This window comes from Bufo gargarizans, chromosome 3 (assembly GCF_014858855.1).
Source record: "Bufo gargarizans isolate SCDJY-AF-19 chromosome 3, ASM1485885v1, whole genome shotgun sequence".
NCBI lineage: Eukaryota > Metazoa > Chordata > Amphibia > Anura > Bufonidae > Bufo > Bufo gargarizans.
This window is the reverse complement of record NC_058082.1, coordinates 533,381,366-533,958,081: the sequence shown is the minus strand read 5'-3', so window position 1 is coordinate 533,958,081 and position 576,716 is coordinate 533,381,366.

Below are 576,716 nucleotides of genomic sequence, written 5' to 3'. Positions count from 1 at the left end.
ACACTGGTGGATGGGGCCACGGAACCTCCTGGATACAGGAGGTTCTCGATGATCTCTTCCTGAAATTTAAGGAAGGATCCTGTTCTCCCAGCCTTACTGTAGAGAACAAAACTATTATACAGAGCCAACTGAATTAAATATACAGACACCTTCTTATACCAGCGTCTGGTGCATCGGGAAACTAAATACGGAGACAACATCTGGTCATTGAAGTCCATTCCTCCCATGTGAAGTTTATAGTTGTGGACTGAGAGTTGCTTTTCAATGACTCTGGTTGCTCGCTCAATTTGGATTGTCGTGTCTGCGTGAATGGAGGAGAGCATGTAAACGTCACGCTTGTCTCTCCATTTCACCGCGAGCAGTTCTTCGTTACACAAGGCAGCCCTCTCCCCCCTTGCAAGACGGGTGGTAACGAGCCGTTGGGGGAAGCCCGGGTGACTAGTTTGCGCGGTGCCACAGGCGCCAATCTGTTCTAGAAACAAATGCCTGAAGAGGGCCACACTTGTGTAGAAATTGTCCACATAAAGATGGTACCCCTTGCCAAATAAGGGTGACACCAAGTCCCAGACTGTCTTCCCACTGCTCCCCAGGTAGTCAGGGCAACCGACCGGCTCCAGGGTCTGATCTTTTCCCTCATAGATCCGAAATTTGTGGGTATAGCCTGTGGCCCTTTCACAGAGCTTATACAATTTGACCCCATACCGGGCGCACTTGCTTGGGATGTATTCTTTGAAGCCAAGGCGCCCGGTAAAATGTATTAGGGACTCGTCTACGCAGATGTTTTGCTCTGGGGTATACAAATCTGCAAATTTCAGGTTGAAGTGGTCAATGAGGGGCCGAATTTTGTGGAGCCGGTCAAAAGCTGGGTGGCCTCTGGGACGGGAGGTGGTGTTGTCGCTAAAGTGCAGGAAATGCAGGATGGCCTCAAATCGTGCCCTGGACATGGCAGCAGAGAACATGGGCATGTGATGAATTGGGTTCGTGGACCAATATGACCGCAATTCATGCTTTTTGGTTAGTCCCATGTTGAAGAGAAGGCCCAGAAAAGTTTTAATTTCGGAAACTTGGACTGTTTTCCACCGGAAAGGCTGGGCCTAATAGCTTCCTGGGTTGGCGGTTATAAATTGTGTGGCATACCGGTTTGTTTCTGCCACAACTATGTCCAAGAGCTCCGCAGTCAAGAACAGCTCAAAAAATCCCAGGGCTGAACCGATCTGAGATGTCTCAACCCGAACTCCAGACTGGGCAGTGAAAGGGGGAACTAATGGTGCGGCTGAAGTTGGGGACTGCCAATCAGGATTTGCCAGCACCTCAGGGATTCTAGGGGGTCTATGGGCCTGTCTGTGCGGTGGCTGCGACGGGGTAACTACTGCACGTGCCACCGTACCAGCTTCAACTGCCCTTCTGGTGCTCGCCACTTCACCATGTTCTACGGCAGTGCTGGTACTAGGTCCAGGGAGGGCTGCGTAATCCGACAGCGCCAGCCCCACTCTGCTGCCCTTGAAGCGGATCCTGCGCAACCGGTACGCCTGGTGCTATCAGGGACCTCAACCTCCTCGTCCGAACTTTGAGTCAGACTGCCACTGCTTTCTACAGGTTCATATTCTGACCCGCTGGATTCGTCAGATGAGGGTTCCCATTCCTCATCCGACTGGGTCAGAAGCCTGTAGGCCTCTTCAGAAGAATACCCCTTGTTTGACATTTGGACAACTAAATTTAGGGGTATTCCCTGAGACTACCCAAGAAAAAAAAGCAAGCCTGTCTTACAAATGGGAGGCTAGCGAAGTACCGGAGGCCGCTGCGGTTGATAAAAAATATCAAAACTGATTTTTTTATTGCCGCAGTGCTTGTAAAGTGATTGTGCAGTGATAAAAAAATATATATTTTTTGTCACTGCGGCGGGGCGGGCGTGGGTGAACGCACGTGTGGGCGACCGATCAGGCCTGATCGGGCAAACACTGCGTTTTGGGTGGAGGGCGAGCTAAGGTGACACTAATACTATTATAGATCTGACTGTAATCAGTTTTGATCACTTACAGATACTATAAAATTACAAATGCTGATTAGCGATACACTAATCAGCGAATCAGTGACTGCGGTGCGGTGGGCTGGGCGCTAACCGATCGCTAAACTACCTAACCAAGGGGCCTAAACTATCCTAAAACCTAACAGTCAATACCAGTGGGAAAAAAAAAGTGACAGTTTACACTGATCACTTTTTTCCTTTCACTAGGTGATTGACAGGGGCGATCAAGGGGTGATCAAAGGGTTAATTGGGGTGCAGGGGGTGATCTGGGGCTAAGTGTGTGGTGTTTGGTGCTACTCACTGTGATTCCTGCTCCTCTGCTGAGACCAACCGACCAAAAAGACCAGCAGAGGAGCAGGGAAGCCATTTAACACATTATATTTACTAATATAATGTGTTAACTGGCTTCTGATTGGATTATTTAAAAATCATCAGCTTGCCAGCCATGATCATTGGCTGGCAAGCTGATGACGTGACCCCCCTCGAACAAATGCCGGCCCGCGATGCGCATGTGCGGGCCGGCTAATCGCGCCATCTCGCGTCTCGCGAGTCTCAATGGCCAAGCTGCTGGAAAAGGGGGAACATAAACAGCTCTATGGATATGGTAGGAAAATTTGCATATTACGCGATTATTACCTTATCGATTTTTCGAGTAAAAAAAAAAAAAAGACGTAGAATATAACGAATATTCGGCAAATATTCTACTAAATATTCTCGAAATATTGTGAATTCGAATATGACCCCTGCCGCACATCACTAGTGACGACATAACCGTGAGTAACCAGAACTGTATTTAACTCGGTCCACCTATTGCTCACGCATAATTCCCCTGCAAGGTCTTGCATACCGCATAATATATATATGTATATATATATATATATATATATATATATATATAGCTTATGAATTGAATATAGGATATGTTCCGATTTGCGAAAAAATAGGTACAACAGGGATGTATGAGAATCCATAAGGAAAGGCTGCTATGTTGAAAAATGTCATATTCACGGTTGAGGCCCTTAGGGGCCAGTGTGTCCAGGGTATGGATCCAGTAGGATTCTCGTTTCTTTAGTAGTGCGATATGGTTACCGCCTTGTCTGGGTCTGGTTACTCACTCAAAACTGAAAGCACAATTGGGAGACATTGTGTCTCGTTTTTACAAAGAGTGGTCTGGCAGTGGAAGCCATGTTTTTTGACAGGGTATGGTGGATTTGTGGCTCGATATCCTGTCTCTAGTTGCTTGGGTGGTTTTGCCGATGTACATGAGACTGCAAGGGCATTTGATGGAGTAGATAACCTAATTAGAATCACAGGTAAAGTAGTCTTTTATCAGGAAAGAGCGTACTTGCACTCCTAGTACTTGAGCAAGGTGCTGTGGTATACGGCAGAGCCCGTGTATATTTGTAGAGAAAACCATGCACACTCTTTAGAGTTTAGATATGCCAGGTGAATTTATTGTGAATTGTACAAAGGAAGAGAAAAGCATACTATACACTTGCAGTAGAATAATAAAACATACAATCAGAGAGTAGAGGGGGAAACAACAAAACAGAATGCAGCTGATCACAAATGGTGGTAGGAAAGAGGTATCCAAGTATATGGCTGTGTGCCTTATGCAAAAGTGTGATCCCCTAATTCAATAGTCTGTAAACCAATGTACCCAATGGTGTGGAGTCAATTCCAGATACCGGAATGGATTCAGATAATTTACATACTACGGGGACCCAGAGCAGAAATAAATTCATAATTAACAAGATTGGCAGCGGACCCTGAATCAACAAATGCATGACCAGTAACAACCCTTCCCTGTGAGGATAAATTCACAGGCAGTAGTAATATTACACACTTGTTGGAAAATACCTGTGCATCTGAGTGAACTCCCTGAACTTCACTCAGATGCTGAAGTTTTCCGCCTTCATTTTTTTAGGACAGAATCGTATCTGATGTGCAGGGCTGCCACAATAGAAGCACAGAATGTTCTTTCGACGATGCTCCGTCCACTGCTGAAACGCCAGTAGCGCCAACCTGCATAAGAACCTCTGATTCTTCAGGTGTTCTAATATTACTGACAGAGGAAGAAAAAGAGGGCTAGACACTGACAGACCTCTCCCGCTTGCTTTCTCTTATATGCCTTTCAAGGCGAATAGCCACAGACATCACATCTTCAAGGGAACCTGGGGTGGGATAATTAACTAGCAGATCTTTTAGTTTGTCAGACAGACCCAGCCTGAACTGAGACCTCAGGACTGGATTTTTCCACCCGGATGAAGTACACCATTTGCGGAACTCCACACAGTACTCCTCCACAGGTCGCTTGCCTTGAGTAAGGGACAGAAGCTGACTCTCAGCATAAGCCGCCCTATCCGGCTCATCATATAACAAGCCCAGAAATGAAAAAAAAAAACTATCAAACATAATTCAGGGGAGTTAGGTGCCATGGAAAATGCCCACTCTTGAGGATCTCCCTGTAACAAGGACATAATAATGCCCACCCCTGAACTTCCGACCCAGAGGAGTAAGGCCTAAGACGAAAGTACAGTTTACAACTCTCCCAGAATGTAAATTTTTTTAAGATTCCCAGAAAACCTATCAGGAAGCTGAATCTTAGGTTCAACTGACCTAGGAGCAGAAATGGTAGGGGACTGAGACTCCTGCTGATAAACCCTCTGCGCTAAGTCTTGGAATAGCTGGACAACTCCATCCATCCTGTTGGCTAGGACTAGCATGTGATCCATAACACTAGCACCCCCATGGAGGAGGGAGAAACTTTTATGGCCAGTTATACTGTCATGGCCATAGGCAGGGACAAGCACACACACACAGTGAGCCCTAGCTTGAACCCAGCCCACTGACCCTGCCTAATTGCAGAACAAGTCCTAGGTGACAAGTCCACAACTGGTCAACATTCCATATACTGGTAAGTGCAGAGATACAATCCAAGTGCCTGCAGAACCGCAGGTACCTGTTCACACACAGGACAGACAAACAAACACCAAGGGATGTCGTGCCAGAAACAGTCAAACCAGGAGATCGATATCAACAGAATCACAAAGCGAAAGGAGGGAGCAATAACAATCCAAGGGTCAATACCGGACAGGGAGAAGGTACAGAATCGCTAAGAAGAGAGAAAGGTCAAGGTATAGCTGAAGTCAAATCCAAAAGCAACAGTTCAATACACACAGGTAGCAGAGCACAGCAAGGAAAACCTATAACTGGCAAAGGTGATTGCCAGTTGCAGTCTTAAATAGGGAACTAATCACCTGAGCGCTGACATCACCGGGGGGGCGTAGCTCAGGTGTGACCTAAGGTGGCATGACCAAAGCGGGCGATCAAGAGGGGCATGGCTTATACATAATGAGAGGGGCATGGCCTAAACACTGAATCACCAAGGGGCATGGCATGACATCACGTCTGGCACCACACTGCCGTGTCCGAGCCCCAGACTGCAGCGCTGGAGCTCGGACAGGCAAGTTGGTGACAGGGGATTTATTTGTACATAACACAACTATCCTTAAGAGATAAATACAACATTCCCAAATATTTGCAGATTAAGCATATACGTAATATTCAAATAGAATGACCAGTACTAGATCACGCCTCCCATCTCCTTAACTCCTTATGTACCAAATCTAGTTTTAGCATGAATAAATTCTTAGATCCTTAACTTTTTTTAAATTTTCCTGATGACATGATATAACCATATGAGAGCTTATTTTTAGTGAGTTGTTACATTTTTTTAATGGGTGTGTAAAACCTTTTAATTCACTTTTAAAAACTCTTTATAGAAGATAATTTTACTTTTACTGTGTGGTTCAGTATCATTACAACAGCACCAAATATCAATAAGGTTTTTTTTATGTTTTTGCACAATAATATCACATCATGCAAGTCTTTTAATGTAGTCTTCCATAAGCAATATTTGTTTTAACTATTTTGGTTGATGTAGCTATTTTTGGGTTTGTGTTTTGCAAGACAAATTGGGGGAAATTCATCATGATGGGGAAATTGAAAGTCAGTTGTGCTTTTGCGTTAGAGTACTTTACACCACATTTATCAAATGTCTTATAAACTTGTGTTATCCTTAGAACTAGACTTTGTCTAGAGAAGCTACTCCAGTTTTTTTTGTCCACCCTCCTCCTGGAGTGAGACTGCAAATTAAGCTTTGAGGAAAGGAACTAATAGTTCAGCCTATGCAAAATTCAAGCAGCAAACTGAGGTAAGTGGCTGTTTTAACTCTTATAGGGTCATTTATCAAGCTAGTGTAAAGTAGAACTGGCTTAGTTGTTTATAGCAACTAATCAGATTTCACCTTTCATTTTTGACAGCTCCTTGGAAAATGAAAGGCGGAATCTGTTTGGTTGTTATGGGCAACTATGATGGTTTTACTTTACACCAGTTTGATAAATGACTCCCTTAATATCTACATATGTATAGCAGCTATACATTTCAGTCTAGTCTTTATTGTAAGGTGACAATCGATTTAGCTGCCAGCATTAGCTTCCCTATAACATTTAGAATTGGAGAAGTAAAAGCAGCAGGTTTCAGTTGATTTTAGCTGCTTTCACTCCCAACCCAATTTTGAGTGCTATATCTCCCAATGTAGAGTGGCTATTGCAGTGATCCTATTCTTTTCAAAGCTTAGATTGGCAGGGTGAAGTAAGAAGGAGCAGTAAGGGAAATGCTGACTGGCTGCACAGAGGAGAGAAACAGATATGTCTCTCTGTGAAACTGTACATAACCTTGGGGGGGGGGGGGGGTACAGTAACATGGACTTTTGTGTATGTTATCAATCCCCCTTAACCCATTATTTAGAGAGCATATGTGTCACTGATTGTAACATATGGCAGTCTTTTTTTTTTCTTTTTTTTTTAGGCAAGAAAATAAGTGCTTGTTCATCTAATTACCTTTCTGTGCTTAATTAGGTCATTTATTGATGCCATGACCCAGATGGTTACCAGGATTTAGATCACTGCACCAAATAGGTCACACCAAACACTTATACCCCCTTCTCCTGCACACAAACATCAATAACATTTCCATTTTACACACACCCTATATCACACTGTATCTTTAGCATACTATATACATACTGCTTCGACAAAAATATGTGTTACACACCACTAGAGAGGAATGTAATATTTTATTTTTAAATATCCATGAAAAAGATTTCTGACAGATTTCTGTAACTGTAAAAAAACGTTAAAAAAAAATTTAGTTTAAAAAACTAACTAGTTTTGCAGACCAGGGTAAGCTGGGCTCCTACTTGCATGGCACAGGGGAAAGCATTGAATTAAGTTCAGTTTTTTTTGTCATGGCATGGTGGTTATTTGTTTCTCTATAAAAAAAAAAAAAAAAAAAAAATTAAAAGAAGAATGCTGCAAAACTCAAGAATAAACAAACCACTGGTGTCAAATAACATCCATGCTAAGCCACACCTCCGAAACCACACACATTTTTACCCAGGTCAACTTGTTATTTTTTTGTTGGGAAAAGTTTCAACTAGTGTTGAATGAATCGAAGTATCCGAAGTGGAATTCGATCAAATTTTAGGAACAATTTGATTCACCAAATCAATTTTTCCTAAAATGGTGGTAAAAAGTAAAACATAATTATACTAACCTCATCCACTTTACTGCGGAGAGGCCATCTGATTCTGTCTTAATTAAAGAAAACCTGCCATAGGACCTGCGACGAGCGTGATTACTTCATCACGTGATCATGCTGGGTGCGCGCTGATGACGTCGTCACGCTTGCCGCAGGTCCTTTGGCAGGTTTTCTTCAATCAAGACAGGAGTGGACAGCCTCTCTGCGATCAAGTGGATAATGTTAGAATATATAATATATTTTTTTTTTTTCACCCGATTGACCCCTAAGCAGTTGAATGTGAGCAACAGATGCCACAATCAATGTTGAATACGGCATCTGCAGGGTTAAATAACAAGGGGGAGGATCGGCACGATTGGCATTCCCCATCATTGCACCAGCTCCTCAGAAAGTAATTCATAATAAATCTATTTTTATTTTTCAAAATTGGGTGAAGCTGCTAAATTTATTTTTTCTAAACTTCACTCCTCTAGTGGCAAACCTAAAAATGTTCATTTATAACAAACTTATTATAAACTTATTACCATAAGACGCACCTAGGTTTTTGAGGAGGAAAATAAGAAAAAATAATTGAACCAAAAGGTGTGCTTTTGGTGGGTTTTGAACTAATGGTGGTTTGTGGATGACACTATTATGGGGGATCTGTGGATGACACTGTTATGCAGGGGATCTGTGGATGACACTGTTAAGGGGGATCTGTGGATGACACACTGTTATGTCTATTTATTTTTAACTTCTACCTCACAGGGTTTTTTTGCCTTCCTCTGGATCAACTTGCAGGATGACAGGCCGAACTGGATGGACAAATGTCTTTTTTCGGCCTTATTTACTATGTTACTATGTTACTATCTGAACTGAGGTCTCATGCGGGTCTGAGCAGAGGCTAATAGGGTCTGTTATGGGGTTGATGGGGTCTGATCTGAGACTGATGGGGGTCTGATCTAAAGCTGGTGGAGGTTGGGGCTCTGATTTGAGGCTCCGAGAGCTTGGGGTCTGATTTTAGGGTCTGATCTGAAGTTTGATGAAAAATGGGGGTATGATTTTGGTTTCTGATCTAAGCTCTGATGAAAAATATATTTTTTCTTATTTTTCTCCAAATCCTAGGTGCGCCTTATAGTCCGGTGTGTCTCATAGTCTGAAAGGTCATCAATACAAATAATACGGACAACCCCTTTTAAATAGCTTAACAAGAGAATCATCACATTAATCATATTATCCACTACCATATTGATTAAAGGTGTTGTCCAAGTGTTTAAAATTAATGACAAGGGAACTGGGGAAGGAAAATGGACACCTTCTAGTGAAAACCCTAACCAAAATCCTGACTTACTATCAGTATGAACATAGTCCTAGCAAGCCCTTTAGGACCCTGGTACTAATGGCAGGGCCGAGACTACCTGTTCCTCCAAAAGGAAGGACAAACATGAGTTTCCTTCAGGCCTAATACAAACAATAGGGAAATGCAACACACAGAACCCAAACAAAATACAGGAAGGAAAGACTTAACTTCAAAGAAGCAATGGAAGCACCAGGAACTCAGCCGAGATCCAACCACAATCTATCCAAAAGGTTTAAACAGAAGCTATAAACCGAACAGCATTGTGGGAGAAGCAACTAAAAAAAGGGATGGTTAATAGCCACACCTGGGGAAAGAAGGTGTGGTAAGCACCAGAAACAACACAGACGTCATTTGATCCAAATGGAAAACATGTCAGATCAAACCACGTGTTGCTAGTATCACCGATCTCCTGCCACCTGGCGCGGGAACGTCCATGCCAGAATATTTGCTCCACTTCTGTGGTTTGACCCTACTCCTGGCTTTGCCTTAAAAATACTGAATCAAAATACTGAATAAAATATGCCTGTGTAAATAGCGGCATTAGGCCTCATTTAGATTTATGTGTTGTACTATAACAACCTTAGATATACTGAATTATGTAGATTTGGTTTAATATAACATTGGGGTGTTGCATAAGGAATACTAACATTTAAAACTTTTACAATATATGCCCATTTTACTAATATGGGGATATACATAAAATCTGTGATAAGGTTTTAAAAAATGACCAAGAACTTTGCATTTTTCTATCAGTAAAGAAAAATACAAGATTGCTTTCAATGGGAGTAATTTATAGCAAATATCATCAATTTATAATGTACAAATTACTCCTCTAAAATGAGACATAGAGAAATGAGAAATAGACATATTTAAATATAATATGATGATTACTCTGATACTGTCAAAATGACTATTCTACCTAGTGTTGAAAAGAAAAGAAGACATTGATATGTCTGTAAAAAGAGGAGATAACTTGGTAAATGGTGAGTGAAAAATGATCATGTATGCAGTTTGAATTGGAATCCATTTTTATAAATCTTAAGTCTACAATGCAGGAGATGTGGTATTTTTTTTTATATTTTTTTAAAGCTTGTTTCTTATGAATCTATAAGAATATTGATTATGAATTCCAATTTTAAACAAAAATGGCATAAAAATTCATGCCATAAAGTATGAGGGCTGTTGCCTTTACACCTAGAGACTCTGCTCTCTCTGCAACTGCAGTGCCCTCTCCACTTTGATTGACAGGACCAGGCAGTGGAAACATCATCATACCTTACGCTGTCAATCAAAGTGCAGCGAGATCACTCATCAGTGTCCAAAAAAATAAAAAGGGCGGCTGACATTCAAAGGAGCAGCTCATCCTGGCAGTGTAAAACATGTAGTACCATTGTGTAATGTAGAGATAGACAATCAATACAGGTGTTTTAACAGAGAAATGGCAATGATGATTGGTTAGAACCGAATCCGAGGCATTTTCTGTTGAGTCTAGTTTTAACTTGCGATGGCTCAGGAAAAACCATTCTATGTTGAAAATATTGCATCCTGAGGCCACACTACTGTAAACTGTGACAGAGAACATATTTAACCAGCTCAGCTCCCCTAGCTTAAACCCCCTTAATGACCAGACCACTTTTTACAATTCTGTACTACACTACTTTCACGGTTTATTGCTTGGTCATACAACTTACCACCCAAATGAATTTTACCTCCTTTTCTTCTCACTAATATAGCATTCATTTGGTGGTATTTCATTGCTGCTGACATTTTAACATTTTTTTATATTAAACGGAATTGACCGAAATTTTTGCAAAAAAATGAAATTTTTCACTTTCTGTTGTATTTAAAAAAAATTAAAACTACTGTCACGGAAGGAAACAAGACAATGCAAAATGAATATATGACTCACTGGATCCAAAACTAAGGAACAAAAGGGAGACCCCTGCATAAGACCTGGCACTCTCCCTGACTGCTCAGCCTATGCGAACACCCCAATGGTGGATGATCGCAAATCCACGTACCTCGACTATATAACACCTGAACACCCTACAATAGTGAGGTGACACGACCACCGGCTCCCTACACTAGACACGGAGGGAGTCAGGGTCACCTGGGATCCCGAAAACATAAAATCACAAATGAATGTACAACACTTATCTTGTAGAAGACTGGGAAATAGGATCAGCATGCACACAAACTCCAGGAAGTTGTATAAACCGCACACTAATGCATTATGGGGAGGAATTTAAAGGGATGCAATCAGTCCAACTACAAGACAGCTGAGAGAGGCTAACGAGATGAGGAACTGAAAACCAAAATTTTTTGTCGCAAGCTAGTGGAATATGAGACTTTGTAAGGAAAAAAGAAAAAAAAAGAAAAATCATCATTTTCCGCTAACTTGTGACAAAAAATAAAAAATTCTAGGAACTCGCCGTGCCCCTCACGGAATACCTTGGGGTGTCTTCTTTCCAAAATGGGGTCACTTGTGGGGTAGTTATACTGCCCTGGCAATTTAGGGGCCCTAATGTGTGAGAAGTACTTTGCAATCAAAATGTGTAAAAAATGGCCTGCGAAATCCGAAAGGTGCACTTTGGAATGTGTGCCCCTTTGCCCACCTTGGCTGCAAAAAAGTGTCACACATCTGGTATCGCCGTACTCAGGAGAAGTTGGGGAATGTGATTTGGGGTGTCATTTTACATATAACCATGCTGGGTGAGAAAAAGGGCAACAGGAGCCGCACTGCGTAAAATGATGTCAGCGGAGTGCAAGCGGCTGTGAAGGCGGTCCCCCTCCAAAGCATATAACAAAAAGAAATTCCGCAGCACTTCCAAAGCGTAAAATGAAAAAATAGTACTTTATTTACCAGACAGCAACGTTTCGATCCTTCTCTCTGGGATCTTTCTCAAGCAGTGAACATATACTAGTATAGCATGCTTTTTATACAGCTTAGTGCAATTAATCAATAAACAATTCTCAATTGATATATATTAATAACGCAAAAACAAAAGATAATGTAAACGCGTGAATTCATACAGTGTGTCAATCATAAGTTCCATATACATAGGATATAGAATTAATATCAAGAAATAACATATTGTAGTGCAATACAGATATATATAGACATAATTCTTGATTATATCCATCTGATCATGATTAGCAATAGTGAATAGTGCAGGTGTACCTGTTAAAAACATTCACAATCCAAGAAGGTCCTTCGGTGGAGATGGGACACAGAACGCATGGAGTTCGGCGTATCAACAATGTAACTGCGCATGTCAAAGGACCTTAAAGAACCAGCTCATCATGTGATCTATGTTTTGATCACATGATCGCTGGAGTCATGATGTCAAAGTTCACGCCCTCTCTTAAGACAACGTAATGCGTTCCAGCGTGGAGCGCAACATATTCACTTGTAAACGGGAATACATGCGCCGCCCTTAAACAAGAGACGCGCACGCATCCCCATGGAGACCAGAGATTGCTACTGGGTAACGAACCCTCACGGCACACACTCAATCGGCACGGACACGGCCACAGCATATCACAGAAACAGCATATGGGAACACATCAGGATGTGAAGACAGCTCAGGGAGAATACGAATTTTAACCTAGTAATTTAAAAATATCTGCACATTGATGCTAGTAGAGACGTATAATAGTATCTTGAAAAATTAATGTATCGTATATGACCTCCTGGCCAAGTATATGGTAGAGACCCCTAGTCTTACGAGGAGTCGTAACTGTGAATCCTGTGTGTAAGCACAAGTCCACAGTGTCGAATTGCCACCAATGTCAGTGAACACCCATTCCTGGGGGTCACCATGACAAATTGATGGCTACATCCTCTAGATTACGGGGAATGAAATTCAATCCTAACAAGCAAATGCCCAAAACTCCAATTTTTCAACACATCTGACACCCAACCTGCTGAGTCCGTTAGTCCATGACAGTCCCCAAGCCGAAAGAATGGAGCGCAAATGGTGCGACAACCACAGCGAACAACTGATCACCCAACAAATAAACGAATTATCATAAATTTTATACGAGATTTTTTACGATTTTTATACATTAAAGAGATTTAAACATAAAGTTATATTAATGAACAATTATTATTATAATATTCTATGTTCAAACAATGATCTGCTTGTCCAATTTGATTATAGTTTCATATCCACCTTGCATATTGCGGACCACCTTGGATTGTAAACTGCAGAGACAAAAATATATACAATCTGATTACATAAAAATCACCCACAGTATTTAAACAGGGGGTACTAGTATATATAACCCCTCAGGAACGAAAGGTCAACCACATCCAAAATGCCATCAGGACAGGATCCACGGTCTGAAGTCTACATTAAGTCCTGCCGGTTTTAGCGTATTCAATTTCGAGATCCAAAGAATCTCGCGTTGTTTCAAAAGGAGCTGTCGATTGCCACCTCCTCTAGGGGTAGGTATATGATCTATCAACATACACTTCAGATCGCGTTCATGATGACCCAAATCAACAAAGTGCTTGGGGACAGGGAGGTCCATCCGTTTTTTACGGATCGTGTATCTATGCTGGTTGATTCTGGATTTAAAATCCAATGAAGTTTCACCAATATATAGCAGTTGGCATGGACACCATAATGCATATATAACATATACCGAGTCACACGTTAAAAAATGTCTAATTGTGTACTTTTTTTGTGTCATAGGATGTATAAACACACTGCCCTTATGCATATAACGACAGTTCACACAGTTCAAGCAAGGAAAACTGCCCAATTTAGCCCATGCTGGGTGAGAGAAATATCTTGGCAAAAGACAACTTTTCCAATTTCTTTATACAAAGTTGGCATTTGACCAAGATATTTCTCTCACCCAGCATGGGTATATGTAAAATGACACCCCAAAACACATTGCCCAACTTCTCCTGAGTACGGTGATACCAGATGTATCACACTTTTTTGCAGCCTAGATGCGCAAAGGTGCCCAAATTCCTTTTAGGAGGGCATTTTTAGACATTTGGATCCCAGACTTCTTCTCACGCTTTAGGGCCCCTAACATGCCAGGGCAGTATAAATACCCCACATGTGACCCCATTTTGGAAAGAAGACACCCCAAGGTATTCCGTGAGGGGCATGGCGAGTTCCTAGAATTTTTTTTTTTTTGGCACAAGTTAGCGGAAATAGATTTTTTTTGTATTTTCTCACAAAGTCTCCCTTTCCGCTAACTTGGGACAAAAATTTCAATCTTTCATGGACTCAATATGCCCCTCACGGAATACCTTGGGGTGTCTTCTTTCCGAAATGGGGTCACATGTGGGGTATTTATACTGCCCTGGCATTTTAGGGGCCCTAAAGCGTGAGAAGAAGTCTGGAATATAAATGTCTAAAAAAATTTACGCATTTGGATTCCGTTAGGGGTATGGTGAGTTCATGTGAGATTTTATTTTTTGAGTTAGTGGAATATGAGACTTAGTAAGAAAAAACAAAAACAAACTAAAAATTTCCGCTAACTTGTGCCCAAAAAAATGTCTGAATGGAGCCTTACAGGGGGGGTGATCAATGACAGGGGGGTGATCAGGGAGTCTATATGGGGTGATCACCCCCCTGTCATTGATCACCCCCCTGTCATTGATCACCCCTCTGTAAGGCTCCATTCAGACGTCCATATGATTTTTTACGGATCTACGGATACATGGATCGGATCCGCAAAACACATGCGGACGTCTGAATGGAGCCTTACAGGGGGGTGATCAATGACAGAGGGGTGATCACCCATATAGACTCCCTGATCACCTCCGTAATTGATCACCCCCCTGTAAGGCTCCATTTAGACGTCCGTATGATTTTTTACGGATCCACGGATACATGGATCGGATCCGCAAAACACATGAGGACGTCTGAATGGAGCCTTACAGGGGGGGGTGATCAATGACAGAGGGGTGATCACCCATATAGACTCCCTGATCACCCACCTGTAAGGCTCCATTCAGACGTCCGTATGATTTTTTACGGATCCACGGATACATGGATCGGATCCGCAAAACACATGCGGACGTCTGAATGGAGCCTTACGGGGGGGGTGATCAATGACAGAGGGGTGATCACCCATATACACTCCCTGATCACCCCCTGTCACTGATCACCCCCCCTGTAAGGCTCCATTCAGACGTCCGTATGATTTTTTACGGATCCACGGATACATGGATCGGATCCGCAAAACACATGCGGACGTCTGAATGGAGCCTTACAGGGGGGGTGATCAATGACAGAGGGGTGATCACCCATATAGACTCCCTGATCACCCCCCTGTAAGGCTCCATTCAGACGTCCGTATGATTTTTTACGGATCCACGGATACATGGATCGGATCCGCAAAACACATGCGGACATCTGAATGGAGCCTTACAGGGGGGTGATCAATGACAGGGGGGTGATCAGGGAGTCTATATGGGGTGATCAACCCCCTGTCATTGATCACCCCCCTGTAAGGCTCCATTCAGACGTCCGCATGTGTTTTGCGGATCCGATCCATGTATCAGTGGATCCGTAAAAATCATGCGGACGTCTGAATGGAGCCTTACCATGGAGTGATCAATGACAGAGGGGTGATCAATGACAGGGAAGTGATCATGAAGTCTATATGCGTGATCACCCCCTTGTCATTGATCACCCCCCTGTAAGGCTCCATTCAGACGTCCGCATGTGTTTTGCGGATCCGATCTATGTATCAGTGGATCCGTAAAAATCATGCGGACGTCTGAATGGAGCCTTACCGGGGAGTGATCAATGACAGAGGGGTGATCAATGACAGGGAAGTGATCATGAAGTCTATATGCGTGATCACCCCCTTGTCATTGATCACCCCCCTGTAAGGCTCCATTCAGAGGTCCACATGTGTTTTGCGGATCCGATCCATGTATCAGTGGATCCGTAAAAATCATGCGGATGTCTGAATGGAGCCTTACAGGGGGGTGATCAATGACAGAGGGGTGATCAATGACAGGGAAGTGATCAGGAAGTCTATATGCGTGATCACCCACTTGTCATTGATCACCCCCCTGTAAGGCTCCATTCAGACGTCCGTATGCGTTTTGCGGATCCGATCCATGTATCCGTGGATCCGTAAAAATCATACAGACGTCTGAATGGATCCTTACAGGGGGGTGATCAATGACAGGGGGGTGATCAATGACAGGGGGGTGATTAGGGAGTCTATATGGGGTGATCAGTGGTTCATAAAGGGTTAATAAGTGACAGGGGGGGGGTGTAGTGTAGTGTGGTGTTTGGTGCTACTTTACACAGCTACCTGTGTCCTCTGGTGGTCGATCCTAACAAAAGGGACCACCAGAGGACCAGGTAGTAGGTATATTAGACGCTGTTATCAAAACAGCGTCTAATATACCTGTTAGGGGTTAAAAAAATCAGATCTCCAGCCTGCCAGCGAGCGATCGCTGCTGGCAGGCTGGAGATCCACTCGCTTACCTTCCGTTCCTGTGAGCGCGCGCGCCTGTGTGCGCGCGTTCACAGGAAATCCCGGCCCTCGCGAGATGACGCATATATGCGTGACTCTGAGCAGGGCTGCCACCTCCGGAACGCACATCTGCGGGTGTGCGTTCCGGGTGATCATTTCTCGTATCCGTATAGCGGTAAAAAATATAAAATCAACGGCTATTACACCTGCAGGTCACGGGATGTATTATATATGCCATCCAGTGTCCTTGTAGCCTTATTTATGTGGGAGAGACCACCATGGAAGTTAGGGAACGTATTAACAAGCACAAAAGTACCATACGCAAGATGAATATGGATAAACCCGTTGCGAAACATTTTGTCAAAGCAGGGCACTCAGTGAACCAACTTCGCTTTAGGGTTATAGACAGCGTGGGTCCTTTACGGAGAGGGGGAGACAAGGATGCAATACTAAGAAAGAAGGAGCTCAAATGGATCTACACATTGAAATCTTTACAGCCATTTGGATTAAATCTAGAATTTAATGTGGCTGGCATCAGCTAAATTTGGATTGAATCTAGTATTTAATGTGGCTGGTATCAGTTAAATTCTTGCTTTGTTTTTATATTACATGTCTTTATTATAGCACCGTGTAACACTGTACAATCAACAATAGAGATCAACCTGGTCACCACTTTTTTTTGACAAGGTACTTTGACATGAAGAACCATGTGTGAATGAGACTCTATGACAGACACATATGTTTCTTATTGCTAATAGTGGATGCTTTTACCGTACTATATCTGTTTTTTCACAGATACTTTTATTTCCCCTTGCGCTAATATCATGCTAGATTGCGCAATATGTCCGCAGTGTTAAGTTGGGGCTTTAATCCATAAAGCGCTCTGCACACTGTTCTTGTTTGGCAGTGGTGCGAGCGCTTCTAATTGGTAGCTCTGTCGGTTCCCCATGCATACGTCAGCCTGGTGCGTCATGTGGGAGTGGCCTTGCGACGTTGGCCGGCCGCCCCATGATGACGTGCTTGGATTTGCGCTGACTGTGTATCTGGATGCTGCTTGACATATGCGCACGGCGATTCCTTGCGCATGTCGCTCTGTGATGACGTCTGCGGACATGCGCATCACCGAACGCGAGACGCTAGATCTACCATGGGTGTCTGTGCAACGTGGCCCCACACAGGTACGATTGTTACAATCTGCATCAGCTGTTTAACATGCCCTAATATGTTGGTGTTCCCATGTTTATTATGTAGGTGTGACCTATATACATCATTTTCTATTGGTTGTTCAGCGGTGTGGGTGGTCTCATTATATGTGATTTATAGGCTGTGATTTTAATTGTTGAATATGCTTGACAAAGGCTACCCTTAGCCGAAACGTTGCTGCAATTTTTTATGCCTTGCTGTGAGGTGTCTTTCTAAATAAAGAAGAATTTTGGTGATATGCTGCTGTGGCCCTCCATCTTTCTACATATGCCTTTGGATCGCGTTGGATCTGTGATCCCCTGCCCAGCTGCTGCATGACCACCATCTTCACTCTCTACAAGCCGCTTGTGTTGCTGCTCCTGAACAAATCTACCTCCATACATCATGAAGCCAGTGATTGACTGCAGCATTGTATGGGCTGACACGACAGTAACCAGAATAATACATCACTGACTGTAGACTGGGGAGAAGAAAGGAGCAGTAGATTTTATTGAATGGGCTGCTAAAGGTGGGGTAAGTTATTTTATTATTTTACTGGCCCAACAGCAGATTAGTATATAACAATTTAACTTTATTATTATCCCCTTTATAAAGATTTTCTTTTTATCATAATGCCTCCTAGTGTTCTTTCCAGACCCTCAATTGACCCCAGGGCCATGGGCTGACTGTATAATGTAATCTATTGGGTCACACTAAGTGTTATATTTACAGCAGTCTGTATCATAGTGTTAAAAGAAAGATATAAGGAGCCTGGACGCCGTGGTGGATGGCAGCGTGAAGTTTCAGCTCCTCCACACTTAGGCATAAGAAAGCCAGTAAAGAAGCAAAACCTATATCAAAATGGTGAAATATGGCAGAGACAGAGGCGCTGACCCTTCCGATACGCCAAAATCACAAAAGGGGCAGCAGGAAATGCGGCGATTTTTCAACAAGAAAACGGCACACTCACCAGGCTTGAGCGCTAAGATGGCGGCGGCTGCAGCGCGGGCTGAGGAAGAAGATGAATCGGAAGCCAAAAGCACAAGAGGAGAGGACACAGAGACCCAGGACAGCTCTCCGGTCTCTAAAACCTTCTTAACCAAGGTACTGGGGCAAGCGCTCGAGAGAGCTATTAAACCTGTCCTTACTGAGCTATCAGACATCAAACCTGATTTAAAGAAAATCGGCCACAGGGTGGAAGCTGTGGAAACAACAGCCTAGGATGTAGTGGCGCACTCAGCAGGCATGGCGGAGCATGTAGAACTACATACAGCAGAGCTAAACAGAGCCATGATTCTTCTTGAAGATCAAGAGAATCGCAGCAGGAGACGGAACGTCCGCATAAAGGGCCTACCTGAGTCCTGGGCGAATGAAGCGCTGCGCAAAGTAGCAATGGAGATTGCTGATCTGGTCGGCCAGGATGCGGCCTCGTCCATTGTAATTGAGCGGGTACATAGAGCGCTTAGACCAGCTCCAAAGCCCTCTGAGAGACCTAGGGACGTTGTATGCGGCATCTTATCATTTGTAGATACAGCTCGCATTCTAGCTGCAGCAAGAGAGCAAGATCGGATCCTATATGAAGGGGCAGAAATAGCTCTTTTCCAAGATATTGCACCCTCCACCTTAGCAAAACGCCGCATCATGAAGCCGTTGCTGGACGTCTTGAGAAGTCAAAAACTTCCATATTCTTGGTTGTACCCATTTGGACTCTCCATCCTCAAGAATGGAAAACGGATAACGATCCACACACCGGAGGACTTAAATAGAGCGTGGCCGCTCCTGGGACTTCAACCTATAGAGGTTCCTACCTGGATGTCCATAGTACATCCAACATCACTTCCTACTGAAAATGGAGTCCTGGAAGAAGATTCCTATCACCAAGGCGAGCAAGATAATGAGAAGCGCGAGTCGTCCATCTTCACCCCCGCCGTGATTAATCATAGTAGCAGGCGAATATTCAGATCACTAGTTAGATGGGGCCACTTAATCACACTTCACCCTCCTGTCAGGTATAGGACAGGGTTGTGGGAAAGGGCCCAAGGTTTAAAAGGTTAACAAACGGCACTCTGCCATGTTGCATTATGAATCACCACCCATAGAGGGAAAGAAACAGGGGGAAAAAAAAAAAAAAAAGGAGCTGGCACCTTCACTTAGCTTTGGCCTAATTTCTAGGAGCACAAGGGAGAACAGTTAGGCAGACACATGTATGCAATTCAAGCTAATTTTAGAGACCTGTCTAACCCCCCAACCCCCCCTCCTTCCCCTCTTATAGCCCCCTTCCCAATACCCCCTATCCCTATTTACCCCCTCCCCTTCCCTTGAGAAACCTTCTTGTTCAGGCCCACTAGCCTAATAGGGAACCAGACAGCCTCATAGGATAATAATGCATTAATGTATTGCGATATAATGCAAGGTATTGTGGTGATGCTCATCTTCTGCCAACACGTTCTTAATGGTTCAGGTTTTTTCACAATGTTAATGATTGCACTGGCTTTCAGCCTGAGGTAGGCTGACAGGCTATAAGTTAAACACAAACACCCCTATTACCGCCTCGCAACGGTACACAACACGACATAGTATTTGTTCACATCTGAGACTCGGGCTGTAGGTTTTTGTCCTCTCTTAAGTCACAGATATTTGGGAGAGTCTGCAGGTTTAGACTGACTCTACCCTATTACTCAGATACTGCGTTTACAGGGGTTAATTGTAGTCAGATAGACATAGTTGTGTCTACTGAAACTGGCTGTGTAAATACGCCAATATACTCTACAACAAAAGGCTACATAAGTCAGTCTGTTCTTACTGATATATTTCATTCACTTTTACATTTACTGTTAATAATTTGTGAAAGTCTTATTATTTGTACGTGTCTTTCCTCCCCTTCTTTCCTGATCTCCTTTCCCCACTAGCCAGTTGAAGAAGGTTCCTCTCAAACAGTAATACGAATTATAACACAAATCCTTAAGTGGGGCCACACTATGAGTGACTTAAAGGTCACAACTTTTAATGTAAAGGGACTAAACTCCCCTGCCAAGCGTAGCAAACTGATGCTAACCCTTAAGAAACTGCGCACTCATATCATATTTCTCCAGGAAACACATTTTTGCCAGAGTAAAATACCAAAGATGCATACCCATCCGTATAAACAATGGTTCCATGGTACACACCCATCCTCTGCCTCTAAGGGAGTCTTGATTGCTATACATCATACTGTCCCATTCACAATGAAACAACAACTAACAGATGCAGAAGGCAGGCTATTATTGCTTAAAGGAGACATAGGAAATTGTAGATTCACCCTGGCCAATCTATATGCTCCTAATACGGTCACTGTCCCATGGATAATAAAAAGCTTAGAAACAATCAAAACATTTGCAGAAGGTCAGATAATCATAGGGGCGGATCTCAATCTAACTCTCAATCCTTCTATAGATTCATCCTCCACTAAAACGCATATCTCGCAAAAACACATTGCTAAATTGCATAAGAGACTACAGGAACTACATTTAGTAGACGTATGGAGATGCCTCAACCCCACAGTTAAAGATTTCTCTTTTTATTCCAACCCACACAAATCCTACCAGAGACTTGACTATATTTTAATCTCTACCTCTCTCTTACCTCTTTTTAGTGCCTCTGGGATAGGAAACATCACGATTTCAGACCATGCTCCATGCACGGCGAGTCTCACCCTGGCCTCCCTGCCTAGGAGGGACTGGAATTGGAGATTGAACGAATCGCTGCTGAACAGTAAGCAGAACCTGGATCAGGTTAGGTCACATCTGGAGACTTTCTTTGCAGTCAACTCTCCTGCGCACAGCAAACACACAGTCATCTGGGAAACGCACAAAGCATATATAAGGGGAATCTTCATAGCCCTGGGTTCCAAAGTCAAAAAAAGAACAACAAAAAGAGATTGATTTTCTCCTCGCTCAAATAGCGACCCTAGAGAGGCTGAATAAACAGTCTACAAGTAGGGCCTTTCAGGAAGACCTGAAGAACCTTAGACTAAATCTCCATAACTTACTATCTAAGAAGGCTGCAAAGCAGATGCTTTACTTCCAACATAAAATATATGCACATGGCAATAAAGGGGGGAAAATGATGACTTCATTAATAAAAAAAACTAAACAAGTGACACACATACCCAAACTCAAAGATGAAAAGGGGGAAATTCACTCAGATACCCCATCTATAGCGAAAACTTTCCAAAAGTTTTACGCAGGATTGTACAATCTGAATAAAAATGAGGACAGTGATAGTGCAAGTATCAGGAAAGAAAACATCACTAAATTCCTTAGCTCCCTGAATCTGCCCTCTCTCTCATCTGAAGAAGCATCCCTCTTAACAAGTCCAATTTCATCAGAGGAGATTTGTAACATAATTAACAGCTTCCCGCCAGGTAAAAGCCTGGGGCCAGATGGACTTCCCCTGGTTTATTACAAAAAGTTTGATGACCTCCTTATTTCTAAACTCACAGACGTTTGCAACTCCCTCCTACAGGGAGAGTCACTGACACGACAAACACAAGAATCTTTTGTAACGCTGATACATAAAGAGGGTAAAGATCCTCAACAATGTGGCAGCTATAGACCTATCTCCCTGTTGAATCTTGACTTAAAGATTTGGGCGAAAATAATAGCTACTAGACTGAGTAGGTTCCTTCCAAGCCTCATAGGGCCGGAACAGGCGGGATTCGTAAAGGGAAGAGAGGGTAAGGACAATTCACATCGAGTCTTTCACTCCATCCATATTGCGCAAACGAAAAAACTTCCTTTGGTTTTACTGGGGATTGACGCCGAAAAGGCGTTCGATTGGAGCTTCATGAGAGCAACTCTCAATAAGTTTGCCTTACCAGAGTCCTTTATTGAGGCGATATTCACCCTATACGAGCAGCCAAATGCTAAGTTGAGAGTTAACGGCACACTCTCGCCAACGTTCGAAATTACAAACTGCACTAGACAAGGCTGTCCTCTGTCCCCTGTCCCCATCCCTGTTTATACTAGTTGCAGAGACGCTTTTGCAGGCAGTCAGACAAGATTCAGGAATAACAGGCATCAAATATGGAGAGAAGGAATTAAAATGCACGGCAATCGCTGACGACCTACTCTTCATTGTGACGAACCCTGGGGTGGGACTGCTCAGACTAGAGAACAGGTTAGAGGAATTTAGCAAAATCTCAGATTTTAAAGTAAACACAGCTAAATCGGAGATCCTGAATATCACACTTCCAGAGGAAGAAGCAGTGCGTCTCGAGAAAATATCCCCATTCTGCTGGTCCAAAAACCCCATTAAATATCTTGGAATAAAAATCCCACAGAACTTGAGAGATCTTTTCAAGTACAACTATATACCTTTAAGAGACTCTATTAAACAACTACTTCAAAAATATAGTATGCCATCCCTATCGTGGATGGGTAGGAGGAACATTATTAAAGCATATATAATGCCCAAGATCCTATACACTTTGCAAATGGTACCAATACACATCGAACCACATTTCTTTGTAGAATTGAAGCATCTCTTCTCTAGTTTTTTATGGGCAGGGAGGAGACAATGCTTATCATATAAGATCTTAACAAGGAGAAGAGAAAGAGGAGGACTGGGAATGCCGGATGTAGGTACATACTATAAAGCAATCCAAATACAAAGATGGCTAGAGTTAGCGCAACCATTAAGACAGACAGAGGTTAGAGAATTATGTGAATATAGCACTGGGCCCTCCTTCCAAAAATATCTTTGGCTTCCCAAAATAAAGAAAGACCCTGTAGAAAGCATGGACCCTTTGTTTAAAGGATTATACATGACATGGAGCTCAGTAAGGGATGTTCTGGCCCCCTCTCCATCTCCCCTGATGCCAGCGAGCCTCCTCCCTGACCTGTTGGAAACCCCAATAAAGTTATTTCCAGACCTTTGGTCTTCCCTATCCAAAATTAGGGTAGGAGATTTTATGGGGGACATAGACCGTCACCTAAAAGAACAGCTCACTGAAACACTAAGAAACTCTCCAACATTCTTCCTGGCCAATTCACATATACATTCTGTGTGCAGGAGAGCTGCAAGGAAATTCCTATTCCAGAGACCTCTCTCTGATTTGGAGGGTTTACGGAAAACTACTCAGACAAAGCGCAGAAAGATTCCCGAGATTTGCTTTGTGCTGGGAGGTCAGGGTGAGACCAAAAAGCCGCCTTATCTGCTGGCGTGGGAAAAAGAGCTAAATATTGAACTCTCAGATTAAGAGACAAAAAATATACTAGCAACGTCACATGGATTCTCACAATGTGTAAGACTGCAAGAAAACCATTATAAGCTCCTTTCTTGGTGGTACAGAACTCCAGAATTTCTATACAAAAGAGGTCTGTCTGATTCCCAGGAGTACTGGAGATGTGGTGAAGGTGTAGGCTCTCTATCACATATTTGGCGGGCCTGCCCCCGTATCATCAAGTTTTGGGAGGAAATAAACAAAGCAGTTAAGAAGATAGCGGTACCAGATTTCAATATATCTCTAGAGATGGTAGTTCTTTCAAAACCTGCTATCATTACACACCAACAAAGAAAAACCTTATATCTCATCTGATAGCGACAGCTAAGTCTCTTATACCATTGCATTGGTTGGACATACACCCTCCCACTCTTCAAGAATGGAAGGCGAAAGTAGATAAAATCTATAACTTTGAAGAAATGACTAGCTGGATAAACAAAAGTCATGATAGCTTTCTTAAGATCTGGAATCTGTGGGAGATAGTGAAAACCGATAGTAGGAGCTCTACATAGGAGAGAGTGAGTTATTAAGGCATGACTTAATGTAAAAATCTGAAAATAGGTCCTATACATCTGGAATTGATTCAGATTTCTCTGAGCAGGAAATGGGAGAATTGGCTACCCCCCTCCCCTTTTTCCTCTTCTTCCCCCCCTCCTTCCCCTCTTTTTATGTTTTTCTCAGAGGCCCTGATTTTATTATATAGAGTAAGATCATAGCTAGACAGCTGGGGCTCCCAGGTATAGATACATAAGGGCTCTTATGTACAGATTGAATAAAATATACCTATATGGCAAAATACTCTATTAACTTAAACAAGTTTGTACACCACTAATGATATCATCAGATGTCATTTTTGGTTTATATAACTAATTTATGCCTCTAAGAAGTTACTTGTTTGTAATGAAATTGCTTTTCATGTCTGGAAATGATTTGAAAAATTTGGAAAATAAAGACTTTATAAAAAAATAAAATAAAAAGAAAGATATAAAATCTAAATAATTTAAAGGGGTTATCTAGGTAAATATATTTATAGCTTATCCGGGGCCCCTATCTATCACCTTGAGTGCTGCAGCCTCTTCCTAGGCCAGTGGCATTACTGTAGATCGGTCATGTGGCCAGTTTGCACCTCAGCCCCATTCCAGTCAATGAGGCTGAGCTGCAATACCAAACACTGCCAATATACAATGTATGGTACTGTCCTTGGAAAGCTGCTGGGAGCCGCATTGCTCACTAGAGATCTGGTGAGCAAAGTGGCTCCTTGAAACAGCTGATAAGTGGGGATACCAGGATTTGGACCACGGCTGATATGATGACCTATCCTGAGGGTAAGTTATCATTATGAAAAAATCACAAAATGAAGTGGCCACTTAATTCTGTGATTTTTTTTCTTGATATATATGAAATGTGCCAAAGTTTATCGTCGGTAACATTTTGTGCACCTGGTAGCCTGTGTCACATGGCCTGTTATAGGTGGGGCTCGCAGCTTTGTATTAGTGATCTTACTATGGAGGTATATGGGAGTTTGGCTGTGAGTCGGACCTCATCACCTATCGATCTGTGTTCACACACTGTAGGTATGTTAGCGGTAGGACCCATGCCACACTGAGATACCTTGACGGGGTGCCTTGGGCTCCGTTTAGTGTTGTACACGAATATTCGTAAAGCTAATTTTTATCTCGAATAATAAAAAAATGACGACTATTCTAAAATATTAATATATAGCACTATATTGAATTATAGTGCTATATATTTGTTATATTGAATATTCATCATTTTTTCCATCTGAACTCATGATTCCTCCTTGCTTCTTGCTTCTGGGCCAATAAGTCATTGGCCCACAAGCAACTTAAGCAGGGAGGAATCATGAGTTCAGATGGAAAAAAATTGCAATTATTCAAAAAAACTAATATATTGCACTATATTCAATATAGTGCTATATATTTGTATTTTAGAATAGTCGTCATTTTTTTCCATCTAAAGAACAGTGTTCACTTCAGATGGAAAAAAATTATGACTATTCTAAAATTCGAATATATATCACTATATTAAATATAGTGCTATAGATTTGTTTTTTAGAATAGTCTAATTTTTTTTCCATCTGAGGTCATGAAACATGACTTCAGATGGAAAACAAAAATGGCGAATATTCTAAAAACGAATATACAGTATAGTACTATATTCTATAGTGCTATATATTCTTTTTAACACATGCCTGTATTGAACGTGTAATATTTGCATATTACGTGATCATTACCTTGACGATTTTCGAGTAAAATTAAAAGAATGTAGAATATAACAAATATTCGCATTTGTGAATATTCGAAATTGTAAAATATCACAATTTTTAATATGACCACTGCCGCTCACTACTAGCTCCAATATGTTGCTGGCTGGAATATATTGGCCCAAGTCTCAGTTTTTAACATCATCGTGAGGGTTGGGCCAGTATTGTCAGTAGCATATTATTATGGTGTACCTTTTGCAATGATTTATAAGTTATCATTATCTTTTCCAGAATAACCCAAAAAATACAATAAAAATAGAATAAAATATTTAATAACAAATGGTAATATAAAAAATAATGTATTGTGCAAAAATCCTCTTAATCCCTTGGGTGCCGGAGGTTTTTTCACTTTAATTTTTCTTCCCTATCTTCCGTGAGCTATAACTTTTTTATTTTTCAGTTCACATATGCATATAATTTATTTGCTGGACAAGTTGTACTATCTAATTTCACCATTTCATATGGCATAAAATGCAGTGGGAAGCAGAGAAAAAATTCCAAATGGAGTAAAATTTGAAGAAAAAAAGCAATTATTCCACAGTTTTATGGGTTTTGTCCCTACAGCAAATTGCAGCAAAACTGACCTGTGCCCTTCATTCTCTGGGTCGGTATAATTACAACAATACCACATATGTAAGGTTTTTTTTGTGTCTAAATAATATAAAAATAAATTATAACTAAAAATGTTTTTTTTTTTATATCACCATATTCTGACCCCTATAAGTTTTTTATAGTTATATTTACTTAGCTGTTTGGGGACTCATTTTATCATGACGATGTGTAATTTTTATTGATACTATTTTGGAGTGTTTGTGACTTTTTATCGCATTTAATAAAAAAAATTGGATAAGATAAGTGATGAAAAAATGGTGAATTGGCAATTTTGACCCCTTTTTTCCATTACACCATTTGCTGTATTGGAAAAATATTTTTATATTTTAATAGTACAGGCATTTTTTTCACACAGTGATGCATATGATGTTTATTTTTTTGTTATTTATATATTTTTTTAATTCTACGGAAAGGGGGTGATTAATTTTTTTTTTATAGATTTTTTTTTTGTTTCATGGTTTTGTAGCTCATTTTTGAGGCTACAAGACTCATATTTTTATTCTTTGCCATCATATTTCATATAGATCCATGATGAGAAAATAATTTCTCATTTGTTATGTTAGCCTGCCACCAGGTGGCCATAATAAGAATTGCATCTCCAATACCCTGGGTCTCTTCAGAAACATCAAGAAAATTCCAATTATTGGCAATTGTTCTTTGTAATTTTGCTTCTTTTGAAGGACTTGTAAAAATAAATAATCCTCTTTTTTGTATATAATCCTTGAATGTGTGGTGGTTTTCTTTTTCTTTCATGTAAATGTGACCATGGCATCTGAGAGCCAAAAAGCCAGAAATGCAGCGCTTCTGGGGCTGGAAAAACTTCCTCTAGTGGTGATTGGAGGACCCATCCATTCCTTACTGAAATGCTCATAGACTCCAATTCTAAAGCATTGAGTCGATGAGAGAAGCAATTTAATGATTGTATCTTCAAGTTCCCTAGCAGAGCTGTTAAAAACTGTAAAAGAAATAAAAAAAAGTTTTAAAAATACAATTTAAAATTAAAATATTTATCCCATAAGGTGAATGGAGTAATGAGAAGAAAAAAAACATCAAAAATCGCCATTCTCTACAAAAAAAGTTGAACTAAAAGTAATGAAAAATCCCTACACACGCCAAAATTTTATCAATAAATACTACAGATCATCCTGAAAATAAAGAGCCTTCACACAGCTCTGTAGACATAAAAAAAAAAAAAAAAAAAAAACGAGGGTCAGAATATAGCAATAAAAAGAGAAAATAGGATTTTTTCAATGTTTTTATGTGTTTCAGTCTTATGTGTTCTGTGAGCTCAGGACAACAAACATAGTGGGAAGTAAGGGAAAGGACAGAACAGCAGTTCAGTGCTGGCAGATCTCATAAGACAGAGATGCTGCTTGTGAGAAGTGCATCTCGATATGCAGCTAAAAAAATGAATCATATGGCTAAAAAAGACATAAAGGAATCTCAAATAGACCTCTTTATTCAGATGAAGACAAGCTAAACTTGATGGTTAATGTGTTATAGTTAGGGATGAGCGAACTCAAACTGTATAGTTCGGGTTCGTACCGAATTTTGGGGTGTCCGTGACACGGACCCGGACATTTTCGTAAAAGTCTGGGTTCGGGTTCGGTATTCGTCGCTTTCTTGGCGCTTTTGTGACGCTTTCTTGGCGCTTTTTGAAAGGCTGCAAAGCAGCCAATCAACAAGCGTCATACTACTTGCCCCAAGAGGCCATCACAGCCATGCCTACTATTGGCATGGCTGTGATTGGCCAGAGCACCATGTGACCCAGCCTCTATTTAAGCTGGAGTCACATAGCGCCGCCCGTCACTCTGCTCTGATTAGCGTAGGGAGAGGTTGCGGCTGCGACAGTAGGGCGAGATTAGGCAGATTAACTCCTCCAAAGGACTTGATTATTGATCGATCTGCAGCTGTGGGTCATTGAGCTGCTGATACTCAATTGCTCACTGTTTTTAGGCTGCCCAGACCGTTTGTCAGTCACATTTTTCTGGGGTGATCGGCGGCCATTTTGTGTCTTGTGGTGCGCCAGCGCAAGCTGCGACCAAGTGCATTTAACCCTCAATGGTGTGGTTGTTTTTTGGCTAAAGCCTACATCAGGGTGAAGCTGTCACACCAAGTGCTTTTAACCAGCAATAGTCTGTTTATTTTTTGGCCATATACTACATCAGGGGCAAGCTGCGCCCGTCACCAAGTGCATTTAACCCTCAGTAGTGTGGTTCGTCAAGCTGTGACACCAAGTGCATTTAACCAGCAATAGTCTGTTCATTTTTTGGCCATATACTACATCAGGGGCAAGCTGCGCCCGTCACCAAGTGCATTTAACCCTCAGTAGTGTGGTTGGTCAAGCTATCACACCAAGTGCATTTAACCAGCAATAGTCTGTTCATTTTTTGGCCATATACTAAATCAGGGGCAAGCTGCGCCCGTCACCAAGTGCATTTAACCAGCAATAGTCTGTTCATTTTTTGGCCATATACTACATCAGGGGCAAGCTGCGCCCGTCACCAAGTGCATTTAACCCTCAGTAGTGTGGTTGGTCAAGCTATCACACCAAGTGCATTTAACCAGCAATAGTCTGTTCATTTTTTGGCCATATACTAAATTAGGGGCAAGCTGCGCCCGTCACCAAGTGCATTTAACCCTCAGTAGTGTGGTTGGTCAAGCTATCACACCAAGTGCATTTAACCAGCAATAGTCTGTTCATTTTTTGGCCATATACTAAATCAGGGGCAAGCTGCGCCCGTCACCAAGTGCATTTAACCAGCAATAGTCTGTTCATTTTTTGGCCATATACTACATCAGGGGCAAGCTGCGCCCGTCACCAAGTGCATTTAACCCTCAGTAGTGTGGTTGGTCAAGCTGTCACACCAAGTGCATTTAACCAGCAATAGTCTGTTCATTTTTTGGCCATATACTACATAAGGGGCAAGCTGCACCCGTCACCAAGTGCATTTAACCAGCAATAGTGTGGATATTTTTTGGCCATATCCCAGTCTAATTCTGTCACTAAATCCATACCGGTCACCCAGCGCCTAAATACTAGGCCTCAAATTTATATCCCGCTAGATCTGTCGTTACCGCTGTCCTGTTGTGGATGGGCAAGTTATTTAGTGTCCGCCAAAGCACATTTTTTGTTCTGGGTTGAAATACAATTCCCAATTTAGCAATTTCATAATTTAGTGGTTTCTGCTATATCAGAGCTATTTGAAATCTATCCCTAAAAGGGTATATAATATTCAAGGTGCACATAGGGTCATTCAGAATAACTTCACACACACGCTACTGTGCATTTCCAAGTCTTATTCTGTTAGTAAATCCATACCGGTCACCCAGCGCCTAAATACTAGGCCTCAAATTTATATCCCGCTAAATCTCTCGTTACCGCTGTCCTGTTGTGGCTGGGAAAGTTATTTAGTGTCCGTCAAAGCACATTTTTTGTTCTGGGTTGAAATACAATTCCCAATTTAGCAATTTCATAATTTAGTGGTTTCTGCTATATCAGAGCTATTTGAAATCTATCCCTAAAAGGGTATATAATATTCAAGGTGCACATAGGGTCATTCAGAATAACTTCACACACATGCTACTGTGCATTTCCAAGTCTAATTCTGTCACTAAATCCATACCGGTCACCCAGCGCCTAAATACTAGGCCTCAAATTTATATCCCGCTAAATCTCTCGTTACCGCTGTACTGTTGTGGCTGGGAAAGTTATTTAGTGTCCGTCAAAGCACATTTTTTGTTCTGGGTTTAAATACAATTCCCAATTTAGCAATTTCATAATTTAGTGGTTTCTGCTATATCAGAGCTATTTGAAATCTATCCCTAAAAGGGTATATAATATTCAAGGTGCACATAGGGTCATTCAGAATAACTTCACACACACGCTACTGTTCATTTCCAAGTATAATTCTGTCACTAAATCCATACCGGTCACCCAGCGCCTAAATACTAGGCCTCAAATTTATATCCCGCTAAATCTCTCGTTACCGCTGTACTGTTGTGGCTGGGAAAGTTATTTAGTGTCCGTCAAAGCACATTTTTTGTTCAGGATTTAAATACAATTCCCAATTTATCAATTTCATAATTTAGTGGTTTCTGCTATATCAGAGCGATTTGAAATCTATCCCTAAAAGGGTATATAATATTCAAGGTGCACATAGGGTCATTCAGAATAACTTCACACACACGCTACTGTGCATTTCCAAGTCTAATTCTGTCACTAAATCCATACCGGTCACCCAGCGCCTAAATACTAGGCCTCAAATTTATATCCCGCTAAATCTCTCGTTACCGCTGTACTGTTGTGGCTGGGAAAGTTATTTAGTGTCCGTCAAAGCACATTTTTTGTTCTGGGTTTAAATACAATTCCCAATTTAGCAATTTCATAATTTAGTGGTTTCTGCTATATCAGAGCTATTTGAAATCTATCCCTAAAAGGGTATATAATATTCAAGGTGCACATAGGGTCATTCAGAATAACTTCACACACACGCTACTGTTCATTTCCAAGTCTAATTCTGTCACTAAATCCATACCGGTCACCCAGCGCCTAAATAGTAGGTCTCACATTTATATCCCGCTAAATCTGTCGTTACCGCTGTCCTGTTGTGGATGGGCAAGTTATTTAGTGTCCGCCAAAGCACATTTTTTGTTATGGGTTGAAATACAATTCCCAATTTAGCAATTTCATAATTTAGTGGTTTCTGCTATATCAGAGCTATTTGAAATCTATCCCTAAAAGGGTATATAATATTCAAGGTGCACATAGGGTCATTCAGAATAACTTCACACACACGCTACTGTGCATTTCCAAGTCTAATTCTGTTAGTAAATCCATACCGGTCACCCAGCGCCTAAATAGTAGGCCTCAAATTTATATCCGCTAAATCTGTCGTTACCGCTGTCCTGGTGTGGACGGGCAAGTTATTTAGTGTCCGCCAAAGCACATTTTTTGTTCTGGGTTGAAATACAATTCCCAATTTAGCAATTTCATAATTTAGTGGTTTCTGCTATATCAGAGCTATTTGAAATCTATCCCTAAAAGGGTATATAATATTCAAGGTGCACATAGGGTCATTCAGAATAACTTCACACACACGCTACTGTGCATTTCCAAGTCTAATTCTGTCACTAAATCCATACCGGTCACCCAGCGCCTAAATACTAGGCCTCAAATTTATATCCCGCTAAATCTCTCGTTACCGCTGTACTGTTGTGGCTGGGAAAGTTATTTAGTGTCCGTCAAAGCACATTTTTTGTTCTGGGTTGAAATACAATTCCCAATTTAGCAATTTCATAATTTAGTGGTTTCTGCTATATCAAAGCTATTTGAAATCTATCCCTAAAAGGGTATATAATATTCAAGGTGCACATAGGGTCATTCAGAATAACTTCACACACACGCTACTGTGCATTTCCAAGTCTAATTCTGTTAGTAAATCCATACCGGTCACCCAGCGCCTAAATACTAGGCCTCAAATTTATATCCCGCTGAATTTGAATACAATACATTGGGCCAAATAATATTTTTGTTGTTGTGGTGAACCATAACAATGAGGAAAACATCTAGTAAGGGACGCGGACGTGGACATGGTCGTGGTGGTGTTAGTGGACCCTCTGGTGCTGGGAGAGGACGTGGCCGTTCTGCCACATCCACACGTCCTAGTGTACCAACTACCTCAGGTCCCAGTTGCCGCCAGAATTTACAGCGATATATGGTGGGGCCCAATGCCGTTCTAAGGATGGTAAGGCCTGAGCAGGTACAGGCATTAGTCAATTGGGTGGCCGACAGTGGATCCAGCACGTTCACATTATCTCCCACCCAGTCTTCTGCAGAAAGCGCACAGATGGCGCCTGAAAACCAACCCCATCAGTCTGTCACATCACCCCCATGCATACCAGGGAAACTGTCTCAGCCTCAAGTTATGCAGCAGTCTCTTATGCTGTTTGAAGACTCCGCTGGCAGGGTTTTCCAAGGGCATCCACCTAGCCCTTCCCCAGCGGTGGAAGACATAGACTGCACTGACGCACAACCGCTTATGTTTCCTGATGATGAGGACATGGGAATACCACCTCAGCATGTCTCTGATGATGACGAAACACAGGTGCCAACTGCTGCGTCTTTCTGCAGTGTGCAGACTGAACAGGAGGTCAGGGATCAAGACTGGGTGGAAGACGATGCAGGGGACGATGAGGTCCTAGACCCCACATGGAATGAAGGTTGTGCCACTGACTTTCACAGTTCGGAGGAAGAGGCAGTGGTGAGACCGAGCCAACAGCGTAGCAAAAGAGGGAGCAGTGGGCAAAAGCAGAACACCCGCCGCCAAGAGACTCCGCCTGCTACTGACCGCCGCCATCTGGGACCGAGCACCCCAAAGGCAGCTTCAAGGAGTTCCCTGGCATGGCACTTCTTCAAACAATGTGCTGACGACAAGACCCGAGTGGTTTGCACGCTGTGCCATCAGAGCCTGAAGCGAGGCATTAACGTTCTGAACCTGAGCACAACCTGCATGACCAGGCACCTGCATGCAAAGCATGAACTGCAGTGGAGTAAACACCTTAAATCCAAGGAAGTCACTCAGGCTCCCCCTGCTACCTCTTCTGCTGCTGCCGCCTCGGCCTCTTCTGCTGCTGCCGCCTCGGCCTCTTCCTCCGCCTCTGGAGGAACGTTGGCACCTGCCGCCCAGCAAACAGGGGATGTACCACCAACACCACCACCACCACCTCCGTCACCAAGCGTCTCAACCATGTCACACGCCAGCGTTCAGCTCTCCATCTCACAAACATTTGATAGAAAGCGTAAATTCCCACCTAGCCACCCTCGATCCCTGGCCCTGAATGCCAGCATTTCTAAACTACTGGCCTATGAAATGCTGTCATTTAGGCTGGTGGACACAGACAGCTTCAAACAGCTCATGTCGCTTGCTGTCCCACAGTATGTTGTTCCCAGCCGCCACTACTTCTCCAAGAGAGCCGTGCCTTCCCTGCACAACCAAGTATCCGATAAAATCAAGTGTGCACTGCGCAACGCCATCTGTAGCAAGGTCCACCTAACCACAGATACGTGGACCAGTAAGCACGGCCAGGGACGCTATATCTCCCTAACTGCACACTGGGTAAATGTAGTGGCAGCGGGGCCCCAGGCGGAGAGCTGTTTGGCGCACGTCCTTCCGCCGCCAAGGATCGCAGGGCAACATTCTTTGCCTCCTGTTGCCACCTCCTCCTTCTCGGCTTCCTCCTCCTCTTCTTCCACCTGCTCATCCAGTCAGCCACACACCTTCACCACCAACTTCAGCACAGCCCGGGGTAAACGTCAGCAGGCCATTCTGAAACTCATATGTTTGGGGGACAGGCCCCACACCGCACAGGAGTTGTGGCGGGGTATAGAACAACAGACCGACGAGTGGTTGCTGCCGGTGAGCCTCAAGCCCGGCCTGGTGGTGTGTGATAATGGGCGAAATCTCGTTGCAGCTCTGGGACTAGCCAATTTGACGCACATCCCTTGCTTGGCGCATGTGCTGAATTTGGTGGTGCAGAAGTTCATACACAACTACCCCGACATGTCAGAGCTGCTGCATAAAGTGCGGGCCGTCTGTTCGCGCTTCCGGCGTTCACATCCTGCTGCTGCTCGCCTGTCTGCGCTACAGCGTAACTTCGGCCTTCCCGCTCACCGCCTCATATGCGACGTGCCCACCAGGTGGAACTCCACCTTGCACATGCTGGACAGACTGTGCGAGCAGCAGCAGGCCATAGTGGAGTTTCAGCTGCAGCACGCACGGGTCAGTCGCACTACAGAACAGCACCACTTCACCACCAATGACTGGGCCTCCATGCGAGACCTGTGTGCCCTGTTGCGCTGTTTCGAGTACTCCACCAACATGGCCAGTGGCGATGACGCCGTTATCAGCGTTACAATACCACTTCTACAGTGAGGAACAGAAGTATTTGAACACCCTGCGATTTTGCAAGTTCTCCCACTTAGAAATCATGGAGGGGTCTGAAATTTACATTGTAGGTGCATTCCCACTCTGAGAGACAGAATAAAAAAAAAAAATTCAGGAGATCAAATTGTATGATTTTTAAAGAATGTATTTGTCTTGCACTGTTGAACATAAGTATTTGAACACCTGAGAAACAGCAAGAATTCTGTCTCTCAAAGACCTGTTACTGTGCCTTTAAAAAGTCCACCTCTACTCCACTCATTAATCTAACTTAGTAGCATCTGTATGAGCTCTTTAAAGACACCTGTCCACCCCAAAGTCAGTCAGACGCCAACTACTACCAAAGATCTGTCAAAAGTCACCAGAGACAAAATTGTGGACCTCCACAAGGCTGAAAAGGGCTACGGGCAATTGCCAAGCAGCTTGGTGAAAATAGATCAACTGTTGGAGCAATTGTTAGAAAATGGAAGAGGCTAAAGACGACTGTCAGTCTCCCTCGGACTGGGGCTCCATGCAAGATCTCACCTCGTGGGGTATCACTGATGATAAGAAAGGTGAGGAATCAGACCAGAACTACAAGGGAAGAGCTGGGCAATGGCATGAAGAAAGCTGGGGTCACAGTTTCAAAGGTCACTGTCGGTAGAACACTACGCCGTAATGGTTTCAAATCATGCATTGCACGGAAGGTTCCCCTGCTCAAGTCATCACATGTCCAGGCCCGTCTGAAGTTATCCAATGACTATATGGATGATCCAGAGGAGGCATGGGAGAAAGTCATGTGGTCAGATGAGGCCAAAGTAGAACTTTTTGGTCTAAACTTCACTCGTCGTGTTTGGAGGAAAAAGAAGCATGAGTTGCATCCAAAGAACACCATCCATACTGTGAAGCATGGGGGTGGTAACATCATGCTTTGGGGTGCTTGTCTGCGAAGGGGACAGGATGAATGCACTATATTAAGGAGAGGATGAATGGGGCCATTTATTGTGAGGTTTTGAGCAACAACCTCCTTTCCTCAGTCAGAGCATTGAAGATGGGTCGTGGCTGGGTCTTCCAACATGACAATGACCCGAAGCACACAGCCAGGATAACCAAGGAGTGGCTCCGTAAGAAGCATATCAAGGTTTTGGAGTGGTCTAGCCAGTCTCCAGACCAAAATCCAATAGAACATCTTTGGAGGGAGCTGAAACTCCGTGTTGCTCAGCGACAGCCCCAAAACCTAGAGGAAATCTGTGTGGAGGAGTGGGCCAAAATCCCTGTTGCAGTTTGTGCAAACCTGGTCAAGAACTACAGGAAACATTTTGACCTCTGTTTTGCAAACAAAGGCTTCTGTACCAAATATTAACACTGATTTTCCCAGGTGTTCAAATACTTATGTTCAACAGTGCAAGACAAATACATTCTTTAAAAATTATACAGTGTGATTTCCTTTTTTTTATTTTTTGTTCTGTATCTCAGAGTGGGAATGCACCTACAATGTGAATTTCAGACCCCTCCATGATTTCTAAGTGGTAGAACTTGCAAAATCGCAGGGTGTTCAAATACTTCCGTTCCTCACTGTATGTCTCCTTGAGAAAACACTTAGGGCGATGATGGAAGAGGAGGTGGCCCAGGAGGAGGAGGAGGAGGAAGAGGGGTCATTTTTAGCACTTTCAGGCCAGTCTCTTCGAAGTGACTCAGAGGGAGGTTTTTGGCAACAGCAGAGGCCAGGTACAAATGTGGCCAGCCAGGGCCCACTACTGGAGGACGAGGAGGACGAGGATGAGGAGGAGGTGGAGGAGGATGAGGATGAAGCATGGTCACAGCGGGGTGGCACCCAACGCAGCTCGGGTCCATCACTGGTGCGTGGCTGGGGGGAAAGGCAGGACGATGACGATACGCCTCCCACAGAGGACAGCTTGTCCTTACCCCTGGGCAGCCTGGCACACATGAGCGACTACATGCTGCAGTGCCTGCGCAACGACAGCAGAGTTGCCCACATTTTAACCTGTGCGGACTACTGGGTTGCCACCCTGCTGGATCCACGCTACAAAGACAATGTGCCCACCTTACTTCCTGCACTGGAGCGTGATAGGAAGATGCGCGAGTACAAGCGCACGTTGGTAGACGCGCTACTGAGAGCATTCCCAAATGTCACAGGGGAACAAGTGGAAGCCCAAGGCCAAGGCAGAGGAGGAGCAAGAGGTCGCCAAGGCAGCTGTGTCAATGCCAGCTCCTTTGAGGGCAGGGTTGGGCATGGCAGAGATGTGGAAAACTTTTGTCAATACGCCAAAGCTAACTGCACCACCACCTGATACGCAACGTGTTAGCAGGAGGCAACATTTCACTAACATGGTGGAACAGTACATGTGCACACCCCTCCACGTACTGACTGATGGTTCGGCCCCATTCAACTTCTGGGTCTCTAAATTGTCCACGTGGCCAGAGCTATCCTTTTATGCCTTGGAGGTGCTGGCCTGCCCGGCGGCCAGCGTTTTGTCTGAACGTGTATTCAGCACGGCAGGGGGCGTCATTACAGACAAACGCAGCCGCCTGTCTACAGCCAATGTGGACAAGCTGACGTTCATAAAAATGAACCAGGCATGGATCCCACAGGATCTGTCCGTCCCTTGTCCAGATTAGACATTAACTACCTCCCCTTAACCATATATTATTGGACTCCAGGGCACTTCCTCATTCAATCCTATTTTATTTCATTTTACCATTATATTGCGAGGCTACCCAAAGTTGAATGAACCTCTCCTCTGTCTGGGTGCCGGGGCCTAAATATATGCCAATGGACTGTTCCAATGTTGGGTGACGTGAAGCCTGATTCTCTGCTATGACATGCAGAATGATTCTCTGCTGACATGAAGCCAGATCCTCTGTTACGGGACCTCTCTCCTCTGCCTGGGTGCTGGGCCTAAATTTATGAAAATGGACTCTTACAGTGGTGGGTGACGTGAAGCCTGATTCTCTGCTATGATATGAAGACTGATTCTCTGCTGACATGAAGCCAGATTGTCTGTTACGGGACCTCTCTCCTCTGCCTGGGTGCTGGGCCTAAATATATGCCAATGGACTGTTGCAGTGGTGGCTGACGTGAAGCCTCATTCTCTGCTATGACATGCAGACTAATTCTCTGCTGACATGAAGCCAGATTGTCTGTTACGGGACCTCTCTCCTCTGCCTGGGTGCTGGGCCTAAACTTATGAAAATGGACTCTTACAGTGGTGGCTGACGTGAAGCCTGATTCTCTGCTATGACATGAAGACTGATTCTCTGCTGACATGAAGCCAGATCCTCTGTTACGGGACCTCTCTCCTCTGCCTGGGTGCTGGGCCTAAACTTATGAAAATGGACTCTTACAGTGGTGGGTGACGTGAAGCCTGATTCTCTGCTATGACATGAAGACTGATTCTCTGCTGACATGAAGCCAGATTGTCTGTTACGGGACCTCTCTCCTCTGCCTGGGTGCTGGGCCTAAATATATGCCAATGGACTGTTGCAGTGGTGGGTGACGTGAAGCCTCATTCTCTGCTATGACATGCAGACTAATTCTCTGCTGACATGAAGCCAGATTGTCTGTTACGGGACCTCTCTCCTCTGCCTGGGTGCTGGGCCTAAATTTATGACAATGGACTGTTGCAGTGGTGGGTGACGTGAAGCCTGATTCTCTGCTATGACATGCAGACTGATTCTCTGCTGACATGAAGCCAGATTGTCTGTTACGGGACCTCTCTCCTCTGCCTGTGTGCTGGGCCTAAATATCTGAGAATGGACTGTTCCAGTGGTGGGTGACGGGAAGCCAGATTCTCTGCTATGGGACCTCTCTCCAATTGATTTTGGTTAATTTTTATTTATTTAATTTTTATTTTAATTCATTTCCCTATCCACATTTGTTTGCAGGGGATTTACCTACATGTTGCTGCCTTTTGCAGCCCTCTAGCCCTTTCCTGGGCTGTTTTACAGCCTTTTTAGTGCCGAAAAGTTCGGGTCCCCATTGACTTCAATGGGGTTCGGGTTCGGGACGAAGTTCGGATCGGGTTCGGATCCCGAACCCGAACATTTTCGGGAAGTTCGGCCGAACTTCTCGAACCCGAACATCCAGGTGTTCGCTCAACTCTAATGGAGATGTTTTCCCAAGTAGGACTGGACTGGTTCTGACCCACCAAGGGACCCCTTTTATGTCCAAGGTGATGAGGGATGTCTAAGTTGCTGCACATAAAGCAACTATGGACATCCATTTACCATCCTCAAACAGGCGGTCTGGTAGAACGGTTTAACGAAACATAAAAAAATATGTTAAAAAAGGTAGTGTCTAAAGATGGGAAGGACTGGGACCTTCTTCTGCCCTATCTCATGTTCGCAGTGCAAGAGGTAACCCAGGCCTCTACTGGGTTCTCGCCCTTCGAACTGCTATATGGCAGACACCCTTGTGGTCTTTTGGACGTGGCCAACGAGGCGTGGGAACTAAAACTCACTCCACATAAAAGTGTCATTGAGTACGTTACCAGAGGCAAGATCAGATAGAGACAGTGTTGCCTCTTGTTAGGCAGCATATGGAGGCAGCTCAGCGATCCCAGAGTCGGGTCTGTAATCGGCAGGCTCAGGTCTGGATCTTTAACCTGAGTGATCGGGTTTTAGGTACCCGAGGCTCGGCGACAAGCCATATGGGCGGAGGTGCAGCTAATGTTGCTGCAAGACTTCATTGAGGAGTCAAAAAGTGAGTGGGCCAGTCCTATAGTATTGATACCCAAGCCGGACGAGACGTTGCGGTTTTGTAATGACTTTCAAAAACTTAACAAGGTTTCCAAATTCGATTTGTATCCCAGGCCCTTGGTGGATCAGCTCATCGAGAGGTTAGGATAAGCCTGATATTTTCCTGTTTTGGACCTCACGGAAGGTTACTGGCAGGTGCCTTTAATGGAGGCTGCCAAAAAAATTGCCTTCATCACGCGTGATGGGCTGTATCAATATAAGATTTTACCCTTTTGGTCTGCATTGTGCCCACGCCACTTTCCAGTGACCAATGGACATTGTGCTTTGTTCACATTGTCGGTACGCTTCGGCTTACCTGGACGATATTGTCATCCATAGACTGGGAAAGTCACCTACCCAAAGTGCAATCTGTAGTGGTTTCCCTACGGAAAGCTGGCCTAACCACTAACCCAAACAAATGTGTGATAGGGTTAGAAGAGACTAAGTGCCTGGGGTATGTCATTGGGCACGGAGTCATCAAACCCCAAGTGAACAAAATAGAGGCAATACTGAATTGGCCCCGACCTGTCACCACTAGGCAAATAAAGTCATTCCTGGGAATGGTGGGCTATTACATGAGGTTTGTTCCCCACTTTGCTACTGTAGCCGTGCCCTTGACAGGGCTCTTGAAGGGACATAATCAGTGATGGCTCGCTTAGATGATCGAGTGGAAGAGGCTTTTGCCGCTTTGAAGTCGGCCCTGTGTGGGTCACCGGTTTTGGTGACGCCCGACTTCAAGAGGGAGTTCGTGGTACAAATGGATGCCTCCAAAGTAGGCCTCGGTGCTGTACTGTATCAGGAAGTCAATGGGAAGGAGCATCCCGTTGTCCTCCTAAGCCACAAGCTCACCCCAGCCGACACCAGAAACAGTATAGTGTAGAGAGAGTGCCTGCTATCAAGTTGGCACTCGAGTCTCTCTGCTACTATTTGTTGGGGAGAAAGTTCTGCCTGGTGACCGACTACTCCCCTCTCAAGTGGATGAGCCAGGCCAAACACAGGAATGCCTGGGTCACCAGATGTTTTTTGTCTCTGCAGACCTTTAAGTTCTTGGTAGAACACAGAGCAGGCAGGTTGCAGGGAAAAAAACGGATGCCCTGTGCCAGGTGCATTGTCTGGTGTATGTCCACCAACTCAGGGTTAAACAAATGGGGGTGGGGTTATGTGACACAGTGAGGGGTTGTGTCTTGCAAGGCAGGTATTTTCCTCCCAGCATGTGCGGCTGGGCTGATTTCCTGCCAGATGAGGTCAAATACCAGACTGGAGTTTAAATGCCGGTCTGGGTTTTGGCAGCTGGGCTCAGCAGAGATGTCCCTGTTTTGGGGATCTGAGGCTTTGTGCCTTGCTGGAGGACTGAGAGCCGCACGCTCGGGAAACTGGCCCCCTAAAGCCTGCTGTTGACTACTGGAGGCGGAACTGCCAGCAAGGCGGCTTGTGGTATATGAAATTTCCATTGTTTATGAATTAACACCAAGACTGAAAAGCTACATGCTGTTTTGTGCAATTTCCTCATGTGAATAAACAGTGACGTTTTGAGTTAAGAACTTGTATTTTGCCTCTGTACTGCGCCCGCTTACCCTATCTACCAGAGCAAAATCACACAAATATATATATAATATATAAAAGTACAAACCGGATTCCCAAAAAGTTGGGACACTGAAACATTTGAACAATTGTGAATAAAAACTGAATGCAATGATGTGGAGATGGCAAATGTCAATATTTTATTTGTAATAGAACGTAGATGACAGATCAAACGTTTAATCCGAGTAAATGTATAATTTTAAAGGAAAAATACGTTGATTCAAATTTTCACCGTGTCAACAAATCCCCAAAAAGTTGGGACAAGTAGCAATAAGAGGCTGAAAAAAGTAAATTTGAGCATAACGAAGAGCTGGAAGACCAATTAACACTAATTAGTAGGGATGAGCGAACTCGAACTGTATAGTTCGGGTTCGTACCGAATTTTAGGGTGTCCGTGACACGGACCCGAACCCGGACATTTTCGTAAAAGTCCGGGTTCGGGTTCGGTGTTCGTCGCTTTCTTCGCGCTTTTGTGACGCTTTCTTGGCGCTTTTTGAAAGGCTGCAAAGCAGCCAATCAACAAGCGTCATACTACTTGCCCCAAGAGGCCATCACAGCCATGCCTACTATTGGCATGGCTGTGATTGGCCAGAGCACCATGTGACCCAGCCTCTATTTAAGCTGGAGTCACATAGCGCCGCCCGTCACTCTGCTCTGATTAGCGTAGGGAGAGGTTGCGGCTGCGACAGTAGGGCGAGATTAGGCAGATTAACTCCTCCAAAGGACTTGATTAACTGATCGATCTGCAGCTGTGGATCATTGAGCTGCTGATCCTCAATTGCTCACTGTTTTTAGGCTGCACAGACCGTTTGTAAGTCACATTTTTCTGGGGTGATCGGCGGCCATTTTGTGTCTTGTGGTGCGCCAGCACAAGCTGCGACCAAGTGCATTTAACCCTCAATGGTGTGGTTGTTTTTTGGCTAAAGCCTACATCAGGGTGAAGCTGTCACACCAAGTGCATTTAACCAGCAATAGTCTGTTCATTTTTTGGCCATATACAAAATCAGGGGCAAGCTGCGCCTGTCACCAAGTGCATTTAACCCTCAATGGTGTGGTTGTTTTTTGGCTAAAGCCTACATCAGGGTGAAGCTGTCACACCAAGTGCATTTAACCAGCAATAGTCTGTTCATTTTTTGGCCATATACTAAATCAGGGGCAAGCTGCGCCTGTCACCAAGTGCATTTAACCCTCAATGGTGTGGTTGTTTTTTGGCTAAAGCCTACATCAGGGTGAAGCTGTCACACCAAGTGCATTTAACCAGCAATAGTCTGTTTATTTTTTGGCCATATCCCAGTCTAATTCTGTCACTAAATCCATACCGGTCACCCAGCGCCTAAATACTAGGCCTCAAATTTATATCCAGCTAAATCTGTCCCTAGTGCTGTAGCTGGGCGAGTTATTTAGTGTCCGTTCAAGCACATTTCTTGTTCTGGGTTGAAATACAATTCCCAATTTAGCAATTTCATAATTTAGTGGTTTCTGCTATATCAGAGCTATTTGAAATCTATCCCTAAAAGGGTATATAATATTCAAGGTGCACATTGGGTCATTCAGAATAACTTCACACACACCCGCTACTGTGTATTTCCAAGTCTAATTCTGTCACTAAACCCATACCTGTCACGCAGCGCCTAAATACTAGGCCTCAAATTTATATCCAGCTAAATCTGTCCCTAGTGCTGTAGCTGGGCGAGTTATTTAGTGTCCGTTCAAGCACATTTCTTGTTCTGGGTTGAAATACAATTCCCAATTTAGCAATTTCATAATTTAGTGGTTTCTGCTATATCAGAGCTATTTGAAATCTATCCCTAAAAGGGTATATAATATTCAAGGTGCACATTGGGTCATTCAGAATAACTTCACACACACCCGCTACTGTGTATTTCCAAGTCTAATTCTGGCACTAAACCCATACCTGTCACCCAGCGCCTAAATACTAGGCCTCAAATTTATATCCCGCTAAATCTGTCCTTAGTGCTGTAGCTGGGCGAGTTATTTAGTGTCCGTTCAAGCACATTTCTTGTTCTGGGTTGAAATACAATTCCCAATTTAGCAATTTCATAATTTAGTGGTTTCTGCTATATCAGAGCTATTTGAAATCTATCCCTAAAAGGGTATATAATATTCAAGGTGCACATTGGGTCATTCAGAATAACTTCACACACACCCGCTACTGTGTATTTCCAAGTCTAATTCTGGCACTAAACCCATACCTGTCACCCAGCGCCTAAATACTAGGCCTCAAATTTATATCCCGCTAAATCTGTCCTTAGTGCTGTAGCTGGGCGAGTTATTTAGTGTCCGTTCAAGCACATTTCTTGTTCTGGGTTGAAATACAATTCCCAATTTAGCAATTTCATAATTTAGTGGTTTCTGCTATATCAGAGCTATTTGAAATCTATCCCTAAAAGGGTATATAATATTCAAGGTGCACATTGGGTCATTCAGAATAACTTCACACACACCCGCTACTGTGTATTTCCAAGTCTAATTCTGGCACTAAACCCATACCTGTCACCCAGCGCCTAAATACTAGGCCTCAAATTTATATCCCGCTAAATCTGTCCTTAGTGCTGTAGCTGGGCGAGTTATTTAGTGTCCGTTCAAGCACATTTCTTGTTCTGGGTTGAAATACAATTCCCAATTTAGCAATTTCATAATTTAGTGGTTTCTGCTATATCAGAGCTATTTGAAATCTATCCCTAAAAGGGTATATAATATTCAAGGTGCACATTGGGTCATTCAGAATAACTTCACACACACCCGCTACTGTGTATTTCCAAGTCTAATTCTGGCACTAAACCCATACCTGTCACCCAGCGCCTAAATACTAGGCCTCAAATTTATATCCCGCTAAATCTGTCCTTAGTGCTGTAGCTGGGCGAGTTATTTAGTGTCCGTTCAAGCACATTTCTTGTTCTGGGTTGAAATACAATTCCCAATTTAGCAATTTCATAATTTAGTGGTTTCTGCTATATCAGAGCTATTTGAAATCTATCCCTAAAAGGGTATATAATATTCAAGGTGCACATAGGGTCATTCAGAATAACTTCACACACACGCTTCTGTGCATTTCCAAGTCTAATTCTGTCACTAAATCCATACCGGTCACCCAGCGCCTAAATACTAGGCCTCAAATTTATATCCAGCTAAATCTGTCCCTAGTGCTGTAGCTGGGCGAGTTATTTAGTGTCCGTTCAAGCACATTTCTTGTTCTGGGTTGAAATACAATTCCCAATTTAGCAATTTCATAATTTAGTGGTTTCTGCTATATCAGAGCTATTTGAAATCTATCCCTAAAAGGGTATATACTATTCAAGGTGCACATTGGGTCATTCAGAATAACTTCACACACACCCGCTACTGTGTATTTCCAAGTCTAATTCTGGCACTAAACCCATACCTGTCACCCAGCGCCTAAATACTAGGCCTCAAATTTATATCCCGCTAAATCTGTCCTTAGTGCTGTAGCTGGGCGAGTTATTTAGTGTCCGTTCAAGCACATTTCTTGTTCTGGGTTGAAATACAATTCCCAATTTAGCAATTTCATAATTTAGTGGTTTCTGCTATATCAGAGCTATTTGAAATCTATCCCTAAAAGGGTATATAATATTCAAGGTGCACATTGGGTCATTCAGAATAACTTCACACACACCCGCTACTGTGTATTTCCAAGTCTAATTCTGGCACTAAACCCATACCTGTCACCCAGCGCCTAAATACTAGGCCTCAAATTTATATCCCGCTAAATCTGTCCTTAGTGCTGTAGCTGGGCGAGTTATTTAGTGTCCGTTCAAGCACATTTCTTGTTCTGGGTTGAAATACAATTCCCAATTTAGCAATTTCATAATTTAGTGGTTTCTGCTATATCAGAGCTATTTGAAATCTATCCCTAAAAGGGTATATAATATTCAAGGTGCACATAGGGTCATTCAGAATAACTTCACACACACGCTTCTGTGCATTTCCAAGTCTAATTCTGTCACTAAATCCATACCGGTCACCCAGCGCCTAAATACTAGGCCTCAAATTTATATCCAGCTAAATCTGTCCCTAGTGCTGTAGCTGGGCGAGTTATTTAGTGTCCGTTCAAGCACATTTCTTGTTCTGGGTTGAAATACAATTCCCAATTTAGCAATTTCATAATTTAGTGGTTTCTGCTATATCAGAGCTATTTGAAATCTATCCCTAAAAGGGTATATAATATTCAAGGTGCACATTGGGTCATTCAGAATAACTTCACACACACCCGCTACTGTGTATTTCCAAGTCTAATTCTGGCACTAAACCCATACCTGTCACCCAGCGCCTAAATACTAGGCCTCAAATTTATATCCCGCTAAATCTGTCCTTAGTGCTGTAGCTGGGCGAGTTATTTAGTGTCCGTTCAAGCACATTTCTTGTTCTGGGTTGAAATACAATTCCCAATTTAGCAATTTCATAATTTAGTGGTTTCTGCTATATCAGAGCTATTTGAAATCTATCCCTAAAAGGGTATATAATATTCAAGGTGCACATTGGGTCATTCAGAATAACTTCACACACACCCGCTACTGTGTATTTCCAAGTCTAATTCTGGCACTAAACCCATACCTGTCACCCAGCGCCTAAATACTAGGCCTCAAATTTATATCCCGCTAAATCTGTCCTTAGTGCTGTAGCTGGGCGAGTTATTTAGTGTCCGTTCAAGCACATTTCTTGTTCTGGGTTGAAATACAATTCCCAATTTAGCAATTTCATAATTTAGTGGTTTCTGCTATATCAGAGCTATTTGAAATCTATCCCTAAAAGGGTATATAATATTCAAGGTGCACATTGGGTCATTCAGAATAACTTCACACACACCCGCTACTGTGTATTTCCAAGTCTAATTCTGGCACTAAACCCATACCTGTCACCCAGCGCCTAAATACTAGGCCTCAAATTTATATCCCGCTAAATCTGTCCTTAGTGCTGTAGCTGGGCGAGTTATTTAGTGTCCGTTCAAGCACATTTCTTGTTCTGGGTTGAAATACAATTCCCAATTTAGCAATTTCATAATTTAGTGGTTTCTGCTATATCAGAGCTATTTGAAATCTATCCCTAAAAGGGTATATAATATTCAAGGTGCACATTAGGGTCATTCAGAATAACTTCACACACACGCTTCTGTGCATTTCCAAGTCTAATTCTGTCACTAAATCCATACCGGTCACCCAGCGCCTAAATACTAGGCCTCAAATTTATATCCAGCTAAATCTGTCCCTAGTGCTGTAGCTGGGCGAGTTATTTAGTGTCCGTTCAAGCACATTTCTTGTTCTGGGTTGAAATACAATTCCCAATTTAGCAATTTCATAATTTAGTGGTTTCTGCTATATCAGAGCTATTTGAAATCTATCCCTAAAAGGGTATATAATATTCAAGGTGCACATAGGGTCATTCAGAATAACTTCACACACCCGCTACTGTGCATTTCCAAATCTAATTCTGTCACTAAACCCATACCTGTCACCCAGCGCCTAAATACTAGGCCTCAAATTTATATCCCGCTAAATCTCTCGTTACCGCTGTCCTGTTGTGGCTGGGAAAGTTATTTAGTGTCCGTCAAAGCACATTTTTTGTTCTGGGTTGAAATACAATTCCCAATTTAGCAATTTCATAATTTAGTCGTTTCTGCTATATCAGAGCTATTTGAAATCTATCCCTAAAAGGGTAGATCATATTGAAGGTGCACATAGGGTCATTCAGAATAACTTCACACACACGCTTCTGTGCATTTCCAAGTCTAATTCTGTCACTAAATCCATACCGGTCACCCAGCGCCTAAATACTAGGCCTCAAATTTATATCCCGCTGAATTTGAATACAATACATTGGGCCAAATAATATATTTGTTGTTGTGGTGAACCATAACAATGAGAAAAACATCTAGTAAGGGACGCGGACGTGGACATGGTCGTGGTGGTGTTAGTGGACCCTCTGGTGCTGGGAGAGGACGTGGCCGTTCTGCCACATCCACACGTCCTAGTGTACCAACTACCTCAGGTCCCAGTAGCCGCCAGAATTTACAGCGATATATGGTGGGGCCCAATGCCGTTCTAAGGATGGTAAGGCCTGAGCAGGTACAGGCATTAGTCAATTGGGTGGCCGACAGTGGATCCAGCACGTTCACATTATCTCCCACCCAGTCTTCTGCAGAAAGCGCACAGATGGCGCCTGAAAACCAACCCCATCAGTCTGTCACATCACCCCCATGCATACCAGGGAAACTGTCTCAGCCTCAAGTTATGCAGCAGTCTCTTATGCTGTTTGAAGACTCCGCTGGCAGGGTTTCCCAAGGGCATCCACCTAGCCCTTCCCCAGCGGTGAAAGACATAGAATGCACTGACGCACAACCACTTATGTTTCCTGATGATGAGGACATGGGAATACCACCTCAGCATGTCTCTGATGATGACGAAACACAGGTGCCAACTGCTGCGTCTTTCTGCAGTGTGCAGACTGAACAGGAGGTCAGGGATCAAGACTGGGTGGAAGACGATGCAGGGGACGATGAGGTCCTAGACCCCACATGGAATGAAGGTCGTGCCACTGACTTTCACAGTTCGGAGGAAGAGGCAGTGGTGAGACCGAGCCAACAGCGTAGCAAAAGAGGGAGCAGTGGGCAAAAGCAGAACACCCGCCGCCAAGAGACTCCGCCTGCTACTGACCGCCGCCATCTGGGACCGAGCACCCCAAAGGCAGCTTCAAGGAGTTCCCTGGCATGGCACTTCTTCAAACAATGTGCTGACGACAAGACCCGAGTGGTTTGCACGCTGTGCCATCAGAGCCTGAAGCGAGGCATTAACGTTCTGAACCTGAGCACAACCTGCATGACCAGGCACCTGCATGCAAAGCATGAACTGCAGTGGAGTAAACACCTTAAAACCAAGGAAGTCACTCAGGCTCCCCCTGCTACCTCTTCTGCTGCTGCCGCCTCGGCCTATTCTGCTGCTGCCGCCTCGGCCTCTTCCTCCGCCTCTGGAGGAACGTTGGCACCTGCCGCCCAGCAAACAGGGGATGTACCACCAACACCACCACCACCACCTCCGTCACCAAGCGTCTCAACCATGTCACACGCCAGCGTTCAGCTCTCCATCTCACAAACATTTGATAGAAAGCGTAAATTCCCACCTAGCCACCCTCGATCCCTGGCCCTGAATGCCAGCATTTCTAAACTACTGGCCTATGAAATGCTGTCATTTAGGCTGGTGGACACAGACAGCTTCAAACAGCTCATGTCGCTTGCTGTCCCACAGTATGTTGTTCCCAGCCGGCACTACTTCTCCAAGAGAGCCGTGCCTTCCCTGCACAACCAAGTATCCGATAAAATCAAGTGTGCACTGCGCAACGCCATCTGTGGCAAGGTCCACCTAACCACAGATACGTGGACCAGTAAGCACGGCCAGGGACGCTATATCTCCCTAACTGCACACTGGGTAAATGTAGTGGCAGCTGGGCCCCAGGCGGAGAGCTGTTTGGCGCACGTCCTTCCGCCGCCAAGGATCGCAGGGCAACATTCTTTGCCTCCTGTTGCCACCTCCTCCTTCTCGGCTTCCTCCTCCTCTTCTTCCACCTGCTCATCCAGTCAGCCACACACCTTCACCACCAACTTCAGCACAGCCCGGGGTAAACGTCAGCAGGCCATTCTGAAACTCATATGTTTGGGGGACAGGCCCCACACCGCACAGGAGTTGTGGCGGGGTATAGAACAACAGACCGACGAGTGGTTGCTGCCGGTGAGCCTCAAGCCCGGCCTGGTGGTGTGTGATAATGGGCGAAATCTCGTTGCAGCTCTGGGACTAGCCAATTTGACGCACATCCCTTGCTTGGCGCATGTGCTGAATTTGGTGGTGCAGAAGTTCATTCACAACTACCCCGACATGTCAGAGCTGCTGCATAAAGTGCGGGCCGTCTGTTCGCGCTTCCGGCGTTCACATCCTGCTGCTGCTCGCCTGTCTGCGCTACAGCGTAACTTCGGCCTTCCCGCTCACCGCCTCATATGCGACGTGCCCACCAGGTGGAACTCCACCTTGCACATGCTGGACAGACTGTGCGAGCAGCAGCAGGCCATAGTGGAGTTTCAGCTGCAGCACGCACGGGTCAGTCGCACTACAGAACAGCACCACTTCACCACCAATGACTGGGCCTCCATGCGAGACCTGTGTGCCCTGTTGCGCTGTTTCGAGTACTCCACCAACATGGCCAGTGGCGATGACACCGTTATCAGCGTTACAATACCACTTCTATGTCTCCTTGAGAAAACACTTAGGGCGATGATGGAAGAGGAGGTGGCCCAGGAGGAGGAGGAGGAGGAGGAGGAAGAGGGGTCATTTTTAGCACTTTCAGGCCAGTCTCTTCGAAGTGACTCAGAGGGAGGTTTTTGGCAACAGCAGAGGCCAGGTACAAATGTGGCCAGCCAGGGCCCACTACTGGAGGACGAGGAGGACGAGGATGAGGAGGAGGTGGAGGAGGATGAGGATGAAGCATGGTCACAGCGGGGTGGCACCCAACGCAGCTCGGGTCCATCACTGGTGCGTGGCTGGGGGGAAAGGCAGGACGATGACGATACGCCTCCCACAGAGGACAGCTTGTCCTTATCCCTGGGCAGCCTGGCACACATGAGCGACTACATGCTGCAGTGCCTGCGCAACGACAGCAGAGTTGCCCACATTTTAACCTGTGCGGACTACTGGGTTGCCACCCTGCTGGATCCACGCTACAAAGACAATGTGCCCACCTTACTTCCTGCACTGGAGCGTGATAGGAAGATGCGCGAGTACAAGCGCACGTTGGTAGACGCGCTACTGAGAGCATTCCCAAATGTCACAGGGGAACAAGTGGAAGCCCAAGGCCAAGGCAGAGGAGGAGCAAGAGGTCGCCAAGGCAGCTGTGTCACGGCCAGCTCCTCTGAGGGCAGGGTTAGCATGGCAGAGATGTGGAAAACTTTTGTCAACACGCCACAGCTAACTGCACCACCACCTGATACGCAACGTGTTAGCAGGAGGCAACATTTCACTAACATGGTGGAACAGTACGTGTGCACACCCCTCCACGTACTGACTGATGGTTCGGCCCCATTCAACTTCTGGGTCTCTAAATTGTCCACGTGGCCAGAGCTAGCCTTTTATGCCTTGGAGGTGCTGGCCTGCCCGGCAGCCAGCGTTTTGTCTGAACGTGTATTCAGCACGGCAGGGGGCGTCATTACAGACAAACGCAGCCGCCTGTCTACAGCCAATGTGGACAAGCTGACGTTCATAAAAATGAACCAGGCATGGATCCCACAGGACCTGTCCGTCCCTTGTCCAGATTAGACATTAACTACCTCCCCATAACCATATATTATTGGACTCCAGGGCACTTCCTCATTCAATCCTATTTTTATTTTCATTTTACCATTATATTGCGATGCTACCCAAAGTTGAATGAACCTCTCCTCTGCCTGTGTGCTAGGCCTAAATATATGCCAATGGACTGTTGCAGTGGTGGCTGACATGAAGCCTGATTCTCTGCTATGACATGCAGACTAATTCTCTGCTGACATGAAGCCAGATTGTCTGTTACGGGACCTCTCTCCTCTGCCTGGGTGCTGGGCCTAAATTTATGACAATGGACTGTTGCAGTGGTGGCTGACGTGAAGCCTCATTCTCTGCTATGACATGCAGACTGATTCTCTGCTGACATGAAGCCAGATTGTCTGTTACGGGACCTCTCTCCTCTGCCTGTGTGCTAGGCCTAAATATATGCCAATGGACTGTTGCAGTGGTGGCTGACGTGAAGCCTGATTCTCTGCTATGACATGCAGACTGATTCTCTGCTGACATGAAGCCAGATCCTCTGTTACGGGACCTCTCTCCTCTGCCTGTGTGTGTGCTGGGCCTAAATATATGCCAATGGACTGTTGCAGTGGTGGCTGACGTGAAGCCTCATTCTCTGCTATGACATGCAGACTAATTCTCTGCTGACATGAAGACAGATTCTCTGTTACGGGACCTCCCTCCTCTGCCTGGGTGCTGGGCCTAAATATATGCCAATGGACTGTTGCAGTGGTGGGTGACGTGAAGCCTCATTCTCTGCTATGACATGCAGACTAATTCTCTGCTGACATGAAGCCAGATTGTCTGTTACGGGACCTCTCTCCTCTGCCTGTGTGTGTGCTGGGCCTAAATATATGCCAATGGACTGTTGCAGTGGTGGCTGACGTGAAGCCTCATTCTCTGCTATGACATGCAGACTAATTCTCTGCTGACATGAAGACAGATTCTCTGTTACGGGACCTCTCTCCTCTGCCTGTGTGTGTGCTGGGCCTAAATATATGCCAATGGACTGTTGCAGTGGTGGCTGACGTGAAGCCTCATTCTCTGCTATGACATGCAGACTAATTCTCTGCTGACATGAAGACAGATTCTCTGTTACGGGACCTCCCTCCTCTGCCTGGGTGCTGGGCCTAAATATATGCCAATGGACTGTTGCAGTGGTGGGTGACGTGAAGCCTGATTCTCTGCTATGACATGCAGACTAATTCTCTGCTGACATGAAGACAGATTCTCTGTTACGGGACCTCTCTCCTCTGCCTGTGTGTGTGCTGGGCCTAAATATATGCCAATGGACTGTTGCAGTGGTGGCTGACGTGAAGCCTCATTCTCTGCTATGACATGCAGACTAATTCTCTGCTGACATGAAGACAGATTCTCTGTTACGGGACCTCCCTCCTCTGCCTGGGTGCTGGGCCTAAATATATGCCAATGGACTGTTGCAGTGGTGGCTGACGTGAAGCCTCATTCTCTGCTATGACATGCAGACTAATTCTCTGCTGACATGAAGACAGATTCTCTGTTACGGGACCTCTCTCCTCTGACTGGGTGCCGGGGCCTAAATATCTGAGAATGGACTGTTCCAGTGGTGGGTGACCAATTGATTTTGGTTAATTTTTATTTATTTAATTTTTAATTTAATTCATTTCCCTATCCACATTTGTTTGCAGGGGATTTACCTACATGTTGCTGCCTTTTGCAGCCCTCTAGCTCTTTCCTGGGCTGTTTTACAGCCTTTTTAGTGCCGAAAAGTTCGGGTCCCCATTGACTTCAATGGGGTTCGGGTTCGGGACGAAGTTCGGATCGGGTTCGGATCCCGAACCCGAACATTTCCGGGATGTTCGGCCGAACTTCTCGAACCCGAACATCCAGGTGTTCGCTCAACTCTACTAATTAGTAGTGTTGATCACGAATATTCGAATTTCGAATTTTTATCGTGAATATAGCTACTTCGAAAATTCGCGAATATTTCGAATATAGTTATATATTCGTAATTTCGAATATTCGTTTTTTTCCGATTTTTTTTTTTTTTTTTTTTTTATCAGTACACATGATCCCTTCCTGCTTCTAGCTTGTGGGCCAATAAGAAGGCTGCAATATACTTGACTTTAGGAGTAGTGATGAGCAGCAGGGGTCATATTCGAAAATGCACGATTTTTTTTTCTTGAAAAAATCGGCAAGTAATTATTGTGTAATATGCGAATTTTCGTAATTCGAATTTTCGGATTTGAATTTTTATTGCGAATTTTTCAACTTTTACAACTATTAGATAAAGAAGATTATAGCACTATATTAGCTTAATTGCTCTATATTCGTTTTTTCGAATTTTCGCTATATTGCTATAACTTCGTTTTTTCGAATATTCGTAATATATAGCAATATAGCGAATATTCGAAAAAAACGAATATAGAGCAATTTAGCTAATATAGTGCTATAATCTTTTTTTTATAGTTGTAATTTTTTTCCAATCTGAACTTCAGATGAGAAGAAAATTACAACTATTAGACAAAGAAGATTATAGCACTATATTAGCTAAATTGCTCTATATTCGTTTTTTCGAATTTTCGCTATATTGCTATAACTTCGTTTTTTCGAATATTTGTAATATTCTAAAACAAGAATATATAGCAATATAGCGAATATTCGAAAAAAACGAATATAGAGCAATTTAGCTAACATAGTGTTATAATCTTCTTTGTCTTAAAGTTGAAAAATTCGCAATGAAAATTCGAATCCGAAAATTCGAATTACGAAAATTCGCATATTACACAATCATTACCTTGCCGATTTTTTGCAAGAAAAATTTTTTTGCGAATTTTCGAATTTTCGAATATTCGACGAATATTCTAAAAAATATTCGCGAAATATCGCGAATTCGAATATGACCCCTGCCGCTCATTACTACTAATTAGGTCAATTATCAACATGATTGGGTATAAAAAGTGCTTCTCAGAGTTACAGTGTCTCTCAGAAGCAAAGATGGGTAGAGGATCACCAATTCCCACAATGTTGCACAGAAATATTGTGGAGCAATATCAGAAAGGTGTTACCCAGCGAAAAATTGCAAAGACTTTGCATCTACTGTGCATAACATCATCCGAAGATTCAGAGAATCTGGAACAATCTCTGTGCGTAAGGGTCAAGGCCGTAAAACCATACTGGATGCCCGTGATCTCCAGGCCCTTAAACGACACTGCACCACAAACAGGAATGCTACTGTAAAGGAAATCACAGAATGGGCTCAGGAATACTTCCAGAAACCATTGTCAGCGAACACAATCCACCGTGCCATCCGCCGTTGCCAGATGAAACTCTACAGTGCAAAAAAGAAGCCATTTCTAAGCAAGATCCACAAGCTCAGGCGTTTTCACTGGGCCAGGGATCATTTAAAATGGAGTGTGGCAAAATGGAAGACTGTCTGTGAAGGTTCTCATTTATCCAAGTCATGGTATATATCTGTAAAAGATAAATCAAGCAACTGGATGTACTGTAGATTTCTTGAAAACGTTTCACTCGTTCTTCCAACGAGCTTTCTCAATTCTGAGTAATTGTACAAAAATTCTGGGAATAAATATGTAACTGAATCCACATCTGGTAATTATACCCAGCATTGGGTCAAAGGTGTTGATTGTATTATCCTAATTGGAGTCAGTAGGTGATAAAGAGTTCCCAGAAAAAGGTGTCAAGACAGCATTGTATGTGGCAGACAATAGATGTCTAACCCCCCCACCTCCATTCAAGCTTGGCTTCTCCATTTTTACGTAGATGGCCTCCTTCACGCTTCGTTTGTACCAATCGGCCTCCTTATTCAAAACACATACTTGACTGTCTTCAAAGGTGTGACCTGTTTCTTTTAGATGTAAGGACATGGCTGAATCTTGACCAGAGGTTTTGGCTCTTCTATCCTGAGCCATACGCTGATGTAGTTGTTGTTTTGTTTTGCCGAATTACAGTTCTGAGCATTCCTCATTGCACTGGACTGCGTTCACAATGTTGTCCATCTTGTGTTTAGGCGTTGGGTCTTTGGGGTGAACCAGTTGTTGCCTCAGTGTGTTGCTGGGTTTAAAGCAAACAGAAATGTGATGTTTATTAAAAATCCTTTTGAGTTTCTCAGACACCCCAGCTACATATGGGATAACCATATTCTTGCATCTGTCATGCTTCTCGCCCTCACTGGTAGTCTTGGTGGTCTTTCTTCTCCTTCCTTCTGTTTTGACAAAGGCCCAAACTGGATACCCACAAGTTTTAAGTGTCCCTATGAGGTGTTTGAGTTCCTTCGCCTTGGCCTCTGTGCTGGTGGGGATTTTCTCTGCCCGGTGGTGTAGAGTCTGGATGACTCCCAGTTTGTGGTCTAGAGGATGGTGGGAATCAAATAGCAGGTATTGGTCTGTGTGTGTTGGTTTTCGATAGACCTCTATTCCCAGCTTCCTTCCCTCTTCCACTGTTATAAGACAGTCCAGAAACGCCAGTTTGTTGTTCTGCATATCTTCCCGCGTAAAATTGATGTTATGATCCACTGAGTTGATGTGGTCGGTGAAAGCCTGTAATTCTTGTTTATGAGTTTTAACCCAAGTGTCATCCACATATCTGAACCAATGACTCTGTGTAATTCCCTTGAAAGTGGTCAGGGCTTTCCTTTCTACTTCCTTCAAACACCATCTGTCTGGAAAGGCACCATCAATTCAGAAAAATATATTCAGGTTCTAGAACAACATATGCTCCCATCCAGACGTCATCTCTTTCAGGGAAGACCCTGCATTTTATAACAAGATAATGCCAGACCACATTCTGCATCAATCACAACATTGTGGCTGCGTAGGATAAGGATCCGGGTACTGAAATGGCCAGTCTGCAGTCCAGATCTTTCACCTATAGAGAACATTTGGCGCATAATAAAGAGGAAGGTGCAACAAAGAAGGCCCAAGACGATTGAACAGTTAGAGGCCTGTATTAGACAAGAATGGGAGAGCATTCCTATTTCTAAACTTGAGAAACTGGTGTCCTCGGTCCCCAGACGTCTGTTGAGTGTTGTAAGAAGAAGGTGAGATGCCATACAGTGGTGAAAATGGCCTGGTCCCAACTTTTTGGGGATTTGATGATACCATGAAATTCTGATTCAACATATTTTTCCCTTAAAATGGTACATTTTCTCAGTTTAAACTTTTGTTCCGTGATTTATGTTCTATTCTGAATAAAATATTAGAAGTTGGAACCTCCACATCATTGCATTCAGTTTTTATTCACGATTTGTATAGTGTCCCAACTTTTTTGGAATCCAGTTTGTATATCTATATACAGTTGAAACCAGAAGTTTATATACACTATATAAAACATTACATATGCAGGTTTTTCTCAATATCTGACATGAAATCAGAATAAACCTTTCCGGTTTTTGGTCAATTAGGATTACCATAATTATTATTATTTTCCAAATGCCAGAATAATGAGAGAGATAATGTTTTAAGGCATTTTTATTACTTTTTGCAGTGTCAAAAGTTTACATACACTAAGATTACTATGCCTTTAAACAATTCTGGACTGCCCATATGATGATGTCATGTGTTTGGAAGCTTCTGTTAGGTTTCTTGACAACATCTGAGTTAATTAGAGACACACCTGTGGGTGTATTTAAATGCACACCTGAAACACACTGCTTCTTTGTGTGGTATCATGGAAAAAATCTAATGACTTTAGCCAAGATATCAGGAAGAGAATTGTGGACTTGCACAAGTCTGGCTCAACCTTGGGTGCAATTTCAAGATATCTGAAGGTGCCTCGTTCATCTATACAAACATTTATATGCAAGTACAAACAAGATGGGAATGTCCAGCCATCATACTGCTCAGGAAGGAGACTGGTTCTGTGTCCCAGAGATAAACGTGCTTTGGTTCAACATGTGCATATCAACCCAAGAACAAAAGCAAAATACCTTGTGAAGATGATGGCGGAAGTTGGTAAGATTGGGTCAATATCCACAGTGAAACACATACTGTATCAACATGGGCTGAAATGCCACTCTGCCAGGAAGAAGCCATTACTCCAAAAGAAACATAAAAAAAAAAAAAGATTAATATTTGCAAATGCACACAGGAACAAAGACCTTCATTTTTGGGAACATGTCCTGTGGTATGACTAAATTAAAATTAAACTTTTTGGCCATAATGACCATTGTTACGTTTGGAGGAAATAGGGAAAAGCTTGGAAGCCTAAGAACACCATCCCAACTGTGAAACACTGGGGTGGCAGCATCATGCTGTGGGGTTGTTTTGCTGCAGGAGGGACTGGTGCACTTTACTAAATAGATGGCATCATGAGGATATAAGATTATGTGGAAATACTGAAGCAACATCTGAAGACATCAGTCCATTTGGGTCTTCCAAACGGACAATGACCCACAGCATGCTTCTAAACTGGTTATAAAGTGGCTTAAGGATAACAAAGTCAATGTTTTGGAGTGGCCATCACAAAGCCCTGATCTCAATCCTATTGAAAATTCATGGGCAAAGCTGAAAAGGCATGTGCAAGCAAGCTGACCAACAAACATGGCTCAGTTACACCAGTTTTGTCAGGAAATATGGTCCCAAATTCCGACCAACTATTGTGATAAGCTTGCGAAAGGATAACCAAAATGCTTGAATACAAGTCATGAAATGTATGTAAACTTTTGACTTTGCAGAAAGTAATAAAATATTCAAATATTCTCTCTCTCCCACTATTATGGCATTTGGCAAATAATAATTATGGTAATCCTAATTGACCGAAATAAACAGGAATTTTTTTTTTTTTTCTGATTTAATGTCAGATGTTGAGATAAACATGCATATGTGTCTTTTTATATAGTGTATGTAAACTTCTGGTTTCAACTGTATATACACTGTATGCAGAAGAATTCAGTTCATAGTTACATCGTTTATAAAGCCGAAAAAGACATCTATCCGTCTAGTTCGGTCTGTTATCCTTCAAGTTGATCCAGAGGAAGGCAAAAAATAACCCTGAGAGGTAGAAGCCAATTTTCCCCACTTGAGGGGAAAAAAAATCTTACCTGACTTCAATCAGGCAATCAGAATAACTCCCTAGACCCCTCTCTAGTAGCTATAGCCTATAATATTATTACACTCCAGAAATACATCCAGGACCTTCCTGAACTCTTTTAGTGAACTTACTATCACCACCTCCTCAGGCAGAGAGTTCCATAGTCTCACTGCTCTTACCGTAAAGAATCCTTTTCTATGTTTGTGTACAAACCTTCTTTCCCCCAGACGCAGAGGATGTCCCCTCGTCACAGTCACAGTCCTGGAGATAAATAGATGATGGGAAAGATCTCTGTACTGACCCCTGATAAATTTCTCCCCTCAGTCGTCTTTTTTCTAAAGTGAATAACCCTAATGTTGATAATCTTTCAGGGTACTGTAGTTGCCCCATTCCAATTACTACTTTAGTTGCCCTCCTCTGAACCCTCTCCATCTCTGCCATGTCTGCCTTGTTCACAGGAGGCCAGAACTGTACACAGTACTCCATGTGTGGGTTGACTAATGATTTGAAAAGTGGCAGGACTATGTTCTCATCATGAGCATCTATGCCCCTTTTGATGCAGCCCATTATCTTATTGGCCTTGGCAGCATCTGCCTGACACTGGTTTTTGCAGCTTAGTTTGCTGTTCACTAAAATTCCTAGGTCCATTTCCATGTCAGTGTTACCGAGTGTTTTACCATTTAGTATGTACGGGTGACTTGCATTATTCCTTCACATGTGCATAACTACATTTGTCAGTGTTAAACCTCATCTGCCACTTCTCTGCCCATGCCTCCAATCTATCCAGATCCCTCTGTAGTAGTATACTGTCCTCTTTCATGTCAATTACCTTACACAGTTTAGCGTCATCTGTGAAAATTGATATTTTTCTATGCAAGCCTTCTACCAGATCAATAATAAATATATTGAAGAGAATAGGGCCCAATACTGACCCTGGGGGTACTCCGCTAGTGACAGTGACACAATCTGAGTGTGTACCATTAATAGCCACCCTCTGTTTTCTATAATTTATACTTTAATCTTCTCATATTTCATTGCATGCCATTTCCTTTTTCAATGCATGCATTGTACTATATTTTATATATCTGCTGATAGAAGTTATTCAAGGCTATGGTGTGCCTCTTTAACTGACCTTGTTTGTCACATGCAAGTCTGAATCAGTTATTAGACGCCATCACTAGGCATGTCAATACTGCGAATGGTCAATTCAGTTGATGCTGAAACCAGAGACTCAGCCCACTGATTTGTACCAAATTGAAAAACAGATGTGAAAGCAAGCATAAAAAGAAGACTCAATAGTGGGCAGATAATTCTTGTAATAACCAGAGTGTGTACTTTGTGAAATAGAAAATTGCTATAGCATTGTATTTGTCATATTTAATTTAACATGATGATGTTATAACCAAGTAGAAATGTATAAGCATGACCTATGCAACAAGCACTCAACTCAATTCCATTTACCTACTCAGTATTTTGCTTTTGGAATAAATGTGCCTTTGTAGTAGAGCTTTTGACATTGAACAGTTTATTTTTATTTATTTTTGTGTGCATTATCATAGCTTGCTATGTTAAGGTTATGCAGTATATTAATGAAAACCAAAGATAACAAATAAATGTGCAAAATGACAAGGACTAAGCAACTGGTGCTGATCAAATCGCTACTCAGAATGGCTATACAGTTGAATAGTGTGGCAGAGCACCGGATCCAATGGTACCTGGCCCGCCCTCCACAAGTTCTGAAGCCTATGAGGAAGCGTAGGTGGTCTCAAAGTGATGACATCATCATTATCGCCTGCAGAGGGGGTTAGGTGGTTGCAATAAAGTCATCACTCGAGGATGCAGGTGGTGCAATGACTTCACAGCGACTGCTTGCACCAGAATGAAGCATGGAGTATTTACTTCTGTCAGTTTTGGGGCTAAACAAGAGGACCATATAATTACTAAGGGCACTACTGGGGCATAACAAAGGACATTATAACTACTGGCGACCATTTAGGGGCCTCATTACTAATGGGGGCACTTTAGGGGGCGTTAATACTATTGTGAGACACTTTAGAGGACCTAATCACTACTAGAGGCACTTAAGCAGGCCTTGTCACTACCAGAGGTACTTTAGGGGAAGGTATTACTACTGGGAACCAGGAAGGGGAAAGTTGGGATAAAACTGCATGACTTCTTCCAAAAGGAGTTTTTATTTAAAAAACTCAGTTGCTTTCTTCAGGCTTAAAGTGGTTGCCTGGGTTTAGAGTTGAACCCAGATATATCCCCTTCTTCACCCAGGCAGCCCCTCTGAGATAAGCATCGGAGCATTTCATGCCCTGATGCTCTCCATTGCCCTGCGCTGTTGAGCAGGGCCGGCTCCAGGTTCATGTGGGCCCTTGGGCGATAAAGCCTCAGTGGGCCCCCCTGTGCTAAGGCCCCTTGCAGACAAGCGTTCCTCCCGCAGCGAGTCCGCATCGCAGCACCCGGCCTGACCTCCCAGCACTGATGGGATTCACATAGCATTATATTGATTTATGATGCTATGTAACCCTTATAGTCCTGGAATGTATTAGATGACACTAACAGCATTATGCCAGTTATCCAATACATTCCAGAACTTTAAGGGTTAGATCAATCAATATAATGCTATGTGACCTCCGGCAGCGCTGGGAGGTTGGGCCGGGTGCTGCGATGTGGACTTGCTGCGGGAGGAACGCTAGTCTGCAAGGGGCATAAGGGCTCTTTCATACGAGCGGATGCCGTGCGGGTAATCCGCTGCGTGAAAGAGTGCCAAGCCCCGTCCAGGACAGCAGAGACACGGAGCAGTAACATGATTGATAATGCTCTTTGCCTCTCTGTGATAATTTTACTACAAAATCACAGTGACAACTGTATCTCACTGTCATTTTGTAGTAAAAATGTCAGAGAGAGGCAAAGAGCATTATCAATCATGTTACTGCTCCGTGTCTCTGCTGTCCTGGACGAGGCTTGGCACTCTTTCACGCAGCGGATTACCCGCACGGCATCCGCTCGTATGAAAGAGCCCTTAGGCCTCATGCACACGGCCGTTGTGCATCCGTTGCGGTCCCCAATGCACGGGCAACGTCCATGCAGTGGCCGGGACGAATCCGGACCCATTCAACTTGAATGGGTCCGTTAACCGTCCGCCCCCCGCAAAAAAATTGAATAAGTTCTATTTTATTGGGGTGCGGAGGCACGGCCAGAAATACCACGGAAGCACTCCATAGTGCTTCCATGGGGTTCCAATCCATGCGTTCGTTCTGCATCTCTGTGATTGCGGACCCATTCAAGTGAATGGGTCCGCATCTGTGATGCGGAGTGCACATGGGCCGGTGCCCGTGTATTGCGTTGCGGACCTGCTGTATGCGGGCCGCAATACAGCCATGGGCACACAACGGCCGTGTGAATGAGGCTTAAAACAAACTCCTATAAGAAAATGATAATCAATAATACACTTTATTGTCAAAAATTCATAAGAGGAAAATTTCCTCTTATGAAGTTTTGCCAATAAACTGTATAATTGATTTCATGTGTTCTGGTATTTTCTTATAGGAGTTTATATTGTGTTTTAGGCCGAATGCACACGTCCGCGTTCCACGGCTGTGAGCGGTCCGTGGTATCCCGGCCTGGCATCCTGCTGAGAGCAGGAGCGCACGGCGTCATTGGTTTCTGCTATGACGCCGTGCGCTTCATGCCGCCGCTGCACTACAGTAATACACTCGTATGATCTATATGAGTGTATTACTGTAGTGCAGCGGCGGCATGAAGCGCACTGCGTCATAGCAGAAACCAATGACGCCGTGCGCTCCTGCTCTCAGCAGGATGCCAGACCGGGATACCACGGACCGCTCACAGCCGTGGAATGCGGACGTGTGCATTCGGCCTAAAACACAATATAAACTCCTATAAGAAAATACCAGAACACATGAAATCAATTATACAGTTTATTGGCAAAAATTCATGAACTGGTCTTGGTATGTGACTGTTACTAGTTCACCTTAATTCTAAATGTAAAACGAGTCCAGCAGCAGCATTCAGCTCCTCCAGGTTTCCTCTGGGCTGGGCGCCAGGTTTCCTCTGGGCTCGGCTATCAGGCCTGCTGCTGGCTGGGGGCGGGCTTACAGTGAGTCAGACTCAAATGAGGATCATCGCTGGATTCGTTGATCTGTGCGGCGTGCGGTGCCTGGACTCGGAATCAGAAGAGAAGAGGATCACGTGAGAGAGGGGGCGGGCGCTGCGCTGCGCAACATGAATAATTATGGCTCGGACGGCGAGCAGGCGCTGCGCTGCGCTGCGCAAATATTTCTGACAAACATTTTAAAGGTGCCGCCGCGGAGACGAGTGGGCCCCCTAACTTACAGTGGGCCCCGGCACTTGCCCGGGTTTGCCGGGTTCTGACGCCGGCCCTGCTGTTGAGAACGCACAGGTTTAGATAACTGATATCTGAGAGAGTGGAATCTACACAAAGTGCTAGTGCCTGTGAAAAAAATGTTATGAAAATCAAAACGTGACTATAAATGCACCAATACCCAAATGCATAAAATAAGAGCATAAATGTCACCATACCTAATGTTTACAAGTACATATGTTTGATTCATCAGGTAGTTCCTTGTCCACCTCTTTTATTTGTTTATCTATATAGTACTGACATATTCTGCAGCGCTTTACAGACATTAGCATCACACTTTCCCCAATGGTGAGGGAACCCACACAAATATGGGAAAAAAATCCATGTAGATTTTCTCCTTGATTGGATTTGAACCTAGGATCCCAGTGCTGAAAGGCACTAGTGCTAACCACTGAGCCACCATGCCCCTTTTGTTTGCTGTCCCTTTTGTAGGCTTCCAGGGTGCTAGTGCCAACCATGTCATTCTCCCTTTGGCAAACACCCTGTATGTGACAGACATCATTCTGCTGAATCCCCTTCTTTCCAACCTTTTTGTCAAGCACTTGTTTCCCTCAATACTGACATCCAGTCCCTCACAGGGGATCTCCAAAAAATTAAATAAAAGAAGGAGATGTAAAGGTGGTGGATCCAGAAACATCAAATAACAAAATGTTGACATTAACAGCTCTGCAAGTGAGTGCAATCAAGCTGAAGTAAAAATCTGTAATTATCCTCTTATATATTTTATGCATATGAAATGTATGTTATACAGATGGGGCTATATTACAGCCTAATTCCTAATTCCTTTCAATTATTTCTAGATTTGAATGAGTATGTATGCAAGCTCACTATAAAGAAACATGTTTCTATCTTGGTGTAACAGGTCTTAGATCTGGATACATATGCAATTAAATGCATATACTGTATATGTGTGTGTATATATATATATATATATATATATATATATATATATATATATATATATATATATATATATATATATATATAAAATGATTTTTTTATTCTTAAATCTGACCCCAGTAATGTACACAATTTGACCTATAAGGAAAGACAAGCCCTTAATACTCCTAAATAATAGAAACAACTTGTGATTAAACTAGCCAACAAGTGGGAAGGACTAGTATTATGGACGCCTAGGCATGTCACTGAGGCACTTAGAATATTATCAGCCACAGATTATTATACTATTTCTGCTGAGAACTCGGCAAAAAAAATTATAGCAGAATATACTTCCTAATCAAATCAGCTGAAAATGAGTTTATTATTAATAAACAAGAAAGGGATTTTTTAAAAGTCTATACATATAGAACTCCTTTATTTTACTTTTTACCTAAGGTACATAAGACCATTACCAGCCCCTCCAGGGAGACCATTCATATCAGGAGTTGGGTCCATTACTTCTTCTCTGTCTAATTTTGTAGACTTGTATTTACACCGTTATGCGGTGGAGCTACCTTCACATTTAAGAGACTACACCCATTTCATACAATTATTAAATTCCTTTCATTGTCCTTCCCATTTCTCTTTTTTAACTTTAGATGTTACTGCCCTGTATTCCGATGCTGAGCATTATTTGGGGTTAGAGGCAGTTTATCAGACATTGGAATTGGGGAGTAAGTTACTAGATTTGCAAATTGACTATTTGATTAAAGCCATGGCGTTCATCCTCACTTGTAACATCTTTGAGTTTGAGGGGCATCAATACCAACAGCGCACAGGTTGTGCGATAGGCACTCGATTCACCCAAATTATGCTAATCTCTTTATGTTCACTAGTCTCCCTGGCTGAAAAAAAAAAACTAAAAAAAATACAACATTTTTAACTAAGGGGTATCCAAAGAGTGTTGTGATGTCAACTCTACAGAAAACAAATAAATGATCTAAATATTTTGAAATCAAATAAGCAAGAAGTTCCTTCACACAATTTTAAATTACTACTGTCAACTCAGCCCTCAAGAAGTGAAACACATCTTATAAAAAATTTGGCCTATTCTTCAGAGTGATCCCATTATGCAGAAGATTTTGCCCCAAGCCCCTTGTGTAACTTTTAGAAGGGCCCAAAATTTGAAGGCCCTACTCCCCCCGGGTGCTCTCACACCAGTTAGTGAGGATATGCCAGTTTCGAGTAAGGTGATTCCCGGATGTATCAGTTGTGGGGGCGCCAGTTGTGCTTGTTGTGGAACTATTACACACGGGATCACCATGTTCACTTCATATACCACAAGAGAGTCCTTTCAATTTAAACACTTTGTTACTTGTGCAACAAATATGTGATTTACTTTCTCACATGAGGTTGTAACATCTAATATGTGGGCCGCAAGTCCCAATGCATGAGAACTAAACTTAAACTGGTGGTCCTGGTTCAGGGCTGAACCTGGAAATCACCTCTTTTATATTTTCCTTTACTATGTATGAGAGGAGCATCGAAGAAGAGGTAAGCATCGGAAAAGAGGTAATATCCGGGTTCAGCCCTGAACCTGACAACCCCTTAAATAAACATTGCTAAAATATCAGGAATGGAGTTTTGACTCATAATGTATAGATAAAATATATAAATCAAATTGAAACAAATTGACTTTGTTCTGAATTTCTGCTAAAATTTGATTTGCCAAGAATCCAAACTTTTTCACTTCATGGTAACAAATAATTTTTTCCCTAAAATGGTGGCTACATGTGTTACAAAGAAAAAAATAGCAACCCGGAACCATTATTTCCTATACTGCTGTCTAGCCAGCCAATCAGCAAATACCCATCCCCTGTGATGTCACAGCCTTATAAAACCCTCATCCTGCGCAGCACCCGCCATTTAGGGAAAGATGTGGCAAGCGCTAGGGATAGTGTTTTAACAAGATTTTAATTGTAGAATATTGGATAAGGACAGTGTATGGAGATCGTACTGAGAGTTTTTAGACAGTGTATGGAGAGCAAAGGGAGATTGCAGGGATAGTGCAGGCTCATTGTAATCGCCCTGTGCATCTTGTTCACCTGTTGCAACATTCATTCTTAATCTGTTCTGTTAAACATAGACTTACTGTGCATCAGACTCATTGTCAACAGGCGGTCTAATATATAGTCACATTTATCTAGTTTATCTGCTGCTCCATTCATACTTGACCTGTTCTGTTATACAAAGACTTGCTGTGCATCAGACTCAGCATCAGCAGCTGTTCTAATATATAGGCACGTTTACCTAGTTCACTTGCTCTGCCATTTTATACTTAATATGTTCTGTTATAGATTGTGTACAATAAGTGAGGAAAATTGCTTTATATCTCACAGGTTATTTTTTTTTTTTCCTTCCTCTGGATCAACTTGCAGGGTGAGGACTGAGGACATGGGGCAGGAACTCTAGTACGGCGGGATCACCCAGATTGACATGCCTGCATGCAGCCAATCATCAGCCCTATGATGTCACAGCCCTATAAATATGGCGGCCATCTTAGAGTCAGACATTTTTGAGTGGTCAGAGTGCAGGGACAGACGTGTGAAGGCGCTAGGGACAGCAATTGGAAAAACTATTGTGGGAAAAAAAGACAGAAAAAACAATTTATAAGTGCAGGGAAAGGATAGGGAGGAATAATTTTACAGTATCTTAGTGCAGGGATAGATGTCAGAAGGCGCTAGTGACATTGATAGGAAAGCGATTGACAAGTCCAGTGAATGATTATTTTGGGATCCAAATAGCCATTAGACAGGTCTGTCATTCCAACTTTTTGTTGTTGGGCTGCAAGTATTATGTTGAAAAGCCTTTACTGGCTTGTATCTTAGTATCTTTAGTATCTTATATCAGTACTAGAAGAAAAATATTTTCTCAATTCACGTCTGCAGTTATTTCTGGTGAAAGCATTTAGGGGCGTATTACAGAAAATAAATAAAAAAAATATATACACACTCCACTGTTGCAGTTATTTCTAGTGAAAGCGTTTAGTGGAGTATTTGTTTTTAATAAGAAAAATATATATGCACTGCACTTTAGCAGTTATTTCTGATGAAAGTGTATAGGGGCATATTACAGTAAAAAAAGAAAAATATATGCGCACTGCATTTTGCAATTATTTTTGGTGAAAGCATATAGTGGTGTATTTCAGTAAAAAGGGAAAAATATATATGCACTGTTGCAGTTATTTCAAGTGAAAGCATATAGGGGCGTATTACAGTTAAAAAAAAGGAAAATATATACGCACTGCACTGTTGCAGTTTTTCGCTTGAAAGCGTATAGGGGCATATTTCAGTAAAAAAAAGAAAAATATATACGCACTGCTGCAGCTATTTCTGTTGTAAGCGTCTAGGGGCGTATTACTGTAAAAAAAGGAAAATATACAGTATACGCACTGCACTGTTGCAGTTATTTAAGGTGAAAACGAATAGGGATGTATTTCAGTAACACAAGAAAAATATATACACACTTCACTCTATAAGTTTTTTCTGGTAAAAGTGCATAGTGGTGTATATTTCAGTCCAACCAGAAAAATATATTCAGTTCACTTCTGCAGTTAATTGTGGTGAAAGTGTTTTCTGGCCCATTTCAGTAAAAAAAAGTAATAAATATATATATTTGTTGCTTGTAGGGGTGTTTTATTCTGTTTAATTTGTTTAGTTCAGCTAAGTTTGTCAGGCAGAGAAGTGCCAGGCCATGTACAGAGGAGTGGCAGAGGCCTAAATGTTTCTAGTTCAAGCAGAGGTCACAGCAGAGTAAGTGGGCGTTGCAGCAGGAGTCATAGCTAGAGGCCTGAGCTCCCGGTGTCATCTAGCGGTCGTGTTTTGACCAGCAACCCTACGGTTCTTGATTGCTTAACTTGGTCATCGACGTCATCCCAAGTGACATCAGACACCCCCAGCCAACAATCGGCGGGTTCGTCAGACACAACCCTTAGTTGGCATGGCCCGGGAGCATGCTCTGTGCCCTCACCTGTCCTCAACCTGCCTCTGGCCTTTTCTTTTCCTTCTCCGTGAGAAGTACTACATGTTGTGGGCTCAGATTCACTTTTCAGCAAGGATGAGCTACTAGAGGACAGTCAGCAGCTACTGGCCACCAAAGATATGAAGGAGACATCCGCTACTTTCTCCGCTAGGTGGGCAAGTAGTGATGAGGAGAGTGGCGTTGGAGGTGGTGTTGCAAGCGGTAACGCTCCTGACCCAGAGACCGTTGAGGAGGACATCAGTGACATGCAGACACTACTCGATGATGATGAAGCCGATCGCACTTGGGAAGCTGGTGCAGAAGGGGCTTCATCATCATGAGGAGAAGAGGGTGGCAGCTTGCCCATGGGGCAGTGGCTGAGCCAGAAAGGTGCTAGCATGGCTGGGAGTCAGAAAGGTGGCAGTATTGGGAGGTCGGGAGCTAAACATTCCCGGGGTAGACCACCTGCTTCACAGAAGCCTACCTGCCAGGGAAGTAGTGGTGCAGTGGTTCACGGAGGCAGCAGCAGTAGCAGTCACTCAATGCAGACTGTTGGGGGGGGGAAATCAGGTACTCAGCGGGGTGAGGGCAGTTTTCTGTGAAGCCGCTGGATGAGGTTAACATGGCCTTATGTAGAATATGTGGGCAGAAGGTGAAGCTTGGCTAGGGCACCAATGTTGACACCATGGCCCTACGTCAACATATGCAGAGTCACCGTAAAGTGTTCTGGGAGAACCGTGGCTCGGAAGTAGTGGTCCAGCCTGCCGCAGCGACCGCTGCATCATCCAGTGGCACGGACCCGGTTTCAGCCAGTCAAGGCTCCACCACCTCAGCTGAAGGGAGCTTTCTGTCTGCTGGTCCAAGATGCTCCTGCTCCTACTCCTCGTCAGTCAATCCGTCAGCAATCGATCTCCAAATCGATTGCCAAGAGACAGCAGTATGCGTGCATGCATTCAACGGCGCAGAAGTTGAACATGCTCCTGTCTAATTTGCTGGTGCTGAAGTCCCTCCCGTTCCAAGTGGTGGACTCTGCATTTTCAGAGAACTGATGGCTTGTGCCGAGCCGAGGTAGAGAGTCCGTAGTCGTAATTTTTTTGAGAAAAAGGCAGTACCAGCCCTGCACAAATATGTAGAACAGAATGTGGGCCAGTACTTGAGCCTGTCAGTGTCTGCCAAAAATTCAGAAATTTGAGAATTTGTGATTTCTAGTCATTATTTACTTGATTGCGAAAATCTGCAATGTAATATATTTGTGATAAAGATTTGCGATTAGAATATTCGCGATCAACACTGAGGGGTACACAACTTTCCTATTCATTGCTAGGAATGTTGCTAAGTGCCAATACTTGTGATAAATTAGCGATAAATTAGCGATTAGAATATTCGTGATCAATACTATTTGAGAATACGAATATATAGCACCATATTCTAAATATTTGCGAATTCTCGAAGTGGCGATATTCACAATTAGAATTTGCGATTAGAATATTCGCACTCAACACTAATGTTGATCGACAACGGGAAGAACTTCAGCCACTCGTACACTGCAAAGCACACCCTTCATGAGCTGCAGCGGCAGAAAGGCATCCCCCCAACATAGGCTGATATGCAACGTTTACTCCGGTTGGAATTCCACCCTCCATATGTTGGACTGACTATATGAACAGAGAAAGGCCATCAACAATTTCTTGATGATGCTAGCGGATAGGAGTACTCCCCTGTGTAACTTCGATGTCAGCCAGTGGCAGCTCATGCGTGACAACTGCCGTTTGCTCAGGCCTTTTGAGGACGCCGCGTTATTCGTCAGTCGCCAGGACTACGGGCTGAACGACGTCATTCCACTGCTTCATGTCCTGGAACAAATGCTGGTAACAATGGCTGGTCAGGGGACAGGAGATATGGTGCCTAGATCTCACGGCCACATGAGCCCTGTGGGGGCTGAACTGGAAGAGGAAAAGAAGGGGGAGGAGGACATTGGAGCACAGGCAATGTGAAGAGAAATGGGTGGTTTTTCTACTCAGCTGACAGGACAGGAGGAGCAGGAGAATACAGAGGAGCTATTGGGCGATGAAGAAGATGAGACAGAGGACCCGGACACACCGTGGCAGTATGCAGTGGGCATGGAGGCAGGGAGTCTCTCCGAGTCACTTGCACAAATGGCACGATGCATGCTCACTTGATTGTGTAGTGACAGACAAATTGTCACCATTCGGCAGAGGGATGACTTCTGGCTCTCCATCTTGTTCGGCCTTCGCTACTGGTCCAGAATGGGGGCTATTTTTACACCCCCCGAGAGGGAGGACAAACTGAACTACTACAGAGACATCCTATGAAGTCAGTTGGCTGCTGCCTAGCTGCGCCATCGTCCATCATCTCGCAGGTCTGACTGGGGGGCCCTCTGCGCTGATGTTCCACTGCCATGGCTGCTGGGGAGGGGTGGGGTGGCAGCAGTGACGAGTCTACAGTCGCTGATGAGTAGCTTTCTTCACCTGGATAGTGAAGAAACTACTCACCAACAGCAGCAGCAGGTAGACCTGGACCAGGACCTGAACCAGCAGATGGTGGCATACTTGGACAAAACCCTGCCACCCAACATTGAAGATCTGCTAGACTATTGGGTAGCCAAACTTGATTTGTGGCCGCAACTAGCAAAGTTTTCCCTTGAAAAGTTATGCTGCCCGGCCAGTAGTGTGGCATCAGAGCGGGTGTTTAGTGCGGAAAAGGCCATAGTTACCCCAAGGAGAACTCGCCTGTCCACCCAAAATGTAGAAAACTGTCAAGATGAATCAGGCGTGGATCAGCCAGGATTTCCAACCACCAATTCCTGATGCATCAGACTAGATCATCCATGGTGCCACACCAACACTTTGATTAAAGAGACCGGTTTCTTCTGACTACCTGCCTCAGCTACTACTCTGTTGCGACCACCCGCCTGATGCCACATATCTGATGAAAAGTGCTCCTTCTTTCAGCCACCTTTATTAGCGAGTACTGGTATTGCCACCCACCGCCCCACTCTGTTACCGGTTCACTTTGTGGTCTCCTGATGCTGCTGCTGCCATATCCACATAAGGTCACCTTGCCACTCTGTGGTCTGATGCTGCTGCTGCCATCTGCAAATTATTTCACCTTGCCACTCTGTGGTCTCCTGATGCTGCTGCTGCTACTGCCATCTCCACACTGTATCACCTTGTCACTCTGTGGTATCTTACTGCTGCCAGATCCAAATTATGTCACCTTGCCACTCTGTGGTCTGATGATGCTGCAGCCATATCCACATTATGTCACATTGCCACTTTGTGGTATCTTCCTGCTGCTACTGCTGCTGCCGTATCCACATTATGTCACCTTGCCACTCTGTGGTCTGATACTGCTGCTGCCATATCCACAGTATGTCACCTTCCACTCTGTGGTATCCTTCTGCTGCTACTGCTTCTGCCATATCCACATTATGTCACCTTGAAACTCTGTGGTATCCTCCTCCTGCTGCTACCATATCCACATTATGTTACCTTGCCACTTGGTGGTCTGATTATGCTGCTGCCATATCCATACTATGTCACTTTGCCACTTTGTGGTCTGATGATGCTCTTGCCATATCCACATTATGTCACCTTGCCACTCTGTGGTAACCTCCTGCTGCTGCTCCTGCCAGATCCAAATTATGTCACCTTGCCACTCTGTGGTCTGATGATGCTGCTGCCATATCCACATTATGTCACCTTGCAACTCTGTGGTATCTTCCTGCTGCTACTGCTGCTACCATATCCACATTATTTCACCTTGCCACTCTGTGGTCTGATGATGCTATTGCCATATCTACATTATGTCATGTTGCCACTCTGTGGTATCCTCCTGCTGTTACTGCTGCTAACCATATCCACATTATGTCACCTTGCCACTTTGTGGTATCCTCCTGCTGCTACTGCTGCTGCCATATCAACATTATGTCACCTTGCCACTCTGTGGTCTCCTGATGCTGCTGCTGCTGCCATCTCCACACTATGTCACCTTGCCACTCTGTGGTCTCCTGATGCTGCTGATACTGCCATCTCTACACTATGTCACCTTGCCACTCTGTGGCATCTTGCTGCTGCTGCCAACTCCACACTATGTCACCTTACCACTCTATGGTATCCTTTTGATGATGCTGCTGTTGCCGCCATCCCTCCACAATCTATCATTGGGCCACTCTGTTGTCTCCTCATGCTACTTTCTCCTCATCACTATGTCATAGGTCCATTCTGTGGACTTCTCATGTTGTTCCCTCCCTCCCCACTTCATGACTGGTCCACTATTTTGGCTTTCAGCCTGGCGGACATCATCATTTATTTGACCTTTCTTCTGAACTGTCAGAAGAAAGGAAAAATGAGACGCACAACGGATCCTGTCTGTGTAGCAGCTGTAAGGCCTGTATGGTCCCATCAGAATCGGCATATGATTTAGCCAAAATCAGGAGTGGGTGCAAAACACAGAAGACATGCAAATATTCCATTCACGTGTCATCTCTGTTTAAGATCCACTCCTGTTTTTTTTTTTTGCATTAGCAATACTGATGGATTATTGAGCAAATACTGACCAAGTGGATGCTCAACAGACAGGACCCGTTTTTTTGTGGGTTATTGTTCTGACGGATCAGAGGAAAGGCAAATTAATTAGTGATGTCAACACAAACTTAATGGTGGCACCCTCTCCACTATTTCAGGGTTGCTCTACTTGTATAAGTGTTTAATAGAACAGGTTCTGTAGACATCTATGTGAAATCAGTTGACGAGGGTGTTAAAGGACTGTGCTTCTTCTTGACACTAACATTGACCTGTAAGGCTGAGTTGATACTTCAGTTATTTGGTAATTTTTGGCCCTGTGACTGCCCAAATAAGTGAAGTTATTAATCACTTCCTGAGAATTGATACATCCTAAATCATTTTCACCAAAATGTAGAATAATGAGATCAGGCAAAGGTAAGTTGAATGCTAGGGAGTTACACAAAGACCAAACATCTCTCAATTTTAAGACAGATTGTGCAGACCAAAAAATATATATATTCAAATTTAGACCAAGATCATGTAAATACTTTCTTTGAGAAGCTCGATTTAATGCTCCATTAATGATGTGGTTTCCTACAATTAAAATCTTGTGATTACCTGTAAAACAAATGAAACTATTCTAATAACAATTCTGGTCTGATGTAGATCTTGAACCTATCAGATTTCCATCTACTTAATTTGGCTTATTGAGGATGATAGCCCAGTCTTTATATCCTAAGGCTACTTTCACACTGGCATTTTGGCTTTTCGTTTGTGAAATCCGTTCAGGGCTCTCACAAGCGGTTCAAAATGGATTTGTTTTGCCCTAATGCATTCTGAATGGAAAAGGATCTGCTCAGAATGCATCAGTTTGACTCAGTTTCCCTCCGTTCTGTCTCCATTCTGATTTGGAGGCAGACACCAAAAAACAGCTTACAGCATTTTGGTGTCCATCTGACGAAACTGAGCCAAGCGTTCTGACACACAATGTAAATCAATGGTGACGGATCCGTTTTCTACGACACAATGTCTTGGCTATATTAAAGATCATACAAACAGATCCGTTCTGAACGGATGCAGACAGTTGTATTATCTGAATGGATCAATCTGTGCAGATCCATGACGGATCCGCACCAAACGCGAGTGTGAAAGTAGCCTAACATGTAGAGACTTTTCTTTAGAATTGCATTAAATTGAAATCTTTTAAGAGGAGAATGGTCATGGTGTAGGAATAAAAGACCATTCACCTTTGGCCTACTGTTCAACCAATTTTGCATAGCCATAATACGGCTTAATCGGGAGTTATGGATGGGGTGTGAAATTATCCAATGACCTTTTTGTAATTGACTTTCTTATGTAAAGTTTCAAAACTTTATTATTGCAAACCAAATCGGAACTATTAATTGGTGACGTACTGTGTTTATTTACAGCCGTGAATTTGCTGATCCAAAGAGCAGGGAAGAATGCCAAAAGAAAAACAGATTGGAAAAGCTGAGTTTCTAGATCTGAAGAACATATTGAGGGTAAAACATCATATAATTGAAATAAAATTTTCTTATATATTGGTCTGTTTTTTTTTTGTTTGTTTTTTCTTGACTGTACATACCTTTTAAAGCCGGATTTAAAATTAAGTTATTTGTAACTGTTTGAAGACCTAAAATTTTGAAGAAGAAGGAAATGCCGATAACATTTTTATTTATAGTATGGAATGAGTTTTTATTTACCAGTAAACTATTGAAAACTTAAATTAAAGGGTAAAGAATCATTGGAAAATGTATAAAAAAAATTGTAGTCGGAAAATGAAGTCCATAGTTTCCATGCAGGTGCATAATAGGACCATGTATTTGGGGAAAGAGATTTCCATATTAAGCCCTGCAGAACTCCTAAATGAACACCCAAAGATAAGTCGGGCAAGGAGAGTTGCAGGTTGCCGCTTCTTGAACTAGTTCTTTGAAGAGTGTGAGATTCTGGTGAGATAAAGAATCTGCTATTAAATTTCCAGGAACAAATTGGGCCTTTAGCCAAATATTATTAATCAGACAGAACAAAACTAGCTCACGAAGTAATATAGTAACCGGATAGATTTTGATGCAAGACAATAAATAGCAGAAACTACACCCATGTTGTCTCATAATAACATAATTGTCACGGCTGAGGATGGGAAAAACCCTCAGCCGTGCGATGCCAGAAGATGCTAGTGGCTGCTTGGCCAGGATGACAGAATTAGGGAGCAGGTCACCTCCTATCGCGTCCCTAATCTGACCCTGACTCCTAACCATATGAGCCAACCCTGATGGTGGGAGGGCTCATACACTGGAAACTAATATTCCTACTCGCCCTCAGGATTGCCCTGGAACAAGGAGCAGGGTAAGACGACCTGTTCCTTCTGGACACGGAGGAACAGGAGTCTCACTGTGCAGGCTGCAAGGAGATGGGGTACATAAACAGACGTATGGATATGGCAGGAGAACTACTCTTGTTCACGCCTACCTGCCACAGCCTTGCTGACTGGATCCCGTGATCACAAGCTGATGTCCAGACCAAACATAAATGGACACAGCAAACACACATACACACACAGGAACCCAGATCCATAGCTGCATTAAACATGAAAGAAAAACAACATCAACTTAACATCACATATAAACATTTATGACCACAAGGGTGGCCCTCACTGGCAGATGGTATAAGGGACCAGGAGGGTGCCTCCAGCTTACAAACAAGGCTAGAGTACCCCTAGGACTACTGATCTTAACTGAGGCTTTATAGCCCATGTAGCCACACCCACACACAGACACACCCAGTGCACACACACTAGGAAGGAAGTTAACCCTTCCAACACAAGGCAAGGGAAGACGGTCACTTAAAGGGGAAGTACACACATAAACACACACTTCGCCTGTTGCCGCGGGCAACGGCATGCGTGGCAACCATGTCCTGGGGATCAGCCAGAAGGCCGAGACACTGCCACCACATGCAAACAACACCAAACGTAGTCACGGGCAACCAAGTGAAGGAAAATGTCACTACGCACACCATAGGCCATGGATGTCAAACTCATGGCCCTCCAGATGTTGCAAAACTACAACTTCCATCATTACCTGATAGCTGTAGTATGCCCAGGCATGATGGGAGTTGTAGTTTTGCAACAGCTGGAGGGCCATGAGTTTGACATTCCTGCCATAGGCCGTGACAATAATTCTTTTGTTAGCAAAATTTGGCCTCCAAATATGCAATGCAAATAATACAGGAAACAGTTCCATAAAGACAACATTTTTAATAAACCTGTATCCTTCCATTTTCTGAGGATAGATTATGGCAGACCAAAAAGGATTAAAAAAAATGCACCATAACCTATGGCTGTGTCTGTATACAATTGTAATGCATCAGAATCTATTAATTCCTGCTGCCAGATTGTCCTGCCATTGGAATTAGATAGAAATAATAGCCAAACATGTAAATCTTCTCTTAACTCTTTTGTTACTCTAATATGTGAGAAAGGTGAGGGGATACCTTTTGTAGAATTATATAATATTTTTTAGAAAACTCTACCCATGGGTATAGCTGGAGAAATGAAGTTTAAATAACCCAGTTATGATTGTACTTCTTATAAAGTGCATTTACTTCTAGCCAACAGGAGATTGATAGTAATTTTCATATTGTTTATTTTTTCTTCAGGAATACTGAATTCCATTTTAGAAGTATTGATAGTGATTCCTAGAAAAGTCAAGATATTGGTTGGGAAAACCGAAGTCCTTAGTTATTTTGAAAAAAAAATTCAAGTAATAATTGACAGTTGTTAGTATCTCCTCTTTCCATGAAAAGGAAATCATCCAAATAATGCATTATGTGACCGTCAATGTGAAATTGTTCAATAACCCACTGCAGAAAAGATGAAATGGCTTCAAAGTAAAAACATGAAAGGGTAAAACCCATCGGTAAAGTCTTGTCAAAGAAATAATGGCCCTGGAATTAAAATCTAAGAGAATTAAATCCATTAGGGTATATAGGAAGAAGTCTGAATGCGGATTTAATATCCGTTTTTAATAAGAGGGCATTCCTGCCCATTTTCCTTAACTAAACTATAGATATACCAAAAGAAGAATAAGAAATCAAAGCTAAACTTGTGTCTATTTCATTGTTTAATGAATGGTACAGTGGAAAGGACAGGTTGTGAATTAAGCGGAAGGAGTTAGATTATTTTTTAGGGACTAGGCCTAAAGGGGACAAAGGATCATTATAAAAAGGAGGAGCAGAAAACGGGCCTGCAACACGGACTAATTCAATTTCTTTAAAAAACATTTCCTTAACTATAGAAGGATATAATTTAACAGATTTAAGGTTCTAAACCGATGAGCAGCCAGTCCCTAAGAATTCAGGGACATAGAAACCAAAAGAAAAGCCGGATAATAGAAACTTAGCCATAGCTTTGTCTGGATAGCCATTTAACCAGGAGCTAATTCTGTTAGCCTCACTGGAGTTGCTGCTTTTTCCTTCAGCGTCTTTAGTAGCTGAGGCCCCAGCTGATCCAAGCTTTTTGAAACACTTGAAGACTCGGTGGCTCGTGTCTATATTTGCAACTTGAGATTCATTTGCATATATTTTCATTGAATGCAAAGCATAGGCCTCTTTTGTTGTTACTTTGCTGACGCAAATTAGTATTCTTTTGTGGTAACATAAGGTTTTGCCAAAGACCAACATCCTTGTTTCCCCATTGCATATTAGGATAAACCGCTAGTTTCTGTCTGAAAGACTCGTCATATGAATTCCAAACTGCGATAAGCTTCCAGGATTGAATCCATGTGATAAAATAAACCACAGCATAGCTCGGGTTTGCATTCTCCCATGACTGCTGCATAAATAGAGAAAGCCCCTAACCAATTAAAAATTGATTTTATCTTTATGTTTTTTCAGTCAGAATCCTTAATGTCTTTGAATTCTGATTTGTTAATGGAGGATGAGAGTATGGAATATAAATCAATGAATTCCCTATTACATATTTTTTATTTTACTATGACTGAAAAGGTGGTATCCAAGAGGCAATAATTGATAAACTAAAACCTCTTTAACCACCTCAGCTCCCCTAGCTTAAACCCCCTTAATGACAAGACCACTTTGTACAATTCTGCACTACACTACTTTCACGGTTTATTGCTCGGTCATACAACTTACCACCCAAATTAATTTTACCTCCTTTTCTTCTCACTAATAGAGCTTTCATTTGGTGGTATTTCATTGCTGCTGACATTTTTACTTTTTTTGCTATTAATCGAAATTTACCCAATTTTTTGCCAAAAAATGAAGTTTTTCAATTTTAGTTGTAAAATTTTTCAAATAAAACTACATTTCTATATACATTTTTCTCTAAATTTATTATTCTACATGTCTTTGATAAAAAAAATGCAATAAGTGTATATTTATTGGTTTGCGCAAAAGTTATAGTGTTTACAAACTATGGTACAAAAATTTGAATTTCCGCATTTTGAAGTAGCTCTGACTTTCTGAGCACCTGTCATGTTTCCTGAGGTTCTACATTGCCCAGACAGTCGAAACACCCCACAAATTACCCCATTTCAGAAAGTAGACACCCTAAGGTATTCGCTTATAGGCATAGTGAGTTCATAGAAGTTTTTATTTTTTGTCACAAGTTAGCGGAAAATGATGATTTTTTTATTTTTATTTTTTCCTACAAAGTCTCATATTCCACTAACTTGTGGCAAAAAATAAAAACTACCATGAACTCACTATGCCCATCACGAAATACCTTGGGGAGTCTTCTTTCCAAAATGGGGTAACTTGTGGGGTATTTATACTACCCTGGCATTTTAGGGGCCCTAATGCGTGAGAAGTAGTTTGAAATCCAAATGTGTAAAAAATGCCCTGTGAAATCCTAAAGGTACTCTTTAGAATTTGGGCCCCTTTGCCCACCTAGGCTGCAAAAAAGTGTCACACATGTGGTATCGACGTACTCAGAAGAAGTAGGACAATGTGTTTTGGGGTGTATTTTTACATATACCCATGCTGGGTGAGAAAAATATCTCTCTAAAATGACAACTTTGTATAAAAAAAATGGAAAAAGTTGACTTTTAGAGAGATATTTCTCTCACCCAGCATGGGTATATGTAAAAATACACCCCAAAACACATTGCCCAACTTCTCCTAAGTACGGTGATACCACATGTGTGACACTTTTTTGCAGCCTAGGTGGGCAAAGGGGCCCAAATTCTAAAGAGCACCTTTAGGATTTCACAGGGCATTTTTTACACATTTGGATTTCAAACTACTTCTCACGGATTAGGGCACCTAAAATGCCAGGGCAGTATAAATACCCCACAAGTGACCCCATTTTGGAAAGAAAACACCCCAAGGTATTCCGTGAGGGGCATGGCGAGTTCCTAGAATTTTTTTTATTTTTTTTTGCAGAAGTTAGCGGAAAATGATGTATTTTTTTTTCTTACAAAGTCTCATATTCCACTAACTTGTGACAAAAAATAAAATTTTACATGAAATCGCCATGCCCCTCACGAAATACCTTGGGATGTCTTCTTTCCAAAATGGGGTCACTTGTGGGGTATTTATACTGCCCTGGCATTTTAGGGGCTCTAATACGTGAGAAGTAGTTTGAAATCCAAATGTGTAAAAAATGCCCTGTGAAATCCTAAAGGTGCTCTTTAGAATTTGGGCCCCTTTGCCCACCTAAACTGCAAAAAAGTGTCACACATTTGGTATCGACGTACTTAGAAGAAGTAGGGCAATGTGTTTTGGTGTGTATTTTTAGATATACCCATGCTGGGTGAGAGAAATATCTCTCTAAAAGTCAACTTTTCCCATTTTTTTATACAAAGTTGTCATTTTAGAGAGATATTTCTCTCACCCAGCATGGGTATATGTAAAAAGACACCCCAAAACACATTGCCCAACTTCTCCTGAGTATGGTGATACCACATGTGTGACACTTTTCTGCAGCCTATGTGCGCAAGGGGCCCAAATTCCTTTTAGGAGGACATTTTTAGACATTTGGATTCCAGACTTCTTCTCACGCTTTAGGGCCCCTAAAATGCCAGGTCAGTATAAATGCCCCACATGTGACCCCATTTTGGAAAGAAGACACCCCAAGGTATTCCATGAAGGGCATGGCGAGTTCATAGAAGGTTTTTTTTTGGCACAAGTTAGCGGAAATTGATTTTATTTAGTTTTTTCTCACAAAGTCTCCCTTTCCGCTAACTTGGGACAAAAATTTCAATCTTTCATGGACTCAATATGCTCCTCAGCGAATACCTTGGGGTGTCTTATTTCCAAAATGGGGTCACATGTGGGGCATTTATACTGACCTGGCATTTTAGGGGCCCTAAAGCGTGAGAAGAAGTCTGGAATCCAAATGTCTAAAAATGTCCTCCTAAAAGGAATTTGGGCCCCTTGCGCACATAGGCTGCAGAAAAGTGTCACACATGTGGTATCGCCATACTCAGGAGAAGTTGGGCAATGTGTTTTGGGGTGTCTTTTTACATATACTAATGCTGGGTGAGAGAAATATCTCTCTAAAATGACAACTTTGTATAAAAAAATGGGAAAAGTTGACTTTTAGAGAGATATTTCTCTCACCCAGCATGGGTATATCTAAAAATACACACCAAAACACATTGCCCTACTTCTTCTGAGTACGGCGATACCAAATGTGTGACACTTTTTTGCAGTTTAGGTGGGCAAAGGGGCCCAAATTCTAAAGAGCACCTTTAGGATTTCACAGGGCATTTTTTACACATTTGGATTTCAAACTACTTCTCACGTATTAGAGCCCCTAAAATGCCAGGGCAGTATAAATACCCCACAAGTGACCCCATTTTGGAAAGAAGACATCCCAAGGTATTTCGTGAGGGGCATGGCGATTTCATGTAAAATTCTGTTTCTGAGTAAAATACTTCTCCTGAGTATGGCGATACCACATGTGTGACACTTTTCTGCAGCCTATGTGCGCAAGGGGCCCAAATTCCTTTTAGGAGGACATTTTTAGACATTTGGATTCCAGACTTCTTCTCACGCTTTAGGGCCCCTAAAATGCCAGGTCAGTATAAATGCCCCACATGTGACCCCATTTTGGAAAGAAGACACCCCAAGGTATTCCATGAAGGGCATGGCGAGTTCATAGAAGGTTTTTCTTTTTTGGCACAAGTTAGCGGAAATTGATTTTATTTAGTTTTTTCTCACAAAGTCTCCTTTTCCGCTAACTTGGGACAAAAATTTCAATCTTTCATGGACTCAATATGCTCCTCAGCGAATACCTTGGGGTGTCTTATTTCCAAAATGGGGTCATTTGTGGGGTGATTGTACTACCCTGGCATTTGAGGGTCTCCGCAATCATTACATGTATGGCCAGCATTAGGAGTTTCTGCTATTCTCCTTATATTGAGCATACGGGTAATGAGATATTTTTTTTTCCTTTCAGGCTGAAAGAAAAAATGAACGGCACAGATTTCTTCATTCGCATCGATCAATGTGGATGAAAAAATCTCTGCCAACAAAAAAAAAAAAAGGAGGGGAAAGGCGTCTGCCAGGACATAGGAGCTCCGCCCAACATCCAAACCCACTCAGCACGTATGCCCTGGCAAACCCGATTTCTCCATTCACATCAATCGATGTGGATGAATTAATCATTGCCGGGATTTAAATTTTTTTTTTTTTATATACAAAGTGTTTACCAAAGCATATGAACACCGCCCCTCAGCTCATAAGCCTCGGCAAACACATCTTTTTTACTGCAGAGGAGAAATCTCGTCTTGCTGCGCCGCATACACCGACTTTTGTGTACTCTGACAGTAGCGCAATGCTTCTGTCAGAATGCACATCAGTGCTGCAGCTGGTTTATCGGTTGGTCCACCTAGAAGGTAAAAAAAATAATGTATATAACATTTGAACAGAACATTAACTTTTATAAACTTTATTGAACTTTTGGAACAGAACATTAACTTTTTTGCTTACTGGTGATTTTTTTTATTTTTTTTTTGCTTTTTTTACGTTTATAGGACAAACCTCTCCTTCCCCATGGGACAATGTGCAAAGCGCAAAGCGCCCAGAGATGTGGCGAAGTACATTATGCACTTTGTCCCAGGTGAAAGGAGAGGTTTGCAGCAGCTGTGAGTGAAAGGGCCCTAATAGCCCTGTGTGCCTGTCCTGTGTGACACAATCCCTATGCTAATAGTGTACCTGTGTGTGGTACTTCTGGAAACACTCCCCTAAGCATAGTGTCACAGACGGTGTACAGGAAACAAGGCAAAGCAACATGTATAAATGACTCGCTGGATCCGAAACCTAAGGAACCAAGGGAGACCCCTGCAGAAGACCTGGCACTTTCCCTGGCTGCTCAGCCTATGCAAAGATCCAAATGGTGGAGGTTTGCATATCCACGAACCTTGACTATAAAGCCCTGAGCACCCTACAATAGTGAGGGGGCACGACCACCGGCTCCCTACACAAGATACGGAGGGAGTCAGGGTCACCTGGGATCCAGCAAACAGAAAATAACAGATAAAGGTACAACACTTAGCTTTGTAGCAGACAGGAGAACAAGGTCGGCATGCACACACACTCCAGGAAGTAGTATAAGCCGCCCAGAAAAGCATTCTGGGGAGGAATTTAAAGGGAAGCAATTAGTCCAACACATGACAGCTGAGAGAGGCTAACGAGAGGAGGAGCTGAATACCACAACACAGAAACTCAAGGAGGAGGTTCTGAAAGGCCTCTGTCAGAGCTTCTCAGCTGTGTGGTTGTGACAGTACCCCTCCCTCTACGAGTGGACTCCGGACACTCAGAACCCACCTTCTCAGGATGGGACCTATGGAAAGCCCTGATGAGACGAGAGGCCCTAATGTCCGTCACTGGGACCCACATCCTCTCCTCAGGACCATACCCCTCCCAATGAACAAGGTACTGAAGAGAACCGCGGACAAGACGAGAATCCACAATCCTAGAGACCTGAAATTCAAGATTCCCATCAACCATAATCGGAGGAGGAGGCAAAGGCGAGGGTACAATGGGTTGAACATAAGGTTTCAATAAGGACTTATGAAAAACATTATGGATCTTCCAAGTCTGAGGAAGATCAAGACGGTATGCAACAGGATTGATGACAGACACGATTTTGTAAGGCCCAATAAACCTAGGACCCAACTTCCAGGAGGGAACCTTCAATTTGATATTCTTGGTAGACAACCACACCAGATCACCAACATTCAGGTCCGGACCAAGCACACGTCTCTTATCTGCCACACGCTTATATCTCTCACTCATGCCCTTTAGATTATCCTGAATCTTTTGCCAAATAGATGACAAAGACGAGGAGAATCTGTCCTCATCAGGTAAACCAGAAGACCCCTCTCCCGAGAAAGTCCCAAACTGCGGATGAAACCCATATGCACCAAAAAATGGTGACTTATCAGAGGACTCCTGACGACGGTTATTTAAAGCAAACTCAGCAAGGGACAAAAAAGAACACCAATCCTCTTGATTCTCCGCCACAAAACAGCGCAGATATGTCTCCAGATTCTGATTGACGCGCTCTGTCTGGCCATTCGACTGCGGGTGGAAAGCAGAAGAGAATGACAACCGAACCCCCAAGCGAGAACAGAAAGCCTTCCAGAATCTGGAAACAAACTGCGTGCCCCTATCAGAGACTATGTCTGAAGGAATACCGTGCAATTTGACAATGTGATCAATAAATGCCTGCGCCAGCGTCTTAGCATTGGGCAAACCAGGAAAAGGGATGAAATGCACCATTTTGCTAAAACGGTCCACCACCACCAGAATCACAGTCTTCCCTGAGGAACGAGGCAAGTCCGTTATGAAGTCCATGGACAGATGAGTCCAAGGACAGGAAGGAATGGGTAAGGGAAGGAGAGGACCTGATGGCCGTGAATGAGGGACTTTAGCACGAGCGCAAGTCTCGCAGGCTGCCACAAAACCCTCAACCGACTTACGAAGCGCAGGCCACCAGAATCTCCGAGCAATGAGATCCAGTGTGGCTCTTACCCCCGGGTGCCCAGCAAGGACCGTATCGTGGTGTTCTTTAAAAATCTTGTGTCTTAAAGCGAGAGGCACAAACAACCTCCCAGGAGGACAAAGATCAGGAGCCTCTGACTGGGCTGCCTGCACCTCTGCCTCCAATTCAGGAAAAAGAGCAGAGACCACCACACCTTCAGCCAAAATGGGACCCGGGTCTTCAAAATTCCCGCCTCCCGGAAAACAACGTGACAGGGCATCTGCCTTCACATTCTTAACTCCAGGGCGGAACATGACAACAAAATTAAACCTAGAAAAGAACAAAGACCATCTGGCCTGTCTCGGGTTCAGACGCTTGGCTGACTCCAAGTAGGCCAGATTTTTATGGTCAGTAAATACGGTAATAGGGTGTCTGGCTCCCTCTAGCCAATGGCGCCATTCCTCAAAAGCCAACTTGATGGCCAACAATTCCCTATCTCCCACATCGTAATTTCTCTCTGCGGAGGAGAGTTTTCTTGAGAAAAAGGCACACGGTCGCCAATTGGCAGGAGAGGAACCCTGAGACAAGACCGCCCCCACACCCACCTCAGAAGCATCAACCTCAACTATGAAGGGTAAAGAAACATTAGGTTGCACCAAGATGGGAGCGGAAGCAAAACTCTCCTTGATATCAGAAAAAGCCTTACGCGCCTCCACTGACCAAGAAGAAAAATCTACCCCCTTTCTGGTCATATCAGTGAGTGGTTTAACAATAGAAGAATAATTCAAAATGAACTTCCTGTAATAATTGGCAAAGCCCAAAAAACGCATCAGCGCCTTCTGATTCTCAGGAAGCTCCCACTCAAGCACAGCGTGGACCTTCTCGGGGTCCATGCGAAAACCAGAAGCGGAGAGAAGAAACCCCAGAAATTGAATTTCTGGAACCGCAAACACACATTTTTCCAGTTTTGCATATAATTTATTCTCCCGCAGGATGAGCAAGACCTGACGTAAATGTTCCTTATGAGTTTTGAAATCGGGAGAAAAAATCTAAATGTCATCCAAATACACCAATACAAATTTTCCCATCAAATGATAAAAAATGCTGTTCACGAAATGCTGAAAAACGGCTGGGGCATTCATCAAACCAAAAGGCATAACCAAATTTTCAAAATGGCCCTCAGGGGTATTGAAGGCCATCTTCCATTCGCCCCCTTCTCTGACCCTGACCAGGTTGTATGCCCCTCTTAGATCTAATTTGGAAAAGACTTTAGCCCCAACAACCTGGTTAAACAGGTCCGGGATCAGAGGAAGCGGATAAGGGTCACGAATTGTGATATTGTTCAGCTCCCTGAAATCCAGACAAGGTCTTAAAGAACCATCTTTTTTCTTAACAAAGAAAAAAACAGCGGCAACAGGTGACTTCGAGGGTCGTATGTGTCCCTTTCTCAGGCTCTCAGAGATATAAGCACGCATAGCGATCCTCTCAGGTTGGGAAAGATTGTATAAACGAGATTTAGGCAGCTTGGCGTCTGGGATGAGATTAATAGGGCAATCGTACTCCCTGTGCGGGGGCAAATCCTGAACGCCACTCTCAGAGAAGACATCCGAAAATTCAGAGAGAAAAGATGGTACAGTCTTAGTAGCAACCTCAGAAACAGATGTCATGAGGCAATTCTCTCTGCAAAAGTCACTCCAACCAATTATTTGCCTCGCTTGCCAATCAATGGTGGGGTTATGCTTAGTGAGCCAGGGAAGCCCCAACACCAGAGGGGTAGGTAAACCGCTAAGGACGAAACATGACACATCCTCAACATGAGCATCACTCACAATTAAACGGATATTGTGAACTATGCCCTTTAATAATTTTTGAGAAAGTGGAGCGGAATCGATAGCAAAAACAGTAATATCCTTTCCCAAAGTGCGCACCTGGAAACCATGAGTTATCGCAAATTGATTATCAATGAGCTTGACCGCTGCTCCACTATCCACAAAAATCTCACAAAAAATGTTCTTGCTCTCTAGCGCCACCGGCAGGACAAAACGGGAACTACAAGCAAATGGAAAACCTTCAATTTCCACCTCAACCCTGCCAATAGTAACAGACGGAACATTTTTAAAAGATTTTTTCCTGTTTGTTTCTTTATTACTCCCAGAAAACTGCCTGAATCTCCTAGAGGGACAAATATTTGCCAAATGATTTATACCTCCACAACAAAAACAAACCCTCCCATGCGAGCTGAATCTTCTATTGTCAGAAGCAATCAACCCCAGCTGCATGGGCTCCTGCTCAGAAGGGGCTGACGGCGACTGAGACCCCTGCTCACAGAATGGGACCGCTGCACTGTCCTGGAACTGAGTATGACAGGAAGGGGACATCTCTCCTCTCTCTCTAAGACGCCTGTCAATACGAACGGCCTGAGACATAGCAGAGTCCAAAGAAATAGGCCTCTCATGAAAGGCAAATGCATCTTTCAATCCCTCTGAAAGACCATGGCAAAATTGACTTCGGAGTGCAGCATCATTCCAACCAGTATCAACTGCCCATCTCCGAAATTCTGAGCAGTATATTTCTGCGGATTGTTTACCCTGGCATAATAGACGTAGTTTAGACTCAGCCAGAGCAATACGATCCGGATCATCATATATCTGACCCAGGGCTAAAAAGAATTCATCCACTGAACGGAGAGGCCGTGCCCCCTCCGGCAGCGAAAAGGCCCAGGACTGAGCGTTACCTCTGAGCAGCGATATAATGATCCCCACCCTCCGTTCCTCATCACCAGAGGAGTGGGGAAGAAGGCGAAAATGGAGTTTGCAAGCCTCTCTAAAACGCACAAAATTCTCACTACCCCCGGAGAACGTATCCGGGAGTGAGATCTTAGGCTCAGAACAAACTCAGAACGCAAGCTGAACCGGTCACTTGAAGCTGAGAAAAAGTCTTACGGAGATCAGCTACCTCCAATGAAAGACCCTGGAAGCGTTCAGCCAAAAGTGAAACCGGATCCATGCTTGAGACGGTTATGGCGGCTTATAATGTCACGGTCGGTGTACAGGAAACAAGGCAAAGCAACATGTATAAATGACTCGCTGGATCCGAAAGCTAAGGAACCAAGGGAGACCCCTGCAGAAGACCTGGCACTTTCCCTGGCTGCTCAGCCTATGCAAAGATCCAAATGGTGGAGGTTTGCATATCCACAAACCTTGACTATAAAGCCCTGAGCACCCTACAATAGTGAGGGGGCACGACCACCGGCTCCCTACACAAGATACGGAGGGAGTCAGGGTCACCTGGGATCCAGCAAACAGAAAATAACAGATAAAGGTACAACACTTAGCTTTGTAGCAGACAGGAGAACAAGGTCGGCATGCACACACACTCCAGGAAGTAGTATAAGCCGCCCAGAAAAGCATTCTGGGGAGGAATTTAAAGGGAAGCAATTAGTCCAAGACATGACAGCTGAGAGAGGCTAACGAGAGGAGGAGCTGAATACCACAACACAGAAACTCAAGGAGGAGGTTCTGAAAGGCCTCTGTCAGAGCTTCTCAGCTGTCTGGTTGTGACAGGTAGTCAGGACAGAAATAGCAGGTGTCACGCCTTATTCCACTCCTGCTACAGACACAACATCTTTTTCAGGGTGGCGCTTGGGTTGAGGTACCAGCAACGACATTGGGGAAATGTCGCTCGTGTAGACTGCTCACTACACTGGTGGATGGGGCCACGGAACCTCCTGGATACAGGAGGTTCTTGATGATCTCTTCCTGAAATTCTAGGAAGGATCCTGTTCTCCCAGCCTTACTGTAGAGAACAAAACTATTGCACATAGCCAGTTGAATTAAATATACAGACACCTTCTTATACCAGCATCTGGTGCGGCGGGACACTAAATAAGGAGCCAACATCTGGTCATTGAAGTCCACCCCTCCCATGAGCAAATTATAGTTGTGGACCGTGAGGGGCTTTTCAATGACACGGGTTGCTCTTTAAATTTGTATTGTTGTGTCTGCGTGAATGGAGGAGTGCATGTAAACGTCACGCTTGTCTCTCCATTTCACCGCGAGCAGTTCTTCGTTACACAAGGCAGCCCTCTCCCCCTTGCAAGACGGGTGGTAACGAGCCGTTGGGAGTAGCTCCGGCGACTAGGTTGCGCGGTGCCACAGCAGCCAATCTGTTCTAAAAACAAATGCCTGAAGAGGGGCACACTTGTGTAAAAATGGTCCACATAAAGATGGTACCCCTTGCCAAATAAGGGTGACACCAAGTCCCAGACTGTCTTCCCACTGCTCCCCAGTTAGTCAGGGCAACCGACCAGCTCCAGGGTCTGATCTTTACCCTCATAGACTCAAAATTTGTGTGTATAGCCTGTGGCCCTTTCACAGAGCTTATACAATTTGACCCCATACCCGGCGTGCTTGCTTGGGATGTATTGTTTGAAGCCAAGGCGCCCGGTAAAATGTATAAGGAACTCGTCTATGCAGATGTTTTGCTCAGGGGTATACAAATCTGCAAATTTGGTGTTAAGGTGGTCTATGAGGGGCCGAATTTTGTGGAGCCGGTCAAAAGCTGGGTGGCCTCTGGGACGAGATGTGCTGTTGTCACTAAAGTGCAGGAAACGCAGGATGGTCTCAAATCGTGTCCTGGACATTGCAGCAGAGAACATGGGCATGTGATTAATTGGGTATGTGGACCAATATGACCGCAATTTATGCTTTTTTGTCAGGCCCATGTTGAGGAGAAGACCCAGAAAATTTTTACATTTGGAAACTTGGACGGGTTTCCACCGGAAAGACTGGGCATAAAAGCTTCCCGGGTTGGCGGCTATAAATTAAGTGGCATACCGATTTGTTTCTGCCACGACTAAGTCCAAGAGCTCCGCAGTCAAGAACAGCTCAAAAAATGTATTTTTTTTCCACAATAAGGCCTCTTGTACATCGTCCTATTATCTTTTGGGAGACACCTATGTCATTTCCCGTCAAAAAATTACTTGCTGGGTGAATAAAATTTAAGTCAAAATTTGCCTGGGGTATGAATAATTATGGGCAGCACTGTATATCACTATATTCTAAAGTGCTTTAAATTTGTTTTTGACCCGCACCTGTATTGATTGCGTAATATTCGCATATTATGCGATCATCACCTTGCCGATTTTCAAGTAAAAAAAAAAGAATTTAGAATACAATGAATATTCGAATTTGCGAATATTCTACTAAATATTTGCGAAATATCATGAATTTGAATATGACTCCTGCCGCTCATCACTACCTGTAACGGCATCACAAGCTGTAAAAGCAGCTGGTTGGTTTCCTGCTGCTGCTTGTTAGCCTCTTGGTGCTGCAAGTTAGCCTCCATGAGGGCTTTTACGACCGCCTCCATTTTGTCAGGGGACACGGGTTGTAACCTTGCCGGCTTGATATAGGACATACACCCATGCCTGGGGGAAAAAAACAAACTTTTTGGCCTTCAGGCCAGCCTCACTGCGTTTGCACGCATCTTCCACTAAATTTGGAGATTTGTACACAGGTTAGCGGACGCAGTATAGAGGCAAGAAACCAGGTTGTAAATCAAATTTCAGTTTTTATTCACACATTAAGGCTACTTTCACACTAGCGTTCGTCGGTCCGCTCGTGAGCTCCGTTTGAAGGAGCTCACGAGCGGACCCGAACGCAGCCGTCCAGCCCTGATGCAGTCTGAATGGAGCGGACCCGCTCAGACTGCATCAGTCTGGCGGCGTTCAGCCTCCGCTCCGCTCGCCTCCGCACGGACAGGCGGACAGCTGAACGCTGCTTGCAGCATTCGGGTGTCCGCCTGGCCGTGCGGAGGCGTGCGGATCCGTTCAGACTTACAATGTAAGTCAATGGGAACGGATCCGCTTGAAGATGTCACCAATTGACTCAATCTTCAAGCGGATCCGTCCCCCATTGACTTTACATTGAAAGTCTGAACGGATCCGCGCAGGCTACTTGCGCACTTGCGAATTTTTTTAAAGTTATTAATGCAGACGGATCCTGAACGGAGCCTCCGTCTGCATTAATATGAGCGGATCCGTTCAGAACGGATCCGCCCGAACGCTAGTGTGAAAGTAGCCTAAGCAAAAACATAACAGTCTTGGTGCTTGTTCACACACAGCAAAAACAAAACAATGATCACCTGGAATCCTTATTGTCGGTTCACACCTGGCTGAATCCTCAGCCACAGAAAAGTCTGGCCTGCATGCCTGTTTACAGTCTTTAGCCTAGAGGACTCCACAGCTTCATTATCAGATGGAGGAAAATCCACATCACCTGATAGTGCTGACTGCTTTCATAATCCTGCCAAGACCTGGCCTGGAATGTGGGGAGAAGCCACACACCCAGCACTTTGGCTACTCCAAGTAAGAGCCGTCCTGGATCAGATTTACAGCCATACTAAACAGCTGAAGTCTCAGACTGCAATCTGCAATAATGACACATCAGGAAAAAAAAAAAGCTCTTACTTCACCAAGGCCAGGAACTTCAGTGACACCTACCGACCATTAATGATGGCCCCTTGAACCTTCCTACACCCTGTATGTTTCACGGCACTGTATATAATGTCCATCCACATAAATGTATGCCTTTAAGGTCTCATGCACACGACCATATTTTCAGCCCTCATCCAGTCCATATTTTTTGTGAATTAAATGCGGACCCATTCATTTAAATGTGACCCACTCATAAATCTGTGCACTATCTACATCTGTGTGGCCGTGCCACAAATCATAGAACATGTCCTATTGTTGTGCATTTTACAAACAAGAATAGACATTTCTCCCCCCTGCAAAGTGCAGGATGCACATGGACTAGATCTGTGATCTGTGAACTGCAAAACAGATATGGTCGTGTTAAGGAGGCCTAATAGTAGGGCTGGGAGAAGAGATTGGAATGAGAACTTGGCAGGCTGGGGGAACGCCATTTTAATTTTCACCTCAAGCAGCAGAAAGGAATTAGCCTTGTCCAGCACCATTCCTTCATCTTTCTGTCAGTTTGGTGATATTTTACTGGCCTTGCGATTCTACACCAGGTTCACATTTACCATTGATTTAGGAATTGTCAACTGACTAGCAATCACTATGTTACTTTCTTTTATATATCACACTTATTATTACAGTTTTTGTAATGTGCATTATGTAGAAGGTGTATCTTATTCAATACATATTATATTTATATTTACATTTATTTTTTCACTTGATTTATACACATTTCAGTAGTTATAGAATGCATTTCATTGAGTTAATAAAGCCTGAGGAAGGTGGAAAATCACCGCTGAAATTAGTAGTTTGTCTTTTTTATGTAATTTTATTTACGAAGTCCATTTGTAACATACTATTTTGACCTGACTTTTCTCTTTCCTGGTTCAAGTTTATTTACGCCCTCCGTCAGGAAAAGCACTGCAGCCTGATCTCCCTCATCTTAGAGAGTTTCTGCATTTACCAGGTTTGGTGATCGGAATTGAACAACACAATTTGGATAGGGGCTTACCATTTCAGGTGCTGGTCCTGGCATTGGAGATCACACTAGGGAAGTGTCCCCTGTCGCCAAGCTGAAATCTCCTATTCCCTTTTGTATCCTGCTAAATGGAGAGTTGTGTACAAGGAGAAAACTTGGTTCTTCTCCTCAGCGCAGGAAGAAAATAAGTGGTTAGAATCTTTGGTTCTATAATGCTGTAAAGAAATATGCGAGGTACAGTAGAGGGGTAAGCGTTCTCATCCACAGGGACATATCATGCTCGGTGAACACATATAAGGTGGACATGGAGGGCAGATATGTCTTTCTGTATGGGCGCTTTGAAAACAGATGGTGTGTGATTGCAGCAGTTTATGACTGGAAGAGTTTCTCCAGGACAAAATTAATTGTCCATTGATCTTAATGGGGGGCTTTAACTGTACCATGGATGAGGGTTTGGATAGACTAACAAAAAACAATAGTGGGATAAGATCAGGGAGCACTCCATTAAAAAGTTTGGTACAAGATTTTGATTGGTGGGATATATGGAGGACCCATAACCTGTCAATAGCAATTTTCTTGCTACAGTAAAACTTTTGACTGCTTTTCTAGGATTGATTTGGTATTTGGGAATAAGGCAACTGTAGTCTCATATGGGCCAAGGGGTATCTCAGACCATTCCCCAGTTTTATTAAGGGTATGTTTTGGTGAGGCAAAGAGCCAGATATTTAAGAGGCCCTATTCCGTCAACTCTGCATGGCTTGATTTAATGGGGTGTGATGAAAAATTCGGTGAAGATTAAAAAAAAAAATTAATGTTAACCAGGGCTCAGCTGAGGTTAATATGGTCTTGGATATGGCTAAGGCCTATGTGAGAGGATTACTGAACAAGATGATCATTCAGTTAAAGAGGGGTTTCAAAGAGTTAGGCCTCTTGCACACAACTGTATGGCTTTTTCAGTATTTTGCGGAGTGCAAAAAACGGATCTGCAAAAAATGCTGATGACGTCTGTGTCTGTCAATTTTTTGTGGAACGTAACAGCTGGCCCCTGATAGAATAGTACTATCCTTGTCCGTTATGCGGACAATAATAGGACATGTTCTATCTTTGAACGGAACGGAAAAATGGAAATACGGAAATGAAAGGCATACGGAGTGCCTTCTGTTTTTTTGCGGATCCATTGAAAGGAATGGTTCCGTATACAGTCCGTATGGAAAAAAACATAAATCGAAAAAAAAAGTTTGTGTGCAAGAGGCCTTAGGGCTCATGCACACAAACGTTTTCTGCGTTCCGTATACTGACCATATTTCTATTTGGTATACGGTCCGAACACGGAACCATTCATTTAAATGGGCCCACAAAAGATGCGGACAGCACTCTGTGTGCTGTCCGCAACCGTTGCTCCTTTCCGTGACCCCTTCAAAAATTATGAGACATGTCCTATTCTTGTCCGTTTTGTGGACTAGAATAGGCTTCTCTATAATGGGCCTCCTGTTTCGGTCTGCAAATTGCGGAAGGCACACGGGCGACATCCGTTTTTTGTGGATCCGCAGACCGCAAAAAACGGCATGGTCGTGTGCATGGGCCCTTAATGTCAACTTTGTTGAATAAGGAGCAAAGTATGATTAATTTGAGAATGGAAGAGGCAAGGGAGGCCTGGCTCCAAGCATCTAACAACTATAATAATTATTTCATGGAAAAAGCACAGAACAGGGTCCTATTTATTAAAACCAGACATTACTGGGAGGGTGGGAGACCAGGGAAACAACTGGCTATGATTGTTAAAAATATGGATATGGTGTATCGTCACAAATACAATTGGACCACACTGATTTATACGGTTTCCTAGAAGATATTAGTTTTACAAAACTTAGCCCCGCTCAGCAAATTGAGTTAGATCAGCCTATTTTTAATCAAGGAGGTGATAGATGCACTCATTGAATTTCCACTCGATAAAGCCCCGGGTCCGGACGGACTTCCCGCAGAACTAAACAGAAGAGATAAAGAGCTTTGGGTGCAAAGATTATTGGAGGTTTTCTTATACTTAAAACAAGTGGGCTGTCTGCCTACTTTGATGAGTGAGGCTATGATTGTTTTAATCCCTAAGGCGTGTAAGGACGGTACAGATACGGGTTCCTATTGGCCAATATCTTTAATATTTACTGATTGTAATGTTTTGGCTAGGATCCTTGCAAGGAGATTGAGGATGGTGATCAAAAGATTAGTGCATGAAGATCAGGCTTTATCATGGAAAGATCAACATGTCTCAATCTGTTTAGGGTCTTTGCCAATATACATTGGACAATGAATGAGGATGACCCCTACGCAATTCTGTCACTAGATGTGTCAAAGGCTTTTGACAGCATGGAATGGGGGTTTCTTTGGGAAATATTAGGGAGTTTTGGGTTAGGTTCGGAATTTATAGGTTGGATGAAGATTTTATATAGAGATCCTGCTGCAAGGGTATGTGTTAATGGACAGCTCTCTCGGATTCTTAGCCTTAAAAGGGGTATGAAACAGGCGTGCCCTGTCTACCCCCTACTCTTTGCCCTCGTTATTGAGCCCCTAGCTATTAAGGTTAGGCAGGATTCACGGCTTCGGGGGTTTGGAGTACGGGGGTGTCATGGAACCATGAACCAGACGTACAGCAAGAGATAAGTGGAAATAAGAAGGCTTTATTGGAAATCAAGCTGTAAGGCAAAAGTCCAAACGGATGGCTAAACCGAAGCAGGGTCTTGCGAAGCCAGAGGTCAGGAACCAGAAGGGTAGTCAGACGAAGCCAGGATCAGGAACCAGCAGGGTAGTCAGACGAAGCCTGGATCAGGAACCAGCAGGGTAGTCAGACGAAGCCTGGATCAGGAACCAGCAGGGTAGTCAGACGAAGCCAGGATCAGGAACCAGAAGCAGCAGCAGTCTTAGAAGCATGTGAACACAGGAGGACCAAGCAAGGAACTGAAGCCACAGACCTCCTATATATACGAGCTAGGCATCCAGCTCCTCCCAGTGGGAAGGAGAAGCCGCAGGGTGGGAGGGTACAAGAAACCCAGAAACCAAGATGGCCGCCAGCACATGTCAAACGAAGGAGAACAGCAAGAAGGTAAGACCATGACAGTACCTCCCCCTCAAGGGCCCCTCCTCCGCGGAGTAAAGAACGGTTTCTGAGGGAAGCGTGCGTGGAAGGCTCGGAGCAAGGCAGGAGCATGGACATCTGCGGAGGGAACCCAGGAACGCTCCTCTGGACCATAACCACGCCAATGGACCAAAAACTGCACCCGACCGCGGACCAGGCGTGAGTCCAGGATATTGCTCACCTCATACTCCTCACGATTGCCCACTTGGACCGGACGAGGCCGAGGAACCGAGGAAGTGAAACGATTACACACCAGTGGCTTCAACAGGGAGACATGAAACACGTTGGAGATCCGCATGCCAGGAGGAAGCGCAAGGGCATAGGCTACCGGGTTTACCCTGCGAAGCACTCGGAAGGGACCAACAAAGCGAGGCGCCAGCTTGGGAGTGGGCACACGAAGGTTGAGGTTGCGGGTGGACAACCATACGCGGTCTCCGACCTGGTAGGAAGGAGCGGGCGCTCGTCTGCGATCAGCCTGGAGTCTCTGGCGCTGCGCAGAGACCTCAAGGGACCTCTGGATCTGTACCCAAGAAGCACGTAGGACGGAAAGGTGATCCTCCACAGCCGGAATATCCTGGGGAGAGAATACCTCCGGTAACACGGCAGGTTGGAACCCATAATTGGCCATGAAGGGAGACGTCCCAGAGGAAGAGTTCACCGCCGTGTTCCTGGCAAACTCAGCCCAAGGCAGGAGGTCAACCCAATTGTCTTGGTGATCGGAGACATAGCAACGAAGGAATTGCTCCAAGGCCTGATTGGATCGTTCTGCGGCCCCATTGGACTGAGGGTGGTAGGCCGAGGAGAAAGAGAGATGAATCCCCAACTGGGAGCAAAAGGCGCGCCAGAACCTGGACACAAACTGACTCCCCTGATCCGACACAATCTCCTTGGGCAAACCGTGCAACCAAAAGACCTCCCTGGCAAAAATCGAGGCCAACTCTTGTGCAGAGGGTAACTTCTTGAGAGGAACACAGTGGCACATTTTGGAAAACCGATCCACAATCATGAGAATGACCGTATGGCCTCGGGATGCAGGAAGGTCCACAATGAAATCCATCCCCAGGTGTGACCATGGACGCTCCCCGGTGGCTATGTGTTGCAAAAGGCCCAACGGAAGGTGCCGAGGGGACTTACTCTGGGCACAAACGGAGCATGCCGCTACATATGCGGCGATGTTGGAACGTAGAGAAGGCCACCAGAACAGACGTGAAACAGCCCAGGACAGCTGATTCTTTCCAGGATGCCCCGCGGCCTTGGAGTTATGGTAGGTTCGCAACAACCGAGTGCGCAACTCCTCAGGCACAAAACATCTGCCGTTGGGTCTCCCAGAGGGAGCACCAGATTGAGCCGCCAAAATCTGCTCACCCAGGGGAGAGGTCAGGCTGGTGCGAATGGCGGCCAGGATCTGATTCGGAGGTATGACCGAAGTCGGAATCGACTCCTCCCCGGACAGCTCGGAGTACTGCCGTGATAAGGCATCCGCTCTGATGTTCTTGGAACCGGGTAGGTAGGAGACCACGTAATTAAAACGTGACAAGAACAGAGCCCATCTGGCCTGACGTGGTGTCAATCTCTTGGCCTCAGAGAGGTAGGTCAGATTCTTGTGGTCCGTCAGGATGAGAACCGGAACCACCGAGCCCTCGAGCAAGTGCCTCCATTCTTTAAGGGCCTGCACGATGGCCAATAACTCCCTGTCACCAATCTGATAGTTGCACTCCGCGGAAGACAGTTTCCGGGAGTAAAACCCACAAGGAAGCAGAGGACCCTCTGGTGTTCTACGCTGAGACAGAAGGGCGCCTACTCCCGTCTCAGACGCGTCCACCTCGAGGACAAAAGGCAACCCAGGGTTGGGATGCGACAGAATCGGAGCCGACACAAAGGCGGACTTTAGAGCCTCAAAAGCTCGGATGGCCTCAAGCGGCCAGACCTGGGGATTACTGCCCTTCCTGGTCAGATCCGTGAGAGGCTTGGCTAGCATGGAAAAGTCCCTGATGAACTTCCGATAATAATTGGCGAAGCCCAAAAAGCGCTGCAGGGCACGAAGACCACTGGGCTGGGGCCACTGTAAGACAGCCGAAACCTTCTCAGGATCCATGGAGAACCCCTCAGCGGAAATGATGTAACCTAAGAAGGTTACCTGGGATCGGTGAAATTCGCATTTCTCAAGCTTACCGAACAGCTTGTTCTCTCGTAACCGTTGCAACACTCGTCTGACATCCAGAATGTGGGCCTCCATGGATTCAGAATATACCAAGATGTCATCCAAATAGACCACCACACACTGCTGCAACAGGTCACGGAAAACATCGTTGATGAATTCCTGGAAGACTGCGGGCGCATTGCACAACCCAAAGGGCATAACCAAGGATTCATAATGACCGGTCCTGGTGTTAAACGCGGTCTTCCACTCATCGCCCGCCTTGATCCTTACCAGGTTATATGCCGCCCTCAGGTCGAGTTTGGTAAAGACCGTGGCCCCTTTGAGGCGATCGAACAGCTCGGAAATCAAGGGTATCGGGTAAGCGTTCTTGATCGTGATGCGATTGAGACCCCTGTAATCGATGCAAGGCCTCAACTCACCGCCCTTCTTTTTCACAAAGAAAAATCCAGCCCCTGCCGGGGACGAGGATTTGCGAATGTGTCCGCGTGAAAGCGCCTCCCTCACGTACTCCTCCATGGCCTCATTCTCCGCTACCGACAGTGGATAGACTTTGCCACGAGGAGGAACGGCACCAGATTGTAACTCTATGGCACAATCGTATGGGCGGTGCGGAGGTAGGGCAACCGCACGCACCTTATCGAATACATCCCGGTACTCCTCGTATTCAGGAGGCAACAGAGAGTCCGAGGAAGTACACAGCAACTTGACAGGCCCATGGATGCAACTAGCCCCACACTGCGGTGACCACGAGAGGATCTCGGCCGATCTCCAATCGAAAGTCGGATTATGCTTCTGGAGCCAGGGGTACCCCAAGACCACCGAGTAGTGTGGAGACGAAATAACCTGGAGACAGACCGACTCTCTGTGAACGGCACCAATGGCCATCCCCACTGGAAGGGTCTCCTGAGTCACGTGTGGCGGCAGAAGGGGTCTGCCGTCTATCGCCTCAAGAGCCAGTGGGGAACCTCGAGGCTGCAGAGGAATGGAATTGGCGGCAGCGAACACACTATCAATGAACAAACCACCAGCACCAGAGTCCACCAACGCCTGGGTCGTCACCGAGCCCCCGACCCAGGAGAGGACAACAGTAATCAGTGGTTTGTCAACACGGGAAACCGGGGACGAGGAGACTCCACCCAAGATCTGCCCCCGACAGGATCTCAGGTGCGAGCGTTTCCCGGACGGTTCGGGCATGCCAACCGAAAATGCCCACCGAGACCACAGTACATGCATCGGCCCTCGCGTCTCCGGAGTACCCTCTCCCCCTCGGACAGGCGAGCAAACCCCAGCTGCATGGGTTCACCCCCAGACAAGTCATCCCCAGGAGGCGTGGGAGGAGAGGGAGGCACGGGTGGGACAGCAAACGTAGGCGCCAATCTGTTAGAAGACCTCCGCAGGCTCTCCTTAAAGGAAGGTCTCTCCCTGAGTCTGGTGTCAATCAAAATCAGGAAAGAAATAAGGGACTCGAGTTCCACTGGTAGGTCCTTAGCTGCAACCTCATCCTTCAAGGCATCCGAGAGACCATGAGAGAAAGCAGCGACCAGAGCCTCATTATTCCAGCCCACCTCTGCTGCCAGGGTACGAAACTCAATGGCGTATTCAGCTACAGATCGTGAACCCTGTCTGATGGACATAAGGAGCTTTGCAGCAGAGGCAGCACGAGCCGGCACATCGAATACCTTCCGAAGAGAAGCAACAAAACCGGAAAACTCGGCAACCACCGGATTGTTGTTCTCCCATAAAGGGCTGGCCCAGGCCAAGGCCTTGTCCGAGAGCAGCGAGATCAAGAAGCCCACCTTTGATCTCTCAGTAGGAAAGGCATGTGGCAGCAACTCGAAATAAATGCCCACCTGGTTAAGGAAACCTCGGCACTGAGTTGGCTCTCCCCCAAAGCGCTGTGGAAGGGGGGCAGAACCGGTCATACCCCGAAACACCGCAGGCGCAGCAACAGGTGTCGGGGTAGACTCTGGCGCAACAACCGGAGCGGCAGTAGGAGCGGGCCCAGGAGCGACAACCGACCCATCGGCAACGGAAGCTAAATGAGCCGTGCGTTCAAGCAGGGTTTGCAACGCCACAGCGAACCGACCCAACAGGTGATCCTGCTGATCAAGTCTGGCAACCAGCGTAGGTAGCGAGGATGGCCCTGTACCGTCAGAATTCATGGCTTGGTCCTAATGTCATGGAACCATGAACCAGACGTACAACAAGAGATAAGTGGAAATAAGAAGGCTTTATTGGAAATCAAGCTGTAAGGCAAAAGTCCAAACGGATGGCTAAACCGAAGCAGGGTCTTGCGAAGCCAGAGGTCAGGAACCAGAAGGGTAGTCAGACGAAGCCAGGATCAGGAACCAGCAGGGTAGTCAGACGAAGCCTGGATCAGGAACCAGCAGGGTAGTCAGACGAAGCCTGGATCAGGAACCAGCAGGGTAGTCAGACGAAGCCAGGATCAGGAACCAGAAGCAGCAGCAGTCTTAGAAGCATGTGAACACAGGAGGACCAAGCAAGGAACTGAAGCCACAGACCTCCTATATATACGAGCTAGGCATCCAGCTCCTCCCAGTGGGAAGGAGAAGCCGCAGGGTGGGAGGCTACAAGGAACACAGAAACCAAGATGGCCGCCAGCACATGTCAAACGAAGGAGAACAGCAAGAAGGTAAGACCATGACAAGGGGGCAGAGGACAAAATTTCACTATACGCAGATGATCTTCTTTTCTTGGGAGATACTAATAAGGACTTGAGGTATGTTATGTCAATATTAGAAGAGTTTGGCAAGCATTTGGGCATAGTGATTAATTGGAGTAAATCATTTTTATTGCGTTAAGTGATAGGGTGAGGGTAAATAAGAAGAATCTGAGAGTGCTAGTGTGACGGTCATGTACACTACACTCAAGGAGAGGATAGTGACCACTGCGCTCCACCCTCACCCCTGGCCCTGCCTACTTGCCTCGCAAGTCCTAATGACAGAGGACAACTAGACGGCAGTCCCTAACTTAGGATACGTGCTGGGAAGACAGACAAGACAAATAACGGAACGTGAACAGACCGGGTCAATACCTAGAGAGCTACGCAGTACTAAGGAATGAGCAGAGAATAGTCAGGAAAAGCCGAGGTCAAATACCAGGATAGAAACGAGGTGCAACAGGAGTCCGCAAAAAATGGTCAGGTGGAAGCCGGGGTAAGGATACCAGGAGAGATGCGCAGTACAGGAGGAGCAGGCAAAGGATCATCAGGGAACAGGGTCAGGTAGTATACAGTAGTCCAACAAAATGCCAGGAACCTAGAATTAACAGGCAACCTGTGGCCAGCAGGCTGCCTGTATTTATAGTGGGGAGTGAAGGTCATGTGACGTGGCCAGCGTCACATGACTGACAGACCGACCAGTCGAGCACCGAGTGATCAGCTCAGCACTTAAGGCAGACCTAGGAGCAGGGAGCTGCCAGCTAGCAAAGCCACCCTGGGAACAAGGTCAAACACAGATCCTCGCTCCCAAAGCTAAGCAGCAGGTCTGCGGCTGATGGGAGACCAAGTGCGCCTTCGGCACCCCATTCCAGTACCCCCCCTTTTACGAGGGGCCACCGGACCCAAGACTTCAGGTGATGGCCTTTCAGGGTGTTCCAAATGAAATTTTCTAACAAGTCTAGGAGCATGAACCTCCCTGGCAGGTACCCAAGATCTCTCTTCAGGTCCATACCCCTTCCAGTGAATCAGGTACTGTAAGGAATTACGCACTCTCCTGACATCCACTATCTTAGACACAACATACTCGACAGCATCACTAGCAAGAACTGGCAGAGGCGAGGCTTTCAACGGTACAACAGGTTCAAAATACTTTTTAAGTAGAGATTTATGAAATACATTATGAATGTGGAACGACTCGGGCAGCTCCAACTTAAACGATACCGGATTAATAACCTCCGTGATCTTATACGGTCCAATAAAACGAGGAGAACATTTTCTAGAAGCTACCTTGAGAGATAGATTCTTGGAGGACAACCATACTTTATCCCCAACCTGAAAGTTCACCCCCTTGGAACGTCTCCTATCGGCCTTGAGTTTTTGAGAACTTTGAGCCTTTTCTAGGTTCGCTTGAACCCGGGCCCAAACTGTGCACAGTTCGGAGGAGATTTTATCCGCTTCATTGATAGAGGAGGAGATGGACGACCCAGAATGAAAACGGGGATGAAAACCATGGTTACAAAAGAAAGGGGAGACCCCAGCAGAAGAATTAACACGGTTATTCAAAGCAAATTCAGCCAACGGAAGGTATTCAACCCATAATTGCTGGTCATCAGCAACATACGACCTCAGGAATTGTTCCACAGACTGATTAAGGCGTTCAGTCTGCCCATTACTCTCAGAATGGTAGGTGGAGGAAAAAGACAACAAAATCTGACATCTTTGACAGAAAGCCCTCCAAAATTTGGACACAAACTGCACACCCCTGTCAGATACAATATTTTCCGGGATACCATGTAACCGTACAATTTCTTTCAGAAAAATAGATGCCAGGGTCTTGGCATTCGGGAGTTTAGACAGAGGAATGAAGTGAACCATCTTGCTAAACCTATCGACCACTACCCAAACAACAGTCTTACCCTCTGCCGACGGCAGGTCAGTAATAAAGTCCATCAAGATATGGGACCAGGGACTACTGGGAATGGGTAGGGGTCGTAGGTTATCAGCAGGGCGAGTCCTAGGTGTCTTAGACCTAGCACAAACCTCACAGGCTGACACATAGTACTTGACATCCCTAAATAGAGTGGGCCACCAATAAGATCTAGAAACCAGCTCTCTAGTGCCCTCAAAACCAGGATGTCCACAAAAAGCTGAATCATGACACTCACCCAACAGCTGGAGACAAAATTGTATGGGGACAAACAACTTATCTGTTGGGGTGGTTGCCGGTGCCAGATGTTGTTCAGCCTTAATGAGAGACGAAATATTTTGGGTTAAGGCTGCTACCAAGATATTTGCTGGTAGGATGGATTCAGGCGGTGCCTCTGTAGGCTGAAAAGCATGGAAGCTCCGAGATAATGCATCAGCCTTCACGTTTTTACTTCCAGGCCTGAAAGTAATGGAGAATTCAAAACAAGTAAAAAACAGTGCCCATCTAGCCTGATGAGGATTCAACCTCTTAGCAGATTCGAGAAACATAAGGTTCTTATGGTCAGTGACAACAGTCACACAAGGCCTTGCCCCCTCCAGAAAATGCCTCCACTCCTCAAATGCCCACTTAATGGCCAGCAACTTCCGATTCCCTATGTCGTAGTTTCTCTCTGTGGAAGAAAATTTTCTAGAAAAGAAAGCACACGGTCTCAGGTTAGTTAGACTAGCAGGACCTTGTGAAAGGACTGCTCCTGCGCCGACATCAGACGCATCCACCTCCACAATAAAAGGTCTCTCCTGATCTGGCTGGATCAGAATGGGAGCGCTACTGAATGCCTTTTTTAGTGTTTCAAATGAAGTAATGGCATCAGTAGACCAGTTCTCCAAATCCGCCCCTTTCTTAGAAAGGTCGGTCAACGGTAATTACTGAAAAATTCTTAATAAATTTACGGTAGTAATTGGCAAAACCTAAGAACCGTTGTAAGGCCTTTAAGGATGAAGGCCTTACTCATTCCTTAATAGCTAGTACCTTACCAGGATCCATTTTGAAGGCGTGAGGGGTCAGGACATGCCCTAGAAACAGTATCTCCTGTACACCAAAGACACATTTCTCTTTTTTAGCGGGCAACTGATTCTCCCTCAACACCTCTAATGCTTGTCTAACATGAGACACATGAGATTTGAAATCAGGAGAAAATGTCAAAATATTGTCAAGATAGACAATGACAAATTTACCTAAAAACTCTCTAAGAATATTATTCATAAAGTTTTGGAACACAGCGGGGGCATTGCTGAGTCCAAAAGGCATAACCTGATATTCAAAGTGTCCTGCCGGAGTATTGAACACCGTCTTCCATTCGTCTCCCTCCTTGATTCAGATTAGATTATATGCCCCTTTCAGGTCAATCTTATGCCCCCAGAACCTGGTTAAATAAATCTGGAATCAATGGGAGAGAGTATCTATTCTGGATAGTGATCTTATTCAATTTCCGGTAATCTATACAAGGCCTAAGACCACCATCCTTCTTCTTAACGAAGAAAACCCCCACTCCCATAGGAGAGACAGAAGGTCTAATGTGCCCCTTACCGAGGCTTTCCTTAATATAATCCTCCATGGCCTTGTGTTCAGGCTTAGAGAGATTATAAATACACCCCTTAGGAAACCTGGCACCTTCTACTAACGCTATGGCGCAATCATAAGGTCTATGGGGTGGTAGAACCTCTGGGGTAGGTGATGAGGACACATCAGAATATTCCCTAATGACCGTGGGTAATATATCAGATTCTACTGAGACCCCAGCTTGTACCACAGACAAGCACGAGTCACACTTAGGTCCCCATTTCATCAACTCCCCTCTGGACCAATCAATAGTGGGGTTGTGTAATCGGAGCCAAGGCAACCCTAGTACCACCTCGACCGGTAAGTTCTCCAGGACTAAGAGGGAACATTTCTCAGAGTGGCACACCCCCACGGTTAAAGAAATCTCTGAGGTACATGACCTCATCATACCACCTACCAGGGGAGTGGCGTCAATAGCCATGACATGGATAGGTGTAGGTCCTTTATGGTATACTAAGTCACTGGGGGTATTCACTTATGGTGAAGCAGCTAGGTATTGGATTAATAAGGAAAAGTGTTTTTTGCCAAAATTTATATAGGATGGGGAATTGAAATTGTTGATATATTTAAAGTGGAGTGATGGGGATGATGGGGAATGTTCATTTAGGTATATTCAATTAGTCTCAATTATGAAAAAATTTTTACATAAAAGAAAGATTTGACACTATGTTCACACAAACTGTTGAATTGAATTATAGGGTGGAAGGGGAATTATAGAAAAGTTTCATTTTTATATAAGAAACTTAGGGAAAAATTAATTGCGGTTATGAAGTGTACTAGTAAGGTTAAATGGGAAAAGGATATTGTCCCCATAACTGAGGAACAATGGAGGGGTTTTTGGAAGGCGTGTAAATTTTTGAGAAGTCCCTCGCACAGAATCACTCAATTTATGATTTTGCACTGTTTATATGTGACTCCTAGTTGGCTTCACAAGTTCTCATTCAATATCTCAAATTCCTGCCCAAGATGTGAAAATGGTAACGCGGATATTATTCATATGTGGTGGAGATGCCTAAAGATACAACCATTCTGGCAGGTCCTCATACAAAAGATTGGAGACATTTTTGGGCTCAAACTATCCTTGTCAATTTATATTTGTGTTTTGGGTGAAATTCTTGGTAATTTGACAAAGGATATGCAGTGTATGGTATATAAGTCTTTCTTTTTGGCTTGTTTGTTAATTGCAAGGAAATGGATGAGATCAGTTGTGCCCATTGAGAACATGGGGAAATAGACCATATACATTAGAGGAGACCTCACTGGATGTAATAAGTATGTAATGCTGTACACTCCTGTATTCTGAGTAGTGCAAATTGTAATGCCCATGCAAATATACCATTGGCATTGGTGGGCACCAACATATTTCCCATTTACCACATAGTAAGTGGGTCTATCTGTTTAAAATGCCAGGGCAGAATTTCAGCCAAAGTTCATCCCTGGGAATTATTATTTATGCTCTGTATGATATCATAGTATTGCTCTTGTCTGAACAAACAATCCGCACGCAGCACCCGACAAAGTGTTAAAACATATTTTTGTTACACCATGTTAAAATTATCAATATCACAACATATGTAATCTGGAAAGATGACTACATGTTTTGAAACAAGTAATGGGTCAGTATTGTTGTAAATGTGATCGATTTCCTGCCATGAATTTTGCATGCAACAAATCCACAACAATGCACTATAGCAGAAAAATGAAGAGACTTTAAAAAAATCATCCTAACTTTGCTGAGAATGTCCATATCGCAAACTGCACATAACTCCATAACATGCCAATTTTTGCTGCTGACATCTACCACAGATTTCATTTTTACAATGCAGAGAATGAAGTGAATGAAAAAAAAATCTGCAGTGGACCCACAGCTTGGGAACAAAGCCTTAGTGTGCATGGCTATGCTATGACAAAGGACCATTTGCTTAATTTGAAATTTCTGTATTCCTGGAAAACATTGATTGAATATTATGGAATTAAAGTTGTTGTTTTAAAAATGTTGACAAATGCTGAATTCTTCACACAAGATTTGCTATCCATAGCTGACATGGATTCCCCCATGGTCTGACATTTGGATCATAAGCTGATCAAGTCTCTCTTTGGTATTGATGCACTTTGGGACACAATTATTTCAACATTGTGTGGTAGCAATTATATGGGATATGGATGAATATTTATACACCATATAGCGGTATCATTTTAGCTCTCTTTCTTTCTCTTTTGTTGATTTGTTAAAAAAAAAAAATCTGTACAGTAAGAGCATATTAGGCATATGTGTTCATGGTATTTCCTTTTCCTACTTTCCAAATGTTAACATTAATTGCAGTCATGCCGTTACAGACCTTTGTCTTTAAGTCAGAGAAGGATTACGCCTCTATGTTTCAATGTTGGCAAAATGAGAAATAAAAATATATGCACTAAATGTAGCTGCCTGTTCATTTGTATTATCTGCACATACAAATAATATGTACGGATAAAATTTCTGCATGACCAAACACAGTCATTTGAATTCTGATTGTTTCATAAATGCTAAGGCTTTTCTTAAGAATTTTGCATCTGTCTTTGTCCCACTGCCGAGATCCACCTGTTCATCTAGAAATAATAATTCAGCCATAAGAACGCTTAAAGCTGAATTTACACTTCAGTAATTGTTCCAGATCCATTCTCCTGCCTCAATGACTGCAGCAGTCAAAAGGCAATGTATGTGTTTGATAAAAAAAAAAGAATATGAAATAAAAAAAATATAGCTATTAAAACCAAGGGAAGCTGGTAAAAATTGCTAAACTGTTATGATCTTAATAGTGTACATTTTAGATTTACAGAAACAGGCAATTTAAGTTTCAGGAGGGCAATTAAAGATTTAAGCTACACCGCCATACACGGTCATGTACAGAGTGTTTTTATTCTGGCCCATAAACTTGTCTCCTACAGCATGCGAATCATCAGCCATTTAGATGAAGTTACTGATTCTTGAAAGATAAGACAGCTGTCCTTAACAGGGTCCACTGATTCAGTATTTTAATCCAGACTTCAGCCCACTCAACAGCTATGTAATAAAACTTCTGAAAATAAGCTGAACTATGTATTTCTTTATATAGAATAAATACTGAAATTAGGAGCAAAGGGTAAGTATATGAAGGAATAAGAACATGTACTATACAGTACATCCTCTGTTGCTATCAGAGTTTGGGAGGTAGCGAACATCTGAAAATATGATTTACTAAGAGCTCTTGTTTGGACTAATTAAATTATATTAACTTTCTAGTTATTTGGACCAATGTGTTTGTAAGATGGCTATATGGCACTTACTAGTTTATTCTTTGGCAAAACTCAGAGCAATTTTCCATATTTCACGAGGTACAGTATGCCTCCTTGTTTGCCAAGACTTGTGTTGTCCATAGTGAAGTCCTGTTCATAAAGTGGCTGCAGATGGAGGATTATGAGACCAGGACAATCACGTCTATGACACATCACTCTGCCTCCTCCATTCAAATACACTACATCTGCCACCTACACCTGCACTATTAGGAGTTTACTGCAGGTATAGTGTATTTGAATGGTGTAGACAGAGTAATGTGCCTGGTCACATGACCCTCCATCAGCAGCCATTTTATGGACAGGACCTCTCAGCAGACAGCACAAAAGACTTGGCAAACAAGGGGCATAACTTTTGAAATATAGAAAATGGTGCAACATTTAAACAAAGACTATATTAGTACGTACTATATAGTCATCTTACAAACACATTGGACAACAGTAGCCAGAAAGTGGCCAAGCCCTTTAATTAATATTAAATCTGACTGGGATATACAGTATATAAGGCTTGATTTAGACAGCATGACTGAGAATGCAATTATCTGGAAGTGACCATTCCTGATAACTGTCTGCTTGTCAGTGGAGGCAAAGAGCTACATTTACATGCAGTGATCACCTCCAGTCTATCAGGATGAATGGTGGGTACTGATAATGCTCATCCTCATACAAATTTGTTGCTTTTGGGCAGCAGATCACTGTTCACACAGCACAATCTGCTGCCCAGAAACAATGATTGAAGTGTCTGCGGAAAAAAAGAATTTCACCCAATAAACAAGCATTTTGCTCATTTGGGTAATTTATGACACCTTTAGGGTAACAATGTTTTTAACTTTTACTTACAGGCTCCATATCTCACCATCCACTACAGCTTTAAACGTGAGAGTACCACCATTTTATAGAAAATCATTTTTACTATCTCATACATAAATTGGATTATTTAGCATATGATTAGTTATGCAGATTCTTGTCATGTACCTGCATTATTACTGTTTTGCTCCTAAAATTCAAAATTTTTGTTTTTATTAGTAATTTTTTAGTTGTGGATTTTGTAAATCCACATTTGTCTTTCAACACTCCCTGAATCCTTCAGGGCATGCTCTCAGTTACCAACACGTTCCCAATGTTGGTACATACTGGTCGACTCACTTGGGTACGAATACAGCTTTTTCTTCAGTTCTACCCACAAGTGTTCGATTGGTTGGGGTCTGGGGACTGTGGAGACCAATCCAGCACCTCTACTTCATTGTCATTGAACCATTTCTTTGCCATCACGTGGAGGGGAGGAGGTGTGAACGATTTCTGTCTCAGCGTCCATCATGATGTACTATTTAATACTGGAATGAATGAAAGAAATAAAAAGAAACAAAAGGTTTTGTACCTGCAAGCTATTAGTATGACTTCTATTGCTCACTCACCTACAATGTAGCCACAGTTAACCCACTCCCCCTTCCTTACATAATATTGTATTTATGTGCCCTTAAGAGAAATGTTTATTGCTGTTTGTGTTGATAAGCAATACTTGTACTTTGAGATTTTTGTACACCATTGAGTCTGATTGGCCTGCATTTGTAAAAGTGCTAGCCAAATGCTGAATGTGGAAGTATCGTCATACTCTGTCAGAATAGTTAGCACTAGTAATAGGATTTCCTTGATGCCAGCTTACAGGAGGAGTAGATCAACAAGAGCCACTGTGTTAATGATGCTGAGATACCATGCCAATATTCTGGTAGGAAGGGTTGTGGTGCATCTATAAGAGAATGTGTATGGCACCAAGTGTGTGTGTGCTTGACTTGACAGATCTGAGAGTGAGAAAAACTCTGAACCTAGGAACAAGCCAGTGGGGTGATATGATTGTGAGTGATGGAGGGACTGGGAGATGCTGTGAACAGTTTAGATCCAGAATAACATCTCTGGGAAAGCTAGAATTGGGAACAGTGGATCAATGTAGATCAAAAGAGTGCATAGAAAAGCCTTAGTGGCATCAATGTGATAAGCTGCAGGGGTTGTGAGTCTGTTTGCAAGATTGTTGTGTGTAGGGGCCAAAGTGAAGTCTGGGAGCCAGCAAAGTGTAGTCTGAATTGGCTGCCTGGTAGCTGTCACCAGTTCTATGGTGCTAGGTTCTAACTGCACCAGCGCATGCTGATGAGCCCTTATATTGATGAGCTACGGGCTCTCCTGCACCACTGATTAACTTTTTTTTTTTTTTTTTTTACAAATTAATCAGCAGCAGGGGGCCATAGAAAGCCAGTAGTTCATGAATATTCAGGACTCAACAGCATGTGCTAGAGTTTTTCAATACAAGATTTTAGCAAAACGCTTGGGCCAGTTAAAGAATGTGACCCCACATTTTGCTAAGGGTATATGCCACTGTTTTATGTTGCCCTTAATCAGGACACCATCAAACTGGTGACAGATTCCCTTTAAAGGAAATACTGACAATATCTACACTAGTCAGTGTGAGAGTGGGCCAGAGTTAACGGTAGAGGGACATTTTTGTGCAGCGGATCATCCCCCAGGGCCGATTGGGGTCCCAGTGTTTAGAAATGCCAAGTGGTATGTTGTGTCCTTAATAGTTTGTGTCACGGTGCTCCTACTTGGATACTGAAGCTTTCCAGGGTTAAACTCCACAGACACAAAGGAATTGTACTTGGTGGAGTAAGTAGAGTCCAGACTTGGTGAAGTTTAATGGTTTTACTTGAATAAACTTGTAATACACTTGTGTCATCCAAACAATATTTGATCTTTCTCTTGGCTCCAGCAGGCAAGTGTAAACTGGCAGGTAAACTTAAATACTTTTCTTTATCTCTTTGTTGCTGTGCTGATCTCTGGCTTCAGTCTTGTTGCTGGACTTTCTAGCAGTTCTGGTATTGTTGAGTGTGGTGCTTTTGGCGGTTGACCTCCTCATAATACTCGGTCTGTAAACTGCGAGGTTTCTGGGTGCCTTCTAAGCTGCTCCCCCTAGAAGACTCCTGCAGCAGGAAGTGAAATGCTCCCCTCACTGTGCCATGTCTGGTCCCTTTGGACTCTAAACTCCATCTCCCTATATGTCTTCCTGCAACCCCTCTCTTGGTGGAAGGCAGGAATAGCCTGCTTCTGACCGAAAGGGAGAGACTGGAATGGTAAGTTTGATTCTATCTAATAGTACTCTGCCAGATACACTGCCACCTGCTGGATAACCAGGCACAGTGCATGAAATACAATACAAAACAGATACGTAGCAATATTATTAAGGCACAGTATTAGAGGCCCTGGAAATAAATATACATATTTAATTATTTGCTAGCCATTAGAGACAGCAGCAAGGTGTAAGAATGGTAGCGCCCGCTCTGGGGTACTATGTTTGCAACTGGCAATACAAAGACCCAGGAAGAAGTACAGTGGCATCTTAAAAAGATTAAAATAGACAAATCGCCAGGAAACCAGATGGCATAAACCCCTGTATCCTAAGAGAATTAAGTAATGTCATATCCAGACCCTTTTTTCTGATATTTAAGGACTCTATACTGACAGGGAGTGTTCCACAGGATTGGCACATGGCAAATGTGGTGCCAATATTCAATAAGGGTCCAGAAACAGAACCCAGAAACTATAGGCTGGTAAGTTTAACATCTGTCGTGGGTAAACTGTTTGAAGGTTTTCTAAGAGATGCTGTCTTGGAGTACCTCAATGAAAATAAGAAAATAACGTCATATCAGCATGGCTTCATGAGGGATCGGTCATGTCAAACTAATTTAATCAGTTTCTATAAGGTGGTAAGTTCTAGACTTGACAGCGGTGAATCAATGGATGTCATATATCTGGACTTCTCCAAAGCATTTGGCACTGTACCGTATGAAAGGTTAGTATATATAAAAGGAGAATGCTTAGACTGGGAGAAAATGTCTGTATGTGGGTAAGTAACTGGCTCAGTAATAGGAAACAGATGGTGGTTATTAACGGTACATACTCAGATTGGGTCACTGTCACTAGTAGGGTACCTCAGGGGTCAGTATTTGGCCCTATTCTTTTCAATATATTTATTAATCATCTTGTAGAAGGCTTGCACAGTAAAATATTGATTTTTGCAGATGACACTAAACTGTGTAAATTAATTATCACGGAAGAGGACAGGATACTGCTACAGAGGGATCTGGATAGATCAGAGGCTTAGGCAGATAAGTGGCAGATGAGGTTTAACACTCACAAATGTAAGGTTATGCACATGGGAAGGAATAATGCAAATCACCAGTACATACTAAATGGTAAAACACTGGGTAACACTGACATGGAAAAGAGCATAGGAATTTTAGTAAACAGCAAACTTAGCTTTAGAAACCAGTGTCAGGCAGCTGCTGCCAAGGCCAATAAGATAATGGGTTGCATCAAAAGGGGCATAGTTGCCCATGATGAGAACATAGTCTTGCCACTTTACAAATCCCTAGTCAGACCACACATGGAGTACTGTGTACAGTTATGGGCTCCTGTGAATAAGGCAGACATAGCAGAGCTGGAGAGGTGCAGAGGATGGCAACTAAAGTAATACCTGGAATGGGGAGACTACAGTACCCTGAAAGATTTTCTAAATTAGGGTTATTCACATAGAAAAGGATTCTTTACGGTAAGAGCAGTGAGACTATGGAACTCTCTGCCTGAGGAGGTGGTGATGGTGAGTAGGGATGAGCGAACCCGAATTGTATAGTTCGGGTTCGTACCGAATTTTGGGGTGTCTGTGACATTTTCGTAAAAGTCCGGGTTCGGGTTCGGTGTTCGTCGATTTCTTGGCGCTTTTGAAAGGCTGCAAAGCAGCCAATCAACGAGCGTCATACTACTTGCCCCAAGAGGCCGTCACAGCCATGCCTACTATTGGCATGGCTGTGATTGGCCAGTGCAGCATGTGACCCAGCCTCTATTTAAGCTGGAGTCACGTAGCGCCGCACGTCACTCTGCTCTGATCAGTGTAGGGAGAGGTTGCAGCTGCGACTGTTAGGGCGAGATTAGGCAGTGATTAACTCATCAAAAACACTTAATTCAGTGATCGATCTACAGCTGTGGATCATTGAACTGCTGCTATTTAATTGCCAGAGCGTTTTTCAGTCACTTTTTTCTGGGTTGATCGGCGGCCATTTTGTGTCTTGTGGTGCACCAGCACAAGCTGCCACCAAGTCCATTTAACCATAAATATTGTGGTTATTTTTTTGCTATATCCTACATCAGGGGCAAGCTGCCACCAAGTCCATTTAACCATCAATAGTGTGGTTATTTTTTTGCTATATCCTACATCAGGGGCAAGCTGCCACCAAGTCCATTTAACCATCAATAGTGTGGTTATTTTTTTGCTATATCCTACATCAGGGGCAAGCTGCCACCAAGTCCATTTAACCATCAATAGTGTGGTTATTTTTTTGCTATATCCTACATCAGGGGCCAGCTGCCACCAAGTCCATTTAACCATCAATAGTGTGGTTATTTTTTTGCTATATCCTACATCAGGGGCAAGCTGCCACCAAGTCCATTTAACCATCAATAGTGTGGTTATTTTTTTGCTATATCCTACATCAGGGGCAAGCTGCCACCAAGTCCATTTAACCATCAATAGTGTGGTTATTTTTTTTTCTATATCCTACATCAGGGGCAAGCTGCCACCAAGTCCCTTTAACCATCAATAGTGTGGTTATTTTTTTTGCTATATCCTACATCAGGGGCAAGCTGCCACCAAGTTGATTTAACCATCAATAGTGTGGTTATTTTTTTTGCTATATCCTACATCAGGGGCAAGCTGCCACCAAGTCCATTTAACCATCAATAGTGGGGTTATTTTTTTTGCTATATCCTACATCAGGGGCAAGCTGCCACCAAGTCCATTTAACCATCAATAGTGTGGTTATTTTTTGCTATATCCTACATCAGGGGGAAGCTGCCACCAAGTCCATTTAACCATCAATAGCGTGGTTATTTTTTTGCTATATCCTACATCAGGGGCAAGCTGCCACCAAGTTTATTTAACCATCAATAGCGTGGTTATTTTTTTTGCTATATCCTACATCAGGGGCAAGCTGCCACCAAGTCCATTTAACCATCAATAGTGTGGTTATTTTTTTGCTATATCCTACATCAGGGGCAAGCTGCCACCAAGTCCATTTAACCATCAATAGTGTGGTTATTTTTTTGCTATATCCTACATAAGGGGCAAGCTGCCACCAAGTCCATTTAACCATCAATAGTGTGGTTAATTTTTTGCTATATCCTACATCAGGGGCAAGCTGCCACCAAGTCCATTTAACCATCAATAGTGTGGTTATTTTTTTGCTATATCCTACATCAGGGGCAAGCTGCCACCAAGTCCATTTAACCATCAATAGTGTGGTTATTTTTATGCTATATCCTACATCAGGGGCAAGCTGCCACCAAGTCCATTTAACTATCAATAGCGTGGTTATTTTTTTGCTATATCCTACATCAGGGGCAAGCTGCCACCAAGTCCATTTAACCATCAATAGTGTGGTTATTTTTGTGCTATATCCTACATCAGGGGCTTGGCTCTGCTTGCTATTAAATTGAGGGGTGAAATACAGTTGCCAAAATAGCAGTACCCTAAATCTGGTGTTTCAGCTGTGGCCAGCCAATTGTAATACTGTCTGCTGTCTGGCAAAGGATATATTTTTGTTCTGGGTTAAAATACAATTCCCAACTTAGCAATTCCCTAAATCAGTCGTTTCTGCTGTATCAGGCCTACTTTAAATCTATCCATAAAAGGGTATATTAGATTGAAGGTGCAGATAGGATCATTCTCAATAACTTCACACACAAGCTACCGTGCATTTCCAAGTCTAATTCTGTCCGTACACTTATACCTGTCACCTAGCGCCTAAATAATAGGCCTCAAATTTATATTCAGCTAAATCTGTGGTTGTTTCTGTAGCTGGTCAAGTTATTTATTGTCCGTCAAAGCACAGTTTTTGTTCTGGGTTGAAATACAATTCCCAACTTAGCAATTCCCTAAATCAGTTGTTTCTGCTGTATCAGGCCTACTTTAGACTATCCATAAAAGGGTATATTAGATTGAAGGTGCAGATAGAGTCATTCTCAATAACTTCACACACACGCTTCTGTGCATTTCCAAGTCTAATTCTGTCTGTAAACGTATACCTGTCACCCAGCGCCTAAATAATAGGCCTTAAATTTATAGTCAGCTAAATCAGTGGTTACTGCTGTGCCTGTATTAGTGTAATACGGTACCTAAATAGATAGCCAGATAGTGTTAGATGTCTGTAAAAAAAAGTATTTGAATTCAATACATTGGGCCAAATAATATTTTTGTTATTGTGGTGAATAGTAACAATGAGGAAAACATCTAGTAAGGGACGCGGACGCGGTCATGGTCGTCGTGGTGTTAGTGGACCCTCTGGTGCTGGGAGAGGACGTGGCCGTTCTGCCACAGCCACACGCCCTAGTGTACCAACTACCTCAGGTCCCAGTAGCCGCCAGAATTTACAGCGATATTTGGTGGGGCCCAATGTCGTTCTAAGGATGGTAAGGCCTGAGCAGGTACAGGCATTTGTCAATTGGGTGGCCGACAGTGGATCCAGCACGTTCACATTATCTCCCACCCAGTCTTCTGCAGAAAGCGCACAGATGGCGCCTGAAAACCAACCCCATCAGTCTGTCACATCACCCCCATGCATATCAGGGAAACTGTCTGAGCCTCAAGTTATGCAGCAGTCTCTTATGCTGTTTGAAGACTCTGCTGGCACGGTTTCCCAAGGGCATCCACCTAGCCCTTCCCCAGCGGTGGAAGACATAGAATGCACTGACGCACAACCACTTATGTTTCCTGATGTTGAGGACATGGGAATACCACCTCAGCATGTCTCTGATGATGACGAAATACAGGTGCCAACTGCTGCTTCTTTCTGCAGTGTGCAGACTGAACAGGAGATCAGGGAGGAAGACTGGGTGGAAGACGATGCAGGGGACGATGAGGTCCTAGACAGACATGGAATGAAGGTCGTGCCACTGACTTTCACAGTTCAGAGGAAGAGGCAGTGGTGAGACTGAGCCAACAGCGTAGCAAAAGAGGGAGCAGTGGGCAAAAGCAGAACACCCGCCGCCAAGAGACTCTGCCTGCTACTGACCGCCGCCATCTGGGACCAAGCACCCCAAAGGCAGCTTCAAAGAGTTCCCTGGCATGGCACTTCTTCAAACAATGTGCTGACGACAAGACCCGAGTGGTTTGCACGCTGTGCTATCAGAGCCTGAAGCGAGGCATTAACGTTCTGAACTTTAGCACAACCTGCATGACCAGGCACCTGCATGCAAAGCATGAACTGCAGTGGAGTAAACACCTTAAAAACAAGAAAGTCACGCAGGCTCCCCCTGCTACCTCTTCTGCTGCTGCCGCCTCGGCCTCTTCCTCCGCCTCTGGAGGAACGTTGGCACCTGCCGCCCAGCAAACAGGGGATGCACCACCAACACCACCACCTCCGTCACCAAGCATCTCAACCATGTCACACGGCAGCGTTCAGCTCTCCATCTCACAAACATTTGAGAGAAAGCGTAAATTCCCACCTAGCCACACTCAATCCCTGGCCCTGAATGCCAGCATTTCTAAACTACTGGCCTATGAAATGCTGTCATTTAGGCTGGTGGAAACAGACAGCTTCAAACAGCTCATGTCGCTTGCTGTCCCACAGTATGTTGTGGCCAGCCGCCACTACTTCTCCAAGAGAGCCGTGCCTTCCCTGCACAACCAAGTATCCGATAAAAATCAAGTGTGCACTGCGCAACTCCATCTGTGGCAAGGTCCACCTAACCACAGATACATGGACCAGTAAGTACGGCCAGGGACGCTATATCTCCCTAACTGCACACTGGGTAAATGTAGTGGCGGCTGGGCCCCCAGGCGGAGAGCTGTTTGGCGCACGTCCTTCCGCCGCCAAGGATCGCAGGGCAACATTCTTTGCCTCCTCTTGCCTCATCCTACTCGGCTTCCTCCTCCTCTTCTTCACCTGCTCATCCAGTCAGCCACACCTTCACCACCAACTTCAGCACAGCCCGGGGTAAACGTCAGCAGGCCATTCTGAAACTCATATGTTTGGGGGACAGGTCCCACACCATACAGGAGTTGTGGCGGGGTATAGAACAACAGAACGACGAGTGGTTGCTGCCGGTGAGCCTCAAGCCCGGCCTGGTGGTGTGCGATAATGGGCGAAATCTCGTTGCAGCTCTGGGACTAGCCGGTTTGACGCACATCCCTTGCCTGGCGCATGTGCTGAATTTGGTGGTGCAGAAGTTCATTCACAACTATCCCAACATGTCAGAGCTGCTGCATAAAGTGCGGGCCGTCTGTTCGCGCTTCCGGCGTTCACATTCTGCCGCTGCTCGCCTGTCTGCGCTACAGCGTAACTTTGGCCTTCCCGCTCACCACCTCATATGTGACATGCCCACCAGGTGGAACTCCACCTTGCACATGCTGGACAGACTGCGAGCAGCAGGCCATATTGGAGTTTCAGCTGCAGCACGCACGGGTCAGTCGCACTGCGGAACAGCACCACTTCACCAGCAATGACTGGGCCTCCATGCAAGACCTGTGTGCCCTGTTGCGCTGTTTCGAGTACTCCACCAACATGGCCAGTGGCGATGACGCCGTTATCAGCAGTTACAATACCACTTCTATGTCTCCTTGAGAAAACACTTAGGGCGATGATTGAAGAGGAGGTGGCCCAGGAGGAGGAGGAGGAGGAGGAAGAGGGGTCATTTTTAGCACTTTCAGGCCAGTCTCTTCGAAGTGACTCAGAGGGAGGTTTTGTGCAACAGCAGAGGCCAGGTACAAATGTGGCCAGCCAGGGCCCACTACTAGAGGACGAGGAGGACGAGGATGAGGAGGAGGTGGAGGAGGATGAGGATGAAGCATGTTCACAGCGGGGTGGCACCTAACGCAGATCGGGCCCATCACTGGTGCGTGGCTGGGGGGAAACGCAGGACGATGACGATACGCCTCCCACAGAGAACAGCTTGTCCTCACCTCTGGGCAGCCTGGCACACATGAGCGACTACATGCTGCAGTGCCTGCGCAATGACAGCAGAGTTGCCCACATTTTAACCTGTGCGGACTACTGGGTTGCCACCTTGCTGGATTCCCAATACAAAGACAATGTGCCCACCTTACTTCCTGCACTGGAGCGTGATAGGAAGATGTGCGAGTACAAGCGCACGTTGGTAGACGCGCTACTGAGAGCATTCCCAAATGTCACAGGCGAACAAGTGGAAGCCCAAGGCGAAGGCAGAGGATTAGCAAGAGGACGCCAACGCAGCTGTGTCACGTCCAGCTCCTCTGAGGGCAGGGTTAGCATTGCAGAGATGTGGAAAAGTTTTGTCAACACGCCACAGCTAACTGCACCACCACCTGATACAAAACGTGTTAGCAGGAGGCAACATTTCACTAACATGGTGGAACAGTACGTGTGCACACACCTCCACGTACTGACTGATGGTTCGGCCCCATTCATCTTCTGGGTCTCTAAATTGTCCATGTGGCCAGAGCTAGCCTTTTATGCCATGGAGGTGCTGGCCTGCCCGGCTGCCAGCATTTTGAACGTGTATTTAGAACGGCAGGGGGCGTCATTACAGACAAACGCAGCCGCCTATCTACAGCCAATGTGGACAAGCTGACGTTCATAAAAATGAACCAGGCATGGATCCCACAGGACCTGTCCATCCCTTGTGCAGATTAGACATTAACTACCTCCCCTTAACCATATATTATTGTACTCCAGGGCACTTCCTCATTCAATCCTATTTTTATTTTCATTTTACCATTATATTGCGGGGCAACCCAAAGTTGAATGAACCTCTCTTCTGTCTGGGTGCCGGGGCCAAAATACCTGACAATGGACTGTTCCAGTTTTGGGTGACGTGAAGCGTGATTCTCTGCTATGACATGAAGACTGATTCTCTGCTGACATGAAGCCTGAATCTCTGTTATTGGACCACTCTCCTCTGCCTGGGTGCCAGGGCCTAAATATCTGACAATGGACTGTTCCAGTGTTGGGTGACGTGAAGCCTGATTCTCTGCTATGACATGAAGACTGATTCTCTGCTGACATGAAGCCTGAATCTCTGTTATGGGACCTCTCTACTCTGCCTGGGTGCCAGGGCCTAAATTTCTGACAATGGACTGTTCCAGTGTTGGGTGACGTGAAGCCTGATTCTCTGCTATGACATGAAGACTGATTCTCTGCTGACATGAAGCCTGAATCTCTGTTATGGGACCTCTCTCCTCTGTCTGGGTGCCGGGGCCTAAATATATGACAATGGACTGTTCCAGGTTGGGTGACGTGAAGCCTGATTCTCTGCTATGACATGAAGCCTTAATCTCTGCTATGGGCCATCTCTCCAATTGATATTGTTTAATTTTTATTTATTTTATTTTTATTCATTTCCCTATCCACATTTGTTTGCAGGGGATTTAACTACATTTTGCTGCCTTTTGCAGCCCTCTAGCCCTTTCCTGGGCTGTTTTACAGCCTCTTTAGTGCCGAAAAGTTCGGGTCCCCATTGACTTCAATGGGGTTCGGGTTCGGGACGAAGTTCGTGTCGGGTTCGGTCCCCGAACCCGAACATTTTCGGGAAGTTCGGCCGAACTTCTCGAACCCGAACATCCAGGTGTTCGCTCAACTCTAATGGTGAGTTCACTAAAAGAGTTCAAGAGGGGCCTGGATGTATTTCTGGATAGTGATGAGCAGCAGGTGCCATATTCAAATTCGCAATATTTCACAAATATTTCACTACATATTTGTGATATATTCGCTAATTTGAGACTTCGTCATATTCGTACACAACAATATTATATTACGAAAAATTGTCATTGAAATATTTGTGTGTGCATGCTCATTTTTCGCATAAGATAAACTATATTAAATAATGAGGTATATTCTAATTCTGTACTGACTAAGATATTTTATATTCACAATTTGAACATAGTCCTGTTCGGGGATTCTATAGTGGAATGTGGTCATAAGTATTAGAGGTTCACAGTATTCCCATCATTCTAAAATATAACTTTTAATATTTATATATAAAACAGTTATTACACCCTTCAAAATATATTAATTAAATAATAAAGGAAAAAGAGAAAATGAAAATCAGAAACTAGGGGCAGATATACCTTGCAATATAGTGGTTCAGTTAAATTGATGTTATAAAGAACCTATGGGGGGCAGTATCCCTAAATCTGGCCCTGGTGTAGCAGCCCTGCCTAAATACGGAATAGCCGCCCCGATAAGGGCGATCCCGTCTCCCGTGCCTCCTGGTGTCCCTTATTGTCCCTCTCAGGAGATGGATGCCTGATATATTAGGGGACCCTAGTGAGGATACATCGGCTATTCTACACCACAAAACACAAAAACAATTGGTATAGATACCCAAAATAGGTGACAAAAAAAAAACACCCGATTACCAAGTGTGAACAAAAAAAAAAAGTCAAATGTCCAAAACCGTCCCTACGCGTTTCGCCTGGTTGGTGTCAGGCTCATCAGGGGACATATTTGACAATGATTATCTTTCACCATATACAGTTGCAAATATTATTATACTACAAATACAAATTTGGTCTCTTTTTAATTTTATTTTTCTCTTTAAAGATAGTTAAAGATAAATTGGTACATATAGCAACAAAAAACAATAGGCCAATAGGTAGAAAACGTAGATCAATCAATTTGATAAAACGCTTTGATCAGTTGTTTTTAGTAAGAGAGAATAAATGGGTAGATAATAAGGTCTCATTTTTAATAAACAGGGGCCTCAGACCATTCACACATCTCGTACTATAAATTATGGCCTAACTGGGGTGTGCCAAATCATATATCTTGGTATACAGCCCAGTTTTATAAAACATCAGTGCCTGTATGTTTATACCAGGCCGAAAAATATAAAATGCAAGTAAATCGGACAACAATGGTATAACAGAATATACTGGCTATAGGTCAGCACTACCAACTGAACCACATAAATGTATATAGCGTCACCAGATAAATATGTACCATTAAATGATATAACATATGACGTATTTTAGTGGTATCAAATGATACAGTCAGTAATACTTGCGTGCCCCTTAATTGGCTAGATAGGAAGGTCAGCAGTGGTATCCGCAAGTTAGGTTGCTGATGACGATGGTAACGTCATGGTGGCCCGGTGGTGTCCGTGGAGGAGCGGCCCGGATTAGACGGCGTTCCTGCCTTTTAAACCTATTATTTCCGGGTATGAGTCACATGACCGGCCCACGTGGGGGCGACGTCTGATGACGTATAGTACTGATACGTCATCCTCTGTGGGAGGGGAAACAGATAGCGTCTGGCAACAGACGCACCCGCATGACTGCTGCACCGATCATGTGATATCTCCAGCCGTTCCGATCACATGACTCAGTCAACCGCTGACATCCTCAACTGGTTAGTGAGAAGGGGCCAAGTAAAGACCGATGGCTAAGGAGCACTGTTGTGAAGCTATTAATATATTTTATTTTATTTATAGCCACATATTCAATAAGATAAAATGATAGTATCCAGTTAAGGGGATAGCTATCTACAGACAACAGGCCAATAGTTTCTATGTGGCCAATTTGAATTGTTGAAGGGTGATTGGCTGAAATATATGATCAGGGCCATAAGTACATAAATTAACCCTCCGATTGATAATTATTAAGATATAAGGGATATGATGATCCCAAACGGTACATTGGACGACTAAATAAAACACGCAAAGTCTATAGACTCATTTAATCCAGCTGGTGTGACAGTATGTAACCTAAATATCCACCTTGATTCTTTTTGTTTCAACAGTTTGTCCAGGTCCCCACCTTATTTAGATATTTTTATAACCTCAATCATCGAGAAATGTATGGTTTTGATGGATCCGGCATGTCTGCTCCATACATGTCTAGATATGGGTTTATCCCGTTTATTACGTATATCCCCGATATGCTCAAGGATACGTTTTTTGAAAATCCTTTTAGTTTTACCTATATATTTAAGTCCACAGTCACATTGAGCCATATATATAACTCCAGAAGTGTTACAGTTAGCAAAGTTATGGGCGTGAAATGTTCGATCTCCCGTACTATTAGAAAACGTTTTCCCTAAAGTTATAAATGTGCAGGCCTTGCATTTGCCACATTTATATGTGCCCACCTGTCTATTGGACAACCAAGTGGTCTTTTCTGGGGGCTCAAAGTGACTGTGGACTAATGTGTTGCCAACATTGCGTCCACGTCTAAAGGTAATGGCCGCATTTTCAGGTAGTACTTGTGTTAAATCGGGGTCTGTCTTGAGTAGAGACCAATACCGGTTTAAAATCGCTCAAACCTGTTGGGACTCGGAATCATCGGTACCAACAATCCTTATTAGATCTTGAGGATTTGTTATCTTAGTTTGTGAATGTAATAAAGCGGTGCGATCCTTGGATTTAGCCCAGTCCCATGCTTTGTATAAGCAAGGGCTAGGGTACCCCCTCTGTTTAAACCGGTCAAAAAGTTTTGATGCTTCATATGTAAAGTTTTTATTGTCTGAGAAGTTTCTGCAAACTCTTAAAAATTGCCCCTTTGGGATGCCCCTCTTAAGGGGAATGGGGTGGAAACTCTCCCAGCGTAAAAGACTGTTGGTCGAAGTCTTTTTCCTAAGGAGCGTTGTTTTGATGTTGTTGTGTTTGTCTCTCTCTAGACATACATCCAAAAAATTTATACTGTTACAATGTATTTCAGATGTAAAAAACATAAATTGCTAAAATTCATCAGCTGTCCCAGACCATAGAAGAAAAATATTGTCTATGAATCTGGACCAGAGTGTAATAAATCTTGTCCAAGATGTCATAGATTCAGAAAACACGACCGTGTCCTCCCACCAGCCCAGGAGTAGATTGGCATACGTCGGTGCACATGGGCTACCCATCGCGATACCCCTGAGCTGGTGGTAGAAGCGGTCATCAAAAATAAAATAATTATGTGTCAATATGAAATTAAGAAGTTGGAGGATAAATTGATTATGTCGGTGTAAATCCACAGATCTGGAGTCCAAAAAATATTTGACTGCTGATAAACCTTTATTATGAGGGATAGAAGTGTAAAGGGCTTCTACATCAATAGACGCAAACCAAACATCAGACTCTATAGCGACACCCTCAACTCTTTGCAGTAGATCAGTCGTATCCCGTAGATACGAAGGAAGTGTGGATACGAAGGAAGTGTGGATACAAAGGGACGTAAAACTATATCGATATATACACCGGCATGGTGAGTAAGACTCTCGATCCCAGACACTATGGGACGTCCTTTCAAGGGACAGATGCCCTTGTGTATTTTTGGAAGCCCATAGAAAGTTGCTGTTCTTGGGGTGGTAGGTAGTAGATATTCAAATTCTTTACGGTCAATGCACTTATTCTCCAAACCCTCTTGTAATATCTGAGATAGTTCTGTCTGGAATCTATCAGTCGGATCCACCCTCAAAATGGCATAATTCTTTTTGTCTAGAACCAAGGAGAGACACATGTCTCTATATTGTTGTAATGAAAGGACAACAATGTTCCCCCCCTTGTCTGATGATTTAATAATGATATCCCTATTTTGGCTCAAATTTTGTAATGCAATCATTTCTGCCAGAGTATAGTTTTTTGTAGTGGTGGTATAAGCTATTTTTTCCAAATCCTGTGTGACTGATTTTAAGAAAATGTCTATATTTGCGTCATTCAATGTTTTTGGTGGCATCTTGACACTTTTATTTTTTAGAGTAGTGAAGGGACCCTGACCCGTAGGTCGTTCACCTTCCTCTAGGAGATGTACGAGGGTGTCAATGCCCTCAAGATCGCTCATTTCTACCCCTAGGTCTAGGCATCTCTGTTTATCTGATGATTAGGGATGAGCGAACTCGAACTGTATAGTTCGGGTTCGTACCGAATTTTGGGGTGTCCGTGACACGGACCCGAACCCGGACATTTTCGTAAAAGTCCGGGTTCGGGTTCGGTGTTCGTCGCTTTCTTCGCGCTTTTGTGACGCTTTCTTGGCGCTTTTTGAAAGGCTGCAAAGCAGCCAATCAACAAGCGTCATACTACTTGCCCCAAGAGGCCATCACAGCCATGCCTACTATTGGCATGGCTGTGATTGGCCAGAGCACCATGTGACCCAGCCTCTATTTAAGCTGGAGTCACATAGCGCCGCCCGTCACTCTGCTCTGATTAGCGTAGGGAGAGGTTGCGGCTGCGACAGTAGGGCGAGATTAGGCAGATTAACTCCTCCAAAGGACTTGATTAACTGATCGATCTGCAGCTGTGGATCATTGAGCTGCTGATCCTCAATTGCTCACTGTTTTTAGGCTGCCCAGACCGTTTGTCAGTCACATTTTTCTGGGGTGATCGGCGGCCATTTTGTGTCTTGTGGTGCGCCAGCACAAGCTGCGACCAAGTGCATTTAACCCTCAATGGTGTGGTTGTTATTTGGCTAAAGCCTACATCAGGGTGAAGCTGTCACACCAAGTGCATTTAACCAGCAATAGTCTGTTTATTTTTTGGCCATATACTACATCAGGGGCAAGCTGCGCCTGTCACCAAGTGCATTTAACCCTCAATGGTGCGTTTGTTTTTTGGCTAAAGCCTACATCAGGGTGAAGCTGTCACACCAAGTGCATTTAACCAGCAATAGTCTGTTTATTTTTTGGCCATATACTACATCAGGGGCAAGCTGCGCCCGTCACCAAGTGCATTTAACCCTCAGTAGTGTGGTTGGTCAAGCTATCACACCAAGTGCATTTAACCAGCAATAGTCTGTTCATTTTTTGGCCATATACTAAATCAGGGGCAAGCTGCGCCCGTCACCAAGTGCATTTAACCAGCAATAGTCTGTTCATTTTTTGGCCATATACTACATCAGGGGCAAGCTGCGCCCGTCACCAAGTGCATTTAACCCTCAGTAGTGTGGTTGGTCAAGCTGTGACACCAAGTGCATTTAACCAGCAATAGTCTGTTCATTTTTTGGCCATATACAACATCAGGGGCAAGCTGCGCCCATCACCAAGTGCATTTAACCAGCAATAGTGTGGTTATTTTTTGGCCATATCCCAGTCTAATTCTGTCACTAAATCCATACCGGTCACCCAGCGCCTAAATACTAGGCCTCAAATTTATATCCCGCTAAATCTCTCGTTACCGCTGTCCTGTTGTGGCTGGGAAAGTTATTTAGTGTCCGTCAAAGCACATTTTTTGTTCTGGGTTGAAATACAATTCCCAATTTAGCAATTTAAAAATTTTGTGGTTTCTGCTGTATCAGAGCTATTTGAAATCTATCCCTAAAAGGGTATATAATATTCAAGGTGCACATAGGGTCATTCAGAATAACTTCACACACCCGCTACTGTGCATTTCCAAGTCTAATTCTGTCACTAAACCCATACCTGTCACCCAGCGCCTAAATACTAGGCCTCAAATTCATATCCAGCTAAATCTGTCGTTAGTGCTGTAGCTGGGCGAGTTATTTAGTGTCCGTTCAAGCACATTTCTTGTTCTGGGTTGAAATACAATTCCCAATTTAGCAATTTCATAATTTAGTGGTTTCTGCTATATCAGAGCTATTTGAAATCTATCCCTAAAAGGGTAGATCATATTGAAGGTGCACATAGGGACATTCAGAATAACTTCACACACCCGCTACTGTGCATTTCCAAGTCTAATTCTGTCACTAAACCCATACCTGTCACCCAGCGCCTTAATACTAGGCCTCAAATTTATATCCAGCTAAATCTGTCCTTAGTGCTGTAGCTGGGCGAGTTATTTAGTGTCCGTTCAAGCACATTTCTTGTTCTGGGTTGAAATACAATTCCCAATTTAGCAATTTCATAATTTAGTGGTTTCTGCTATATCAGAGCTATTTGAAATCTATCCCTAAAAGGGTATATAATATTCAAGGTGCACATTGGGTCATTCAGAATAACTTCACACACACCCGCTACTGTGTATTTCCAAGTCTAATTCTGTCACTAAACCCATACCTGTCACCCAGCGCCTAAATACTAGGCCTCAAATTCATATCCAGCTAAATCTGTCGTTAGTGCTGTAGCTGGGCGAGTTATTTAGTGTCCGTTCAAGCACATTTCTTGTTCTGGGTTGAAATACAATTCCCAATTTAGCAATTTCATAATTTAGTGGTTTCTGCTATATCAGAGCTATTTGAAATCTATCCCTAAAAGGGTAGATCATATTGAAGGTGCACATAGGGACATTCAGAATAACTTCACACACCCGCTACTGTGCATTTCCAAGTCTAATTCTGTCACTAAACCCATACCTGTCACCCAGCGCCTAAATACTAGGCCTCAAATTTATATCCAGCTAAATCTGTCCTTAGTGCTGTAGCTGGGCGAGTTATTTAGTGTCCGTTCAAGCACATTTCTTGTTCTGGGTTGAAATACAATTCCCAATTTAGCAATTTCATAATTTAGTGGTTTCTGCTATATCAGAGCTATTTGAAATCTATCCCTAAAAGGGTATATAATATTCAAGGTGCACATTGGGTCATTCAGAATAACTTCACACACACCCGCTACTGTGTATTTCCAAGTCTAATTCTGTCACTAAACCCATACCTGTCACCCAGCGCCTAAATACTAGGCCTCAAATTTATATCCAGCTAAATCTGTCCTTAGTGCTGTAGCTGGGCGAGTTATTTAGTGTCCGTTCAAGCACATTTCTTGTTCTGGGTTGAAATACAATTCCCAATTTAGCAATTTCATAATTTAGTGGTTTCTGCTATATCAGAGCTATTTGAAATCTATCCCTAAAAGGGTAGATCATATTGAAGGTGCACATAGGGACATTCAGAATAACTTCACACACCCGCTACTGTGCATTTCCAAGTCTAATTCTGTCACTAAACCCATACCTGTCACCCAGCGCCTAAATACTAGGCCTCAAATTTATATCCAGCTAAATCTGTCCTTAGTGCTGTAGCTGGGCGAGTTATTTAGTGTCCGTTCAAGCACATTTCTTGTTCTGGGTTGAAATACAATTCCCAATTTAGCAATTTCATAATTTAGTGGTTTCTGCTATATCAGAGCTATTTGAAATCTATCCCTAAAAGGGTATATAATATTCAAGGTGCACATTGGGTCATTCAGAATAACTTCACACACACCCGCTACTGTGTATTTCCAAGTCTAATTCTGTCACTAAACCCATACCTGTCACCCAGCGCCTAAATACTAGGCCTCAAATTTATATCCAGCTAAATCTGTCCTTAGTGCTGTAGCTGGGCGAGTTATTTAGTGTCCGTTCAAGCACATTTCTTGTTCTGGGTTGAAATACAATTCCCAATTTAGCAATTTCATAATTTAGTGGTTTCTGCTATATCAGAGCTATTTGAAATCTATCCCTAAAAGGGTAGATCATATTGAAGGTGCACATAGGGACATTCAGAATAACTTCACACACCCGCTACTGTGCATTTCCAAGTCTAATTCTGTCACTAAACCCATACCTGTCACCCAGCGCCTAAATACTAGGCCTCAAATTTATATCCAGCTAAATCTGTCCTTAGTGCTGTAGCTGGGCGAGTTATTTAGTGTCCGTTCAAGCACATTTCTTGTTCTGGGTTGAAATACAATTCCCAATTTAGCAATTTCATAATTTAGTGGTTTCTGCTATATCAGAGCTATTTGAAATCTATCCCTAAAAGGGTATATAATATTCAAGGTGCACATTGGGTCATTCAGAATAACTTCACACACACCCGCTACTGTGTATTTCCAAGTCTAATTCTGTCACTAAACCCATACCTGTCACCCAGCGCCTAAATACTAGGCCTCAAATTTATATCCTGCTAAATCTCTCGTTAACGCTGTCCTGTTGTGGCTGGGAAAGTTATTTAGTGTCCGTCAAAGCACATTTTTTGTTCTGGGTTGAAATACAATTCCCAATTTAGCAATTTCATAATTTAGTGGTTTCTGCTATATCAGAGCTATTTGAAATCTATCCCTAAAAGGGTATATAATATTCAAGGTGCACATTGGGTCATTCAGAATAACTTCACACACACCCGCTACTGTGTATTTCTAAGTCTAATTCTGTCACTAAACCCATACCTGTCACCCAGCGCCTAAATACTAGGCCTCAAATTTATATCCTGCTAAATCTCTCGTTAACGCTGTCCTGTTGTGGCTGGGAAAGTTATTTAGTGTCCGTCAAAGCACATTTTTTGTTCTGGGTTGAAATACAATTCCCAATTTAGCAATTTCATAATTTAGTGGTTTCTGCTATATCAGAGCTATTTGAAATCTATCCCTAAAAGGGTATATAATATTCAAGGTGCACATTGGGTCATTCAGAATAACTTCACACACACACGCTTCTGTGCATTTCCAAGTCTAATTCTGTCACTAAATCCATACCGGTCACCCAGCGCCTAAATACTAGGCCTCAAATTTATATCCTGCTGATTTTGAATACAATACATTGGGCCAAATAATATATTTGTTGTTGTGGTGAACCATAACAATGAGAAAAACATCTAGTAAGGGACGCGGACGTGGACATGGTCGTGGTGGTGTTAGTGGACCCTCTGGTGCTGGGAGAGGACGTGGCCGTTCTGCCACATCCACACGTCCTAGTGTACCAACTACCTCAGGTCCCAGTAGCCGCCAGAATTTACAGCGATATATGGTGGGGCCCAATGCCGTTCTAAGGATGGTAAGGCCTGAGCAGGTACAGGCATTAGTCAATTGGGTGGCCGACAGTGGATCCAGCACGTTCACATTATCTCCCACCCAGTCTTCTGCAGAAAGCGCACAGATGGCGCCTGAAAACCAACCCCATCAGTCTGTCACATCACCCCCATGCATACCAGGGAAACTGTCTCAGCCTCAAGTTATGCAGCAGTCTCTTATGCTGTTTGAAGACTCCGCTGGCAGGGTTTCCCAAGGGCATCCACCTAGCCCTTCCCCAGCGGTGAAAGACATAGAATGCACTGACGCACAACCACTTATGTTTCCTGATGATGAGGACATGGGAATACCACCTCAGCATGTCTCTGATGATGACGAAACACAGGTGCCAACTGCTGCGTCTTTCTGCAGTGTGCAGACTGAACAGGAGGTCAGGGATCAAGACTGGGTGGAAGACGATGCAGGGGACGATGAGGTCCTAGACCCCACATGGAATGAAGGTCGTGCCACTGACTTTCACAGTTCGGAGGAAGAGGCAGTGGTGAGACCGAGCCAACAGCGTAGCAAAAGAGGGAGCAGTGGGCAAAAGCAGAACACCCGCCGCCAAGAGACTCCGCCTGCTACTGACCGCCGCCATCTGGGACCGAGCACCCCAAAGGCAGCTTCAAGGAGTTCCCTGGCATGGCACTTCTTCAAACAATGTGCTGACGACAAGACCCGAGTGGTTTGCACGCTGTGCCATCAGAGCCTGAAGCGAGGCATTAACGTTCTGAACCTGAGCACAACCTGCATGACCAGGCACCTGCATGCAAAGCATGAACTGCAGTGGAGTAAACACCTTAAAACCAAGGAAGTCACTCAGGCTCCCCCTGCTACCTCTTCTGCTGCTGCCGCCTCGGCCTATTCTGCTGCTGCCGCCTCGGCCTCTTCCTCCGCCTCTGGAGGAACGTTGGCACCTGCCGCCCAGCAAACAGGGGATGTACCACCAACACCACCACCACCACCTCCGTCACCAAGCGTCTCAACCATGTCACACGCCAGCGTTCAGCTCTCCATCTCACAAACATTTGATAGAAAGCGTAAATTCCCACCTAGCCACCCTCGATCCCTGGCCCTGAATGCCAGCATTTCTAAACTACTGGCCTATGAAATGCTGTCATTTAGGCTGGTGGACACAGACAGCTTCAAACAGCTCATGTCGCTTGCTGTCCCACAGTATGTTGTTCCCAGCCGGCACTACTTCTCCAAGAGAGCCGTGCCTTCCCTGCACAACCAAGTATCCCATAAAATCAAGTGTGCACTGCGCAACGCCATCTGTAGCAAGGTCCACCTAACCACAGATACGTGGACCAGTAAGCACGGCCAGGGACGCTATATCTCCCTAACTGCACACTGGGTAAATGTAGTGGCAGCTGGGCCCCAGGCGGAGAGCTGTTTGGCGCACGTCCTTCCGCCGCCAAGGATCGCAGGGCAACATTCTTTGCCTCCTGTTGCCACCTCCTCCTTCTCGGCTTCCTCCTCCTCTTCTTCCACCTGCTCATCCAGTCAGCCACACACCTTCACCACCAACTTCAGCACAGCCCGGGGTAAACGTCAGCAGGCCATTCTGAAACTCATATGTTTGGGGGACAGGCCCCACACCGCACAGGAGTTGTGGCGGGGTATTGAACAACAGACCGACGAGTGGTTGCTGCCGGTGAGCCTCAAGCCCGGCCTGGTGGTGTGTGATAATGGGCGAAATCTCGTTGCAGCTCTGGGACTAGCCAATTTGACGCACATCCCTTGCTTGGCGCATGTGCTGAATTTGGTGGTGCAGAAGTTCATTCACAACTACCCCGACATGTCAGAGCTGCTGCATAAAGTGCGGGCCGTCTGTTCGCGCTTCCGGCGTTCACATCCTGCTGCTGCTCGCCTGTCTGCGCTACAGCGTAACTTCGGCCTTCCCGCTCACCGCCTCATATGCGACGTGCCCACCAGGTGGAACTCCACCTTGCACATGCTGGACAGACTGTGCGAGCAGCAGCAGGCCATAGTGGAGTTTCAGCTGCAGCACGCACGGGTCAGTCGCACTACAGAACAGCACCACTTCACCACCAATGACTGGGCCTCCATGCGAGACCTGTGTGCCCTGTTGCGCTGTTTCGAGTACTCCACCAACATGGCCAGTGGCGATGACACCGTTATCAGCGTTACAATACCACTTCTATGTCTCCTTGAGAAAACACTTAGGGCGATGATGGAAGAGGAGGTGGCCCAGGAGGAGGAGGAGGAGGAGGAGGAAGAGGGGTCATTTTTAGCACTTTCAGGCCAGTCTCTTCGAAGTGACTCAGAGGGAGGTTTTTGGCAACAGCAGAGGCCAGGTACAAATGTGGCCAGCCAGGGCCCACTACTGGAGGACGAGGAGGACGAGGATGAGGAGGAGGTGGAGGAGGATGAGGATGAAGCATGGTCACAGCGGGGTGGCACCCAACGCAGCTCGGGTCCATCACTGGTGCGTGGCTGGGGGGAAAGGCAGGACGATGACGATACGCCTCCCACAGAGGACAGCTTGTCCTTACCCCTGGGCAGCCTGGCACACATGAGCGACTACATGCTGCAGTGCCTGCGCAACGACAGCAGAGTTGCCCACATTTTAACCTGTGCGGACTACTGGGTTGCCACCCTGCTGGATCCACGCTACAAAGACAATGTGCCCACCTTACTTCCTGCACTGGAGCGTGATAGGAAGATGCGCGAGTACAAGCGCACGTTGGTAGACGCGCTACTGAGAGCATTCCCAAATGTCACAGGGGAACAAGTGGAAGCCCAAGGCCAAGGCAGAGGAGGAGCAAGAGGTCGCCAAGGCAGCTGTGTCACGGCCAGCTCCTCTGAGGGCAGGGTTAGCATGGCAGAGATGTGGAAAACTTTTGTCAACACGCCACAGCTAACTGCACCACCACCTGATACGCAACGTGTTAGCAGGAGGCAACATTTCACTAACATGGTGGAACAGTACGTGTGCACACCCCTCCACGTACTGACTGATGGTTCGGCCCCATTCAACTTCTGGGTCTCTAAATTGTCCACGTGGCCAGAGCTAGCCTTTTATGCCTTGGAGGTGCTGGCCTGCCCGGCAGCCAGCGTTTTGTCTGAACGTGTATTCAGCACGGCAGGGGGCGTCATTACAGACAAACGCAGCCGCCTGTCTACAGCCAATGTGGACAAGCTGACGTTCATAAAAATGAACCAGGCATGGATCCCACAGGACCTGTCCGTCCCTTGTCCAGATTAGACATTAACTACCTCCCCATAACCATATATTATTGGACTCCAGGGCACTTCCTCATTCAATCCTATTTTTATTTTCATTTTACCATTATATTGCGAGGCTACCCAAAGTTGAATGAACCTCTCCTCTGCCTGTGTGCTAGGCCTAAATATATGCCAATGGACTGTTGCAGTGGTGGCTGACATGAAGCCTGATTCTCTGCTATGACATGCAGACTAATTCTCTGCTGACATGAAGCCAGATTGTCTGTTACGGGACCTCTCTCCTCTGCCTGGGTGCTGGGCCTAAATTTATGACAATGGACTGTTGCAGTGGTGGCTGACGTGAAGCCTGATTCTCTGCTATGACATGCAGACTGATTCTCTGCTGACATGAAGCCAGATTGTCTGTTACGGGACCTCTCTGCTCTGCCTGTGTGATAGGCCTAAATATATGCCAATGGACTGTTGCAGTGGTGGGTGACGTGAAGCCTCATTCTCTGCTATGACATGCAGACTGATTCTCTGCTGACATGAAGCCAGATCGTCTGTTACGGGACCTCTCTGCTCTGCCTGTGTGCTAGGCCTAAATATATGCCAATGGACTGTTGCAGTGGTGGGTGACGTGAAGCCTCATTCTCTGCTATGACATGCAGACTGATTCTCTGCTGTCATGAAGCCAGATTGTCTGTTACGGGACCTCTCTGCTCTGCCTGTGTGCTAGGCCTAAATATATGCCAATGGACTGTTGCAGTGGTGGGTGACGTGAAGCCTCATTCTCTGCTATGACATGCAGACTGATTCTCTGCTGACATGAAGCCAGATTGTCTGTTACGGGACCTCTCTCCTCTGCCTGTGTGCTAGGCCTAAATATATGCCAATGGACTGTTGCAGTGGTGGCTGACGTGAAGCCTCATTCTCTGCTATGACATGCAGACTGATTCTCTGCTGACATGAAGCCAGATCGTCTGTTACGGGACCTCTCTGCTCTGCCTGTGTGCTAGGCCTAAATATATGCCAATGGACTGTTGCAGTGGTGGGTGACGTGAAGCCTCATTCTCTGCTATGACATGCAGACTGATTCTCTGCTGTCATGAAGCCAGATTGTCTGTTACGGGACCTCTCTGCTCTGCCTGTGTGCTAGGCCTAAATATATGCCAATGGACTGTTGCAGTGGTGGGTGACGTGAAGCCTCATTCTCTGCTATGACATGCAGACTGATTCTCTGCTGACATGAAGCCAGATTGTCTGTTACGGGACCTCTCTCCTCTGCCTGTGTGCTAGGCCTAAATATATGCCAATGGACTGTTGCAGTGGTGGCTGACGTGAAGCCTCATTCTCTGCTATGACATGCAGACTAATTCTCTGCTGACATGAAGCCAGATTGTCTGTTACGGGACCTCTCTCCTCTGCCTGGGTGCTGGGCCTAAATTTATGACAATGGACTGTTGCAGTGGTGGCTGACGTGAAGCCTGATTCTCTGCTATGACATGCAGACTGATTCTCTGCTGACATGAAGACAGATTCTCTGTTACGGGACCTCTCTCCTCTGCCTGTGTGTGTGCTGGGCCTAAATATATGCCAATGGACTGTTGCAGTGGTGGCTGACGTGAAGCCTCATTCTCTGCTATGACATGCAGACTGATTCTCTGCTGACATGAAGACAGATTCTCTGTTACGGGACCTCTCTCCTCTGCCTGTGTGTGTGCTGGGCCTAAATATATGCCAATGGACTGTTGCAGTGGTGGCTGACGTGAAGCCTCATTCTCTGCTATGACATGCAGACTGATTCTCTGCTGACATGAAGCCAGATTCTCTGTTACGGGACCTCTCTCCTCTGCCTGTGTGTGTGCTGGGCCTAAATATATGCCAATGGACTGTTGCAGTGGTGGCTGACGTGAAGCCTCATTCTCTGCTATGACATGCAGACTAATTCTCTGCTGACATGAAGACAGATTCTCTGTTACGGGACCTCTCTCCTCTGCCTGTGTGTGTGCTGGGCCTAAATATATGCCAATGGACTGTTGCAGTGGTGGCTGACGTGAAGCCTCATTCTCTGCTATGACATGCAGACTGATTCTCTGCTGACATGAAGCCAGATCGTCTGTTACGGGACCTCTCTGCTCTGCCTGTGTGCTAGGCCTAAATATATGCCAATGGACTGTTGCAGTGGTGGGTGACGTGAAGCCTCATTCTCTGCTATGACATGCAGACTGATTCTCTGCTGTCATGAAGCCAGATTGTCTGTTACGGGACCTCTCTGCTCTGCCTGTGTGCTAGGCCTAAATATATGCCAATGGACTGTTGCAGTGGTGGGTGACGTGAAGCCTCATTCTCTGCTATGACATGCAGACTGATTCTCTGCTGACATGAAGCCAGATTGTCTGTTACGGGACCTCTCTCCTCTGCCTGTGTGCTAGGCCTAAATATATGCCAATGGACTGTTGCAGTGGTGGCTGACGTGAAGCCTCATTCTCTGCTATGACATGCAGACTAATTCTCTGCTGACATGAAGCCAGATTGTCTGTTACGGGACCTCTCTCCTCTGCCTGGGTGCTGGGCCTAAATTTATGACAATGGACTGTTGCAGTGGTGGCTGACGTGAAGCCTGATTCTCTGCTATGACATGCAGACTGATTCTCTGCTGACATGAAGCCAGATCCTCTGTTACGGGACCTCTCTCCTCTGCCTGGGTGCTGGGCCTAAATTTATGACAATGGACTGTTGCAGTGGTGGCTGACGTGAAGCCTGATTCTCTGCTATGACATGCAGACTGATTCTCTGCTGTCATGAAGCCAGATTGTCTGTTACGGGACCTCTCTGCTCTGCCTGTGTGCTAGGCCTAAATATATGCCAATGGACTGTTGCAGTGGTGGGTGACGTGAAGCCTCATTCTCTGCTATGACATGCAGACTGATTCTCTGCTGACATGAAGCCAGATTGTCTGTTACGGGACCTCTCTCCTCTGCCTGTGTGTGTGCTGGGCCTAAATATATGCCAATGGACTGTTGCAGTGGTGGCTGACGTGAAGCCTCATTCTCTGCTATGACATGCAGACTAATTCTCTGCTGACATGAAGACAGATTCTCTGTTACGGGACCTCCCTCCTCTGCCTGGGTGCTGGGCCTAAATATATGCCAATGGACTGTTGCAGTGGTGGCTGACGTGAAGCCTCATTCTCTGCTATGACATGCAGACTAATTCTCTGCTGACATGAAGACAGATTCTCTGTTACGGGACCTCCCTCCTCTGCCTGGGTGCTGGGCCTAAATATATGCCAATGGACTGTTGCAGTGGTGGCTGACGTGAAGCCTCATTATCTGCTATGACATGCAGACTAATTCTCTGCTGACATGAAGACAGATTCTCTGTTACGGGACCTCTCTCCTCTGCCTGGGTGCCGGGGCCTAAATATCTGAGAATGGACTGTTCCAGTGGTGGGTGACGGGAAGCCAGATTCTCTGCTATGGAACCTCTCTCCAATTGATTTTGGTTAATTTTTATTTATTTAATTTTTATTTTAATTCATTTCCCTATCCACATTTGTTTGCAGGGGATTTACCTACATGTTGCTGCCTTTTGCAGCCCTCTAGCTCTTTCCTGGGCTGTTTTACAGCCTTTTTAGTGCCGAAAAGTTCGGGTCCCCATTGACTTCAATGGGGTTCGGGTTCGGGACGAAGTTCGGATCGGGTTCGGATCCCGAACCCGAACATTTCCGGGATGTTCGGCCGAACTTCTCGAACCCGAACATCCAGGTGTTCGCTCAACTCTACTGATGATATAAAAATCTTATGCCAGCGTAATTTCCTGGCAAAGAGTTGTATATCTTTAATCCAGTCGAAGCAGTTAAATCTCGTAGTTGGTACATAAGTAAGTCCCTTTCTTAATATAGACATCTCATCCTCCGACAACACTTTCCCTGATAAGTTTATGATTAGGGAGTCATCTGTGGGTAAACAATCTATTTTTTGTTGGTATAAGACTGGGTGGGTACACGGTCCCTTAGCATATAGGTGTTCGTTTGGGTTTGGTCTAAAAAAGGTACAGTTGTAGTCGTGGGGGGAGGTAGCGATGTTGGTATAGCATAGGAAAAGGATGGCCCAGATGTGTATCCTTCTTGTTCTGGTTGTTCCTGATTTGACCTTTCCCTGTCCCCTTGTCCTCCTCTGTTTCGGGGTCCCCATGATTTAGAGGTTTGACCGCCTGTGGAGGACTCGTTCCTCCAATTGGACCTGGGGGCTGAATATCTATTACGTCCCCTATAACGACCTCTGACTCTCCAATTAGATCTTGGGTTGGGGTATTGTGGTCGATAGTTGGAGGATTCTGGATCTGAACTTTCTAGTTCAGAAACTGATGTATCAGTAATTGAGCCCCTCTGACCCACCCCTGTAGTAATATATGCTGTATTGTTTTTAAATTCCGTTAGATCATTAGTAAATTGTCTGTGTTTCCTTTCCACTAGACTAGTTCTAAATTTTTCAATATTATTTTGTAACTCAAGTTCTTTCTTAGAGAACTCGGTATGGTCTTTGAATTTCAATGCTGTCTCTGTTGAAGCAATTTTTTTCTTTTCTAATTGTTCAATGTTAATTTTTTCTTGTTCCAAAAGTAGTCTCATAAATCTAATAGAGCTTGCTGTAGCTTCAGTTTCCCATTTAATCAACAGATCAGGAGTACTGATCCGGGCCGCTGGTCGTATATAGATTCTAAGGCCGCTTGGGACAATTGAGTTTTTTATATAGTTTTGTAAGGATTGAATTTCCCACCATGTCTTGATATATTCCTTGTGGATATCATAAAGATCTTTGAAAATGGTTTTGATTGAGGGGCTCGTTATGCTGGATAGAGTTAATTCTTTATCTGAAAATATCTCACTGGCCTCTGTTAGCCACCTATCTTCATTCGTTTGCGTGCTTAAGAAGCCGGCCATTACATAGATACTAAAATGCCTAAATAGTTGATAAATATTATGATTTTTGTTTTTCAATTATTTATTTCTCTAGTAATATATTCACAGTTTGAACATAGTCCTGTTCGGGGATTCTATAGTGGAATGTGGTCATAAGTATTAGAGGTTCACAGTATTCCCATCATTCTAAAATATAACTTTTAATATTTATATATAAAACAGTTATTACACCCTTCAAAATATATTAATTAAATAATAAAGGAAAAAGAGAAAATGAAAATCAGAAACTAGGGGCAGATATACCTTGCAATATAGTGGTTCAGTTAAATTGATGTTATAAAGAACCTATGGGGGGCAGTATCCCTAAATCTGGCCCTGGTGTAGCAGCCCTGCCTAAATACGGAATAGCCGGCCCGATAAGGGCGATCCCGTCTCCCGTGCCTCCTGGTGTCCCTTATTGTCCCTCTCAGGAGATGGATGCCTGATATATTAGGGGACCCTAGTGAGGATACATCGGCTATTCTACACCACAAAACACAAAAACAATTGGTATAGATACCCAAATAGGTGACAAAAAAAAACACCCGATTACCAAGTGTGAAAAAAAAAAAAAAAAAAGTCAAATGTCCAAAACCGTCCCTACGCGTTTCGCCTGGTTGGTGTCAGGCTCATCAGGGGACATATTTGACAATGATTATCTTTCACCATATACAGTTGCAAATATTATTATACTACAAATACAAATTTGGTCTCTTTTTAATTTTATTTTTCTCTTTAAAGATAGTTAAAGATAAATTGGTACATATAGCAACAAAAAACAATAGGCCAATAGGTAGAAAACGTAGATCAAAATAAGATATTTTAGCCTTCTCACATTGGCCCACAAGTAATGATTCATTAACGGCCTGCTTTTTGCTTGTGGGAAAATGCGAGAAGGCTAAAATATCTTAGTCAGTACTGAATTAAAATATTCTTTAATATAGTTTATCCTATGCCAAAAATCGGCAATTAAATATGTGCATTAATCGAATCGTGTGGCCTGAGCAAATGGCAGGTGTCACGCATGAGCTGCCACTGACTGACATCAAAGTTACAAAGGGACTACTCCTGTCCGCTTAGATCATCAAGAAATTGTTGATGGTGTTTCTCTGTTCAATAAGTCGGTCCAACATATAGAGGGTGGAATTCTAACGGGTGGAAACGTCACATATCAGCCAATGTTGGGGGATGCCGTTCTGCCGCTGCATATCAAGAAAGGTGTGCTACGGTGTACGAGTGGCTGAAGTGCATGCAAAGTTTCCCAGCCATTGTAAGGATGTCTTGCCGATGGGTGGAAGACTTCAGGAACTACTTGACAACCAGATTAACCACTTCAGCCCCGCTAGCTGAAACCCCCTTCATGACCAGAGCACTTTTTACACTTCGGCACTACACTACTTTCACCGTTTATCGCTCGGTCATGCAACTTACCACCCAAATGAATTTTACCTCCTTTTCTTCTCACTAATAGAGCTTTCATTTGGTGGTATTTTATTGCTGCTGACATTTTTACTTTTTTTGTTTTTTAATCGAAATGTAACGATTTTTTTGCAAAAAAATGACACTTTTCACTTTCAGCTGTAAAATTTTGCAAAAAAAACGACATCCATATATAAATTTTTCACTAAATTTATAGTATAAAAAAAATGGTTTGGGTAAAAGTTATAGCGTTTACAAACTATGGTACAAAAATGTGAATTTCCGCTTTTTGAAGCAGCTCTGACTTTCTGAGCACCTGTCATGATTCCTGAGGTTCTACAATGCCCGAACAGTAGAAAAACCCCACAAATGACCCCATTTAGGAAAGTAGACACCCTAAGGTATTCGCTGATGGGCATAGTGAGTTCATAGAACTTTTTATTTTTTGTCACAAGTTAGCGGAAAATGATGATGATTTTTTATTTTTATTTTTTTCTTACAAAGTCTCATATTCCACTAACTTGCGAAATATCTTGGCAAAAGACAACTTTTCCAATTTTTTTATACAAAGTTGGCATTTGACCAAGATATTTTTCTCACCCAGCATGGGTATATGTAAAATGACACCCCAAAACACATTCCCCAACTTCTCCTGAGTACGGCGATAGCAGATGTGTGACACTTTTTTGCAGCCTAGATGCGCAAAGGGGCCCAAATTCCTTTTAGGAGGGCATTTTTAGACATTTGGATCCCAGACTTCTTCTCACACTTTCGGGCCCCTAAAAAGCGAGGGGAGTATAAATACCCCACATGTGACCCCACTTTGGAAATAAGACACCCCGAGGTATTCAATGAGGGGCCTGGCGAGTTCATAGAATTTTTATTTTTTTGCATAAGTTAGCGGATATTGATTTTTTTTGTTTTTTTCTCACAAAGTCTCACTTTCCGCTAACTTAGGACAAAAATTTAAATCTTTCATGGACTCAATATGCCCCTCACGGAATACCTTGGGGGGTCTTCTTTCCGAAATGGGGTCACATGTGGGGTATTTATACTGCCCTGGCTTTTTAGGGGCCCTAAAGCGTGAGAAAAAGTCTGGAATATAAATGTCTAAAAATGTTTACGCATTTGGATTCCGTGAGGGGTATGGTGAGTTCATGTGAGATTTTATTTTTTGACACAAGTTAGTGGAATATGAGACTTAGTAAGAAAAAACAAAAACAAAAACAAACAAAAAATTTCTGCTAACTTGGGCCAAAAAAATGTCTGAATGGAGCCTTACAGGGGGGGGTGATCAATGACAGGGGGGTGATCAATGACAGGGGGGTGATCAATGACAGGGGGGTGATCACCCATATAGACTCCCGGATCACCTCCCTGTCATTGATCACCCCCCTGGTAAGGCTCCATTCAGACGTCCGTATGATTTTTACGGATCCATGGATCGGATCCGCAAAACACATGCGGACGTCTGAATGGAGCCTTACAGGGGGGTGATCAATGACAGGGGGGTGATCACCCATATAGACTCCCTGATCACCCCCCTGTCATTGATCACCCCCCTGTAAGGCTCCATTCAGACGTCCGTATGATTTTTACGGATACATGGATCGGATCCGCAAAACACATGCAGACGTCTGAATGGAGCCTTACAGGGGGGTTATCAATGACAGGGGGTGATCAGGGTGATCACCCCCCTGTCACTGATCACCCCCCCTGTAAGGCTCCATTCAGACGTCCGTATGATTTTTACGGATCCATGGATACATGGATCGGATCCGCAAAACACATGCGGACGTCTGAATGGAGCCTTACAGGGGAGTTATCAATGACAGGGGGTGATCAGGGTGATCACCCCCCTGTCACTGATCACCCCCCCTGTAAGGCTCCCTTCAGACGTCCGTATGATTTTTACGGATCCATGGATACATGGAACGGATCCGCAAAACACATGCGGACGTCTGAATGGAGCCTTACAGGGGGGTTATCAATGACAGGGGGTGATCACCCCTCTGTCACTGATCACCCCCCCCTGTAAGGCTCCATTCAGAACGTCCGTATAATTTTTACGGATCCATGGATACATGGATCGGATCCGCAAAACACATGCGGACGTCTGAATGGAGCCTTACAGGGGGGTTATCAATGACAGGGGGTGATCAGGGTGATCACCCCCCTGTCACTGATCACCCCCCCTGTAAGGCTCCATTCAGACGTCCGTATGATTTTTACGGATCCATGGATCCATGGATCGGATCCGCAAAACACATGCGGACGTCTGAATGGAGCCTTACAGGGGGGTTATCAATGACAGGCGGGTGATCAGGATGATCACCCCCCTGTCACTGATCACCCCCCCTGTAAGGCTCCATTCAGACGTCCGTATGATTTTTACGGATCCAAGGATACATGGATCGGATCCGCAAAACACATGCGGACGTCTGAATGGAGCCTTACAGGGGGGTGATCAATGACAGGCGGGTGATCAATGACAGGGGGTGATCAGGGAGTGTATATGGGTGATCACCTGCCTGTCATTGATCACCCCCCTGTAAGGCTCCATTCAGACGTCCGCATGTGTTTTCCGGATCCGATCCATGTATCCATGTATCCGTAAAAATCATGCGGACGTCTGAATGGAGCCTTACAGGGGGGTGATCAATGACAGGGGGTGATCAGGGAGTGTATATGCGTGATCACCCGCCTGTCATTGATCACCCCCCTGTAAGGCTCCATTCAGACGTCCGCATGTGTTTTGCGGATCCGATCCATGTATCCATGGATCCGTAAAAATCATGCGGATGTCTGAATGGAGCCTTACAGGGGGGTGATCAATGACAGGGGGTGATCAGGGAGTGTATATGGGTGATCACCCGCCTGTCATTGATCACCCCCCTGTAAGGCTCCATTCAGACGTCCGCATGTGTTTTGCGGATCCGATCCATGTATCCATGGATCCGTAAAAATCATACGGACGTCTGAATGGAGCCTTACAGGGGGGTGATCAATGACAGGGGGGTGATCAATGACAGGGGGTGATCAGGGAGTGTATATGGGTGATCACCCGCCTGTCATTGATCACCCCCCTGTAAGGCTCCATTCAGACGTCCGCATGTGTTTTGCGGATCCGATCCATGCATCCGTGGATCCGTAAAAATCATACGGACGTCTGAACGGAGCCTGACAGGGGGGTGATCAATGACAGGGGGGTGATCAATGACAGGGGGGTGATCAGGGAGTTTATATCGGGTGATCATGGGTGATCAGGGGTTCATAAAGGGTTAATAAGTGACGGGGGGGGTGTAGTGTAGTGTAGTGTTTGGGTGCGACTTTACTGACCTACCTGTGTCCTCTGGTGGTCGATCCTAACAAAAGGGACCACCAGAGGACCAGGTAGCAGGTATATTAGACGCTGTTATCAAAACAGCGTCTAATATACCTGTTAGGGGTTAAAAAAATCAGATCTCCAGCCTGCCAGCGAGCGATCGCCGCTGGCAGGCTGGAGATCCACTCGCTTACCTTCCGTTCCTGTGAGCGCGCGCGCCTGTGTGCGCGCGTCCACAGGAAATCCCGGCCCTCGCGAGATGACGCGTATATGCGTCGCTGAGCGCAGGGCTGCCGCCTCCGGACCGCACATCTGCGTTAGGCGGTCCGGAGGCGGTTAAACATGTGTGTTATGCAAAGTGCATGGCTCAGCCCTTCTTGACGCAGTGCTGACACCATGTTCTTCACATTGTCAGTCCCCATGGTTCCAATTTTCAGTTGTCGCGAAGAAAGCCAGGATTCGATTTCTTGCTGAAGGACACAGAGCAGTTTCTCCCCTGTGTGACTCCGTTCGCCCAGGCAAACCAGGGGCAGAACAGTGTGAGAGTGATAAGAGGGCTTGCATGCACTACATGCCTCCAACAAATTCTTGCATCTCTACATGAAAATAATGTATTTGGTGTAAATCGCATGAGGGGCATAGTTGGAGACATTAACTTGAAAAGAGATACAGAGCAGCGGAGTTGGCTTTGAAATTAAACATTTTACCACTGAGCAAAAGGAGGTGTACAGTCACCCATCAATAAAAGAAAAAAATAATAATCCTGTTTCACATAACAAATTTCACCAATAAGTAATTTGTTTCATACCACAAAAAGAGTTGTACAATCACCCATAAATTTTCCAAAAGAAAGCCTGTGTCACATAAAGAATTTCACCATTAAGTAGTTTGGTCCATACTGCAAAAGGAGGTGTACAATCACCCATAAAAAAAAGCCAGTGTCACATAAAGAATTTCACCAATAAGTAATTTGTTACATACCGCAAAAGTAGTTGTACATCGTGATGGACGAACATCGGCCGGGACGATTTGCGAACCTCGCGTTCGTATCGCGCCCATTGACTTTAATAGAACCTTCAGGTCAAATTTGTAGCAGTCAAATACAAACAATAAGTTCACAAATTGTCCCACAACATGGACAGTGATATACCAGATGGGGATCAGGGGCCATTTTTATGCGGGGCAAAAATTCCCACAAAAAATATGTATTTTAATCAGGGGCCATTTTTATGCGTCTTAAAGGGAAACTCTCAAAAATCAGCCCTGCTGGAGCCTAGAAAAACTTTTATTTCCTATCGGTTTGATGTATACAAATGTGCAAAACTCCATGTTTTTGTATCCTGCAGAGTCCATAAAAAAAATGCCTACGTTAACGTAATTTTTTATTCTACCATGGAAATGTATGGTGAAAAGTCGCCACTGTACGGCATCAGTCTTAAGCATCTGTTAAAGCATACATTTTTGGTATGCATTAAATGGATGACAAAAATAGGATGTGAACCCAGCCCTAGTGTCAAAATAAGCACCAGTACACAGCGGAGCAGCGTGGCAGAGAGGGGAGGTCACCATGTACTGACAGAGCTCTACCTGGTCCTGGTGGTTAGGGATGAGGACTGTGCTTCCCAAGGATCATTTTGTACTAATAAATACAGAGCATAGTATAATACACTAGAATCTATATAATATAAAGATATTAGCCCTACCCCCGAATAATAATGCAATTAGGTGTTAATTTATTATATAGAAATACGTCTATGTTAGACGTATTTCTGACACAGATTGTGGCACAAAGGTCCTTAGCACCGCAATCTGTATATTTTCCCCGTTCATGCCAGGTCTAAAAAAGGATAACCTGGGCAGAGAAAGGGATACAGTTATGGCCATCCAGCTATTGGATACCACCGCCATACATTTATAGGCTAACACCTCTATATAGTGACCGGATAACACCGCCATACAGTGATCGGATAAAAGGGTATAAGAGGGCACAGTACAGAGAATGACTAGGGGCACTGCAAAGGGTGTGGTAAGAGGGCACAATGCAGGGTATAAGTAGAGATGTCCCGAACTATTCGCCGGCGAACATCGCTTGTTCGCCGCAGCGGGCGACCATATGCAATGTTCGGTCTGCCCCCTATACGTCATCATTGAGCAAACTTTGACCCTGTACCTCACAGTCAGCAGACACATTCCAGCCAATCAGCATACCCTCCCTCCCAGATCCTCCCACCGCCTATTAAAACGCAAGGACAGCATCCATCTTAGATTCATTCTGAAGCTGCAGTGCTAGTGAGAGCAGGGAGAGTGCAGCTGCCGCTGATTTAATAGGGAAATTGTTAGCTAGGCCAGTGTTCTGTGTCCACTCCAGTCCTCAAAGAATCATCTGATCTGCTGTAAGGACAGCATCCTGACAGCACCCCAAAAAGCCCTTTTTAGGTCTATTACATCAGTCTGGTTTTTCTTTTCTTTCTAGATATATATTGCAGTTGCCTGCCAGTGTGTGTCAGGCCCATGGAGTGTACTGTGCCCACTGCCAGTGCCCACCACTCATATCTGGTGGCACAGTACCTTGCAGATAAAAAAGCAATACAATTTTGTTCTCTGTAATATAATTGCAGTTGCCTGCCAGTGTGTGTCAGGCCCACAGAGTGTACAGTGCTCACTGCCTTCCACCACTCATCGGGTGGCACAGTACCTTGCACGCATAGTACCACTAATCTTAAAAAAAAATGACAGGCAGAGGCAGGCCACCCCACAGGGGCCGCCATGGTTATGGTCCTAGAATAATGCCCAGTGTTCAGAGGCCACGTACCCTGAACTCGAAAAGTTCTGAGGACATAGTTGACTGGCTAACACAGGACACCCAATCTTCTACAGCTTCCTCTCGGAACCTTGACACACCATCCTCCTCCAGCTCAGCTTCGGGCACCTCTCAAGTTACCACTCGCCCGCCCGCCGCCACTACCAACACTAGCACCACAGCCGCTTCACTTGATCTGTCAGAGGAGTTATTTATACATCAGTTGGAAGAAATGAGTGATGTGCAACCATTATTGCCAGAGGATGTAGATAACAGGGATATGTCTCAGTCAGACAGCATTACACACATGGACATACGGTGTGATGATGATGATGTTGTACCCGCTGCTGCTTCCTTTGCTGAGTTGTCAGATAAAAGGGAAGCGGTTGATGATGACGATGTGTCCGTGGATATCACGTGGGTGCCAGCTCGAAGAGAAGAAGAACAGGGGGAAAGTTCAGATGGGGAGACAGAGAGGAGGAGGAGACAAGTTGGAAGCAGCAGGGGGAGGTCGTCGCAAGGAGCTAGTGGCACAGTCAGACAGCATGTATCGGCACCCGGGGTCAGCCAGACAGCACGCCAATCAATGCATGCTGTTACCACCACCAGAATGCCGTCATTGCAAAGCTCAGGAGTGTGGCATTTTTTTTGTGTGTCTGCCTCTGATAACAGCGATGCCATTTGCAACCTGTGCCAAAAGAAACTGAGTAGTGGGAAGTAAAACACCCACCTAGGTACAACTGCTTTGCAAAAGCACATGATCTCACATCACAAACGCCTATGGGATCAACACATGATGAGTACAAGCAGCACACAACCTCAAAGCCACCATCCTCCTCCTGGTCCAGCATCTTCAGCCACGTCAACCATTGCTGTCCTCCTTGCCCCCTCTCAACCACCCGCCACTCCGCCTCTCACTTTCAGCAGATCCTGCTCATCTGCCCACAGTCAGGTGTCTGTCAATGAAATGTTTGAGTGTAAGAAGCCAATGTCACAGAGTCACCCCCTTGCCCGGCGTCTGACAGCTGGCTTGTCAGAACTCTTAGCCCGCCAGCTTTTACCATACAAGCTGGTGGAGTCTGAGGCCTTCAAAAAATTTGTAGCTATTGGGAAACTGCAGTGGAAGGTACCCGGACGATTTTTTTTTCACAAAAGGCAATCCCCAACCTGACTCTATTGTGGAAAAGGAAGTCATAGCATGTCTGGCACACAGTGTTGGGGCAAGGGTCCATCTGACCACTGAAACCTGGTCTGCAAAGCACAGTAAGGGCAGGTATATCACGTACACTGCGCATTGGGTAAACCTGCTGACGGCTGCCAAGCATGGAATGCGTGGCTCTGCAGAAGAGTTGGTGACATCGCCACAACTTGCAGGCAGGCCTGCTGCCACCTCCTCTACTCCTCCTACTCCATCCTCTTCGCTAGCCTCCTCGGCTGAGTCCTCTTCTGCTGCTGCGTCTTGCTCCACATCAACTGCACCCCCATCTCCCCAGGGGCTATTCCACATCCCTGATACGACAGTGTCACGCCGGCTTGGGGTTGACTTGCCTGAAATCAGAGAGTCACACCGGACCAGCACTCCTGTCCGCCCTGAACGCACAGGTGGAACAGTGGCTGACTCCGCACCAACTGGAGATCAGCAAAGTGGTGTGCGACAACGGAAGCAATTCGTTGGTAGCATTAAATTTGGGCAAGTTGACACATGTGCCGTGCATGGCACATGTGTTGAATCTGATCGTACAACGCTTTGTGAATAAGAACCCAGGCTTACAGGACGTCCTCAAGCAGGCAAGGAAGGTGAGTGGCCATTTTAGGTGTTCCTACACAGCCATGGCGCACTTTTCTGATATTCAGTGGCAAAACAACATGGCAGTGAGGCGCTTGATTTGCAACAGCCCGACACATTGGAATTCAACACTCCTAATGTTCGACTGCCTGCTCCAACAAGAAAAAGCCGTCAACGAGTATTTGTATGTCCAGGGTGCTAGGACAGCCTCTGCAGAGATGACATCATCCCATTTGTTTTCTTCCTGGATCGTGCCATGTGAAGAGTGCTGTAGATGAGCGGTATTAGTAGGAGGAAGAGTTGTGGTCAACATCACCACCAGAAACAGCCTTATCAGCATTGCTTGCTGGACCTGCTGTAACGCTGCAAGAGTAGTCTGAGGAAGAGGAGTCAGAGGAGGAATGTGGCTTTGAGGAGGAGGAAGATCAGGCAGCAGGCATCCTAGGGTGCTTATTGTCACCTATCTGGCACCCATGGTGCTGTACGTGGCTGGGGGGAAGAACAGGCCTTCAATGAGATCAGTGAGGACGAGGAACTGGACATGAGTAGCTTGGCATCCAACCTTGTGCAAATGGGGTCTTTCATGCTGTCATGCCTGTTAAAGGAACCCTCGTATAAAAAGGCTGAAGGAGAACGACCTGTACTGGGTGGCTACGCTACTAGACCCCCAGTATAAGCAGAAAGTGGCTGAAATGTTATCGAATTACCGGAAGTCGAAAAGGATGCAGCAGTTCCAAAACAAGTTAAAAAGTATGCTTTACACAGCATATAAGGGTGATGTCACAGCACAACGGGAATCTAACAGGGGAAGAGGTGAAAGTAATCCTCCTCCTACCACGACCATGCCTGCAAGGACAGGACACTTTACAGATGTGCTGTTGATGGAGGACATGCAGAGCTTTTTAAGCATCGCCACAGCCCTTCGGGGTCCACCCTCAGAGAACGACTCGACCAACAGGTATTTAATCTCTGCATGCTGGATGACTTGCGTAACTTCTCCGCCACCAACTAGGGTTCAAGCCGCAATGTTTTAGTGCACTTTCTGCCTGGAAAACAGCAGCGGCTGCAACAATATCTAATTTTTCAGTTTTTTCTGGCCTTTGGTGCTGCACTGTGGCTGCAAAAACAAAACAAAAAAAAAGGCACAAACATGTGTCAATTCCCCTTCGTGATCGTTACCTTGTTGTGGGGAAGGGACTTGCGTATCACAGTGAAGCGATCACCTCTATGAGTGTGTTGGCAATGGAAATGTTGGCATACCCCAGATGATAAGGTCGTTGCTTCATTGTGAACAGACCAAAAACAATCGGCTGGATAATTTGCATAGAAAAAACATAAATTTTCTTTGTGATCATCTAAGGTGATCATTAAAGCCTACTAGGCCAACAATGGGCCCACACTGCAGAATCATTGTTTTCTGGGTCACTTAACTGTCACTGAACTACCTCAGCACGACCATAGGCTTTGAAAAACCCCCATCACCTGCAATATCACAAATGTACGCATGAGCACAGTCATCACTACTACAAGATTGACGCACAGAGGAATAAAATTTATGTCATGAGTGTGTCAACTATTGACAACTCTTTGCGGTTGTCTAAAATCTATTTGATACACGTCCCCTAATAGGGGACGTTACAGGGATTAAACTGATAAGAATAGTACTACTTAACACACCACTCATATAGGGTGGCACAGTACATTGCACGGTGCACGAGCAGTGCCCCAAATTGGAAGGAAGAGGACCAAGCAAGCATCTTTTACATCTTCCGGTTGCTAAAATCTATTCCATACACAGGCCCCTGATAGGGGATGTAACAGTGATTAAACTGATAGGAATAGTACTACTTAACACACCACTCCTATAGGGTGGCACAGTACATTGCACGACGCACGCGCAGTGCCCCAAATTGGAAGTAAGAGGACCGACCAACCATATTTTTCCATCTCCCGGTTCCTAAAATCTATTTCACACACCGGCCCCTGATAGGGGACAAAACAGAGATTAAACTGGCAAGAATAGATTTTTTTATAAAAAAAAAAAGAGGACAGCCTCTGCAGAGCTGGGTATTTTTTGACCGCGTTACTGAACGCTCATGCACAGTGGCTGTAGGCTCATGCGTCCTTTTGCGGAGGTGACAAACCTGGTCATTCAAACCCAAGGCAACATCATCAACCTCATCTCATATGCGTTTTTTCTGGAGCATGCCCTGCGAAGAGTGCTGGATCAGGCCGCAGATGAGCATGAAGGTCAAGCTCGTCGAGGGTCAAGCCAAGAGTTCCATGGCAAATTGTGTCAGCTATGCCCACAGGTCAAGCCTGCACACTCAGTAGTCTAGGGGTTCCTCGCTTCTCAGAGCATCCACTTCGGCCGTTAACCCGATCTTTTCGGACTCCTGTCGGTCTAGGCATTCCCTGAGGCTGCATCTGGAGAGCAGCTGTCGATGGGTTGGCTGCAAAAATTATCTTGCATCTGAAGTGACCAGCACATCTTCAAACTGCAATCTTTTTGCAGGCACGGTAGGATTGCTACCCACACCTGTTTCGCTGTGGGTTCAAATTCCTCTGCCAGTGCCCGCAACAACAGAATGCAGCATCTCTGGCAGCAAGGCTTGGAAATGCTGCATTCTGACAGCCCTCTCTGATGCTGGCAACATGTCTGCCATTTTGTGTTTGTAACGGGGGTCTAAGTACATTGCCACCGAGTACAGGTCCTTGACCTTTATGCTTTTTTATACCGAGGTCCCTCTTCAAACACTGGAGCATGAAGGCCCCCATTTGCACTAAATTGGAAGTGGTGGAGCGCCCTGGCTCCTGCTCTTAACCCAGGAGAATGTCGTCCTCAGTCTCCTCCCCTGCACCCATGGACAACACCAGGGATCCCCGAAAAGTTTAATGCCTGCTCTTCTTGCTCCTCCTCCTTCTTCCCAGCCACCATCCTCCTCTGACTCCTCTTCAGACTTCTGATGAATTGTCTCAGATGGAGTAGCCCCCCCGGGAATTCATTCAGCATTGCGACTTCCTCATCTTCCTGGTCCTCGAAGGTTTGATTAAAGACACAACACAATGCACGCTCCAGAAAGAAGGCCTAAGGTATGATGTCACTGATGGTGCCCTGGCTGTGGCTGACCAGTTTGGTGATCTCATCAAATGGCCGCAGAAGTCTGCATGCTTCGCGCATGAGCAGTCACTGCCGTGGTGAAAAGAAACCAAGCTCTCCAGAACCTATCCTGCTGCAGAGTTTGTACAGGTAGTCATTAACAGCACGTTGCTGCTTGATCAGCCTATTAAGCATATACAAGGTGGAGTTCTAGCACGTCAGGCTGTCACAAATCAGACGTCTAATGGGCAAGGCAAGCCATGGCCATGTAATATCTTCTAAAATGGGCAGATATTTTCCTGGCCTGCCGCAAGATGCCGTGGATCCCGGGATATTTTGCAATGAATCGCTGCACAACTAAGCTCAGGACGTGTGCCGCACGGTGCGTGTGTTATTTTGCCCTGTTTCAGCGCAGATTGGCACCGTTGCCGCACACCACTTTAACAACTGTCAATTTGAGAGGGATTAGCCACTGATCGGCAGGATGGAAGAGGAGGAGAAGAAGAGGCAGGCCTGCTTGCAATCCATGGCGGTAACACCAAAACCACACAAGTGCAATGGGTTGCATGCTTCACAGCCATCAGAAGTTTCACCCAGTGGGCAGTAAAAGTTATGTACCTTCCCTACCCGTGTTTGCTAGACCATGTGTCTGCGGTCAGATGTATCTTGGCACCGACGCTGTGTGCCAGAGATACATTTACTTGCCACTGAACATGGCCATATAGCTCTGGGATGCCCTTCTGGGAGAAATATTAACTTCTGGGGACCTTCTATTGCGGTGTGCCAATGGTAACTAATTTTCTAAAAGCCTCCGAGTCCACCAATTTATATGGCAGTAGTTGACGGGCTAGCAGTTCCGACAAGCCAGCCGTCAGCTGTAAGGCTCCATTCAGACGTCCGCATGTGTTTTGCGGATCCGATCCATGTATCCATGGATCCGTAAAAATCATACGGACGTCTGAATGGAGCCTTACAGGGGGGTGATCAATGACAGGGGGGTGATCAATGACAGGGGGTGATCAGGGAGTGTATATGGGTGATCACCCGCCTGTCATTGATCACCCCCTTGTAAGGCTCCATTCAGACGTCCGCATGTGTTTTGCGGATCCGATCCATGCATCCGTGGATCCGTAAAAATCATACGGACGTCTGAACGGAGCCTGACAGGGGGGTGATCAATGACAGGGGGGTGATCAATGACAGGGGGGTGATCAGGGAGTTTATATGGGGTGATCATGGGTGATCAGGGGTTCATAAAGGGTTAATAAGTGACGGGGGGGGGGGTGTAGTGTAGTGTAGTGTTTGGGTGCGACTTTACTGACCTACCTGTGTCCTCTGGTGGTCGATCCTAACAAAAGGGACCACCAGAGGACCAGGTAGCAGGTATATTAGACGCTGTTATCAAAACAGCGTCTAATATACCTGTTAGGGGTTAAAAAAATCAGATCTCCAGCCTGCCAGCGAGCGATCGCCGCTGGCAGGCTGGAGATCCACTCGCTTACCTTCCGTTCCTGTGAGCGCGCGCGCCTGTGTGCGCGCGTCCACAGGAAATCCCGGCCCTCGCGAGATGACGCGTATATGCGTCGCTGAGCGCAGGGCTGCCGCCTCCGGACCGCACATCTGCGTTAGGCGGTCCGGAGGCGGTTAAACATGTGTGTTATGCAAAGTGCATGGCTCAGCCCTTCTTGACGCAGTGCTGACACCATGTTCTTCACATTGTCAGTCCCCATGGTTCCAATTTTCAGTTGTCGCGAAGAAAGCCAGGATTCGATTTCTTGCTGAAGGACACAGAGCAGTTTCTCCCCTGTGTGACTCCGTTCGCCCAGGCAAACCAGGGGCAGAACAGTGTGAGAGTGATAAGAGGGCTTGCATGCACTACATGCCTCCAACAAATTCTTGCATCTCTACATGAAAATAATGTATTTGGTGTAAATCGCATGAGGGGCATAGTTGGAGACATTAACTTGAAAAGAGATACAGAGCAGCGGAGTTGGCTTTGAAATTAAACATTTTACCACTGAGCAAAAGGAGGTGTACAGTCACCCATCAATAAAAAAAAAAATAATAATCCTGTTTCACATAACAAATTTCACCAATAAGTAATTTGTTTCATACCACAAAAAGAGTTGTACAATCACCCATAAATTTTCCAAAAGAAAGCCTGTGTCACATAAAGAATTTCACCATTAAGTAGTTTGGTCCATACTGCAAAAGGAGGTGTACAATCACCCATAAAAAAAAGCCAGTGTCACATAAAGAATTTCACCAATAAGTAATTTGTTACATACCGCAAAAGTAGTTGTACATCGTGATGGACGAACATCGGCCGGGACGATTTGCGAACCTCGCGTTCGTATCGCGCCCATTGACTTTAATAGAACCTTCAGGTCAAATTTGTAGCAGTCAAATACAAACAATAAGTTCACAAATTGTCCCACAACATGGACAGTGATATACCAGATGGGGATCAGGGGCCATTTTTATGCGGGGCAAAAATTCCCACAAAAAATATGTATTTTAATCAGGGGCCATTTTTATGCGTCTTAAAGGGAAACTCTCAAAAATCAGCCCTGCTGGAGCCTAGAAAAACTTTTATTTCCTATCGGTTTGATGTATACAAATGTGCAAAACTCCATGTTTTTGTATCCTGCAGAGTCCATAAAAAAAATGCCTACGTTAACGTAATTTTTTATTCTACCATGGAAATGTATGGTGAAAAGTCGCCACTGTACGGCATCAGTCTTAAGCATCTGTTAAAGCATACATTTTTGGTATGCATTAAATGGATGACAAAAATAGGATGTGAACCCAGCCCTAGTGTCAAAATAAGCACCAGTACACAGCGGAGCAGCGTGGCAGAGAGGGGAGGTCACCATGTACTGACAGAGCTCTACCTGGTCCTGGTGGTTAGGGATGAGGACTGTGCTTCCCAAGGATCATTTTGTACTAATAAATACAGAGCATAGTATAATACACTAGAATCTATATAATATAAAGATATTAGCCCTACCCCCGAATAATAATGCAATTAGGTGTTAATTTATTATATAGAAATACGTCTATGTTAGACGTATTTCTGACACAGATTGTGGCACAAAGGTCCTTAGCACCGCAATCTGTATATTTTCCCCGTTCATGCCAGGTCTAAAAAAGGATAACCTGGGCAGAGAAAGGGATACAGTTATGGCCATCCAGCTATTGGATACCACCGCCATACATTTATAGGCTAACACCTCTATATAGTGACCGGATAACACCGCCATACAGTGATCGGATAAAAGGGTATAAGAGGGCACAGTACAGAGAATGACTAGGGGCACTGCAAAGGGTGTGGTAAGAGGGCACAATGCAGGGTATAAGTAGAGATGTCCCGAACTATTCGCCGGCGAACATCGCTTGTTCGCCGCAGCGGGCGACCATATGCAATGTTCGGTCTGCCCCCTATACGTCATCATTGAGCAAACTTTGACCCTGTACCTCACAGTCAGCAGACACATTCCAGCCAATCAGCATACCCTCCCTCCCAGATCCTCCCACCGCCTATTAAAACGCAAGGACAGCATCCATCTTAGATTCATTCTGAAGCTGCAGTGCTAGTGAGAGCAGGGAGAGTGCAGCTGCCGCTGATTTAATAGGGAAATTGTTAGCTAGGCCAGTGTTCTGTGTCCACTCCAGTCCTCAAAGACTCATCTGATCTGCTGTAAGGACAGCATCCTGACAGCACCCCAAAAAGCCCTTTTTAGGTCTATTACATCAGTCTGGTTTTTCTTTTCTTTCTAGATATATATTGCAGTTGCCTGCCAGTGTGTGTCAGGCCCATGGAGTGTACTGTGCCCACTGCCAGTGCCCACCACTCATATCTGGTGGCACAGTACCTTGCAGATAAAAAAGCAATACAATTTTGTTCTCTGTAATATAATTGCAGTTGCCTGCCAGTGTGTGTCAGGCCCACAGAGTGTACAGTGCTCACTGCCTTCCACCACTCATCGGGTGGCACAGTACCTTGCACGCATAGTACCACTAATCTTAAAAAAAAATGACAGGCAGAGGCAGGCCACCCCACAGGGGCCGCCATGGTTATGGTCCTAGAATAATGCCCAGTGTTCAGAGGCCACGTACCCTGAACTCGAAAAGTTCTGAGGACATAGTTGACTGGCTAACACAGGACACCCAATCTTCTACAGCTTCCTCTCGGAACCTTGACACACCATCCTCCTCCAGCTCAGCTTCGGGCACCTCTCAAGTTACCACTCGCCCGCCCGCCGCCACTACCAACACTAGCACCACAGCCGCTTCACTTGATCTGTCAGAGGAGTTATTTATACATCAGTTGGAAGAAATGAGTGATGTGCAACCATTATTGCCAGAGGATGTAGATAACAGGGATATGTCTCAGTCAGACAGCATTACACACATGGACATACGGTGTGATGATGATGATGTTGTACCCGCTGCTGCTTCCTTTGCTGAGTTGTCAGATAAAAGGGAAGCGGTTGATGATGACGATGTGTCCGTGGATATCACGTGGGTGCCAGCTCGAAGAGAAGAAGAACAGGGGGAAAGTTCAGATGGGGAGACAGAGAGGAGGAGGAGACAAGTTGGAAGCAGCAGGGGGAGGTCGTCGCAAGGAGCTAGTGGCACAGTCAGACAGCATGTATCGGCACCCGGGGTCAGCCAGACAGCACGCCAATCAATGCATGCTGTTACCACCACCAGAATGCCGTCATTGCAAAGCTCAGGAGTGTGGCATTTTTTTTGTGTGTCTGCCTCTGATAACAGCGATGCCATTTGCAACCTGTGCCAAAAGAAACTGAGTAGTGGGAAGTAAAACACCCACCTAGGTACAACTGCTTTGCAAAAGCACATGATCTCACATCACAAACGCCTATGGGATCAACACATGATGAGTACAAGCAGCACACAACCTCAAAGCCACCATCCTCCTCCTGGTCCAGCATCTTCAGCCACGTCAACCATTGCTGTCCTCCTTGCCCCCTCTCAACCACCCGCCACTCCGCCTCTCACTTTCAGCAGATCCTGCTCATCTGCCCACAGTTCAGGTGTCTGTCAATGAAATGTTTGAGTGTAAGAAGCCAATGTCACAGAGTCACCCCCTTGCCCGGCGTCTGACAGCTGGCTTGTCAGAACTCTTAGCCCGCCAGCTTTTACCATACAAGCTGGTGGAGTCTGAGGCCTTCAAAAAATTTGTAGCTATTGGGAAACTGCAGTGGAAGGTACCCGGACGATTTTTTTTTCACAAAAGGCAATCCCCAACCTGACTCTATTGTGGAAAAGGAAGTCATAGCATGTCTGGCACACAGTGTTGGGGCAAGGGTCCATCTGACCACTGAAACCTGGTCTGCAAAGCACAGTAAGGGCAGGTATATCACGTACACTGCGCATTGGGTAAACCTGCTGACGGCTGCCAAGCATGGAATGCGTGGCTCTGCAGAAGAGTTGGTGACATCGCCACAACTTGCAGGCAGGCCTGCTGCCACCTCCTCTACTCCTCCTACTCCATCCTCTTCGCTAGCCTCCTCGGCTGAGTCCTCTTCTGCTGCTGCGTCTTGCTCCACATCAACTGCACCCCCATCTCCCCAGGGGCTATTCCACATCCCTGATACGACAGTGTCACGCCGTCTTGGGGTTGACTTGCCTGAAATCAGAGAGTCACACCGGACCAGCACTCCTGTCCGCCCTGAACGCACAGGTGGAACAGTGGCTGACTCCGCACCAACTGGAGATCAGCAAAGTGGTGTGCGACAACGGAAGCAATTCGTTGGTGGCATTAAATTTGGGCAAGTTGACACATGTGCCGTGCATGGCACATGTGTTGAATCTGATCGTACAACGCTTTGTGAATAAGAACCCAGGCTTACAGGACGTCCTCAAGCAGGCAAGGAAGGTGAGTGGCCATTTTAGGTGTTCCTACACAGCCATGGCGCACTTTTCTGATATTCAGCGGCAAAACAACATGGCAGTGAGGCGCTTGATTTGCAACAGCCCGACACATTGGAATTCAACACTCCTAATGTTCGACTGCCTGCTCCAACAAGAAAAAGCCGTCAACGAGTATTTGTATGTCCAGGGTGCTAGGACAGCCTCTGCAGAGATGACATCATCCCATTTGTTTTCTTCCTGGATCGTGCCATGTGAAGAGTGCTGTAGATGAGCGGTATTAGTAGGAGGAAGAGTTGTGGTCAACATCACCACCAGAAACAGCCTTATCAGCATTGCTTGCTGGACCTGCTGTAACGCTGCAAGAGTAGTCTGAGGAAGAGGAGTCAGAGGAGGAATGTGGCTTTGAGGAGGAGGAAGATCAGGCAGCAGGCATCCTAGGGTGCTTATTGTCACCTATCTGGCACCCATGGTGTTGTACGTGGCTGGGGGGAAGAACAGGCCTTCAATGAGATCAGTGAGGACGAGGAACTGGACATGAGTAGCTTGGCATCCAACCTTGTGCAAATGGGGTCTTTCATGCTGTCATGCCTGTTAAAGGAACCCTCGTATAAAAAGGCTGAAGGAGAACGACCTGTACTGGGTGGCTACGCTACTAGACCCCCAGTATAAGCAGAAAGTGGCTGAAATGTTATCGAATTACCGGAAGTCGAAAAGGATGCAGCAGTTCCAAAACAAGTTAAAAAGTATGCTTTACACAGCATATAAGGGTGATGTCACAGCACAACGGGAATCTAACAGGGGAAGAGGTGAAAGTAATCCTCCTCCTACCACGACCATGCCTGCAAGGACAGGACACTTTACAGATGTGCTGTTGATGGAGGACATGCAGAGCTTTTTAAGCATCGCCACAGCCCTTCGGGGTCCACCCTCAGAGAACGACTCGACCAACAGGTATTTAATCTCTGCATGCTGGATGACTTGCGTAACTTCTCCGCCACCAACTAGGGTTCAAGCCGCAATGTTTTAGTGCACTTTCTGCCTGGAAAACAGCAGCGGCTGCAACAATATCTAATTTTTCAGTTTTTTCTGGCCTTTGGTGCTGCACTGTGGCTGCAAAAACAAAACAAAAAAAAAGGCACAAACATGTGTCAATTCCCCTTCGTGATCGTTACCTTGTTGTGGGGAAGGGACTTGCGTATCACAGTGAAGCGATCACCTCTATGAGTGTGTTGGCAATGGAAATGTTGGCATACCCCAGATGATAAGGTCGTTGCTTCATTGTGAACAGACCAAAAACAATCGGCTGGATAATTTGCATAGAAAAAACATAAATTTTCTTTGTGATCATCTAAGGTGATCATTAAAGCCTACTAGGCCAACAATGGGCCCACACTGCAGAATCATTGTTTTCTGGGTCACTTAACTGTCACTGAACTACCTCAGCACGACCATAGGCTTTGAAAAACCCCCATCACCTGCAATATCACAAATGTACGCATGAGCACAGTCATCACTACTACAAGATTGACGCACAGAGGAATAAAATTTATGTCATGAGTGTGTCAACTATTGACAACTCTTTGCGGTTGTCTAAAATCTATTTGATACACGTCCCCTAATAGGGGACGTTACAGGGATTAAACTGATAAGAATAGTACTACTTAACACACCACTCATATAGGGTGGCACAGTACATTGCACGGTGCACGAGCAGTGCCCCAAATTGGAAGGAAGAGGACCAAGCAAGCATCTTTTACATCTTCCGGTTCCTAAAATCTATTCCATACACAGGCCCCTGATAGGGGATGTAACAGTGATTAAACTGATAGGAATAGTACTACTTAACACACCACTCCTATAGGGTGGCACAGTACATTGCACGACGCACGCGCAGTGCCCCAAATTGGAAGTAAGAGGACCGACCAACCATATTTTTCCATCTCCCGGTTCCTAAAATCTATTTCACACACCGGCCCCTGATAGGGGACAAAACAGAGATTAAACTGGCAAGAATAGATTTTTTTATAAAAAAAAAAAGAGGACAGCCTCTGCAGAGCTGGGTATTTTTTGACCGCGTTACTGAACGCTCATGCACAGTGGCTGTAGGCTCATGCGTCCTTTTGCGGAGGTGACAAACCTGGTCATTCAAACCCAAGGCAACATCATCAACCTCATCTCATATGCGTTTTTTCTGGAGCATGCCCTGCGAAGAGTGCTGGATCAGGCCGCAGATGAGCATGAAGGTCAAGCTCGTCGAGGGTCAAGCCAAGAGTTCCATGGCAAATTGTGTCAGCTATGCCCACAGGTCAAGCCTGCACACTCAGTAGTCTAGGGGTTCCTCGCTTCTCAGAGCATCCACTTCGGCCGTTAACCCGATCTTTTCGGACTCCTGTCGGTCTAGGCATTCCCTGAGGCTGCATCTGGAGAGCAGCTGTCGATGGGTTGGCTGCAAAAATTATCTTGCATCTGAAGTGACCAGCACATCTTCAAACTGCAATCTTTTTGCAGGCACGGTAGGATTGCTACCCACACCTGTTTCGCTGTGGGTTCAAATTCCTCTGCCAGTGCCCGCAACAACAGAATGCAGCATCTCTGGCAGCAAGGCTTGGAAATGCTGCATTCTGACAGCCCTCTCTGATGCTGGCAACATGTCTGCCATTTTGTGTTTGTAACGGGGGTCTAAGTACATTGCCACCGAGTACAGGTCCTTGACCTTTATGCTTTTTTATACCGAGGTCCCTCTTCAAACACTGGAGCATGAAGGCCCCCATTTGCACTAAATTGGAAGTGGTGGAGCGCCCTGGCTCCTGCTCTTAACCCAGGAGAATGTCGTCCTCAGTCTCCTCCCCTGCACCCATGGACAACACCAGGGATCCCCGAAAAGTTTAATGCCTGCTCTTCTTGCTCCTCCTCCTTCTTCCCAGCCACCATCCTCCTCTGACTCCTCTTCAGACTTCTGATGAATTGTCTCAGATGGAGTAGCCCCCCCGGGAATTCATTCAGCATTGCGACTTCCTCATCTTCCTGGTCCTCGAAGGTTTGATTAAAGACACAACACAATGCACGCTCCAGAAAGAAGGCCTAAGGTATGATGTCACTGATGGTGCCCTGGCTGTGGCTGACCAGTTTGGTGATCTCATCAAATGGCCGCAGAAGTCTGCATGCTTCGCGCATGAGCAGTCACTGCCGTGGTGAAAAGAAACCAAGCTCTCCAGAACCTATCCTGCTGCAGAGTTTGTACAGGTAGTCATTAACAGCACGTTGCTGCTTGATCAGCCTATTAAGCATATACAAGGTGGAGTTCTAGCACGTCAGGCTGTCACAAATCAGACGTCTAATGGGCAAGGCAAGCCATGGCCATGTAATATCTTCTAAAATGGGCAGATATTTTCCTGGCCTGCCGCAAGATGCCGTGGATCCCGGGATATTTTGCAATGAATCGCTGCACAACTAAGCTCAGGACGTGTGCCGCACGGTGCGTGTGTTATTTTGCCCTGTTTCAGCGCAGATTGGCACCGTTGCCGCACACCACTTTAACAACTGTCAATTTGAGAGGGATTAGCCACTGATCGGCAGGATGGAAGAGGAGGAGAAGAAGAGGCAGGCCTGCTTGCAATCCATGGCGGTAACACCAAAACCACACAAGTGCAATGGGTTGCATGCTTCACAGCCATCAGAAGTTTCACCCAGTGGGCAGTAAAAGTTATGTACCTTCCCTACCCGTGTTTGCTAGACCATGTGTCTGCGGTCAGATGTATCTTGGCACCGACGCTGTGTGCCAGAGATACATTTACTTGCCACTGAACATGGCCATATAGCTCTGGGATGCCCTTCTGGGAGAAATATTAACTTCTGGGGACCTTCTATTGCGGTGTGCCAATGGTAATTTTCTAAAAGCCTCCGAGTCCACCAATTTATATGGCAGTAGTTGACGGGCTAGCAGTTCCGACAAGCCAGCCGTCAGCTGTAAGGCTCCATTCAGACGTCCGCATGTGTTTTGCGGATCCGATCCATGTATCCATGGATCCGTAAAAATCATACGGACGTCTGAATGGAGCCTTACAGGGGGGTGATCAATGACAGGGGGGTGATCAATGACAGGGGGTGATCAGGGAGTGTATCTGGGTGATCACCCGCCTGTCATTGATCACCCCCATGTAAGGCTCCATTCAGACGTCCGCATGTGTTTTGCGGATCCGATCCATGCATCCGTGGATCCGTAAAAATCATACGGACGTCTGAACGGAGCCTGACAGGGGGGTGATCAATGACAGGGGGGTGATCAATGACAGGGGGGTGATCAGGGAGTTTATATGGGGTGATCATGGGTGATCAGGGGTTCATAAAGGGTTAATAAGTGACGGGGGGGGGGGGTGTAGTGTAGTGTAGTGTTTGGGTGCGACTTTACTGACCTACCTGTGTCCTCTGGTGGTCGATCCTAACAAAAGGGACCACCAGAGGACCAGGTAGCAGGTATATTAGACGCTGTTATCAAAACAGCGTCTAATATACCTGTTAGGGGTTAAAAAAATCAGATCTCCAGCCTGCCAGCGAGCGATCGCCGCTGGCAGGCTGGAGATCCACTCGCTTACCTTCCGTTCCTGTGAGCGCGCGCGCCTGTGTGCGCGCGTCCACAGGAAATCCCGGCCCTCGCGAGATGACGCGTATATGCGTCGCTGAGCGCAGGGCTGCCGCCTCCGGACCGCACATCTGCGTTAGGCGGTCCGGAGGCGGTTAAACATGTGTGTTATGCAAAGTGCATGGCTCAGCCCTTCTTGACGCAGTGCTGACACCATGTTCTTCACATTGTCAGTCCCCATGGTTCCAATTTTCAGTTGTCGCGAAGAAAGCCAGGATTCGATTTCTTGCTGAAGGACACAGAGCAGTTTCTCCCCTGTGTGACTCCGTTCGCCCAGGCAAACCAGGGGCAGAACAGTGTGAGAGTGATAAGAGGGCTTGCATGCACTACATGCCTCCAACAAATTCTTGCATCTCTACATGAAAATAATGTATTTGGTGTAAATCGCATGAGGGGCATAGTTGGAGACATTAACTTGAAAAGAGATACAGAGCAGCGGAGTTGGCTTTGAAATTAAACATTTTACCACTGAGCAAAAGGAGGTGTACAGTCACCCATCAATAAAAAAAAAAAATAATAATCCTGTTTCACATAACAAATTTCACCAATAAGTAATTTGTTTCATACCACAAAAAGAGTTGTACAATCACCCATAAATTTTCCAAAAGAAAGCCTGTGTCACATAAAGAATTTCACCATTAAGTAGTTTGGTCCATACTGCAAAAGGAGGTGTACAATCACCCATAAAAAAAAGCCAGTGTCACATAAAGAATTTCACCAATAAGTAATTTGTTACATACCGCAAAAGTAGTTGTACATCGTGATGGACGAACATCGGCCGGGACGATTTGCGAACCTCGCGTTCGTATCGCGCCCATTGACTTTAATAGAACCTTCAGGTCAAATTTGTAGCAGTCAAATACAAACAATAAGTTCACAAATTGTCCCACAACATGGACAGTGATATACCAGATGGGGATCAGGGGCCATTTTTATGCGGGGCAAAAATTCCCACAAAAAATATGTATTTTAATCAGGGGCCATTTTTATGCGTCTTAAAGGGAAACTCTCAAAAATCAGCCCTGCTGGAGCCTAGAAAAACTTTTATTTCCTATCGGTTTGATGTATACAAATGTGCAAAACTCCATGTTTTTGTATCCTGCAGAGTCCATAAAAAAAATGCCTACGTTAACGTAATTTTTTATTCTACCATGGAAATGTATGGTGAAAAGTCGCCACTGTACGGCATCAGTCTTAAGCATCTGTTAAAGCATACATTTTTGGTATGCATTAAATGGATGACAAAAATAGGATGTGAACCCAGCCCTAGTGTCAAAATAAGCACCAGTACACAGCGGAGCAGCGTGGCAGAGAGGGGAGGTCACCATGTACTGACAGAGCTCTACCTGGTCCTGGTGGTTAGGGATGAGGACTGTGCTTCCCAAGGATCATTTTGTACTAATAAATACAGAGCATAGTATAATACACTAGAATCTATATAATATAAAGATATTAGCCCTACCCCCGAATAATAATGCAATTAGGTGTTAATTTATTATATAGAAATACGTCTATGTTAGACGTATTTCTGACACAGATTGTGGCACAAAGGTCCTTAGCACCGCAATCTGTATATTTTCCCCGTTCATGCCAGGTCTAAAAAAGGATAACCTGGGCAGAGAAAGGGATACAGTTATGGCCATCCAGCTATTGGATACCACCGCCATACATTTATAGGCTAACACCTCTATATAGTGACCGGATAACACCGCCATACAGTGATCGGATAAAAGGGTATAAGAGGGCACAGTACAGAGAATGACTAGGGGCACTGCAAAGGGTGTGGTAAGAGGGCACAATGCAGGGTATAAGTAGAGATGTCCCGAACTATTCGCCGGCGAACATCGCTTGTTCGCCGCAGCGGGCGACCATATGCAATGTTCGGTCTGCCCCCTATACGTCATCATTGAGCAAACTTTGACCCTGTACCTCACAGTCAGCAGACACATTCCAGCCAATCAGCATACCCTCCCTCCCAGATCCTCCCACCGCCTATTAAAACGCAAGGACAGCATCCATCTTAGATTCATTCTGAAGCTGCAGTGCTAGTGAGAGCAGGGAGAGTGCAGCTGCCGCTGATTTAATAGGGAAATTGTTAGCTAGGCCAGTGTTCTGTGTCCACTCCAGTCCTCAAAGACTCATCTGATCTGCTGTAAGGACAGCATCCTGACAGCACCCCAAAAAGCCCTTTTTAGGTCTATTACATCAGTCTGGTTTTTCTTTTCTTTCTAGATATATATTGCAGTTGCCTGCCAGTGTGTGTCAGGCCCATTGAGTGTACTGTGCCCACTGCCAGTGCCCACCACTCATATCTGGTGGCACAGTACCTTGCAGATAAAAAAGCAATACAATTTTGTTCTCTGTAATATAATTGCAGTTGCCTGCCAGTGTGTGTCAGGCCCACAGAGTGTACAGTGCTCACTGCCTTCCACCACTCATCGGGTGGCACAGTACCTTGCACGCATAGTACCACTAATCTTAAAAAAAAATGACAGGCAGAGGCAGGCCACCCCACAGGGGCCGCCATGGTTATGGTCCTAGAATAATGCCCAGTGTTCAGAGGCCACGTACCCTGAACTCGAAAAGTTCTGAGGACATAGTTGACTGGCTAACACAGGACACCCAATCTTCTACAGTTTCCTCTCGGAACCTTGACACACCATCCTCCTCCAGCTCAGCTTCGGGCACCTCTCAAGTTACCACTCGCCCGCCCGCCGCCACTACCAACACTAGCACCACAGCCGCTTCACTTGATCTGTCAGAGGAGTTATTTATACATCAGTTGGAAGAAATGAGTGATGTGCAACCATTATTGCCAGAGGATGTAGATAACAGGGATATGTCTCAGTCAGACAGCATTACACACATGGACATACGGTGTGATGATGATGATGTTGTACCCGCTGCTGCTTCCTTTGCTGAGTTGTCAGATAAAAGGGAAGCGGTTGATGATGACGATGTGTCCGTGGATATCACGTGGGTGCCAGCTCGAAGAGAAGAAGAACAGGGGGAAAGTTCAGATGGGGAGACAGAGAGGAGGAGGAGACAAGTTGGAAGCAGCAGGGGGAGGTCGTCGCAAGGAGCTAGTGGCACAGTCAGACAGCATGTATCGGCACCCGGGATCAGCCAGACAGCACGCCAATCAATGCATGCTGTTACCACCACCAGAATGCCGTCATTGCAAAGCTCAGGAGTGTGGCATTTTTTTTGTGTGTCTGCCTCTGATAACAGCGATGCCATTTGCAACCTGTGCCAAAAGAAACTGAGTAGTGGGAAGTAAAACACCCACCTAGGTACAACTGCTTTGCAAAAGCACATGATCTCACATCACAAACGCCTATGGGATCAACACATGATGAGTACAAGCAGCACACAACCTCAAAGCCACCATCCTCCTCCTGGTCCAGCATCTTCAGCCACGTCAACCATTGCTGTCCTCCTTGCCCCCTCTCAACCACCCGCCACTCCGCCTCTCACTTTCAGCAGATCCTGCTCATCTGCCCACAGTCAGGTGTCTGTCAATGAAATGTTTGAGTGTAAGAAGCCAATGTCACAGAGTCACCCCCTTGCCCGGCGTCTGACAGCTGGCTTGTCAGAACTCTTAGCCCGCCAGCTTTTACCATACAAGCTGGTGGAGTCTGAGGCCTTCAAAAAATTTGTAGCTATTGGGAAACTGCAGTGGAAGGTACCCGGACGATTTTTTTTTCACAAAAGGCAATCCCCAACCTGACTCTATTGTGGAAAAGGAAGTCATAGCATGTCTGGCACACAGTGTTGGGGCAAGGGTCCATCTGACCACTGAAACCTGGTCTGCAAAGCACAGTAAGGGCAGGTATATCACGTACACTGCGCATTGGGTAAACCTGCTGACGGCTGCCAAGCATGGAATGCGTGGCTCTGCAGAAGAGTTGGTGACATCGCCACAACTTGCAGGCAGGCCTGCTGCCACCTCCTCTACTCCTCCTACTCCATCCTCTTCGCTAGCCTCCTCGGCTGAGTCCTCTTCTGCTGCTGCGTCTTGCTCCACATCAACTGCACCCCCATCTCCCCAGGGGCTATTCCACATCCCTGATACGACAGTGTCACGCCGTCTTGGGGTTGACTTGCCTGAAATCAGAGAGTCACACCGGACCAGCACTCCTGTCCGCCCTGAACGCACAGGTGGAACAGTGGCTGACTCCGCACCAACTGGAGATCAGCAAAGTGGTGTGCGACAACGGAAGCAATTTGTTGGTGGCATTAAATTTGGGCAAGTTGACACATGTGCCGTGCATGGCACATGTGTTGAATCTGATCGTACAACGCTTTGTGAATAAGAACCCAGGCTTACAGGACGTCCTCAAGCAGGCAAGGAAGGTGAGTGGCCATTTTAGGTGTTCCTACACAGCCATGGCGCACTTTTCTGATATTCAGCGGCAAAACAACATGGCAGTGAGGCGCTTGATTTGCAACAGCCCGACACATTGGAATTCAACACTCCTAATGTTCGACTGCCTGCTCCAACAAGAAAAAGCCGTCAACGAGTATTTGTATGTCCAGGGTGCTAGGACAGCCTCTGCAGAGATGACATCATCCCATTTGTTTTCTTCCTGGATCGTGCCATGTGAAGAGTGCTGTAGATGAGCGGTATTAGTAGGAGGAAGAGTTGTGGTCAACATCACCACCAGAAACAGCCTTATCAGCATTGCTTGCTGGACCTGCTGTAACGCTGCAAGAGTAGTCTGAGGAAGAGGAGTCAGAAGAGGAATGTGGCTTTGAGGAGGAGGAAGATCAGGCAGCAGGCATCCTAGGGTGCTTATTGTCACCTATCTGGCACCCATGGTGCTGTACGTGGCTGGGGGGAAGAACAGGCCTTCAATGAGATCAGTGAGGACGAGGAACTGGACATGAGTAGCTTGGCATCCAACCTTGTGCAAATGGGGTCTTTCATGCTGTCATGCCTGTTAAAGGAACCCTCGTATAAAAAGGCTGAAGGAGAACGACCTGTACTGGGTGGCTACGCTACTAGACCCCCAGTATAAGCAGAAAGTGGCTGAAATGTTATCGAATTACCGGAAGTCGAAAAGGATGCAGCAGTTCCAAAACAAGTTAAAAAGTATGCTTTACACAGCATATAAGGTGATGTCACAGCACAACGGGAATCTAACAGGGGAAGAGGTGAAAGTAATCCTCCTCCTACCACGACCATGCCTGCAAGGACAGGACACTTTACAGATGTGCTGTTGATGGAGGACATGCAGAGCTTTTTAAGCATCGCCACAGCCCTTCGGGGTCCACCCTCAGAGAACGACTCGACCAACAGGTATTTAATCTCTGCATGCTGGATGACTTGCGTAACTTCTCCGCCACCAACTAGGGTTCAAGCCGCAATGTTTTAGTGCACTTTCTGCCTGGAAAACAGCAGCGGCTGCAACAATATCTAATTTTTCAGTTTTTTCTGGCCTTTGGTGCTGCACTGTGGCTGCAAAAACAAAACAAAAAAAAAGGCACAAACATGTGTCAATTCCCCTTCGTGATCGTTACCTTGTTGTGGGGAAGGGACTTGCGTATCACAGTGAAGCGATCACCTCTATGAGTGTGTTGGCAATGGAAATGTTGGCATACCCCAGATGATAAGGTCGTTGCTTCATTGTGAACAGACCAAAAACAATCGGCTGGATAATTTGCATAGAAAAAACATAAATTTTCTTTGTGATCATCTAAGGTGATCATTAAAGCCTACTAGGCCAACAATGGGCCCACACTGCAGAATCATTGTTTTCTGGGTCACTTAACTGTCACTGAACTACCTCAGCACGACCATAGGCTTTGAAAAACCCCCATCACCTGCAATATCACAAATGTACGCATGAGCACAGTCATCACTACTACAAGATTGACGCACAGAGGAATAAAATTTATGTCATGAGTGTGTCAACTATTGACAACTCTTTGCGGTTGTCTAAAATCTATTTGATACACGTCCCCTAATAGGGGACGTTACAGGGATTAAACTGATAAGAATAGTACTACTTAACACACCACTCATATAGGGTGGCACAGTACATTGCACGGTGCACGAGCAGTGCCCCAAATTGGAAGGAAGAGGACCAAGCAAGCATCTTTTACATCTTCCGGTTCCTAAAATCTATTCCATACACAGGCCCCTGATAGGGGATGTAACAGTGATTAAACTGATAGGAATAGTACTACTTAACACACCACTCCTATAGGGTGGCACAGTACATTGCACGACGCACGCGCAGTGCCCCAAATTGGAAGTAAGAGGACCGACCAACCATATTTTTCCATCTCCCGGTTCCTAAAATCTATTTCACACACCGGCCCCTGATAGGGGACAAAACAGAGATTAAACTGGCAAGAATAGATTTTTTTATAAAAAAAAAAAGAGGACAGCCTCTGCAGAGCTGGGTATTTTTTGACCGCGTTACTGAACGCTCATGCACAGTGGCTGTAGGCTCATGCGTCCTTTTGCGGAGGTGACAAACCTGGTCATTCAAACCCAAGGCAACATCATCAACCTCATCTCATATGCGTTTTTTCTGGAGCATGCCCTGCGAAGAGTGCTGGATCAGGCCGCAGATGAGCATGAAGGTCAAGCTCGTCGAGGGTCAAGCCAAGAGTTCCATGGCAAATTGTGTCAGCTATGCCCACAGGTCAAGCCTGCACACTCAGTAGTCTAGGGGTTCCTCGCTTCTCAGAGCATCCACTTCGGCCGTTAACCCGATCTTTTCGGACTCCTGTCGGTCTAGGCATTCCCTGAGGCTGCATCTGGAGAGCAGCTGTCGATGGGTTGGCTGCAAAAATTATCTTGCATCTGAAGTGACCAGCACATCTTCAAACTGCAATCTTTTTGCAGGCACGGTAGGATTGCTACCCACACCTGTTTCGCTGTGGGTTCAAATTCCTCTGCCAGTGCCCGCAACAACAGAATGCAGCATCTCTGGCAGCAAGGCTTGGAAATGCTGCATTCTGACAGCCCTCTCTGATGCTGGCAACATGTCTGCCATTTTGTGTTTGTAACGGGGGTCTAAGTACATTGCCACCGAGTACAGGTCCTTGACCTTTATGCTTTTTTATACCGAGGTCCCTCTTCAAACACTGGAGCATGAAGGCCCCCATTTGCACTAAATTGGAAGTGGTGGAGCGCCCTGGCTCCTGCTCTTAACCCAGGAGAATGTCGTCCTCAGTCTCCTCCCCTGCACCCATGGACAACACCAGGGATCCCCGAAAAGTTTAATGCCTGCTCTTCTTGCTCCTCCTCCTTCTTCCCAGCCACCATCCTCCTCTGACTCCTCTTCAGACTTCTGATGAATTGTCTCAGATGGAGTAGCCCCCCCGGGAATTCATTCAGCATTGCGACTTCCTCATCTTCCTGGTCCTCAAAGGTTTGATTAAAGACACAACACAATGCACGCTCCAGAAAGAAGGCCTAAGGTATGATGTCACTGATGGTGCCCTGGCTGTGGCTGACCAGTTTGGTGATCTCATCAAATGGCCGCAGAAGTCTGCATGCTTCGCGCATGAGCAGTCACTGCCGTGGTGAAAAGAAACCAAGCTCCCCAGAACCTATCCTGCTGCAGAGTTTGTACAGGTAGTCATTAACAGCACGTTGCTGCTTGATCAGCCTATTAAGCATTCACAAGGTGGAGTTCTAGCACGTCAGGCTGTCACAAATCAGACGTCTAATGGGCAAGGCAAGCCATGGCCATGTAATATCTTCTAAAATGGGCAGATATTTTCCTGGCCTGCCGCAAGATGCCGTGGATCCCGGGATATTTTGCAATGAATCGCTGCACAACTAAGCTCAGGACGTGTGCCGCACGGTGCGTGTGTTATTTTGCCCTGTTTCAGCGCAGATTGGCACCGTTGCCGCACACCACTTTAACAACTATCAATTTGAGAAGGATTAGCCACTGATCGGCAGGATGGAAGAGGAGGAGAAGAAGAGGCAGGCCTGCTTGCAATCCATGGCGGTAACACCAAAACCACACAAGTGCAATGGGTTGCATGCTTCACAGCCATCAGAAGTTTCACCCAGTGGGCAGTAAAAGTTATGTACCTTCCCTACCCGTGTTTGCTAGACCATGTGTCTGCGGTCAGATGTATCTTGGCACCGACGCTGTGTGCCAGAGATACATTTACTTGCCACTGAACATGGCCATATAGCTCTGGGATGCCCTTCTGGGAGAAATATTAACTTCTGGGGACCTTCTATTGCGGTGTGCCAATGGTAACTAATTTTCTAAAAGCCTCCGAGTCCACCAATTTATATGGCAGTAGTTGACGGGCTAGCAGTTCCGACAAGCCAGCCGTCAGCTGTTGGGCAAGAGGGTTATCCGACGTCATCAACTTTTTCCGTTTAAACATTTGGGCCATGGAAGCCTGCCTTTTGCCAGATGAATGCGGCAACGGCACGGTGGAAGGTGTAGTGGAGGAAAAATGGGAGGAGAGAGGATAAGGATAAGAGGCAGGATGTGGAACACGGGGAGAGTAGCTTTGGGGATTCTGACAATGTTGCTCCCACTGGGCTCGGTGATGGGAAGCCAGGTGCCTTTTTAAGGCAGTCATCCCTAAGTGAGTGTTATGCTTACCGCGACTTATGCATTGACAGCACAGACTGCAGATGGTAACACTATCGTCAGCAGCTGACACGTTAAAAAAAGCCCACACTGCTATCCATGTTCCGAGATCCGGGGAGCACCAGATGTGACCGTGCATGGCAGATGGCTCGCTCCAGATACATTTGCAGTCTGCTTTTTGCCTCCTTTGCACTGCGAGTACTGTCTGCTTCTCCTCCTTCTACCCCCTATCTGCTGCTTTGTCTCTCCCTCTGAGCTCCCTTCCTCTTCCTCTTTTGTGGGCACCCACGTGACATCCATCGACACGTCATCATTGTCACCGTCACCATCACTGACATTAGAGATCTCGGAGTAGGAAGCAACAGCAGGGACCTCCGTCCTTGGGCTGATCTGGGTACTGTCGTCAGACCACTGGGTGGCTACCGTTGCTACCTCCTCTTCCTGATCCGATGCCAAGAATGGCTGCACATTGCTAAGGTCTGGAAATGGATGGGAAAATAGTTCCTCTGACTCGATTAGAGGGGCTATGGTGGTGGTGTCTTTGGGGGTGCACACAGCAGAGAGTGAGAAGGGTGCAGATACAGAGGATGAGGAAGGTGCAGAAGCGGAAAGCTGAGTGAGCCACTCAACCATCTATGTGCATCCTTTGATGTAATCGCAAGCACCTTCCCCAACTTCCCACTTAGGCTCCAGTCTGGTATGCACCTGCCCGACCTCTACTACCCCTGCGGAACGGCCTACCTCTTCCTCTGGTTGTCGTTTTCAAAATGACCCTGTGGCAAAGTCCCTATAGAAGAGCAGTATTTGTGGAAGCCGGTGTATCGCAGGCCTCAATCTATATTTGTTGAAAGCCAATATATCAATCCGTTGTATCAGTATTTTGTGGAAACAGGTATATAGAACCCCTTAATGAGTATTTGCTGGAAGCTCGTATATCAAACCCCTTAATCAATATTTGGTGGAAGTCGGTGTATCACAGGCCTCAATCTATATTTGGTGAAAGCCAATATATCAATCCCCTCTATTAGTATTTTGTGGAAACAGGTATATAGAACCCCTTAATGAGTATTTGCTGGAAGCTCGTATATCAAACCCCTTAATCAATATTTGGTGGAAGTCAGTGTATCGCAGGCCTCAATCTATATTTGGCGTATATCAATCCCCTCTATCAGTATTTTGTAGAAACAGACATATGGACTACATTCTTTGAATTAGCTAAGAAAGCTCCCACATACTTTAACTCTCAGACAACACCTTATCTTCTACAGAGCATAAAGGTTCAATCTTACCGAAAAGAACATGCCTCCTTGCTTGCTTGAGGAGGACTACAGCCTCAGAGACAAGGTGAGAACATTTTGGTTATTTCACCTGCCTCTTGCCGTTCCACTGTGCTGTGATAATCTGTTCTGCTATTGATGTTATTTTGTAGCAACTATGTTTGATGTAAAATCCTGAGTTCCTTGAACCCAGAAAGTTTGAGTTTTCTTTACAGTGTGTGTTTGTCTGTGTGGTTTGTGTCAGGCACCTTCCCAGTTAACAGTTAAGCAGAGCAAGGGATTTTTCCTGGCAGGGGGGGCTACGGTTGATTTTTGCTGGACCAGGACTGGGGCATCTTTACAGATCTCTCCTTAGGAGGTGGCAGATGGAGTAGCCTAGGGGGACTACGGCAAATATCTGCTGGACCTGGACTGGGGCATTTTAAGTGATCTCCCCTTAGGAGGCGGCAGACCTGCAGGACCTGGACTGGGGCATCTTAAGTGATCTCCCCTTAGAAGGCAGCAGGTGGATTAATTCTGGCTGGAGGCCCAGACGCGGGAGCCAGAGTGTTTATACTGCGTAGGGGTGAGCTCTGCTTGGGAGCGTGAAGGAGAAGGTGCCTGCTTCTGTCTTGGTTGTGTGTGTGAAGTGAGTGAGTAAATCCATTGGAATCTTTACCCTAGGAGTACTAGTACGGTGGCACCCTGATTTAGGGAGGAAGCTCCAGGAAGCTAGTCTGGGAAAGATTCAGAAAGAAACATTGGGCCAGATTTATCATGACTCTGACAGCTCACTCCACTTTAACATATGGCTAAAGTTAGTTTTAGCCAAGTCAGATTTATGATCGGCCCTTTAAGACTGTGATAAATGTGGCTTGACGGTAGCAGTTTATCCGTCAGTAAGCAGCTTTACAAAAGTCGCACATCCTTACGAAAAAGTCGCACGTTTTTATGAAAAAGTTGCATGTTCTATTAAAAAGTCTCATAAGATAAGCATGGTCCTCACTGGAGTGAAATTGCGACTTTTTAAATAGTCCCAATAGTAAATCTGTCTAGAGATTCATTTACATAAGAAAACACGCCCACTTTCAGAAAACTGGCGAGCATAGTGCAGAGCAGAAAAAGTGACATCATGACATTTTAATGTGTGATAGTGAGAACACTGCAATACTAATATATTTTGGATATAATCAAAAGAAAATGTGCGTGAAGTACTGAGTGTGTGTGTGTGTATGGAGCACGTATGTATGTTATTTGTTAATAAGTTCAAAGACTTTTGTGTGTAAAAGTATGAGAAAGGGTTCTATATGTCTGTCTGTTTCTATGTCTGTTCAACATTGAATGTTATTTCTGTGTTGACCGTGAATATGACCTTGTGTGTTGCAAACTAGAAAACTGACTAGTAGAGGAAGGTCACAAAGCCAAGTTTACGATGAGCAAAGGCAGTTCTACAAAGGAATAGTTAAGTTGAGAATAAAAGAAATAGCTCAGCACAGAGACACATCCCTCACCATATCACCAGCCCCCCTTCAGTCCAGAGGGGCGGACCTGTTAAGTATATCAGTGTCAAACCCAAGCCCTAGGCCCACCTCTTTGTATCCGGTTATCATACAAGATGGCACTCCCTAAGTCTCAACTTCCACTCTGGTGGCCATCTTAACTAATACAGAGTCCAGTCTGGCAGCCATCTTAACTCCTGTAACTTCTGTCATGGCGGCCATTTTAACTGAGGGAATTTCCCTTCCTGCTCAGCGGCCATCTTAGTTACTGTTATTTTCTGTGGATACGGCTACCATCGTGAAACAATACACATAGATCCAAATACAGTCCTGATCAAAAGTTTAAGACCACTTGAAAAATGGCAAAAAATCATATTTAGCATGGCTGGATCTTAACAAGGTTCAAAGTAGAGCTTCAACATGCAACAAGAAGAAATGAGAGTGAGACAAAACATTTTTTGAGCATTTAATTTAATGAAAACAACGAATAAACTGAAACAGGCTGTTTTTCAGCTGGTCAAAAGTTCAGGACCACATGCCTTTAAAAGGCCAAATCTGTGCAAAGATGTGGATTCATTGTCATTTTCTGTCAGGTAGTCACATGTTGTGATGGCAAAGGCAAAAAAACTCTCCCTTTTTGAACATGGTTGGGTTGTTGAACTGCATAAACAGAGTCTCTCACAGCTCGCCATCACTGCTGAGGTGGGACGCAGTAAGACAGTCATTTAAGTCAAGTGGAAGACCCCAAAAAATTTCATCAGCACTGAGCCGGAGGATCCAATTGGCTGTCCGTCAAGACACTGGACGATCCTCGACCCAAATTAAGGCCCTTACTGGTGCTGACTGCAGTCCCATAACCATCAGACGGCATCTGAGACTGAAGGGCTTTAAAAACAAAAAAAGTCTTGAAAGACCTTGTCTCCTTGAACGCCACAGAACTGCTCTTTTGAACTTTGCAAGAGAGAACCAAACATGGAACATTCAAAGGTGGAAGAAAGTTTTTTTCTCTGATGAGAAAAAATTTAACCTTGATGGTCCTGATGGTTTCCAATGTTACTGGAATGACAAGCAGATCCCACCTGAGATGTTTTCTACGCGCCACAGTGGAGGGGGCGCCATAATGGTCTGTGGTGCTTTTTCCTTCAGTGGAACAATGGAGCTTCAGGAAGTGCACGGGCGTCAAACGGCCGCTGGCTATGTCCAGATGTTGCAGAGAGCATTCCTCATGACTGAGGGCCCTCGTCTGTGTGTTAACGACTGGGTTATTCAACAGGACAACGCTACAGTACACAATGCCCCCAGGACAAGGAACTTCTTCCAGGAGAATAACATCACTCTTTTGGCCCCGGTGCGGTTCCCCTGATCTAAATCCAATTGAGAACCTTTAGGGATGGATGGCAAGGGAATTTTAAAAAAATGGACAACAGTTCCAGACAGTAGATGGCCTTCGTGCTGCCGTCTTCACCACTTGGAGAAATGTTCCCACTCACCTCATGGAAACGCTTGCATCAAGCATGCCGAAACAAATTTTTGAAGTGATAAACAATAACAGCGGAGCTACTCATTACTGAGTTCATGTTTGGAAGTTGGATTTCTGTTTTGGGGGGGGGGTTAGTTTTTTTGGGAGGTGTGGTCCTAAAATTTTGATCAGCTGAAAAACAGCCTGTTTCAGTTTATTTGTTGTTTTCATTAAATTGAATGCTCAAAAAATGTTTTGTCTCACTCCTATTTCTTCTTGTTGCATGTTGAAGCTCTACTTGGAACCTTGTTAAGATCCAGCCATGCTAAATAAGATTTTTTGCCATTTTTCAAGTGGTCTTAAACTTTTGATCAGGACTGTAGCACTACAAGGGGTGCTCACTCGAGTCAGTACATGAAGGATACACATATACCTATAATTAGTCAAGACCAGTAGTATTGTTTCATTGTTTATTCAGATGAAATGTTTTAACTTCTATATTTCTGTTTTTCAGGTAAAGTCAAGTGAAGTCCCCCCTCCTGCCCATTTGGGAGAATAGCAAAAGGAGGGGATTGTGATGGAGATGATCTCAACTGTGGTAAATTGTAGCTCTAAGGCAGACAGATTCTGTTCTCTCTGTCTTTCATATTATGTTGCTGAAAAAAATGCTAACCTTGAGATAAGATACTGCAGAAGTATTAAAGAATGTAGACAGGCAGTGAAAAACATCAGCAAGCTAATGAAAGGTGTAGACATGCCTCCACTATCTCCGATGGTAAACTTAGTGTAGTAATGAGAAAAAGATTGAAAATAAAGGGGGCTGAAAGATAACAAACGAAACAGAGAAAGAGAAAAGTAGGACTACCACCCTATAATGGTCCTGGGAGATGGACCTGCAGAGTCTGTGGGACCCAGAACCCAGATGAGAGAGAGTTGTGCTGTGTGTGGCACTCTTTGTCCACACCACACGAAAGGATCATATTCTGTGTTGCCTGGATAACTGTCTGTCCCAACAGACAACCATGTTTTTGTCATGAGGATGACACAGACGAGGGGGGAAGTTAGACCAAGATTTGGAAACAGGCAACATTTAGCAGATTCAAGTCCGGCCCTAATGATATCCTTCACTCTAAGTGATAAAGAAGTAGTCCTGGTTTGATTGATACTGGAGCAGCCATAAAGTAGTACACTCCCCTTTCAACATAACCCATCCGTGTTAGATTTGTCCTTACCCAAGAAGTGCTTGCCCAGTTGTTGGTCAGTGGTGATGTCCCCTGTTGCCTCCTGGGTACAGATTTACTTGCTTGATAAAACTCCCTGGTCCATGTTTGTGTCAGTACTCCCGGAAGATGAGAAGGAAGCCCTGCTTGCAGGAATGCACTGAGATTACAGATGTTGGAAAGCTCCCAGTCCCTCCTGTGGAAGTAGAGATAAAAACTGGCACCCCACTTCCCAGGAAGATACAGTATCTCTTGAGTATGGCACAATCAGATGTGATATCTCAAACAGTTTGAGACTTTTAGAAAATTAAAGGTGTTATCAAGGAGATTGTATCCCATTCTAACACTCTTTTGTGCCTTGTGAAAAAGAAAAGTGAGAAGGGCAAACCCACCCAGTACCAGATGGTACATGACCTATGTGCTGTCAATGAAGCCACAGTTTGTAGCAGCCCCATTGTGCCTAATACACACTTTGTTGACTCAGGTTCCCACTACCCCTACCCACTCCACTGTGATTAATTTGACAAATGTTTTCTTTTCAGTACCAGTACCTGTAGATTCAGATAGTTGGTAGTTGTTTGCCTTCATACATGAGGGTAAACAGGATACCTGGGTGGTGCTATGGCAAGGAGCCCAGAACTCGCCCAGTATATATACTGCAGCCTTGTCACTCATGTCCTTTTTTAACTGATCATGGCTACAAGGTGTCAAAAATAAAACTTCAGTTTTCTGCATTACGGTTACCTTCCTGGGGTGAAATATCTCACCTGTTTGCCCATAAACATGAATGCACTGAGGAAATTTTGGGGCCTTGCTCCTTATTGCAAACTTTGGATATGCAAGTTTGATGCAGCCTCATTGTTATTGTCTGTTTTTTAGTCCCTTCCACCTTACAGATGAGGTGGTAGATTCCTTTTATGCCTAAAGATGGCAAGTTTGTGCTCCCCCACACTGGGCCTATCAGATTACCACATTTAGATTTGTATTGTACAGAAGTGAATGGCCATGCCTCAGCTGTCCTCACCTAACTGCATGGCCAGCAGCAACAATGCCATGTGGCATATTATTCAGTCAGACTTGACCACGTCGCCAGAGGTGCCCCTTACTGCATCAGAGCCTCTAGCAGTTGTCCAAGCCATGCTTAATAAAGGTTCTGAGTTAGTCCTGAACCACAAATTGACAGTGATATTACGTCTATCCTCATGAAAGTACAACCCAAGAAACATTGTCCGCAGAGTTAGATGTGATAACTTGTGGTTAAACTCTTATGTTCCGGAAGAAGGCCACAGTCCCGTTAGGACTTAACCTCGGTATATCTCTGTTTGCAGATTTTAATGTGCATATTCGTCCTGACAAGGATGAGCGAATTGGTTCTTACATAGTTTTATAGGGCTGAGAAAAGATATCTGCCAATCCAGCTCAGCTCAGGAATTCAGTCCAAATTTCTCTTAAAGACAGAGACAACAACTAGTACACAAATGTGTGTTTCTCAATGGTATATATGTGTTTTAGTACACCAAAAAGTTACTAAATTAACAGTTAATAACTGATCCCGACCATATGTTTATTGTGTTGATTTTTTAACCTACTACTAACAGATAGGATCATGTCATGGACTTTCCTTCAAGATTTTATTACCTTTTTTGCTTCTCACAGTTCACACTGTTACAGACGATCATGACGTATCACAAACTTATTTCCTGAAGCTTAGAGATCAAGTGTTTTAAGTACTATCATGGATTCATCGTGTTGATTATTTGTCCTAATTACTAATATATGGGACCATTCTAGATAATATTATCTTTATAGAATATTTTCTCTATCACAGAATTCCAACTATTGCAAATTTTGCCATCAATCTATTCATCAAAATATTGTGCCTATAAGGGATATTATTGTGTTGATCCACTTCCATCCACTTTATGTTATTAATGTAATGTGTTTTCATTGACAAAGGGTATTCATATGAATTGTTCAAAGATGAAATATTTTGGGTCCAGCCACCCTGTTGCCTCTGGAGCAAGAGGGAAGAGTTAGGGCACTTAAACTTTTCTTCCAGACTTCCAGATCCAGATTTGCAGATAAATGTCACAAGGGACAGCGAGATTTTGTAAATCAGCTATTAGATAATCCAGATCATGTGCTCTTCGTGGATGGATCGAGGTAAGGCCTGGATGGCAGTTACTACACAGGTTGGGCAGTGGTGATTAAGCATGACACTAATAAGCAGAGTCCTTACCACCACACATGTCTGCCCAAGAAGCAGAGCTAAGGGCTCTGGAGATGGCTTGCAGATATGCAGATGGAAAAGGAGCCAACATTTACACTGATTCCAGGTACAGCCCATGACTATGGGCCCATTTGGAAAGCCGGAGACCTCCTGACTGCTTCAGGTAAACCCATCAAAATGGGAAAGCAGTGAGGTCTCTTATAGAAGCCCTCATGTTGCCAACTTGAGTGGCGGTGAAAAAAACAAAGGTTATTGTAAAACAGACTCAGAGGAGGCAAAGGGAAAAGCCAAGGTAGATCAGGCGGCAAATATGGCTGCCAAATTGCCTAGGCAGACCCCTGCCTTAAGTGGCCACAGCTTAGGTCCCTTAAATAACTCACTGGAAGTTGTTAAGACCTTACAGAACCAGGTGGGGCAGGAAGAAAGGGACTGGTAAATGAAAAGGGGGGGACTACAAATGAGGAAGGCCTAACGCAGTTCCAAGGAAAACTCTGCCTTCCCAGTGCATCTAATCTACGATGGCACAGGCAACCCATGGAGTTATGCACCAGTCAGAAACAGCTGTGTGTGATTTAGTACATAGCGTATGAAATGCCCCAGGGTTTAGCACTGTACCAATTAGATATACTCAAGGATGTATGATTTTTGCCCAGAACAACGTGAGACAAGGTGGTTAAGGTACCCCAGAAACACATGTCTTGCCCTTTGTATCTGTTTCAATTCTTGCAGACTACCTTCGACTACCCAAGGTGGGCATGTATGAGTATGTATTGGTGTGTGATAACTTATTTTCAGGATGGCCAGAAGCATACCTGGTAGCTAAGACCACAGCAAAGAAGATTATGGACGAAGTTGTTTACAGGTATGGGATACCTGAGACCAGTGAAAGTGACACTGGTGTTCTTGACCACAAGCACATCAGTGAAGCTTGAAGGAAAGCCTAATTTGAGTCATTTCAAGAAAGTGTTGAGTCGGGAGACTTGAAAGGATGTTTCTTTGTTTCTTGTTCCCCCCTTGTATGACTGCTGATCCTGATGTTTGTTGTACGTCTTGTTTGTTGTTACATGTCTGGGCTGTTGTTCGTGTTTGTCCCTGCATGTGTGCAAGAGGATTTCCCTGTGTGTGTTGTACCTCCTTGAGGGGGCTGGTTTCACATAGGGGTGAACCATAAGTCTGTATGCAGTGCCAAGCACTGTGTGAGCATGGGGGGCTCTAGCAGAGTTGGTATGCTAGATTCCTGGGTGGTTGTTTGTACTGTGACCTGCTGTGTGTTCCGGATCCTGTACTGATGCACGGGTTCCAGTTGTGGAGGCTTCGGCAGGGTTGTCTTGTTGTTCTTACCTGCCGATCCTCTAGCTGTGTATGGGCTTCCCTTTTCCCTACTGTTAGGCCATTTGAGACTCCTGTTCATCCGTGTCTGGGAAGAACAGGCCGTCTTTCCCCTGCTCCTATGTGAGGGATTATGAGGGCGACTCAGGGCCATAGGTATCCTGGTATGAGCCCTCCTACCATCAAGGTCTGCTCATACTGTTAGGAGTTAGGGTGAGGATTATGGACACAATAGGAGGTGACCCGCTTCCTTTTTCCTTGCTTCCTGGCCTAGTTGCTACCCATATTGTACGGTGCGGGGTTTCCCCCACTACCCACCGTGACAAGTGTTGAATGATGAATATATTTTTCTCTTGCCTACGGAGTCCTTTTGTTATGGCTTTGCACAGGGAGCAATAATGTTACACACAACTCCTGATCTTAAGAAACTGGACTTGGACTCCAAAGCAGAGGCTCTCCTGTCATGTCTTGTGTACTGTGGAGATCAAATGCAGACGGAGCAGATAAAAACACATGAATATTTTCAACTTACTGAAGCTGTTTGATTTAATTGTGAATAGATGGCAAGGGCAAAGTCTGCTGGTGTGTTGTCATCAGCATCTCCATTATATTTACTGCTGGGACCACCACTACATAATTCGGTCCATACCGCAAACGGAGGTCTACAATCACCCATCAATTTTCCAGAGGAAAACCTGTTTGCAATAAAAAAAATCACCAATGAAAGGATAATGGAATTTGGTTCATAAAGAAGAAAGTCTACAATCACCCATCAATTTTCCCCCAAAAATCCTGTTTCACATAAAAAAATGTCAGCACTATGGAATTCAGTCCATACCGCTAAAAGGACTTCACTACATATATCTGCATTGCTGAACGGCAATTAGGCCCTTTTTTTTCTCTACTTTTACACAACACAAAAGGCTTTTCAACAGATGAGTGCAACGCAGGACGGCCAATACATTTTTATTTTGCTACTAATACACGACAAACTAGGCTTTAGAATATATCACTGCACCGCTGAGCAGCAAATATTATTTTTTCTTCTTCCACTAATACACGGAAAAAAGGGCTTTAGAAGTGATAAGTTGCACTGCTGAGTGTCAAATATATTTTACTTTTGCCTCTAATACACAACAAAAAGGGCTGCAATTTTCGCACTTCACCACACAACGGCTAATAAGCCCTTTTATCTCACTAATACAAGCCAAAAAATGCTTTAGAACATATAAATGCACGGCTCTAGGAGCAAATAAAATGTAGAAATATTTATTTGTAATAACCCCTGTTAATGCCTGTATCAAACAGCACTTGCACCCTAATAGAAACGGTTTGATGGAATTACAGAGCTGCATAATGGCAATTTGGATTCCCAGTCAGTGCAGCAAGGTATAATAGGATTGTTCCTATTACCCAGGCTGTCACCTCCCCGACTGATCCCTGTTCAACAGAAACGCTGCGGAGTGATTCCTCACTATACTTCCTCTACACCTTGAATAATCTTTCCCTGCACTTGTAAATAGTATATTTGTTTAAGCACAATGTCGTTTTTTTTCTATCACTGTCCCTAGCGCCTGCAGACGTCTCTCCCTGCACTAAGTACACTGGTAAATGGTAGAATCCAAGATGGCTGCCGCTATTTATAGGGCTGTGACATCACAGGGCTGGCTGGCTGCTGATTGGCTGCATGCATGGCATTATGGGCGATTGCACCTTCCTAGAGTTCCCATTTCCATGTCCTTACACGTGCAGCAGTCATTTTAGGCATAAATGTGATTTATTACCACAAAGTGCGAGGAAATTCCGTGCAAATCAAATTTTTCTTGAAATTTTGAATGAATTCCACTTCGTCGGCTTCGATTCACTCATCTCTATTCCTGATTACATATTCTCATTGATATTAGATTATGTGTAAAAGGAGGAAAAGCAGATGTCAAAAGAAGGGCTCCCACCTATAGGGTAGGAGAGAGCTGGGGTTGGAGAAGTGGGTATGCCAGAGCTGATTAATAGTTTGCGTTTACTGTAAAATAACCTGCAGGAGTTTGCAGGCAAGAACAGCAATAATATGCATTTTGTCCCCCCAACCTAACCAGCCAAACCCCATATCAGCCACAGCCCCTGTTTAAAGGTGCATTAAAGGAGCCACATGGCCATTAACAATGAAAAATTACTTTAGCAAAGTTCCCTAATTGAATTTTTAAAAACTTTGCTAATTTCTAGTTACCATGTTCAAGTCCCCTAGGGGGACTTTAGCAAAAGTTGATAAATGTTTTTAAAAATATAAATAGATAAAAATTCTAATCATCCTCTTTCCTCATTTTAAAAGTAAAAAAAATAAAATAAAAATGATTGGTATTGTCACAACCCAAAATGCCTAAACAATTAAAATATAAAAAGTATTTATTCCGTACGTAAAGTAGAATAAGTGGTAGATTGATTTTTTTGTTTGTTTGTGGTCTGTAACCATGGAGACACATAGGTCTGTAAAGGATTTATTTTTGTAGCATATAAAAAAAAAAGGCTTTATGATTTTAAGTTTAGTGGTAGGACAGCTCACCCTCTATAATCACAGATAGGTGCCGAGGTCTATATTAAATCACCCCTTTCAAAGTAAATGAATAATGTATATAGAAATAGACCAGCACTCGAACATATGGGTTCACGTGAGAGACCAAGCAGATAAAGTGCAATTTATTACAATTAATACATAAAAACACATGTAGACATAAAAATGAGATATATAGCTTCTGAAATTAGTGACTTTTAAAAATACCTTTATTAATGATAGTGCAGGTATAGGTATGTATATACCGACAAAGTGTACTACCTTTCAAAATGGTTATATATAAATTTATTTTGACAGGGGAGTAGTGGCCCCTACATAAAACGTCTCAACCCTCCTTCACCCTCCTCTTCTTCTTCCTCTGCTTCCTCTTCTTTTTTAGCCAAGGGCCAGGCCGCGTACCAATTAAGGGACCGCAGTCGAAACAATTGACAGATCAGCTGCAGGTAATTAATCTGTCAGAGTATAATCTGACCCCAGCTGCGACCAACCTACTTCAGAGGGGCCTGTCCTTTGTGCCGACAACTAAACATGACACCTTTACTTGGGTCAAGGATTTGAATTTATTCGCCAGAAAATTGAAATGGCACAAATTCTTAAAAAATTGCAGTAAAAAAACATGCCTGGACCTGGGGATTAGCCCCGAGGATTTTCCGGATTTACAAAATCTTTTGGAACTCTGTGAAGAGGGAACCAGGATCCCAGGAAAGGGTCCGTTTACGGAACTACGGCCGTGAAGTACCAGACTGCCACCCCCTGTAAGTACCGAACACATAGACCTCTTTTTGCGTCTCGTTATTTCTGATATCGAGAAAATACAGGGTATGCCCCTTCACTCGAATCTCTCGGCATCAGAGTTCCAGGCTTTGAGAAACCTGGAAAATAATAAGGAGTTGATTATTAAACAGTCGGACAAGGGTGGTAATCTGGTACTTCTGGACCACCACCAATATCAATTATTGTGCTTGGCATTACTGAATGACAAAAAACAGCTATAAAAAAATCCCAGTGGACCCAACTGAGATATTCCGTACTGATCTTCTCGGAGTCCTCAGTCAGGGCCTACAACAGGGTGTCATCAGTAAGACCGAATTTGATTTCCTCTTTCCAAAAACCCCACAAACGGCCACTTTCTATTGCCTGCCCAAAATCCATAAGGGGATACATCCCCTGAAAGGGCGTCCCATTGTATCGGGTATTAATTCTTTGACACATCACGGTGGAATTTACCTTGACAAGGTACTCTGTGATTTTGTTTCAAGTTTACCATCCTTTACCCGTGATACAATGGACTTTCTCCGTAAAATTGAAATGCTCACAGTAAATCCAAAAAGTATCTTAGCAAGCATCGATGTGGAATCGCTTTACACCTCGATTTCACGCGATAAAGGAATTAAGGCGGTGAATTATTTCCTTAATACAAGAGGAACACAGTTTTCTGCACATAATGGTTTTATTTTGCAGTTACTGGAGTATATTCTCACCCATAATTTCTTTTTATTCAACGGCTCCTTCTACCACCAGCTCAGGGGGACCGCAATGGGGAATTCCTGTGCCCCCACCTATGCGAATCTCCTCCTGGGCTGGTGGGAGGACACGGTCGTTTTCCCAGATCAGCACCCTTGGTGGAGTGAGTACATCAGCTTTTGGACTCGCTACATCGATGATGTGTTTTTGATCTGGGAAGGAAGTCTCGCAGCATTCCACCGTTTTATCGATACTCTCAATTGTAATGACATCGGTCTGAGATTTACCTGTGAAACCCAACTAGAACAGATCACCTTTTTGGACATTGTGGTGACTAAGATAGAGGGTACCCTAAATACTTCAGTCTTCCGGAAACCTACGGCTACCAATAGTATCCTCCATTGGGAGAGCCACCACCCCACCGCCGTCAAAAGGGGGATCCCTAGGGGACAATATCTGCGGGTTCGTAGGAATTGTTCGTCGGGAGGTAATTTCTATCAAGAGTCAGGAAAACTCAGAAAGAGATTGAGAGAGAGGGGTTATCCCTCAAAAATCCTTAGGGACTCCTTTCAGTTCGCAGAGTCAAAAAAAAGAGAAGAACTTTTAATACCAAAACAAAGAGACACGGACGAGAATCTGATACGTCTTATCTTGACTTTTGACTCTGGGAATGGGGAGGTGGTATCCATACTTAGAAGGCACTGGGCAATTTTAACTATGGACCCCGACCTAACACAAGTAATTAGGAACTATCCTCAGGTGACTTACCGCAAAGGGAGAAGCCTACGTGATCGGTTAGTCCATAGTCACTATGAAGGCCCGAAGAGAGAGGGCACGTGGTTAGACCGTAGGCCCCTCAGTGTTTTCAAGTGTGGTTCTTGTAAAGCCTGCAATTTTATTAATCCATCCAAATCAATAACTTGCTCTGTGACCCAACGACCTTTTACGATCCGTGACTTCGCCAACTGTAAAACTAAAGGCATAGTCTATATTTGCCAATGTAGTTGTCCGTTGGATTACATTGGCAAGACCAAGAGGGAATTACGGAGAAGAATCTGTGAGCATCTAAATGATATAAAAAAATCAGAGGATACTCCGGTGGCCCATCATTTTAATAGCTGCCATAAGGGCGATGTGAGTTCGGCTCGTTTTTCGGTGTTGGAGGTGGTTCCCTTTCCTGAGAGGAGGGGCGACTGGACAGAAGGATTCTCCAAAAAGAGTCCAGCTGGATTTATCGGTTTCGGTCGCAGTCCCCCCTTGGTCTCAATGAAAGACTCAATTTTGCGTGTTTTATTTAATATTCCCCTTGTCTGTTTTAATATTGGCGATCCCAGATAATTTGTCCAGTATCAGCGGTATGTGACCCATGGTATTCTGTGCTGATCAGTGCGAAAAGCACCACTTTTTTCAAGGGGTTAATAAGACTGACACCCCTTATCTGTAAATTACCTGCTACCGCTAAATTTCATCAATATGATTGGAGAGGCAGGTTTTCATGTATTCTTCCATCATGATTAAACATCTTTAATTGTATATATTGTCTGCTGAGTGATACATCTATGTTCAGGGGGCTGTTACTGAGGTTTTGTTGTGCCCCTTGTACATCTAAATATCTCTTATCTGTGGCACACTATGGAGAATGTATGCTCATCTGCAGGTTCGATTTTTATTAATAAATTGCTGGCTCTCTTTGGCACATTATGGAGTATTTATAGTGATCTGGAGCTCCGATTTTTATCCATAATATGCTGGCCTTCTATCTATAAAACCCCCTTCCCCCCCTTTATGTTATAATTGCCTGAATAGTATGGTCTCTTCCTGTCATCTTCCAGAGCCGGCATCGAGCCATATGCGGTTCACTATGCGTTCCACGGCGCCGGAAGCCCTTATGCGTTGCACCGTGCGTTCCGGGAGCAGGAAGTGCCTCCCCGGCGGCCGGATGCACCGATCTGACCCTATAAATGGGTCTAAATCATTGCTGGCACCTTACCTGGGCCCTGAGCAGGCTACTGGGGGAGCTTATGGCCGGCATCAACAGCATGTGAGTAGCAGGATTAGCCAAAAACCTGCAATTTTGATCATTATAGCCTTTATTTCTTTAGTTACCTTATACCTAATTCTTCTCCATTTGTATGCATTTCTCTAGGTAACTCCTGTTGGGATGCTTATATCTTGCCTTCTGGTAACATTGTATTTTATGCCTCCTCTTTTGAACATCTCTAGCTAAGTATCGCTCCATTTATATTATCGCCCTTGTATCATTTATCACATCTATATCATGGTTGGACTATGTCCTGATGTTTTACCTACTTCCTGATGAGCCTGACCTTGTACAGGTGAAACGCGTTGAGGTTTGTGTAATAAGATGTGCATACTTAAAAATGTGCGTATTATTTATTTGAGAGGAACGGTGACTTTTCCAGTATCCGGATCGCCTTCCATTATTCTCTTTTTTTGTATTTGTAATAATTGTATTTAATCGTCGGAGTGGGCAGGTGGCAACTCCACCCATTTTGGACCACCTCCCACCTCCGGTGTATCTTCCCTTATTAAGAGTTTATAATTTCTCTTCCCGGTTAGGGTCAATCTAGGGATTTCATAGCCTTAGGTTCGGGGACAGGGAACCCCCACCATCAGGGGGTCACCCTGGGCTGAGCAGTTATTAGGGCCTTTAGGGTAAGCATTGTGTCTGCCTGCCCTTTTTTCAGACCCTGTCCTTTTTTGGTCTATTCCTCGAGCCACTAAGTCTATAGACAGTGTTGCGTCACTAGTAAACATTTTATGTAGGGGCCACTACTCCCCTGTCAAAATAAATTTATATATAACCCTTTTGAAAGGTAGTACACTTTGTCGGTATATACATATCTATACCCGCACTATCATTAATAAAGGTATTTTTAAAAGTCACTAATTTCAGAAGCAATATACTTAAAACTCTTGTGACAACAAAATCAATACAAATCTGATTATTAGGCATTTTATAAAAATTAGATAAACAAATTCCTAGATAGGATTATGAATACGCCATCTGATCATTAGAGTCCGCAATAACGTAGGTGATTGAATGATATCAAAATTCCCGCTATATAGCTAAGTCCCGCTGAATGAGTAAGTCCCAGTATACTATATATCCTATTTAATAAAGTAACTTTATTCTTTCATGAGTTATTTACAAGTTTCTGACCACTTATAAAATGTGTTCAATGTGCTGCCTATTGTGTTGGATTGTCAATGCAACCCTCTTCTCCCACTCTTCACACACTGATAGCAACACCACAGGAGAAATGCTAGCACAGGCTTCCAGTATCTGTAGTTTCAGGTGCTCCACATCTCGTATCTTCACAGCATATGCTGGAAGCCTGTGCTAGCATTTCTCCTGCGGTGTTGCTATCAGTGTGTGAAGAGTGGGAGAAGAGGGTTGCATTGACAATCCAACACAATAGGCAGCACATTGAACACATTTTATAAGTGGTCAGAAACTTGTAAATAACTCATGAAAGAATAAAGTTACGTTAAAACCAAGCACACCCTTGTTTTTCTTGTGAAATTCCCAATAAGTTTGACGTGTCACATGACCCTCTTCCTATTGAAAAAACAAAAGTTGGATTCAAAATGGCCGACTTCAAAATGGCCACCATGGTCACCACCCATCTTGAAAAGTTTCCCCCCTCACATATACTAATGGGCCTCAAACAGGAAGTTAATATCACCAACCATTGCCATTTTATTAAGGTGTATCCATATAAATGGCCACCCTGTAGTTTGTGGCAATCAATCTTATAATACAACTTGTTGAATACTCACTGTTTAGTAGTGCGCTTGCTTGTGGCATCCAACGTATCAAGGCGCTTACCTCAGGTATAAATGGCAAGATGTGGTTGCTTGCTGATAGCATAGATTGGAGCTCCGGTGGATTGCTCCTATTCTCGCGAGACAAGCTTTTACCTTTTATTTTGTATAATATGTAATACAGGCTCAAGAAATCGCAAGTTGAAAAATCGCAAGCTGGAAGTTGCAATAAATCTTCAATCTTTTTTTCACTGAACTCGAAATTTGCATTCCTTTCAGATATTGCCGATATCAAATTTGGTCACCTGTAAATCTTCATTCATACTTTCAAGATGATATTTTCATTGGTGTCTTTCAACAGTGCATGGCCATGCTTGAAGTTTTAGACTCTTTATGAATAAACTGTAGATTCCAGACGCGTTTCGAAATAGATCCCTATTTCTTCCTCAGTGGGTTTATTCATGTTAGAGAGTCCAAGTTCTTATATACCTGTCTGTTGATTGCTAGGGCGGATCCCATCAAATTAGCGAAATGCATAAAACATGGTATTGCGTATTGGTATTGCGGTAGTAACGCGTCTTTGCTGCTTTTTTTCTGGTACATATTCATTTTTTGGTAAATAATTGCAAAATATAGTGACAATAACAGCCTATGTGTTAAAAAGCATTTTTTTATGATTTTAATTGAATTTCATTAGCTGGAGTAATTAAGGCCTCTTGCACACGACCATATGTATTTTGCTGTCCACAAAAAACGGATCCACCAAAAATACGGATGACGTCAGTGTGCATTCTGTATTTTGCGGAACGGAACAGCTGTCCCCTAATAGAACAGTACTATCCTTGTCTGTTATGCGGACAATAATAGGACAAGTTCTATCTTTTAGCGGAATGGACATCTGGAAATACGGAAACTGCACATGGAGTACCTTCCGTTCTTTTTGAGGAATCATTGAAATCAATGGTTCCGCATACAGACCGCAAACGGAAACAGCAAACGCAGAACAGAAACGGAAATAAAATATGTTTGTGTGCAAGAGGTTTAAGGCTGACTGCAAAAGTCTTCCATGTGAACAGTATTATTTGGATAATATTTTCTTCATTTTTAGCTGATCTGGCTTTACTTAAATCTATACATGTTTTTCTGAAAATCTATTCTGTAAGTCACAGCTCTTTTAGTTATATTTAGTACAGTAGGTCTTGCATTCAATTACACTTGCATTCAAGAAACTAAAATATGTGAAGGAACACTAGACCTAGAAATACATGATCAAAAATAAGCAGAAGAAAAACGTATTTCGAGTCTGCAATTCCTGAAAGAAACTAACAAAAATCTTGCATATTATGCAAACAATAGTATCCTCATGATCCCTTATATTTTTAGCTGACATGGATGGAGATCGAGTCTAGCCAAGGCGTATGACTGAGAATATCACAGACATGGTAGTGGTGGATGCTGCATCTGCAGATATGGTGTATGTTGTGAGTAGTAGAGGCAATGACTGATCTCTGAGATATATGTAAACTGTATAACAATTCATAATATATATACCTGGTTGGATTGTAGAATAGAAATTATGAAAGGGGGAAGTTTCTGAAATGTTGATCATTTAGCATCCCTGTGTTTAATCACTGTAAAATTGGGTTATTTATACATGGAACAGAAAACATGCAATGTTTTCTCTAATGAGTAATGTTCCAATGAGGTCAATAGAGATATATCAGGATAGCGATGTGGCTCAGAAAAAATCGGCCAGGACACTCACAAGAAGAATAATAATGTTCTTCTTCTTTATTGAGTTTTTCTCACATGGACAACGTAGATTACTTCGGTGAAGGATGTTTTTAAAGGTTAATCCACAGTTTTCCTTGAGTTTTTCCCTTAGTTATGGCTGTTTTGAATCCTAATTATAATATAGGATAATGTAGGATTCAAAACAGGCAAAACTAAGGGGAAAACTCAAGGAAAACTTGGATTAACCATCAAAAACATCCTTCACCAAAGTCATCTAGTTGTCCATGTGAGAAAAACTCAATAAAGAAAAAGAACCTTATTATTCTTCATGTGAGTGTCCTGGCCGGTGTTTTTTTGCACCACATCGCTATCCTAATATACCGTACAGACCAAAAGTTTGGTCTCACCTTCTCATTCAAAGAGTTTTCTTTATTTTCATGACTATAAAAAATGTAGATTCACACTGAAGGCATCAAAACTATGAATTAACACATGTGGAATTATATACATAACAAAAAAGTGTGAAACAACTGAAAATATGTCATATTCTAGGTTCTTCAAAGTAGCCACCTTTTGCTTTGATTATTGCTTTGCACACTCTTGGCATTCTCTTGATGAGCTTTAAGAGGTAGTCACCTGAAATGGTCTTCCAACAGTCTTGGAGGAGTTCCTAGAGATGCTTAGCACTTGTTGGCCCTTTTGCCTTCACTCTGCAGTCCAGCTCACCCCAAACCATCTCGATTGGTTTCAGGTCCGGTGACTGTGGTGGCCAGGTCATCTGGCGCAGCACCCCATCACTCTCCTTCATGGTCAAATAGCCCTTACACAGCCTGGACGTGTGTTTGGGGTCATTGTCTTGTTGAAAAATAAATGATGGTCCAACTAAACGCAAACCAGATGGAATAGCATGCCGCTGCAAGATGCTGTGGTAGCCATGCTGGTTCAGTATGCCTTCAATTTTGAATAAATCCCCAACAGTGTCACCAGCAAAGCACCCCCACACCATCACACTTCCTCCTCCATGCTTCACGGTGGGAACCAGGCATGTAGAGTCCATCCGTTCACCTTTTCTGCATCGCACAAAGACGCGGTGGTTGGAACCAAAGATCTCATCAGACCAAAGCACAGATTTCCACTGGTCTAATGTCCATTCCTTGTGTTCTTTAGCCCAAACAAGTCTCTTCTGCTTGTTGCCTGTCCTTAACAGTGGTTTCCTAGCAGATATTCTACAATGAAGGCCTGATTCACACAGTCTCCTCTTAACAGTTGTTCTAGAGATGTGTCTGCTGCTAGAACTCTGTGTGGCATTAACCTGGTCTCTAATCTGAGCTGCTGTTAACCTGCGATTTCTGAGGCTGGTGACTCGGATGAATTCATCCTCCCCAGCAGAGATGTCTTGGTCTTCCTTTCCTGGAGCGGTCCACATGTGAGCCAGTTTCTTTGTAGCGGTTGATGGTTTTTGTGACTGCACTTGGGGACACTTTCAAAGTTTTCCCAATTTTTCGGACTGACTGACCTTCATTTCTTAAAGTAATGATGGCCACTCGTTTTTCTTTACTTAGCTGCTTTTTTCTTGCCATAATTCAAATTCTAACAGTCTATTCAGTAGGACTATCAGCTGTGTATCCACCTGACTTTTCCACAACGCAACTGATGGTCCCAACCCCATTTATAAGGCAAGAAATCCCACTTATTAAACCTGACAGGGCACACCTGTGAAGTGAAAACCATTTCAGGTGACTACCTCTTGAAGCTCTTCAAGAGAATGCCAAGAGTGTGCAAAGCAGTAATCAAAGCAAAAGGTGGCTACTTTGAAGAACCTAGAATATGACATATTTTCAGTTGTTTCACACTTTTTTGTTATGTATATAATTCCACATGTGTTAATTCATAGTTTTGATGCCTTCAGTGTGAATCTACCACGGCGGTAGGGCTGTGGTACTAATAGCTGCTCCACTACCTCCTGTCTGACCTTGTTGAAGTGGTACATTAAGTCCATGAAACAGCCATATGGGGAAACACCGCTTCTGCACCTGGATGTTGGGCTACTCCATTGATTACAGTGACTCTCTCTCTAGCCAGGACCAGAGTGGGGTCCTGGAGTTGGGCGGTCTGGGATAGATGTGGCCTCTGGTGCCTCACTGGCCAATACCTCTAGGGGAAACCTATTGGGGTTACACTCTTGCCCTATGATGGGGACACCTACAGCCTGGAACCGGGGTCTTTCTCCACAAGAGGTTGCACACCGTTCTTCCATAAGGACCAGAACAGGGGTAAGTCTCTTCCCAAAATAGCCCTGTTACGGAAGATTCTTTACCACTCCCACAACATGCTGTACCTCCCTGCCCGGCGTGGCCACCACAACCATCAACGTCGGATACTCTCGGACATCACCATGGATACAGATAGAGACTTTTTGTTCAGAGGGATTTTTCTGAGAAACCAGTGACCCGTGCACTAGGGTCACTAGACTCCCAAAGTCTAACAGCTTGTTAATCCGGTACCCATTAATGGACACCTGATGCTTGGGAGGTTCACCAACGCTCAGCAAGGTGTCTGCGTTAAGGACAGGCCTAGTGTAGAATGAAGACTGCTAAGCAAACCCGCAGTCCATGGGTTCATTGGTCATGGGGCAGTTAGCAGCTTTATGTCCAGGCTCCTGGCACCGCCAGCATCGGATTAATGTGTCCTCGCAAGCCCACAGGGTGCGCTTTATGGACCTTTGGGTTGCATTATCGCCTGCTTGGGATTGGAACCTTTTTTCAGTCTCTATAAGCGGGGCACCTCCTTCCTTCCCTTTGCGGGCCACGTTTTAGAGATAGGTGTGGGTGCCAGAGGTGAGACCTATGCCTATGAGGCATTGGGAACATATTCTAGTGATATGCTCGCAATGTATAAAATGAAACAACCCTTTTAAGTATAGATATTGAGATGCTATTTCAAAGTTATGCTATGAGGCCCCATAATGACTTGAGTGCACCTCTTCAACTAGAAATTTAGACATTACTGTAAATTTTAACCTGTAAATAAAAATGGAATGATTTAATTATTCATCAAAAATGTTATAAATTAATTAAATATATCACCCCGCACAAGATTTTACGCTGGATCTTCAAGTAAGATGCCACAGTGGCCTCTTCACACTCGTAAGTATTATTTTTTTATTTTTTTATTTTTTTTACTTCGAAGCAAACCAAATTTTCCTTAAATTCGGATCTAAGTCGACTAGTCACAGAGACATCTGTGTAAATGTCATTATTCTACATATATATATATATATATATGAACCTCAGTGGTCACATTTTAATTAAATGTGTGCACATTATAAGGAATAGTTTTGCACCAAATACCTCCTAAATCATGGATCAGCAACCACTGGCACTCCAGCTGTTCGGAAACTACAACTCCCAGAACCCTCTTTTCACTTCTAGGGGAGTTACAGGAATAGCTGTGTAAGTGTACATGCTGGGAGTTGCAGTTTCACAGCAGCTGAAGTGCCAAAGGTTGCTGATCCCTGCTCTAAATGATACATGGTAACTTAGAGTTATATATTGCAAGTGACAAAATTGGTTAGAAATATTCATATTTAACCTGAGTAGAACACAAAAATATTTTACAAAGAAATAATACATTTCCATTTATTTCTTGACAGTTCACAAAAGACACAGCTATATAACATTTTAGACACAAACACATTGGTAAATCATAATACTCACATATTTCAAATGTGTTGATTCATTTTTGTATTTCACTGTCCTTGATTCCCATTAAAAATGCATCAAATTGTTGATTAGTTTATCACAATGTGGAACCAAACAAGTCTGTATGATAAAATTTAATTTTGGTTGCAGATGAGCTATTCTCTTGATGCAGAAGCTGTGATCACCCAGTCAAAGCCCATGTAAAGGTTAGGAAATATGCTCCTGAGTAAATGTCAGGAGAAATTTGATACAAAATATGAATAACCTTATCCTTTCAGTGACTTTCAATGGAAAAGAGATTGAATCAACCCTTATTCCATATATCAAAGCTGCCTGGAACAAAGATCCTTTCTTGCCTTTCTGCACTGATACACCTCAATTATTTGCAAGTTTCCATCTGATAGATACAAACTTCAAAAGGAATAAAATGAAGCTGAAAATAATTTCCAAGTCCAATAGATTGAACTATAATAAATACATATGGTCAGGTAAGGCTACTTTCACACTTGCTTTCAGAGCGGATCCGTCTGAGACGGATCCGCTCATATAATGCAGACGGTGGCACCGTTCAGTACGGATCCGTCTGCATTATAATGTTAAAAAATTTCTAAGTGTGAAAGTAGCCTCAGACAGATCCGTACAGACTTTCAATGTAAAGTCAATGGGGGACGGATCCGTTTGAAGATTGAGCCATAGTGTGTCATCTTCAAACGGATCCGTCCCCATTGACTTACATTGTAAGTTTGGACGGATCCGCTTGCCTCCGCACGGCCAGGCGGACACCCGAACGCTGCAAGCAGCGTTCAGGTGTCCGCCTGCTGAGCGGAGCGGAGGCCAAACGCTGCCAGACTGATGCATTCTGAGCTGATCCGCATCCACTCAGAATGCATTAGGGCAGTACGGATGCGTTCGGGTCCGCTTGTGAGAGCCTTCAAACGGAGCTCACAAGCGGACAGCCAAACGCTAGTGTGAAAGTAGCCTAACATGAGTGGAGAAGTAGACTAAGGCCTCTTTCACACAAATGTGACAGATTAGGCCCAGATGCGTTCAGGGTGTTTTCAGTGAAACTCGCACCATTTTGCAAGCAAGTTCAGTCAGTTTTGTCTGCGATTGCGTTCAGTCTTTTTCACGGGGGTGTAATGCGTTTTGCATTTCTCACGCTCGTGATAAAAACTGAAGGTTTACAAACAACATCTCTTAGCAACCATCAGTAAAAAATGCATTGCATACGCACTTTCTTCCGGATGCAAAGCGTTTTTCACTGAAGCCCCATTCACTTCTATGGGGCCAGGGCTGTGTGAAAAACACAGAATATAGAACATGTTGTGTTTTTCACGCAACAGAGAACTGATGTGTGAACAAAAACGCTCATGTACACAGAGCCATTGAAATGAATGGGTCAGGATTCAGTGCGGGTGCTATGCGTTCACGTCACGCATTGCACCCGCATGAAAAAAAAAAACTAATTATTTTTCAAGCAGAAAACATTACAATTACTTTTGCATGACTAAGATAGTTCCATCTGTACATCATTTAGAGTACCAGCCATGTGCCATAATTCCAATTTGATTTTAGGGATTTAAATCAGATTTTTTTTATTTAAATCAGATTTTTTTTATATATTATTCCTTTTTGAGGAAAATATATTACCATCCAAAGGTTCTTCCATCATGAAACAAAGATTTGTTTTTTAATTATGTAGAATAAGGCTGCATAGGTTTATTTTTGGTAAATAAATTCCATTAACCCATTCACAATGTCATGCTCTTCCAGAGGTTTTTGTAAGATTATTGGGCAGTTTCTCTGCCTACAATATATTATCACAGATGCCCAGTTTACTTTTGCATTTCTCAAAACGGAATTTGACTCAGCAGAGATCACATGCCTCTTTTTCACTGAAAAAATATTATAACATGAACAGAGTTGAGAAAAATACCTTAATCCCAACTTCTACAAACCTATGAATACAGAATCAACCTAATCAAACTAATATGAAAAGTTGTTATTCTAAAAATCTTCATCTATTTTCATATCATGTTATACCAGCAAGAATTAGTCTTTATGTAGAAAACTATGATTTAAAGCAAGCCTTACTGACTAGTGATTTAAATTGTGATTTAAATTGTGATTTAAATCAGTTTGATTTAAATCAAATCCACCCTGCATAATTCTATGAAAACATCCATAGGTTCAAGTTCTGTTCATCATTAGAGTTGAGCGGACACCTGGATGTTCGGGTTCGGCCGAACTTCACAAAAAAGTTTGAGTTCGGGACACGAACTTGACCCAAAATCTGGACCCCATTGAAGTCAATAGGGACCCGAACTTTTGAGCACTAAAATGGCTGTAAAATGTCATGGAAAGGGCTAGAGGGCTGAAAAAGGCAGAAAAATTTGGTTAAGAGCATGGCAAGTGCTCTGCAAACAAATGTGGATAGGGAAATGACTTTAAATAACATAAACTATGTAAAAAAAAAAAAAAAAAAATCTTGATCTAGGAGTACAAGGTCCATATGTAGTAGGAGGTTGAGGAGGCGGTGGATGTGGCGGTGTAGGTGGAAGCGGCGGTGGAGGAGGACGAGGTAGCCAACACTGTTTTTTGGTTTAAATATATATTTTGTTTTATTGGGGTACACTACAAAAGAGTTTTAAATATCTAAAATACAACAGCAATTGCGCTGTAGTATAACAATGGCTAGTTAAGACCGGTGTCTATTCTGCACAAGGTACGGACAAGTCCTGTGGGATCCATGCCTGGTTCATTTTAATGAACATGAGCTTCTCCACATTGGCTGTCGACAGGCGGCTGCGCTTGTCTGTGATAACGCCCTCTACCATGCTAAACACACGTTCAGACAATACACTGGCTGCAGGGCAGGCCAGCACCTCCAAGCGTAAAGGGCAAGATCAGGCCATGTGCCCAATTTGGAGACCCAGAAGTTGCAGGGGGCAGACCCATCAGTCAGTTAGTGTAGGCGTGTGCAAACATACTGCCCCACCATGTTGCTGAAATGCTGCCTCCTGCTAAGATGTTCCATATTAGCTGGTGGTGCTGGTTGTTTTGGCGTGCTGTCAAAGCTTTTCCACATTTTGGCCATGCTAACCCTGCCTTCTGAGGTGCTGGTGGTGCCCCAGCTGCGTTGGGGACCTCTTCCTCCTCCTCTGCCTTCGCCTTCGGCTTCCACTGTGCCCCCACTGTCAGGTGGGAATGCAACTAGCAGCGCGTCTACCAGCTTGTGCTAGTACTCGCACATTATGATCACACTCTAGTGACAGAATTAAGGATGGTACGTTGTTCTTGTAACAGGGATCCTCTGAACCACCAAATTCAGCACATGCGTCAGGCAAGGGATGTGCGTCAAACCGGCTAGTCCCAGATCTGCTGCGAGATTTCACCCATTATCGCACACCACCAGGCCAGGCTTGAGGCTCACTGGCACCAACCATTCATCTGTCTGTTGCTCAAGGCCCGTCCACAGCTCCGGCGCGGTGTGGGGTTTGTCCCCCAAACAGATACGTTTTTAAACTGCCCGCTGTCGTTTACCCCTGGCTGTGCTGAAGTTGGTGGTGAAGGTGTTACGCTGACCGGATGAGGAGGCGGTAGAGGATTAGGAAGCGGAGTAGGAGGTGGAAGCAACAGAAGGCAAACTGAAGCGCCCTGCAATCCTCGGTAGTGGAAGGACATGCGCCAAACTGCTATCCGCCTCAGGCAAACCCGCCACTGCATTTACCCAGTGTGATGTTATGGAGATATAACATCCCTGACAGTGCTTACATCAACGTATCCGTAGTTGGGTGGACCTTGCCACAGATGGCGTTGCGCAGTGCACACCTAATTTTGTCCCCCACTTGGTTGTGCAGGGAAGGGATGGCACACCTGGAAAAGTAGTGGCAGCTGGGCACGACATACAGTGGGACAGCCACCGCTATAAGGCTTTTAAAACTGTCTGTCTACACCAGATGGAATGACAGCATTTCAAGGGACAGTAATTTTGAATTTCTGGCATTGAGGGCCAGTGATCATGGGTGGGTAGGGGGGTACTTCTTCTTCCACTCCAGTGTTTGGGAGATGGAGAGCTGAAAGCTTCCATGGGACATTGTGGAGACTGGAGATGCTTGGTGACCCAGGTGGTGGTGTTGCTGGCAGATCCTCTGTTTGCTAGCAGATCCTCCAGAGGTGGATGAAGAGGCCGAGATTGCAGCACAAGAGGAAGCAGGAGGAGACAGAGATATTTCTTGGTTTTTGAGGTGTCTACTCCACTACAGCTCGTGCTTTGCACTAAGATGCCTGCTCATGCAGGTTGTGCCTAGGTTGAGAACGTTTATGCCTCGCTTCAGGCTCTGACTGCACAGCGTGCAAACCACTCGTATCTTGTCGTCAGCACATTGTCTGAAGAACTGCCAAGCCACGAACTCCTTGGAGCTGGCTTTGGTGTGCTCGGTCCCTGGGTGCGGTGGGCAGTAGCAGGCGTACTGTCTTTGAGACGGCCACTCTGCTTTTGCACCCTGCTCCCTCTTCTGCTGTGCTGGTTGCTCTGTGCGACCATTGTCTCTTACTCTGAACTACACGGGTCACTAGCATGACCTTGATTCCATGTGGGGTCGAGGACCTCATCCTCCTTCACATCATCTTCCACCAAGTCTTCACCCCTGCCCTCCTTTTCGGTCTGCACACTTTCGAAAGCCACAGCAATTGGCATCTGTGTTTTGTCATCATCCGAGATGTGCTGCGTTGGTCCTCCCATGTACTCATCTTGAAATATAAGTGGTTGAGCATCGGTGCACTCAATCTCTTTCACTTCTGGGGCAGGGGTAGGTTGATGGCCCTGGGAAACCCTGCTAACAGAGTCATCAAAAAGCAGAGACCGTTGCGTGACTTGAGGCTCAGACTGCTTGGCTAATTTGCAAGGGGGTGAGGTGAAAGACTGATGGACATCGGCTGCAGGTGCCAACTCTGATCTTTCAGCAGGAGACTGGGTGGGAGACAATGTGAAGGAACTGGAGTCACTGTCAGCAACCCAATCTACTATCGCCTGTACTTGTTCTGGCCTCACCATTCGTAGAGCCGCATTAGGCCCGACCAAATACCGCTGAAGGTTCTGTCACCTACTCCCACCTGAGGAAGGTCTTTCACTTGTGAGTGTAGCTGGCACAGATCAACCACGTCCTCTCTCTGCAACAGGAGCTCGACCAGCAGCACCACGGCCTGGGCCACATCCCTTATTTGATGCTCTCCTCATATTTCTCAAATTTAGGATCTTGCCCTAAATCACTGTTTTATTAAAAGCAGAATAGAACGACAGCATGCAAAGGATGTATCTCACACGTATAGATGCAAACTAGGCCACAATTAAAGATTTTTGCCCAAAAGGGGTGTTTTATTAATAGCAGAATAGAACCACAGTATGTAAAGGGTTTATCTCATACATACAGATGCAGACTAGGCCGCAATTAAAGATTTTTGCCAAAATGGATGTTTTAGTAATAGCAGAATAGAACCACATTATGTAAAGGATGTATCTCACACGTACAGATGCAAACTAGGTGCAATTAAAGATTTTTGCCCAAAATGGGTGTTTTATTAATAGCAGAACAGAACCACAGTATGTAAAGTGTGTATCTCACACGTACAGATCCAGACTAGGCCGCAATTTAAAGAGTTTTGCCCAAAATGGTTGCTTTATTAATACCAGAATAGAACCAAAGCATCTAAAAGGTGTATCTCACAATGACATACGCAACAAAGGCTGCAAAATTAAGTTTTTCACACAAAATGGGTGCTTTTTTAATAGCAGAATAGAACCACAGTAGCTAAAAGGGTGTATCTCACAGTGACATATGCAGCAAAGGCAGAAAATTTTTGTTTTTTGCCCAAAATGGGTATGTTTTTAATAGCAGAATAGAACCAAAGTATCTAAAGGGTGTATCTCACAATGACATATTCAGCAAATTCTGCAAAATTAAGTTTTTGGCCCAAAATGGGATTTTTTTTAAATAACAGAATATGACAGCAGTATATAACGCTTGAATTTCACATGTACAGCTGCAGCAAGGGCTATAAAATTGTGTGTGTTTTTTAAAACCCAGAAAATTATAGCTGTATTTCTAGCTTAAATTTCACACTGACTAATGCTGCAAACGCACCAAATGTAGGATATTGCCAAAAAAGTGTGTTTTATTTTTTAAAAAGCCAGATTATTATTGCAGTATTTCAAGCTTGGATTTGAATGTCACAAAAGCACAGATGCAGTTCTGGTGCACTGAGCTTGCATAAAATGGCCGCTGCCGCCCACCTAACTAACAGACGGATAAAAGTTATTTTTCTCTGTCACTGGGCTCAGGGCAGGGTAAACAGATTGTGCACTGCACCCACACAACTAAATCTATGTAGATCACTGAGTTCAATTGCAGTTCTGATTAAAGATTCTTTCCTATTCTCTCCCTCACAGCAGCAGCATCCTCTACCTACACTAAGCACAGCAGAGTGACATGCACTCCAGCTTATATAGAGGCTGGGTCACATACTGCACTGGCCAATCACAGCCATGCCATTAGTAGGTATGGCTGTGATGGCTTCTAAGGTCACACAGTAAAACGCTTGTTGATTGGCTGCTCTGTAGCCTTACAAAAAGCCCTAAGAAATCACTGAACACCAAAACCGAACTTTTACTGAAATGTTCTGGTTCGGGTCTGGGGTTCAAAAATCCTAAAGTTCTTTATAGTTTGGGTTCCCTCAACCCTAATCATTAGTTCAGCAATTGCATTTTTCTACTTTGAAAAACACGGTGCAATGCAATAATATGTAGACTACCAGAAATATAATGATGCAGAGTTTGTAATTAATTTCTTTGAACTCTGCATTTAATATTGCAGAGTTATTGCCATGAAATGTTTTTGCTATAATACACCACATTTAATAGCACATATGTATATAATGCTCCAAAATATTTGCACATTTGCTCAGCATTTATAGCAGAATGGTATTGGGTTGCTGTGCTGGCAATAATGAACTATAGAAACTTTAGTTTCTGTAAAAAAGCTGTCCCTCTTCATTTAATATTGCTGGTATAAAAATAGTGCTTTTTTCATAAAATGCTTTTGCTTTAATGCAACACGTTTAATCACACAAGGATTGATAATGCTCTGAAAAAATTTGTAATTGTTCAGCTATGCAGCAGAATTCTATTTGGTGCTGTTCTGGCTATAATGGACTATAGAAAATTGAGATTTTGGGGAAAAAGCTGTTCAAATATTTATTTTTATTTTTGCATGGGGTTAGTATTGTAATGTAGATCTGCCTACAGTAGTGTCACAGTGTAGTTCACGGTTTCACAGGTTGCCATACATACTCGCTTTAGTAGCTCTGGCATACTGGTTGTGGTGGATTCCGTGTAGGTTGGCTGCTATGATCTATGTGTAGTTGTGGCTTACCGTGTGTACTGTGGCTTTTATTGGTCTCCCTAATCCTTCATGGTTCAATTCCCTATTATCACCGTTTATGGATGTGTAGGCTGGCTGCCCTTTCACTCATACTGGCTATGGTGGATTCTGTGTATGTCAGTTGTTTGTTTGGGTGTGATGGCTGCAGTATATGGACCTGTTTGTGAACTTTTCCCTGCGTTGGTTCTGGTTACTTCTGATTCGTGTGGGGTTAACATTCCCTGTTCTGTTTGCCTGGGTGTGTTTGCTAGGTGGTCAGATGACCTTGTTATCCTGCTATATTATTCTGTGTGCTTTGGGTTGGAGGTCAGTCTGTCTCCAGCTTTGCTGGGTGCTGGATCTATGCACCTGACCTGGAGATATTCCACCTGCCCTGTCAACTAGTGAGACATCAAGGTCAACTTGTCCAGTTCTGTGTCTTGTGGTGCCGCTGTGTCTGTTTGTCCATGGACTAACTCTGTATGGGGAACAGGCATGTGCTAGTCCGCTTCTATGCCTTCATGGAGAGAGCTCCTGGCTTCTTGGGAGGGAGGCCATTTATTCTATGTTTGCAGCTCTGCCTATGTCCACCATGCATCTGTTCTGCATGCAGTCCAGGCATCTGCCTGTCTTGTCTCAGCAGCTGACTGTGAACATCATGCATCCATTTCACATGAGGTCCAGGCTTCTGTCTTGTTTTCTGTTTCCCGTTATGTCCTGAACAGTGTCCTATGATTATGTTTGGGTTCCTATTCATGTGCCAGGGTTCCAGTCTGTCTCAAATTTGTGTGGACTACTGGTACTGTCTCTGTAGGTAAGTGGCCAAGTGAACTGGGACCATCCTGGAGGTGTGACCAGTGAGCCCTCAGCTAAGTTCATCCCCACCATCAGGAACTCTGTGACTTAATCCTCTGGGTTGGGCCCCAAGTCTAACTGGTGCACTTGGTCCAGTGGTATTACCTGCCACTTCCTTCCTGTCTTGTCTGGATCTCTGTTAATAAAGTATTTATGTTGGTCATTGCTAGAGATGAGCGAATCAAATCCCACAAAGTGGAATTCGATCCGAATTTCAGAATACATTCGATTTGCCTACAACTACAAGCCGAATTTCCTCGTGCTTCGTATCAGAGAATCGATTTAACCTGAAATAGTATAAAAAAATAAAATAAATCTAACTTACCTCCTCCATTTGCTCACGACGGGCAGCCAGCCTCAATCTTGCTTGAAGATCTCTGCCAAAATCCCGTGCAGAGTGAGATTACATCACCATGCCGGTGTGATGAAGTAATCTCACGCTCCACACGATTACGGCTAAGATCTTCAAGCAAGATGGTGGCGGCCAGCCCGTCGCAAGCAAATGGTTATTGTTAATTTTACACTCAGATGCAGCGATCATGTATGAATGCGACATCTGAGGGGTACAATGATGGGGTTGGTGCTATCGCCGCTCCCTGTCATTGCACCCGCTTCTTACAAAAAAATGCTCTTTGCGACAAAGTAATTAATCAAAAAGAAAATTTGGGGGTGAAATTTGGCGAATCAGCTGAATCGAACTTTTAAGAAATTTGATAATCTCTAGTCCTTGCCTTGTTGTCTGATTTCTTGCCTTGGTGTTGTTTTCATAAGAGATGTTCTTGGGGGCTGTATGACCCTTGCTAGAACATGACAGCTACGCTAAATTTCTGCATCAGCAAGCAGTTTATGCTCAGTGTGAAAAACCCCTCACTCCCTCAAAGCTTTCCATGATTAAATCCCCTACAATCTACACAATTATATATTTGTATTTTTTTTCTGTATAGGGTTCCTATCAAACTACAATAGTTGCTTATGACCCTTTATACTTTATACCCTTTATTTTTTTGGTAGACACTGCCACACACACTCCTTCCAGCTTAGTAGCTGAACACACTATGGTACGTTTGCTGGTTCCGCTAGGCATCTCCCTCAGGGGTGCACTGCCAATGAGGCAAGGTGAGGCGATTGCCTCAGGAAGCACCAAGTAAGGAATAGAAGGGGGCAGTGGATGGGCCATGGGCAATGATTTCTTCGATTGTGGAAATGCTCATCACTGCATATTCAACTCCATCACTGTACTCAGGACAGCAATACCGTTGAATGCTATGACGGGGCGCGGGAGCGGTGTCTCCCTGGCCCACCGTTTCCTCTAATAGAGTCCTAGTTCCTGTAGCTTATAAGAGGCCAGTGTCAACATTATCATGGTCCCTGAGCCAGCCTGCATAAAGCTCAGGGCACAGACTTGAAAAGGCCAGCGTCTTGCACTGTATTACTGACAGCAGAATGGAGGCAAGTATTTGAGTTTATTACTTTTATTTGGTAGCATGCTGTTGGGCCACAATGGGGTCGGGGTCATTATTTTGTAACTGGAGAAAGCACAATAGGGACATTGCGGTTGTTGAAAGAAGCATTTCTGTACTGGCACACTGGTGCCGCTGTATTATCGTATTATATGTTTTGTATCTCTGTATATAATGTTTTCCAAGTATGTCTTTAACAGTAGGGCTGGAGGGAAGGGATTAGGTTAAGAATTTGGCCTGGTGGGGGAAAAGGGTTCCATTTCAGTTTTTGCCTCAGGCAGCAGAAATACTAGGTGCACCCCTGATCTCCCTGAGTGGCTGATCCAGGATTTCTGTATGCCTCTATGCCAATCAAGGCAGCCCACCTTGCACTTTCTCCCAGTGTTATTTGATCCTCTGCCTTCTTCCTCCCTCATGGTTTTTCTCCACCAATATCACCAGTGAAATGGCACTTCACACAGTTTTTGCGAGATGAGTCCAAAGCGAATCGCAAAAGCTTTGGATTAATTTGACAGACATATTTTTGAGATTTGTAATAAATCTGATTAGTTTAGAATTGATTCACTTACCCTTAATGCTGACAACCGGTTAAATGTTGGCATTATGTTGGCTGATCTACTGAGCATTCTTCTCATTTGTACTTAGGTGGCGCTATTGTGTGGCAAATTTTCAGTTGCCTGTTATGTCAATAATAATTATTCATTTTAGACTTTTATTAATGTCAAAGTTTTCAAATAATTGTAGGGCTGACATCCTCCCTTTTTATAGTCTCACTGGCCTGTCGGTTTTTCATTTAGTTATGAATCCATGTACATAATTATGTTTAAGTATATGAGCCAGACAGTACAGATCAATTGTGAACACGGTAATGAGCAGTAATTTATGTATTTGGAGTGGGCTGCTCCGGGTAACCAAATGCTACCTCATGCAATGAGATTATGGGTGCCGTTTGCCAGGAAGGTGTTAAAATGGGAATGAAAACAAAAACTAACTGATATCCAATATCCATTTGCAATCAATATGGATTTAATTGTGGCATTTAATCTCAATACGGATGTCAAAGAAAAGTCAGTTAATTATGTAATCAATAAATAAGGACAGATTAAATATGACAGTAAGAAAATAAAATGATTGGCTATAATTATGTGAGTAAACCTACAAATAGATGTATGCCTGGATAGGGATAAATAGCATCACATATTGTCGGACACAATTTCTTCCAGGTCACAGGCCTCAGAATTACAACTGTCTTTCCAGATGGTTCATCTTCAAAAAAACATTGTGCATCCATTTCTCTTCTGGACATGAGATCATCTCCTCAACCCCTAGCAATTACCTAGGAAACCTTTAAAGGAAATTTGTCACCTCCTCAGAGCCCTGTGAAATGCAGTACTATACACCGACGTGCCGATCACATACGTGACGCAAAGGGAGGAAAAAGGGAAGGCCCTGTCCAAGGGAGAGGGAAAGGTGGTGACCCCTAACTCACTTTGAGGCTGGCATCTGACTGCCCTGACGTCCCTAGACAGGTTTTTCACCTGTACGCCGATCACGTGCCTAAACCCTGGCTTTCCCTAAGATGAGCCCTAGATAGTGAATAGGGCAGTTGGAACACTAGTCCTCACCACTAACACTAAAGGAAAACACTAGGGAGAAGGCAGACAATACTGACAAAACATATAATCCCAGGTGGGCGACAACAGCGGACAACAAAAGACCAACAGGGATCCGGAGGGTAATGCTCGGGTACGACAACTAGGAATAACAGCTATACAGCTCCAGTGGGTCAGTATAGAAGTCCAGGCAGGAAGCTCTATATCTGGCAACCAGAGAAATGGGAGCGGGGAATATAAGGAGGTTGGGAGTGCTGGACAAGGAACAGCTGAGGAGAAGAAGCTACGGATCCCTGAGTGAGACAAAAAGGATTGCAAGGCAAACACAGAAAGCTACCATTAAGAAACGGTGCGATCTTTAGACATAGAGCCACCCACTGCGACTTCCTGACCCCCTGTTATAACGGAGTCAGACGTGGCTCTTGACACCCTCGTGACAGTACTGCTGGCTCTAACTCCAGATCACTAAGTTGTATGGCCATTAGGGTGTTTCATTTTGTAATGGAAAAAAAATAAAAAGTAAAGTTTTTGCAGACTTTGCTTACCCCCCAAGTCTCAGTAATTAGAGTTGAGTGGACACCTGGATGTTCGGGTTCGATGGATTCTGCCGAACTTCACAAAAAAAATTGAGTTCGGTACCCGAACTTAACCCCGAACCCCTTTGCAGTCAATAAGGACCCAAACTTTTGAGCACTAAAATGGCTGTAAAAATGTAATGGAAAGGGCTGCAAATGGCATCAAAATGTGATTTAGGCTCCATTCACACGTCCGTTTTTTCCTTCCGCATCTGTTCCGCAATTTTGCGGAACAGGTGCGGATCCATTCATTTCAATGGGGGAGTAATTGCTGTCCGCATCATCACCTCCATGATGCGGTTTCGCAAAAAAAAATGAAGCATGTCCTACTTTTAGCCGCAAATTGCGGTCTGCGGCCCCATTGTACTCAATGGGTCCGCAAAAAAAACGGATGACATGCGGAAAGACACCAAATGTCATCTGCATGTCATACCATCCGTGATTCCCGCGTCCGTTATTGAAGATCCACAGGAAGTCAAAAAAAATTAGCACATCCTCCTTTCCTGTCCTGTCTAGACTTTCTGAGCCAGAGAAAGTTGTGTGGCAGAAGACAAGAATAGGAGAATGTCAGAAATCAATGTGGAAAAACTAATTGTTCTGATTCAAGAGCGCCCTGCACTATGGGATACACGTGCAGAGGTGTATCATGAATGTCTAGAAAAAGACCGCTCTTGGGAGGAAATCGCGAAAGAATTGCTGCCGACAGCATGGTCTGCTGCATCATCAGCAAAAAAGGAGAAAATCTGTGAGTATAAAAAATTGATAGTATCTATATTTTAATTGTCTGTGAAAACTCGGCCAACAGTGGAGGTAAGTGCCGGAGCACACGGCGTCATTGGTTGCTATGACGCCGTGCTCTCCTGCACTCAGCAGTAGTGTTGAATGCGAATATTCGTAACTTACGCAAATATTTAGAATATAGTTCTATATATTCGCAAAATCAAATATTCTTTTTTTTTTTATTGTTATTTTTTTTTTCTTTCCCACTTCCCTTGTTCTTACCTGTCCTTTGGATTCCTGGCTTCCTGGCTGCTCCAGTCAGTGCCCGTTGACGCTTCTGCCGACTTCCGTGCTCATAGAACGTCTCCATATACTAGAATGTACTGTCGGATTTGAGAATTAAGTTGAAATCGCAATTCGATTAATTCAAGTTAGAATAATCGAATTGCGATTTCAACTTAGCACTGCTATATTCCATATTCGTTAATTCTAGTCTAACATGGAATATAGCAGTGCCAAGTTGAAAACGCAATTCGATTAATTCAAGTTAGAATAATCAAATTGCGATTTCAACTTAAGACTGCTATATTCCATATTCGTTAATTCTAGTCTAACATGGAATATAGCAGTGCTAAGTTGAAAATGCAATTTGATTAATTCAAGTTAAAATAATCGAATTGCGATTTCAACTTAACACTGCTATATTCCATATTAGTTAATTCTAGTCTAACATGGAATATAGCAGTGCTAAGTTGAAAACGCAATTCGATTTATTCAAGTTAGAATAATCGAATTGCGATTTCAACTTTTACGTATATTCTTAATATTGCTCTAACTTCGTCTTTTAGAATATTCGTAATATTGCTCTAACTTAGTCTTTTTGCAATATTATGAATAATCTAAAAGACGAAGTTAGAGCAATATTAGGAATATTCTAAAAGACGAAGTTAGTTCAATCTCTATGGTAAAGCATAACGGATCCATCAACAGATTTCCCATAGCCTTCTTTAATCAAATGGTATGCCTTTTAAAGGCTTCTGCTTTGCATTCTGTGTGGGATTTCCGTTATTTTTCTTTATTCTTTAACGGAAAGCCATAATGGAATCCCTAACGTTAGTGTGAACCCACACTTAAGTAAAAAAAAAAAATTGGGTTCATTTATAATATATCTATATATTTTTTTATAGCACAGCAACTTAAAAAGCGGTGGAACACCAGCCGGGACCAATACCGGCGAGAAATAAATGCGAAACAAAAGAGTGGAGAAGGTTTAAAAGTCAAGAAACCATACATGTATACCAGACTTCTTGGATTTTTAAAGCCAATAATGGAAATGAGAGCGTAAGTAAATTTTATTTATGAATTTTAAACATTACATAAAAATGGCTTGTCCACACGACCGTGTGAAGCCTGTGACCGTGCTGTAGACAGCAAATTGCGTTCCTCAATGCATGGGCACCGACCGCAGCCCAGCCGCATGGGGATCGTGGACCCATTCACTTGAATGGGTCCGCGATCCCTCCGTTCCGCAAAAAGATAGAGCATGTTCTATCTTTTTGTGGTGCGGAGGCACAGAACCAAACCCCAGAATGCACTTAGTACCGCTTCCGTAGGGTTCCATTCCGTGCTTCCATTCCACATCTCAGGATTTGCAGACCCATTGAAATTAATAGGTCCACATCCATGATGCGGATCAACAATGGAACGGTGCCCATGTATTGCGGATCCTCAAAAGCTATCTGCAATATGGGAACGGGACAACAACGGTCGTGTGCATGAGTCCTAAAAAATGAGATAGAAAATGTATTAATTAGAATATTTTCTCAACAGAACCGTGGACAATCTTTCACAAGCTCCAAGATCTCATCAAGCAGTGTCAGAAGCTCCGGGATCTGAATCTCAGTCAGAACCTCATGGATCACAAGCTCTTGCAGAATCTCAAGCTCTGTCAGAAGCACACGGATCCGAACAAATGTCTGCCGAGAAGGATGTAATAATTCAAGCGGATAACCAGGAGGCTACAGAACAAGATCCACCACTGCAGCCTTCTGTAGTAATTGAGGAAAGACCAGAAGAAATTCTTCGTCCAGAGCAAGTAACTCCTGTAGCAGCTAATGCTCCGGTGTGTCGTTCTTCTGGCAGACGACAGCGACAGCAACAGAATGATCCCGGTGTAGATCTGCGAACCCAGGTGGATACAATGGTCATGGAATATCTAACCCGGAATCGCTCTGAAGCAAAAGAGGAAACTTTGTTAAAAGGCCTAGGTTACCTCTTGCGTCGTGTGCCAGAAGAACGACATGCACGGTGCATTTCTGCTATGACTCAAGTTCTTGATCGTTTCGCTGCCCCCCAGGAGCCACATCACCTGGAAGAATATCTCAGCACATCTAGAAGAGAACAGTTTAATCTTCCTTCCCGTCATCGCCCTGATCCCCCAATTGTGCAAGCTCCGGGCCCTTTTATGAGGGAATTGTACGACCTTTAAAAATGTTTAAAAAAAAAACAATATTGTTAATAATAAAAAAGAGTATACTTTTAATGTTTTATTACAAATTATTAATAAAAAAAGTTCAAATTTAAAAATTTTAAATTATGTTTGTTTTTAATTTTGATTACATATTATTATATTAGGTAATTATTATTAAATAAGGCCTCATGCACAAGAAAATTGTGAATCTGTTCCGTGCATGGGGGACCACAATTTGCGGTCCTCAATACACGGAACGGCCGCGCAATATATAAAAAATGTTAATTGATGTAATTAAAAATGATTTATTATAAGGTATTTACACCCTGTTTTAAAAAAAAAAATGGATTTTACACTATAGCTCAGTCCACAAGCCCACGTCAAGGGTCCTCAATCTCTTGTTAGTCCCTAATCCAAACTAACTATTTTTTGGACCATTGGATGCGGATCATGGATCCCATTCAAGTGAATGGTTTCACAATCCGCATGCGACTCTCCCACGGTCGGTGCCCATGCATTGTGGACCATGTGCAAGAGGCTTAACATCTTATTTTTTGGGTGGTACCCTAGTAACATCTATTCCTCCTTCCTTTTTACATAATTTTTTTTGCTGGTACCCTAGCAGCATGTATTCCTCCTTCCTTTTTTATTTCTGCGGAAACACGGAACGGATGTGGATGCACTTTTGTAAAAAACTGAAGGTTTTTATGGAAACATGGATCCGCAAAAAAATGGACCGTAAGGAAAAAAAGTAGGTGTGAATGTAGCCTAAGAACATGGCAAATGCTCTGCAAACAAATGTGGATAGGGAAATGACTTTAAATAGCATAAAATACGTAAAAATAAAAAATAATAATCTTGATCTAGGAGGACGAGGTCCATATAGAGTAGGAGGTTAAGGAGGCGGTGGATGTGGCGGTGTAGGTGGAAGCGGCGGTGGAGGAGTTAGCCTACACTGCTTTTTAGTTTTAAATTTTATTTAAATTTTTTATTAGGGTACACCCCAAAACACTGGGAAATATAACCTGTGATAACCCCCTCCAGTCATGCTAAACACACATTCAGACAATACACTGGCTGCAGGGCAGGCCAGCAACTCCAAGGCGTAAAGGGCAATCTCAGGCCATGTGCCCAATTTGGAGACCCAGTAGTTGCAGGGGGCAGACCCATCAGTCAGTTAGTGTAGGCGTGTGCAAACAGACTGCCCCACCATGTTGCACATCCCCTTGATGTTCATGAACCAATTTGATATCTGCTCTATCAATTTTCAATGTTCTTTTCTGCGCCTACCATGTTGATCACGGTTAGCGGCGAATCAGGGCTCCACGCCGGAGAGGGAGCATGAGAAAGAGAGACCACATCCAAGAGAGATCAAAGGATGAAGATTAATTGTGATCGAGCGGAAATGTGGGAGAAGCTATTAAAATGGAAGAATTGAAGGAAAGGAGGGGGCGCGCGGCAATTACCCACTCCCGATTAGGGGAGGTAGTGACGATAAATAACGATACAGGACTCTGCAGATGCCCTGTTATTGGAATGATTCATGAAAAATTATAGGGAATGTCACTGGGGTATTTTGGATTTGGAAACGTTGGACAGGAGAGGCGCTGCAGCCAGTGTACTATTTAGCACGACAGGAGGCATCATTACAGACAAACACAGCTGCCTGTCCACAGCCAACGTGGACAAGCTAACGTTCATTAAAATAAACCAGGACTGGATCCCACAAGACTTGTCTGTACCTTGTGCAGAATAGACAGTTCTAACAGCCTCAACCATCCATCCTTGTACTCAAGTGCACTTATTTCTTTTTTTTTTTATATGTCCCGATATTTTGGGGGATATCCCTATGTAAAAATGCAAAATAACACACATCTGTGTAGGCTACCTATTCCTCCTTTGCCGCCGCTTCCACCTAGACCGCCACGTGAGCCTACACGGCCACATCCACCCATTCACCACCTCCTCAACCTCTTCCTCCTACATCATTCCTAATTTTTTAATTTTTTTTTTAAATTAATTTCCCTATCCATATTAGTTTTCAGAGCCATGCTCGTAAGCACATTTTGCAGCCTTTTGCAGCCTTCTAGCTCTTTCCAGGGCTATTTTAGAGCCATTTTAGTGGCCAAAAGTTTGGGTCCCCATTGACTTCAATGGTGTCGGGTTTGGGGTCAAGTTCGCGTCAAGTTCGGGCCCCGAACCCAAACTTTTTTTTCAAGTTGGGCCGAACCTGCCGAACCCGAACTTCCAGGTGTCCGCTCAACTCTATTCGGGTTTGCTCAACCCTTTTAGTAATGTAAAATATATATATGCCAAATTTCAAGAAGATTGGATAATATTTAGAGGTTGCACACTATAATCAGTTTTGTAAAAGTAGGCAAAAAATATGATTTTTCAATGTTAATTACTTTTATTAGGAAAACTAAAAATCACAAACTGTTTTTGTTGTTTGCCCCGACCGATTTGTTTGCCCCGACCGATTCGTTAAACTTTTTTATCAGAGCAATTCCTCTTTCTGCGGTATCATTGCAGCAAATTTGGCGAGATAAACGGGAAACAAGGCGCTCATAGGGTAGTAATTTTTGGTAGATAGTGTTAGATGGAGTACTGTATCAGTAATTGCACTCACCTTCTGGTGTTTGTGCTTGTGTCAGCACAACACTTGCAAAGGCGGGGGGGGGGGAGTAAAAATTCGATCCAGATGAGGTATGCTGCTGGTATCTTTCTCAATCCTTGGAGTCGCCAGTACTCCAGAGGAGTGATATAAAATGCTGTAAAAAGGCTGTGTACTAGCTTGTACACACTGTGATACCTTTTGGCGCAAAACCACAATAGCGAATGTCGTCTTTTTAGAAATATTTATTTGTTCAGGTGACAACGCGTTTCGGAGTAAAAATACTCCTTTATCAAGTCTAAAAGAAACAGTAGTATGTGAAGTGATGGTATAAGGATAACGAAAAACAATATATATAAATATATATATATAGGTATGTAAAAAACAATAATAGCAGATCATAATGATAATAGATCAGATAGATGTGAGATTAAAATTTGCGGTATAAAATATACGGTAAAAAATTTAAAATGCAAGAGGAAGCTGTGGTTGAAGCAGTGGCCTAGGTACAGAGAGAACGGATGGACTAATATAATATTATGATTAAAAAATAAAAAATCAAGATATAAATATGAATAAGGGTGCAACTGTCAAGGGGTTCATAATTGATTGGTTGTATCACTGCTGTAGTTGCGGAATAGGAATAGGCATGCGGAATAGGCATGCGCAATAGGAAGCAAACTTATACATATAGATATACAAATACATAAATACACATGTACAGTAGTCAAAAAGATGTGATGGTATATGTTGGTGGTGGGGGGAGGCACATGGGGGGAGAGAAGGTGGAGGCAGTTACCTTAGGGGCCGGGTATACACGGTTGGCAGGGCTTGAAAAAGGTCCTGTGAGAGGACCGAAACGTTGTCTGACATGTGTGAATAAATTTCACTTTTTTACTTAAAGGAGTGCTGCGGACTTTCCTTTTCTACTGAATTTGTCCCATATCGAGGGACCACCGCGGGCACCTGCACTATTATATTTGCACTGAAGGGAGTGCTGCCTGAATCTTTCTATGGATATATATATATATATATATATATATATATATATATATTGTTTTTCGTTATCCTTATGTATTATCCCCTGATACCATCACTTCACATACTACTGTTTCTTTTAGACTTGATAAAGGAGTATTTTTACTCTGAAACGCGTTGTCACCTGAACAAATAGATATTTCTAAAAAGACGACATTCGCTATTGTGGTTTTGCGCCAAAAGGTATCACAGTGTGTACAAGCTAGTACACAGCCCTTTTACAGCATTCTGCTGTATCATTGACCACCTTAAGAGCATTCACATGGCTTCTTAGAGAATCACTGCAGTATTCTGTCATGTTGTGGATCCCAAACAATTCAAAGAACGTCTTTGTTTTATTAGTAACAAAATGTTTCAGGTCTTTTCCTTCAAAAACTAGGTTTTTACCCTCTAATCATTTAATTTCCTTTTTCTTTTTCAGGTTTGGTTTCAAAATTTGTATTCATATTTTCCTTATTAACCATTTCATGACCAAGGGTCATTGATGCCCCAGTGTCCAGGTCAAAATTTACAAATCTGACATGCGTCACTTTATGTGGTAATAGCTTTGGAACACTTTTACTTATCCATACCATTCTGAGATTGTTTTCTCGTAACACATTGTACTTCATGATAGTCATATATTTGAGTCAATATATTTCACCTTTATTTATGAACAAATCCCAAATTTACCCAAAATTTGGAAAAATTCACAATTTTCTAAATTTCAATTTCTCTGCTTCTAAAACAGAAAGTAATACCTAATAAAATATTTATTACGTAACGTTCCTCATATGTCTACTTTATGTTGGCATCATTTTGGAAATGTAATTTTATTTTTTTAGGACGTTAAGTTTTAGAATTTTTGAAGCAATTTTCAAAATTTTTAAGAAAATTTCCAAAACCCACCTTGTAAGGACCAGTTCAGTTCTGAAAGTCACTTTGTGGGGCTTAGGCTACATGCTCATGAACGTTAGGACTACGTGTGCATGTAGGCTACTTTTTGCTGTGCGGACCGTCGGATGCGGATCGTGGACCCCATTCAAGTGAATGGGTCCGCAATCCGCATGCGGCTACACCACGGTTTGTGCCTGTACATTGTGGACTGCAATTTGCGGTCGACAGCATGGGCACAGACCGTGGTGCAGCCGCATGCAGATCGCGGACCCATTCACTTGAATGGGGTCCGTGATCCGCATCCAACGGTCCGCACAGCAAAAAAGTAGTGCGTCTGCTACTTTTCTGCTGTGCGGAGGCACGGCCAGAAACACCACGGAAACACTCCGTAGTGCTTCTGTAGGTTTCCGATCCGTGCCTCTGTTCCACAACTCGGTGATTGCGGACCCGTTCAAGTGAATGGAATTTTTTAGGACGTTAGAAGGCTTAGAAGTTTAGAAGCAATTCTTACAATTTTTAACAACATTTTCAAAACCCACTTTTTAAGGACCAGTTCAGGTCCTTACATAGTGGGGCTTACATAGTGGAAACCCCCATAAATTACCACATTGTAGAAGCTACACCCCTCAAGTTACACAAAACTGATTTTACAAACTTTGTTAACCCTTTAGGCGTTCCACAAGAATTAAAGGAAAATGGAGATGAAATTTCAAAATTTTCCATTTTATAATTTTTTTTTCTTTAACACATTGAGGGTTAACAGCCAAACAAAACTCAATATTTATTACCCTGATTCCGCGGTTTACATAAACACCCCACATGTGGTTGTAAACTGCTGTACGGGCACGCGGCAGGGCGCAGAAGGAAAGGAATTCCATACGGTCTTTGGAAGGCAGATTGTGCTGGATTGGTTTTCTGAACGCCATATGTTTTTTATTTTTCTGCCGATCATCTTGTGCAGGGGCTCGTTTTTTGCAGAAAGTGTTGAGGTTTTTATTGGTACCATTTTTGTGTACATAGGATTTTTTGATCATTCATTATTACACTTTATGGGGCAAGGTGACCCAAAAATTGGCTGTTTTGGAACAGTTTTCATTTATTTATTTTTACAGCGTTCATCTGAGGAGTTAGGTCATGTGATAGTTTTATAGAGAAGATCATTACGGACGTGGCAATACCTAATATGTATACTTTTTCTTATTTATTTAAGTTTTACACAATAATAGCATTTCTGAAACCAAAAAAATGATGTTTTAGTGTCTCTATAGTCTGAGAGCCATAGCTTTTTTATTTTTGGGCAACTGTCTTAAATAGGGTATAATTTTAGTTTTGCGGGACGAGGTGACGGTTTTATTGGTACTATTTTGGGGGTCATACGCCTTTTTGATCGCTTGCTGTTGCACTTTTTGTGATGTAAGGTGACAAAAATTGCTTTTTTTTACACAGTTTTTTACTTTTTATGGTGTTTATCGAACGGGGTCTATCATGTGATATCTTTATAGAGACGGTCATTACGGACGCGGTGATACCTAATATGTGTAGTTTTTTTATTTTTTATTTTTTATAGGAAAAGGCATTTTTATTTATTTTACATTTTTATTTATTTATTTTTACTTTTATTTTTTTTTCATTTTTTTTTTATCAAGTCCCTCTTGGATCATGAAGATCCAGTGGGGCTGATGGCTGTACTATACTTTGCAATGCTCTTGCATTGCAAAGTGTAATACATTCAGATGCCCAGTAGGTGGCAACAGCGGACGCTTTTGCAAAGCGTCCGGTTGCCAGGGCAACTATCGGGGCTGCCATCGCAGCGCAGCAGCCCTGATGGTGGAGAGAGGGAGCCCCCTCCCTCTATTAACCCCATGGATGCCGCTGCTGCGGCATCTATGGGGTTACAGAACTTACAGCAGAGTGTCAGCATAGAGCTGACACTCTCATGATGGCGGCGGCTCAGGAATGGAGCCGCCACCATCAAACACAGCAGGGGGGCAGACGGGGGGCAGACAGGGGGCAGCGCTGGAAGGGGGGGGAGGGTGTCACGCCAGCAGGGGGCGGACTCAAGGAGGGGGCAGGGGGGCAGCACTGGGAAAGATGGGGAACAGATGGAGGGGGCACAGATGGGCTGCACAGATCGGGGGGGGGTGTCTGCACAGATGGGGGGCGGGGGGGGCGCTGCACAGATGGGGCGGGGGGGGCGCTGCACAGATGGGGGGCTGCATGGATCGGGGGGGCACCAGGACACTGATTTCAGGCTCTAATCTTAACACTGCCGCGATCCGATTGGTTAGTCTGCACAGACTAACCAATCGGATCGATTGCCGGCAAGGGACCACTCTGATTGGTCCCTTGCCGGCATTACTGCACTGTATGCTGTCCGTGACAGCATACAGGGCAGGGGCAGAAGCTTTAATCCAAGCGCTTTGCAGCGCTTGGATTAAAGAGCTGCCAGAACGTATATATACGTGATAGCTGCACGGGGTATGTGCAGCTATCACGTATATATACAGATTGTAGTCGGGAAGGGGTTAACCTTGAGTAATATATTTGTGCAAAAAAAACAATCCTACGTTTGTTTCTGACAGATACCAAAGGTGTCAACTAGCAACTGTGAGAGAACTTTTTTGACGTCTGCATTTGGGTAAGTGCTCAGAAGCTGTAGCATATCCAAATCATTCTTTGGAATCCATAGACTTACAATTGCCTAATGCAAAAAGCGAACATATATGATGCTGACTAAATGTGCAACCCGTTTCATTCCTTTCAATTCTCGTTGAGGAATATTCAACTGTTTAGTAAGGAGGACAATTGTAAGTGCATATATTGCCTTTGCCATCCACCTTGCTTGATGCAGAGCCCCTGGGATCCTGAAACTGAAGTAGTTTTTAGACCAACCTCAAAGGTAGAGGAGTGAGAGTAGTAATAAAAGTTAAGTATTATCCAATCTTCTTGAAATTTGGCATATATATCTTTGACATCACTGAGACTCGGTGCGTAAGCAAAGTCATATGAAAATCACATCTTTGGAAAAATGAAACACCCTATTGGCCATGTTCACCCACATTCCCACGATGTGCACAAACCAGTGCTGAAATACATTGAGAGGACTCACCCTGGTGTCCTTGCCATTATACGTGCATCGTAATGAGTAGTGTTGATCACGAATATTCGAATTTCAAATTTTTATCGCGAATATAGGTACTTCAAAAATTTGCGAATATTTTGAATATAGTTGTACATATTCGTAAATTCGAATATTCGATTTTTCCCCGATTTTTTTTCCGATTTTTTTTTTTTTTTTTTTTAATCATTACACATGATCCCTTTCTGCTTCTAGCTTGTGGGCAATATAGTAGTGTTTGCGAATTTTGCTCTATATTCGTTTTTTCGAATATTCGCTATATTGCTATATATTCTTGTTTTAGAATATTACAAATATTCGAAAAAACAAAGTTATAGCAATATAGCGAATATTCGAAAAAAAACGGATATAGAGCAATTTAGCTAATATAATGCTATAATCTTCTTTCTCTAATAGTTGTAATTTTTTTCTCATCTGAAGTTCAGATTGGAAAAAAATTACAACTATAAAAAAAATGATTATAGCACTATATTAGCTAAAATTGCACTATATTCGTTTTTTTTCGAATATTCGCTATATTGCTATATATTCTTGTTTTAGAATATTACGAATATTCGAAAAAACTGTTAGCAATAGTGAATATTCGAAAAAAAATCGAATATAGAGCAATTTAGCTAATATAGTGCTATAATCTTCTTTGTCTAATAGTTGTTGAAAAATTCGTCATAAAAAATCGAATCCGAAAATTCGCATATTACACAATCATTACCTTGCTGATTTTTTTAGGTAAAAAAATCGCGAATTTTCGAATTTTCGAATATTCGACGAATATTCTAAAAAATATTCGCGAAATATCGCGAATTCGAATATGACCCCTGCCGCTCATCACTAGTAATGAGTCCTCACAATGTATTCCAGAGCCAGCTTGCAGAGCACACTGAAGAAACAGAGTGGATTATGCATATATAGATTAGTGATCTGGAGTTAAGGGCAGCAGAATTCATTTAGTACTGTACATTAGTGTTGAGCGAGCATGCTCGGCCGAACACCAGTTCGGCTCCAGCATCGCTATGCTCGGCACATGGCGGTACTCAGCCAAATACTGCATGTGCTCGAGCTCAATGCTCGAGTCTCCTCCCCGCATGTTTTGCTGCTTCTAAGCAGCCAATAAACGTGCATGTAAGTACTGCCCTCAGTATAATGCCAATAGCCATGTTGGCTACTGGCATTACAGTGATTGGCTGGCCAGAACGTGTCATCGGGTGCTATATAGCACCAGATGACGCATGTTCGGCTCATTCTAAGTCAGGGAGAGCTGAGCATAGGAAGGGACAGAGTGTAGGAAGTGTAACTGAATTTAATTTTTCTACAAAAACGTTTCATAGACCCAAAAGTCATTGTAAGGACTATTGTGTGTATTCTGACTCCGATTGTTGTAATAGCGATTTATCTCTAGTGAGACCTCTATGCCTGACCTCACTGCGGACAATCATTATCAGATAACTTGAACTCACCAATACCGAGTTTATCCATGTAAGTTGCTTTATTCTGTAAGCCACATAACAGAGTACAGCAGAAAAGATGGATTCTGGTATTGTGCGGTCAAAAGATGATGCTTTTGTAAGCTTACATGAGAATACACGTGTACCTGTTCAAAGCCTGGAGCAGTATGGAGAAACAGGAAGTGAGGTTCACAGAAGGGGTGGAGCAATGAAATGAATGAAATATATCAAAGACAAGAAAAACAAGTGCAATACAAAAAACGGCCACTAGATGGGAGCATATAACCAAATATAGAATATGTGAATGGTTCAATGAAATAAACTATATAGATTTTAACTGCATACCAGCACACTCCCCGTCTGGCATTGAAAATTTTGCTATTTAAGCCATAACGGTAGGTATATAATTGCAAATAAACAGCAGTGCAATTTGCTTGATGTCCGAGGACCTGAAAAACAAAGAGAACAGGCATATAATGCAGCAACAAAAATTTAAGGCTTCAAGTGTATCATTAAAGTATTAAAGTTAAAACACTTCTTGCTTGAAGTTTCAGGTAGGATTCAGCAGCCTAGGCAATAAGTTAATTATCCAAACGGCAAGAACAGAACAAGTTCTGTGATGGGCCTGAAGAAAGTCTTTACAGTTTCTTGTCTTGCAACTTTCACCTCCACCTTACCGTCATCACTAGCAACACTTTTAACAATAAGTCCCATAGGTCACTCGATTCTTTTTGCTTGCTGGTCCTTGAGCAGAACGAGATCTCCAACTTGTATGTTAGGTTACTGTCGTTGCCATTTTCTGCGTCCTTGCAGAGTGGAAAGATACTCCATCTTCCAACGATTCCAGAAGCGGTTGGCAAGGTTCTGTACTCGCTTCCATTGATCAAAGCACAGATTTCCGTCTTTAAAGTTTCCAGGTGTAACAGGAACGGACGCAAGCTTCTGGGTAAGCAGGGTAGCTGAGGTAAGGATAATTGGGGTCTCTGGATCTTTATCAGGTTCTAGAAGACTGAAGACATCAGTCGTGGTCTCTTCTGTGTGATCCAGCGGGAATTCAGGACCTGTTAACCAGGAAGAATTTGCAAATACACTTGCAGAAACTGGCCTAGTAGCATGATCTGCAGGATGATTTTCAGATGGGCATAATGTCATTGTTCAGGTATAGATGATTTCCTGATTCTTTCTACACGGTTGCTGACATAGACCTAGAAACATTTAGTCTGGTTGTATATTTAGTCCAGAACAACCTTACTTTCTGTGTAGAATTTGGTGTCATCTATCTGAATGTCTAGCTCGCGTGATATTAAATCAGCAATTTCTACAGCTAGCACAGTCCCACAAAGTTCAAGCCTAGGAATTGTGTTCTCAGGCTTAGGTGCTAACTTAGCTTTCCCAAACAGAAACCCTATGTGGGTTTGATTAGAAGAGTTTCTCACCTTGAGGTAGGCAACAGCAAACAATGGCCTCAGTAGATGCATCTGAGAAGATGTGAAGCTCTTTTCTCAGGGCTCGTAGCAAGGGAAGCTGAGGTTAGCAGTGTGGTATATGGATTCCATCTAAGGCGTGTAGAGATTGCTTCCAGGACTGCCACTTTGAAAGCTTGTCAGATGTCAGTGGAGCATCCCAATTTTTAATAGACTCTGAGAGCTGTCTAAGTAAGACTTTACCTTGTATGGTGATGGGAGCCACAAATCCCATTGGATCTTATAGGCTGTTTACCACTGACAGAACACCACGCTTGGTAAATGGCTTGTTTGTAGAGCTGACTTGAAAGCTGAAAGTGTCCTTTAATAGGTACCACTGTAGGCCCAGACTTCTCTGTATAGGTGGCATAGCCATTCCCAGATTTAAGTCCTTAAACCCTGTGGCATGATCACCAGGTTGAAAGGCTTTCATAACAGCAACACTATTTGAAGCAATTTTGTGTAGCCTGAGGTTAGCCTTAGAAAGCATACCTTGTGTCCTTTAGAACAGGTCTATGGCTTCTTCGTCTGTAGGTAAAGACTTAAGTCCATCGTCAACATAAAAGTCTCTCTCAACAAAGTGTTGAGCATCTGCACTATACTCCTTTTCTCCATCAATTGCAGTCCTTCGTAAACCGTAGACTGTAACAGCGGGTGAGTGGCTATTTCCGAAAACATGTACTCTCATGCGGTATTCAATAATCTCATTGTCCATGTTGTTGTCATGGTGCCACATAAACCTTAGTAAGTTCCTATGGTCTTCACGTACAATGAAGCAATGAAACATCTGTTCAATATCAGATGTTATGGCAACTGGTTCTCTTCTAAATCTCATAAGAACACCTACAAGGTTGTTGGTTAAATTCGGGCCAGTGAGAAGAATATCGTTTAGGGATACACCTTGAAACTTGGCACTGGAATCAAATACTATCCTGATTTGTTTTGGCTTACGTGGATGATACACTCCAAAGAAAGGCAGATACCAGCACTCATCTTGTCTTCGAAGTGGTGGTGCTGGTTCGGCGTGATCATTGTCAAAGATCCTTTTAATAAAGGCAATGAAATGGTCCTTCATTTCAGGCCTGTTCCTTAGTGTTCGTCGAAGTGAGTTAAATCTGGATACAGCCTGTTCACGATTGTTTGGGAGTTTTGCCCTTGTAGCACAAAAAGGTAATGGTGCAACCCAGCTTTAGACTCATCATGAAATAATTCCTTATCCATTATTTTGATGAATTCTCTGTCTTCAACTGACAAGGCTATTTTGTTGTCCTCACTTGTAGTACAAAACACTGTGATACCTAGGTTGTCATCACAAAGAACAGGAGTAACATCAGGAGTAACTTGGATGATGTCAGGAAGCATCTCCTTTACTTCATAATGGTGAGTGCACTGTTTGAAGTGGGATGCACGTCCATTTCCCAACACACAAGTCTTGAAGGAGTGGTTCTCAGATGGCGTCTGGTATCTGGTCGCACTCGAGTAACGTTGGTAAGGGTATGCCCTCTTCCTCGTTGATATGAGAGACCATGAATTCATCAACCCTTCTGTCGAAGGTCTCTAGACGACCAGAACAGGTTCTGAGAGTATATGGTGTTGCATGACCCTCTATGCCAAAGATCTCAAAGTATTTAGGCTTAACCAGGGATCTGTTGCTCTGTTCATCTATTATAGCATACATCCTAGCAGCTTTCTCCGGATGATCCCTTGGGTATATCTTGACTAGGCATATCTTAGCACAGCATTTGTGGTCCTTTCCTTCTCCACAGACTTCTGTACATGGCTATAAGAAGCACAGCACTTGTAGCATATGCCAAGTTTCTGGAAAATCTCCCTGTGCTCTTGTAAAGTCTGTGCCCTAAGCCCACAACATTTCTTAAGAGGATGCAGCTTCTTGTGAATAGGACACTGACGATTAAAGTCTTTATCTCTGGGGGGGGGGGGATGGTGGGGGGGCTTTGGGGAAGATCCAATTAGTCCGGCCTCTTTTTGTATGCAATGTATTAGTGTAGAATGTGAAGTCATAATGGAGTATTGGAGTATCTCTAGAAATGTTGGAGGTTGGCAGGACTCACCGGCATCAGATATTGGTTAATTTTTTGACCTACCTAAAATATTGAGTAATACATGGGTGAGGGTTCAGGGCTCGGGATCTTGGGGGGTCCGGGCATCGGGCGCGACCCGGGATGCGGCTTTTCCTGTCGGACATGAGCTTCAACTACGGGCAGTGATCTGACACATGTGTGGGTTGGGTGCTACTATCTGTCTTCTCTTAATGAAATGGAGTCGGTGTTGGGTTGTGCTCTCTTAATGAGACAGTGCTGGTTGGTTCTGTTTTTCTCTTCAATTGCCGGAGATTGCTGAGCGACATTTGACTCGAGTCCTTTTTTCACGAGACACCGTGGTAAACACATGCGAGTTATGCTTAAACAGGGCATTAATATTCAACTTAACCACACGGGGATGAGGCAGTAAAACACGTGAGTGGGCTTTACACCACTGTGATAGAAGACTGCTGGACCCCCCTCTGTTTTCCTTTGGTTCTACGGAAGTGTGCGATTAAAGATCGCTGTGAGCTCGCCCCGCACGGTGTATGTGAGCACCAGATGATTCGCCACACGAGTGTTGATCCTGTCGGTGGTGCTTACTTGTGTTTGAGGGAGGCCGTACGAGGTGCGTGTTCACTGCCTGGTGGGCCGCCCGGGCTGCGGGCCTCTGTTTCCTCCCCATATAGAGATAATAATATTAAATAAGATGTCTTTGTCTATCTGCATTATTAAAGCTTTTGATGCCGGGTGGGTCCTGCTTTCTTCCCAGGAAGTGAGACCTCTATTTGATTTAGTTAATATGCATATAATTATGGGCACTTGCATGAAATTATATCTAACTATGGTTAAAAAATTAGAACTGACGGACTTTTGGATTTTATAGTACTGTAAATGGAATATCGGTATGTAGTTTTGTATGATAATAAAAAAATATTATTAATAAAATAAAAAAAATAAAAAAGGTCTTTATCTCTGTCATCCGCAATGCCCTGATCAGTAGGTGAGGTTGTGGAGGGTGAGATGTCTGTTAATCTTTTAACAGATATTGCTCTATTTAAGTCTCTACCTTTAGATGCTGTACTATCATACCTTGATGATGGTGAGGATGAAGCAGACAGGTTGGGTTCACTGAAGCTGAAGCTGGGATCGTTTCTCATCCAGGCTTGATCACTAATGAACCTGCAGAAGTATGAGAATGGAGGAAAGGATACATTATAGTCTCTTTTGTATCTTGAGCCCTGTTGTGCCCATTTCTCTTGTAGGCCGTATGGTAGTTTAGACACCACTGGGTTGACACCATGAGCGGTGTCCAGGAAGCTTAGTCCAGGTAGACGTGGGTCAGTCTTTGCCAACTCTAGTTGCATCAGGAGGTCACTTAGATCTTGGAGCTTGTTATAGTCTTTGTTCCCTATTTTTGGGACGTTTTGCAGTCTCTTGAATAAAGCACTTTCTATGGCTTCAGAGCTACCATAGGCTTGCTCAAGTCTTGCCCATGCAGCAACAAGACCTGCATCTGGGTGGTCGACATGTACTGTTCTGAGTATTTTAACACGACCTGCATATTCTGGTCCCAGACACTTTATGAGCAAATCAAGTTCTTCCTTAGCAGTAAGGTCGAGATCGGCAATAGTAGCCTTGAAGGTTGATCTCCAGGCCCTGTAGCTCTCTGGACAGTCGTCAAACCTTGAGAAGCTGGCGTTAATGAGCTTACAGTGTACCATGTATCTGGCAAAGTCATTCATGTCTGGTCTCTCACTCCTTGTCTGAATTAGTACTTTGTCCCATTGCTTGTTCAAGGACTTTCAGCCTTGCTATGGAAGCTGCTTCCTCCCCTTCCATTTGCAGAATCTTTATTTTTGAATCTGCCTCTGCTTGTTGAGCTGCCCTTTGAGCTTCCATCTCTGCTTGACGAGCTGCCCTTTGAGCTTCCATCTCTGCTTGACGAGCTGCCCTTTGAGCTTCCATGTCTGCTTGACGAGCTGCCCTTTGAGCTTCCATCTCTGCTTAACGAGCTGCCCTTTGAGCTTCCATCTCTGCTTGACAAGCTGCCCTTTGAGCATCCATCTCTGCTTTTTTTGTTTCTTGTATTTATTTATTCGAAACATCATCTGATGTGTACAAATATGGTCAATAAAAGAAAGCAGATGTCACAGTGTCATATTGTATACATACAGTATATAACCGTGAAAAACGAGAGTAAACAAAGACAGGAGGTAGATTACTAAGCCAATGTAAGTAAGGCACTTAGGAGGTACTAAGCCAGGAGGTATTAAGCCAGGGGGCTTTAAATATTAAGCTTGTTCAGCCTATTTTTGGGAGGGAGAGGCAAAACCTGTGTTAGATCAGAATTTTCTATACTCGTCCCATTTTTGCCAATGTAATCTGAACTGATGAATCTTACAATATTCCCAGACGGCTATTTCTTCAAATCTATATAGCTTACTTATTCATTGAGATATTGAAGGAAGGTTAGAGGACAGCCAAAAGCGGGGAATTAGTAAGCGAGCTGCGCTCAAAAGGGACCTATAAAGAGGTGGAGGATTTCCTGGTTCAATCTCAGGAGGTGTGCCTAATAGGGCCAGATGGGTTGTCATCTTGAGGTTAAGGTTGCAGATATTATTGGCTTTACAAAAAATCTCTGACTACCAGGATTGTATGGAGGTGCAGGTCCACCAGATGTGGAAAAAGGTTCCTCTTTCAGCCAGACATCTCCACCAGGAGTCCGATTTATCTGCGTTATAGAGACCCATTAGCTCTGGGGTCTTGTACCAGTGGGTTAAGATTTTATAACCATTCTTCTGTGTTCATATACATCTTGATGATTTATGAGGTGTGACAAGGAGTTATGATAAGCTTTTATGGGTGAAGGAGGTGCCCAGATCTCTCTCCCAGAGACCAATAAATGCCGGTTTATCTAAGAGTACTGGGGAAATAAGCTTTTTGAGATATCAACTTGGCCCTTTTGACCCGATTTAAGATGAGGCCCTCTAACCACATCAGAAGTCTTAAGTGCGCATTCCTAGGGATATTTTTGATGACAAATGAACTGAGGAAGGAAACCAGGGGAGGAGGAAACTTACACTCTGGGAACAAATGTGAGATTTCATCTCCATTCAGAAGTTCTCCTTCTTCATTATAAAGCGATATTACCCCCATCATGGAATTCCGAGTGGAAGAGGGTAGACATTTTATTAAGTTTGATGGGCAAATGCTAGAATGTCACAAATTTGTATTAGAGGTTATGGGAGGGGAATGGAAAGGTTAGATGCTTGTAGTAAATTCCATGTTGAGAGGGTAGTTTTGATAATTGGGTTAGCTGACTTGTCCAGGTCCCGAGCAATGGCAGACCCTACTAGTAGGCTTGAGATGGGGAGATTAAAATTAGTCTGTTCCATAGAGAACCAAGATTTCTCCTCAGGGTCACTAAGCCAGAAGATCAATCTCGTTATTAGGCTCGCTCTGCCATATAACTCAGGATCCGGAAGAGCCGTCCCACCATATTGCTTAGGTCTACTGAGGGTATTGTAAGCTAGTCGCACTCTTTTCCTGGCCCAAATAAAAAGGCTAATCTTTTGACGCACTGTGATACAATAAGATCTCGGGATAGGGATCGGGACAACCTGTTGGAGATACGTCAATTTAGGTATTATAAGTGATGTGACTAAGTTTTTCCTGCCAAACCGGGACAGTTTGAATTTATATGGGTTGGACAGTTGATCTTCTATAGAATGTAAGAGGGGGGTGTAGTTAAGTTGAAAAAGTAATGAGGGGTTTGATCCTATCTTCACTCCGAGGTAGGTAATGTAAGGTGTGTTCCAATTAAATAAGGAGCTAGCCATTAGATTTGTTTAGTAGGTTCCAGTATGTTGATACTTAGTATGTGTGACTTATTCATATTGACTTTGAAGTCAGAAAGGAGGCTAAAATGGTTGAGGCAATTGTAAATGTGTGGTAAGGCTTCGATTGGATTGGTGGTCATAAGAAGTAGATCATCCGCAAAGGCAGCAGCTTTATGGGGGGCGGAGCTAGCGCCAAAACAGTATGGACGCTTGAGGCTGATGCTCCGTACAGTGAGCACCACCGGAGCTCTCTGCTAACAAGCTGGCACGCCGATCATGGTTAAAATCGGAGGCCCAAGGACCGGGGAACAAGCTGCACCAGATAGGAGGAATCCTACTACGGGGGAGATGGACAAATTCATAAAAAAGGCAGCGACGCTGCATGTATCTAAAGAGCTCAAGATGGCGCTGACTCCTACTCGCGCCCCATGCTCTAAACATACAGATCTGCTAGACCAGGCTACAGGAGGCGAAGAAGAAGACACGGACGACCTCCCGATCTCACGCTCCTTTCTGAAGGAGCTCCTGTCCTCCTCCTTGGCATCAGCCCTGGAGCCTCTGAGCTCCGATCTTGCGGCCATTAAGCAGGAGATAACTCAAGTAGGGCTGCCGTGTGGAAACGCTTGAAAGCACACAGGACGCCATGATCAGACACCAGACTGAAGTCTCACAGCGGTTCCTGATCATCCAGCAAAAGGTAAACAACCTCTGCAGTTCCCTGGAAGACCAGGAAAATAGAGGTAGGCGGAACAATCTACGCTTCCGAGGGATCCCTGAAACGGTGGAAGCGGGAGACGTACCAAGTACTGTGGTGCAAATCTGCATGTCACTTCTTGGCCCAGATACAGTCCATGAAGTTACCCTTGAGAGGGCCCACCGTGCCCTAAGGCCTAAACCCCCTGCCACGGCCCCACCAAGAGACATCATATGTAAATTCCTCAGTTTCCCAGTCAAAGAGGCAGTTATCATCAAAGCCCGCCAATCTGGTAAAGTGATCTGGGACGGCCACGACATACAAATTTTCCAAGACCTGGCTCAGTCCACCCTGGATAAAAGAAGAGCCTTGGGCCCTCTGACAAGATGGCTGAGAGATCGCAAGATCCCCTACAGGTGGACATTTCCTTTTGGGTTTACATTCGCGTACGAGGGCCGCAGATTCTCAATTTCCAACCACGCAGATCTGGATCCTATATTTAATCACCTACAGATTGATCCACTGGAGATAGAAAACTGGGACCCTGTTCAGGACTTTTCCAACCTCCCTGACATCCCACAACCAGGCATCTGGCAGCGCTAACGTACCCCAAAACATCACAGAAGCCCCAAGAACCCGAGAAGATCCTCGTCCAGAAGACTACCTATGGACAATTGATCATATCCTCCCATGTCCGACCGGACCTGCCAGAGCATTAACAAAATGGTTTGTTTGCATCCCATAGCAAGTCTGGAATAAGAGCCTTTTATGGTGGGAGACGGCGGAGTGGTCCCATTCAGAACATAAGGTAATATGGCGGACATACAAGTTACCTCTTACAATGTAAAAGGCTTTAATGCCCCTTCCAAGCGCTGCCAAATTCTCTCAGAGTTAAGGAAAATGGGTTGCTCCGTCGTCCTCCTCCAGGAGACGCACTTCAGGGTAAACCACTTCCCGAATTTGTCTCATTCTTGCTTTCCCATTTGGTACCATTGTGGCACAAACTCATCTGCCTCCAGATGAGTTAGTGTTGGCTTTAGTAGAAATATCCCATTCACCTATATAGATCAAATATTAGACCCTGAGGGCAGATTTATCTTCTTAAAAGGTCGCTTAGCTAATCAGATATACACATTTATTAATGTGTACGCTCCAAATGTCAATCAGGTCACGTGGATACACAAGATTCTCCAAACAATTGATCATTTTAGAGAAGGGGTGATCATTATGGGAGGTGATCTCAATCTTACTTTGATTCCCTCAGAAGACTCATCCTCTAAAAAATCTGCTCTATCAAACAAAGCCTTAGGCAAACTGAGGAAATCTTTCCATGAGCGTCGCCTGATTGACATTTGGAGATCCCTGAACCCCACAGTTAGGGATTACACATTTTTCTCAAACCCACACAGTTCATATCAACGTTTGGACTACTTTCTGATTTCAGCTGACCATATCCAACTATGCTCTAAAGCCCAGATTGGTTCTATCAGCATTTCCGATCATGCCCCTATATGGATTAACATCCTCACACCTGACAGACCCGTTACCTCCTACAAATGGAGACTCAATGAAATGTTGATCAAATCCCCAGAAAATAAAGAAAAAGTCCTTAACTGGCTGAGAGATTTCTTCTCATCCAATGATACCCCCGGTATCCACCCCTATACCCTGTGGGACACCCATAAGGCTTTTATCAGAGGTCAACTTATAAGTCTAGGCTCATTTACTAAAAAACTGAGACTCGCCCGTATTGACTCTCTCCTTAAAAGCATCAGAGACATTGAGACCCTCCATAAGAGGTCCTTTCTAGACTCCCACATGACAAAACTTGCGCTCCTTAGGGCTGAACTAAAAAACCTTCTAAACACTCAATCGGCCAAATTCTTCCTCCATGCGCAGTACAAATATTTTGCCCATGGAGACAAGGTGTCCAAATTCATGATGTCCAGAATTAAAAAAAAGGAAGGCCCAAAATTTAATTTGCAAAATCCGCAATAAAGAAGGAGATATACTCCTCAATACTGAAGACATAGCCCGTAGGTTCGCTGAATTCTACCGCTCTCTGTATAACCTTCCCACCCAGGAGGATCCCACCACCAACATCACACATCAGGATTCAATAAATCTTTTTCTCCGCTCTATAGGTATGCCCCGTATGAATGACGACCATATCAATACCCTAAATTTCCCATTTACAAACGAGGAACTCCACTTGGCCATCAATCAACTCCCAAAAGGTAAGGCCCCTGGCCCTGACGGGTTTCCAGCCCTATACTACAAATCTTTTCAGACTATATTATCACCTCACCTACTTAACGTATGTAACAGAACTCTACAAGGCGACCCTCTCTCCCACGAAATGACAAAAGCCAATATCACCATAATACCTAAAGAGGGGAAGGACTCTACAGACTGTGGCAATTACCGCCCTATCTCATTATTAAATTTGGACCTAAAACTGTTGGCTAAACTGCTAGCTAATCGCCTTGCCCACATGCTCCCTCAACTTATACATAGAGATCAAACAGGCTTTATCAAAGGTAGAGAGGGAAAAGACAATACAGCCAGAGTCTTTAATTGGTTATTGCATGCCTCAAAATTTCACCACCCATTGGTGTTGGTCAGCACAGATGCCGAAAAAGCGTTCGACCGAGTGCACTGGAATTATATGTACCGCACAATGGAGCATTTTGGAATTCCAAATGCCTTTATAAATTCTGTTCAAGCCATGTACACTAATGCCTCGGCGTCTGTGCTGATCAACAACACTATATCCCATCCTTTTTCCATAAAAAATTGAACTAGGCAGGGATGCCCCCTGTCCCCCTTGATTGTTGTTTTGATTTTAGAGCCCCTTCTTATTCTCATTCGTAGTGATAACAATATCAGAGGCCCAAGATTGGGAGATCAAGAACATAAAATTGCGGCCTTTGCCGACGACCTTCTCATAATGTCCTCCAACCCTGGTAAATCTTTGCACTGTATATATTCTATTCTGGAAAAATTTAGCTACCTTTCCAATTTCAAAATAAATATGAAAAAATCCCACATTTTGAGTGTAGGGATCAGCCAGAAACTCAAAACTGAACTGGCCTTCTCCTCCCCTTTCAATTGGGACCCTTTATAACATATCTGGGAGTCAAGATCCACCCCGATATTACCTTTTTGTATAAATTAAACTATATCCCCCTACTGGACTCTATTAAATGTCAACTAGAAGCTTTAAACCCCCCGCTACTTTCTTGGTTCGGACGCAAAAATATGGTCATGTCCCTCGTCCTACCTAGATTGACATACCTCCTCCAAGTCCTCCCCATACCTATTCCCAACTCCTTTTTTCAATCTCTGGGGAAATCTATACGTTCATTCGTATGGAACGGTAAAAAAGCAAGGGTCAATATCAACACCCTCCAGAGGTCTAGAGATCAAGGAGGCATAGGCCTTCCCAACCCTCAATTGTACAACAAAGCAATACTCCTCTCCAGGGCCCTAGATTGGTTTAGGATCCCTGAACAGAAATCCTGGGTTGGTATGGAGACCCCTGCTTACATGCCGTCATTAAGGACCCTGCTGATAGACCCACACCACAATTTGTCCCCATCACTTAAACACAACTTGCTGGTCTTATCTACTCTCGAAGCGTGGAAATGGTTCCAAGACTCGAAATGGGGTTTCCCATCGCCATCCCCTTTGGCACAAATCAGAGATGTAATAGGGTTAGCTCCTCTAGAACTTAGACAAAGCATCCATAAGAATTTACGTACCTCTGATATACCTTTAATTGACATCCTACTAAGGAATGAGGAAGGACCATTAAACCGTGAAACCCTGATCTCTTACCTGCCCAATATTGAATCTCACCCACTTATGCTTCACTTTCTGGTGACATATATCAACAAACACATCCCGCTGAGCTCCTTAATGAGACCCCTTACATGGTTTGAGAGTCTCATCCACAGCCCCACTCCCCCGAGGAAAGTTATATCCCTACTTTATAAATACCTTAATACAGTGATCATGCCACCCAAACCTAGTTTTATAACCTTATGGGAAAAAGAATTAAACACCCACTTCACTCATGAAGAACAACACCTTATTTTTAGAATTCCACACTCGTCCTCTAGATGTACCAGAATTCAAGAAAATGGATATAAAGTACTGACTAGATGGTACAAAACACCTGATGTCACCCATCATTATAGAAATAATGGTTCTGACACATGTTGGAGGTGCGGAGAAGAACGAGGGTCAATGCTCCATATCTGGTGGGCCTGTCCCCTAATCCTTAACTGGTGGAATATTATTTTAAAAAAATGCAACGAAATTTGCAAATCCAACGTCAATCCATCACCGGTCTTAGCCCTTCTAGGATTGCACCTTAACCACAAGACAATCATCCCCCCCCTGTTCAAGATATTGATCGTAGCCGCACGACTCTTGATCCCTACACATTGGCTATCACCAAATGTCCCATCTTTGGACCACTGGCTCAACAAGGTTGAATCCCTATATAGATTCGAGGAAATAGCAGCCTGGGAAAACAGGTCACACCACAAATTTACAACACTTTGGAAAAACTGGAGATCCTATAGAGGTTTCCAAGGATAAATTCCCCCTTCCACCCGGCTTTACAGCTTTTTAGCAAACTTTTAAACTATGATCCCTTCCTAACCTGCGGACATGTGTGTCAAAGTATATAGCTCTGTTTACATACATCCTATTTCTTGTTGTTATGTTGATTGATTCTTATTATTGTAAAACAATCTATGCATAATGGGAGCTCACAACTCCTTTTCAAAGTACTCTGTATATGATAACCATTTTGCAATAAAGCATTTTGAAAAAATAAAAATAAAAAAAGCAGCAGCTTTATGGTTCTGATGGCCAAGAAGAAGTCCTTCAATTGCTATGTTATTCCTAATTACTTGGAGCAGGGATTCCATCACCAATATGAAGAGTAATGGTGAAAGGGGGCAGCCCTGTCTTGTGCCGTTTTGTATAGTGAAGGAAGGGGAGAGAGAATCATTAATAATAATTTAAGCTGAGGCGTGTGTGTAGAGGGAGAAAGTGGCATTGAAAAGGGTTTGGGAATACCAAAGGTTTTCAGTACCTCTCTCATATAGTCCCAGTTAACTCTATCAAATGCCTTCTCGATGAGGATGATTTGTCTTTTTGGCATAAAAGATGGCATTCAGAACCCTTGTCGTTTTATCTTTGCCCTCCCTCCCCTGAATGAAACCTACCTAATCTCTATGAATTAATAGTGGAAGGAGCTTAGATAATCTGGTGGCCAACATCTTGGCTAGTAGCTTCAAGTCTAAATTTAAAAGGGAAATAGGGCAGTAGTTTGCACACTGAGAGCCATCTTTCCCCTCCTTGGGGATAAGAGTGATATGGGCTCTAGTCATATCGCCAGAAAGTGGGACTCCAGAGAGAGAGCTATTGCACAATGATAATAGATATGGACCCAATGTTTTATAAAATGTGCTATAGTATAAGGCTGGAAAGTCATCGAGACCTGGACTTTGCCCTTTAGGTAGAAGTTTAATGCCCATTTCTAATTTCTCTATAGAGAATGGAGTCTGTAGGACTTGTTTTTGTGAGGAAGACATTGTAGGTAGTGAGAGAGAGGAGAGAAAATATGTTATTGTCTCCTTAGTAGAGGGAGGGGAATGAAGTTCTCCACCGACTTCTCTTAAGTTATATAATGAGGAATAGTATTTCTGAAATTGTTGTGCAATATCAGGGATAGTAAAGACTTCTTTGCCCTCTTTGGTTTTAACTGTATGGATGTAATTGTGAGACTTTCTCTGTTTGATACGTTGCATCATAAATTTAGAGGACTTATCCCCATGGGCAAAAAATGTAAATTGTGAATGGAGGTAATATTTAGCTGATTGTACGTTAAGGAGGTTCTATAGGGAGACTCTCAGTTCAGTATGTTCCTTCAGGTGTGAATCAAGAAGAGTTTTTTTTTATGTAGACTTTCTAATTGTTGAATTTTAGAAAGCAAGTCCTCAACCTTGGCCCTCCTCTCTTTTTTTTTAGGCTGGGAACTTAAACTAATGAATTGTCCTCTCATATATGCTTTGTGGGAATCCCATAATATTTGAGGTGAGGTCTCCGGGAGAGAGTTCAAAGAGAAAAATTCAATAACTTCTGAGAGTGTTCCAAAAGTTTCCCTGGAGCAAGTAATTGTTCATTTAACCACCACCTAAAAGCCCGTGCAGATAAGGAGGGGGCTAAGATAGTAAGGAACAGAGGAGAATGGTCAGAAAGCAGAATATTACCTATTCGGGCTCTAGAGCAAAGTTGTAAATGTTCTTTAGATGTAAATAAATAGTCAAGCCTTTGATATGAGCCATGCGGAGGAGAGAAGAAGGTGTAATCATGTCTGGAGGTAATCAGAAGTCTCCAAGCATCACATAAAGAGCTCTGATTCAGTTTCCTTTTTAAGCTTTTAAGGGCCTTGGTGAAAAACGCTGATTTCTTGGAAAAAGAATCCAGAGAAGGTTCAAGAGTTAGGTTAATATCTCCACCAAACACCATCACACCCTCTCCATGTTGCTCTAGAAGGGGGAGGACCTCCATCAGCCAAGGGATTTGGTTGACATTGGGCGCATATACATTCAAGAAAGTATACATTTGATAATCTATAGAGCCTTTGACTAGAATGTATCTACCCTCGGTATCTTGGACATGTGATACATATGTAAATGGGAGACACTTGTGGAATCCGATGCTCACACCCCTGGAGGCTGATGAATTGGAACCGCAATGGAACCATTGTGTGTAAGATGAATGTGAAAGGTTGGGGTATGATGACAATAGTATGAATGACTAAGGGGATACATTTATACTATACGGGAAAATAGCAGGCACGTGCAGAAGTTGGATATTGGGGTCTCTGAAATGGAGTATAGGTCTTCTTAATCATCTGTAAGTGACAGTCGCTTGGATGATGAAGCATGGCAATTTCTCTTAGATCTTTGAGATTTTTGTGTGCAGTGTGTCTCCTAAAGATCAGCTATGGGCAGGTTCGGTAAGTCGGAGATGTCTTGGACAGTTTCCCAGCTTTCGATCGGCAGTGGTGAAATCTGTAGGAGGTCATATGCTTTATCCAGGTCTCTGTGTGATAGGAAGGATATCCTGCGACCGTTGGGAATAGCCATCTGTACATGACTTTTTTATTCTGCAGCCAGTCTGTGAGTGGTTTTAGCGCTCTGCGCTTCTTTAATGTGTATTGGCCTAGATCTTGATAGATGGATATGGGATTGTCTTCCCAGGTCAGTTGTGGGGTGTTTCTTGCTCTATTAAGTATTGCCTCTTTGACTGGGAAATGTAAGAATTTGCAGATCACATCCCTTGGTGGTTCAGCTGGTTGAGGTTTGGGGCGGAGTGCCCTATGGGCTCACTCAATGATGACTTTGTGTGAGGAGTCACGGCCCCAAGAGTTTCAAGCAGATTTGTATTACAGTTTCAGGTATCTCTTCGGGGCCCACAGATTCAATGATACCTATGAAGCGCAGGATGTTGCGCCTGCCCCTATTTTCTTGATCCTCCAACATTGTGTAAAAGGAGTTCAGGTGTTTTTTATATAGGGTTATGCTAGAGGAGATTGCGTTCTGGTGTGGTGTGATTGCACTGTGTGCTTCTTCCAGCACCTCTACCCTTCTCCCTATATGGCGCATGTCCCCTTTGATGGAGGTAAGGTCCGTTTTGACCTCTTTCAAGAATGATCTTGATATTGGTAGAGTGTCATCCCCTGGGGAATCCTCTCTTACCTTATCGGCGGGAGTCCCAGCATGTGGTTTGCTCCTCGGTGTGCAAGGTGCCTCAGGCGTCATTTTGGAATCCCTTGCCACATATGTCTGTGCGGCTTTTTTAATGAATTTCTCGATGTCTCCAGACTGGTTCAGTGTCTTGGCTTGCTACTGTGTCTCAGCAGGTCTTGGGCCCCCGATCTTGACCATGTCGAGATCGCTGTGCTAAAAATATAGGCTCTTGAGGGAGTCATTCACTGCAGAGCTACACTTCACGCAGCCATTCAGCTCCAGTGCAGGCTCCACCCCCCCAGCTTCCATCTCTGCTTGACGAGCTACCATCTTTGCTTGGCGAGCTGCCATTTCTGCTTGTTGAGCTGTCGTTTGAGCTTCCATCTCTAATTGCTTTCTGGTAAAGGAGCTTTGCGCCTTTTTTAATTCGGCATCAGCGCGGGCCTCTATTAACTTGTTCCTTAATGTTGATCTTCTGGAATGAGGGGATCTGGAAGAAAGTGCAGTGCGCTTGGTTGTGGTGGATCTGTGAGATCTGGTCTCCTGCAGTTGAGTAATGTGGAGTTCTGCCTTAAACTTAGCATTTTGCACTGCAAGATCCCTTTGTTGGTTCAGTGCATCAGTCCTGGTCAGTTCTGCTGAAGAATCCTCTATATAAGTCCTGCGAGAAGACTGAGTACTTTGCAGACAGCTGCTGGTAGAGTACATACACAGCAAATTGGTGATTTATAGAGTCTCTTATTTCAGCTGGTTGATCATTAGAGTGTGACAAAACTGACATGCAGTGTGAGGTTCTGTCCCAGAGGTCTGACAGATTACTGGAGAACTCATCACTAGTGGCTTCATAGTTTTCTCTGAGTTTCTGTGTTGGTTTTATTGTACGTTTGGGTCTTACACTCTGTTCTGTAATATATGCAGAATCTGCTCCATGTACGGTTCAGAGGCATGATGTATCTGCCTTGGTTCAGCCATAAAAGAGTTTTCAGAGCCTTGTCTAGACATTTTTTACATTTTTGCGAAAAATAGTACTGTCTCTTTAAGAAGACGAACAGCGGCTTAGACAGGTGAGGTAACAGTGCAATGTAGGGAAACAGTTTTCAACATTCACTTGAAGTGCAGTAAGATTGTGTGACCATGTGCTTTCACGAGATGGCGGATGGCACTGAGCTTGATTGCAGACTAAGCACACACATATACACAGCAGGCTGTAGGAATTCTATGCATATTTTGGCTATTCCGATTGTTGTAATAGCGATTTATCCCTAGTGAGACATCTATGCCTGGCCTTTATAAGCAGATATAATCACTGAGGACAATCCTTATCAGATAGCTTGAACGCACCAACACCGAGTTTATCCGTGTAAGTTGAATTATTCTGTAAGCCAGATAACAGAGTACAGCAGAACAGATGGATTCTGGTATTGTGCGGTCAAAAGATGATGCTTTTATAAGCTTACATGAGAATACATGTGTACCTGTTCAAAGCCTGGAGCAGTATGGAGAAACAGGAAGTGAGGTACACAAAACAAGGGGTGGAGCAATGAAATGAATGACATATTTCAAAGACAAGGAAAACAGGTGCAATACCAAAAACGGCCACTAGATGGGAGCATATAACCAAATATAGAATATGTGAATGGTTCAATGAAATAAACTATATAGATTTTAACTGCGTAGCAGCACAGTGTGTGACTGCAGCAATATATGTTTGTAGTGCAACCTGCGCTAAATTGCTCAGTGTTAGGGAGAGCTGTGCATAGGAAGGAACAGGCAGTGTAGGGAGTGTAATAGGAAGATTTTTATACAAAAAAACTTTTCAGAGACCCAAAAGTCCTTTTAAGGACTATTGTGTGTTGCAGCAGCAATATATATTTTTAGCGCATCCTCTCAAAATACCGTGTAATAGGCTGCTGCGGACAGTTAAATAATTTGCGCCACATCTCCTGTGTAAATTGTGTGCATCCCTAAAATATCTGTGACATCCAGTGTCCTTTTTCCGTAAACGGTGTCACCTGCGGACATTTAAATTATCCACGCCACATCTCCTGCTTAAAGTGTGGGCATCCCTAGAATTCCAGTGACATCAAGCACACTTTTTCCATAGACACTGCAAACTGACATTACCTGTGGTACCTGTCCTGTATAACGTTTCCTCATCACAAATACCTTTGTAAATTATTTTGCACATAAACTTCAAAATGCTATGCTACTGTACGTGTGACATACTTTCAAGAACATACTTTCTTGAAGTCAGACGAGTCAGACTAGGTGGTCGGTTGGATTGAAGCAGATAATGCTTCAAGTCAGTTAGGCACCACCCTTTCTTCCACCAAGTCCAGTCACAGTAGCCAGGAGTCTGGTCAACACAATCCTCACCCTGATCCTCCTTCCTCCTACCATTTACAGTCTGGCCAAACAAGTTATCCCACACTTGGATATTTCGAGGACCTCTTTTCATTGCCATTACTTGATTTGGCCCTCTCGCCAAGTACACTTGAAAAGGGACATGAGATCTTGTGCTCTGATTCCCAACCTCTTGAACATCCACAGTCACAAGAACATGACGGTGGGGAACGGCAATTACTGTAGTGTTCAATGAGGTGGATGATGATGAGACACAGTTGCCAATGAGTCAACCGCAATTTCTGTCTCAAGAGGTTGATGAAGAGGATGAGACACAATTGTCAATCACTGAGGTTGTGGTTAGGTCAACAAATCAGGTGGATGATCAGAGTGAAGAAGTGGAAGAGGAGGTGGTGGACGATGAGGTTACTGACCCAACCTGGGAAGGTGAAAAGCCAAGTGAGGACAGCAGTACAGAGGGGGAGGGATCTGCAGCACCAAAAGGGAGAAGGCGGGCCACACCACACAGGTCACAACTGTTCCACGGAGCACCCCCTTGCGTAAATCTCCCTTGCCAAGGGGTAGATGTTCCGCAATCTGGCGCTTTTTTGAGGAAAGTGCAGATGACAAAACAATAGTAGTTTTCAACCTGTGTCATACGAAAATGAGCTGGGGCATGAACACTAACAGCCTCACCACCACCAGCATAATCAGCTACATGGAATCCAAGCACCGTAATAAGTGGGACGAACGTCTGGGTCCACAATCTGTGTCTGGGGGTCACACCACTGCCTCCTCTTCCCCTGTGTTACGTGCTGGCCAATCCGCTGTCGAAGGCACAGGCCCGGATACATCCAGCCCTGCACCAGAACCTTTGCAAGCACCATCAGCGACCACATCCACTTCCTTGTCCCAGCGCAGCATCCAAATGTTCTTGCCCCAGGCATTTGAACGCAAACGCAAATACCCAGCCACCCACCCACAGGCTATAACACTAAATGTGCAACTATCCAAATTACTGGCCCTGGAAATGTTGCCATTTAGTCTTGTGGACACTGAGGCCTTCCGCAGCTGTATGTCGGTGGTCGTTCCTCATTACGTAGTCCCCAGCCGCCATTATTTTTCACGGTGTGCCTTGCCCGCCTTACACCAATATGTGTCCCGTAACATCATATGTGCCCTGACCAACGCAATTACTGGAAAGGTCCACTTAATAATGGACACATGGACACATGGACAAGTGCATTCGGCCAGGGACTGCCAGGGACGCTACATTTCCCTGACGGCACACTGGGTAAAGGTTGTGGATGCCGGGAGCGAGTCGTAGGCCCAGGTGCTACTGACGCCAAGGATTGCGGGCCCTATGTCAATCAGGGTTTACGCCAGCACCTACGTTAGTTGCTCCAACCCCCACTTCTCCTCCTCCGCCTCCTCCTTCACTTCCACCTCCAAATTATTTGGTTCAGCGGTTTCTCAAAACCTACCCCAATTTGCCTGAGCTACTGGTGAAGGTGCGCCGCATATGCGCACATTTCCGCAAGTCACTGACAGCTTCAGCTGGTCTGTCAACCCTGCAGCAGCACTTGAAATTGCCAGCTCACCGGCTGTTGTGCGACGTGAACACGCACTGGAGCCGCACGTTTTACATGTTGGCCAGGCTTTGTGAGCAGCAGAAGTCAGTAGTGGAATACCAGCTGCAACATGGTTGTCGCCTTTCCAGTTAGCTTTCGCTATTCACAAGCAAGGAGTGGGCATTGATGTCTGACCTCAGTGAGGTTTTAAGAAACTTTGAACAATCAACCCAGATGGTGAGCAGAATACTATTATCAGCGTAACCATCCCACTTCTGTGTCTATTCAAATGCTCGCTGCTCACAATTAAGGACAACGCTTTGTATGTGGAAGAGGTGGAAATGGGGGAAGACATTACACAGGGTGATAGCCAGACCACCCTCAGTTCATCTTCTCAGCGCAAATTGGATGATGAAGAGTAGGAGGAGGAGGAGCAGGAGATGGTTTCCTCCACTACAGAGGGTAGTACCCATAGAAGTTTAATGCCATCTTTTCTGCGTGGGTGGGCAGAAGAGGAGGAAGAGGATGAGGAGATTGAGAGTGATACTCCTGATGACGACAGCAAAGTCTTGCCTGTCGGTACTCTGGGGCACGTGGCTGACTTCATGTTAGGCTGCCTTTCCCACAAACCCCTCATTATACGCATTTTAGACAACAAAGATTACTAGTTGTTAACCCTTTATGGCCCCCACTACAAAGAGAACTTCTCATCTCTCATTCCTCTGGTGGAGAGGATGAGAAAAACAGTGTAATACCAGAAGATCCTTGTTGAAAAATTGCTCCAAAAATTTCCATCTGACAACTCTGGCGGCATAGTCCGTAGTTCCTTGGCCAACCAAGGAGGGGAGACAAGGGGAACACTCAGCAGTTCCAACAGAGGCAGGGCAAGACTCTCCAAAGCTTGGAACAGTTTCATGACACCCCGCCAGCACCCTCAGTCTGATGCACGGCATAGTGTCACAAGGAGGGAAACATTTTGGAAGATGCTGAAGGAGTACATAGCAAACCGTGTCAGCATCCTCAATGATCCCTCAGTGCCTTACAACAAGCTGGACACATGGCACAAACTGGTGCTCTACGCCTTGGAGGTATTGGCCTGCTCTGCGTCCATCGTTTTGTCTGAGCGTGTATTTTGTGCTGCTGGTGGCATTATAACAGATAAGCATAATGCTGACAGGTTGACTCTTATAAAAATGAACAAGGCCTGGATTGACCATGACTTCTCGACTCTACCAGAGGAAAGTGGCTGAACATAAAGGCACTTTAAATGTGTTGTTCACGGGGGGCGTGGCTAGCCGCTGACGGAGGAAGACGTCTCTCTCCTCTGCTCTGCTGAGAGTGTCACAATCCTATCTCATCCACAGACATACAAGTCTAAAAAGACCCCATTTCAGGCATTTGGGGATTGCATACACTGCTAACTTTAATTTTAGACCTTTCTCGGGTCACAGGTCAGCTCCTGGCCTGATCTACAGCTGCGGCCTAGTAGTGAAGAGCATCCACGGCCTAGATTTGAACTGGACGCGGCCGATTGAGGAGCTCCACCTGCCGATACAAGCTGAGACTAATACCATCACAGACGCCGGCCGAGTATAGTCTTGCAGCCTGGAATTTAAAGCAGCCCTTTCAGGCTTTTAAGGCCTGTGAGATACCGCTCCGACAAATGGCAAGCAACAAGTGGGCGCCATTTTGGGGATCCGAACATCGGTTCAACCGGCAGCAGACAGGACACTGTCACCAGAGGAAATAAGGTACCCCCACTTGCCTATTACTCTCTGGTTTAACGTGGAGTTGCAGAGACTTACTGCATAGGCTCCCGCCGTACCTGCGCAGGGTCCCTAGCTGCAGCATCAGTGGTTTGTTACGGTGCATTGGCACTATATCTGGCCCTTGTGCTTCTCATAGTGCCTGACTGCAGTATTGCACTAACTCATAACTCCTCTGTCGATCCGGCCGAATACTGAACATGAGGATTCCTCCTCTGTGAAATCAAAAGATTTAAAGAGACAGTAACCATTTCAACAAAGTGCTACTTTTACAGTAGCACTATCCCTCATTCATAAAATGACTTAAAGCCTGAACCTGGGCTTATACTTTATTTTACTCTATGATGTGATGTTCACTTAACCTTTGACAGATGATGAAGAAGAACACAATAAATCAAGGGGTCCCTTCTTCTACACTCAAAGGCAATTCACAAAAAAAAAACTCACTTCGCAACATGACAGGGAAAGTGAGGAAGAGGAACCTTTTGAGGCAGCCTCAGATTTACCCATTTCCAGATCATTCATCTCACAAGCTTTATCTAAAGCAGTAAATCCTGTCTTAGAGGAACTATCTGAAATAAAACGAGAAATGAGACAAGTGGGTCAGAGAGTTGAAGCCTTGGAGTCCACCCAATCAGCTGTTGCAGAATACACAAATAAAAATTCAACTTCTCTCTCTGTCTATCAAAACCACATAAATTACCTTTATGACTACATTTAAGATCAGGACAATAGAGGGAGAAGAAATAATATACGCATCAGAGGAGTTCCAGAGTCTGTTGCTAACAAGGCTATTCCTAATGCTGTTAAAGAAATATACAAAGCACTACTGGGTGAAGCACATCCAGACCCAATCATAATTAAATGGGACCACCGCGCCCTTCGCTCTAGGCCCAAACAGGGTGACCCCCCAAGAGACATCATCTGCAAACTGCTAAATTTTCCGCAGAAGGATCTTATAATGAAGCGAGCCAGAGAAAGTGATAATATTGTCTGCGAAGGCTCTCAAATTCTCCTATTTCAAGATCTTGCCCCTGCCACTCTTAATAAGAGACGTGCCCTGAAACCACTCACTGATCACTTAAGACATAGACGCATCGCCTTTAGATGGCTATTCCCATTTGGAATGGTTATCACCTGGAAGGAGAAGAAACTCATCCTGAGATCCCCAAAAGACCTCCCAGATATTCTAGAAGCACTGGAGATACAAGATGTGGATATCCCAGACTGGTCTGCTACCAACGACGTCCTTATTCCACAATATATCTTGCCTCCTACTTCATGGGAATTAGTAGGATGTGGCAAATCTTCAAAGTCCAAGAAAAGGCACGGGAAACTAACTCTGAAGGCATCAAAACTATGAATTAACACATTTGGAATTATATACATAACAAAAAAGTGTGAAACAACTGAAAATATATCATATTCTAGGTTCTTCAAAGTAGCCACCTTTTGCTTTGATTACTGCTTTGCACACTCTTGGTATTCTCTTGATGAGCTTCAAGAGGTAGTCACCTGAAATGGTTTTCACTTCACAGGTGTGCCCTGTCAGGTTTAGTAAGTGGGATTTCTTGCCTTATAAATGGGGTTGGGACCATCAGTTGCGTTGTGGAGTAGTCAGGTGGATACACAGCTGATAGTCCTACTGAATAGACTGTTAGAATTTGTATTATGGTAAGAAAAAAGCAGCTAAGTAAAGAAAAACGAGTGGCCATCATTACTTTAAGAAATTAAGGTCAGTCAGTCAAAAAAATTGGGAAAACTTTGAAAGTGTCCCCAAGTGCAGTCACATAAACCATCAAGCGCTACAAAGAAACTGGCTCACATGCAGACCGCCCCAGGAAAGGAAGACCAAGAGTCACCTCTGCTGCGGAGGATAAGTTCATCTGAGTCGCCAGCCTCAGAAATCAGCTCAGATTAGAGACCAGGTCAATGCCACACAGAGTTCTAGCAGCAGACACATCTCTAGAACAACTGTTAAGAGGAGACTGTGTGAATTAGGCCTTCATGGTAGAATATACCATGATATCTGCTAGGAAACCACTGCTAAGGACAGGCAACAAGCAGAAGAGACTTGTTTGGGCTAAATAACACAAGGAATGGACATTAGACCAGTGGAAACCTGTACTTTGGTCTCATGAGTCCAAATTTGAGATCTTTGGTTCCAACCACCGTGTCTTTGTGCGACGCAGAAAAGGTGAACGGATGGACTCTACATGTCTGGTTCCCACCATGAAGCATGGAGGAGGAGGTGTGATGGTGTGGGGGTGCTTTGCTGGTGCCACTGTTGGGGATTTATTCAAAATTGAAGGCATACTGAACCAGCATGGCTACCACAGCATCTTGCAGCGGCATGCTACTCCATCTGGTTTGAGTTTAGTTGTACCATCATTTATTTTTCAACAGGACAATGACCCCTCCAGGCTGTGTAAGGGCTATTTGACCATGAAGGAGAGTGATGGGGTGCTGCGCCAGATGACCTGGCCTCCACAGTCACCGGACCTGAACCCAATCGAGATGGTTTGGGGTGAGCTGGACGGCAAAGTGAAGGCAAAAGGGCCAACAAGTGCTAAGCATCTCTGGAAATCCTTCAAGACTGTTGGAAGACCATTTCAGGTGACTACCTCTTGAAGCTCATCAAGAGAATGCCAAGAGTGTGCAAAGCAGTAATCAAAGCAAAAGGTGGCTACTTTGAAGAACCTAGAATATGACATATTTTCAGTTGTTTCACACTTTTTTGTTATGTATATAATTCCACATGTGTTAATTCATAGTTTTGATGCCTTCAGTGTGAATCTACTATTTGCATAGTCATGAAAATAAAGAAAACTCTTTGAATGAGAAGGTGTGTCCAAACTTTTGGTCTATACTATATATCTTCGAATACAGCGATCTGATGGTGACGACTGGATTGCTGATTACACAGACCCCTTTTCTTTTGACCTCTAGACCCCATTTACTCGTATTTGGTATACCTGACTCATTTACAGGCGAAGGTCTGGGTCTGGGTGATCAGCGATCTATGCTCGGGACACCCTTGTTATAATGTGCAGTTTTGATGCTCTCTTTTTGATCTCATGCATTGATCAGGGTAATTGGTTATCGCCTTATATATTTTCTATAGATACCACTCACTTCTTTATCTCACTCATGAGTTCACTGTTAATGCCTCTCATGCTGGCCCTGTACTGTTTCCAGGGCTTAGTACTTCTGGCCTTTGCTAGAGGTACGGACCTAAATAGGTCCCACATTGGGATAATGAAATCCCTAGTTTCCTTATTCAGCAGAGGATTGTTAATGCAATGTTCATTATGTGTGTTGATGTTCTTTCTCTTATATTCTAGTCCTTTCCCACCTTCCCAAAACTGCAAACTCTTTGAACCAATGACACCAGCTACCTTTCCACCAGATAAAAGCTACGGAGATGACTCGGGCAATCAGTGGTATGTAAGTACTGCTCCCTCACTACTCAGACACCAACAAGGCTGACGTTCATATAGCTACATTTAATGTCAAGGGTTTTAAAAACCCCACTAAAAGAAGTCAGATTTTACATTATCTACACAAAGAAAAAACTAAGGTGATCTTATTACAAGAAACACACTTAAAAAATAATCGGGTCCCTAATCTGTCTAGGTCCTACTATAACCAGTGGTTTTACAGTTCTTCCACACACTCAAATAGACTTGGTACTAGTATCGGCTTTCAAAAGCATCTCGACTTTATTATGACTGACACATTAACAGACCCCATTGGTCGTTTTGTTTTGGTGAAAGGGACTATTAACTCCCAAATGTACACATTCGCCAATTTTTACGCCCCTAATGTTGCCCAAAAAATGTGGTTTGTAAATACTTGGCGAACGTTTGAGGATTTTAGAGAAGGAATAGTATTTGTAGCAGGTGACTTCAACGTCGCCGTTAACCCACAACTTGACACTTCATCAGGTCAGTCATCAGTCTCTTTGAAAACCCTTAACTGCATAAAGAAACTTATACACAAAAGCAATCTTATAGATGTATGGAGAGCGAATAATCCAGGGGAAAAGGATTTTTCCATCTTTTCCGCTCCTCATAATTCTTACCATAGATTAGATTACATACTGGTTCACACACTTCAAATACATCTATGCACTGAAACATATATCGGTAATATGGTCCACTCTGACCACGCCCCAATTTTTATCACATGGAAATGATCAAACACCCACCCTAAAACTTTTATCTGGAGACTAAATGAGACGTTGTTGGACAACATACAGGTCAAAGATAAGATAGAGAAGAAACTGAAAGAATGAGTCAGTTACGGTATCTCCACATATAATATGGGAGGCCCACAAATCAGTCATCAGGGGTGACGTCATCTCTACAGCCTCACATATAAACAAGCAAAGACGTACTAGAATAGCCGAGCTCTATGACAAAATATCTAAGTTAGAGACTGCTCATAAACTTTCACAAACAAATCACCATCTGGTAGAACTTTCTTCAAGCAGAGATGAGCTTAAGGGACTGCTAAATAAACAATCAGCAAAGCTATATCTTGCCCTTAAGCAGAAGTTTTTTGCACATGGCAACAAACCTACCAAATTTATGCTGGCCCTAATAAGACAGCGTAAACGGGAGTCTAGGATCTCGGCTATTCTGAAAGACAAGAAAGAATTAGTAAAAGAAGATGTAGAGATTGCAGAAGCCTTTCACAGCTTCTACTCAGCTCTCTACAACATAGATAAATCTGACCCCAATATCACTTGTGTAGAAAAATCAGCACTGACCAAAGAATTCTTAAATAAACTTCTACTTCCCTCTCTGACTCCTGAACAAGCCACTGGTCTATGCACACCAATTAAGCCTTCTGAACTCTCTGACACTCTAAAACAAATGGCAAAAGGTAAATACCCAGGACTGGATGGTCTCCCTTTGCTATATTATCTTTCATTCAAAGAAACGCTTATGCCCCACTTCCTCAACTCCTTAAATGCTGCACTCTCAGGCAAGGCGTTTTTACCGCAAACTGTTAATGCCCACATCACTCTGATTCCCAAGCCACAAAAGGACCCTGGTTTATGTTCTAGCTACAGACTTATTTATTTGCTGAACCTTGATATAAAGATTTATGCAAGGATTTTGGCCAATAGAATAAAACCTTTACTGAAAGATCTTGTGCACCCTGATGAAACAGGATTTATCCCTAACCGTGAAGGCAAAGACAGCACCTATAAAGTCATTAATACTATTGCCTTAGCAAGAAAGACCAGGTCTCCTTTGGTGGTTTTGGGAACAGATGCTGAAAAAGCCTTTAATCGTGTAGCCTGGGCCTTTATCAAAAGCACCTTTTCTAAGTTTGGTTTTCCCGAATCCTTCATACTGGCCATCTTCTCTATGTATGGCTCCCCTAGTGTAAATATAAAAGTAAATGACATTCTTTATCACCCGGTCCAGATTAACAATGGGACGAGACAAGGCTGCCCACTCTCACCAATACTCTTTATCCTTACAATAGAACCCCTATTACAGTTCATAAGACAGTCCAAGGAGATTAAGGGATTGGACTGTGGAGGCTTGGAGATCAAACAAGCGGCATATGCTGATGACCTATTATTAATGGTCTCCAACCCGCTTCAGGCCTTCCCTGCTATTATTAAGTAGTGATGAGCGGCAGGGGCAATATTCTAATTCGCGATATTTCACGAATATTTGGGCGAATATTCGCCATATATTTGAGAATTTGCGAATTCGTGATCTCCAGGCATTATTTTCTTGATTGCGAAAATTAGCATTAAAAAATCGCACAAAAATTTGCATAAACTGTTATTTAGAAAAAAAAAACGAATATAAGCGATTACGAATATATTTTGCCAAAGTCTGTGGCAATGAACATAAATCTCCCATCCAGTCTTCTACAAAAGCTCAAAGAAAACTCCCCATTTGAATGGACGCATTCATCTATTAAATTCCTAGGTGTAAATATCACATCTGACCTAGCTAAACATTATGAGACCAATTTCCCCCCTTTGCTAAAATCCATACCAGCAATTTTAAACTTGTGGTCCCCCTCCTTCATCTCATGGTTAGGTAGGCGCAATATATTTAACTCCCTCATAGTCCCTAAGATTACCTATCTACTAAACGTTCTACCTATAAAACTGCCAAGTAGCTTTTTTAACTCTTTCAGGAAGATTTGCTCCTCTTATGTTTGGGGAAAAAAAAAAATAGAATCTCTAATAAGACCCTTCTTCTCCCCTTTTTAAAAGGAGGAATTGGTTTTCCCTCAATCATAAGATATCACAGAGCGGTTCACATCAATAGAATCATTGACCTGTTGAGGCAGCCCAAACACAAACTTTGGATCCCTCTAGAAGAAAGACCGATCGGTCGCCCGATCAGACCTCTGCTACTGTCTGAGGCAGGGAAAGCCCCATTCCCGAATAAAGAAGACCCACTCGTATCAACTACTCTGTCAATGTGCAAGTAGTTGCAGGGACCGCGCTGATACCAGCAGTAATAGACACAATGCTGACTTCAACACATGCTCCAGCAGGCAGCTGTTATAAATCCACTCCTATGGACGTCTCCTGCAGCGTCTTGATACCAACCGAAAACTTAAATGTACGGCACCAATTCCTTCACAAGACAGCGGGGGTAATCTACTTGTTAGAGTGCCCCTGCAAGACACAATATATAGGTCGTACTAAAAACCTGCATTGCTGAACATGTCCGAAACATTAAGAAGGGTCTGGAGACCCACAGTGTTTCGGCGCATTACAAAAAAGTGCACCAGAAAAATCTGAGCGGTTTAAGATTCTGTGCCGTTAAACTGGTGCAGAGACACTGGAGAGGGGGAGACCCTGTTAAACAGATAAACAAAAGAGAAGCAGAGTGGATATACGAGATGGGCACCCTCCTACCACACGGCCTTAACATAGAATAGGATATTAAGGCAGCTTGCATGTCATAATCGCAGGCTGCACAGTTTGTGTAAACTCTGTCATATTTTAACTTTTTTGTATTGCCCATGCAAAGCGCATGTGGATAATGTTTGCAATTTGTTTTTTATCTGATATTGTGTATGATTGATTTTTATATTATGGATGTTTTTAGTGTTGTATTTAATGCATGTCACCTGCCCTCCGGACAAATTGGAAGTTGGGTGTGGCCCTAGAGCAATTTAGGAAGGATATTTAACACTTAGTCTGAGGGAATTCAGTTCCTCAACCCCTGACGAAGCCTAAGGCGAAACCCGGGTCGGGTGTGATTTTATGAAATGTCTTTTACCACATGGACTTTGTAAGTACAATAAATTGGATACTTACTTTTACCACTTTGGTATTGCGCTATGTGTCTCTTTGTCTTGTGAAGGAATAGGTGCCGTACATTGAAGTTTTCAGGTTGGTATCCAGACGCTGCAGGAGACGTCCATAGGAGTGGAATTATAACAGCTGCCTGCTGGAATAACCTGGATGTTAGAAGGAATTGTATGTCTTACCCTTCCCCCCTCATGAATATCAAAGATTGCCTTTGCCTTAACATAGAGAGCTTTAACATTCTACCCTCACAATTACGAAATTCCACCCTTCTATTAGACAAACTATTGGATAGTGATGGTACCCTTCTAAATTATACGAATGTAATTAAGAAATTCCAATAAAAATATCTGAACCAGTTACAATATTCCTGTCTGAAAACTGCCTTAAGCCCTATTATTAAGAAATTTAGAGAAAACACATCATTATCCTGGTTTGAAAAACTAGTTTCACAAACCCTATATCCCACGAGGATTATCTCCATAGTCTCTAAGAATCTATTACAATCGGAACTCCCATCCTCCTTATATTTCATAAAGAAATGCGAAAGAGATCTAAACATAAGATTCACAGAAAAAGAAACGCAAACTATTTTGTGTGCGCCTAGATTGTCCTCCAGATGTGTATCAATGCAAGAGAACGCATACAAAGTTCTCACCAGGTGGTATTTAACCCCAGTGAGATTGAGCTTGATGTACGGCAACACTTCTGACAGATGTTGGAGATGCCTCATAGGGAAAGGTTCCTTCCTACACATTTGGTGGTGTTGCCCCCAAATTAAAATGTTCTGGGAGAGGGTTTTTAAACTAATAAGAGATATTCTAGTATTAAATGAAGATCTACTCCCTACATGCCCCAGGATAGCCCTGTCCTTATTATTGTATCCTTTAGCTAACCTTAAAAGATCTCTACTGAATATTCTACTGGCAGCAGCTAGACTGTTAATTGCTTCAAATTGGAAGTCTTTTTCGTCCCCGTCAATCTCCCAATGGAGAGGGAAGGTTGACGCTATAGCCAGATTAGAGGAATTATCCCACTGGGAATCACGTTCCTATTATAGGTACCTGGAAATTTGGTCTCCTTGGACGACAAGAAAGGATAACATTACCACACACCAGCTCAAAGAACTGGACCCTTCTTCTTCTATGCCTTAACTAACTGGTTGATATTATTTAATTTTCCCCCCTGCCTCAAACTCCTTAGAGTAGACTTTCACAAAAATTCAAGCGCAGCAATACGGCTGGTTGCCTGGTCACTTCGGCTCGCTCTCAGAGGTCGACCTCATATGTCCTGGTCCTGAAGATCGTGTTCTCCTTTATGTATTGTTAGATACTGCGTGTCATCTTCACCTTCACCCTGTTAACCCCACCCTCCACCCTACTTTCCCCCTCCCTCCCTCCCCCCCCCCTTCCCTCCCACCTACTGTTTTATGTTATGTTTATTTCTATTAACCTTCTTACTTGGAAATCATTAGATCCGAATTTTTGGTGCTAATTTTTAGATTCTTCCTATAGCCCGATAGATGGCACTTTCATCATTGTGCTGGTACTAGATCAGATGGAACACTGTATCTATACTTGCCGTGCGGCTTTATGGCGACCCGTTATCATCCTGTCTTTCCCTTACTAGCTCATAAGTACCAGATTGAAGGTCTCCAGGTCTGTGATTTAACCGATTTTGTACTAATTTGAATTATCGTACTAATTTTGCTTAGTTTTACCTTGTAATAAACTAGCATTGTACTCACGTTATGTATTCGCTCTACATCATATTGTACAAATTCGTTTGTATACCACTGTACAAACTTGCTTTACTGTACCAATGCTTGTATACTTTCACCTTTGTTACAAAATCAATAAAAAGATTTAAAAAAGAAAAAAAAAAGAAATGTGTTGTTCAGAATGTACTGTATACAATATAGTCCCATGCACCCCTTCCACCACAAACAAGGCTATATGGTTGAATCTTCCTTTTCCCATCCTCCTCCTCCTCTTCCATCATATCAACATGCTTATTCGTCACATATAATGCACTCACATGTATACCCTTTGCCTATGTTTTAGATGGTCAGCTCAGCTGCAGGCCCTCACATATAATTTCTTAGAGGGTCAGCTCACCAGCAGGCCCTCACCTACAAATCTTTTACAGGGTCAGCTCACCTTCAGGCCCTCACATATAATTTTTTAGAGGGTAAGCTCACCTGAAGGCCTTCACCTACAATCTTTCACTGGGTCAGCTCCCCAGCAGACCCGCACCTCAAATCTTTTACAGGGTCATCTCACCTGAAGGCCCTAAAATTAAATTTTTTAGAGGGCCATCTCACCTGCATGGCCTCACATATAATGTTTTACAGGGTCAGCTCACCTGAAGGCCCTTGAACTTATCAGATAAATACAATATTATTGGTCCTTATTGCGCCATCATGTCCATGTCATATGCTATTGTATATCATTCATAGCTAGATCGTTTATATACATGTGCAGTTCAGCAGACTCCCACAGACCTGTGCCAGTTTGGGGCACTCCAGCTTCTAATATTTTCTCTTTTCTTTTCTCTATGTATTTGTCAATATACTTGAATAGATATCTAACTATCAGTGTTGTATACAAGCGTCCCCTAACGAATCTTATCTATTATAAGGGGAAACGCGTCTGGAATACATATCATGTAACTGTGAATCAAGTATAATGTATTAATTTTTGGGACATTCAATCATGTATCGTTGATTAGATTGAATTAGGGCCTCGCTAAGAACAGGCTAGCCAAGGCACGTGGACAGAGTGTGCCTATCATCCAGGTGCATCTCTGGGCTGAGGACAGATTTTTAGGGTGAATTAGGGACAGACACTAGGTGTTTGGACGTGTTATTTTCATATAATTCCCGAATTACTGGCTGCTTGTCCAGGCCATTTTAGCTCCTTCAACAGCTGTACTCCTATATATGAGTCCTTTGTATATTCGGTTTGATATTAAAGCATTTGTAATAAAAGTTAAGTTTTAGGTAGTTGCTTTCAGTGATGGTGCCCTCGCATATAATGTTTTAGAGGGTCAGCTCACCAGCAGGCCCGCACCTCAAATCTTTTACAGGGTCAGCTCACTAGCAGGCCCTCGCATATAATTATTTAAAGGATCAGCTAAGCTGTAGGCCTTCACCTACAATCTTTTACAGGGTCAGCTCACCAGCAGGACCGCACCTAATTATATCTAATAGGTAATTTGTGCGCATGCTGCCTTGCTTGGATGTGGTAGCAGTAGCTATTTCTCAGGCTCTTTCTCCAGAATCAAACCATGATTCACCCGTTACCTACGGTCTACATGGTTTGGGCAGAAAACAACATTGAAAGATGATAGGCCAGACATCCAAATGGATCGTCGCCATCACGGGGATGTGCGATCATCCCCAGGTTATCTAGAGTCACCAAAGCGGCAGCAGGCCCTCGCCTATAATGTTTTTGAGGGTCAGCAGCAGGCCATCAATCATAATGTTTCAAGGCTGTGTATGATGCCCTCCTTTATGTATAACAATGGGTGTATTGGAGTGTTGGTTCCTTGCAATTTTTCACAGCCCTTTCACTTAGTGCATAGGCTTTATGAGTGTAGGCGTCCCACTACATGAGCAATTGTACCACAATGTGAATGAGGCCCTCCTTTATGTGATATACAGGTTGTATCAGAGTGCCTCTTCCTTGCAATTTTTGGCAGCACCTGCCCTTTACATACAAGTAAATATACAGGAAAGAATGTTTCCTAACAAATTTTCCTCTAAAATCAATGTTTTTTCTTCGGTTTTGTGCGTATTATTGTCAGTCTGTAAAATTGGCGTACTATTCGGACAATATCATTCCCAGCAGCGACCTGGAAGTCCAAGATGCACCCAGACATCGTCCCCATGCTGTTCCAGAAATTTTTTAGTGGTATTTCCATCAATTTCTGACCTTTTGCTATGAACCAGGCACCCTCCCCTCTTCAGAGCAGGGGGTACCTGTTTTAATTCTTGGGTACGGCATACATATTAAGACTTCGTCAGACATCATCCACAACTCCATCCTTCGTCAGGCAAAACTCCCTCCTAGCTCAAACTTTAGACAAAACTCCGTCCTCCCTCATCCAAAACTCCATCAGACCTCAGACAAAACTCCGTCAGACATCAACCAAAACTCTGTCAGACATCAGCCAAAACTCCGTCAGACATCAGCCAAAACTCCGTCAGACATCAGCCAAAACTCCGTCCTCCCTCAGACATCAGCCAAAACTCTGTCCTCCCTAACTAAAAATATGCCCTACTACACACACTCTTCACCTGACGGAGCTTCTAGCTGCTGGACAAAACTCCGTCAGACATCAACCAAAACTCTGTCAGACATCAGCCAAAACTCCGTCAGACATCAGCCAAAACTCCGTCAGACATCAGCCAAAACTCCATCCTCCCTCAGACATCAGCCAAAACTCTGTCCTCCCTCAGACATCAGCCAAAACTTCGTCCTCCCTCATCCAAAATTCCGTCAGACATCAGCCAAAACTCCGTCAGACATCAACCAAAACTCTGTCAGACATCAGCCAAAACTCCGTCAGACATCAGCCAAAACTCCGTCAGACATCAGCCAAAACTCCGTCCTCCCTCAGACATCAGCCAAAACTCTGTCCTCCCTAACTAAATATATGCCCTACTACACACACTCTTCACCTGACGGAGCTTCTAGCTGCTGGAGAGGCAAAGGACCTGTGATGATGTCATGACCATGTGACGAGTCATGTGTGTGGGAGGGGTCAGATGTGCACAGCAGATGGTAGAGTGTACAGAACTTTAGCCATCAAATAGAGCTCTGTACTAGAGATGTGTATGTAACCTGCATGTAGCAGTGCTGTGTACTGTGTGGTAAAGCTGTATGTGTAACCTGCATGTAGCAGAGCGGTGTACTGTGTAGCAGAGCTGTATGTGTAACCTGCATGTAGCAGAGCTGTGTACTGTGTACCAGTGCTGTATGTGTAGCTTGCATGTAGCAGAGCTGTGTACTAAGTAGCAGAGCTGTATGTGTAACCTGCATGTAGCAGAGCTGTGTACTGTGTAGCAGAGCTGTATGTGTAACCTGCATGTAGCAGAGCTGTATGTGTACCCTGCATGTAGCAGAGCTGTGTACTTTGTAGCAGAGCTGTATGTGTAACCTGCATGTAGCAGAGCTGTATGTGTAACCTGCATGTGGCAGAGCTGTGTACGGTGTAGCAGAGCTGTATATGTAACCTGCATGTAGCAGTGTACTATGTAGCAGTGCTGTATGTGTACCCTGCATGTAGCAGTGCTGTGTATTGTGTAGCAGATATGTATGTGTACCCTGCATGTAGCAGAGCTGTTTACTGTGTAGCAGAGCTGTAGGTGTAACCTGCATGTAGCAGTGCTTTGTACTGTGCAGCAGAGCTGTATGTGTAGCCTGCATGTAGCAGAGCTATGTACTGTGTAGCCGAGCTTTATGTGTAACCTGAATGTAGCAGTACTGTGTACTGTGTAGCAGTGCTGTATGTGTAACCTGCATGTAGCAGTGCTGTGTACTGTGTAGCAGAGCTGTATGTGTAATCTGCATGTAGCAGAGCTGTGTACTGTGTAGCAGAGCTGTATGTGTAACCTGCATGTAGCAGAGCTGTGTACTGTGTAGCAGAGCTGTATGTGTAACCTGCATGTAGCAGAGCTGTTTACTGTGTAGCAGAGCTGTATGTGTAACCTGCATGTAACAGAGCTGTATATGTAACCTGCATGTAGCAGAGCTGTATGTGCAACCTGCATGTAGCAGAGCTGTATGTGTAACCTGCATGTAGCAGTGCTGTGTACTGTGTTTCAGAGCTGTATGTGTAACCTGCATGTAGCAGAACTGTTTACTGTGTAGCAGAGCTGTATGTGTAACCTGCATGTAGCAGAGCTGTATGTGTAGCCTGCATGTAGCAAAGCTGTATGTGTAACCTGCATGTAGCAGGCTGTATGTGTAACCTGCATGTAGCATAGCTGTATGTGTAACCTGCATGTAGCAGTGCTGTGTACTGTGTAGCAGAGCTGTATGTGTAACCTGCAGGTAGCGGTGCTGTGTACTGTGTAGCAGAGATGTGTACTGTGTTACAGAGATTTGTGTGTAACCTGCATGTAGCAGAGCTGTGTACTGTGTTACAGAGATGTGTGTGTAACCTAGGAACTATAATAAAGTGTAAAAAAAAAAATTCAGATCACCCCCCCTTTTCCCAAAATAAAAATAAAAGAACTAAAAAAATACACATCATGGGTGTCGCAATGTGTAAAAACACCCATTGTATAAAAATATATTCCCCATACGGCAAACAGCAAAACAGAGTCCAAATGTCCGATTCGCCGTTTTTGGTCGCTTCATTTGCTACAAAAATTTAAATAAAAAGTGATCAAAAAGTGTTACACACCCCAGAATGGTATCAGTGAAAAGTTCAGATTGCCCTGCAAAAAATGAGCCCCCACCCAGATCCGTACACATCCGTACACATGAATGGGTCCGTGAGCATTTTTGTAGCAAATTAAGCGACCAGAAACGGCGAATTGGACATTTGGACTCTTTTTTTCTGTTTTGCTGTTTGCCGTATGGGGAATATATTTTTATACAATGGGTGTTTTTACACATTGCGACACCCATGATGTGTATTTTTTTTGTTTTTTTATTTTCATTTTGGGAAAAGGGGGGTGATCTGAATTTTTATGTTTTTTTTAACACTTTTTAATAGTTCCCAGGTTACACACACATCTCTGTAACACAGTACATAGCTCTGCTACATGCGGTTAGACACACTGCTCTATATACACAGTACACAGCTCTGCTACATGCAGGTTACACATACAGCTCTGCTACACAGTACACAGCTCTGCTACATGCAGGTTACACATACAGCTCTGCTACACAGTACACATCACTGATACATGCAGGTTACACATACAGCTCTGCTACATGCAGGTTACACATACAGCTCTGCTACACAGTATACAGCACTGCTACACAGTACACAGCTCTGCTACATGCAGGTTACACATACAGCTCTGCTACACAGTACACAGTTCTGCTACATGCAGGTTAAACATACAGCTCTGCTACACAGTACACAGCTCTGCTACATGCAGGTTACACATACAGCTCTGCTACACAGTACACAGTTCTGCTACATGCAGGTTAAACATACAGCTCTGCTACACAGTGCACAGCACTGCTACATGCAGGTTACACATACAGCTCTGCTACACAGTACACAGCCTGCTACATGCAGGTCACACATACAGCTCTGCTACACAGTACACAGCTCTGCTACATGCAGGTCACACATACAGCTCTGCTACGCAGTACACAGCTCTGCTACATGCAGGTTACACATACAGCTCTGCTACACAGTACACAGCTCTGCTACATGCAGGGTACACATACAGATCTGCTACACAGTACACAGCACTGCTACATGCAGGTTACACATACAGCTATGCTACACAGTACACAGCTCTGCTACATGCAGGTTACACATACAGCTCTGCTACATGCAGGTTACACATACAGCTCTGCTACATGCAGGGTACACATACAGCTCTGCTACATGCAGGTTACACATACAGCTCTGCTACATGCAGGTTACACATACAGCTCTGCTACATGCAGGGTACACATACAGCTCTGCTACATGCAGGTTACACATACAGCTCTGCTACACAGTACACAGCTCTGCTACATGCAGGTTACACATACAGCTCTGCTACTTAGTACACAGCTCTGCTACATGCAAGCTACACATACAGCTCTGCTACACAGTACACCGCTCTGCTACATGCAGGTTACACAAACAGCTATGCTACACAGTACACAGCACTGCTACATTCAGGTTACACACACATCTCTAGTACAGAGCTCTATTTGATGGCTACAGTTCTGTACACGCTACCATCTGCTGTGCACATCTGACCCCTCCCACACACGTGACTCGTCACATGGTCATGACATCATCACAGGTTCTTTGCCTCTCCAGCAGCTAGCAGCTCCGTCAGGTGAAGAGTGTGTGTAGTAGGGCATATTTTTAGTTAGGGAGGACAGAGTTTTGGCTGATGTCTGAGGGAGGACTGGAGTTTTGGCTGATGTCTGACGGCGTTTTGGATGAGGGAGGACGGAGTTTTGGCTGATGTCTGAGGGAGGACGGAGTTTTGGTTGATGTGTGACGGAGTTTTGGCTGATGTCTGACTGAGTTTTGGCTGATGTCTGACGGAGTTTTGGACGAGGGAGGACGGAGTTTTGGACGAGGGAGGACGGAGTTTTGGACGAGGGAGGACGGAGTTTTGGACGAGGGAGGATGGAGTTTTGGCTGATGTCTGAGGGTGTCATGGTCTTACCTTCTTGCTGCTCTCCTTCTTTTGACATGTGCTGGCGGCCATCTTGGTTTCTGGGTTTCTTGTAGCCTCCCACCCTGCGGCTTCTCCTTCCCACTGGGAGGAGCTGGATGCCTAGCTCATATATATAGGAGGTCTGTGGCTTCAGTTCCTTGCTTGGTCCTCCTGTGTTCACATGCTTCTAAGACTGCTGCTGCTTCTGGTTCCTGATCCTGGCTTCGTCTGACTACCCTGCTGGTTCCTGATCCAGGCTTCGTCTGACTACCCTGCTGGTTCCTGATCCAGGCTTCGTCTGACTACCCTTCTGGTTCCTGACCTCTGGCTTCGCAAGATCCTGCTTCGGTTTAGCCATCCGTTTGGACTTTTGCCTTACAGCTTGATTTTCAATAAAGCCTTCTTATTTCCACTTATCTCTTGTTGTACGTCTGGTTCATGGTTCCATGACATTAGGACCAAGCCATGAATTCTGACGGTACAGGGCCATCCTCGCTACCTACGCTGGTTGCCAGACTTGATCAGCAGGATCACCTGTTGGGTCGGTTCGCTGTGGCTTTGCAAACCCTGCTTGAACGCACGGCTCATTTAGCTTCCGTTGCCGATAGGTCGGTTGTCGCTCCTGGGCCCGCTCCTACTGCCGCTCCGGTTGTTGCGCCAGAGTCTACCCCGACACCTGTTGCTGCGCCTGCGGTGTTTCGGGGTATGACCGGTTCTGCCCCCCTTCCACAGCGCTTTGGGGGAGAGCCAACTCAGTGCCGAGGTTTCCTTAACCAGGTGGGCATTTATTTCGAGTTGCTGCCACATGCCTTTCCTACTGAGAGATCAAAGGTGGGCTTCTTGATCTCGCTGCTCTCGGACAAGGCCTTGGCCTGGGCCAGCCCTTTATGGGAGAACAACAATCCGGTGGTTGCCGAGTTTTCCGGTTTCGTTGCTTCTCTTCGGAAGGTATTCGATGTGCCGGCTCGTGCTGCCTCTGCTGCGAAGCTCCTTATGTCCATCAGACAGGGTTCACGATCCGTGGCTGAATACGCCATTGAGTTTCGTACCCTGGCAGCAGAGGTGGGCTGGAATAATGAGGCTCTGGTCGCTGCTTTCTCTCATGGTCTCTCGGATACCTTGAAGGATGAGGTTGCAGCTAAGGACCTACCAGTGGAGCTCGAGTCTCTTATTTCTTTCCTGATTTTGATTGACACCAGACTCAGGGAGAGACCTTCCTTTAAGGAGAGCCTGCGGAGGTCTTCTAACAGATTGGCGCCTACGTTTGCTGTCCCACCCGTGCCTCCCTCTCCTCCCACGCCTCCTGGGGATGACTTGTCTGGGGGTGAACCCATGCAGCTGGGGTTTGCTCACCTGTCCGAGGGGGAGAGGGTACTCCGGAGACGCGAGGGCCGATGCATGTACTGTGGTCTCGGTGGGCATTTTCGGTTGGCGTGCCCGAACCGTCCGGAAACGCTCGCACCTGAAATCCTGTCGGGGGCAGATCTTGGGTGGAGTCTCCTCGTCCCCGGTTTACCGTGTTGACAAACTACTGATTACTGTTGTCCTCTCCTGGGTCGGGGGCTCGGTGACGACCCAGGCGTTGGTGGACTCTGGTGCTGGTGGTTTGTTCATTGATAGTGTGTTCGCTGCCGCCAATTCCATTCCTCTGCAGCCTCGAGGTTCCCCACTGGCTCTTGAGGCGATAGACGGCAGACCCCTTCTGCCGCCACACGTGACTCATGAGACCCTTCCAGTGGGGATGGCCATTGGTGCCGTTCACAGAGAGTCGGTCTGTCTCCAGGTTATTTCGTCTCCACACTACTCAGTGGTCTTGGGGTACCACTGGCTCCAGAAGCATAATCCGACTTTCGATTGGAGATCGGCCGAGATCCTCTCGTGGTCACCGCAGTGTGGGGCTAGTTGCATCCATGGGCCTGTCAAGTTGCTGTGTACTTCCTCGGACTCTCTGTTGCCTCCTGAATACGAGGAGTACCGGGATGTATTCGATAAGGTGCGTGCGGTTGCCCTACCTCCGCACCGCCCATACGATTGTGCCATAGAGTTACAATCTGGTGCCGTTCCTCCTCGTGGCAAAGTCTATCCACTGTCGGTAGCGGAGAATGAGGCCATGGAGGAGTACGTGAGGGAGGCGCTTTCACGCGGACACATTCGCAAATCCTCGTCCCCGGCAGGGGCTGGATTTTTCTTTGTGAAAAAGAAGGGCGGTGAGTTGAGGCCTTGCATCGATTACAGGGGTCTCAATCGCATCACGATCAAGAACGCTTACCCGATACCCTTGATTTCCGAGCTGTTCGATCGCCTCAAAGGGGCCACGGTCTTTACCAAACTCGACCTGAGGGCGGCATATAACCTGGTAAGGATCAAGGCGGGCGATGAGTGGAAGACCGCGTTTAACACCAGGACCGGTCATTATGAATCCTTGGTTATGCCCTTTGGGTTGTGCAATGCGCCCGCAGTCTTCCAGGAATTCATCAACAATGTTTTCCGTGACCTGTTGCAGCAGTGTGTGGTGGTCTATTTGGATGACATCTTGGTATATTCTGAATCCATGGAGGCCCACATTCTGGATGTCAGACGAGTGTTGCAACGGTTAAGAGAGAACAAGCTGTTCGGTAAGCTTGAGAAATGCGAATTTCACCGATCCCAGGTAACCTTCTTAGGTTACATCATTTCCGCTGAGGGGTTCTCCATGGATCCTGAGAAGGTTTCGGCTGTCTTACAGTGGCCCCAGCCCAGTGGTCTTCGTGCCCTGCAGCGCTTTTTGGGCTTCGCCAATTATTATCGGAAGTTCATCAGGGACTTTTCCATGCTAGCCAAGCCTCTCACGGATCTGACCAGGAAGGGCAGTAATCCCCAGGTCTGGCCGCTCGAGGCCATCCGAGCTTTTGAGGCTCTAAAGTCCGCCTTTGTGTCGGCTCCGATTCTGTCGCATCCCAACCCTGGGTTGCCTTTTGTCCTCGAGGTGGACGCGTCTGAGACGGGAGTAGGCGCCCTTCTGTCTCAGCGTAGAACACCAGAGGGTCCTCTGCTTCCTTGTGGGTTTTACTCCCGGAAACTGTCTTCCGCGGAGTGCAACTATCAGATTGGTGACAGGGAGTTATTGGCCATCGTGCAGGCCCTTAAAGAATGGAGGCACTTGCTCGAGGGCTCAGTGGTTCCGGTTCTCATCCTGACGGACCACAAGAATCTGACCTACCTCTCTGAGGCCAAGAGATTGACACCACGTCAGGCCAGATGGGCTCTGTTCTTGTCACGTTTTAATTACGTGGTCTCCTACCTACCCGGTTCCAAGAACATCAGAGCGGATGCCTTATCACAGCAGTACTCCGAGCTGTCCGGGGAGGAGTCGATTCCGACTTCGGTCATACCTCCGAATCAGATCCTGGCCGCCATTCGCACCAGCCTGACCTCTCCCCTGGGTGAGCAGATTTTGGCGGCTCAATCTGGTGCTCCCTCTGGGAGACCCAACGGCAGATGTTTTGTGCCTGAGGAGTTGCGCACTCGGTTGTTGCGAACCTACCATAACTCCAAGGCCGCGGGGCATCCTGGAAAGAATCAGCTGTCCTGGGCTGTTTCACGTCTGTTCTGGTGGCCTTCTCTACGTTCCGACATCGCCGCATATGTAGCGGCATGCTCCGTTTGTGACCAGAGTAAGTCCCCTCGGCACCTTCCGTTGGGCCTTTTGCAACCCATAGCCACCGGGGAGCGTCCATGGTCACACCTGGGGATGGATTTCATTGTGGACCTCCCTGCATCCCGAGGCCATACGGTCATTCTCATGATTGTGGATCGGTTTTCCAAAATGTGCCACTGTGTTCCTCTCAAGAAGTTACCCTCGGCACAAGAGTTGGCCACGATTTTTGCCAGGGAGGTCTTCCGGTTGCACGGTTTGCCCAAGGAGATTGTGTCGGATCGGGGGAGTCAGTTTGTGTCCAGGTTCTGGCGCGCCTTTTGCTCCCAGTTGGGGATTCATCTCTCTTTCTCCTCGGCCTACCACCCTCAGTCCAATGGGGCCGCAGAACGATCCAATCAGGCCTTGGAGCAATTCCTTCGTTGCTATGTCTCCGATCACCAAGACAATTGGGTTGACCTCCTGCCTTGGGCTGAGTTTGCCAGGAACACGGCGGTGAACTCTTCCTCTGGGACGTCTCCCTTCATGACCAATTATGGGTTCCAACCTGCCGTGTTACCGGAGGTATTCTCTCCCCAGGATATTCCGGCTGTGGAGGATCACCTTTCCGTCCTACGTGCTTCTTGGGTACAGATCCAGAGGTCCCTTGAGGTCTCTGCGCAGCGCCAGAGACTCCAGGCTGTTCGCAGACGAGCGCCCGCTCCTTCCTACCAGGTCGGAGACCGCGTATGGTTGTCCACCCGCAACCTCAACCTTCGAGTGCCCACTCCCAAGCTGGCGCCTCGCTTTGTTGGTCCCTTCCGAGTGCTTCGCAGGGTAAACCCGGTAGCCTATGCCCTTGCGCTTCCTCCTGGCATGCGGATCTCCAACGTGTTTCATGACTCCCTGTTGAAGCCACTGGTGTGTAATCGTTTCACTTCCTCGGTTCCTCGGCCTCGTCCGGTCCAAGTGGGCAATCGTGAGGAGTATGAGGTGAGCAATATCCTGGACTCACGCCTGGTCCACGGTCGGGTGCAGTTTTTGGTCCATTGGCGTGGTTATGGTCCAGAGGAGCGTTCCTGGGTTCCCTCCGCAGATGTCCATGCTCCTGCCTTGCTCCGAGCCTTCCACGCACGCTTCCCTCAGAAACCGTTCTTTACTCCGCGGAGGAGGGGCCCTTGAGGGGGAGGTACTGTCATGGTCTTACCTTCTTGCTGCTCTCCTTCGTTTGACATGTGCTGGCGGCCATCTTGGTTTCTGGGTTTCTTGTAGCCTCCCACCCTGCGGCTTCTCCTTCCCACTGGGAGGAGCTGGATGCCTAGCTCATATATATAGGAGGTCTGTGGCTTCAGTTCCTTGCTTGGTCCTCCTGTGTTCACATGCTTCTAAGACTGCTGCTGCTTCTGGTTCCTGATCCTGGCTTCGTCTGACTACCCTGCTGGTTCCTGATCCAGGCTTCGTCTGACTACCCTGCTGGTTCCTGATCCAGGCTTCGTCTGACTACCCTTCTGGTTCCTGACCTCTGGCTTCGCAAGATCCTGCTTCGGTTTAGCCATCCGTTTGGACTTTTGCCTTACAGCTTGATTTTCAATAAAGCCTTCTTATTTCCACTTATCTCTTGTTGTACGTCTGGTTCATGGTTCCATGACAGAGGGAGGACGGAGTTTTGGCTGATGTCTGACGGAGTTTTGGCTGATGTCTGACGGAGTTTTGGCTGATGTCTGACTGAGTTTTGGCTGATGTCTGACTGAGTTTTGGCTGATGTCTGACGGAGTTTTGGACGAGGGAGGACGGAGTTTTGGACGAGGGAGGACGGAGTTTTGGCTGATGTCTGAGGGAGGACGGAGTTTTGGCTGATGTCTGAGGGAGGACATAGTTTTGGCTGATGTCTGAGGGAGGACGGAGTTTTGGATGAGGGAGGACGGAGTTTTGGATGAGGGAGGATGGAGTTTTGGATGAGGGAGGACGGAGTTTTGGATGAGGGATGACGGAGTTTTGTCTAAAGTCTGAGGTAGGAGGGAGTTTTGCCTGACGAAGGATGGAGTTGTGGATGATGGCTGACGATGTCCTAATATGTATGCCGTCCTTGGGTACTCCCATTGACTTACATTATACTTGGGTGTTCGGCCCTAGCCCCCGAGCACTACGGTGCTGGATCAACACTACTGTACATCATCGGACTTGGGGGAGATGATAGACTCCCTTTAAAGAGGGTAGATGTTTCCATTTCTTTTTCAGAAATCAATACAAGTTTGCAATATATTTTATTACAGTAAAAAGCATCAGTGTTTACTAATCAGGCTTTTCTTCTGCTCACCCTTCTCCAGCTTCACTAACTCTCAATTTGTATTCAGCAAAGACAAGCTAGCAGCTCGCTGAGGGATCAAGAATCAAATGTTAGGAAATTCACTCATCTGTACTCAGTGAATTTAGAAAATTAGAGATTGGCAAAATACTGACAGATTGAGGATACAAGTAATAAATTGGCCGGAAATAGAGTACATATATACTGTACACACACGGCATCTTCTGAAGATACCTAGCATTATTTGAACACAGCGTTACAATGAGTATCTCATAATCATTAGTAGGTTTGAGAGAACCCGAACTTTAGGATTTTTGGACCCCGAACCCGAACATTTCAGTAAAAGTTCAGGTTCGGTGTTTCCTGATTTCTTGGCACTTTTTGAAAGGCTGCAGAGCAGCCAATCAACATGCTTTTAACTGTGTGACCTTTGAAGCCATCACAGCCATGCCTACTAATGGCATGGCTGTGATTGGCCAGTGCAGCATGTGACCCAGCCTCTATATAAGCTGGAGTCACATAGTGCTGCACGTCACTCTGCTGTGCTTACTGTAGGGAGAAGATGCGGCTGCTGTGAGGGAGAGAATAGGACAGACTCTAATATCAGAACTCCAATTGAACTCAGCAATTTACATAGATTTAGTTGTGTGGGTGCAGTGCACAATCTTTTTACCCTGCCCTGAGCCCAGTGACAAAGAAAAATAACTTTTATCCGTCTGTTAGGTGGGCGGCGGCGACCATTTTATGCAAGCTCAGTGCACCAGCACAGCATATGTGCTTTTGTGACATTCAAATCCAAGCTTGAAATACTGCACTAATGATCTGGTTTTAAAAGGACACCCATTTTTGGCAATATCCAACATCTGGTGCCTTTGAAGGATTAGTCAGTGTGCAATTTAAGCTAGAAATACAGCTATAATTTCTGGGTTTTTAAAAACACCCTTTTATTTTGCAAAATACTTGATATTGCAGCCCTTGCTGCATCTGTGATTGTTAAAAACAAGTTTTAAAAACTTCAATAATTTTCTGGCTTAGAAAAAAACACACATTTTTGGCAATAACCTTCATTTTGGGCCTCTGCCGCATTAGTCAGTGTGCAATTTAAGCTAGAAATACAGCTATAATTTTCTGGGATTATAAAAAAACACCCTTTTTGTGCAAAATACACATTTTTTACAGACCTTGCTGCATCTACACATGTGAAATTCAAGAGTTATATACTGCTGTCATATTCTGTTGTAAAAAAAAAAAAAAAAACACCAGTTTTGGACAAAAAACTCACGTCATTGTGAAATACACTCTTTAGATACTGTGGTTCTATTCTGCTTTTAATAAAACACCCATTTTGGAAAAAAATATTTAATTGCGGCCTAGTCTGGATCTGTATGTGTGAGATACACATTTTTGATACTGTGGTTCTATTATGCTATTAGAAAAACACTAATTTTGGGTAAAAATCTTTAATTGCGGCCTAGTTTGCATCTGCACGTTTGAGATACACCCTTTACATACTGTGGTTCTATTCTACTATTAATAAAACATCCCAAATTTGAGAAATATGAGGAGAGATTTGAATAAGGGACGTGGCCCAGGTTGTGGTGCTGCTGGTGGAGCTCCTGTTGCAGGGAGAGGACGTGGTCGATCTGTGCCAGCTACAAGCACAAGGAAAACCCCTTCCTCAGGTGCCAGTAGGCAACAGAACCTGCAGTTTTATTTGTTCGGGCCTAATGCAGCTCTACGAATGATGAGGCCAGAACAAGTACAGACGATAGTAGATTGGGTGGGAGACAATGTTAAGAACCTGGAGGCACTGTCAGCAACCCAGTCTCCTGCTGAAAGATCCGAGTTGGCACCTGCAGCCGATGTCTAGCAATCTATCACCTCTCCCCCTTGCAAATCAGCAAAGCAGTCTGTGCCCCAAGTCATGCAGCAGTTTCTTCTGCTTTTTGATGACTCTGTTAGCAGGGTTTCCCAGGGCCATCAACCTATCCCTGCCCCAGAAGTGGAAGAGATTGAGTGCACCGATGCCCAACCACTTATATTTCAAGATGAGTACATGGGAGGACCATCACAGCACGTCTCGGATGATGACGAAATACAGGTGCCAACTGCTGGGGCTTTCGAAAGTGTGAAGACCGACAAGGAGGGCAGGGATAAAGACTTGGTGGAAGATGATGTGGAGGACGATGAATCAAGGTCATGCGAGTGACCTGTGTTGTTCAGAGGAAGAGGCGGTGGTCGCACAAAGCCACCAGCACAGCAGAAGAGGGAGCAATGTGCAAAAGTGGAGCGGCTATCCCTTAGACAGTACGCCTGCTTCTGCCCACCGCAGTTCCTTGGCGTGGCAGTTCTTCAGACAATGTGCTGATGACAAGACACGAGTGGTTTGCACGCTGTGCAATCAGAGCCTGAAGCTTGGCATAAACATTCTCAACCTGAGCACAACCTGCATGACCAGGCATCTAAGTGCAAAGCACAAGCTGCAGTGGAGTAGACACCTCAAAAAGCTCCTTCTGCTTCCTCTTCTGCTGCAGTCTCAGCCTCTTCATCCCCCTCTGGAGTGACAGTGCCACCTGCCACCCCGCAAACAGAGGATCTGCCAGCAACACCACCATCTGGGTCACCAAGCATATCCACAATGTCCCATGGAAGCATTTAGCCCTCCATCTCCCAAACACTGGAGCGGAAGAGGAAGTACCCCCCCACACCCACCCGCGATCCCTGGCCCTGAATGCCAGCATTTCAAAATTACTGGCCTTTTAAATGCTGTTGTTCCGTCTGGTGGAGACGGAAAGTTTTAAAGGCCTTATGGCGGTGGCTGTAACACAGTACGTCGTGCCGAGCCAACACTACTTTTCCAGGCATGCCATCCCTTCCCTGCACAACCAAGTTGGAGACAAAATCAGTTGTGCTCTGCGCAACACCATCTGTGGCATAGTGCACCTCACTACGGATACGTGGACCAGTAAGCACACTGGGTAAATGCAGTGGTGGCTGGGACTGAGGCGGATAGCAGTTTGGTGCATGTCCTTCTAATACCGAGGATTGCAGGGCACTTCAGTTTGCCTCCTGTTGCTTCCTCCTCCTACTCCGCTTCCTCATCCTCTACTGGCATCTCATCCGGTCAGCATAACACCTTCCCCACCAACTTCAACAACACAGCCAGGGGTAAACGACAGCAGGCAGTTTTAAAACATATCTGTTTGGGGGACAAACCCCACACCGCACAGGAGCTGTGGACGGGCCTTGAACAACAGACTGATGAGTGGTTGGTGCCAGCGAGCCTCAAGCCCGGCCTGGCAGTGTGCGATAATGGGAGAAATCTCATGGCAGCTCTGGGACTAGCTGGCTTGATGCACATCCCTTGCTTGGCGCATGTGCTGAATTTGGTGGTGCAGAGATTCCTTAAAAAGTATGCCGATATATCAGAGCTGCTGTATAAAGTGCGGGCCGTCTGTGCGCGTTTTTGGCGTTCTCACGCTGCTGCTCGCCTGTGAGCGCTGCAGCGTAACTTCTGCCTTCCAGCTCACCGTCTCACATGCGACGTGCCCAAAAGGTGGACTCCATCTTGCACATGGTGGGTAGACTGTGTGAGCAGCAGCAGGCAATAGTGGAGTTTCAGCTGCAGCACGCACGGGTAAAACGCTCTGCGGAACAGCACCACTTCACCACCAATGACTGGGCCTCCATGTGAGACCTGTCTTCCTTGTTGCGTTGTTTCGAGTACTCCACCAACATGACCAGTGCCGATAACACCATTTTCAGCATTACTATCCTACTTTTATTCCTCCTTTAAAAAACGCTTCTGGCGATAATGGAGAAGAATGTGGCACAGGAGGAGGAGGAAGAGGAATCACAGGATAACAGGCCGAACTGGATGGACAAATGTCTTTTTTCGGCCTTATGTACTATGTTACTATTTCATAGGTTTTCCGGATAGTCATTCACAAAAGGCTCCGATGGTGGGTTCCTGCACCCACAATCGCCAGTTATACAATTGTCCAGCCAGGGCACAGGGCAAGAGGTGGAAGATGATGAGGAGGAGGAGAAGGAGGAGAAGGAACCTTGTTTACAGCAGGTTGGCACCCAGACCGGCTCATGGCCATCACTGGTGCGTGGCTGGGGAGATATAGAGGACACAGACGATAAACCTCCCACAGAGGACAGCTTTTTGTTGCCTCTGGACAGCCTGGCACACATGAGCAATTACACATGCTGCAGTATCTCCGAAAACGACCGCCGAGTTGCCCACATTCTAACTTGTGCTGATTACTGGATGGCCATGCTGCTGGATCCACATTACAAGGCCAACGTACCGTCCTTAATTCCGTCACTGGAGCGTGATCGTAGGATGCTGGAGTACAAGCTTGCCCTTTACGCCTTGGAGGTGCTGGCCTGCCCTGCAGCCAGTGTATTATCTGACGTGTGTTTAGCACGGCAAGGGGCGTTATCATGGACAAGCGCAGCTGCCTGTCCACAGCCAATGTGGACAAGCTCCTGTTTATTAAAATGAACCAGGCATGGATCCCAAAGGACTTGTCCGTACCTTGTGCAGAATAGACATGTATACCGGCCTTAACCAGCCATTGTTATACTACAGCGCAATTGCTCATTCTTGCATTTTGGATATTTGGAGTGTACCCTGATAAAAAAATAAAAAATAAAACCAGTGTTGGCTACCTCGTCCTCCTCCACCGCTGCTTCCACCTACACCGCTACATCCACCGACTCCTCAAACTTCTACTCCATATGGACCTCCACCTCATAAATCAAGTTTATTTTTTTTTATTTTTATTTATATGTATTTTATTTTATATGTCATTTCACAAATTTGTCTGTTAAATTTTCGGGTAAGATTCACCAAATTTTTGGCTGTAATATACCCCTTCTTTATCTAGTTGACAGCTTAATAAATTACACAAATTTTTCTTTTACCTTTTCGGGTGACAATAAACAAATGTTTGTCTGTGATAGACCCCTGCTCTGCATAAGTGACATGGACAGAATTTTTTTTAAATAATCTGTTCCATTGGCAATGAAAAACCCCTACTCTGCATAGGTGACAGGGGCTTAAATTTCTAAAATTTGTCTTTAATTGGCCCTGGCCTTCGATCCTTCTGCTTTAATAATTTGTCCCACATTTCCGCTTCATCCCATTGCAGCCATTGGCCTCCCTTGGATGAGGTCTCCCTTTCTTACGCTCCCTCTCCGGCGTGGAGCCCTGATTCACTGATAACTGTGATCAACATGGTAGGCTCAGAAAAGAACATCGAAAGTTGATAGAGAAGATATCCAAATTGATGGTGGACGTGACAGGGACACCTCTGCATAGGTGACAGGAACAGCATTTAAAAAAATACATTTTCACATGTTACATTTTCATGTGACATTTTACAAATTTTGCTGGATAGAAACCCCCGCTCTGCATAGGTGACAGGGAATAAAATTTCTGAAATTCAGAAATTTCTGAAATGCTTCTTTAACAAGTTGTCCCACATTTGCGCTTCAATAGTTTGTCCCACATTTCCACTCTATCATATTTAATTTGAAGCAATTAATCTCCCTTGGATGAGATCTCCCTTTCTCACGCTCCCTCTCAGGCGTGGAACCCTGATTCACCGAAAACCATGATCAACCTGGTACGCTCAGAAAAGTACATCGAAAGTTGATAGAGAAGATATTCAAATGGACGGTGGACGTCACGGGGAAATGCGATCAGGCAGAAGTTATCTAGAGTCAACAAAGCGGTAGCAGGGCCTCTTCTGTCTAAAGTTTCCTAATCCAAAATACTGCAGTGACATTCCCTGTAATTTTTAATTAATCATTCCAATAACAGGGTATCTTAAGAGTCCTGTATTGTTATTTATCTTCACTACCTCCCCGAGTCTGGAGTGGGTAATTACCGCGCGCCCACTCCTTAACTTGGAAGCTTTGGAAAGTATTCGGATTCGGAAAAAAATTTAAATACAGGGTAATACAGCGCACATACCTCTTACATCCAGTGATGTCTCTTTGACGCAGATGTTCTCTTTCTTCATCTTCTTCTTTCAGACCTTCAGATCAGACCTCCAGTTTTCAACCATTTGTTGTCTCTGCAGTTTGACAAAAACAAAAATCTTAGTTTACTACTTTTCCATTATTCTCTCATCTTTTGGACAAATCATCCTACCACAATACTGTGCCACTGTGCTCCCCAATACAATACTGCAGAAACAGATAAACCCCCTGATAATACTAGTACCACACAGAGCCCCCCATATAAAATACCCCTTCTTTGTGGCCTCAGTAGATGCCCCCATAGTGTCCCCCAATAATGTGCCAGTAAAAAGGGACTTCCATAATGCCCCCCAATAATGTGCCAGTAAGTGTCTCCATAGATGCCCCCCATGTGCCAGTATCAAGTGCCAACCCCCATGTGCCAGTATCAAGTGCCTTTCTCCTTCCCCCCATGTCCCAGTATCATAGTGCCATCTGGCCCCCCCAAGTGCCAGTATTAAGCGATCAAGTGCCATCTCCCCCTAATGTGCCAGTATCAAGTGCCTCTCTCCTTCCCACCCCCATGTGCCAGTATCATAGTGCCAACCCCCCATGTGCCAGTATCAAGTGCCTCTCTCCTCCCCCCATGTGCCAGTATCATAGTGCAACCCCCACAACGTACCAGTATCATAGTACCATCTCCCCCCTCTCAATGTGCCAGTATCAAATGCCTCTCTCCTTCCCACACCCTCCCATGTGCCAGTATCATAGTGCCATCCCCCCAATGTACCAGTATCATAGTGCCATCTCCCCCCCTCCCAATGTGCCAGTATCAAATGCGCCAGTATCAAATGCCTCTCTCCTTCCCACATCCCCCCATGTGCCAGTATCATAGTGCCATCCCCCCAATGTACCAGTATCATAGTGCCATCTCCCCCCTCCCAATGTGCCCGTATCAAATGCCTCTCTCCTTCCCACCCCCCCACCGCATGTGCCAGTATCGTAGTGCCAACCCCCCATGTGCCAGTATCATAGTGCCACCCCCCCTCCCAATGTGCCAGTATCAAGTGCCTCCTGCTCCCCCCATGTCGCAGTAACACTTACTTACCTCCATTTTTTAGCGATGCGATGCAGGCCTCTTCCGGCCTGTATGTCCATATATGGAGTCAGTGCTTGTGTATTTCAGAAAAGTTTCTGCTGGGACTCAAACCCACAACCTTCTGCATTAGAGGCAAAGCACTTTACCACACAGCTATAAAAGCTGCATAGTCACTACCTGAAAAAATATGAGACTTCTACTGTAGACTCTGTCATAGCTTTGCTAGCCAGTGAACATCCATACACATGACAGCTGCTCCAGCAAACTCAGCTTTGCTATATCTCTATATGACAGTTGCCCCAGCACACTCAGCACTACTACATCTATACACATAACAGCTGCCCCAGCACACCCAGCTCTGCTACATCTATACACATGACAGCTGCCCCAACACACTCAGCTCTGCTATATCGCTATATATGATAGCTGCCCCAGCACACCTAGCTCTGCAAAATGTTACACATAACAGCTGCCCCAGCACACCCAGGTCTGCTACATCTATACACATAACAGCTACCCCAGCACACCCAGCTCTGCTATATCTATACATATGACAGCTGCCCCAGCACACTCAGCTCTGCTATATCTCTATATATCTATCTACTTGTCTGTGATCACCCCCTGCCATGCTAAACACATGTTCAGATAATGCACTGTCTGCAGGGCAGGCCAGCATCTCAAAGTCGTAAAGGGCAAGCTCAGGCCTTGTGCCCAATTTGGATACCCAGAAGTAGAGATGTCGCGAACATAAAAGTTTCCGTTCGCGAACGGCGAACGCTTATTTTCGCAAATGTTCGCGAACGGGCAAACCGGGCAAACCGCAATAGACTTCAATAGGCAGGCGAATTTTAAGACCCACAGGGACTCTTTCTGGCCACAATAGTGATGGAAAAGTTGTTTCAAGGGGACTAACACCTGGACTGTGGCATGCCGGAGGGGGATCCATGGCAAAACTCCCATGGAAAATGACGTAGTTGACGCAGAGTCGTGTTTTAATCCATAAAGGGCATAAATCACTTACATTCCTAAATTGTTTGGAATAACGTGCTTTAAAACATCCAGTGTGTGTATACAATCAGGTATGATGTTGTATTGATCAGGTAGTGCAAGGGTTACGCCCGCTTCACAGTGACAGACCAAACTCTGACAGACCAAATTCCACGTTTAACGCACCACAAACAACTGCAAACAGTCCATTTGCACAACCGCAAACTCCCCATTTGCGCAAGTTTGGATTCCAAGCTAGCCATGTCCCGTTCCTTGTCCTCACTGACGTCATTGAAGGTCTCTTCCTCCACCCAGCCACGTACAACATCAAGAGTCCCGGAAAGGTGACAACAAGTCCCCTGGGAAGCCTGCTGTGGTTGGTCTTCTACCTCCTCAAAGCCACCTTCCTCCTCTGACTCCTCTTCTTCAGACTCCTCTCTCTGCGTTGCCGCAGGTCCAGCAATCAACGACGACAAGGCTGCTTCTGGTGGTGATGGTGACCACAACTCTTCCTCTTCATGCTCATCTACGGCCTGATCCAGCACTCTTCGCAGGGCACGCTCCAGAAAAAACGCATATGGGATGAGGTCGATGATGTTGCCTTGGGTTTGACTGACCAGGTTTGTCACCTCCGCAAAAAGACGCATGAGCCTACAGCCATTGTGCATGAGCGTTCAGTAATGCGGCCAAAAAAATCTGTTCCTAACAGTTTAATCTCTGTTTTGTCCCCTATCAGGGGCCGGTGTATGGAATAGATTTTAGGAACCGGGAGATGGAAAAAGATGTTTAGTTGGTCCTTCTACTTCCAATTTATGGCACTGCGCGTACGGCTTGCAAAGTACTGTGCCACCAGATATGAGTGGTGTGTTTAAGTAGTACTATTCCTATCAGTTTAATCCCTGTTATGTCCCCTATCAGGGGACGTGTATGGAATAGATTTTAGGAACCGGGAGATGGAAAAAGATGCTTGGTTGGTCCTCTTACTTCCAATCTGGGGCACTGCACGTGTGCCGTGCAATGTACTATGCAATCCCAATATGAGTGGTATGTTAAGTAGTACTATTCCTATCAGTCTAATACCTGTTACGTCCCCTATGAGGGGCCGGTCTATGGAATAGATTTTAGGAACCGGGAGATGGAAAAAGATGCTTGGTTGGTCCTCCTACTTCCAATTTGGGGCACTGCGCGTGCGCCGTGCAATGTACTGTGCCACCAGATATGAGTGGTGTGTTAAGTAGTACTATTCCTATCAGTTTAATCCCTGTTACGTCCCCATGTAGATTTTAGACAACCGCAAAGAGTTGTTAATAGTTGACACACTCATGACATAAATTGTATTCCTCTATGCGTCAATCTTGGTGTAGTGATGACTGTGCTCGTGCGCACGTTTGGAGATTGCAGGCGATGGGGTTTTTTCAAAGCCTATGGTCGTGCTGAGGCAGTTCAGTGACAGTTAAGTGACACAGAAAACAATGATTCTGCAGCGTGGGCCCATTGTTGGCCTAGTAAGCTTTTATGTTCACCTTAGATGATCACAAAGAAAACTAATGTTTTTTCTATGCAAAATTATCCAGCCGATCACTTTTAGTCTGTTCACAATGAAGCAATGACCTTATCATCTAGGGTGTGCCAACATTGCCATTGCCAACAAACTCATAGAGGTGGTCGCTTCATTGTGATACGCAAGCCCCTTCACCACAACAAGGTAACGATCACGAAGGGGAATTGACACATGTATGTGCCTTTTTTTTTTTTTTTTTTTTTGCAGACACAGTGCAGCACCAAAGGCCAGAAAAATTAGGCAGGTACACATGCCTGAAAAATTTGTTGGTGGTGGATAAGTCACGCAAGTCATCCGGTATGCAGAGATAAAATACAGCAGCGTGTGGACCATTTTTAGCCCAAGGCAGCTCGTCTCATCAGACCATTTTTAGTCAAATGTATCGCCCACTGTCAGGCCCTTCGGGATCCATGCCTCATTCATCTTAATAATGTTGAGGTAATCTAGACTTTTTTGACCTAGGCAACTTTTCTTCTCAGTGACAATACCTTCTGCTACACTGAAGGTCCTTTCTGACAGGACACTTGAAGTGGGGCAGGCCAAAAGTTCTATCGCAAATTGGGATAGCTCAGGCCACAGGTCAAGCCTTCACACCCAGTAGTCAAGGGGTTCATCGCTCCTCAGAGTGTCAATATCTACAGTTAAGGCGAGGTAGTCGGCTACCTGTCGGTCGAGTCGTTCTCTGAGGGTGGACCCTGAAGGGCTGTGGCGATGCATAGGACTTAAAAAGCTCTGCATGTCCTCCATCAACAACACGTCTGTAAAGCATCCTGTCCTTGCCGGCGTGGTCATGGTAGGAGGAGGAATACTTTCATCTGCCGCCAACAAATTGCTTCTGTTGTCACACACCACTTTGCCGATTTCCAGTTGGTGCGGAATCAGACACTGATCCACCTGTGCGTTCAGGGCGGACAGGAGTGCTGATCCGGTGTGACTTTCTGCTTTCAGGCAAGTCAACCCTAAGATGGTGTGACACTGTCGTATCCGGGATGTGGAATAGCCCCTGGGGAGCTGGGGGTGTGCAGTTGATGTGGAGCAAGATGCAGCAGCAGAAGAGGACTCAGCCGAGGAGGTTAGCGAAGAGGATGGAGTAGGAGGAGTAGAGGAGGTGGCAGCAGGCCTGCCTGCAAGTCGAGGAGGTGTCAGCAACTCCTCTGCAGAGCCACACATTCCATGCTTGGCAGCCGTCAGCAGGTTTACCCAATGCGCAGTGTACGTGATATACCTGCCCTGACTGTGCTTTGCAGACCAGGTTTCAGTGGTCAGATGGACCCTTGCCCCAACACTGTGTGCCAGACATGCCATGACTTTCTTTTCCACAATAGAGTACAGGTTGGGGATTGCCTTTTGTGAAAAGAAATTTTGGCCGGGTACCTTCCACTGCAGTGTCCCAATAGCTACTAATTTTTTGAAGGCCTCAGGTTCCACCAGCTTGCATGGTAAAAGCTGGCGGGCTAAGAGTTCCGACAAGCCAGCAGTCAGACGCCGGGCAAGGGGGTGACTCTGTGACATTGGCTTCTTACGCTCAAACATGTCCTTGACAGACACCTGACTGTGGGCAGATGAGCAGGAACTGCTCAAGGTGAGAGGCAGAGTGGCGGATGGTTGAGAAGGGGCAAGGAGGACAGCAGTGGTTGACGTGGCTGAAGATGCTGGACCAGGAGGAGGATGGTGGCTTTGAGTTTGTGTGCTGCTTGTACTCGTCATCATGTGTTGATCCCATAGGCCTTTGTGATGTGAGATCATGTGCCTTCGCAAAGCAGTTGTACCTAGGTGGGTGTTGGACTTCCCACAACTCAGTTTCTTTTGGCACAGGTTTCAAATGGCATCGCTGTTATCAGAGGCAGACACACAAAAATAATGCCACACTGCTGAGTTTTGCATTGACGGCATTCTGGTGGTGGCAACAGCATGCGTTGATTGGTGTGCTGTCTGGCTGACCCCATGTGCCAATACATGCTGTCTGACTGTGCCTCTAGCTCCTTGTGATGACCTCCCCCTGCTTCCAACTCATCTCATCCTCCTCTCTGTCTACCCATCTGAACTTTCCCCCTGTTCTTCTTCTCTTCGAGCGGGCACCCACGTGACATCCACGAACACATCATGATCATCAACCGCTTTACTTGTATCTGAACGCTTCCGTTGGACATTGTGGAGATGTTTGGTGACCCAGGTGATGGTGTTGCTGTCATATCCTCTGTTTGTGGGGTGGCAGGTGGCACCGTCACTCCAGAGGTGGATGAAGAGGCCGAGATTGCAGCAGAAGAGGAAACAGGAGGAGCCATAGACCTTTCTTGGTTTTTGAGGTGTCTACTCCACTGCAGCTCGTGCTTTGCACTTAGATGCCTGGTCATGCAGGTTGTGCTCAAGTTGAGAACGTTTATGCTTTGCTTCAGGCTCTGATTGCACAGCGTGCAAACCACTTGTGTCTTGTCGTCGGCACATTTTCTGTAGAACTGCCATGCCAGGGAACTCCTTGGAGCTGGCTTTGGTGTGCTTGGTCCCTTGCAGCGGTGGGCAGTAGCAGGCGTACTGTCTAGGGGACGGCTGCTCTGCTTTTGCACCCTGCTCCCTCTTCTGCTGTGCTGGTGGTTCTGTCTGACCACCGCCTCTTCCTCCGAACTACATAGGTCACTCGCATGACCTTGATTCCATATGGGGTCAAGGACCTCATCATCCTCCATATCATCTTCCACCCAGTCTTCACCCCTGCCTTCCTTGTCAGTCTGCACACTTTCAAAAGCCCCAGCAGTTGGCACTTGTGTTTCGTCATCATCCGAGACGTGCTGCGGTGGTCCACCCATTTATTCATCTTGAAACATAAGTGGTTGGGCTAGGTGGATGTCCCTGGAAAACCCTGCTAACAGAGTCATCAAAAAGCAGAAGAGACTGCTGCATTACTTGGGGCTTAGACTGCTTGGCTGATTTGCAAGGGGGTAAGGTGAAAGATTGATGGACATCGGCTGCAGGTGCCAACTCTGATCTTTCAGCAGGAGACTGGGTGGGAGACAATGTGAAGGAACTGGAGGCACTCTCAGCAACCCAATCTACTATTGCCCAGGGCCGTCTTTAACCGCCTCCGGACCGCCAAACGCAGATGTGCGGTCCGGAGGCGGCAGCTCTGCGCAGAGTGACGCATATACGCGTCATCTCGCGAGAGCCGAGACTTCCTGTGAACACAGGCGCACGCGTTCACAGGAACTGAAGGTAAGCGAGTGGATCTCCAGCCTGCCAGCGGCGATCGCTCGCTGGCAGGCTGGGGATGTGATTTTTTTAACCCCTAACAGGTATATTAGATGCTGTTTTGATAACAGCGTCTAATATACCTGCTACCTGGTCCTCTGGTGGTCCCTTTTGTTTGGATCGACCACCAGAGGACACAGGTAGCAGTGTAAAGTACCACAAAACACTACACTACACCCCCCCTCCTGTCACTTATTAACCCCTTATGAACCCCTGATCACCCATGATCACCCCATATAGACTCCCTGATCACCCCCCTGTCATTGATCACCCCCCTGTCATTGATCACCCCCCTGTCAGGCTCCGTTCAGACGTCCGTATGATTTTTACGGATCCACGGATACATGGATCGGATCCGCAAAACACATACGGACGTCTGAATGGAGCCTTACAGGGGGGTGATCAATGACAGGCGGGTGATCACCCATATAGATTCCCTGATCACCCCCTGTCATTGATCACCCCCCTGTCATTGATCACCCCCCTGTAAGGCTCCATTCAGATGTCCGTATGATTTTTACGGATCCACGGATACATGGATCGGATCCGCAACACACATACGGACATCTGAATGGAGCCTTACAGGGGGGTGATCAATGACAGGCGGGTGATCAATGACAGGCGGGTGATCAGCCCACCTAGGCTGCAAAAAAGTGTCACACATCTGGTATCGCCGTACTCAGGAGAAGTTGGGGAATGTGCTTTGGGGTGTCATTTTACATATACCCATGCTGGGTGAGAGAAATATCTTGGCAAAAGACAACTTTTCCAAAAAAATTTATACAAAGTTGGCATTTGACCAAGATATTTATCTCACCCAGCATGGGTATATGTAAAATGACACGCCAAAACACATTCCCCAACTTCTCCTGAGTACGGCAATACCACATGTGTGACACTTTTTTGCCACCTAGGTGGGCAAAGGGACACACATTCCAAAGTGCACCTTTCGGATTTCACAGGTAATTATTTACATTTTATACCACACATTAGGACCCCTAGAATGCCAGGGCAGTATAACTACCCCACAAGTGACCCCATTTTGGAAAGAAGACACCCCAAGGTATTCCGTGAGGGGCATGGTGAGTTCCTAGAATTTTTTATTTTCTGTCACAAGTTAGCGGAAAATGATTATTTTTTTTTTTTGATTTTTTTTTCTTACAAAGTCTCATATTCCACTAACTTGTGACAAAAAATAAAAAATTCTAGGAACTCGCCATTCCCCTCACGGAATACCTTGGGGTGTCTTCTTTCCAAAATGGGGTCACTTGTGGGGTAGTTATACTGCCCTGGCAATTTAGGGGCCCAAATGTATGCAAAGTAGTTTGAAATCAAAATCTGTAAAAAATTGCCGGTGAAATCCTAAAGGTGCTCTTTGGAATGTGTGCCCCTTTGCCCACCTAGGCTGCAAAAAAGTGTCACACATGTGGTATTGCCGTACTCAGGAGAAGTTGGGGAATGTGTTTTGGCGTGTCATTTTACATATACCCATGCTGGGTGAGATAAATATCTTGGTCAAATGCCAACTTTGTATAAAAAAAATTGGAAAGTTGTCTTTTGCCAAGATATTTCTCTCACCCAGCATGGGTATATGTAAAATGACACCCCAAAGCACATTCCCCAACTTCTCCTGAGTACGGCGATACCAGATGTGTGACACTTTTTTGCAGCCTAGGTGGGCAAAGGGACCCACATTCCAAAGTGCACCTTTTGGTTTTCACCGGTCATTTTTTACAGATTTTGATTGCAAACTACTTCTCACACATATGGGCCCCTAAATTGCCAGGGCAGTATAACTACGCCTCAAGTGACCCCATTTTGGAAAGAAGACACCCCAAGGTATTTCGTGATGGGCATAGTGAGTTCATGGAAGTTTTTATTTTTTGTCACAAGTTAGTGGAATATGAGACTTTGTAAGAAAAATTAAATAAAAAAAAAATCATTTTCCGCTAACTTGTGACAAAAAATAAAAAGTTCTATGAACTCACTATGCCCATTAGCGAATACCTTAGGGTGTCTACTTTCCGAAATGGGGTCATTTGTGGGGTGTTTGTACTGTCTGGGCATTGTAGAACCTCAGGAAACATGACAGGTGCTCAGAAAGTCAGAGCTGCTTCAAAAAGCGGAAATTCACATTTTTGTACCATAGTTTGTAAACGCTATAACTTTTACCCAAACCATTTTTTTTTTTTTGCCCAAACATTTTTTTTTATCAAAGACATGTAGAACAATAAATTTAGCAAAAATTATTTATAAATAGATGTCGTTTTTTTTTTGCAAAATTTTACAGCTGAAAGTGAAAAATGTCATTTTTTGGCAAAAAATCATAAAATTTTGATTAATAACAAAAAAAGTAAAAATGTCAGCAGAAATGAAATACCACCAAATGAAAGCTCTATTAGTTAGAAGAAAAAGAGGTAAAATTCATTTGGGTGGTAAGTTGCATGACCGAGCAATAAACGGTGAAAGTAGTGTAGTGCAGAAGTGTAAAAAGTGGCCTGGTCATTAAGGGGGTTTCAGCTAGCGGGGTTGAAGTGGTTAACAAGGGGCAAAAGGGGCAGCTGCCCCAGGCCCAGTTGCTCCTGGGGGGCCCAAGGCAGCTGCCTCTTGAGCCCTGCTGGCCACTGCCCCGAGTATCAGGCTATCAGCTACACAGGGGGGTGCTGCCATGCCATGCCTGCCGGCACTCCAGGCAGCGTACTGTGAGAGCTGTGATTTTCTAGGACCTTAGATGACATCAACACCATGTGACCAGTAACCTAGCAATATTACTGGTCACATGGCTATGAGGTCATCACAGGTCCTGTCTACCAGGAGTATTGCTGCAGGAGAAGTTTCCCATAATTGTGGAGCTTTTTTGAGAAGATTACATAAGGAAAAGGTGACAGGGGCTGTGATGCTAATATACTGTAAGCTACTGTATAGTGGGGTTTTATACTGCTCTACTGTATACTATGGGGGTACTGTATATTGTGGGGTGCTTTATACTGTGGGGGCTGTATATTTTGGGGTACTGTATACTGTGGGGTACTGTATACTGTGAGGTGCGGTATTATGTATAGTTTGGGGTGCTGTATACCATGAGGTGCTGTATACTGTGGGTGCTGTATATTGTGGAGTGCTATACTGCTGTACTGTATAGTGTGGGGGGCTGTATAGTGTATAGTTTGGGGTGCTGTATACTGTGAGGTGCGGTATTCTGTATATTTTGGGGTGCTGTATACTGTGAGGTGCTGTATACTGTGGGTGCTGTATATTGTGGAGTGCTTTACTGCTGTACTGTATAGTGTGGGGGCTGTATAGTGTGGGGTGCTGTATAGTGTATAGTCTGGGGTGCTGTATACTGTGAGGTGCTGTAGGGTGCTATACTGCTGTACTGTATACTGTGAGGTGTTGTATACTGTATAGCGTGGGGTGCTATACTGCACAGTGTGGGGTGCTGTATACTATTTGGTGCTACACTGCATATTGTGGGTTGCTGTATACTATAGGGTGCTATACTGCATACTCTGGGGTGCACTGTAACGCTAGGGTGAACCGAGCCCCAGTCTCCTTCCTGCAGAGCGGTGCCCACTTGCAACCTGAGCCCAGCTGCCCAGAGCACTGATCCTGAGCCGCTGGAGTCTTCAGAACTGGAAGCATTTATATCACTGTACTCTACCAGGTGTGTGTATTTGTTGTGTGTGTGTGTTGTGGTGGAGGCCGTGATTGCATGCTAGGGTGTGGGAAGGCGGGATCCAGGGGGCCCAAGTAAATTTTTGCCCAGGGTCCAATCAATATTAAAGACGGCCCAGCTATCGCCCGTACTTGTTCTGGCCTCACTATTCGTAGAGCTGCATTAAGCCTGACCAAATACTGCTGCAGGTTCTGTTGCCTACTTGCACCTGAGGAAGGAGCTTCACTTGTGCGTGTAGCTGGCACAGATCGACCACGTCCTCTCCCTGCAACATGAGCTCCACCAGCACCACCACGACCTGGGCCTCGTCCTTTATTTGACGCTCTCCTTATATTTCTCAAATAGCAGTATAAAACGACAGTATGTAAAGGTTGTATCTCACATGTACAGATGCAGACTAGGCCGCAATAAAAATTTTTGCCCAAAATGGTTGTTTTGCAAATATCTGAGTAGAACCACAGTATGTAAAGGGTGTATCTCACAATGACATATGCAGCAAAGGCTGCAAAATTAAGTTTTTGTCCCAAAATGTGTGTTGACAGCAGTATATAACTATTGAATTTCACATGTTCGGATGCAGCAAGTGCTGTAAAATTGTGTATTTTGCCAAAAAAGAGTGTTTTATTAAAAGAAGAATATAACCACAGTATCTAAAGGGTGTTTCTCACACGTCCTGATCCAGACTAGGCCGGAATTTAAGTTTTGTGCACAAAATGGCTGTTTTTCAAATAACTGAATATAACCACAGTATGTATCTCACAATGACATATGCAGCAAAGGCTGCAAAAAAACTTTTTTGCCCAAAACGGGTGTTTATTTAATAACTGAATATGACAGCAGTATATAACCCTTGAATTTCACACATGCTGATGCTGCATGGGCTGTAAAATGTTGCATTTTGCCAAAAAAGGGTGTTTTTAAAACCCCAGAAAATTATGGCTGTATTTCTAGCTTAAAGGGACACTGACAGGCCCAATAACCATAATTAGCTGTACATATGCATGCACAGGTCTTCTAATGTGCATTAAAAACATATAAGTATCCCCCCTGTCCACATTATGAATACAGTTAACTCACGTTTTATAACCTGAAGTAATCGCTTTTCTTTCTGCCCAAGGGGCAGGGTTTCAGCTCTACTTGCGCCCAGCCAGCATCAGCCCAACCGCCGTTTTGAAGCACCGCCCAGCTCATTAATATTCACTTCGCTGGGCGGCTTCTACTGTCCCCGACCTTCTGAGATCCGGCGCATGCCCAATAGAAAGCTATGGGTGCTGGGCGCATGCGCAGAAGCTGAAAGTGAGTCCGATGCCCATAGCTTTCTATTGGGCATGCGCCGGATCTTTAACCCCTTCCTGACCGCAATCCGTATATATATATGTGATAGCTGCACATACCCTGTGCAACTACCACATGTATAGACGTCATGGCAGCTCTTTAATCCAAGCGCTGCAAAGCACTTGGATTAAAGCTTCTGCCCCTGTCCTGCTGCTGTCACTGACAGCATACAGTTCAGTAATGCCGGCTAGGGACCAATCATAGTGGCCCCTTGCCGACAATCGATCCGATTGGTTAGCCTGTGCAGACTAACCAATCGGATTGCGGCAGTGAAAAAATGCTGGTTTCAGGCTCTGATCTGCACTCTGCAGATCAGAGCCTAAAATCAGGTAGTGTCTTTGTGCCCCCCCCCCCCCGATCTGTGCCCCCCCATCTATGCTCCTCCAAGCCCCCCCTTGTGTCCACCTGCCGCTGAAGCTTATCTCCTGCCGCCTGCCATGATGCGGTCTGCCCCCTCCCCGCCCCATACACATTCCTCCTGCCCCCATTTCATGATGCACCTCCCTCAATGTTGGCCGTACCCCCCCCCCCCACCACCATTCCAGCACTCAACACTTTCTGCAAAAAACGAGCCCCTGCACAAGACGATCGGCAGAAAAATAAAAAACATATGGCGTTCAGAAAATGGACACACAAAAACATAATTTCTTTTTCAAAATTGCTTTATTATGTAAAACTGAAACAAACAAACAAAGAAAATAGACATATTTGATATCATTGCGTCCGTAACAACCTGCTCTATAAAAATAGCACATGATCTACCCTGTCAGATGAATCTTGTAAAAAAAAAAAAAAAATGTGCCAAAACACTTTTGCCTCACAAAAAAATTAATATAGAGCAATTAAAAATCATATGTACCCCAAAATAGTACCTAAAAAACTGGCACCTTATCCCCTAGTTTCCAAAATAGGGTCACTTTTTGGTAGTTTCTACTGTATGGGTGCATCAAGGGGCTTTAAATGGGACATGGCATCTAAAACCAGTTTAGCTAAATCTGTCTTCCAAAAACCATACGCCGTTCCTTTCCTTCTGCGCCCTGCCGTGCTCACTTACATCAGTTTACAACCACATGTGGGGTGTTTCTGTAAACCGCAGAATCAGAGTAATAAATGTTGAGTTTTGTTTGGCTGTTAACCCTCAATGTGTTAAAGCGAACCTTTCACCTCATTTCCACTATATAAACTAGCAACAGTACCTTATAGATTATCTTCAGTGTGTTCTTCTACATGTTAGAGCCGCTTTCCTGCGCTGTTTATTCTTGTAAAAATCGACTTATAAAGTTCTCATTTCCTGCTCCTGAAGTCACGCTACAAGTCAAGGGGGTAGCCCTTCCCTCACCTCTGGCCGTACCTCCCCTGCCCTAACGCCGCCTCTATGCGCTGTAATTGACAGCCGGCACAGTCGCCGGGACCGCGCTTGTGAATCCTGCGCATGCGCCGTCCTCCTCCTTCACCACTTGGAGCCTGAAGATAGGGGAGCGCGCGCACGAGAGGGAGCGCAGACAGGAGAGCAGACAGGCAGGGATCGCGGACGGCGCATGCGCGATTTTGTTGCAGGATCGCGCTTGTGTCCGAAAGAAAGACTGGATTGCGCGGCGAAGGAGGAGGACGGCGCATGCACAGGATTCACAAGCGCGGTCCCGGCGACTGTGCCGGCTGTCAATTACAGTGCATAGAGGCGGCGTTAGGGCAGGGGAGGTACGGCCAGAGGTGAGGGAAGGGCTACCCCCTTGACTTGCAGCGTGACTTCAGGAGCAGGAAAAGAGATCTTTATAAGTTGATTTTTACAAGAATAAACAGCGCAGGAAAGCGGCTCTAACATGTAGAAGAACACACTAAAGATAATCTATAAGGTATTGTTGCTAGTTTATATAGTGAAAATGAGGTGAAAGGTTCGCTTTAAAGAAAAAAATGTAATAAAATGGAAAATCTGCCAAAAAAGTTAAATTTAGAAATTTCCTCTCCATTTTCCTTTAATTCTTGTGGAACACCTAAAGGGTTAACAAATTTGTAAAATCAGTTTTGAGTAACTTGAGGGGTGTAGTTTCTACAATTGGCTAATTTATGGGGGGTTTCTACTATGTAAGCCCCACAAAGTGACTTCAGACCTGAACTGATCCTTCATTTTGTTTTATAAATTTGTGATTTTTTCATAAATAAAGGTGAAATATATTGACTCAAATGTATGACTATCATGAAGTACAATATGTCACGAGAAAACAATTTCAAAATGGCTTGGATAAATAAAAGTGTTCCAAAGCAATTACCACATAAAGTGACACGTCAGATTTGTAAATTTTGACCTGGACACTCGGGCATCAATGACCCTTGGTCATGAAAGGGTTAAATTGCACACTGAATAATCATGCAAAGGCACCAGATGTTGGATATTGCCAAAAATGTGTGTTTTTTCAAAGCCAGAAAATTATTTAATTTTTTAAAACTTATTTTTAACAATCACAGATGCAGCAAGGGCTGCAATATTAAGTATTTTGCAAAAATCAGCAAGGGCTGCCATATTAAGTATTTTTCAAAAAAAGGTTGTTTATTTTATAACAGAATATGAAAGCTGCATAAAACGATTGAATTTCATACGTGCAGATGCAGCTAGGGAGCAAAAAACCTCTCAGGCTATGAGCTGAGTGCTGCGATTGACCAGCACTCCAGCCTGGGAGAAGGAGACGCCCAGGAGAACAAGAGCAGGCTCCTCCCAGTTGAGCCGAAAATCTGAAGATTCTGGAGCCTATACCGGGAGAACGGAGCGGCGCCCAGGGATAATAGTAAGTGCAGGGAGATCCCTGGGCGCCGCTCTCCATGTCAGCATACTTAGTTTAGATTTTTTATCGTAATGAAAGGTCCTCTTTAAATTGCACACTGACTAATCCAGATGTTGAATATTGCCAAAAAGTGTGTTTTTTCACTAACAGAATATGAAAGCTGTATATAACGCTTGCATTTCACACGTGCAGATGCATCAAGGGCTGTAAAATAGTGTATTTTTTCCCAAAAAGGGTGTTTGTAAAAAACCCAAAAATGATGGCTGTATTTTAGCTTAAATTGCACACTGACTAATCCTGCAAATGCACCAGATGTTGTATATTGCCAAAAAAAGGGTGTTTTAAAATATAAAATAAAGATTGTTAGTGCAGTATTTCAAGCATGGATTTGAATGTCACAAAAGCACAAATGCAGTGCTAGTGCACTGAGCTTGCATAAAATGGCTGCCGCCCACCTCACTAACAGACGGATAAAAGTTATTTTTTTCTGTCACTGCGCTCAGGGCAGGGTAAAAAGAGTATTAGTAGGCATGGCTGTGACGGCTTCTAAGGTTACACAGTTAAACACTTGTTGATTGGCTGCTCTGCACCCTTTCAAAAAGCTCTAAGAAAATCGCCGGACACCGAACCCGAACTTTTACTGAAATGTTCGGGTCCGGGGTCCAAAAATACTAAAGTTCAGTATGAACCCGAACCTTCACAGTTTGGGTTTGCTCAACCCTACTTATGTTTCAATACTTTGTCCCACATTTCCACTCAATTACATTTAGTTTCATACATTAATCTCCCTTGGATGTGGTCTCTCTTTCTCATGCCCCCTCTCCGGCGTGGAGCCCTGATTTGCCGCTAACCATGATCAACATGGTAGGCGCAGAAAAGAACATCGAAAGTTGATAGAGCACATATCCAATTGGATCATGAACATCACCGGGACGTGCAAAATGGTGGGGCAGTATGTTTAAACAAGCCTACACGAACTGACTGATGGTTCTGCCGCCTACAACTTCTGGGTCTCCAAATTGGGCACATGGCCTAAGCTTGCCCTTTATGCCTTGGAGGTGGTGGCCTGCCCTGCAGCCAGTTTATTGTCTGAACATGTGTTTAGCATGACTGGAGGGGGTTATCACAGGTTATATTTTCCAATGTTTTGGCGTGTACCCTAATTTAAAGAAAAATAATAATTTAAAACCAAAAAGCAGTGTAGGCTATCTCCTCCTCATCCAGCGCTGCTGCCTTGGAGGTGGTGGCCTGCCCTGCAGCCAGTGTATTGTCTGAACATGTGTTTAGCATGACTGGAGGGGGTTATCACAGGTTATATTTTCCAATGTTTTGGTGTGTACCCTAATTTAAGAAAAAATAATAATTTAAAACCAAAAAGCAGTGTAAGCTATCTCCTCATCCACTGCTGCTTCCACCTACATCGCCACATCCACCGCCTCCTCCACCTCCTACTCCATATGGACCTCATCCTCCTAGATCAAGATTATTATTTTTTATTTTTATGTATTTTATGTTATTTTAAGTCATTTCCCTATCCACTTTTGTTTGCAGAGCACTTGCCATGCTCTTAACCACATTTTGATGTCATTTGCAGCCCTCTAGCCCTTTCCATGACATTTTTACAGACATTTTAGTGCTCAAAAGTTCGGGTCCCCATTGACTACAATGGGGTTCGGGGTCAAGTTCGGATCCCAAACTCAAACTTTTTTGTGAAGTTTGGCTGAACCCGAACATCCGGGTGTCCGCTTAACTCTAATCATTAGCAATCATTTTTGCAAATTTGTTTAGGATAGCACAATGCTGTTTTTTTTCTGTATAGACAATTTTCACTTTCTTAACTGTGAAATTAGAATGTTTTTTTTTTTTTTTTCTGTGCAAATAGTATTTTACATTTTGAAATGTATAAGCTATATAATGCATTTTCATTATCACTAATTACAGTACATTGATGTGATACATTTCAGATGTATTTATTTTTTATGTTGGATACAAGTAAATCAGGGATCAACCTGACTCTAAATAACATACAGTGTATATCAGCTGTAATATTGATGTCAGAAATTACATATTATTCCATGGACTAAATAATATTTTTGCATAAAAAAGAAAAAATATATATCTGTTGGGTATCTCTGCCTCATTTACTCTCCGTAGTTTTCAACAGATGAATATGTTCATAGACTGATTGCTGTAATTATGTGGTCCTGCTGCTTTACAATATTAAGTAAATAAATGCCCAAGACCAAACAACAACAGGAAATCATCCAAGCCACTGAGAAAAGAACTTTCCTGCTATCAAATTATCTGCTGTGATTTATATTTCAATTTTCCCATTTCGCACTGAAATAGCTAAGCTTTGCATTAGCGTAGCAGTTTTGACAAAGATGGTGTTTACATTAAATTGTGTTACATTATAATGTAATATATGGTCTGTTAATAATCACATAATGTATCTATGTATAGGTCGTTAGACTATACCTGTCATAAACAAATCAAATAGCTTCTTGGAAAATGTTAAATCTGTTTTAATAAATTAAACACATATAAATCCATGTATTTAAATATCATTAACATTCAAAATGCATGAACATGAACATGCTATTCAACAAAAACAATGCCAAGTTTATATAGGAAATGGAAAGAAAATCTTATCTGTGCACTATGATAGCCAGTATATAAAGAAAATAACAATTGAGAGTCCATTGTAGTTCAAACCTTTTAAAAAGGTTGTGTAGTGGGTAGATATTTAGAACCTATCTTCAGAATAGGCCATCAATGTTAGTTTGGTGGGGGTCTGACACAAAAAAATAAAATTCATCAGTCCATCAAGTTCAACCAAGGTATAGATGGGGACGCAAAACTGTTTGAAGAAGAGGTGGAGCTCGTGTGAGTACTTCAAGATTGTTCTGCTCGTCTCGGAGGTGCAGAGTGATTACAGCTGCTTGTCTCATTCATCTGAATGCAGCAAGCAGTTGTAATAATTAGTAATAAGCGATCCTCCTATGCCGAACACCAGTTCCGCTTGAGCATCGCTATGGTCGGCACATCGCAGAGTTCGGCCGAATACCACGTGTGCTTGAGTCAGTGTACAGTGGGATGCGAAAGTTTGGGCAACCTTGTTAATCGTCATGATTTTCCTGTATAAATCGTTGGTTGTTACGATAAAAAATGTCAGTTAAATATATCATATAGGAGACACACACGGTGATATTTGAGAAGTGAAATGAAGTTTATTGGATTTACAGAAAGTGTGCTATAATTGCTTAAACAAAATTAGGCAGGTGCATAAATTTGGGCACTGTTGTCATTTTATTGATTCCAAAACCTTTAGAATTAATTATTGGAACTCAAATTGGCTTGGTAAGCTCAGTGACCCCTGACCTACATACACAGGTGAATCCAATTATGAGAAAGAATATTTAAGGGTGTCAATTGTAAGTTTCCCTCCTCTTTTAATTTTCTCTGAAGAGTAGCAACATGGGGGTCTCAAAACAACTCTCAAATGACTTGAAGACAAAGATTGTTCACCATTATGGTTTAGGGGAAGGATACAGAAAGCTGTCTCAGAGATTTCAGCTGTCTGTTTCCACAGTTAGGAACATATTGAGGAAATGGAAGACCACAGGCTCAGTTCAAGTTAAGGCTCGAAGTGGCAGACCAAGAAAAATCTCGGATAGACAGAAGCAACGAATGGTGAGAACAGTCAGAGTCAACCAGCAGACCAGCACCAAAGACCTACAACATCATCTTGCTGCAGATGGAGTCACTGTGCATCATTCAACCATTCGGGGCACTTTACACAAGGAGAAGCTGTATGCGAGAGTGATGCAGAGGAAGCCTTTTCTCCGCCCACAGCACAAAAAGTGCAGTTTGAGGTGGGCTAAAGCACATTTGGACAAGCCAGCTTCATTTTGGAATAAGGTGCTGTGGACTGATGAAACTAAAATTGAGTTATTTGGCCATAACAAGGGGCATTATGCATGGAGGAAAAAGAACACAGCATTCCAAGAAAAACACTTGCTACCTACAGTAAAATATGGTGGTGGTTCCATCATGCTGTGGGGCTGTGTGGCCAGTGCAGGGACTGGGAATCTTCTCAAAGTTGAGGGACGCATGGATTCCACTCAGTATCAGCAGATTCTGGAGACCAATGTCCAGAAATCAGTGACAAAGCTGAAGCTGCGCCGGGGCTGGATCTTTCAACAAGACAACGACCCTAAACACTGCTCAAAATCCACTAAGGCATTTATGCAGAGGAACAAGTACAACGTTCTGGAATGGCCATCTCAGTCCACAGACCTGAATATTATTGAAAATCTGTGGTGTGACTTAAAGAGAGCTGTCCATGCTCGGAAGCCATCAAACCTGAATGAACTAAAGATGTTTTGTAAAGAGGAATGGTCCAAAATACCTTCAACCAGAATCCAGACTCTCATTGGAACCTACAGGAAGCGTTTAGAGGCTGTAATTTCTGAAAAAGGAGGATATACTAAATATTGATTTCATTTCTTTTTTGTGGTGCCCAAATTTATGCACCTGCCTAATGTTGTTTAAACAATTATAGCACACTTTCTGTAAATCCAATAAACTTCATTTCACTTCTCAAATATCACTGTGTGTGTCTCCTATATGATTTATTTAACTGACATTTTTTATCGTAACAACCAACGATTTATACAGGAAAATCATGACGATTAACAAGGTTGCCCAAACATTCGCATCCCACTGTATATAAATCTAATTTAGCCTCTATTTCTATGCAGAAATTCGCTGTACAGTTAGGGAATCCCTCAGTGTGAGTACTTGGCTTAAGAGTCCCTGCTCTGACTCCATATATAGCTATGTTCATATATGAAGCTAGTGCTTGGGGGGAGGGGGGGGGGGACACCCCAGTGTATTTAAATCTAATTTAGCCTATATTTCAGAAAAGTTTCTGCCAGGATTCAAACTCACAACATTTTGAATTAAAGGAAAGGCACTTAGCCACTTAACTATAATAACTGCATAGCCAGTTACTTAAAAAAATAAAATAATAATATCAGACCTTCTACTGGGACCTATTTAGTAGAAGTCTCATATTTATTTATTTTTTCTGGTGATTGGCTATGTAGCTATATAGTGTACTGGTTAAAGTTCTTCCCAGCCTTTGTCCATGTATTGGTTTTTTCACTGTACCGATCACGATATGTACTTCATATAATCATGTTCACAACTATTTGGGATATAATCATGGTGATAGATGAATTGTATTTTTAACATTATTATACTCTTGATGCACTTTCACTTTATTGTTTAATCATCGATTTGTAATCATGAAATTGTTTGCACTACTTATGTATGCCACTATCCACATGTTATTCAGCTGGACAAAGGCTCCAAAGAGAGAGCTGAAACGTTGCTGCTAGATGGGTGAATAAGCAGTCCACTTTTTTTCATCACTTTTTGGAGTGCTGCCTTTTTTCTTTTTTTTATATATATATATATATATATATATATATATATATACAGTATATATATATATATATATATATATATATATATATATTTGCAAGAAAAAGTATGTGAACCCTTTAGAATAATATGGATTTCTGCACAAATTGGTCATAAAATGTGATAGAAAAAGTCACAACAATAGACAATCACAGTCTGCTTAAACTAATAACACACAAATAATTAAATGTTACCATGTTTTTATTGAACACACCATGTAAATATTCACAGTGCAGGTGTAAAAAATTGGATTTAATAACTGGTTGAACCTCTTTTGGCAGCAATAACTTCAACCAAACGTTTTCTGATGTGCACAATGGTCAGGAGTAATTCTTGACCATTCTTATTTACAGAACTGTTTCAGTTCAGCAATATTCTTGGGATGCCTGGTGTGAATCGCTTTCTTGAGGACATGCCACAGCATCTCAATTGGGTTGAGGTCAGGACTCTGACTGGGCCACTCCAGAAGGCGTATTTTCTTCTGTTTAAGCCATTCTGTTGTTGATTTACTTCTATGCTTTGGGTCGTTGTCCTGTTGCAACACCCACCTTTTGTTGAGCTGTAGCTGGTGGACAGATGGCCTTAAGTTTTCCTGCAAAATGTCTTGATAAACTTGGGAATTAATTGTTCCTTCGATTATAGCAATCCGTCCAGGCCCTGATGCAGCAAAGCAGCCCCAAACCATGATGGGATGAGGTTTTGATGTGTGCTGTGCCTCTTTTTCTCCACACATGGGGCCAGATTTATGATTAGCTCAAGTCAGAATAATGGCGATCGCTCGCTGGCAGGCTGGAGATCCGAATTTTTTAACCCCTGACAGGTATATTAGACGCTGTTTTGATAACAGCGTCTAATATACCTCCTACCTGGTCCTCTGGTGGTCCCTTTTCTTAGGATCGACCACCAGAGGACACAAGTAGGTCAGTAAAGTCGCACCAAACACTACACTACACTACACCCCCCCCGTCACTTATTAACCCTTTATGAACCCCTGATCACCCATGATCAACCCATATAAACTCCCTGATCACCCCCCTGTCATTGATCACCCCCCTGTCAGGCTCCGTTCAGACGTCCGTATGATTTTTACGGATCCACGGATACATGGATCGGATCCGCAGAACACATGCGGACGTCTGAATGGAGCCTTACAGGGGGGTGATCAATGACAGGCGGGTGATCACCCATATACACTCCCTGATCACCCCCCTGTCATTGATCACCCCCCTGTAAGGCTCCATTCAGACGTCCGTATGATTTTTACGGATCCATGGATACATGGATCGGATCTGCAAAACGCATGCGGACGTCTGAATGGAGCCTTACAGGGGGGTGATCAATGACAGGCGGGCGATCACCCATATACACTCCCTGATCACCCCCTGTCATTGATCACCCCCCTGTAAGGCTCCATTCAGACGTCCGCATGATTTTTACGGATACATGGATACATGGATCGGATCCGCAAAACACATGCGGACGTCTGAATGGAGCCTTACAGGGGGGTGATCAATGACAGGCGGATGATCACCCATATACACTCCCTGATCACCCCCTGTCATTGATCACCCCCCTGTAAGGCTCCATTCAGATGTCCGTATGTGTTTTGCGGATCCGATCCATGTATCCATGGATCCGTAAAAATCATACGGAAGTCTGAATGGAGCCTTACAGGGGGGGTGATCAGTGACAGGGGGGTGATCACCCTGATCACCCCCTGTCATTGATAACCCCCCTGTAAGGCTCCATTCAGACGTCCGCATGTGTTTTGCGGATCCGATCCATGTATCCATGGATCCGTAAAAATCATACGGACGTCTGAATGGAGCCTTACAGGGGTGGTGATCAGTGACAGGGGGGTGATCACCCTGATCACCCCCTGTCATTGATAACCCCCCTGTAAGGCTCCATTCAGACGTCCGCATGTGTTTTGCGGATCCGATCCATGTATCCGTAAAAATCATACGGACGTCTGAATGGAGCCTTACCAGGGGGGTGATCAATGACAGGGGGGTGATCTGGGAGTCTATATGGGTGATCACCCCCCTGTCATTGATCACCCCCCTGTCATTGATCCCCCCCCTGTAAGGCTCCATTCAGACGTCCGCATGTGTTTTGCGGATCCGATCCATGGATCCGTAAAAATTATACGGACGTCTGAATGGAGCCTTACCAGGGGGGTGATCAATGACAGGGGGGTGATCCGGGAGACTATATGGGTGATCACCCCCCTGTCATTGATCACCCCCCTGTCATTGATCACCCACCCCCCCCCCCCACCCCCCCTGTAAGGCTCCATTCAGAAATTTTTTTGGCCCAAGTTAGCGGAAATTTTTTGTTTGTTTTTGTTTTTGTTTTTTCTTACTAAGTCTCATATTCCACTAACTTGTGTCAAAAAATAAAATCTCACATGAACTCACCATACCCCTCACGGAATCCAAATGCGTAAACATTTTTAGACATTTATATTCCAGACTTCTTCTCACGCTTTAGGGCCCCTAAAAAGCCAGGGCAGTATAAATACCCCACATGTGACCCCATTTCGGAAAGAAGACACCCCAAGGTATTCCGTGAGGGGCATGGCGAGTCCATGAAAGATTGAAATTTTTGTCCTAAGTTAGCGGAAAGTGAGACTTTGTGAGAAAAAAACAAAAAAAATCAATATCCGCTAACTTATGCAAAAAAAAATAAAAAAATCTAGGAACTCGCCAGGCCCCTCATTGAATACCTTGGGGTGTCTTCTTTCCAAAGTGGGGTCACATGTGGGGTATTTATACTGCCCTGGCTTTTTAGGGGCCCGAAAGTGTGAGAAGAAGTCTGGGATCCAAATGTCTAAAAATGCCCTCCTAAAAGGAATTTGGGCCCCTTTGCGCATCTACGCTGCAAAAAAGTGTCACACATCTGGTATCGCCGTACTCAGGAGAAGCTGGGGAATGTGTTTTGGGGTGTCATTTTACATATACCCATGCTGGGTGAGAAAAATATCTTGGTCAAATGCCAACTTTGTATAAAAAAATGGGAAAAGTTATCTTTTGCCAAGATATTTATCTCACCCAGCATGGTTATATGTAAAATGACACCCCAAAACACATTCCCCAACTTCTCCTGAGTACGGCGATACCAGATGTGTGACACTTTTTTGCAGCCAAGGTGGGCAAAGGGGCACATATTCCAAAGAGCACCTTTCGGATTTCACAGGCCATTTTTTACACATTTTGATTGCAAGGTACTTCTCACACATATGGGCCCCTAAATTGCCAGGGCAGTATAACTACGCCACAAGTGACCCCATTTTGGAAAGAAGACACCCCAAGGTATTCCGTGAGGGGCATGGCGAGTTCCTAGAATTTTTTATTTTTTGTCACAAGTTAGCGGAAAATGATGATTTTTCTTTTTTTTCTTTTTTCCTTACAAAGTCTCATATTCCACTAACTTGCGACAAAAAATAAAAAATTCTAGGAACTCGCCGTGCCCCTCACGGAATACCTTGGGGTGTCTTCTTTCCAAAATGGGGTCACTTGTGGCGTAGTTATACTGCCCTGGCAATTTAGGGGCCCAAATGTGTGAGAAGTACCTTGCAATCAAAATGTGTAAAAAATGGCCTGCGAAATCCGAAAGGTGCACTTTGGAATATGTGTCCCTTTGCCCACCTTGGCTGCAAAAAAGTGTCACACATCTGGTATCGCCGTACTCAGGAGAAGTTGGGGAATGTGTTTTGCGGTGTCATTTTACATATACCCATGCTGGGTGAGAAAAATATCTTGGTCAAATGCCAACTTTGTATAAAAAAAGTTGTCTTTTGCCAAGATATTTCTCTCACCCAGCATGGGTATATGTAAAATGACACCCCAAACACATTCCCCAACTTCTCCTGAGTACGGCAATACCAGATGTGTGACACTTTTTTGCAGCCAAGGTGGGCAAAGGGGCACATATTCCAAAGTGCACCTTTCGGATTTCACCGGTCATTTTTTACACATTTCGATTGCAAAGTTCTTCTCACACATTTGGGCAAAAACACAGAAATATAGTGGCAAATCTGGGGGAGCTGCTCAACCCCTAACACTGTAGCGTGTTTTTCATTGGGGGAGCAGCCCCACCGCATGTGGACCGCAGCAAACGACTATCCCCAGCAAAAAATATTTTGCATACGGTGGAGGAAGTCGGCGCGGTCCACATGCACCACAAAGGCATCCTACACAAAACGGAGCATTGTGCGGATGAAAATATAATCATAAATCACAGAAAAAAATGCACCACACGGATATGCCACTGACTATACTGGCTAGTCATAAATGCAGATATTAAAAGCTGAGACTTTTGCCAATATATTCCTGTCAGGAAGATATCGGAGCCCAACAAGCACCACGTCACGGTTCTCAGCATGGCAAGGGGTCCTACCACTACGCTACCTATGGTGTGAACAAGGTCTGAAGGTGATGTAATCCAGCTCACAGCCAAGCTTCCACACAACCGCCTAGCAGGACAACTAGTGCAATGTGAACAAAGCCAGACTGTAAGCCACACCCATATCAGACCATGTGATGGAGGCTACCAGGTGCAAAGGAGAGTGTTTGAATGCCAGGTGAAGGCACATACACTACATATAAAACAAGACAAAAACACAGAAATATAGTGGCAAATCTGGGGGAGCTGCTCAACCCCTAACACTGTAGCGTGTTTTTCATTGGGGGAGCAGCCCCACCGCATGTGGACCGCAGCAAACGACTATCCCCAGCAAAAAATATTTTGCATACGGTGGAGGATGTCGGCGCGGTCCACATGCACCACAAAGGCATCCTACACAAAACGGAGCATTGTGCGGATGAAAATATAATCATAAATCACAGAAAAAATGCACCACACGGATATGCCACTGACTATACTGGCTAGTCATAAATGCAGATATTAAAAGCTGAGACTTTTGCCAATATATTCCTGTCAGGAATATATTCAAGGAATATATTCCTTGTTTTATATGTAGTGTATGTGCCTTCACCTGGCATTCAAACACTCTCCTTTGCACCTGGTAGCCTCCATCACATGGTCTGGTATGGGTGTGGCTTACAGTCTGGCTTTGTTCACATTGCACTAGTTGTCCTGCTAGGCGGTTGTGTGGAAGCTTGGCTGTGAGCTGGATTACATCACCTTCAGACCTTGTTCACACCATAGGTAGCGTAGTGGTAGGACCCCTTGCCATGCTGAGAACCGTGACGTGGTGCTTGTTGGGCTCCGATATCTTCCTGACAGGAATATATTGGCAAAAGTCTCAGCTTTTAATATCTGCATTTATGACTAGCCAGTATAGTCAGTGGCATATCCGTGTGGTGCATTTTTTCTCACACATTTGGGCCCCTAAATTGCCAGGGCAGTATAACTACCCCACAAGTGACCCCATTTTGGAAAGAAAACACCCCAAGGTATTCTGCGAGGGGCATGGCGAGTTCCTAGAATTTTTTATTTTTTGTCGCAAGTTAGTGGAATATGAGACTTTGTAAGAAAAAAATAAAAATAAAAAATCATCATCATTTTCCGCTAACTTGTGACAAAAAATAAAAAGTTCTATGAACTCACTATGCCCATCAGCGAATACCTTAGGGTGTCTACTTTCCGAAATGGGGTCATTTGTGGGGTTTTTCTACTGTCTGGGCATTGTAGAACCTCAGGAATCATGACAGGTGCTCAGAAAGTCAGAGCTGCTTCAAAAAACGGAAATTCACATTTTTGTACCATAGTTTGTAAACGCTATAACTTTTACCCAAACCATTTTTTTTTTTGCCCAAACATTTTTTTTTATCAAAGACATGTAGAACTATAAATTTAGCGAAAAATTTATATATGGATGTAGTTTTTTTTGCAAAATTTTACAGCTGAAAGTGAAAAATGTCATTTTTTTGCAAAAAAATCGTTACATTTCGATTAATAACAAAAAAAGTAAAAATGTCAGCAGCAATAAAATACCACCAAATGAAAGCTCTATTAGTGAGAAGAAAAGGAGGTAAAATTCATTTGGGTGGTAAGTTGCATGACCGAGCGATAAACGGTGAAAATAGTGTAGTGCCGAAGTGTAAAAAGTGCTCTGGTCATGAAGGGGGTTTCAGCTAGCGGGGCTGAAGTGGTTAAAAAGTCGCTAAAAAGTCGCAAAAAAATTAGCAATTTTACTCCAGTTAGAAACATGCTTATCTTATAAGACTTTTTAATAGAACATGCAACGTTTTCGTAAAGATGTGTGACTTTTGTAAATCTGCTTACTGACGGATAAACTGCTACCGTCAAACCACATTTATTACAGTCTTAAAGGGCCGATCATAAATCTGACTTGGCTAAAACTGAATTTTATAACAAGACACGGAGGCTCGTATTGCATCCCTCCTTCTTTACTGAATTTCCACAGCAGCAAAGAATTAACATAAAACATTAAAGGGCCAACCCCTAAATAACCCCTCCCATAAACCAGTCCATAAATAGGTCCTCTCTTGACAACTCTTCCTCTTTCTTTGCTGCTGCCCACAGCAGATAAGTGTCTCTTGGTTTTTATCTTGAAGTTGTTCTTATTTGTATTATATTGAGGGCTTATCCTTACTATAACGATTCGAGTGTCTAGATCTTGTTATCCTAAGGGTTAACGCTGTACTTAACTCCTGCTCCTTTCGTTTTTAGCTGGGGTTTTTTTCCCCTTCCTCATATTGGGTTTATTTATATGTGTTCTTGCCATGTTCCCCTGTCTCCCCAGTAGTGGCTTGGCTCTTGGCTAGTCGGCTAGTTTCGCTCGCCCCCTTTTTTCCTCCTGCCTGCTCTCACTCACCCGCCTAATCCCTCCCCCCCCCCCTTTACTTGCAGTTCCGGCGCCATTATCTTCTTCTCCTACCTGTGGTTCGCGCTCCTTGCCGTCTGAAGTCTCGCGATTGCGAGACTTCAACGTCACTCGCCTGGGGGGTGGGAGGAGCGCCGAGCCTGAGATTCTCGGGCGCAATCTTGGGACTCCGCTTGCCTGCCTGCGGCGTTCTGTCTCACTGTCGCGGCCGCCATCTTGCTACTCCTGGGTGGTAGAGGGGCGGTTTCTTCCTTCCCCCTCCACCCTCTTCCGTTTCCGGTGGCTCCACTTGCGGCACGTCTCGTCGGTACCTGCGCTTGCCGGCTCAGTTAACGCCTCACCTGCTGGTATTCTTTCTTCTTCCCTCAGGAGTGACTAACTCCTTATTCATGTCTCTGCCCAGCAATATCCCTCCACTACCCTCTCTAGTGGACCCATCCTTGCAAATGCTATGGGAAATGTGTCATCTGTGATTTCCCAGTCTATTTCTCAGGTGCTTAGAGCGCAGAACCCCGCCACCACCCCGGCTATTGCCCCTACTCCTGTAACCTCCAGAAATGATTGTGCAGATGGCTTAGTTCCATCAAAAGATGACGTTGCATAGGTCACGTAAGAGAGCCTGCCCGCGCCAGGCGGAAAAAGCGCGCCCCTGGAAGTCCGCTCGGGCCCGCCCCGAACGCAGTTCTGACTCAGAGTTGGAGTCTGATGAGGAGGTTTTGAATGAGGATCATTATGCCTCTGATATGGACCTTGACGTGGTCCGGGTGGCTGACGTGTTTGAGGGGTTTTCTCCACCACGTCTCCCCCCTTCTACTGTTGGTCCAGAGGCGAGTACCCCGGGGCCTGACTCACTCGTTGATCCGCAGGGTGAACCCCTGTTTGACCCGGACAGCCTTCACCATCCAAGGTCCGCTGAATGGTTGCCCATCCCTCATGTGGCCCATTATTTGGAGAATAGAGTGAGAAAACCGCTCTACAAGGAGACCCGCAATAAATTAAAGGCTGAATGCCCCTGTCCATTGATACAGAATAAGGTGTGTGAGACGCCTAACGTGGATCCAAAGATGATCCAGTTCCTTTCTAAGTCGGAGTTTAACCCCCACAAAGGCCTAGATTCAGCCTTTAGAGCTTGTCAAGACAAACTCTTAGACAGTCTAGGGCCCCTGACAAAAATCTTTGAGATGGCGGAAACTGCCAGAACTGAGGGTACGGCCATAGACCCAGAAGAACTCAGTGGCTGGGCACAACGCGCCATTTGTTTGATAGGGAATGTCAATTCCTCTCTCTCTATTGAGCGTAGGAAGGCTCTTCTTATGAAGATTGAGCCTAAGCTGTCCAATATGGCACTTACTGAGACGGGTAAGGAGGCTCAGGGGCTCCTCTTTGGGGACAGCTTCATCAAGGATCTAGGCAAATTTGTGGGGGCATTTACTGCGCTTGATAAAGCACAGAGCTCCATGCGCAGGGTGTTCCATGGGCGTGTCTCTAACAGGGCTGGCAGCTTCAGGGGCCGCCTGTCCGGCCATGTCCAGTTCCAGACGCGTGGAAGCGCTCGAGGTCCCTATAATCAACGCCCGTCGGTCCAGGACTAGAGGCCGCAGTCCTCCTTCTTCCCATCCAGGGGTCAGTCGTACCGCTCCAGAGGATTCAGAGGCAGTTCTGGATCAAGACGCCCACTCGGTAAGTCCTCAAGACCTATGGTTTTCTTCCAACCACTGTATCGGGGGCAGACTCTGAAATTTTTTGCCCGCTTGGAACCATGTCACCTCCGACCCGTGGGTACTGTCCACAGTCCAAGGTTCCAGATAGATCTAGTAGCGTCTCACTTGTCTCTTCCGGAACCTCATCCGCTGGTCTTGCCGGAACCGGCTCGGGCTTGCATGGACCAAGAGCTCCAGGCTCTGGTGGTCAAAGGAGCGATAGAGAGAGCTCCTCCCCATCCCGTCGGGGTTGTCAGCAATGACTTTCTGGTGGAAAAGAAGGGAGGCCAATTCCGGCCAGTGATAAATTTACGGAATCTGAACAGGTTTGTATGCTACCGCCATTTCAAAATGGAAGGGATTCATTTACTCAGGGACCTTCTGCTTCCAGGAGACTGGATGGGGAAGTTAGACCTGAAGGATGCCTACCTGATGGTTCCTGTGTCTCCCCAGTCCAGGCTACTCCTCCAGTTTCGCTGGCACGACCTCCTCTGGCAGTTCACGTGCCTACCGTTTGGCCTCTCGTCAGCCCCTTGGTGCTTTACCAAGTTGATGAGACCAGTGGTGGCTTGGCTCCGCAGTCAGGGTATTCGTCTGGTGATCTATCTGGACGATATCCTGTTCATGGCTCAATCCCCATCGGAGCTCCGAACGCACCTGCATTCAGCAATGTCTCTTATTACAGGTCTTGGGTTTGTCATCAACACCGAGAAATCTTGTCTTCAGCCTTCCAGGTCGATGGAATTTCTGGGTTTTGTGGTGAATTCCAGCGAACTAACATTATGCCTTCCAGGAACCAAGGTCAGGTCCATACGCAAGGAATTACGCCACGCGTTGAAACTTCCGCAGTTGTCACTTCGTCATCTGGCGCGCATCATCGGGCTTCTCTCCTCCTCTATCCTGGTGATTTTCCCAGCTCCTCTTCACTATTGAGCATTACAATGGCTCAAGATCGCCCATCTACAAGCGGGTGCGTCATACGCGGATGTGGTGACCCTGGATCGCAAGACGAGGGACGAACTCGGGTGGTGGATATCCAACCTCGATGCATGGAATGGCAAAGCCATCGTGGGACCTCAGCCCGATCTAATTGTGGAATCAGATGCCAGTCTCTCCGTCTGGGGTGCGTACTGCAATGGGGTCTCCACCGGAGGTCCCTGGTCAGGCAACGAGTCTCACATTCACATAAATGCTCTGGAACTGTTGGCAGGATCCTCCATCATGTCGATTTGGGGACCTCTCTCTATGGACATTTTTGCCTCACGTTGGAACGCCCAGTTACCACGCTTCTACAGTTGGAGACCGGACCCTCTGTCGGAGGCTGTGGACGCCCTACTGCAGGATTGGTCGGGTCATCGAGCTTATGCCTTCCTGCCGTTTGCGCTCATCCCACGGGTGCTGTCCCAAGTTCGTTGACAACTAGCAGACTTGGTGCTGGTGGTTCCCTTTTGGCAAGCCCAATCGTGGTTCCCTCAACTCCTGGAGCTTTTGGTGGAGGACCCCCTTCTTCTTCCCTAATTTCCGGATCTCCTTCGCGGACCCCTGGACCAACGTCATCCGCTGGTGGCAGACGGCTCTCTCCGTCTCCTAGCGTGCAGAGTTTCGGGGAGCAGTGGAATGTCTCAGGCTTATCGTCAACGACTCGTATCCTCCTGGAGAGTGCATGGGCCCCCGGCACCCGACGCGCTTATCAGTCAGCCTGGAGACGCTGGTCTGACTGGTGCATGGGGCGGGGTCTGGATCGCTTTGCGGCACCTGTGACGGACTTACTTGAGTTTTTATCGTCTCTTTTTGAGGAAGGTAAAGCCTATAGATCCATTAACCTCTTTCGTTCTGCCATTTCGTCCCGGCATCACAGGTTTGCGGGCTGTCCAGCGGGTCAGCACCCCTTGGTGTGCCGACTTCTCAAAGGGTCTCGGTTATCTCGTCCGCCAGGCCCCGCTTCACTAGTTCCTGGGATGTGACGCTGGTCCTGCATTTTCTCTCTGCTTGGCCCCTCAATTCGGCTTTATCCCTCCGCCAAATTTCGGTGAAACTAGTCACCCTGCTTTGCTTGATTTCCTGCAAGAGGGTTTCAGACGTGCGAGCCTTGGATTTCGATGCTTTATCTTTTACTCCAAGTGGTGTTTCTTTTAACATATCTCGGCGCACTAAGACTAGTATTCGGTCGGTGTCCTATCCGGCCTTTCCAGATAACATGTCTCTTTGCCCGGTGCATTGTTTACAAGAGTATTTGAGCCGCACCTCTTGTTTGCGTGATCCTGCGGCCCCACAACTATTCATTTCCTTCCGCAGGCCTTTCCTTCCAGTTATGAGTGTCACCCTATCCCGTTGGGTTAAATGGAATTTGTCCCAAGCCGGAGTTGATACATCTATATTCACGGCTCATTCGGTTAGGGGAGCTTCGGCTACCTCCATGACTGTGGCTGGAGCCCGCCTGGAAGATGTTCTACGTTTAGCGGATTGGTCTAGAGCTTCTACGTTTCGGGAGTTTTACTTCAGGCCGCCTCCTCACGTTTTTTCCTCTGTAATGTCGTCGCTTTAAACTTGCAATACGAGCCTCCGTGTCTTGTTATAAAATTGCATGATTTTCCTATTTTATGACGTAAAGTCATGATTTTATTAAAGACACGGAGGCGAATATTGCCTCGCCCTTATACTTCCCTCCCTTCTGTTGTTTTCGTATGATCGATTGATTATGTTTTATGTATTATATGTTAGTATATTTGATGTTTTACGCCACATGATTGGACAAGATTTCAATTTCTTGGATTACCTCATTTCATTCTGTTGTCTCCGTAGGTTGATTCCTGGTTGATCCCTGTGATGTTTCCAAGGAGTTCTTAGTTCCAGTTGACCACTGTTCCGGTTACATCCTGGGTTACAGTTCCCGTTCCATGGTCCCAGTTGGAGTTCGGTTGGGAGAGTCCTCGGTCCGGTTTCTAGAGTGGTTCGGCTAGTCACATCAAAGAAAGAGGAAGAGTTGTCAAGAGAGGACCTATTTATGGACTGGTTTATGGGAGGGGTTATTTAGGGGTTGGCCCTTTAATGTTTTATATTAATTCTTTGCTGCTGTGGAAATTCAGTAAAGAAGGAGGGATGCAATACGAGCCTCCGTGTCTTTAATAAAATCATGACTTTACATCATAAAATAGGAAAATCATGCAATTTTAGCCATATGTGAAAGTGGCTTGAGCTATCAGAGTAATGATAAATCTGGCCCATAGTGTTGTGTGTTTCTTCCAAACAACTCAACCTTGGTTTCATCTGTCCACAGAATATTTTGCCAGTACTGCTGTGGAACATCCAGGTGCCTTTGTGCAAACTGTAAACGTGCAGCAATGTTTTTTTTTTTTTGGACAGCAGTGGCCTCCTCTGCGGTATCCTCCCATGAAATCCATTCTTGTTTAGTGTTTTATGTATCGTAGATTCGCTAACAGAGATGTTAGCATATGCCACTCCTAGGGACAGTAGCAGCAGTGCTGAACTTTCTCCATTTATAGACAATTTGTTGGCATTAGCATATCGCTAATGTCAGTCAGCTACATAACAGAAATTCTGATGGTAGAAATCCCTTAAGAGGAGGTGAGTAGTAGCCTAGACAGAGGGGCCGCTGTGGATGTAGTGTTTCTGGATTTTGCAAAGGCATTTGATACTGTCCCTCATAGACGTTTAATAGAGTTGAGCGGACACCTAGATGTTCGCTTCGCCGGGTTTGGCCAACTTCACAATATCTTCCCTATCAACTTTTGATGTTCTTTTATACGCCTACCATGGTGATCACGGGTAACGGGGAATCAGGGTTCCAGGCCAGAGAGGGAGCGTGAGAAAGGGATACCACATCCAAGGAAGGTCAATGGCTGAAATTTGATTGGGTGGAGAGGGTGGGTCAAGTTATTAAATTCAGCACATGCGCCAGGCAAGGGATGTGCGTCCAACTGGCTAGACCCAGAGCTGCTACGAGATTTCACCCATTATCGCACACCACCAGGCCGTGCTCGAGGCTCACTGGCACCAACCACTCATCGGTCTGTTGTTCCATGCCCTTCCACAGCTCATGCGCGGTGTGGGATTTGTCTCCCAAACAGATACGTTTTCAAACTGCCTGCTGTCGTTTATCCGTGGCTGTGCTGAAGTTGGTGGTGAAGATGTTACGCTGACCGAATGAGGAGCCAATAGAGGATAAGGAAGCAGAGTAGGAGGAGAAAGCAACAGGAGGCAAAGAGAAACGCCCTGCAATCATCAGTAGTGGAAGGACATGCGCCAAACTGCTATCCGCCTCAGGCCCAGCCACTACTGCATTTACCCAGTGTGCTGTTATGGAGATATAACATCCCTGAACAGTGCTTACTGGTCCACATATCCGTAGTTAGGTGGACCTTGCCACAGATGGCGTTGCACAGTGCACACCTGATTTTGTCCCCCACTAGAAAGGTAGTGGCGGCTGGGTACAACATACTGTGGGACAGCCACCGCCATCAGACTCTTAAAACTGTCCACCAGACGGAATGACAGCATTTCATAGGCCAGGAATTTGTAAATGCTAGCATTCAGAGACAGGGATCGCAGGTTGGTGGGAGGGTACTTCCTCTTTCGCTCCAGTGTTTGGGAGATGGAGAGCTGAACGCTTCCATGGGACATTGTGGAAATGCTTGGTGACCCAGGTGGTGGCGTTGCTGCTAGATCCTCTATTTGCAGGGTGGCAGGTGCCACTGTCACTCAAGAGGGGGATATACTGTGCCCACAACTGCCAGTGCCCAGTGCCACCACTCATATCTGGTGTCACAGTAGCTTGCATTTAAAAATAATAATAAATAAATTCACTTTAATATGATTGCAGTTGCCTGCAAGCGTGTGTGTCAAGCCTACAGCGTGTACTGTGCCCACTACTGCCAGTGCCCAGTTGCACCATTCATATATGGTGTCACAGTAGCTGGCATTTAATAAAAAAAAAAAACATTTTGACTGTAATATAATTGCAATTGCCTGCAAGCGTGTGTGTCAGGCTTACAGCGTGTACTGTGCCCACTACTGCCAGTGCCCAGTGCCACCACTCATATCTGGTGTCACAGTAGCTTGCATTTAAAAAAAATAAAAATAGTTTTTTTCACTATAATATAATTGCAGTTGCCTGCAAGCATGTGTGTCAGGCCTACAGCGTGTACTGTGCCCACTACTGCCAGTGCCCAGTTGCACCACTCATATCTGGTGTCACAGTAGCTTGCATTTAAAAATAATAATAAATAAATTCACTTTAATATAATTGCAGTTGCCTGCAAGCGTGTGTGTCAAGCCTACAGCGTGTACTGTGCCCACTACTGCCAGTTCCCAGTGCCACCACTCATATCTGGTGTCACAGTAGCTTGCATTTAAAAAAAAACAAAAAAAACGTTTTTCACTGTAATATAATTGCAGTTGCCTGCAAGCATGTGTGTCAGGCCTACAGCGTGTACTGTGCCCACTACTGCCAGTGCCCAGTTGCATCACTCATATCTGGTTTCACAGTAGCTTGCATTTAAAAAAAAAAATAAAAAAAACTTTTTTCACTGTAATATAATTGCAGTTGCCTGCAAGCGTGTGTGTCAGGCCTACAGCGTGTACTGTGCCCACTACTGCCAGTGCCCAGTGCCACCACTTATATCTGGTGTCACATTAGCTAGTAGCTTGCACACATAGTACAACTAATCGGAAAAAAAATGACAGGCAGAGGCATGCCACCCCGCAGGGGCCGTCATGGTCGTGGTGCTGTGATTTCCTTTGGCCCTAGAATAATGCCCAGTGTTCAGAGGCCACGTACCCTGAACTCGAAAAGTTCTGAGGACATAGTTGACTGGCTAACACAGGACACCCAATCTTCTACAGCTTCTGCTCGGAACCTTGACGCACCATCCTCCTCCAGCTCAGCTTCGGGCACCTCTAAAGTTACCACTTACCCGCCTGCCGCCACCACCAACACTAGCACCACAGCTGCTTCACTTGATCTGTCAGAGGAGTTATTTGCACATTAGTTGGAAGAAATGAGTGATGCGCAACCATTATTGCCATATGTAGAAAACAGGGATATGTTTCAGTCAGGCAGCATTACACACATGGACGTACGGTGTGATGATGATGATGTACCCGCTACTGCTTCCTTTGCTGAGTTGTCAGATACAAGTGAAGCTGTTGATGATGACGATGTGTCCGTGGATGTCACAGGGGGAAAGTTCAGATGGGGAGACAGGGAGGAGGAGGAGACGAGTTGGAAGCAGGGGGAGGTCGTCGCAAGGAGTTAGTGGCATAGTCAGACAGCATGTATTGGCACCCGGAGTCAGCCAGACAGCACGCCAATCAACACATGCTGTTGCCACCACCAGAATGCTGTCATTGCAAAGCTCAGCAGTGTGGCATTTTTGTGTGTGTCTGCCTCTGATAACAGCGATGCCATTTGAAACCTGTGCCAAAAGAAACGGAGTCGTGGGAAGTCCAACACCCACCTAGGTACAACTGCTTTGCGAAGGCACATGATCTCACATCACAAAGGCCTATGGGATCAACACATGATGACGAGTACAAGCAGCACACAAACTCAAAGCCACCATCCTCCTCCTGGTCCAGCATCTTCTGCCACGTCAACCACTGCTGTCCTCCTTTCCCCTTCTGAACCATCCGCCACTCTGCCTCTTGCCTTGAGCAGTTTCTGCTCATCTGCCCACAGTCAGGTGTCTGTCAAGGAAATGTTTGAGCGTAAGAAGCCAATGTCACAGAGTCACCCCCTTGCCCGGCGTCTGACAGCTGGCTTGTTGGAACTCTTAGCCCGCCAGCTTTTACCATACAAGCTGGTGGAGTCTGAGGCCTTCAAAAAATTTGTAGCTATTGGGACACCGCAGTGGAAGGTACCCGGCCAAAATTTCTTTTCATAAAAGGCAATCCCCAACCTGTGCTCTATTGTGGAAAAGGAAGTCATGGCATGTCTGGCACACAGTGTTGGGGCAAGGGTCTATCTGACCACTGATACCTGGTCTGCAAAGCACGGTCAGGGCAGGTATATCACGTACACTGTGCATTGGGTTAACCTGCTGACGCTGCCAAGCATGGAATGCATGGCTCTGCAGAGGAGTTGGTGACACCGCCACGACTTGCAGGCAGGCCTGCTGCCACCTCCTCTACTCCATCCTCTTTGCTAACCTCCTCGACTGAGTCCTCTTCTGCTGCTGCTTCTTGCTCCACATCAACTGCACCCCCAGCTCCCCAGAGGCTATTCCACATCCCGGATACGACGGTGTCACGCCGTCTTGGGGTTGACTTGCCTGAAAGCAGAGAGTCACACCGGACCAGCACTCCTGTCCTCTCTGAACGCAGAGGTGGATCAGTGGCTGACTCCGCACCAACTGGAGATTGGCAAAGTGGTGTGTGACAAGGGAAACAATTTGTTGGTAGCATTGAATTTAGGCAAGTTGACACATATGCCGTGCATGGCACATGTGTTGAATCTGATCGCACCACGCTTTGTGAATAAGTACCCAGGCTTACAGGATGTCCTCAAGCAGGCCAGGAAGGTATGTGGCCATTTCAGGCATTCCTACACGGCCATGGCGCACTTTTCAGATATTCAGCGGCAAAACAACATGCCAGTGAGGCGCTTGATTTGCGACAGCCTGACGCGTTGGAATTCAACACTCCTAATGTTCGACCGCCTGCTCCAACAAGAAAAAGCCGTCAACAAGTATTTGTATGACCGGGGTGCTAGGACAGCCTCTGCGGAGCTGGGTATGTTTTTTTGCCACGTTACTGGACGCTCATGCGCAATGCCTGTAGGCTCATGCGTCCTTTTGAGGAGGTGACAAACCTAGTCAGTCGCACCGAAGGCACCATAAGCAACATCATCCCATTTGTTTTCTTCCTGGAGCGTGCCCTGCGAAAAGTGCTGGATCAGGACGTAGATGAGCGTGAAGAGGAAGAGTTGTGGTCACCATCACCACCAGAAACAGCCTTATCAGCATCGCTTGCTGGACCTGAGGCAACGCTGGAAGAGGAGTCTGAGGAAGAGGAATCAGACGAGGAACGTGTCTTTGAGGAGGAGGAAGACCAACCACAGCAGGCATCCCAGGGTGCTCTTTGTCACCTATCTGGTACCCGTGGTGTTGTACGTGGCTGGGGGGGGGGAAGAACAGACCTTCAGTGAGATCATGAGTAGCTCGGCATCCAACCTTGTGCAAATGGGGTCTTTCATCCTGTCGTGCCTGTTGAGGGACCCTCGTATAAAAAGGCTGAAGGAGAACGACCTGTACTGGGTGGCCACGCTACTAGACCCCCGTATAAGCAGAAAGTGCCTGAAATGTTACCGAATTACCGTAAGTCGGAAAGGAGGCAGCAGTTCCAAAACAAGTTAAAAAGTATGCTTTACACAGCGTATAAGGGTGATGTCACAGCACAACGGGAATCTAACACGGGAAGAGGTGAAAGTAATCCTCCTCCTACCACGACCACGCCGGCAAGGACAGAACGCTTTACAGATGTGTTGTTGATGGAGGACATGCAGAGCTTTTTTAGTCCTACGCATTGCCATAGCCTTCTGGGGTCCACCCTTAGAGATCGACTCGACCGACAGGTAGCAGACTACCTCGCCTTAACTGCAGATATTGACATTCTGAGGAGCGATGAACCCCTTGACTACTGGGTGTGCAGGCTTGACCTGTGGCCTGAGCTATCCCAATTTGCGATAGAACTTCTGGCCTGCCCCGCTTCAAGTGTCCTGTCAGAAAGGACCTTCAGTGTAGCAGGAGGTATTGTCACTGAGAAGAGAAGTTGCCTAGGTCAAAAAAGTCTAGATTACCTCACCTTTATTAAGATGAATGAGGCATGGATCCCGAAGGGCCTGACAGTGGGCGATACATTTGACTAAAAAAGGCCTGATGAGATGATCTTCCTTGGGCTAAAAATGGTCCACACGCTGATGTATTTTATCTCTGCATGCCGGATGACTTGCGTGACTTATCCGCCACCAACTAGGGTTCAAGCTGCAATGTTTTAGTGCACTTTCTGCCTGGAAAACATACATTTTTCCGGACGCTTCTACAGCAGCGGTTGCAACAATACCTAATTTTTCAGGCATGTGTACATGCCTAATTTTTCTGACCTCTGGTGCTGCACTGTGGCTGTAAAAACAAAACAAAAAAAAGGCATATACATGTGTCAATTCCTCTTCGTGATCGTTACCTTGTTGTGGTGAAGGGGCTTGCATATCACAATGAAGAAATCACCTCTATGAGTGTGTTGGCAATGTTGGCACACCCCAGATGATAAGGTCGTTGCTTCATTGTGAACAGACCAAAAGCGATTGGCTGGATAATTTTGCATAGTAAAAACATTAATTTTCTTTGTGATCATCCAAGGTGATCATTAAAGCCTACTAGGCCAAAAATGGCGCCTACTGCAGAATCATTGTTTTCTGGGTCACTTAACTGTCACTGAACTACCTCAGCACGATCATAGGCTTTGAAAAATCGCCATTGCCTGCAATCTCCCAAACGTGCGCACGAGCACAGTCATTACTACAAGATTGACGCATAGAGGAATAAAATTTAGGTCATGAGTGTGTCAACTATTGACAACTCTTTGCAGTTGTCTAAAATCTATTCAATACATGTCCCCTGATAGGTGACGTAACAGGGATTAAACTGATAAGAATAGTATTACTTAACACACCACTCATATAGGGTGGCACAGTACATTGCACGGCACACGGGCTGTGCCCCAGATTGGAAATAGGAGGACCAACCAACCATATTTTTCCATCTCCCGGTTTCTAAAATCTATTCCATACACCGGCCCCTGATAGGGGACGTAACAGGGATTAAACTGATAGGAATAGTACGACTTAACACACCACTCATATAGGGTGGCACAGTACATTGCACGGCACACGCGCAGTGCCCCAAATTGGAAGTAAGAGGACCGACCAACTATCTTTTCCCATCTCCCGGTTCCTAAAATCTATTCCATACACTGGCCCCTGATAGGGGACAAAACAGAGATTAAACTGGTAAAAACTGATTTTTTTTAATAAAAAAGAAAAAGAAGACAGCCTCTGCGGAGCTGGGTATTTTTTGGCCGCCTTACTGAACGCTCATGCACAATGGCTGAAGGCTCATGCGTCCTTTTGCGGAGGTGACAAACCTGGTCAGTCAAAGGCAAGGCAACTTCATCGACCTCATCCCATATGCGTTTTTTCTGGAGCGTGCTCTGCGAAGAGTGCTGGATCAGGCCAAAGATGAGCATGAAGAGTTGTGGTCACCATCACCACCAGAAGCAGCCTTGTCGTCGTTGATTGCTGGACCTGCGGCAACACAGAGAGAGGAGTCTGAAGAAGAGGATTCAGAGGAGGAAGGTGGCTTTGAGGAGGTGGAAGACCAACCACAGCAGGCGTCCGAGGGGGCTTGTTGTCACCTTTCGGGGACCCTTGGTGTTGTACGTGGCTAGGTGGAGGAAGAGACCTTCAATTACGTCAGTGAGGACAAGGAACGGGACATGGCTAGCTTGGTATCCAACCTTGTGCAAATGGACTGTTTGCTGTTGTGCAAATGGACTGTTTGCAGTTGTTTGCGGTGCGTTAAACGGGAGTTTGGTCTGTCACTGTGAAGCGGGCGTAACCCTTGCACTACCTGATCAATACAACATCATACCTGAAAGCACGTTATTCCAAACAATTTAGGAATGTTAGGTGATTTATGCCCTTTATGGTTTGAAACCCGACTCTGCGTCAACTACGTAATTTTCCATGGGAGTTTTGCCATGGATCCCCCTCTGGCATGCCACAATCCAGGTGTTTGTCCCCTTGAAACAACTTTTCCATCACTATTGTGGCCAGAAATAATCCCTATGGGTTTTAAAATTCGCCTGCCTATTAAAGTCTATGGCAGGTTTGCCCGGTTCGTCCGCTCGCTAACATTTGAGGAAATTCGCGGTGATACCTAATATGTCTACTTTACTTTTTTTTCCCTTTTTTTTTTTCAAATTAACTTTATTTGGGGAAAATTCATTTTTTTGTTTTTTTTTGTTTTTTACTTGACACTTAATTTTTTCGGTGGAAAGCTTTTTGTTTCAACTTTTTTTTTACTTTATTTTTTGTCCCACTTTGGGACTTCAACTTATGGGGATCTGATTCCCTTTACAATGCATTCCAATACTTCTGTATTGGAATGCATTGGCTGTATGTGTAATACAGTGTGTATACACATATGGCTTCCTGCTTTGTGAGATCCAGGGGGCTGGATCTTACAGGCTCTCCACCGGAAGGCATCGCGCTGCCTTCCATGCCATCGGGTCCTCGTCACAGCAACACGGGAACCCGATGGCAGCTCCGATTCCTGTGAGGACACCGCATGTGCCGCGGTCAGCGCTGGCCGCTGCACATCAAGGGTTAATGCGCCGACATCAGTGATTTCACAGATGCCGGAGAATGCAGCAGGGGTTTGGCTATCAGTGACTGCTGGACCCCTGCCGTGGATACATGTACTGCGCTGGTCCTTAAGTCAGGGACATCTGAGCCATACATGTACACCGCGAGTCCTCTACGGGTTAAACGCCTCAAACTGTTAGCTATATTGTAGTAAATTGTATGTTCTTTTGTCCTTCATCTGATTTTTATTCCTTTTCTTTGTGTGGTATTTGAACCTTTAACTTAATTTGTCATATTTTAATACCTATTTGGTCTTCCCTTATTTATATTATTTTTTTGTTACTATACGGTATGCTCGATTTAATGTCTATTCTAGATACCCTTGTTTTCTTAAGCAGTTAATAATGTTTGTTAGTTCCTTTCCACATGCTAGGAATACTGATGTTCCTTTTAGCTCTGATAAACTGGTATACAGTTGCAAGAAAAAGTATATGAACCCTTTGGAATGATATGGATTTCTGCACAAATTGGTCATAAAATGTGATCTGATCTTCATCTAAGTCACAACAATAAACAATCACAGTTTGCTTAAACTAATAACACACAAATATTTAAATGTTACCATGTTTTTATTGAACACACAATGTAAACATTCACAGTGTAGGTGGAAAAAGTTTGTGAACCCCCAGACTAATGACATCTCCAAGAGCTAATTGGAGTGAGGTGTCAGCTAACAGGAGTTCAGTCTATCAGATGAGATTGGAGGTGTTGGTTACAGCTGCCATGCCCAATAAAAAACACACACCAGTTCTGGGTTTGCTTTTCACAAGAAGCATTACCTGATCTGAATGATGCCTCGCACAAAAGAGCTCTCAGAAGACCAACAATTCATAATTGTTGACTTGCATAAAGCTAGGAAGGGTTATAAAAGTATCTCCTTGCTGTTCATCAGTCCACGGTAAGACAAATTGTCTATAAATGGAGAAAGTTCAGCACTGCTGCTACTCTCCCTAGGAGTGGCCGTCCTGTAAAGATGACTGCAAGAGCACAGCACACACTGCTCAATGAGGTGAAGAAGAATCCTAGAGTGTCAGCTAAAGACTTACAAAAGTCTCTGGCATATGCTAACATCTCGGTTAGTGAATCTACGATACGTAAAACACTAAACAAGAATGGATTTCATGGGAGGATACCACAGAGGAAGCCACTGCTGTCCAAAAAAAACATTGCTGCACGTTTACAGTTTGCACAAGAGCACCTGGATAGGGATGAGCGAACTCGAACTGTATAGTTCGGGTTCGTACCGAATTTTGGGGTGTCCGTGACACGGACCCGAACCCGGACATTTTCGTAAAAGTCCGGGTTCGGGTTCGGTGTTCGTCGCTTTCTTGGCGCTTTTGTGACGCTTTCTTGGCACTTTTTGAAAGGCTGCAAAGCAGCCAATCAACAAGCGTCATACTACTTGCCCCAAGAGGCCATCACAGCCATGCCTACTATTGGCATGGCTGTGATTGGCCAGAGCACCATGTGACCCAGCCTCTATTTAAGCTGGAGTCACATAGCGCCGCCCGTCACTCTGCTCTGATTAGCGTAGGGAGAGGTTGCGGCTGCGACAGTAGGGCGAGATTAGGCAGATTAACTCCTCCAAAGGACTTGATTATTGATCGATCTGCAGCTGTGGGTCATTGAGCTGCTGATACTCAATTGCTCACTGTTTTTAGGCTGCCCAGACCGTTTGTCAGTCAAATTTTTCTGGGGTGATCGGCGGCCATTTTGTGTCTTGTGGTGCGCCAGCACAAGCTGCGACCAAGTGCATTTAACCCTCAATGGTGTGGTTGTTTTTTGGCTAAAGCCTACATCAGGGTGAAGCTGTCACACCAAGTGCATTTAACCAGCAATAGTCTGTTTATTTTTTGGCCATATACTACATCAGGGGCAAGCTGCGCCTGTCACCAAGTGCATTTAACCCTCAATGGTGTGGTTGTTTATTGGCTAAATCCTACATCAGGGTGAAGCTGTCACACCAAGTGCATTTAACCAGCAATAGTCTGTTTATTTTTTGGCCATATACTACATCAGGGGCAAGCTGCGCCCGTCACCAAGTGCATTTAACCCTCAGTAGTGTGGTTGGTCAAGCTATCACACCAAGTGCATTTAACCAGCAATAGTCTGTTCATTTTTTGGCCATATACTAAATCAGGGGCAAGCTGCGCCTGTCACCAAGTGCATTTAACCAGCAATAGTCTGTTCATTTTTTGGCCATATACTACATCAGGGGCAAGCTGCGCCCGTCACCAAGTGCATTTAACCCTCAGTAGTGTGGTTGGTCAAGCTGTGACACCAAGTGCATTTAATCAGCAATAGTCTGTTCATTTTTTGGCCATATACTACATCAGGGGCAAGCTGCGCCCGTCACCAAGTGCATTTAACCCTCAGTAGTGTGGTTGGTCAAGCTGTCACACCAAGTGCATTTAACCAGCAATAGTCTGTTCATTTTTTGGCCATATACTACATCAGGGGCAAGCTGCGCCTGTCACCAAGTGCATTTAACCCTCAATGGTGTGGTTGTTTTTTGGCTAAAGCCTACATCAGGGTGAAGCTGTCACACCAAGTGCATTTAACCAGCAATAGTCTGTTCATTTTTTGGCCATATACTAAATCAGGGGCAAGCTGCGCCCGTCACCAAGTGCATTTAACCAGCAATAGTCTGTTCATTTTTTGGCCATATACTACATCAGGGGCAAGCTGCGCCCGTCACCAAGTGCATTTAACCCTCAGTAGTGTGGTTGGTCAAGCTATCACACCAAGTGCATTTAACCAGCAATAGTCTGTTCATTTTTTGGCCATATACTAAATCAGGGGCAAGCTGCGCCTGTCACCAAGTGCATTTAACCAGCAATAGTCTGTTCATTTTTTGGCCATATACTACATCAGGGGCAAGCTGCGCCCGTCACCAACTGCATTTAACCCTCAGTAGTGTGGTTGGTCAAGCTGTGACACCAAGTGCATTTAATCAGCAACAGTCTGTTCATTTTTTGGCCATATACTACATCAGGGGCAAGCTGCGCCCGTCACCAAGTGCATTTAACCCTCAGTAGTGTGGTTGGTCAAGCTGTCACACCAAGTGCATTTAACCAGCAATAGTCTGTTCATTTTTTGGCCATATACTACATCAGGGGCAAGCTGCGCCTGTCACCAAGTGCATTTAACCCTCAATGGTGTGGTTGTTTTTTGGCTAAAGCCTACATCAGGGTGAAGCTGTCACACCAAGTGCATTTAACCAGCAATAGTCTGTTCATTTTTTGGCCATATACTAAATCAGGGGCAAGCTGCGCCCGTCACCAAGTGCATTTAACCAGCAATAGTCTGTTCATTTTTTGGCCATATACTACATCAGGGGCAAGCTGCGCCCGTCACCAAGTGCATTTAACCCTCAGTAGTGTGGTTGGTCAAGCTATCACACCAAGTGCATTTAACCAGCAATAGTCTGTTCATTTTTTGGCCATATACTAAATCAGGGGCAAGCTGCGCCTGTCACCAAGTGCTTTTAACCAGCAATAGTCTGTTCATTTTTTGGCCATATACTACATCAGGGGCAAGCTGCGCCCGTCACCAAGTGCATTTAACCCTCAGTAGTGTGGTTGGTCAAGCTATCACACCAAGTGCATTTAACCAGCAATAGTCTGTTCATTTTTTGGCCATATACTACATCAGGGGCAAGCTGCGCCCGTCACCAAGTGCATTTAACCCTCAGTAGTGTGGTTGGTCAAGCTGTGACACCAAGTGCATTTAACCAGCAATAGTCTGTTCATTTTTTGGCCATATACTACATCAGGGGCAAGCTGCGCCCGTCACCAAGTGCATTTAACCAGCAATGGTGTGGTTATTTTTTGGCCATATCACAGTCTAATTCTGTCAGAGCTATTTGAAATCTATCCCTAAAAGGGTATATAATATTCAAGGTGCACATAGGGTCATTCAGAATAACTTCACACACACACACTACTGTGCATATCCCAGTCTAATTCTGTCACTAAATCCATACCGGTCACCCAGCGCCCAAATACTAGGCCTCAAATTTATATCCCGCTAAATCTCTCGTTACCGCTGTCCTGTTGTGGCTGGGAAAGTTATTTAGTGTCCGTCAAAGCACATTTTTTGTTCTGGGTTGAAATACAATTCCCAATTTAGCAATTTCATAATTTAGTGGTTTCTGCTATATCAGAGCTATTTGAAATCTATCCCTAAAAGGGTATATAATATTCAAGGTGCACATAGGGTCATTCAGAATAACTTCACACACACGCTACTGTGCATTTCCAAGTCTAATTCTGTCACTAAATCCATACCGGTCACCCAGCGCCTAAATACTAGGCCTCAAATTTATATCCCGCTAAATCTCTCGTTACCGCTGTCCTGTTGTGGCTGGGAAAGTTATTTAGTGTCCGTCAAAGCACATTTTTTGTTCTGGGTTGAAATACAATTCCCAATTTAGCAATTTCATAATTTAGTGGTTTCTGCTATATCAGAGCTATTTGAAATCTATCCCTAAAAGGGTATATAATATTCAAGGTGCACATAGGGACATTCAGAATAACTTCACACACACGCTACTGTGCATTTCCAAGTCCAATTCTGTTAGTAAATCCATACCGGTCACCCAGCGCCTAAATACTAGGCCTCAAATTTATATCCCGCTGAATTTGAATACAATACATTGGGCCAAATAATATTTTTGTTGTTGTGGTGAACCATAACAATGAGGAAAACATCTAGTAAGGGACGCGGACGTGGACATGGTCGTGGTGATGTTAGTGGACCCTCTGGTGCTGGGAGAGGACGTGGCCGTTCTGCCACATCCACACGTCCTAGTGTACCAACTACCTCAGGTCCCAGTAGCCGCCAGAATTTACAGCGATATATGGTGGGGCCCAATGCCGTTCTAAGGATGGTAAGGCCTGAGCAGGTACAGGCATTAGTCAATTGGGTGGCCGACAGTGGATCCAGCACGTTCACATTATCTCCCACCCAGTCTTCTGCAGAAAGCGCACAGATGGCGCCTGAAAACCAACCCCATCAGTCTGTCACATCACCCCCATGCATACCAGGGAAACTGTCTCAGCCTCAAGTTATGCAGCAGTCTCTTATGCTGTTTGAAGACTCCGCTGGCAGGGTTTCCCAAGGGCATCCACCTAGCCCTTCCCCAGCGGTGAAAGACATAGAATGCACTGACGCACAACCACTTATGTTTCCTGATGATGAGGACATGGGAATACCACCTCAGCATGTCTCTGATGATGACGAAACACAGGTGCCAACTGCTGCGTCTTTCTGCAGTGTGCAGACTGAACAGGAGGTCAGGGATCAAGACAGGGTGGAAGACGATGCAGGGGACGATGAGGTCCTAGACCCCACATGGAATGAAGGTCGTGCCACTGACTTTCACAGTTCGGAGGAAGAGGCAGTGGTGAGACCGAGCCAACAGCGTAGCAAAAGAGGGAGCAGTGGGCAAAAGCAGAACACCCGCCGCCAAGAGACTCCGCCTGCTACTGACCGCCGCCATCTGGGACCGAGCACCCCAAAGGCAGCTTCAAGGAGTTCCCTGGCATGGCACTTCTTCAAACAATGTGCTGACGACAAGACCCGAGTGGTTTGCACGCTGTGCCATCAGAGCCTGAAGCGAGGCATTAACGTTCTGAACCTGAGCACAACCAGGCACCTGCATGCAAAGCATGAACTGCAGTGGAGTAAACACCTTAAAACCAAGGAAGTCACTCAGGCTCCCCCTGCTACCTCTTCTGCTGCTGCCGCCTCGGCCTCTTCTGCTGCTGCCGCCTCGGCCTCTTCCTCCGCCTCTGGAGGAACGTTGGCACCTGCCGCCCAGCAAACAGGGGATGTACCACCAACACCACCACCACCACCTCCGTCACCAAGCGTCTCAACCATGTCACACGGCAGCGTTCAGCTCTCCATCTCACAAACATTTGAGAGAAAGCGTAAATTCCCACCTAGCCACCCTCGATCCCTGGCCCTGAATGCCAGCATTTCTAAACTACTGGCCTATGAAATGCTGTCATTTAGGCTGGTGGACACAGACAGCTTCAAACAGCTCATGTCGCTTGCTGTCCCACAGTATGTTGTTCCCAGCCGCCACTACTTCTCCAAGAGAGCCGTGCCTTCCCTGCACAACCAAGTATCCGATAAAATCAAGTGTGCACTGCGCAACGCCATCTGTAGCAAGGTCCACCTAACCACAGATACGTGGACCAGTAAGCACGGCCAGGGACGCTATATCTCCCTAACTGCACACTGGGTAAATGTAGTGGCAGCTGGGCCCCAGGCGGAGAGCTGTTTGGCGCACGTCCTTCCGCCGCCAAGGATCGCAGGGCAACATTCTTTGCCTCCTGTTGCCACCTCCTCCTTCTCGGCTTCCTCCTCCTCTTCTTCCACCTGCTCATCCAGTCAGCCACACACCTTCACCACCAACTTCAGCACAGCCCGGGGTAAACGTCAGCAGGCCATTCTGAAACTCATATGTTTGGGGGACAGGCCCCACACCGCACAGGAGTTGTGGCGGGGTATAGAACAACAGACCAACGAGTGGTTGCTGCCGGTGAGCCTCAAGCCCGGCCTGGTGGTGTGTGATAATGGGTGAAATCTCATTGCAGCTCTGGGACTAGCCAATTTGACGCACATCCCTTGCTTGGCGCATGTGCTGAATTTGGTGGTGCAGAAGTTCATACACAACTACCCCGACATGTCAGAGCTGCTGCATAAAGTGCGGGCCGTCTGTTCGCGCTTCCGGCGTTCACATCCTGCTGCTGCTTCGCCTGTCTGCGCTACAGCGTAACTTCGGCCTTCCCGCTCACCGCCTCATATGCGACGTGCCCACCAGGTGGAACTCCACCTTGCACATGCTGGACAGACTGTGCGAGCAGCAGCAGGCCATAGTGGAGTTTCAGCTGCAGCACGCACGGGTCAGTCGCACTACAGAACAGCACCACTTCACCACCAATGACTGGGCCTCCATGCGAGACCTGTGTGCCCTGTTGCGCTGTTTCGAGTACTCCACCAACATGGCCAGTGGCGATGACGCCGTTATCAGCGTTACAATACCACTTCTATGTCTCCTTGAGAAAACACTTAGGGCGATGATGGAAGAGGAGGTGGCCCAGGAGGAGGAGGAGGAGGAGGAGGAAGAGGGGTCATTTTTAGCACTTTCAGGCCAGTCTCTTCGAAGTGACTCAGAGGGAGGTTTTTGGCAACAGCAGAGGCCAGGTACAAATGTGGCCAGCCAGGGCCCACTACTGGAGGACGAGGAGGACGAGGATGATGAGGAGGTGGAGGAGGATGAGGATGAAGCATGGTCACAGCGGGGTGGCACCCAACGCAGCTCGGGTCCATCACTGGTGCGTGGCTGGGGGGAAAGGCAGGACGATGACGATACGCCTCCCACAGAGGACAGCTTGTCCTTACCCCTGGGCAGCCTGGCACACATCAGCGACTACATGCTGCAGTGCCTGCGCAACGACAGCAGAGTTGCCCACATTTTAACCTGTGCGGACTACTGGGTTGCCACCCTGCTGGATCCACGCTACAAAGACAATGTGCCCACCTTACTTCCTGCACTGGAGCGTGATAGGAAGATGCGAGAGTACAAGCGCACGTTGGTAGACGCGCTACTGAGAGCATTCCCAAATGTCACAGGGGAACAAGTGGAAGCCCAAGGCCAAGGCAGAGGAGGAGCAAGAGGTCGCCAAGGCAGCTGTGTCAATGCCAGCTCCTTTGAGGGCAGGGTTAGCATGGCAGAGATGTGGAAAACTTTTGTCAACACGCCACAGCTAACTGCACCACCACCTGATACGCAACGTGTTAGCAGGAGGCAACATTTCACTAACATGGTGGAACAGTACATGTGCACACCCCTCCACGTACTGACTGATGGTTCGGCCCCATTCAACTTCTGGGTCTCTAAATTGTCCACGTGGCCAGAGCTAGCCTTTTATGCCTTGGAGGTGCTGGCCTGCCCGGCGGCCAGCGTTTTGTCTGAACGTGTATTCAGCACGGCAGGGGGCGTCATTACAGACAAACGCAGCCGCCTGTCTACAGCCAATGTGGACAAGCTGACGTTCATAAAAATGAACCAGGCATGGATCCCACAGGATCTGTCCGTCCCTTGTCCAGATTAGACATTAACTACCTCCCCTTAACCATATATTATTGGACTCCAGGGCACTTCCTCATTCAATCCTATTTTTATTTTCATTTTACCATTATATTGCGAGGCTACCCAAAGTTGAATGAACCTCTCCTCTGTCTGGGTGCCGGGGCCTAAATATATGCCAATGGACTGTTCCAATGTTGGGTGACGTGAAGCCTGATTCTCTGCTATGACATGCAGAATGATTCTCTGCTGACATGAAGCCAGATCCTCTGTTACGGGACCTCTCTCCTCTGCCTGGGTGCTGGGCCTAAATTTATGAAAATGGACTCTTACAGTGGTGGGTGACGTGAAGCCTGATTCTCTGCTATGATATGAAGACTGATTCTCTGCTGACATGAAGCCAGATTGTCTGTTACGGGACCTCTCTCCTCTGCCTGGGTGCTGGGCCTAAATATATGCCAATGGACTGTTGCAGTGGTGGCTGACGTGAAGCCTCATTCTCTGCTATGACATGCAGACTAATTCTCTGCTGACATGAAGTCAGATCCTCTGTTACGGGACCTCTCTCCTCTGCCTGGGTGCTGGGCCTAAACTTATGAAAATGGACTCTTACAGTGGTGGGTGACGTGAAGCCTCATTCTCTGCTATGACATGCAGACTAATTCTCTGCTGACATGAAGCCAGATTGTCTGTTACGGGACCTCTCTCCTCTGCCTGGGTGCTGGGCCTAAATTTATGACAATGGACTGTTGCAGTGGTGGGTGACGTGAAGCCTGATTCTCTGCTATGACATGCAGACTGATTCTCTACTGACATGAAGCCAGATTGTCTGTTATGGGACCTCTCTCCTCTGCCTGTGTGCTGGGCCTAAATATATGCCAATGGACTGTTGCAGTGGTGGCTGACGTGAAGCCTCATTCTCTGCTATGACATGCAGACTGATTCTCTGCTGACATGAAGCCAGATTGTCTGTTACGGGACCTCTCTCCTCTGCCTGGGTGCTGGGCCTAAATATATGCCAATGGACTGTTGCAGTGGTGGGTGACGTTAAGCCTCATTCTCTGCTATGACATGCAGACTAATTCTCTGCTGACATGAAGCCAGATTGTCTGTTACGGGACCTCTCTCCTCTGCCTGGGTGCTGGGCCAAAACTTATGAAAATGGACTCTTACAGTGGTGGCTGACGTGTAGCCTGATTCTCTGCTATGACATGAAGACTGATTCTCTGCTGACATGAAGCCAGATCCTCTGTTACGGGACCTCTCTCCTCTGCCTGTGTGCTGGGCCTAAACTTATGAAAATGGACTCTTACAGTGGTGGGTGACGTGAAGCCTCATTCTCTGCTATGACATGCAGACTAATTCTCTGCTGACATGAAGCCAGATTCTCTGTTACGGGACCTCTCTCCTCTGCCTGGGTTCCGGGGCCTAAATATCTGAGAATGGACTGTTCCAGTGGTGGGTGACGGGAAGCCAGATTCTCTGCTATGGGACCTCTCTCCAATTGATTTTGGTTAATTTTTATTTATTTAATTTTTATTTTAATTCATTTCCCTATCCACATTTGTTTGCAGGGGATTTACCTACATGTTGCTGCCTTTTGCAGCCCTCTAGCCCTTTCCTGGGCTGTTTTACAGCCTTTTTAGTGCCAAAAAGTTCGGGTCCCCATTGACTTCAATGGGGTTCGGGTTCGGGACGAAGTTCGGATCGGGTTCGGATCCCGAACCCGAACATTTTCGGGAAGTTCGGCCGAACTTCTCGAACCCGAACATCCAGGTGTTCGCTCAACTCTACACCTGGATGTTCCATAGCAGTACTGGCAAAATATTCTGTGGACAGTTGAAACCAAAGTTGAGTTGTTTGGAAGAAGCATACAACACTATGTGTGGAGAAAAAGAGGCACAGCACAACAACATCAAAACCTCATCCCAACTGTGAAGTATGGTGGTGGGGGCATCATGGTTTGGGGCTGCTTTTCTGCGTCAGGGCCTGGACAGATTGCTATTATTGAAGGAGAAATAAATTCCAAATTTTATCAAGACATTTTGAAGGAGAACTTAAGGCCATCTGTCCACCAGCTGAAGCTCAACAGAAGATGGGTGTTGCAACAGGACAACGACCCAAAGCATAGAAGTAAATCAACAGCAGAATGGCTTAAACAGAAGAAAATACGCTTTCTGGAGTGGCCCAGTCAGAGTCCTGACCTCAACCCGATTGTGATGCTGTGGCATGTCCTCAAGAAAGCGATTCACACCAGACATCCCAAGAATATTGCTGAACTGAAACAGTTCTGTAAAGAGGAATGGTCAAGAATTACTCCTGAGCGTTGTGCACGTCTGAAAACGTTTGGTTGAAGTTATTGCTGCCAAAAGAGGTTCAACCGGTTTTTAAATCCAATGGTTTGCATATTTTTTCCATCTGCTCTGTGAATGTTTACATGGTGTGTTCAATAAAAACATGGTAACATTTAATTATTTGTGTGTTTTTAGTTTGAGCAGACTGTGATTGTCTATTGTTGTGACTTAGATGAAGATCAGATCACATTTTATGACTAATTTGTGCAGAAATCCTTATCATTCCAAAGGGTTTACATACTTTTTATTGCAACTGTACCTTTGGCCTCTTTCATATGAGCGTGTCCAGTGCAGAAAACATGCTCCGCGTGGGAGTGTTATTTCCTGTTATGAGCACTGCTCATTTCACAGGACCACACGGCATTATAATGATTTTTTATGCTGTGTGTCTCTGCACGACCTTGCTTCTACAGAATCATACTGACAACATTATGTCAGTATAATTCTGTAGAAGCAAGATGTCCACAGTGGGAAATCATTTGTCAACCTGGTATAAAGTAGAACTGGCTTAGTTGACCATAGCAACCAATCAGATTCCACCTTTAATTTTCTATTAAAGCTGTCAAAAATGTAAAGTGAACTTTGTTTGCTATTGGCAACTATTCCAGTTCTACTTTAAACCAGTTTGATAAATAACCCCAAGAGTCTATAAATAATCCTGCTGTGAGATGCAATTAGTCCATGCATGCTTCATTCACTTCCTTGGGAACTTTGAAAACTGCTGTGAAAGTGGCATACTGGGAATTATAGTTTTACAACAGCTGGAGTTCCCGAAGGTTGCTGAGTAGAGTTGAGCGAACACCTGGATGTTCGGGTTCGAGAAGTTCGGCCGAACATCCCGGAAATGTTCGGGTTCGGGATCCGAACCCGATCCGAACTTCGTCCCGAACCCGAACCCCATTGAAGTCAATGGGGACCCGAACTTTTCGGCACTAAAAAGGCTGTAAAACAGCCCAGGAAAGAGCTAGAGGGCTGCAAAAGGCAGCAACATGTAGGTAAATCCCCTGCAAACAAATGTGGATAGGGAAATGAATTAAAATAAAAATTAAATAAATAAAAATTAACCAAAATCAATTGGAGAGAGGTTCCATAGCAGAGAATCTGGCTTCCCGTCACCCACCACTGGAACAGTCCATTCTCAGATATTTAGGCCCCGGCACCCAGGCAGAGGAGAGAGGTCCCGTAACAGAGAATCTGTCTTCATGTCAGCAGAGAATTAGTCTGCATGTCATAGCAGAGAATGAGGCTTCACGTCAGCCACCACTGCAACAGTCCATTGGCATATATTTAGGCCCAGCACACACAGGCAGAGGAGAGAGGTCCCGTAACAGAGAATCTGGCTTCATGTCAGCAGAGAATCAGTCTGCATGTCATAGCAGAGAATCAGGCTTCACGTCAGCCACCACTGCAACAGTCCATTGTCATAAATTTAGGCCCAGCACCCAGGCAGAGGAGAGAGGTCCCGTAACAGAGAATCTGGCTTCATGTCAGCAGAGAATCAGTCTTCATATCATAGCAGAGAATCAGGCTTCACGTCACCCACCACTGTAAGAGTCAATTTTCATAAATTTAGGCCCAGAACCCAGGCAGAGGAGAAAGGTCCCGTAACAGACAATCTGGCTTCATGTCAGCAGAGAATCAGTCTTCATATCATAGCAGAGAATCAGGCTTCACGTCACCCACCACTGTAAGAGTCAATTTTCATAAATTTAGGCCCAGAACCCAGGCAGAGGAGAAAGGTCCCGTAACAGACAATCTGGCTTCATGTCAGCAGAGAATCAGTCTTCATATCATAGCAGAGAATCAGGCTTCACGTCACCCACCACTGTAAGAGTCAATTTTCATAAATTTAGGCCCAGAACCCAGGCAGAGGAGAAAGGTCCCGTAACAGACAATCTGGCTTCATGTCAGCAGAGAATCAGTCTTCATATCATAGCAGAGAATCAGGCTTCACGTCACCCACCACTGTAAGAGTCAATTTTCATAAATTTAGGCCCAGAACCCAGGCAGAGGAGAAAGGTCCCGTAACAGACAATCTGGCTTCATGTCAGCAGAGAATCAGTCTTCATATCATAGCAGAGAATCAGGCTTCACGTCACCCACCACTGTAAGAGTCAATTTTCATAAATTTAGGCCCAGAACCCAGGCAGAGGAGAAAGGTCCCGTAACAGACAATCTGGCTTCATGTCAGCAGAGAATCAGTCTTCATATCATAGCAGAGAATCAGGCTTCACGTCACCCACCACTGTAAGAGTCCATTTTCATAAATTTAGGCCCAGCACCCAGGCAGAGGAGAGAGGTCCCGTAACAGACAATCTGGCTTCATGTCAGCAGAGAATTAGTCTGCATGTCATAGCAGAGAATCAGGCTTCATGTCAGCCACCACTGCAACAGTCCATTGGCATATATTTAGGCCTAGCACACAGGCAGAGGAGAGGTTCATTCAACTTTGGGTAGCATCGCAATATAATGGTAAAATGAAAATAAAAATAGGATTGAATGAGGAAGTGCCCTGGAGTCCAATAATATATGGTTATGGGGAGGTAGTTAATGTCTAATCTGGACAAGGGACGGACAGGTCCTGTGGGATCCATGCCTGGTTCATTTTTATGAACGTCAGCTTGTCCACATTGGCTGTAGACAGGCGGCTGCGTTTGTCTGTAATGACGCCCCCTGCCGTGCTGAATACACGTTCAGACAAAACGCTGGCTGCCGGGCAGGCCAGCACCTCCAAGGCATAAAAGGCTAGCTCTGGCCACGTGGACAATTTAGAGACCCAGAAGTTGAATGGGGCCGAACCATCAGTCAGTACGTGGAGGGGTGTGCACACGTACTGTTCCACCATGTTAGTGAAATGTTGCCTCCTGCTAACACGTTGCGTATCAGGTGGTGGTGCAGTTAGCTGTGGCGTGTTGACAAAAGTTTTCCACATCTCTGCCATGCTAACCCTGCCCTCAGAGGAGCTGGCCGTGACACAGCTGCCTTGGCGACCTCTTGCTCCTCCTCTGCCTTGGCCTTGGGCTTCCACTTGTTCCCCTGTGACATTTGGGAATGCTCTCAGTAGCGCGTCTACCAACGTGCGCTTGTACTCGCGCATCTTCCTATCACGCTCCAGTGCAGGAAGTAAGGTGGGCACATTGTCTTTGTAGCGTGGATCCAGCAGGGTGGCAACCCAGTAGTCCGCACAGGTTAAAATGTGGGCAACTCTGCTGTCGTTGCGCAGGCACTGCAGCATGTAGTCGCTCATGTGTGCCAGGCTGCCCAGGGGTAAGGACAAGCTGTCCTCTGTGGGAGGCGTATCGTCATCGTCCTGCCTTTCCCCCCAGCCACGCACCAGTGATGGACCCGAGCTGCGTTGGGTGCCACCCCGCTGTGACCATGCTTCATCCTCATCCTCCTCCACCTCCTCCTCATCCTCGTCCTCCTCGTCCTCCAGTAGTGGGCCCTGGCTGGCCACATTTGTACCTGGCCTCTGCTGTTGCAAAAAACCTCCCTCTGAGTCACTTCGAAGAGACTGGCCTGAAAGTGCTAAAAATGACCCCTCTTCCTCATCCTCCTCCTCCTCCTCCTGGGCCACCTCCTGTTCCATCATCGCCCTAAGTGTTTTCTCAAGGAGACATAGAAGTGGTATTGTAACGCTGATAACGGTGTCATCGCCACTGGCCATGTTGGTGGAGTACTCGAAACAGCGCAACAGGGCACACAGGTCTCGCATGGAGGCCCAGTCATTGGTGGTGAAGTGGTGCTGTTCTGTAGTGCGACTGACCCGTGCGTGCTGCAGCTGAAACTCCACTATGGCCTGCTGCTGCTCGCACAGTCTGTCCAGCATGTGCAAGGTGGAGTTCCACCTGGTGGGCACGTCGCATATGAGGCGGTGAGCGGGAAGGCCGAAGTTACGCTGTAGCGCAGACAGGCGAGCAGCAGCAGGATGTGAACGCCGGAAGCGCGAACAGACGGCCCGCACTTTATGCAGCAGCTCTGACATGTCGGGGTAGTTGTGAATGAACTTCTGCACCACCAAATTCAGCACATGCGCCAAGCAAGGGATGTGCGTCAAATTGGCTAGTCCCAGAGCTGCAACGAGATTTCGCCCATTATCACACACCACCAGGCCGGGCTTGAGGCTCACCGGCAGCAACCACTCGTCGGTCTGTTGTTCAATACCCCGCCACAACTCCTGTGCGGTGTGGGGCCTGTCCCCCAAACATATGAGTTTCAGAATGGCCTGCTGACGTTTACCCCGGGCTGTGCTGAAGTTGGTGGTGAAGGTGTGTGGCTGACTGGATGAGCAGGTGGAAGAAGAGGAGGAGGAAGCCGAGAAGGAGGAGGTGGCAACAGGAGGCAAAGAATGTTGCCCTGCGATCCTTGGCGGCGGAAGGACGTGCGCCAAACAGCTCTCCGCCTGGGGCCCAGCTGCCACTACATTTACCCAGTGTGCAGTTAGGGAGATATAGCGTCCCTGGCCGTGCTTACTGGTCCACGTATCTGTGGTTAGGTGGACCTTGCTACAGATGGCGTTGCGCAGTGCACACTTGATTTTATCGGATACTTGGTTGTGCAGGGAAGGCACGGCTCTCTTGGAGAAGTAGTGCCGGCTGGGAACAACATACTGTGGGACAGCAAGCGACATGAGCTGTTTGAAGCTGTCTGTGTCCACCAGCCTAAATGACAGCATTTCATAGGCCAGTAGTTTAGAAATGCTGGCATTCAGGGCCAGGGATCGAGGGTGGCTAGGTGGGAATTTACGCTTTCTATCAAATGTTTGTGAGATGGAGAGCTGAACGCTGGCGTGTGACATGGTTGAGACGCTTGGTGACGGAGGTGGTGGTGGTGGTGTTGGTGGTACATCCCCTGTTTGCTGGGCGGCAGGTGCCAACGTTCCTCCAGAGGCGGAGGAAGAGGCCGAGGCGGCAGCAGCAGAATAGGCCGAGGCGGCAGCAGCAGAAGAGGTAGCAGGGGGAGCCTGAGTGACTTCCTTGGTTTTAAGGTGTTTACTCCACTGCAGTTCATGCTTTGCATGCAGGTGCCTGGTCATGCAGGTTGTGCTCAGGTTCAGAACGTTAATGCCTCGCTTCAGGCTCTGATGGCACAGCGTGCAAACCACTCGGGTCTTGTCGTCAGCACATTGTTTGAAGAAGTGCCATGCCAGGGAACTCCTTGAAGCTGCCTTTGGGGTGCTCGGTCCCAGATGGCGGCGGTCAGTAGCAGGCGGAGTCTCTTGGCGGCGGGTGTTCTGCTTTTGCCCACTGCTCCCTCTTTTGCTACGCTGTTGGCTCGGTCTCACCACTGCCTCTTCCTCCGAACTGTGAAAGTCAGTGGCACGACCTTCATTCCATGTGGGGTCTAGGACCTCATCGTCCCCTGCATCGTCTTCCACCCAGTCTTGATCCCTGACCTCCTGTTCAGTCTGCACACTGCAGAAAGACGCAGCAGTTGGCACCTGTGTTTCGTCATCATCAGAGACATGCTGAGGTGGTATTCCCATGTCCTCATCATCAGGAAACATAAGTGGTTGTGCGTCAGTGCATTCTATGTCTTTCACCGCTGGGGAAGGGCTAGGTGGATGCCCTTGGGAAACCCTGCCAGCGGAGTCTTCAAACAGCATAAGAGACTGCTGCATAACTTGAGGCTGAGACAGTTTCCCTGGTATGCATGGGGGTGATGTGACAGACTGATGGGGTTGGTTTTCAGGCGCCATCTGTGCGCTTTCTGCAGAAGACTGGGTGGGAGATAATGTGAACGTGCTGGATCCACTGTCGGCCACCCAATTGACTAATGCCTGTACCTGCTCAGGCCTTACCATCCTTAGAACGGCATTGGGCCCCACCATATATCGCTGTAAATTCTGGCGGCTACTGGGACCTGAGGTAGTTGGTACACTAGGACGTGTGGATGTGGCAGAACGGCCACGTCCTCTCCCAGCACCAGAGGGTCCACTAACACCACCACGACCATGTCCACGTCCGCGTCCCTTACTAGATGTTTTTCTCATTGTTATGGTTCACCACAACAACAAATATATTATTTGGCCCAATGTATTGTATTCAAATTCAGCGGGATATAAATTTGAGGCCTAGTATTTAGGCGCTGGGTGACCGGTATGGATTTAGTGACAGAATTAGACTTGGAAATGCACAGAAGCGTGTGTGTGAAGTTATTCTGAATGACCCAATGTGCACCTTGAATATTATATACCCTTTTTGGGATAGATTTCAAATAGCTCTGATATAGCAGGAACCACTAAATTATGAAATTGCTAAATTGGGAATTGTACTTCAACCCAGAACAAAAAATGTGCTTTGACGGGACACTAAATAACTTTCCCAGCTACAACAGGACAGCGGTAACGAGAGATTTAGAGGGATTTAAATTTGAGGCCTAGTATTTAGGCGCTGGGTGACAGGTATGGATTTAGTGACAGAATTAGACTTGGAAATGCACAGTAGCGGTGTGTGTGAAGTTATTCTGAATGACCCTATGTGCACCTTCAATATTATATACCCTTTTTGGGATAGATTTCAAATAGCTCTGATATAGCAGGAACCACTAAATTATGAAATTGCTAAATTGGGAATTGTACTTCAACCCAGAACAAAAAATGTGCTTTGACGGACACTAAATATCTTGCCCAGCAACAACAGTACAGCGGTAACGAGAGATTTAGCGGGATATAAATTTGAGGCCTAGTATTTAGGCGCTGGGTCACCGGTATGGATTTAGTGACAGAATTAGACTTGGAAATGCACAGAAGCGTGTGTGTGAAGTTATTCTGAATGACCCTATGTGCACCTTCAATATTATATACCCTTTTAGGGATAGATTTCAAATAGCTCTGATATAGCAGAAACCACTAAATTATGAAATTGCTAAATTGGGAATTGTACTTCAACCCAGAACAAAAAATGTGCTTTGACGGACACTAAATATCTTGCCCAGCAACAACAGTACAGCGGGTAACGAGAGATTTAGAGGGATTTAAATTTGAGGCCTAGTATTTAGGCGCTGGGTGACCGGTATGGATTTAGTGACAGAATTAGACTTGGAAATGCACAGAAGCGTGTGTGTGAAGTTATTCTGAATGACCCTATGTGCACCTTCAATATTATATACCCTTTTAGGGATAGATTTCAAATAGCTCTGATATAGCAGGAACCACTAAATTATGAAATTGCTAAATTGGGAATTGTACTTCAACCCAGAACAAAAAATGTGCTTTGACGGACACTAAATATCTTGCCCAGCAACAACAGTACAGCGGGTAACGAGAGATTTAGCGGGATATAAATTTGAGGCCTAGTATTTAGGCGCTGGGTCACCGGTATGGATTTAGTGACAGAATTAGACTTGGAAATGCACAGAAGCGTGTGTGTGAAGTTATTCTGAATGACCCTATGTGCACCTTCAATATTATATACCCTTTTAGGGATAGATTTCAAATAGCTCTGATATAGCAGAAACCACTAAATTATGAAATTGCTAAATTGGGAATTGTACTTCAACCCAGAACAAAAAATGTGCTTTGACGGACACTAAATATCTTGCCCAGCAACAACAGTACAGCGGTAACGAGAGATTTAGAGGGATTTAAATTTGAGGCCTAGTATTTAGGCGCTGGGTGACAGGTATGGGTTTAGTGACAGAATTAGACTTGGAAATACACAGTAGCGGGTGTGTGTGAAGTTATTCTGAATGACCCTAATGTGCACCTTCAATATTATATACCCTTTTAGGGATAGATTTCAAATAGCTCTGATATAGCAGAAACCACTAAATTATGAAATTGCTAAATTGGGAATTGTACTTCAACCCAGAACAAAAAATGTGCTTTGACGGACACTAAATATCTTGCCCAGCAACAACAGTACAGCGGTAACGAGAGATTTAGAGGGATTTAAATTTGAGGCCTAGTATTTAGGCGCTGGGTGACAGGTATGGGTTTAGTGACAGAATTAGACTTGGAAATACACAGTAGCGGGTGTGTGTGAAGTTATTCTGAATGACCCAATGTGCACCTTCAATATTATATACCCTTTTTGGGATAGATTTCAAATAGCTCTGATATAGCAGGAACCACTAAATTATGAAATTGCTAAATTGGGAATTGTATTTCAACCCAGAACAAGAAATGTGCTTGAACGGACACTAAATAACTCGCCCAGCTACAGCACTAGGGACAGATTTAGCTGGATATAAATTTGAGGCCTAGTATTTAGGCGCTGGGTGACCGGTATGGATTTAGTGACAGAATTAGACTGGGATATGGCCAAAAAATAAACAGACTATTGCTGGTTAAATGCACTTGGTGTGACAGCTTCACCCTGATGTAGGCTTTAGCCAAAAAACAACCACACCATTGAGGGTTAAATGCACTTGGTGACAGGCGCAGCTTGCCCCTGATTTTGTATATGGCCAAAAAATGAACAGACTATTGCTGGTTAAATGCACTTGGTGTGACAGCTTCACCCTGATGTAGGCTTTAGCCAAAAAACAACCACACCATTGAGGGTTAAATGCACTTGGTGACAGGCGCAGCTTGCCCCTGATTTTGTATATGGCCAAAAAATGAACAGACTATTGCTGGTTAAATGCACTTGGTGTCACAGCTTCACCCTGATGTAGGCTTTAGCCAAAAAACAACCACACCATTGAGGGTTAAATGCACTTGGTGACAGGCGCAGCTTGCCCCTGATTTTGTATATGGCCAAAAAATGAACAGACTATTGCTGGTTAAATGCACTTGGTGTGACAGCTTCACCCTGATGTAGGCTTTAGCCAAAAAACAACCACACCATTGAGGGTTAAATGCACTTGGTCGCAGCTTGTGCTGGCGCACCACAAGACACAAAATGGCCGCCGATCACCCCAGAAAAATGAGACTGACAAACGGTCTGTGCAGCCTAAAAACAGTGAGCAATTGAGGATCAGCAGCTCAATGATCCACAGCTGCAGATCGATCAGTTAATCAAGTCCTTTGGAGGAGTTAATCTGCCTAATCTCGCCCTACTGTCGCAGCCGCAACCTCTCCCTACGCTAATCAGAGCAGAGTGACGGGCGGCGCTATGTGACTCCAGCTTAAATAGAGGCTGGGTCACATGGTGCTCTGGCCAATCACAGCCATGCCAATAGTAGGCATGGCTGTGATGGCCTCTTGGGGCAAGTAGTATGACGCTTGTTGATTGGCTGCTTTGCAGCCTTTCAAAAAGCGCCAAGAAAGCGTCACAAAAGCGCCAAGAAAGCGACGAACACCGAACCCGAACCCGGACTTTTACGAAAATGTCCGGGTTCGGGTCCGTGTCACGGACACCCCAAAATTCGGTACGAACCCGAACTATACAGTTCGAGTTCGCTCATCCCTATTGCTGAGCAATGCAATAGACTAAAATGGGACCTTTGCCATTGACTTGTAAAGGAGAAAAATAATTTTGGGGATAATTATTGATTTAGGTAGTTAAGACCTTGAACCCTCAAAATAAAGATAGCAGGAATAAGAAAGTATCATGAGCTCAATTTCTCAAGGGATCGCTCCATGACCACAGGTTTTCCAGGTTTTCCTGCTTAGGTTTGCGACCCTTTTTGTCCCATTTAGGAATCTATAGCATTTCCATTTAACTGTTCTCTGACAGCCAATCCTAGTCACTATATATTCTCCCTTTCTGCTTCCCTTGTTGCCAGATAAAAACCTTCCTTACAGATCTTCTATTCTGACCTCAGGTTTACAACAGTTGCTGTGGAGCCGTTGGAACTGGAGCTGTTGGATCGCCGATTCACTCCTGTTGTTGTCGCCTTTCGGGGATTGTTGATTGTGTTTGTGTATTTTGTCCTTTCCCTGCTGTTACCCTAGATGTCAGTGGTGAGTACTAGTGCTCCCACCACCCTATTCACTACCTAGGGCTTATTTCAGGGTAAGCCAGGGACAAGGCATGTGATCGACGTACGGGTTAGAAGCCCGTCTAGGAAAATCAGGGCAACCAAGTGCCAGTGCCAGGTGAGCTAGGGTTCAACACTCTTCCCTCTTGCTAGTGGAAGGGTACTCCTCTTTCCTCCCCTCTAGTGCTAGGGACTAGTGCTCCCACCGCCCTATTCACTACATAGGGCTTATTTCAGGGTAAGCTAGGTACAAGGCATGTGATCTATGTACGGGTTAGAAGCCCGTCTAGGGAAATCAGGGCAACCAAGTGCCAGTGCCAGGTGAGCTAGGGGTCAACACTCTTCCCTCTTGCTAGTGGAAGAGTACTCCTCTTCCCTCCCCTCTGCATCGCACATCTGTTACTTGCCATCTCAGACGTGATAGAAAGCTTGATGACTCCCTTGGTAGCCTACAATAGAAAATAAAATTGTCTTTAAAATATAGAATTGAAAAGATAAATTGTGAATAATCAAAGGGTGTGGCGGCTCACCCGCTTGATCAATATGTATAGGTGCTCAAAGTCTAGACTGACTCACCCAGTCAGAAAGGCATTCAAGAAAAAGACAATAATATAGACATGCACTCTATATATGGAATCAGCAGATACGGCGGGCTCTGGTGCAGTGATAGTGGTAAATTATTTATTCAGAGTAAAAGATATATTGATTCAGACTAAAAAATATTCACAATATAAAAAAATTTAGATAATAAAATAAATAAAAAAAGATAAATGTAATATACTAAAAACCTCACAATCAGAAGTGGGGTATCCAGGTCGCAAAATGGTGCAATCTGAAAATGTAAGATTCCTAAACTGTGTCACACAAAGATGTACTTTCAGATCCTTGTCACTCGGAGTAAGGGAATCAATCAAATGTGAACCAGATACTGTTCGGATGAAAATTGCTCAAATATCTAGGTGGAGTTTAGAGTAGTGAATCATAAATCATATATTCGAGCAGAATTTCTCAACAGTGAATCAAATAGGTCATATATGAATATACTTGCAATATATGTTCATATGAGAGCAGTATAATGATGATGCACTTGTGATGTATAGTACTGATGCACTTGCAGTTAGAGACAGGTTGCGATATATCCCCTATATTGCACAAAGCAGCAGTCTGGATTTAAAGTCACAATAGGAGTCTGATGCGATCTCAGTGCGGTACCGGTGAGTGCACTATGTATGCTCACAAAACAGAGGGATTTATTCTAAGACCAGGGGGATCTCCGACAGTCCAGATCTCTCTGTTCCGGTCTCCCGTACCACAAACCGACTATTAGGACGAACAAATTGCTCAGCCTACAGGCTTGCTCTATAATACTACATGGATTATGTAAAATCCTAGATTTTGCAAAGTAGCACAAAATGTCAAATGCATGCAAAATAATGTGGTATGGTGGAGAATATATAGCGGACCAGTACCTGGTTGCGTCCCAACAGATCTAAGCGTACTGGCCGCCGTTACCGTTCTTAGTGATAGCGTCGCTTGTCTGCTCCTATTGGCTGAGGGGAGCCATGTATTCAGGGTCTTGTTTAATTTGGTGTAGTATATTTCAGTATATCAGTATTCTCACTGATCCGTGGTAGCAAAGAGTAGGTACAATTCTCGCATCCATTGCGGGGTAGGTGATGTCCTGTATGTTCGGCGCCCCATGTGTCTAGCACTGCGTGTGCTGACGGGTTGTATAGGCTACCGATGTTCGGCTAGGTAAGAGTAACCTGGAACTTAAACGTAGTGGAAGCGCTTCTAAAGTTAAAGTTCACCAAACACGTTTCGAAGTCTTGGCTCTGACTTCTTCATCAGTGGGGACCTATGGTCAAAGTTCTAGGATTTTACATAATCCATGTAGTATTATGGAGCAAGCCTGTAGGCTAAGCAATTTGTCCGTCCAAATAGATGGTTTGTGGTACGGGAGACCGGAACAGAGAGATCTGGACTGTCGGAGATCCCTCTGTTCTGAGTATAAATCCCTCTGTTTTGTGAGCATACATAGTGCACTCACCGGTACCGCACTGAGATCGCATCAGACTCATATTGCGACTTTATACCCAGACTGCCGTTTTGTCCAATATAGGGGATATATCACAACCTGTCTCTAACTGCAAGTGCATCAGTACTATACATCGCAAGGGCATAATCATTATTCTGCTGCCATATGAATATATATTGCAAGTATATTCATATATTACCTATTTAATTCACTGTTGAGAAATTCTGCTTGAATATATGATTTTGTGATTCACTACTCTAAACTCCACCTAGATATTTGAGCAATCTTCATCCGAACAGTATCTGGTTCACATTTGATTGATTTCCTTACTCAGTGACATGGATCTGAAAGTACATCTCCGTGTGACACGGTTTAGGAATCTTACATTTTCAGATTGCACCATTTTGGACCTGGATACTCCGCCTCCGATTGTGAGGTTTTTAGTATATTACATTTATCGATCTTTTTTTTTTTTTTTATCTAGCATTTTTTATATTGTGAATATTTTTTTAGTCTGAATAAATATATTTTTTAGTCTGAATAAATAATTTACCACTATCACTGCACCAGAGTCTGCAGTATCTGCTAATTCCATATATAGAGTGCATGTCTATATTATTGTCTTTTTCTTGAAAATATAAAATTGTGTTCTGGGCATCAAGGCCCAAACATCTTCGCTCATGAAAAAGTTAAATGCAGTACAAATTGTGTTGCTTACTAATTTATCTACAAAATCCTACACCATTTTTATTTTTAAAAGTCTGATTTACTTTTGAGCTAACATGAATGTTGAATAAGTTCATACTGAAATCACCACGATAATTTACTTAAGATTAATACAGATGACTTGAACAGTATAGATTAAATGAGCGCACTTATTGAATGCTCATTGCCATATCTGGATGAAAGCCATCAAGTAAATGAAAATGTATTAGTTGAAGGCGATTTCAGCTGGTTACACATTGTATCCTCCAGGAGAAGACAAATGGTTTCTTTGAGAAGAATCGGTACAATGAAACAAAGGGAACCATTTTTCAAGCAAGTTAAGCTTTGATGATTATATACACATTAAAATATCAAATTCCCACATCCTAGATAGAAGATTAAAAGTACATTTGCATTTCAAGGTAATTAACTGCTCCCTGCATCTACAGTATATTATGTAACATAATTTGCAATCTTATGTGAGATTATAATTTTGAAATGTTATTATTTACATATGTATAATATGTCTATGCAGCAATTTTGCTTATGTAAATGTACGGTAGATTAATTTAATGACTCATCAAGGTAATGCATTTGCAAGTAAAGGTTTTTTACAAACACTGATGTTTACCAGATTTATTCAGATTCTTTAATAAGGGCTCTTATATGATAGCAATACAATAAACAACATAACACAAAATAAATTAATATGGATCCCGATAAATATAGATAAAATTGTGAGTTCATATGTCAGCCATAGGGACATTCACTGATTAAATCCTAAGGGATAGTTCCATGTAAGGTGATCCGTTCCGACAACCAGTCTTTCAAGGGTACTCTCAAGTAAGTAGGTCAGAGTCCCAAGCGTATGCAGCTAAAGAGTTTTTACTGTGTGTCAGTTTGGCTGCTGATACGCACAGCGGCGTCCCGCTGTAATTGCGATCGCTTGTAAGTAGGGTATACAAGTGCTTACCCGAGGCTCCTGGATAACGATTCCTCGACACGGTGCGTTGGTGTACAGCTCCGGTCTCAAGGATAGATGTCCTGTTTCAAAATTGGCGCCAGTTGGAATGTTTGTTGCACGCGGTATGAGTGACCTGCGTGATGCAACACCGATGGTTCCGGTAATAGCTCTGGCGCACAGGTGATGACTTCCAGGCTTCTCGGACTTGTAGACCCACTCGTCCTGGTGGGGGGGGGATACCAGACGCGTTTCGGGGATTTACAAGACAGACCCCTTCTTCAGTGGTTGACAACCCCCTGTTTATGTTTCGTTTTTATAGGGCATGAGAGACAAGAAAGAGCTGGTTCGGAATCCGAATTTTAAGGATTAGGATCATTTGGAAATGGCTGTTGCTTTATGTTCAGCTTATCGTCAGATATATCATTCCCATAATCAGGTAAATAATGTTAGTTCATCATATAAATAAAGGATATCGAAACAAAGTAAAAATATCAATATAGATCCATATAAACATGTGTACAATTACGGGATCTCCATCTATAAAAACTTACATAGCTTGTTAAAATGCATAGTATGACAGTTTCTTTAAAACACATCGAATAAAATCAAATCAGAACAGTGTCATTCTTGCAAATAAATCTGTGCGGTTCTGTTGCGTTTTAATGTGCTACGGGTGTTCTATAGGGAAATAAAGTGTGGTCCTTTCAGTATGTGTTAATTATTTAAATACATTCAATACTGATCTAGTTGCAGAGGAAAGCGATACCTAAGTATAACAGTCTCAAATTTCAAAGGTTACATTGTAGTTACATCTAGTCTTTATGATAATAAAATTCTCATTGGGGGCACATAAAATCATCCGGAGGACCATGTGGAATGTCTGTACAAAGACAGCAGAATAATTATAAGCAGTTTCCATATATATGCAGAGCTGTCATGTATGGTTCCAATGTTAATTTTGCAAAAAAGCGCACCAATAGTCGCAAATGTTTTTATGCGTCTATGGTGCGTTTTTTAATATGGCATTTTTATTTTTATTTTTAGTTTATTAGGAAAGATTTTTTATGAAAAAGGTTTTTTATCAGGTTCCTCAGAGTAGGTCCCTTATTCCTCACTAATATGCCATTATGTTCAAAACTGTCTTCAAAGCGGTTTATGATGGTATGATGGATGGGGACCAACTGTAGAGGAGGAACAGCACGACTTCAAATATCGTGCTGTTGGTCATCGACAGATGGCACCCATCCTATAAGAAACCAAACAATTCGAAATCAGCATTTAAGCCTGACGGTTGTAGTGTGTTTAGCTCAAAAATTCGTTTGGTTTCTAGACGTGACATTTTTTCCACGTGATTACCTCCTCTCCAGTCTCTATGTACCTTATCAATCGCTGAAAAGGTCATGCAAGAGGGATCTTGATTGTGTGTGGTTTTAAAATGATGTGACAGGGAGTGGGTTTCAAAACCCTTCTTTATATTGCCAATATGTTCCGCGATACGTTTTTTTAAGGTTCTTTTGGTTCTTCCTACGTATTGGAGCTTACAGGGGCATTCTATTACGTAAATTACATCCTCTGTGCTGCATGTAAGAAATTCATTTATTTTGTGGCAATGTTTATTTGTCGTTGATCTAATTTCCGTTGTTTTTTTAGGGAACGAAGTTACTTTGCAATTGCCACATTTACCGCAGCGATAGAAGCCTTGAATATTCGCCCAAGATTGGATATTTGAGGTACGATTTTTCTTATTCTGAATCGTTGGTGCAATTTTAATACTCAAATTGGGGGCCTTGGTAAAAACAATTTTAGGTTTTGCTGGTATCACAGTATTTAATGTCTTATCGTTTTTCAGTAGATGCCAATGTTTGTTAACAATGTTTTGGATTTTCCTAAACTCCCCATTAAATGGTAAAATCAGGCGTAAGTTAAAATCAGTAGGTGCAACCTTTTTATTTATAACTTTCTTATCTGTAAAAAATTCTTCCCTGTTCATTTCTTTGACTTTGTTAAGTGCCACATTTAAGATCTCCATCGGGTAATCCTTGGCTAAAAATTGGTCTGTCATAATTTTAGCTTCCTTTTCAAAATCAGTGTTCAATGTACAATTCCGTTTGGCTCTTCGCAGCTGTCCCTGCGGGATGTTAATCAGCCAATTAGGGAGATGACAGCTATTAAAAAGAATGTAGCTGTTACATGCTGTAGGCTTCGTGAAAGTTGTACATTGTAATTTACCCTCTTGATTTAAAATTCGTAGATCTAAAAATTCCAATGAGGTCTGGCTGGTGTTTCCCGTAAAAGTTAAGTTCCACTCGTTAACATTAATATCATCTAAAAATTGTTGCAGGGATTCTCTATCTCCCTGCCAAATAAAAAATATATCGTCGATATATCTTTGCCAGAGCACCAGACTCGTCCCCAGCTTGGGTTGAATGTTTTCATATTCCCACTGTGCCATAAAAAGATTAGCATAGCTGGGGGCGAATCTGGTGCCCATGGCCGTACCTTGTGTTTGAATATAAAAATCTCCAGCAAAGTTAAAATAATTGTGGGTTAAAATGAAGTGGATGGCTTCAACCACATAATCAATCTGAATCTGCTTCAGAGTACCCTCCATTTGTAGTTGGGATATAACTGACTTTTTCCCTTGTTCATGTTTGATTATAGTGTAAAGTGACTGAACGTCAAGGGTACCCATGATCCAGTTTTCATTAAATTCCAATGTTTCAAGAGTTTTTATGATCTGTGTGGTATCCTTGACATAAGAGGGCACTTTTTTTACTCTAGATTGTAAAATAACGTCCACATATTTTGATAAATTTGAGGTTAGTGAGCCGATCCCTGATATAATGGGACGGCCGGGTGGATTAGTAATGTCTTTATGCACCTTTGGCAAGCAATAAAAAACAGGGATGCGTGGGGATCTATTCATTAAAAAAAAAATTCATCATCAGTTAAAATGCCTATATCGCCACCCTTAGTGCATAAGACATTTAATTCTGCTAAAAATGACTCTGTTGGATCATTTGGCAATTTTCTATATGTATTGCTGTCAGAGAGTTGGCGCAGGCATTCAGAGTTGTAATGTTCTAGATCTTGCACCACTATTGCTCCTCCTTTATCCGCAGGGCGGATCACAATGTTTTCTTCCTTTTGTAGTTCTTTCAGGGCCTTCACTTCAGCATTGGTTAAATTATTGCGTTTGTATCTAACTTTTTCTTTCAATTTACGAATATCGTGTTCAACGTTTTTTTTAAAGCTCACCATTTCTTGACTTGTCTCATTTCTAGGGTATTTTTTTGACGTTTTTTTGAGGTCAGTGTGGACAAATAGGTTATCATTTGATATTTCTCGATTCATGGGATTTTTCAGAAAATATTTTTTTAAGCAGAGGCGTCTTATGAATTTTTCGATACCTATGAAGGTATCGAATTTGTTTAATTTATTAGTAGGGGCAAATTTGAGACCTTTGTTTAATAAAGTGATCTGTGCGTTGGTCAAATTTTTAGTGCTTAAATTAATAATAGAGTCATTAGTGATCATAGTATTATCTATCTGTATCTTTTTCCTTTTCTTTCTCCCTCCTCTACGTATCTTTCTCTCTCTCCGTGGTTTCTTGTCCTCATCCGACACTCCTGGTTGTTGTAGTATTCCTGTGTATGTGTTTTCTCTATTCTGTGATATTGTGGTCTGTGTGATTCGTGTGGAGTTTGAGGCCTGTGTCTGAGATTGTATTGGTGATCTATTTGTGACTCTTTGTTCCGTGTATGTATTCGTGATGATTCGTGTCTCGTTCGTGTTCTGTGATGTGGGGGTGTCCTGTCTAAAAAATTATCTCTTTCTTCCAGAATTTCGAACCTATTTTGTACAGGTATAGTGAAATTATTAGTGGGATTCTCCCTATTGGGGATATCATTCATTTGTGTGAAATTAAGTGTACTTGGTCTCATTACGGTGTCTCGTTGAGTTTCCCCAGTATCATAGTTCCTTCTGTTTATTCTACTGTCAAAATGTATTTTTTTTGTTTTTTTATCTATAATTTCCTGTTCTGTCCTGTCCAGACTAATACACAATCTAGATTGGAGAGCCAGGAACTCCAAATTTTGTGGTAATTTGTCCACCATCGGACGTAACTCATTGATTTTATATTATAGATAAAAAAACAAAAAACAAAAAACAAAAACAAAAAAAAATACATTGGAATTTAATGAAAACTGGATCATGGGTACCCTTGACGTTCAGTCACTTTACACTATAATCAAACATGAACAAGGGAAAAAGTCAGTTATATCCCAACTACAAATGGAGGGTACTCTGAAGCAGATTCAGATTGATTATGTGGTTGAAGCCATCCACTTCATTTTAACCCACAATTATTTTAACTTTGCTGGAGATTTTTATATTCAAACACAAGGTACGGCCATGGGCACCAGATTCGCCCCCAGCTATGCTAATCTTTTTATGGCACAGTGGGAATATGAAAACATTCAACCCAAGCTGGGGACGAGTCTGGTGCTCTGGCAAAGATATATCGACGATATATTTTTTATTTGGCAGGGAGATAGAGAATCCCTGCAACAATTTTTAGATGATATTAATGTTAACGAGTGGAACTTAACTTTTACGGGAAACACCAGCCAGACCTCATTGGAATTTTTAGATCTACGAATTTTAAATCAAGAGGGTAAATTACAATGTACAACTTTCACGAAGCCTACAGCATGTAACAGCTACATTCTTTTTAATAGCTGTCATCTCCCTAATTGGCTGATTAACATCCCGCAGGGACAGCTGCGAAGAGCCAAACGGAATTGTACATTGAACACTGATTTTGAAAAGGAAGCTAAAATTATGACAGACCAATTTTTAGCCAAGGATTACCCGATGGAGATCTTAAATGTGGCACTTAACAAAGTCAAAGAAATGAACAGGGAAGAATTTTTTACAGATAAGAAAGTTATAAATAAAAAGGTTGCACCTACTGATTTTAACTTACGCCTGATTTTACCATTTAATGGGGAGTTTAGGAAAATCCAAAACATTGTTAACAAACATTGGCATCTACTGAAAAACGATAAGACATTAAATACTGTGATACCAGCAAAACCTAAAATTGTTTTTACCAAGGCCCCCAATTTGAGTATTAAAATTGCACCAACGATTCAGAATAAGAAAAATCGTACCTCAAATATCCAATCTTGGGCGAATATTCAAGGCTTCTATCGCTGCGGTAAATGTGGCAATTGCAAAGTAACTTCGTTCCCTAAAAAAACAACGGAAATTAGATCAACGACAAATAAACATTGCCACAAAATAAATGAATTTCTTACATGCAGCACAGAGGATGTAATTTACGTAATAGAATGCCCCTGTAAGCTCCAATACGTAGGAAGAACCAAAAGAACCTTAAAAAAACGTATCGCGGAACATATTGGCAATATAAAGAAGGGTTTTGAAACCCACTCCCTGTCACATCATTTTAAAACCACACACAATCAAGATCCTTCTTGCATGACCTTTTCAGCGATTGATAAGGTACATAGAGACTGGAGAGGAGGTAATCACGTGGAAAAAATGTCACGTCTAGAAACCAAACGAATTTTTGAGCTAAACACACTACAACCGTCAGGCTTAAATGCTGATTTCGAATTGTTTGGTTTCTTATAGGATGGGTGCCATCTGTCGATGACCAACAGCACGATATTTGAAGTCGTGCTGTTCCTCCTCTACAGTTGGTCCCCATCCATCATACCATCATAAACCGCTTTGAAGACAGTTTTGAACATAATGGCATATTAGTGAGGAATAAGGGACCTACTCTGAGGAACCTGATAAAAAACCTTTTTCATAAAAAATCTTTCCTAATAAACTAAAAATAAAAATAAAAATGCCATATTAAAAAACGCACCATAGACGCATAAAAACATTTGCGACTATTGGTGCGCTTTTTTGCAAAATTAACATTGGAACCATACATGACAGCTCTGCATATATATGGAAACTGCTTATAATTATTCTGCTGTCTTTGTACAGACATTCCACATGGTCCTCCGGATGATTTTATGTGCCCCCAATGAGAATTTTATTATCATAAAGACTAGATGTAACTACAATGTAACCTTTGAAATTTGAGACTGTTATACTTAGGTATCGCTTTCCTCTGCAACTAGATCAGTATTGAATGTATTTAAATAATTAACACATACTGAAAGGACCACACTTTATTTCCCTATAGAACACCCGTAGCACATTAAAACGCAACAGAACCGCACGGATTTATTTGCAAGAATGACACTGTTCTGATTTGATTTTATTCGATGTGTTTTAAAGAAACTGTCATACTATGCATTTTAACAAGCTATGTAAGTTTTTATAGATGGAGATCCCGTAATTGTACACATGTTTATATGGATCTATATTGATATTTTTACTTTGTTTCGATATCCTTTATTTATATGATGAACTAACATTATTTACCTGATTATGGGAATGATATATCTGACGATAAGCTGAACATAAAGCAACAGCCATTTCCAAATGATCCTAATCCTTAAAATTCGGATTCCGAACCAGCTCTTTCTTGTCTCTCATGCCCTATAAAAACGAAACATAAACAGGGGGTTGTCAACCACTGAAGAAGGGGTCTGTCTTGTAAATCCCCGAAACGCGTCTGGTATCCCCCCCCCCCACCAGGACGAGTGGGTCTACAAGTCCGAGAAGCCTGGAAGTCATCACCTGTGCGCCAGAGCTATTACCGGAACCATCGGTGTTGCATCACGCAGGTCACTCATACCGCGTGCAACAAACATTCCAACTGGCGCCAATTTTGAAACAGGACATCTATCCTTGAGACCGGAGCTGTACACCAACGCACCGTGTCGAGGAATCGTTATCCAGGAGCCTCGGGTAAGCACTTGTATACCCTACTTACAAGCGATCGCAATTACAGCGGGACGCCGCTGTGCGTATCAGCAGCCAAACTGACACACAGTAAAAACTCTTTAGCTGCATACGCTTGGGACTATGACCTACTTACTTGAGAGTACCCTTGAAAGACTGGTTGTCGGAACGGATCACCTTACATGGAACTATCCCTTAGGATTTAATCAGTGAATGTCCCTATGGCTGACATATGAACTCACAATTTTATCTATATTTATCGGGATCCATATTAATTTATATTTATATTAATTTATATATCTTAGCACTGTATTAACGCTTTTTTCACTGCATTTATTAGAGCTACATTTATTGCTTATTGTCGATAGTACCATATTTTATTTGCTCCACTTTTATGAATATTCTGATACCTCAATGTAATATTGCCATATGATATTTTATTGCGTTACTGTTATTGTTATTATTGTTATTACCTTAATAAACACAAGATCCCTATACTTTAAGTGAGTGCCCCACTTCTACTTTTTTATCTATTTATCTCTATCAGACTGGGTGCTGTCTGTTAGTGGGTGCACCTCTGCTTGGATCCCCTTCTCATTTTGGTGCGACATTTCCCTTGAATAACACAAAATAAATAATTAATATTCAGAAAATAGGTGCCTATATTCATAGGCTTTGAACAGGCTCTGTGGCACACGAAGATCTAATAGGGCTGCATAACAAAACTAAGTATGGGCTACCCTGCCCCACCCAGGTTCCAAATATCCATGCATCGATCACTCCCAGGCAATTTGTTTTGGAAGAAAAACCAACTGTAATTAAAAAGTTGTCCCTGGTCTGTTCTTATCCACTTTCTATGACTTTTAGATCAGAAAAAGTGGAAAAGGTGCCTAAAAATATGGTGCTCATTTCGACCCCCATATTTCGTAATGTATTTATACTAGACAAGTGGGATAAACGAATGAATAAACCTCCTGCTTACCGTCTATTACAAAGTTGGCTGCCTGAAGACACCACTAGAGGAAGCATATAGTAATTTATACAATTATCATGAAATCTATAAAAAGCTCTTTCCATTGAGTTCCCCCTAGAGGTGACTGTATGCAAAGGCAGTGTTCTTTTGTTGGGCCAAGTAGCATTCATGTGGTATGCCTACATTGAAGATACACCAATGCTCATGTTATGTTCAGGAGAAAAAAATGTCATAAGGTTTTTAAAATTGCTGACAAATGTAACAATGGTCTTTCACTTACAGCCATTTCTCTGTGCATTTGGCCATTGTTAGTGTTGATCGAGCACTTTGCTTGTGTGCTCGGGTAGAACACTTTGCGATGCTTGGGTGCCCTACCGAGAACTGGAGCACATTAGAAGACAATGGGAGAACCCAAGCATTAAACCAGGCACCGCCTGCTCTGAAGAGGGGAGGGTGTCAGGGCTCTAGTTTGGCTTAGGAGTCCCTGCTCTGACTCCATATATAGCTATGTCCAGATATGGAGTTAGTGCTTGGGGACACCCTGTGTATTTAAATCTAATTTAGCCTGTATTTCAGAAAAGTTTCTGCCGGGATTCAAGCTCACAACCTTCTTTATTAGAAGCAATGCACTTAACCACTCAGCTATAATAGCTGCATAGCCAGTTACTAGAGTTGAGCGGACACCTGGATGTTCGGGTTCGACAGGTTCGGCCAAACTTGAAAAAAAAAGGCTGTAAAAATGTCATGGAAAGAGCTCGGGGGTTGCAAAAGGCATGGCAAATGCTCTGAAAACAAATGTGGATAGGGAAATGAATTTAAAAAACCTAAAAAACCTTAAAAAAATAAAAATTAGGAATGATGTAGGAGGAGGCAGTGAATGGGTGGATGTGGCTGTGTAGGCTCACGTGGCTGTCTAGGTGGAAGCGGTGGCAAAGGAGGAATAGGTACCCAACACAGATGTGTGTTATTTTGCATTTTTACATAGGGGTATCCCCAAAAATATTGGGACATATATAAAAAAAAGGAATAAGTGCACTTCAGTACAAGGATGGATGGTTGAGGCTGTTCGAATGGTCTATTCTGCACAAGGTACAGACAAGTCCTGAGGGATCCAAGCCTGGTTCATTTTAATGAAAGTGAGCTTGTCCACGTTGGCCGTTGACAGGCGGCTGCATCTGTCTGTAATGACGCCTCCTGCCATGCTAAACACATGTTCAGAGAGTACACTGGCTGCAGGGCAGGCCAGCACCTCCAAGGCATACAGGGCAAGCACTGGCCATGTAGACAATTTGGAGACCCAGAAGTTAAATGGGGCAGAACCATCAGGTACTATTCCACCATGTTGTTCAAATGCTGCCTCCTGCTAACACGCTCCATATCAGCAGTTGTTGCGGCAAGGTGACAAAGCTTTTCCACATATCGGCCATGCTAAACCTGCCTTCTGAGGTGCTGGCGCTGACAATGTGTTGGCAAACTCTTCCTCCTCCCCTGCCTTTGCCTTGTGCTTCCACTCTCAGAAGCGCGTCTACCAGCTTGCGCCTGTAGTCGTGCTCTTCCGATCACGCTCCAGTGAAGGAATTAAGGACGGCACATTGTCTTTGTAACGGGGATCCAGCAGGGTGGCCACCCAGTAGTCAGCACACGTTAAAATGTGGGCAACTCTGCTGTCATTGTGCAGGCACTGCAGCATGTAGTCGCTCATGTGTGCCAGGCTGCCCAGAGGTAAGGACAAGCTGTCCTCTGTGGGAGGCGTATCGTCTGCGTCCACCCTCCAGCCACGCACCAGTGATGGGCCCAAGCTGCGTTGAATGCCAGCCCACTGTGAACATGCTTCATCCCCATCATTCTCCTCATCCTCCTCCTCGTCGAGTTCCACCTGGTGGGCATGTCGCATATGAGACTGTGAGCGGGAAGGCTGAAGTTACGCTGTAGAGCAGACAGCCGAGCGGCGGCAGGATGAGAACGCCGGAAGCACGCACAGAAGGCCCGCACTTTACGCAGCAGCTCTGACATGTCGGGGTAGTTGTGAATGAATTTCTGCACCACCAAATTCAGCACATGCGCCAGGCAAGGGATGTGTGTCAAACCGGCTAGTCCCAGAGCTGCAACGAGATTTTGACAATTATCGCACACCACCAGGCCGGGCTTGAGGCTCACTGGCAGCAACCACTCATCGTTCTGTTGTTCTATACCCCGCCACAACTCCTGCATGGTGTGGGGCCTGTCCCCCAAACACATCAGTTTCAGAACGGCCTGTTGACGTTTACCCCTGGCTGTGCTGAAGTTGGTGGTGAAGGTCTGTCGCTAACCGGATGAGGAGGATGTAGAAGAGGAGGAGGAAGCCGAGTAGGAAAAGGAGGCAACAGGAGGTAAAGAATGATGCTCTGCAATCCATGGCGGCTAAAGGACGTGTGCCAAACAGCTCTCCGCTTGGGGCCCAACCGCCACTACATTTACCCAGTGTGCAGTTAGGGAGATATATCGTCCCTGGCCATGCTTACTGGTCCACGTATCTGTGGTTAGGTGGACATTGCCACTGATGGCGTTTCGCAGTGCACACTTGATTTTATCTGATACTTGGTTGTGCAGGGAGGGCACAGCTCTCCTGGAGAAGTAGTGGTGGCTGGGAACAACGTACTGTGGGACAGCAAGCGATATGAGCTGTTTGAAGCTGTCCGTCTCAACCAGCCTGAATGACAGCATTTCAAAGGCCAGTAGTTTAGAAATGCTGGCATTCAGGGCCAGGGATCGAGGGTGGCTAGGTGGGAATTTTCACTTACTCTCAAAGGTTTGTGAGATGGAGAGCTGAACGCTGCCGTGTGACATGGTGGAGATGCTTGGTGACGGAGGTGGTGTTGTTGGTGGCACATCCCCTGTTTGCTGGGCGGCAGGTGCCAATGTTCCTCCAGAGGCAGAGGAAGAGGCCGAGGCAGCAGCAGAAGAGGGAGCAGGAGGGGCCTGAGCCCTTTCTTGGTTTTGAAGGTGCTTACTCCACTGCAGCCCGTGTCTCGCATGTAGATGCCTGCTCATGCAGGTTGTGCTAAGGTTCAGAATGTTAATGCCTCGCTTCAGGCTCTGATGGCACAGAGTGCAAACCACTCTGCTCTTGTCGTCAGCACATTGTGTGAAGAAGTGCCATGCCAGGGAACTCCTTGAAGCTGCCTTTGGTGTGCTCGGTCCCTGGTGACGGTTGCCAGTAGCAGGTAAACTGTTTTGGCGATGGCTGCTCTGCTTTTGCACCCTGCTCCCACTTTTGCTACGCTGTTGGCTCAGTCTCACCACTGCCTCTTCCTCCGAACTCTGAAAGTCAGTGGCACGACCTTCATTCCATGTGGGGTCTAAGTCCTCATAATCCCCTGCATCATCTTCCACCCAGTCTTCCTCCCTGACTTCCTTTTCGGTCTGCACATGGCAGAAAGACGCAGCAGTTGGCACCGTGTTTCGTCATCATCAGAGGTGGTATTCCCATGTCCTCATCAAGAAACATAAGTGATTGTGTGTCAGTGCATTGTATGTCTTCCACCTCTGGGGAAGGGCTAGGTGGATGCCCTTGGGAAACCCTGCCAGCAGAGTCTTCAAACAGCAAAAGAGACTGATGCATGACTTGAGGCATGTACTTGCTCAGGCCTTACCATCCTTAGAACGGCATTAGGCCCAACCAAATATCGCTGTAGATTCTGGTCTCTACTGGGACCTGAGGTAGTAGTTTCAGTAGGACGTGTAGCTGTGGCAGAACACCAACACCACCACCACGACCGCGTCCCTTATTAGATGTTTGCCTCATAGTTAGCGTTCACAAAGCAAAGTAAAAAGTGGTTAAGTCTGTTAAAAATAATTAACGGCCAATAAAAACCCTGATGTAGGGAATTGCACTCAATTTATTTATTTTTTTCAACTCTATATGACAGCGGCATTTGTGGCCTAAATTTCACAGTAACTTATGCACATCTAATTCCAGATGTGCAGTATATCAGAGGGTTTTTACACCCCAGTAAGCACAAAGCCGTATTTCTGGCCTAAATGTGACAGTCACTTATGCACGTCCAAACCCAGATGTGCAGTATATATCAGAGGGGGTTTTCACTCCAGTAACCAAAAAAACGTATTTCTGGCCTAAAGTTGACAGTCACTTATGCATGTCTAATCCCAGATGTGCCGTCATTAGTCTAGGGCAGTGATGACTAACCTTGGCACTCCAGCTGTGGTAAAACTACAACTTCCAAGATGTCCCCCTTGCTCGGCTGCTCTCATAACTCTGTAGAAATAAATGGAGCATGCTGGGAGTCATAGTTTCAACACAGCTGCAGTGCCAAGGTTAGCCATCACTTGTCTAGGGGTTCACATACTTTTTCCACCTGCACTGTAAATGTTTACATGGTGTGTTCAATAAAAACATGGTAACTTTTAATTCTTTGTGTGTTATTAGTTTAAACAGACTCTGATTGTCTATTGTTGTGACTTAGATGAAGATCAGATTACATTTTATGATCAATTTGTGCATAAATCCATATCATTCCAAAGGGTTCACATACTTTTTCTTGCAACTGTATATATACAACAAAATGAAAGCGTCACCGCAGAGTAAAAGTAAGTGGTGTGCCAGCGGATGTGGAGAACAATCCTTTATCCAAAATAGACATATGGTAAAAATTCCACGACACTCCCATAGGTTTTGGTTAAAAAATGTGTTCTTTAAACCTCTTAAGGACACAGGGCGTACCTGTACGCCCTGTGTATTTCCGATCACCTCCGCGCAGCGGGGTGCTGAAGGCGCACTCGGTCTTCCATCAGACGCAGACCCACTGCTTAGCTTCAGGAGCGAGGATCTATGTTTGGCCTTGTTCCCATGGCGGCCTTGCTAGCTGGGAGGCTCCCTGCTCCTAGGTCTGCCTTGAGCGCTGAGCTGATCACTCGGTGCTCGACTTGCTTGTCTGTCAGTCATGTGATGCTGGCCACGTCACCTGACCCTCACTCCCCACTATAAATACAGGCGGCCTGCTGGCTACAGGTTGCCTGTGATTTTCGTCCTATAGGCTGTGTACTTTATTGTTATTAAGCTACCTCTGGAATTGAACCTCGATCCGCCTCTTGACACCTCTTCTGCCTTATCCCTGTACCTTGACGCTACCTCTTGGAATTTGATCTTGGCTTGTTTATGGATTTGTCTTTGCCTCTTCCCTTGTTCTGACGTGACCTCCTGGACTGACCTCGGCTAGTTGACCCGCCTTGCCTTCCGTTTTTGTTCTACCTCTTGTCCGCTCATTGTAACTTCTCAGTGGCTGTCCTCTTCACTGCTCTCTCTTTCTCTCTGCTTGCACTTAGTAGGTTAGGGACTGTCGCCCAGTTGTGCTCCGTCACCTAGGGCGGGTGGTGCAAGTAGGCAGGGACAGGGGACCGGGTGGCAGCTCAGGGGGTGCACCTCCACTCTATCGTGATACCCGTGACTCAACCTGTGACAAGTAAATTATTGTCAATACTATTATTGTTAAAAATTGGGATGATGTGCTTGCATTTTTCTCTTGCAGCGGATGTTGGGGCGGGGATACGACCGCACCCGGTCCCACGCCGAGAAACAGAGGATTGTGCAGGAGCTGACCTCTGAAATGTGGTGTCAAATGGGTCGCAAACACTGCCGTCTGGCCATTTAAAAAAAATGGTCAGACATGAAGAGAAGACAGCCCCGGTTTATAAAAAGAATCCGGGACAAAAAATGCCCAGGTACATACGTAAATAACTTTTGTATGTTTTGCCAACACTTTGTAATGTATACAGTGCTAAGCAAAAGTATTCACCCCATGGGTTAACATGGATTGTTTGAGGATTTGCCTCATTTAATTTGCAGAACATGCCCACAAATTAGACCTTCTTTCAAATTGGTTAATTGTAAAGCATAGGACAAAATAACAGAAAAGATCAATTTGCATAACTATTCACCCCCCTAAAGTCAATACTTAGTAGAGCCACCTTTTGCGGCAATCACAGCTCCAAGTTGCTTTGGATAAGTCTCTATGAGCAGTTGCCACATTTTACCACAGGCGTTTTTGCCCATTCCTCCTTGCAAAACTGATTCTGCTCCTTCCAATTTGATGGTTTGCGCTTGTGAACAGCAATCTTTAAGTCTGACCACAGATTTTCTATTGGATTGAGATCTGGGCTTTGACTAGGCCATTCCAACACATTTATATGTTTACCCTTAAACCACTCAAGTGTTACTGTAGAAGTGTGTTTGGGGTCATTGTCCTGCTGGAAGGTGATCCTCCGTCTTACCCTCAAATCACGCACAAAGTGGTACAGGTTTTGCTCAAGAATATCCCTGTCCATGTTTCCCCCACCTCTGACCAGCTTCCCAGTCCCACTGCTGAAAAAGATCCCCACAGCATGATACTGCCACCACCATGTTTTATTTCATGGTGTTCTTTGGGTGATGTGATGTGTTGGCTTTGTGCCAGAAAAGTGACGGACTGAACCATCACTGTGTCTGCAGTAGAAGCCTGAGGGCTAGCCTCCTTCCTACGGGCTAGGGACCCAGGACTATGGAGACCCCCACTCTGACCTATTTGATTTAGAGGGAACTATAAACCTTGAATTTTTGGTTGAGTTTATAGGCCACATCTTTCATATTCCCCATTAAAGTTGCATGGTGTGAACCCATAAACGCAATAAGGATTAACTCTGCTCTGAGATTCCCAATGAATGTGTTGGTTTATTTGTCCCTTTGTTCTATTGTGTTAGCCGACTCTGGTGTAGAGAAGTAGATCATCCTATGTTGCACTGAGGAGATAATCCCATGCCATGGGCCTCCTCTCGCCCTATTGTTCCATCAAGTGGAGGGGATGTCTTTGTTCATACTGTTATTTTTTTATGGAGTTATGCGTCATAAAGCTGGCAGCCACTGCAATTATATATAGATCCCTCCATATTGGAATTTCTTTATATCAAATGTTCTTAAGATTTTGGAGTTGTTTACTCAGAAGTTCCTATTCCCTCCATTCGGAGAAGGCGATTGGAAGAGGTTGTGGAGGTAGAGGAGGAAGAGGAGGAGGCCGGACCCTCCCAGCCTATTGAGCCACCCCCGCCAGATGTGGGAGAAGTGAAGGAGGTGGAAAGTGCTGTACCCTCCAGCACCACCCCATCTCAGGACTCAGAGGAAGAGGAGGTGATCACCAGCCACTGGCAGGAGGGTAAATATGTGCACATAGCAATATGATTATGTATCCATAACATGTACATAAACATTAAAAGGGCCAACAATGAGGCGACAACATACACTATAGTAATACAAAAAAAGAACACTGGACAATAACTATTTAATCTACATTAAAGCAATTTAACAAATAAATAATATTAAACTCAATAGAACTATCACTAACAAACAAAATAAAATTATACTGTACTAAAATATCACTAATAAACTAAATAATGATCATAAAGATCACTAAATAACGTATTGAGATTTAAATTGTCAATGTGTATAAAGACTTTAAATAAAAAAAAAAAAGGTAAACAATAGACAAACACACATAATTTGTACCACCGTGTACATATCGACCGCCTCTATAAAAATAACCTATGATCTAAACCCTCCGGTGAGCACTTAAAAAAAAAAAAAGAAACATTTAAAGAAAATATTAATTTATTCAACCTAATATCACTAAAAGTGCAACACTAAGCTATCAAAAAAGGCATATGCCCCCCAAAAATAGTAGCAATCGGTCAGTTCATTCTGCTAAAAATGAGATCCTACCATTAGACAATCGCTAAATAAAAACAATAATATGGCTCTCAAAATATGGAGACAGTAGAACATGAATTGTTTTTGGATCAACAATGCTTTTATTGTGTAAAATAGAAATAACTAAAAATAAAGGAAATATATTAGGTCTTGCTGCACCTGTAACAACCAGCTGTCTAAAAATATCATACCAAATAACCCCTCAGGTGGACACCTTTTTGAACAAAAATTTAAAACTCTCAAAAAAGGCAATTTTTTTGACAACTTTTATCACAAAAATGGTGTAATAGCAAGCGATCATAAAGTCAGATGCACCATAAAATAAAGGTTTAAAGGTTTAGCAAATTGCCGCACACGTAACGCCGATAGGCGTCCGGGCGGCGGCTCTCTCAGGGCTCAGCTTGTGAGACCTGAGATTTCCTGTGAACGCTCGTTCACAGGATCGCGAAGTAAACAAGTTGAACTACAGCCTGCAAGCTCTGATCATTCGCTGGCAGGCTGTAGATGCAATTTTTTTAACATCAGAAAGGTATATTAGACGTTGTTTTGATAACAGCGTCTAATATACCTGCTACCTGGTCCTCTGGTGGTCCCTTTTGCTTGGATCGACCACCAGAGGACACAGGCAGCTCTGTAAGTAGCACCAATCACCAAACTACACTACACACACCCCCCCTGTCACTTATTAACCACTTATTAACCTCTGATCACCCCATATAGACTCCCTGATCACCCCCTGTCATTGATCACCCCCCTGTAAGGCTTCATTCAGACATCCGTATGTGTTTTGCGGATCTGCGGATCCACGGATCTGCGGATGCACAAAACACGGACACCGGCAATCTGCTTTGAACTATATACAAAATGCCTTTTCTTGTCCACAATTGCGGACAAGAATAGGACATGTTCTATATTTTTGCGGAACGGAAGTGCGGACCCGGAAGTGCAGATTCGCAATTCCGGATCCGAGCGGGACAAAGTCTGTCCCCATAGAAATTAATGGGTCCGCAATTCCGTTCCGCAAAATGCGGAACAGAATTGCGGACGTGTGAATGGGGCTTAAGGGTCCCTTATCACCGCCAGTTAGTTAGCTACTTGTTAAGTAGTTAACGCCCAGCCCACCGCACCACAGTCACTGATTAGCGTCATCACTGTCGCTAATCAGCACTAGTACTATATAGTATCTGTAAGTGATCAAGACTGATCGCAATCAGATCTATATCAGTACATTAGGGTCACCTTAGGCTCTACAAAAAATGCAGTGTTCGCCTGATCTTGTGTGCACACTTGCGTTCAGTCCGCCCCACTGCAGTGACAGAATTATTTTTTTTCTGATCACTGCAAAAACACAGTAAAATCGCTGTGGTGCTATAAAGATCACTTTTGAGCTTTTCGGATCTTTATTAGCGATCACATCTTTTTTTTGTTTTTGGCAGAGATTTTTCATCCACATTGATCGATGCGAATTAAGAAATCTTTGCTGTTCATTTTTTCTTCCAGCCCAGAGGCTGAACAAAAAATAAATAAAAAATCTCATTACCCCTATGCTCAATATAAGGCCTCATGTACACGACCGTGACGTTTTTTGCGGTCCGCAAACCGCAGTTCCGCAAAAAACGGAAGGCATGCTGCACTATACAAATCCACTATAATATGCTTTCTATGTTAGAAAGCATATTATAAGTGTATTACACCCCTCTGTACTGCACACCAATCAATAGCACACCTATACCAGTCCTTAAAAGGACTTTTGTGGACCTATAAGCTAGCGATTTGTGTCCCTAACAGTCTGTGCCTGCTCCACACAGCAACATCTCCCTACACTGACAAAAGACAGAATGTAAAATGGAAGCCAGATCAGGTCTATTTATAAGGTAGGGGGTATGTCCATGGGCTAAAACGTCTCAATTGGCCGTCCTGTACCACCTGATGGATGTGTCATGGGTCAAAGTTCTTCACAATGTAAAAGAATATGGCGCAGGCAAATATCGCCATATGTTCACATGTTCGGCGAACCGCAAATGAGTAAAGTTTGCCGCGAACCGACCGCCGGGCGAACCGCAAGGCCATCTCTACTCCTAGGTCGCTGCTGGGAATGATGTTGTCCGAGTAGTACGCCACTTTTAGAGACTGATAATAATATGCACAAAACCGAAGAGAAAATCGATTATTAGGAAACATTCTTTCCTGTATATTTACTTGTATATAAAGTGCAAATGCTGCCAAAAATTACAAGGAAGAGGCACTCCGATACAACCTGTATATCACATAAAGGAGGGCCTCATTCACATTGTGGTACAATTGTTCAGATAATGAGACTCCTACACTTATAAAGCCTATGCACTAAGGGAAAGGGCTGCCAAAAATTACAATGAACCAGTACTCCTAATACACCATTTATTACATATAAAGTAGGGCATCATACACACCCTTGACAAATTATGATTGATTGCCTGCTGGTGACCCTCTAAAACATTAGGAGCAAGGGCCTGCTGGTGACCCTCTAAAACACTAGGGGTGAGTGCCGGCTGCTGATCTGACCATCTAAAACATTAGGATTGTGGGTCTGCTGCTGAACTGACCCTCTAAAGCATTATGGACGAGGGCCTTCTGGTGACCCTCTCCATCTAAAACATTAGGGGTGAGGGTTAGTGATGGCCTAGCGGTTAGCTCGGCAGTCAGTTTGCGGTGAATTTTGCGCGTTTGTGATTCGCCAAACATGCGAACATATGCCGATGTTGATGTTCGCATGCGCCATATTCTTTTGCATTGCGCTAAACCTTGACCCATGACACATCAATCAGGTGGGACAGGACATCGAATTGAGACGTTTTAGCACATGGACACACCCCTAACACTATAACAGAACCCGATCTGGCCGCCATTTTATATTATGTAACATATGAAAGTGAAGATGCTCAATGTTATGCTTTTGATATAACAACAGTTTTTCAGCATAATAAAACATGCCTTCTCAGCACAATTTATAATAAATATAACCCTCTGCTATGCACTAAAAGGAGGCATTGGTATAGAATTTGATCAAATAGCATAGGCCCACTTACCACGACAAGTGAGAGTATGTGAACAGGTTAGCTTTTTGCATCTATTCACATTATGTGATGCTGCGCGGTGGCCATTGCTGCTTTTGTGCTGTGCTGGTGGAGTGATGGGGCCCAGGGCCAGAGTGGCTTTGCCGCACAGTGGGGGTGCTGTGTGGCTACTGGGTCCCATCTCCTGCTGGTCTGGTGCGGGGGCGCCGGTGGTCGCTGCGCAGCGCCGAGCCAAAGTTAGAGTAGGTCCCCACTTGAATAGGCAACCTTGTTGTGGTAAGTAGGTCTATGCTCTTTAATCAAAATGTATACCAATGCCTCCTTTTAATGCATAGTATAGGATTATATTTATTATAGAGGAATGATGTTCCACAGGAGTGGAAGCGGTTGTGCTGGTTCACCAGGGCGGAGCTTAAGTGGGAAGTTGGATAAGATGCGTGTGATTATGTCAAAGGATGCACCAGAGTTGGTTGAGTGGCTCACTCAGAATTCTGCTTCTGCACCCTCCTTATCCTATGTATCTGCAACCTCCTCACTCTCTGCTATTTGCACTACCAAAGACACCACCACCACCATAGCCCCTCCATTCGAGCCAGAGGAATTATTTTCCCATCCATTCCCAGACCATACCAATGCGCAGCCATTCTTGGCATCGGATGAGGAAGAGGAGGTAGCAACGGTCGCCACCCAGCGGTCTGGCGACAGTACCTAGATCAGCCCAAGGAGGGTGTTCCCCGCTGTTGCTGCCTACTCTGAGATCTCTAATGTCTGTGTTAATGAAGGTGACGATAATGACGTGTCGATGGATGTCACGTGGGTTCCCACAAGAGAGGAAGAGGAGGGGAGTTCAGAGGGAGAGACGGAGCAGCAGATAGGGAGAAGGAGAAAAAGCAGGCAGAATTCACAGGGCACAGGAGGCAAAAAGCAGACTGCAAATGTATCTGGAGCGAGCCATCCACCAAGCACGGTCACATCTTGCACTCCCAGGACACCGGCACATGGCTCCGCAGTGTGGGCTTTTTCGTGGTAACTAAGCTCAACACTCACCTAGGGACGACCGCCTTAAGAGGGCACCTCCCATCACCAAGCCCAGTGGCAGCAATGCCGTCAAAACCCACAAAGCCTCATTCCAGATGCTCCAAATCCTGCCTCTTCTCCTTCTCCTTCTCCTTCTCCTCTCATTTGTCCTCCACTCCAACTTCCACCGTGCCATCATCGCGTTCAACTTGCAAAAGGCAGGCTTCCCTGGCCCAAATGTTTGGGCGTAAAAAAAATGATAACGCCGGATAATCCTCTTGTCCAACAGCTGACCGCTGGCTTGTCGGAACTGCTAGCCTGCCTACCACTGCCATTTAAATTGATAGACTAGGAGTCCTTTAAAAAAAAATTGCCCATTGGCACTCCCAATGTAAGATCCCCCGAAGGAAATATTTCTCCCAGAAGGGCATCCCTGAACTAAATGGCCATGTTCAGCAGCAAGTTAATATATCTCTGGCACACAATGTAGGTGCCAAGATACATCTGACCACAGACATGTGGTCTAGCAAACTTGGGCAGGGAAGGTACATAACTTACTGGGTGAACCTTCTGCCATCAAGCATGTAACCCGTCACACCCATGTGGATTTTGTGTTATCGCCACGGATTGCATGCGGGCCGGTCTCTTCTTCTCTTCCTAGTCCATCCTCTGTCTCCTCCTCAGCTGACCCTCCATTTCAACTGATACTGCCTCTTTCGCTGCACTTCCCAAGCTCCCCAGAACCTATTTGACATGCCAGGTGAGACATTGCCATGCTGTGCTACGGCTGTTGTGCCTGGAAGCCAACAGCCACACTGGTCCCGCACTGCTTTCAGCTCTGTGGTCATAGGCCGATCAGTGGCTAACCCCGCTCAATTTGACTGTTGGTAAAGTGGTGTTCGACAATGGTGCCAATTTGCTCAGTGCTCTGAAACAGGGCAAAATGACACACATGCCGTGCATGGCACACGTCCTGAACTTAGTTGTGCAGCAATTCGTTGCCAAATACCCCGTGGTCCAGAACGTTTGAGGAAGGCCAGGAAAATCTCTGGCCATTTTAGAAGATCTTACACGGCCATGGCTCGCCTTGCTGATGTTCAGCGGCGACACCTCTTGCCCATAAGACATCTGATTTGTGACTGCCCGACAAGCTGGAACTTCACCTTGTATATGCTTGATAGGCTGCTCAAGCAGAAACATGCTGTTCACGACTACCTGTATGAACTCTGCGGCAGGACAGGTTGTGCGGAGCTTGGTTTCTTTTCACCCTGCCAGTGGCTGCTCATGCGCGATGCATGCAGACTTCTGGAGCCATTTGATGAGAACACCAAACTGGTCAGTCGCAGCCAGGGAGCCATCAGTGACATCGTACCTTACACCTTCTTTCTGGAGCGTGCATTGCATCATGTTATTGATCATTGATTAATTCCCAGGGGGGGCTACTCCATCTGAGACAAGTCAGCAGGAGTCTGAAGAGGAGTCAGAGGAGGATGGTGGCTGGGGGGAGGAGGAGCAGGCTATAAACTTTTCGGGGATCCCTGGTGTTGTCTGTGGCTGGGTGGAGGAGACCAAGGACGTCATCCTCCTGGTCGAAGAGCAGGAGCCAGGGCGCTCCACCACTTCCAATTTAGTGCAAATGGGGGCCTTCATGTCCCAGTGTTTGAAGAGGGACCCCCGTATAAAAAGCATAAAGGGCAAGGACCAGTACTGGATGAAAACGTACTTAGACCCCCGGTACAAATACAAAATGGTGAACATGTTACCAGCATCACAAAGGGCTGTCAGAATGCAGCATTTGCAGGCCTTGATGTGAGAGATGCTGCATTCTGCTGTTGCGGCTCCTGGCAGAGGAATTTCCACACACAGAGAAACAGTTGCGAGTACCAATCCTACAGCGCATGCAAAAAGAGTGTGGTTTGAAGATGTGTTGGTCACTTCGGATATGAGATCATTCTTGCAGCCAACCCATCGACAGCCGCCCTCCAGATCCAGCCTCAGGGAACGGTTAGACCAGTAGGTGTCTGACTACATCGGGTTAATGGTGGACGCTCTGAGTGAAGTGAGGAACTCCTTGACTACTGGGTGTGCAGGCTTGACCTGTGGCCAGAGCTGGCCCAATTTGCCATGGAACTCTTGGCTTGCCCCTCGTCCAGTGTCCTGTCTGAAAGGACGTTCAGTGCAGCAGGGGGGTTAGTGACCGAAAAGCGCACTCGCCTAGCTCATGACGGTGTGGACTACCTATTTTTAAAAATGAATGAGGCATGGATCTCAAAGGAATTAAACACCTGTGATGACAACATGTAATTGAATTTCCTCATGCCAGCCACACATATCCACCATCACCCATAAAATGCATAAAATGGTCCTTGCCTTCACGTGAATGGCTAATTTGTGGGGCCTGTACTGCCTAATGTACCTCCAGCCACAGAATCCAAAGTTCTTTGCTGTCAGGTAAATGACTATTGGCAAATATTTTGTGCCTATACTGGGGGTATCCCTGGTGTATACTTTTCGGGGATCCCATATTTATCCTGTGACCACCTAATGTACCTCCAGCCACAGAATCCAAAGTTATTTTCTGTCAGGTGAATGCCTATTGCCTAATTGATGGGGCCTATAGTGTCGGACAGTTAAATCTTTTAGCTCTAGCCACATAATCACACCTTGTCTCACTCCTCTGCCTCTCATTATGGTGGCATATGAACCACATTCACCATAAGGACCTTCTAATGTCACAGGGTCATGTGACTGTTCCCTCATCCCGTACTGTGCTCCTCAACCTTGTACTGTGCCTTCTTATACCCTGCATTGAGCCTTCTTACCACACCCTGTACAGTGCCTCTAGTCAATCCCTGTACTGTGCCCTCTTATGCCCTTTTATCCGTTCACGGCATGGCGGTGTTATCCTGTCACTGTATAGAGGTGTTATCCTGTCAATGTATGGCGGTGATATCCAATAACTGAATGGCCATAACTGTATCCCTTTTTCTGTCCACTCCATCCTTTTTTATACCTGGCATGAGCTGGAGAAATATGCAGATTGTGGTGCTAAGGACTTTTGCGCCACAATCTGTGTCATAAATACGCCTAGCATAGACATATTTCTCTATAATAAGTGGCCACCCAATTGTATTATTATTCGGGGGTAGGGCTAATATCTTTATATTATATAGATTCTAGTGTATTATACTGTGCCGCGTATTTCCCAATAGCAATGGATCATTGGGAAACATAGTCCTCATCCCTGAGGACTCAGGATCAGGAAATGCTTTGTCAGTACATTGCGGCCTCCCCTCCCCGCCATGCTGCTCCACTGTGTACTGGTGCTTATACTTCTGACACTAGGGCTGGTTTCACATCCTATTTTTGCCATCTATTTAATGCATACCAAAAAAGACCAGCAGCAGCTGTAGACGACTTTTGGAAATAGGCACACATGTGGCACACCTTCACCAGTAGCTCAGGCAAATTGGGGTAGGTTTTGAGAACCACTGAGTTGAGCACATGGGCTAGGCATGGTATGTGTGCTGAGCTCCAAAGCCGCCACCAAGTTACAGCCATTATCAGACACAACCATCCCTGGTTGTAGGTTGAGTGGCTAGAGCCAACAGCTCAGTCTGGTCCCTTATACCCTGTCACAGCTCTGTGGTGGTGTGCTGCTTGTCATCTACGCAAATTAGTGTCACACATCCTGTTGCCGCTTCCCAACTGCAGTGCTACACTGCTTCCAGCTACTGACTGATGGCTGACTGGTGCTGCAAGATGAGAATTCAGAGGTGGAAGTGGAGGACGAGGTGGAGGAGAAGAAGGGGTGGTTGCAGCTACTAATGTAGGTGGTGGCAGAAATCCTGATGGAAGTAGGGCCCACAATCCTTGGCGTCAGTTAGCAGGGTATGACTCGCTCCCGGCCTCCACAACTTTCACCCATTGTGCCATCAGGGAAATGTAGCGTCCCTGACCAAAGTCACTTGTCCATGTGTCAGTCATTAAGTGTACCTTCCCAATAACTGCGTCAGTCAGGGCACAGGTGATGTTATGGGACACATGCTGGTGTAAGGCAGGGATAGCACACCTTGAAAAATAGTGGCGGCTGGGGACTGAGTAACTAGGGGCAGCCAGCGCCATCAGGCTGTGGAAAGCCTCTGTATCTACAAGCCTAAATGGCAACATTTCCAGGTCCAGGAATTTGGAAAGGTGCGCATTTAATACTATGGCGTGTGGGTGGGTGGCTGGGTATTTGCACTTTTGTTTAAATGCCTGGGGTATGGACATCTGTACACTGTGCTGGGACACAGAAGTGGATGTGATAGATGGTGCTTGCAAAGGTCCAGGTGTAGAGCGGTAGGCATCCAGGCTTGCGTCTTGGACAGGGAATTTGCCAGCACATAACACAGGGGAAGAGGAGGCTGTGGTGTGACCCGCAGACACAGATTGTGGACCCAGGTGTTGGATGCTTGGATGCCATGTGGAGGATCATGCTGGTGGTGGTGAGGTTGTTAGTGTTCACGCCCTGGCTCATTTTAATATGGCACAGTTTGCAAACTACAATTCTTTTGTCATCCGCACTTTCCTCAAAAGAGCGCCATACTGTGGAACATCTACTCCTTGACAATGGAAGTGGTTGCTTTGTGGAACAGTTGCTGTCTTGTGTGGTGTGGCCGCCTTCTCCCTTTTGGCAGCCCACTGCCTCTTCCATTCTGTTGCGGTGCTGCGGATCTCACGTCGTCATGCCACCTTGTGGCCCCCTCATGCTGCTGCCACCTCTGCAATCTCTCATCGTCATGCCACTCTGTGGGCTCCTGATGCAGCTGCCACCTCCACACTATGTCACCTTGCCGCTCTGTGGCCTCCTGATGCTGCCACCACCTCCACACTATGTCACCTTGCCACTCTGTGGTCTCTTGAGGAAGCCGCCTCCTCCACACTTGGTCATTATGCCACTCTCTGGCCTCTTACTGATGCTGCTGCTGCCCCCATCTCCAGACTTTGTCATTGTGCCACTTGGTGGCCTTCTTCTGATGCTACCGCCACATTCTGCAATTGTAACACTCAGTAGGCTTCTCCTGATGCTGCTACTGCTGCTGCTGGTGGCCTCCTCATATTGCTGCCACCTCCATTCTCAGCAATTGTGCTACTCGGTGGCCTCCTCATACTGCTGACACCTCCATACTCTGCCATTGTGCCACTCAGTGACCTTCTTCTGATGCTGCTGCTGTTGCTGCCACCGCCTCCAGACTCTGTCATTGTGCCACTTGGTGGCTTCCTCATATTGCTGCCACCTCCACACTTGGTCATTGTGCTACTTGGTGGCCTCCTCATACTGCTGACACCTTCACACTATGTCATTGTGTCACTCGGTGGCCTTCTCTTGATGCTGCTACTGCTGCTGCCACCTCCAGACTCGGTCAATGCACCACTCGGAGGCTTCCTCATACTGCTGCCACCTCCACACTCGGTCATTGTGCCACTCTGTGGCCTCTTCATAATGCTGCCACCTCCACATTCTGCCATTGTGCCACTCAGTGACCTTCTTCTGATGCTGCTACTGTTGCTGCCACCGCCTCCAGACTCTGTCATTGTGCCACCCGGTGGCTTCCTCATATTGCTGCCACCTCCACACTTGGTCATTGTGCTACTCGGTGGCCTCCTCATACCTGTGGAATCAGCTGGCAACGGTGGCAAGTGCACTTCTTTTTGGCACTAACATCAACCTGTAAGGTAGAGTTCATACTTATTTGGTCAGTTTTGGCCCTCCTCATTCCTGTGGAATCAGCTGGCAACGGTGGCAAGTGCACTTCTTTTTGGCACTAACATCGACCTGTAAGGTTGAGTTCATACTTATTTGGTCAGTTTTGGCCCTGTGACTGCCCTAATAAGTTAAGTGTGCAGTGATTCTAAGAGCGACGCCTGTCATCTGCATGTCATACTGACTGACAGTTTTATTTCACTACCAAAGCAGACTCCATATGCGTGTTACTACAAGGCACAGTGTTCCACACCACTAAAAAGGCTCTTAGCAGCCAGGAAACAGCCGTTTTTTAAATATAATTTGCTGCAAATATATTCAGATTGAACCAAATTTTTCCTGAAAAATTCAGCGAACCAGTGAATCGAATATTGAAAAACATTCGCTCATCTCTCATAATTTTTCCAGAAATGGCGGTAAAAATATAGAAAATCATATTCGCCTCATCCATTTGATTGAAAAGAGGCTGCAATGGCCATCTTGCTTCATGATCATGCGTGGAATCTCGTGTGCGGTGACGTATGAAGTCACTAGAGATGAAGCGAATCGAAGCTGACAAAGTGGAATTCAATCCGAATTTCAGGAAAACTTTGATTTGCACCGAAGCTGAATTTCCTCGTGCAGGTTTGGCCCCTGACTGCCCAAATAAGTGAAGTGTGCGGTGATTCTAAGAGCGACACCTGTCATCTGCATGTCATACTGACTGACAGTATTATTTTACTACCAAAGCAGACTCTCTATGCGTGTTACTGCAAGGTACAGTGTTCTACACCACTATAAAGGCTCTCTACAGCCAGGAAACAGACATTTCTTAATGCGATTCACCGCAAATAAATCCGGATCAAAACGTTTTTTCTGAAAATTCGGCCGAATCAATTTTTTTTCTAATTTGCTCATCTCTAATATACATAATATTTATGTATATTTACCACCCACCCAAACTATAGAGATAGGCAATGAATTTTCCCTGGATTGGTCTATTCATTTTATAAAATGCACTGCTTTGATTCCACCACTTTTGGGTGCCTTATAAAGTGATACATACAGTTACAAGGTCTTGACCCAGGTGATTGTTATCACAGAGGAAATCGTTGTGCCCTCCTTATAGAAAAAAGTGGAGACAAGCAATCTTTTGGGCAGTTTGCAATAAGCCAGACCCCCTTTTCACACTTCTCTGTGAATCTCACAAATTTGAGCTTAGACCTTCTAGATCTGTTTTCACTTACATATGTTTTTATCCTCATTATCATTCAGCCATGCTTCCAGTTCAGATGCTTTCTCTTCTAGCTTCGCCATATCAGATCTAATCAGAGAAACATCAGTTTTAATACAACCTGTCTGTTGGGACAACTCCACCGCTGAATGTTACACCTACTCAGCAAGAAACAAAGTAAATAAAATCAAAAAGATGCACTACCAAAAATGCTGTACTATAAACAGTACTATTTGTCCTGAGGAACACATTGCATTTTTAGCATTATTTTTCTAATAACCATCATTAGTATCATAGTAACATAGTTAATAAGGCTGAAAAAAGACATTAGTACATCCAGTTTGGCCTGTTATCCTGCAAGTTGTTCCAGAGGAAAGCAAAAAAAACACCTGTGAGGTAGAAGCCAAAGGAAAAAATTCCTTTCCTGACTCCAATCAGGCAATCGGAATAACTCCCTGGATCAACAACCCCTCTCTAGTAGCTATAACCTGTAATATTATTACGCTCCAGAAATACATCCAGGCCCCTCTTGAATTCGTTTATTGTACTCACCATCACCACCTCCTCAGGCAGAGAGTTCCATAGTCTCACTGCTCTTACCGTAAAGAATCCTTTTCTATGTTTGTGTACAAACCTTCTTTCCTCCAGACACAGAGGATGTCCCCTCGTCACAGTCACCGTCCTGGGGATAAATAGATGATGGGATAGATCTCTGTACTGACCCCTGATATATTTATACATAGTAATTAAATCTCCCCTTTTTTCTAAAGTGAATAACTCTAATTTTGATAATCTATCAGGGTACTGTATCATTATCATTTGGTTCTTTATATCTATATATTATACAAGACAACAATATTGATTATTGATTCCCTGTCTCTATTATTTGGGACTGAACTGCCTTTTTTAACGTTGAATTGCATGTGTTATTCAATAGTCATCATCATTATCTGTTCTTATTATACAAACAAGCCTACTAAAGGATTATTACAAATTTAACGACTAGCCTTATTACAGGTATAATCATCATTGTCAACATCTGGGATAAAATCCAAGTTCCAGTCATTTACATGAAATGACGCAGTTTGTCGGGGAAGGACTCTATATATAGATCATGCTTGATTAAACTAGACCATTCTATGTAATAAGATCTGGAAATCAGTAGTTGCAATTATAGTATAATAGTATACCAAATACATCAAATAATGTATTCCATGGTAACAGCATGCCATATTTAAGATAATATGCCTCTACACAAAAAGCTCCAGTGGAACATTTTAATGTTATTTTATTTTTGATTTTGCAATAAATTTTTGGACCAGGATTTATACAGATTTTATTGCTATCGTTGTGTGGATTTCAATAATTGCTACTTATATGAATATACAATACATGATTCAATCAAAAGGATTATTTTTTTGTGAGGCAGTGTTTCTTTTTGATTTTATTTACTGCTTTCTTACTGAGTAGGGGTAATCAGCTATGGTTGCACCCATACATCCCTTTCATCATACTGTTTGGTCCATTCAGGTGAATGTTACACGTATGAACAACTCTGTAGATATCAGATAAACTGGGTTCCTCTACTCAGGGCCGGTTCTAGGTGAAATGGGGCCCTAGGGGGGGGAACAATAAGGGCCACCCCCCACATGACACTTGCTGACTTTAACGTCACTTGGCAGCAGCACATCTCTCCTTCCCTCCCCCCAAATGCACATTTCTCCAGTCCAAACAGAACCAGGACGGGCTAGTACACTGCTGGCACTGGGATGGATGAGATGATGCCTGGGATGGATCCGATCCAGTTTAATCAACCAACCTACCAGTAACTGGTCCCCCCCCCCCCCCCCCCCCCCCCAAAATGCACATTTCTCCAGTCCAACTGACTCCAAACACAAACAGAACCAGGGCCTCAGGCCAGGGCTATTAGTACACTAGGACGGCCCGGACGGGTGAGATGGTGCCTGGGACTAAGTAAGTGAGTGGGAAACTGGGAATGGATGGATCATGGATCTGATCCAGTTTAATTAACAACAATATAACCCACCTACCAGACAGTAACTGTAACTGGTCCGTGATTACTGACTTCTGTAGACTGGACTTGGATTCTTGGAAGTTGGAACTTCAGTGAAAGTTTGGAACTTGGCTGGGGGCTGCTGATGCCACTGCTCCAGTCTCAAATATCTTAAAGGGACAAGCAGCGCAGGCACAGCGGCGGGGGGCCCCTCCACTTCAGATTTTTAATTACATTACTGCGGTGCCGTCCCCAGACCAGACCGCCGGGGCCACATGGCGCCACAGGCACACAATAGAATTAGAGATATAGTAGTAGTTGCAGCCGGGCCGGCGCTGGGGGCCCCTAGGGAGTCGGGGGCCCAGGGGCAATTGCCCCCCTTGCCTCTATGAGCGCTGGCCCTGCCTCTAATGTAGGCAAGTCCATTTGTGGTGATTGTGAATCCACAAAAAGATGAGCCAGTATTTCACCTGACATATGAAGTGCAGACACTCCCTGCTTCATGCCAGTACATATATCACCTTACGGATCACAGTCACCTGTACCAACATTAGAGTTCTGTTGCAAATCCACATTTAACCCCCTAGTTTGTACTCCTTTCTTACAGAGGATATTATGGGTATCAATAAAGGAATGAAAACTATGAAGCGCTGCTTTTTCCTGATTTTTACAAGACATTTTAGGAGTGCCTGGATTTACACTTTGCACAGATCCCATGGCGGACACAGACAGCAGAGGGCCCCTGTGCAGAGAATGTGCTTGGGCCCCTTCCCTTCCCCCCAAGCCAAATTCTCAAAATAATCTATTCCGTCCTAACATTACTTATAGCAATACAAAACATACAAGTTAAGGCTACTTTCACACCTGCGTCACTAAGCTCCGGTCACCTGATCCGGCAGAGAATACATAGAATTGGCCGGACACAAACTCAGACATGCAGCGGTTTGTGTCCTGCTGATTCTCTGCATTTTTGCCAGATTGTGGCCGATCTCTGCTGCCAGTCCCCATTATAGTTAAGGTAGCCGGCGGACATTCTGTCTGCATTCAGCAGTGCTGGAGCATTCCGACAGGCTGTTCTCTGCTGGAAGAGCCGGCCAGAATCACTAACTCACATGTGATGGTAGCCTGATACAGGTCCGTCATCTCTTCTCTTTGCAGGGTTTGACAGACAGACATCTTAGTTTCCTAATTTTCCATCATCCTCCCACCTAATCAACACCCCTCTAATACTGTGCCCGCTGTGCTCCCTATACACGTTACACACAGATAGTTACCCTTCAATAATTATTGGTACACAGTGTCCTAAAAAATAACTGTGCCCGGGAAACAGTGTCCCTGACATTAATAGTGTAAACATAATGTTCCCCAAAAATAATTGTGCTAAGCTGATACTGTGCCGGGGTACCCCCCACATTAACAGTGCTCCCTAAAATTCCACCAATAGAAATAATTATCTACCAGACAACACGTAGTAGTAATAGTGCCCCTACAGTAATAATGGCCCCACTGTGTCCCAGAAGTAATAATGCTCCCATAGTGCTCATACTAGTATTCAAATTCCTCATAGTCCCTCAACTGTATTAAAGCCCACCATAATGCCCCCAATAGTAATAATTCTCTTTATAATGTGCAACAGTAGAAAAATGCCCCCTTATAAGGTGTGCCAGTACATAAAAGTGCCCTGTTGTGTGGCAGTATAAAAAAATACCTCCTCTTAGTGCCCCCTGTAGAGTCAATGTCCCTATAGTACCCTCATAATGTGTGCCAATGCCCCCTACTGTGTGCCCAAAAAACCCTCTTAGTGCCCCCAGTTGAGTCAAGGTCCCCATAGTGCCCTATAATTTGTGCCAGTATAAAATACTCCTATAACGAGCGCCTCCCCTTGTCCCCGTGGTGCCTGACAATGTGCCAGTATAAAATGCCCCCATAATGTGTGCCAGTATATAAGATAGGGTCACCAGTAGATGCCACCATAGTGCTACTCCCCCCTTCTCCATAGTGGCCCCCATGTGTGCTAGCATATAAAATAGGTTCCCCATAGTGCTACTCCCACTGCATAGTGCCCCTCATGTCTGCCAATGTATAAGATAGAGCCCCCATAGTGCTCCTCTCCCCCCTTCTCCATAGTGCCCCCATGTGTGCCAGTATATAAGATTATGTCCCCATAGTGCCCCTCCCCCTCCATAGTGCCACCCATGTGTGCCAGTATATAAAATAGGGCCAAAATAGTACTCCCCCCTCCATAGTGCCCCCATGTGTGTCAGTATTTAAAATAGGGCCCCCATAGTGCTCCTCCTTCTCCTCCATAGTGCCCCCCATGTGTGCTAGTACATAAGATAGGGCCCCCAGTAGTGCCAGATAGGGCCCCTAGTAAAGTGTAAAAAATATAATATTAATAAACTCTCATACTTACCTCCTTGCCGCTTTCAGCGATGCGATGCATGCCTCTTCCGGCCTGTGTCCTGCGCTGTATGGCTCAGGCAGCTTGATGACGTCATGGCCTAGTGCCTGTAGCTTATGAGAGGACTGGGGAAGGGAGACGCCTCTCCCCTGCCCCGCTGCAGCATCCATCTGTATCGCTGTCCTAAGGACAGTGATACAGATGAATAGAGATGAGCGCTTTCACAATGGAAGCACTCATCTTTCCCTGCTGCCGGTAAGAAGGGGCCCCCTCCTGATCTGGGCCCCCGTGCAGCTCTGCAAAAAAATAGAACATGTCCTATTATTGTCCGCATCACAGATAAGGAAAGTACTATTCTATTAAAAAACAAACAAAAAAAAACAGTGATGGCAGCAGCTGTGTTAAACAAGTTCAAATAGTGGGCCAGTAATATTAGGGTACTTTCACACTAGCGTTTTTCTTTTCCGGCGCTGAGTTCTGTCCTCAAATCCGGAAAAGAACTGATCAGTTTTATCCTAATGCATTCTGAATGGAGAGCAATCCGTACAGGATGCATCAGGATGTCTTCATTTCAGTCTTTTTGACTGATCAGACTTTTCAGAAAACCGTAGCCTGCAGTATTTTTACCTCTGGCCCAAAATCCTGAACACTTTGACTGAACGCCGGATCCCGTCTTTTTCCCATTGACTAGCATTAACGCCGGATCCGGCGCCGTGTGTTCAGTCAAACCGGATTCGGCTTATGCATGTTAAACCTGAATTTTTAAAAAAAAAAGTTAAAGTCCATAAATGACGGATCCGTTTTTTCCAATACATTTTTACATTGTGATCAAAATCCTGATCAGGATTCAAATGTAATCCGTTTTCACACGTTTTTCCGGATCCGACGGGCAGTTCCGGTGTCGGAATTGAACGCCGGATTTAGACAACGCTAGTGTGAAAGTAGCCTAATAGAGGATCCAACAATTCAACGGCAACAGAAGATTCAAATAGTCCAGTGACACCAGGAGCAACAGTTCAGAAGAATGAAGCTCAGATAATAAAATTGCAAGTCTTCTTCACTGCTACCAGTTTACTTCACCATCAGAACAAGAACCACAGAAGAAATATAGGAGAAATATAAGATCTGTTTTTCGATTTTCAACTTCTCATAAAAAAGCAAAAATAAATACATAATGCAACAGCACTCCGCAAACTCAAACAATGAAGTAAATACAATTGTGCCATACAAATTATAGAAAATGTACTAATGCTAATGCCACATTATAAATGTGAGATTCTTGGCAAATACATTTTGTACAAAATGATTTGTGTCTATACTCCAACGACAAAGTAATCTCTTTAGGACTGGAACCTACACTAAATACTACCTTGTCAGGTGCCATACTGGCCTCCATTAAATTCAGGGAATACAGGTTCCACATGAATGCTGAGCCCACACTGTATTATACCTCTCCTGGTGCCAAATGACCTCCATTAAATGCAGGGAGAGCAGGCTACAGCTTTATACTTGCACTATTTAAAATCAGCCTAGACAGGTTGGTTAGGAGCGCACGACCAATGAATTTAGCCACAACTCCAATGTAGACTGCAAAGAAGAAAAATGGGGGTTATTCAGTACGTCCCAATGTGAAGGTGCACCTTGCCATGGCCGAAAGCACAAAAGCAAAAACAAATGAAGTCAATGACAAGACGATCTCTTTAGGACAGGAACCTACACTATTTATGTCTTCCTTTGGTGCCATACTGGTGTACATTAAATTAAGGGAAAATCATCTTCTCGTAGCTTCAGAAACATATTTTAAAGCTTAGTAGCAGCAGCAGAACCCATGACTCAACAGGAGGCCCAAGACATGAGCAAGGGGGCAGCGAGGGCACTTCCTCCCACCTCCCATGCTTCCTCCTCTTCTTCATGTTATTGAGATTAGTGTGTGAGATTTTTATGACTCTTTATATTATGATCTGTCCTCTTTGTGTTAAATTGCGTGACACTGATATAACACTTTTAATATGAAAGTCTAAGTGATTTATAAAAGGCAGAACCTTAAAGTGTGCTATTTATAAAATGTGTCCTTTCAGAGAATGAACAATAGTCATTTGTACACAATCTATCAGCTAATTTTCTATCCAAGTTCAAGTTGTATGATCCAAACCAATTAACCTCAATTTATTTAACAGGCTGTTGAGAAGGACACCATCAAATCCATTAGCAAAGCACAAACAAACTATATACACTGCCCTCATCTTTATAATGATAATTAGTTTTCTGTTACTCCCTGATGCTGTCATATTGAAGATACAGGCTAATAGATATTTAAGAGCCCACCATCACACTTAAAGGGATTGTCAGACGAATAATTTTTTACACTTTCAAACCAGCACCTAGATCTGAATACTCTTGTAAATGTATGTAATTAAAATGTTATCGTTACCCAGTGATTTTTTTTAAATCGATCTGTTAACCACCACCTGCTGTTTGTACTTTTCCTTATTTCTCTGTCCACCTCATTGAGATGCTTGCACTTGCTCAGTTCTATTCATCAGCTACCATCAGGCCTATCTGTTCGTTTTCTCTGTCCTGCTCACTATGATGGAAGCAAATGCTGTGTTCCATCCATCAGCTTACATTAGCTGCAGTAGACAAGACAACCTCCAACCAACCAAAGAAAGTGCACGTCCACTAGATTTCCAACTTGAAATAAATCTAGCAGAAAACACAAATGGGCTCTTTGAGTTCTTAAGCAATGGATCACTCTGTCTAAAAAGGAATTTGGAGGGGGATTATCTGATAAAGTCAACCCTTTAAGAAAAAAAAACCCACAAACCTACCATTTTAACATAAAAAAAAATTTAAATTTTTAACAAACCTACCATTTTTAACATTTAAAAAAAAAAGATTTAAATTTTTAGGCGTGACATTAGAATTAACCATACAAAACATTTTTGAAAAATTTTTTATAGGTGTTTATACAATGTCAAAAGTTGCATTTTTAACAGAGGAAATTGTTATCTAAAGAATAGTGTTGAGCAAATTAAGGTATCCAAAGTGGACTTTGATTTGCTGCAAAACCGAGTTTCCTTGTGCTTTGTGGTAAAGAATCAATTTTCCCTGAAATGGCGGTAAAAATAAAAAAAATCATACTCGCCTCCATTTGATTGAAAAGAGGCTGCCTTGGCCATCTTGCTTTATGATCATGCGAGAAATCTCGTGTGATGTGACATATGAAGTCACTAGAGATGAGCGAACCGAAGCTGACAAAGTGGAATTCAATCCAAATTTCAGGAAAAATTTGATTTGCACCGAAGCCGAATTTCCTCGCGCTTCGTGGTAACGAATCACATTTTTTCCTAAAATGGCTGCTGCACGTGTGAGGACATGGAGAAAGGAACTCTGGGAATGCGGGATCACCCATAATGCCATGCATGCAGCCAATCAGCAGCCAGACAGCCCTGTGATGTCACAGCCCTATAAATAGCAGCAGCCATCTTAGATTCTGCCATTTACCAGTGTACAAAGTGCAGGGAGAGACGTCAGCAGGCGCTAGGTAGAGTGTTAGCAAAAACTTATTTGTGCTGAAAAAAACTATTTACAAGTGCAGGGAAAGATTATTCAAGGGAATGGATAGGGAGGAATCATCCCACAGCTTTTATGTTGAACAGGGCTCAGTAGGGGAGGTTACAGCCTGGGTAATGGGAACATTCCTATTATACCTTGCTGCACTGACTGCGGATTCAAATTGCCATTATACAGCTCTGTAATTCCAGCAAACCGTTCTTATTAGGGTGAAAGTGCTGATTGATACAGGCATTAACAGGGTTGATTACAAGGCAATATTTCTACATCTTATTTGCCCTTGTGCGGTGCAGTTATATGTTGTAAAGCATTTTTTGGCTTGTATTACTGTGAAAAAAGGGCTTATTAGCCGTTGTGTGATGAAGTGCTAAAATTATAGCCCTTTTTGTTGTGTATTAGTGGCAAAAGTAAAATAAATTTGCTGCTCAGCGGTGCAGTTATCTGTTGTAAAGCTTTTTGTGGCGTGTATTGGCGGAAAAAGAAAAAATGCATTTGCCGCTCAGCGGTGCAGTTATCTGTTGTAAAGCCTATTGTGGCATGTACTGTATGTGCCTCTCAGCAGTGCAGTTATGTGTTCTAAAACCTTTTGTGACTTGTACTAGTGGAAAAAGAAAAAATACAGTATATTTGCCAATCCAGGGCTCCAGATGGCGACTAAAATGGTCGCCAATGCGACTTAGAATTTACAAATGGCGACAAGACTTTTTAGTCTTGTCGCCATTTGCCACTAGACCCGCCACCACAACTCTGCAGTTGAATACAGCGGCGGGGCACAGGAGATGATAGTTTTCTTCCCCGCAGCCGATGTTCTTCAGAGCAGCACAGTGGAGAAGGAGTCTCTCCCTCCCCTGTGCTGATGCCGCCGCCGCCAACAAGAAGAGAGACGGGAGCAGGAGGGGAGGGGCTGTGGCAACTGCGCCACCAATGAAGATAACTGACCTGTAATACAAATATAGGAGGCGGGTGGCGGAATCAAATAGTGGTCGGGTGCCGGCTATTTGATTCCGCCACCTGCCTCCTGTATTTGTATTAACAGGTCAGTTATCTTCATTGGTGGCGCAGTGTGCCCCCCCCCCCAACACCTGAGTATAATAAATATTGGTGGTGCAGTGCCCCCCCAATCAACCCAGTATAATAAACATTGGTGGCGCAGTGTGCCCCCCAACACCCCAGTATAATAAACATTGGTGGCACAGTGCCAATGAGGGTTAAAAAATAAAAAAATAATTAACTCACCTCCTCCAATTGATCGCGTAGCTGCTAGTCTCCTGTTCTTTCTTCAGGACCTGCAGTGATGTCACTGAGCTCATCACATGGTCCATTACCATGGCGATTGATCATGATCATTGATGATGAGCGCAGTGACGTCACCACAGGTCCTTTTCCTCACAGATGAAGACAGAAGAGAAGCCGGGCTGAGCGAACAAGTGGATTAAGGTGAGTTCAATTTTATTTTTATTTTTTTAACCCCTCCAGCCCTATTTTACTTAGAATTCTGTTTTAAGAATGCTATTATTTTCCCTTATAACCATGTTATAAGGGAAAATAATTACATCTACACAACCTTAAACCCAAACCTGAACTTCAGTGAAGAAGTTCGGGTCTGGGTACCACAGTCAGTTTTTTTTATCATGTGATTGCAAAACACATTGCACCCGCGCGATAAAAACTCAACAACGGAACGCAATTGCAGTCAAAACTGACTGCAATTGCATACCTACCTGTGGGGGTTTGCCGCAATGCCCCCGGGATGCATCCGGAGCCAAAACGTGACGCCCGTCTGAAAGAGGCCTAAGGCTACTTTCACACTTGCAGCAGTGTGATACGGCAGGCGGTCCGTCGTCGTCAATCTGGATGTGACTGAAAGCATTTGTGAGACAATCTTGCATTGCAAGAACAAATCCGTCTCTCCACTTGACATGGGGACAGACGGATCCATCTTATATCTTTTTACACATTTTTACCAGTCTGCGCATGCGCAGACCGGAAGGACGGATCCGGCATTCCGGTATTTTGACTAATGCATTGCTATGGGGAAAAATGCCGGATCAGGCATGTTTTCAGTTTTTTTTCGCTGGAGATAAAACCGTAGCATGCTGCGGTTTTCTCTTTTGCCTGATCAGTCAAAATGACTGAACTGAAGACATCCTGATGCATCCTGAACGGATTGCTCTACATTCAGAATGCATGGGGATATGCCTGATCAGTTATTTTCCAGTATAGAGCCCCTGTGACGGAACTCTATGCCAGAAAAGAAAAAAGCTAGTGTGAAAGTACCCTAAAATATTAGGTTCAAATCCACCCTTTCCCAATTTTACATATAAAATATATAAAAAATAAATAAATAAACATATTACATAGCTCTGCTTCCAAAAAGTCCAAACTATTAAATTATTAAAAAATATCTCCTATGCATTGAGCGCCGTAACATTAATAAATAAATAAAAACCATGCGATTCACCATTTTTTTGTAGGATAGGACTGTTCTATTATGCGCTGAACATTTCATAAAATCCTAAATGCACGCAGCTTTTTTGGGAGGTTTTTTTTTCTGCGTGGTATTGAGTATTGCAATACTTTTTTTATGGTGACGAAACCGAATACAAATTTTGGTATCGTGACAAGTTCAGGAGCCAATGGCTACTAGGTATTTTTTTTAGTCTGGAGCACTGCGATCAGCGGTGCAGTTATCTGTTCTAAAGCCTTTTCTGGCAAGTATTAGCAAAAAATGTATAAAATAAATATATATATTTGCCATTCAGCGGTGCAGTTATATATTCTAAAGCCCTTTTTGCCCTGTATTAGTAGCAAAAGAAAAATATATTTGCCGTTCATCGTTGCACTTTTATGTTTAAAAGCCTTTTGTGTAGTGTAAAAGTGGAAAAAAAATAGAGCCTTATTGCCATTCAGCGGTGCAGTTATATATTCTAAAGCCCTGTCTGCCCTATATTAGTGGCAAATGAAAAATATATTTGCAGTTCAGTGTTGCACTTATATGTTGAAAAGCCTTGTGTAGTGTAAAAGCGGAAACAAAATAGGGTCTAATTGCTGTTCAGCGGTGCAGTTATATATTCTAAAGCCCTGTCTTCCCTGTATTAGTGGCAAAAGAAAAACATATTTGCCATTAAGCAGTGCACTTATATGTTGAAAAGCCTTGTGTAGTGTAAAAGTGGAACAAAAAAGGGCCTAATTGCCGTTTAGTGGTGCAGTTATATATTCTAAAGCACTGTCTGCCCTGTATTAGTGGCAAAAGAAAAATATATTTGCCGTTCAGCATTGCACTTATATGTTGAAAAGCCTTGTGTAGTGGAAAAGTGGAAAAAGATAAAAGCCTATTTGCCGTCTAGCGATGCAGTTATAGCTGGCCAAGCCTGTTTCCGGTATGGGCCAAAGTACGTAGTGGTGAATTTTTTTTTATGTGAAACAGGCTTTTTTGGGGAACATTGATGGGTGATTGTAGACTTTCTTTTGCTGTATAGACTGAATTACATAGTTGTGGGTCCTGCAGTAAACATAATGAAGAAACTGATGACAACACACCAGCAGACTTGGCCTACACCATCTATTCACAATTAAATCAAGCAGCTTCAGTAAGGGTACTTTTGCACTTGCATTGTTGGATTCCGGCAGGCAGTTCCGTCGCAGTATGCAAAAGGATGGCATTTGTAGATGGATCCGGATGCGGATCCGTCTGACAAATGCATTGCAATACAGGATCCATCTCTCTGGTGGCAAAAAAGGAGGACAAGGTCTATATGGAATAGGAGGTTGAGGAGGCGGTGGTGGAGGATAAGGAGGTAGCCTACACTGCTTTTTGGTTTAAAATGTATTAATATTTTTTTAATTAGGGTACACCCCAAAACATTGGGAAATATAACATGTTGTAACCCCCTCCAGTCGTGCTAAACAAACATTTAGACACTAGGTAGAGCAGGGGTATATCACAGCCACAAATTGGTAAATGTCACCTGAAAATGTAACAGACAAATTAGTGAATATTGTTTACCTGTCTACTAGGTAGAGCAGGGGTATATCACAGCCCAAAATTTGTGAATTTCACCCGAAAATGTAACAGACAAATTACTGAAATTTGTTTACCTGTCTACTAGGTAGAACAGGGGTATATAACAGCAAAAAAATTATGAATTTCATCTGAAAATGTAACACACAGCAGTTGGCACCTGTGTTTCGTCATCATCCGAGACGTGCTGCAGTGGTCCTCCCATGTACTCATCTTGAAACATAAGTGAATGGGCATCGGTGCCCTCAATCTCTTCCACTTCTGGGGCAGGGCTATGTAGATGGCCCTGGGAATCCTTGCTAGCAGAGTCATCAAAAAGCAGAAGAGACTGCTGCATGACTTGGGGCTCAGACTGCTTGGCTGATTTGCAAGGGGGTGAGGTGAAAGACTGATGGACACCGGCTGCAGCTACTAGCTCTGATCTTTCAGCAGGAGACTGGGTGGGAGACAATGTGCAGGAACTGGAGGCACTGTTAGCAACCCAATCTACTATCGCCTCTACTTGTTCAGGCCTCACCATTTGTACAGCAGCATTAGGCCCGACCAAATAATGCTGAAGGTTCTGTCGCCTACTAGCACCTGAGGAAGGGGTTTCACTTGTGCATGTAGCTGGCACAGATCGACCACGTCCTCTCCCTGCAACAGGAGTTCCACCAGCAGCACCACAAATGGGGCACGTCCCTTATTCAACGCTCTCCTCATTCTCCACAAATTTAGTATTTTTTCCAAAATGGGTACGTTTTTTTTTTTTATAACAGAAGATAACAGCAGTATTTAACGCATGTATTTCACACTATCACACTAACAGATGCAGCAAAGGCTGCAAATTTACTATTTTTCCCAAAATGGGTGTTTTTCTTTTTAATAACACAGATAAAAGCAGTATCTAACGCGTGTATTTTCCCACTGACAGATGCAGCAAAGGCTGCAAAAGTAGTATTTTTCCCCAAATGGGTGTTTTTTTTTTTTTTATAACAGAAGATAATAGCAGTATCTAATACGTGTATTTCACACAGAAAATGACAGCAGTATCTAACGCTTGTATTTCATACTGACAGATGCGGTAAGGGCTGTAAAATTTTGTATTTTGCCAAAAAAGGGTGTTTTTTAAAACCAAGAAAAATAATTGCAGTATTTCAAGCTAAAATTGCACACTGACAAATGCTGCATAGGCTCCAGATGCAGGGTATTGCCAAAAAATGGGTGCTTTTTTAAACCCAGAAAATTATTGCTGTATTTCAAGCTTGTATTTAACAATGACAGATGCCGCAAACGCTGAAAAATTAGGATTTTTCCCAAAATGGGTGTTTTTTTTATAACAGAAGATGACAGCAGTATCTAATGCTTGTATTTCACACTGACAGATGCAGCAAGGGCTGTAAAATTTTGTATTTTGCCCAAAAAGGGTGTTTTTTAAAACCCCGAAAATTATTGCAGTATTTGAAGCTTAAATTGCACACTGACAAATGCTGCATAGGCCCCAGATTGAGGTTCTTGCAAAAAATGGGCGATTTTCTTAAACCCAGAATATAATTGCAGTATTTCAAGCTTCTATTTGACTGTCACAAATGTACATATGCTGTGCTGGTGCACAGAACTTGCATAAAATGACCACCGCCGCCCACCTAATTAACAGACGGATAAAAGTTATTTGTCTGTGTCACTTGGCTCAGGGCAGGGTAAAAAGATTGTGCACTGCACCCACAGAACAAAGTCTAGGTAGATCCCTGAGTTAACAAGCACTTCAGATTAAACATTCTGTCCTATTCTCTCCCTCGCAGCAACATTCTATCCCTGCACTAATCAGAGCAGAGTGACGTGCAGCGCCATTAGTAGGCATGGCTGTGATAGCTTCTAAGGGCACACAAGGTAAATGCTTGTTGAATGGCTGCTCTGCAGCCTTTCAAAAAGCGCCATTAAATCACCGAACACAAAATTTTACAGGAAATTTCAGGTTCGGGTCCGGGGTCCAAAATCCTAAAGTTCAGTACTCAACCCTAATCCTGATGCATGCTGAATGGATTGCTCTCCATTCAAAATGCATTAGGACGGATCTCAGTACTGGAAAAGTTTAACGCAAGTTTAAAAGTTCCCTAAGTTGAAAATATTCATGTGTTTTTATCTGCTCTGTCCGAATTCGATCTCCACAGCACACAAGACATGACAGGAGAGCCTCTGCTTTGGAGTCCAAGTCCAGTCTTCTAAGATCAGAAGTTCCATGAGAATTGTGCGTAACATTCTTGCTCCCTGTGCAAAGCCATAAACAAAAGGACTCCGTAGGCAAAAGAAAAATATATTCGCCGTTCAGCATTGCACTTATATGTTGAAAAGCCTTGTGTAGTGTACAAAAAAAATAATGGCCTATTTGCTGTTCAGCAGTCCAATTATATATTCTAAAGCCCTTTTTGCGGTATGGACTGAATTACGTAGTGGTGACATTTTCTATGTGAAAATTGATGCACACCTCCTTTTGTTGTATGGGCCGAATTACGTAGTGGTGAAATTTTTAATGTGAAACAGGCTTTTTGAGGGAAAATTGATGGGTGATTGTACACCTTTTGCTGTATGGGCCGAATTACGCAGTGGTGAAATTTTTAATGTGAAACAGGCTTTTTGAGGGAAAATTGATGGGTCATTGTAAACTCCCTTTTGTTGTATAGCCCGAATTACGCAGAGGTGAAATTTTTATTTCAAAGCAAACTCCACTGCTCGGTATCTCTTGTGAAGTCAATGTCTCCAACTATGCCCCTCTTGCGATTTACAGCAAATACATTATTTTCATGTAGAGATCCAAGAATTATGTTGGAGGTATGTAGTGTATGCAAGCCATGTCCGACCTCTCATCACTCTTACGCTGTTCTGCCCCTTGTTTGCCTGGGCGAATGGAGTCACACAGGGGAGGAACTGTTTTGTGTCCGTCAACAAGAAAACTATTCCTGGGAACCATGGTAACCGACAACAGGAAGAACACGGTGTCCACCCGTTAGAATTCCACCCTGCATATGTTGGACCGACTATACGAACAGAGAAAGGTCATCGATTTCTTGATGTTCTAAGTGGTCAGGAGTAGTTCCCTGTGCAACTTTGATGTCAGACAGTGGCAGCTCATGCGTGACACCTACCGTTTGCTCAGGCCCTTTGAGGAGGCCACAATATTTTTCAGTTGCCAGGACTATGGGATGAATTATGTCGTTCCACTGCTTCATGTCCTGGAACAGATGATGGTAAATCTGGCTGGTCAGGGGACTGGAGATGTGGCGCCTACATCTCACGACCACATAAGCCCTAGGTGGGCTGAACTGGAGGAGGAGGAGGACATTGGAGCACAAGAAATGTGTAGCGAAATGGGTGGTTTTTCTACACAGGTGACAGGAGAGGAGGAGCAGGAACAGCCGGAGGAGCTACAGGGCGATAATAAAGACGAGGCAGAGGACCCAGACACACCGTGGCAGTATGCAGTGGAGATGGAAGCAGGGAGTCCCTCTGAGTCACTTGCACAAATGGACCACTGCATGCTCACTTGCTTGCGTAGTGAAAGCCTAACTGTCACCATTTGGCAAAGGGACGACTTCTGTCTCTCCACCTTGTTGGACCCTTGCTACCAGTCCAAAATGGGGGCCTTTTTTTTACACCATCTGAAAGGTAGGGCAAACTAAACTACTATTGAGACATCCTATGCAGTCAGTTGGCCGCTATCGTCCATCCTCTTGCAGGTCACATTCCACTGCCATGGCTGCTGGGGAGGAGTGGGGGGTGGCAGTACCAGCTCCATCATCAGCAGCCTTAGTCTAGAGTCGCTGATGAGCAGCTTTCTTTACCCGCCTAGTGAAGAAACTACTCACCAGTAGCTAGACATAGAACCCGAACCAGCAGGGGGTGGCATACTTGGAATGCACCCTGCCAGGCATCATTGAAGATCCACTAGATTACTGAACAGCCAAACTGTCCTGCCCAGCCTGTAGTGTGGCATCAGAATGGGTGTTTAGTGCAGCGGGGGCCATAGTTACCCCAATGAGAACTTGCCTGTCCACCCAAAATGTGGCGAGACTGACCTTTGTCAAGATGAATCAGGGGTGGATCAGCCAGGATTTCCATCCACCAATGCCTGATGCATCAGACTAGATCATCAATGGTGCCACACCAACACTTTGACAAAAGAGACCGGCTGCCTCAGCTACTATTCTGATGCTGCTACCCACCTGATGCCACACATCTGATGCCAAGTGATCCTTATTTCACCCACCATCTTCAGCTGGTACTGGAATTACCACCTACCTCCACACAATGTCACCTTGCCACTCTGTGGCCTCCTGATGCCTTTGCCACCTCCAAACTATGTCACCTTGACACTCTGTGGTCTCCTCATGCTGCTGCCACCTCCATACAATGTCACCTTGCCACTCTGTGGTCTCCTGATGCTTCTGCTACCTCCGCAATATGTCACCTTGCCTCTCTGTGGCCTCCTCATGCTGCTCCACCTCCACACTCTGTCATTTTGGCACTCTGTGGCGTCCTGCTGCTGCCACCTCCACACTCTGTCATAGGGCCACTCTGTGGACTTCTCTTGCCGTTGCCACCCTCTCCACTTCATGGCAGGGCCACTATTTAGCCAGTTTGACTTGGCTGACATCATGATTTATTTGACCCTTCTTCTGATCTGTCAGAAGAAAGGAAAAATGATATGCACAACAAATTCTCTCTGTATGCAGCTGTAAGGCATGTATGGTTCTATCAGAATTTGCTTATGATTTGGTTGCCAAAAGCAGGAATGGGTACAAAACACAGAAGACATGCAAATATTCAGTTCACATGTCATATCTGTTTTGAATCCACTCCTTTTTTTTGGCATTAGCAATAGTGATGGATTACTGACTAAATGCTGAGCGAGTGAAGGTGGAAGCTCAACAGACAGGATACATTTTTTGTGGGTTATTGTTCTGACGGATCAGAGGAAGGGCAAAATAATCTGTGACGTCAACATAAACTTACTGCTGACAGCCTCTCCACTCTGTCTGGGGCTCTACTTGTATAAGCATTTAATAGAACAGGTTCTGTAGACATTTATTTGGAATCAGCTGACGACGGTGTGAAAGGAGTGCACTTCTTCTTGGAGCAAACATCAACCTGTAAGGCTGAGTTCATACTTGAGTTATATGGTTAGCTTTGGCCCTGTGACTGCCCAAATGCGTGAAGTGTGCAGTGATTCTAAGAGCGACACCTGTTATCTGCATATCATACTGACTCACAGTATTATTTCGCTAGCAAAGCAGACTCCCTATCCGTGTCACTGCAAGGCACAGTGTTCTTCACCACTATAAAGGCTCTCTGCAGCCAGGAACTAGCCCTTTTTTTAACAAAATTTGCCGCAAATATATTCGGACCGGACCAAAAGTAAAAATAAATAAAAAATAAATCAGGAAACCTCGAAATCGATTTTTTTTTAAATTTGCTCATCTCTAGAAGTCACTATGTCTGCCAGAGTGATGGAGTCATCACGCACCGTGCTAGATTTCGCGTGGGGTCTTTAAACAAAATACCCATGGTGGCCTTTTTGTGCTCAAATTGGTAAGGTAAGTACAATAAAAAAAAAAATAACAGAACAACCCCTGAAAGGCCTGCCAATTTATCTCATTGAACCCCTTAAATGCTAATTGCTAATTGTGGCATTTGAGGGGTTTAATTATGGGGGACAGTGCAATCGCTGTCCCACGTCATTACACCCAGTAGTGACAAAGAAATGTGCAAATCGAATTCTCTTGTAAAATTTGGCTAAGCACCCAAATCTAATTTTTAAGAACTTTGTTGATTTCTACTAACGAACATGCACGGTAAAAATAATAAATGTTTAACAAATGCTGAACAAACATTCCATAAAATGTATGTTATAATAACTTTGTGGGAAAATGCTACGTATACAAAGATTCATTTAATTATATTGAACTTAGTTGACATTTTGCTAGGATCTTGGGAAGCGATGGGAAAAATAAATTTGCCAATAAGCTGAAAATTTTACATTCCTTTGTTTTTGCACATCAATAATGTCAGTTTCTGCACATTATCTCCACTGCCTACACATAATTCAGCTATTTTTTTTTCTTCTGCAACACATTGTCACACTAATCTTTTATTAAAATAAAACTACCAAATATTATTTTGATTATATTTATAAATTACTTAAATTGTTTCTATTTTCTATGACAAAATTGACTGTAATACAAAGCTGACTCACAACCAGTATGTTACGCTATTATTGACCAAGGAGAAAATTAAACTAGAGGGTCCTCTCTAAACAGAGGACTGATGAGCCACCTAGCCATGCAGAAATTTCATATTTTGGCAGACATGGCTTCCATTTTATTCTAATTCTCTGTTTGGAGAGAGGACTCTATTTTAATTTTTACCTTAGGCAAAAATAGAGTGGTCAAACAAGATAAAATTATTATTACTATAGGAATGAGAACTTTGCTAACCAGAAAACTTATAGCACTCCATGTGCTCTCACCGCAATCCATGTCATCTTCCCACAGGACGCCGCTGTAAAGAGCCCAGAATCCTCATTCTTGTAACTAGTACAGTCATTTTCTCCTACTTCCCTCTATACCTACTACCCTCCTGTCCTTCTCTTACAACCCCAATCCCTACTTCTTTTCCATAGATATGACCTTACTATTTTTATATCCATAACTATCACAATGCTATCTCCTGGTATTGTGAGTACTATTTACCATATGGCCAAACCAAACTAGAAAGCCCTTCTTTTTCTTTCAATTAGGAACTACTTCAGTACATGCAAACAGATTTTATATCTCACTCTATATTTAACCCGTTGGGTTGTGATGTGTTCATATTATAAATCCATTCTGCCTCTTTTTTATTTACATATTTAACAGGGTCATCCTTTCTCCATTTATTCCATACTAACGCTAACCCCATAAACTTCAGACCGTCTGGATTTTTATTATGGACTTTCTTAAAATGTGCAAAAAATGCTATGTTTCTTATGTTTCACTGATTCTTATCTTCAGTTTCCTGAGTGTCCTTCCTATGTAATGGAGTTTACAGGAACACTTCAACATGTATATAACTCCTGTACTGTCAAAAGATAGGTGACCTTTTACTTTCTTTTTTTTTTTATCAATTCTTTATTTTCAAGTTTTTCAAATATTCAGATATTCAATCAATCAGGTTGCAATGAATTGACATAACACCATTAGCAGGTAAAGTACATGTACATGTAACGTGAATAGCAGATAATTGGCGTTACATAGATTACATACATGTGACCAACGTAAAACTTAACAAATGAGATTTTAAGTCCAGAGGAGGAGAGAGTATATATTCTCTACTTGGTTTCTCCGGTGTATTAATGTTAGTCTTATTAATGTGTATTAATGTTATGTGCGTCTTATAGGGTGAAAAATATGGTATATCTAATTACAGTTCATCCTTGATTAGTCCAGCGTTTGTATGGTGCTCCAAATAGTATTGTGATTTATATATTACTGTACTGTCACTTTGCACTGATAATTGACAAACTAGGATGAGTACGCAACATGTCACTATAAAATGCATATATGTATTTATATTTTTGCTCTGTGATCACAACCAACTGATCTGGTCCACTCTGTCACTGCTAAATGATCTTTTTATTGTCACCTCACCTCAATAATGAAACACCCTTTATAAGGAGCTAATCAATAAGTTACTGAAAGCCACTGATGAAGGAGCAGTATTCCCCGAAATGCGTTGGGTGAATAGACTGTCAGCAATGATACAGCTGTAACTATATAGATAAAGATCATCTTCCTTCAACCGCTATTATGCGCAGGAATTGATGAACATCCTCACTCCTACCTCCTGTGTTTGAATAGTGCTCCATGTTCAAATAAGAGCTACGGTTTCGGACCACATGGGACGCTACGTAACAAACTGACTTAGGAGAGCAACAGTTACACAGTGAGCTTGGCAACATAGTTGCAAACGCAGGCAAAAATAGCCCTACAGGAACGGTAGTAATGTATCATCTTCACCATTACAAGTGATATGAGTCCACTTATGAAGATATGGTATTGAGGATTTAATTTATGAATATACATCAATGCACAATATAAAGAGCAGTTGCGGCTAATATTTGCCATAATATGGACTTTGTTGCGTTCATTCTCATATTATTTCTATAATAACTAACATTGTTGTTCCAAACTGATTATCAGTGCAAAGTGACTATAATATATAAATTGCAATACTATTCGGAGCACCATATAAATGATAGACTAATAAAGGATGCACTGTAATTAGATATACTAATGAAATCATACTAACTCCTATATATGGGAACTTTATACTGAGCGATCTGGACAGCCTTATTACATTTTTTAGCAGTCTTTTGGATTTTTATATATTTTTTTATTATTTTAATAATACTTTATTTTTTTTTTTCATTTTAGTTGGCCAACTATGTTATACCCATTTGTTACATATGTGTAGTGAATGCCCCGTTATTGATAATCAGGGGAATATTTACTGATTGTGTCTGTTCTGGATGTGTCATGGTTGTTGGGTCGGACTAAATCCATAAAGGGTGCCTAGCTCAGCAGCCACGGATCACATTTCTGTGCATTTGCATATTGTTGTTTTTATTTTTAAGAAATTTGTTTTATACATCATACTATTGTTATTCTGCGCAATGCTGAATAGCTGGGTGCCCCCCAAAACACTATATTTAATTTTCCTTTCTCTACCGACATTGGGGAGTGCACCGAACCATTGACCCTCAGATTGGTCGAGCCACTGTATTATACTCTACATTTCAGGTATAACTTACGCCAGTTTCTGAGATAAGTTATAGTTAACACATCAGGCTGTGCAAAACCCTGCCCCTCTCGCTAAGTCCCACTCTCTTTGCCTACCACTTCAGAAAACTAGCAAGAAGTCTAAAAAGTCACAAATTATGGCACACATATGGCATAGTTCTGCTTCACAATGATAGGAAGAGCCAACATCGAAGGATCAAAAAGCCAAATGTGTGATTTTTTTTTTTACTTTTCAACAGTACCATAAAACCATTAGTAAAAATCCCCCTTTGTGTCAATGACTAGAAGATTCTTATGAATTTGAATTCTCAAATTTTCCTTTCTCTGTTATCCTTAATATTACCATTCAGTATTAAAACTTTTAAACCTGTAAGCTGGTGTGGAAAAGAGTTTAGTCAAGGGTGTATACATATTCCTTCTGGTGGTGTGTCTGTGTAGATTATTCCTAGAATGTAGTCTTTACTTTGTAAGCTTGTCTCATGGGCAAATACAAGTATTTTATTTTTCTGGTTAGCCAATACAGGTATCACACCTATAATACATCTCTTGTCTTTTTTGAAACAAAAGAATTTAACATCATATTGTCGTAGGCAGTTCAAAGTAGAAGCTTTCCTAACCATAACTAGGTGTGTATTTGTATAACTTGCTCAAGTCTATCTAAAACCAAAATATGGAGCAAATGTGCACATATTTTTGATTAAAGATGCACTGCTTCATTATGTTTGTAGCTATTCATCTGACTAGGGATAAGTGAAGCGAGCTTCAGATCCTAGATCTTAAGTTGCTTCATTCAAAACTTCAGTTTAATGCTGTACGGAGATCTGTCCCCGTACAGCATTAAAATGTATGGCCTCCGACGAGGCAAAGTCGGTTATTGTCAAAGTCTTGTGAAAAACCATTTTAAAACTTCCAAACTTTGGATCCAAACTTTTCTTTGATTCCAACTGTTGCTTTGGAACCGAAGCCGGATCCAAGTTTTAATATATATATATATTTTTTTTTTTCCGTTTCGCTAGACTTCAGCAATAACTAACTTTGCTTCGTTGGAGGCCATACATTTTAATGCTGTGCAGAGACAGATCTCAGTACACCAATAAACCAAACGACTTCTGATCTAGGATATGAAGCTCGTTTTGCTCATGCCTACTTCTGACCTTTGTGTTTCAATGGTTACAGACTACAAACAAACTGTCACAACCAGACAGCTGAGAAGCTCTGACAGAAGCCTTTCAGAACCTCCTCCTTGAGTTTTCTTTGTTGTGGTTCCTCATCTCGTTAGCCTCTCTCAGCTGTCATGTAGTTGGACTGATTGCTTCCCTTTAAATTCCTCCCCATAATGCATTACTGGGCGGCTTATACTACTTCCTGGAGTGTGTGTGCATGCTGATCCTGTTTCCCAGTCTGCTACAAAGTTAAGTGCTGTACATTTTTCTGTTATTTTCTGTTTGCTGGATTCCAGGTGACTCTGACTCCCTCCGTGTCTGGTGTAGGGAGCCGGTGGTCGTGTCCCCTCACTATTGTAGGGTGTTCAGGGGTTATATAGTCGAGGTACGTGGATATGCAACCATCCACCTTTGGGATCTTTGCATAGGCTGAGCAGCCAGGGAAAGTGCCAGGTCTTGAGCAGGGGTCCCCCTTTTGCTTCCTTAGCTTTGGATCCAGTGAGTCATATATGCATGTTGCATTGTCTTGTTTCCTGTACACCGTCCGTGACACAAACCCTGAGTATAGTCCTATGCCCTAGTGAAACAATCACTATACATACTGTACATTCTATATAATAAATAGGTAAATATACTATGTGTCTCTTCCCCTTCTCACTATAGGTTTCATAAATAAAAAAGAAGTGTAATTAAAAGGATACCCATAGTAGATGATAAGGTTGTTTAAATGTATAAATCTGCATGTCAATCTGTATGAATCTTTGCTGTTTATCTGAATTGATATGTGAGAACTATTTAGATATTTATAAACAGCAGAAATCTGCTAGAATACATCATTCCTAGAGGCTAAAACAGGGTATTTAATTTCAAGGATTTTAGTAAACCTACAAATTGAATATTTCTAACAAGCAACATTTAAAATAAAATAATATTTAACAAAATCATCTCTATTTGATAAATGAGTACCAATTAAAATTAAACTCTTCCTTTTTTATTTTTTTAACAAACTGATCCTTGGTTTGATGAGCTTATCTTGATTGTTTACATCTAATTTTAGACTAGTGGAAAATTACAACTTTATGATTTCTATGATTGATAAATTTTCTTTAAAGCTATAGCAATTTGGCGTGGCAGCAAACCTATCATTTCCAACCACAATAATCTTCTAAAAAAAAGCAAGGGTGCAAGTATACTAAATTAAAAGGAAATACGGAAATATTTTCATAATGTCACGAGGGTGTCAAGAGCCACGTCTGACTCCGTTATACCCGGGGTCAGGAAGTCGCAGCGGGTGGCTGCGCGCTCTATGTCTAAAGATCACGGTGTTTCTTAGTGTTTGTTTTCTGTGTTTGCCTTGCTATCCTTTTTGTCTCACTCAGGGATCCGTAGCTTCTCCTCCTCAGCTGTTTCTTGTCTGCCACTCCCAAACTCCTTATATTCTCCTCTCACACTTCTCTTGTTGCCAGTTATAGAGCTTCCTGCCTGGACATCTATGCTGACCCACTGGAGCTGAGAATCTGGTTGTTGTTCCAGAGTGCTACCCTCCGGATCCCTGTTGGGCTTTTGTTGTCTCCTGTTGTTGCCCTCCTGGGATTATATGTTTAGTTTGTATTGTCTGTCCTCCCCTTGGTGTTTTCCTTTAGAGCTAGTGGTGCGGACTAGTGTTCCCACCGCCCTGTTCACTATCTAGGGCTCATCCTAGGGAAAGCCAGGGTTTTAGGCACGTGATCGGCGTACGGGTGAGGAACCCGTCTAGGGACGAGAGGGCAGCCAGGCGCCAGTCGCAAGGTGAGTCAGGGGTCACCACCTTCCCTCTCACTAGGGCAGGGCCTCCCTCTTTTCCTCCCTCCGTGTCACGTATGTGACAGTTACGCCGATCGTGATACATAATGACTAGAGAGAAGAGAATCAAAGTTGACAAAGTGGAATTCGATTTGAATTTCAGGAAAAATTTGATTTGCACCGAATCCGAATTTTCTCATGCTTTGTGGTAACAAATCGCATTTTTTCCCTAAAATGGCTGCTGAACGTGTGAGGACATGGAGCATGGAACTCTGGGAACGCGGGTTAACCTATAATGCCATGCATGCAGCCAATCAGCAGCCAGCCAGCCCTGTGATGTCACGGCCCTATAAATAGCCTCAGCCATCTTGGGTTCTGCCATTTTCTAGTGAACTTAGTGCAGGGAGAGACATCAGCAGGCGCTAGGGATAGTGCTAGGAAAGACTTTATTGTGCTAAAAAAAAAAAATTCAAGTTCAGGGAAAGATTATTCAAGGTGCAGGGAAAGGATAGGGAGGAATCATTCCACAACATTTACAGTGGATATAAAAAGTCTACACACCCCTGTTAAAATGTCAGGCTTTTGTGATGCAAAAAAATGAGACAAAGATAAATCATTTCAGAACTTTTTCCACCTTTAATGTCACCTATAAACTGTACCACTCAATTGAAAAACAAACTGAAATCGTTTAGGTGGAGGAAAAAAATTAAAATTTATAATAATAATAATGTGGTCATGTGGTTGCGTAAGTGTGCACACCCTCTTATAACTGGGGATGTAGCTGTGTTCAGAATTAAGCAATCACATTCAAAATCATGTTAAATAGGAGTCAGCATACACCTGCCATCATTTAAAGTGCCTCTGATTAACCCCAAATAAAGTTCAGCTGCTCTAGTTGGTCTTTCCTGAAATTTTCTTAGTCGCATCCCACAGCAAAAGCCATGGTCCACAGAGAGCTTCCAAAGCATCAGAGGGATCTCTTTGTTAAAAGGTATCAGTCAGGAGAAGGGTACAAAAGAATTGTCAAGGCATTAAATATACCATGGAACACAGTGAAGACAGTCATCATCAAGTGGAGAAAATATGGCACAACAGTGACATTACCAAAAACTGATCGTCCCTCCAAAATTTATGATAAGACGAGAGAAAAACTGGTCTGGGAGGCTATCAAGAGGCCTACAGCAACATTAAAGGAGCTGCAGGAATATGCTGGCTGTGTGGTACATGTGACAATAATTTCCCGTATTCTTCATATGCCTGGGCTATGGGGGAGAGTGGCAAGACGAAAGCCTTTTCTCACGAAGAAAAACATCCAAGCCAGGTTACATTTTGCAAAAACACATCTGAAGTCTCCCAAAAGCATGTGGAAAAAGTGTTACGGCCTGATGAAACCAATGTTGAACTTTTTGATATGTTTGGCGTAAAAACAACACTGCTTATCACCAAAAGAACACCATACCCACAGTGAAGCATGATGGTGGCAGCATCATGCTTTGGGGCTGTTTTTTTTTCAGCTGGAACTGGGACCTTAGTTAAGCTAGAGGGAATTATGAACAGTTCCAAATAACAGTCAATATTGGCACAAAACCTTCAGGCTTCTGCTAGAAAGCTGAACGTGAAGAGGAAATTCATCTTTCAGCATGGCAACGACCCAAAGCATACATCCAAATCAACAAATGAATGACTTCACCAGAAGAAGATTAAAAAGTTTTGGAATGGCCCAGCCAGAGCCCAGTCCAGAATCTGATTGAAAATCTGTGGGGTGATTTGAAGAGGGCTGTCCACAGGAGATGCCCTCGCAATCTAACAGATTTTGAGTGTTTTCGAAAGAAGAGTGGGCAAATCTTGCCAAGTCAAAATGTGACATGCTGATAGACTCATACCCTCATACTCATGCTGTAATATTTTATTTTTATATTATTTTCTTGCCTCTACCTAAAAGATTTCAGTTTGTTTTTCAATTGAGTTGTCGCATTAAAGGTGGAAAAAGTTCTGAAATGATTTATCTTTGTCTCATTTTTTTACATCACAGAAACCTGACATTTTAAAAGGGATGTGTAGACTTTTTATATGATAATATATATATATATATATATATATATATATATATATATATATATATTATTTTTTATTTTATTTTTTTTATTCTAGTAATTACACATTTATTTTGTGCATTACATTTTTTACAATTACAAAAAATATATATAAAATATATAAATCTAATTTAACCTCTATTTCTGAAAAAGTTTGAGAAGGGATTTGAACTCACAGCTTCTGCATCATAGCCCAGAACTTTAACCACTACATAGCCAGTCACTTCTCAGCAGAAGTACAGTACAGTAAAAGATATATGTATGTATGTATATATATATATATATATATATATATATATATATATATATATATACATATATATATACAGTAAATAAATGATTATTATTTTATTTTTATTTTTTCAACTGGCTATGCAGCTATTATAGCTAAGTGGCTAAGTACCTTGCCTCTAATGCAGAAGGTCGTGAGTTTGAATCCCAGCAGAAACGTTTCTGGAATACAGGCTGTGGTGTCCCCAAGCACTGACTCCATATATGGACATAGCTATATATAGAGTCAAAGCAGGGACTCCTAAGCCACAGACTCACACTGAGGGATTGTGAGTCTGTGGCTGTGGTTTGGTCGAGCATGCTCGCTCAACACTAGTCATTAAGTACTGTAATATGAATAAGATTACAAAATACTGAGTATTGCGGTATGCAGGGATGCATTTATAATAAAACTACTTACAAAAGCAAAATAAGCTATTCAGTCGTCTGCTGTGCCGTCCTCTGCTTGATTCCGCTGAATTCTTTCCCCTCCTTTCTGTCTCTCCTCAGTGCAAAGGTGCACTGTTATAGGGGATCTGTGGATTACACACTGTCATGGGGGCATCTGTGGATGAAACAGTGCTATGGGGGATCTATTGATGACACTGTTATGGGGATCTGTGGATGACACTGTTATGCCTCTTATTAGCCCCCATTGTGCCTCTAAATAGCCCCCATTATGCCTCTCATCACCCCCATATTAGCCTCATGCCTCACATTAGCCCCCATTATGCCTTTCATTAGCCCCCATATCAGCCCTTATGCCTCATTAGCACCCCGTTATCAGCCCTTAAGCCTCATTAACCCCCATTATCAGCCGTTATGCCTCATTAGCCCTCATTATCAGCCATTATGCCTCATTAGCTCCTATATGCCTCATTAGCCCCACATATGCCTTTCAATATACTCCATATGTCTCATTAGCCCCCATATGCATCATTAGCCCCCATATGCCTCACTGAGATGTACACTACCACCTGAACATCCAGGTTCCGTTCTACCTGGACTCTGGCCTTTCTCTGGCACATAATGTGTTCCCTGACAGCATGGACTTCTGAGCGGGCAGATTGGTACAGTGACTAGATATGGACCAGGAGGCTCTCTCTGTTGTTCAGCCTCCAGTGTCATCTCAGAAAGGGTTTTTAGTGTGGCAGGTGGCATCTCCACACCCGAATAAACACAGTTCTCCACCAGTGTACTAAATATAACATTTGTCAAAATAAATTAGGAATGGATTTTCACACACCTCTGAGGTCAATAAGTGGATATGCTATTACAGATGGCATCCCATGAGTCACTGCTGCTTTCTGCCTACTTGCCATCATGTTCCACACTCTATGGCGGCATCTGCTACCATCTTGCCACTGCCACTGTCTGCCTTCCTACCATCATGTTCTGTATCATATGGCTGCTGCTCTTTCTGCCACTTCAGCTACTACTCCATGCTGCTAATCCCCCTACTGCCACTGACATTAGCCCTACACAGCAGCCACCACTACCACTACTACTATCCCAACACTGCCACAGATATCAACTTGCTGTCATGTCTGTTCCAAGCTACCATCGCTACTACTATTACCAAGGCTTCTGGTCTAATTATAGTCTGTCATTTTTGGTAAACTTAAAGCTGCTTTTTTCCCCACTCAATTATTTGTTTAGAAGTAGAAGCCCCATCTAGCATTATGGAAGCTGTTTTGTTCCAGCAAGAATATCACGTTATGTACTTGTGCCATATTCCTTCATAAAAACCTCTCTGCTGAGCATCACAGTAATCAATTGGTCATTGTGAGCTTCTCATGATGATATAAGTATTCAATTGATGACAATATCTACTATTTTCAGTCATAAACTTTCATATCTTTAAGTGGTGCATTGTCTCCTCATTTACAGAAATTATGGTCCAGAGAATACAATATTTTTTTTCTAGGCCAGCTCTGTCAACCACTGATCTTTTTATTGCACAGTTGCATCCACTGGGAAGGGTGAAAGGTTAAAACAAAGGTAAAACTGAATGCTGACCTAATATCTATTTATGTTTGGCAGGATACCTAGATGCAGTTTGCTTCCCTTAGGGAAATAGTAGTAGTCTTCATGAATCCTCTAAATTTCATCCTCATTATCTGCCAGATGTAAAAAAAAACATTTATATGCTAAAAAGCCAGTCATAACAAGAGAAGTAGTCTACAGAGTCTGCAATTTATAATAAAAAAAACAAATTTACTAGAGTTTAGCTACTCTTTTTTGGAACCTACTGTACTTAGTGCTCTTCAATGTTAAATTACCTTCTTAACTTCACATCTTAAGGAGGTTATCCGAGTTCAGAGATGAACCCGAACATATCCCCATTTTCACCTAGGCAGCCCCCCCCCCGATATGAGCATTGCAGGCTCCAATGCTCTCCCATGCCCTGTATCGCACATGGCAAGGGCTGTTTGTTTATATTTTTTAAACTGCTAGACGGAGGCTCCTGATTCACAGTGTTGCCTGTGTATTAAGTGGCACTGATGGGTGGGCTTTAGCACTGCGCTAGCTGTTTTACATCCTGGGGCAACACTAAAGGCCACCAATTAGTGCCAATAATGTCACCAGGCTCACTGCTAGGCAGAAGCCTCCACCTAGTTTACCCATTGAGAGCCCGATACATCACCAGATCTCCCCCAAAAAATGGGGGGTAAAAATGGAGATATGTCTGGGTTCAGCTCTGAACCCTGACAACCCCTTTTAGAGGTTGACTGAGATTTTCATAAAATTGGCAAAGAGCAGGAACCTATCTTAACCCTTTTAGCCCAGGAGGTTTTTTGTTTCCTCATAACTTTTTTATTTTTCTGTTCACATAGCCATATGAGGGCTTGTTTTTTTGTGGGACAAGTTGCACTTTCTAATTCCATCATTTAATATTGCACATGATGTAGTGGGTACCGGGAAAACAAATTCCAAATGGGGTGAAATTTGAACAAAGCAGAATTCCGTAATAGTTTTATGGGTTTTGTTTGTACAGCATTCCCTATACGGTAAAACTTATCTGTTACGTTCATTGTTCAGGTGTGTATGATTGCAATTATACCACATGTCATTGTTTTTCTAGCATTTTAATACTGATTTTTACTTTCCTTTGCCATATTCTAACCTCTATAAACTTTTTTGTAATTATGTGGGGAGGGGGGTTCATTTTTTGAAGAGCAATATGTACTTTTCATTGATACCATTTTGGGGTGTGTGACTTTTTCATCACTTTATATTTAATTTTCTACAGTAGACTTTTTTTTTCCATTTTGTTGTTTGTCTTATGGGCTACATATATTTATATTTTAATAGTATGGAAGTTTTTGCATGCTGAAATGCCCATGATGTGTATTTTTTTATTGTTTACATATTTCTATCTACATTTTGTGGAAAGAGGGGTGATTTAATTATTATTTATTTTTAAACATTTTAGTTTTTACACTATTTTATAGTTTCCATACACTCCAGTGCATGATAAATTCACTTTTGTGGTCATTTATTAAGACCAGTGTTTTAGACACGGGCCTTAAACCTCTGCTCTGGCAGTGGATCTGCCAAAGTTATGTAGAAACACCGGCTTCCTTCGCTGTCATAGATTTAGAACATTTTCTGTGCCTAGAACAAATTTAGAAAATGATAAATGAGATAGGCCTAGCAGCCTGCCCCCTCCCCTGCTCACACCACGCCCCCCTTCCCTTTTTTTTTAGATTGCATAAAATAACTTTTGCTCCACAATCTGAGACAGATATACAACAGAAAACTGGCGTGTATCAAATAGTAAATGATCCCCTTTATTCCTATGAATCCCTGACGCAGACAGGCTCTCCATCATAATTACTTTGCGGCAGCTTCTGTTCATTCTAGAGGATAGAGGCTGCCACACACTGCATCCAGCTCCCCCGCTTCCAGGTTTTTGCTTGTTGGGATGCCATGTTCATGTGGTCTGAAGGGTTAAAAGTCTTCAATCAGTGTTACTGCTGATCGTGGACATTAAATTCAGGTACATTCCTGCAAGTGGAATGGTGGTGCCATCTTTAAAGTCCCAGCCATTGCCATACATGTATATTGCTGGTCAGGAAGGGGTTAAAATACACATACAATATTACTCATCCTTTAAATGTTACACTTCCTCAATGGCAATACTATAGTCTTCCTCCCTGCTAGTCCTCCAGTGATGATATCACACCCATCTCATGACTGCTGCAGCCAGTTACAGCCTAAGAGGTCATTTGCCATTAATGCACACATAACCACTGGCTACAGGAACCACATAAGTGATGAACAGTATGTTAACACTTTAGAAACAGATTGGAGCTGTGAGCTTAGAGTGTTTGAAGGGTGAAAAATGTGTTTAATTGTTTGATAGAAGTTCATGCACTTTGACGAGTTTGTAAAGATAGACTACACCTTTAAATATCTTCCATGTTACCATTATTGTATTACAAAGTTTAAAAACTTTAGAGTGTTGCTGGATTCATTAATGTGACATTCTTGGAAGAAAGGGGTGCAAATGAACTCCTAGCAAGCTCTGCCTCTAATGCCACCAAATGTAAGGCAGTGATCCTTTAAATCAATGTTCGACCCTTTGCCTTGAGACATGTCTCGGATATTAAATAAGCCAGCACCTCATCTGCAGACAGCTGTTTCGGGGTGATTGTCCATCATCAGTGCAGAACAGAGAGTACTGGCTTAGCTGGGTGAGAGGCCTAATATTCATGTGCCACAAATGTTTAAAATACATTTCTAATAAATCTTTTTTTGTAGGTGTGTGGTGACCACATGTAATACGTTTTACAAGTTACAGTAATGCAACATCTGCCCATCTTTTTTCTTTGACCTCACTGTTTGCCTGGGACATCAGCGTGGACCATATGTGATGCTTTAGTTCTCTCTCCCAAATAGCATTCCACAACTTGCTCACTGGCTAATAATCTTGACTTTTCTATGTTGTCATCAGCTATAGTATCCTGACTCAACTAGAACCCTAGGGGGTAATTTCAAGGTCTTATATCGATGGCACAACACTTCTTTGTGGGGATTATTGCCAAAAACTAGATGACCTATTAAAAATTATGTCTTGATTCTGATCATGACCTATACTGGGTGACATTAAGAAAATACCAAAAGAAAAGTAAATGAAAAATGCATGACTGTTGGAATGTGTTGATGATAAGACAAAAAATGTGGTTCAAAATAGGCTGGTCCTTAATGAATTAAAAATAGATAGTTACAATTTCTTAAATATTTGTAGCTCAGAAGAGGTTTAAAATTATCGAAATTTTTTGAGCATTTATTTTTGTCATCATTATCTTTGGAAATAAAGCTTAATACTGGAGGAATAAAGCAAGTTTTGTTTTCACAAAGCCAGACATGAATAACTGCCTTTGTCTGAAAAATCTATCAATAACCATAGCACACATTTTCTGTATGGAGTCAAGTCGAAAATTAGTCTTAGATGATGTCAGCGGGAGTCTGGCTGTAAGTGACAGATGTGGTGTCCTTATCATGTGTCAGATAAAAGCTGAGTTCTGTAGAGCAAGCAGAATTATGAAAGAAACATCTGGCAGTTTGTTGCTTTATTAAAGTTTGAAAATCCTCCAATGTAAGATAAAAATCAAACACATTTAACCTTTTCTTAAAATTCTTTACTTTCAAGAGTACTTCATGTAACAAAAACATGTTTATAAGGATAGCTAAAACTGCTAAAATCTACTTTATATTCAATTTGCTCTTTCATCTTCTAATTATGTAACTGTGTATGTTACATAAAAGACTAAAATTGGTCTATATTTGTGCCTCTAATATCTTATTAATCTTCAAAAAAGCTCTAATAGTAACACCAGTGACCAAACAACTTGATGTGCATGAGGAATAAAGTCTCGTAATGAATCTGGTCTAAAACGACCAGTGAGCTATTGTAGCACTAACTCTTGAAAAAGCTAATGCTGGCTATGATATCAGGGTGGGAGAACACAATACATTATAACTTGCTGAATATGGAGCTCAATATGCTAACCCTTGTCCAAGGTGGCCTACCTGATGAATAACAATTTATTTTGCATCATATGGGCAGATTGGTGCATGTATCTTCCTAACATGGGAAAGAGATAGTACCAGTATTCACTATGGGAAGAAGACAAGATGGCTGAGACAGTGTGATGCTTCTCTATGTTCTGCTGGAAAATCTTAGGTCCTGGCATTTTTTTGCATGTTACTTGGACCCATACCACATATCCTAAAATTACTGCAGACCAAGTACTCCTCTCCATGGCAAGAATTATTTACTAATGTCAATGGCACCTTGTAGTAGGATGGTGCACAATCTCTCACACAAAAAAAAATGAAAATTGGCTTGAGGAACATTGAAACAAGATCAAGGTGTTTATTAGCAGTGTTGATCACGAATATTCGAATTTCGAATTTTTATCGCGAATATAGGTACTTCGAAAATTCGCGAATATTTCGAATATAGTTATATATTCGTAATTTCGAATATTCGATTTTTTTCCGATTTTTTTAATTTTTTTCCCCCAATTTTTTTTTCCATATTATTATTTTTTTTTTATCAGTACACATGAATCATGATCCCTTCCTGCTTCTAGCTTGTGGGCCAATAAGAAGGCTGCAATATACTTGACTTTAGGAGTAGTGATGAGCGGCAGGGGTCATATTCGAAAATGCACGATTTTTTTTTCTTGAAAAAATCGGCAAGGTAATAGTTGTGTGATATGCGAATTTTCGTAATTCGAATTTTCGGATTCTAATTTTTATTGCACATTTTTCAACTTTTAGATAAAGAAGATTATAGCACTATATTAGCTAAATTGCTCTATATTCATTTTTTTTCGAATAATCGCTATATTGCTATAACTTCGTTTTTTCGAATATTTGTAATATTCTAAAACAAGAATATATAGCAATATAGCGAATATTCGAAAAAAACGAATATAGAGCAATTTAGCTAATATAGTGCTATAATCTTCTTTGTCTAAAACTTGAAAAATTCGCAATAAAAATTCGAATCCGAAAATTCGAATTACGAAAATTCGCATATTACACAATCATTACCTTGCCGATTTTTTTCAAGAAAAAATCGCGAATTTTTGAATTTTCAAATATTCTACGAATATTCTAAAAAATATTCGCGAAATATCGCGAATTCGAATATGACCCCTACCGCTCATCACTATTTATTAGTCCTGGAAATTCCCAATATTTTAATCTAATTGAGCATCTGTGAGATGTGCTAGAAAAACAAATCTAATCCATGTGGCCCTGCCTTGAAATTGACAAAACTTAAAGGGCCTGTTCTCCGCTGATAACATATCAATGCTAGATACCACCTTAAGAGGTCTTGTAGAGTCTATGCCTTGACTGGCCAGAGCTGGACCAACTCAATATCAGGCAAGTAGTTTTCAATTAGATTTTCAATTAAAAATAAAAAATAAAAAAAATGATCAGAGAGCAGGATCCTTTGTGAAATGAAATTTAAAAAAATATCCACTCACCTTTTAAGTATCCTATTAATTCTGCATCACTGCTCTGATACCCACTGGGGCTTCAGTGGTCAATTTCTATTCATTATTTATGTGATCAGCTAATAATTGGCCTCAATGACAAAATGTGAATACATTTTTTTTTATTAAAAACTTTTTTAATAGACTGCTGGATTCCTTCATTATATAACTCAAAGGCCTATCTGTGTGATATGTACATAAAGTACTGAAATTTACATTTCATTTGCAAGAAACTTTTAAATGGTGGATAAAATATAATTAAACAATAATCCTATCTTAGCCATATATAGCATATTCACCATTTTTGGAGAAAGATGGGAGCCATATCTGTCAGACAGCTGTCATATATGAATATGCCATAATTGTCTACTCATTAAAAACATTTCTGGCTTCATAATTATGACTTATCCTCACATTCATTTATGACAGTCCACGACATCATATCCAACTTGGCATCCCCCTTGGCACCCCTTCAATGTTTACCTTTACAACGTCTAAGTGATGGCAGTTTTGTCCATGAACGAATTAAGATATAATTACCCTGCACCACTGCTACTATGTAGACAGTATGCAGGTAAACATTAAAGGGGCCTCTTCAAAAAGCTGATTGCTTGGGGAGCCTAGAATGGGACTCTCCTGAGTATAGACCATCAATGTTCTGAAGCCAAAACACCCATTTAATTGCATTATATTACCTATATAACACTAGTTCATAGATTCTTTATTGACATACAGTATGCAGACTATATGCACGCTGTTAAATAAAAATTTAATTTAATGACTATGCAATGTGTTTTACTTACTAAAGTGATTATGAGATAGTTTTCTCATGATACATCATACTTCTGATCTAAGAAAAAAATCTAAGAAAAGTTACAGAAAATTTAGATTTTTTTTAATTTTTTTAATTTTGAAATTATATGCTTTTAAGACATAGTGATACCTCACAAAATATGTATTATATGCAAAGGAAGAAAAGCCAGCTCACCTCACATGTCCAATGTAGCTGTGCACGGGGCGGACCCAAGTCAGTCCGTGTGGTAGATTCAATTGAAAAAAGAGAGGCTCCGGCACCAAGCGTGGACGTAGAAAAAATTCCCAATCTTTATTCAGCAATTTTCATATATACAGCAATCAGTGGCACAGGCTCCCGCTTAATCCCAGGCAATCAACGCGTTTCGGACACTAGTGTCCTTAGTAAAATATGTATTAGTTAACATTCACCATACTTTATGTTGGCATAATTTTGCTAAGAATTATAGGTGCAATGTTTCAAATTATTTCACAAATTCCAAAAGCCACTTTTTAAAGACCAATTCAGTTTTGAAGTGACTATCAGGGGTTTACATAATGGAAACCACTTATAAATCACTCTAATGTAGAAACTTTGGGGCACATTTTTTTAATTTTTTTTCATCATAGTTTTCAATGCACCATTTTGGGAACATGTAATGATTGATTAAAGCCAGCTGTTTAGCTAAAACACCCGTTGTTTACGTCAGTAAAAAGGTATATTAGTGGTCACTAGGATGTTAAGACTGGCGCTTTAGGCACTGGTCTTAACCCCTATACCTGGACATGGATCTGCTGGAGTTTTGAAGAGGCAAAAAAAACTCTACATAACTTCGTAGGAAAATCCACCTTCCTAGCTGTCTTACATTTAGACCATTTTATATGCCTAAAACAGGAGTAGAAAATGGCAAATGAGATGGGCCTTCTGGCCCATCTCCTTCCCGTCCCACACCAAACACCCTTTTTTAGACCTGGTGTGAGCGTGGAGAAGTTGCAGATTGCGTCACAAAAGACCTTTGACGTATTTCTGTTTGATAAATGACCCCCTTTGAATAAAACAAAATGGAGATGAAACTAAAAAATAATTTTTTTAATGATTTTTTCCATTTTAAACTATTTCCCCTATAATACAGCAAAAGTTAACAGCAAAACAATCTCAATAATGATTACGTTGATTATGAATTTTAAAGAAACACCCCATATGAGGTTGTAAACTGCTATATGACCACACCGCTGGGCTCAGAAGAGAAGGTGCATCATATGGTTTTTGTAGTGAATTTTGGAAACTACATGCCCCAATGAAGTTTTCAGGTGGTGTACTGACCGCTTTGACCCCACAGGTATTTCATAGAATTTAGAAACATTCTCCTAGGTACTTCTCCCTTACAGGAGAATTTTGGATCATTATATTTTTGATATGCACCCTTCTGGACTCTGCAACATTTATTTTATTACTAATTTTTTGTACTATGATTGTTGTTACATCTGCTTTATTCTCAAATTATTCTTAAATTGTTTTTGAAAATCTAATATAGATCAAAGTGTAGCTAAGGGCTGGTTCACATCAGCCTCAGATGTCTGGTATCAGTCTGAGGCATCCATTAATAAATATGTTTTTTATAAAAGTTAGGCCTCATGCACATGACAGTTGTCTTTTGCGTCCGCAAATTGTGCATCCGCAAAAAAAAACGGATGTGGCATCCGTTTTTTCTTGGAGGATCTTTTTTTTTTTTTTTACCACATTTTATTGTAATAAATGCCTATCCTTTTTTTTTTTTAAATATATTTTATTAATTTATAATGCAAAAATTCATATCCATATTACAATTATAATATTATAAAATCCTTCAGTCCGTAAATTTGTGATTTGCAACATGATTAAGAATAATTTCATATAAGTATCCATGCTTATGGAGACAACAAGAATACAAATGGAGATCTCACTTGCTGGGGGAAAAGCGGGATACGTCCGTCATCCACAGCCTAATGAGGCAAAACAAACACACAAAACATCCCACTTGACATATTGTTGTCTATACAGGGGAAAAAGGTCAGGGGCCCGCAGCCCGGGCGGCCACCAGGAAACGAGCGCGCGCCCCGCGCTCTCTCCCCCGATCATGGGTAAGAAATTGACAGGATTGACAACCATGTAACCATTCATCCGATACTCACATTAACCGTACGTAGCGGGCCTACTGCAATCTTTGATCGCAAGCATTTCATAAAACAAGTTTGGGGGTCCAGCAGTGTTCTATCGCAGTGGAAAAGGAACCTCTTACATATTTTACTGCCTCATCCCCATGTAGTTAAATTAAGAATTTAATGCCCGACTTAACCGTACCTCACATATGTCCACATTAGTGTCTCACATATAAAGGGACTCAACTCGAGTATCACTCGGTGATCACCGGCATTTAGGGAAAATGTAAACATGAGCACTACCTAAAACCGGCTCTGTCCCACTGAGAGAACACCTCTTGGTACCCATACAACATGTGTCATATCACTGCCTGCAGTCGAGCCACATGTCTGACAGAGAGAGCCGCGTCCTAGGGCACACCCAGTCACCGGGCTGCCCAATATCCCGGGCCCCGGGTCCCCGCCCGTAGCCGGCACGGTACTATGGGTCAATTAAAATTTTTAGCCATTGTTTAATGCCGGAAGGTCCCGCCATCCCCCAGCATTCCTAGAGATACTCCAGTACCCAAATGCAGCTTCACCTCCTTTACTATTTATGATTCATATAGAAAAGGCCGGACTAATAGGATCATCCCCAGCCCACCCCGCCAAGCCCCCCCCCCCCACCTTGCAGGAAAAATAAAAATAAAAAAATATATATATAACCCAGATTAATTATTTAGGCTTGTCCCAATCTGCCCACAATTTGCCCCACTTTAGATAGGATCCTCTTTGTTTATACAAAATCCTCTCATAACTTTTCACTTTCTCAACCAAGCTTAACCAGTGGTTGCAATCTGGAGCAGAAGAACAAAACCATAATCTAGAGATGAGAAGCCTGGCCAAAAACATTACCTTGATCAATAGTTGGCGTTTTATAGGCTGGTAATTAACCTCTGATAAATCTCCCAGGACCCATATCCTGGGGGACAGAGGGACAACAATATTAAGTTTACGAGCCAAGTTAATTTGGACCGATCTCCAATAGCTGCTCACCATTGGGCAGTCCCAAAACAAATGTAAATGATCTGCCTCGGAATCGCCACAGCGTGGGCAGTCAGAGGAGGCTCTAAGTCCTCTCCTATATAACCACATAGGTGTCACATATATTTTGTGCAAAATATTGAATTGTACAACAGTGTGATTAAAATTGTGTGAAACGAATCTTAGACTTTCCCCTATATTCTCCCAATCTGGGGGACCCATCTCTAGAAGTACAGAAGACCAGGATCTTTGTCCTGGAGAAAGAACACCCAAAAAAAATTCTTTCATTAAGTGTCTATAACAATGTGATATTTTAATTCTCGTGACAGCTTTTTTACAGAGTAAGTCATGTAGAAATTGAGGAGTATCTATAGAAAAAAGGTGACTATTCAAAGTACTAGAAAGTGCTGACCTCAATTGAAAGTATGCATACCAAGCCACCTCACCCAAGTTTATTCTTTGCCTTAGCTCCGTCAGGGACAGGATTTGTCCGCCACTGACCACCTGATATAAGTACTGAACATTCTTAGTCCTCCAATACTGGCAACAACCCAAATCCCTTAACTCCAAGAGCTTTGAATTATGCCATAGTGGAGTACAAATAAGTGATGCCTTGACTCCACACCAGCTCCTTACAACCAGCCACGTCTTTATAGCCATTCTGCAAAAAAGTGTATACCCAGTCTGTGGATTTGATAAGTAATCGGACTCCAGTACGGTAAAAAAGTCCGAAAAACCTGAGTCTTTCACCACTCTGTTGCAGAAATGGCTACTTTCCCAATCATTAAAAAAACAAAGTTGAGAGGCCACAAAATAGCCCTTAAAATAAGGGAGGTTAAGACCTCCCTGATTATAGGGCATGGAAAAATAGAGTGCCTTCAGTCTCACGCGCTTCCTCCCCCATAGTAGATCATTAAGCATCCGCTCTATCAATCTAAAATACTTGTCCGTGATCCATACAGGCGAGTTGCGCAGGACATACAGAACCTGGGGCAGCACTACCATTTTTATTAGAGAGATTCTATCCGCTCTTGCGGGCAGGATTTTTTGCCATATCTTAATTTTGGCCCTCAGCTTTTTCAGCAGGGGAATCAAATTGAGTTGTAAGTATTCCTGAGGTTTGGCAGAGACTGAGATCCCCAGGTATTTTATTGAATCAGAGATTGTTAGCTGGTTGTCCCAGTCGCCTCGCAACTCATCTATAGGGAGGAGAACAGTCTTCTCCCAATTAATCTGCAAACCAGACGGAGCAGAAAAAGAACCCACCAAATCCATTATTCGAGGAAGAGTGGTTTCTGTTTGATGGACAAAAACCAGGATGTCGTCTGCATAGAGGGATACACGATCATGCTTCCCCATTACACCGAAGCCGGACACCTGCAAGTCTTGCCTAATACTAACTGCTAAGGGTTCAATATAAATGTTAAACAAGAGGGGGGAAAGAGGACATCCTTGACGGGTGCCTCTTCCTAGGGAAAAACTCTCAGTGATCGTATCATTAATCCTAATCCTGGCAACTGGAGAGCCATATAATAACTGCACCATCGACATAAATCTCGGACCAAATCCCATTTTTTTCATCACCTCCCAGAGAAAAATCCACTCCACCCTGTCGAAGGCTTTAGTAGCATCCAACGACAGGATGGAGCGGGAGCCGCACCCCGGGGACTGAATATTCATAAATAACCTATGCAAATTATGATGGGTGCCTCTCTTTGGCATAAAGCCATTTTGATCTGGGTGGATAATGGTGGATATGACCCGCGAAAGCCTCCTAGCCAAAACTTTTGATAGTAACTTAGCGTCAGTATTTAGTAAAGAAATTGGTCTATAGGAACTCATTTCTAGCGGGTCTTTATCCTTTTTGGGAATTAGAACAATAAATGCCTATCCTTGTCCGCAAATGTAAAAAAAAAAGTAGAACATGCACAATTTTTGTTGCTGAAGGGAAACACGGACAACGGATGCGGAATACAAACGGATGAACTATCAGCATTTTTTTGCTGACCCATTGAAATGAATGGGTCCCCATCCTATCCGCAAAAAAAAACGGAACAGAGGCCGAGAAAAACAACTGTCATTTGCATGAGGCCTTAGACGGATCAAAAAACATGATGTGAACCCAGCCTTAGTGTGCCATAATAGTGCCAAGCACTAGTACATAGCTGTAGTACATATGCTATAGTATAGAAGGCTGGCAGAGTGCACAGCCTGTGCCTAGTGGTCAGTGGTGTAGATTGTGTTCCCCAAGGCTCATTTACTCTATTGGGAACTCCACAGTTTCAAACTACAGTATATACCGTTAAGATATTAGCCCTACCCCTAAATAGTAATACATTTAGTGACTATATAATTACCAACATACAGAGAGTAGTCACTGAATAACTGCCATACAGTGATTGGATAACTGCCATACAGTGGCTGGATAACTGCCATACAGTGGCTGGATAACACCGCCTTACAGTGGCTGTTCCCCAAGGCTCATTTACTCTATTGGAAACTCCAAAGTTTCATGTACTGGAATCTACAGTGTATACTGTTAAGATATTAGCCCTACCCCCGAATATTAATATATTTAGTGACCATATAATTACCAACCTGCAGAGAGTAGTGACTGAATAACTGCCATACAGTGACTGGATAACACCACCTTACAGTGGCTGCATAATGCAGCCATTCAGGGTATAAGAGGGCATAATACAAGATAGTAGGCAGGGGTATCTCCTTATTACTCCTGTAATGTTCCTCCTACAGCATATTATAATGTGACATAGTGTCAGGTGGTGGGCAGAGTACAGTGTGATGGGCACAGTACAGTGCAGGGGGCACAGTACAGCATAGGCAGCACTGTACAGGGTAGTGGGCACAGTACAGAGCAGAGGGAACAGTGTAGCATATGAGCCCAATATGAGGCAGGGGGCACAGTACAGGGCAGGGGGAACAGACTCACCATTGTTCAGGCTGGCAGTGAGTCTGGGGCAGGAGGTCGGCAGCATTGGCTGGCAGGCAGGCTGCAGCGGTGCTCAGAGGGCTGAGACTGTGCTACTCAGGGTTGCTCCTGCTTCTTGGCTGTCTGTTAAAGCCAGAGCAGGACGTCAGTGGTGCTACAAGTGAGGCAGGTAAGCGAGGCGGTTGGCTGGCCAGGCGGGCAAGCCTGTGTGTGGTCATATCCAGGATCCACATGGTACTTCTGGGAGTCTGGAAGTGGGCCCTGTTTGTCACTGAAGTGTGATTTGAAATGATTGGCGGAACAGCAGTTTCCGCCCACTGCTGCTCCACCAATCAGATAACACAGTGCAGCAGTACAGAGGAGAGTTAGGAGAATCCCTCTCTCCCCTCTCCATTTGCATATACTTAGATTTTTTTTTTTTTTTTTAACTACATAAGAGATTAGCTGTTCATTGCACTGTATGTTACATTTGTGTTAAGTGATTCCTGCTCCAAATCATTTATATTCTGGTGGTATGGGTTGCTATGCAGTAATTGTGTCTGGTATTATAAAGAGAAGACTACAGTACTAGTAATGGAATTACTATCAATGTTTCAAGCTGGTAAATAGATTCTGAATTTCTGTTAGAGGATTAAAACGAAATAACACACTGGATGTATATTGAAATGTACAGTATAATACCAGTAAATTACAAGCATTCATTTCTATTTCTTCTAGCTATGGTTCATGCTGCTTTTCGAACTATTGACAACTGTCACTATGAAATGCTAATAAAGATTTATTATATGTAATAATCAATGTTTTACTTAAAAAAGAAATTGTTTGCAACATTTCAAAATAACTAAAGATTAATATTTTGTCAAATGAAAATGTATGTTATTTTATTTCTGCTTTACAGTTGTATATACAAATTATTGGCTTGTATTTCCTGCCATAATTGTTACAGAGTTAATGTATGAAATACTTTATGAAAGTCACAAAAATTGGTGCAATCTTAGTCCAGTAAAAGGGTAGATTAGGAAGCGGAGTAACATCTCAAGACAAAAGTATTAGACTTAAAGGTGCGCCAATTTTTTCCCCAAATTTTTTTTTTTAAATATGGTTCAAATTATGGCAAAGCAGTCTCCTGCAGGGAGACTCAGGGCTATTCATTATTCTATGAAAAGTAACTTCTCCTTCCTATGAAGACCACACAGACAAAAGGGATGCCACTGTGTATTCCTCCTGTAGAGGAGTGTAATAGTCAGTGTATTCATTGCTTGCATTGTCAGTGCACAAGCATTTTCCAACCTCAGAATGAAATCATAATCTGTTAGACATTTTAATATAATTAAAATGTAATATATATATATATATATATATATATAATCTTCCTTCAAAGAAAATTCTTGTTTTTAATTATCAATTCACAAAATTAAAAAACAAAACAAAGATGCTGGTTTTGGTATTTAATACTATGGCGGAGGACTGCATTTTATTTTTTGGCCAATTAAAAAATGGGCACAAATATTTTAGCATGATGCATTGTTATTTTAATAACATATATTAAAGTTATGTACTAGTCTGTTATGACAGCCCGTCACAGTTTCTCATATTATATGAACGTGTGTACATGAATGACATAATAAAATTGACTTACTATGGGCTCAGAAAGTTAATGTCTAAAAAGAATGCTTTAAAAGAAAATAATTTATTTTATTGGCTTAAGATCTTTAAAGGTTAAAAAAAAATATGGGCAATCATAATAAGCTGAATTCTGTGTGCTTGGAGAGAAGACAAAAACGTTTTTTTTGCTACTCCTTTTTCTCAGGATTCAATGAGGGAGATGTATTAAAAGGGGAGCAATGCAAAAAGGAAAATATGTGCATGGCAACAAAACAAGTTGCTGCTTTTACTTTCCCCCAAAAAATCTGATTGGAGTAACTACTCAACTATGTATTTTCACCAGATTTGATACATCTTCCCCAATTAGTCTAGTAACATAGTAACATAGTACATAAGGCTGAAAAAAGACATTTGTCCATCCAGTTCAGCCTGTTATCCTGCAAGTTGATCCAGAGGAAGGCAAAAAAAAAAATATCCTGTGAGGTAGAAGCCAATTTTCCTCACTTTAGGGGAATAAAAAATTCCTTCCCGACTCCAATCAGGCAATCAGAATAACTCCCTGACCCCTCTCTAGTAGCTATAGCCTGTAATATTATTACACTCCAGAAATACATCCAGGCCCCTCTTGAATTCTTATATTGTACTCACCATCACCACCACCTCAGGCAGAGAGTTCCATAGTCTCACTGCTCTAACCGTAAAGAATCCTCTTCTATGTTTGTGTACAAACCTTTTTTCCTCCAGACTCGGAGTCTACTTTAAAGAAAAAGCATATAATTGCCAAAACAATTGGTAGAATAATATTTCGTTTTATATATTAGTGTTGGTCGAGCATCAAAGTGATCGTGTGCTCTGGTGCTCGAGTAGAACACTTCACGATGCTCGGGTGCTCTACGGAGCACCCAAGCACAATGAAAGTCAATGGGAGAACCCGAGCATTAAACCAGGCATTCCCTGCTCTAAAGAGGGGAGGGTGTCAGGACTAGGGATGGACAAACATCGGCCACGACGGTTTGCGAACGCGGGAATGCGATCAAATGTTCGCAAACCACAAGTTTGAGGCGGGGCCCATTCACTTTAATGGCAAGCAAACCAGAAAAACCTTTAGCTAATATTTCTAGCCACTAAATCGTTAGTAGAAGTGTACAAGGGAAATCAATGGCAAAAATTCCAACAAAAAATATGTATCTTAATAAGGGGACATTTTTATGCATCTTAAAGGGAAATTCTCTGAAATATGCGCTGTTGGAGACTAGAACAATTTAATTTTAGGCCACAGGAGTAAGGGCCTTGAAAATTAGGCATTCACCTGACATAAAAAAAATTCTGATTATGTGGTTTGAGGTACATTATGCGATCAATAGGTAAAATTTTTACTGTAGGCCACTGGACTAAAAGCCCCAAACATTAGGCATTCACCGGACAGAAAAGATCAAGTGATTATGTGGCCGGAGATATATTACACGGTCACTGTATATTAATTTTACTGCAGGCCAATACAAGTACAGGTGAAATACATATGTTTAAAAGAACTAAAAATTTAAAATTGGATTAAAAACATGGCTAACGAAATCCCCCCTCTTGAAAAAAAAAAACAACTAATGATAATAGTTGAAATTTGTTAACACATGGTCGTCACTGGTGTTGAATTCCTCAGAGGCCGCAACAATTATTTATTCAGCGTACATAAAAGAACAAGTAAGTCCTTCTCCCCTGGTCAGCGTGGCGCTGTAGAGCTGCTCCAGAGACTTCCAAGCCGAGTTAAGATTTCCAGTAGCTGTGCAGCTTTTACAACAGCTAGTAGTGATATAGCTGTTCCCTACAGCATTAGGCTGCGAGTTGAGGGTAAGAAGATCAACATTTATTGGTGTCACCCTTGGCCTTATATACCAGTCTCCATGGAAGGGGACCTCCCCTGTGGACCTGATGGAGAACTGCGTTACAAACACACAGACCAATGGAAATAATCACACAATCCGAGACAGTCCCACACAATGTCTCCCCTCTGCCTGGGAGATAATCAGGTTAGATACTGTAGGTAACCTAATCATATCCAGACAGTAAAGCCACATTATGTATAAAGACTCCCATACAGGACGTACAATGTCTTCCCCCTGACTGGGAGATAATCAGGTTAGACACTGTAGGTAACCTAATCATCTCCAGACAGTAAAACCATTTATTTTTTAATACGCATTAAAAAGTACCCCAAAATCCACAATATTTCAACAGACAAGCAGAGGGCTTCTGTTACATGGCTCCCTCTTAGTGGAACATGCTGGCAGACCCGGTTTGACCCTTTTTCAGGGTAACTTGCGGCTGTCCAGTTTCTGTTATTTGGTTCTAGCTTGGGCCCTGGTCGTCACAAGGTGTGTAGCTGCTGTAGAGGTGGGGACATAGGTAAAAGTGAGGGGGCCCAAAGTGTTAATCAGAAGGACTTCTTCAGGTAAGTTATTCATTATTGTTAACCTACAGAAGGCCACCTGTCAACTAGACAGCTACAATTACCACTTGTATAACATCTAAGGTAAACCAAAACGAACAAGTGGAGAATGGTATAAAAAGGTATAAATTTATTGATAAAATACAAAGGATGGAGCTACTACAGAATTGCAAGAATACGGAGAAGCGCAGGGTCACAGGCACCACAGCACACCTTGGTGTCTATGAGTAATAACACACAAACAGGTACAATGAATAAATGCAGATATATGTTCAAAAATAACCTGGATGGCCAAATATAATATCTCCACACAATTGCTATGTATGAATCATGCAGATGACCATACTAGGTACAGGGAAGAGCACAGTAAATCTACACATAGTACTGGAACCATGAAAACTGACCATGGGAGCAATCATACTCAAGTAAGAGTGACAATGAAGGCAATATACACCATGGATATGTAAAGGGACTCACTATAGATGCGTGCAGGGATCCCTAGCAACAATGTGGAAGAGGAAATACCGGCTCAGAATGTACCTGAAGACATGGTAGTGAGTGGGCGTATGGACCCTGGGCGCACAACCTCGACGCGCGTTTCGCCCTACGGCTTCGTCAGGAGGTAATGAATGGTGTATAGACAGGGTATACCATATAGAGGTAATTTCCTTCCACCCACCCACTCCTCCTTATATATACCCTGTCTATACACCATTCATTACCTCCTGACGAAGCCGTAGGGCGAAACGCGCGTCGAGGTTGTGCGCCCAGGGTCCATACGCCCACTCACTACCATGTCTTCAGGTACGTTCTGAGCCGGTATTTCCTCTTCCACATTGTTGCTAGGGATCCCTGCACGCATCTATAGTGAGTCCCTTTACATATCCATGGTGTATATTGCCTTCATTGTCACTCTTACTTGAGTATGATTGCTCCCATGGTCAGTTTTCATGGTTCCAGTACTACGTGTAGATTTACTGTGCTCTTCCCTGTACCTAGTATGGTCATCTGCATGATTCATACATAGCAATTGTGTGGAGATATTATATTTGGCCATCCAGGTTATTTTTGAACATATATCTGCATTTATTCATTGTACCTGTTTGTGTGTTATTACTCATAGACACCAAGGTGTGCTGTGGTGCCTGTGACCCTGCGCTTCTCCGTATTCTTGCAATTCTGTAGTAGCTCCATCCTTTGTATTTTATCAATAAATGTATACCTTTTTATACCATTCTCCACTTGTTCGTTTTGGTTTACCTTAGAAGTTATTCATTATGCCAACTTTCACTACACCAGTCTAGGTGAACGCTGGCGGTAGGCAGGTGAAATATAGCTCCCCCAGCCACTTACACAACTAGGGGTTGGCCAGTATGCTGATGGACTGGAGCCAAGTGCCTCTATAACTGCCTCTAAACTGTGGTCGTGGATCTGGATACAATAGCATCGGCTCAAGGATTAGGTTGGGATAACGCTGGGTCCAGTCGCCTGGAATCTGCATACTCATCGGCCAGGTATGCCGCTTCTGTAAGGGTGTCGATTATTGAAAATGCTGTAGATTATTGAGGAAATGATCCAAGAGAAAAAGTTGTAGCACCTTCTCAGCAGATACGGCCTGGAATCCATTAATCCAATAGGTAGCGGTGAGGTGCAACCTGTTAGCCCATTCTATGTGGATGTCACATCCCCGCTTTTTGGTATCTCGGAATTTCCACCGGTATGCCTCAGGAGTTATGGCATATACCAGTCTCCATGGAAGGTAACCTAATCATCTCCAGACAGCAAAACTACATTGTGTATAAAGACTCCTATACAGGATGTACAATGTCTCCCCCCTGACTGGGAGATAATCAGGTTAGACACTGTAGGTAACCTAATTATCTCCAGACAGTAAAACCACATTTTTTTTTATATGCATTAAAATCCACAATATTCCAACAGACAAACAGAGGGCTTCTGCTACACACGGTCATTGGATATACATTTTCCATCAGGCCAGTGTACTACAGGCCCCAAAAATTATGCATTTGGCGTACATAAAACAACAAGAAAAAGTAAGTATGTGGCTGGAGGTCTATTAGATTGTCAATGAATATCAATTTTACTGAAGGCCAGTACAAATACAGGTCAAATACATATGTTTAAAAGAACTAAAAATATAGAATTGGATTAAAAACATGGCTAACAAAATACCCCCTCTTGTAAAAAAAACTAATGATAATACATGTGGTCGTCACAGGTGTTGAACTCCTCTCTGACCGCAAAGCTGAAAGGAGTGCAGGACTAATGTGGCTCTTGGCTTCCAGGCACAACAGCCGCAGCACAGCAGGGAAATGTCTCACCTGGCACGTCAAATAGATTCTGGTGAGCTTGGGGGGCGCAGCAGAAGAGAAGGTAGCTGTGGAGAAGGAGGAGTCAGCCGAGGAGGAGACAGAGGATGGAGTAGGAGCAGAAGAGGCAGGCCTGCATGCAATCCGTGGCGGTAACACCAAATCCACATGGGTGCCACGGGTTGCATGATTGATAGTCGTAAGAAGGTTCACCCAGTAGGCAGTAAAAGTTATGTACCTTCCCTGCCTGTGTTTGCTAGACTGTGGTCAGATGTATCTTGGCACCGACACTGTGTGCCAGAGATACATTCACTTGCTACTGATTGTGGCCATATAGCTCCGGGATGCCCTACAGGAGAAATATTTCCTTCCGGGTATCTTCCATTGCGGTGCGCCATTGGCCACAAATTTTCCAAAGGCCTCCGAGTCCACCAAATTATATGGCAGTAGTTGGCGGCCTAGCAGTTCCGACAAGCCAGCAGTCAGCCCTTGGGCAAGAGGGTTATCCGACGTGATCATCTTTTTTCGCTCGAACATTTGGGCCACGGAACCCTGCATTTTGCCATATGAACGTGACGACGGCACATGGAAGGTGGAGAGGAGGACAAATGGGAGGAGAGAGGAGAAGTGGAAGGAAAAGAGGCAGGATGTGGAGCACCAGGAGTGTGTTTTTGTGGATTCTGACGATGTTGCTCCCACTGGGCTCGTCATCTCTAGGTGAGTGTTGGACTTACTACGACTTATTTGTTGACAGCACAGGCTGCAGATGGCAACACTATTGTCAGCAACTGCGTAACCATGTGCCCGCGTCCTGGGAGCGCCAGAAGTGACCATGCATGGTGGATGGCTCTCTCCAGATACATTTGCAGTCTGCTTTTTGCCTCCTGTGCCCTGCAAGTTTTGCCTTCTTCTCCTCTCTCCTCCCTCTCTGCTGCTCGGTCTCTCTCTCTGAACTCCCCTCCTTTTCCTCTCTTGTGGACACCCACGTGACATCCATCAACACGTCATCATCGTCACCTTCACCACCACTGAGATTTGAGATCTCGGAGTAGGCAGCAACAGCGGGGACCTCCCTCCTTGGGCTGATCTAGTGGGTGGCGGCCTTTGCTACCTCCTCTTCCTCATCCAATGTCAAGAATGGCTGCGCATCGGTAGGTTCCGGGAATGGATGGTAAAATAATCACTCTGACTCGAGTGGAGGGGATATGGTGGTGGTGTCTAGAGAGGATGAGAAGGGTGCAGAAGTAGAAGGCTGAATGAGCCACTCAAACAAGTCTGGTGCGTTGTTTAAAGTAATCGCAGGCATCTTCTTCAACTTCCCACTTAGGATCCGGCCTGGTGCACCTGGCCAACCCCTACCACCCCTGCAGAATGGCTGCCTCTTCATCTGCCTGTCCTTTTTAAAATGACCCTGTGTCAAAAGTCCCCATAGAAGAGCAGTATTTGTTGAAGAAGGTATATCACACCCCTGTTTCAATCAGTTTTTTGGGGGGGCAACTGGTATATCACACCAGCAGAAATTATTTGTTACAATGTCATTTGTCACTATCTGTAGCTGAGCTAATGAAGCTAAACCACAAACAAATACTGCACTAACCAAATGCACTATATAGAAAGTATATAATTGGTATATAACACTAAATTGGTATATTGCTACAATCAGTTCTTTTTTTGGGGGGAAACTGGTATATCACACTAGTAGAAGTTATTTATTCCAATGGCGTTTGTCAGTCTGTGTAGCTGAGGTAATGCAGCAAAACCGCAAACAAATGTTGCACTACCGAAATGCACTATATAGGAAGTATATAATTGGTATATAACACCTCTGCTTCAATCACTTTTTTTTTGGGGGGGGATGGGGGGCAACTGGTATATCACACCAGTAGAAATTATTTGTTCCAATATAGTTTGTCACTGTCTGTACCTGAGGTAACGCAGCTAATCCGCAAACAAATGCTGTACTACCCAAATGCACTATATAAAAAGTATATTATTGGTATATAACACCCCTGCTTCAATTACTTTTTAGGGGGCAACTGGTATATCACACCAGTAGAAAATATTTGTTTCAATTCGTTTGTCACTATCTGCAGCTGAGGTAACACAGCTAAACCGCAAACCAATGCTGCACTACCCAAATGCACTATAAAGAAAGTATATAATTGGTATATAACACCTTTGCTTCAATCAGGTTTTTTTTTTGGGGGGGGGGGGCAACTGGTATTTCACACCAGTAGAAATTATTTGCTCCAATGGCGTTTGTCATTCTGTGTAGATGAGGTAATGCAGCTAAACCGCAAACAAATGCTGCACTACCAAAATGCACTAAATAAAAAAGTATATAACATCAAATCTTCAGTTAATTTTTTTGGGGGCAACTGATATATACCACAAGTAGAAATTATTTGTTTCAAGGTCGTTTGTCGCTATTGATAGCTGAGGTAAAGCAGCAAAATTGCTAAAGCAAACAAATGCTGCACTACCCAACTTCACTATATAGAAAGTATATAATTGGTATATAACACCCCTGCTTCAATCAGTTTTTTTGTTGGGCAACTGGTATATCACACCAGCAGAAATTATTTGTTCCAATGTCATTTGTCACTATCTGTAGCTAAGGCCTCTTTCACACTTGCGTTGTCTGGATCCGGCGTGTACTCCACTTGCCGGAATTACACGCCGGATCCGGAAAAACGCAAGTGTACTGAAAGCATTTGAAGACGGATCCGTCTTCAAAATGCTTTCAGTGTTACTATGGCAGCCAGGACGCTATTAAAGTCCTGGTTGCCATAGTAGGAGCGGGGAGCGGGGGAGCGGTATACTTACCGTCCGTGCGGCTCCCGGGGCGCTCCAGAGTGACGTCAGAGCGCCCCATGCGCATGGATGACGTGCCATGCGATCACGTCATCCATGTGTGTGGGGCGCCCTGACGTCACTCTGGAGCACCCCGGGAGCCGCACGGACGGTAAGTATGCTGCCCCGCTCCCCGCTACACTTTACCATGGCTGCCAGAACTTTAGCGTCCCGGCAGCCATGGTAACCACTCTAAAAAAGCTAGACGTCGGATCCGGCAATGCGCCGAAATGACGTTTAGCTTAAGGCCGGATCCGGATCAATGCCTTTCAATGGGCATTAATTCCGGATCCGGCCTTGCGGCAAGTCTTCAGGATTTTTGGCCGGAGCAAAAAGCGCAGCATGCTGCGGTATTTTCTCCGGCCAAAAAACGTTCCGTTCCGGAACTGAAGACATCCTGATGCATCCTGAACGGATTTCACTCCATTCAGAATGCATTAGGATAATCCTGATCAGGATTCTTCCGGCATAGAGCCCCGATGACGGAACTCTATGCCGGAAGACAAGAACGCAGGTGTAAAAGAGCCCTAAGGTAACGCAGAAAAACCGCAAAAAAATGCTGCACTACCTAAATGCACTATATAGAAGGTATATAATTGGTATATAACACCCCTGCTTCAATCACTTTTTCGGGGAGGCAACTGGTACTGTATATCACACCATTAGAAATGATTTATTCCAATGGCGTTTGTCAATAAATGTAGCTGAGGTAATGCAGCTAGACCTCAAACAAATGCTGCACTACCTAAATGCACTATATAGAAAGTATATCATTGGTGTATAACACCCCTGCTTCAATCACTTTTTTTGGGGGGGGGCAACTAGTATATCACACCAGTAGAAATGATTTGTTCCAATGGAGTTTGTCACTCTGTATAGCTGAGGTAAAGCAGAACTGCACACAAATGCTGCACATGCACTATATAGAAATTATATTATAGGTATACCACACCCCTGCCTCAATCAGATTTTTTTAGGGGCATCTGATATATCACAACAGTTACAATTAGTTGTTTCTATAGCGTTTGTCCCTCTGTATAGCTGCGGTATCTCAGCAGAATGGCACCCAAATGCTGCACAATACAAATGCACTATATAAAAATTATATTATAGGTATATCACACCTCTGTCTCAATCAGTTTTTTGGGGGGGAAACTGGTATATCACACCAGATGAAAATAGTTGTTCCAGTAGCGTTTGTCCCTCTGTATAGCTGCGGTATCTCAGCAGAACCGCACAAAAATGCTGCACATCCACTATATATCAATTATATTATAGGTATTTCACACCCCTGCCTCAATTAGTTTTTTTGGGGGGCAACTGTTATATCACACCAGTTGAAATTAGTTGTTCAAGTAGCATTTATCCCTCTGTATAGCTGCAGTATCTCAGAAGAACCGCTCACAAAGGCTGCACATGCACTATATATACATCATATTATAGGTATATCACACCCCAGCCTCAATCACTCTTTTTGGGGGGCAACTGGTTTATTACACCAGTTGCAATTAGTTCTTCCAATAGCGTTTGTCCCTCTGTATAGCTATGGTATCTCAGCAGAACCGCACACAAATGCTGCACAATACTAATGCACTATATAGAAATTATATTATAGATATTTCACACCCCTGCCTCAATCAGTTTTTTGGGGGGGCAACTGGTAAATCACACCAGTTGAAATTAGTTGTTCGAATAGCGTTTGTCCCTCTATATAGCTACGGTATTTTAGCAGAACCGCACACAATTATTGCACATTCACTAAATATGAATTATATTATTGGTATCACACCTATGCCTCAATCAGTTTTTTTTTGGGGGGGGGGGGGAAACTGGTATTTCACACTAGTTGCAATTAGTTGTTCCAGTAGTGTTTGTCCCTCGGTCAGCAGAACCGCTCACAAATGCTGTACATTCACTCTATATGAATTATATTATAGGTACAGTACATCACACCCCTTCCTCAATCAGTTTTTTTTTGTTGCAACTGGTATATCACAACAGTTGCAATTAGTTGTTCCAATAGCGTTTGTCTCTCTGTATAGCTGCGGTATCTCAGCAGCACCGCACACAATTGCTGCACTATACAAATGCACTATGTAGAAATTATATTATAGGTATATCACACCTCTGCCTCAATCAGTTTTTTGGGGGGTGACTGGTATATCACACCAGTTGCAATTAGTTCTTCCAATAGTGTTTGTCCCTCTATATAAATGCGGTATCTAAGCTGAACTGCACACAAATTCTGTACATACACTGTATATAAATTATATTATAAGTATATCACACCACTGCCTCCATTTTTTTAGGGGGCAACTGGTATATCACACCAGTTGCAATTAGTTGTTCCAATAGCATTTGTTCCTCTGTATAGCTGTGGTATCTCAGCACGACTGCACACAAATGCTGCACATACACTATATAGAAATTATATTATAGGTATATCACATGCCTGCCTCAATTCGTTTTTTTGGGGGCAACTGGTATATCATACCAGTTGCAATTATTTGTTCCAATAATATTACTCCCTCTTTTAAGTTGTGGTATCTCAGCATAACCACACACAAATACTGCACAATACAAATGCAATATATAGAAATGATATTATAGATATATCACACCCCTGCCTCAATCAGTTTTTTTGGGGGGGCAGCTGGCATATCAGAACAGTTGCAATTAGTTGTTCCAATAGCGTTTGTCCCTCTTTATAGCTGCGGTATCTCAGCAGAACCGCACACAACTGCTGCACAATACAAATGCACTATATATTAATTATATTATAGGTATATCACACCCCTGCCTCAATCAGATTTTTTGGGGGGGAACTGAGATATCACACCAGTTGAAATTAGTTGTTCCAATAACGTTTGTCCCTCTGTATAGCTGCGGTGTCTCAGCAGAACCTCAAACAAATGCTGCACATACACTATGTATAAATTATAATATAGCTATATCTCACACCTTCTTACATCAGTTTTTTTTTTTTTTTGGGTGGCAACTGGTATATAACAACGACTGCAATTAGTTATTCCAATTGCTTTTCTCCCTCTGTATAGCTGCAGTATCTCAGCATAACCACACACAAATGCTGCACATAAACTGTATATAAATTATATTATAGGTATATAACACCCCTCCCTCAATCAGTTTTTTTGGGTTGGCAAATGGTATATCAAACCAATTGAAATTAGTTGTTCCAGTAGCGTTTGTCCCTCTGTATAGCTGCGGTGTCTCAGCAGAACCTCACACAAATGCTGCACATGCACTACATATAAATTATATAATAGGTATATCACACTGCTGCCTCAATCAGTTTTTTGGGGGGCGCAACTGGTATATCATCCCAGTTGCAATTAGTTGTTCCAATAGCGTTTGTCCGTCTGTATAGCTGCGGTATCTCAGCAGAACCGCACATAAATGATGCACATACACTATATAAAAATTATATTATAGGTATATCACACCCCTTCCTCAATCAGTTTCTTTGGGGGCAACTGGTATATCACACCAGTTGCAATTAATTGTTCTAATAGCGTTTGTCGCACTGCATAGCTGCAGTATCTCAGCAGGACCGCGCACAAATGCTTCACATTACAAATGTATTATATAGAAATTATAATTAAATTTATAAATATATGACATCCCCGCCTCAATCATTTTTTGGGGGGGCAACTGGTATATCACACCAGTTAAAATTAGTCATTCCAATAGTGTCTGTCCCTTTGTATAGCAGCTGTATCACAGCAGAACCGCACACAACTGCTGAACAATACAAATGCACTATAATATACTTTCTATGTTAGAAAGTATATTATAAGTATATCGCACCCCTCTGTGTATCACACATATCGATAGCATACCTATACCAGTCCTTAAAAATACTTTTGTGGCCCTATTAGCTATCATTTGGTGTCTCTAACAGTCTGTCCCTGCTCCACACAGAAACCTCTCCCTACACTGGCAAAACACGAATATAAAATGGCGGCCAGATCGGGTTAATTTATAGGGTAGGGGGTATGTCCATGTGCTGAAACATCTCAATTGGCTGTCCTGTCCCACCTGATCAATGTGTCATAGGTCAAAGTTCGGCACAATGCTAAAGAATATGGCCATATGGACATCGTCATATGTTTGCCTGTTCGGCGAACCTCGAACAAGCAATGTTCGCTGCGAAACACCATCTCTATTCAAGGAAAATCACATTATAAAATAATTTTTTCCCACTTTTTACCGAATGACTCTAGATCAGATTTTATAGAAATTTAAACAATACACCTAATAAAGGCTACTTTCACAATCCGGCAGGATTCACCAAAAACACTTCCGTTAATGATAATACAACCATCTGTATCCATTATGAACGGATCCGGTTGTAATATCTTTAACATACCCAAGATGGATCTGTCATGAACTCCATTGAAAGTCAATAGGGGAGAGATCCATTTTCTATTGTGTCAGAGAAAACGTCTTGGTCTGCATCCCAGGACAGAAAGCACACATATGGCACGCTTCCATACTAATGGGGTGCTTTACCAGTCATGCAGCAATAAGCACTCCAGAAATAGCAGCAGTTCCTTGCAGTGATTTTTCAATTTTTTGACCAGGGATCCTCTACTACGTCAATATAATTTACTGTAAAAATATCAGGTAGAAGTTTTTTTTGGAGCCTAAAGTGGTGGTTTTATAATGTATCACACCACATTCGATCCCTGATGTGATTATAGCTATAATATCTATTGGACAATCACTCATTTAATTGCCCCCTGTTCCACCTTGTGCCACCAATCCTTAGAAACACTAATGGGTAACAAAATGAAATTAAAGGCAGAACATTTAATAAATGACGCTCCTCTGTATGGCATTGTAGGCTACCTCCTCTTTACCTACCCCTAGCTAATAGATCATAATGGAATACCAGCTTTAACCGGTAGCAATCAGATCCTTTTCAGAATAATATTTATTAGGCCTCATGCACACAACCGTTTTTTTTTTAAGGTCCGCAAAAACGGGGTCCGTAGGTCCGTGATCCGTGACCGTTTTTTCGATCGTGGGTCTTCCTTGTTTTTTGGAGGATCCACGGACATGAAAAATGAAAAAAAAAGTTTGACATTGAAATGATAGGAAAAAACGGACACGGATCACGGACACGGATCACGGACACGGATGACAATCTCGTGTGCATCCGTGATTTTTCACGGACCCATTGACTTGAATGGGTCTGTGAACCGTTGGCCGTGAAAAAAATAGGACAGGTCCTATTTTTTTCACGGCCAGGAAACACGGATCACGGATGCGGCTGCCAAACGGTGCATTTTATAACCAACTGGCCATGATTTCAGCTGATTATAAAGTCCATGATGCTGATGTTACCTTTGCGAGAGTCTCCAAAGCACCGAGTTTGAAAGATATGCAAATGAGCCTTCGTTGGCGCCTAACTCCTCCCCTATATATTCTCCGTCCAGCTGTGTATCTTTGTAACATCATTCTTTCCTGCAGCTTAAATCTGGCGCCTGCGCAGTAGACTGCCCATTGTGGGCAGAGGCAGAGTTATATGCAGTGCGCAGGCGCCAGTTAAGTAACCTCCAGGCCTGAGGTGATACCTACAGGTGCCAGATTTTGGCTGCAGAAAAAGAATGATGTCACATGCATACAGGGCTGGCTGGTGGATACAAAAGGGAGGCGTTAGGGGCGAGTAATGACGGGGAAGGGGTCCAAGGCACTTGTGATGGCCCATTTACATATCTTTCAAGCTAGATTTTTGGTGCTTTGGAGACTCACAAACTAAACAAAGATAAAATTTAGCTTCATGTACTTGTGTCCCACACAGCTCCATAATCAGTTTAAAATGTGTCAAGTAGGTGACAGACTCCTTTTAAGAATATTGTATATCTTTAGCAATTTTCCTCATTTTAAAATACTGTGAAATCATTCTTTTGACCATATCAGTATGATATACAGTAAATAGAAAATGCATGAGTGTTGCATAGAAGGCCATCAGAATGAGTTATTATTGTGCCTGTCTCAGTGACTACAATAATTCATTTTTTTATTATTTATTATTAGGTCAAGCAGAATGCATTGCTGCAATTTCCTCTGTTTGCACATTTACTGTACATTTTAAAATATAGCGACTAATTAAATAGAGTGGTAAACGTGGCTTGCTGTACAGGGTAGCTCTCGCACACTCTCAATATAATAACCTTCAATGTTCTATTTAAGAGATCATTATGATGAATTCTGACAAGTCCTTAGAAATCTGCTTATTTCTGTGCTACAAATACTCATCTTTACATGAAAATAAAACTCATTTTTCTCTGTCATTGTTTTCACTTTCCTTCGTAACCTTCCGTAAACTTCATCCCCTATTGCAGCTTATGCCTGCAAGTCACATAGCAATTATCTGAGCAGCCAAATTCCCATGATTTATTAGCTCTACTCTATCTAGGATAAAATGTAAATCTTGTAATAGCTGACTTTTTCAGGTTAAGAGCTAAAAGAAGACGATATAGATTGGTGTTAACTTTTTCCTTCAGAATAGAGGAGAATGTGGGGCGGACTATAACACTGAGGTTGCACCACCAATGAAATAATGGCCGTACAGGAACATAAGCTTGCATAGAAGAGTCATTTATATTTCTGTTTTTCCAGTTTTCCAATCTTTGCTGGCAGTCAGTGAACAAAAACACTCTAGTTTACATAAAGAAGTTTTTTCAAACATTTGAACATTTATTCTGGTATATTTCCATTGGAATCATGATGCTCAATTTCACAGTGTTTTGCATGGAATGCTTCTGTGCTAAAATATTGCTAACATATTGCTGTTCATTTAATTCCCTCATGCTCAGTAATTCCATTTGAATTGCTGGGTCTACTTGTACATGGTTGGAAGAATTATCCTTGCTATTGTGCACGCCACCTCTAGAAGAAATGTATTCAGACTAGCACAAAACACATGAGTTGGATGTTCTGAGAAGGAATCAAAGGGAATACCACAATATATGTTAGTATGTAAAACTTGTATAGATCATACCAGTGTATTACTGTAGTGCAGCGGCGGCATGAAGCGCACAGCATCATAGCAACCAATGACGCCGTGCGCTCCTAATCTCAACAGGAATCCAGGCCGGGTTACCACAGACCGCTCACGGCCGTGAAAGACGGCCGTGTGCATTCGGCTTAACTGTATAAGTATATAAGTAAGGAACAGCTTTATTGGGGCATAGGAGAATATTTTTCTTAATAATTCCAAGTGAACAAAATAGTTTGCAGGATCTAACAGTGAAATATAATACTTAATCATGGGTCATCGTCTTCAAGATACTTGAGCCTTAATATTGTGCTCACAAAAGGTGCATTTTTTGCCGAATCTGTGCTGCAAAGTACAGTGCAATGCAAATAAATAAGATCTAACTAAACTCCATAAGCGTGAGGGCTCATGCACATGGCCATTGCTTGGCCATTCCTTGCATTAGGGACCACAATTTGCGGTCCCCAATGCACGGGCAACATTCATACGTCTGCCATAGATGGATCCAGACCTATTCAGCTTGAACGGGTCTGCGATCTGTCCCCACAGATGGCTACGCTACCCCGCGGACGCACCACACGGAGGAAACCCCACAGAAGTTATATACAAAAAACTATCTCCATGCATCAGGTGTATATGTGCAGAGATATATATATATGTCACACCTCTTATTAACTTATTACCACTAAGTGGTAATAAACCCCCCAGAAGAACTCAAAACTCTGTTTTGCGCCTTTTAAAACGAGAAAGCAACTTTTTTTGTTGCTGTAACTGGCCAGGTCTCCAAAAAGTAGGTGTGACAAGAGTGAAGTGTGGGTGGGGCCATAATCCCTGACACATTCATAATTATTAGAACTGAGCGAATCAAAACATACAAAGTGGAATTCGATCCGAATTTCAGGAAAAATTTTTACGAAAACGAATCACAATATTTCCTAAAATGGAGGCTACACTTGTGAAGACATGGGGCAAGGAATTCTGGGAAGGCGGGCTGACCCATAATGCCATGCATGCAGAAAATCAGCAGCCAGCCCTGTGATGTAACAGCCGTATAAAAAACGGGGGTCATCTTATAGTCAGACATTTTCCAGTGTTCTGAGTGCAGAGACAGACGTGGGAAGGTACTAGGGACAGCAATAGGAAAAACCTCATTGTGAAAAAAACCTGAAAGAATTATTTATAAGTGCAGGCAAAGGATAGGAAGGAATAATTTCACAGCATCTTAGTGCAGGGAGAGACGCCTGAAATAGCTTGGGACAGTGCTAGAAAAACCTCATTGTAAGAAAATAAAGTGCAGGGAAACATTATTTGGGGATCCACATAGCCATTATACAGCTCTGGCATTCTAGCAATTTGTTCTTGTTATTGGGGAGCAAGTGCTATGATGAAAAGCCTTTAGTGGCTTATATCTGTGGAAAAATAAAATATATACACATTTCACTTCTGCAGTTATTTGTGTAGGAAGAGTTTAGCGGCCTATTTCAGTACAAAGCATTCAGTGTCCTATTTCAGTACAAAAAGAAAAAAAAATATGCACTTCAATGTTGCATTTATTTGTGAAAGAGTTTAGTGGCCAGTTTCAGTACAAAATAGGAAAGATATATACGCATTTCACTTCTGCAGTTATATGTGGTGAAAGTGTTCAGTGTCCTATTTCAGTACAAAAAGGAAAAAAAATATACGCACTTCACTGTTGCATTTATTTCTAAAAGAGTATAGTGGCCTATTTCAGTACAAAAAGGAAAAATATAAATGCATTTTACTTCTCACATATATATTTGGTGAAAGCGTTCAGTGTCCTATTTCAGTACAAAAAGGAAAATATATATATACGCACGTCATTGGTGCAGTTATTTCAGCTAAAAGCGTTTAGTGGCCTATTTCAGTACAAAAAGGAAAAAAAAACATACGTACTTCACTGTTGCATTTATTTGTGAAAGATTTTAGTGGCCTATTTCAGTACAAAAATGATAAATATACATGCATTTCACTTTTGCAGTTGTATGTGGTGAAAGCGTTCAGTGTCCTATTTCAGTACAAAAAGGGAAAAAATATACGCGCTTCATTGGTGCATTTATTTGTGAAAGATTTTAGTGGCCTATTTCAGTACAAAAAGGATTAGTTGGTAAGGCTGATTAGTCAGCCTGCATTTGTGGAAGGGGCTGAGGCTCTTCATATACGAGCCACACCCTCACTCACAGACATGTGTTTTCAGGTGCACAGTTGCCGCTAGGTGTCATTAGCAAACTAACTTCTCTGGTGGTAGGAGTCTTTCTTTGCAGCATGGAGCTTGTTATTTTTCTCTCTGCTACCGTAGCATGCACGCACCATACTACTTAAGTAGGTTGGGCCGGGGCCATCTCTCCTGGCCGGTCGGAACCGACTTTGCTAGCGAACGGGAGGCTTTGCCTCAGAATCTGCTACCTCAGGTTTGCTCATTGGGCCTAAATACTTCCATTTTCTTCAATTTAGTTTGTTGGTAATAGGAGTTAGTTCCTATAAATCTTACAAGTTTCACTTTGCTTCGTTTGTCTCGTATGAAAAGTTACTTCAGCCGGTTTGCTGTAAAGAAAGAGTTACCTGGGCTGCACGTGATGTCATGTTTGGAGATCGGACGCAGCGTTTATTGTTTAGGCCTCTTACTGTTCCTTGCCATGTGTCTCCCCCGCTACCACCATCTTTAGACTTCATATATTTCACTTTTGTAAGCCGCGTACCGAGGTGGGCTCCCCAGGATACAGCAAAGTCACAGACAAGGTAAGCGACACTGACACCAGCTTTAGATGCAAGAATATAAACTTTACTTTGGAAACAGTATTAACACAAGTACAAACAGTATAAGTAATACCCCAGGTTCACAGTCACCGTCCCTGTCCGAGGGACAGGCCTAGCCCGTTGGCCTACACAGCAGAGCCTACAAGTCGTACTGTGCTGCTATAGGGGACACACCTAACCGGTGGCAGACGCAGCAGAGCCTGCAAGTCAATTACTGTGCTGCAGTCCAGTACAGTAAGGCCTAACAAAGCTATAACCCTATCTAACTAGCTAATACAAGGCCTAGGCTAGTCTCTGTTACTTTAGGCGCCAAACATAAAGTACAATTGGTAATCAGGTGTACTGACCTGCGTCCGTTCTGGGCCCTAGGATGCTGCTTACCCGGGATGGCCACCAAGCTCTCAGCAACCATGCGGCCTTGCTTGATGCTAAGGTTTTCTGTCCATACACTGGAACTGGTCTTCCTGGGACAACCTCTCTTTCAAAGAGCTGGATCCAGACAGGGGACAGCAGATACTCTCCTTCCTTTGAGTGTCCATTCACTGTCAGACATCCGCAAGCCAGGATGGAATCGGATTCAGTCCCTCACAGCACCATCCTTCCACCATGTCAGATCAACACTTCCTGGTTCACACAGAAGCATGCTGACTGTGCTGCAAAACAGTGGCCTCTAGTGCCTGGAATACCAAATGACAGCTCCAATACAATTTAAACATAAATATACAGGCAGAGCTTATCCTCAATCTCACACTTTCATGCTCTGCTGTTATCCTGAGCGGCATTTACACTTTCGGCTTTTATTTCATGTCATGCTGCATCCGCACGTCCTTACTGTACTGCACTTTTCTACTCTTGGTTCGTATTCACTCAGATTGGTCTCACATTCAAGCTGCGTTCACCTGTTGGCTGTTACATCTCATTCCGTCCCCAGCCGACAGCCGGATCCGTATTACATGCCTGTTATTACATGTTGTATACTCGGCTTACAGCCATAGCTCCTACTGTTACTCAGTTTTCATGCTCTGGAAGCACCACCCTGGTGTTCCCACCTTGCTCCATTCACAACCAGAGCTGCGTTTAAACCAAATTCCATGCTCTGCTTATACCCAAAGTTGTGTTCACACTTCTACTGCTACACCAGGTTGCATACCCCACTCACCAAAGCCACTTTCCATGTCTGCTGTCACATCAAGTTAATATTCCGTTCACATCCAAAGCTGCGTCCACATGTCTGCTTTTCATATCTTGTCCTATACTCCTTTCACTACTAGAGCTGCGTCCACGTGTCTGCATCGCATCACGTCAATACGCTGCTCACTTTCAGGTTGCATTTATACATCTGCTTTATACCATGCGCTACCCATACTCAGAGCTGCGCCTATACCATGTTTTTTAGGTACCAGTCACATCCAAAGCTGCATTCACCCATTTGTTGTTACATCATGTGTTGTACTCTGCTCCCACTCAAAGCGGCATTCTCCCATTTATTGCTACATCATGGTTTTGCTCAATCTCACCGAGGCAGTCTGCACCCACCGCTCTGGTACCTCTCTCCTGACAAACATAACTGCGTTCTTTTCAGGCTTACGTTCCCTTCCTCGGTGGTCTGTTACATTCCATAGGCCTATTTCTGTTTAAGTTTCCTGCTATGTTTTTACGAGCTGTTCATTTGTTTGTCATGATAAGAGACTTCTCTTAGAGAACTTGCAATGCCCCAGGCATTTCATGTTTACGTTTATGTTTCGCAGTGGTTAGTGTTTTATGTATGCATGTGATTCAGATTACTAATGTCTATAAAAAGGGAAAAAATATATGCGCTTTATTGATGCAGTTATTTGTGAAAGATTTTAGTGGCCTATTTCAGTACAAAAAGGATAAATATATATATGCATTTCACTTCTGCAGTTATATGTGGTGAAAGCGTACAGTGTCCTATTTGAGTACAAAAAGGAAAAAAATATACGCTTATCACTGGTAGAGATGTCGCGAACATAAAATTTTCCGTTCGCGAATGGCTAACGCGAATTTCCACAAATGTTCGCAAACGGATGAACCGGGCGAACAGCCATAGACTTTAATAGGCAGGTGACTTTTAAAACCCACAGGGACCCTTTCTGGCCACAATAGTGATGGAAAAGTTGTTTCAAGGGGACTAACGCCTGGACTGTGGCATGCCGGAGGGGGATCCATGGCAAAACTCCCATGGAAAATTACGTAGTTGACGCAGAGTCGGGTTTTAATCCATAAAGGGCATAAATCACCTAACATTCCTAAATTGTTTGGAATAACGTGCTTTAAAACATCAGGTATGATGTTGTACCGATCAGGTAGTGTAAGGGTTATGCCCGCTTCACAGTGACAGACCAAACTATGACAGACCAAACTACCCGTTTAACGCACCGCAAACAATCGCAAACAGTCCATTTGCACAACCGCAAACTCCCCATTTGCACAAGGTTGGATACCAAGTTAGCCATGTCCCGTTCCTTGTCCTCTCTGATGTCATTGACGGTCTCTTCCTCCACCCAGCCACGTACAACACCAAAGGTCCCTGAAAGGTGACAACAATCCCCCTGGGACGCCTGCTGTGGTTGGTCTTCCACCTTCCTCCTCTGACTCCTCTTCTTCAGACTCCTCTCTCTGTGTTGCCGCAGGTCCAGCAATCAACGATGACAAGGCTGCTTCTGGTGGTGATGGTGACCACAACTCTTCCTCTTCATGCTCATCTACGGCCTGATCCAGCACTCTTAGCAGGGCATGCTCCAGAAAAAACGCATATGGGATGAGGTCGATGTTGTTGGCTTGGGTTTGACTGACCAGGTTTGTCACCTCTGCAAAAGGATGCATGAGCCTACAGTCATTGTGCATGAGGGTTCAGTAACGCGGCCCAAAAATACCCAGCTCCGCAGAAGCTGTCCTCTTTTTTTTAAATACAAAAAATCTGTTCTTACCAGTTTAATCTCTGTTTTGTCCCCTAGCAGGGGCCGGTGTATGGAATAGATTTTAGAATCCTGGAGATGGAAAAAGATGCTGGGTTGGTCCTCTTACTTCCAATTTGGGGCACTGCGCGTGCGCCGTGCAATGTACTGTGCAATCCCGATATGAGTGGTATGTTAAGTAGTACTATTCCTATCAGTTTAATCCCTGTTAGGTCCCCTATCAGGGAAGTGTATGGAATAGATTTTAGGAACCGGGAGATGGAAAAAGATGCTTGGTTGGTCCTCCTACTTCCAATTTGGGGCACGGCGCGTGCGCCGTGCAATGTAATGTGCAACCATATATGAGTGGTGTGTTAAGTAGTACTATTCTTATCAGTTTAATCCCTGTTACGTCCCCTATCAGGGAACGTGTATCAAATAGATTTTAGACAACCGCAAAGAGTTGTCAATAGTTGACACACTCATGACATAAATTTTATTACTCTATGCGTCAATCTTGGTGAAGTGATGACTGTGCTTGTGCGCACGTTTGGGAGATTGCAGGCGATGGCGGTTTTTCAAAGCCTATGGTCGTGCTGAGGTAGTTCAGTGACAGTTAAGTGACCCAGAAAACAATGATTCTGCAGTGTGGGCCTAGTAGGCTTTAATGATCACCTCAGATGATCACAAAGAAAATTTATGTTTTTTCTATGCAAAATTATCCAGCCGATCGCTTTTGGTCTGTTCACAATGAAGCAACGACCTTATCATCTGGGGTGTGCCAACATTGCCATTGCCAACACACTCATAGAGGTGATCGCTTCATTGTGATATGCAAGCCCCTTCACCACAACAAGGTAACGATCAGGATGGGGAATTGACACATGTATGTGCCTTTTTTTTGTTTTGTTTTTGCAGCCACAATGCAGCACCAGAGGCCAGAAAAATTAGGCATGTTCATATACCTGAAAAATTAGGGATTGTTGCAGCCTCTGCTGTTGCAGCGGTTGGAAAAATGTATGTTTTCCAAGCAGAAAGTGCACTAAAACATTGCGGCTTGAACCCTAGTTGGTGGTGGACAAGTCACGCAAGTCATCCGGCATGCAGAGATAAAATACAGCAGCGTGTGGACAATTTTTAGCCGAAGGTATCTTATCTCATCGGGCCTTTTTTAGTCAAATGTATCGCCCACTGTCAGTCCCTTCAGGATTCATGCCTCAGTCATCTTAATAAAAGGTGAGGTAATCTAGACTTTTTTGACCTAGGTGACTTCTCTTCTCAGTGACGGCCTGATCCAGCACTCTTCGCAGGGCACGCTCCAGGAAGAAAACAAATGGGATTATGTCGCTGATGGTGCCTTTGGTGCGACTGACTAGGTTTGTCACCTCCTCAAAAGAACGCATGAGCGTACAGGCATTGCGCATGAGCGTCCAGTAACGTGGCAAAAAAATACCCAGCTCCACAGAGGCTGTCCTAGCACCCTGGTCATACAAATGCTCGTTGACGGCTTTTTCTTGTTGGAGCAGGCGGTCGAACATTAGGAGTGTTGAATTCCAATGTGTCGGGGTGTCGCAAATCAAGCGCCTCACTGGCATGTTGTTTCGCCACTGAATATCTGAAAAGTGCACCATGGCCGTGTAGGAACACCTGAAATGGCCACACACCTTCCTGGCCTGCTTGAGGACGTCCTGTAAGCCTGGGTACTTATGCACAAAGCGTTGTACGATCAGATTCAACACGTGCCATACACGGCACATGTGTCAACTTGCCCAAATTCAATGCCGCTAACAAATTGCTCCCGTTGTCACACACCACTTTGCCGATCTCCAGTTGGTGCGGAGTCAGCCACTGATCCACCTGTGCGTTCAGGGCGGACAGGAGTGCTGGTCCGGTGTGACTCTCTTCTTTCAGGCAAGTCAACCCCAAGAAAGCGTGACACTGTCGTATCCGGGATGTGGAATAGCCCCTGGGGAGCTGTGGGGGTGCAATTGATGTGGAGCAAGATGCAGCAGCAGAAGAGGACTCAGCCGAGGAGGTTAGCAAAGAGGATGGAGTAGGAGGAGTAGAGGAGGTGGCAGCAGGCTATTGCTATATATACCTTCTGCCACCAAATCCTGATTGAGAGCTGCGATACACCTGCTTCCACAAAATACTGATAAAGGGGTTCCATGTGGAATCAGCTGGTGACTAGTGATGGCCTTGATGTACTCCCAGCAGACAGTTCGGGGTTAAACTTTGTGCGTTCGCGATCCGCCGAACATGCGACAGCTAATTGAGACGTTTTAGCACATGGACACACCCCCAACCCTATAACAGAACCCGATCTGGAAGCCATGTGTTTTGCCAGTGTAGGGAGAGGTTGAATTTTGGAGCAGGGACAGGGTGTTAGGAACTTAGGGACACCAAACACTAGCTAATAGTGCCAAAAAATTCCATTTATGGATTAGTAACGTGGTGCTATTGATAAGTGTGATACACAGAGGAGTTTGATATACTTATAAAATACTGATTGAGGACTGCTTCCATAAAAAAAACTGATTGAGGGGTGCCATATACCTGTTTCTGCCAAATATCGATTGAGGGGTGCTATATACCTGTTTCCGCCAAATATTGATGGAGGGGTGCTATTGCTATATACTTTCTTCCACCAAATACTGTATGAGGCCTGCAATACACTTGCTTCCACAAAATACAGATGGAGGGGTGACATATACCTGTGTCCCCTAAATACTGATTGAGGGGTGCTATATAAATGTTTCCGCCAAATACTGATTGAGGGGTGCAATATACCTTCTTCCACTAAATGCTGATGGAGGGGTGTTATTGCTATATACCTTCTGCCACCAAATACTGATTGAGGGCTGCGATACACCTGCTTCCACAAAATACTGATTAAGGGGTGCAATATACCTGTTTCCGCTAAATACTGATTGAGTGCTATATACCTTCTTCCACAAAATACTAAATGAGGGCTGCTATATACTGTACCTGTTTCCCCCAAATACTGATTGAGGGGTGCTATATACCAGTTTCCGCCAAATTAGTCACCATGCTCCATTAACTTATTGCCAAGCTCACCAGCTTCCTTTACTCTGCCTGCTCCACCCAAGATAACAAATTCAGATAACAGCAGCGCTGCTCAGCCAGCCATGAGGTAACAGCAGAATGCATTTGGGTGGCTGGCGCAGCCAAAAGCGTGAGGTACAGGACTAGGAAACATGCCCTGCATGACGCATCTCACATTTCTTAATTTATTAAAGGCACAGGGCGGTGTATCGCTGCGCTACACAGCCAGCCATTCTGTGAGGTAGCAGGGTCTACTCTGCTGGCTGGCGTAGTGGAAACAATCAGGGGTGGTGGGCCTGGTGCATTTGACGTTAATTTGTCTATTAAAGGTGCAGCCACCACAAATTGCAGTGGCATGCCAGTAAAAAGCAGCCTGTGTGCCATCTTTGGCACGCGTGCTGGGGGTTGCCGATCCCTGCTGTAGTTTGTTGGTTTGAGCACAACACTAGAGATTTACTTCTTCAATTAATACAGTTCTTTAATTGACATTTTTCCTTTGACAGACAAACATGGATGTGTATCAAATCAATGGATTTTTATAAAGCTATTTTAGCAACCATCAAAAATAAATTTAGATTTGTGTCAGTAACTCCAGTGCCTCGTATAACATATGTAATGTCCCTCTTTAAACCAGCTATAAAAAAGAAGCTACAGGAATAGTGTGCCAAAAGTAGTGCAGGCACAATGCATGGTCATATGAAATTCCAGGTAACTATTTTCTCTGCTTTATTCAATTGTCTCCCCATCCCCTATCACATCCAAGTCTGGTCAACAAGAGATTTGGTTAGTGATTATAGCTTTGTTGTACTATAGTATCTGTACAGATCCTGAGGTACTAACAGATTCACAGTCCTTCTCTTCATGGGTTCAAACTTCTATTCTCTACCTCTCTACTGTAGAAGTATCATACAAAATAACACCTTTTATTGAAGAGCAGATACAGGACTGTTCAACGTATAGCTTTTGTGATATGAATGTATGCTCATCGACAAAAAAGAATGCACCAAGGAGTTTTTGGAATTGTATGAAACGTTTCATTTGTGAATGTAAGTACAAACCGGATTCCAAAAAAGTTGGGACACTAAACAAATTGTGAATAAAAACTGAATGCAATGATGTGGAGATGGCAAATGTCAATATTTTATTTGTAATAGAATGTAGATGACAGATCAAACGTTTAATCCGAGTAAATGTATCATTTTAAAGGAAAAATACGTTGATTCAAATTTTCACGGTGTCAACAAATACCCAAAAAGTTGGGACAAGTAGCAATAAGAGGCTGGAAAAAGTAAATTTGAGCATAACGAAGAGCTGGAAGACCAATTAACACTAATTAGGTCAATTGGCAACATGATTGGGTATAAAAAGTGCTTATCAGAGTGGCAGTGTCTCTCAGAAGCCAAGATGGGTAGAGGATCACCAATTCCCACAATGTTGTGCAGAAAGATAGTGGAGCAATATCAGAAAGGTGTTACCCAGCGAAAAATTGCAAAGACTTTGCATCTATCATCATCAACTGTGCATAACATCATCCGAAGATTCAGAGAATCTGGAACAATCGCTGTGCGTAAGGGTCAAGGCCGTAAAACCATACTGGATGCCCGTGATCTCCGGGCCCTTAAACGACACTGCACCACAAACAGGAATGCTACTGTAAAGGAAATCACAGAATGGGCTCAGGAATACTTCCAGAAACCATTGTCAGTGAACACAATCCACCGTGCCATCCACCGTTGCCAGCTGAAACTCTACAGTGCAAAGAAGAAGCCATTTCTAAGCAAGATCCACAAGCTCAGGCGTTTTCACTGGGACAGGGATCATTTAAAATGGAGTGTGGCAAAATGCAAGACTGTTCTGTGGTCAGACGAGTCACGATTCAAAGTTCTTTTTGGAAATCTGGGACGCCATGTCATCCGGACCAAAGAGGACAAGGACAACCCAAGTTGTTATCAACGCTCAGTTCAGAAGCCTGCATCTCTGATGGTATGGGGTTGCATGAGTGTGTGTGGCATGGGCAGCTTGCATGTCTGGAAAGGCACCATCAATGCAGAAAAATATATTCAGGTTCTAGAACAACATATGCTCCCATCCAGACGTCATCTCTTTCAGGGAAGACCCTGCATTTTTCAACAAGATAATGCCAGACCACATTCTGCATCAATCACAACATCATGGCTGCGTAGGAGAAGGATCCGGGAACTGAAATGGCCAGTCTGCAGTCCAGATCTTTCACCTATAGAGAACATTTGGCGCATCATAAAGAGGAAGGTGCAACAAAGAAGGCCCAAGACGATTGAACAGTTAATGGCCTGTATTAGACAAGAATGGGAGAGTATTCCTATTTCTAAACTTCAGAAACTGGTCTCCTCAGTCCCCAGACGTCTGTTGAGTGTTGTAAGAAGAAGGGGAGATGCCACACAGTGGTGAAAATGGCCTTGTCCCAACTTTTTGGGGATTTGTTGACACAATGAAATTCTGATTCAACATATTTTTCCCTTAAAATGGTGCATTTTCTCAGTTTAAACTTTTGTTCCGTGATTTATGTTCTATTCTGAATAAAATATTAGAAGTTGGCACCTCCACATCATTTCATTCAGTTTTTATTCACGATTTGTATAGTGTCCCAACTTTTTTGGAATCCGGTTTGTATAATATGGGTAAGTGATTACAATAATAGAATGAAAGAATATGTTTAATAGGGAAACCTTTGCAGTTGAAAGGAAGCTCTAGTCTGGATACAAGATGAGATACAGTTGGAATGTGTCTAGTCTGGATACAAGATGAGATACAGTTGGGATGTGTCTAGTCTGGATACAAGATGAGATACAGTTGGGATGTGTCTAGTCTGGATACAAGATGAGATACAGTTGGAATGTGTCTAGTCTGGATATAAGATGAGATACAGTTGGGATGTGTCTATTCTGGATACTAGATGAGATACAGTTGGAATGTGTCTAGTCTGGATACAAGATGAGATACAGTTGCCAATAGATGTTACCGCTTGACCTGTAGACCCTGCACACTCATAGGTTGCTAAAGCTGACATCCCAGCTGGTCCCATGAATGCTCGCCAAGGAATTGTAGTAACCTGATGGACCTGTTCCTGGGAAAGTTGGACATTTTAAGGGCAAGTATTATCCTGTTGAAAAATGCCAGTTGGAAGCCCTGCCATGAAAGGCAAAACATATGAAAGTCCTACACATATCACCAAGCTGTTAGTGTCCCTCGTATCACTATCAAGGTTTCTGACCATACAGGGAGTGCAGAATTATTAGGCAAATGAGTATTTTGACCACATCATCCTCTTTATGCATGTTGTCTTACTCCAAGCTGTATAGGCTCGAAAGCCTACTACCAATTAAGCATATTAGGTGATGTGCATCTCTGTAATGAGAAGGGGTGTGGTCTAATGACATCAACACCCTATATCAGGTGTGCATAATTATTAGGCAACTTCCTTTCCTTTGGCAAAATGGGTCAAAAGAAGGACTTGACAGGCTCAGAAAAGTCAAAAATAGTGAGATATCTTGCAAGAGGGATGCAGCACTCTTAAAATTGCAAAGCTTCTGAAGCGTGATCATCGAACAATCAAGCGTTTCATTCAAAATAGTCAACAGGGTCGCAAGAAGCGTGTGGAAAAACCAAGGCGCAAAATAACTGCCCATGAACTGAGAAAAGTCAAGCGTGCAGCTGCCAAGATGCCACTTGCCACCAGTTTGGCCATATTTCAGAGCTGCAACATCACTGGAGTGCCCAAAAGCACAAGGTGTGCAATACTCAGAGACATGGCCAAGGTAAGAAAGGCTGAAAGACGACCATCACTGAACAAGACACACAAGCTGAAACGTCAAGACTGGGCCAAGAAATATCTCAAGACTGATTTTTCTAAGGTTTTATGGACTTATGAAATGAGAGTGAGTCTTGATGGGCCAGATGGATGGGCCCGTGGCTGGATTGGTAAAGGGCAGAGAGCTCCAGTCCGACTCAGACGCCAGCAAGGTGGAGGTGGAGTACTGGTTTGGGCTGGTATCATCAAAGATGAGCTTGTGGGGCCTTTTCGGGTTGAGGATGGAGTCAAGCTCAACTCCCAGTCCTACTGCCAGTTTCTGGAAGACACCTTCTTCAAGCAGTGGTACAGGAAGAAGTCTGCATCCTTCAAGAAAAACATGATTTTCATGCAGGACAATGCTCCATCACACGCGTCCAAGTACTCCACAGCGTGGCTGGCAAGAAAGGGTATAAAAGAAGAAAATCTAATGACATGGCCTCCTTGTTCACCTGATCTGAACCCCATTGAGAACCTGTGGTCTATCATCAAATGTGAGATTTACAAGGAGGGAAAACAGTACACCTCTTTGAACAGTGTCTGGGAGGCTGTGGTTGCTGCTGCACGCAATGTTGATGGTGAACAGATCAAAACACTGACAGAATCCATGGATGGCAGGCTTTTGAGTGTCCTTGGAAAGAAAGGTGGCTATATTGGTCACTGATTTGTTTTTGTTTTGTTTTTGAATGTCAGAAATGTATATTTGTGAATGTTGAGATGTTATATTGGTTTTACTGGTAAAAATAAATAATTGAAATGGGTATATATTTGTTTTTTGTTAAGTTGCCTAATAATTATGCACAGTAATAGTCACCTGCACACACAGATATCCCCCTAAAATAGCTAAAACTAAAAACAAACTAAAAACTACTTCCAAAAATATTCAGCTTTGATATTAATGAGTTTTTTGGGTTCATTGAGAACATGGTTGTTGTTCAATAATAAAATTAATCCTCAAAAATACAACTTGCCTAATAATTCTGCACTCCCTGTAATACTGTGATACCACAGGCTGCCAATGGCAGGATGTGTAATGGATGCTGTGACACCAAATTTCTTTCTTATTAGCAACTGTAAATGTTCTGGGCAGAGACAAGGCTGTGTAATTGAAGGTGCCACATGTTTCTCGTTGGATTTTTTTTTTCAGTTCAAGGATGTGCCACCCTTTTACCATCTTTAACTGGGCAATAATTGTGTCGTATATGCATGTCTGGCAGTGTACAATCTGTCATCAAAAGGTACACTACCCAACATTAGACTCTGAGAGCCTTTTTATATGACAGTGGGGGGAATATTTCTATGCACTCTTATAGTAATGTCTGACCACACCTGTTATCATTAACATATCTTCCCCAGAGATAACTGCATACTGATTTTTTACTCAATCTGACATTTCTATCAGGATGCATTTTTTTGTCAATGTGCTACATTTGTTTAGAGCTATTCTTGAAAAAATACCTTATTTGTCTTCCTTTTGAATCTAATGGCTAAGAATATTTCTTATGCCCAATACCAGTGACCCAATTATCTTCCCAATTGTCAGGTCAGGAAGAAATAAAAGGTTTCATAAATCCTGCTGTAAACTTCCAAATTTACAATCTACTCATCATTTTACTCCCAGGCCAGAATTTTATTATATCTATTACATGTACCATTCTTGCCAATAACACTCCCATTATTTCCATATTAACTCCTGCAATATCTACGTTTGTGCTTTCCTATCTAGCTTATTCTCCATTCTTCTCACCACCATCTATTATATGTTAAAATTTCCTTTCAAATTTCTAATCTTAACAAAGCTTCACCTTTTTGTCTAATAAAAGTCTTTCACCACCTGCCTGGTCTTTGATGTGTGTCCTATTACCATGCTATTGCACCATATGAGACAATATGAGTCATAAGCCATGTTGCATCACTAGTAACCTGCTCATACAATCTCTATGCCATCTAAGTAATTACATTTTACAATTTGCAGAGTTCAACAAAATTGCATATTATCTTTTTTTTTTTTCTACATATCTTTTCCCAGTGTCCAATTATTATTCTCTCTCAAGCAATTAATGTACAGTATTTAGAAAGCAAATACGTAATTCAACTATGTAGAGTCATGCAGGGCCAAACTGGGATTTAGAAGCAGTCCTGGCACACAAACCCTACCGGCCCACATACCTTATGTGGAAAAACACTGACACACAATGCATGTAGGAACATGACATACTGCAGTGTATACCGCAATACCTCCCCTGCACCACCGCATGCCACAGAGCAGCTCAAAATATCTCAGAAGATGTACCAACTTAGGGAAGTTCGGGTTTGCCAGGTTCAGCCGAACTTCAGGTCAAATTTCGGGTTCGAGACCCGAACCTGACCCCGAACCCGGACCCCATTAAAGTTAACAGCACTTTATTATTTTCCATTATAACATGGTTATAATGGAAAATAATAGCATTCTTAAGACAGAATGCTAAATAAAATGGCCATGAGTTTTTTGTTTTTTTTTAACCCCTCAATTTCCATTTTATTTAGCATTCTGTCTTAAGAATGCTATTATTTTCTGTTATAATCCATATAACGGAAAATAATAAAATCACCCGAACACCGAACCCGAACTTCAGTGAAAAATTTCGGGTCCGGGTACCCGAACTCACAAAGTTCAGTACGAACCCGAACTTTGCAGTTTGGGTTCGCTCAACCCTAGTACCAACAAATAGCAAATTGCAGCACAGAGTACCTCTCCAATAGCACCAGATACCACAATGCAGCCCAAAGGTTATATGTGGACATCATCATTACACAAACATTGTAAATATCAGCCTAATTTAAACCCATGCATTGAGTCTTTTAATAGTGGCAGTAACCACACTGGAATCGAATAATCCCCACTGTTATGGGGGCATGTTAGATAGTATGATAATTCTTTTAGGGGCAAACTGTAACGGTACTAAATGTGAAGGAAACTGTCATTGCTATGAGGATCACATTAGAGTCATGATACTATTCTGCAATATGTCCAGATATTAGCCATGGTTTGTGGCAATGTCACTAACAGTCACTACCTCAGGAAATTCCTCACTACCTCCCACTCTCATTCCAGTGGTCCCTCACAGCCCCGCAATTGCTGATAGCCACAGTATCATTCCAGCTGCCCCTCACTGTTCCCCTTGGATTACTAATGGTCACACTCTCATTAAAGCAGCCTCTCACTGCTCCTCCCAATTACTGATGGTCACACTCAATCCAGTGGGTAGCAGCCTTTGCAGTGTTAGAATACGCTCACATCTACACCCCATACAAGAACATGTTGACTGGCTTTCTGCCAGTGTGGTCCTACTTACGGGATAACACTATAAAAAGGGCGTGGGCATGCCCAGCTACTTGGAGTCAGAGATGGCTGCAATGGACTGCTGGTGTAGAGGGCATGGGTAACAAGAGAGGTGGTGCTAACTAGAAAATAGCGTTATCACCACCTACAAAAAACATTGTGATGCCAGTGGTCAGCAACAGGACTGTAGAGGAGGAGTTCTGAAATTCGGCTTATAAGTACTGCGGTAGTCAGCCCAGGTTAATTAATTCCCAGCCGTTCCAATGGGTAGGGGCCCCCACCAATCCTATAGTTATTCTCTATCCTGTGGATAGGGGATAACTTCACATAACTGGAATACCTCTCTAAGGAAAGTGAATTATACAGATTAAATCAGGCCAGGAGTGGCAGCCTCCTGAAGCGTCAAACAGTGTGGCTCACCATGGCTATCTGCCCGGTAGGGAAGATTCTCAATCCGGGCCTAGAGTCATGTCAAGGATACCATTTTAAATATATTCAGACAGTATATAAAGATAAAGATAATTTTATAAAAAATAACTCTATTTAAAATTAATTTATGCACAGACATGCAATTTTCATCAGGCATTGCGATCCTTGGCAGAAATAAGCTCCATTAACTGTTTCCAATAACTGTCTACAATTCTCTGAGTTTGCCAGGTAGCAATTTTTCCAATTTCTCAATGTAGAATTTCTTAAATGAGTTCCTTAAATGTTTAACTATTTCAGGTTTTCCTAAATCATCTTAAATGGCTCAGATCCTAGCGCAGACCTGGCTATGCAACAGACCATCATTTCATTTTTTTGAGCCATTCCTTCATGGACAATTTGCCTGTGATTGGTTTTTCTGTATGCCACACAAGACATTAGATTTTTGTACCTCGGCTTGTATTATCTTTAAAGGGAATCTGTCACCTATTTTGAGCATATAAAACTGCTAACATAGCAATGTACCTTCATTCCAGCATGTGTCTTCTTTCTTTTATTCAACAAGCGATTACATCATGTAATTTATTCACCCCACCATCCTTGCGTCCTCCTTTCTTGGCCTCCGAAATCTCGCGCAGCCGCAGTATCGCTGACTGCTTGTGCCTGTACGATACTCCGGCTCCTGAGGCAACAGCGCTCTGATTACATCACTGGGCTCGGCACATGCCCAGTGACACTATTGAGGCTGTTGCCTTCAGGAGCCGGAGTATAGTACAGATGCAGGCAGAATACTGTGGTTGCGCGAGATTTCTGGGGAAAGAAAGGAGGACGCAAGAATGGTGGGGTGAATAAATTACATTATGTAGTGGAGGGGGCGGCACTATTAGGCAAGGATGTGGGAGTAAATTTATTTCTTAGGAGGAGTGCTGGGCTTGGAAGAAAGGCAGGCTAGGCACTGCAGGGGGGAGTTACTGGCCACTAGAGGAGAGGAATAACGCCCCTCTGGGCACCTTGAAGCTTAATTAGCATATCAGAAAAATCGCTTTTTGATCTAAATAATAAGTTGAATAAATGAAAGAAGACACATGCTGGAATGAAGGTACTTTGCTGAACATTGCTATGTTAGCAGTTTTATATGCTCAAAATAGGTGACAGATTCCCTTTAACACCGCCTTGACTTGGCGTGACCTCCCGGTTTTGGACTTCTGACTTGGTATGGTTTTGAATCTCCAGTTCATGATTTGTTACTGTTGGATATTCCTGGCTTAGACTTCGGCTTGGTAACATTTTTGATTTTGTCCGTTATTTCTTTGTGTCCTCCTGTCACTTGTTCTTTTTTATTTTTGTCCCCTAAGTTCTTTCCCTGATTGGCCCCTGCACGTGTTTAGGTAGGGATTGTCATCCAGCTATGGGCCACCACTAGGCGGTTTGTGCAATAGGTAGGGACAGTGGTTTAGGCAGGAGTTCGGGATTCACTACTCCCAAACATGACAATTACTATGTCTTTTGACAACATGACATATACAATAGGTTAAACACATATTTCATTGAAAGACTATGGTAATTTAAAACAAACCATAAGCGGTTTTGACAATGGTCTATGATTTTTACTTTAAAGGGACACTGACAGGCCCAATTAGCATATTTAGGTATATATATGTCAGTACAGGTCTTATAAAGTCTATTAAAATCATCTAAGTATTCCCCCTGTCCACCTTATAAATACCGAAATATAAAGTTTTATAACCTGCTTGTCCGGTCACCAATCTGCCCAAGGGGCGGCGTTTCATCTCAAAATGTGCCCAGCCAGCCGCTTCCAACTGCCGTTCTGAAGCCCCGCCCAGCTCATCAATATTCACTTCGCTGGGCGGCGGCTACAACTCTCCCGACTCAAGATCCTGTGCACAGCCCAGTCAATCCTCTGGGCACGTCCTCCGTCCAATCTTCAGCGCATGCGCCCGGCCGGGGTCACATCGCGCCTGCGTACAGAGCGCTGCAGCCCCTGCTTTATGCGCATGCGCCGGGCACTTGAGTCGGGAGAGTTGTAGCCGCCGCCCAGCGAAGTGAATATTGATGAGCTGGGCGGGGCTTCAGAACGGCAGTTGGGAGCGGCTGGCACATTTTGAGATGAAACTTGGGCAGATTGGTGACCGGACAAGCAGGTTATAAAACTTTATATTTCGTTATTTATAAGGTGGACAGGGGGGTTACTTAGATGATTTTAATAGACTTTATAAGACCTGTACTGACATATATATATACCTAAATATGCTAATTGGGCCTGTCAGTGTCCCTTTAACGCCATTGTCCATTTACCCTACATCACCTTTATAGACTGTTTTAATAAAGATGTCTATATAAGTTAAATATAAATCTATATTTGGTGCCCACTGCCCTTACCTTTTCAAATGACTGTATATTACAATATGATGGCTCCTATAATACTATACTAGTAATATAACATGCCTCCCAACATTTGAAAATCGGAAAGAGGGACAATATGTGCGTAACACATCACAGCAGTTTGTTTCATACTAGGCCACGTCTCGAACTCGTCCCAAAGCATAATTACTGACTGCGTCAGAACTGCAACAGATGGGGATTGGTTAGGTAAGTATATGTACCTTTATTTTTTTACAGCATGTTGAGCCCCTGGGGCAATTTTATTTCTTGCGTTTCAATATCTATATAAATATTAGCACATAAATCATCAGATTATAGATATTTTAAGGTCCAAAATGCACAAAATAATGAAGTTATGGTATAATATACAGGTTTAAACAATATAGATATTTTAGTAAAGAGCAATTTAGTAAATTTATTCATGCACATTTATGAATTAATTCCCCAGGTGAGAAAGAGGGACATTTAAGGATCAAAGAGGGACAGAGGGACTTGGCTCAAAAAGAGGGAGCGTCCCTCCAAAAGAAGGACACTTGGGAGCCATGATATAATAATTATACTGATATTAAATTCCCAAAGCAAAAAACAAGTACATCAAAAGCTAATGACAATTCTAATTACTCATTACTGGTCTTTTGGAAAAGAATCATGTATATTTCTTCTAACCTTGCACAGCTTAAAAAAACATTATTTGTCTTAATTTACCATAAATATGGAAAGAAAACCATTGCTCTCATGAAATTGTATTTACATACGAAGCAGAGGGAATATGATGAATGGGAGGCTCACTTCCTATGAAGCATGTACCTATAAAATATTGAGACTGAAATGGATGTATGCTTCCAAATTGCTAATCATCCCTAGTCATTTAAACATGCAGAATACTGGTGAATGAGGAATGTGTGTGATAGGCAGCAATTCATATATATTTTCATGAGGGCAATCTGCTTTGCAGAATGACAATCTGCAGAGCTGAAAATGGCAGAGCAAGAAAGAGAAATACATCTGTATTCAGATAAGGCAATAAATGATCTGTCATCATTAATAGTCAGTCAGAGGAAAGGCTTGGCAGCTCAACTAGATATAAATGAGAGATCCCAATGCATTGACTCTCAGCACCATGTTCGAGAGCTTTAAGGAATGCAGCACTGCCAAACCCTCCAATTCTCTGTTCAAATGAATTACCTAATGATGAAATTCACAATATTTGCCATGATTGTCAATTATAAGTTTTATTAGAACAAATGAATATTCAGGAAAATCGGGTTTTATGAGCCATGAATAGCCATATTTCCATTGTTCGGCATCCTAAACATCAGGCTATTTAACACAATAAAAACAATTTAATTTATTTGTTGGTTTAATTGAAAGGTAGGAAATGGATATGCATGCACCCATTTGTAAGCAGTAAATTGTGTGCAAGGAAAAGTAGTAGGCTATCAAGACGGGAAGGTAACAAAGCTTGCCATGATGGAATTTATTCAGCTAATATAGGACTATAGACACTGAAGCCTTGCTTACACATTGCTTCATGTGAAATGTATATGTTAATTTAAAGATGTGAAACGTAGAGAGTTGAGAGTGGACACATAAAATGTATGACAACTAAGAACTGTAAGACTTGGGGTACACAGTGGACGTAGCTTCCTAGCAGACAAAGTTTTTTTTTTTTTTTTACTTATAGAAGTACCTTGCATCCCCATAATACCATAAATGGGGGGGGGGGGCATAATTGTGCTGTTATAATAAATGCATACGTACACAAGAGAATTACATTCACAACACACATATACAATATAAAAATCAGCTATAGCATCAAAAACACTGATAGGAGAATAATATCTATTATCTCATGACAATGGGTGACATGAGGGGACAAGCAAGTGAATAGTCCTTGAAAGTAATGTGCTGAATAAGTATAAGATGGCTGGGTCAGAGAATCTCTAAAATATCAGATTTGTTGGGTGTTCCTGATAAGCAGTCACGAATGCCATAAGTAGTCTAAACAACTGGTGAACCAGCAACACCATCATTGGCTCCTAAGGCTTATCAATATGTTTGAGAACCTGTCTGGTCTAGGGGCTGAGAAGAGCATAACATCACTGCTCCAGCCAGCAGTGATGTGAAGATGATGGAGTAATTAAAAACATCCTCCTGCCTCTTTTCTACACACCGCTGTTGAATGTAATGTTATTATCCAAGCTGGTGAAAGTTGAATCATACTGTAATAAAACTAGACTTTTCCGGATGTAATTAAAAAAAAAATAGATTGTTGGGGACAACTTGATGTGCAGTGCCCTGGATCAAGAGTTCTTTGGACTATGGACATTTGCGGACATTTGCTCTTATTGCTGCTATGCAAATCCATCAACTCCCTACTTTATTGCACTTTAAAGGGTTAACTCGCAGTGCGATTTATGCTGTTGTGCGCTCTTTTACTGTTTTATATTTTTGAACAGCGTTTATACTGTATGTTTATTGTAATATATCCTGTTCATTTGCACTGCTATTACACTATAGCTGCACTGCACTTAGGAAAGGGTTGATGCACAGCCAGCTAATACTGAGAGAATTTATGACTTTCTAACTATGCAAAAATTTAGAGGGGAAATAACAAACACACCGAACTTGTCTCGTTCAGCTCTATTGTTTATTTCTGAAGACATTTCTTTATGTCTGGAACAACTCCTTATTCATTTCCATAGACTTGCATTAAAGCATTCTGTCCATGATAGACAGAAATTGCAAGATTGTTTTTGTTAAGGCTGTTCTTCTCCACTCCACCCCTCCCACTGGAAGGTCCTAGTTCATCTAGAAGCTGTATATAACAGTCCCTAGTTATCTGCAGATAGGGACTAGTGTTGATCGAGCACCAAAGTGCTCGGGTGTAGGGTTGAGCGAACCCAAACTGTAAAGTTCGGGTTCGTAACAAACTTTAGGATTTTTGGACCCCGGACCCGAACGCGAAGTTCTCAGTAAGTGTTCGGGTTTGGTATTCGGCGAGTTAATGGCACTTTTTGAAAGGCTGCAGAGCAGCCAATCAACAAGTGTTTAATTCTGTGCCCTTAGAAACTATACCAGTCATGACTACTAATGGCATGGCTGTGATTGGCCAGTGCAGCATGTGACCCAGCCTCTATATAAGCTGGAGTCACGTAGCGCTGCACATCACTCTGCTGTTACAAGTGTAGGGAGAGGATGCTGCTGCTGTGAGGGAGAGAATAGGAAATAATCTTTAATCAGAAGTGCTTGTTAACTCAGCAATCTACATAGATTTAGTTTTGTGGGTGCAGTGCACAATCTTTTTACCCTGCCCTGAGCCCAGTGACACAGAAAAATAACTTTTATCCGTCTGTTAGTTAGGTGGGCGGAGGCGGCCATTTTATGCAAGCTCAGTGCACCAGCACAGCATATGTGCTTTTGTGACATTCAAATCCAAGCTTGAAATATGGCAATAATTATATGAGTTTAAAAAAGCAGCCATTTTTTGCAAGACCCTACATCTGGGGACTTTGCAGCATTTGTCAGTGTGAAATCCGATCTTGAAATACTGCAATCATTTTCTGGGTTTAAAAAACACCAATTTTTGGCAATACCCTACATCTGGGACCTAAGCTTGAAATACTGCAATAATATTTTGGGTTTAAAAAATACCCATTTTGGGCAAAAAACTAAATTTGCTGCCTTTTCTGCATCTGTCAGTGTGAGATAAACATAGTGTCAGATACAAGTTTGAAATACTGCAATAATATTCAGGGTTTAAATAAAATCAATTTTTGGCAATACCCTACATCTGGGGCCTATGCTGCATTTGTTAGTGTGACATACAAGCTTGAAATACAGCAATAATATTCTGGGTTTAAAAAAACCTTTTGCTGCATCTGTCAGTGTGAGATACACAATTTAGATACTGGTGTTCTATTCTGTTATTAATAAAACACCCATTTTGGGCAAAAAAAATAAATTAGCTGCCTTTGCTGCATCTGTCAGTGTGAGATACACGCGTTAGATACTCCTGTGGCACTGGAGGAGGAGGAGGGAGAGGAATCATGGCATAGGGTTTACGGCCAGTCATTCACAAGTGGCTCCGAAGGTGGGTTCCAGCACCCACAAACCCCAGGTACACAATTGTCCAGCCAGGGCACAGTTCTGAAGAATGACGAGGTGGAGGATGAGGAGGTGGAGATGGAGGAGGAGAACAATGTTCACAGCAGGGTGGCACCCAAACCAGCTCATGGCAATTACTGGTGCATGGCTGGGGGGATACAGAGGACACAGACGATACACCTCCCACAGAGGACAGCTTTTTGTTGCCTCTGGGCAGCCTGGCACACATGAGCGATTACATGCTGCAGGGTTTCCGCAACTACCTCAGAGTTGCCCACATTCTAACTTGTGCTGATTACTGGGTGGTCATGCTGCTAAATCCCCGTTGCAAGGACAACGTACCGTCCTTAATTCCGTCACTGAAGCGTGATCGTAAGATGCGCAAGTACAAGCGCGCGCTGGTAGACGTGATGCTGGTGGCATTCCCACCTGACAGCGGGGACACAATAGAAGTGCTAGGCGAAGGCAGAGGAGGAGGAATAGGTCGCCAACGCAGCTGGGGCACCACAAGCACCTCAGAAGGCAGGGTTAGAATGGCCGAAATGTGGAAAAGCTTTGTCAGCACACCACAACAACCAGCACCACCAGCTAGAATGGAACGTCTTAGCAGGAGGCAGCATTTCACCAACATGGTGGAGCAGTATGTGTACAGAACCTTGTGCAGAATAGATATGTATACCAGCCTTACCCAGCCATTGTTATACTACAGCGCAATTGCTCTTTGTTGTATTTTGGATATTTCCCACTCTTTTGGAGTGTACCCTAATAAAAAATAATAATAATAAAACAAAAAACCAGTGTTGGCTACCTCGTTCTCCTTCAACGTCGCTTCCACCTACACTGCTACAGTCATGTGAAAAAATTAGGACACCCTTTGAAAGCATGTGGTTTTTTGTAACATTTTTAATAAAAGGTTATTTCATCTCCGTTTCAACAATACAGAGAGATTAAAGTAATCCAACTAAACAAAGAAAACTGAAGAAAAGTCTTTTCAAGATCTTCTGTAAATGTCATTCTACAAAAATGCCTATTCTAACTGAGGAAAAAGATAGGACACCCTTGCCCCTAATAGCGAGTGTTACCTCCTTTGGCTGAAATAACTGCAGTGAGACGGTTCTTGTAGCCATCTACCAGTCTTCGACATCGGTCTGAGGAAATTTTACCCCACTCCTCAATGCAGAACTTTTTCAGCTGTGAGATGTTTGAGGGGTTTCTTGCACGTACAGCCCTTTTCAAGTCACCCCACAGCATCTCAATGGCATTCAAATCTGGACTTTGACTTGGCCATTCCAGGACTCTCCATTTCTTCTTTTTCAGCCAATCTTTGGTTGATTTACTAGTATGTTTTGGGTCATTGTCATGTTGCATGGTCCAGTTCCGCTTCAGCTTTAATTTTCTAACTGATGGTCTCACATGTTCTTCAAGCACCTTCTGATACACAGTAGAATTCATCGTGGATTCTATGATGGTGAGCTGACCAGGTCCTGCTGCAGCAAAGCAGCCCCAAACCATGACACTTCCACCTCCATGCTTCACAGTTGGTATGAGGTTCTTTTCTTGGAATGCTGTGTTTGGTTTACGCCAAACATGTCCTCTGCTGTTGTGTCCAAATAATTCAATTTTGGACTCATCTGTCCAAAGAACATTATTCCAGAAGTCCTGGTCTTTGTCAACTTTATCTCTGGCAAATGTCAGTCTGGCCTCGATGTTTCTCTTGGAAAGCAAAGGTTTCCTCCTTGCACACCTCCCATGCAAGTTAAACTTGTACAGTCTCTTTCTGATTGTAGAGGCATGTACTTCTACATCAACAGTAGCCAGAGCCTGCTGTAGTTCTCGAGATGACACTTTAGGGTTTTTGGAGACCTCTTTTAGCATCTTGCGGTCTGCTCTTGGGGTGAACTTGCTGGGGCGACCAGTCCTGGGCATGTTGGCAGTTGTTTTGAAAGCCCTCCACTTGTAGACTATCTTCCGGACAGTGGAATGGCTGATTTCAAAATCTTTTGAGATCTTTTTAAATCCCTTCCCAGACTCATAGGCTGCTACAATCTTTTTTCTGAAGTCCTCTGACAGCTCTTTTGCTCTCACCATGGTGCTCACTCTCACTTCAACAGTCAGGAGCACACCAAACTAAATGTCTGAGGTTTAAATAGGGCAAGCCTCATTCAACATGCAGAGTAACGATCTACTAATTATGTGCACCTGGTGTGATATACCTGTGTGAGATCTGAGCCAATTTAAGAGGGAATACATGTGAGGGTGTCCTATCTTTTTCCTCAGTTAGAATAGGCATTTTTGTAGAATGACATTTACAGAAGATCTTGAAAAGACTTTTCTTCAGTTTTCTTTGTTTAGTTGGATTACTTTAATCTCTCTGTATTGTTGAAACGGAGATGAAATAACCTTTTATTAAAAATGTTACAAAAAACCACATGCTTTCAAAGGGTGTCCTAATTTTTTCACATGACTGTACGTCCACCGCCTCCTCAAACTCCTACTCCATATGGACCTCCACCTCATAAATCAAGTTTATATTTTTTTTATTTGTACGTATTTATGTCATTTCTCTAATTTGTCTGTTACATTTTCTGGTGAAATTCACTTATTTTTGTGTGTGATATACCCCTGCTCTACCTAGTAGACAGGTAAAAAAAAAAAATCACTAATTTGTTAGTTACATATTCGGGTGAAATTCTCAAATTTTTGGGTGTGATATACCCCTGCTCTACTTAGTAGACAGGTAAAATTTCACTAATTTGTCTGTTACATTCTGGGGTGAAATTCACCAATTTTTGGCTGATATACCACTGCTATACCTACTAGACAGCTAAAAACATTCCACTAATTTATCTGTTACATTTTTGGGTGACATTTTTCCAATTTTGGCGCATACAACCCCTGCTCTGCGTAGGTGACAGGGAATAAAATTTCAAAAATTCTTCTTGAATTGATGCGTGCCCCTTTTTTCATTCAATGCTTAAACTTTAACAACTTGTCCCACATTTGTGCTTCAATAATTTGTCGCACTTTTCCGCTGGATCATATTTAATTTCAAACAATTAACCTCCATTGTATGTGGTATCCCTTTCTCACGCTACCTCTCCGGCGTGGAACCCTGATTCGCAGCTAATCATAATCAACATAGTAGGCACAGAAAAGAACATCGAAAGTTGATAGAGCAGATATCCAATTGGATCGTGGACATCACGGGGTCGTGCAACATGGTGGAGCAGTATATCCACACGCCTACATGCACTGACTGATGGGTCTACCCCCTTCAACTTCTGGGTCTCCAAATTGGGCACATGGCCTGATCTTGCCCTTTATGCCTTGGAGGTGTTGGCCTGCCCTGCAGCCAGTGTATTGTCTAAATGTTTGTCTAGCACAGCTGGAGGGGGTTATCACAGGTTATATTTCCCAATGTTTTGGGGTGTACCCTAATTATAAAAAAAATTAAAAATAATTAAACCGAAAACCAGTGTAGTCTACCACCTTCTCCTCCCCTGCCGCTTCCACCTACACCGCCACATCCACTGCCTCCTCAACCTCCTACTCCATATGGACCTAGTCCTCCTAGATCAAGATTATAATTTTAAGTCATTTCTCTATCCTCCATCACCATGCTCTTACCGCCATTTTGCTGGCATTTGCAGCCTTCTAGCCCTTTCCATGACATTTTTACAGCCATTTTAGTGCTTAAAAGTTCGGGTCCCCATTTACTTCAATGGGGTTTGGGTTCGGGGTCAAGTTCGGGTCCCGAATTTGAACTTTTTTGTGAAGTTCGACCGAACCCGTCAAACCCGACCATCCAGGTGTCTGCTCAACTCTACTGACAATGTAACAGATGATTAAAAAAAAATAATTAGAGCCATTTTGGGTCAAGTTCGAATCCCAAATTTGAACTTTTTTTGAAGTTCGGCCGAACCCGTCGAACCTGAGCATCCAGGTGTCCGCTCAACTCTACTCGAGTGCTCTGTTGCTCGAGTAGAACACTTTGGGATGCTCGAGTGCTCTACAGAGCACCAGAGCACAATGGAAGCCAATTGGAGAACCAGAGGATTAAACCAGGTACCCCCTGCTCTGAAGAGGGGAGGGTGTCTGGTCACAGGAAAAGGTCAAACATTTATGGAAACATCATGCACAAAACCGAAGATACAATAGATTTTAGTGGAAATTTTTTTAGGAAACATTCTTTCCTGTATATTTACTTGTATATAAAGGGCAAGTGCTGGGCAAAAAAATCACAGAAAAAACTAAGATAAAAACATCCTGCATGGTATGACATACAAATATGCAGATGTCACTGGCCATATTAAAAAAATCACAGAAATAAGATAATAATGCACTTAGTAAAGTAGATGCAAGCAATAAATATGGACAACGTCCTCACTCTGATATGATAAAATCTGAGACACTTAGCCAATATATTTTGATCAAAACACATCTGAGCCCGCCCACCAAGCGCCAAGGTGGTCTCAGGTCAGGCGGGTCCTATGCTAAACCTACCTAAGCCATTGGGCTTCTATATTCAGGAACGCAGACGCTGCACATATGGTGTGCTGCTCCTAGTCGCCTCCATGTGCATCAAGCAACCAACGGGAGGAGGAGCAAGCACACCTATATGTACCACCTAATCAAGGTGCTCTATTGGAAAGGAAGGGCAAAAGTGCAGAGGAATGCTACTCCCAAGATAAAATGCGGTAGGTGCGCATTCACACTTGAAGGTTCCACTACCTTAAGCAAATACTACATAGACAAAAAAAAATAACAGAAAAAACTAAGATAAAAACATCCTGCACGGTATGATATACAAATCTGCAGATGTCACTGGCCATATTATTGAAAAAAAAAACACAGAAATAAGATAATAATGCACTTAGTAAAGTAGATGCAAGCAATATATATGGACAAAGTCCTCACTCTGATATGATAAAATCTGAGACACTTAGCCAATATATTTTGATCAAAACACATCTGAGCCTATCCACCAAGCGCCAAGGTGGTCTCAGGTCAGGACGGGTCCTACGCTAAACCTACCTAAGCCATTGGGCTTCTATATTCAGGAGCCAGACGCCGCACATATGGTGTGCTGCTCCTAGTCGCCTCCATGTGCATCAAGCAACCAACGGGAGGAGGAGCAAGCACACCTATATGTACCACCTAATCAAGGCTCTCTATTGGATAGGAAGGGCAAAAGTGCAGAGGAATGCTACTCCCAAGATAAAATAGGTGCACATTCACACTTGAAGGTGCAACTCCCTCAAGCAAATACTACATAGACAAAAAAATCACAGAAAAAACTAAGATAAAAACATCCTGCACGGTATGATATACAAATCTGCGGATGATAATGCTTGCATCTACTAAGTGAATTATTATCTTATTTCTGTGATTTTTTTTTTTTAAGTGCAAGTGCTGCCAAAAATTACAAGGAAGAGGGACTCCGATACAACCAGTATATCACATAAAGTAGGGCCTCATTCACATTGTGATACAATTGTTTAGGTAGTGGGACTTCTACACTCATAAAACCTATGCACTAAGTGAAAGGGCTGCCAAAAATTTCAAGGAACCGGCACTCCAATACACCCATTATTACACATAAAGGAGGGCATCATACACACCCTTGAAAAATTATGATTGATGGCCCGCTGGTGACCATCAAAAAAATTAGGAGCAAGGGCCTGCTGGTGACCCTGTAAAACATTACAGGTGAGGGCCTGTCGCTGATCTGACCATCTAAAACATTAGGGGGGGAGTGCCTCAATATTCGGTGAGCTGACAATTGCAAGCGCTGCTGCAGCATTGCCAGACCGGTGGCAGCTGTAGATGACTTTCGGAAATGGGCACACACACGGCGCACCCTCAGCAGTATCTCATTCAAATTGGGGTAGGTTTTGAGAAACCACTGGACCACTAAGTTGAACACATGGGCTAGGCATAGTATGTGTGTGAGCTTGCCGAGCTCCAAATCTGCCACAAAGTTACGGCCATTATCAGACACAACCATGCCTGGTTGTAGGTTGAGTGGCGAGAGCCACAGCTCAGTCTGTTCCCTTATACCCTGCCACAGCTCTGCGGCGGTTTGCTGTTTGTCACCTAAGCAAATTAGTTTCAGATCTGCCTGTTGCCGCTTCCCCACTGCAGTTTTACACTGCTTCCAGCTACTGACTGATGGTTGACTGGTGCTGCAAGATGAAAATTCAGCGGTGGAAGTGGAGAAGGAGAAGGGGGGGGGGGTTGCAGCCACTAATGTAGGTGGTGGCAGAAATCCTGATGAAAGTAGAGCCCGCAATCCTTGGTAGCAACCTCCACAACGTTCACCAAGTGTGCCTTAATCCCTGGCCTAAAGCATTTGTCCATGTGTCAGTCGTTAAGTGGACCTTCCCAATAACTGCGTTGGTCAGGGCACAGGTGATGTTACGGGACATATGCTGGTGTAAGGTGGGGACTGCACACTGGGAAAAATAGTGGTGGCTGGGGACTGAGTTACGAGGGACCTCCGCCGCCATCAAGCTGCGGAAAACCTCAGTGTCCGCAAGCCTAAATGGCAACATTTTCAGGGCCAGCAATTTGGAAAGGTGCACATTTAGTGCTATAGCCTGTGGGTGGGTGGCTGGGTATTTGCGCTTTCGTTCAAAGGCCTAGGGTATGGACATCTGTATGCTGTGCTCGGACACAGAAGTGGATGTGCTAGCTGATGGTGCTTGCGAAAGTCCAGGTGCAGGGCGGGAGCCATCCGGGCCTGCATCTTGGACAGGGGATTGGCCAGCAAGTAACACAGGGGAAGATGATGCAGTGGTGTGACCTGCAGACACTGATTGTGGACCCAGGCGTTCGGCCCACCTATTAGGGTACTTGGATGCTATGGTACGGCACAGGTTGCAAATGACAATTCTTTTATTGTCCACACTTTACCCTAAAAAGCGCCAGACTGCGGAACACCTACCCCTTGGCAAGAGAGATTGCCTCAAGGAGGTGCTCTGGGGAACAGTTGCAGGCCTGGTAGGTGCGGCCCGCCTTCTCCCTTTTGCCACCCCACTGCCTCTTCCAACCTGTTGTGGTGCTGTGGATCCCTCCCCCTCTGTACTGCTGTCCTCGCTCGGCTTGCAACTTTCCCAGGTTGAGTCAATGATTTCATCGTCCACCAACTCCTCTTCCACTTCCTCACTCTGGTCATCCTCCTGACTTGTTGACCTAACAAGAACCTCACTTATTGACAACTGTGTCTCATCCTCATCATCGACCTCTTGAGACACTAATTGCCATTGACTTATTGTAAACTGTGTCTCATCATCATCATCCACCTCGTAAAAACACTAATTGCAGTTCTCCACCGTCATCTTCTTCTGACTGTGGATACTCAAGAGTTAGGGAATCAGTGCACAATCTCTCCTCGTGTCTCTCTTCAAGCGGGCTTGGCAACAGGCCCAAATCAAGGAATGGCGATGAAAAGAGCTCCTCAGAATATCCGAGTGTGGGATCACTTGTTTGCCAAGACTCTCCATGGTGGGAGGAAGGGGGATCAGGGTGAGGATTCTGTTGACCAGACTCTTCGCTACTGAGACTGGACTTTGTGGATGACAGGGTGGTGCTTAACCGACTGGAAGCATTATCTGCTGCAATCCAACTGACCCCCTGGTCGCACTGGTCCGACTTCGAGAGTGGTGTCCTGAGCCGCCCTGAAAACTGGGATATGAAGCTAGGTATCGTGGATTAGTGTGTTTCTTGTGCTCTGGCAGCAGGCACTGGTTTCAACGCGCCCAGGGTCATGGCCTTTGCTTGCACCATCAGCAGCACGGCCACTTCTCCGTCCCTTACTGCTCGCCTTGAGCATATTAAATGGTATATATTCTTGTAAGTATGTCACACATATAGTAGCGCAGGTTTTGTAAGTGTATGCGCAAATAAATTACACTGAATTTCACAGACATTATACAGGAGATGTAGAACAGGAAATGTTGCTGTCAGCAGCAGCCAAACAATTGCGCTAAATGTCACAGATGTAACACAACAGATGTAGCAGAGGTTGTGTCATTGTCAGCAGCGCAATTTAGCGCAGGTTGCACTAATACAGTACTGATCAAAAGTTTAAGACCACTTGAAAAATGGCAAAAAATCATATTTAGCATGGCTGGATCTTAACAAGGTTCCAAGAAGAGCTTCAACATGCAACAAGAAGAAATGGGAGTGAGACAAAACATTTTTTGAGCATTCAATTTAATGAAAACAATGAATAAACTGAAATGTCCTGCGGGCATTGTGTACTGTAGCGTTGTCCTGTTGAAAAACCCAGTCATTACCACACAGATGAGGGCCCTCAGTCATGAGGAATGCTCTCTGCAACATCTGGACATAGCCAGCAGCCGTTTGACGCCCCTGCACTTCCTGAAGCTCCATTGTTCCACTGAAGGAAAAAGCACCCCAGACCATTATGGCGCCCCCTCCACTGTGGCGCGTAGATAACATCTCAGGTGGGATCTTCTTGTCATGCCAGTAATGTTGTAAACCATCAGGACCATCAAGGTAAAAAAAATTCACATCAGAGAATAAAACTTTCTTCCACCTTTGAATGTCCCATGTTTGGTGCTCTCTTGCAAAGTCCAAAAGAGCAGTTCTGTGGCGTTCAAGGAGATGAGGTCTTTGAAGACGTTTTTTTATTTTGAAGCCCTTCAGTCTCAGATGTCGTCTGATGGTTATGGGACTGCAGTCAGCACCAGGATTGTCCAGTGTCTTGATGGACAGCCAATTGGATCCTCCGGCTCAGTGCTGATTACATTTTTCGGAGTCTTCCACTTGACTTTTTTGTTCCATAACCCTCAGGATCATTTAAGAATTTAAGACATTCCAAATGAGTGTGTCCTACCTCAGCAGCGATGGCGCGCTGTGAGAGACCCTGCTTATGCAGTTCAAAAACCCAACCACGTTCAAAAAGGGAGAGTTTTTTTGCCTTTGCTATCACAACATGTGACTACCTGACAGAAAATGACAATGAATCCACATCTTTGCACAGATTTGGCCTTTTAAAGGCATGTGGTCCTAAAGGCATGTGGTCCTGAAAAACAGCCTGTTTCAGTTTATTTGTTGTTTTCATTAAATTAATTGCTCAAAAAATGTTTTGTCTCACTCTCATTTCTTCTTGTTGCATGTTGAAGCTCTACTTGGAACACTGTTAAGATCCAGTCATGTTAAATATGATTTTTTGCCATTTTTTAAGTGGTCTTAAATTTTTGATCAGGACTGTAATATATATTGCAGTATGATAAAACAATAGTTTTTAAAAGGACTTTTGGGTCTCTAATACCTTTCAACACTAAACCCTGCTTAAAAAAAAAAAAAAATCCTGTCCCTTAACTATCTGTGTCTTCTGCTGCAGCTCACCCTGACTAAGACTGAGCCGATCCACGTGTCATCGGGTGCTATATAGCACCTGATGACGAGTGCCGACCAGCCAATCACTGTAATGCCAGTAACCAACATGGCTACGGCATTACAGTGCGTACCAGCACTTCTACGCACTATATTGGCTGCGTAGGAGCCAACAAAGGTGCGGGGAGGAGACTTGAGCATCACGCTCAAGCACACGCGGTATACGGCCGAACACCGCAATGTGCAGAGCATCTCGATGCTCGAGTCAAAATGGTGTTCGGCTCGCCCCACACTAATAGGGACCAGTGCTCAGTAGGAGAGACTCTGACAGACCTCTTAAGTGACCAGGATAAGACGCTGACATATGGCAGCTGAGCCACAGAACCCAGGTTACAAGCCTGTTGACCAGGGAGTCAGCTTGCAACTGAGCCACAGACTCTGAGCCACCAGTCTTTGGCCAGATAGACAGCTAGTTCAGGCCTTTCCTCAGCATGAAACTTCCTTCTGCCTGGGAGGAGACTGGAGGAGCCAGCTCAGTAACTTGTTTTGCCCTTAAGTTCCTCCAGAAAAGAAGGTTTTTGTTTGCTGCAGACTTTGAATCTCTGGACTTATTTCCTATTGGATTGCACCATGCGCTACCATCCCGTCTAGAGAGCAGCAACACCTGGTGACTAAAGTTGAGCGGACACCTGGATGTTCGGGTTCGACAGGTTCAGCCGAACTCTACAAAAAAGCTCGAGTTCGGAACCCAAACTTGACCCAAACTTGACCCGGAACCCGAACCTCATTGAAATCAATAGGGACCTGAACTTTTGAGCACTTAAATGGCTGTAACAATGTCATGGAAAGGGCTAGAGGGCTGCAAATGGCATCAAAATGTGGTTAAGAGCATGGCAAGTGCTCTGCAAACAAACGTGGATAGGGAAATGACTTTAAATAATATAAAATATGTAAAAAAATAAATAAATAATAATCTTGTCCATATGGAGTAGGAGGTTGAGGAGGCGGTGGATGTAGTGGTGTAGGTGGAAGCGGCGGTGGAGGAGGAAGAGGTAGCCTACACTGCTTTTTGGTTTTAAATTTATTTATATTTTTTTTAAATAAGGGTACACCACAAAACATTGGGAAATATAACCTGTGATAACCCCCTCCAGTCATGCTAAACACACGTTCAGACAATACACTGGCTGCAGGGCAGGCCAGCACCTCCAAGGGGTAAAGGGCAAGATCAGGCCATGTGCCCAATTTGGAAACCCAGAAGTTGCAAGGGCTGACCCCTGTCAGTCTTTTCGTGTAGGCGTGTGCACACTTACTGCCTAACCATGTCGCACGTCCCCGTGATGTTCACGATCCAATCTGATATCTGCTCTATCAACTTTCAATGTTCTTTTATGCGCCTACCATGGTGATCACGGGTGTCGGGGAATCAGGGTTCCAGGCCGGAGAGGGAGCGTGAGAAAGAAAGACCACATCCAAGGGAGGATTAATTTTTTTCAAATTTTAAATTATAGAAATATGGGACAAAGTATTAAAGCGTAAAAGTGGGACAACTTTTTAAAGTTTAAGCATTGAATGAAAGGATGTGGCGCGCATCAATTAATGAAGAATTTATAAAATTTTATTCCCTGTCAAATATGCAGAGCAGGGGTTTCTATCCGGTAAAATTTGAAAAATGTCCCCATACAATGTAATTGACGATTTTTTTAAAATGTATGTTCCTGTCACCTATGTAGAGGTGCTTCAGTGACATCCACCATCCATTTCGATATTTTCTATATCAATTTTCTATATCAATGTTCTTTTCTGAGCCTACCATGTTCATCACGGTTATTGGCGAATCAGAGTTCCACGCCGGAGAGGGAGCGTTAGAAAAATAGACCAACTTTAAGGGAGATAAATTTATAAAAAATTTCTGGGATCAAGTGGAAATGTGGGAAAAGCTGTTAAAGCGCAAATGTGGGACAAATTACAGAAGCCTAAATGTCCGCCAAAAGGGTAAAGCGGAAATGTGGGACAAAGCATAACCCTTGAATTTCAAACATTTTGATGCTGCAAGGGCACAACAATTGTGTATTTTGGCCAAAAAAGGGTGTTTTATTAATAGAAGAATATAAGCCCTGTATAAACAGGATGTATCTTACACGCCCTGACCCACACTAGGCCGCAATTAAAGATTTGTGCACAAAAAGGCTGTATTTCAAAGACCGTTTTTTCGCCCCATAATACGCACTTTCCCACCCCTGAAAAGTGGGGGGAAAATGCCCCTGCGTCTTATGGGGCAAATGCTGCCATTTTACATCGCACTCCGCGATGCTGCAGCATCGCAGACTTGGATGTATCTGCTGGACGGGGGAGGGAGGAGGGGCCGGTGTCATGCAAATGCGGCGGGGCGGTCACTGTACTCCGGCTCTGCCGCTCACTCATTTCCTTAATGCCTAAACATTTTATAATAATAGCTTTCATTGAAGTTCCAATCCCCAGCCCCATCTGTACTACTTACTAAATGTCCTGTAAAAGGCAGAGCAGGGCGTCCGGACGGAACTCACTGACGTAACGTGCCTGCGCCGCCTACTTTATGAATGAAGTAGGCGGCGCAGGCATGTGACATCAGTGAGTTCCGGACGGCCGCCCTGGTCTGCCTGCTACAGGACATTTAGTAAGTAGTACAGATGGGGCTGGGGATCGGAACTTCAATGAAAGCTATTATAAAATGTTTAGGCAATAAAGCAGTAAGTGAGTGGTGGGGCCGGAGTACAGTGACCGCACCGGCCCCTCCCACAGGTTTAGCTCCCGTATATTAGGGCATCTGTGGATGCCACTATTATGGGGTGGGGGATATGTGGATGGCACTGTTATGAGGGGGAGATCTGTGGATGGCACTGTTATGGGGGGTGATCTGTGGCTGCCACTATCATGGGGTGGGGGATATGTGGATGGCACTGTTATGGGGTGGGGGATCTGTGGGTGACACATATATAGCAGTGCCATCCAAAGATCCTCCCCCATAGCAGTGCCATCCACAGATCACCCCCCATAACAGTGCCATCCACAGATCACCCCCCATAACAGTGCCACCCACAGATCACCCCCCATAACAGTGCCACCCACAGATCCCCCATAGTAGTGTCATGCACAGAACACCATTAGTTCAAAACCCACCAAAAGCACACCTTTTGGTTACATTTTTTTCTTCTTATTTTCCTCCTCAAAAACCTAGGTGCGTCTAATGGGCCGGTGCTTCATATAGGGCGAAAAATATGGTATCTGAATATAACCCAAATATATAAAGGGTGTATCTCACAATGACATCTGCAGCAAAGGCTGCCAATTTTTTTTTTTTGCCCAAACGAGTGTTTGTTTAATAACTGAATATGACAGCAGTATATAAAGCTGGAATTTCAAACGTCTTGATGCTGCAAGGGTGCAACAATTGTTTATTTTGCCCAAAAAAGGGTGTTTTATTAATAGAAGAATATAAGCCCTGTATATACAGATGGTGTATCTCACACGCCCTGACCCACACTAGGCCGCAATTAAAGATTTGTGCACAAAATGGCTGTATTTCAAATATTTGAATATAACCCAAATATATAAAGGGTGTATATCACATTGACACCTGCAGCAAAGGCTGCCAAATATATTTTGTTTGCCAAAACGGATGTTAGATTAATAACTGAATATGACAGCAGTTTATAACCCTGGAATTTCAAATGTCTCGATGCTGCAAGGCCTGAAAAATTGTGTATTTTGCCCAAAATGGCTGTATTTCAAATAACTGTATATAACTCCTGTGTATAAAGGGTATACCTCACAGGCCCTGAACCAGACTAGGCCTCAATTAGATTTGTTTGCCAAAAATGGCTGTATTTCAAATACCTAAATAGAACCCCTGTATATAAAGGGTGTATCTCACATGACCTAATCCAGGCTAGGCCTCAATTAAAATTGTTTTCCAAAAATGGCTGTATTTCAAATACCTGTATATAAAGAGTGTATCTCACAATGACATCTACAGAAAAGGCCACCAAATAAACTTTTTTTGCATAACAGAATATTTTTTTTAATAACAGAATATGAAAGCTGTATATAACTGGCTGAATTTCACGCGTCCAGATGCAGCTAGGGATGTAAAATAGTGTATTTTGGCAAAAAAGTGTGTTTTTAAAAACCCAGACAATTATGGCTGTATTTCTAGCTTAAATTGCCCACTGACTAATCCTGCAAATGCACCAGATGTTGTATATTGCCAAAAAAGGGTGATATTTTTACAACCAGATTATTAGTGCTGTTTTTCAAGCTTGGATTTCAATGTCCCAAAAGTTCAGATGCAGTGCTGGTGCACTGAGCTTGCATAAAATGGCCGCCACCGCCGGCCACCTAACTGACTTATGAAAGTTATTTTTTTAGGTCACTGGACTCAGGGCAGGATAAAAAGATTGTGCCCTGCACCCATACAACAAGGTGTATGTAGATTGCTGAGTTAGATTCACGTTTTGAACAAAGATTCAGTCCTATTCTCTCCCTGAAATCACCAGCCGCATCCTCTCCCTACACTAGTAACAGCAGAGTGATGTGCAGCGCTACGCGACTCAAGCTTATATAGAGGCTGGGTCACATGCTGCGCTGGCCAATCACAGCTATGCCATTATTAGGCATGGCTGTGATGGTTTCTAAGGGCACACAGTTAAACGCTTGTTGATTAGTAGTGTTGAGCACGAATATTCGAATATCGAATTTTTTTCGAGAATATCGGCACTTCGCTAATTCACAAATATTTCGAATATAGTGATATAAATTCGATATTTCGAATATTCTTTTTTTTTTTATTGTTATATTTTTTTTCTTTCCCACTTCCCTAAAGTTGTTCTTACCTGTCCTTTGGATTCCTGGCTTCCTGTCTGCTCCAGTCAGTGCCCGTTGCCGCTTCTGCCGACTTCCGTGCTCATGGAGCATCCCCATCAACATGGGAACGTCTCCATATACTGGAATGTACTGTCGGATTTGAGAATTACGTTAAAATCGCAATTCGATTATTTCAAGTTATAATAATCGAATTTCGATTTTAACTTAAAGGCTACTCTCCAATTGAAATAGCAATGAGATTAATTCAAGTTATAAAAATCGAATTTCGATTTTCACTTAGCACTGCTATATTCCATATTCGTTAATTCTAGCCTAATATGGAATATAGCAGTGCTAAGTTAAAATCGAAATTCGATTATTATAACTTGAATTAATCGAATTGCGATTTCAACTTGGACCTAGTTTACTATATGGTTGGCTTCAATGGCTTGGTAGAATTAGCGAATATGACAAATATATTCGTTATATTCCACAAAACGAATATAACGAATGTATTCGTCATATTCCACAAAACGAAGATAACGAATGTATTCTGCATCTTCGTTTTAGCTACCTATTCGTCAACTTCCCTAATTCTAGCAATCATATAGGAAAGTTGACTATAGAGACAGCTAAGTTTAATTCGCTATGCGATTATATGACTGCTTTTTTTAATAAATAGTATAATTATAATAATTATCAGGTATTATAATTATACTATTTATTTAAAAAAAAGCAAAGTAATATAATCGCATAGCAAATTAAACTTAGCTGTCTCTATAGTCAACTTTCCTATATGATTGCTAGAATTAGCGAAGTTGACGAATAGGTAGCTAAAACGAAGATGCAGAATACTTTGTTATCTTCGTTTTGTGGAATATGACGAATACATTCGTTATATTCGTTTTGTGGAATATAACGAATATATTCGTCATATTCGCTAATTCTACCAAGCCATTGAAGCCAACCATATAGTAAACCAGGTCCAAGTTGAAATCGCCATGCGAAGTAATCGCATGGCGATTTTAACTTAGTAATGCTATATTCCATGCTCATGGAGCGTCCCCATCACCATGGGAACGACTCCATATACTAGAATGTACTGTCAGATTTGAGAATTACGTTGAAATCGCAATTCGATTATTTCAAGTTATAAAAATCGAATTTCGATTTTAACTTAAAGGCTACTCTCCTATTGAAATAGCAATGCGATTAATTCAAGTTATAAAAATCGAATTTCGATTTTAACTTAGCACTGCTATATTCCATATTAGGCTAGAATTAACGAATATGGAATACAGCAGTGCTAAGTTAAAATCGAAATTCGATTTTTATAACTTGAATTAATCGCATTGCTATTTCAATAGGAGAGTAGCCTTTAAGTTAAAATCGAAATTCGATTATTATAATTTGAATTAATCGCATTGCTATTTCAATAGGAGAGTAGCCTTATTTAAATCGCATATTAATCGCGATAACAAGAATAATGACGAATATTCGATTTCGACGAATATAAAACGAATATTCTATCGAATATTTGCGAATTTCGTCGAAATCGAATATGGCACCTGCCGCTCATCACTATTGATTAGCTGCTCTGCAGCCTTTCAAAAAGCGCAGAGAAATCGCCGAACACCGAACCCGAACTTTTACTGAAATGTTCGGGTCCGCGGTCCAAAAATCCTAAAGTTTGGTGCAAACCCAAACTTTACAGTTCGGGTTCGCTCAACCCTACTGGTGACACCTCAACACTTTCCGGGGGACTCAGCGTAGTGTTGGGGCCACTCCAAACCCAGCCACTGCAGATAAACAGGTTACTTTATTTACATACTCATACCCTACGCTATCTATGATCGGTCTCCCATTCCCACATACCACTTCCTTGTAATACAATTGACATATAACCATTTTGCAATATGAATGCCACTAGAACCTCTAAGGAGGACATAAAGGACCTTACTAAGCAGTAATAACGTCAAATATTAAGGTGCTTCTGAGTTAAATAATAAATGCTGATAATGAAGATTCTAAAGAGATTGTATTGTAGATTAATTATGAAATTAAATTTTATATTATATATTTATTTTTATTTTATGATTAATACTTATTCACTTAGTGACCATCCTATTGACCATCCTATTTTGGGCCTTAATGAACAGGATATTTTCTCTTTTTTTCATTGTCACCCTCCAAGTGCTATAACTTTTTATTTATTTTTTTCCGACTATGTAGCCATAGGCTTGTATTTTGTGGAAAAGTAGTCTTTAATGGTGCCAGTAAGTATACATACTTACTGTTTAACTTTAATTAACTCTTTTTGGGAGAGAGATGGGAAAAAAAAACAGCAATACTGCTGTATTTATAAATTTTACGTTATACATTTTGCTGCTTTCATTTTTCGGCATAACATGATTGGTCATATACAATTACAGAGATACTAAATTATATGCAGTTTTTTTATGTTTTACTACTTTTGCACAATAAAAAAACATAACTTTTTTACTATTCTTTCTACAGGACTGTTTCATGGCTTGATTTTTGTTGTATGACTTGTAGTTTTCATTGGTATAATTTTGGGGGTAGATAGCACCTTTTGATCACTTTTTATTTCATTTTTATGGTGAATAAGCAAAAAGCAGCAATTCTGGCTTTTTTATGGTATTCACTGTACAAGATAAATTACATGATAACTGCATAATATGGGTCGTTATGGACACAGTAATACCAAATACGGCATGTGGATGAGATTTTTATTTTTGCCATTTTTTCCATTAAAAAAAGGGGGGGGGAAATCCAAGCAAAAAAAAGTTTCCAGTGGAAAAAGTTTTTTTTTTTGCCTGGATTTTTTTTTCCTTTTTTTATATTGTCAATGTTATATTGACATTCACCAGAAGGCTTCACCAGAGAGGCACAGCCTGCTGGGAAACACTGGAGGCAAGCCTCAGGCATTCACTAGGTCTTGACTGCTTGCACTACCTTGGCCTGTCTGCCCTGGTCTGCTCCCTCTGTAACTGATTACATGTCGTAGACACTATTGCCTGCAGCTTGTAATGGATTAGACAGCACAGGCTGGTGCTCCTTCTGGTCCAAGCTGTTAGAGCAGATGCATGGCTGTTCCATGCCTCCACTTTCCACTGCACGGGGAGACCTATACTGCGCTTATACTGGGCCACCATAAGAAAGTAGCATTCCAGCCCAAGGCCCCTCCGTAAAAAGAAGTATTGGTGGTTACTAAGAGATTAAACATAAATTTCCTAATTTCCTTAATACTTAAGATTTTGTTAATGTCTCTTGAGACTGTAATTTCCAACTAACAGCTGGATTCTTTAATTGCAGAACAAATGTCTTTCACACCGGAAGGTATGTATTGGATTAAAGACATTTTAATGTCATTAATAAGATATGATTGATCACGCTGTAGGTAATCATATACAGCAAAATGTTATTAAATAAACACATTCCCATCTGGGAAGCTTTTTGCCACTTGGAAATGTCAAGTATTACATTATCTAACTGGGAATTGTATGTGTAAATAAATAGGAATCTTTCCTACTTCAGCTACTTTTTCTGTTTGCTTGTTTTGTTTAACTAGATCTGCGATAGTTAAAGGGAACCGGCCATGTTGCGCTTACAGTCCTCTCTTTGGCATAGTATAGAGCGGGAGTAGCTGAGGAGACTCATATAGCTTGATGAGGAATAGATTCAGTATAACATATTTTATCTATATATACCTTTTGCTACCAGTGCCATACATGTATGGTGCTGGAGCTATGGGCAAACATATCACCCGCTGGCCCAGCAATAATGCTGATCATGGTCATTAAAGCTTTAAGGTGCTATGATCAGGTGTGATCAGGGCATATAATAGATAAAAAACCCAGAAGCTCGTGTTTCTTACTGGCATCCTCTGCGGCCACGAGGATGCAGGTAATTGATTTCAATACTGCTGGGTCTCTCTTAAGAGACCCAGGGTATTGAAGCTGCAATTCTTATTTTGGCCAGCAGGTGCAATTCTATAACAATATGGATATATAATAAACATATTGGTACAGAATAAAAAAATACAGTGTTTATTAGTCTCAAACAAAAGCTACAAAACCATATAAAAGTTAAAAAAATGTTTAAAAAAATATAAAAAGTAAATAAAACGTTTAAATCACCCCTCTTTCTATAGTATTAAAAAATAAATACATAAATAAAAAATATAAACATCATGGGCATCAACACGTTTAAAAATGACCATACTATTAAAATATTAAAATACTTTTCCAATAAGGCGAATGGCTTAATGGAAAACAGGGTCAGAATTGCAGATCTGCCATTTTTCATTGCTTTTCTTATTCAAAACAATGTAATAAAATGTGTTAAAATAAGTCACACACTCCTAAATAGTATAAATAAAAACTACAGACTGTCCTGCAAAAAATGAGCCCCCACACAGCTCAGTAGATATAACTGTAAAAAGAACTATGGAGGTCAGAATATGGTGATGGTGATGTAACAAAGATTTTCTAAGTTTAAATTTATTTTTACATTATTTAGACATAAAACATCTATACATATGTGGTATTGTTGTAATTGTACTGACCTAGAGAATAAATGTCATGTGTCAGTCACAAAGAAAATGTCGTAGGGACAAAACCCGTAAAATTGTGGAAGATTAGCATTTTTTCCCATTTCTATCCCATTTGGAATTTCTTGCTTCCCACTGCATTTTATGACATATTAAATGGTGGCTTCAGAAAGTACAACCTGTCCCGCAAAAAAATAGCCCTCATATGGCTTTGTGAATGGAAAAATAAAAAAGTTATGGCTCAAGGAAGATAAGTAAGACAAAAATGAAAAAGACCTCAGTCTCCCATTAGCCGCAAACCTGCTGCTTAGCTTCGGGAGCGAGGCTCTGTGTTCGGCCTCGTTCCAAGGTCCGCTTTGCTAGCTGGGAGGCTCCCTGCTCCTAGGTCTGCCTTGAACGCCGAGCTGACCACTCGGTGCTCAACTTGCCTGTCTCTCGGTCATGTGACTCTGGCCACGTCACATGACCCTCACTCCCCACTATAAATACAGGCAACCTGCTGGCTACCGGTTGCCTGTGATTTTGGTCCCTTGGGCTGTGTATTATTATTATTATTTAGCTTATCTTAGGATTTGACCCTTGATCTGCTTCCTGACACCTCTTCTGCCTGCTCCCTGAACCTTGACGCTACCTCTCGGATTTTGACCTCGGCTTGCTTTTGGATTTTGTCTTTGCCTCTTCTCTTGTACTGACGTGACCTCCCGGATTTTGACCTCTCGGATCTGTCCCTGTCTCCTCCCTCATACTGACGTCACCTCCTGGACTGCCCCCGGCTAGTTGACCCGCCTCGCCCTTCCGTTTTTTGTGGTACCTTGCTTGTTCCACCTCTCTGTCCGCTCGAGTGCTACCTCTCATTGGCTGTCCGCTTCCCTGCTGTCTCTATCTCTCTGCTTGCACTTACTCAGGTCAGGGACTGTCGCCCAGTTGCGCCCCGTCACCTAGGGCGGGTGGTGCAAGTAGGCAGGGACAGGGGTCCGGGTGGATACTAAGGGGGTGCACCTCCGCTCTATCTTTATACCCGTGATGCTACCCCGTGACACTAAGGGTTAAGCACATGATCTATTTGTACTTAGGAGTCCAGTAGGCAGTGTTTCTCAGTGGTTGATGTAATGAAAAGGTTACAGATCTGTATATCACTAGCCACAAAATGGTTAATTTCTGTAGTATCAATAAACCTTTGTGTGTGTGCTGTATCATAAGACCAGAGTTGAGTGGATTTGCTTCTTGGTGTGAGATTTGACATCTGGGCCTGGTTTCTACAAGCTTCAAAGAACAGGCAAATGCAGATCTTTCTATCTTAACTGAATATCCACCAATACCATACACTGAAGGGAATCTAGAGACAATGCCAATTTAAAATTCATAGTACTTGCCACCTTAGTTATTGACTTTCTAGCCATAAGCAAGAGATTTGGATAATGAACCAGAAGGGCAGCTCTGACACCATTGTGATTCAAGGCTCAAGGTGTACATCAGTTTTGATACAATTGAGTGGTGTTCTTATTTTTTTAGGTCTAGCCAAGACTGAGGAATGAATCCATTCCTCTGCATACTCTCAAAGCAACCAAAAACTTGTTAGATTTCCCATTAATTTATCACATATTTTATAACTGTTTTGCTTCTTTGTGTGCTACTTGTTTTTTTTTGTTTTTTGTTTTTATTTCAAGCAATTCATTAGAAATGGAGGATGAAAATAAAATAAAGTTTCCAATAATATGCAGTTTTAGCTCAAACTTTTTTATTTTCACAAGGGTTAAAGAGGTCTTCTCACTTCAGCAATTGCATTTATCATGTAGATAAAGTTAATACAAGACATTTACTAGTGTTTTGTGAGTGTCTATATTGCTTCCTTAGCTGTCTTTTTTCATTTTTACATCACATTACACTGCTCGTCCAAAGGTTATGGTCACCACCACTGCAATCCAGCAATATGGCACACTATAGGAAAAGAATACCGGCTGCTTTGGTGGATGGGACAGTGGGCATACGCATATCCACACATCCGCAGCAGCTCCTGTCATGACAACCTCGTAGATGCACTGCAGCAGTTGCTTCAACCCCTGGAAACAAACAGTGTATAATGTAAAAATGAATCAAACCAGCCAAAGGCCATATGGACAATCATCATACATTAATAAGTGCCTTGTATTAACTTTGTCGACATGATACATGCTATTTGCTGGTGAGACAACCCTTTAACAGGAGTAAAGGCACCTCACAAATTGTTTCCTAATACCTTCTGAGAATGTGTGGTTGTTAACTACTGTTTGGGCAAACAAAGAAGGAAAGAAAACACATTTTGGCTTCTGAAACATACAGTAGATTCTGCTGGAATGGGTCTGGGTATCATGCCTAATTAGCATGCTCCTGAAGTACAGTACAGAGAAATCCTTAAGACCATCTTGGAAACTATACCTCCCAAGAAATTCATCTAGAGGATGTAGTGATTGCTTTCATCCCACAGGTGTTTCATAGAATTTATTAACATTGGACCTTGAAAAAGAAAAATGAAATTATTTACAGTAGTAGCTTATATTGCAGCCAGCCAGTCGCAGGGGGAACACGTGAGGTTCACTGTGGACTGATGAGGGGTCAAATGGTATAACACACAGTTCATCAGTTTACTCACGGTTAGCAGATAGCCTCCCTGGGCTGGCAGCACAGTGTTGAGGTGGACAGCACGAAATCCTCCGGGGCACGCTCTGTGGTAGGAAACATCAGCCAAGATGGTGGTTGAGGTGCCCTTGATGTTAGGGGTGCTTAGGTTGCTTGTTGCGGCTGAGTCCCTTGATGGTTTTTGTCTTGACGCCAGTACCGTTAATGGTGGTACAACCATAGGTAGTAATAATGAGGTAGACAGTGGCAACTCACAACTTTTACTTTGGATGTCTTTCAGTTGGAGCAGTACAATTGTGCCGTCTTTAGATGAAACAGTGGTAATTCTGCAAATCCACTGTTTGTAGGCTTGTCAGGTTTTGTGGTTTTGGAGCAGTGGGTTAGGTGTACCTGGTTCCTTTAGATGCTTTGGATCCTATTCCTTGTCTTTCCCTACAAGCTGAAAACTCAACTGTCTCTTAGAAGGTTGGTGTGGCTGCCTGAAGCTATAAAACCTCCACCATGCAAAGGTGTCTGTGGCCCTCAATAATAGCTTTTATCACCGATGAATTCCTAGGAATGCTTGTTTCTTTTCCAGGGAGGCAAACTCTTCTCCTACTGGTCAGGGATGCAAGTCTATAGTCCAGCTACAGAAGGAAAACGCTCTTCTGCGCCTAACATCTGAGTAAACACCTCCTAGTGAAGTTGGCTCCACTCACTAATCTGTGTTGCGAAGACTTCACTCTATCTTTCCTCCCACTAACTTGATCTGACTACCTCAGATCTGCTCTCTTCTGAACTACATTTTCCTAGCTATCTTGCTCAACATCTCCCCTGGTCTCAACTCCTCTAACTAACCAAAACTGATTTGAACCCACTCACTAGGCCTGACCTAGGTATTTATAGTACCTGAACTTTATCTCCATCTATTGGCGGGATGTATAAATTACACCTAATAGGCCTGTTAACAGTTATACATGACAACCTAGTACTTATAATAGAGTAAAAAGTGCTTTTAAGCTTTTAAGCAGTGCCCACACACACGTAGTGGAACGCTGCAATATTAGCTAAAGTTTTCCATTTTTACAAGGGGTGAAATGAGAAAATATACCCACAAACTGTTAAAACAATTTCAACAGACTGCTGAAATAGCCAATGTGTACTCATAATCTGCTGTTTGGGCATAATGTACGGTTTAGAAGGTAAAGGAGCACCAATCGACTTTAAAAGTACAAATTTATCTGGAATGGGTTTGGGCACCATGTCCCATTTGCAAAACGCTTGAGATTCCTGTGTAGTGGAAACCTCCAAGAAATGATCCCATTTTAGGAACTACATCCCACAAGGAATTCAGCTAGAGGTGAAGTGATAATTTTGACATTGCTGTTGTTCCTGATTAACATATTAGACAATGGAAATGAAAAATGTAATATCTTAAATAAAGGGGTAAATTTAGAAAAATCTCTGTATGGGGACACAACAGGGCTCAAAAGGGAATGAGCATCATTTGACTTTTGAAACATGGATTTTGCTAAAATGATTTTGAAAATCCATAATTATTTTTTTTTTTTTTTACTGAGCTATGTGAGGTCTATCTTTTTTGGGACAATATTTGGTTTATATAGGTACTATTTTGGAGTACATAAGGCCTTTTGATCATTTTTTTGGCGAGGTTTCAATTGGCGCTTCCTTCACTCACTATGCCTGCTCGGAATACTAAATGGAACGGCGCAGGCGCGGGATTTACTGGACGTAGAGGAGAAGTCGCCAGTCAATCAACTGGACCTGGGTGTGCCCAAGGGTGAGTAGACCGAGCCTCTTGGTGCTGAAGCAACACCCTCATAGCACCTAGAGGCTTATTAGCATATTTTAAAAGTGTTTATTTTAAGAGAATGGCGGCAGGCAGAGACTTAGAAAGCATACTGTTATGTACTGCTGACATTAGCACATCGCTAATGTCAGTCAGCTACATAACGTAATTTCTGATGACAGAAACCCTTTAAGTATGAACTTAGCCATACTGGAGGATTTGCTCTTCTATTTGCATCATTCCGAGCAGCGACCTGGGAGTCCAAGATACATCCAGACATCATTCCCATGCTGTTCCCAAATTTCAGTGGTGTTTCCATCAATTTCTGACATTTTCCTATCAACCAGGCACCCTCCCCTCTTCAGAGCAGCGGGTGTCTGGTTTAATGCTTGGGTTCTCTCATTGACTTCCATTATACTCAAACATCCCGATGTGTTCGCACCTGAGAACCATGGTGCTCTATCAACACTAGTGAGGACTAGTGCTCCCACAGTCCTACTCACTACCTAGGGATTCTCTCAGGGTAAGCCAGGGACCAGGCATGTGATCAGTGTACAGGTGAGCAACATGTCTAGGGACGTTAGGGCAGCCAGGTTCCAGGTGAGTTAGGGGTCCCCACTCCTCCCTCTGCCTTGTGAAAGGGCACCCTCCTTCCCTCTTCTCTGCACCACACATCTGTTACCTGCCATAGCAGATGTGATAGTCTGGAGTTGGCAGCAGTATGAGGAGGCCACCAAGTTCACAATGACCAAGTCTGTAGTTGGCAGAAGTATGAGGAAGCCACCGAGTGGCACAATAATAGAGTCTGGAGTTGGAAGCAGTATTAGGAGGCCACAGAGTGGCACAATGACCAAGTCTGGAGTTGGCAGCATCAGAGTGGCACAATGACAAAGTCTGGAGGTGGCAACACTAGCAGCACCAGGAAGATACCACAGTGTGACCCATTGACAGAGCGTTGAGGTGGCGGCAGTGCGAGGATGACCTCGAGTGGCATAATGACAGAGTGTGGAGTTGGCAGAGGAGGCCACCGAGTGGCACAATGGAGGTGGCGGCAGCATTCTGGAGGTGGCAGCAGCATGAGAAGATCACAGAGTGGCCTAATGACAGAGTGTGGAGGTAGAGGCAGCAGCAGCATCAGGAGAAGTCCACAGAGTGGTACAATGACAGAAACTGGAGGTGGCAACACCAGCAGCACCAGGACGATACCACAGAATGGCAAGGTGACATAGTGTGGCGATGGCAGCAGCATCAGGATACCACAGTGGCAAGGAAACATAGTGTGAATATGGCAGCAGATGCATCAGTAGACCACAAAGTGACCCAGTTACAGAATGGGGCGGTGGTTGGCAATATCAGTACCCGCTGACAAAGGTGGGTGAAAGAAGGTGCACTTGTCATCAGATGTGTGGCATCAGGTGGGTGGCAGCAGGTGGCTGAGGCAGGTAGCCAGAAAAAAATGTATCTTTTGTCATAGTGTTGGTGTGGCACCATGGATTATATATTATGATGCATCAGGAATTGGTGGCTGTAATTCCTGGCTGATCCACGCCTGATTCTTCTTGACAAAAGACAGTCTCATCACATTTTGGGTGGACAGACAAGTTCTCCTTGGGGTAACTTTGCCCCCCCCCTCCCCCCCACTGCACTAAACACCCGCTCTGATGCCACACTACTGGCCGGGCAGGACTGTGCTAGTTGCGGCCACAAATCCAGTTTAGCTGCCCAGTAGTCCAGTGCATCTTGAATTTGGGTTGGCAGGGTGCTGTCCAAGTATGCAACCTCCTGCTGGTTCAGGTCCTTAGGACTACCTGGTGCCGCTGGTGAGTAGTTTCTTTACTATGCGGGTGAAGAAAGCTACTCATCAGCGACTGTAGACTCAGGCTGCTGCTGATGGAGCTGGTAGCAGTTTCACCCCACCCCTCCCCAGCAGCCATGGGAGTGGAACATGAGCGCAGAGGGCCCCCCGGTCAGACATGCGAGAGGATGGACGATGGTGCAGATAGGCAGCAGCCAACTGAATACATAGGATGCCTCTATAGTAGTAATATATATATATATATATATATATATATATAATACCGGTGCTGGCATACAGAGAGGGTAAGAGGGTAGGGGAGGGGGAGGATTATTATATGTATATGCACAGGACGCTAATTGCAAGACTTCTACCTGTTATCTGAATAGTCGTTCGTGATGTGGTGTGATCCGTTATTCCAGGAAGCGCTGTATAGATCTGATGAGACGCTTCTTGCTCTAACTCTCACCTAGCACGCCGCCCTGGCTGGTAGCTAGCGCACACGTGGAGGAGCCTGCAGGGATAAGTTCAGGAGCGTCTTCGTGTGACGTCACAACTTCGCTCTAGGTGCCTCCTAAGGAAAAATTTCCATCCAACGCGTTTCAGAACCTACGGGTTCCTTTGTCAGGGATAGTTCATGGTACAAGTCCTGGTGGTTAGATAGGTTTTCCATTCCCATAATCTTTCCTGCAGTATCTGGTCAGGAACCTAGGGGCACACCACTATTCATTTTACGCTATCCCAGCCCATTGTTATATGGGGTCCATGTCTCTATTTAAATGCAAATAACTCAATTTCCTGATTTAGGCCCTTTGGTGCCAGACTATTTAATCTGAATATCCACTTACTTTCACAGCGTGACATTTGCTGGATATAATTACCACCCCTCATATCTGTTTTAACCCTTTCAATACCGCCAAAGATTGAACCTGTGAATGAACTGCCATTATATTCTGTATAGTGTTTGGATAATGGGTGTCCATCAAATTTTTTATTTATATTCCTGATGTGCTCCTGTATTCTAATTTTCATTTGGCGTTTAGTTCTGCCAACATAGATTTTCTGACAGGGGCATTTGATGAAATATATTACCCCTTTGGTGTTGTAGGTGATATAATTTTTTTTATTTTGTAGGTGGTTGGATCATCTCCTATTTCCAAAATGGGGTTATATTGTCTAGTCGCCCTACAATTTCTGCCCATTTTACAGGAGTATTTTTGTTCCGTTTTGTGTGTTATTTTTCTTAAGAATTGTTTTGATAGATGGGGCTATTAGGTATGCTAAGTTTTGTGCTTTCCTAAAGATGACAGTGGGTGCTTTTGGGATTCTTTCACCTATCAGTTTATCATGTTTCAGGATATCCCAATGTCTCTCAACGATCCGTTTGAGGACCCTATCTCCTTCACTGTACTTGGTTATGATTGGGATTTTGAGTAAGGTGTCTCCATTTTCGTTTATATATTTATTTTTATTTTTATTTTTGTTTGTATTTGTATCCTTTCCGTTCCCAATTGTTGGTGCTGGGGATTCTTGTTCCCTATTCATTGGTATATTTTTCATTAATTCACTACGGTCTAATTTTTTCACTTCCTCTACTATTGGTTCTAGATCAGTTAATCTATAACCTTTTTCGATTAATTTTCTGTTGAGCTCTGCTGTTTCCTCCTCAAAGTGTGTTATATTGCTACAGTTTCTACGGGTCCTGATAAATTGACTCCTGGGGATATTCTTCAACCAGGTTGACAGGTGGCAGCTTTCCAATGGTATGAAGCTATTACAATCTGTTGGTTTGTGGAATGTTCTTGTTTGTATTTTACCCTTCTCTATAAAAATTGTTAGATCCAGAAAATGTATCTGTTCTCGGCTCCAGGTTGACGTGAAGTGCAAATAAAATTCATTTTTATTTAAGTTATCTAAAAATTGATGCAGGCGAGATTCCCCTCCCTTCCAAATAAAAATCACATCATCAATGAATCTTTTTTCAGAGGACTAGATCCGCACCGAGTCCGCCAGATGGACAGATGGTAAGCTCCTCCCACCTACCTTTGGAGGCACCCAAAGCAAAGTTGTGACGTCACACGAAGACGCTCCTGAACTCATCCCTGCAGGCTCCTCCACGTGTGCGCTAGCTACCGGCCGGGGCAGCGTGCTAGGTGAGAGTTAGAGCAAGAAGCGTCTCATCAGATCTATACAGCGCTTCCTGGAACAACGGGATCACACCACATCACAAATGACTATTCATCAGATAACAGGTAGAAGTCTTGCAATTAGCATCCTGTGCATATACACATAATAATCCTCACCCTCCCCTACCCTCTCTGTATGCCAGCGCCGGTATTATATACATATATATATAGCTATTAGGCACCTATTAAAGGTGAGAACAGGTTGAACACTCACCCCAATACTAGGCAGCGGCAAACAAGGTGAAAACATCAGCCTCAGAGATATATCTAACGGCAGCGCAAGTGTCTCTGTTCATCATAAACTTAATTGTTATCTATAGTAGTTTAGTTTGTCCTCCCTTTCAGTGGGTGTAAAAAGGCCCCCATTCTTGACCAGTAGTGAGGGTCCAACAAGGTGGAGAGCCAGAAGTCATCCCTCTTCAGAATCGTGACAATTCGTCTGTCACTACGCAAGCAAGTGAGCATGCATTGGGCCATTTGTGCAAATGACTCGGAGGGACTCCCTGCGTCCATCTCCACTGCATACTGCCACTTTGTGTCTGGGTCATCGGTCTCATCTTCCTCATTGTCGTGAAGCTTCTTTGGCTGCTCCTGCTCCTCCTCTCCTGTCACCTGAGTAGAAAAAACACCCATTTCGCTACACATTGCCTGTGCTCCAATGCCCTTGTCCCCCTCCTCCTCCTCTTCCAGTTCAGCCCCCACATGGCTCATGTGGCCCTGAGCTCTAGGCGCCAAGTCTCCAGTACCCTGAAAAGCCATTGTTACCACCCACTGTTCCAGGACATAAGGCAGTGGAATGACGTTGTTCATCCCGTAGTCCTGGCGACTGACAAATAACGTGGCATTTTCAAAGGGCCTGAGCAAACGGCAGGTGTCACGGGTGAGCTGCCAGTGGCTAACATTGAAGTTACACAGGGGAGTACTCCTATCTGCTTGCATCATCAAGAAATTGTTAATTGCCTTTCTCTGTTCGTATAGTCGGTCAAACATATGGAGTGTGGAATTCCAACGGATGGAAACGTGGCATAACAGCCTATGTTGGGGGATGCCGTTCTGCCACTGCAGCTCATGGAGGGTGTGTTTTGCGGTGTACAAGTGGCTGAAGTGCATGCAAAGTTTATTGGCTATTTTTAGGATATCTTGAAGATGGGTAAAAGACTTCATGAACTGCTTGACAACCAGATTAAACACGTGTGCCATGCAGGGCGCATGGCTGAACCCTCCTTGACGCAGCGCCAACACAATGTTCTTCCTGTTATCGGTCACCATGGTTCCGATTTTGAGTTGTCGAGGAGAAAGCCAGGATTTGATTTCTTGACGAAGGACTTGGAGCAGTTCCTCCCCTGTGTGACTCAGTTTGCCCAGGGAAACAAAGTGCAGAACAGCATGACACTGCCGTGCCCTGCACATGTGGTATTCTGGAGGGTCACTGTGAATTTTCCCTGCAGTGGAGGCTGAGGACATGGTGGAGGATAAAGAGGCAGAGGCGGACATTGCCGCAGGATGAATGGCGTGACAACCTGAGGGCGGAAGAGGCATGACCTAGCAAAGTTGCTGGAGTGTCTGTGCATGAATCACATTCACTCAGTGGGCCGTAAAGGACATGTTCTGTCCCTGACCGTAGTTACAGCTCCACACATCGGCGCTGCCAAGCGCTTTGGCAGATACTAAAATGCTCAAAGACTGGCCCACCTTCTGTTTGACATATTTGTGCATGGCTGGTACTGCCTTTTTCACAAAGAAATGACGGCTTGGGACTCTCTACCTCAGCTCGGCACAAGCCATCAGTTCTCTGAAAGGTGCAGAGTTTACCACTTGGAAAGGGAGGGACAGCAGCACCAGCAACTTGGACAGAAGCACATTCAGCTTCTGCACCATTAGATGTGTGCGTGCATGCACACTGCTGTCTCTTGGCAATCGCTTTGGTGAAAGATTGCTGATGGAATGACTTACGAGGAGTAATGGGGGAGGAGCAGGAGCATCTGGACCAGCAGAATGGGAATGACAGACAGCTCTTTTTCGGCTGAGGTGGTGGCGCCTTGATTGGATGAAACCGGGCGCGTGCCACTAGATGATGCAGTAGTTGCTGCGGCAGGCTGGACCGCCACGGTTCTCCCAGGCCACTGTATGGCGACACTGCTTATGTTGATGCAGGGCCGTATGCCAACATTGGCACCCTGGCCACGTTTCACCTTCTGCCCACATATTCTACATATGGCCATGTTCACCTTCTCTGGTGGCTTAACAAAAAACTGCCAAAACGCCAAGTAGGTGATTTTCCCCCCAACAGTCCGCACTGATTTACTGCTATCGCCGCTACATCCGTGAACCCCTGCACCACTACTTCTCGGGCAGGTAGGACACTGTAAAGCAGCTGCTCTACCCTGGGCACATTTGGCTCCTGACCTCCTACTGCTGCCACCCTGCTGACTCCCGGCCACGGTATTGATTTTATAGCTCTACCACTGTCTCACAGGCAAGCTGCCACCCTCTTCTCCTGATGATGATGATGCCCCTTTTGCACCCAGCTCTCAAGTGTGATAGGCTTTATCATCACCGAGTACTGTCTACACCTCACTGATGTCCTACTCAACGGTGTCTGGGTCAGGAGCCTGACTGCTTGCAACACCAACTCCCACGCCACTCTCATTATCACTACTTACCCACCTAGCGGAGAAAGCGGCAGATATCTCCTCAAGATCTTAGCTGGGCAGTAGCTTCTGACTGTCCTCTAGTAGCTCGTCCTCAATGTATAATGAAGCTAAGCCCACAGCATACAGGACTTCTGTGACTGAGGGAACAGCAAAGGACAGGGGCAGGTTGAGGACAGGTGAGGACACAGGGCCTGCTCCCGAGCCATGCCAACTAAGGGTTGTGTCTGACGAACCCACCAAATTTTGGCTGGTGGTGTCTGATGTCACTTGGGATAAAGTGGATGACCGAGTTAACCAATCAAGTGTCGCTGGGTTGCTTGTCAAGACACAACCGCTAGATGACACTGGGAGCTCAGGCCTCTTGCTGCGACTCCTGTTGCCACGCCCCCTTACTCTGCTGCGACCTCTGCCTGTGCCAGAAACATTTCTGCCTCTGCCACTCCACTGTGAATGGCCTGACACGTCTCTGTCTAACATACTTTTAGCTTAACTATATAAATTAAAAGCAAATAAAAATACCCCTGAAAGCGACAAAAATATTTTCTTTCTATACTAAAATAAGCCACAAAATGCTTTTGCCACAAATAACTGTACGTGTGAAGTGCGTATATTTTTTCTTTCTATACTGAAATAGGCCACTAAATGCTTTTGCCAGAAATACATGCTCCAGTGAAGTGCATATATATTTTTCTTTCTGTACTGAAATAGGCCACTAAACACTTTTTCAACAAATAACTGCACCTATAAAGTGTGTATATTTTTTTTCTTTCTGTACTGAAATAAGCCACTAAACACTTTCAACACATAAAACTGCAGAAATGAACTGAGAATATATTTTTCTTTTTGTACTGAAATAGGCCAGTAAACGCTTTTACCAGAAATAACTGCACCTATGAAGTGCGTATATTTTTTTCTTTCTGTACTGAAATAGGCCACTAAACGCTTTTAACACTTATAACTGCAGAATTGAACTGAGAATATATTTTTGCACTGAAATAGGCCACTCACTAAATGCTTTTACCAGAAATAAATGCAGAAGTGAAGTGCGAATATATTTTTATTTTTGTACGGAAATAGGCCACTAAATGCTTTTGTCACAAATAACTCCACTTGTGAAGTGTGTAAATATATTTATATTTTTTTTGCTGAAATAGACCACTAAACGCAAACACATGTAACGGCAGAAGTAAACTGAAAAAAAAATTTTTGTCCCATAAGATGCACCTAGGTTTTAGAGGGGGACTATAAGAAAAAATATATATTTTTAATTAGATCTCAGGTCAAACCACCAATCAGACCTAAGCTCAGACCCCAATGTGAATGACCCCCAATCAGACCTCAGATAAGAGTTCCTATTACCTCATATTAACCCCCAGCAGCCCCCATTCCCTCTCATATTAGCCTCCATTGCCTCAGATCAGCCCCCAGCAGCCCCAAATTTCCTCACATCAGCCCCATATTGCCTCACATCAGCCCCATATTGCCTCACATCAGCCCCATATTGCCAAAGATCTGCCCTATATTGGCAAAGATCAGTCCAATATTGCTTTACATCAGTCGCCAAAGATCAGCCCCATATTGCCTCACATCAGCCCCATATTGCCATGTTTTATAAAAATAAAACACCCACTAACCTCTCCTGTTCCTGGATGCCGCAGTTTCTCTCCGCCCACAATCTGCTTCCTCCTGCTGCCGGATGTGCTGTGAACTGGCGAGCACAGCATGAGGTCACAGAGCACCCTCACACTGTGCGCAGCCACTGCACAGCTGACAGCCGAGGAACCGGAAGCGGTGAGTACAATGCCTACGGTACTAATGAGTAGTGATGAACGGCACGGGCTATATTTAAATTCGCAGTATTTCACAAATATTTTGTAGAATATTTATCATATATTCACGAATTTTTGATAATTCAAGATTATTTTATGGAATGTTATAAATCGGCAATGTAAAAATAGCGTAATGCGAATTTGTAACGCGAAATACAGGCGTGGGTCACTTTGGCTACATTTTTCAAGCTGGTATAAGTTTCCTGAGACTGGAGAAAATGGTTGGCACGGCAGAACATTAGAATAGCTTTATATGCAGATGGAGTCAAGTGCTTCAATATATTCCTGATTTCACTAATCGGCAGTGATTAGAATATTTTTTTGTGCAACTTCACATTTTTGCAGGTCTGACTACAGATTACTGATTGGTGCACTGAGTATTGTTGCGAACTTGATATTGCTTCCTTCTCATTGGCCCACAAGCAAGAAGCAGAGAGGAATCGTGTTCAGATGGAAAAAATGCTGAATATTCGATATAGTGAATAAATAGCACTATATTCTAAATGTTTGTGAATTCTTGTAGTGCTCAACACTACTAATAAGCGCTTCCAAATTGGAAGGGATCATTAGTATTCGCCTCATAAGACACAGGGCCATTTTCCCCCAATGCATCTTATGGGGTGAAAAATAGGGTACGTATAGTTTTCTTTTTGTACTCAAATAGTCCAGTAAACGCTTTTACCACAAGTTTCTGCACCATTGAAGTGCGTATACTGTATAATTTTCTTTCTGCACTGAAATAGGCCACTAAACGCTTTCAACTCATAAAAACTGCAGAAGTGAACTTAGAATATATTTTTCTTTTTGTACTGAAATAGGCCACTAAAAGCTTTTACTACATTACTGCAACGGTGAACTGTGTATATATTTTTATTTTCATACTGAAATACGTCACTAAACGCTTTCACAGCAAAAAAACTGCAACAGTTAGGGCTCATTCACGTGAATGTATTTTCTTTCTGCTTCCGTCCATTTTTTTTTTTTTTTTGTGGACCGTATGCTGAACCATTCACTTTAATGGGTCCGCAAAAACAACTGAAGGAACTCTGTGTGCATTCCTTTTCCATATTTCCTTTCCGCAAAACAGTAGTGCATGTCCTATTGTCCGCAAATCACGGTCCGAGGACCCATTCAAGTCAATTGGTACACAAAATATACAGAACCCACACGGAACACATCCGTATTTTTAGGATACATACTGTAGAAATGCTATGCCCAGCCCATATTGCTCATGTGTTTGGTGATTAATAAGTTACTTTTCCAATTCGCAAAAAACGGATCACTTAAGGAAACCATACGGATATGTGTTGTGGAATAATGGAAGAGGACTTAAATCAGAGAAAAAAAAAACCTCAGATACGGAACAATGGATCAGTGTGCATGAGCCCTTAACTGCGTATATATTTTTCTTTTTGTACTGAAATACGTCACTAAACGCTTTCTCCGCAAATAACTGCAACAGTGAACTGTTTATATATTTTTCTTTTTGTACTAGACGCTTTCTTTTTTCCGCAGATATACTGCCTGTCAAAAAAAAAAGTAGTCACCAAAATAAAGCCTTTAGCTTTGATTACGGCACACATTCGCTGTGGCATTGTTTCAATAAGCTTCTGCAATGTCACAAGATTTATTTCCATCCAGTGTTGCTTTAATTTTTTTAACCAAGATCTTGAATTTATGATGGTAGAGTCTGACTGCTGTGCAAAGCCTTCTCCAGCACATCCCAAAGATTCTCAATGGGGTTAAGGTCTGGACTGTGTGGTGGTCAATCCATGTGTGAAAATGATGTCTCATGCTCCCTGAACCACTCTCTCACAATTTGAGCCCGATGAATCCTGGCATTGTCATCTTGGAATATGCCCGTGCCATCAGGAGGAAAAAAAAATTCATTGATGACATAATCTGGTCATTCAGTATGTTCAGGTAGTCAGCTCACCTCATTCTTGGAGCACATACTGTTACTGAACCTAGATCTGACCAACTGCAGCAACCCCAGATCATAGCACTGGCCCCACAGGCTTGTACAGTAGGCACTAGGCATTATAGGTGCATCATTTCATCTCCCTCTCTTCTTACCCTGATGCTCCCATCACTCTGAAGCAGGGTAAATCTGGACTCATCAGACCACATAACCTTCTTCCATTGCTCTAAAGTCCAATCTTTATGCTTCCTAGAAAATTGAAGCCTTTTTTTCTTGGTTTTCTGACCACATATAGGGTGTTTATGTAAACTACAGAATCAAGGTGATAAAAATTGAGTTTTGTTTGGCTGCTAACCCTTAATGTGTTGCAGGAAAAATGGAATAAAATGGAAAATCTGCTAAAAAAAAGGAAAATTTTAAAATTGTATCCCCATTTTCCTTTCATTCTTGTGGGACACTTAAAGGGTTAACAAAGTTTTTAATATCAGTATTGAATATCTTGAGGGGTGTAGTTTCTAAAATGGGGTGATTTATGGGTGGTTTCTAATATGTAAGTCCTTCAAAGTGACTTAATAGCTGAACTGGTCCTTAAAAAATTGGGTTTTGGAAATGTTCTTAAAAAGATTTGCTCCTAAACTTCTAAGCCTTCTAACATCCCATAAAAATAAAATGTCATTTACAAAATGACCCAGACATGAAGTAGACATATGGGAAATGTAAAGTATTAACTATTTTAGGAGGTATTACTATTAGAGATGAGCGAATTTACGGTTATGAAATTAATTTGCAATTTGTTTACTGGTAAAAGGTGAATTACGTTATGGATTATGTTATCACGGACCATAAAGCAATTATATGCCGGAATACATAACAGAATGCCTTTAGAGGCATTCCGTTATTCATTCCATCATGATAGAAGTCTATGGGCTGCATAATAGATTCATCCTGTGTCCATTAAGCAGGAGAGGACTCCCCTGCATCACGGAAAGGGAATGGATCCATTTTGCAGCCCATAGACTTCTATTATGAAGGAATGAATAACGGAATGCCTCTAAAGGCATTCTGTTATGCATTCCGTCATAGAATTGCATTATGTTTCATGGTAACGGAATCCATAACGCAATTCATCTTTTACTTGTAAACAAAGCGTGAACGAACTTCAAAATATGAAATTCGCTCATCTCTAATTACTATCTATTTTAAAAGTAGAGAAATTGAAATTTGGAAAGTTGCAAATTTTTACAAATTTTTTGTAAATTTTGTCTTTTTTTTATAAATAAATGAAATATTTTTACTCAAATTTACCACTGTCATGAACTACAATATGTGACGAGAAAACAATCTCAGAATGGCTTGGATAAGTAAAAGTGTTTTAGGCTGAGTTCACACGAGCGTGCCGGATTAGGTCCGGATGCGTTCAGGGTGCGTTCAGTTAAACTCGCACCATTTTGCAAGCAAGTTCAGTCAGTTTTGGCTGCAATTGCTTTTAGTTGTTCAGTTTTTTCCGCGCGGGTGCAATGCGTTTTGATGCGTTTTTCACGCGCGTGATAAAAAACTGAAGGTTTACAAACAACATCTCCTAGCAACCATCAGTGAAAAACGCATTGCATCCACACTTGCTTGCAGATGCAATGCGTTATTAACGCAGCCCCATTCACTTCTATGGGGCCAGGGCTGCGTGAAAAACGCAGAATATAGAGCATGCTGCGATTTTAAAGCATTGCAGAAGTGATGCATGAAAAAAAATGCTCATGTGCACAGCCCCATTGAAATGAATGGGTCAGGATTCAGTGCGGGTGCAATGCGTTCACCTACTGCATTGCACCCGCGCGGAAATCTCGCCCGTGTGAACTCAGCCTTAAAGTTATCACCACATAAAATGAAACATGTCAGATGACCTGGGTAGGAAGGTTAAAAATGTCAGGGTCCTGAAGGGGTTAAAGAACCTTCACACATTTTCCAAAAAGATGTAGCTGTGTGCCTTTACCTTCAAGAATGTTTAAATGTATACATTTGAATGAAGTATCTCTCTAAAGTATCTGAGTCTTGTATTATATTCTGTAAACGACAAGTTAAATAGACAACCATGAAATCTAAAAGTACTCATTTTATAGTTAAGCTGTAAAAAAAAAATCTGATGGTTTAAAACAAAAAGGAGGCTCAGAGCAAGTGGTTTGCTATCGCTGTCAACACTCATGAAGGTGAAACAAGGATTTCACCTTGAGAGCTCAAAGGGATATGAATATGTGGTGATAGTAAGGATAAATGAGAAGCCAATGCTGTTGGACAAACACTCATCCAGGGAGACCTGACAGAAGCTATTAGAATTCACTCCACGCTTCTCATTTTCACACCAACGCAGTGCTCATGTAACAGGCTGGGCAGTACCCTCCTCAGTACATTCTGTGTTATGAATTACCATTGTGATGGGTTTGATGTGAATTCCAATAAAATACTTGATGGAAAATAACTTAGTGTTCATGGTGATACTGCTCTCTGCATTAACCTGGTGCTTTCTGTCAGCACACATCTAGCCAATGAATTATTAACAAATTAAAGTTATATCAGAGAGTTGTTTTTTTTTTTGCTTTTTGTCTTTTTTTGGATCAATGGTGTATGGTAATTTTCAGAATCTACAGAATACAAATAAGATGTAAACACAGTGCATGCCTTTGAATAGTGACAGATGCTCTGTGATAAATTTAAAGTGTAACATAATTTGATAACATGCTGTAACACGCACACGGACAATATAACAAAATTATAAGACAGAGATGTAGTGCGGTTTAGACAGATTTAAAAGGTGCTAATGGTGAGGAGTAAACAACATTTCACTGCAATAGGTTGCTATTCATTTACATGAGAAAACAAATGCCTTGCTGACATCTCTAATATACAGTATAAGCTTTAAATATATATAAAATATTATTTTAGATACAAATAAAAGTGATGTATAGCTGTTCAATTGCATATCCATTGGGTGAGACAGAGTAACAGACATGTTTAAGTTTATAGAATTAAATACAAAAATAAAAATAAAAAAAACTTTAAGAGTAGAGTTGCTTCTGGAAAATATACAGTTCAAGCCCATTAACTACAGAGTCTAAATCTGTATACCACTGTATCTACAGTATATATGGATTTGTGCCGAGAAGCAAGAACTAAGAAATACAAGTACAACTTTATGTGTTATGATTAGAGATGAGCAAATCGAAGTTGACGAAGTGGAATTTGATTCCAAATTTCATGAAAAATTTGATTTGCACCAAATCCGAATTTCCTCAAGCTTCGTGGTAACAAATCAAAAATGGCTGCTGCACGTGTTAGGACATGGAGCTATTTTTTTTGGGGGGGGGGGGGGTGTATTAATAGGAAAAAAAAAAGGGAAAAATCTATGTCATAATTGCCATTCAGTGGTGAAGTTACATTGTGCCACAGCCATTTACAGAATGTATTATTCGGATAGATACGTACGTCCTATTAGCCGCCCTGTGTTGATTTTACATTGTTTTACTTTTTTTGGAGGAAGTGTATTAATAGGAAAAAAAATAAAAATAAAAATAAAAAATACATGTCATAAGTGCCGTTCGGCGGTGGTTACATTGTACTACAGCCATTTATGGGGTGTATTAATAGAAAAAATAGTATCCAAAAATAGAATAAAGCACCGCGGCACTCACCATCAATCTTGAATTGCAGTTTATTTCATTGTTTCATAAAAGTAGTGGACATTGAGCAATACACAGGTGTATGAATCGGCAACAGCTGTTTCGTGCTAACTCGCGCTTTGTCAAGCCTCCGGTGACGTGGAGGGGAGGGGGATGTAAATAACTCCCCCATACACGTCACTGGTATACGTGCATATGAATATACAACATTCTCTATACCTGATCTGGTAACTCGTATAATGTCGCAATGCATTTGTGGATGTGGATTTCCTATAAATAGTAGGATACAGTTGTCCATCTCTCACTCTTACTTTGACATCAAGAAAATCCAGCTCATCTTCACTCAAAGTGCTGGTGAACCGCATATTCATTTCATTGGTGTTGTTTAAATAATCCACAAATGCATTGAACATATCCTTCTCCCCCATCCAGACAATGAATATATTGTGTATATACCTTAAAAAAAACTTTGTGTCGTATGAATGGGTTCTGAACAGTGTAACTGTATCTTTCTTCAAACATTGCTAAAAATAAGTTTGCGAAGGTGCATGAGACGGGTGTCCCCATCGCTGTTCCTGATAGTTGTTTAAACCATTACTGGTTAAAAATAAACACATTGTGAGGATAAATGACAAGGACTCTGTCACAAACTCAATGTGTTGCTCACTTCTTCCTACTTTTTGTAAAATGTTGCGGATAGACTCCACCCCAGCTCTCGTGAAATCCTAGTGTAAAGACTTTCCACATTCACAGCGGCTGCCATCCTGCCATTGTATTTCTCATAAAGCCTCCAAAAAATCAGTGGTGTCCTTCACATAGGAGGGGACTCCTTTTAACACCGGACGCAACATCCAATCCAAATATTGGGAAAGGGGTTTGGTTAAAGAACCGTTCCCTGACACTATGGGACGCCTGGGTGGATGCGCCACCGACTTGTGGATCTTGGGTACTGTATACCATACTGGTTTAATGGGGAACTGGGGGTAGAGTCTCTCCGCAACACGTTTAGTTAGGAAGTCTCTGTCTACATATTTCCACAATAGTGTTTTCAGTTGTTGTTGATATTTAATAGTGGGATCCGAGCCATTGGGGATATAGGTATTTGTATCCCTGAGTTGCCTATCAGCTTCTCTCATGTATTGAGTTTTATACATAACAACCACATGGCCCCCCCTTGTCGGCTGGTTTGATAATTATCTCTTTGCATTTTGCAAACCAATCTAGTGCTTTTTTCTCACCATCGCTAAATCAAAACTACCTCCAGCAGACAAGGGGGAAGGGGGGGGGGGGGGTGAATGTGGATTTGATCCCTTGTGTGAAAGGCTCTGGTTCCTTTATGTGTTCCTGTGCCTTTAAATTCTTACTATTCTGTAGATCTAATAGCGTGAGAACCACCTGTCTGTCCTGCTCCTCCACCCCATATCCTAAATGAAAGCCTAAGGGCCCTATAGGTGCGGGTTGTGTTTTTTTTGCCTTCTCTTATTTGTAAAATTTGTTAATCTGAAAATGTTTAAATAAATTCAATTTTCTTATGGCTTTAAACATATCTACTTCAAAGTTTACCACATCAAATTCAGATACCAGTCCGTAATTCAGACCCTTTGATAATAATGAAAGACAGTCACTGTTCAAAACAATATCAATCAAATTCACCACATTATGTCCCAATGGGGGATAGAGTATCTCACACACATCTAGTATCGCCTCCACGCCACCTGCTTCCTCTTGTACCCGCCCTTGCGGGATCCTGAGTCTTGTCCTCCCCCTTCTAGTTCCTCTGCTAAAGTGGAGTGCTGTCTCGCTGTGTCTTGGCTTGCTGTCTGCTCATCATCCATGTTTGCTCTAACACTATTAAGCTCCTCCGATGTGCTTGATTCAGATGTCCAGTAATCTTGCGATCGCTTGTTTCTCCTTCGTCTGCCTCTCCCATTATTGTCAAAGTCATTTTTATCTCGCAAAAATTTATCTTTTTTCTGTTCTTTAATCGCAGCTTGTATGGGTATTAAATGTTTTTCCATTTTTTTTTTTATAAATACCTTATATTGATTTTCTGTGCGTCTTATTTTCAAATCACTTTTTGCTTTATTCAATTCCACCAGCACATTATCATACTCTTTTTCATTGTGTGATAAAACAAGTTGCATTAATTTGGAGGAGTATTTGAGGTGAATAGATTTCCATTGTTCTACAAATTCAGGATCATAGTCAAGTTGGGACACGTCCTTATACATCCTGAGTCCTCTTGGGACCCTATTTTAAGCAACATACGACTTGAGAGAGTGGACTGTCCAAAACAAACGCATCTCTCTTTCTGCCAGATGTGAGATCTTTAATTCCAATGCTTTAATGCTCATGATTTGTGTGCTGTCTCCATTTTCACACTGTGAAAAAATATATGCTCGCGTCCACACATCCTTCATTAATTGCTGCATCGCATGATTCTGGTGCTGTGACATTTATTGTGTCCATTGTGATCTCGACACTCGTGTTGATTAGCGTGCTCTGGCTGACTTAAGTCAAGATCCAAAGTAATGTGAGAAGTAAGAAATGTTGCAGCCGGTACTGCCACACGTGTCTGTTTGATCACATAAATCACTTCATCGCACTGACTCAATAGCTTCACGGTGGTGCTCTGCTGGTGATATAGTCCATATAATAGTATCCAAAAATAGAAAAAAGCACTGCGGCACTCACCATCAATCTTGAAATGCAGTTTATTTCATTGTTTCATAAAAGTAGTGGATGTTGAGCAATACACAGGCATATGAATCAGCAACAGGAAAAAATATGTCATAATTGCAGTTCAGCGGTGAAGTTACATTGTACTACAGCCATTCACATGGTGTATTAAAAGGAATTATGCATGCATTCCATTAGCCGTTCTGTAGTGAATTGTGATTGTTATATTTCTTATTTGGAGGTGTAGAAATAGGAAATAAAATCCTTCTTAATTGCCCTTCTAAGGTAAATTGTGATTATTATAATTTTTTTGCAGGGGATTATTAATCAGAAGCTTTATAAATATATAAAATATTATTTTAGATACAAATAAAAGTGATGTATAGGTGTTCAATTGCATAGCCATTGGGTGAGACAGAGTAACAGACACGTTTAAGTTTATAGAATTAAATTTAAAAAATGTACTTTAAGAGTGTAGATGCTCCTGGGAAATATACAGTTCAAGCCCATTAACTACAGAGTCTGAATCTCTATACCACTGTATCTACAGTATATATGTGTCACTCACGATCAGTGTTTGGGGAAAACTCCACACTGAACACAGGAGGAAAGGGGAACAATAACTGAGCCTGGAAACTAGGGAAGAAACAGGTCATCTTCTAGACAACCCTAATCCGGGTCCTGACTACCTATCAATATGAATAGACCTTGAATGTAGGAATATTCATAAGCAGGATACCTAGGCCCTGATTTCCCTATAAGGCCCTGGAATAAGTATAGGGCCAGAGACAACCCATTCCTCCTCAGATGGACGAATGGAAGTCTTTTTATCAGGCCAGATACAACAACATGGTATATAACAAATACAAACAAATGTGACACTTAACCTCTGTAGAGATGGAAGAACAGGAACACTAGAGAGGATCTCACACCAGCTCAGCCAAACCCAAATTAAGCTATCAACCGCATAGTCAGAAGGGTGAGGTGAGACTATAAAGGGTAAAAGTGATGACCACTGAGCAAGAGCTGAGAAAAGGGAAGTGGTCATTAAATGATATACTGTTGTATTTTTTATATTTTTTGGGGGAGTATTGGATTGTGGTGATTAATATTACCTTGGTGGCCCTATTTCAACTTTCGCTGTGTATTCAATTGCCCCTTAATTCCACATTTTTGTTCCCTGTACTGCCTATTTTTACCTTAAAATAGGGTTGCTAGGCATGGTTTGTCTATCTGTTGATAGACTAAGCATGCAGCGTGCAGGGTCACATTACTGACAGCCAGGGACTGTAAGTACATGATTAAAGCCAGGTTCTCCCCAGCAGCTGATAACAGTGCCCAGGCTCTGTGCACTTCTCCCTGTCCCTGCGCTTGGCAGATGCTCCCTCGCTCAGCAGAGCTGGAGAATGCAGAGTTGAAGCAGCACACAACAGGGAGGGGAGATCTGCCATCTGCAGAGTGTATAAATGAAAGCAACATGTGGTAAGAGGACCCCTTTGTGCTGCAGGAGATTAACCCTTTAGGGGGAGGGCTCTGGTTACTGACACTTTTGGGGGGCTATTGTTACTGGCTAGTGAGGGCAGGCGGGATTAGCCTCAGGGTGAGGGCAGTGGCGGCTATCTTAACTGAATAGTGAAATTGCAGTTTTATGCAGACTGGTTGCTAAGGGCTGAATCTTATTAAATATGCGGTAAGTCAGTCTAAAAGTAACTGATTCTGGAATATCATGTTATTAGTAACTGCATATATGAAAATTAAAATTAGGGTTGAAATGTGACAGTTATCCTTTAACCCTATCAACACTGAATCAAGAGAAATCTAGGAGGCTGTTAGATTCCTCCACGCTCAGCCAATCTCCTTGATTTCCTGACATCAGTCACCTGAGGGACCGTGACAGTACCCCCCCCCTCTACGGATGACATCCGGGCACCCAGGACTTATCAAGACGGTGTCATGGTGAGTAAGATAAGGGAAGGAAACAGAACACGGCAAAGCAAACAAAACAACTGACTAGGCCCCAAATGCTAGGGAACAAAGGGGTCACCTCCTAGCAATCCTTAAAACACTTTCCATAAGCTTCTATGCCCATGTACATATCTCGATGCATATGCCCACGTACCTAAGACTATAACACACTGAACCAAACCCTCAGCTGTAGGGAAGAGGGAAAGGGGCACCCAGCTCCTTCAACAACCGAAGGAGCTAGTGTCACCCTAAAGGCCTAGACAAAACAGACACAGAAGGAACAAGGGGAAATGACTTATCTAGACAATCCACCAAACTTCCAGAGCTCACACAAGGCAGAACTATAACCCGCAAAGGAGTGGGAGGAATAAATAGCCTCACCAATTACCTAAAGAGCAACACCTGGGAGGAGGTGGGATTCTGCTCATACCCACAACAAAACAAACTGTCAGATCGAGTCACGTGCAGTTGTTCATACAAAATTCACTCCAATTACTGATTTGTCTTGCTTGCCTGTCAATGGTAGGGTTATGTTTTATCAACCATGGTAAACCGAGAACCATCGGAGCAGGCAAATAGTGATGGACGAACATCTGATGGGACGGTTTACGAATGCGATCACTCAAACTCGCTCAAATGTTCGGGTCCCATTCATTTTAATGGCAGGCGAATATGAAAAACCTCCAGGTCATATTGGCAGCAACAAAATACTAAGCACACATAGTCCCACAAAATGGACACTGAGATACCAGAAGTATTAATCGAATCTGCGATCGACAAGCATTCTTTTTTATCTGCGAAAGTTCGGCAAAGTATTAATCGCAAGAGCACATGCGCTAGATAGGCATGGCCTACAGCAACTGGTTTGCACCGACTAGCAATTAGATGGATGCGATGGTTGGAACGAAGTTCAGCGACTAAGAGGAAGAACTCCTGGTGACTAAGTAATCTTACATTATATGTAAAGAAGAAAGTTTTATCCAGCTCACCATAAGTGTTCAGTGCACGGAGAGGACCGGACTTGTCCCTTGTACAATAAAGCTGGCAGCCACTGCAATTATATATAGATCCCTCCATATTTGAATTTCTTTATATCTAATGTTGTTAAGATTTCAGAGTTGTTTATCTAAAATGTGAACATTCTGTGATCACAGAAGTTCCTATTTCCTCCATTTGGAGAAAGCCATCGTTGGAGGCTGTAGAGGTGGTGGAGGTTGAGGAGGAAGAGGAGGAGGAGGCCGGACCCTCCCAGCCTATTGAGCCACCTACACCAGATGTGGAAGAAGTTAAAGAGGTGGAGGTGGAAAGTGCTGGACCCTCCAGCACCACCCCATCTCAGAACTCGGAGTAAGAGGAGGCGATCACCAGCCCCCACCAGGAGGGTAAATATGTGCACATAGCAATATGATTATGTATCCATAACATGTACATAAACATTAAAAGGGCCAAAAATGAGGCGACAACATACACTATAGTAATACAAAAAAGAACACTGGACAATAACTCTTTAATCTACATTAAAACCATTAACTTAACAAATAAATAATATTAAACTCTATATAACTATCACTAACTAACAAACAAAATAAAAGTATACTGTACTGAAAAATCACTAACTAATAAACTATATAATCATCATAAATATCACAAACTAACGTATTGAGATTTAAATAGTCAATGTGTATAAAGACTTTAAATAAAGTAAAAAAGTTAAAAAATAGACAAACAGACATATTTAGTACAGCCGTGTACATATCGACCGTCTCTATAAAAATATCCTATGATCTAACCCCTCAAGAAACAATTAAAAAAATACTTATTTAGTCACCTAACATCACTAAAAGTGCAACACCAAGCTATCAAAAAAGAACTATGCCCCCCAAAATAGTAACAATCGGTCATTTCATTCTGCCAAAAATGAGACCCTAACATTAGACAATCGCCAAATAAAAACTATAATATGGCTCTCAAACTATGGAGACAGTAAAACATGAATTGTTTTTAGTTCAACAATGCTTTTATTGTGTAAAATATAATTTTTTTGGACAACTTTTATCACAAAAAGGTGTAATAGCAAGGGATCATAAAGTCAGATGCACCACAAACTAAAGGTTTAAAGGTATAATAAGAATTGCAAATAATGTTCATATTTTTGTTTTTTCAAACAGTACTGAAGACATTGAAAGGCAAATTGGCCAAAATGCACAAGGAGCAGCTCAACGATATGCAAGCCTTTCAGGAGGGTATGAAGGCCATGGAGGAGAGGTAATGCCAGGCCATGAAGGGGGTGCAGGAGTGGATCCTGCTATTGGAAAAGTTGCCATAAAAATTTGTATTTTGTTTTATAAGTTATATTAATTGTTTATACAGTTATAACGTGTGTTTTGTTTTTTGTAATATTGCTTTGTTTTAGTGCAATAGCTTGGTCTAAATCAGCCAGAACTGACAGCAGCCGGAAAATACATGTCAAATACATATAGGGTCCATTCACACGTTTGTAAAATGGGTCTGCATCCGTTCCACAATTTAGCGGAACGTTTACAAACCCATTGATTTTCAATTCCAGTCTGAAAAATTAGGCATTCACAGGATAAAGAAGTAAGTGTCTGCCATTACAGGCCCCAAAAATTAGCCAACAGGCGTTCACCTCACAGCAAAGCATTTTTTATTCTGTGGCTGGTGGTACATTAGACATTCACAGGATAAAAAAGCTCGGCCAGTACAGGCCCCAAAAATTAGCCAACAGGCGTTCACCTGACAGCAAAGCATTTTTTATTCTGCGGCTGGTGGTACATTAGGCATTCACAGGATAAATATGTGTCGGCCATTACAGGCCTGAAAAATTTGGCATTCAACGGACATAAAAGGCCTTTTATGCCGCTGTATTTACTGAAGACAGGGACCATAAATTGTTATGGGTGGTGGCGGATATTTGTGGGCTGTCATAAGGAATTTCAATCAAACATGGTCTACTGTCACATGTGTTGAATTCCTCCGAGATCCATGGCTCATTCATTTTTAGAAATGTGAGGTAGTAAACACTGTCGTGAGTTAGGCGAGTGCGCTTATCGGTCACGATCCCCCCTGCTGCGCTGAATGTCCTTTCGGACAGTACACTTGATGAGGGGCAAAACAACAGTTACATTGCAAATTGTGCATGCTCTGGCCAGAGGTCAAGCCTGCCCACCCAGTAGTCCAGAGGTTCATCACTTCTTAGAGCGTCCACATCGGCCATTAACCCAATGTAGTCGGACACCTGTCGGTCTAGGCGTTCCCTGATGCTGGATCCAGAGGACAGCTGTCGATGGATCGGCTGAAAGAATGATCTCATATCAGAATTGACCAACACATCTTCAAACCGCCCTCTTCTTGCAGGCGCTGTTGGATTGGTACCCGCAACTATTTCTCTGTGAGTGGAAATTCCTCTGCCAGCGCCCACAAAAGCAGAATGCAGCATTTCTCGAAGCAAGGCCTGGAAGTGCCCTCTGTGATTGTGGTAACATTTCAGCCATTTTTTGTTTGTACCGGGGGTCTAAATGCGTTGCCATCCAGTACAGGTCCTTGTTCTTTATGCTTTTTATACGGGGGTCCCTCTTAAAACACTGGAGCATGAAGGCCCCCATTTGCACTAAACTGGAAGTGGCGTAGTGTCCTGGCTCCTGCTCATCATCCAGGATAATGTCGTCCTCGTTCTCATCCCCCCATCCACAGACAACACCAGGGATCCCAGAAAGGTTTGAAGCATGCTCTTCTTGCTCCTCCTCATCTGCCCGGGCACCATCCTCCTCTGACTCCTCTTCAGACTCCTGCTGACTTGTCTCAGATGATGTAGCCCCCCCAGGGAATTCATCCAGCATTGCGATTTCCTCAACTTCCTGCTCCTGCTCCTCGACGGCTTGATCAATGACACAACGCAATGCATTCTCCAGAAAGAAGGTGTAAGGTACGATGTCACTGATGGTGCCCTGGCTGCGACTGACCAATTTGGTAATCTCATGAAATGGCCGCGGAAGTCTGCATGCGTCGCGCATGAGCAGCCACTGGCGCGGTAAAAAAAAACAAGCTCTCCCGAACCTGTCCTGCAGCAGAGTTCGTACAGGTAGTCGTTAACTGCACGTTTCTGCTGGAGCAGACTATCAAGCAAATACAAGGTTGAGATCCATCGCATCGGGCAGTCGCAAATAAGACGTCTGACGGGCAGGTTGTGTCGCCGCTGAATGTCAGCAAGGCGAGCCATGGCCGTGTAGGATCTTCTGAAATGGCCCGAGATTTTCCTGGCCTGCCGCAAGATGTCCTGAACCCCAGGGTATTTGACAACGAATCGCTGCACGACCAAGTTCATTCAGCACGTGTGCCATGCATGGCACATGTGTAATTTTGCCCTGTTTCAGCACACTCAGCAGATTGGCACAGTTGTCGCACACCACTTTACCAACTTTCAAATTGAGTGGTGTAAGCCACTGATCTGCTTGTGAACGCAAAGCTGAAAAGAGTGCAGGACCAGTGTGGCTCTTGGCTTCCAGGCACAACAGACGCAGCACAGCATGGCAACGTCTCACCTGGCATGTTGAATAGGTTCTGGGGATCTTGGGATGCGCAGTGGAAGAGACGGTAGCAGTGGAAAAGGAGGAGTCAGCCGAGGAGGAGAGGGAGGATGGAGGAGGAGAAGAAGAGGCAGGCCTGCATGCAATCCGTGGTGGTAAAACCAAATCTACACGGGTGCCACGGGTTACATGCTTGACCGTCATCAGAAGGTTCACCCAGTGGGCAGTAAAAGTTATATACCTTCCCTGCCCGTGTTTGCTAGACCACGTGTCTGTGGTCAGATGTATCTTTGCACTGACACTGTGTGCCAGAGATACATTCACTTGCCGCTGAACGCTGCCATATAGCTTTGAGATGCCCTTCTGCGAGAAATATTTCCATCCTGGGACCTTCCATTGTGGTGTTCCAATGGCCACAAATTTTTGAAAGGCCTCTGAGTCCACCAGTTTATATGGCAGTAGTTAGTGGGCTATCAGTTTAGACAAGCCAGCGGTCAACCGTTGGGCAAGAGGGTTATCAAGCATCATCATTTTTTTTTTTACGCTCGAACATTTGGGCCATGGAAGACTGCCTTTTTCCAGACAAACGTGAGAACGGCATGATGGAAGGTGGAGTGGAGGACAATTGTGATGAGAGAGGAGAAGGAGAAGAGGCTGGACGGTGAGAGCCTGGAGTGTGGCTTTGTGGGTTCTGATGGCATTGCTCCCACTGGGCTCGGTTATGGGAGGCCAGGTGCCTGCTTAAGGTGGTCGTCCCTAGGTGAGTGTTGGGCTTACCGCGACTTATGCGTTGACTGCAAAGGCTGCAGATGGCAACACTGTTGTTAGCAGCGGACACGTTAAAAAAAGCCCACACTGCGGAGCCATGTGCCGGCGTCCTGGGAACGCCAGATGTGACCGTACATGGTTGATGGCTCACTCCTGATACATTAGCAGTCTGGTTTGTCTCTCCTGTGCAATGTAAATCCGGCCTGCTTCTCCTCCCTATCTGCTGGTCCATCTCTCCTTCTGAACTCCCCTCCTCTTCCTCTCTTGTGGACACCCATGTGACGTCCATAGACACGTCATCATCGACGTCACATTCCCCAACACTAACATTAGAGATCTCAGAGTAGGCAGCAACAGCGGGGACCAAGCTCCTTGGGCTGATCTGGGTACTGTCGTCAGACTGCTGAGTGGCGGCTGTTGCTACCTCCTTTTCCTGATCCGATGCCAAGAAAGACTGCGCATCGGAAATGTCTTGTGATGGATCGGAAAATAATTCCTGTGACTCAAGCAGAGGGTATATGGTGGTGGTGGTGTTGGTGGTGGTGTGTGTGGGGGTGCACACAGCAGAGAGTGAAGAGGGTGCAGATAGAGAGGATGAGGAAGGTGCAGAAGCGGAAGGCTGAGTAAGCCACTCAACCAAGTCTGGTGCGTCCTTTGACGTAATCGAACGCACCTTCTGCAACTTCCCACTTTGACTCCGGCCTGGTGCTCCTGCCCTACCCCTGCGGAAGGGCCTGCCTCTTCCTCTGCCTGTCATTTTTTAAATGACCCTGTGACAAAAGTCTTTAGTGAAGCGCAGTGTATTTGGAAGAAGGTATATATTACCCCGCTTCAATATGTCGTTTTGAGGGGCCACTGGTCTATCAGACCAGTTATAAAAAAAAATGTATGTAACTTTTCTCACTGTGTGTAGCAAAGGTTACGCAGTGAAAGAGGCTAAATTTCTGCAGTACCCAAATACACTATTAGAAAAGTATATTCTTATCTAACACCCCGCTTCAATATGTCGTTTTGAGGGGCCACTGGTCTATCACACAAGTTATAAAAAAAAATGTACTGTTACTTTTATCACTGTGTGTAGCAGAGGTAACGCAGCGAAAGAGGCTCAATTTATGCAGTACCCAAATACACTATTATTAAAGTTTATTCTTATATAACACCCCGCTTCAATATGTCATTTTGGGGGGCCACTGATCTATCACACCAGTTATAAAAAAATTAAAAAAAACTGTAACGTTTCTCGCTGTGTGTAGCAGAGGTAACGCAGCAAAAGACAATAAATTTTGCCAGTAGTATATTCTTATATTACACCCCGCTTCAATATGTTGTTTTGGGGGGCCACTTGTCTATCACACCAGTTATAATACTCTTTTCTAAATGCGTTTGTCACTCTTTGTAGTTGTAGTATCTCTGCAGAACCGATCACCAGTCACAATGCTGCACAATACAAATCCACTATAATATGCTTTCTATATTAGAAAGTATATTATAAGTGTATTACACCCCTATATACTGCACACCAATCAATAGCACACCTATACCAGTCCTTAAAAGGACTTTTGTGGACCTGATAGCTAGCGATTTGTGTCACTAACACTCTAACAGTCTGCCCCTGCTCCACACAGCAACCTCTACCTACACTGACAAAAGACTGAATGTAAAATGGCAGGTCTATTTATAAGGTAGGGGGAATGTCCATGTGCTGAAATGTCTCAATTGGCCGTCCTGTACCACCTGATGGATGTGTCATAGGTCAAAGTTCTTCACAATGTAAAAGGATATGGCGGTGGCGAATATCGCCATATGTTTGCATGCCGCTCGCTGGGCGAACCACAAGGCCATCTCTACAGGCAAAACTTTTATAACAAAACAAGAAATGAACTCTACATGAGAATCACCAACCCTCAAATGAATATTCTGAACAATATAAGTTAGACATCTTTGTGAGAGGGGGGCAGAATCTATAGCAAACACTGGTATCTCTTTGCTTAATGTGCTAGTTTTAAAACCATGACTCTGATGAAATTGAAAATCAATAAGATTAACCTCTGCGCCACTGTCAACAAATACCTTTACCTCCAGATTCTAGTGCCACCATGGCAGGCAGGAGGAATCGGGTACTGCAGGTAGGATATGAATGACTCCCCATTCACACTACCAAGAGTAAGGGAGTTTTATTTTTCTTTGAAGGAATCCCCTATTTTTTTTTTTCATTACCACTTTGAGGTTTAATAAAAGGGCACACATTAATGAAATTACCTTCTTTACCACAGAAGTAACACAGTCTATTCAGCTTCCTAAAATTCCTATTACCAGAGCAAGAAGAAACCTGACCCAATTGCATAGGCTCTTCTCCAGCCCCTAATTCAAGTGTCGTGGGACCCTCAAGGGACAGGAGGGACTGATTCTACACCAGACAGCATCCCCTGCCCGAGGGGAACCTTGCACCTCTCCCTAAGACGTCTATCAATCCGTATGGCCAAATACATGGCCGCCTCCAAAGAATCAGGTTTTTCATGAAATGCAAGGGCATCTTTTAATCTCTCAGATAGCCCCTGACAGAACTGACTACGGAGTGCAGGATCATTCCACTCAGAGTCAGTCGCCCATCTTCTAAATTCAGCACAATACGACTCAGCAGTACGTTCTCCCTGGCACAAGCTGCGCAACTTAGATTTAGCAATAGAGACCCGGTCTGGGTCATCATAAATCAGTCCCAGGGCTCCGAAAAATGTATCCATCAACCGAAGGGACTGTGAACCGGTCGGCAGAGAAAAAGCCCAGGACTGAGAGTCACCTTTTAGCAGAGAAATAATAATCCATACTCTTTGGTTTTCATCTCCAGATGAAATTGGATGCAGACAGAAATACAATTTACAGGACTCCCTGGACCGAATAAAGTTATCACTTCCACCGGAAAACCTATCAGGGAGATCGACCTTAGGTTCCAGGCAGATCTGGTTTCCCCTGGCAGCACCAGGCATCAAAGTACTCTGACACCGTGCAACCGAATTGGTCAGCTACCTCCAAAGACAATCCTGCATGCGATCAACCAAAGCATCAATAGTTTCCATTTTGCAAACCGCAAAAAATAAAATAAAATGACAGTAAGGCAGGTTATAATGTCACGGTAGGTAAGATAAGGGAAGGAAACAGAACACATATGTAGAGATGACCTTGTGGTTCGCCACATCCATCAGGTGGTACAGAACAGTCAATTGAGACATTTCAGCACATGGATATGCCCCCTACCTTATAAATAAACCCGATCTGGCCGCCATTTTACATTCAGTCTTTTGCCAGTGTAGGGAGAGTTTGCTGTGTAGAGCAGGGACAGGCTGTTAGGGACACCAAACGCTAGCTAATAGGGCCACAAAAGTCATTTTAAGGACTGGTATAGGTATGCTATCGATATGTGTGATACACAGAGGGGTGTGATATACTTATAATATACTTTTATAATGAGTCAAAAACACATAGATCTAAATAGTGATCAGGGGGCCTAGGGGCTTACTACGACCATTTTTTTATATAGGGTAAGGTTCTGGACGGGGCCGCTCTTATCAGGACGGGTGGTCTGTGGTTAGGCTATCAGGGCCAGAATAGCACCCCCCTGTAGGGCAATATCAGGGACAGTTTTTTGCCCATCCTGTCCTTAAATACTGCATCATCATCTAGCCCAGGTATAGATGTTTTTTGCTTTCCCTCCGGCATTCATGGATGTGCACTGGAACCCCCCAGATTGTGGTAGCACATATGGTTTCTGATTTGGTGCCGCCGAGCACCTGTTTTAGTGCTGCCGAGCACTTGTTATTGCCTACCACATCTATGCTTTTTGCTTAACTTTAATAATTTAATTTATTTTCATTTTGAGGGATATCTTTTCCATTCACACGTCCGCAAAATGGGTCCACATTCGTTCTGCAATTTTGCGGAACGGGTGCAGACCCATTCATTTTCAATGGGGCCGGAAAGTGCTGTCCGCATCCGCATTTGCGAATCCACACTTCCACATCTGTGCTTCCGTTTCAGCAAAAAATAGAACATGTCCTAGTCTTGTCCGCAATTGCAGACAAGATTAGGCATTTTCTATTATAGTGCCAGCGATGTGCGGTCCACAAATTGTGGAATGCACATTGCCGGTGACTGTGTTTTGCGGATCCACAAAACACTTACGGATGTGTGAATGGACCCTCATAGTAAAATTATTAAAGGTTACGTTTTATCTTTATGTATATTCTAATGGATTGCTTTCCTTGTACAATGTTATAATATACTTTCTATGTTAGAAAGTATATTATAGTGCATTTGTATTGTGCGGTTCTGCTGCGATACCGAAGGTATATAGAGGGACAAGCGTTGTTGGAACAAATAATTTCTACTGGTGTGATATACCAGTCGTCCCCCAAAAAACTGATTGAAGAGTTATACCAATATACTTTATTTACAGTGCATTTGGGTACTGTATAGTGCATTTGCGCATGAGCGTACGCGAAAATTATATTGCATATATTTTGCATTGAAAAAAATTATGAATGGAGATCGCAAATTCAAATAATACATCTGGTATGTCACTGTCCATGTTGTGGGACTATATGTGCACTTCTAGTAATTATTTCTTGGCTGCAAATATGAGCTGAAGGTTTTTCAGGTTCGCCTGCCATTAAAATGAATGGGACCGCGGCGAACTTGCGGTTCGCAAACATTTGGTCGCGTTCACGTGATCGCGTTCGCGAACCGTCCCGGCAGATGTTCGTCCATCACTACTCATATGTCTCTTATCAGCCATATGTTTATATTTCTTGCCCATTTTTTTTTTAGAATATTTAGAATTTTCCGCCAAATAGATGACAAAAAAGAGGAAAATCTTTCCTCTTCATGTATACCAGATGTCTCAGTAATAGAAAATGTGCCAAACTGCGGATGGATTCAATATGCCCCAAAAAACTGCGACTTATCAGTGGACTCCTGTCTACGGTTATTAATGGCAAACTCAGCTAACGTCAAGAATGAAGACCACTACTCCTTGTTGTTCTGAAACAAAACATCTTAAGTAAGTCTCCAGATTATGATTGGTGCCCCCAGTCTGTCCGTTCGACTAAGGATGAAAAGCCGAAGACACCACATCAGAGGGAATGCCATGTAGTTTCACGATGTTATAGACAAACACCTGTGCAAGAGTCCAGAAGGCCGAGTATGTGTCACCTTAGCACAGGTACATGTGGTGCAAAACATTCCTTCAAAGCAGAAAATGCTTGTAATGCCGCCTCAGACCAAACAGATAAATCGACCCCCTTCCTAGTCATGTCTGTTAAAGGTTTAACCACAGTTGAATAGTTCAAGATGAATTTATGGTAGTAGTTAGTGAATCCCAAATACTGCATAACTAGTGTTGACAGAGCATGCTCGGCCGAATACGTATTTGACTCGAGCATCTCTATGCTCGGCACATGGAGGTACTTGGCCGAGTAATGCATGTGCTCGAGCGCCATGCTCGAGTCTCCTCCCTGCACGTTTTGCGGCTGCCAAGCAGCCAATAAACGTACAGGTAAGTACTGCCATTACTGTAATGCCAGTAGCCATGTTGGCTACTAGCATTACAGAGATTGGCTGGCCGAAACAGCGTCATAGGGTGCTATATAGCACCCGATGACGCGGGTTCGGCTCATTGCGAGTCAGGGAGAGCTGTGGTTAAAAGGGATAGATAGTGTAGGGAGTTTGTGATCACAATTTATTCAATTTCAAAACATTTCAAAGATCCAAAAGTCCTTTTAACCTCTTCAGGACACATGATGTACCGGTACATCATGTTGTCCTGGTACTTAAGGACACATGACGGGCGGTGATCGGAACCCGGTGCCTGCTCAAATCATTGACCAGGGACCTAGGCTAATTGTGCCGGGGGGGTCCCGTGACGCCCCCATGTCTTCGATCACAGAAAACCGCAGGTCAATTCAGACCTGCGGTTTGCTGCACTTTCTGCAATTTCTGATCCCCGTGGTCCCCCGCCCGCCTCCTCTTGAATATTCATTGGTGTCCAGTGGGTATATACCAGAGTGTCAGCACATTGCCATCTGTGCTGCGATGTCAGCCGTTTAACCCTTTCCGTACGGACCGTGATAAGGAAAGGGTCAACAGTCAGGGAGCTCCCTCCCTCTCCCATCGGGGGGCTACTGTGCCTTTGCAGCCCCCAGACAGGATGGGGTGACAGAGGAAGGGAGCTCCCCTCCTTCCCCTTCCCCGTCTGTTCAGTTGTGGCAGACGGGGTAGGTTTCCATGGCAACAGGACACCTTCTCAGGCATCCTGCTGTCCATGGTGCTGAACAGGTCTGTGCTAAAAGCATAGATCTGTTCAGACAAAGTGTAAGTAAAATACAGTACAATACACTATATAGTGTACTGTACTGTATTATACAGACATCAGACCCACTGGATCTTCAAGAACCAAGTGGGTCTGGGTAAAAAAAAAGTAGAAAAAAAAAGGAAAAAATGTAAAAATCTAAAAACACATTTATCACTGATAAAAATAAATAAAAAAATCCCTACACTGGTTTGATATCACCGCGTCCGTAACAACCTGATCTATAAAACGGTCATGTCACTTTACCCGAACGGTGAACGCCATAAAAATAAAAAAATAAAAAACTATTTTTTTTGCCCATCTTACTTCCCAAAAAAGGTAATAAAAGTGATCAAAAAAGTCGTATGTACGCCCAAATAGTACCAATCAAACCGTCACCTCATCCCGCAAAAAATGAGACCCTACCTAAGATAATCGCCCAAAAACTGAAAAAACTATGGCTCTCAGAATATGGAGACACTAAAACGTGATTTGTTTCAAAAATGAAATAATTGTGTAAAACTTACATAAATTAAAAAAGTATACATATTAAGTATTGCCGCGTCCGTAATAACCTGCTCTATAAAAATATCACATGACCTAACCCCTCAAGTCAATACGGTAAAAAAAAAGGGTAAAAAAAGCAGTTTTTTGTCACCTTACATCACAAAAAGTGTAATAGCAAGCGATCAAAAAGTCATACGGACCCCAAAATAGTGCCAATCAAACCGTCATCTCATCCCGCAAAAATCATACCCTACCCAAGATATTTGCCCAAAAACTGAAAAAACTATGGTTTCTAAAATGGGGTCACTTTTTTGGAGTTTCTACTCTAGGGGTATATCAGGGGAGCTTCAAATGGGATATTGTGTAAAAAAACGATGCAGCAAAATCTGCCTTCCAAAACCGTATGGCATTCCTCTCCTTCTGCACCCTGCCGTGTGCCTGTACAGCGGTTTACGACCACATATTGGGTGTTTCTGTAAACTACAGAATCAGAACCATAAATATTGAGTTTTGTTTGGCTGTTAACCCTTGCTTTGTAACTGGAAAAAAATTATTAAGCTGGAAATCTGCCCAAAAAGTTAAATATTGAAATTGTATCTCTATTTTCCATTAAATCTTGTGGAACACCTAAAGGGTTAACAAAGTTTGTAAAATCTGTTTTGAATACCTTAAGGGGTGTAGTTTCTTAGATGGGGTCACTTTTATGGAGTTTTTACTCTAGGGGTGCATAAGGGGGGCTTCAAATGGGGCATGGTGTCAAAAAACCAGTCCAGCAAAATCTGCCTTCCAAAAACCATACGGCGCACCTTTTCCTCTACGCCCTACTGTAGGCTCATACAGTAGTTTACGACCACATATGGGGCGTTTCTGCAAACTACAGAATCGGAGCAATAAATATAGCATTTTGTTTGGCTGTTAACCCTTGCTTTGTTACTTGAAAAAATGGATTAAAATGGAAAATTTGACAAAAAATCTAAATTCTGACATTTTATCACCATTTGCCATTAACTCTTGTGGAACACCTAAAGGGTTAATTACATTTGTAAAATCTGTTTTGAATACCTTGAGGGGTGTAATTTCTATAATGGGGTCATTTTTGGGTGGTTTCTATTATGTAAGTCTCACAAAATGACTTCAGACCTGAACTGGTCCCTAAAAAGTGGGTTTGCTTCTAAACTTTGGTATTTTTTTATAAATAAAAATGTTTTTTTTTTTTCAAGATTTGCTTCTAAACTTTGGTATTTTTTTATAAATAAAAATGTTTTTTTTTATTACTTCATTTTACCAGTGTCATTAAGTACACTATGTGACGAAAAAACAATCTCAGAATGGCCGAGATAAGTCAAAGCGTTTTAAAGTTATCAGCACTTAAAGTGACACTGGTCAGATTTGCTAAAATGACCTGGTCCTTAAGGTGAAATATGGCTGTGTCCTTAAGGGGTTAAGGACTATTGTGTGTGGTGGCAGAAATTTAATCTTACAAAGTAGTCTGGTTTTTTTTAGAGGGTGTCTGCAGCGACTTGCGACATCTGTTCAGCAATACCTTCTGTGTGTCAGTGGAAGAGATAGGAAGAATGTAATTGAAAAAAATTATATTTTTTCCCAAATTTATCCACACTTTGCCTATAAATGGTGTCTGCAGTGAATTGTCACATCTGCGCTGTAATAGCATGTGTCAGGGCCAGATATTGGGAAAAATATTAGCGAAAACAATTATATTTCGTCCATAAATTATCCACACTTTTTCTATAAACGGTGTCTACAGTGAATTGTCACATCTGTGCTGCAATAGCGTGTGTCAGGGCTAGATATAAACAAATATATTTTTCACATATTTTATCCACAATTTGCGAAAAATATTACTGACAACAAATATATTTTTACATAATTTATCCACAATTTGCCTATAAACGGTGTCAGCAGTGAATTGTCACATCTGTGCTGCAATAGCGTGTGTCAGAGCCAGATATTGGGAAAAATATTACTGACAACAAAAATATTTTTTCCATAACTTATCCACACTTTGCCTATAAACACTGTCTGCAGTGAATTGTCACATCTGCGCTGCAATAGCGTGTGTCAGGGCCAGATATTGGGAAAAATATTAGCGAAAACAATTATATTTCGTCCATAAATTATCCACACTTTTTCTATAAACGGTGTCTACAGTGAATTGTCACATCTGTGCTGCAATAGCGTGTGTCAGGGCTAGATATGGGGAAAAAAAATTGCCAAAACAAATATATTTTTTCCATATTTTATCCACACTTTACGAGAAATATTACTGACAATAAATATATTTTTTTCCAAACTTTATCCACACTTTGCCTATAAACTGTGTCTGCAGTGAATTGTCACATCTGTGCTGCAATAGCGTATGTCAGGGCCAGATATTGGGAAAAATATTACTGACAACAAATATGTGTTTTGCATCATTTATCCACACTTTGCCTTTAAATGGTGTTTGCAGTGAATTGTCACATCTGTGCTGCAACAGCGTGTGTCAGGGCCAGATATTGGCTAAAATATTACTGACAACAAATATATTTTTTCCATAACTTATCCACACTTTGCCTATAAACGGTGTCTACAGTGAATTGTCACATCTTTGCTGCAATAATGTGCATAAGAGCAAGATATTGGAAAAAATATTAGCGAAAACATAGAATTTGTTTCCAGTGCAAAGGAATGCTATTCCCAAGATAAAATAGGTGCGCATTCACACTTGAACGTGCCACTCCTTCAAGCAAATACTACATAGACCTACCTCACCTCTTCCCCTGTGTTACGTGCTGGTAATCCCCTGATCAAGATGCATGCCTGGATGCCTCCCACCCTGCACCTGGATCTTTGCAAACACCATCAGCAACCACATCCACTTCTCTGTCCCAGCCCAGCATCCAAATGTCATTAACCCAGGCATTTGAATTCAAGTTCAAATACCCAGCCACCCACCCGCAGGCCATAGCACTAAATGTGCAGCTTTCCAAATTACTGGCCCTGGAAATGTTGCCTTTTAGGGTTGTGGACACTAAGGCCTTCTGCAGCCTTATGTCGGTGGCCGTCCCTCGTTATGCAGTCCCCAACCGCCACTATTTTTTGAGCTGTGCCATCCCAGCCTTACACCAACATGTGTTCCCTAACATCACACGTGCCCTGACCAATGCAGTTACTGGGAAGGTCTACTTAACAACGGACACATGGACAAGTGCTTTCGGCCAGGGACGCTATATTTCCCTAACGGCACACTGGGTGAATGTTGTGAAAGGCTGGGAGCGACTCGTACCCTGGGATGGCACAGGTGCAGTGGCGTAGCTATAGGGGCGACAGCAGTCGCAGTTGCGACTGGGCCCCCAAGCCAGGGGGGTCCATAGGGCCCCCCTTGCCAGTGGCACTGTATTTTCCCTTTATAAGATGCACTGCACCTTATAAAGAGAGTCCTAGTGAGCGCTTCCATTATGGAAGCTCTCACTAGTATGCAGGAGGCAGGAAGAGAAGCGATGTGAGCGCTGTACTTACCGCCTCCTCCTGCTCACTCTTCTCATATCCCATGCTGCTCTGTCCTGGCTGCTTGCAGCATCAGGACGTACAGAACGCACTCTATCCCGACGCTGCAGGCAGTCAGGTGACTGCAGTGCGGGCCCTAAGAAGAGAGCCAGGACAGAGAGAGTGGCGGCAGGAGAGATAAGTTATTTTATTATTTTAGTCTGATCTGAGGTCTGATATGGGGGTCTGAAAGGTCTAATGGGTAGGGGGCTGGAGGTCTGATATTGGGGTCTGGAGCACCTAATGGGGGACTGGAGGTCTAATATGTGGGTCTGAAGGGTCTAATGGGGGGACTGGAGGTCTGATATGGGGGTCTGAATGGTCTAATGGGGGACTGGAGGTCTTATATGGGGGTATGAAGCATCTAATGGGGGGACTGGAGGTATGATATGGGGGTATGAAGGGTCTAATGGGGAGACTGGAGGTATGATATGGAGGTCTGAAGGGTCTAATGGGGGGACTGGAGGTATGATATGGGGGCCTGAAAGGTGTGGTTGGGGTCTGAAGGGTCTTATTCGGGGTCTGAAAGGTCTGATTAGGGGTCTGACTGGGGGTCTAGAGAGGTATAATGGGGGTCTGGAGAAGTCTAATGGGGGACTAGAGGTCTAATGGGGGTCTGATTGGGGTCTGGAGGTCTAATCAGATGATTGGGGGTCTGGAGGTTTAATGGGGGTCATAAATTGGGGTTTGGAGGTCTAATGGGGGTCTGGAGGTCTGGTCTGAGGTCTGATGGGGGTCTAGAGGTCTAAAGGGGGTCTTATCTGAGGTCTGATATTGGGACTGGGTCTGACATGGAGGTCTAAGGCGAGTCTCATATGGAGTCTGACAGAGGTCTAAAGGGGGTCTGGTCTGAGATGGTAAGTCTCATCTGGGCTTTGATATGGGGTTCTGATCTGAATGGTAAGGGGTATTTTTTAGTACTGGCACGCTATCTGTATGGTACCAGTATTTTCAGGGGGGCTGTTTCTACAGTATAGTATTGGGGAGGGGGCAGGATGGGGTGTTGAGAAGGTGAGGAGGAGGATGATGCAAAAGTGGGAAAGTAAGATGTCTGTTGATTAAACTCTGCAGGGACGAGACGCAGCTGAAAGAAGTCACCATGGCAGTCTGGTCTGAAAGGAGAAGATGAGGAAATAGAATGTCTACATCAGAGAGGAGACACCACTGGATGTAAGAGGTACATATGTGGTGCTGTATTACCCTGTATGTTCTGTAGTGCTGTATATAATGTTTTCCAAGTATGTCTTTAAAGGGGTTGTCTGCTTTTTCGTACGAGCGCTGCCTTCTCTGCTCTGTTTACCTGCTCATCATTGCAATTTCTGCAGCGAGCAGGTAAACAGAGTAGAGAAAGCAGCTCTCATATGAGCGCTGCCCTCTCCTCAAACCAGCTGATCAACCGGGGTGCCGGGAAACCCCTGCCAATCTGATATTGATTACCTATCTTGAGGCTAGGTCATCAGTAGTAAAAAGAGGACTACAACAGTAGGACTGGGGGGAATGAGTTAGGTTGAGAATTTGGCATGGGGGAGGGATGTTTTAATTTTTTTGCCTCAGACAGCAGAAAGGCTAGGTGCACCCCTGCCCCTTGCCATAAAGCAATGAGGGAAGGTGGGGGGGATTCCAAGCTGAACTCTTGCACCAGGGCCCATGAGCCTACTGGTTGTTCACCCTTCTCGACCCCCGCTACAAACTTCTCATCTCTCATTTCTCTGGTGGAGAGGACGAGCAAAATGGTGCAATACGAAAAGATCTTTGTTGGAAAATTGCTCCATAATTTTACTTCTGACAACACGAGCAGCAGAGTCCATACTTCCTTGGCAACCGAGGAGGGTTATACAAGGGAAACACACAGCAATTCCAACAGAGACAGGGTAACACTCTCCAAAACCTGGGACAGTTTCATGACACCCCGCCAGCACCCTCACCCTGATGTGTGGCCTACTGCCACAAGGAGAGAAAAATTTTGGAAGATGGTGAAGGAGTACATAGCAGACCGTGTCAGCATCATCAATGATCCCTCAGTGCCTTACAACTACTGGGTGTCCAAGCTGGACAAGTGGCATGAACTGGCGCTCTATGCTTTGATGGTGCTGGCCTGCCTTGCCACCAGCATTTTGTCTGAGCGTCTGGTGACATTATAAAAGATAAGCGTATCCGCATGTCAATTGAAATTGCTGACAGATTGACTCTCTACTCCACCAGAGGAATGCTAATGAACATAAAGGCACTTTACATGTGTTGTTTTTAATGTAGTTAATAGACTGTATTCCCATGCACCCCTTCCACCACAATCAAGAGTATATGGTTGAATCTTACTTTTCTTTTTTTTTTCTTTTTTATTAAAAGTTTTATTTAACGTAACAAGGTACATGTAAAGACTCTGATACGCCTAGCAAGGTGCAGCAAATATATAGGAATATTACAGCACATATAAAGCAGGAAAAGGCAGGTGACATTATTTCCACTCACAATACTTTTCAGTCACATTACATTTGATTAAAGAATACAGCAGTACTTGATCTATAATATGTTGGTAAATTGCTGGATAAAAGCTGTGTAACGGATTTGGCACGGTATCTAATAGTTGGCTAGCCATGTCAAGCGTGTATAGGCATCTTCTACATCAGAAGGGAGGGTATAAGAGCCCTAGGTGTTACTTGGGTGCCTAAACTCTTGCCATAATTGCCATTGACGCTGGGACTTTTGATGATTGCGAGCTTCCCATGAGGAAAGTTCCTCGAATCGATAAATCTGGTCAACTTTCAGTTTCCATTTTTTTTATGGGGGGGGAGGGGTAGTAGATAACTAGTATTTGGGTATTAATAAGCGAGCAGCTATCAGCAATTGCCGAAAGAGAAAGGAAAGGGGATGTGATGCAGCATTATCATCAAGATTAAGTAGGGCTTTACAAGCGGACATCTGCACCTTAGGCCTCATGCACACGACCGTTGTGTGCATCCGTGGCCGTTGTGCCGTTTTCCGTTTTTTTTCGCGGACCCATTGACTTTCAATGGGTCCGTGGAAAAATCGGAAAATGCACCGTTTTGCAGCCGAGGCCGTGATCCGTGTATCCTGTCCGTCAAAAAAATATGACCTGTCCTATTTTTTTGACGGACAACGGTTCACGGATCCATTCAAGTCAATGGGTCCGTGAAAGAACACGGATGCACACAAGATTGGCATCCGTGTCCGTGATCCGTGGCCGTAGGTTGCTTTCATACAGACGGATCCGAAGATCCGTCTGAATAAAAGCTTTTTCTGATCTAAGTTTTCACTTCGTGAAAACTCATTTCCGACAGTATATTCTAACACAGAAGCGTTCCCATGGTGATGGGGACGCTTCTAGTTAGAATACACTGCAAACTTTGTACAAGACTGCCCCCTGCTGCCTGGCAGCACCCGATCTCTTACAGGGGGATATGATAGCACAATTAACCCCTTCAGGTGCGGCACCTAAAGGGGTTAATTGTACTATCATATTCCCCTGTAAGAGATCAGGGCTGCCAGGCAGCAGGGGGCAGACCCCCCCCTCCCCAGTTTGAATATCGTTGGTGGCACAGTGTGCCCCCACCATCGCCCCCCCTCCCTCCCTCTATTGTATTAAATCGTTGGTGGCACAGTGTGCCAACCACCATCGGCCCCCCTCCCTCCCTCTATTGTATTAAATCGTTGGTGGCACAGTGTGCCAACCACCATCGGCCCCCCTCCCTCCCTCTATTGTATTAAATCGTTGGTGGCACAGTGTGCCAACCACCATCGCCCCCCCCCTCCCTCTATAGCAGTAACATTGGTGGCAGTGTGCGGTCTCAACAGTAGAAGATTCATACTTACCTGCCTGCTGCTGCGATGTCTGTGAACGGCCGGGAGCTCCTCCTACTGGTAAGTGACAGTTCTTTAGCAATGCGCCGCACAGACCTTTCACTTACCAGTAGGAGGAGCTCCCGGCCGGACACAGACATCGCAGCAGCAAGCAGGTAAGTATGAATCTTCTACTGTTGAGACCGCACACTGCCACCAATGTTACTGCTATAGAGGGAGAGGGGGGGGGGGCGATGGTGGTTGGCACACTGTGCCACCAACGATTTAATACAATAGAGGGAGGGAGGGGGGCCGATGGTGGTTGGCACACTGTGCCACCAACGATTTAATACAATAGAGGGAGGGAGGGGGGGGCGATGGTGGGGGCACACTGTGCCACCAACGATATTCAAACTGGGGAGGGGGGGTCTGCCCCCTGCTGCCTGGCAGCCCTGATCTCTTACAGGGGAATATGATAGTACAATTAACCCCTTTAGGTGCCGCACCTAAAGGGGTTAATTGTGCTATCATATCCCCCAGTAAGAGATCGGGTGCTGCCAGGCAGCAGGGGGCAGTCTTGTACAAAGTTTGTAGTGTATTCTAACCTGAAGCGTCCCCATCACCATGGGAACGCCTCTGTGTTAGAATATACTGTCGGATCTGAGGTTCACGAAGTAGCTCATATCCGACAGTATATTCTAACATAGAGGCGTTCCCATGGTGATGGGGAAGCTTCAAGTTAAAATATACCATCGGATTGGAGAAAACTCCAATCCGATGGTATAAAAGAACTCCAGACTTTACATTGAAAGTCAATGGGGACGGATCCGTTTGAAATGGCACCATATTGTGTCAACATCAAACGGATCCGTCCCCATTGACTTGCATTGTAATTCAGGACGGATCCGTTTGGCTCCGCATGGCCAGGCGGACACCAAAACAACTTTTTTTTCATGTCCGTGGATCCTCCAAAAATCAAGGAAGACCCACGGATGAAAAAACGGTCACGGATCTCGGACCCACGGACCCCGTTTTTGCGGACTGTGAAAAAAAACTGTCGTGTGCATGAGGCCTTAGTATGACATACACTCACCTAAAGAATTATTAGGAACACCTGATCTATTTCTCATTAATGCGATTATCTAGTCAACCAATCACATGGCAGTTGCTTCAATGCATGTAGGGTTGTGGTCCTGGTCAAGACAATCTCCCGAACTCCAAACTGAATGTCAGAATGGGAAAGAAAGGTGGGCTACAACAGCAGAAGACCCCACCGGGTACCACTTATCTCCACTACAAATAGGAAAAAGAGGCTACAATTTGCACAAGCTCACCAAAATTGGACTGTTGAATGAAGACTGGAAAAATGTTGCCTGGTCTGATGAGTCTCGATTTCTGTTGAGACATTCAAATGGTAGAGTCCGAATTTGGCGTAAACAGAATGAGAACATGTATCCATCATGCCTTGTTACCACTGTGCAGGCTGGTGGTGGTGGTGTAATGGTGTGGGGGATGTTTTCTGGGCACACTTTAGGCCCCTTAGTGCCAATTGGCCATCGTTTAAATGCCATGGGCTACCTGAGCATTGTTTCTGACCATGTTCATCCCTTCATGACCACCATGTACCCATCCTCTGATAGCTACTTCCAGCAGGATAATGCACCATGTCACAAAGCTCGAATTATTTCAAATTGGTTTCTTGAACATGACAATGAGTTCACTGTACTAAAATGGCCCCCACAGTCACCAGATCTCAACCCAATAGAGCATCTTTGGGATGTGGTGGAACGGGAGCTTTGTGCCCTGGATGTGCATCCCTCAAATCTCCATCAACTGCAAGATGCTATCCTATCAATATGGGCCAACATTTCTAAAGAATGCTATCAACACCTTGTTGAATCAATGCCACGTAGAATTAAGGCAGTTCTGAAGGCAAAAGGGTGTCCAACACCGTGTTAGTATGGTGTTCCTAATAATTCTTTAGGTGAGTGTATATGATTGCTAATCTGGAAGATTTCTTTCCACCAAGCATTTATGATATGGCAGCCCCACCAAATGTGAATGAATGTTCCTTTACTATTGAGGCACCTCCAGCATCTGTCTGAGGCTGTTGCTGAGTATAATGAAGTTATATCTGGAGTTTTGTACCATCTGGTTAGGATTTTATATCCGTTTTCCTGTATGCGGACACATCTAGATGCCTTGTGTGAGGAAGATAGTATGTTTGGCAATGTTATAATAGGAAATTTCGGTCCTAAGTCCCTCTCCCAGTGTCAAATGAAAGCTAGCTTAGTAAGTAGGGGAGGAGTGTTTAGTTTTTTTAAAAGTTGTGAGATGAGCTTTCTCGGGGTAATAGGGCTAGCAATAAGTGACTCAGACTATAATAAAGGGCGATAAAGGTCACTGCTTGATATGTGCTGAGAGATAAAGGAGTGAAGATATGATGTGGAGGATAGGTGTAGGTGACTAGTAGTGAATACGTTTTGAAATTCCTTAATCTGGAGTAGAGAGCCATCTGGACCAAATAATGACAGATGTAGACGAGTCTCTCAAATCTCGTGGGGTACATTCAATCACAGCAGGCAGGGCTGTTTCCAAGATGTCTCTAATCGAGAGAAGGGGAGACGGGAAGGGTATTGAGCAGTGGGAAGATTGAAACCATTTCCACGCGTTTAGAGTAGCTTGAATAATTGGATATAGTGAGGATGGGATGAGGGAAGGATCGGAAAGGTTTGTTTAGAAGTTCCTGTTCTATTGTGACCCATAATTTGGGGTTGGATGGTCTAAGCCAGTCTATTATCCTGGACAAGAGAACTGCTCTGCCATACATTTCGGGATCTGGCAAGGCAATTCCTCCTGCATGTTTGGGACGTGAGAGGAGATCGTAAGATAATCTGGGTTTCTTCCCATTCCAAATGAACGAGCTGAATATTTTCTTTAGCGAATTGTAATAGGATTTGGGAATCGGAATGGGCAGGACTTGCTGTAGATATGTAAGGCGGGGGAGTATTAAAGCCATGAGAAGGTTTTTGCGGCCAAACCAGGAGATAGTAGGAATGTCCAGTTTATCTATGCTGGAGGAAATAGACTTTAGCAATGGGGCATAGTTGAGTGAAAAGCGTTTCGAGGTGTTGGGGCTGATTTTAATCCCTAAGTAGGTTAAGTAGGGGGAAGACCAGTTAAATGGGGAGTCCTTTTTTAAATTTCTCGGTGTTGCTGGGGGAATCGCAATACAAATCACAAGTGATTTTTGCTTATTGACTTTGAAGTTGGAAAGAGAACTATATGTATCTAGGTGTTTCTGAATCGCAGGGAGTGAATTTTTTGGGTTAGAGGTCATGATCATGATATCATCCACAAAAGCAGCTATTTTATGATCCAGACCTCCCAGCGCTACTCCTTGGATTTCTGAATCAGCTCTCAGTTTGATAAGAAGGGGTTCCAGAGCTAGGAAAAAGAGTAGGGGGGAAAGGGGTCATCCCTGCCGAGTACCATTCTGAATGCTAAAGGGATCAGAGAGGTCGTCATTAAGACTGAAGCCGAGGCCTGAGCGTACATTGCAAAGGTGGCTTATACAAAGAGATCAGGCAGGCCAAATCTATATAGGATTTGTTGCAGAAACGACCAGTTGATTCTATCAAACGCTTTTTCTGCATCCGTGCTCAAAACGAGAAGATGTCTGGATCGGATATTAGAGAATTGCACTATATTCAGGACTATAGACGTATTGGCCAGCATTTTTGCTATTAGTTTAAGGTCTATGTTGAGGAGGGAGATAGGTCTATAATTGGCACACTGTTTAGGGTATTTCCCTTCTTTGGGTATCAAGGTAATGTGGGCTGTTGTCATATCTCTTGAGAGTTGTTTACCTTGTAAGGCTAAGTTACAAACTGAGAGCAGATGAGGAAGTAAGCATTGTTGATAGGTTTTATAATATAGAACTGGGAGGTCATCTGGGCCTGGGCTTTTACCTGGGGGAGATTGTTTTAGGGCATCAGAGAGTTCTCCCAATGTGAGTGGGGAGGCAAGTTTCTGTTTCTGGTTTTCGGTGATGGTTGGTATTGTAAGAGAGTCTAGGAAGGAAGAGAGAAGGGATGATTGGGTCTCTAGAGTAAGGGTTGGGGGCAGGTTATATAGAGCTTCGTAAAACTCACAAAATTGGGTCCTTGGGGGGACTCTATTTGATGAATATAGTTAATTAATCTTCTATTTTTTACTCTACGCATCATAAATTTAGACGCTTTATCTCCGTGAGCAAAGAATGTGTGTTGAGAGTTCAAGAAAAATTTAGCTGTAGAATGCTGTAATAGGGATCTCAGTTCAAATCTACAGTTAGATAGTTCTTGCAGTTGTGGGTCTGAGAAGGAGTGTTTATGTAGGGATTCCAGGGATTGTATTTTTTGGCATAGGGAATCAAGCTTTTTATTTTTTTCCTTTTTTAGAAATGCTCCCAGACTTATGAAATGTCCTCTAATATAAGGTTTATGGGCATCCCACAAGGATTGATCTGAGATCTCTGGGTCCTTATTTATGATGAAATATTCTTCGAGGAGTTCAGCTATCTTATCTCTGATATTTTGGAATACGGATTTATTTAGGCGCCATTTGAATTTGCTCTGGTTGGGCACAGGAGCAGAAATTAATAGGGAGATGGGTGCATGGTCGGATAAGTGAATGGACCCTTTTTTAGGTCCGTGACAGAGCTGGAGGTGTTCCTTAGATACAAATAGGTAGTCCAAACGTTGGTACATACCATAAGTATTGGAGTAGAAAGTATAGGCAGCTGTGTTTGGGTTTAAAGTACGCCATATGTCTATAAGGTGCAGATTCCAGAAACCCTCTCTTATGAAGCGTAGGGTTTTAAGTGCAAGGGCAGATTTTAAAGTTGAGGAGTCTAGTTGTGGGTTTAGGGTAGCATTAAGGTTACCTCCTACGACAATTAGACCTTCTGCAAAGGACTTAATAATAGGGAAAACTATGGAGAACCAGCTATATTTACCCGTGTTAGGCGCTATAGAGGTTAATGATCGTGTACATTTGGGGGCCAATGTGACCTTTGACTAATAGGTATCGACCATCAGGGTCCTGCAAATGGGAGATGTATTTAAAGGGGACCTTCCTCTGAAAGCTAACACTCACCCCCCAGAAGCAGATGGATTTCCTCCACAGTGAAACCACTGAGAATAGTGGGCAAAGGAGAGATTGGGGTAGTGATTAAATTTAAAATGCGTCTCCTGGAGAAGTAGGACATTGGCTCCAGATTTGCGTAACAATGTGAAAACCTCACTCTGTTTAGAGGGAGAATTAAAGCCTTTAACATTGTAGGACGCAAATGATAGGTCAGCCATTATGTTTGATGTGGTGGAGATTACCTTGCTGAAGGATATCCCATCTCCAGGAGAACGCAATATAGTTGTAGGCAATGTGAGGAGTCACCCTGTGTCTTTAGGATCCTTAGAATAAAGGAAGCAAGTACCTTAATGAAAAAATAAACAAAACAATATGCAACATGGTTGTAAACTTTTGGATAACGGTACCCATTGAAATGGGTGAAACTAGTGTTGGAAGTGAGAGTCACAAGGGAAGAAATGGTTAATCAACCCTGTTGCGATCCTCTAGGCACTAGGTGGGACCCTCTGAGGTGAGGCCTAATGACAGACCTATAAGAAACTATAGGGGGATAGGAGAAAACTAGGTATAGTACAGGAAAGATGGGAAAGGATTAGGTGTAGTAACAGTAGCAAATAACTGGTATCAGAAAGGAAGATGGGATGGATAAGAAGAAGGTAAGTCAGAAGGAAAGGCGGGGAGGAAGGATAGCAGTTAAACCGGAGCGGCTCAAGTAGGTAATTACGATACTAGAGACAGTCTCTACGGGGTGAGCTGGTTGTTCCTCCGCTTGAATTTCTGGGCCATCGGGGTGCGTAGAAGCTCAAAAGGTGATGACTTCGGCAGTTCTGGCAGCTCTGTTAGATCTTGCTATAGCTCCCAGTTCACGATTTCTAGTGGAGGAATCTGCAAATGATCGTAGGATCCCATTAGGTCGGCAAAGGTGGTTATGTTGAGGCGGCGTCCTGCATGGAAGAACGATATCCCAAAAGGAAAGGTCCATCTACACTCACCTAAAGAATTATTAGGAACACCATACTAATACGGTGTTGGACCCCCTTTTGCATTCAGAACTGCCTTAATTCTACGTGGCATTGATTCAACAAGGTGCTGATAGCATTCTTTAGAAATGTTGGCCCATATTCATAGGATAGCATCTTGCAGTTGATGGAGATTTGAGGAATGCACATCCCAAAGATGCTCTATTGGGTTGAGATCTGGTGACTTTGGGGGCCATTTTAGTACAGTGAACTCATTGTCATGTTCAAGAAACCAATTTGAAATGATTCGAGCTTTGTGACATGGTGCATTATCGTGCTGGAAGTAGCTATCAGAGGATGTGTACATGGTGGTCATGAAGGGATGGACATGGTTAGAAACAATGCTCAGGTAGCCCGTGGCATTTAAACGATGGCCAATTGGCACTAAGGGGCCTTAAGTGTGCCCAGAAAACATCCCCCACACCATTACACCACCACCACCAGCCTGCACATTGGTAACAAGGCATGATGGATACATGTTCTCATTCTGTTTACGCCAAATTCGGACTCTACCATTTGAATGTCTCAACAGAAATCGAGACTCATCAGACCAGGCAACATTTTTCCAGTCTTCAACAGTCCAATTTTGGTGACCTTGTGCAAATTGTAGCCTCTTTTTCCTATTTGTAGTGGATATGAGTGGTACCTGGTGGGGTCTTCTGCTGTTGTAGCCCATCCGCCTCAAGGTTGTGCGTGTTGTGGCTTCACAAATGCTTTGCTGCATACCTCGGTTGTAACGAGTGGTTATTTCAGTCAACGTTGCTCTTCTATCAGCTTGAATCAGTCGGCCCATTCTCCTCTGACCTCTAGCATCAATGAGGCATTTTCACCCACAGGACTGCCTCACACTGTATGTTTTTCCCTTTTCACACCATTCTTCGTAAACCCTAGAAATGGTTGTGCGTGAAAATCCCAGTAACTGAGCAGATTGTGAAATACTCAGACCAGCCCGTCTGGCACCAACAACCATGCCACGCTCAAAATTGAGATCTTAGGCTTAGGTCTTAGTGCCCTGTGGGCACGTTCGATGATGATGTCGGCCTGGTCATCTGGGCCTAGCAGGGAGCAGTATATTGCAAGTACAGTCCCAGGAATTTCAGCCGCGGTGACTGTTTCAGGTATCCCCCTGAATTGCAGGTTATTCCTGCATCCTCTGTTTTCTTGATCCTCCAGAGCGTTATGGAGGTCATTGAGTAAGTGCAGCATTTCTGCAGGGAGGACGCGGTTGCTGTTTGGTGGTCTAGCACTGCAGTCTGGCGCGCTTCTAGAGTCACTACACGATCACCTATGTGGTGCATGCCATGACGTAGGGCCGTGAGCGCGCTTAAAATCGGCTCCATGGCTTTATTAAGTGACTGTTTCAAGAAGCAGCGAGTGATAGGAAGCGCCGTTTTGCTGTGAGAGTCCTCCACATCACTCTCTCTTTCGGAGATGTCAGCTGCGCGCTCGCTCACCTTATGTGGCGGGTTCGGCGCCATCTTGCTCTCTCGAGCTACCTTGGTGGCTGCCGCTTTTTTAATGAATTTGTCCATGTCTCCGCTGTTGTTTGTTTGCTTGTTGGCTCCAGAAGTGTCTCCTGCTCTAGGGTGCCCAATTTTGATAATTCTGTCATCTGTCAGCTTGTGTATGCTGGTTCTTTAGTGGATCTAGTACGGAGAGCTCCTGACTATGCGGCCATTACAGTCCGGCGCAAGCTCCGCCCCCCCTGAATCTTACTTTTCTCATCCTCCTCTTCCGTCATATCAACATGCATTGCTTATTCTGTACATATAATACCCTCGCATATATGACCTTTGAATATAGTTTTTGGGAGGGTCCGCTCACCAGCAGGCCCTCGCATACAATTTTTTACAGGGTCCGCTCACCAGCAGGCCCTCAGATATAATTTTTCACATGGGCCGCTCACCAGCAGGCCCTCACATATAATTTTTTACAGGGTCCGCTCACCAGCAGGCCCTCACATGTAATTTGTTACAGGGTCTGCTCACCTGCAGGCCCGCAACTCCAATCTTCTACAGGGTCAGCTCATCTGCAGGCCCGCAACTCAAATCTTTTACAGGGTCAGCTCACTAGCAGTCCCAAACCTAAAATCCTTTTACAGGGTCAGCTCACCTGCAGGCCCGCAACTCAAGTCTTTTACAGGGTCAGCTCACCTACAGATTCGCAACTCAAATCTTTTACAGGGTCAGCTCACCTGTAGGCCCGCAGCTCAATGTGAATGAGGCCCTCCTTTATGTGATATACAGGTTGTATTGGAGTGCTTCCTCCTGTAAATATACAGGAAAGAATGTTTTCAATCAATTTTTTCTATAAAATTGATTTTTTTTATTTGTTTTTGTGCGTAAAACCTAAATTAGATTATGGACCCGGTGATCAGTTTAAGGCCTTTTAAGCAGCATCAGCAGCAGCATGGTGCTAAAAATGAGTGGCAAGGTGACATACTATGGAGATGGCAGCATGAGGAGGCCACATAGTGGAACAATAACTGAGTCTGGATAAAAGACTAAGGCCACAGATTGTTTAGAAAGATGCAGATGGAAACAAATCTGTGGAGCTGTATGAGAGTCACCTGCAGATTAATGCAGACCAGGGGCGTAGCTATAGGGCAAGCAGGGGAAGCTGCAGCTTTGTGGCCCTGACCCAGAAGGGGATCATCCAGGAGGAGGACTAAAGGATTTGGTTAGGGCCCCCTCAACAGTATTACACAATTAAATTATATACAGTGACAGTATAGACAGTGTATAAAATGGATGGAACAGCTGCAGGCCCTTGTCTGAGAGAGTGATCTTTACTAGCCACGCGAATGGGGGTGGCATGAAAGGAAGGGGTCGCTAATGAATTACTGTGGGATGGAGATCCATAAAAAAATTGCTGTGGGGCCCAGTAATTTCTAGCTACGCCACTGATGCAGCCCACAAAAGCAAGTTGGGTTTATCGATTCATAAACCTTAATTAAATTGTGGGCCTGGTGATCGGTTTGAGGCCTTTTAAGCAGCATTAGCAGCAGCATTGTGATAAAAATGAGTAGCAAGGTGACATGGTGTGGAGATGGCAGCATGAGGAGGCCACATAGTGTCTGGATAAAAGACTGAGGCCACAGATTGTTGAGAAAGATGCAGATGGAAACAAATCTGTAGAGCTGTATGATGGTCACCTACAGATTAATGCAGCCATCAAAATCAAGTTGGGTTTGTCGGTTCCACCTCAGCTCACCTGCAGGACCACAACTCAAATCTTTTAAAGGGTCCGCTCACCGTCCGGCCCTCAGCTAATTATACCTAATAGGTAATTTGCGTGCATGCTGCCTTGCTTGGATGTGGTAGCCATAGCTGTTTCTCAGGCTCCCTCTCCGAAATCAAACACTGATACCCCTTTACCCATAGTTACAATGGTTTTGAGCTGACTGTTACATCGAAAGTTGTTAGGGACGATATTCAAATGGATCGTGGACATCACGGGGACGTGTGATCAGGCAGAGGTTATCTATGGTCAGCAAGTGGCAGCAGGCCATTTCCTGTATAACTTGTGCACATCCTAAATATCAGTGACATTCATTCAGTTTAATTTTTTAATAGGCGGTGGTGGCAGCAATATTAAAAGCACTAAATCTCCTGTATAACATGTGCGCATCCTAAATATCAGTGACATTCATTGAGTGTAATTTTTACTTAGGTAGTGGTGGCAGCGACATTACTTTCGCTACACCACCTGCATAACGTGTGTGCATCCTAAATATTAGTGACATTCATTCAGTTTAATTTTTTATTAGGTGGTGGTGGCAGCAACATTACTAGCACTTTTGGCCAGGGACGCTATATTTCCCTGACGGCACACTAGGTGAACCTTGTGGAGGCCCTCAGATGGCACAGGTGCTACCGACACTAAGTATTGCGTGCCCTACTTCCATCAGGGTTTCTGCCGCCACCTACGTTATTGGCTGCAACCCCCGCTTCTCCTCCTCCACCTCCTCTTCCATCTCTGCATTATCATCTTTCAGCACCAGTCAGCCATTGGTCAGTAGCTGGAAGCAGTGTAGCACTGCAGTGGGAAATCGGCAATAGGTGGTGCTGAAATTTATTTGCTTAGGTGACAAACAGCACACCCAGGGGCATAGCTATAGGGGTGCAGAGGTAGCAGTCGCTACCGAGCCCAGGAGCCTGAGGGGCCCAAAGACCCTTGTGCCACATAAGAAGACACTGGTATTATAGAAAGTGTATGCAAGTTACACCTCTGGCTGGACAGAAGGGGTTAGGTTAAGAATTTTGTATGGGGGAGGGGGGTGCAGTTTCATGCAGCACAAAGGTTTGAGGGAAGGGGGCCCAAGCTGAACTCTTGCACCAGGGCCCATGAGCCTTTAGCTACGCCCCTGAGCACACCGCCGCAAAGCTGTGGCAGGGGATAAGGGACCAGACTGAGCTGTGGCTCTCGCCCACAAATTTTTTTAAATGGTCAGCTCGGCAGCAAGCCCTTATCCACAAAAATTTTTAAGATGTTCAGCTCGGCAGCAGGCTTTAGTACACCCTATCTTTTATATGGTCAGCTCGGCAGCAGGCCCTCATCCACAAATTTTTTAAGATGGTCAGCTCGGCAGCAGTCCCTCGTACACACAATCTTTAAAATGGTCAGCTCACCAGCAGGCTCTTGCATATCATTTTTTAGAGGGTCAGCTCACCAGCAGGCCCGCAACTATAATATTTTACAGGGTCAGCTCAGCTGCAGGCCCGCAACTCAAATATTTTACAGGGTCAGTTCACCTGCAGGCCCACAACTCAAATCTTTTACTGGGTCAGCTCACATGCAGGCTTGCACCTAAAATCTTTTACAGGGTCAGCTCACCTGCAGGCCCGTAACTCAAATCTTTTACAGGGCCAGTTCACATGCAGGCCCGCAACTCAAATCTTTTACTGGGTCAGCTAACATGCAGGCCCGCAACTCAAATCTTTAACAGAGTCAGCTCACCTGCAGGCCCGCAACTCATGCTGCCTTGCTTTGAAGTAGTAGCTGTAGCCGTTTATCAGGCTCCCTCTCCGGAATCGAACAATGATTCCCAGTTACCGGTGGTCACCATGTTTGGCACATAAAAGAACATTGAAAGTTGATAGGGAAGATATCAAAATCTATCGTGGATGTCACAAGGACGTGTGATCAGGCAGAAGTCAACAAAGAGTCAACAAAGTGGCAGCGAGGCCTCTCCTGTATAACGATTCCCCTGTAATTTTGTATTACTCATTCCAATAACAGGGCATCTTAAGAATCCTGTATTGTTAGAGTCGAGAGTGTGTGATTTGCGCGCCACCCGCTTGCCTTCCTTGGATGTGGTTGCCATTTCTCAGGCTCCCTCTCCAGAATCAAACACTGATTCCCCGTTAACCGGAGTTTACAATGGTTTTGAGCTGACAATTACATTTAAAGTTGATAGGCCAGACATCCGAATGGATTGTCGCCGTCACAAGGAAGTGCCATCGGCCCCAGGTTAACTAGAGTCACCATAGCGGCAGCAGGCCACCACCCATAATGTTTTAGATGGTCAGATCAGCAGGCCCTTGCTCCTAATGTTTTTTTAGGGTCACCAGCAGGCCATCAATCATAATTTTTAAAGGGTGTGTATGATGCCCTTCTTTATGTGCAACAAAGGGTGTCTCTTGTAATTTTTGGCAGCACTTGCACTTTATATACAAGTAAATATTCAGGAAAGAATGTTTTCTATCAATGTTTCCTCTAAAATCTATTTTTTTCCCTCTTGGTTTTGTGCGTACTATTGTCATTATGTAAAAGTGGCGTACTATTCGGACAACATAGTTCCCAGAACCAGCAAGTCCAAGATGCATCCATACATCCTCCCTATGCTGTTACAGAACCATTTCAGTGGTGTTACCAACAATTTCTGACATTTTCTTATGAACCAGGCACCCTCCCCTCTTCAGAGCAGGGGTACCTGGTTAAATGCTCGGGTTCTCCCGTTGACTTCCATTATACTCCGGTGCTCGGTCGAGCACTCGAATATCACAATGTGTTCGGCCCAAGCACCCGAGCATTACATTGCTCAATCAACACTAGTGACCGTGCATGGTGGATGGCTCGCTCCAGATACATAGCTTTTTGCCTCCTGTGCACTGCGAGTTCTGCCTGCTTCTCCTCCTTCCACTCCCTATCTGCTGTTCTGTCTCTCCCTCTGAACTCCCCTCCTCTTCACCTCTTGTGGGCACCCATGTGACGTCCATCGACACGTCATCATCACCTTCACCACCACTGACATTTGAGATCTCAGAGTAGGCAACAGCGGGGACCACCCTCCTTGGGCTGATCTGGGTACTGCCTTCAGACCGCTGGGTGGCGGCCGTTGCTACCTCCTCATGCCAAGAATGGCTGCAAATCGGTAAGGTCTGAGAATGGATGGAAAAAGAATTCCTCTGACTCGAGTGGAGGGGATATGGTGGTGGTGGTGGTGGTGTCTTTGGGGGTACACACAGGAAAGAGTGAGGAGGGTGCACATACAGAGGATGAGGAGGGTGCAGAAGCGGAAGGCTTAGTGAGCCACTCAACCAACTCTGGTGTGTCCTTTGACAAAATTGCATGCACCTGCCTGACCCCTACCACCCCTGCGGAACAGCATGCCTCTTCCTCTTTTCAAAATGACCCTGTGCCAAAGTCCCTAGAGAAGAGCAGAATTTGTAGAAGCTGATATATGGCAGGCCTCAATCAGTTGATAGTTGAAGCTTGTATATCACCTTAAAGCAGTAGTTTTGTGGACGCAGGTTTATGGAAAACCTCTAGCACTATTTTATGAAAGCTGGTATATGGCAGGCCTCAATCAGTTGCTAGTTGAAGCTGATATATCAAAACCAGCAATCTGTATTTTGTGGACGCAGGTATATGGAAAACCTCTATCACTATTTTGTGGAAGCTGATATATGGAAGGCCTCAATCATTTGTTAGTTAAAGCTGGTATATCACCCTCAAGCAGTAATTTTGTGAACGCTGGTATATGGAAAACATCAATCACTATTTTATGGAAGCTAATATATGACAGGCTTCAATAAGTTGTTAGTTGAATCAGGTATATTAGCCTGAAGAACTAATTTTGTGAATGCAGGTATATGGAAAACCTCATTCATTTTTTTTTTTTTTGCAAGCTGATAGATCGCAGCCCTCAATCAGTATTTTCTGGAAGCATACAAATTCACTATAATATAATTTGTATGTTAGAAAGTATATTATAAGTATATCACACACCTCTAAGTATCACACCTATCTATAGGGAGTGCAGAATTATTAGGCAAGTTGTATTTTTGAGGATTAATTTTATTATTGAACAACAACCATGTTCTCAATGAACCCAAAAAACTCATTAATATAAAAGCTGAATATTTTTGGAAGTAGTTTTTAGTTTGTTTTTAGTTTTAGCTATTTTGGGGGATATCTGTGTGTGCAGGTGACTATTACTGTGCATAATTATTAGGCAACTTAACAAAAAACAAATATATACCCATTTCAATTTTTTATTTTTACCAGTGAAACCAATATAACAGCTCAACATTCACAAATATACATTTCTGACAAAACAAAAACAAATCATAGAAACATAGAAACATAGAATGTGTCTGCAGATAAGAACCATTTGGCCCATCTAGTCTGCCCAATATATCTGAATCCTATGAATAGCCCCGGCCCTATCTTATATGAAGGATGGCCTTATGCCTATCCCATGCATGCTTAAACTCCTTCACTGTATTTGCAGCTACCACTTCTGCAGGAAGGCTATTCCATGCATCCACTACCCTCTCAGTAAAGTAATACTTCCTTATATTACTTTTAAACCTTTGCCCCTCTAATTTAAAACTGTGTCCTCTTGTGGTAGTTTTTCTTCTTTTAAATATGCTCTCCTCCTTTACCGAGTTGATTCCCTTTATGTATTTAAAAGTTTCTATCATATCCCCTCGGTCTCTTCTTTCTTCCAAGCTATACATATTAAGGTCTTTTAACCTTTCCTGGTAAGTTTTATCCTGCAATCCATGTACTAGTTTAGTAGCTCTTCTCTGAACTCTCTCTAGAGTATCTATATCCTTCTGGAGATATGGCCTCCAGTACTGCGCACAATACTCCAAGTGAGGTCTCACTAGTGATCTGTACAGCGGCATAAGCACTTCACTCTTTCTACTGCTTATACCTCTCCCTATACATCCAAGCATTCTGCTTGCATTTCGTGCTGCTTTATTACATTGTCTTCCCACCTTTAAGTCTTCTGAAATAATTACTCCTAAATCCCTTTCCTCAGATACTGAGGTCAGGACTGTGTCGAATATTCTATATTCTGCCCTTGGGTTTTTACGCCCCAGGTGCATTATCTTGCACTTATCCACATTAAATTTCAGTTGCCAGAGTTCTGACCATTCTTCTAGTTTTCCTAAGTCCTTTTCCATTTGGTGTTTCCCTCCAGGAACATCAACCCTGTTACATATCTTTGTGTCATCAGCAAAAAGACAAACCTTACCATCGAGGCCTTTTGCAATGTCACTTATGAAGATATTAAACAAAATTGGTCCCAGTACAGATCCCTGTGGAATCCCACTGGTAACATGACCTTGTTTTGAATGTTCTCCATTGACTACAACCCTCTGTTGTCTGTCACTCAGCCACTGCCTAATCCACTCAACAATATGGGAGTCCATGCTCAATGACTGCAGTTTATTGATAAGTCTTCTATGTGGGACAGTGACCAATATAGCCACCTTTCTTTGCAAGGACACTCAAAAGCCTGCCATCCATGGATTCTGTCAGTGTTTTGATCTGTTCACCATCAACATTGCGTGCAGCAGCAACCACAGCCTCCCAGACACTGTTCAGAGAGGTGTACTGTTTTCCCTCCTTGTAAATCTCACATTTGATGATGGACCACAGGTTCTCAATGGGGTTCAGATGAGGTGAACAAGGAGGCCATGTCATTAGATTTTCTTCTTTTATACCCTTTCTTGCCAGCCACGCTGTGGAGTACTTGGACGCGTGTGATGGAGCATTGTCCTGCATGAAAATCATGTTTTTCTTGAAGGATGCAGACTTCTTCCTGTACCACTGCTTGAAGAAGGTGTCTTCCAGAAACTGGCAGTTGGACTGGGAGTTGAGCTTGACTCTATCCTCAACCCGAAAAGGCCCCACAAGCTCATCTTTGATGATACCAGCCCAAACCAGTACTCCACCTCCACCTTGCTGGTGTCTGAGTCGGACTGGAGCTCTCTGCCCTTTACCAATCCAGCCACGGTCCCATCCATCTGGCCCATCAAGACTCACTCTCATTTCATCAGTCCATAAAACCTTAGAAAAATCAGTCTTGAGATATTTCTTGGCCCAGTCTTGACGTTTCAGCTTGTGTGTCTTGTTCAGTGGTGGTCGTCTTTCAGCCTTTCTTACCTTGGCCATGTCTCTGAGTATTGCACACCTTGTGCTTTTGGGCACTCCAGTGATGTTGCAGCTCTGAAATATGGCCAAACTGGTGGCAAGTGACATCTTGGCAGCTGCACGCTTGACTTTTCTCAGTTCATGGGCAGTTATTTTGCGCCTTGGTTTTTCCACACGCTTCTTGCGACACTGTTGACTATTTTGAATGAAACGCTTGATTGTTCGATGATTACGCTTCAGAAGCTCTGCAAGATATCTCACTATTTTTGACTTTTCTGAGCCTGTCAAGTCCTTCTTTTGACCCATTTTGCCAAAGGAAAGGAAGTTGCCTAATAATTATGCACACCTGATATAGGGTGTTGATGTCATTAGACCACACCCCTTCTCATTACAGAGATGCACATCACCTAATATGCTTAATTGGTAGTAGGCTTTCGAGCCTATACAGCTTGGAGTAAGACAACATGCATAAAGAGGATGATGTGGTCAAAATACTCATTTGCCTAATAATTCTGCACTCCCTGTATAGCACAACGTTACTTGTCCTTAAAGGGACATTTGTGGCCCTATTAGTTAGTGTTTGGTGTTCCAAACAGCCTGTCCCTGCTCCAAAATGCAACCTCTCCCTACGCTGACAAAACACACAATGTAAAATGGCTGCCAGATCGGGTTCTGTTATAGGGTTGGGGATGTGTTCAGGTGCTGAAACGTCTCAATTGGCTGTCCTTTCCCACCTGATGAATGTGTCATGGGTCAAAGTTCAGCGCAATGCAAAAGAATATGGTACGCGCGGACATCGCAATATGTTCGCATGTTCGGCGGATCGGTACGCGAAAAGTTCGCCGCCGGGCAAACCGCAAGGCAATCACTACTTCTCATCCTGTTCCCAACCTCCCCACTTCATGATTGGGCCACTATTTTGCCTTTTGGCCTGGCTGACATCATCATTTATTTGACCCTTATTCTGATTTGTCTATGTAACAGCTGTAAGGCCTGCACGACTTGGTCCCTATTTTGCATTAGAATTGGCTTATGATTTGGTAGCCAAAAGGAGGAGAATGTACAAAACACAGAAGACATGCAAATACTCCATTCACGTGTCTTTTCTGTTTTGGTTCCACTCCTGCTTTTTTTTTTTGCTTTAGCATTACTGATTACTGACCAAATGTTGACCGAGTGAAGACGGATGCTCCACAGACAGGGTCCGGTTTTTGGGGGATATTGTTCTGACGGATCAGAGGAACGGCAAAATAATTAGTGACTTTGACACAAACTTACTGCTGACACCCTCTCCACTCTGTCAGGGGGCTTTACTTGTATAAGTGATTAATAGAACAGGTTCTGTAGACATCTATGTGGAATCAGCTGCCGACGGTGTAAAAGAAGTGCGCTTATTCTTGACTGTACCATTGACCTGTAAGTTCACACTTGAGTTATTTGGTCAGTTTTGGCCCCGTAACTGCCCAAATAAGTGAAGTGTGCAGTTAATCTAATAGCGATGCCTGTCATCTGCATGTCATACTGACTCACAGTATTGTTTCACTACCCCATCAGACTCTCTATGCATGTTACTGCAAGGCACAGTGTTCTACACCACTGTAAAGGCTCTCTGCAGCCCGTAACTAGCTGTTTACGAAATTCACTGCAAATAAATTTAGATCGAACCTGCCTGATTGGCCAGTGTAGCATGTGACCCAGCCTCTATATAAGCTGGAGTCACGTAGCGCTGCACGTCACTCTGCTGTGCTTGGTGTAGGGATAGGATGCTGCTGCTGTGAGAGAGAGAATAGGAAAGAATCTTTATTCTATAGTGCTTGTTAACTCAGCGATCTACATAGATTTAGTTTTGTGGGTGATGTGCACAATCTTTTTACCCTGCCCTGAGCCCTGTGACAGAGAAAAATAACTTTTATCTGTCTGTTAGTTAGATGGGCGGCGGCCATTTTATGCAAGCTCAGTGCACTAGCACAGCATATGTGCTTTTGTGACATTCAAATCCAAGCTTGAAATACTGCAATAATAATCTGGTTTTAAAAAAATACTAATTTTTGGCAATATCCTACATCTGGTGCCTTTGCAGCATTTGTCTGTGTGCAATTTAAGCTAGAAATACAGCTATAATTTTATGGGTTTTAAAAAACACCCTTTTTGGGCAAAATACTTAATTTTACAGCCCTTGCTGCATCTGTACATGTGAAATGCAACCTTTATATACTGCAGTCATATTTTGTTATTAAAAAAAAACACCCATTTTGGCCAAAGTGCTGAAAATTGCAGCCTTTACTGCATCTGTGATTGTTAAAAACAAGCTTGAAATACTTCAATAATTTTCTGGGTTTTAAAAGACACACATTTTTGGCAATACCCTCCAACTTGGGCTTCTGCCACATTAGCCAGTTTGCAATTTAAGCTAGAAATACAGCTATAATTTTCTGGGTATTAAAAAACACCCTTTTTGGGCAAAATACTAAATTTTACAGCCCTTGCTGCATCTGTACATGTGAAATCCAAGCGTTATATACTGCTGTCATATTCTGTTATTTTAAAAAAACATTTTAAGCAAAGTACTTAATATTGCAACCTTTGCTGCATCTGTTATTGTTAAAACAAGCTTTAAAATACTGTTAAAAACAAGCTTGAAATACAGTACTTCAATAATTTTCTGGGTTTTAAAAAACACCCATTTTATGCAATACACTCCATCTGGGGCCTTTGCCGCATAAGTCAGTGTGCAATTTAAGCTAGAAATACAGCTATAATTTTCTGGGTTTTAAAAAACACCTATTTAGGGCAAAAATCTTAATTTGCGGCCTTGTCTGAATCTGTCAGTGTGAGATAAACACTTTAGATACTGCTGTGCTATGCTGGTATTAAAAAAAAACACCCATTTTGGGCAAAAATATAAATTTTGCAGCCTTTGCTGCATATGTCATTGTGAGATACACCCTTTAGACACTGTTGTTCTATTCTGCTATTAAAAAAACACCTATTTAGGGCAAAAATCTTAATTTCCGGCCTTGTCTGCATCTGTACGTGAGAGATACATGCTTTAGACACTGCTGTGCTATTCTGGTATTTAAAAAAAAACAGCCATTTAGGGCAAAAATCTTAATTTTGCAGCCTTTGTTGCATATGTCATTGTGAGATACACCCATTTCATACTGCTGTGCTGTTCTTTAATTAAATAAACACCTATTTTGGGCAAAAATCCTAATTTGCGGCCTTGTTTGCATCTGTACGTGTGAGATACATGCTTTAGATACTGTTCTATTCTGCTATAAAAAAAAAAACTAGGGCAAAAAACATAATTTTGCAGCCTTAATCCAGTCACTGGAGCGTGATCGTAAGATGCGCGAGTTCAAGCGCACGCTGGTAGACGCGCTGCTGGTGGCATTCCCACCTGACAGCGGGGGCACACTGGAATCAGAAGGCGAAGGCAGAGGAGGAGGAAGAGGTACCCAAGGTAGCTGGGGCACCACCAGCACCTCAGAAGGCAGGGTTAGCTTGGCCAAAATGTGGAAAAGCTTTGTCAGCACGCCACAACAACCAGCACCACCAGCTTACAGGTCCTTCTAAAAAAAATTGCATATTGTGATAAAGTTCATTATTTTCTGTAATGTACTGATAAACATTAGACTTTCATATTTTTTAGATTCATTACACACCAACTGAAGTAGTTCAAGCCTTTTATTGTTTTAATATTGATGATTTTGGCATACAGCTCATGAAAACCCCAAATTCCTATCTAAAAAAATTTGCATATTTCATCCGACCAATAAAAGAAAAGTGTTTTTAATACAAAAAAAGTCAACCTTCAAATAATTATGTTCAGTTATGCACTCAATATTTGGTCGGGAATCCTTTTGCAGAAATGACTGCTTCAATGCGGCGTGGCATGGAGGCAATCAGCCTGTGGCACTGCTGAGGTGTTATGGAGGCCCAGGATGCTTCGATAGCGGCCTTAAGCTCATCCAGAGTGTTGGGTCTTGCGTCTCTCAACTTTCTCTTCCCAATATCCCACAGATTCTCTATGGGGTTCAGGTCAGGAGAGTTGGCAGGCCAATTGAGCACAGTAATACCATGGTCAGTAAACCATTTACCAGTGGTTTTGGCACTGTGAGCAGGTGCCAGGTCGTGCTGAAAAATGAAATCTTCATCTCCGTAAAGCTTTTCAGCAGATGGAAGCATGAAGTGCTCCAAAATCTCCTGATAGCTAGCTGCATTGACCCTGCCCTTGATAAAACACAGTGGACCAACACCAGCAGCTGACATGGCACCCCAGACCATCACTGACTGTGGGTACTTGACACTGGACTTCAGGCATTTTGGCATTTCGCTCCCCCCAGTCTTCCTCCAGACTCTGGCACCTTGATTTCCGAATGACATGCAAAATTTGCTTTCATCCGAAAAAGGTACTTTGGACCACTGAGCAACAGTCCAGTGCTGCTTCTCTGTAGCCCAGGTCAGGCGCTTCTGCCGCTGTTTCTGGGGAATGCGGCACCTGTAGCCCATTTCCTGCGCATGCCTATACACGGTGGCTCTGGATGTTTCTACTCCAGACTCAGTCCACTGCTTCCGCAGGTCCCCCAAGGTCTGGAATCGGTCCTTCTCCACAATCTTCCTCAGGGTCCGGTCACCTCTTCTTGTTGTGCAGCGTTTTCTGCCACACTTTTTCCTTCCCACAGACTTCCCACTGAGGTGCCTTGATACAGCACTCTGGGAACAGCCTATTCGTTCAGAAATTTCTTTCTGCGTCTTACCCTTTTGCTTGAGGGTGTCAATGATGGCCTTCTGGACAGCAGTCAGGTCGGCAGTCTTACCCATAATTGCGGTTTTGAGTAATGAACCAGGCTGGGAGTTTTTAAAAGCCTCAGGAATCTTTTGCAGGTGTTTAGAGTTAATTAGTTGATTTAAATGATTAGGTTAATAGCTCGTTTAGGTTAATAGCTCGTATAGAACCTTTTCATGATATGCAATTTTTTTTAGATAGGAATTTGGGGTTTTCATGAGCTGTATGCCAAAATCATCAATATTAAAACAATAAAAGGCTTGAACTACTTCAGTTGGTGTGTAATGAATCTAAAATATATGAAAGTCTAATGTTTATCAGTACATTACAGAAAATAATGAACTTTATCACAATATGCTAATTTTTTTAGAAGGACCTGTATATGGAACGTCTTAGCAGGAGGCACCATTTCACCAACATGGTGGAGCAGTGTGTGTGTACACGCCTACACATACTGAATGACGGGTCTGCCCCCTTCAACTTCTGGGTCTCCAAATTGGGCACATGGCCTGAGCTTGCCATTTACGCCTTTGAGGTGCTGGCCTGCCCTGCAGCCAGTGTATTGTCTCAATATGTGTTTAGCACGGCAGGGGGGCGTAATCAAAGACAAGCGTAATCAAATGAACCAGGCATGGATCCCACAAGACTTGTCTGTACCTTGTGCAGAATAGACATGTATACCGGCCTTAACCAGCCATTGTTACACTACAACACAATTGCTCATTGTTGTATTTTGGATATTTCACACTCTTTTGGAGTGTACCTTAAATTTAAAAAAAATTGCAAACAAGAACCAGTGTTGGCTACCTTCTCCTCCTCCACCGCCACTTCCACCTACATCGCTACGTCCACCGCCTCCTCAAACTCCTACTCCATATGGACCTCCACCTCACAAATCAAGTTTTTTTATTTTATTTGTACGTATTTTATTTTATGTAATTTCACTAATTTGTCTGTTACATTTTTGGGTGAAATTCGCCAATTTTTGGTTGTGATATACCTCTGCTATGCCTAGTAGACAGGTAATAAAATGTCATTAAATTGTCTTTTACATATTCGGGTGAAATTCGCCAATTTTTAGGTGTGATATACCCCTGCTCTACCTAGTAGACAGGTATCATTTCACTAATTTGTCTGTTACATATTCGGGTGTAATTCACAAATTTTTGGGAGTGATATACCCCTGCTATACCTAGTAGACAGATAAAACAATTTCACAAATTTGTCTGTTACATATTCGGGTGTAATTCACCAATTTTTAAGTGTGATATACCCCTGCTCTACCAAGTAGACAGGTAACATTTCACTAATTTGTCTGTTACCTGTTACATATTCGGGTAAAATTCACCAATTTTGGGTGTGATATACCACTGCTATACCTAGAAGACAGGTAAAAAAAAATCACTAATTTGTCTGTTACATTTTCAGGTGATATTCACCAATTTATGGGTGTGATATACCCCTGCTCTACCTTATAGACAGGTAACATTTCACTAATTTGTCTGTTAAATATTAGGGTGTAATTCACAAATTTTTGAGTGTGTTTTGTATAGTAGACAGGTTACATTTTTGGGTGACATTTAAAATTTATTGCCGTGAATAAACCCCTGCTCTGCATAGGTGACAGGGACCGAATTTTTAAAAAATAATCTGTTCCATTGGTGGGTGACAATAACACATTTCTGGCGATGAAAAACCCCTGCTCTGCATAGGTGACAGAGAATTAAATTTGTAAAATTCGTCTTTAATTGGCCCTTTCATTCGATCCTTCTGCTTCAATAATTTGTCCCACAATTCAGCTCATTCACATTGCAGCCTTGGATGTGGTCTCCCTTTTCTCACGCTCCTTCTCCAGCGTGGAACCCTGATTCGCCGATAACCGTGATAAACATTATAGGTAGAGTTGAGCGAACACCTGGATGTTCGGGTTAGAGAAGTATGGCCGAACTTCCCGGAAATGTTCGGGTTCGGAATCCGAACCCGATCCGAACTTCGTACCGAACCCAAACCCCATTGAAGTCAATGGGGACCCGAACTTTTCGGCACTAAAAAGGCAGTAAAACAGCCCAGGAAAGGGCTAGAGGGCTGCAAAAGGCAGCAACATGTAGGTACATCCCATGCAAACAAATGTGGATAGGGAAATGAATTAAAATAAAATAAATAAAAATTAACCAATATCAATTGGAGAGAGGTCCCATAGCAGAGAATCTGGCTTCAAGTCACCCACCACTGGAACAGTCCATTCTCAGATATTTAGGCCCCGGCACCCAGGCAGAGGAGAGAGGTCCCGTAACAGAGAATCTGGCTTCATGTCACAAGAGAATCATGCTTCATGTCATAGAGAATCAGGCTTCACGTCACCCACCACTGTAACAGTCCATTGTCATAAATTTAGGCCCTGGCACCCAGGCAGAGGAGAGAGGTCCCATAACACAGAATCTGGCTTCATGTCAGCAGAGAATCAGTCTTCATATCATAGCAGAGAATCCGGCTTCACGTCACCCACCACTGTAACAGTCCATTGTCATAAATTTAGGCCCCGGCACCCAGGCAGAGGAGAGAGCTCCCATAACACAGAATCTGGCTTCATGTCAGCAGAGAATCAGTCTTCATATCATAGCAAAGAATCAGGCTTCACGTCACCCACCACTGTAACAGTCCATTGTCATAAATTTAGGCCCTGGCACCCAGGCAGAGGAGAGAGGTCCCATAACACAGAATCTGGCTTCATGTCACCAGAGAATCAGTCTTCATATCATAGCAGAGAATCATGCTTCACGTCACCCAACAGGGTAACAGTCCATTGTCATAAATTTAGGCCCTGGCATCCAGTCAGAGGAGAGAGGTCCCATAACACAGAATCTGGCTTCATGTCAGCAGAGAATCAGTTTTCATGTCATAGCAGAGAATCAGGCTTCACGTCAGCCACCACTGTAACAGTCCATTGTCATAAATTTAGGCCCTGGCACCCAGGCAGAGGAGAGAGGTCCCATAACACAGAATCTGGCTTCATGTCAGCAGAGAATCAGTCTTCATATCATAGCAGAGAATCATGCTTCACGTCACCCACCACTGTAACAGTCCATTGTCATAAATTTAGGCCCTGGCACCCAGGCAGAGGAGAGAGGTCCCATAACACAGAATCTGGCTTCATGTCAGCAGAGAATCAGTATTCATATCATAGCAGAGAATCAGGCTTCACGTCACCCACCACTGTCACAGTCCATTGTCATAAATTTAGGCCCCGACACCCAGGCAGAGGAGAGAGGTCCCATAACACAGAATCTGGCTTCATGTCAGCAGAGAATCAGTCTTCATATCATAGCAGAGAATCAGGCTTCACGTCACCCACCACTGTCACAGTCCATTGTCATAAATTTAGGCCCCATCACCCAGACAGAGGAGAGGTTCATTCAACTTTGGGTTGCCTCGCAATATAATGGTAAAATGAAAATAAAAATAGGATTGAATGAGGAAGTGCCCTGGAGTACAATAATATATGGTTAAGGGGAGGTAGTTAATGTCTAATCTGCACAAGGGATGGACAGTCCTATGGGATCCATGCCTAGTTCATTTTTATGAACGTCAGCTTGTCCACATTGGCTGTAGACAGGCGGCTGCATTTGTCTGTAATGACACCCCCTGCCGTGCTGAATACACGTTCAGACAAAACGCTGGCTGCCGGGCAGGCCAGCATCTCCAAGGCATAAAAGGGTAGCTCTGGCCTCGTGGACAATTTAGAGACCCAGAAGTTGAATGGGGCCGAACCATCAGTCAGTACGTGGAGGGGTGTGCACACGTACTGTTCCACCATGTTAATGAAATGTTGCCTCCTGCTAACACGTTGCGTATCAGGTGGTGGTGCAGTTAGCTGTGGCGTGTTGACAAAACTTTTCCACATCTCTGCCATGCTAACCCTGCCCTCAGAGGAGCTGGCCGTGACACAGCTGCCTTGGCGACCTCTTGCTCCTCCTCTGCCTTGGCCTTGGGCTTCCACTTGTTCCCCTGTGACATTTGGGAATGCTCTCAGTAGCGCGTCTACCAACGTGTGCTTGTACTCGCGCATCTTCCTATCGCGCTCCAGTGCATTAAGTAAGGTGGGCACATTGTCTTTGTACCGTGGATCCAGCAGGGTGGCAACCCAGTAGTCCGCACACGTTAAAATGTGGGCAACTCTGCTGTCGTTGCGCAGGCACTGCAGCATGTAGTCGCTCATGTGTGCCAGGCTGCCCAGGGGTAAGGACAATCTGTCCTCTGTGGGAGGCGTATCGTCATTGTCCTGTGTTTCACCCAGCCACGCACCAGTGATGGGCCCGAGCTGCGTTGGGTGCCACCCCGCTGTGACCATGCTTCATCCTCATCCTCCTCCACCTCCTCCTCATCCTCGTCCTCCTCGTCCTCCAGTAGTGGGCCCTGGCTGGCCACATTTGTACCTGGCTTCTGCTGTTGCAAAAAACCTCCCTCTTAGTCACTTAGAAGAGACTGGCCTGAAAGTGCTAAAAATGACCCCTCTTCCTCCTCCTCCTCCTCCTCCTGGGCCACCTCCTCTTCCATCATCGCCCTAAGTGTTTTCTCAAGGAGACATAGAAGAGGTTGCATGCTGAAACTCCACTATGGCCTGCTGCTGCTCGCACAGTCTGTCCAGCATGTGCAAGGTGGAGTTCCACCTGGTGGACACGTCGCATATGAGGCGGTGAGCGGGAAGGCCGAAGTTACGCTGTAGCGCATACAGGCGAGCAGCGGCAGGATTTGAACGCCGGAAGCGCGAACAGACGGCCCGCACTTTATGCAGCAGCTCTGACATGTCGGGGTAGTTGTGAATGAACTTCTGCACCAGCAAATTCAGCACATGCGCCAAGCAAGGGATGTTCGTCAAACCGGCTAGTCCCAGAGCTGCAACGAGATTTCGCCCATTATCGCACACCACCAGGCCGGGCTTGAGGCTCACCGGCAGCAACCAATTGTCGGTCTGTTGTTCTATAGCCTGCCACAACTCCTTTGCGGTGTGGGGCCTGTCCCCCAAACATATGAGTTTCAGAATGGCCTGCTGACTTTTACCCCGGGCTGTGCTGAAGTTGGTGGTGAAGGTGTGTGGCTGACTGGATGAGCAGGTGGAAGAAGAGGAGGAGGAAGCTGAGTAGGAGGAGGTGGCAACAGGAGGCAAAGAATGTAGCCCTGCGATCCTTGGCGGCGGAAGGACGTGCGCCAAACAGCTCTCCGCCTGGGGCCCAGCTGCCACTACGTTTACCCAGTGTGCAGTTAGGGAGATATAGCGTCCCTGGCCGTGCTTACTGGTCCACGTATCTGTGGTTAGATGGACCTTGCCACAGATGGCGTTGCGCAGTGCACACTTGATTTTATCGGATACTTGGTTATGCAGGGAAGGCACGGCTCTCTTGGAGAAGTAGTGCCGGCTGGGAACAACATACTGTGGGACAGCAAGCGACATGAGCTGTTTGAAGCTGTGTCCACCAGCCTAAATGACAGCATTTCATAGGCCAGTAGTTTAGAAGTGCTGGCATTCAGGGCCAGGGTTCGATGGTGGCTAGGTGGGATTTTACGCTTTCTCTCAAATGTTTGTGAGATGGAGAGCTGAACGCTGCCGTGTGACATGGTTGAGATGCTTGGTGACGGAGGTGGTGGTGTTGGTGGTACATCCCCTGTTTGCTGGGCGGCAGGTGCCAACGTTCCTCCAGAGGCGGAGGAAGAGGCCGAGGCGGCAGCAGCAGAAGAGGCCGAGGCGGCAGCAGCAGAAGAGGTAGCAGGGGTAGCCTGAGTGACTTCCTTGTTTTTAAGGTGTTTACTCCACTGCAGTTCATGCTTTGCATGCAGGTGCCTGGTCATGCAGGTTGTGCTAAGGTTCAGAACGTTAATGCCTCTCTTCAGGCTCTGATGGCACAGCGTGCAAACCACTCGGGTCTTGTCGTTAGCACATTGTTTGAAGAAGTGCCATGCCAGGGAACTCCTTGAAGCTGCCTTTGGGGTGCTCGGTCCCAGATGGCGGCGGTCAGTAGCAGGCGGAGTCTATTGGCGGCGGGTGTTCTGCTTTTGCCCACTGCTCCCTCTTTTGCTACGCTGTTGGCTCGGTCTCACCACTGCCTCTTCCTCCGAACTGTGAAAGTCAGTGGCACGACCTTCATTCCATGTGGGGTCTAGGACCTCATCGTCCCCTGCATCGACTTCCACCCAGTCTTGATCCCTGACCTCCTGTTCAGTCTGCACACTGCAGAAAGACGCAGCAGTTGGCACCTGTGTTTCGTCATCATCAGAGACATGCTGAGATGGTATTCCCATGTCCTCATCATCAGGAAACATAAGTGGTTGTGCGTCAGTGCATTCTATGTCTTCCACCGCATGGGGAAGGGCTAGGTGGATGCCCTTGGGAAACCCTGCCAGCAGAGTCTTCAAACAGCATAAGAGACTGCTGCATAACTTGAGGCTCAGACAGTTTCCCTGGTATGCATGGGGGTGATGTGACAGACTGATGGGCTTGGTTTTCAGGCGCCATCTGTGCGCTTTCTGCAGAAGACTGGGTGGGAGATAATGTGAACGTGCTGGATACACTGTCGGCCACCCAATTGACTAATGCCTGTACCTGCTCAGGCCTTACCATCCTTAGAACGGCATTGGGCCCCACCAAATATCGCTGTAAATTATGGCGGCTACTAGGACCTGAGGTAGTTGGTACACTAGGACGTGTGGCTGTGGCAGAACGGCCACGTCCTCTCCCAGCAACAGAGGGTCCACTAACACCACCATGTCCTCGTCCTTTACTAGATGTTTTCCTCATTGTTATCGTTCACCACAACAACAAAAATATTATTTGGCCCAATGTATTGAATTCAAATTCAGGCCTTTTTTTAAAGACACCTAACACTATCTGGCTATCTATTTAGGTACCGTATTACACTAATACAGGCACAGCAGTAACCACAGATTTAGCTGACTACAAATTTGAGGCCTATTATTTAGGCGTTGGGTGACAGGTATACATTTGCAGACAGAATTAGACTGGGATATGCACAGTAGCGTGTGTGTGAAGTTATTGAGAATGACCCTATCAGCACCTTTAATATAATATTCCCTTTTAGGGATACATTTAAAGTAGGCCTGATACAGCAGAAACCACTAATTTAGAGAATTGCTAAATTGGGAATTGTATTTCAACCCAGAACAAAAACTGTGCTTTGACGGACACTAAATAACTCGCCCAGCCACAGCAATAACCACAGATTTAGCTGACTACAAATTTGAGGCCTATTATTTAGGTGCTGGGTGACAGGTATACGTTTACAGACAGAATTAGACTGGGATATGCACAGTAGCGTGTGTGTGAAGTTATTGAGAATGACCCTATCAGCACCTTGAATCTAATATTCCCTTTTAGGGATAAATTTAAAGTAGGCCTGATACAGCAGAAACCACTAATTTAGAGAATTGCTAAATTGGGAATTGTATTTCAACCCAGAACAAAAACTGTGCTTTGACGGACACTAAATAACTTGCCCAGCCACAGCAATAACCACAGATTTAGCAGACTACAAATTTGAGGCCTATTATTTAGGCGCTGGGTGACAGGTATACATTTACTGACAGAATTAGACTGGGATATGGCCAAAAAATAACCACACTATTGATGGTTAAATGCACTTGGTGTGACAGCTTGACCAACCACACTATTGAGGGTTAAATGCACTTGGTGACAGGCTCAGCTTGCCCCTGATGTCGTATATGGCCAAAAAATAACCAGACTATTGATGGTTAAATGCACTTGGTGTGACAGCTTGACCCTGATGTAGGATTTAGCCAAAAAACAACCGCACTATTGAGGGTTAAATGCACTTAGTAACAGGCTCAGCTTGCCCCTGATGTAGTATATGGCCAAAAAATAATCAGACTATTGATGATTAAATGCACTTGGTGTGACAGCTTGACCCTGATGTAGGATTTAGCCCAATAACAACCACACTACTGAGGGTTAAATGCACTTGTTGGCAGCTTGTGCTGGCGCACCGATCACCCCAGGAAAAAGTGACTGAAAAACGCTCTGGGCAGCCTACAAACAGTGAGCAATTCAATAGCAGCAGTTCAATCATCCACAGCTGCAGATCGATCTCTGAATGAAGTCTTTTGGAGGAGTTAATCACTGCCTAATCTCGCCCTAACGTCGCAGCTGCAACCTCTCCCTATACTGATCAGAGCAGAGTGACGGGCGGCGCTATGTGACTCCAGCTTAAATAGAGGCTGGGTCACATGCTGCACTGGCCAATCACAGCCATGCCAATAGTAGGCATGGCTGTGACGGCCTCTTGGGGCAAGTAGTATGACGCTTGTTGATTGGCTGCTTTGCAGCCTTTCAAAAAGCGCCAAGAAAGCGACGAACACTGAACCCGAACCCGGACTTTTACGAAAATGTCCGGGTTCAGGTCCGTGTCACGGACACCCCAAAATTCGGTACGAACCCGAACTATACAGTTCGGGTTCGCTCATCCCTAATTATAGGCTCAGAAAAGAACATCGAAAGTTAATAGAGAAGATATCCAAATGGATCATGGACATCACAGGGACATGCGATCAGGCAGACGTTATATAGAGTCAACAAAGCGGCAGCTGAGCCTCTTCTGTCTAACGTTTCCAAATCCAAAACACCCCAGTAAAATTCACTATAATTTTTTTATTAATCATTCCAATAACAGGGCATCTTAAGAGTCCTGTATTGTTATTTATCGTCACTACTTCCCCAAGTCGGGGGTGGGTAATTGCCGCGCGCCCCCTCCTTTCCTTCAATTCTTACGTTTTAATAGCTTCTCCCACATTTCCGCTCGATCAAAATTAAATTTCATCCATTGATCTCCCTTGGATGTGGTCTCTCTTTTGCATGCTCTTTCTCCGGTGTGGAACCCTGATTCGCCGCTAACCATGATCAACATGGTAGGCGCAGAAAAGCACATTGAAAGTTGATAGAGCAGATATCCAATTGGATCGTGAACATCACGGGGACTTGCGACATGGTGGGGCAGTATGTTTGCACATGCCTACACGAACTGACTGATGGGTCTGCCCCTGCAACTTCTGGGTCTCCAAATTGGGCACATGGTCTGAGCTTGCCCTTTACCCCTTTACCCTTGGAGGTGATGGCCTGCCCTGCAGCCAGTGTATTGTTTGAACGTGTGTTTAGCACGCCTGGAGGGGGTATCACAGGTTATATTTTCCAATGTTTTGGGGTGTACCCTAATTAAAAAAATTATTTAAAAAATGTAAAACCCAAAATCAGTGTAGGCTATCTCCTCTTCCTCCACCGCCGCTTCCACCTACACCCCCACATCCACCGCCTCCTCAACCTCCTACTCCATATGGACCTCATCATCCTAGATCAAGATTATTATTATTTTTTTTATGTATTTTATGTTATTTAAAGTAATTTCCCTATCCACATTTGTTTACAGAGCACTTGTTATGCTCTTAACCACATTTTGATGCCATTTGCAGCTCTCTAGCCCTTTCCATTACATTTTTACAGACATTTTAGTGCTCAAAAGTTCGGGTCCCCATTGGCTTTAATGGGGTTCGGGTTCGGGGACAAGTTCGGGTCCCAAACTCAAACTTTTTTGTGAAGTTCGTCTGAACCTATCGAACCCAATGATCCAGGTGTCCTCTCAACTCTACTCCTCTCTAGTTGTGACACAGAAGTGCCATCCATATCATCCTGACATGACTAAGAAGAGGAGTGAGACATCCAGTACACCATTTTATCCTATTTGTCCTCAGATATATTGTTGAGCCTTTTGGAAGCCAGGGAAAACTGTGGCCCTCTACCACTACCATTACTACTACTACATCAGGCTGGATGGCTGGTGCTGCTACTGCTACTTCTACCCACATTCTGACTCTCAGGTGACAAGGCATGGGTCTTTGGTTTTCCATTCTTCTGTTTTCCAGACATTTTGTTATGAAGCCTGTAAATAAAAAAATTTTCTGTAATTTAAAGACAGAGACGTAATTAAATGACCCACACTTACTATATACAAACTGCACACTGGCTTTGACAATTTAGTTTTATGTAAACTAATAACATAGTTTTTGCAGTAAAATATGTTTAAACTACAAGGTCTGATGCAGTAATCCATTCACTAATATGGGTATAATATTACATTGTTTGAAGCAAAATGTATCTGAACTATGTGTTTACTAACACAGGAATAGCAATACAATTTTTGCTGTGAAATGTCTTTTAACTACACGGTCTGATGCTGTAATGGGTTTACTAACAAAGGCATAAAAATGCAATGTTTGCATTAAAATATCTTTGAATTATGCATTTACTAACATGGGTATAACGATGCAGTTTTTGAAGTATAATCTGATGCAGTAATACTACTATTACATTTTTATAATAAAAATAAAATTTGTTCAATAACAGAGAAAAAAATTGCATTATTGCGGTATACCTTTTTTTGTAACTACTCAGTATTTTGCAGCAATATGCAACATGTTTAACATGCAAAGAGATAATCACGGCCAGCTCCAATATATAGGTCTGGGGCACGGAAAAGTCCTCATATGGCTATGTGAACATAAAAATGAAAAAGTTGTAGCTCTGGGAAGGCTGGTAGTAAAAAATGCAAAAAAGGAAATTCATTCAGTCCTTGAGGAGTTAAGGGATTGAGTCACTCTAAGAGCTATTTCACCTGCCTATGGATTCTTTACTTACTGTAGGCATATTCTATTGCTTGTATATTTACTCCAAAGTTAGTATGTAAGGCTGCTTTCACACTAGCGTTTGGGTTTCCGTTCGTGAGCTCCGTTTGAAGGAGCTCACGAGCGGACCCGAACGCAGCCGTCCAGCCCTGATGCAGTCTGAATGGAGGCGGATCCGCTCAGACTGCATCAGTCTGGCGGCGTTCAGCCTCCGCTCCGCTCGCCTCCGCACGGACAGGCGGACAGCTGAACGCTGCTTGCAGCGTTCGGGTGTCCGCCTGGCCGTGCGGAGGCGTGCGGATCCGTCCAGACTTACAATGTAAGTCAATGGGGACGGATCCGTTTGAAGATGCTACAATGTGGCTCAATCTTCAAGCGGATCCGTCCCCCATTGACTTTACATTGAAAGTCTGGACGGATCCGTCCCAGGCTATTTTCACACTTAGCTTTTTTTAGCTAATATAATGCAGACGGATCCGTTCTGAACGGAGCCTCCGTCTGCATTATTATGGGCGGATCCGTTCAGAACGGATCCGCCCGAACGCTAGTGTGAAAGTAGCCTTAGTTCAAATTATAGGTAACATCTTTTCTGAAAACATTACATTACATTTCCAAGAAAATTGAATTTTAATACAGTGATTTAGACCATGGTCAGTCTAGATTTGTATGGGCTTCCTCATGCCCATTCTCTTGCAATGACCCAGTATATGCTAATAAATGTCATCAACAGCATCAAAAGGTAATGATGACCTCTCCATATCATCATAGCTGCCAAATGCTTGATTGCCTTTTTGTGGAAATGCACTGCTCCTGAAATATAACACAGCTTGAAAATTGCACCAGAACAATAAATTCTAATCAGGTCAGAGCAAGTGACATTCTTTATAAAATGATAAATCTTCAAACTGAAATTTTAGGAGCATTTATGAATACACAAATACTCTGTGTACTCATGTCCGTGTCATTTTTGAACTTTGATATTTCCTTCTTTTACTGTAAAGGAATATTATCATAAATGTGCTATTTGTCTAGCCTGAAAACAAGAATATCTTCTCTTACTAAAATACAGACAGAAATAATAAGCATTATGACAACATTTGAAATGTAATGAACAAAATTCCCCTTTACAGATACTGAAAATTTGGCACATTTGAAGTCAAAGAAAAGTGGTTAAAGTGTTTTTCAACTATAGTTTAAAATTGCCATAAAATAAGACTGAGAGAAATTGCATGGTGTCAAAACCATCCTTCAACTTTAACTTGATCAAAGCAGCAAGAGAATGGAGTTTGCATGTTGTCCTTGTATGTGGTTCCTCTGTACACTGTATTAATGTGACTTCCTTAGAAAACTGGCTAGAGATAAGCGAATTTCTCCAAAATTAGATTTGCCCGCTTCGCTGAATTTTCCGAAAGAAATGTATTTTGATCTGAATATATTTGCGACGAAACATGATAAAAAAAGACTATTTATGGGCTGCATAGAGCCTTTATATGGGTATAGAACACTGTGCCATGCAGTAACACGAATAGGGAGTGTGCTGGGGTAGTGAAATAATACTGTCAGTCAGTATGAAAGGCGTCAATATTAGAATACTGCACACTTCACTTATTTGGGCAGTCAGGGGGCCAAAACTGGCCAAATAACTCAAGTATTAACTCAGCCTTACAGGTCCATGTTAGCGTCAAGAAGAAGCGCACTTCCTTTACACCCTTGTCAGCTGATTCCACATAGATGTCTACAGAACCTGTTCTATTAAACGCTTATACAAGTAGAGCCCCCCAACAGAGTGGAGAGGGTATCAGCAGTAAGTTTGTGTTGACATCACTGATTATTTTGCCCTTCCTCTGATCCATCAGAACAATAACCCACAAAAAACTGATACTGTCTGGGGAGCATCCGCCTTCACTCAGTCAGCATTTGGTCAGTAATCCATCAGTATTGGTAATGCCCAAAAAAATAGGCGTGGATCTACTAAAAAAAAGATGACACATGAAGGTAATATTTGCATGTCCTGTGTGTTTTGTACCCACTCCTGCTTTTGGCTACCAAATCATAAGTCACTTCTGAAGGGACCATACAGGCCTTACTGCTGCTACACAGACAGGATCCATTGTGCGTCTCATTCTTCCATCCTTCTGACCGATCAGAAGAAAGGTCAAATGAATGGTGATTTCAAGAAGATCAAACAAGGACAATAGTAACCTCGTCATACAGTGGGGAGGGTGGTAAGAGCATGAGAAGTCCACAGAGTGGCCCTATGACATAGTAGTGAGGCGGAAGCAGCATGAGCAGACCACCAAGTGGCACAATGACAGGGTCTGGAGGTGGCAGCAGCATCAGGAGGCCACAAAGTGTGGAGGTGACAGCAGCAGTATGATTAGGCCACAGAGTGGCACAGTAAAATCGTGTGGAGATAGCAGCATCAGGAGGCCACAGAGTGGCAAGGTGACAGTGTGGACATGGCAGCATCAGGAGGCCACAAAGTAGCAAGTGACATAGTGTGGAGTAGGGTTGAGCGAACCCAAAATTTAAAGTTTGGGTTCGTACTGAACTTTAGGAATTTTGGACCCCGGACCCGAATCCGAACATTTCAGTAAAAGTTCAGGTTCGGGTTCGGTGTTCGGCGCTTTCTTGGCGCTTTTTGAAAGACTGCAGAGCAGCCAATCAACAAGCAGTTAACAGTCTGAACTTAGAAGCCATCACAGCCATGGCTACTAATGGCATGGCTGTGATTGGCCAGAGCAGCATGTGACCCAGGCTCTATATAAGCTTGAGTCACATAGCGCTGCGCGTCACTCTGCTGTTACAAGTGTAGGGAGAGGATGCTGCTGGATTTGTGATTTCAGGGAGAGAATAGGAGAGAATCTAACTCAGCGATCTACATAGAAATAGTTGTGTAAGTGCAGGGCTCAATCATTCAACCCTGCCCTAAGACCATTGACAAAAAAAAAAAATATATATATATATAATTCTGTTAGTTACGTGGGCAGCGGCGGCAGTCATTTTATGCAAGCTCAGTGGACCAGCACTGCATCTGAGCTTTCGGGACATTGCAAATAACAATTTTTTTGTCAATCTACAACATCTAGATTAGTCAGTGTGCAATTTAAGGTAGAAATACACCCATCATTTTCTGGGGTTTTAAAAACACACTTTTTTTGTAAAAAAACCCTGTATTTTCCTGATCTGCAAGTGTTAAATTCAAGTTTAATATATACAGCTTTCATATTTTGTTACCGAAAAAACACTTTTTTGGCAATCTACAACCTCTGGATTAGTCAGTATGCAAATTAAGCTAGAAATACACCCATCATTTTCTGGGGTTTTAAAAACACTTTTTTGACAAAAAAACACAGCCATTTTGGGCAAAGAAATATTTAATTCAGGCCTATATTGGTTAAGGCCCGGTGAGATACACCCTTAACATACAGGGGTTTGATTCAGGCATTTAAAATACAGCCATTTTGGGCAAAGAAATATTTAATTCAGGCCTATACTGGTTTAGGCCCTGTGAGATACACCCTTTACATACAGGAATTTGATTCAGACATTTGAAATACAGCCATTTGAAATACCGCCATTTTGGGCAAATAAATCTTTAATTCAGGCCTACACTGGTGCAGGCCATGTGAGATACACCCTCTACGTGCAGAAGTTTGATTCAGACATTTGAAAAACAGTCATTTTGTGCAAAGAAATCTTTAATTCAGGCCTACACTGGTTCATGCATGCGAGATACACCATCTACATACAGGAGTTTGATTCAGGCATTTGAAATTCCGCCATTTGGTGAACCCATATTGAATTCAAGCCTACACTGGTCCAGGCCGTGTGAGATACACCCTCTACATACAGGGGTTTGATTCAGGCATTTGAAATGCAGTCATTTTGTGCAAAAAAATCTTTAATTCAGGCCTACATTGGTTCAGGCCGTGTGAGATGCACCCTCTACATACAGTGTTTTGATTCAGGCATTTGAAATACCGCCATTTGGGGCACCAATATTGAATTCAGGCCTACACTGGTTCAGGCCATGTTAGATACACCCTCTACATACAGGGGTTTGATTCAGGCATTTGAAAAACAGCCATTTGAAATACAGCCATTTTGTGCAAAGAAATCTTTAATTCAGGCCTACACTGGTTCAGGCCGTGTGAGATACACCCTCTACATACAGTGTTTAGTTTCAGGCATTTGAAATACCGCCATTTTGTGTACCAACATTGAATTCAGGCCTACACTGATTCAGGCAGTGTGAGATACACCCTCTACATACAAAGGTTTGATTCAGGCATTTGAAATACAGACCTTTGAAATACAGCCATTTTGTGCAAAGAAATATTTAATTCAGGCCTACACTGGCTTAGGCCATGTAAGATACACCCTCTACATACAGGGGTTTGATTCAGGTATTTGAAATGCAGCTATTTGGGGCAAAGACATTTTTAATTCAGACCTACACTGGTGCAGGCCATGTGAGATACACCCTCTACATACAGGGGTGTGATTCAGGCATTTGATATACAGCCATTTTGTGTAAAGAAAACTTTAATTCAGGCCTACACTGGTGCAGGCCATGTGAGATGCACCCTCTACATACAGGGGTTTGATTAAGACATTTGAAATGCAGCCATTTGAAATGCAGCCATTTTGGGCAAATAAATCTTTAATTCAGGCCTACACTGGTTTAGACCGCGTGAGATACACCCTCTACATACAGGAGTTTGATTCAGGCCTACAGTGGGTCAGGTCGTTGAGACACACCCTTTATATACAGGGGTTTGATTCAGACATTTGAAATACAGCTATTTTGTAAAAATAAATCTTTAATTGAGGCCTAATCTGGTTCAGGCCGTGTGAGATACACCATTTACATATTGTCGTTCTATTCTACTATTAATTAAACACCCATTTAAGGAAAGATCCTAAATTCGAAAAATATTAGGAGAGCGTCAAATAAGGGGCGTGGCCCAGGTCGTGGTGCTGCTGGTGGACCTCCTGTTGCAGGGAGAGGACGTGGTCGATCTGTGCCAGCTACACGCACAAGTGAAACCCCTTCCTCAGGTGAGAGTAGGCGACAAAACCTGCATCGGTATTTTGTCGGGCCTAATGCTGCTCTACGAATGGTGAGGCCTGAACAAGTACAGGCGATAGTAGATTGGGTTGCTGACAGTGGATTCAGTTCCTTCACATTGTCTCCCACCCAGACTCCTGCTGAAAGACCACAGTTGGCACCTGCAGCCGATGTCCATCAGTCTTTCACCTCACCCCCTTGCAAATCAGCCAAGCAGTCTGAGCCCCAAGTCATGCAGCAGTCTCTTCTGCTTTTTGATGACTCTGTTAGCAGGGTTTCCCAGGGCCATCCACCTGGCCCTGCCCCAGAAGTGGAAGAGTTTGAGTGCACCGATGGCCAACCACTTATCTTTCAAGATGAGTACATGAGAGGACCATCGCAGCACGTCTCGGATGATGACGAAACACAAGTGCCAACTGCTGGGGATTTTGAAAGTGTGCAGACCGACAATGAAGGTAGGGTTGAATACTGGGTGGAAGATGATTTGGAGGACGATGAGGTCCTCGACCCCACATTGAATCAAGGTCATGCAAGTGACCTATGTAGTTCGGAGGAAGAGGCAGTGGTCGCACAGAGCCACCAGCACAGCAGAAGAGAGAGCAGGGTGCAAAAGCGGAGCGGATGTCCTCTAGACAGTACGCCTGCTACTCCCCACCGCAGCAAGGGACCAAGCACGCCAAAGCCAGCTCCAAGGAGTTCCCTGGCGTGGCAGTTCTTCAGACAATGTGCTGACGACAAGACACAAGTGGTTTGCACGCTGTGCAATCAGAGCCTGAAGCGAGGCATAAACGTTCTCAACCTAAGCACAACCTGCATGACGAGGCATTTAAGTGCAAAGCACAAGCTGCAGTGGAGTAGACACCTCAAAAACCAAGAAAGGTCTCTGGCTCCTCCTGCTTCCTCTTCTGCTGCAGTCTTGGCCTCTTCATCCACCTCTGGAGTGACAGTGCCATCTGCCACCCCGCAAACAGAGTATCTGCCAGCAACACCAACACCTAGGTCACCAAGCATCTCCACAATGTCCCATGGAAGTGTTCAGCTCTAAATCTCCCAAACGCAGGAGAGGAAGAGGAAGTACCCCCCTACCCACCCGCGATCCCTAGCCCTGAATGCCAGCATTTCTAAATTACTGGCCTTTGAAATTCTGTCATTCTGTCTGGTGGAGACTGATAATTTTAAAGGCCTTATGGAGGTGGCTGTCCCACAGTATGTCGTGCCCAGCCGCTACTACTTTTCAAGGCGAGCCATCCCTTCCCTGCACAGCCAAGTAGGGGATATAATCAGGTGTGCACTGCGCAAAGCCATCTGTGGCAAGGTGCACCTGACTACGGATATGTGGACCAGTAAGCACAGTCAAGGCTGTTATATCTTTAGCTGGGCCTGAGGCGGATAGCAGTTTGGCACATGTCCTTCGACCACCGAGGATTGCAGGTTGCTTTAGTTTGCCTCCTGTTGCTTCCTCCTCCTACACCGCTTCCTCATCCTCTACCGGCTCCCTTATTTGGTCACCTTCACCACTAACTTCAGCACAGCCAGGGGTAAATGACAGCAGGCAGTTTTAAAACTTATTTGTTTGGTTTGTGCCAGTCAGCCTCAAGCCCGGCCTGGTGGTGTGTGATAATGGGCGAAATCTCGTAGCAGCTCTGGGACTAGCCGGTTTGATGCACATCCCTTGCCTGGCGCATGTGCGGAATTTGGTGGTGCAGAGATTCCTTAAAACCTACCCCGATATTTCAGATCTGCTTCATAAAGTGTGGGCTGTCTGTGCGCACTTTTGGCGTTCTCACCCTGCTGCTGCTCGCGTGTCAGTGTTGCAGTGTAACCTCATATGCGACGTGCCCACAAGGTGGGACTCCACATTGCACATGCTAGCCAGACTGTGCGAGCAGCAGCAGGCGATAGTGGAGTTTCAGCAGCAGCATGCACAGGTGAGTCGCTCGACGGAACACCACCACTTCACCACCAATGAGTGGGCCTCCATGCGAGACCTGTGTTCCTTGTTGCGCTATTTAAAGTACTCCACCAACATAGCCAGTGCTGATAACATGATTCTCAGCATTACTATCCCACTTCTATGCCTCTTTGAAAAAACTCTACTGACGATGATGGAAGAGGATGTGGCACAGGAGGAGGAGGAGGAAAAGGGATCATTTTGTAGGGTTTCCGGCCAGTCATTCCCAAGTGGCTCCTAGGGTGGGTTCCTGCACCCACAAACATAAGGTACACAATTGTCCAGCCAGGGCACAGTTCTGGAGGATGAGGAGGTGGAGGATGAGGAGGAGGAGATGGAGGAGGATGAACTATGTTCACAGCAGGGTGGCACCCAGACCAGCTCATGGCCATCACTGGTGCGCGGATGGGGGGATACAGAGGACACAGACGATACACCTCCCACAGAGGACAGCTTTTCGTTGCCTCTGGGCAGCCTGGCACACATGAGCGATTACATGCTACAGTGTCTCCGCAATGACCGCTGAGTTGCCCACATGATAACTTGTGCTGATTACTGGGTGGCCACGCTGCTAGATCCCTGTTACAAGGACAACGTACCAACCTTAATTCTCTCACTGGAGCGTGATCGTAAGACTACAAGAGCACGCTGGTAGACTCGCTGCTGGTGGCATTCCCACCTGACAGCGGGGGCACAGTGGAAGCACAAGGCGAAGGCAGAGGAAGAGGTCGCCAACGCAGCTGAGGCACCCCCAGCACCTCAGAAGGTAGGGTTAGCATGGCCAAAATGTGGAAAAGCTTTGTTAGCACGCCACAATAACCAGCACCACCAGCTGATATGGAACGTCTTAGCAGGAGGCAGCATTTCACCAACATGGTGGAGCAGTATATGTGCATTCGCCTACACGTACTGAATGACGGGTCTGCCCCCTTGAACTTCTAGGTTTCCAAATTGGGCACATGGCCTGAGCTTGCCCTTTATGCCTTCGAGGTGCTGGCCTGCACTGCAGCCAGTGTATTTTCTGAACGTGTGTTTAGCATGGTAGGGGGCGTCATCGCAGACAAGCGCAGCCGCCTGTCCACAGCTAATGTGGACAAGCTCACGTTCATTAAAATGAACCAGGCATGGATCCCTCAGGACTTGTCTGTATCTTGTGCAGAATAGACATGTATACCGGCACTAACCAGCCATTGTTATACTGCAGCGCAATTGCTCATTCTTGTATTTTGGATATTTCTCACTATTTGTACCAATTTTATATCATTTCACTACTTTGTCATTTGCATTTTCTGGTGAAATTCACAAATTTTTGGGTGTATAGTACCACTGCTATACCTAGTAGGCAGTTTTAAATAAAATAAAATTGTCATTAACATTTTCTGGTGAAATTCACTAATTTTTGGGTGTATAATACCACTGCTATACCTAGTAGACCGGTAAAAAAAAAAAATTAAAATTGTCACTGCATTTTCGAGTGATATTCACCAATTTGGTGTGTATAGTACCACTGCTATACCTAGTAGACCGGTAAAAAAAAAAGAAAAAAATTGTCAGTTACATTTTCTGCCGAAATTAACACATTTTTGGGTGTATAGTACCACTGCTATACCTAGTAGACAGGTTAAATAAATAAAACATTGTCAGTTATATATATTTTTTTGAAATTCACCAATTTTTTGGTGTGATGTACCACTCCTATACCTAGTAGACCGGAAAAAAAAATTGTCAGTTACATTTTTGGGTGAAATTCACAAATCTTTGGGTGTAATATACCACTCCTCTACCTAGTTGACAGCTTAATACATTTCAATAATTTTTCTGTTACATTTTTGGGCTGACATTATACAATTTTAGACGTGAATAAACACCTGCTATGCATAGGTGACAGGGAATAAGGTTTAATTTATGATTCAGTAATTAATGTGCGCCACATCCTTTCATTCAATGCTTAAACTTTGAAAAGTTGTCACACTTTTACGCTTTAATAATTTCTCCCATATTTCAACTCTATAATTTTAAATTTGAAAAAATGAATCCTACCTTGGATGTGGTCTCTCTTTGTCACGCTGCCTCTCTGGCCTGGAAACCTGATTCCCCGCCACCCGTGATCACCATGGTAGGCGCATAAAAGAACATCGAAAGTTGATAGAGCAGATATCAAATTGGATCGTGAACATCACGGGAACATGCGACATGGTGGGGAACTTCTGTAAGTGTGCACACGCCTACACAAACTGACTGACAGGGGTCAGCCCCTGCAACTTCTGGGTCTCCAAATTTGACACCTGGCCTGAGCTTGCCCTTTACCCCTTGGAGGTGCTGGCTTGCCCTGCAGCCAGTGTATTGTCTGAACGTGTGTTTAGCATGACTGGAGGGGGTTATCACAGGTTATATTTCCCAATGTTTTGAGGTGTACTCTCCTTTACCACCACTTCCACCTACACCACCACATCTACCTCCTCCTCAACCTCCATATGGACCTCGTCCTCCTAGATCAAGATTATTATTTTATTTTTTTTACCTATTTTATGTTATTTAAAGTCATTTCCCTATCCACACTTGCCATGCTCTTAACCACATTTTGATGCCATTTCCAGCCCTCTAGCCCTTTCCATGACATTTTTACAGCCATTTTAGTGCTCAAAAGTTTGGGTCCCCATTGGGTCAAGTTCGGGTCCCGAACTCAAACTTTTTTCTCAAGTTCGGTCGAACCCGTCGAACCTGAACATCCAGGTGTCCGCTCAACTCTAGTGTGGAGATGACAGCAACAGCAGCATGATACCACAGAGTGTCAAGGTGACATAGTGTGGACATGGCAGCATTAGGAGGCCACAAAGTGGCACAATGACATAGTGTGGAGATGGCAGCAGCAGCATGATACCACAGAGTGGCAAGGTGACATAGTGTGGACATGGCAGCATCAGGAGGCCACAAAGTGGAAAGGTGACATAGTGTGAAGATGGGAGCAGCAGCAGCATGATACCACAGAGTGGCAAGGTGACATAGTGTGGACATGGCAGCATCAATAGGCCACAAAGTGGTACAGTGACATAGTGTGGAGATGGCAGCATCAGGACGCCACAGAGTTGCATGGTGACATAGTGTGGACATGGCAGCATGATACCACAGAGTGGCACGGTGACATAGTGTGGAGATGGATGATCTAATCTGATGTATCCAGGCATTGCTGGGTGGAAATCCTGGCTCATCCACACCTGAATAATCTTGACAAAAGTAAGTCTCCCCACATTTCGGTGGACAGGCGAGTTCTTCTTGGAGTAACTAAGGTATCCACTGCACTAAACACCCGTTCTGATGCCACACTACTGGCCAGGCAGGACAGGGCAAACTCGGCCAGTTGCGGCCACAAATCCAGTTTGGCTGCCCAGTAGTCCAATCTTCTATGATGCTTGGAAGGTGCTTTCAAAGTATGCCACCACCCACTATGCGGGTGAAGAAAGCTGCTCAACAGTGACTCTAGACTCAGGCTGCGGGTGCTGCTGTCACTTGCGACAAAGTTGAAAATCCAGTCAACCAATCAAGAACCGCTGGGTTGCTGGTCAAGACAAGACCGCTAGCTGACATGTGGACCTAAAGCCTCGAGAAGAAACCCCTGCTGCCAGGCCCCCTTACTCTGCTGCAACCTGTGCCTGTGCTTCATTTAAGCCTCTGACACTCCCCTGTGCAGGGCCTGGTACTTCTCTGTCTGACATACTCGTAGCTGAACAAAATAAATTAAAAGCAAATTAAAACACCCCTAAAAGCACCTATTTTTTTTCTTTTTTTACTGAGATAGACAACTAAAGGATTTGAAATTGGCAACAAAACCATTTCAGTGTAAATAACAGCAAAAGTGAACTGCGTATTTTTTTTTTTCCGTATTGGACTAAAATAGGCCAGTAAACGATTTCTAAGTAAATAACAGAAAAAGTGAACTGCAAATATTTTTCTCTTTTTCTCTATAAATATTGCAATAAACGCTTTTAGCAAAAATAACACCAAATGTGAACTGTGTCTATTTTATTGTATTGTAGTGAAATATGACAAGAAATACTTTTTGGGCAAATATCAGCAAATATGAACTTAGTTTATTTTTCCCTATAAATATGTCAATAAACGCTTTTAGAGCAAATAACACCAAATGTCAACTGCGTCTATTTTTCTCTTTTTCTCTAGAAATATGCCAATAAACGCTTTTAGCGCAAATAACAGCAAATATGAACTAAGTCTATGTTTCTCTTTTTTTTAGAAATATGGTAATAAACTCTTTTACCGAAAATAACACCAAATGTGAACTGCGTCTCTTTTTCTAGTATTGTAGTGAAATATGACAAGAAACGCTTTTAGCGCAAATAACTGCAAATATGAACTTAGTCTATTTTTCTCCTTTTCACTAGAAATTTGGCAAAAAAATGCTTTTAGAGCAAATAACACCAAATGTGAACTGCGTCTATTTTTCTCGTATTGGAGTGAAATATAAGAAGAAACGCTTTTAGTGCAAATAACTGCAAATATGAACTTAGTCTATTTTTTTCTCTTTTTCTCTATAAATATTGCAATAAACGCTTTTAGCGCAAATTACACCAAATGTGAACTACGTCTATTTTTCTCATATTGTAGTGAAATATCACAAGAAACACTATTAGCGCAAATAGTTTAAAATATGATCTAAGTCTGTTTTTCTCTTTTTCTCTAGAAATATGGCAATAAACGCTTTTAGCGCAATTTACACCAAACTTGAACTGCGTCTATTTTTCTCGTATTGTAGTGAAATATGGCAAGAAATGCTTTTAGTGCAAATAATATCAAATTATTATTAGTCTATTTTTCCGTTTTTCTCTAGAAATATGTCAATAGACGCTTTTAGCACAATTAACACCAAATATGAACTAAGTATATTTTTTTCCTTTTTCTCTAGAAATATGACAATAAAACTTTTAGCACAAATAACACCAAATGCAAACTGTGTCTATTTTTCGTATATTGTAGTGAAATATAACAGGAAAAGCTTGAATGAATACCTGTGGTAAGTCCTGATGCACTGACACTAATTATATCACCAGCTCAAAACTTAGGAAATCTTGAAACATGACCGAGTTGCGGAACACTGAGATAGGGGTACTTATTGATGTTGATGAATTCTCTGTATAGATTTATTGAATTTGTTGGCTCTATATAGATATTGAATTATTATTGTCTAGTTGATTAGAGTGAAATAAATACTATAAATTTGATGTGCACCCTTTCCCCTCATATTATTTGATCAGAAAAGAATACAGAAATTTTATTTATTACTACCTCTAATGGCTGTTGTGTAAAATAATATGATGGGCTCTGGAAGAAGTTGGGTCTTTAGAAATGGCACCTGCTCCACAGTGCAGTGAGAACCATAGCTGCCGGGTTTCTACTGTTTTAAACAGCAGACACGCGGGGCTAATGTCAGTGATAACATGGATCACAAACATTTAACCCCTCAGATGACATGATTAATTGCAACCATGGCAACTGAGTTTATTGGTTTCCGCCAGGACTGCTGTGCTCCTAGGACTGAACAGCACGAAGATTGGGGTAGCCTCAGTCCTTCTGAAGGATCCGATGCTACCACAGCAATAGTTATGTTCTATGGCAAGGCTCTATAGGAACGTATTGAATTTCCCATAGGCTGCAATGGTAATTCATTGCAGTCTATGGTACAAGCAATCAAATGACTGCATGTTCAATTCCCCTAAGGGAAAAAAAGTTTTTAAAAGTTTTTAAAAATATAAAAATGTAAATCCTCCTAGTTTTCCCATCTTTTCACCAACATTTCCCAAATTGCCCGTACTATTAAAATATAAACATATTTATCCTATAGGTTGAAAAAATATCAAAATGGTTGATTTTCTATATTTTGCCTGTTCACTGCTTTACATACACCCTCCAATCAATAAAAACTACTGATTGCCCTGCCAAAAAATGAGCACTAACTCCATAAACATAATTATAAAAAAAAAGTTATAGGGATCAGAATATGGTGATGCAAAGAAAAAAAATGTTTTTCAAAGTTTTTAAGTATGAAAACTAAAGAAAAACTATGTAAATATATATAGTATTGCTTTATTTGTACTGACCCTGAGAATGAAAGGAACTGGTCAGTTTCATCTCACAGGGAACACTGTAAAACAAAACCCATAAAACTATGATGGAATGTATTTCTTTTTTTTCAATATCTCCCCATTTGGAATTTTTTTTCCAGCTTTCCACTAAAGGGAGTAAGAAATGAATACAGAAAAAATTAAAAAGCCTTGTCTTCAAGGAGTTAAAATGCAAAGTATGAAAGTATATTTTTTATGGTTTTATATTTTTTTGGCCACTTTGGTCCCCCCATATTTATTATATTTATTGTATCCACACACTGAGCTCAAGAAAGTAATAGAGCCCACTACTTGCAACTCCCTTCTTAAATAAGAAGATACAGGGCAATTTGCTCTTAATTCATGCTGGGAGCAGTCACTACTCGTATCTTTCTACCTCCACACTGGCAGGGCCTACTACTCAAAATGCCTCTCCCTGATGTGGGAGAGTAGACAGGGAAGATGAGGTAATTAGTAATAGACTATATACAAAAAACCCTAGTAACCAATCAAAGCTCAGCTTTCATTTATTAAACTGCTGTAGTAGAATGAAAGCTGTACTGTGATTGGTTGGTTTTTTGATAAAAAGTTATGATGAATCGGTTTCAATAAATACAGTTTACATGTGAAACAGCACATTTATTAGAAAGCAGAGATAGGAGAGGTAGGCTTTTGAAGCCATGCCTCAGCAGTTACAGTAAACACTATAAACAGTATATATTCTTCAACCTGCCATTGATTGGCTGAAGTGTTTACATGTGACCGCTGCAGCCTACCAACCTAGACATACCTGCCCCTTGTTGGGTCATCAAATTGTTTTTAATATCTTTTAGTTGAAAGACAAAATTTGGAGAGCCCAGGAGATGGCATGCATTATTCCAAACCAGAAGTCAACATTTTTTTGTTTTCCCTGTTCTGATCATCTTGTTCTGCTTATCTCAAAATGCATTTTGCCAAGAGGAATAGTCTCAAATGTTCTTCACTTTGATACAAACATCATAGCCATATTTATATTCATTTCCATGTCTGTGTACTTATTTTGACCTTGGCTTTTTTGCCTATGAGGCCACAATTTTAAAGGTATTTGATTATATCCAGTTTGCCTTTTAAGTGACTTTTTAATAAACATTTCCTGACAATATTGACATAGAAATATGGATCAATCAGCTAACATAAAAATACATTGTTTATTTATCCATTTCTATACGTGGCCATTTGCCCCCTTATTGACCAGGCCAAATTTTACAAATCTGATATATGTCATTTTATGTTGTAATAACTTTGGAACGCTTACTTATCCAAGCCATTTAGAGATTGTTTTCTCATGACACATTGTACATTTAAATTCACTTTTTTTGCACTATTGATTTCTCCTATAGTTGGGGCTGACATAGTAGCCCCAGTTACAGGGGAATTACAACCCCAGAGAGGCTGTACAGCAGTAAACAGTGCTGTGTCCGATCAGAGATAAACCTGACCACCCAAGACACTTATAGTCAATGGGTCATCAGGAAGTGGTTATGTAAAAAGATAAAAAAAGCCAGACACATAGACATTGTCTATGTGTTTGGGGTCAACTCATTACATACACGGCCTTACTCATTATATAATGCAATACAAGACACAGTACATATGTATATTCTTTAAGATATGTGTACTGTGTCTTGTACAGTAATACGTATGTCATGAATAAGGGTCGGTATGCATTGACTCAAAGCACATAGGCGATATTTTCTGTGTGTATATCTTTTTATGTTTTTACATAAATAAACCACAGATTTTTATGGAAGCAGGATTTTTCCATATCTTTGTGTCAAGGTTAGTACACCTGATCCAGAATCAGTACTTCCAGAAATTATTCACAGGTGAACTGGGATTGTGCTTTATATTTTTCCTTACAATATAGCACATGAAATAAAAGGTGGCTCTTACTACCTAGCCTGCTATCTATGGAAAGACAATGTACAGTTGCAAGAAAAAGTATGTGAACCTTTTGGAATGATATGGATTTCTGCACAAATTGGTCATAAAATGTGATCTGATCTTCATCTAAGTCACAACAATAGACAATCACAGTCTGCTTAAACTAATAACACACAAAGAATTAAATGTTACCATGTTTTTATTGAGCACACCATGTAAACATTCACAGTGCAGGTGGAAAAAGTATGTGAACCCTTGGATTTAATAACTGGTTGAACCTCCTTTGGCAGCAATAACTTCAACCAAACGTTTTCTGATGTGCACAATGGTCAGGAGTAATTCTTGACCATTCCTCTTTACAGAACTGTTTCAGTTCAGCAATATTCTTGGGATGTCTGGTGTGAATCACTTTTTTTTTTTTTTAACAAGTCTCTTTTTATTGAGAAGGTATGTCAGTTTACAAGGAATATATGACAGTATATTGAAAGCATTATGTTATCCAACAAACCCATTATCAAAATAATGAGAACGTATGCTGAGAAGTAATGAAAATCACATAGGGGAGGAGGTAGGAAAAAGGGTGGGGGGAGGATAAGGAGGGAGGAAATAGGAGGGGGGGCAAGGAAAATAATACACATTGTCATTACAATATACAATCGTAAAAGTCAAGTACGGAGATAATGCACATCAGCTGAGGTTATTTCTTATATAAATAAAGAAGTTATGGAGAATTCAGGTACTAACCAAAATGATATCAGGATAAAGGCATAAGAAGCTTACTTATACATGGATACAGCATATCTGTGATAAATTACAAACTGTCTCTCTACACGTTGCACACAGAGAAAATAACCTGTTGTGTATGGTGGTCACAGGTTCAGTGTCAAAACCTTGACAAAGTATTGGGGTTGGTGGGTCAAATGTCAGAGATCTCTTAGTTGCCCGGGGAATCTCGGAACAATTTCCATGGATTCCATAATTTATGAAACTTAGCATGCGATCTGGATGCCCAACTAGCCAGTTCTTCCATCAGGAAAATTTGGTCAATCTTTTCATACCAGCTTTTTAGTGATGGAGGGGAGGTATTAAGCCAATTCACTGGTATTAGCAACCGTGCTGCTTGGACTAAAAGGGTAGGTAAATCAGACATCGAAGGCTTCCATGTTTTGGAAGGTAACCACAGAAGAACTGAGTGGGGTGATAATTCTATTGTAGTGCCACAAATTACATTTATTTTTTGCTCAACCTGTTCCCAATACGAACGAATCAAGGGGCACGACCACATAATATGGCCTAGCGTACCTTTCTGGGACCTGCACTTCCAGCATTTATCATTTTCCATGCAGCCCATTCTGAAGAGCTTATGAGGGTCATTGTACCACCTGGTCAGTGTTTTAACCACTTCAGCCCCGCTAGGTGAAACCCCCTTCATGACCAGAGCACTTTTTACACTTCGGCACTACACTCCTTTCACCGTTTATCGCTCGGTCATGCAACTTACCACCCAAATGAATTTTACCTCCTTTTCTTCTCACTAATGGAGCTTTCATTTGGTGGTATTTTATTGCTGCTGACATTTTTACTTTTTTTGTTATTAATCAAAATGTAACGATTTTTTTTGCAAAAAAATGACATTTTTCACTTTCAGCTGTAAAATTTAGCAAAAAAAAACGACATCCATATATAAATTTTTCACCAAATTTATTGTTCTACATGTTTTTGATAAAAAAAATGTTTGGGCAAAAAAAAAAATGGTTTGGGTAAAAGTTATAGCATTTACAAACTATGGTACAAAAATGTGAATTTCCGCTTTTTGAAACAGCTCTGACTTTCTGAGCCCCTGTCATGATTCCTGAGGTTCTACAATGCCCAAACAGTAGAAAACCCCCACAAATGACCCCATCTCGGAAAGTAGACACCCTAAGGTATTCGCTGATGGGCATAGTGAGTTCATAGAACTTTTTATTTTTTGTCACAAGTTAGCGGAAAATGATGATGATTTTTTATTTATTTTTTTTTCTTACAAAGTCTCATATTCCACTAACTTGCGACAAAAAATAAAAAATTCTAGGAACTCGCCATGCCCCTCACGGAATACCTTGGGGTGTCTTCTTTCCAAAATGGGGTCACTTGTGGGGTAGTTATACTGCCCTGGCAATTTAGGGGCCCAAATGTGTGAGAAGAACTTTGCAATCAAAATGTGTAAAAAATGACCGGTGAAATCCAAAAGGTGCACTTTGGAATATGTGCCCCTTTGCCCACCTTGGCATCAAAAAAGTGTCACACATCTGGTATCGCCGTACTCAGAAGAAGTTGGGGAATGTGTTTTGGGGTGTCATTTTACATATACCCATGCTGGGTGAGAGAAATATCTTGGCAAAAGACAACTTTTCCCATTTTTTTATACAAAGTTGGCATTTGAACAAGATATTTTTCTCACCCAGCATGGGTATATGTAAAATAACACCCCAAAACACATTGCCCAACTTCTCCTGAGTACGGCGATACCAGATGTGTCACACTTTTTTGCTGCCAAGGTGGGCAAAGGGGCACATATTCCAAAGTGCACCTTTCGGATTTTGCAGGGCATTTTTTAGACATTTTGATTGCAAAGTTCTTCTCACACATTTGGGCCCCTAAATTGCCAGGGCAGTATAACTACGCCACAAGTGACCCCATTTTGGAAAGAAGACACCCCAAGGTATTCCGTGAGGAGCATGGCGAGTTCCTAGAATTTTTTATTTTTTGTCGCAAGTTAGTGAAATATGAGACTTTGTAAGGAAAAAAGAAAAAAAAAGAAAAATCATCATTTTCCGCTAACTTGTGACAAAAAAATAATAAAAAATTCTAGGAACTCGCTGTGCCCCTCACGGAATACCTTGGGGTGTCTTCTTTCCAAAATGGGGTCACTTGTGGCGTAGTTATACTGCCCTGGCAATTTAGGGGCCCAAATGTGTAAGAAGTACCTTGCAATCAAAATGTGTAAAAAATGGCCTGCGAAAGCCGAAAGGTGCACTTTGGAATATGTGCCCCTTTGCCCACCTTGGCTGCAAAAAAGTGTCACACATGTGGTATCGCCGTACTCAGGAGAAGTTGGGCAATGTGTTTTGGGGGGTAATTTTACATATACCCATGCTGGGTGAGAGAAATATCTTGGCAAAAGACAACTTTTCCCATTTTTTTATACAAAGTTGGCATTTGACCAAGATATTTTTCTCACCCAGCATGGGTATATGTAAAATGACACCCCAAAACACATTCCCCAACTTCTCCTGAGTACGGCGATACCACATGTGTGACACTTTTTTGCAGCCTAGATGCGCAAAGGGGCCCAAATTCCTTTTAGGAGGGCATTTTTAGACATTTGGATCCCAGACTTCTTCTCACTTTCGGGCCCCTAAAAAGCCAGGGCAGTATAAATACCCCACATGTGACCCCACTTTGGAAAGAAGACACCCCAAGGTATTCAATGAGGGGCATGGCGAGTTCCTAGACTTTTTATTTTTTTTGCATAAGTTAGCGGATATAGATTTTTTTTGTTTTTTTCTCACAAAGTCTCACTTTCCGCTAACTTAGGACAAAAATTTCAATCTTTCATGGACTCAATATGCCCCTCACGGAATACCTTGGGGTGTCTTCTTTCCGAAATGGGGTCACATGTGGGGTATTTATACTGCCCTGGCTTTTTAGGGGCCCTAAAGCGTGAGAAGAAGTCTGGAATATAAATGTCTAAAAATGTTTACGCATTTGGATTCCGTGAGGGGTATGGTGCGTCCATGTGAGATTTTATTTTTTGACACAAGTTAGTAGAATATGAGACTTTGTAAGAAAAAAACAAAAACAAAAACAAACAAAAAATTTCCGCTAACTTGTGCCAAAAAAAATGTCTGAATGGAGCCTTACCAGGGGGGGGGGGGTGATCAATGACAGGGGGGTGATCAATGACAGGGGGGTGATCACCCATATAGACTCCCTGATCACCCCCCTGTCATTGATCACCCCCCTGTAAGGCTCCATTCAGACGTCCGTATAATTTTTACGGATCCATGGATCGGATCCGCAAAACACATGCGGACGTCTGAATGGAGCCTTACAGGGGGGTTATCAATGACAGGGGGTGATCAGGGTGATCAGGGTGATCACCCCCCTGTCAATGATCACCCCCCCTGTAAGGCTCCATTCAGACATCCGCATGATATTTTACGGATCCATGGATACATGGATCGGATCCACAAAACACATGCGGACGTCTGAATGGAGCCTTACAGGGGGGTTATCAATGACAGGGGGTGATCAGGGTGATCAGGGTGATCACCCCCCTGTCACTGATCACCCCCCCCTGTAAGGCTCCATTCAGACATCCGCATGATTTTTTACGGATCCATGGATCGGATCCACAAAACACATGCGGACGTCTGAATGGAGCCTTACAGGGGGGTTATCAATGACAGGGGGTGATCAGGGTAATCAGGGTGATCACCCCCCTGTCACTGATCACCCCCCCTGTAAGGCTCCATTCAGACATCCGCATGATTTTTTACGGATCCATGGATACATGGATCGGATCCACAAAACACATGCGGACGTCTGAATGGAGCCTTACAGGGGGGTTATCAATGACAGGGGGTGATCAGGGTGATCACCCCCCTGTCAATGATCACCTCCCCTGTAAGGCTCCATTCAGACATCCGCATGTGTTTTGCGGATCCGATCCATGGATCCGTAAAAATCATGCGGACGTCTGAATGGAGCCTTACAGGGGGGGTGATCAATGACAGGGGGGTGATCAATGACAGGGGGTGATCAGGGAGTGTATATGGGTGATCACCCGCCTGTCATTGATCACCCCCTGTAAGGCTCCATTCAGACGTCCGCATGTGTTTTGCGGATCCGATCCATGTATCCATGGATCCGTAAAAATCATGCGGACGTCTGAATGGAGCCTTACAGGGGGGTGATCAATGACAGGGGGTGATCAGGGAGTGTATATGGGTGATCACCCGCCTGTCATTGATCACCCCCTTGTAAAGCTCCATTCAGACGTCCGCATGATTTTTACGGATCCATGGATGCATGGATCGGATCCACAAAACACATGCGGACGTCTGAATGGAGCCTTACAGGGGGGTTATCAATGACAGGGGGTGATCAGGGTGATCAGGGTGATCACCCCCCTGTCACTGATCACCCCCCCTGTAAGGCTCCATTCAGACATCCGCATGATTTTTTACGGATCCATGGATACATGGATCGGATCCACAAAACACATGCGGACGTCTGAATGGAGCCTTACAGGGGGGTTATCAATGACAGGGGGTGATCAGGGTAATCAGGGTGATCACCCCCCTGTCACTGATCACCCCCCCTGTAAGGCTCCATTCAGACATCCGCATGATTTTTTACGGATCCATGGATACATGGATCGGATCCACAAAACACATGCGGACGTCTGAATGGAGCCTTACAGGGGGGTTATCAATGACAGGGGGTGATCAGGGTGATCACCCCCCTGTCAATGATCACCCCCCCTGTAAGGCTCCATTCAGACATCCGCATGTGTTTTGCGGATCCGATCCATGTATCCATGGATCCGTAAAAATCATGCGGACGTCTGAATGGAGCCTTACAGGGGGGGTGATCAATGACATGGGGGTGATCAATGACAGGGGGTGATCAGGGAGTGTATATGGGTGATCACCCGCCTGTCATTGATCACCCCCTGTAAGGCTCCATTCAGACGTCCGCATGTGTTTTGCGGATCCGATCCATGTATCCATGGATCCGTAAAAATCATGCGGACGTCTGAATGGAGCCTTACAGGGGGGTGATCAATGACAGGGGGGTGATCAATGACAGGGGGTGATCAGGGAGTGTATATGGGTGATCACCCGCCTGTCATTGATCACCCCCCTGTAAGGCTCCATTCAGACGTCCGTATGCTTTTTGCGGATCCGATCCATGTATCCGTGGATCCGTAAAAATCATACGGACGTCTGAACGGAGCCTGACAGGGGGGTGATCAATGACAGGGCGGTGATCAATGACAGTGGGGTGATCAGGGAGTTTATATGGGGTGATCATGGGTGATCAGGGGTTTATAAGGGGTTAATAAGTGATGGGGGGGGGTGTAGTGTAGTGTGGTGTTTGGTGCGACTGTACTGACCTACCTGAGTCCTCTGGTGGTCGATCCTAACAAAAGGGACCACCAGAGGACCAGGTAGGAGGTATATTAGACGCTGTTATGAAAACAGCGTCTAATATACCTGTTAGGGGTTAAAAAATTCGGATCTCCAGCCTGCCAGCGAGCGATCGCCGCTGGCAGGCTGGAGATCCACTCGCTTACCTTCCGTTCCTGTGAGCGCGCGCGCCTGTGTGCGCGCGTTCACAGGAAATCCCGGCCCTCGCTAGATGACGCGTATATGCATCGTTGAGCGCAGGGCTGCCACCTCCGGACCGCACATCTGCGTTAGGTGGTCCGGAGGTGGTTAAAAGAATGTTCCTGCACTTTTATACATCTGGAGAAACCATGGGATCTCAAGAAAATCAGATCAATTTCCTGAGGAGAAAAAGGCCGGTCAAGATCACTTTCCCAAGCTCTTATGAAGGCTGGAATACTGCTTCCTTTATTGGGTATTAAGCACTTGTACAGAAGCGAAACACTGTGTCTTGGGAGATCATTGTGAGAAGAGAGCTGTTCAAACCAGGTTGGGACAGGTGTGCTAATGTATTTGGTGCAGAGAGTTTGACATACATTATTAAATTCTAGCTTTGCCAGGAAATCTCCTCCTTTAGTGTATTTAGAACTTAGGGTAAGAATTTCCTCCTTTTGTTTCACTGCTGGTAGCAAATCAGTTAACGCCACTTCCTTTAGATTATCCCAGAAATGTGGAATGTCGGGAACTTCTGGTCTAATTAGATAAGGAATACATTTTGCTGGTAAGCCAACAGGGGGATCTGAGAGAAGGTGGATTTCGGACTGAAGATTTCGCATGATCAGGTATATACCCTTAGATAAGCCAGTGGGAGCATTACTGGGTGTAGTAATTCCTCATAATCCTGCTTGTTGTTTACTGGACATAAGGTCTAGTTCTATGTCCACCCCAAGTGTTTGGTATTTGGGGACACATACTTGTAACCAACGTTTCAACTGGATCGCTTTATAATAATACTGTATGTCCGGCAAACCCATACCTCCATTCATACGAGTTCTGATTTGTTTATCATGTGCTACCCTAGGTTTTTTATTTTTCCACAGGAATGAAGCTAATACCTGTCTGACTTTCTTAAAGTACGAGTTAGGGATGTGAATGGGAACCATTTGAAGGAGGTACATTAAGTGAATCGCTTTCTTGAGTTCATGCCAGAGCCTCTCAATCGGGTTGAGGTCAGGACTCTGACTGGGCCACTCCTGAAGGCGTATTTTCTTCTGTTTAAGCCATTCTGTTGTTGATTTGCTTCTATGCTGTGGGATGTAGTCCTGTTGCAACATCCATCTTCTGTTGAGCTTCAGCTGGTGGACAGATGGCCTTAAGTTCTCCTGCAAAATGTCTTGATAAACTTGGGAATTAATTTTTCCTTCAATGATAGCAATCCGTCCAGGCCCTGACGCAGCAAAGCAGCCCCAAACCATGATGCCCCCATCACCATACTTCACAGTTGGGATGAGGTTTTGATGTTGGTGTGCTGTGCCTCTTTTCCTCCACACATAGTGTTGTGTCTTTCTTCCAAACAACTCAACTTTGGTTTCATCTGTCCACAGAATATTTTGCCAGTACTGCTGTGGAACATCCAGGTGCTCTTGTGCAAACTATAAACGTGCAGCAATGTTTTTTTGGACAGCAGTGGCATCCTCTGTGATATTCTCCCATTAAATCTATTCTTGTTTAGTGCTTTATGTATCGTAGATTCGCTAACAGGGATGTTAGCATATGCCAGAGACTTTTGTAAGTCTTCAGCTGACACTCTAGGATTCTTCTTTACCTCATTGAGCAATCTGCGCTGTGCTCTTGCAGTTATCTTTACAGGACGGCCACTCCTAGGGAGAGTAGCAGTGGTGCTGGACTTTCTCCATTTATAGACAATTTGTCTTACCGTGGACTGATGAACAGCAAGGCTTTTGGAATACTTTTATAACACTTTCCAGCTTTATTCAAGTCACCTCACTCCAATTAGCTCTTGGAGATGTCATTAGTCTAGGGGTTCACATACTTTTTCCACCTGCACTGTGAATGTTTACATCAGGGGTGTCAAACTCAAATTCATCGGGGGCCGCATCAGCAGTTTGGTCATCCTCAAAGGGCCGGTTGTATCGGACTTATGGGGGATCTGTGGGTGACACTTATGGGGGATCTGTGGGTGACACTTATGGGGGATCTGCCCACCCCTAGGACCACCCCCTAAAACCACCCCTTTAAAGAACAGGGATGCAAGTAAAATTTGGGGGGCTATAAAAGTCCAGCCCAGCAAAGAAACCCCCCAGATGGGGATGGCACTGTTAATGGGGGATCTGGGGATGGCATCCACAGATCCCCCATCCTATAACAGTGCCATCCACAGACCCCCTCATCCTATAACAGTGCCATCCACAGACCCCCCCCACCCCATAACAGTGCCATCCACAGACCCCCCCACCCCATAACAGTGCCATCCACAGACCCCCCAACCCATAACAGTGCCATCCACAGACCCCCCACCTCATAACAGTGACATCCACAGACCCCCACCCACCCCATAACAGTGCCATCCCCATTGCCGCTCCAGTACAGACTAGTTATAAAATGTGTACAATTAATAAGGATTCTATTCATGAGGCCCCCTCTGCAGTAGAACATTCAATATAGCCACATCCTACTCACAGGGCTGTTATCTTAATGCTGGCCGGCCGGGCAGACGAGCAGCAGCGTCACGACTGACGTCACATGCCTGCGCCGCCTCCTTCATTCAGAAAGTAGGCCGGGCACATGACGTCAGTCGTGGCGCTGCCGCTCGTCTGCCCGGCCGGCCAGCATTAAGATAACAGCCCTGTGAGTAGGATGTGGCTATATTGAATGTTCTACTGCAGAGGGAGCCTCATGAATAGAATCCTTATTAATTGTACACATTTTATAACTACTGGAGCTGGGGGCCGGAGCACAGTGAACGCATCGGCCCCCAGCTCCTCCTCCCAGTCCCTCCCCGCTGATACATCGCAGCCTGCGATGCTGGAGCATGGCAGGCTGCGATGTCAAAAGGTGGCGGAACTCCGTTCCGGTGCGTTCCGCCAGAAAACAAGCCCTGCCGCTCATTATGCGATTTATTATCACTTCCTGCAGGGGCCACCTGCAGGAAGTGATAATAAAAGGTGAAGGCTGGCGGCCGGCGGCTACACGGGCCACATGACGAGGTCTGGCGGGCCGGATTCGGCCCGCGGGCCTTGTGTTTGACATCCGTGGTTTACATGGTGTGCTCAATAAAAACATGGTAACATTGAATTCTTTGTGTGTTATTAGTTTAACCACTTACCGCTAAGCTCCCAGGCTACGCTAACGCCGATTGGCGTCATCTCGCGTGAGCCGAGATTTCCTGTGAACGCGCGCACACAGGAGCGCGCGTTCACAGGAACGCATAGTGCACAAGTTCATCTGCAGCCTGCCGGCCGCGGTCATTGGCTGGCAGGCTGTAGATTTTTGAATCGTCCAATGAAATGGTTATGTCAGACGCTATTTTGAAAATAGCATCTGATATAACTGCTGCCTGGTCCTCTGGTGGTCCCTTTCGCTTGGATCGACCACCAGAGGACACAGGCAGCTCAGTAAGTAGCACCAAACACCACACTACACATTAGATATTACCCTGTCATTTATTAACCCCTTATTTAGCACCTGATCACCCATATTAGACTCCCTGATCACCCTGATCACCCCCTTGTCCACCCCCCTGTCATTGATCACCCCCCCCCTGTAAGGGTCCCTCATCCCTGCCAGGTAGTTAGCTACTTGCTAGGTAGTTTAGCGCCCACCGCACCTCAGTCACCGATTAGTCGCTGATTAGCGTCATCGCTGTCGCTAATCAGCACTAGTACTATATAGTATCTGTAAGTGATCAATACTGATCGCAATCAAATCTATATAAGTACATTAGGGTCACCTTAGGTTCTACAAAAACGCAGTGTTCGCCCGATCAGGCCTGATCTTGTGCGCACACTTGCGTTCAGTCCGCCCCGCTGCAGTGACAGAATTTTTTTTTTCTGATCACTGCAAAAACACTGTAAAATCGCTGCGCCGCTATAAAGATCACTTTTGAGCTTTTTGGATCTTTATTAGCGATCGCAGCTTTACTTCGCAAGCACTCCCTTTTACTAGGCAGGTTTGCTCTTTTTCCCGGGTAGTCTCAGAGGAATACCCCCTAAATTTAGTGAACCCAAAATGTCAAACAAGGGGTATTCCGCTGAAGAGGCCTACAGGATTCTGGCCGTGATGGATGAAAGCGATGGGGACGCCTCATCCGCTGAATCCAGTGGTTCAGAATATGAACCTGTAGACAGCAGTGGCACTCTAACGGCTAGTGAGGATGACGAGGTAGAGGTCCCTGCTACGGCCAGACGTACCCGATCCCATGTCAGGGTTCTGCATACCCTGCATGATGATCCTCATTTGCAGCAGAGTGGTGCCAGCGCTGATCTTGTTTATGGTGCGGCATACACCAGCAGCGCAGCACAGCCTGGACCTTCTACCAGCACTGCCGTATTCCCTGGTGAAGTGGCGAGCACCAGAAGGGCAGTTCCAGCTGGTACGGTGGCACGTGCAATAACTCCCCTGTCGCAGCCACCGCGTTCTCAGGCCCGTAGAACCCTTAGTCTCCCAGAGGTGCTGGCAAATCCTAATTGGCAATCCCCTGATTCCGCCGCACCCGTATTGCCCCCTTTCACCGCCCAGTCTGGAGTTCGCGTGGAGACGGCTCATTTAGGATCGGCCCTTCAGTTTTTTTTAGCTGTTCTTCACCGCGGATCTCTATGACCTAGTTGTGGCAGAAACCAACCGCTACGCCACACAGATTATTACCGCCAATCCGGAAAGCTTCTATGCCCAGCCTTTCCGGTGGAAACCAGTCACCGTTTCCGAGTTTACATTTTTTTTGGGCCTTCTCCTCAGCATGGGTCTAACAAAAAAAAAATGTATTGCGGTCATATTGGTCTAAAGACCCAATACATTTCATGCCCATGTTCTCTGCTGCAATGTCTAGGGCACGTTTTGAGGCCATCATGTGCTTTATGCATTTTACGGACAATAGCACTTGTCATCCAAGAGGCCACCCTGCTTATGACCGGCTCCATAAAATTCGGCCCCTCATAGACCATTTGTCATCCAGATTTGCAGATGCGTATACCCCTAATCAAAACATCTGCATAGACGAGTCCCTAGTACATTTTACCGGGCGCCTTGGCATAAAACAGTACATCCCCAGCAAGCGCGCCCGGTATGGGGTCAAACTGTATAAGCTCTGTGAAAGGGCCACAGGCTATACATATCGTTTTAGGGTCTATGAGGGAAAAGACTCAAAACTGGAGCCGGTCGGATGTCCAGTCTACCTGGGGAGCAGTGGCACGATTGTCTGGGACTTGGTGTCATCCTTACTCCACAAGGAGTACCACTTATACGTGGACAATTTTTACTCAAGCGTGGCCCTCTTTCGGCACTTACATCTAGTCGGAATTCAATGCTGTGGCACCGCGCGACCTAGTCGCCGGGGCTTCCCCCAACGGCTCGTTAGTACCCGACTTGCACGGGGGGAGAGGGCTGCCTTGTGTGACCAAGAACTGCTCGCGGTGAAGTGGAGGGACAAGAGGGACGTTTACCTTCTGTCCACCATTCACGCAGACACGACTGTCCAAATTGAACGGGCAACTGGAGTCATTGTGAAACCCCTCTCTGTCCACGACTATAACCTTCACATGGGAGGGGTGGACTTCAATGACCAGATGTTGGCTCCCTATTTAGTTTCCCGCAGAACCAGACGCTGGTATAAGAAGGTGTCTGTTTATTTGATCCAATTGGCGATGTACAATAGTTTTGTTCTCTACAGTAAGGCTGGGAGAACAGGATCCTTTCTAAAATTCCAGGAAGAGATCATTTCGGAAATCCTGTATCCAGGAGGGTCCGTGCCCCAAGGCCCTGATGTAGTGAGCCGGCTACATGGCAGACACTTCCCGTCTGTCTATCCTGGTATCCCAACTCAACGTTCCACAAGAAAAAGATGTCGTGTCTGTAGCAGGGGTGGAATAAGGCGTGACACCACCTTTTTTTGTCCTGACTGTCCTGACCAGCCTGCCCTATGCATAGGGGAGTGTTTCCACAAGTTCCACACTCAGGTACACTATTAGCATAGGGATTGCGTACACAGGACAGGCACACAGGGGTCTTAGGGCCCTTTCACACAGAGCTGCCACAAACCTCTCCTTTCACCTGGGACAAAGTGCATAATGTGCTTCCCCGCATCTCTGGGCGATTTGCGCTTTGCACATTGTCCCATGGGGAAGGAGAGGTTTGTTCAATAAAGGTAAAAAAAAAAAAAAAAAAAAAATCACCGGTAAGCAAAAGAGTTATTGTTCTGTTTCAAAAGTTTATAAAAGTTAATGTTAATAAATTTATTGCGTTGCGGCCTGTTTTTTTTTTTTTTTTTTACCTTCTAGGTGGACCAAGCGATCAAGCAGCTGCAGCACTGATGTGCATTCTAACAGAAGCATTGCGCTGCTGTCAGATTACACAAAAGTCAGTGTATGAGGCGCTGCAAGACGAGATTTCTCCTCTGCAGTAACAGATACGTTTGCCAAGGCATACGAGCTGAGGAGGAGGCGGCGTTCCTATGCTTTGGCAAACACTTTGTATATATAAAAAAATATAAAAAATCCCGGCAATGATTTATTCATCCACATTGATTGATGTGAATGGAGAAATCGGGTTTGCCAGGGCATACGAGCTAAGTGGGTATGGATGTTGGGCGGAGCTCCTATGTCCTGGCAGACGCCTTTCCCCTCCTTTTTTTTTTGGGCAGAGATTTTTTCATCCACATTGATCGATGCGAATGAAGAAATCTGTGCCGTTCATTTTTTTCTTTCAGCCCAGAGGCTGAACGGGAAAAAAAATCTCATTACCTGTATGCTCAAATAAGGAGAATAGCAGAAACTCCTAATGCTGGCCATACAAGTAATGATTGCGGAGACCCTCAAATGCCAGGGCAGTACAAACACCCCACAACTGACCCCATTTTGGAAAGAAGACACCCCAAGGTATTTGCTGAGGGGCATATTGAGTCCATGAAAGTTTTAAATTTTTGACCCAAGTTAGCGGAAATTGAGACTTTGTGAGAAAAAACTAAAAAAAATATCAATTTCCGCTAACTTATGCCAAAAATGTTTTTTCTATGAACTCGCCATGCCCCTCATTGAATACCTTGGGGTGTCTTCTTTCCAAAATGGGGTTACATGTGGGGTATTTATACTGCCCTGGCTTTTTAGGGGCCCTAAAGCGTGAGAAGAAGTCTGGGATCCAAATGTCTAAAAATGCCCTCCTAAAAGGAATTTGGGCACCTTTGCGCATCTAGGCTGCAAAAAAGTGTCACACATGTGGTATCGCCGTACTCAGGAGAAGTTGGGGAATGTGTTTTGGGGTGTCATTTTACATATACCCATGCTGGGTGAGATAAATATCTTGGTCAAATGCCAACTTTGTATAAAAAAAATGGGAAATGTTGTCTTTTGCCAAGATATTTCTCTCACCCAGCATGGGTATATGTAAAATGACACCCCAAAACACATTCCCCAACTTCTCCTGAGTACGGCAATACCAGATGTGTGACACTTTTTTGCAGCCTAGGTGGGCAAAGGGGCACACATTCCAAAGAGCACCTTTAGGATTTCACCAGCCATTTTTTACAGATTTTGATTTCAAACTACTTCTCACGCATATGGTCCCCTAAATTGCCAGGGCAGTATAACTACCCCACAAGTGACCCCATTTTGGAAAGAAGACACCCCAAGGTATTCCGTGAGGGGCATGGCGAGTTCCTAGAATTTTTTATTTTTTGTCACAAGTTAGTGGAAAATGATGATTTTTTTATTTTTATTTTTTTCCTTACAAAGTCTCATATTCCACTAACTTGTGAAAAAAATAAAAAATTCTAGGAACTCGCCATGCCCCTCATGGAATACCTTGGGGTGTCTTCTTTCCAAAATGGGGTCACTTGTGGGGTAGTTATACTGCCCTGGCAATTTAGGGGACCATATGCGTGAGAAGTAGTGTGAAATCAAAATCTGTAAAAAATGGCTGGTGAAATCCTAAAGGTGCTCTTTGGAATGTGTGCCTTTTTGCCCACCTAGGCTGCCAAAAAGTGTCACACATCTGGTATCGCCGTACTCAGGAGAAGTTGGGGAATGTGTTTTGGGGTGTCATTTTACATATACCCATGCTGGGTGAGAGAAATATCTTGGCAAAAGACAACATTTCCCATTTTTTGATACAAAGTTGGCATTTGACCAAGATATTTATCTCACCCAGCATGGGTATATGTAAAATGACACACCAAAACACATTCCCCAACTTCTCCCGAGTACGGCGATACCATAATGTGTGACACTTTTTTGCAGCCTAGGTGGGCAAAGGGGCACACATTCCAAAGAGCACCTTTCAGATTTCGCAGGCCATTTTTTACAGATTTTGATTTCAAACTACTTCTCACGCATATGGGCCCCTAAATTGCCAGGGCAGTATAACTACGCCACAAGTGACCCCATTTTGGAAAGAAGACACCCCAAGGTATTTCGTGAGGGGCATGGCGAGTTCCTAGAATTTTTTATTTTTTGTCACAAGTTAGTGGAATATGAGACTTTGTAAGAAAAAAAATAAATAAAAAATAAATCATCATTTTCCGCTAACTTGTGACAAAAAATAAAAACTTCTATGAGCTCACTATGCCCATCAGCGAATACCTTAGGGTGTCTACTTTCCGAAATGGGGTCATTTGTGGGGGTTTTCTACTGTTTGGGCATTGTAGAACCTCAGGAAACATGACAGGTGCTCAGAAAGTCAGAGCTTTTTTCAAAAAGCGGAAATTCACATTTTTGTACCATAGTTTGTAAACGCTATAACTTTTACCCAAACCATTTTTTTTTTACCCAAACATTTTTTTTTATTAAAGACATGTAGAACAATAAATTTTGCGAAAAATTTATATATGGATGTCGTTTTTTTTGCAAAATTTTACAACTGAAAGTGAAAAATGTCATTTTTTTGCAAAAAAATCGTTAAATTTCAATTAATAACAAAAAATGTAAAAATGTCAGCAGCAGTGAAATACCACCAAATGAAATCTCTATTAGTGAGAAGAAAAGGAGGTAAAATTCATTTGGGTGGTAAGTTGCATGACTGAGCAATAAACTGCTAAAGTTGTGGAGTGCCGATTTGTAAAAAAGGGCCTGGTCACTAGGGGGGTATAAACCTGTGGTCCTTAAATAGTTAAACAGACTGTGATTGTCTATTGTTGGGACTTAGTTGAAGATCAGATCACATTTTATGACCAATTTGTGCAGAAAGCCATATCATTCCAATGGGTTCACATACTTTTTCTTGCAACTGTAATTGCTTTATTTAACAAAATACTAGGTTTCTGCTAACAGAATTTTCACAGTTTTCTCTAATAACCAATATAACAGTACAGCACATGGAATAAAATGCTAATCTACTACATGCTTCCAGTCTATGGAAAGACAATTTAATTCAAATGGGGAAAGACAAGCCAAAACCACTTACTGTTAAATGGATGGGCTGCTGTGGTGGGGCACTGTGGGGGAGGGGGGATTAGTGTTAAGGGATAGGGAAATGTGGAGTAGTTAAAGGGGCGGAGTGCTGTAGAGTAGTGATGGAGGGTGCAGGCCCATTCATTTTCAATAGGGCCGAATGTGCTGTCCGCATCCGTGTTTGCGGATCCGCATTTGCAGATCAGCACTTCCGCATCCGTGCTTCTGTTTCCGCCAAAAAATAGAACATGTCCTATTCTTGTCCGCAATTGCAGACAAGATTAGGCATTTTCTATTATAGTGCCGGTGATGTGCGTCCGCAAATTGCAGAATGCACATTGCCGGTGTCCGTGTTTTGCGGATTACGAACATTTCCTGTTATCTCACATATATTCTTATTATTATAGCCAAATTTACCACCCTAACTCCTCCCATGGTTTTTGCACGACATAGACAGCAATAAACCGAAACGTGTGGATTGTTCCCAATTGGTGTGCTATTACTTTGTGGAACGTTTCGCTGAATGGTTCACAAAATATCAGCGTTTTTGTGACGACATTGGTTCCATAAGAATGAATGTTCAAAGCTAGAGTGGGAGCTGAAAAATCAGGACATGATTTCTAAACTGCCACCACTCCCTCATTTTCAAGCCCACCTACACAAATCTTATATCAAAACGTTCAGCTATTCCTGCTGCCACTAAAAATCTGAGATATACTATGCATCAATGTAGGTCTGGGTCTTGTGATTCTCACAATATAAAGCTCTTTGGTGTAGGATTTATAATTTTTTTTTTAACTACAACCGTTTGAAGATGGTAACTGCCAGTGAAGTGAGCAAGTTGGAGCAGTTTGTTTTTAACCGCTCTTCTCTGCCCTTGCTGTAGAGTGAGTTGCCATAGGAACCCAGGTGTCTGAGCAGCCAGCAGAGTGACAAAAGCTAGAGTGTGAGCTGAAAAATCAGGACATAATTTTTAAACTGCCACCACTCCCTCATTTTCAAGCCCACCTACACAAATCGGCTGCTAATGTTTTCTATAAATGTATGTTTTAATGTAACTGTGAAGCACTTTGGGCAACAACATTGCAATTAAATGTGCTATATAAATTGTAAGGGATCGTCTCTTTTCACACTCACAGATATCTCACCAGACAACGGATTTTCATGTCCAAACTGTGCATTTATTTTGACATTCTTCTCACAAAGGATAGTCCAGTTATACATCACTGGGTGGGGTGAGGTTCCCGCACCACCAACACTTAAAACACAAATAAACTCCTGCCCGTCTAGGCGCTACCTAAACAAAATATGTCCCTATCTCACTCAGTTCACACATGGACAACATATGCGGCTTTCCTCGGCCATCATCAATACTGCAGCCTCAAGGCTGTGGCAACTCCAGTACCTTTTGGGGAAGTGTGACCCAGTAGTCCTCCTGACGCTGGGCGTGCAACCCTCGTTCTCTAGGTGTCACTAGGTCCTCCAAACCTCAGGCTATTCAAAGCCTTGTGGCCCCTCAGTCCTCCTGACTGAGACCACACACAGAACCTCTGCTTCTCAAAACAGTCTTGCTCTCCCTCCTCAGACTGACCTAGTCTGAGGCGCTTTATGCAAGCCTGATTACAGCAGGCCTCACCTGCGATCACCTCAGGTAGAAAGGAAAACCCATACTGGAAGGGTGTGGACTGGGAACTCCCTTTACCCAGTCCAAGTAAAATCCAGCCCAGAAAATGTATACAAAAATGTCTCAGCAAACTATGCTTTGCTAAGACAACTGCCACTCTCTGGATTTTATCTGTCTCACATATCTGAGGTACCTGAAGTGGGATAACAAACCTTCCAGCACTGTTCACATTACCACAAAATAAATAAAAGTTGAAATGCATTTCTCAATCTATCAAGCTTGCCATGTGCACTTTAAAAATTTGATCAATCAATTAGTTAGTGTAATGTTTACTATCTTTACTCACACCAAACACTCCACACAGTTACTCTGCCCACTCCATAAAGTTACTCTGCCCAGTCCAACCTTTCCACAGTTACTCCAGCCACTCCAATCATGCAACAGTTACTCAAGCCACTCCACCCAGTAACTTTGACCACTCCAGTTGTAGACTACTGTGGGGGCAAGAACACTTCACACAATTTCCCCAGTTTTCTAGTTCATACTATCTTGTTAAAAATTGTATTATTATTGAAGTTATTTCAAAGCAGACAATGTTGCAAGACTAGGTTTTATGGATATGAACAAGCAGTTATAATTGTTATGTAGTTTTGATTATGTGACTTTGTTTCAGAAGAGATTTATATATGGTTGAGGCTATAAATTTAACACTAAAGTAAGAAAAAGCACGGAATATACGACGGAGGTGTTTGCTATATTTCAATGTGAAATATGAAAGTTTCGGATTAATATGTCTTGCTTTCAGAGCACTGTTACTGATTTGTATTAGGCCAAACACACATGAATTTATGTCTTATCCATTCTGATGGATTTTTACATTTCAAAGAAAACAGTACATTAGTTTCTTTATTGAAAAACAGGAGTCAGATGAAAGACTCTAGACTTTGGCTGAAATTGGAAAACATTTTTTGAATACTAACATATAATACAAAACCACTTCAATGTTTCTTCTCATTCAGACAACATAATTTGCAATTAATTTTAATACGAAATACTTTTTTTTATTATGCATGATTGGAAGAAAAAATAGTGAGTAAGTAAATACTACATTAATACTGACTATCCTTTTTACTTAATAAACGTTTATAAGGCATAATTAGTATTTACCAAAAAATGAAGGAAAGGTTTGATCAAAACTTAAATATGTTGAAACATTCAATGCAAATGAGAATATAAATTTTACAGGAAACATCCTTTTTAAAGCTTTGTGTGCAGCATTGTGTAAAGGTCATTGGCATATAAAGCTTTCAAATTATTCAAATTATTACATATACCACTAAAAAAGTCTGAGTACTGTTAGAATATAATGCAAAAGACTAAAAAGATTATACTTTGAGTTATATAGTATACTAGCAGAAGGACCCGGCTTCGCACGGGTATATTTCATCTATTTCATTTAATGTTTGTGTGTGTCGTTTAAAGATATCGACAGTATACCCCATAACAGTAACCTCTACAGTAGAGATAGCCTTGCGCTTCGCCCGGCGGTGGTTTTGCAGCAAACTTTGTGTGTTTGCGAACATATGGAGATATTCGGACCCGCCATATTTTTTTACATTGTGAAGAACTTTGACCCATGACACATCCATCAGGTGGTACAGGAAAGCCAATTGAGACATTTCAGCACATGGACATACCCCCTACCTTATAAATAAACCTGACCTGGCCGCCATTTTACATTTAGTGTTTTGCCAGTGTAGGGAGAGGTTGCTGTGTGGAGCAGGGACAGGCTGTTAGGGACACCAAGCGCTAGCTAATAGGGCCACAAAAGTCCTTTTAAGAACTGGTATAGGTATGCTATCAATAGGTGTGATACACAGAGGGGTGCGAAATACTTATAATATACTTTTATAATGAGTCAAAAACACATAGATCTATATAGTGATCACCTGAAAGTCAGCGGCCTAGGGGATTACTAGGGCCATTATTATATAGGGTAAGGTACCGGACGGGGTCGCTCTTATCATGGCGAGTGGTCTGTGGTTAGGTTATTAGGGCCAGAATAGCAACCCCCTGTAGGGCAGTTCTTTGCCCACCCTGTCCTTTAATACCACATCATCATCTAGCCCAGAGATAGATGTTTTTTGCTTTCCCTCTGGGATTCATGGATGTGCACTGGAACCCACCAGATTGTGGAAGGACATATGGTTTCTGATTTAGTGCCGCAGAGCACTTGTTATTGCCTACCAGATCTATGATTTTTATATAGAGGGACAAGCGTTATTGGAACAAATAATTTTTACTGGTGTGATATACCAGTCGCTCCCCCCAAAAACTGAAGCGGGTGTTATATGCCAATGTACTTTCTTTATAGTGTATTTGGGTACTGTATAGTGCATTTCAGCATGCGTGTACACAAAAATTATATTGACGATATTTTGCATTGAAAAAAATTATGAATGGAGATCACAAATTCGAATAATACATCTGGTATATCACTATCCATGTTGTGGGATTATTTGTGCACTTCTAGTAATTATTTCTTTGCTGGAAAAATGAACTGAAGGTTATTCAGGTTCATCTGTGATTAAAATGAATGGGACCCACCGTGAACTTGCGGTTCGCGAACATTTGATCGCGTTCGCAAACCGTCCCGGCAGATGTTCGTCCATCACTACTCTACAGCACTCCGCCCCTTTAACTACTCCACAGTTCCCCACCCCTTAACACTGACCCTCTCACAGCGCCCCACCACAGCAGCACATCTATTTAACAGTGAGTTTCACAGCACCCTACTTCCTTGACAGGGACCTCCTCAAGGGCCCACCCCCTAAATACTGACCTCCACAGTACCCCACTGCCTTAACAGTGACCTCACAGTACTCTGCTGCCTTAACAATGACCTCCAGAGCAGTTGCCCCTTTAATAGTGGCCCCTGCTCCTTAACAGTGACCTCCACGGTGTCGACCCTTTTAACAGTGACCTCCACAGCACCATGACCTTTTAACAGTAACATTCACAGTGCCCGCCTCTTAACAGTGACCTCCACAGCACTCACCCCTTTAACAGTGGCCTCCACAGCGCACTGCCCCTTTAACGGTCATGTGATCGTGTGTATGGCAGTTGGGATATGAAGAGAAAGACTTGCAGTCTTGTATTGGCTAATGCAGGTAATTTTTTGGGAATATCTCAGAAACTGTACATCCTAGAGAGCTGAGACCTAGTCTAAAACCTGTTGTCCCTGTGTGCCAAATTTGGTGAAGATTGGTTCAGTCGTTTGGTCACGCAGTTGTCCAAACAGACAGAAACTCATTTTTATACATATAAGAGATAAGCCACATTCATTGGTAGAAAATAAAACAGCGCCTTTCAGATTTTGGGTCCTCTAGCTTATAGAGAATCAAAAATTAGGATCTTCTTCCGAGACACCCCTATAGCCTGCTGTTATAGCCTTGGGGCTATACATGGGTTTTCCTTACAAGCAACATATGTCCATTATTCACAGCACGGATGGCAAATTTAAAGGCTAGGAACACATTTAAGGGCATTTTTTTATGATTTAATTTTGGTTATTTTGGACCCAAAATCATTGTCTCACTTTTTTTATTATAAATGTACAACCATTTTTGTTCTATAGGGTGCAGTGCAGAGTTTCTTGCTTTCAGCTTCACATCAAACCCATCAGGTTGCTGCTCTCCTGTGCTCAATAAATAGCCCTTTTCTTTGAACTCCTGACAGCTCATAAACACTAATTTAATCCATATTCTTATTAGGAGGCATTTGTAAGAAAGACGGCAGAGCTGTCTGAGAGTTATAGAAAACTAAGCAAGCCTTTGCTTGCAGCATTTTTTTGTATTTTTATACTCACATTTCAAAAGTACTAACTTTATTTTTCTATTGACATAGCCATATGAGGGTTGTATTTTTTTGTGGTACAATTTTGAGGTACATATAATGTATATGTGACTTTTATACATTTTGGGATGGTGGAGTGAAAAATGCACAGTAATTCCACAATTGTTTTTTGTGTTTTAATTATATGTAGTGATGAACGGGAGGTGCCATCTTCGATTTTGCAATATTTTGCGAATATTCGATTGAATATTCAACTTATATTCGTCGAAATTGAATACTCATCATTATTCTATTTATCGCGATTAATATGCAATAGAATTTTTGGCGTATTGCGATTTTAACTGTATAAGGCAACTTTCCTATTGGTTGGCTAATGGCTATATGTGTATTTTACGAATATTCGCTATATTGCTATATATTCTTGTTTTAGAATATGACAAATATTCTAAAAAACAAAGTTATAGCAATATAGCGAATATTTGTAAAATACACATGTAGACTGCAATTTATCTAACATAGTGCTATAATCTTTTTTATAGTCTAATTTTTATTGTCTCTTCTGAACTTCAGATTTGGAAAAAAATTTCACAATAAAAAAAATACTATAGCACTATATTAGCTAAATTGCAGTCTATACAGACTTGGACAAAATTGTTGGTACCCTTTGGTCAATGAAAGAAAAAGTCACAATGGTCACAGAAATAACTTTAATCTGACAAAAGTAATAATAAATTAAAATTCTATAAATGTTAACCAATGAAAGTCAGACATTGTTTTTCAACCATGCTTCAACAGAATTATGTAAAAAAATAAACTCATGAAACAGGCATGGACAAAAATGATGGTACCCCTAACTTAATATTTTGTTGCGCAACCTTTTGAGGCAATCACTGCAATCAAACGCTTCCTGTAACTGTCAATGAGACATCTGCACCTCTCAGCAGGTATTTTGGCCCACTCCTCATGAGCAAACTGCTCCAGTTGTGTCCGGTTTGAAGGGTGCCTTTTCCAGACTGCATGTTTCAGCTCCTTCCAAAGATGCTCAATAGGATTGAGGTCAGGGCTCATAGAAGGCCACTTTAGAATAGTCCAATTTTTTCCTCTTAGCCATTCTTGGGTGTTTTTAGCGGTGTGTTTTGGGTCATTGTCCTGTTGCAAGACCCATGACCTGCGACTGAGACCAAGCTTTCTGACACTGGCTAGTACATTTCTCTCTAGAATTCCTTGATAGTCTTGAGATTTCATTGTACCCTGCACAGATTCAAGACACCCTGTGCCAGACGCAGCAAAGCAGCCCCAGAACATAACAGAGCCTCCTCCATGTTTCACAGTAGGGACAGTGTTCTTTTCTTGATATGCTTCATTTTTTCGTCTGTGAACATACAGCTGATGTGCCTTGGCAAAAACTTCGATTTTTGTCTCATCTGTCCACAGGACATTCTCCCAGAAGCTTTGTGGCTTGTCAACATGTAGTTTGGCATATTCCAGTCTTGCTTTTTTATGATTCGTTTTCAACAATGGTGTCCTCCTTGGTCGTCTCCCATGTAGTCCACTTTGGCTCAAACAACGACGGATGGTGCGATCTGACACTGATGTTCCTTGAGCATGAAGTTCACCTTGAATCTCTTTAGAAGTCTTTCTAGGCTCTTTTGTTACCATTCGGATTATCCGTCTCTTAGATTTGTCATCAATTTTCCTCCTGCGGCCACGTCCAGGGAGGTTGGCTACAGTCCCATGGATCTTAAACTTATGAATAATATGTGCAACTGTACTCACAGGAACATCTAGTTGCTTGGAGATGGTCTTATAGCCTTTACCTTTAACATGCTTGTCTATAATTTTCTTTCTGATCTCTTGAGACAGCTCTTTCCTTTGCTTCCTCTGGTCCATGTCGAGTGTGGTACACACCATATCACCAAACAACACAGTGATTACCTGGAGCCATATATATAGGCCCAATGGCTGATTACAAGGTTGTAGACACCTGTGATGCTAATTAGTGGACACACCTTGAATTAACATGTCCCTTTGGTCACATTATGTTCTGTGTTTTCTAGGGGTACCATCATTTTTGTCCATGCCTGTTTCATGAGTTTATTTTTTTACATAATTCTGTTGAAGCATGGTTGAAAAACAATGTCTGACTTTCATTGGTTAACATTTATAGAATTTTAATTTATTATTACTTTTGTCAGATTAAAGTTATTTCTGTGACCATTGTGACTTTTTCTTTCATTGACCAAAGGGTACCAACAATTTTGTCCACGTCTGTATGTGTATTTTACAAATATTCGCTATATTGCTATAACTTTGTTTTTTAGAATATGACGAATATTCTAAAAAAACAAAGTTATAGCAATATAGTGAATATATTCGTTATTTAGAATATTCATCATTTTTTGTTTTTATCTGTACAGTTATTCCATATACCATATGATCTCAGGGAAAACTCAGATCCAATGGTGTTTTCTAACCCACAGGCATTCCCATGGTGACGGGGACGCTTGTCGGGGAGGAGTATGCCGCAGTTGATTAACAGTACACATTGAAAAAATATATAAATATTCTAAATAACAAATATATTCGCTATATTGCTATATATTTGTTTTTTCAAAAATTTGTGGATATTCCAATGAAAAGAATATATGGCAATATTCAGCCAATCTCTAATAGTTTGATAAATGAAAATTTGGCTAGACAGTCTTAGACGATTACCTCGGTCAGGCAGGCCAAGCAGGAAGAAGCACCAGTACGGCAATGGCCGGGTGCAATAATCAAAATTGTGATTTCTTTTTTTATTATTTTTCAAATAATATTCGATTTATTATATTCGCTATCACTCTCCCTAATTTAAATAAAGCGGGTAACGTAAACATGCGTGAAAAAGCGATTTATTTACTTTTGTTTGAAATTCAATTCAACACATTTTAACTGGTAACAATATATATTGCGAATTGGTGAAATTAGCATTCTTGTTTCGTCGGCGCACAATGTTAGTAGCATGTATGTATGGTCCATGGAAAAACTGTATCACATGCACATAGCACATAAATTTTCCTGCCATTAAATATATACCACTCACTATATAACACACACACATATATAGAGAGAGAGAGAGATTATATTTTATGACCAAGAGCTTTCTTAGTCTAAATGTAAGGTTTTGCCGGTTCATTTTGAGTTACACAGGGTGCACCCCGGCGAGGCGAACCAGCTATACAACACATACGGTACAATGCCTTAACAAGACAGGTACATCTCAGCTTACTTGGGCAATATCTCATTTGTCAGAGCCCACACACATAGAATCTCAATAGAATCAGGATTTTTAACAGTAACATGAAAATTTAAATGTAACTTTCAAAATGTATTTATTTTTTAATTTTTAATTTTTAGGATATATGTTTAATATGTGGTATAATAAAAATGTTTTGAACATATGCTTTCATCTTTATCCATCAGCAAATTCTTCTTCGGGGATATGACCGGACCATGGAAAGAAAGGACAAAATGGATATAGTACTGTCTCTTCAATCGGAATTATATGCAAAATATGGAGTGCGGCATGAAATATCAGCCGTCCCCAAAAAATGGTGTGACATCAAGCGACTAAACTATGATCGAGTAGTAGAGTACAGTTCAAGATTAGGCCCAGGTACAATGCTTGTATGAATTTGGTCCCTCTCTCTACAACACTCTGTAATGTATATATACAGTAATGCTGCTAATCCGTACAGATGTAGTAGGGTCAACACACAATCTCTTAAATCAGATTTATTAACTCATCACGTTTTCTTGAAACAAAATCCATAAAAAAATAAAAAAAATATTGATGCAGAACATTTCATTTAGTTTACATAACATGTCTCATGAAGCATGTGTGTTAACTTTACCACATCTGTATTTTATTCTTGTTTCAGATATCTTACACTCCAGCTGAGTAAATCGGTACAACGTCTCCCAAAAATCAAGTAAATCCGAAGGTGTTGTGAATATATAGCTCCCAATCCCCCACAAACAGGATCCAGGACTTCCGGAAAGGGGTAAAAACAATCAACTTTATTGATGGCCACAGCTCAGCCTTTTATCACGTCCTCCGGCAAGGGTTACTCCAACGGGGCCCTTGTGGGGAACAGGCACACAAAATACATTAACCAATCAATATACAGTAAGATATAACACACTCCCACATGAACAGTAAAATCTCTCCTCTCTATCCTGGAGATAATTGGATAAAGGGGCCGGACATAGTTCGGTCGATGACTAAGACCATTTTGTTTGCTAATTGTATCATAGGCAATATCCATTGTATTTGTGGATTGTGTAACAGGCAATATCCATTGTGTTTGCTAATGTTCATTGTGTTTGCTAACTGTGTCACAGGCAGATAAGGTGGTTTTTGTACATTTAAAGGACGAAATGGGGTTAGCTACATGAACATTCATAAAACAGGGCATTTATAAAACAGGGGTTTTGTCACTATTTTTTTTACAAATGCTTACTTAATACCGGTTTTGACATGTACAAAATCATCCGGTTACATCATACATCTCTCCCTCGCTGTGACCCATGTATGATGTCACCGGATGATTTCATACATTTCTCACACACATAAATATATATATATATATACGCCTCATTGTTTATATATACATCAACAGCAAACATCTTTCAGTATTCTGGTGAAAGGACCCGTCCATTACATACATCCCCCTCATGATTTGCATGGGATTACAGAGTATATATATATATATATATATATACACACACCAGTAAATTCACCTCATAAACCAATAATTTAATTATATATGAGAGGTTAATATTGTAATAGGGGGAAGGTATAGGAGATCAGACATTAGTGATGTAAACCGTTGATTTTACATGGAAGACTGACATTAACCCCTGAATAGACCTGAGATAAACTGTGGATAAATAGAATTTAACAATCAAGTCCGCTTGCCAGTCACCACCTATCGGCAAGCGAGTTTAACCCCCCTTCTAAAAAATGACTGTGACAACTAAGTCAACAGGGAGGGAGGGCGAGCATGCTGCAGATCATGAATATGTGGCTTGGCAGACAGTATAACACTGGCATCCACCAAAAGTAACTTACCCAACATAACACCATCCAATCACCCTGTATCGAATTGCAGAACTGTTTAGTTCCCCAAACCGTCAATAACCCAGCCACAATACCCTATCCTCCTAACAAATTCCTGTGTTAGCTCATCGTACCTTGTAACTTCAACTAGTTGTACCCATCTATAACACTGGTTTTGCCATATTATAAAACCACAAATTGAGGAAAATACACCATGTGGATAATCATAATCCCAAGCAGATCAATACATCTCTGAATTTCTATTACTTTGTTATGAATTATGAGTTTTTGGTCTAAATTCTTAACATGTGTGATCATTTACAGGGCTTCCTGTTCCATCGACAAAACGACGATAACCAAAAAGGCCTGTTGTGAACGTGATGACTTATGTGTGGGCCTTATACTCCATTGTTACCGATATTGCTGTTGTAGGTCCTGACACTGCTGAGTTATGTGTGGGCCGTATACTACAGTTTTATCTAATGCTGTCTGTTCTGCTCTCTGTCCTGATCCAGATGAGTTTGACATTGGTTGGTATTTATAACAAAAATAATAAAACATGCCTCCAGGGCAAATTTTTGAGCTCCAATAATATGTTGTCCATTTTTTTATAATTGGAGAAGGTGCTTTTCCTCCATTTCCTGCACCTTCTTTTTGACGCGATGCTGCAATTTTTTGAGTTCCACCATGTCATTCATGAATTCTTTTTTACTTTCTTCTAAGTGCTTTATGCACTTGTTCTTTACTGAAAAAAAAAAAAAAAAAGTATTTCAATTAGGGTTACTTACAAGACTTATTGCATTGTGTGTAGTATGTCTTTAAACACTGCTTATTTACATCTAAATACAATAACTATAGATATTTACATTAATTATATTTTAGTTTTCTTAGTGATAGTTCTGATAGAGTATAGTGTTATTTATTTGGTTAGTTAATAGTTTTTCCGTAGTTTACAGAGTACTTTATGTCACATTTTTATTTTATTTATTATTACACTAGTTTCTGTTGTCGCCTCATTGTTGCCACTTTTAAGCACTTCATGGCCGGCCATTAAGAGTAGGCCTCAGCAGGACGTGACTTGATGCAGAGGGACAGTCTATTACAGACCAACAGACACCCTGCCCCCAGGCATAAACGTTTGTGAACCAGGGTGCAAGTGCTGCTCGGCTAAACAGGCAGTCATGTTAACTAAGGGCTGCTATTTTTCAGATTCATTACACATGTGCATTGCAGCTCCGGAAATGCAGGGTGGTGGGGGGATCGTGGGATGCTTGTGACCTTTCACCTGGAAAAACATTGTGAACTAAGTATCATGACATATACAGCGGCACCCAGGGATCTCACTTCACTTACTATTATCCCTGGGTGCCGCTCCGTTCTCCCGTTATGTCCTCCGGTATCTACGCTCACTTAGTTATAGTAGGCGGAGACTATGGGGACTTGGTTATAGTAGGCAGAGTCAGCCCTTGTTCTGCTGGGCGTCTCCTCCTCCTCTTAGGCTGTAGCACTGGCCAATCGCAGTGCAGAGCTCACAGCCTGGGAGTTTTTTTTCTCCCGGGCTGTGAGCTCTGCGCTGCGATTGGCCAGCGCTACAGCCTAGGAGGAGGAGACGTCCAGCAGAACAAGGGCAGACTCAGCCTACTATAACCAAGTCCCCGAACATAATGGAGGACATAACGGGAGAACGGAGCGGCGCCCAGGGATAATAGTAAGTGCAGTGAGATCCCTGGGTGCCGCTGTCTATGTCATGATACTTAGTTAACAATGTTTTTCCAGGTGAAAGGTCCTCTTAAACTTGGGAATTTATTTTTCCTTCAATGATAGTCCAGGCCCTGATGCAGCAAAGCAGCCCCCAAACCATTAGCCCCCACCACCATACTTCACAGTTGGGATGAGGCTTTAATGTTGCTGTGCTGTGCCTCTTTTTCTCCAAACATAGTGTTGTGTGTTTCTTCCAAACAACTCAATATTCTGAGAGCTCTTTTGTGCGAGGCATCATTCACATCAGGCAATGCTTCTTGTGAAAAGCAATCCCAGAACAGGTGTAAGTTTTTTATAGGGCAGGGCAGCTGTAATCAACACCTCCAATCTCATCTCATTGATTGGACTCCAGTTGGCTGACACCTCACTCCAATTAGCTCTTAGAGATGTCATTAGTCTAGGGGTTCACATACTTTTTCCACCTGTACTGTGGATGTTTACATGGTGTTTTCAATAAAAACATGGTAACATTTAATTCTTTGTGTGTTATTAGATTAAGCAGACTGTGATTGTCTATTGTTGTGACTTAGATGAAGATCAGATCACATTTTATGACCAATTTGTGCAGAAATCTATAACATTCCAATGGGTTCACATACTTTTTCTTGCAACTGTATATACATTTTTTAATCCCATGCAAATTGTGTGGGGGATGTATGTAATGGTCGGGGACTTTGAACGGAATACTGAATGATGTTTGCAGTTTATGTAGATATAAACAAAAATACCTATATATATTTATGTATTTATGAAATGTATGAAATCATCCAGTGACATCATACATCAGTACCGCGCTGTGTGTATAACTATATGCAGTCAGGTCAATAAATTTTGGGACATCAACACAATTCAATTTTTTGGGCTCTATACACCACCATAATGGATTTGAAATGAAACAAACAAGATGTGCTTTACCTACAGACTGTCAGCTTTAATTTGAGGGTATTTACATCAGAAACAGGTGAACCGTGTAGGAATTATAAGAGTTTGTATATGCGCCTCCAACTTGTTAAGGGACCAAAAGTAATGGGACAATTGGTTTCTCAGCTGTTCCATGGCCATGTGTGTGTTATTACCTCATTATCCCAATTACAATGACCAGATAAAAGGTCCAGAGTTCATTTCAAGTGTGCTGTTTGCATTTGGAATCTGTTGCTGTCAACTCTCAAGATGAGATCCAAAGAGAAGTGAAGCAAGCCATCATTAGGCTGAAAAAACACAACAAACCCATCAGAGAGATGTCAAAAACATTAGGCGTGGCCAAAACAACAGTTTGGAACATTTTTAAAAACAAGGAACGCACCGGTGAGCTCAGCAACACTAAAAGACCCGGAAGACCAAGGAAAACAACTGTGGTGGATGACCAAAGAATTCTTTCCCTGGTGAAGAAAACACCCTTCACAACAGTTGGCCATATCAAAAACACTCTCCAGGAAGTAGGTGTATGTGTGTTAAAGTCAAAAATCAAGAGAAGACTTCACCAGAGTGAATACAGAGGGTTCACCACAAGATGTAAACCATTGGTGAGCCTTAAAAACAGGAAGGCCAGATTAGAGTTTGCCAAACAACATCTGAAAAAGCCTCCACAGTTCTGGAACAGCATCCTATGGACAGATGAGACCAAGAGCAACTTGTACCAGAGTGATGGGAAGAGAAGAGTATGTAGAAGGAAAGGAACTGCCCATGATCCTAAGCATACCACCTCATCAGTGAATCCGATTGAGCATGCATTTCACTAGCTGAAGACAAAACTGAAGCGAAAATGCCCCAAGAACAAGCAGGAACTGAAGACAGTTGCAGTAGAGGCCTGGCAGAGCATCACCAGGGATGAAACCCAGTGTCTGGTGATGTCTATGCGTCACAGACTTCAGGCTATAATTGACTGCAAAGGATTTGCAACCAAGTATTAAAAAGTGAAATTTTAATTTATGATTATTCTGTCCCTTTACTTTTAGTCCTTTAGCAAGTGAGAGGCACATATGCAAACTGTTGTAATTCCTACCCCGTTCACCTGATTTGGATGTAAATAACCTCAAAATAAGCAGACAGTCTGCAGTTAAAGCACAACTTGTTTGTTTCATTTCAAATCAATTTTGGTGGTGTATAAAGCCAAAAATGTTAGAATTGTGTCCATGTCCCAATATTTATGGACATGACTGTATATATACAATCTCAGTGAGGTAGAGATGTATGATGTAATCTGAAGATTTTGTCCATGTCACACCAGGTATTAAGTAATCATTTGAAAAGGGATGAAATATGGATGTAGTAGAGTTAACACAAATGATTTATGAGGCATGCTATGTAAACTTAATGCAATTAAATGTGTTAAGCTATTTTATAAAATGGCTTTTGTTTCAAGATTACGTGATGAGTTAAGAAATTTGAGTTAAGAGGTTGTGTGTTAACCATACTACATCTGTATGGATTAGCAGCATAACTGAATATACACTACGTGCAGAATTATTAGGCAAATGAGTATTTTGACCACATCATCCTCTTTATGCATGTTGTCTTACTCCAAGCTGTATAGGCTCGAAAGCCTACTACCAATTAAGTATATTAGGTGATGTGCATCTCTGTAATGAGAAGGGGTGTGGTCTAATGACATCAACACCCTATATCAGGTGTGCATAATTATTAGGCAACTTCCTTTCCTTTGGCAAAATGGGTCAAAAGAAGGACTTGACAGGCTCAGAAAAGTAAAAAATAGTGAGATATCTTGCAGAGGGATGCAGTACTCTTAAAATTGCAAAGCTTCTGAAGCGTGATCATCGAACAATCAAGCGTTTCATTCAAAATAGTCAACAGGGTCGCAAGAAGCGTGTGGAAAAACCAAGGTGCAAAATAACTGCCCATGAACTGAGAAAAGTCAAGTGTGCAGCTGCCAAGATGCCACTTGCCACTAGTTTGGCCATATTTCAGAGCTGCAACATCACTGGAGTGAGAACATTCAAAACAAGGTCATGTTACCAGTGGGATTCCACAGGGATCTGTACTGGGACCAATTTTGTTTAATATCTTCATAAGTGACATTGCAAAAGGCCTCGATGGTAAGGTTTGTCTTTTTGCTGATGACACAAAGATATGTAACAGGGTTGATGTTCCTGGAGGGAAACGCCAAATGGAAAAGGACTTAGGAAAACTAGAAGAATGGTCAGAACTCTGGCAACTGAAATTTAATGTGGATAAGTGCAAGATAATGCACCTGGGGCGTAAAAACCCAAGGGCAGAATATAGAATATTCGACACAGTCCTGACCTCAGTATCTGAGGAAAGGGATTTAGGAGTAATTATTTCAGAAGACTTAAAGGTGGGAAGACAATGTAATAAAGCAGCACGAAATGCAAGCAGAATGCTTGGATGTATAGGGAGAGGTATAAGCAGTAGAAAGAGTGAAGTGCTTATGCCGCTGTACAGATCACTAGTGAGACCTCACTTGGAGTATTGTGCGCAGTACTGGAGGCCATATCTCCAGAAGGATATAGATACTCTAGAGAGAGTTCAGAGAAGAGCTACTAAACTAGTACATGGATTGCAGGATAAAACTTACCAGGAAAGGTTAAAAGACCTTAATATGTATAGCTTGGAAGAAAGAAGAGACCGAGGGGATATGATAGAAACTTTTAAATACATAAAGGGAATCAACTCGGTAAAGGAGGAGAGCATATTTAAAAGAAGAAAAACTACCACAAGAGGACACAGTTTTAAATTAGAGGGGCAAAGGTTTAAAAGTAATATAAGGAAGTATTACTTTACTGAGAGGGTAGTGGATGCATGGAATAGCCTTCCTGCAGAAGTGGTAGCTGCAAATACAGTGAAGGAGTTTAAGCATGCATGGGATAGGCATAAGGCCATCCTTCATATAAGATAGGGCCGGGGCTATTCATAGGATTCAGATATATTGGGCAGACTAGATGGGCCAAATGGTTCTTATCTGCCGACACATTCTATGAGTGCCCAAAAGCACAAGGTGTGCAATACTCAGAGACATGGCCAAGGTAAGAAAGGCTGAAAGACGACCACCACTGAACAAGACACACAAGCTGAAACGTCAAGACTGGGCCAAGAAATATCTCAAGACTGATTTTTCTAAGGTTTTATGGACTGATGAAATGAGAGTGAGTCTTGATGGGCCAGATGGCTGGATTGGTAAAGGGCAGAGAGCTCCAGTCCGACTCAGACGCCAGCAAGGTTGAGGTGGAGTACTGGTTTGGGCTGGTATCATCAAAGATGAGCTTGTGGGGCCTTTTTGGGTTGAGGATGGAGTCAAGCTCAACTCCCAGTCCTACTGCCAGTTTCTGGAAGACACCTTCTTCAAGCAGTGGTACAGGAAGAAGTCTGCAAGGTAAGAAAAACATGATTTTCATGCAGGACAAAGCTCCATCACACGCGTCCAAGTACTCCACAGCGTGGCTGGCAAGAAAGGGTATAAAAGAAGAAAATCTAATGACATGGCCTCCTTGTTCACCTCATCTGAACCCCATTGAGAACCTGTGGTCCATCATCAAATATGAGATTTACAAGGAGGGAAAACAGTACACCTCTCTGAACAGTGTCTGGGAGGCTGTGGTTGCTGCTGCACGCAATGTTGATGGTGAACAGATCAAAACACTGACAGAATCCATGGATGGCAGGCTTTTGAGTGTCCTTGCAAAGAAAGGTGGCTATATTGGTCACTGATTTGTTTTTGTTTTGTTTTTGAATGTCAGAAATGTATATTTGTGAATGTTGAGATGTTATATTGGTTTCACTGGTAAAAATAAATAATTGAAATGGGTATATATTTGTTTTTTGTTAAGTTGCCTAATAATTATGTACAGTAATAGTCACCTGCACACACAGATATCCCCCTAAAATAGCTAAAACTAAAAACAAACTAAAAACTACTTCCAAAATTATTCAGCTTTGATATTAATGAGTTTTTTGGGTTCATTGAGAACATGGTTGTTGTTCAATAATAAAATTAATCCTCAAAAATACAACTTGCCTAATAATTCTGCAGTCCCTGTATACATTACTGATTGTTGTAGAGAGAGATACAAAATTCATGTAAGCATTGTACCTGGGCATAATCTTTTACTATACTCTTCGACCAGATCTGGGTGTAGGCGCTTCAGGTCGCACCACTTTTTTTAAATTGCCTTGTGGTCGTGGCCTCTTTCTAAATCCTTTTCCGGGTCCATGGATAGCCCTGCTCCAGAAATTGCTGAAGGATAAAGATGCAAGCATACAATCACATTTTTTTATTATACAAATATTCTAAAAAAAATATCCACTACAAAAAAGCAAAAAGTAGTTTAAAGGGGAAATATTAGATTTAATGTTACCGTTATAAGAACTGATTGTATTGCGATTATATGTGTGTGAGGTCTAAGCAATCAGATGTTGGCCCAGCTAAGCTGCGATGTACCTGTCTAGTGAAGAGACAATACGGTATTGGGTGTACTGCTGGTTCGCCTCCCCATGGTGCGCCCTGGTTAATGCTAAATGAACCAGCAAATACTTTTGATCCAACAAAAAAAGCTCATGGACATAATATTAAATCTATATATATTGTGTGTATAGTATATAGTGTGTGGTATATATTGCATGGCAGGAAAATGGACCTGTTATGTGCATGTGATAAATATTTATCTGTTGTACATACATACATACATACTGCTGACATAGTGCTGTGAAGTAAGAATAATAATCAGTGCACCAATCAGTAGTATCTACTATTCGGGGGGCGGGCGCGGGCGGTGGAGGGAAAAAATAAAAAATATAATTTGTATCAATGTAGTTCGTATACGAATATTTAGCAACACTCAATATACATATAAATCATTTATACTTAGATCGAGTGTTGCTAAATATTGTTCTGCCATGCATGCAATATGAAATAAAATACAGTGCTGTATTTCAATATTACTTACAGTTAGAATTACTTCTTCTTTTTTAAATCGAATTTGCACCATTTTTGATCGCAGACTGCCAAACTCCACTGGTAGCAAAAGCAAAACCAAAACTAGGGCACATGACACGTGACACGATTACGGCATAAGATTGCGTCCTTACGGGATCATTCATAGTGTTGCTGATTTTCGGCTAAAAATCGGGAATTCGAATAACAAGATTGATTCCACCCTGCTTCTTGTAGCGAATACTCAAAAAAACTAATGTAGAATCGATCAATTTAGCTAATATAGTGATATAATCTTCTTTGTATAATAGTTGTAACTTTTTTCTCTTCTGAACTTCTGATAAAAAAAATAAAAATTAAGACTCTTAAAAAAAAGATTATAGCACTATATTAGCTAAATTGCTCTATGTTTGTATTTAGCGAATATTCGCTATTACTTTACTATATATTCTTGTTTTAGAATATGACAAATATTCTAAAAAATGAACATATAGCAATATAGCGATTATATTCGTTATTTAGAATATTCATCAAATTTTTTTTTTTATATGAAAAAAAATATTCCTTCCTGCTTTATTTGCTTGTGGGCCAATGACTCATTGGCCTACAAGCAAGAAGCAGTGAGGAATCATGTTTTCAGATGTATAAAAATCATGAATATTCTATATAGTGAATATATAGCACTAAATTAAAAATATTCGCAAATTCTCAAAGTTGCGATATTCGCTAAAAATATTTGTTATTCGAATATTCGCACTCAACCCTATTTATAGGGCATTCTCTGTGGGTAAATACTGCAAAGGCGATCAATCAAAAATATGATAATATCTAAAACATAACCTTTAATTAGTATAGCCGATAAAAAATAAAAAAATAAAAATTAGTTACAAAAAATAAATAAAGAAGAAGGAAATTGTGGCAGGAACTCAGGTGCACAGCGACACACATCAGCATAAAGATTGTAGCAGCAGCTGCTGTGCATCGCTGTTCTCTTGCTTGCCCCCGCGGTCCTGGGCGCCATGTTCAGAGGTGATCTGCTGCCTGTGTTTCCTCATTCACCGCTGCTGTCCTTGGATCTGTCCTTGCAGGTACTGGTTCTGGGATCCACTTATTCATCTAGGCCTTTACCACTGATATGTACTATGACTTTTTTATTTTCAGATGTATGATGCCATGAAAAATATGTATTTATTGATTTGCTATAGTAATGCCATTCCCTAATAGGCGAGGCCCTCTACCTTGGACTCCGCCGGATACATTTGCCGGGATCGCGTCCTGGTTCCTCGGCAACAATGTATCTAGGATTGCGCTCTAATCTCGCACGACCAGATGAAATGACGTCACCTCCAAGTCATTTGCCCACGGGTTTCATCAGACCCCTGTGCATGGAGGTATACGGAATGGACCCGCCGTTACCCTCCATTATTTTGAACTATCTTCTTGTCTTGATATAGTTCTTAGTCTAGTCGAATCAATAGGTGACTTCTAGTTACCACTATTTGTTAAGAGCGGGCAGGTTTGTTTATCTGTATCCTGCCTTCGAGCTAGACAGTTTATATCATCTAAACAACCACCATCTTGCAGTCTGCTTCCCCTGATGAGCATTGTTGGATTGTGAAACATGCATGTAGGGGAAGAGTAGGACAGGGCTGTCTAGGACTTGTTTATCTAGGGAAAGGTTCCGGAAGGGGCGGGTGCTCTGTGGCTAGGCTATCAGGGCTACTGGTAAAAACCCCCCTTTAGGGCATTATAAGGAATATATTTTCCCACCCTGTCTCTTGATCTTCCGTGGACATTTGAAGATCTCTGGAATATGCCTGGGAAGTGTAGGGACACTTGGATTGTTATATATTTAGGCTGGTGTGTGCCACTGTCCTGCCACCATTTCCTTCTTATTTATTTATTTTCTGTAATTAATTTATCTTAAGGGTAGTGTTGGTCGAGCACCAAAGTGCTCTTGTGCTCGAGTAGAACACTTCCTGATGCTCAGGTGCTCTACAGAGCACCCGAGCACAATGAAAGTCAATGGAAGAACCTGAGCATTAAACCAGGCACCCCCTGCTCTGAAGATGGGAGGGTGTTGGGACTCTAGTTCGGCTTATTAGTCCCTGCTCTGACTCCATATATAGCTATGCCCATATCTGGTGTCAGTGCTTGGGGACACCCAGTGTATTTAAATCTAATTTAGCCTCTATTTCTGAAAAGTTTCTGGCAGGATTCAAACTGACAGGCTTCTACAATACAGCCAAGAATGTTAACCTATACACACTACACTATACAGCTGCATGGCCAGTTACTAGTTTTTTTTTTTGTAACTGGCCATGCAGCTCTATAGTGTAGTGGTTAACATTCTGGGCTGTAATGTAAAATGTTGTGAATTTGAATCCTTTCAGAAATAGAAGCTAAATTTTATTTAAACATATATATAAGTTTTTAACCATAATATATTTACATATATTATTATATATTTAGAATATATAATATACTATAATATATGTAAATATAGTATGGTTAACATTCTTGGCTGTAATGTAGAAGGTTGTGAGTTCAAATCCCTCCAGAAACTTTTCAGAAATAGAGGCTAAATTAGATTTAAATACACCGACTCGAGCACACGCGATATTCAGCGGAACAACGCAATGTGCCGAGCCTAGCGATGCCAGAGCCGAACTGATGTTCGGTTGAGCATGCTTGCCCAACACTACTTAAGGGGCTTTTTTTCCCTGTTTTTATAAGATATACTAATTAAAGGTTATGTTTTAGATACTATCATATTTTTGATTGATTGCCCTTGCAGTATTGATTTGATTTTTGGGTGATCTACTACCTGCATCCAGTTAATTGGCATTCACTCTGCCATAAAGTAACATGATACAATTATTCTGCTGGTCTGTATAATTATGCCAATACCATTTTTAATCAATTTTTAAACCTTTTCTACTTTTCCACAATAAAACTCTTTTTTTTAAGGCTCATTTGTTTTTGTGTTTCTGCATACAAAAACTTTTTTTTTTTCATCGATGGAGCTGTGTGAGGGTTTACTTTTTGAAGGATGAGTTGTAGTTTTCATTAGTGCTATTTTCAGGCACATACAACTTTTTAATCACATTAGATTTTTTATTTAATTTTTTGCAAGGAATACACAAAAACAGCAATTTTAACATTTTTAAATGTCTTTTTTTATGATGTTAACTGTATGGGATAAATAATGTGATCATTTTATTGAATGGATCATTACAGACTAGGCAATGCCAGTTATGTGTGGGGTTTTATTATTTTTTTGGGCTTAAAGATGTTTTTAAGTAAAAAAAAAAGTTTTTTGTTTCTTAACTTTTTTTTCCATACCTTTTTTTAAGTCTAAAATCCTCTAATCAGCCATATAGTAATTATGTCAGTCACAGTAAAATTAACAGAATGCCTATTGGGTCCTGCAGGTCCTAATAGGCATTCATGTATGGCAGGCCTGTGGTTATTGTTAGACCTCAGGCTTCCATGACAATATTTTAGCACCCTACTAGTGTTGCTCGTGCACCAAAGTGCTTAGGTGCTTGGGCCAAACACCTTGGGATGCTTGGGTACGCTACCGAGCACCCGAGCACAATCAAAATCAATGGGAGAACCCGAGCATTAAACCAGGCACCACCTGCTCTGAACAGGGGAGGGTGCCTGGTTCATAGAAAAAGGTCAGAAATTGATGGAAACACCACTGAAATGGTTCGGGAACAGCATGGGGAGGATGTCTGGATGCATCTTGGACTCCCAGGTTGCTGTTGGGAATGATGTTGTCCGAGTAGTACGCAACTTTTACAGACTGACAATAATACGCACCAAACCGAAGATAAAATCGATTTTAGAGGAAAATTTTCTAGGAAACATTCCTTCCTGTATATTTATTTGTATATAAAGTGAAAGGGCTGCCAAAAATTGCAAGGAACCGGCACTCCAATACACCCTTTATTGCACATAAAGAAGGACATCATACACCCTTGAAAAATTATGATTGATGGCCTGTGGTGATCTGACCCTGTAAAACATTATATGAGAGGGCCTGCTGGTGAGCTGACCCTGTAAGTGAGGGCCTGCAGGTGATCTAACCCTATAAAAGATTGTAGGTGAGGGCCTATATGTGAGCTGACCCTGTAAAAGATTGTAGGTGAGGGCCTGTAGGTGAGCTCACTCTGTAATACATTATATGCGAGGGCTTGCAGGTGAGCTGACCCTGTAAAACATTATATGCGAGAGCCTATAGGTGATCTGACCCTGTAAAACATTATATGTGAGGGCCTGAAGGTGAGATGACCCTGTAAAAGATTGTAGGTGAGGGCCTATAGGTGAGCTGACCCTGTAAAACAATATATGCG